Raw genomic sequence first — 576,716 nt, 5'->3', positions numbered from 1 at the left:
CCAGACTCTCCAGAGCTCCCAGGGACTAAACCATCAACCAGAGTGCACATGGGAAGCTATGTCTTCAGCTGCATATAAATCAATGGATGGCCTTATCTAGTCTTGGTCCTGTGAAAACTCGGTACCTAAGCATAGGGAAATACCAGGGCAGTGAGGTTGGAGTGGGGGTATGGGGGAGAGCACCCTCATAGAAGCAGGAGGAGGGTGGTGGGATTGGGAATTTGCAGAGTGGAAACCAAAAGGAGGATAAGATTTGAAATGTAATCAATAAAATAACCAATAATTTAAAAAAGCCTAACAGGAAAGTGTTTAGTTTAATTCCATGTTATTTTGTATTATTAATGCACCCCTTACCAAGTTTTTTTCTCTTTAATTCACACCACTCATTTTTAATTTAAAGGAAATTAATTAAGCCAACCCCTTTTTTCACAGAGAAAATAAAGTTCAAGAAGAATAAGAAAGCCTTTTGACTGGATGGAGTGGTGTAAAAACATTGGTTCCTCTTCTGTGTTTAACAACACTAGAGAAAACACTGCTTACATAATGTCCATATTAACCCATGCACAGATGGCTCTTCCTGCCCAGGACAAGGACTATAACCCTCATGTAGGCTGTCTCAGTTAATTCCATCATTACTAGAGTTTCTCTGGACCATCTTTCCCTAAAAACTTTGTTCCATGGCCCACAATAGGGACACTCTTATAGGTATTTAATAAAAAAAGAAAGACTTTCTGTCTACATTTTCTCTGGCAATCTTTCCCCAGCTCTGGAAAATGGATTTGTTAATGTTTTATATGCTGTTTATGCAAAGTGGCAGTGAAGAAAAAGAAAACCACAAATCGACTCATATTTATGGCATTTTTCCCTACAGAATTATTTAAGAGAACTTCTTGGGAAAAATGGTCAAAACACAGCTGACCAGTTTAGAATTTGAATGTATTTTGGATTAAATAAAACTACAAAATAAAAATGTATACAAGTTATTCGTATATGTTATATATACAGATGCAGTACAAATATAAATTCTGGGAAAATATATAAAAAATATGTGATATTCAGAAATATATAGTGTCATTCCACCACAGCACTGGCCTCTGTATCTGCAGATTTCTCCAACCTTGAACTGAAAACATTCTGACAAAGTAGTAAGGTGGAGGTGGCTTATGTTGTGTGTGCTATATCTTCACTGACTAAGTTAACCTTTTTCTGGTCTATATTTCATAAACATTGCCATATAACATTATTCACATAAAATTGATGGTGTATCTTATTTTATAAGTAAGCAAGAGAAGATTTAAACTATACGGGAGAATGTGTGCAGATTATAACCTAAAAGTCAGTTATTTTATCTAAAGAATTTAAATATCCGTGGATTTTGATATTTATGAGGTCCGGCCATCAATCTATTTAAAGAACAGATGACTGCATGTGAGTGCACACACACCGTCTATAGGTAACCATTGCCAACTTCTGTGTACTTACTCTTTCAGATGACATTTGCATAAACTGTCCCGGATATGATGATTTTAGGAATGACTAGGGGACAAAACAGACAAAATCTTCCCATTTTAGTAATATCTAGCAGTAAGTTATATGAAGAAAAGTGCAGGTTAAACAAAATGTAGTTCCTATATATATATATATATGTGTGTGTGTGTGTGTGTGTGTGTGTGTGTGTGTGTGTGTACATGTACATGTATGTATACATATACATATACGTATATGTATGTATATGGTCATCTCTAAGCACATAGAAAATCTTCGCCTGGACCAGCCATAAACAAATAAATAAACAAACAAGCAGCTCTTCCTTTCCTAGCAACTACCAGTTGACAATAGCTCCACCTCTAAAGGATGGGCCCTAAAGATCTCAATCCAAAATCACCTTGAACTATGGCTGATTCTATTTCCGGAAGGGAACTAGTTGCTGTGAGGTTGTGAGTGCAGGGCCATGTACTATTCAGTAGACAGTATTTCATAACTCTCTACTTCTGCCAACTCTTCCATTCTTCCCATCCCTTTTCTGCAATGTTGCTTGGTCTTTTGTGTGGGGAATTGAATCTATAAGTTCCAGTTATAGCTGAGTACTCTTCTATATCTTTTCAGCGTCCTCAGCGGTTTGATACACATCTTCCTATTAACTGCTGATTATTACAAAATCACTCATGAGGAATGATCGTTGCCTGAGTTTACATATATATATATATATATATATATATATATATATATATATATATATATGTGTGTGTGTGTGTGTGTGTGTGTGTGTGTGTGTTTGTGTGTGTGCATATACACAGACAGTTTGATAACATGACATTTAAAATATTGTGCTTTGTGTAATAAAGTTATAGTACCAGATATTTAATCATCTAGGCTCATTCTTAAATCGATATTTAAATTTAACGATTGCTATAAAGAAAGGAAGGAGCTGATTTCCAGTAGCTCTTGAATTTTTGTCCTCTATTTATAAAAGCTTCATCTTGTTTTGCATATCTGTAATTTTATTGTATATATAGAACATATTTTAAACATCTAATTTTGTTTCCAATCTTCCTTTTGATTGACTGTCAATACTAGTTTTATAGCCTATTCCTTTTTAAAACTTTTATTTTTAGTTTAGATGTACATCTTGATTTTCTACAAATACTTCTGTCTCTACATTTAAATGTCAAAAAACTAGTTTTATTGGACACATAAGTGAGATTACCAGATGAAATTTTGTTTTGTCTTAGTATAAATAAGCAAGTTTTGTACATAAAAATCACTGTTCCATTGAAGAGGTTAAGTAAACCATTATGTAGGTTAAAAAAATAAAACCATACTTTATTTACAAGAGTAATACTGTGAAATGCACTTTGGGAAAATATGAATTTGTGCCAGGAATGGTGTATCTTGCTTCCATCTGAATGAAGAAGAGTATCTAAGAAAGGACAGCACAGATGGTGGCTACTGTAGTGTCCTTTTTTTAATAAAGCTGTATATTCCACTAGGATTAACTTCCAAGTCACTGTGTGCCTGATTTGGCACGTGTTTCAGGGACAATCAGCAAAATTGAAAGGAAGACCTGAGCCTCTAATTTCCACTCCATGCACCTTTCTCAGGTGGTTTATTGATTAAAAGGTTGTATTGTCCCTGCTTGCTGATTTCTAGTGTCCCCTTTGAATACATCTAACTGTGTATCCTTTGTAACCTTGGTCAGCAGTAGACATTCAGAATCCAAATACTTCTCTTTCTCAAACCTTATTGGTCATATATCAATAACTGATACAATCATTTTCACCTCATTCCTGATCACAACATTATATAAGTGGATATGCTTTACAGATTTTTTAAATAATCCTCTATTTTGGCTCAACCTTGAAATTATCACTTAGTCCTCTCATTTGTTTATTTTTTTTATTTGTTAATAGAATATTGATAAAACAATTTACATACGCAAATTAAGATCCAAAGCACTTGAACTCTTCTTAGTTTTATGTTAGGATAAAGAAGATTCAGTGAACATACTTGTTCATGCTGCCTGGTAAATAACATGCATGTATATTTCTGCACAATATCTGACACAGAAAGCCAGTTTTTGTGCTTTATAATAATGTCACACTGGCCTGCCACATGCATGGTAAGACCCAAACAGAGAGCAGGAAAACACGATTATCTGAACATTCCAGCCATTAGCTGATACTGAATGTTACTTCCCTCAACGTTATTCACAAAGAATTGTCATAAATATCATGTCCAAATAATTTTCTATAACTAACAGCTTGTTCAAAATTTTGCTCGCTTGTTCTATTGAATGATTGTCTTCTTTGCATTTAATTGATAAGACTTCTATCACTATAATATTTTTGATGATTTATCATTCCTTAAAGTTGGTTTTGTGTTTTGCAATTGTATTTTTACTTTTAATAGCACTTGGAGACTTAACTTGTTTAACTGTTTGTTATAAATTAATATTGGCTATATTAATATGGTAATAATTTATACATCCACTGAGCTTCAAATACATATCCAAAATAATCTAATTGATCACACATCTGAAACCCTGCATTCCAGTTATAATCTTAAATCTAAGTACACATACTCTATGATTGAATCAGAAAACTTTTTGAGCAACTAACATTTATATACATAAGGAGAACACACACACACACACACACACACACACACACACACACACATATCTTTTAATATTTCAGGATTTTCCAAATAATTATGATAGCTTTAAATGTTTATTTTTCTTGTCATAGTAATAAGAAAAGCAGTTAACACAACATCATTCTGGTCATGGGCAACTCACACATACAAAACATCCTTACAAAAGGAAGAGGAAGTGATTTTAACATGTCAAAGCCTATGAGAAAAGAACATTTTTTACAGAGTAATAGTAGTAACACAATTCACTCACTGCATCATATTTATTGACAATATTCATATGTCTTAACTATGTGTGTTTATGTGTACAATAGATATGCATATAAAATGTTATTTTTCTTGTAATTTATACTAAAATATTTTTTGTCAACAGGCACATGTAATGTAGTTATAAAAGAATCCCACAAAAAGTCCCAAATATTTTAATCTGTGAAACTTCACAACCTCATCTGAAATTTATTAGCCAGTATAAATTACCAGGAATTATCTAGAAAGACTCTCAAAAGCATGTAGCAATTAAATGATTATACTGTGGTGGAAAATGTTGCTAAATATCAAGCAAACTGCGGAAAAGCACAGAGAGCACTGAAAAGGTCTATCCATAAAGGCAGGCAGAGGACACATGGCAGGTCACTCGTGTGGGAGTAGAACAGGTGGGATGAAGGTATTGGGCTATTAGGAATCCATTCTTAAAGATGAAAAAATTGCCTCTCTTCCATACACATAAAGCTTTTGCATTCTTATAGAAATGCAAAATGTAAAAGGAACCCCGTACAGTTGTTAGCTGAATATACCAGATTGTGCAGGTCACTTTAGCTATGTGAATTAGTCACCTGAAATCATTGATTGCAGGTTTCTTTCTGAAAAACAAGGCTGTCATCTAGCAGTGGTGAAACTCTTTTGAGTGCGTAGTATTATGAAATAGAGTTGGTAGGAGGGAGGTTGTTTTATTAACAGAAATCAAGGATTCGGCATATAGAGCAGGGGAAATAAATGTCATTTTTTTCTGCTGAGCAACATAGGGCAAAAGTTTCTATAATATTTATGAGGTAGAATCATAAAGCCCAATCTATAAAATGTTAAATCTCTCTGTAATCTGAAAAGCAATATGCCTAACTATTTTTATATGCACCCTTAGGGAGACAGAGGCATAGTATATCTACTGAGAAATGTGTTAACTTCATGAAAACTGCAGGGTATTTCCCAGGGGAAGAAGAAACCTAATGCAAAACAACAACAGAGCCATGAGTACTATGTGGAGATGCAGAATTTAGAAATATACAAGATAAATTTAGTAATAGTGACTACTAAACAACAATTATTTTATTTTTTTGATATATGTGTGTACAGGCTATACAAATGTTCATGCAGGTGTGTTTAAGGGTATTGGGAGTGTAAGTAGCAGTGTGTATGAACTTGATCCTGTGTGTGTATGTGTGTGTGTGTGTGTGAGTGTGTGTGTGTGTGTGTGTGTGTGTGTGTGTGTGTGTGTGTGTAGGCCATAGTTGGATTACAGCTATTTTCTTCAGCTGAACCACCTTACCTTTAATTCAAAACATTATCTGCCACCTGCTGCAAATGGACTCTGTGATCTGGCTGGTCGATTAGCTACAAGGAACTCTGTGGTTGAAATTAAGGTGAGGACATTCTCAAGATAGGGCAAGGCCTGTGATTGGGCAGTGAAATAGTAAGGTAAGGACAGAGTTTTGGAAAAAAAGAGAGAAGCCAAGAGAGGGATAAGCAAGATGAAAATAGATGAAGATTACTCAAGGACAAAAAAGACCCTCTTCCTGTGGCTCTAAATAGCCATAGATAATTATGAATATCTTATAAAAGATGTGTTATTATAGGACAATTCATCCTGTTTAGGTGGGAAGATTGTATCATATCATTTGGCTATGAGTTTATTGTATGGACATTTTGTGAAGGGAAAATTTACTGATATTAAACTGATGATTAAATGACAATCATCCAGTGTTTTGATTTTGATGAGGTAGTGGGAATGTGAACAGAGTTCCTGGTTGACCCTTTGCTGGGAGAGGCTGGTCAAGGCAAGTGGCTAACAATGTGGCAGAGAGACTGCTGGGGACAAAATTTAGCTGGGGTAGTGTGGTGTGGTGCAGAGTTCATAACAGAGAGTCACAGGAGAACAGCAACCACTGAGACAACAATACTCCACTAATGCCATATGGCTCTACACTGCCAGCTATAGTGAGAGTTTGTGGTCTTTTTAAATATATACCTCAACAGATCTCCTTCTCTGTCTTCCTAGTGCTGTGATTATATGCCTGTGTTACTGCATCTGGCTTTTCATGTTCTAACGTAGAGATTAAAACCCAGGTTTTCATGGTGTGTGATGAGCACATTACTGACAGAGACATCTCCCTAGTCTCTAAAAAGCTATTTTTTTTATTTTCCAAACTAAAACCAGTGCTATGATATATAAGAATATATGTGTTCTTTTCATCTTAAAACTGGATACTATATTCACTGATTCAATTGAAATATCCCCTATGAACCTACAGACAGTGATTCAAAAATGTGTGTGCATGACAAACACTTGAATAAGCTATCTCCTCAATTTCAGGATAGCTTTTCTTTTATTCTTCATCAGTATAGCCACAACTTATCAATATTTTCACTCTTTGGAAAGAGCCAGGTCTTGAGCATCCTCTACTATTGGTCTGTCTTCTAGATTGGGGTTAATATTCTTCAAGTTACAGGACAAATTTGTCATACTGTTCACTTTATAGTTGTATTAAAACAAGACCACTCACCCTTACTCACATATTTCCTATAATCCGCCTTACATTACAACCAGAATGCTATAATCTTTACCATCTTCCCAGAGGAAAAATGGTTAGTCCAGCTAAAAATATCCATGACTTGAGATTTTCCAGAAGTGGCTGACCTCTGCTTTGGATCTGGGACATCCACTCTGGCTTTTGCTATTTCCTATTTTGAACTCCTGTTTGGGTTTGTACTGCTGCAAGGTTTCAACTTCTTTAAGATCTAAATGAACAAAGCATTGGCATGTGTTTCTTTCTTATCTTGTCATTAAAATCTGGAAATTACTCTTTAGAAACTTCACAATTTTATATTGAGTAGTTTAGTGTCTATTCAAATGATTTCAATTTTGTGATTCTGTGTATGACGTTTCTATCAACTGTAACACAGTTAATTTTCCCATGCACTGACTTAAGTGAGAAATTCCCTATAGTCTTGGCATTTGAATAAAAGGTACCTACTTGGGAAAGCTTTTCTGAGAGGTTTGGGAAATATGGCACTTTGGATTTTAAATTTTAAAGTTCACTCTCTCTGCTTCTTGCTTGTAGTTCCCAGTGTGATTTCTCTTTTCTTCAGGCTTCTAATTTTGTTACCTGCTGCATATTCTCTGCAAGGAAAGATTCTTAACCCTGAAATCATAAACTGAAGTAAACTCTTTCGCCAATAAATTGCTTTGACTATGGTGTTTGAAACAAGTCAATAGAAAACCACCAAAGCATCACACATTTAGGAATTTCCAAGTTAATTTTTAGTGATTGATTCCCCACATCTTTAATGATTTCAAAAGCCTAATCTATGCACTTTAAATAACTATATATTAATGAAGACGTGTTTGATATTCAGGCTTGTTATCTGTCTAGGTCAGTTGTTCTCAAGAGCTGTGTTTAATATAGATTTTAAATTGGATAATAACATCCAAGTCTTCCACAGTTCCTTTGTGCTTGTTTGTTCTATATAGAGTGTAGATTGAGACAGGATGGTTTTCAAATCATGGTTCTCTTACTCCAGTCTCCCAAGTGCTAGAATTTTGGTTGCACATCAGTTTGAATTTTGCTTTTTATGTGATAGACCATGCTTGTGATAGATTTTGTTAACTTAGACACATTTAGTGTAACATTATATATGTTTAGACTTTATCTACCATATTGTTATTTATTTGTATATACATTTCATTTATCACAGTTTGTATTCTGCTATCATCATTTGTGTTAAACAAATAAATTTAGTGTATCGTGCAATTTTTTAAAAGATCTCTTTGCTTATTTCTTTGCATTACTTTCCAGTAATTATTTAGGAGTAACATTATAAAGACTTAACCCATTTCAATCTATTTTAAATTAATACTATTTTGCTTCTGATAAGTCACAGGCTTTTTATACTGAAATGGCTTCATTTTCTCTCATTTTTATTTTTTATTTTTAAATTTGCCTATGTGACACCCAGTAATAGCTATGCTCTTTACAAAATGTTACTATTGCTGTGGTGACCAAATCCCACCAGCAGCCACCTCCTGATGTCTTTTCTTCACTACTCCATTGCTGACAGAAGTGATTTGAGGAATCATGATGCCACCACATGCTGAATGAGAGGTAGGTCCTAGTTAGAAGTCTCTAAGTCACTGGGGCCATGTCTCTGAAGGACAGTATTAAGACACTAGTCTTTTTCTTTTTTGGGTTACCCATTCAGGTGGTTAGCAGCTATGAAATGTCACAGTCTCCAGCATTGTTGTGATCCTCATTACCTATCTAAGACCAAATAGCTGGTTGATCATGAACAAATGTCCCAAATCTGTGTAAAGATAAATATTTTCTCTTTGTATGTTAAAGAAATGCATTTTGGTCCTAGTCTTTTATTTTTTCTAACTTCTCTCGGATTCCCTCTCCCTACCCACCCATTTCATTTTATTTCTCTTAAAAAATTTATAAAACTACCTTTCAAAGAATATTTAAATATTTTTAAGATAGCAATAATAATTTTACTTATGTAAATGTGTATGTATTGCTTTATTATAATCTTACACAATTAACTTTATTAGTATTGATAGCTATTATAACTTTTGGTAACATATATTTTTTCACTTTCTCTTAAGATTTACTGACTTTGTCTGCATTTTTCACAATTCATAGTCTATGAATTTTTAGTTTTTATATAATCTCTTAACTTGATTTTATTTCTTAGAGGTAGTTTCATTGCCTATAAAAACTTTGAGAGTTCTAATTTTCTCTCTAGTTTCTACATCTTATAATTTATAACACAAAACCTGTATATTTTAAATAATATGTTTTAGTGAAATTAAATTCTGTTTTATTCGTCTATGGAATGTTTGTGTTAATGTTTCTTTAAATATAAATTATTTTGCATAAATTGAAACTAAAATGTGTTTTCTCTGTACAGTATTTAGTAATATTAACATAGTACTTATTCATTTGAAACATATATGGGAGTACACAGGTACATATATTCTCACTTTGGCATACCTTAGGGAGTCACCCCTTGAACCTTCTGATATCAGTTCTGAGTCAGTGTTTTGCAAAAATTATGTATTCCCTGCTTTCTGCTTTACGTGTAGGTTGAGATGGCATTATAAGTCACTGTGGAACTGAAAATGCCTCTGGGCTTTCCAACTTAGCTAGACTTCCTAACTAGCTTGACAATTTGAAAGGATGTATGTTGGGTCCATTAACTCTACTGTTCTATGGTTCTTTCACTTAGAACTGTCTTTTGGGAAGATGATAATAAACACTATTTATATCTAATACTCTAGCAGATTTCTTTTGGGAGATGATTTACAAGTTTTTAAAAGTTTTGAATATTTTCCTCAAAAGTTTGCTTTTGCTTTTTAAAATTATTTTATTGGATACTTTTTGTTTGCCTTCAATATTTTTAGTGTAGTAAATTATTTGTTTTCTGTGGACAATATACAAAAGTGTTGCATTTATCAAAACCATAACCATGTATGTTAAACTTTTTATTTCTGTTACATGAATCAAACACACAAATGTGAAGTTTTCTAACGTACGAATTTCAGTTTCCTTGTTAAATCCTGAACATTGCAATATTTTCTGGTGTATTAATGGAGTTTATGATCACATTGACAATAATTGGATCATATGTTGATGGATCTTTGCGTTTACTTTATATCCCCTTCCCTAGTTCTTTTTAAGCAATATATATATATATATATATATATATATATATATATATATGCACCATTATGAGTGATCTCAGATTCTGAAAACATTAAGGGTCCAGGATTTTCAAAGATTTGTCTACTGTTTGATTTCTACATTGCAGTTTTGTCTCCAAGGTGTGCTTACTTTTGCATGAAGGTGTGCCAGAACCATAATTGTCAACTTTAAGAAATTTGCCCCCAAAAACAAGTTGATGTGTGTGAATAGTGCTGCCACCCGATTCCATGTTGATGTCCATGGCTTATGCTACTACCATTGAGGACCTCGTTGGGGTCTGTGGTCCTGCTATAGTCAGGGTCATGTTGATGTCAGTGGCCCAAGCTACCATCTAAGGCCAGGCAGATGTCCCTAGTCTGTGTTACCACCTGAAGGATGTTGATATGCTGGGCTATTTCCTGCTAAGGCTCAGGTTGATATGAGTGGCATGACATCATTGATGTCAGTGGTCTGTGCTATAGCCAAAGGCCATGACAATCTTCATGTTTTGACTGAAAGGCGGTTGATGTTCATGGTCTCAACTTCCCTCAGAGATGATGTTGAGGTCTCTTATTCATGCTGCTAAGGTAAGTCACATGGATGTCCATGGTCTGAACTGCTGCCTGAAACTGTTTGTAGGCCTAGGTTTTTCAAAACCTACTTTAATAAAGGTTCTCAAATGCTTCATGCCACATCCCATTCAACTGTAGGGAAATAGATAATGAAAAAGACAAGTCGATGTAGACCTGTTTGGAAGTAGTCTTTTAGGGGCAATCCTAATATTTGTTGTAAGGATATCAGTAGAATAGTTCATTAGTAAATTCCTCTATTTTAATTTGCTTCTTTGCCTCTATAATAATAATTTAAATACTCAACTGATTTTCATTGCTTTGTGTCCCTATAAACCACACTTAATATTATGTTTCCTTGTGAAACATGCATGAAAATGATCTATATTTGTCTTTTACTTGCTACTGATTTTTTCAATCAATATACCAATTTTGACTTGTTTCTATCTTATCCCTCTCCAAACATCTCACTTTTGCTTCTTTCTATCTGATACACTTGAAGATTTTTGAAATGATCTGTTTTAGTTCTGGCAAATGGTTACATTACCACAAAGCAAGTGTCATCCTTTTTAATAGCACTATTAACTTTTATTCAACATGAAGTTTATGTTGGCTATAAACACATAAAATACAGCTCTTTTGCTTTAGTGGTTTGAGGACACGATTGGTAGTTTTTTGTTTTTTGATTATTTTATACTTCTTTAATTGCACTTTAAAAATAAACTATGTAATCTAGATTATCTTTGCTAATGCTTAGCAACTTGTAAATCATACTGAAAATATTCATTCTTTAAGATTGGAATCCAAGAGCTTTCCTAGGTAGAGCATTACTTATTTTTAGCTTTTTCTTGGAGGGATTCCATGAGAAATTTCCATCTGAAAATGCCATCTATATTCCTTTTTGTGAAATTATCTTCTGTTATTTTTATTATTACTTATTTTCTATTTGTTTTGTTATTTTCTTCCCTTAATATTTCTTTGTATTTCCCCTGCAACTTAATTATGAAAAAATATCTAATTTTGCTTTAAAGTTCAAGGAACTGTACAGCAAAATCTGCATGAAGAGACATATTGAAATGTTAAATTTTTATTATTTAGTTATTATAATATAATAATAATATAATAGTTATTATTATTCAGAAATGTGGTTGGTACAAGTTCTCACTTGTAGACATGGCTGGACTCAATATAAAGAATAGGCTGGTTTCAAACTTAGAGCGATCTAGCTGCCCCTGCCTCCCAGTGCTGGAATCAATGGAGCGTGTCATCATATCGGGCTCAATTTGTCGTTTTGATTGTGATGATTATAACACAAAGGATTGGATGAAAAAAAAAAAACACAGAGATTGAGTTTAAAACTCTGGAACTTCATTTTGGGTTTCCGTGGGGATGAATATTAATGTGCTGTCAGGGACACAGAATAGGTTGTAGGTTTCTCAAAAATCCAAGAACCATATAGATGACCCATTAGAAAGGGCAAAGAATATGTTGGAAAGGGAAAAAATGGAAAGATCTTCAAATAAAAGAGAGGAAATACACATTGTGCACAAGGGGAGTTTGTCTTAGACAAGTCATCAGACAGTTATCTAATAGGACATGTGATGTGCAAAGAAAGGAGTGGATAAGAGATTTGAGAAAGATGCATATTTAGGCACTTTCTAAAGGGCAATAGTTAAATCACCTAGACATTGCATAAGTAAGTTGATAAGTTCCTTCTCCATCCACAAAGAAGCATTTATAGGCATTCTCCTTCCATATCCAGAAAGGATCTTATTTAAATTAGGTAGATAATTGATCAAAGCTTGACTTGAGAGTAATGTGAATATGAGAACATTAAATGAGAGAAATGTGTGAGATAACATTTTTGTCCCAGCAAAGATAAAAAATTGGAGCTTGAAAGATGATTCAGGGGTACAGGATGTTTCACAGAGATATGAGAAACCCAATTGAAACCCACAGCCCTTACAAAAAAAATCTAGCCATTCTTATAACCCCAAAGCTCATAAATAAAGACAAGAGGATCTATGAGCTTTAAGAGTAGGTGATCATTAAAAAAAAAATGAGTTCCAGGCTTATAGAGAGACCATGTCTATAAATATAGAGATACAGTGATTGATAAATATGTATACTATTTGTTTCTAGTCGGAGCATACATGTACCTTAATAAACATGCATATACAAAAATCTACATGCATTCCGTACACAAACACAAAAGCTAATTTAAATGAATAAATAAATAATAAAATCTTCAAAGATGAGGCAGCACTGCTAAACAATAGCATGTTCAAGTTAGTCTCATGTAGCAGGTTGCTTTTCCATGCTAAGTATCAAAGCAGATCCATTCCTCAGGGGAAAACAATTTCCTTTTCTAAACAACAAATCAGTCTCATCACCTTTATATGACTTCTTTCTGGTCTCCATACAGACTGTGTTCAATGCACCTTCACTGTAAATCTTTCAATTTTTACTTTGTGTTTAGAAGTTATTTTTTTCAAAGAAAACCTGAAAAGCAGAATAAATACATCTACTTCAAAATCTGCCTTTCAATAAATGTCTCTACATTTCTAAAGCAAAGTGGCTATGGTAATTAAACAACTATGGAAACATTTGAAATGCCTTGAGAACAGGTGCTGGATAACCTTACTTTGTTATTCTATAAATATTCTCTTTTCCTAGAGAAATGATTAGTTTCAAATTCAGCCATAATCTAATTCAATTATACTAAAAATACTTACAATTTTCCATAAAGCTTTAAAAATTATGTCTTTGAAATTGGCAGTATTAGCCTTTTAAAAAATCCATTTTGCCTCCTTTTGACATTGCTTTATTCTAGACCAATTACAAATAGTGCAGCCTCAACAAGTTTTAATAGCTAAAACAGTCCAGGAAGCAATGCAGAACAGAAATTAAAATTCAGGTATTAATTTTCTTTTGTGTTTCCACAACTAGGTATTCTTACCTAGTATGTTACTGAGACCTCTATGTGAATAATTTTGAAATATTTTCCTTGACTTAATGACTCTTTGTTCTCTATTTAATGACTTTTTGTTATTCTAGCAGAGTAATACTGAAAGTCAAATGTTCTTTGTAAATTATAACATTTCCATGGAATTATCATGGCCAATTTCACTCTCCATGCAAAATTCTATCATACTCCCTTCTATATCTGGGAAATAGCTGGAGTTAGATAATGGGCAAAGAAAAACAACAGGGCAATCATGAGAGTTGTGTTTGAAATTCTGAGTTCTCTACCATGCCAATCACTGTCTTTCAAGCTTCTTGGTGCCCTCTAGCAAATGTTAAGATATTGGGTACTGTGGTTACTTTGAAATATTAGATATCAGATACTTTTCTAATTGCTTGATAAAATACCTTAACCAAAAATAAGGAAGAGAGGTTTTACTTTGATACAGTCTACTGTGATGCTGAAGACATGGAATGACAGCAGAAATATAAAATTGAATGGGGGCATTTTATTTTTAATGGATATATTTTACTTACATTTCAAATGTTAACCCCTTTCCCAGCTTCCCCTTCATACCCCCTATCCCATTTACTTCCTTGCATGAGAATACTCACCCACCCACCCATTCCCTCCCAGCTTGCTGCCCTAACATCCACCTGTAGTGAGGCATCAAGCCTTGGGATAATTAAATGGATCCTCCTCTCATTGATGCATGGGTCAATCCATGTATACTTTTTGGATGGTGGTTTAGTCCCTGAGAATTCTGGTTCATTGATATTGTTCTTTGGGAGTTGCAAACCCCTTCAACACCTTCAATTAAATTCCTTCTCTAACTCCTTCATTAAGAACCCTAGTGTCATTTCAATGATTGGCCTTGAACATCCTCCTCTGTATTTCTCATGCTCTGGCAGAGCTTCTCAGAAGACATCTATATCAGGCTCCTCTCAACATGCTCTTCTTTTCATCAGCAATATTATTTGGGTTTGGTAGCTGTATATGGCTGTATGCCTGGGTGGGGCAGTCGCTGGATGGCCTTTTCTTCTGTTTCAGCTCCACTCTTTGTCCCTGTATTTCCTCCTGAGAATAGTTTTGTTCCCCCTTTTAAGAAGGATTGAAGCATCCACACATTGGTCATCTTTATTTTTGAGCCTTGTGGGATCTGTAAATTGTTTCTTGGTTATTTCATGATTTGAGGCTAATGTCCACTTTTTAGTAAGTGTATGCTATGTGTGTATAGAGTTGGCTTAAGTCAATATGTGACTGGACAGTGGAGAGATAGGTGGTAAAAAAATGTAGCAAAAACAGAATAAGAACAAATATTAGAAAAAAAATCAAGATGGACCCTGGGAAAGCAGACTTAGATCCTGGTGACTGTAATCAGACATAGGAAGATATAAATATTTAAAGGGAATTTATAGGTTTTTATCTCATATGGAAGAGCAGTTTGTATCTTTGTCTATTGGATGTAATCTTATTGTGTGAAGGGTTCATGAATTAAGAATGTATTACATAAACCGGTTGAAAAGTTATCGGGCTTTGAAGTAATGTTTGTGATGGGCAGTGGAGGAAAGAAGACACCAGAGAGGTTATCCCACCTGGGACAGAGACAGTAGAGCAGGCAGAGCGAACCTCCTGAGAAGAGAATCTTGAGGAGTGGGTGGCTAAAGGACTGAGTGACATATTCCATGTGCACAGCTCTACCTTAAAAGCAATGTCCGCTGAGTGAGACCATGAGGGCTGATAAAGAGATAAGTCTTATTATTTTTAGTATTTACTGTAACATGTGTGTTCTTTTGTGATTGGGTTACCTTATTGAGGATGCATGACAAATATAGGTCCATCCATTTGCCGAAGAATTTTATGTAGTCATTGTTTTAATAGATGAGTAGTAATCCATTGTGTATATGTACGACATTATCTGTATTTATCCCTCTGTTGAAGAACATCTGAGTTCTTTTCAGGTTCTGGCTATTTTAAATATACACACAGTAGAGAATGTGTCCTTGTTGTATGTTAGAGCATCTTTTGGGTATATGCCCATAAGTGGTATAGCTGAGACCTCAGGTAGTACTGTGTCCAATTTTCTGAGGAACCACCAGACTAATTTGCAGAGTCGTTGTACCAGCTCGCAATCTCACCAACAATGAAGGAGTGATTCTCTTTCTCCACATTCTTGCCAGCATCTGCTGTCATCTGAGTTTTGATCTTACCCATTCTAACCGGTGAAAGGTGAAATGTCAGGGTTGTTTTGGGTTACATTTCTCTGATGACTAAGGATATTGAACATTTCATTGAATTCTTCTAAACCATTCACTCTTATTCAGGTAAGAATTCTTTGTTTAGCTATTCATCACATTTTTAATAGGGTTGTTTAATTCTCTGGAGTTTAATTTCTTGAGTTCTTTATATATGTTGAATATTATTAGCCTTCTATCAAATGTAGGATTGGCAAAGATCTTCTCACATTATGTTGGTTGCTGTTTGTCTTAATGACAGTGTCCTTTGCCTTGCAGAAGCTTGGCAATTATATGAGGTCCCCTATGTTGATTCTTGATCTTAGAGTATAAGTCATTGGTGTTCTGTTTAGGAAAATTTCCCCAATTATTTTGAGTGTATCTGGTTTTATGTGGAGGCTCTTGATCCACTTTGACTGGAGCTTTGTACAGGGTGGTAAGAATTGATGGATCTGCATTCTACGTCATGTTGACTGCCCGTTTTTCCAGTACCATTTGTTGAAAATGCTACCTTTTTTTCCCATGAGTGATTTTAGCTCCTTTGTCAAAGTTCAAGTGGCCATAGATATGAGGGTTAATTTCTGGATCCTCAATTCTATTTCATTCATTTACCTTCCAGCCTCTGTTCCAATACCGTGCAGTTTTTAATCACAACTGCTCTGTAATACAGCTTGAGGTCTGGGATGGTAATTTCTCTGGAAGTTCTTTTGTTGTTGAGGATAGTTGTTGCTATCTTTTCTTTTCTTTTTCTTTTTTGTTATTCCAGATGAATTTACAAGTTGCTCTTTCTATCTCTATGAAGAATTGAGTTGGAATGTTGATGGGGATTTCCTTGAATCTTTAGATTGTTCTTGGTAAGATGGCAATTTTTTACTATGTTTATCAATTTAATTTATGAACATGGGAAATTTTTCCACCTTCTGAGGTCTTCTTCAATTTTCTTCTTCAGAGACATAAAGTTTTTGTCATATGAACCTTTTACTTGCATAGTTAGAGTCATTTCAAGTTATTTTATATTATTTGTGACTATTCTGAAGGGTATAGTTTTCCTAAGTTCTTTCTCAGCCTGTTTATTCTTTCAGTAGAGAAAAGCTTCTGCTTTGTTTGAGTTAATTTTATATCCAGCCACTTCTCTGAAATTGTTTATCAGCTGTAGGAGTTCTCTGGTGAGATTTTTTGGGTCACTTAAGTATTCTATCATATCAACTTCAAATAGTGATATTTTGACTTCTTTTCCTATTTGTATCCCTTTGACTTCCCTTTGCTGTCTAATTGCTCTGGCTAGGATTTCCAGTACTATATCAAATAGATAGGTGGAGAGTGGGAAGCTTTGTGTAGTTCCTGATTTTAGTGAGATTACTTCAAATTTCTCACTATTTAGTTTGATATTGGCTACTGGTTTGCTCTATATTGCTTTTACTATGTTTAGGTATGGGCCTTGAATTACTGATCTTTCCAAGACTTTTAACATGAAGGGGTGTTGAATTTTGTCAAATTCTTTCACAACAACTCATAAAACAATCATGCTTTTCTCCCCTTTGAGTTTGTTTATGTAGTGGATTGATTGGATCGATTTCCATATTTTGAACCATCCCTGAATCCCTGGAATGAATCCTACTTGATAGTGATGAATGATAGTTTTGACGTGTTCTTAGATTTGGTTTGCAAGAATTTTATTGAGTATTTTTGCATCGACATTCATAAGGGAAATTGGTCTAAAGTTTTCTTTCTTTCTTTCGTCTATGTGTAGTTTAGGTATAAACATAGGTGTGGCTTCATAGAAGGAATTAGGTAGTGTCTCTTTTGTTTCAATTTTTTAGATTAGAGAATATTGATACTATCTCTTCTATGAAGGTCTGATATATTTCTCCACTAAACCCATCTAGTTATAGACTTTTTTGGTTGGGAGGCTTTTGACTGCTTCTAATTCTTTAGGTGTTGTGGGTCTGTTAGATTGTTTATCTAATCCCAATTTAATTTTGGTACCGGGTATCTGTCTAGAAAATTGTTCTTTCATCCAGATTTTTCCAGTTTTGTTGATTATAGGCTTTTGTAGTAGGATCTGATGATTTTTTTTGAATTTCATCAGTTTCTATTGTTAGTCTCCCTTCCCATTTATCTGATTTTTGTTAATTTGAATACTGTCTCTGTGCCCTCTGGTTAGTCTGGCTAAGGTTTTATCTATCATGTTGATTTTCTCAAAGAACCAACTCTTGGTTTTGCTGATTCTTTGGATAGTTTGTTTTGTTTCTACTTGATTAATTTTAGCCCTGTGTTTGATTATTCCCTGCCTGCCATCTACTCATCTTGTATGTCTTTGCTTCCTTTTGTTCTAGAGCTTTTATTTGTATTGTAAAGCTGCTGGTGTATTCTTTCACTAGTTTCTTTTTGGAGGCACTCAGAACTATGAGTTTTCCTCTCAGCACTAATATCATTGTGTTCCATAAGTTAGAGTAAGTTGTGACTTTATTTTTATTAAATTCTCAAAAGTCTTTAATTTCTTCCTACATTTTTCCTTGACCAAGTTATCAGTGAATAGAACATTGTTCAGATTCCAGTTGTATGTGGGATTTCTCTCATTTTTGTTGTTATTGAAAACCAATTTTACCCAATGGTGATTTTGTAGAATGCATGAGATTATTTGAATCTTCTTGCATCTGTTGAGGCCTGTTTTGTGAACAATCCTATGGTCAATTTTGGACAATGTACCAAAAGGTGCTAAGAAGAAGGTAAATTCTCTTGTTTTAAGATGAAATGTTTTATAAATGTTTGTTAGATCCTTTCGGTTCATAACTTCTGTTAGTTTCACTGTGTCTCTGTTTAGTTTCTGTTTCTGTGATGAGCATGTGGTGTTGAAGTCTCTCATTATTTTTGTGTGAGGTGCACTGTGTGCTCTTAGCTTTGGTAAGGTTTCTTTTATGAATATAGATGCTTTGTATTTGGAGAATAGATACTCAGAATTGAGATTTCATCTTGCTGAATTTTTTTTTGACAAGTACTAAGTGTCCTTTCCTACCTTTTTTGGTAGCTTTTGATTAAAAGTTGATTTTATTTGATATAGGTATGGACACTCCAGCTTATTTCCTTGAACCATTTGTTTCAGAAATTGTTTTCCAGCTTTTTACTCTGTAATTAGTGTCTGCCTTGTCACAATGGTGTTTCCTGTGTGCAGAAAAATTTGGGGTCCTCCTTATGTACTCAGGCTGTTAGTCTATTTCTTTTTTTATTGGGAAATAGAGTCCGTTGAATTTGATGTCTTCTTTTGGGTTAGCTGAAAGAAAGATCACTTTCTTGCTTCTTCTAGAGTGTAGTTTCCCTACTTGTATTGGAGTTTTCCATTTATTATTCTTTGTAGTGCATTGCATTCTGCTATTCATAATAGCCTCAACTCTCCAGCGAAAGTTTACTCTTCTTACAGTGAAACTCTACTTTCGCTACTGGAAGGAAGTGATCTCTCTACAACTACCCAGTGGTGAAATCATGACTCTGACCTCACAAACACAGTGTCTTAGTGTATAAACCATAAGATTAGTTATGAGACAGATTTGGCTTTAGATTCTACACTGTATTTCTTCTAGAATCTTTACCTTTGCAAAGTTTAAAAGGCTGTTAGAATTGAATCCTCAAAGTCCAAGTAAGGACCATGAATACTACATTGAAGAGAAAGGGCTGAAAAATGAAGGTTTTGAATCTATATGCCTTAATTCCTACTGTGAATTAGGCTATTTAAAGCTAGCCAACCTACTCTAGTTTGTTTTGCTTGAATGAGACTCAAACCAGGTGTTATTTAAATGTTCTTAGTATGATTTACTTAACTTACCCTCTTGAACTGAAGGAAGACTAGAAACCCCTGTAATCTTGACTTATAAATAGAAATTTATTTATGCCATTTGCCCTCTTGAGACCCCTAATGTTTTCATTGCCTTTGAAATAAAATCCAGGCATCTCTCACTCCCTGTTTTCTGTTGCTATCAATTGTTACACACACCCTCCTTTACATCCTTGAGACTGTTAGACTGAAAGTCACACTTTCGTTTCTACATCATGGTCTATGCAATCATTGGAAACTATTTGCATAGTTCACCTTATACTAACAGTTAAGTTTTGATGATACTATGTAAAATAATTATGGCAACTATAGTTAATAACATAATTAATAACATGAATTGTAAATTGAACTTCTCAGTGAAAGTGAATCTTAACTAGTGTGCATACAAAAATATGAAACAAAGGGTACATTTAACTAGTTTGATAGTGCAATCATTTTGCCATTATGTATTATCAAAACAATAGATATAGATACAGATACAGATATATGTCAAGTGTAGTTTGGTTTAGAGTGGGAAAAATGACTTTCTGTGTTTATCTTATAATTTCTAATTTGTCCTTTTATTTTATGTATTACTTCTAAGTTATGGAATGTTTTTTAATATTTTGGATTTTACTAGCAATTTCAAAATGGCCTTGTAGTAATGAAAATTTGGTGACCACAGACACCCTTTCTGCTTTCATGCTTGCTGCGTGGTAGACGTTACATAATAACACATACCATGAAGATTCTGACATCAAAAACAAAACTTAAAATTCAAATTTGTTAACTTGGTAAGTCTTTAAATGACATTCTCATTGCTTCATTTATTTTAGCAACCTTCTTTCATAATTTTTGATGAACACAAAAACATTTACTTTTAAAATAAATGCCATTTCTGAATCCTTGTGTTTGATCCTTTGTGATTTCAAACAGGTTGAAGACATCTTATTCTGTCTTCCCTTTTTCTTATTTTTCCAGTCTGTATCTAGTGATGCGCAATGTTTCTATATATAGTTTTGTACCCTTACAGATGTATGTATTATACAGAGAAATATATATATATATATATATATATATATATATATATATATATATATATATATATATATAGAGAGAGAGAGAGAGAGAGAGAGAGAGTTCCTTAAATTTAAACTTTAGCTTTTATATATCTTTAATTTTTGGTTTTCTTATGTTTAATCTTCACAATATTTTTGCAATCTGTGTTCAAATTTAGTTCTTTAGGTCTTATATGTGGAACACACCATGGAGCTAAAGTTGGGCTGAACCATAACTATCCTTCAAAACAAGTCTTGTAATATTGGGATTAAAGGCAAGAAGCATAATACCAGGTTTCACTGTTTACATGAAAGGTTTATTTTGTGTGTGCATTGATGTTCACTTTTGTTTCCTTTAAAATTTATTGCACTTTTGCTGAATCATATTTTTATTTTAGCTGGAAAAGTGATATCTGCATTAAATTGTGGAACACACAGGTAACTACAGCATTTGAGAGATGGAACCGGGTAAATGTCCTTCAGAAGATGAATGGATACAAAAATTGTGGTACATTTACACAATGGAATACTACCCAGCCACCAGAAACAATGACTTAACCAAATTCTTAAGAAAATGGCTGCATCTAGAGAATATCATCCTGAGTGAGGTAACCCAGTCACAAAAGAACAGACATAATATGCAGTCACTGATAGTGGGATGCTAACCCCAGAGGCTCGCACTGCCCCAGAAACAACTCACAGACTGTATGAAGTCCAAGAAATAAAGAAAACAAAACAAAACAAAACAAAAAAAATCTCTATACAACAAGAAAACTTTGTCTATTTCCATGTTACATTTTGTTTTACATGTACTTTATGCTCATTGTAACTATTAAGTTTTCAATGCATACTATCAAACCTTTAAAAAAATCAAGTATTGACTAAAAATATATTTATACAGTTTTATGTAAAAATTATTTTAAAATCTGAAAAAAAGTACTGACAAAAATGTTTTGTATAATTTTATGCAAACAATGCTTAAATTCTGTACATTTATCTTTGTTTTGTAAAATAAAGTTGTTAAAAAAAAGAAAGAGAAGAATTCAATGCATATTATCAAACCTTTAAAAAATCAAGTGCTGTGGAAAATATATTCAGATATATTTACTCTAAAATGCTTTTTAATAATCTGTATGTGTATCTGTTTTTTAATAAAGTTGTTAAAAAAAAAGAAAATCTCGATCATCCTTGACTACCTAAAGTTAAAGACAAACTTGGCCTGAATAAAGCCTTAAAATAAACAAACAAAAATCTAACACCCTCAGTTTTCTGGCATCTACTTGCACACCGCTTTGTTCTGTTGATTATATCATGATGCTTCTCCCTTATGGCTTTGGTGGTAGTTGGTAAAAACATGCTTGACCATCATCTGAAATAATTCTAATGGCTGTTAGTTAAGGTTTAAAACAGATAAATTTTAGTATAATGAGATTTCTTCTGCTGATGCTAACAAAAGAATCAGACATATCAGTAAATCTATTTTTATATCAAAATAGGGGATGATATGTGGCAAATAATCAAATATTTGGAATTTGAATCATTAACATACAAACCCTTGAGGTACAAACTCAACCTATAGCCATACCTTAGTATTTGATCTCAAGTAGGGTTAGCTCATCTGGAAGGGGCAACAGCAGTCCGGTGGCAGGATAGGAAGGAAAAATGTGTGTATTAGAAACTTTTCTCATCACAGTGTCAGAACTTCTACTGAAATACTTACATGAAGGAGGTTTTCTTTCTGTTCAGATTCAAAGAATTTCAGTGTTTCCCATAAGGAAGTCACAACAGTGTGAGTAATGGCAGGAGCCTGAGGCAAAACACCAGATCATGTTTTGGAGTATTAGGAGACAGAGCACGGAATCAGAAGCTATGATGCTGAAAGGCTGCTCCTAGTGACTCATAAATTGAATACATGTCGCCCATCCCAATGATTTTACAGTCTGTAAAACAGTGCCATAAATTACTGACCTGGTCTTCAAACTCGTGCAACTATATGAGATATTTTATACTAAGGCTATACAACTGTGTGTATTATAAGCTCCTGACTATCATACAAAGTAAAATGTACTCAACCCAAATTCAAATAACAGCACAATCCTAAGAGTCTTCAATGTGTTCAAAAACAAATTCTCTGAACTCTCTTTTGATACTCATGGCAAAACCTGAGCTTTAGTCTCTGCAAAACTAAGAAGCTAAACACTTCAGTTATGTAATGACACAAAGTGATCGTTTCTACTAAAAAGAAAAAAAATAAGGGGATAACAATTGGGGATGGCTAAGGGAAATAAACAGTCAATTCTGTAGATTATCATCTGGAATCGGTGTGTGTCATTATGTCATCTGAGCTCCAGCTGGTCTCAGCAGCCTCATCCCTGTGATTCTGCCACTTGTAGTGCACACGAATTCTCTCTTGTACTTAAGAGCCCATCTTGTCTGCAGTTGATATTCCACATGAGAGCATCTACATCGTAAAAACACTAGGGTCTTCTTTGTATCTTGACTTTATCCTGAAAGCTTCACACAGTGGTAACTCAGGGCCTCTCTGCAGGAAAGCAAATTCCATTCCACATTGCCCAAACTCACGCTTTCTTCTGGGAATTTGGGACAGATTTCCAATGACTCTAATCATCCTTACATTTTATGTGTGTAAAAAATAAGACCATAGGGAGAACATTAAGCTTACTAGATAAGAGATATAGCCTGGTTCCCCTAAGACCAGGGTTATAATAGGCTGTACATCTCCAGGCTGTAACTAAACCTATAAAAACATTCCCACAGGTGGCCCTATTTAACCAAACACCATGGAAGTCTTGTGTTTTTAGGCAATTTCTAAGTAAAATATTTGAAAATGATTTTGCATTTCAAATGAATTGTGTGTTTTTCTTGTGAATTTAAATTTTCCCTAGAGCTCTGATGCCATAGGTGGAGACTTACTCTCAAAGCATCTTTCATGTGGTTGCACAGCAAACTTTATCTTCTCTTGGACAGTGCTGTTCTCCGTAATAATTTTATCTAATTGGCTTCTGCAGCATTCTCTGCAGCTTTAAATAGACTTACATTCCTTTTCTCACCTTACTGTGCTTGTTATGGTTTTTCCTTACATTTCTATATTGATTTTTGTTCTGACATCTCACTGTAAAGCTGGTTAAGAAACAGTGAGTGAGTACCATGTAATAGCCCAAATGTTGTAATGTCTTACATTTTCTTCAACCAAATGAATTCATACTTTCCATTGCAATGGGAATCACTGGAGTTTTGAGACAGGAGCAGAAGGTATCTCATTATTTTCCAAAGTATAAAACAACAACCTCTAGTCCATTACTTATATACTTCTTGTCTTCACATGAAAGCTCATAAGCTCTGTCTTTATTGTTTTTATCTCTTTGGACATTCTGTTTTTCTGAGCCATGAACAGGATTATCCACCAACCTCTGCTTACAACATTGTAGATATTCTCAAAATTAGTTCCTGCAGCATTACCCATGACAGTTCTGAAGGTCTCTCAACCCCACACAGGGAGGCTTATCACAGTAACAACACCATTATTTTGTACCAGCTTCCTGTGTTTTCTACTTTTTCCCAATGGTAACAAAATATATGAGGGAAGCAGCATCAGGGAGGGTAGACTGACATTTCAACTTATCTTTTCAGGGCATTTCTGCCCATCATGGTAGGGAAGGCATAGAAGAACAGATCTCTATACTGACAAAAGCATGTGGCAGCTACTTTCTCAGATAGGGAGCAAAAAGCCAAGCCCAGGTTTTAGGTGGGTGTGCACATGCATGTGTGTGTGATGTCTGTGTGTGTGTGTGTGTGTGTGTGTGTGTGTGTGTGTGTGTGCCTGCATGTATGTATGTGAGTGTGTATATATTTCACCATCTATCCCATAGCCTTGTGTTTAAGTAACTTAAACACATTTTCATTTCCAGTGGTGTGTTGAAGCAGTGGCATGTGACTCAACTATAATTAATGGTAAGAAGGTACATTTCCTTGGGGGCTCTAAAAATGCAGTCTTGTTCTTAAAAGGCTGAAAAAGTAGCTGTTTTTCAATCCAATATTTTGGCATTTACATTTAATGTTTAGAAGCTGTAGCAATGCTGCAACCCTGAGGGAAGCCAAATCAGTAAGATATGAGATGCTACAGAGAAAACTACTACATCAAGTCACTGGTTAAACCAGGCTGAACCAATGTTCTATTGGTCTTTTATCTTGTTTTATAAGATACTGCTATAGTTTGGATGCAAACTTTTCACCACAAACACATGTATTTGGACATTTGATTCATACATGACACTCTTTAGACAATTATGGGAACTTTATATCACATAGCATGGGAGATATCAATACTATGGCTTTGAAAAAGGGAAAACAGGAAAGAGATAATAGACACTAGAATTGCCTCTGTGGCTTCCTTCCAGGTTTCCTAGATGTATATAAAGTTTTCTTATGTATCCTTCCTTGAACTTTTCTTTTTAACTGTGCTATATCATGAGCATTTGTCCATATTTGTATAATAGATGCATACACATTTATTATGTAGAAGTTCAAATTTGTATCAAAATACTATTTCATTCACTGAATGAATGCATTGTTTGTAGTCATTTAGATATTATATGGCCATGACAGCTAGGATACATAGAGGAAAATGAAGTAAAGAATAAATGTTGACTAGAGAGATCCCTTAGATAGTTGAAGACAGTGAGATTCAGATATTCAGGTAGATAGATTGAGAATAGGTAAGCAGGTAGATGAGAACCATAAAGAGACAAAACTCAGGTAAAATAATGTAGTCTTATTTTCAGAATGCTTTAGAGTTCAGAATTAAGCTTCTGATAAACACACTCTTTTGTCTGAGTCAGACCAACCCACAACCCAGGCATCTATCCATGTGCCATTATATTCTTTAAGTAGTAAAGTGTCTGTTATTTTAGTTTTTATATCCTCCTTGACAAATTATATTTAGAAGATCTTTAAAAATGTTCAGTTATTGCTTTTCAATGTTAAACGTCAGTTTATTCTACTTGTATTTAGTTTTGTTACAAGAAATATAGAAGAAAAGAAATTGCCCGCATGGTTTATAACTAGAAATTTTGTTGATATTTTATCTGGGTTCTAACAAAATTAGTGTTAAATCAATTAATGTAGAAGAAAGCATTAATTTTTCTAAGTGTATAATTGTGTAATAAAATATATCATGTAATGACATTGGCATTATATTTACGGAACATGGTAGAATAACAAGAAAGAGGTACCCAGTACTTGACTTCTCCACAAAAATAGCAGAAAAATAAATGAATGGCTTCAATTTGAGGTGTGTGAAACTGAAACTCTACAATCGAGAAATGACATTCTCACTCACAGAGACACAAACTCAACTCTGTGAGTATTCCTCAGAGCAGAATGAAGAGTACAGGAAGACTTCCAGGACATGTTCTTGGTTAACACACAGAATTACCACAGGTAATGAATGTATCCTAGTTTCAAGTTGGAGAAGGATGAGTCCCAGTTGGGGAATGTCCTGGAGTCTGTGCTGTCAATTTACTTTAAAAAGAAAACAAGTATTCCCTTTGTCTTGAGAACTTTATCCAGACCTTGTCTTTGTCCATATTGCAGAATTCCATGATTGATAACATATTAGAGAGGACATAAGCTAACATTTATATTATTGCAAAGCAATGCAGTTGTCTAATCTGAAGCTCTAACTGACCCAAGCTTCATAATTAACCTTAGTCAGGACTGTAATCAGAATATGCAGTTTAGCATGTTGACACTGTAATCATCCTAAAACATCACCCCCATTAGGTTGGTAGCAGTCCAGTTGAGTGTTCTACTTATTCTAAGATTCATAACCTGCCAAAAAGCCATCCATAGCTGTCCACACATACCTTGCTGAGTAGTCTGAGCTACAGGTATATTCCACTTCTCCATGCCAGAGGAGTGTATTTCAATATTGTACTGCCCATCTTCACTAATAACTATGTCACCTAAACCACTTCTGGGTCTGAAAGCTTGCCTACACTCTGCCCTGTGTTCCTGGCATTACCACTCCATTGACATAGTAGCTATCCTGATACTACTCTAAGATACATAATTGAAATGAAGGCAATATATCTCATGAAGCCAACATCCTCAGACACATGTTAACACTTATTATGAAATACATCTTGTAGACACAACCACTCAAAACACAAATCTCACTGCAATGTGCATTAGTATATTAATATTCAAGATATCTGAGTATATGCATATTAAATAACAAGGATTTATAGTTTTTATTTCAAAGGTTTTAGTCAAAGGTTGCTTGGCCATGTTGCATTTTGACATATAGTGTGGAGTACATGACAGAGAAAATACATTGCCTGATTGTACATATGTGGCATAAGAAATGAAAAGTAGTGAGCAGTTCCAATATCGTCTTTAAGGTCGTATCACATAACTTAGCTTCTTTCAGTATAGGAACATCTTCTGAAGATTTTACACCTACAAATCATGGTACAGGTGTATGCAGTCAAACTTTTAACATCCAGCACTATAGGAAATATTTGCTATCCAAAATATGATATAGATTCAGAAGAAAAATGAAAAGAGATAATACACAACTGTAGCAGAAGACATCAACAAAATTTTGCCCTTAAAATATGTTTTCTAAAATACAGTCATATAAAAAGAAGAAATAGAAGGAGGAAAAATGGGGAGGATTGAGAAATGGGGGAAGAAAATGAAGAAGGATGAATACAGAGGAAAGAGTGTTTAAGATCATCTTTGGAAACTTTCCAGTAAAGAATTAGTTCAGTAAAGAACTTTAATATTTAGAAGGATGAAAATCAGGAAACGCATAAAAAACATGATCTAAAACAATTCAGATATATAAATTTGCCTAATTTAAGGAAAGGGAATGGAAAGCCATGTCCAGGAGATCTTTCAGTTCCTAAATAAGCACAGCAAAAATAAGTCTTCACCCATGGTATATTATGTTAAAGCTAAAAAATACAAGAATATGGGTAAATTGGAAACACTGTGAGATAAATATACCAAGCACACTTACAGCTCCTCTCAGTTGATTGTGAATGAGCTTGTCAGTAGAAATTTGCAGGACAGAAGAAAGCAGAATAACACATGATATGAAGACAGTAATTAGCAGCAACAACAACAAAAATGAATATCCAACAAAGTTATACTGGAGAAAAGAGAAGAAAACCGAAAGTCTTCACGATGAAAACAAAAGCTGAAGAAATAATCACTGCTCTATGAGATGTGTCAGGGAATTCCATATGGAGAGGTGTAAGATATTTGCCATCGCTAAACCACATATGAGTATAAAACTAACAGGAGGACTAAGATTTAAAAAAAAGGGAGTTGAATGTGAACAGAAGCAGTAAGTGTTCTGTTTCATAGGTGGGAGGTAAGAAATATTGGCCTGAATACGATATATTGAATGTGAGAGTTGAGAAGAGAAGAGAAGAGAAGAGGAGTATGGAAATTGGAGGCTAGGAAAAAAACACGTGAACAGGGCAGAGTTAGTGAGGAAGAATAATTTATAATGTCTTTCAGCACAAACTGGTGACTAAATGTCTATAGTTTATATGAACATTACACATTTTATGAAGATTTTGTAGCAAGAAGCACGAGGAAACCAAACATAAATTATTTAGAAATGAATACTAATTACTCTTCAGTGAGTATTCTATAAATATGTCTAAACATTACAGTGATCCCAGCATACATAAGTTATAAATGTTATTCTAAATCAAAATAAATCATGAAAAATTAATAGTCTCATTTTTGATATCTTGACTTGATAAGTAGAGAAAAAATATTTTGCAACTATGTATTTTACCAACTACTTTACTGTAGAAAGATTGCTTAACTTTATTCCTCCATTGTCAATGGCACACTGCAGTAAATATACTTATCCACTTTGTTGTATTTAATTTAATAATTTTGTGTTTTATTTCACATCAGCTGCAATTAGTGAAAATTGGCCAAGGTCTCATTAGTGAACTTACAGATACAGGTTTGACAGGTTTAGTAGCGTTTTATTTTCCAAGGTATGCCATCTGAAACTTGTGTCTTGAAATGTTGTATCTTAGAATTGTCATTCTTATGCCAAACATCCTACTTTTAGAAATACAGACACATCTGGAGGTTTACGAAATATGTAGAGAATCTGGCATAATTCTATCTCTTCAATCTTTCCAGCTTAGTCTCCAAGCATATAAAAGGATCCCAGCCCTTCATGTTATTGTGACCTACATGATCACAGCTTTCCCAGGTTTGTACATTGAAATCCTAACTTCCAAGGGCATAGCACTTGGATATGGCACTTTGTAGAATTAATTCAACGAGAAGGGTAGAGCTATTACTAACAGAATTATTTCTCTTATGGAAACAGTCCAATGGTAGCTCCCTCCTGTCCAGTGATGGTATGAATAGAATTCAACAGTTTCTCACCTGGAAGAAGATTCTTTCCAAAATGCAGCTATCCCAGTAGCCTGACCTCAGATGTCAGTGCAAAATATTAACAGGTAAACGTTACTGGCTGATAATGCAGCCAACTAGTGACTACATTTCGTTTTAGTTGCCTGAACAAACTAAAATTATATCTTTCCCCATGACTCTAAGATATTGTGAAATCCAGATGAGCAAAATGCACTGTCCCTGTGCAGAGAAACCGCAAATGTTTGTTGCTAACACAGGCAATCTTTGATGGATTGTTATGTATCAGTAATAACAGGATAGATACTGATAGTGAAAGCCCGACCTCACTACTCAATTTCACGTGCTCTTTAAATTGTGTTTATTGCTATTTGATGAGCATTTATCAACTTAGACATTCATACAGTCCTTTAAAAATGTTTATAAATTCTTTGCAGTTTCTGTCAAATTTTAATGTAGCTAAATTATTTGTATCTGATATACATTATTTTGAAGGTAGACTCATGTTTATTTATTATTGCCTTTGCCAAACATCGTTTGAAATGTGTTCTATTCACATGTATTTTAGTTGGAATTTAAACAACAGGATTTAAAAGTTACAATTCAACTTTTCTCAATACATCCTGTAACAATTTTTGCATATTTAGTTCCATTATATTTCAGAGATGTGACAAACAACCCAGTAGGATTGCTTTATCTCCTATTAAACAGAGAAGTGCCTTTTATGAGAGACTTTACCTACTGATTAAAAGAACATGTTGGTCTTAAACAATAGTTTGCAATGAGATTGGGAGATGAGGCTGCCCTTTAAATTAGTCCCGAGAGAGTGCTTGGAAAAATGTAATAGATTGAAAATGTAATTCACAGCTCATGACAACAATGTAACTGTTTCAGGATAAAATTCAGAATAATACGAGGATCTGAAAACCAGCACGTGGTAATGACAGTGTAGGGTGCATGAGGTGGACAAAGGATAGCATCAGAAAATCTACAGAAAGGCAGTTGGAGTGAAAAGCACCTGAATCCACTGAAGGAATGTCTCAGACCACGCCAGTAGAGCCAGTACAAATAAACACATGGACAAGAGGGTGCTAGCAAATGTGAAATAAACCATGAAATATGGTGTGAAATATGAAGAGGGTGCTTATTAAAGATCCCATAAAGAAAACATGCCATTAATTTCTTTATAAGCAAATTAAGAGAGTTTTTTCATATATAATGGATGTTGGAGGTCCAGATAAAAGAATAAAGGACAATGTTCTCTTTTCATGCTTTATGTCCTTAGTGGAACTTCACTTTTAGATCTGTGACATTCAATAGTAACTTCTGAGTAAGCTTGAATAGGTCTAATTCTCAACCCCCTTTATTTGCCTTTGACTTAGTTAGCACATTAGCTAGGCAAGTGCCTGCCCACTGAGATAATTCCCAGCCTCCTGGGCTATTCATGTTGCAATAAATTAAAGATAAAGTAACTTTAAAATGCATTGTTTTACTCTCTATAGCTACAGTTTAAAAACTTTCTAGCCACATATACTTAATGACAGCCATTTTCATAGTAAAGGTACCCAACATGAAAGAAATGTCTACTATCCAGTGGATCCATGATCCACAGAAGGGTAAGATGTCCCACAAGGGAAAACTTTACTTTGAAACTATAATCATGTTTTGGTTTAAATTTCTCTATGTAATTCATGATATGCATGACAATATCTAAAGTTTGTGAAAGACTAATGGTTTATCATAAACTTTTATATTTAAGACAATAAAACAATTATATAATTTTTTCTATCTACTTCTTTCTCCAAACCCTCTCATACACTACTCCTTGCTCTTTTAAAATTCATAGCCTCTTTTTACATTAATTGATGGTAAATGAATACACACACATACACACACACATACACACACACACACACACACACACACACACACGTTCAGTGGATTATTACTTGGTAGGCTGATTTATATTCAATAATTAACACGATGGAATCACTATTTTACTTTTAGCTAATGTATTCCACAAAAAAATGCAATGCAAATAATCTAGGAAGTATTATTTACAAGGAATTTCATAGTACACCAGTGTTCATTAATTAGTTGCTATGTACTATAGTCAACATTGGGTATCACCTAAACTGTGAACTGTAGATATGAGGTCATCTTGTATTGCAGACAGGAGAGACTCATATACATATTTCTGTAAAGAAGTAACAGAAAGGTGGATTTTTACATGTAAAATATTTCTCGGGGACATGGGTGACTCAGAAGACAATGTAAATAGTTATTACTCTCAGATTCATCTCCAAATGCTGATTAAGGCCTAAATATTAAAGCTCTATTCATAATGATCTATCTGAAGTAACTACAGAGCACACAAAATTGAAAATTCTGTTGTAGTAGAAAGATAATAAAGAAAATGGCATAAAAGGATTTCTTCTTTGGAAATTCTTTGTGTGTATGTGTGTTGTACATGCTTGTTACATACATGTTGTCATATGAGTTGGCACAGACTTATGAGGTTCACCTGTGCCTAAAGATCAACATCTGATGTTGGGTGTCATCCCTGGTCATAATCAATATTATTTACTGTGGCAGAATCACTTACTGAACCTGCAACACAAATTTGGCTAATCAGCCCAGCTAGTTTACTTTAAGGATCCTCTGATGCTGCCTCCCCAGCCACAGGATTTGAAGTAGGCAGTTACACACATCTGGATATTTTATCTTCGTGATGGGCATCTAAACCCTGGCTCTCATGCTTGTATAACAAGTGCTTTGTAGACTGAGCCTTCCCATATCAGAATTAAATACTTTTGATATAGACAAGCAAGACTTTGCACAGGAAGTCAGAAAGAAGCCATGTGGGATAGTTCTTGAAGTCATGCTCATGTAATCAAGACTGCAAGTTGGAGATAGGGTTGGAGATTTCACAGCAAGTCTCCAGGGGATTAAGGTGGTTTCACTCTGATATATTAGAAAGTAAAAACTGATGGTCTCTTGCATCTAACCAGCAGGTTAATACATTCTCAATAATACTTATTGACTCAAGTTCATTCCTGTCTGATTGCTATTATCATGGGCTGTTATAAAACAAACAGGATTATGATGCTGGGACTAATTACTTGTCTCTAGATCACAGTACATTCTATTGATTTTCATGTGATAGAAAGTTTATTAATGGCAGCCTAGAAAGGGTCAAAATGCAACGTGGAGTAAAAACTAAAAAGGCAGTTATAATCTGCATTCTTCCTAGACTCATACATGATGACCTATCTCTAAAGTGATACTATTCTCTTGGTTCCCATATTTATAAAATGATATCAAGTATACCAAGCTACATTAATTGGGCTTTGAAGGATTAGTTGGATCATTTGTATAAATACCCAAGAACATGTTATGATATATGAGAGGGGCACTGGAAATGCAGATTTTATTGCTCATTTTCATTTTAAAATTCCTCATCTATTGTGGTTCTGCATTCAAGTATGTAACACCTTACAGAAATACAGATATCAAATACAGAAATACAGAAACTTAGTTATTGGCACAAGCTAAAGTTTTACTGAATAATGGTTTTATTAGAAAAAATACTCTTTACATAAAAAGTCGACACATTCTAATTTGTAAAAGATAAGATGTTTCAATCCTTCCCATTTAACACATTCATTGTGCCAGAGTATCTTGCTACTATAGCTACAGATAACATCACTGAATGCTGAATACTTCAACACTGCCCCTATCCCCCTGCCCCCCCCCAAAAAAAAAAAAAAAAAAAAAAAAAAAAAAAAAAATCACAGTCACTGCCTTGTGATGATTCAGCAACTCTGAACTGGGAATTGTATTAAAATCCAATATCTCAGTACACGAGAGTTTCGTTACACTGTCCACATCCTGTAGTTAATATTACCCTCAGTTTATGCGAATCTCTGAAAGAATTATAAAACAAAGTCAGGGAAAACTGGTTTGCTGAGCTGAGTGCAAGTAAAGGAAAGAGTATGAGTCTAATAAACTCACTTCCTAAAGAGGAGCACCTATGTTCAATTCAGAAAGCCACACTGAGCCTCAAAATTTAATAGCTCTCTCGCTGACCTCTTAGTTTTATTATGTGACAGCCTTATGTAGGATTTGGGTTTTCTTCTACTGGTTTTATGTTTGGTTTGATTTGGTTTAGTCTGGTTTGGTTTGGTTTGCTTTGCTTTTTTGTTTGTTTTTTTTGTTTGTTTTCTCCAGTAGGCTATTACGAAGTAACTCTGCAGCATGTCAGGAAAAAACATCTAGAATACTTAAATGGAGGCAAAAAAGCCAAAAATTTTTTCTAGTGTCACACAAAGTCTTATCTTCAGGTCCCCTAGGACAAGAGTGGCTGGAAGCTTTAAGAACAAAGTCAACCTGTTCTTATTCTGAACTCTAAATAGGATGTATGCGAGTACAAAGCATATTGTTTCCAAGAACCAAATCTTTCTCTAACTCTCTCCTTCTGCATGGTTTGTTTTGGGACTAGTATTAGGGGCCAGAATCTATCTAGAAAATGAAAAATCTTAAGGTTTAAAGCTGAAGAATGAATATTTTCCAATCTAGAACATAATGAGTTTGAATCAATTTTTGTGTGCACATATCCTTCTAACACTTTGAGCCTCATGTCTCCACTTTTACACTTCCTTCTGGGTCTGGCTTGTTAATGATGGTGAGGCTTCAGAAAACGCAGCTGTACTGTCATCCAGTTGTGCTACAATCAGGACGTCTTCTTATTACCGAATTACAATATTTTCCAAAAACTTCACTATACCAAAATCGAGCTTTGTGTATTTAAAGATCAGCATGGAGAACTCAGGGACAAGTCTGCTGGATGACTATGAGAAACTCAGACTACAGCAACGCAGTCAGGGAAGAAGACAACTGCTTCAGGAAGGAGTCTGAATTGCTTGTACAGAGCATTTTCAAATTTGTATCTTGAAATGGATATGATTTTTTACATTGTCCTCAGAGTAAATTTTTGGGGTCTTGTAGGAAAAATAGACCAATATATTTCTTCCACATGGATAGTGGCCTCAAAATGTTATGATACAGCAGCTTCTGTCTTAATCACCCATGACATCCCCAAATCTGAGATTAAAAATTTGTTGCAAAGGCTAAATATCAAATTTTTAATACAAATACAAAAATGTGATGCTATGAAAAAATGAATTGAAATATGTCAGCTTGGGACTTTGAAGTCGACCTCCAACAAAGTGCAGTATGATTTGAAAATGGTTATTTGTAAAAAAAACATATAATGATCACTTATTCAGTTCTTCCTACATCTATTATAAAGAGCCTAAATACATTTTAGGCTTGTCCTCCATTGTCCTTCAGAGTCTTTATCAGAAGATATGTATTAACATATTTGACTTTCACAACAAAGAATATGGACTGAAATGACTCAGACCCAGAGATCATAGTTCAAAACTCTGCAAAAGTAAGGTATCCTACACACAGTGGCTGAACACAAGAATATCTAGAAGATGTCCACTAAACAAGTCAGCCCAGACTCTCAAAGGCCATAAACAGCAGTTAATATAGGTAACACTTCCAAAAGAACCAAGTGCTGGCAAATGCGTTGCAGACTGCTAAGGAAGGAAGTGAATTTGGTGTAGAGCTGTGGTTGGCTGTCAACATACTCATAGCCTGCTAGTCTATGTTCCCTTCATGTTTTGGGGCTGGTGGTAGAGGGTATAATAAGGATATTAAGTTTCAAGAATCTATTATAAAAAATAGAGTACAACCAAGAAATACATAAGCTACACATTTTAGAAGGTTGGTGAAGATAAAATTACATATAAGAATATTTCAATCTCTTCTTTAGAAGGTGTAGCTCCAAACATATCAATGCTCAGTCTCCTGCATTTCAAGTATGTAGGTGCATATCCCTGTGTTCATAACTTTGTGTGTGTGTGTGTGTGTGTGTGTGTGTGTGTGTGTGTGTGTGTGTGTGTTTGAGAGAGAGAGAGAGAGAGAGAGAGCATATGCATGTTCCAGCCTATGGGCATGCATACATTTCAACATTCTTACTTCCCACATTCTTTACACTAAATGAGTAGGAATATTGCCCCACTATTTCTCTCTCTGGGGAATGTCTGGCTCTGGGTCTCTGTATAAGTTTCCACGTCATGTAGAACCAAGCCTCTCTGATGATGGCAGAATGAAGCATTGATGTATGAGAATAGCAATTGTTAGTAAACATTTTATCACTACATTTTTTATTAGATACTCAGTATTTACATTTGAGATGTTATCCCTTTACTGCACCATGCACTTATTCTCCCTCTGCCTCCAGTTGCCGTCACAAAGGTGTACTCCCTTCTGATCTACCTCTCCACCCCATTGCCTTGTCATTTCCCTGCATTGTCCCTCTCTGGAACAAAATCCTCTTCTCAAATTGATGCCAGACACTGCTATCTTCAGCTTAATGTGCAACTGGATCTCTCAAAGTGCTCACAAAGGTTGGTGTTTTATTCCATGGGAGGTTTCAAGGGTTTGGATGGTTGATAATGTTGTTATCTTCTCATGAGGTTGCAACTCCTTTTAGCTCCTTAGGTCCTTTCTTTAGCAACCTTATTGGGATACCCAAGTTCAGACTGATGGTTAGCTAAAAACATCTTCAGTTATGTTTATATGACTTTAGCATTGTCCCTGGGGGAGGAGGGATCTCTGCCTGGTTCCTGCCAGTAAGTAATTTTTGGGACCAGCTATAGTGCTTGGATTTGGTGACTGCATATGTGATAAATCCCCAGGTGAGGGGGCTTCTGAGTGATCCTTTCTTCAATCCCTGTTCCTCTATTTGACCTTACAATTCCTCCCATGAGTGTTTTGTTCAATTTTCTAAGAAGGACTGAGGCATCCCTATATTGGCCTTTCTTCTTTTTGAGCTTTATAATGTTTGTGAATTGTTTCTTGCATATCTGGTATTCCCAGCATTTTGGGACTAGTATCCATTTATCAGTATGTTCATACCATGTGTATTCATTTGTGACAGGGTTATTTCACTCAGGATGATAGTCTCTAGCTCCATCCATTTGCCTGCACATTTTATGAAGTCATTGTTTCTAATAGCTGAGAAGTACCCATTGTATAAATATACCACATTTTCTGTATCCGTTCCTCTATTGATGGACATCTGGGTTCTTTCCAGCTTCTGGATATTATAAATAAGGCTGCTATAAACATGGTGGAGCATGTGTCCTTGTTATATGCTAGAGCATCAGTGGAATATATGCTTAGGAGTGGAGTGGCTGGGTTTACAGGTAGAACTAAGTTCAATTTTCTGAGGAACCGCCAGATTGATTTCCAGAGTGGGTATACCAGCTTACAACTCTACCAACAATGGAGAATTGTTCCTCTTTCTCCACATCCCCATCAGCATCTGCTGTCATCTGAGATTTTATCTTAGCTATTCTAAATGGTGAGAGGTGGAATCTCAGGGTTGTTTTGATTTGCATTTTCCTGATGATTAGGGATGTTGAGCATTTTTTAGGAACTTCCCAGATATTGGATGGTTCTTTGTTGAAAATTTTTTGTTTAGTTCTGTACCCCATTTTTTGATAGGATTATTTAATTCTCTATAGTCTAGCTTTCTGAATTCTTTGTTTATATTGGATACTAGCACTCTATCAGATGCAGAATTGGTAAAGATCTGTTCCCAATCTATAGGCTGCCAGTTTGTCTTCTTGACAGTGTCCTTAGCCTTACAGAAGCATTGACATTTCATGATGTTCTAATTGTCTATTCTTGATCTTAGACCATAATCCATTGGTGTTCTGCCCAGAAAACTTTCCCCTGTGCCTATGTCTTCTAAGCTCTTCACCACTTTCTCTTCTAATAGTTCAGTGTACCTGGTTTTATGTGGAGATCTTTGATCCACTTGGACTTGAGGTTTGTATAAGGAGATAAGTAAGGATTGAATTGTCTGCCTCTGCATGCTAACTGCCAGTTGAACCAACACCATTTGTTGAAGAGGCTGTCCTTTTTCCATTGAATGTTTTTAGCTCCTTTGTCAAAGAGCAAGTTACCTTGGTGTGTGAGTTGATTTCCGAGTCCTCAATTCTCTTTCTTTGATCTACATGCCTATCTCTGTAGCTATACCATGCAGTTTTTATAACAATTGATTTATAATATAGCTCAAGATCAGGGAAAGTTATTCCCCTGGAAGTGTTTTTATTCTTGCGAACAGTTTTCTCAATTCTAGGTTTTTTCGTTATTCCAGATAAATTTACAAATTGCATTTTCCAACTCTATGAAGGATTGAGTTGGAATTTTGATGGATTATTTTTGGCAAGATGAACATTTTTAAAATGTTGGTCCTTCCAATCCATGAGCATGGGAGATCTTTCCATCTTCTGAGATCTTCCTCAACTTCCCTCTTAAGAGTCTCTTTTCCCCCTCTAGTTAGTCTGGTTAAGTGCTTATCGATCTTGTTAATTTTATTTTAAAAAAGCTATTGGTTTTGTTGATTCTTTGTATATTTCTTTTTGTCTCTATTTGTTTTATTTCTGCTCTGAGTTTGATTATTTTCTGCTGTCTACTCCTCTTGGATGTATCTGCTTTTTTGTTTCTAGAGCTTTTCTCTGTGCTGTCAAACTGCTAGTTTATGCTCTCTCCAACTTTTTTTTGGAGGCACTCAACAGCTATGAGTTTTCTTCTCAGTACTGCTTTTATGGCATCCCATAAGTTTAGATGTGTAGTAGTGTCATTTTGGTTAAATTCTAAAGAATCATTAATTTCTTTTTTTATTTCATTCTTGACTAAGCTATTATTGAACAGAGCATTGTCCAGCTTCTATGTGTATCTGGGCTTTTTGTTACTTTTGTTGTTATTAAAGCCAGTCTTAGTCCATGGTGATCTGATAGGATGTATAGGAGTATTTCGATCTTCTTGTATCTGTTGAGGCCTGTTTGTGACTGACTATATCGTCAATTTTGGATGAGGTACCATGAATTTGCTGAAAAGAAAGTATATTCTTTTGTTTTTGGTTGAAATGTCCTGCAGATGTCTGTCAATTCCAGTTTATTCATAACCTGTGCTAGTTTTGCTGTGTCTCTGTTCAATTTCTGTCCCCATGATCTGTCTATTGATGAGAATGGGGTGCTGAAATTTTCCACTATTATTGTGTGTGGTATAATGTATGCTTTGAACTTTATTAGCATTTCTCTTATAAATGTGGGTGACCTCGTGTTTGGAGCATAGATGTTCAAGATTGAGAGTTTATCTTCATAGATTTTTCCTGTGACAAGTTAAAAGTGTCTTTCTCCCCCTTTTTAAGATTTTGGTTGAAAATCTATTCTATTTGATATTAGAATAGCTACTCCAGCGTGTTTCCTGGCCTCGTTTGCTTGAAAAATTGTTTCCTACCTTTTACTCTGAGGTAATATGTTTTCGTCTCTGAGATGAGTTTCCTATAGGCAGCAAAACGCTGGATCCTGTTTACATATCAAGTCTGATAGCCTATGTCTTTTAGTGGGGAACTGACTCTATTGATGTTAATTGAAATTATGAAAATTTTTCTTTCCTCATAATTTTGTTGTTAGAGGTAGATTTATGTTTTTGTGATTTTCTTCTTTTTTGGGTGTGTGATTATTTGTTTTGCTTTTCCTTGGGTTAATTTCCTTTCTTGTGTTGGATTTTTCCATTTATCATTCTTTGAAGGGCTGAATTTGTGGACAGATATTTTGTAAATTTGGTTTTGTCCTGGAATATTTTGATTTCTCAATCTATGCTGATTGGAAATTTAGCTGGATATAGTAACCTGGACTGGCATTGGTGTTCTATTAGAGCATTTGTATCTTCTGTATGACATCTGTCCAGGATCTTCTAGCTTTCATAGTCTTCGTTCAGAAGTCTGGTGTAATTTTTATAGGTCTGCCTTTGTATGTTACTTGTTCTTTTTTCCTTACAGCATTTAGCATTCTTTTTTTCTTCCGAATATTTGGTGTTTTGACTATTATGAGTTGGGAGGAGGTTTTTTCTGGTCAAATTTATTTGGAGTTATGTAGGCTTCCTGTATGTTCATGGTCATCTCATTCTTAAGGGCAGGAAAGTTTTCTTTTACAATTTTGTTGAATATATTTTCTGTGCCTTTTAGTTGATACTTTTTGCCCTCTTCTACACCTATTATCCTTAGGTTTGGTTTTCTCATTGTGTCCTGGATCTCCTGGATATTTTGGGTGAAGACCTTTTTAATTTTTGCATTTCTATGATTGTTTTGTCTGTTTCCTATGTTGTCTTCTGCCCCTGAGAACCTCTCTTCCATCTCCTGTAGTCTGTTGGTGATGCCTGCATCTGTAATTCCTGATTTTCTTTTTTGATTTTTCATCTCTAGGGATGTCTCTTTTTGTGTTTTCTTTATTGTTTCTATTTTTGTTTTCAATTCCTTTATCTATTTGGTTGTGTTTTCCTGTAGTTCTTTGAGTGATTTTTTCCTTTATCGCCTGTAATTGTTTAATGGAGTTATTTATGTGCTTCTCCAAGATCTCCATCATCACCATGAATTATGATTTCAAGTCTGAGTCTTGTTTTTCTGGTGTGTTTGGCAATCTACTACTTGCTGTGGTGGGAGAGCTGGGTTCTGATGTTGACAGGTTGTCTTGGTTTCCATTGCTTAGGTTCTTCTGCTTTCGTCTTGCCATCTTGTTATTTGTGATTATAGGTGATCTTGTTGTCTCTGAGTGAAGCCTGTCTGTACTGTGGATCCTTCTGCTTAGGATGGAAAGTGTTGCTGCAGCTCTTCCAAGCTCCCAGGGACATGTGGGTGAGTGGGCCTCCTGGCCAGATGTGGCTGGGTCAGATCACTATGTGGTTTTTATATACCAGTTGTATTTGTTACACCATAGGTCTCTGGGCTCTCAAGTCTATTGTTCTCCAGCACTCAAATAGTGTCAGGTATGATTTCTTTCTCATGCCTTAAGTCAATCAGACATTGGTTGAATAAACCCACAAGTTCTATGACACTGTTGCCCTAGCATATCCTGCAGGCAACATATTGTAGGTCAAAGATATTGTGGCTGAGTTGACATTTCTATATATTTTTTGCCTTACCGAAGACTATATTTTGGTACCAAAGACACTATAACTTAGGGATAAAGGTTCCCTGTAGGTGGCAGCTTAATGTCTCTATGTTCAATGAAAAGTTTGTGTGTCAGTCTTGGCAACAGACTGTGAAGTCAGTTTGAAAAAAACAACGTATTGTCTAGACAATAGCCTGGGTTGTTTTGAGAATTTACATTGGACCTACTTGGCCACTGCACTGGGTTTTCACATCGTGCTTCATATATTGCAATTCTAGCTGTCTTCACTGCATTTTTTCTTTCAATTGTACCACTGCTTACACTCCCAACCTGATCCTTTCTCTAATTCATGTCCTGACCTTCCCCACTCCACTCATAAAATTTATTTTATTTTGTCTCCCAGCATATCCATGTTTCCCCTAGTGTCGTGCTTTATACCTTCTCTTCCTGAGTTACCAGTTGAAGGTTAATTATTGATGTGACTAACATCCATATATATGTGCATACATACCATATCTATCTTTCTATGTATGTGTTACCTTACTCACATTTTACAGTTCCATTCATTTGCCTGCAAATTTTATTATTTCACATATAAACAGTTGGTTAATATTCCATTGTTCAAATGTCCCACATTTTCTTTTTCAGTTCTTCCCTTGATGAACTCTGAATTGTTTCCACATTCTGTTGTTTATGTATAGAGCAGTGAAGAAACATGGTTGAGCAATGTTCTTCTGGTAAAATGAAGCCTGTACACACAAATTTTATATATAATATAATATAGATATATCTATATATCTTAACTCCCAGCTTTCTGAGAAACAGTCATATTGATTTCTATTAAGTCTGTACAAGTTTGCACTCTCACAAACAATGGAGGACTGTTTTCTTCATTCCATATCTTAGCCAGTATGAGCTTTCATTTGTACTATTGATCTTAGTCATTTTGAGAGATGCAACATCGAATCTTAAAGTAGTTTTGATATGCATTTCTTTGATGGCTAAAAATTCTTTTAGTGTTTTATTTTAATCTATGTGGAATTGTCTGCTTAGTTCTGAACCCCATTTTTCAATTATGATTTGTTTTTTTTTTTTTTATCTTTGGTTTCTTGAGTTTTTTTTTTTAATTTTTTAAACGACTTTATTTTGCAAAACAAAGATAAATGTACAGATTTTAAACATTTTTTTTGCTTAAAATTATGCATCTTGAGTTCTTTATATGTTTTATATATCAGTACTCTTCTGAATGAGGAGTTGGTGAAAATCTTTCCCAGTTCTGTAGCCTGCCACTTTGTCTGAATGATGATGTCCTTTGCCTTGCAGAAGTGTTTAAGTTTCATGAGGCCCAATGTATTAACTGCTGATCTTTTTATTGGACATTTTATTTATCTACATTTCAAATGTTATCTCTTTTCCCCATTTCCCCTCTGGGAACCCCCTATACTACTTCCCCTGCTTGTATTAGAGTGATCATACACACACACACACACACACACACACACACACCTCTTAACACTGGCATTTTCCTACTCTGGGCATTGAACCTTTCCAGGACAAAGGGCCTGTCCTCCCATTGATGTCCCACTAGGCCATTGTCTGTTATATATGCCGCTGGAGCCATGGGTCCCTCCATGTATACACTTTGGTTGGCGGTTTAGCCCCTGGGAGCTCTGGAAAGGGGTTGGAACTGGTTGGTTTATATTATTCTTCCTATAAGGTTGAAAATCCCTTCAGTTTCTTTCTTAGTGCCTATGCTACTGGTGTTCTATTCAGAAAGTTTTCTGTGTCAACATGTTCAAAGCAACTCCCCAGTTTCTCTTCTATAAGATGTATCTGGTTTTATGTTTCTGTCTTTGATACATTTGGAATTGAGTTTTGCACAAGGTGGTGTGGAACTATTTGTATTCTTCAACTTGACCAGAACCATTTGTTGAAGATTCTTTTCTTTTTCCATTGTGTATTTTTGTCAAATTTATCAAAAATTAGGTATTCATAAATTTATGGATTTATGTCTACATCTTCAATTCTATTCCATTATCAATGTATTTTTCTATGCCAGCATCATGTAGTATTTTGTTTCTTTTGTGTTTGTTTTTCTTTTTTTTTTTTTTTTTGTAATATAACCTGAAATCAGGAATGGTAAGATCTCCAGCAGTTCTTTTATTGATTGGACTTGCTTAGCCTATTTTGTTTTGTATTTATTTTCATATGAAGTTGAGAATTATCCTTTTAAGGCCTGTAACAAATGTGTTGATATTTTGATTGTGATTACACTGAAAGTGTAGATTGCTTTTGGTGGGACTGTCATTTTTCCTATGTTAATCTCCTGATCCATGAGCACAGTAAATCATTCCATCCTCTGACATCTTTGATTTTCTTCACAGACTTGATGATTTTGTTATGCATGTTGTTCATTTGCTTCTTTAGAGCTACACCAAGATAGTTCATATTATTTGAAGCTATTGTGAAAGGTACTGTTTCACTGATTTATTTTTCACTCTTTTTTTTTTTCTTTTTATGGCAGGCCAAACCCTAGTTCATTTCAGGGTCAGCAACAGCTTAACCATCAAAATAAATAAATAAATAAATAAACTTTACCCAGGGCACCAGAAGTCTCTACAGCCAGGCTAAGGGCTCACCAGCCAGGCGGCCAACATCAAGGATTTATGGTGGGCACTGCCCAGATAATAACTTAGGAAGCAGCACTTGGTGGTAGTGAGGGCCAGATTTCTTCTTTTTTTTTTGATTGAACAACTTTATTTTAAAAAACAAAAATAAATGTACAGATTTTAAGCATTTTTGCATAAAAGTATACGAATATATTTTTTGTCAGTACTTGGTTCTTTTTAAAGGTTTGATAGTATGTGTTAAGATCTTACTTGTTACAATGAGCATAGAGTACATGTAAAACAAGATGTAACCTGGAAATAGTCAAAGTTTTCTTGGTGTGTAAGGAGTAAACATAATGTTTTTCTTTTCTTTTTCTTTTCTTTTTTTCCTTGAACTTCATATAATCTGTGAGTTGTTTCTGAGGTGTTCAGAGTTTTCTGATGTTAGCATCCCACTATCAGTGACTGCATATTATGTCTGTTTTTTTGTGACTGGGTTATCTCACTAAGGATGATATTCTTTATATGCGTCCATTTTCTTAAGAATTTCATAAAGTCATTCGCTTGTGGGCAGGCGTGAAGTCATCGATAGCCTGACCCTGCTCAAGTCTCTGCTCCATCTCAGAGTAGCTTCACTCTGTCTAGCACTGTGTGCACCAGCTCCACCTCCGAGTCTAGCACCATGTGCACCAGCTCCACCTCCGAGACGCCCAGGCACCAGTGACCATGCCACCTGTGTCCCGCTTCTGAAGCTGCAGCCGTGTGATCGCCTCTGAGCACTTTTCGTGCTTTCCCGGGCAGGGCAGCTTGCTCTGCAAACCTGACCGAAGTCCAGTGCCCAGGCTGGATGGACACGACAGAATGTAGCCCAAGTGAGGGGTCCACATCAATTCATAGTTCTGGCACTTGAACAGAGTTTCAACCCGAGGGAGGCCAGTGCAGAATCGGGTGAGCACTTCCTTCATGTTGCCCGCTTCTGCACGGAGATGACACGCAGGTGGTCCTCCTCCTTGATCCACGCCAGGAAAGTTTTACTGTCACTGTGCCATATATGAAGTGAGCATCTGATCAGTCGCAGGCCATGCCGGTGGCCAGCAGCAGAGACGACACAGGCTTGAAAACAGTAACATGGCAAAAACACTGTGGCGGCAACAATAACAGAGGAAAAGGAAAATCGTTTTTACACGAGAAGAGAAACTTGGAGACGAATTGAAAAGTGAGAAAAAGTTAAACACAAAGAGGAGAGATTAAAAGGCAAGTGTTAATAGGAAAACCTGCAGCCACGGAATGCAGTTACACACTCCCTGCCCCACTTCTCAGTAGCATGGAGCTTGCTCACACCCGTGGCTTTCCAGGAGCCTAATAACCGAGGCTCTGTGGAGTTCCACTCATCTAAGTCCAATCTGATCATCGAACCGCGCTATTTTGCACCATAGACCTTTTTTTGAGAAAGTTCTTCCCAGAGCGCTTGGGAGAACTGCACACTGGCTGGGGAGGGAAGCACTGTTGCTATGCCTGTGGAAAGTGTCACTCAGTGAAAAAAGATCTGCAACTTATTAATACTTTGCAGGAAGAACTAGACAAATGCTGGAACTTGCCCTATGCAGCACCTACTTCGAAAAATATAGATATCATATGGCCACACAGCTCTGTCCTGGGAGAATGAGGTGCAGTTTCTATCCACTAGGGATTCTGGAATCTGCACAATTTGATACTGTATTAAATTGTGTCTGTTCCCTTGCACAAGACCTAATAGTAAAACTCATAACCTGTTGGTTTTAAGTGACCTTTCCTTCTGCTTTCATCCACGTCACAGATCACCATATTTCCCACCACATAAAGCTCTCGGCATCTCTGATTCAGTCACTACCATGATCTCTGTCTCCAAGATGACTAGTGGACCAGTATAGAATAAAGGTCAGTGTAACTTAGTGATAAAGAAAGGCAGGGACCAAATTCCCCAGCAGTATGCTCAGAAACCAGAACCTCTTAAGATGACTTACCACAACACATGTAGAACTTCTGAAATGTCTCCTCATTTTACACAACCAAAATGTCCTGTCAGTTTTGATAGAATATTTACATTAAACTGAACTCTGCTCATGTAGAGGTGAACTGCACTCTCTTCCTCCTAGTAAGTGGGAGCTTCCTTTTCTCTTAATAAACTAATAAGCACTCAATGCTAAGGTTTTTCTTCCTGTTCCATTGTCAAATATTTCTGGGATTTCTTCTCATTACTGCAAGACTTACTACCAACCTTCACTTCAACAAGTTACTCTAATCTAGGTTAAGGGAGAAACAGAAACTTTCTGGTTGCTACATGCCTGCCATCTTTCCATTCTCTCCTCCCTTCACTTTCTATGAAAGAATTAATTTTTTAATTTGATAGCTACAATAGCAGAAGAGAAGATTGCTTAGGCACTATAGAACTATCACGCATTTCCTAACTCCCTTCAGGAATCGTAAGGATATCCATTTAGAGATAACTCAGAGGACTTGAATAGCATTAGCTAGGATCTGACTGCTGTAGATTTAACAACTAATAGAGTGATATGAAGCTGTGATCATTAAAAGCTTTCTGTGACATAAATTCAAATCCAGATAGAAAGTAAAGAATCAGCCTCTGAAACATGCTAATTTGGGGTGAAAGATAAATGCATTAAAATATATTTGATTGTGAAAGTTTAAAATCCCATACGAAGCACCCTGATTTTATAATGGCTGTTGTGAATACACAAAATTTCATGGTGATACATAGATAAGCAGTTTCTCAATTTCTATTGGTAGTGGTTCTTTTTTATTTGCAAGTTTTCACAGTAAAGTTAGTTTTCTAAAATGCTAATTGTCCATTGCTGCATACTTGGTCTGTCACTTGTGTACAATTAGGCTTATTGGGCACATCTGCAATGTATTAGAGAATAAATTATCCCAGACGCTAGATCTGCCATCTGGTGGGCACTGTAAAAATCATCCAGTGTCACAACCATGTTGCTCACCCATTCTGTGCTAGAACTGGAAAAGGAAAGCAACTATTATTCAAAAAAATCATATTGTTCTGTTTCTGATTTTCATGCTGTCTTTTGGGATGTTATAATCCTTAAAATATCCTTAGATAGCAGTCAAACTATCAAATTTGAACCCTATAAAAGCTAAATGTATGTATGTATTACCTATTAAAATGTTCTGTATAATGCATACATTAACTTAAAATTGAATTCACCTGAAAAGTCCTTATATACATCACAAATATATAACCTAATTGCATTCACAACTGGAGGCCTACTTGATTCTAGAACATTAAAGAAAACATAACTGCCTTTGTGTGTCTCTGTGTATGTGAATCAAATAATGCAGTAACCAAGAATATCACTTTAAAGATTTTGTTGAATTTTCCTTTACAGTTTTTTTGTGTAAAAAACAAATTTAAAAAACCTAAATGCAATCAATTTGTTAGGAAGATGCTGTGGCATCTTCCCTTTCCTTCCTGTCCCCTACTCGGCTCTGTAACAGCCTATATAGAGAAGACATGGAACTCTGAATACTGTGTGGAAACATTCTGAAGAGTCATTGAGTATAAGACATGACCATTGATCTGCAATAAAAGTTATATGATTTTAGCTAAGAAAATATTCCCTAGACATCATTTTCTATAATAAACACGGAATACCAATGAGTCACTCTTTTTCCACTGAGGCATTCCATACTCATGCACTGGTTTTCTTTATGAGGCTGGACACCACAAATGCTCACAAATGTCCAGTGATAAGCAAGTCGGATGCAGCTTTTTTTTTTTTTTACATACTTGAAGGCTGCAGTCAAAAAGAGAAAGAGCAGGCAACAACAGTGAAGTCGGAAAGAACATTAGAGAACCCTGATTTTAGTTATATCTCAAAAGGATTTGGAAACAATTTGAGACTTTCATTAGTTAGCAAATGAACTTTTAGCACTCTCTACATCACTGTTAAATACATTTGTAATTTTCAGGTACTTTTCTCAGTTTTATTAATAAATATGGGGTATCAAAATTATTTGGAGTGCATATTCAAGCCATATGCAAAGTAGGCAGTTAGCAATATGAAATAATAAAAGAAATAGAATAATAAAGAAAGAAATGAAAGTTGTATTTGCAATTTTAAATTCAAGTATGATGTTCATATTTTACATTACTATATGATGATGGAGCCAAGGAGAACTAAATTTTTTAATTTAAGGGCACATTGAAGAAAATTGTAAATATTACAAACCTTCAAAAATATATCTCTAAATATGAAATTTATTGTTCAGAATTCTTTCAAATTCTTAATGTACTTCAAAATGTAGTTCATTAATATGTCATTAGTAATCAGAGATAAAAATAGTCTTACATATTCAGAGACTCAAAATAAACCACAATTAGTTTTTCAATAGCCTAAAAGACATGTGTCCTTGAATATGTATTTTAATCAACAAAGAAAATTTTCAATGATTAAATAACAGAAGAAAAAAAACACAGATGCAATTTTCATGTAAACTCAACCCACTTTGATATAAGGAAAACTTTAAGATTAAGAATCATATAAAACATGAGAATGGTCGAAATACTGCTCTTCAAACGTACATGGGGCAGAATAATTATGAAATAGTTGTACATGGTGTAACTGTCAGTTTGACTGGATTTAGAATCATTTAAGAAGACGACCCTGAGTGTGAGAGAATCTCCATAGAGCATTAACTGATGTTAGCCAATGTCAGAGGCCGGATGAGGGTGTCATGGCTTCTGAATGAGGTGCTGGAGAGATGGTTATGTAGCAAAAGGCATTAATTGCTCCTTCAAAGGACCCCAGTTTGATTCCCATCACCCACAGTGCAGCTCACGGACATTTGTATTCTAGTTCTACAGGATCTGATACTCTCTTCTGAACCACTGTGGACACCAGGCACGTGGTACACAGAGAAACATGCAGCACTCACATATGTAACATTAATAAAATTATTATCAATAATAATAGCAATAACAATAACAACAATAATATTAAGGAATTGCAGTGTTCTTGCATGCCTGGGATTAAAATAAATACTACTTTCTTTATGTTCCTTCTGACAGTAAATTTTGCACAGTGGTGTAAAAATAACTAATACAGAGAATTTATTCCAAGAAGTAAGGTGCTGCTGTGTCTCTGACCGTGTGGTTGATGGGATTTTGAAACTGACTTTACAAGGAATGATAAGAAACCTGAAGGAATGGACTGAAAGAATGGGGAAGTGCATAAGCAGAATGTAATGGTTTATTTTAACAGGAATTCAGAAACCCAGAATGGCAATAAAGATGTGGACTGTAAGATTGTGACCACAGGTTTTCAGAGGAAACAGAGATCTTATTAGGAACTGGGACAGAGGCCGTTAGAATTTTAGCAAAAATTCAGGTTGTTACAAGCCATGAAAATTTAAGTCAGATTCAATTCAACAGTAGTGTCAGTCAGAGAAAATTCAAGATAGTATAATATCCAGGACACTGTGTTCTTGTTCAGATTTATAGTGAGGAAGATCAGAAATACACTGAAATAATAGTAGTTTCAGGAGAAACTGAGCATGAAAATGTTAACCACTTCAGAGGAGGCAGGCATAGAGAAAGCTCCTATAATTTTTAAAGAGATTACCCGCATTGAACAAAGACAAAATTTCTTCTACCCTAAGCCAATAAACGATGTGCTGTAAGTTCAAAATCCTACCCATCATAGTGCCAACTGGTAATGTAAGTCCATTTGAGCAGAAGGAGCCTCAACTGAGAACACTGCTGAGCAGATCCTTCTAGCAAACAACCACCTACAGGAATGTTGAATTAAGTGTACATGTCACTGAGATGTAAAACTGTCAATCACCGAAGTCAAACATACTTCCTGATGTGGGAGCTTCCTTCCTGTGTGTGTGTTTTTTTTTTTCCAATGTATAAATGCAAGTTACGAAGTCATAGAGATCTGTAACAAGATTTTAGAAGGCTCCTGAGGCCAGGAAAGGTTTTCCTTCAAGGAGACACTAAGATGTCATTTTATGAAGTTGTGGAGGTCAAATTAAACTTACAGTGGGCATCCCAGGATATAGGAGGTGTCAGGAGCATGGTGCATTTTCTGTAAGAAGCTTTAGGCATATATGGGAAACAAGTCACTATTAACGTTCTATGTGCTGTAAGTAATGGTACTCGGGTAGTCAGACAAACCTAAAGCCCAAGTAATTCCATCATGAGCCCCAGAGGAAAGACAATGAATTTCAAGATTTGATATTTCTTTATACTTGGCTTCATATTTGCTCTGGTGCCTGGGTTTTTCATGGGTTTCTGGCAATCTGAACTTAGGTCCTCATACTTCCATAACTTTACTGATTGATCTATCTCCACAGATCCAATATAATAAAATATCTAAGTCAGGTAGCATAAAATTAAGTAAAATAATAGTATCTTTTGAAAAAGTAGATTTATAGCAAATATAAAAATATGTGAAGGAAAAGGATAAATGAAAAATAATCCCCATTTATACATAAACCCTGAGTATGATTTTCCCTTCAGAATACAAGGGTTAATTTTTCTTTGTTCAAAATATATGATAATCTCTAAACTCACTGATATTCTTTTTATTAACATAAAAACATAGGTATCATAATGGATAAAATATTAAGTTGGTAAGATGCATATCAACAAAGATGATTTAAAGATCATTTTTGTCTCATAAATAGAAAGCACTCTGAACTCATGGAAGCTCCACCTTAAAGTGAACTAAAGAGAATCAATGTCCTCTCTGACTGCAGCCCCAGCTCTTTGTTGTCAGCAAAGACCTGCCCACTGGAAATCGCTTCCTGACTTCCCTTCTATCTAGCCACCTGTCATATGACCAACATTATTGCTACAGCATCTTCTCTTTCTCTGCTTAATGTGATTTTTGTGTCTTTTTATTCCTCTTGCTTACACTCAAGTTTGAATGCCATCACTCTAGAAAGGCATTAATTGGACATTTTCTTAGAAGCTAAACCCCTCATTAAGTTCATTTTCTAAGCATTACTCATTTTCTTTACTTTGTTCCATGCATTGCGAATGGCTCATGTAAAAATTTCAGCTCTAATGTTCCACAGACTAAATCTAACATTGAGCACTGTGCCTGACACGAAAAATTTATCTATGCATATTTGTAGAAAACAGCCCAGTAACCTCAGACAAGTATAATACAATGAGACTAGAGTAATATGAAAGAGGCTGTCATATGCACAGATGCAGAGACAAAAATTGTTAGTTATTAAAGTCCAGGTCATGTGATCAAATATTTGAAAACCTAAAAGACAATCAAAACATTTGTACTAATATAAATTATTGTGATTTTCTCAAGATTTATTTTATGCATTCCCTAAATAAAGTGTGTGCAGGAAGTTCCCATGCCCTTGTTTTATAGATTAAATAACATTGCCCAAAGCTGGATTTTGTTATCACAAGAAAATACTGGCAACTACTTAAATGCCCAATAAAACTGTTTAGGAAATTAAATGATGGCCTGGCCATAAAAGAAAATAAACCAAAACCATGAAAAATCATGATGCAGAGCAGTGTTTGCTTGGAGACATGTCAAATGTCTTCTATGGAAAGATATTATCTTGCCAAATGGAATATAAAATGGTACCCTACTCTTTCTAAGCCATAAAAACAGTTTCATCTAAATGAAAAAAAAAATGGATAAAAACATGAAGCATATACTAAATTCTATTAACGTTACAAAGAAAAAAGAAATTTCACTAATTTCTTTACAAAGCTCCTTATTGCCTAATATTTTTGAATGTTTTGCTAAGATTAAAATTTTAGTTAAAAAATTAATGCACACAGAACATTTTCTCTGTGTTTCTAAAACTTTACTTCTCATATTTCATTCAAAAACTAAATCAATAAGCCAAAGGAAAAAAGAATATTTGTTGACCACACTCCTTGAGGAATTAATCACTCAAAACAAAACAAAAAACAAACAAACAAACAAACAAAAAAACCAGAAGATTTCTGTGTTGAGAGCTGACAAACTGTGGAGCTTTGTTGGGGAAGAAGGACAGATGTGATTGTGGGAGAGAAAGGACAGATGTGATTATCTGGGAGGAAGGATGGATGTCATTCATTTGACTGCCAAACCCTAAGGTTCTCAAAGCCCATGAAGACTTTTCTGTCTCCTCTTTATCCAAAACAAAGTGAAGATGCAACATTTTCTAAATGTTTCAAGAAAGGTAGTAGTTGCTTCATTGCTGTAAAATGTTACACGATAAATTCATAGCCTCTGACCTGAGCCTTGTAGAACCAGAGCCCTGTAAAAATCACAGATGAACTTTCATTTACATGGACTTTCCAGTTTTCTAATCTCTGTTATTTCTATAGAGGAAACAGCCATTTCAAATCTAGAAATCACCATTCCATATATTAGATTTAAAGAAGGCAAATAAAAGCAGAAAATTTTCTTTGAAATTCTCTTCTTTTCATTGACCATATCAAGATGTACATGGAAATGGACCAGAAAGACATGTTTTAACAACACTGTAAAATCTACAAAGTTTTTTTGTAAGTATTATGTTATCTAACAATAGGCCATCGATCAAACCTTGCAGTCACTTTATTATTTTATTCTTGAACAAGGCAACCATCACACCTTCTTCCAAACAGGGTTGAAACTAAAATCCAAATTTTCAGATGTGCACTGCAGTGGTCTATTCTCTAGACTGGACCACCGTGTCACTCAGCTAACTGGAGATCTATTTTCCAAATACATTAAATGCAGTGAGATTAGTTGCAACAAAGATTAGCAGAACACATAAATACTGTCTTTTCTCTGAAAGATACAGGTACAAATAATTCAATTTACATGTGTACGACCTATTTTGTTGGTGCCATTGGCTGTAAACAGTTGAAGAGTGTCACAGTCATGTTCATTGGCTCTTCAAACAAAAGAAACAAACGGGGATCCAACTTTGAAAAATTTAGATAAGTCTTCAAAATGAAGAAGAGAGGGGTTATGGAAAAAGATGGTCTTGTGTCTGGCTAGCAAATTTAGTAACTCTAATAATAAATTTCCAGCATTGGGATATTCTCACTGAGATGTCTTTGAAACAACACACAGTCATAACTCATTAGATAAAGCCACTGCAGTGAAGTCATGTCTAATTGTTTATTACTCTCTATTTGAAATCCTGAATTAATGAAACTATTTAGTTAAAGGGTTACCAGCCAAACTTGGGTGAAATGGACATAACACCCACCAGCACAAAATAAAGAGTATAAGGCAACCAATCTACTAATGGCTAAGCCTCAGTCTAATGGCCACAATTATTTCTTCATCCCATCTTGCTCTGAAGTTGAATTCCCATCCCATAATGACTATGAGAGCAAAGGCAGAAAACAAACTACATAAATATTGAGCTATTGGGGTGCAAGAAAAAAGTTTGTATCTTGTATCTTTTTATTAAATGATTATTTTACTCTACGTACATGAATGTTTTACCTGAATGTATACCTAGTACACTCTGAAGCAGAAAGAGGGTACTGGACTGCATGAAACTGGAGAAATAAGATATGATGGGTCACCTGCAAGAGCAACATATGCAATTAACCACTGAGCATTTTTTCCTCAATTTATAACACCACAATGTCTTTAAAAAAACAAAAAAGCACTGACATTCATCTCTAAAAATATTACTACTTACTGTCATCATTTTCTTTCCTGATCTTTCTTTCATTCTCTTATTCTCTCTCACTCTCTCACATAATACACATGGAAACACACAAACATACATATGCATATGCACATATGAACACAGGCATGCATATGCACATCTACACACAAAGAGACAGGCAAACACACACACACACACACACACACACACAAATGTATATGACTTATGACTTACTGGAAGGATTCACAGTCTGTGATCAAGGTAATCCAACAATTGCTGTCTATGAACAGAAAGTCCACGAATCCAGATCTTATGAAGTATATGAGGCTGGATGTCTCAGCTGACCTTCAGTATATGTTGACATCCTTAAGTAGACTCTAATGTACTTGCTAGTGAGATGAGAACAAGAAGGCAAAGAGCAGAAGCATTGTTCTTCCATGTCCTTCTATAGGTTCCAAGTTTAATATGTGGCCAGGATTAAAGGTGTGCCCACCTGATTCAAGGTCTGAATTAAGGGCCCATTTTATTCCTACCTCAAAATATCTGTATTAAGGAGTGTCTTCTTGCCTCAAAGACATGGATTGGAAATAGATCTCCCTACTTCAAATTAACAAAAAGCCCTTGCTGGTGTGCCTTTCAGTTTTGCATTTCAATTAATTCTTAGATGCAGTCAAGTTGACAACCAAGAATAGCCATCACACATGAAAACTGCTGCTGAAGTACATTTAACCTATGTGGCCATCATCACCATCAGGAAAGTCAAAATCAAAGCTAACTGTCAAAAATTACCACCTTAGTTCTCTACATTTTTTCATTAGGTTTGCCATGGATTTCTCTCCAGCTATGTTTCTTACTTATATGTTTGCTGCAAGAACTATTTGTTAATTTTTTATCTATTTATTTTGTATGCCTGTGCATTGAAGTGCATGTATGCCAGAGCACATGTTTAAGTCACAGGATAACTTGAGAGAGTCAGCCCTCTTCATCTACTATGTGGATCTCAGGTTAGGATTCAAGTCTAATACCTTTGGTGAGCCATCTCATCAGATCAGTCATCTCATGTGTGTGTGTGTGTGTGTGTGTGTGTGTGTGTGTGTGTGTGTGTGTGTGTGTGAAGCTTTACAGCCTCTTCATGAGGTATAACATGAACAAAAAGTAAGAAGTTGCCATTGTAGTATCCCACTTAGCAAAAAAAAAAAAAAAAAAAAAAAGACAAGCTGAATTTCTTATTTACATTCTAGATCTCAATCATTGCCCTACAGAATTGACACTTTCTATTTAAGACTTTCATGCAACCTGTGTATTCTTAAAATCCCAAATTCATAGGGAAATAAAATGGTAGATGGAAGGTAAGTAACCTGTATTAATTCAAAGCTCAGGAGGGTGAATCACAGATTCTGAGTTAGACTTTTGGGAACTGGAATCCTATGTTCTTCTCTCTATCCCTCAATGTTAGACATTTCAAGTAAGAAAAAGAAACATACAAACTTTTGTGAGTTTTTTTTCAAGTTTCCTGCACATGCCACTTTTCCTTCCAAACTCTGGTAATATGAGAGAATTAACGAAACATATCAGCTCTGAGCTTAAATCGCTCATCTCAGTTATTTGAGCCCGTTTTCTTCTTTGTGAAACACCAGTTTCTTCTCCATCTTATATTTATAATACACTTCAAATAAAATGTTCCACTTCTGCTTGCTTTCAGGTTGATGCATTAGAATTGTAAATCATAATGGTAAAAGGAATTTATGAAGGGGAAGGAAAGTGTGACTAACTAACTCAACAGTAATTGAACCATGAGACTTTAAAACACAATCTCTTCAAGAGGAACAAGAAGGTTGGAAATTTTTCTTAGCTCACATTATCCATTTAAATATTTCATCAGTGGATGCTGTATGTAAAATGAAATGTCTTATTGGAAAGATTTAAGCTGGATAGCAGCTGTGTGCTTTTAAGGACTAAAAGCACGAGGAGAAATATAGATCCCTCTAAAAACAATGCTGAGGGCAACAATAACTGTGATTTCAGGTTCTTTCACTTGACTGTGAAGCAAGGGTTCTTGACTTCTGTGTCATGACCCCTTAGTGATAAACCAAGATTTTCACAGAGATTACATATCAAAAATCCTGAAAAATCAAATATTCACATTATAATTTATAACAGTCCTAAATTATTGTTATGAAGTAGCAGTAAAATACTATGGTTGGTGTCATTGTAGCGTGAAGAATAGTACTAAAGAGTCAAGACATTAGTAAGTTTGGGAACTACTGCTCTAATAATTAGTTCTTATAGTTTTAACTGGAATCTCACTGGGTGCTTTGTTTGTTTGTTTTTCCTGCCAGTTTACATCTCACATAGTTAAAATTGAGTAGTAATTGCATATTATATTGCATAGAAGATAAATGATTTAGGAGGGGCAAGTTTCATCAAGAAAAGTATGAAAAAAAAAGCCGTCAAGGCAAGGTCACGTTCCTGTAAAATATGTAGTTCATGAACAATAACAAAATAGATGACCATGCAATGGTGGAATACAGATGTGAAGGTGAGTGAATAGGAAGGAATTGAGCCACAGGATCATAAGAAGGGAATTGCTGAAAGAAATCAACTGTAGGAAGATGGAGCATGGCCTCAATATCAAATCTGAGTACTATGGATGTGGGGTTAGGAACAGCAGGATGGTGAGAGAGCACTCCTAAAGAGTGGAAGACAGTTTCTTAGCTTGTGGTACCTACACCTCTGTTGAGCTCACTATCTAACTTCAGATGACCTGCAATATCCTGAAATTGTTTTCGAAAACTCATACTTAAATTTATTTCTTGCAGAGTTAACATCTCAAATATTCTCAGCTGTGTCTTTCTATTTGCCTTTAAAAATACTGGAAGGATCATAAAACTAAGAGAGTGAGCAAACCACAATTCTTATGCAAGCAGAAACATTGAGACACGTGTATGTTGATTATTACCTTCATATGAGAAGATATGCAAACTGCTTGCCTCATATTTAAGTAACGATGACAGAATCCATTTAAATATATATATTGAGAACCTCACATAATCTGATGACTATGTTATATACAAAGTCTTGAGGTGCTGAGGCAGGTGGTGAGAAATTACAGTGTTTACTGGGGACTGAGGATGATACTGATATTGCTTGATAGAATGTCTGAGTGTTATTAATAATAATGAATGCTTTCATACTCACTTGATTGAGGTGGAGATAATGAGTCAGTTGTGATACTCAGCTGAAGCTTCCTTATTGAGAGAAGGGGAATTCAAAACAAGCAGACTGAAGCCCCATTCACCCACTGTTGCACTATCAAATGTACATTTCTTTGAAGTCGTTCTCACTGATAAACTTGCCAAAGTTTAGCTCAGGGTCCTAATTGGTGAGCCTGTAAAGCTTTTGTAAAGCAATTAAAAAAACTGAGATTTATATAATCAGAAAAAAAATAGGACAGTGAATTTTTCTGTGTTCCTAAGTTACGTATATGATTGATTAACATTCAATGGCACAATGGACTATAGATCCCAGAATTACCTGTTGCTGTAATAGAAAGTTTTCAATTTTTAAAAAATTTTTAGGAAAAGTCATTTACAATTCATCTTTCCTATAGATTTATATTTTGGATTCTAATAATTAAGCCAAGAGTGTATGTTTTCTCCTGCGAAAATAAATAAGGAAGTCCCAAAAAGATAGTATGATGTTTAAAGGACAAATACTCATTTTTACACCTTAGTTTCTAATGGTAAATAGTTTTCATATGTGTCATGATTTTATGTATCTTATATAGCATGCTGAGATTAATCTATCTCAGTCACTGGATTCATGTTCACATCATTACAGGAGACATTAAGAAAGCTTCACACAAAGAGTTTTGCTAATTTGAATTTAAAAACAAGAATTTTTGTTTTAAAGTCAGCCATTTTGGGCAAAAACAATATCTTACTTATAACATTAAGACATGTAATGGTCGACTCCCACCCCTACCACCTCTGACAGGAGGGTTGTGTTTTCTCACCTGTTCTGGTAAGGTTTTAAGCCTTTGGAAGTTAAGGCAACAGTCTTTCTCTTTGTGTATGTGTGTGTGTGTGTGTGTGTGTGTGTGTGTTCATGACCTCTCTAGAAACATCAGAACTAAGATGATCTCTCTCCTGTTACTTGTGCTCCAAACATTATAGTTCTAAGCTTTGTGACTGAAGCCAGTCTTCTAAACATGAGGCAGAGTTAACTAGTTCCTGAGAAGCTTAGCTGCCAATACTATACCACACTGAAGCCCAGTAGCTCTGACAATGATGGCTGTACTCAAGCTTTTATCCATATATCAGGGCAGCTGACTGTTCATGAGTTAACCTTAGGCTCCTTCTGTAGCAGTGAATTAGTTAAACTGCTTGGGATTTAGAAGGGTAAAAAATACAAAACCTGCCCAACAGTTCTCTGGATTTGCAAATGAATGATACTTCTAAGTTTACTGTTCATTAAAAGCTGGTTCAGTAAAATTAGTTAAAATGAGAAAGTAACTTGTTAACAGTAAAATATTCCAAAAAACGATCTGCAAACAGCAATAAATAAGAGAAAGTTTGATCAAATTTCTTAGAGTCTAGGAACAAAGCAAGAACACAGCAAATGTAGAACATAAAACTGGAAGTCAGAGCCAACATAGTAATGGGGAGGCCATAAATTAAGTGAAGCAAAAATAGATGAAAAACTGTAAAAATCTCATCTTGTGAACAAAATGAGATTTGGATATTGATCAGTTAACCTAATTAAAGCAAACGTTCTTGTACTAACTGAGATCAGCAAGGTTGCCAGCTATATATGACAGAAACTCAAGGACAACAGTCTGGTGTGAAACCCTAAGAAGATAGTACAGTGTGAAGCCTTAAGAGCTTGCGTCTGCACTCTGCATGACAACAGGCAGATTCTATGTCTGTTCAACTCTGCAGACTCTTCGGACCTGAAACCTTTCATTTACTACTGCTTATTTTGTTGATTGTTTTCATTAGGTTGTTTATACACTGGTAAATGCATTTCAACATCAAATGCATCACCTTTAGGTGAGGCCACTGACATGTATGTTTCCTGACCACTGAATTTCTCTCGACTTGAAAATAATTTCTGATACTGGTAAACTCTCAGCTTTATAAGACATAAGAATCCATTTTGTCCTTTGAGCAATTACTAAAACATTTGATGTGTAAAAATAGAAACATTTCCAATTTAAAGAAATAAAACAGCACTCTCTGATCAAACCACAGGACATTTAATATCTTACAAACAGTTTTTGCTTTTTCCCATTTGATGTTAAGTTTATTCTATATTTTGTGCAAGTACTGTTGGTTGGTAAAATGACCCCCAAAACTAAAAGTCTGGGCCTGCAGCTTCATGTGTTCAGTCTGTTCTGCAGCTAAACCAATGCACAGAAGCTGTACCTTCTGGTGAAGATCCACTGTCCTGATGTCCCACCCATCCCAGCATGAGGTTTATTCAGTGAAGGCAAGAACAAGGCTTGTCAGAGTACAGAAGAGGTTTAAGAGCAGAAAGGCAGAGGAAATTTAGAAAAGAACCGTTTCCATGCAGAAGTATCCCATGGTGTGAAAAGAGAAAGCACGGGACCAAACGCTAAATTATCCAGGGATTTCTGTCACTAAGGTGACCAACTTATGACCATTTCACAAGATCTTGAACTGCTTGGTGCCTGAGAACTCTTTGAAATCACTGTAGGATTGAGCATGGTCATCTCAGGAGATTTGACACTGACTTTCTCACAGTCCAGCAAGGTGTTCAGGTAAGCATGGCAGCCACCTGTTTTGTTAATAGAAATGGTTGGCACTTCTCCCATCACCTGAAATTTGACATGCCTACTAGTAATCACCTCCACAATCTCCAAAACATCATCAGACAGCAGGCCAAACTTCTCACAGTTAGCTACTATAATGGAGTTAATTCTGCCCTTGATTTGCAATGTCCTGTTGAAACACTTTGTACAGAAGCCACCTGCTTCAGCTCAGTGTCATCAATCACCAGGTTGGAAATGTTCTCCTGGTTTTCCTTTCTCCATTTCTTGCTTCCAATTCCAGAAAAGTTGGCTCCTTCTTTGTGGCTGGCTTGAGGAAGAAGATAATTTGAGGCTTACGTGCTGATAATAGTTTGGAGCAACTCTGAACTGGACTGACTTTTAAAGCAGGGTTTTTGTGACTTTTCATGTCTTCAGATTCATGTATCAGGGCATGTGTGATGTTCTTCCTTAATTCATCTGTGAAAACAATGCTAAGTGCAAAACACAGTCCTCAGAGCCAGAAGTCTTAGGGCCTGTGAGAGGAATGAACCCAGCCGGGAAGGAGGTGTGCCTGATCCCACAGAAGGTCCATATGGCCATCCACTCGGTTATTGTCTTGTTTCTTTTCTTTTCTTGGATATTTCCTTTATTTACATTTCAAACCCTTTTCTGGTTTCCCCTCTGGAAAGAAACCACCTATTCCATTCCCTCTCCCCCTGCTTCTAAGAGGGTACTCTCCAACCCACCCAAACACTCCCCCCACCCCCCTCCACCCACCACTTTCACACCTCCCTCCCTTGCTGCCATTCCCTGGACTGGGGCATGAAGCCTTGACAGAACAAAGGTCCTTTCCTCCCATTGATGCCCTACAAGGCCATCATCTACTACATTCATGGCTGGAGCCATGGGTAGGTAGCTTCATGTGTACGCTTTATTTGGTAGTTTAATCCCTGGGAGCTCTGGGTGGGTGGGGTCTTGTTAGTTGATATTGTTGTTCTTACTATGGGGCTGTAAACCCCTTCAGTCCTTTCTCTAACTTCTCCATTGGGGACCCCTTTTTCCAATGGTTGCCTGTGAGCATCTACCTCTGTATTTGTCAGACTCTAACAGAACCTGTCAGGAGAAAACTATATCAGGCTCCTGTCAGCATGCACTTCTTGGGACCACAATAGTGTCTGTGTTTGGTGACTGTATATGGGATGGATCCCCAGGTGGGACAGTGTCTGTGTGGCCTTTTCTTCAGTCTCTGCTCCATATTTTGTCTCTGTATTAATTTCCTGTATTTTGTTCCCCCTTCTAAGAAGTGTGAATTATCCACACTTTTTTCGTCCTTTTTCTTGAGATTTATGTAGTCTGTGAATTGTATCTTGGGTATTCCAAGCTTTTGGACTAATGTTCATTTATCAGTGAGTGCATACCATTTGTGCTTTTTTGTGGTTGGGTTTCCTCATTCAGGATGATATTTTTTAGTTCCATCCATTTGCCTAAGAATTTCATGAAGTCATTGTTTTTAATAGCTGAGTAGTACTCCATTGTGTAAATGTACCACATTTTCTGTATTCATTCTTCTGTTAAATGACATCTTTTCCACAGGTTCCATCTTGCAACAGGCCAGACCAGTGGTATGGAACTCTTTAATGTAAGCCTATTGTTTTGTGCATGTATTCAAGTAAGCTCTGACCCAGTCATAGTGCTTCTTAAACAAATCTCAGTACTGCTTGAGGACTTGGTTTTTGTAAAACATGCTCATATTATTTTTCTCTTTCACAAAGGGGCCAGGTTTCTCAGCCGGAGCCACTCTTCCCAGGGCCTGGATGCCTTCACTAAACTCTGATGGATGATTGAACAGCTTGCTGCCTAAGTTCTTCTCGAGGAAGGCATAACTTCATATATCTGCTCCTAGGTAGATACCAACATATCAGAAAGTTTTTTACTGGCTGCCTGCTGGCACCCTGAAGCTGTAACCAGGAGAGCTCACTCTAACTTCAGGCCCGTGAGGACCATCTTTGCATGTTTCTGCATGTCTTCCCAAATATCCATACTCATCTTCTAGTCCTCTGCCATGGGATTGGCAAGCATCAGGTCAAATGCTTGAAACATAGGGAACTGCACCTTTTGAAGGACTGTTTCCATATCCACAGTGTATGTCAGAGGTATGTGACACTGCCTCTAGGCAGCCCACTGCCCTCTACAATCTTTCTACAGGATTATGCATGTCACCCATAATGTTCCACCTGCTTAAGAGTTCCACCTTCACTTGAGAACACTTTCTGCTTTGTTTTTGATTCTGTTTTTTTAACATTCATAATATTAACATTGAACATGAAAGTCATAGAGTGAAGCACACTAAGGTCCTAAAAAAGCCATTTCAGTTTAATAATAATTTTTTGTATACTCGTGTATAATAAAGTGTGAACCTGACAAGTCCCCATTTCCCAAATCTAGGTCTAAACTCCTTCTACACATCAACCTACCTATACCATGACCTCTTCTTTTTATAATCCACTAAGTCTACTGAATGCTGCCCATATAAGCATGGAGCTATCTACTAGAGTATGGGAGCCTCCTAATAGTCACACATCTAAAGATAATAAATGAGGAGAGGGGAGCATTTGAGGAGTGTGTGAAAAAAGAGATTGACTGGGGGAACAGAGACAGCTATTTCTTGTTAAGAGCAAAATGTACCTTTAGATTTATAAAAGTATCTTTTTACTAGATGGCTCAGTAGGTACTGTCATCTTTCATCAAACCTGAAACACTAAATTTAATGCTGAAGATACATCTGGTAGAAAAAGGAAACTAACTCCCATAAGTTGTCTTTTGATAGCTACACACATAATATGGTATGAATGCATCTTTTATGACCACAATAAATATGTTAAAACTGAATATCTTATTTTTTCTACAATAATGATGATCATCAAATGATGAAATTGACTGTGAAAAAAATGGAAGATGAATGTTAAGAGAAGTGAAAATGAAATGAGAGATTGGAGGAAGGAAAAGCATAGAAGATGGCCACAAAGTTACATGACTATAAATGAGCACTGGTAAAGCAGAGCCTGGACTATAACAGAAATTGATAGTACAAAAATAGTAGATAAAAAGAGGAATGAAGGTAAGAGCAGGTGGTGAGAAAAAGAAGAAAAATGGAAAAAAAGAAGTTAACTAAAAACATATTGACAACAATATGTGGAATATTGGAAACCATTGCTTACTGCTAGTGTCCACAAAAAGAATAAACATCAACAAACTCAAAGAAAAAAAACACATGGTCATCTCACTAGATGATGAGAAAGCATTTGAAAAAAATTAACACTCCTTCATGTTAAAAGTCTTAGAAAGAACAGGAATCAAAGGCCCATACATAAACATAATAAAAACAATATACAGCAAACCAACAGCCAACAAGAAACTTAATAGTGAGAAAATTGAAGCAATCCCACTAAAATCAGTTGACTCGATAATGGAGTCAACTCTCCCCCTACCTATTAAACATAGTACTGAAAGTCCTGGCTGGAACAATTATACAGCAAAAGAAAATCAAAGGGATACAAATTGGAAAAGAAGAAGTAAAAACATCAGTTTGCAGATTACATGATAGTGTATATAAGTGAGGTCAAAAATTTCACCAGAGAGCTTCTACAGCTGATAAACAAGTTCAGCAGAGTGGCTGGACATTAAATTAACTCAAACAAATCATTAGCCTTCCTCTACTCAAAGGAAAAACATGCAGAGAAAGAAATTAGGGAAAAGATACCCTTCACAATAGTCCCAAACAATATGAAATACCTTGGTGTGACTCTAAGTGAAGGACCTGTATGACAAGAACTTCAAATCTCTAAAGAAGGAAACCGAGGAAGATCTCAGAAAATGGAAAGATCTCCCATGCTCATAGATTGGAAGAATCAACATTGTAAAATTGGCCATCTTACCAAAAGCAATCTACAGATTCAATGTAATCCCCATCAAAATTCCAACCCAATTCTTCATAGAGATGGAAAGAGCAATGTGCAATTTCATCTGGAATAAGGAAAGACCTAGAATATCGAAATCCATCCTCAACAACAAGAAAATATCTGTGGGAATCACTATCCCTGACCTCAAGTTATATTACACGGCAATTGTGCTAAAAATTGTATGGTACTGGTACCGAAATAGGCACGTGGATCAATGGAATAGAATAGAAGATCCAGAAATGAGGCATCACATATGTGGTCACTTGATTTTTGACAAAGGAGCTGTAAATATTCAATAGAAAAAGGACAGCCTCTTCAAAAATTGGTGTTGGTCCAACTGGCACTCAACATGCAGAAATATGAAAATAAATCCTTTCTTATCTCTTTGTACAAAGCTCAACTGCAACAGATAAAAGACCTCCACAATAAACCAGGTACACTGGAATTATTAGAAGAGCAATTATGGAAAGCCATAGAACACATAGGCACAGGAGAAAACTTCCTAAACAGAACACCAATGGCATATGCTCTAAGGTCAAATATTGAAAAATGGGACTTAATGATATTGCAAAGTTTCTGTAAGGTTAACACTGTCAGGAAAACAAAATGGCAAACAAAAGATTGAAAAGAGATCTTTACCAACCTCATATCAGATAGCAGCCTAGTATCCAAGGTATAAAAAGAACTCAAGAAGCTGGACACCAGAGAATCAAACCACCCTATTAAAAAATGGGGTACAGAGCTGAACAAAAAGTTCTCAATTGAGAAATATCAAATGGCTGAAAAGCATATAAGGAAGTGCTGGACATCATTAGCCATCAGGGAAATGCAAATCAAAACAACCCTGAGATTTCATCTCACACCAGTCAGAATGGCTAAGATCAAAAATTTAGATGACAGCAGATGCTGTCGAGGATGCGGAGAAAGAGAAACACTTCTCCACTTTTGGTGGGGTTGTAAACTGGTACATCCTCTCTGGAAATCAGTCTGGTGATTCCTCAGAAAATTGGACATAGTACTACCTGAAGACCCAGTTATTCCACTTCTGGGCATATACCCCAGAGAAGCTCCAACATACAACAAAGTCACATGCACCACAATGTTCATAGCAGCCCTATTTATAATAAGCAGTAGCTGGAAAGAACCCAGATGGCCTTCAGTAGATGAATGGATACAAAAATCGTGGTATATTTACCCAATAGAGTACAACTCAACTGTCAGAAACAATGACTTTATGAAATTGTTAAGAAAATGGATGCATCTAAAGAATATCATCCTGAGTGAGATAACCCAGTCACAAAAGAAGAGACATAATATACAGTCACTGATAATTGGATACTAATCTCACAAAGCTCAGAACATCCCAGAAACAACTCACAGAAGTTGAAGATCAAGAAAAAAAAAAAAGAAAATGAAAAAACATTTTGCTTAATCTTTACATACCAAGAAAATTTTGACTAATTCCAGATTACATCTTGTTCTACATGTACTTTATGCTCACTGTTACTAGTAAGATATTAATGCACACTATCAAACCTTTAAAAAAGCCAAGTACTGAAAAGAATTTATTTATATACTTTTATGCAAAAATGCTTAAACTATGTACATTTATCTTTTTTTTTAAACAAAGTTGTTCAATTAAAAAAAAAGAATAAACATCACTATGGAAATGCAAAATATAATTACTAAATAATTCAACAGGTTCTCTGAGTATACAAACTGATGAATGAAAATCAGGGACAAGAACAGAGTTTGACCAGGGACACAGAAGGACTAACTACAACACTCAAATGATAGAAGCAGTTGGAATGTCTATGAGTGATGAATACATAAATGTAATATACACACTGTGGCATATTAATCAGCCATCGGCACAGTGAGAATTCTGGCAGGTTTTGGTATTACAACACATGCAAACATTTTTCTAAGTGAAATAAACCAGCAGTCATAATACAAATACATGAATAAGTGAATTCATAGGAATTACTTAGGCAAATCAAACTGATGGAAACAAAAGGTGGGATGTTGGTTGTCAGAGACAGGCCAGAGCAGGTTGGAGGGAACTACTCCTTGGGTATATAATTCCAAGCTTCCTAGGGTGAGGGGAGTTTTGAAGATGGATGATGGGAAGAGCTACATCACAATATTCAAATACTGAACAAGACTGAGGGGGAACAAGTAAAAGGTGACACAAGATGCAACTCACATTACTGTTATAGGTTCTACAAAAATGTAAATAAACTGGTTGCAGTGATTACTCATTCAGTAGCATTATTCACCTGAAAAATAAAATCAAAAATAATTTTCAATAGCTCTAGAAATCGCAGAGGCTCAAAAGTTATTTTGGAAAGAATTTTAAAGTCTCCTGTGAAGGAAAGTTTTAAATTCCATGAAAAGACAGAATTAATACTTTATTAAATCTATCAGTTTAGAAGGAAACCATGATTCTATTTATAAGAAAAGCTCTAGTTAGAACCTTGGCTAGGTGTGTAGCTACCCTTCCTTGGGCAGCAGTGAACCTTGAATTCACTGTGGATCTATTCATGAAGCTTTTAGCAGCATGAATACATTATTTTTTGTAGATATTTCATTCCGGTGTTTAATAACAATTGTAGAGAGTGGTTAAATCAATTTCTGCACAGAGATATCGTATATTACTGACACATCATACACTGTGAACATTGTCTGTGGCTGAAGAATACTGGGTACAATGTCCTGGGAACCATTACCCACAATAAACTTTTATAGGTGAATTTCCATGTGGCCCAAGGTCACGTTCCATACAGATTCTATACAAACTAAAAAAGCTCATGAAGTATATTTGTTTATTATATAGGTTGATGGAGAACGAAGAATTTTCTCCTAGGGCAGATAATCGAGTCATTTCAAATCAGGTTGCAATCTTAGAAACTATGAATGACCAGTAGCAGAGACAAAACTCTGTTAATTCTAAGTCCCCTTTCTCTTATCTTTCAGGAGTAAGAAATATTGAAATTATATTTATTTCTCTCCCCCTTTAAAAGGACTGACCACACACCACCTTTTTGTTCCAGGTACAAGAACAGACAGTATAACTTGGCTTGGTGCTATTCATCAGTTATGTCTTTAAAAGAACATCCTCACTTTAATAGTGATTATTTGCTAACCTGTCACTATACCCCAGCAAAAATTTCAAGTAAAATTGAATAGTCAGTAAATTATTTACTACCAAAGGCCTTTATTTCTTAGAGTCTACCAATTTAAAACATAAAATGATAAGAATGTGTGACTTATAACTTAATTTCCCCAGACACTGTTCCAAGGAATTATAATTCCCACATGTTCTAGAGATTCATAACACAAACTTACCCACAAAAAGACTTTGAAAACAAAGCCATTTTGAGGTTTTATTTTTATTTATTTATTTGTCTTTTTTACTAGATGCTCTCTGTATATACATTTGAAATATTATCCTCTTCCCCCACCCTGCTCCTAATGCCCCCCTCCACTTGTCTTCATGAAGGTGCATTCACTTTTAATCACCCTCTATACCTCAGTGCCTTAGTATTCCCCTACATCTGGAAAAGGTGCCCTCCCTGGACCAAAAACCTCTTCTCACATTAATGACAGACATTAATATCATCAGCCACATAACAAGTGGAGTCATAGGTCTCTCAAGGTGTACTCAGTGGTAGGTGTTTTAGTCCATAAGAGTTGTTGAGGGTTTGTTTGGTTGATAATGTTGTTCTTCCCATGAGGTTGCAACTGCTTTCAGCTCCTTCAGTCCTTTCTTTAGGACATTAGGGGTCTCCATGTTCAGTCCGCTGGTTAATTGCAGGCATGTTCAACTGTATCTATATGACTCTGACATAGTCCTTGAGGAGGGACTATGGGTTTTAATATATTCTATACCTTTTCTTCTAATAGTTGCAGTGGACTTAGTTTTATGCAGAGGTCTTTGAGCTTTGACTTGAGCTTTGTACAAGGAGATAAAAAAGGATTGATTTGCAGTCTTCTGCATGTTGACTGCCAGTTGAACCAGCACCATGTGTTGAAGAGATTGTCCTTTCTCCATTGAATGTTTTTAGCTCATTTGTCAGAGATCAAGTGAGCTTATGTGTGAGAGTTCATTTCTGATTCTTTAATTCTGTTTCATTAATCTACCTTCCTATCTCCATACCAATACCATGTGGTTTTTAATCACAATTGCTTTGTAATATAGCTTGAGGTCAGGAATGGTTATTTCTCAGGAAGTTCTTTTATTATTGATAATGGATTTTTGCTATCCTAGGTTTTATGTTTTTCCAAATATATTTGAAAATTGCTCTTTCCAACTGTATGAAGAATTCTCTTGGAATTTTGATGAAGATTGAATTGAATCTGTAGATTGCTTTTGGCAAGATAGACATCTTTACAGTGTTGATACAATCCATGAGCATGGGAGATCGTTCAGTCTTCTAAGATTTTCTTTAATTTTCTTCCTCACAGATTTGAAGTTCTCTTCATACAAATTTTTCCCTTTCTTAGTCAGATACAAACCAAGGTATTTCACACTGTTTGTGACTATTCAGAAGGGTGTTTTTTCATTATTTCTTTCTCAGCATGCTTATCCTTCCAGTAGAATAAGGCTACTGATTTATTACAGTTAATTTTATAACCAGCAACTTTGCTAAAGTGGTTTATCAGCTGTTAGAGTTCTCTGGTAGACCTTTTTGGGACACATAAGTATACTATAATATCATCAGCATATAGTAATATTTTGACATCTTTCTTTCAGGTTTGTTTTCCTTTGACTTCCTTTTATTGTCCAATTTCTCTGAGAATGACTTCCAGTACTATATGAATCGGTAGGGGGATAGTCTGCAGCCTTGTCTAGTCCACGATTTTAGTGGGATTGCTTTAAATTTCTCATCATTTAGTTTGATGTTGGATACCAGTTTGTCATATAGTGCTTTTATTGTGTTTAGGTATGGGCCTTGGATTTTTATTTTTCCAAGACTTTTCACATGAAGGAGCAGTGAAGTGCTTTCTCAGCATCTAGTGAGATCACCATGTAGATGGATTTTTTTTTAGTTTATTGATATGATGGATTGTATTGATGGATTTTCATATATTGAACCATCCCTGCATCCCTGAAGCCTACTTGATCTTGTTGAATAATTATCTTCATGTGTTCTTTGACTCAGTTTGCAAGAGTTTTATTGAGTATTTTTGCATCGAAGTTCATGAGGGAAATTGATCTGAAGTTCTCTTTCTATGAGAATCTTATTGTAGTTTAAGTATGAGCATAATTGTAGCTTCAAAAAACAAGTTGGGTAGTGTTCCTTCTGTTTCTATTTTGTGGATTAGATTGGAGACTATTGGTATTAGGTCTTCTATGAAAGTCTGTTAGAATTGTGCACTGAATCCCTCTGGTCCTGGGATTGTTTTTGTTTGGAAGACTTTTGGTAACAGAGTCTATTTCTTTAGGTGTTATGGTGCTGTTTAGATGGTTTATCTGATTCTCATTTAACTGTGGTACCATGTATCTGTCTAGAAATTTGTTCTTTTCTTTTAGATTTTCCAGTTGCAGAGTACAGGTGTTTGTAGTAGGGTCTGATGATTTCTTGAATTTCCTCAATTTTTGTTGTTATGTCTCCCCTTTCATTTCTGATCTTGATGTGGATACCCTCTCAGTGCCCTCTAAGTAGTCTGGCTTATCAATCTAAGTGCCCTCTAAGTAGTCTGCTTTATCAATCTTGTTGATTTTCTCAAATGCCCAGCTTCTGGTTTTGTTGATTCTTTGTATAGTTCTTTTTGTTTCCACTTGGTTTATTTCTGTTCTGAGTTTGATTATTTTCTGCCATTTACTCCTCTTTTGTGTATCTCCTTCTTTTGTTCTAGAGCTTTCAGCTGTGCTGTTAAGCTGCTAGTGTATACTCTCTTCAGTTTCTTTTTGGAGTCACTCAGAGCTATCAGTTTTCCTCTTAGTACTGTTTTCATTGGATCTTACAAGTTTGGGTATATTGCGCCTTCATTTTCTTTAAATTCTAGAAAATCTTTAATTTTTTTTTCAACTTCTTCTTTGACCATGTTTCAGTTTCCATTTTGTTGTTTTTGTTTTGCCTTAGTCCATGGTGATCTGATACGATGCATAAAAATATTTCAATCTTCTTATATTGTTTGAATCTTGTTTTTTCACTGTCTATATGTTCAGTTTTAGAGAAGGTACCGTGTGGTGCTGAGAAGAAGGTATATTCTTTTGCTTTAGGATGAAATGTTCTGTAGATGTCTGTTAATTCCAGTTGGTTCATAACCTCTGCTACTTTTCCTGTGTCTGGTTAGTTTCTGCTTCCATGATCTGTCCATTGAGGAGAGTGGAGTATTGAAGTCTCCCACTATTATTGTGTATGGTGCAATATATATGCTTTGAGCTTTAGTAGATTGTCTTTTATGAATGTGGTTGCCCTTATATTTGGAGCATAGATATTCAGTATTTCAAGTTTATCTTGATAGATTTTTTCCTGTGATAAATAAAAAGTGTCCTTCCTTATCTTTTTTGATAACTTTTGGTTAAAAACCTACTTTATTTGATATTAGAATAGCTACTCCAAATTTTGTGTTTTACTTCGTTTAGTCTTCTTGCCTGATTATTTACTTCTCCTAGTGTGCTGAATTTTTCCATCTATTATTTTTTGTAAAGCTGGATTTGTGGACAGATATTGTTTAAATTTGCTTTTTCCTGGAATATCTTGTTCTTGGCATCTATGATAATTGAGAGTTTTGATGAATATAATAACCTGGGCTGCATTTGTGTTCTCTTAGGGTCTGTATGATGCCGGTCCAGAATCTTCTAGTTTTCATAGTCTCCTTTCAGAAGTCTGGTGTAATTCTGATTGGTCTGCCTTTATATGTTGTTTGTCCTTTTTCCCTTACTGCTTTTTGTATTCTTTCTTTATTTGAACATTTGGTGTTTTGACTATTATGTGTCAAGAGCAATTTCTTTTCTGGTCCAATCTATTTGGAGTTCTGTAGGCTTCCTATATGTTCATAGTCATCTCATTCCTAAGGGTAGGGAAGTTTTCTTCTATGATTTTATTGAAGATATTTGCTAGGCCTTTTAGTTGGGAGTCTTTGTCCTCTTATCCTCTTACACGTTATCCTTAGATTTGGTCTTCTCGTTGTGTCTTAGATATCCTGGATGTTTGGTTTAGGAGCTTTTTGATTTTTGCATTTTCTTTGACTTTTGTGTCAAAGTTTTCTATGTTATCCTCTTCTGCTAAGATCATCACTTCCATCTCTTATATTCTGTTGGTAATGCTTGCATCTATGACTCCTGATTTCTTTCTTAGTTTTTTTTCTCTCCAGGTTGTCTCTTCTTGTGAATTCTTTATTGTTTCTATTCTCCTTTTTAATTCCTTTGTCTGTGTAGCTGTATTTTTCTGTAGTTCTTTGAGTGATTTTTGTGTTTCCTCTTTAAAGGCTTCTATGTGGTTAATTGTGTTCTCCTGTAATTGTTTAAGGAAGTTATTAATGAGATTCTCAAAGACCTCTATTAGCATGATCACAAAGTACAATTTTAAGTTTAAAGCTTGTTTTTCTGGTGTGTTGGAAAATCCACTATTTGCTGTGGTGAGAGAACTGGGTTTTGACATTGCCAGATTGTCTTTGTGTTTATTGCTTAGGTTATTGTGCTTTCTTCTTGCCATCTTGTCATCTGTAATTGTAGGCGATCTTGTTGTCTCTGATTGAAGGTTGTCTCTCCTGTAGTTCTGAGGGCCTGTGGGCTCAGGAGGAACCTGTGTTCGGCTCTTTATGGGCAGGCAGTGAGTTCTGATGGCAGTGACTTGGTTCTGTCTCTGTGGGTGTTGGTGCAAAAGCTCTTGTGAGGCTGTTCTGGGTGCTCAGAAGTCGGTGGGCATGTTCTGAGTCCTGATAGCTATCACCTGGTTCTTTCTGGGATTTTTCTGGGACAAAAATGAGCTGTTTTCAGAGAGCATCATGTTATCTGTACCCCCAGAGCTCCCATGTTTCCCTCCCCACATACTTGGTAAAAGTATACGGCAGGCTCACCATGGGCTCAGGTGAGATACTTCTTGTTAGACTGTTCTGGGTGCTCAGCCATCTACAGGTAGGTCTTGAGCTCTGATGGTGGTTAACTGGCCCTCTCTATGGGCTAAAAAGTGTTCTGATTTATATGAATGTGCACATGTGAGAGAGCATATTGTGTGTGTGCAGTTGTCCAAAATGGCCCTAAAAGGGTGTGAAATCAGAAGCTAAAGTTACATGCAGTTGTGTGCTACCCATATCTCTTGCAGTGAAACAAGTGAAGGTTCAGCCCTCTGCAAAATTAATAAGTGTTTCATAACCATTGATACATCCCATTTCCCTTGACTCCAAATATTACAATTTTTAAAAACAGTTTCTTTCATTTTAGTTTGTAGAGAACATTACACAATACATACTTTATACTCCCCTCCCTCCCTGACTCATCCAAAATCTGTCTTAATGTTGTGTCTTCTTATTTGTAATCTTAAATCACCACATGCAGTTATTGCTACCCCAGATATACTTGCATACATGGAGGGAGGTCAATCTGCCAGGGGCCCAATCTTTAAAACTGATATTCCTTCTACAAGAAGCTAGAAATTGCCAATTTCTTTAACTACAGAGACAAATCTGTGCCTACCCTCTTCTGCATCCTTGGATTGTGTCTAGCTTGGACTTGTATGTATCTCCAGCATGTATGTTAGTATTTTTCTTTTTTATTGTGTTATTGAATAAGTTTTCATTTAATAATTGTTACTTCAATCACAGAATTGGTGCTCTGAAAAAAACATGTGTGTGATTTCCAACTAGATATGATATTTCATCCAAAAAATAAGTATATGATACTCCAAATTTTTTCTGATGTGTTTACTTTAACAATCTTCAGTGGACACTTCTCTCTAGTTCCTATTATATTTTCAATGGTCCCCTAACCATAGTAAAACTTTTGTAAATAAGTAGAACAACAAAATTATACAAAATAAATGTTATATGTATAGGAATGCATGCATATTTGGTTTACTTTTGGTAGTTGTAGAACAAGTAGATGAAATTACTGTCCAGCTGCTATTTTTACCATTTTCCAACTACCTTCTTTAAGTTTATATGGTTCTATGCAAGTTTCAATTTGTGAATAAAAGAGGGAAAGAATTTTCAGGAGTCTGAATGTAAGGAAATCACTATGTTTCTACACATGGTGAAACTCCCAGCAGCTCTAACAGAAGCAAATGCCTCTATAGCTAATGCTTTGCCAGCGTCATCTCCTGAAGAACTTCTGTGGTTTGGAGATAGCAAACACCTTCTGATTCCAATGAGAAATTAAATTGTTCCAAATGACCTACAACTGAAAAGCGATAAACACATAGAAACAGGAGCCATTGGATAATGTTACTGATTCATTCTGTGTATTTGTTGAACTCGAAAAGACCACATCACAGACCTGAGATGTAGCTATTTTAAAGAATTTTCCATTACATGTGTTTCCTCCAGAAGTTCTCCTATTCTCTACCAAACCAACAGGCTGTCATGGTTTGTCAAAACACATCAATTCCATCTATACTAGACTCTGTATTGTGAAATTCAAGGAAAAGACCTCTTCTTGTTGCATATTAAACATACTTTACTTCTAATGCTCCACTAAACCCTCTCCCCCTCTACTGACTTTCTCATCATCCATTTTTCTGATGTTAGTTGTATGGTGGACTCTTTCCCTGGAACAATGCATTTTACACTACAATTGTGTTGTAACTGAAATTCTAAATTTATATCTTGTACTCAAATTCTAACCTCTCATAGTGAACAGTTTCTTCAGTATTTCCATTAGTAATTTTAAAACTTACTGACAACTTTATAAATGTGTAGAATGCATTTTGATCATATCACTCTACCTTCTCTTACATCTTCTCCTATTACCCTCTCTTATGCCATCCTTCTCACTCACACTGAACTCCTTCTTTCCAAAAAGGTTCCTGCCTATATTCATGTCTTCGTTTTATGACCCACTGACATTTACTGGTCACATGGATAACTAATCAATGTCTGCATAGCTGAAGTAAATGATCCTCACTCTTTCAGCAACAATTAACTGTCAACAGTTCCATAGAAAAAGGGAGCCTCACAATTCCCTGCCCCATTCACAGTCATCTCATTTTATTTTTCTATGGCCAGGGACACCTCTGTTAATTCTCCACATTGCTTAGCTGTTTGTGGGTCCTTTCTTGTGTTGATGACTTGTGCAGTCATCTGTAGTTATTGAGATGTCGTTATTGCAATGTCTATTAATTTTCCAGAACATATTTCCTAGTCCCCTTCTCTATTCTCTGATTCTTATATTCTACCCATGCTTCTATTACAATGTTTGTGGAATCTCAGAGCAGATATTAAAAATGTCTTATATATGTATAAGCATTTAACTATTACTTATTCTTAGCACTTTGTTCAACTATAAGTCTCTTCATTCATTGTTACTCCTTAAAAAGAAACACTTTGCTGACTAAGGCTGGAAGTACTAATTGTCCACTGCTTTGAACACACGTTTAGAAGGTAGTTCAATATTATTTTAATTTAGCTTTAAAAATTAAGCCTCCTTCCCTAGCCTATGATTATCCCACCCATAGATTCACTGTACTAGGTAGAGATTTTCTTGTGTAGATGAGACTTTAAATCCAATTATAAAGTGGTTGGTTTCCTCCATAAATTCCATGGCACTATTGCATAAGTGGGCACATTCTGCCTGGCAAGTTGGTATTGGATATTTCTAGGTACACAATGAGGTAAAACTTTCTTCTCTGGTATCAGGCATAGAAACTTGCAGTTCTATAAAAACCGGAAGTGGGGAAGCTTCCATCTCACTATTTGCTTACTTTATGTCACACAAATCGTCTGTGTCTTCAAAAATAGGATCTCATTGTCTAGATATGGTGAGCAACCAAGAAAAACAGTAAGAGTATGTTTTTTTTTTTTTTTGTTTTGAGTCTGGGTATTTCCTGACTAACTCATAAGTTATTGTCCCAAACTAGGCACGTGGAATTCTTATTTAATAACCTATAAATTCCCTGGTAAAGCATATATCTCTAACTTAGTAATTTTTAGTTGACTATGGGTCTTCATGTAGAATTTTCTTTTGTCCACTTTAGTTTGTCTATTGTAGCTGTCCCTGATCAGCTCATGTATTGGTCATATTATTGTTACGACTACGGCTGTAGCTTCTGACTTCATTATGAAACACAATCTCACATTAAAGTCCTCAATCCGCTGGCTCTTCCAATCTTTATTCCCCTTTTTATACAATGATCCTGAGAGCTACTACTAGACCTTTAGCTTTCCCATGCCATGCTGGGTAGTGTTAAAGTTCATAAGTGACTTAGTTGTGGAAGACTGTTGTTTCTCTCCTTTGGAACCTTCTAATCACCTTAATGTACAATGAAAGCCTACCATCAGAGAAGAGGCTTTTAGGATAGTTTCTGCAACTGGGTCTCTGAGCCTTAATTCTGAAGTGTATGGTCTTTAACAATTGGGATGTGCCTTTTCTTATGGCATGGGGGGAGGTAAGAACAATAGCAATATTCTGTAATGTTTTGAGAGTCTCTTGGATAATCTCTTTTATTGGACATTTTTGTATTTACATATTAAATGTTATCCCCTTTTATGTTTTCATCCTCTTTCAACCCCCATCCTTTTATTTCTGTGAGAAGGCTCCCCTTACAACCACCCACTCCCACCTCAACATGCTGACATTGTCCTACACTAGGGAAATGATCCTCCTCATGAACAAGGGCTGCTTCTTCTATTTATGCCAGACAATGCCACTCTCTGCTACATGTGGAGCTGGGGTCATTTCTTTTATGTCAGCTTTAGTGATTCCAGTGATGTTTTTTACTTGACTAAGGACAGGGGATTACCTGGAAGATTACTAGTGCTTAACAGCATTGTTTGAATGGTAACCCAAAAGTCTATTCTGTTTACTAAACTACCACTAAATATTTCAGAAGAAAGCATTACTTTCTTTTTCTGTTGTCAATTTAGGTGAATTGAATCAGACAATATATATATATATATATATATATATATATATATATATATATATATATATATATATATATTCCTTTCTTCAATATAATTTTTTTAAGATTCATCCATGTTGTTCCATGTTACTGAGTAGTACCCATTTAAATAGCTATATGGCTGACATTCACTTGTTAATGAGATCCAGTCCAGCACAGCAGTCAGTAGCCTTGAATGTGTATCATTATCTGACCACTTATTTGTCCTTTTAAAAACTTACTATTGGTTTAAGAACAAATTAAGAAACAACAACAACAAATGTTTTTCTCAACTTGTCAGGTTTCTCATCATTCGTCTTCTGAACACTTTACTCTTCAGCAAACTGAACAACTCCTAAACCCTCGAAAGTGTTTTTCTTCTTTTCTCTATCAATACCTTGTAGGTTCACTTTTATTCTCAAGAAATGGAATCATTTCTCATTATTCTTTCCTTTATGTCCTCAATTTTTAACTATAGTATGGTTTTATATGTGCGATGAATTTTTGTCCATCTTACTATTGGACATTTAACACTCAGAATACTATCTCACACACTGGCATGCTTATCTTAAAAATCAGACAATAGAAATCATTTTAAGCGAAGCTGTATATAAGCTCCCAGAGAAAATTAATTTCATATTTATCTCTCCTCTGATAATAATGTGGTCATTCTCTGTGAAAGCCGTGATGTGCTACTATACCTACTTTCTACTGCTGTCAGGAGAGCTTTGTTAGAGTTAATACAATGATATACTGGATCAATAAGACAAGTGTTTAATGTCCCTGGCATGTTGCTGACAAGTATTTGCTTCATTTTTTTCTTCCATAATTGCTTTTTCTTTTTTGTATTTATAATAAACCTACCAATCTGAAAGTGAAAAAATAATGCATATTAAATAAAGAACTGTTAAATATTATATATATGTATGTATACACTTGTGTATACTGTAAATAGATAAAGGTCTCTATGCATCCATATAATACTTTTGATAAATAAAAGCATATTATTGTTTAAATTTCTTATGCATGGTATCTGGCATATGGGAACACAGATACTTTCATATAAATAGAAACATGCTATATATCTAAACTATTAATATAGTGTTCAAGCAGGATTGACTTATTCCAACATATGTATAATTATATATAGATATACATATAAGGCAGCATATACAGCAGATTTTGAAAGCTGTGAGATGTGTGTCGCACCATAAAAATAGAATCATATAAAAATACCAGGATCATCTTTCTTCTAAAGAACTCAAAGTAATAGTGTCAAAAACACGGTGACAAGCCCAGAGATTTCCTGGTGGTCTAAGAACATATGGGAAGTTGAATAGAGATTGTTTGTTGGTTTGTTCATTGTTTTTGTTTTGTTTTGTTTTGTTCTGTACAGTTCAAGGACTGGATATCTCAGTCTTCTCCAAATGTCAAATATTTATTCTTTAGAGCACCACTTCATAAACATCAGAGCATGCTGTTGCAATATTGGGGTAACACCTCAGAATATTTAACAGACTTGACAGATGATTGATTGTAAGGCAGGCTATATTCTGAAACTCTTTTATCTAAGGACATACATTGGGCATGTAGTGTGTTGCTGAAGACTGAGAGCCATGATGAGAGAACAGCTGTGAGTGGGAAGTTAAGATTCTGTGTGGGGAAGCGCAGAAGGCTGCAGACTAGTGGGTGTTGTGTTGTGTGGAATCCTGGATTCAACAAGGAGTGTGTGATTGGAGAATTACTCTTCCAAAGAAGATCTTATGTTCCCTTTCAATGTGAAGGAACCAAGACTTTGCGCTGTGTGAGTCTCGGTTTCTCACTTCGCCCTCAGTCTCCTCCTGTTCCTTGACCTTCCTACAAACACATTTTACATTGGAGTCCTAATCTGAATCACAGAAGAACTCAGCACTGTATCCTGCTCTTTCCTCTCCTTAGTATTTCACAGAAGATCCAGACTTAGGTTTTGGGCAAGCACATGCAGTGGCAGCATCCACCTGGTCTCTAAGGAAGAGATACTTCCGAGCTATTTTGCAAGCTGTGTATATATTATAAATGAAAGTATTTTAAAGATCAATTATTCTACAATGTCCCATCATTTTAGGCTAAGGAACATTTAAGAAGATGTAGAATCACCAAGTAACGCAGCAGTTGATCCACACTAGTATCCAAGTATCTCCCTCTACTTGATCTTCCAGAACTCCATTGTTACACTCTGTAAAGGCAATTTCTATAAACTTCTGTAACTATATCTAAAGTATTTGTGAATGAATAAAACATTAAATGATGAGTGAATGATAAATAAACATATAAATTAAAATTGAAACCTTGTTTGAGTATCAGTTAGAAATTCGACATAGCATAGTCAGTAAACTGCATTGGATAATGCTTTTGTTGCCTGAAACTTCACTGATATTTTTAATTTCCTAACATAAAAGCAGAACATGTATAAAATACATGTTCATTAATTTCTTTTCATATATGATCCTATCTGGCCATTCTGAAATGTTAATAGATATTAATAGATTTTCCAGGTGTTCAAAAACTAATATTGTTAAAAATATTTGATATTTTATACCACTTACTATGAACAGAATTAGAAAATGCAGAGCCCTTTTGCTTATGGACAAGGGAGATTTTGTATATAAAAATATTTCTTAGGGTATTTCCTGAGAAAACCATTGAGCCCAAGTCTTTGAATATTACCTAAGTGTAAAAATGTTTCCAATTTTATATGCAAGTAAATTAACTACAGAGCTTCAGTACTGAAGTATCACAAACTAAACTATAACAAAAAATGTGCAAAGACAGTGATGAAACGCTGTTGAATAAAAGAGTACATGGTGATGCATTCTTTCTTCCAAACACATTTGTACACATTTTCAAATACATAAGTGTTTTTACCCATGCTGGCTTCATATTTTCTCTCAGGAGAAATCACAGTAGATGCTGCCTTTATCTACTTAGTCAAATTTTAATGCAGTATTAAATTCAATATTATTTTTATAAACATAGATTTCATATGGAATATATACTAAGAAATTCATCTATCACTAAATGATGATTCCAAATTATACAATAATACTTTTACTAAAATAACATACCAATGTGGATTTAAAAGCTGTATTATGTAAAAAAATTTCTTTAGAGATGATATAGTCCTCTATCGCATGAGTATCCCATAATTATGTGAATTAATTTTTAGTGCTTGAGTTATACATTGTTCCATAGGTATCACCTCTATGCTTAAGTATTTTTATAAATGAAAAATGCATCTGAATTTGTGGCTGTTTTTCTGGTAGAAAATATTTGTAAAATTGGAAACGCTGAATATTTTAACTTTCTATATCTTCCCATCAGGGTAAACCTAAACATGCATTCAATAGGCTATCTGAAATATGCTGTTTCCGGTATTAAATGCATATCTAGATAAATATCTATTGCTTAATATTGCTTGCCAACCTGATGAAATTAGCTCCATCGAATGAACATACAAACAAATCTCTGGACATGCCTCTGAGGAATTATCTAGATCAGATTTATTAAGGTAGGAAGACCTAACCTAAATGTGGGTGGCATTACTCCAGGGGCTAGTTTTCTAGCCTGAATAAAAACAAAAGAAATAAAGAATGGCATCTGAGCATCAACAGCCATGGCTTTCAATTTTCTGGCTATGGATAATACATGCCCAGCCACCTTTTACTCTGCTGTCATTCTCTGATAAGGTGGAATGTATCATCTGGTACTGTATACCTGTCTGGATAAACTCCTCCCACCTTACAATGCTTGCTCACACATTTTGTCAGAGCAGTGAGACTATTAGTAACATGTATATATGTTTATTTTTTAAAAACAAAAAAAATGTGTCTTGGAAATAAGAAATAGTTCACCAGATAGTTAAACTTACCCACTTATGAAAACAATTGCAGCTACTCTTCTGTTTATGCAAACATATCGAAATAAACCTTGTGGCTCGCCATCTAAATGCAGTATCTGTTCCTGATGGTTAGTGTCATCAACCTGACAAACAGTAGAACCTACTGAGAGGTGACTGTTTATTATGTCAGTTATGTTAATTGAGATGGGAAGACCCACCCATAGATTGTAGCACCTTGCGCTATTATATCCAGAACCACATAAAAAGAGGAAAGAAATCTGAGCACATTCATTCATTTCTTTCTATCCCCTGATTGTGGATCTGATTCGAGGAGCGTCTTCAAGCCCACGCTACTTCCACTTTCCACATTTAAGTATGTCTTGAAATTGCATAAGGAAATAAAACTCCTTTGAAGGTTGTATGAGGGAAGCACAGCTTCTCATTTACTCTGCCTTACTGAAGACTCTAAGGAAAGTCATCTTCTTCAACACAACACGTTCTGGGGTGAGGGGGTGGATGCTTGGTACCATTAATTGTGCATGAAGTACAGTGGAGAAAGAAAACCAGAAACACAATCTCTGTGACAATAAGTATCATGTACCAAATAAAGCCAGGGCAAGTCAAAACAAAACAAGCAAACGCCAAAAAAGGAATTAGACTGGCATAAAGTAGAAGCTTCCTTAAATTTAGACATACATGAAAGCATTTAAATGAAGTCACCAAGTAATGTAAGAGACATTTCCAAACTGGTCATTTTTTGTTACCAAACTAAGCTTCCACTTTGCACTTTTTTCCATTGGTTATGGGTTATACCTAATTAAGTCTTTGGATAAAAGGGTTTCATAAAAGCCCTGAAACATTACAAGCTGTTCCCAAGAACATAGTTTTCTCTCCACGAACTAAAAGCAAGACTGTAGATTGTCTTGTAACTTGTATTTTGATGCTAATTTTACTTCTCTGAGAAGGGCTGCAGAGTCACATACCTTCCCTTTTAATTAGTAAAGTAAAGGCATGAGCCAGTGATCGGGCAGGTTGAGAGAGAATCAGAGGTCAGAGGGCAGAGGAGGACGGAGGACGAGGAGAAGCTCCAAGATGGAGGTAGAGAAGGGTGAATTGGATCCAGGTGGGCTTTATTGGCAATAAATAGCTATAAACATTTAAGGATTTTATAGTTCTAATATCTCATATGAAAGGGCAGTTTGTATCTTTGTTTGTTTGATGTAATCTTATTGTGTAGAGGGTTTGTGGATTTAGAGTTTGATATATAAACCTGTATGAAAAGCTATCAGGCCTTAGAGTTGTATTTGTTTTGGGATTTGTGGTAAAGAAATAGCCCTGGATGGAGGCAGTAGGGTAGGCAGAGTAAACCATCAAGAAACGGAGACTTGTGGACAGAGTGAGACAGTGGGGGAGGCTTGGGCCGAGAGAACGACAGAATCCGTGCACTGACTCTGTACTAGACGTGGTGCCTGAGGAGAGAGACCGCTGGGGCTGAAAAGAGATAAGCATTTTTTATTTTTTTTAATAATTACTGCAACACAAGACCCCACTACTGAAGACAATACCTACGCAATTCATTAGATATGGAAAATTCAAATTGGTGCCTATATACAACCTTCACCCTTTATATTCTATCATCTTTAGAAGAGAAATGATATCAAACCAGGAAAGTAAACACCAATCTAGTCATGAGCACTTTAATCCACAAGGTATCCTGACTGCCAGATATTCTAGTATAATTATGGAACAAAGTTTATGGGAGTGAAAAATGTTTACTCGCAAGGTCCATGCTGCAAGATACCACCTATTTCTGATCCTACATTTGGTGACCAAGAACCTAAAAATAGCCCAAAGACCCAGGGTAAAACCAAATACATATGTTGTACTGAAATATTATGGCAATAAAATGACTCCTAATATCAGTTTTATACTCATAAATCAGTGCCTTCTTAGCTTTCATCAGAGAAAAAAAGGAAACAAATACAGAGACCTAGAGCCAGACATTACCGGAGTGCGAAACCTTGGAACACTGAGCCTTAAACAGGATGTCTCAATCAAATCTCTCCCCTCAGGGCTTGGAGACCCTTACAGAAAAGGAGGCTAAATAAAAATAAATAAATAAATAAATAAATAAATAAATAAATAAATAAATAAATGCAAGAGCCAACAGAAATCAAAGACAAAGAAAACAAGGCTATTTGAATCCACAGAATCGACATGCATATGAAATCGTTGACACTGGGGCAGCATGCATAGGACCTGCAAGAGTCTGCACCAAATGTGTACCTACACCTAAAAGAAGTGGATGCATGCCACCATTCTTTATCCAATAGCTATCTCTCAATTATTACAATCTGTGAATAGAAATTTACTTTTCTTCAAGGGAGTATCAGTTGGAAAACAAGCTATATGCCCAATGAAAGATGGCTAATAGAAAAAAAAAATCAGCAGCTTCTTTGTAGACTCCTTGTCTCATATGCTATTTCATGACTTTTTTAATGTTATCTTTTTATTTTGTCCTTTTAAATATTTATTTGTTTGATGTTTTGAAAATCATTTTATTTATGTGAGTACAGTTACTCTCTTCAGACACATCAGAAGATGGCATTGGATCCCATTACAGATGGATATGAGCCACTATATGATTGCTGAAAATTGAACTCAAGAATACTGAAAGAGCAGTCAGTGTACTCTTAACCACTGATCCAACTCTCAAGCTCCCAAGCACATTGCCCTCCACTCAAGGCTTGGAGAACCCTACAGAAAAAGTGGCAGAAAAGGTATGAGTTTTATTATTTTCTTCCTTTGTGTCTCTATGTTTTTGCTCTCCTTCCCTCCCTTTCTCCTCTTCCCTCCCTCCTTTCTCTGCCCTCCCGTAAGTCCTTTAAGTATGTGCTATGACTTCTAGTATAGAGTTTTTATAGGATCATGACTGTGTGAACGAAGGGACCTCTGCATCTATGCTTCTCTTCTTGGCCTCTTTTCCTTCTGTTTGTTTTATCATGACCTGATATGTCAGTTTTGTTTTATCTTATAGTTTTTATTATTATCCCTCAGATGCTTGTTTATTTTCTAACATGAAATAAAACATAGCTGGATGCAGATGCTTGAGGAGGTAAGGAGAAACTGGGAGTAGTAGAGAGAAGGGAAACTGTAATCAGGATATATTACATTTAAAGGATCTATTTTCAATAAAAAGGAGAGGGTACCAAAACAATTTTAAAACTTCCTGCTTCTTTTAGTTGATTTCTTAGGACATTTTATCACAGCAAAAGAGGCCCAGTCACTTGTCTAACTAAAAAATTTCTTCTTTCTATCTTAATAAACATGAAAAACATACAATTTGTTTTCATTCCTGTGGCAGAAATGGTGCCCTTGCTTAGGCTGCAAGAAATTCATAGTTCAGTCATGTCTCCACTGTTCACCATGCTGCATTCTCTATGTTAATGACAGCAGATATCCAAGGTCTGCAGACTAGAAAGCTATAGTTTTGAAGATTTTTTGATAAAATGCATATTGCTGATCATAAAAATTAGTTTTCTAAAAGTCAAAAGGACTTCTCATCACAATGAAATTCCAGTTGGGCATATGCTCTAAGTATGTTGAGATAGTCCTTCAGACTGAAGAATAATTCTGCTCCTCTGATTAAAAGAAAACAACAAATATTCAAAGGTATTTTTTAACTCCAGAAGTACTATACAGAAATATGAATTCTATCTAAGTAGACTAGGCATGATAACTTAAGCACTTGCTATTTTTATCCTGTGTATCAATTACTATCCCACATGGTTAAGGACTTAAAACAACAGTCATTTGCTTGTGTCAGAGACCTGAAAACACTTTCCTAGGTATGTATCAGGGTTTTTAAAGAAGATCAAAGAATGTTCTGAGACCGTGGAGAGTAATGTTTGCAGGAATTGCTATTTATACTACTTGTAAGTCTTCAAACATTGTCTTGCAAGTTCACTATGTTTGGCTGTCTACAGTAAAATTTAAACCAAAGAAACTTACTGCTACCCTGAGAATAAATAAAGGAAGGGAACGGGGAAGCAGGGAGGGAAGGAGCGGGGAGGGAGGCAGGAAGGAAGCTGGGAGAGAGGGAGAAAGAGAGGTATACTTTTTAGTCAATCTTGTGATTAATTGAAATCCTGTCACTTTCCCTGTCTTTTTCTCCAGTATACACTGTAACTGTGTACTTAAGGTCTTATGAAGAACAAGGGAGAAGAAAATTATAAGGAGGTCCATTACTGCTAGAATTCAGAGATTATTAGAAGGCACTTTACAATTTTCTTTCATGTTGAGGCTCAGAACAAATGTTTTGTGTTTAGTCTTCTCTACAGAACAACATAATGTGTCTCCTAATTCATAGAACTTAGTCAACCTAAAGGTGCTTTGAAGTATCAGTTACATCAGTAAAGTATATAAAACCTGTATAAATCTCAACAAGCACTAGCATCTCACTCATCAACTAAGGTGTTGGAATTAAGTTATGCCCGTTTTCACAATCAACAGTTTTTTTTTTTTTTTTTTTTTTTTTTTTACAGAACCCTCAGTATAGATTAATTTCTCATTGTAGTTGTTATGTGGAAGAAATGAACACAAGGTCTTTTGACAGGGATAATGTACATGTCACATAATTTAAGCATCATAGTTTTGCAGTGATACAAGTAGAGATAAGACCAAGAAAAATAGATCAGTGGTAAAGTCCTTGCTGCTGAAGTGAGAAGGCCCATATTCAAATCCTTACCACTGCTGTGAAAGACAGATAGGCATGGATGGTTGCCACCTGTAAATTCCAGCACCCAAACAGCATCCCTGAAGCAAGCTGCATGGTTAGACAGCCAAGGATGAGAAAGTTCCAGATTCAGCAAGAGAACCTGGCTCAATCAATGAAATGGGCAGCAAAAGAAGAAAAAAAAAAACTTGTTATAAAAAACCTCTTTCAAATTTTAGCTCCTTCCACTCACTGCAATTGCTAAACTCAGTCACCCACTATCATCTGCATCCTTGTATCTGATGAAAAGAAGTTTCTATGATAAAATGGTCTTGTCAAGACAAACATCTTCAAACTGACTGACACATAATGGCTAACGCTTCATTAATTTTCCTTTCTCCAAATCTCCTACATCTCAAGTATCCCCTTTCATTTTGGAAGATACCCTTTTCCTGATTTGCAATAAACAGTCCTTGCTGCTGGGATTATACTTGTCTTGTTCTATGCCTTTTGCCTCCTTGTGCCTCAAAAATCTAACACAAGTGATATTAATGTGAGCACCCACACTCACACATGTGAGCACACATGTAGAACTGCATGAATATTATAGTCATGTGTATATACACAAAAAAATATTAAAGAAACACCCAGCCTTCTTTGTCAAAGAATACATGGTCAGTTATGAGTCAATGTCATGAGAAGGCATTAAAAGGCTAATATGCTTATATATGTTGGTGAACCTTCTGCCATGCTCCCTCCCCTCTCTCCAGCTATGATGATAGTCTCTGCAAAATAGTCCTTTGGTTATTTTTTTGTACAATAAAAATGTAACTGAATATGCCTTGCAGATGGCTTAACACCAGGAGTCAGCAAACATTTTCTACAAAGGACTAAAGTAAATATTTTGAGCTGTGGGGACCACATGCAATCTGTCACATATTCTTAGTTACATTTTGTTTTATTTATAACCCTTTATCTAGAAAAAACAGTCCTAAACCCATAGGCAATATAAAACTGGGCTATGGGCCAGTTTGGGCCTGTGATTGTAGTTTTTTAATTCATGTTAGCAGAATAGGCTGTAAGCACTGTAAGCACCTGTTACCATTAGGGCTTCATTCTAGCATAGCTCTTCAGAATAGTGAATATTATAAACTACCCAGTGGTGCATTCAATGGTGCATTCTACTTTCCCCTTGATGAGAAGATAACTTAAGGTTACCCACTTCTCAAGACTACAACAAAATTAGAGAATTCTACCTGAAAGTTTAATAGAGGCATGCAGATTTTATTTTGTCTGGTTTGGTTTGGTATGGTTTGGTTAGCTTTGGTATGTGTGTGTGTATGTGCATGTGTGTGTGTGTGTGTGTGTTTGTGTGTGTGAGTTATTTGGTTTGAGTTGTGTGACATTTGTTATTTCCTGTGTTGTCATGAGAGTAGTTAACCTCCTTGAGATGGACTTTCTTTTTTTTTTTTAATTGAACAACTTTATTTAAAAAAACAGAAAAATTTACAGATTTTCAAAGCATTTTTGCATAAAAAATATGAATACACTTTTGTCAGTATTTGATTTTTTTAAACGTTTGATAGTATGCATTGAAATGTTACTAGTTACAATAAGCATAAAGTACATGAAAAAAAAAAAAAGATGTAACCTGGAAATAGTCAAAGTTTTCTTGTTGTGTAAAGATTAAGCATAATGATTTTCATTTTATTTTTGGCATTTGTTTTCTTGAACTTTATATAGTTTGTGAGTTGTTTCTGGGGTGTTTAGAGCTTTCTGGGGTTAGTATTCAATTATCAGTGACTGCATATTATATCTGTTCTTTTATGACTGGGTTAATTCACTCAGGATGATATTCTCTAGATGCATCTATTTTCTTAAGAATTTCATAAGTCATTGTTTATGATAGCTGAGCAGTACACCATTTTTTAAATACACTACAATTTTTGTATCCATTCATCTACAGAAGGACATCTGGCTTATTTCCAGCTTCTGGTTATTATAAATAGGGTGGCTATGAACATTGTGGTGCATGTGTCTCTTTTGTATGTTGGAGCAACTCTGGGGTATATGCCCAGAAGTGGAATAACTGGATTTTCAGGCAGTACTATGTCCAATTTTCTGAGGAATCGCCAGACTGATTTCCAGAGTGGTTGTACGAGTTTACAACCCCACCAACAGTGGAAAAGTGTGCCTCTTTCTCTGCAAGCTCACCAACATGTGCTGCCATCTGAGTTTTTAATGTTAGCCATTCTGGCAGGTGTGAGGTGGAATCTCAGGGTTGTTTTGATTTGCATTTCCCTGATGACTAATGATGTCAAGCACATCCTTGGATTCTTCTCAGCCATTTGATATTCTTCAATTGAGAACTTTATGTTTAGCTCAGTACCCCATTTTTAATAGGATTGTTTGATTCTCTGGTGTCTAACTTCTTGAGTTCTTTGAATACTTTTGTATGAGGCCTCCATGAGATATGGGGTTGGTAAAGATCTCTTGCCAATCTGTTGGCAACCCTTTTGTTTTCTTGACAGTGTCCTTAGCCTTACAGAAACTTTGAAATCTTATTAAGTCCCATTTGTTGATCTTTGACGTTAGAGCACGAGCCATTGGTGTTCTGTTCAGGAAATTTTCTTCTGGGCTTATGTGTTCTAAGGTTTTCCCTAATATCTTCTATTAGTTTCTGGGTACCTGGTTTAATGTGGAGAACTTTGATCCACTTGCACTAGTGCTTTGTTCAAAGAGATAAGAAATTTTCTATTTTGATTTTTCTGCATGTTGAGTGCCAGTTGGACCAACACCATTTGTTGAAGAGGCTGTCCTTTTTCCATTGAATGTTTACAGCTCCTTTGTAAAAAATCAAGTGACTGTATAGGTGAGGGCTCATTTTTGGATCTTTTATTCTATTCCATTGAACTACATGCCTTTCTTTTTACCAGTACCATGCAGTTTTTAACACAATTTTCTTGTAATATAGCTTGAGGTCAGAGATGGTGATTCCTGCAGCAGTTTTCTAGTTGTTGAGGATGGATTTAGCTATTCAAGTTTTTTTTTTATTTCAGGTAAAATTGCACATTGATCTTTCCAACTCTATAAAGAATTGGGTTGGAATTTTGATGGGGATTGCGTGAAATCTGTAGATTGCTTTTGGTAAGATTGCCATTTTTACAACGTTGATCCCTCCAATATATGAGCATGGGATTTCTTTCCATTTTCTGAGATCTCCCTCAATTTTCTTCTTCAGAGTTTTGACATCCTTGTCATTTAGGTCTTTCACGTGCTTAGTTAGAGTTACACCAAGGTATTTCATATTGTTTTTGACTATTGTGAAGAGTATCTGTTCTCTAATTTCTTTCTCCGCATGTTTGTCCTTTGAGTAGAGGAAGGCTACTGATGTGTTTGATTTAATTTAATTACCAGCCACTTTGCTGAACTTGTTTATGAGCTGTAGAAATTCTATGGTGGAATTTTTGGTATCACTTACATACATTATCATGTCACCTGCACACAGTGATCTTTTTTACTTCTTCCTTTCCAATTTGTAACCCTTTGATTTCCTTTGCTGTCTAATTGCTCCAGCCAACACTTCTAGTACTATGTTTAATAGGTAGGGAAAAGTGGGCAGCCTTGACTAGTTCCATATTTTAGTGGGATTGCTTTAAGTTTCCCTCCATTAAGTTTGATGTTGTCTATTGGTTTCCTGTATATTGCTTTTATTATGTTTAGGTATGGGTCTTGGATTCCTGTTCATTCCAAGACTTTTAACATGAAGGGGTGTTGAATTTTATCAAATGCTTTCTCAGCCTCTCTTGAGATCACCATGTGTTTTTTTTTTTCTTTGAGTTTATTTATATGGTGGATTACATTGAGGATTTCTGTATATTAAACCATCCTGCATCCCAGAGATGAAGCCTACTTGATCACGGTGAATGATCATTTTGATGTATTCTTAGATTCGGTTTGCAAGGATTTTTTGAGTATTTTTTCATCAATGTTCATAAGTGAGATTGGTCTGAAGTTCTCTTTCCTTGTAGGTTCTTTGTGTGGTTTAGTAACGAGGGTTTTTGTGGCCTCGAAAAATGAGTTAGGTAGTGTTCCATCTGACTCTATTTTGTGGAGTAGTTTGGAGAGTATTGGTATTAGGTCTTCAATGAATGACTGATAGAATTCTGCACTGAACCCATCTGAATGTGGGCTTCTTTTTGTTGGAAGGCTTTTGATGACTTCTTCTATTTCTTTAGGTGTTTTGGAATTATTTCAATGGTTTACCTGGTCCTGGTTTAATTTTAGTATCTGGTATCTGTCTAGAAATTTATCCATTTCCTCCAGATTTTCAGCTTTTATGAGTATAGGCTTTTGTAGTAGGATCTAATGATTTCTTAAATTTTCTGTTTCAGTTGTTATGTCTCCACTTTCCCTTCTGATTTTGTTATTTTGGATACTCATTCTTTTCCCTCTAGTTAGTCTTGGTAAAGGTTTATCAATCTTGTTAATTTTCTCAAAGAGCCAGCTCTTGGATTTCTTGATTCTTTGAATGGTTTTTTGTTTCTATTTGGTCAATTTCTGCTCTGAGTTTAATTATTTCTAGATTATTTCTAGCTTTCAAATCCTCTTGTGTGTATCTGCTTCCTTGTTTTCTAGAGCTTTCAACTCTGCTGTCAAGTTGCTAGTGTATGTTTTCTCCAGTTTCTTTTAGAAAGCACTCTGAGCTATGAGTTTTCTTCTCAGTGCTGCTTTCATTGAATCCCATAGGTTTGGGTATGTTGTGTTTTCATTTTCATTAAATTCTAGAAAATTCTTAATTTCTCTCTTTATTTCTTCTTTGGCCATGCTTTCATTCTTAGAGCATTGTTTAGTTTCCATATGTATATAGGAATTTTGTTGTCTTTGTTGTCATTAAAGACCAGCCTTAGATCATGGTGATCTGATAGGATGCATGGGAGTATTTCAATCTTCTTATATCTATTGAGGCTTGTTTTGTGACTGTTTATATGATCAATTTTGAGAAGGTGCCATGAGGTGCTGAGAAGAAGGTGTATTCTTTTGTTGTAAGATGAAATATTCTGAAGATATTTATTAATTCCAATTGGTTCATAACCTCTGCTAATTTCTCTGTGTCCTTGTTCAGTTTCTGTTTCCATGATCTCTCCATTGAGGAGAGTGGGTTGTTGATGTCTCCCACTCTTATTTTGTGCAGTGCAATGAATCTTTTGAGCTTTAGTAGGGTTTCTTTTATTAATATGGGTGCTCTTGCATTTGGAGCATATATTTTCAAGATTGAGATTTCCTCCTGAAAAATTTTCCCTGTACTGAGTAAAAAGTGTCCTTCCGTATGTTTTTTTTTATAACTTTTGTTTGAAAATCTACTTTATTCGATATTAGAATGGCTATTCCATCTTGTTTTGGGGAACCATTTTCTTGGGAGTTTTTTTTTCCCTATCCTTTTACTCTGAGATAGTGTCTGTCTTTGTCTTTGAGATGAGTTTCCTGTATACAGCAAAATGCTGGATTCTGTTTGTGTATCCAGTCTGATAGCATATATTTTTTCTTTGGGAAATTGAGTCCATTTATGTTTACAGATATTAAGGAATAGTGGTTGCTATTTCCTGCTATTTTTGCTTTTAGAGGTAGAATTGTGCCCGTGTTTCTTTCTTCTTTTGGTTTTATTGCTTAGGAGTTTTCTTGTTTTTACTAGAATGTAGTTTCCTTCCTTGTATTGGATTTTCCACCTATAATTTATTGTAGTGCTAGATTTGTGGTCAGATATTGAGTGAATTTAGTTTTGTCTTGGACTATCTTGTTCTCTCCATCTATGGTGACTGAGAGTTTTGCTGGGTATAGCAGCTTGGGCTGACAATTGTGTTCTCTTAGAGTCTGTATGATATCTGTCCTCGATCTTCTAGCTTTCATACTCTCTGTTGAGAAGTTGGGTTTGATTCTGATTTGTCTGCCTTTATATGTTACATGACCTTTTTCCCTTACTGCTTTTAGTATTCTTTCTTTGCTTTTTGTTACTTAGCATTTTTACTATTATGTGGCTGGAAGTATTTCTTTTCTGGCTAACTCTATTTGGAGTTCTGTAGGCTTCTTTTATGCTCATGGTCATTTCATCCTTAAGGGTAGGGAAGTTTTTTTCTTCTCTGATTTTGTTGAAGATATTTACTGTGCCTCTTAATAGATACTCCTTGCCTTTTTTATTCCTATTATCCTTAGGTTTGGTCTTCTCATTGTGTCCTGGATCTCCTAGACATTTTGGGTTAGGAGCTTTTTGCCTTTTGCATCTTCTCTGACTGTTTTGTCTGTTTTCAATATTTTCTTTGGCCCTTGAGATTCTCTCTTTCATCTATTTTAGTTATTGCAAATGCTTGTATCTGTGACTCCTGATTTATTTATTTTTTTAGGTTTTTCTATCTCCAGAATTGTCTCGTTTAGTGTTTTCTTTATTGTTTCCATTTCCATTTTAAATTCCTTCTTCAATTCCTTCAGCTCTTTGGTATTGTTTTCCTCTAGTTCTTTGATTTCTTTAAGTGTTTTTAGTGTTTTCTCTTATAAGCTTCTATTTCTTTATGCTGTTCCTCCAGTTCTTGATTAAGGCTGTGTGTGTGTGTGTGTGTGTGTGTGTGTGTGTTTGTGTGTGTGTGTGTGTGTGTGTGCATGTGCGTGTGTGTGTGTGTGTGTGTGTGTGTTTCAAGTGTGTCAGAATATTCAAGGCTCTCTATTGTAAGATAGGTGAACTTTGGTTGAGACATATTGCCCTGACTGTTGTTTATTATGTTCATACACTGGCATCTAGGCATCTGTATTTGGGATGAGTTTATGTCTAGGATCAAATTGCTGAGTTTGTCTTAGTCAACAGCTCATTTCTTTCTTGGTTTGTGTTATTTATTTGGAGATATGGTCTTGTGGCCTGGATTTCTGGCAAGTGTTGTAACCTCTGTGCTGCAGGAAGTCCGCCACCATCTTGGGGGCTGATTTTCTGGTGGCTATCTTGTCCTCTGGTCCAGGATTGTATTTCTGCCTTTGTTGGATGGTGGGACAAAACAATGAAGAGTGAAGTGAGATTTTTGGTAAATTTGGGAGGCCCTGAGAAATAGGACCTCAGATGAGTAACCTATCTGAAATCTAGAAGACACCCCATTTTCAGGTTCAATAAGGGAGTCTCTGCCTAAGATTGCCTATCTATTTTTCCTGGCTGAATATATCCCAACCCATTTTTCAGACTGTTGGAGCCTGTAATTGATCAGAGGATATTCCTCTCTGCAGGAGTAAGGGCATGGTGCACAGACAGGTGGTGGTAAAGGAAGGGTGTCAAAGGCTTGAGTGTTTAGATATTAACCAAGAATATGGGAGATTTCTGAGCTCAAGTAAGCATCTACCTGTTCTTCTCACTAGCATATCTTGTACCCTGAATATCTGACCTTTTTTCTTTCAATAAATTCCATTCTATAGACAATAGAAAGAATTTGAAAGCTGGAGAATGGGGGAAGAGTTTGATGAAACACTGTCATTTAGGTATGGCATGTGCATGAACACATCACAGTTATGGATGCCCATACAAGACTAGGACCTCCAGTTTTTCAACACAGATAGAAGAGTTGGCCATGATGTCTCACCCATTCTAAAGCAGCTAATGACTTAGTATTTGCTGGAAAGAATTATGTCTTTTACTGTGATAATGTAGCCACTCCGCTGCTCTATACTAGTAAGGGATTCAGAGGAAAAAGATGGGATAAAAGAGGGTAAAGGGCATAAATATAATCACAGTACACTGTCCATATATATCCCACTGTCAAAAAAAGATAAATACAGTTCTTTTCCTAATAATTAAACAGAGTTTGTTGTGTTTTAAATAATACTGTTAACCCCAAAGCAATGTAAAACACCTAAAAAACTGTTATAAGAAGAAGTGTGAACACAGTTTAGATTTTCCTAACAGTATATGCCAGGATCAACTTAGCTATGGTAGGAAATAGTGAGAATGATGCTTAACTCAGGGTATAAGTTTATGATGAACAACTAAAATAAGGAAAAAGAAAAGTCTGGAATGTCTAGTCCAGGTTGAATTTTGTCTCCGCAAAAGACCAATTGAAACCTGGCAATCCCATTATGACCCAATAAGAAATCTTTGAAGGTGTAGTCAATAATGAGGCTGTACTGTACTAGGGGCACTATAGAAGCTGTCAGCCTCATGCCCTTCAGAACAGAATAGGAAAACAATAGCTCATAAAGATGACCTTAGAAATTGGTTGGATGGAGCTGCAAGCCAAAGACCCAGCACAAGTGAGAAAGAAGTAAAAGGGTCCATTCCTTTCAGAAGAGCAAAGGCCAATGTGACACACTGAATTTTATCTAAATATATTCAGAATTATGACAGGGATATTTCCCTGATTTTAGCCAGCACAGGCTATATGCTATAATGGTAATGTTCTATAACTTGTTGCAAACTTAGGGTTATATATTTGTCAAAGCTCAGCAAATATATACTTGAGATAGTTCTTCACATATAAACTTTCTTCCTCAAAAATCTGAAAACATATATCAAATTTTATTAATAATGTATCTATTGAATGTTTAAGATTGATGCATAGTGATTGCTAAAATTTTCTTTGAATTTCATTTTTAAAATCAAGTGCTATGATGGATGATTTGAAGAAGATAGCTATGACCTTTAGCCAATATAGCAAGATATTAATTTTAGAACCCAGAAAATATGGGCTCTTGCTATAAAGTAATCCCCAATTTTTCTACTTGAAAATATTCACAGTAAACTCCATGACAGCAGGGGTAAACCATATTACATATTATGACCTGACTGTTATTCCCTCCTTTTTTTTAGAACTGTAGAGAATTCATAATGGTGGAGAGCAGCAAGCTCTTCGTGTTTTAATTTTCACAGAATGTTCTTAGTGTCATGAGCAGACAGGTTTTGTATATGAATAGATACAGGCAAGTATTAACACCCATGGCAAGAGGATAGCATGTGTCCATGGCTTCTGTGATGCACCCAGAACACATAGCAATGTGTAGGTCTGATGTCAGCAGAATGTCTGGATAACTCTAGGCCAGGAAAGCCTTGTAGCCAATACTGTACTGTGTTGGCAGATTGTAAAGGCTGACTTTTATGAACCAAAAAATTTCTATTATACCTAGGCACAGAACGAGAAACTAAATAGATTTATGGACCTTGTAAGTATTGATTTAGACAAATGTTAAGAGCTGATTTTTTTTAACTATAATAAAATTCTCTTAAACTAATCTCAATTCTTCTGTTTTCTAATAATTATAAAATTATGACAATTTAATACTTGCATATAATCTATTGTGGCCATACTTATTTCTATTACACTTTTATTCCCTTTAAAATCCTGCTGATTGCTAATTTTCTAACTAGTATCCCTCCTACTTGAACCCCCCCTTCCTTCCTCCCTCACCCTCCTTTTCCCTCTCTCTCCCTCACCTTCCCTCTCTCTCCTTCTACCCCTCCCTCTGCATTTCCCTCTCTCTGTCTTGTGTATGTGTATATATGTGTGTGCGCACACATACGTGTGTGTAGGAGTCACAGCAACTCTGTGATTATGTTTACAAAGGCCATGTTATACCCAGAAGACAGGATACCACAACACTCATTCATATCCCCTGGCTCTAACAGTATATATCCCCTGGCTCTAACAGTCTTTCCACTCCCTCGTTTTGTTTTCTGACCTTCAGAGGATTGGTGTAGGTGTCTTTTATAGGGGAAAAATTCTCCAATAGATAATGGAAAGGTTGTATGGAGACCAATCCACAGCTTCACTGCTGTATTAACAGAGACTCCCTGCCCATAAGGGTCATTCATACACTGAAATCAAAAATTTCAAATGCATTAACAAAGACCCATGGACAGTAAGTCAACATACATGCAACTAATCACACTAACACATTGTCTTGCTTTGTTGGAAAAATAATGTTTTCAAATCTTGGTAAATGTTAGTTTACTCTCACCTGAACCAGCTAAATAATATGTACTTTGCATCTATATGTCAAGAAAAATAAAATCATATTTACAGCTTATCTGAAATCTTCTCAACTTCATTTCATAAACAGACCTTGTAGCAATATCTCAAGAAAGCCCTTCCAGATCGAAATTAAAGTTGCAGGTGAAATTACTAAGAGTTTGCTTCTAAAATGTAAGGAGGTGCGTAGCATGTTATATTATTTTGAGTGTTTCCAGTTATTTTTATTTACAAAGCATGTTACGTTTACTTGATGCATGATAGAAACTCATACCTTATTTATTTTAAGCAAAGATGGAAGATGACAGAGAAAGTCAAGCAGAGGAATAGTGTCCACTCTTGTTGAAGGGAACAGGACACAAGTAATGATACAGGAAGCATGTGACATTTTATATCTGCTTCCACAGAATGTGTCAGAATGAATTAAAAATGGCATGCTTACGATTCAGTCTCTGAGTGAAAAGGCTTAATGGCTTTATACAATTTCAGTTTTGATAAGAAGAAACAGTATACTAGACACAATAAAACCACAAAATGAAGCTGTAACTTTCATGAATAAATATTTACTATCTTATCAACATACATTTTAAGATCTATAAAAATGAAAAATAAGTTGACAGAAATATATTCGGAGTTGGAAAAATAGTTACCTTAGCTATCTCTATGTTAACTTAGAAAAAATAATGAATGTTTATAAAAATAAAATACATAAGAACTACTACTTCTAAAGAGACTATTTTAATCCCTACAGGCCCTGCATGCATGCAGTGTGCATGTACTTACATTGGATCACTACAAAACATAAATCCTTAAAATGTATTCAAATGTGTCTCCTAGTAGTCACTAGCTGAATAGTCCTCAGAAATTAAATAGCTTATAATTTATAAATAAACATTTATAGTTTACTGACTTCTGTTTCTAATTTAAATGGTTTATTATATAAATATTTTGGCTTGTGTGTGTGTGTGTGTGTGTGTGCAGTATGTGTTCAGACCAAAGTAAGGGGTCAATACCTAAAACTAGAGTTACAGGTGTCATTGAGATGCCATGTGTATACATGGAACAGAGTCTGTGTCCTCTACAAGTATAGCCTACTTTTAGCTGCCTGACATTCCTTCAAGCCTTTTGTCTAATTTCTAATCCAGTATTATAATTCTTGTACAGATTAAACAATAGTTGAGCCAGAGCCATATCAAACACCATTTATTATTTCCTAAAAATATTCAGACAAAAATCATCTTCTGGACTCCGTTTACTTAATATTTAAATCATCATTATTTTTAATCTCCTTTTATCTTATTTTACAAACCTAGATTAGAATGTTATATTCACTAAATATAAGATTACCCAAAATATAAATGTTTAGGCTCTTTTACATGTTTAATTCATCCAAATTTTCTCAAATATTATATATTATTTTATTGTACTAATCTAGCAAAAGCACATCTAGTATTTACTTCAACTACAAATATTTACATTCTAAAATTATGCATTTGTTGTGAAGTTGGTATTTATCTAAAATGTTATTTTCCATATATATATATATATATATAAAGATTATTTTGAAGCATATTATCTCATATTTATCTAAAATTACACAAATTACCTACAAGTATATTTATATAACCACTTTGGATATATGTATATGTCAGATCGACACACACACACACACACACACACACACACACATACTTTAAAGGAAGTCAATCTTCTTGGGCAGTCAACACTCCCTACAGGAACCACTGACTAACAAAATTTCCACTTTCAGGCACAAGAAACTGCCTTTTGAATATTTGATAAGGTTAGTATAAATCACTCATACACTCACAAATTAGACTATGGCTTACTTCCCTTGCTTGCCTCTCTCAGAAGTTGAAGGTAGGGTTTGCACTTGCACCCAGGAGCAGATGCTGGGCTCTGATTCTCCAACCACTATTCCCATACCAAGAGGGAGGTTGACCCCAGGAGCTCTGAAACACACAGGATCTCGGGTGAGGCACCAACACACATCTCCAAACACCTGACATAAATAAAACACACACTGTGGGACCCAGAGGATGCAGGAATACCTGTCCACCCAAAGGGACATATTCCTTCTGGTTTACAGCTGTGCCCAGAAATGCACCCTGGGCTCTGGTTCTCCACACACTCTTCCCACACCTAGAGACAGTTTGACTCACAAAAATTTTGATACAACTAGGATCACAGGTTCACAGGACAGAGAGATTCAAGTGAGAGAGAGCAAAACCAGTTAGGACAAGAGATAACCAAATTATGAGAGGCAAGTGCAAATATAAGCAACAGAAATCAATGTTACTTGGCAACATCAGAACCAAGTGCTCCCACTACAACAGCTCTGAATACCCTAAAACACATGAAAAGGAAGATTCAGATATAAAATCTCATCTCATGAAGATGACAGAGAACTTTAAGAAGGATGTAAATAACTTCTTAAAGAAATGCAGGAGAACACATAAATATTTAAGGAAAACACATAAATCTCTTATAGAAAAAAAAGGAATATAAGCAAACAAGTGAAGGAATTGAAATAAAAACATAAAGATATAAAAATAGAAATAAAAATATTAAAGAAAACACAAAGGGAGACAATCCTGGAGATGGAAACCCCAGAAAAGACAGCAGGAGTCACATCAGCAACAGAATACAAGAGATAGAAAGGAGAATGTCAAGTGTAGAAGATACCATAGAAGACACTGACACAACAGTCAAAAAAATGCAAAAGCATACAGCTATTAACTCAAAAGAGTTGAGAAATACAGGACACAATGAAAATACCAAACCCAAGAATAATAGGTAAAGAAGAGAGCAAAAATATTACCAACTCATAGACCCAGTAGACATCTTTAACAAAATTATAAAAGTAAACTTTCCTAACCTATAAAAAGTGATACCCATAAACATACAAGAAAATATACAAGAAGCAAAACAGAACACCGAACTGATTGGACCAGGAAAATAAATTTTTCCAGTTACATAATAATCAAAACACCAAATTCACAAGACAAAGAAATAATATTAAAAGCAGTAAGATAAAAAGCCAAGTAACATTAAGAAGAGACCCTATCAGAATTACACCAGACTTTTCAACAGAGACTCTTAAAGTGAGAAGATCTTGGGCAGATGTCATACAGAACCTAAGAGAACTAAATTTCCAGCCTAGGCTACAATACCCAGCAAAACTCTCAATTACTATAGATGGAGAAACCAAGAAATTCCACAACAAAAACAAATATCTTTCCATTAATTCAGTCCTACAGAGGATAATAGAAAGAAAATTTCAATACAAGGAGGGAAACTACATCCAAGAAAAGGCAAGAAATTATTATTTTTCAAAACAAACCTAAATGAATAATACATAAAAATGTATTTCCATCCCTAACAACAACAATAACAGAAAGCAATAATCAGTGGTCCTTAATATCAATGGATTCAATTCCCCAATATCAATGGATTCAATTTCCCAATAAAAAGATCCAGGGTAACCAACTGGATGCATAATCAGGACCCAGCATTTTGCTGCATACAGGAAACATACCTCAGTGACAAATACAGATTCTATCTCAAAATAAAGGCTGGTTAAAATTTTCCAAACAAATGGTCCCAAGAAACAAGCTGAAGTAGCCATTCTGTTATCCAATACATTAGACTTTCAGTCAAATATTATCAATAAAAAAGAAGGATAGGGAAGGACACTATATACTCTTCAAATGAAACATCCACTAAAATGAACTCTCAGTCCTGAACATCTATGTCCCCAAAGCAAAGGTAGCCACATTTATAATAGAAATGTTACTGAAGCACAAGGCACTCATTGAACCTCACACAATAATAGTGAGAGACTTCAACACTCTCTTACCAATGGACAGAACATGGAAACAGAAGCTAAACAGAGACACAGTGAAACTAACAGAAGTTATAAACCAAATAGATTTAACAAATATCTACAGAATATTGAATTCTATAACAAAGGAAAGTATGTTCTTCTCAGAAGCTTATGGTTCCTTCTCCAAAATTGACCATATAATTAGAGACTGAGGACAGAGACTGAAGGAGAGGGCATCCAGGGTCCAGCCAACCTAGGGATACATGCCATCTGCAGATACCTAACCCCCACACTATTGGTGATACCAAGAAGTGCTTGCTGACAGGAGCGTGGTATAGCTGTTCTCTGGGAGGTTCTACCAGCATTTGAAGAATACAGATGCAGATACTGACAGACAGCCATTGAACTGATCCCGAGACCCCAATAGTAGTGCTAGGAGAAGAACTGAATGAACCGAAGAGGATTGTAGTCCCATAGCAAGTACAGTATCAACCAACCGGACCACCCAGAGCTTCCAGGGACTAAATCACCAATCAAAGAGTACATGTGGAGGAAGCCATGGCTCCAGATACATATGTAGCAGAGGATGGCCTTATCTGACATCAATGGGAGGAAAGGCACCTTGTGCTGTGGAGTCTTGATGCCCCAGAGTAGGGGGATGCTAGAGTGGTGAGGCAGTAGTGAGAGAGTGGGTAGAGGAGCACCTACATAGAGAAAGGGGGGAGGGAGATAAGGAGGTTATGAGAAAGGGTTTGTGGAGGTATAACCAGGAAGTTGTATATCCTTTGAAATGTAAGGAAATAAAATTATTAATAAAATGTTATTCTTTACAAAACAAAAACAACAACAAAAATACGTTGAACATTCCCTCCTATTGTTGAGGACCATGCTAACTTAAGACATAGTACTTGTCTCCTTTGATCTGGGTCTGACCTGATAGCCTACCTACTGCAGTCTAGATGTCCCAGCTCTAGAATGCTATAAAAGTTACCAAAGAAGGGAAGTGATTAATAGTTCTGGCAGAGTTTGTTCATAGCAGTCCATTGCAACTCCACTAAAGCTCTCTAATTCCAGCACCACAGTTACTTGCCAAGCTCCATCAGAAAAAGAAGTGGTTAAGTAAGGAGGTGGGCATACCATGGCATAAAGCAAACTGCCCAGAAATCCACCAGTGGTGAAGAACTCAGGAACCAACTGGCTACAAAAGCTGTTCACAGGAGAGCACCCTCTTCACAAGTGGTAAGGAAACCTCATCATTACAGGCTTGGTAGTGTGTTTCCCTCAAAGAAGATATGAAAACTCCACTGCATGTCTGATCCACAAGACCCCATTTCAGCATGAGAGAAGTTGCTCAGGACTTCAAACCCAATCTGTATTTCCAGAATACATGTGCTTTGCATGAAGCACACGAAACCTGTCTGTTTGGCCTTTGTGAAGATGTAACCTGTGTGTTATTCATACCAAATGTGTCACAATTATGCCAAAATAGATCCAGCTAGCACACTGTACTCTCAGAGAGCGTGCTTCAGAGTCCAGTATAAGGGAAGACATTCTCACAAGAAAAAACTTTTTTTTCTTTTCTACCAATTATCACTACTTCTGAATGTTGGATATTTTTTCCACAGGGTCAAAAGGTACATAAATATATGACTGTGAGTGGAAAAACAGGGGATAGAATCAGGTATTGCAGCTTTTCCACTTCCATTTGCATGTGACGCTTAATATAAATGTAAGACGTAAAGCATTAAAGCAAGTGAAATCTTTCAGTGAACACATTTTGAAAGTTACACCTCATATAGATTTATAATAAACTTGTCAAATTTTTCTGGATAATGCCAGCATTTGGATATTTCAAAAATAAGTAAATTTCTTATTGGGAGCAACTAAATAGTGACTGTGGCATTTTTATCATGCAGCAGAATCCATGTGTCCACCTACTTTTCTGAGATGTCCTACATGCAAGTACATATTTTTAATGCTGTCTGTATTCTGTGCTATTCCTCTAAGCTTGCTATTAAAATATATTTTAAAACTATAAGAATAGTTCTGCCAGGATCTAACACTACAAACCACATCAATGACTAACATGCAAGTTATCCATAGAGGTGCAAAAGTGGATGAAGCTGTTTGTGGTAACCAATAGCTGTCGAACTGGCACAGGAAGAAAGCCATGCCTGCCATTAGAAGCTTCTCCAACTTTGTAAGACTAGCAAGATCATGAACTTTAGATAATTATCCACTATTGGTACTTTGCTAAGTAAGCATGAGTCCTTACTCTTTTCTAAAAATTATCTTTGTGCCCATAGACAAAGGAAGCTACCACTCCTCATCAAACAGTCTTCCCTTTACAACAAATGGAGACAATTACAGAAAATCACAACTGGACACAATGCAAAGATCCATGGTAGAGGCCAAGCCCAGTGGATAAGTCTGCATTTGCTTCTGCATCAGAGAATATTGCAGAACAGGTAGCAGAGGTAGCAGGGTTGTAAGCGTCAGACAACCATTGAGTCTGCTGTGAAGCTGTATCTCATGGGTGGGTGTATAAATAAAACCCAAACAGTAGCAATGTAAATGACATGGTGACACCGAAAAAGGAGTCTTATGGAGTTCTAGCCATAAACACATAACTACAAGCAATGACTGACTTCTCTGAGATGTGAATTAGCCTCTTCCAGGGCATTAGTGAGAAGAAATTAGCCTGTCCCTTATCAGTTGTTCAGTGTAAAGTGGTCAGCCCTGAATCCATATATATATATATAAACAACACAAAATGGACTTGTCATATTACATTTAGATACTTGTGCAAAAATATACACATGTATGTAAGAGTAACAAGAAAAATAAGCCATCACTTGGTAAGTATAGGTGGGACATGGGAAGGATTTTAGGGAAGGAACCAGGGACAGACTAAATAAATAAAAGGCAACAGCATAAGTGTTATAACTCTGATTTAATTAAAAAATATAGAAAAAATTAAACGAGTTTTTCAAAGTATGCATACTGTGATGATTTTCATTTTCTTGTCCCAGGCAGTAGCACTATTAGGAGGTATGGCCTTGTTGAAGCACATGATTCACTATGGGTGTGAACTTTAAGACACTCATCCTAGCTGCCTGAAAACCAGTATCCTGCTACCAGTCTTCAGATGGATACTGAACTCTCAGCTTCTCATGTACCATGCCTGCCTGGATGGTGCCATGCTCCCAGCTTAATGATAATGAACTGAACCTCTGAACCTCTAAGTCAGTCCCAAGTAAATGTTAAACTAATAAGAGGTGTTTTGGTCATGGTGTTTATTCACAGTAGTAAAAACCAAACTAATACAAATACAATAACTTTACCACAAGTTTATATATATTTACTGAATTTTTATTTGTACATTTTCTTTCTATAATTTTCCTATTATTGTTTAAATTCTACTTTTGACATTAATGGACTATTGTATTCTTGCCAAACATGAATGTGTTCTATCATCTCATCAAACTGCAGAGCTTCATTTTTGTATGTGGTATATACATTTTATGTATTCTTGAATACATATAGCATTTAATGTCAATAGATTGTTACATCCATAAACCTTTATCAGAAGAGCTATTTTTTGCAATCCATGGAAATTCATAAATATAATGGCAACTTCTCATATGACAGGGTGTAAGAGAATGGGGAGTACTTAGCCCTGAATGGAACTTCAATATGACAACCTTTTTCATCAAAACTTGGGGAATTTCAGTAGATGAATAAATATTATCCCAAAAGTCGTAGATGTGGAGGACTGATACAAAGGTGATTTTTCAGACCTGACAAGGCAGTTTCACACACAAAATTAGAACAACTTAACTATTTGCAAAAGACCTGCACAAGAACAAGCTAGTCAAATACCCACATGAATGAAAAAGAGCCTCACAAAGTCCCATAGTTAACTGAGGGAGCTATTGACATGTGATGTCTGCCAGGAGAGCATTAGTTTTTAGTTTTCTACAGGTTGCACATGTTTCAATGAATGGCCTACATGCATACACACCTTAAATAGACTTGGTAGTTTTATTTTTTTTAATGTACATATTTACTTAAGGAAAAAAAGAGTATATAGGAATACATAGAGGAGAGGAAGAAAATAGGGGATTTTATCACAATGCATGACAATTCATGGAAAAAGGTGTATAAAATTCTCAAACAGTAAATAAAAAAGAAATACCATTCTTGTAATTTACTAGCACTGATGTAAAATGTTATTAGCTACAAGAACATTATTTGTATAGATGAAGATTCCATTGTACATATCATATACCCTATAAAACTTGTGTTTTTCTATTATCTGACAGCAGCTAATGAGGCACACACTTAATTGGTTAGTAGAAAATTTCAAGACAGGCACTTAGAAATAGTGAAACCCCAGCCACTCACAGTGATAGACTTCATGGCATCACAATTTTTTTTCTTTTTTTTTTTTTCTTTTTTTTTTCTTTTTCTTTTTTTTTTTTTTACCAGACTAGACTTTAACATTCTTTTTTTTTTTCTTCAAAACAAGATTTATTTTTTTTAACATGAAAATACATACATTGGTCTCTTATCTGTTACAAATAAGACTCAAATTATTAATCATAACAAGAAGTGTTTCTTGAGATATTTCCATCTACACAAAAGACTAACAGCTTATTATTTTTTTTAAAGATTTTAAACATTTTTTTGCTTAAAATTATACATTTTTGTCAGTACTGTTTTTTCAGACATTAAAATAAATTTTACATAAAACCATGTGAATATGTTTTTTAGTCAGTACTTGATTTTTTTCAAGGGCTTGACAGTATGCATTGAAAACGTACTAGTTGCAATAAGCGTAAAGTACATGCAAAACAAAACGCAACATGGAAATAGTCAAAGTCTTCACAACAGATACATTGGGGGTAGGAACACAGAAGGCCATGCCAGTGAGCTTCCGATTCAGCTCTGGGATGATTTTGCCCAGTCTTCGCAGAAACAGTGGAAGAAGAAATGATGTTCTGAGCTGTCCCATGGCCATAATGGCACAGCTTCTTAGAGGGGCCATCCTCTGTTTTCAGAGTGGCAGAGATGGCACAGACCATGGTAATGAGCTCTTCCACAATGCCAAAGTTGACATGGATAACCTTAGCCCGAGAAGCTTGTGGGATGTGTAGCCGAGGTAGAGCAGAGCTTTCTGGCTAAAGATAGAAGTGACTTCTGCCACCCCCACCACTAGGTCTGGCTGGCACATGAGCTCTGTCGAACAGAAAGGGGAAAAACGGCCACTTCACTGCTGGAACCAGAAGCCCAAATTAGTTCACACCGACCTTCACCATTTTGTCTAAGGGATGAGACTGGCACTGCATGAGAAGATGAGGCTGTCACTGGAACACGGAGAGGTAGAGAGCCCACTATTTTCATATGGCAGCCAAACTTGTTTTTATGTTCATCTCAAAATAAAGTAAACCTTAAAAGAAAGGCTAACTTCTAGTTTTCCTAAATTAATAACACTGTAATTTCAGTGACTCAAGACTTTGTGTCAATGTGGTTTAGTATCAAATGAAATGACAGATAGACACTTTAGTGGCTAATTATTTTGTGGTTTTATCTATAATCTGATCTTTAAACATGTTATAGAACAAATCTCAGGCTAAGTCAATTTTATTACCCAAACCATGTTTTAGTTGTTACAACTGAGATTGCAAACTGTTATAATTTAATAAAGTTTTTTTTGATTGAAGAACTTTATTCTAAAAAAAAAAACAAAGATAAATGTACAAATTTTAAGCATTTTCAAATAAAAGTATATGAATAAATTTTTGTCATTGCTTGGCTTTTTTAAAATAAGGTTTGATAGTGTGCATTAAGATCTTATTAGTTACAATGAGCATAAAGTACATGTAAAACAGGATGTAACCTGGAATTAGTTAAAGTTTTCTTGGTGTGTAAGGAGTAAACATAATGGTATTTTCTTTTCTTCTTTTCCTTGAACTTCACACAGTCTGTGAGTTGTTTCTGGGGTGTTCAGAGCATTCTGGGGTTAGTATCCAATTATCAGTGATTGCATATTGTGTCTTCTTTTGTGACTGGGTTTTCTCACTCAGGATCATATTCTCTAGATGCATCCATTTTCTTAAGAATTCCATAAGGTCATTTTTTCTGATAGCTGAATAGTATTCCATTGTGTAAATGTACCATAATTTTTGTATCCATTCATCTACTGAAGGACATCTGTGTTCTTTCAAGCTTCTGGCTATTATAAATAGAGCTGCTATGAACATTGTGGTGAATGTGCCTTTGTTGTATGCTGGACCATCTCTGGGGTAAATGCCCAGAAGTGGAATAACTGGGTCTTCAGGTAGTACTATGACCAATTTTCTGAGGAATCGCCAGACTGATTTCCAGAGTGGTTGTATCAGTTTACAACCCCACCAACAGTAGAGAAGTGTTCCTCTTTCTCTGCTACCTCACCAGCATCTGCTGTCATCTGAGTTTTGGATCTTGGCCAATCTGACTGGTGTGAGGTGGAATCTCAGGGTTGTTTTGATTTGCATTTCCCTGATGGCTAAGGATGTCGAGCACTTCCTCAGATATTTCTCAGCCATTCGATATTCCTCAACTGAGAACGTTTTGTTTAGCTCTGTACCCCATTTTTTAATAGGGTTGTTTGATTCTCTGGTGTCTAGCTTTTTGAATTCTTTGTATACATTAGATATTAGGCCTCTATCTGATGTGGAGTTGGTAAATATCTTTTCCCATTCTGTTGGCTGCCGTTTTGTTTTCTTTACAATGTCCTTTGCCTTAGAGAAACTTTGCAATCTCATTAAGTCCCATTTGTTAATCTTTGACCTTAGAGCTTGAGCCATTGTTGTTTTGTTCAGGAAATTTTCTCCTGTGCCTATGTGTTCTAAGGTTTTCCCTACTTTCTCATCTAATAGTTTCAGTGTACCTGGTTTAATGTGGAGATCCTTGATCCACTTGCACTTGAGCTTTGTACAAGGAGATAAGAAAGGGTCTATTTTCATTCTTCTGCATGCTGTGTGCCAGTTGGACCAACACCATTTGTTGAATAGACTGTCCTTTTTCCATTGAATGTTTACAGCTCCTTTGTCAAAAATCAAGTGACCATATATGTGAGGGCTCATTTCTGGATCTTCTATTCTATTACATTGATTCATGTGCCTATTCCTGTACCAGCACCATGAAGTTTTTACTCTGAGATAGTGTCTGTCTTTGTCTCTGAAATGAGTTTCCTGTGTGCAGCAAAATGTTGTGTTTTGTTTATGTATCCAGTATGATAGCCTATATCTTTTTATTGGGGAATTGAGTCCATTTATGTTAACAGATATCAAGAAATAGTGATTGCTCTTTCCTGCTATTTATTTGGAGGTTGAATTTTTCCTGTATGTCTTTCTTTTTTTGGTTTTCTTGCTTAGGAGTTTTCTTGTTTTTATTAGGATGTAGCTTTCCTCCTTCCATTTAGTTTTCCACTTATAATTCATTGTAGTGCTGGGTTTGTTTTCAGATATTGTGTAACTTTAGTTTTGTTTTTTCTTATCTTAGTCTCTCCATTTATGCTGATTGAGAATTTTGCTAGGTATAGCAACTTTGGCTCGCACCTGTGCTCTCTTAGTGTCAGCCTGATATTTTTCTAAGCTCCACTAGCTTTCATAATCTCTGTTGAGAATTCCAGTGTGATTCTGATTGGTCTGCCTTTATATGTACTGCTTTTAATATTTTTCTTTGTTTTGGGCACTTGGTGTTTTGTCTATTGTGTGTTGGGAGGAATTTCTTTTCTGGTACAATCTATTTGGAGTTTGGTAGGCTTGTTTTAGGCTCATGGCCATCTCATTATTAAGGGTAGGGAATTTTACTTCTACAATTTTGTTGACGATATTTACTGTACCTCTTAGTTGATATTCTTCTCCCTCTTCTATTCCTATTATCCTTAGGTTTGGTCTTCTCATTGTGTCCTGCATCTCCTGGACATTTTGGGTTAGGAGCTTTTTGGTTTTTGAATCTTCTCTGACTGTTTTGTCCATATTTTCCATGTTTACTTTGGACCCCGAGATTCTCTCTTCCATCTCTTGTAGTCTGTTGGAAGTGCTTGCATCTGTGATTCCTGATTTCTTTTTTAGGTTTTCTACTCCTAGGGTTGTCTCTTTTAGTGTTTTCTTTATTGTGTCCATTTCCATTTTAAATTACTTCTTCTATTCCTTTATCTCTTTGGTACTGTTTTCCTCCAGTTCTTTCAGTTCTTTGAGTGTTTTTCTTGTTTTTTCTTTAAAAGCTTCTAATTCTTGATGCTTTTCCTCCCGTTCTTGTTTGAGGATCTCTATCATCATCTTGAGGTATGATTTTAGGTCTGAGTCTTCTTTTTCTGGAGTGTTTGTTATTCTGCTGTTTGCTGTGATGGGGGAGCTGGGTTCTGGTGTTGCCAGGTTGTCTTTGTTTCCCTGGGATATTTTCTTTTGCTTTCCTATTGTCATCTTGTTGTCAGTTATTGGTCCTTGCCTCTCCCTTGTACCTGGCCTGTGTCCCTGGATCTATGCTGTTCCTGGTGGCAGATGGTCTGAGTGCCTGTTCTGCAATCAAAATCCTTTGGCTGGGAATAGCCTGATGCAGGGTTAGTGGTTCCCTGAACCAAGCGGGGGGGGGTGCACTTTCCATGTGCTTGGCAGAGATCTTTCTGCAGAGATCTCTGTGCACCCTGGTGTCCTGTGTCCCTGGATCTCAGCTGTTCCTGGTGGTGGATCAATTTAATATAGTTTAATTTTAATTATAAAGTATAATATATATGTAAATATATATTAATATTATTTAAATAACTTGAGAAAGAAGACACCTTTCCCACCTCAGTTGTAACCTCTTCAAAATGTACTTTCGCAAAATTAAAACCATTTCAAGAAAATGTGCATGGTTCCTTTCATAACGATCATAGAGGATAAAGAGAAGAGTGAAAATTATTATCTTCATCTAAGTGTTAGGGCACAATGTTGTGTATCTGTAAACTACTGAAAGCAATGACCCTGGAGGTTGTCATTTCTATTTATGTATATGTACTGGCTGGTTTTGTGTCAAGTTGGCACAAGCTGAAGTTATCACTGAGAACTGAGTTTCAGTTGAGGAAATGCCTCTATGAGATCCAGCGGTAAGGAATTTTCTCAACTAGTGATCAAGGTGTAAGTGGGGGCAGCCCATTGTGGGTGGAGCCATCCCTGGGCTGGTACCCTTGGTTCTAAAAGAAAGCAAGTTGAGCAAGCCAGGGGAAGCAAACCACTAAGTAACATCCCTCCATGACCTCTGCATCAGGTTCTGCTTGCTGATCTGCTTGAGTTCCAGTCCTGACTTCCTTTGGTGATTTACAGCAATATGGAAATGTAAACTGAATAAACCCTTTCCTCCCCAACTTGCTTCTTGGTCATGATGTTTATTGCAGGAATAGTGACCCTGACTAAGACAGTATAGCATAAGCCCTTTGGGTAAAAGTGACTAAGTCAGTATACTAAAAGCACATCACAGAGCTTCTGCTTTCTGCACCTTCCAATGCTTCACTAATCAACCCAACAGTAACATTCTGAGAATTTGGACCATGAATTTGTGAGTGTTTTTATTTTGTGTGTGTGTGTGTGTGTGTGTGTGTGTGTGTGTGTGTGTGTGTGTGTGTATGTATGTATGTATGTATGCATGTATGTATGTATGAGAGAGAGAGAGAGAGAGAAAGAGAGAGAGAGACATATACCTCTTGAAGAGATTCTGTCTCCATATAATCTCCCTACTTTTCCCTCTGTACTTCCCCAACTCAACCACTCCATTTTAAGAGTGCACTATCCAAGTAAACTGACTTTGCAAAGTCCATTACCCCCACCCCCAAAATGTGTTTGTGCCTTTTTGCAGATAAAGCCTCCTTTCAACTCCCCATTCAAGCTAGATGAATGCAAGGCACATTTTGGGAGAATTTTAGTGTAAATGTAGTCATGCTATAGTCATTTCTGAAGCTGTCTTTTGGTATATCATTTTCAAAGGTTATACATTTACTCCTACATGAGTACATCATTTCTATCTCAGAATAATCACACCTTATGGATCCACACATTCATCAGACATTTGGATTAGGTCAAATTTGAGGCTCATATACACCAAACTGCCATGAGCGTATGTGTACAATTGATCGGATAAACATATGCTTCAATACCTGTCTGAGTTCAACCTACAAAAAATGCTAAACTGTCTAGAAAGTTTGTGCTTAATTATTTAATAAAGGTTGATTTCAAAATTGGCTGCAATGTTTTGCATTCTCATTAGCATGACTCAAAGTGTCCGTGTTTTCTATATCCATGGCAACACATGATAAATCATGTCTTCTTAATTATAACCTTATTAGAACATTTGTGTTGGTGGTGTCTCACTTAATTTTGATTTTGATTTTCCTAATTCCTCAAATAATGGGCTTGTTTATATATATGTTATATATATATATATATATATATATATATATATATATATATATATATATATATAATGAGCTTGTTTATACATATATAAAATAATGAGCGTGTTTATATATATATATAGGCATTTGCATATCTTTCTTAGTAAAATGTTAAATAGAGTTATCTTAATTATGAGAATTTTTATATGTTTCAGGTACTTACCAGATGCTGATGTGTGTACAGATGTTTCATTTTATGTACAATCTTTTTATCTTTGAGATTAAGCACGTATGTTTTCAATTTTAAGGAAGTGTAACTTATAAAATATTTTATATGGTATGCACTTTAAATCAAAGCCATTAAAAAATGCCTCTTACTTTTCTCTAAATCTTCAGGTTACCACTTATATTTCTAGTCCACAACTAAATTTGAGCTTTTTGTTGTTTGTGATAGGAGGACATTGCATAGAGGTATCTTTTTGACAACTAAATTCATTAGTTCCCACATTACTTATTGAAATAACTATCTTCCTTCTCCGAACCATTCTGGGACCCACTGCTACAAATTATAACAAATAGTTGTCAAATGTCATTTCCTGTCTCTGGCTTCCATTGGAGAACAATACTTTCATTCTTATCATATTGATACCATACTGCTTCTACATATTTAGCTTCAATAAGTCTTTTCATATCAGAAAAGTCTTCTGGATTTGTCCTCTTTTTTTTTTTTTTAACCTTAGCTTGTTTGCACATTTTAGGTACTTTGAATTTACAAATAGGTTTATAATTAGCTTGACAACTGTCACAAAAACATATTTTAACCAGTAGAACTAATTGAATTCAGATTGATGATGCCTATAAATAGGTCAGACAAATGATAGAATAATACCCAACATATTGAGTGGAAGTAATCATTGAACTGTGAGAAACGAGTTGACCTCCATATTGTATCAAATTGCTGTCTGGGAAAAAATGTTTATGAACACAGAACAGAAGGAGGAACCAAGGAAGGGCCTAGTGACTTTCTGAGATAGAATAATGCAGTTGAAAGTCTAAGAATGCCAAGACAATGAATCTCTAAAATACAAGCTATTGGATAAGACAGTCACATAAGAAAGTGCTGGAGTATTCCTATAGTAATGCTGGAGCCTTGAGTTTTGCTCACTAGAATTAGAAATGTGGCAATTAAATGTATTTCGGCTCACATCTAAATTCTTAAGATATGCTTGTTACTTTCACCGATGCATCCAAGTGTCCAAAGGAAATAACATTTAAATTAACAAAAATTTTATTAAGAATAAATAGTGCATAAGAATAAAAACCCAAGTTTTATTTTAGAATCGTTTGCAGTTTAGAAGATGTAAGGGAGAAATATGCAAATTTAGAAAACATTTCTCAACAAGTCTAGACAACTAAAAATACAAATAAAGCCATTGCAAGAAAAATATTTATCATACAACCCACCATGAAAATTACCTACTCATTAACCTTTGATGAATCCAGCTCTCCAAGGAATTTTTATGGATGCATAACTCATGCAATGAAATTAACAGTCAGTGATATATTTAATAACTCAGTGCAAAATGATTTCAATAGCTAGTTCCTATTCTTCTCATTTTTGGCTTCTGTGAAATTAATACAATTATGTATATTTGAAAATAAATCTGCAGAAATGCAAAACCAATTTTAGAACATTACATTTTGTCCTCAAATTGCCTCACGAAGATACATTGTCATTACTAGGATGTCAAAGATGTTTTTATATATTAATGTAGTCCTCCAACTGCATCTCTGATCTTGAATATTTAATGCTCTAGCATTGCTTTAAAGACTTTTTATCTCAATATAGGCAGTATAAAAATAGAAATACTGGCATATATTACAGAAACCTCATACTATACAGCAATTTTGATGCTAGGGGAATATTTTAAAGATAAATTCTAATACACCGGTGAATTTCCCAGCATGCAGCTTGAATAAGCACAAACACCATTAGAAAGAAAATTAACTGAATTTCACCTACACTTTATGTAACATATAAACATATATGCTCTGTGTTTGTCAGATGACAATATAAAATAAGAGAAAATTGGAATGAAATATAACTGAGTTGATTTACAATCAAAGTAAAAATTGTATTTAAAAGTGGACAAGGTAGGGCACATCTTTAGTCTCTGTACTTGTGAATGGCATGGATAAACCTTGGTGGATCCAAAGCCAGTATGTTCTTTGTAACAAGTAGAAATTGATTGTGCATTTCTGCAGATTTATTTGCAAATATCCATAATTGTATTCTTTTCACAGAAGCCAAGAATAAAATCAGGACTACATAGTGAGACTCTGTTTAAAACAAATAATGTGTTTAAATATTAAATATTTTAAATACTCTTTGACAAAGAAAATTATTAAAAGTATAAAAACTAATAAGACAAAACAGAAAAATGGAGCAAATGAAATATCAGGAAAAAAAATCTGTAAAGCCTGTGAGTTCAATGAGCTGGAGTATTTTCAAGTAGTTCATGAATCAATTACAAACTAAATCCCATTGATTCAGAAAAAAAAATAGCTAAGGCAACTTTATAAACAAGAACAGAAAATTTGCCTGAAATTAAAAGCTTTTAATGTTTGAGTTCTTTTATATTGTTGAAGGGTATAAAACCCAGCAGTTAAAAACTGAAATCTCAAGGTGAAGTGCTGAGAAACTGTAGAGAAAGGTACCTCAGGAATTAGATCTTAGCCTGTTATTAAGTAAAATAATTATGCATGTATTATTAGCCTGTAGCTTCTCATTCTTGCACTAAGGCTCACTTAGATCCCTTCTGCAATTGGCTCCCCAGTGACTTTTCAGCACAGAACAGAAACACACCTCAGTTTGAAAATATTTTAACTTCCTCCTCATACTTAAACAAGAAGCTGAATTCTTTAGAAAAGTGATTCTCAATTGAGAACTAATTTTTCTTACTACAGCGAGAAATGAACTCCCTCTTCCTTTATTTCTTCTTTTCCTTCTTTTTGTTCTTTATCATGGTTTACAACATTTACTTATGAAAAATTTACTAAGCTTCATTAATTTTCTGGTGACTTAATGGAATAACAAACACTAAATGATGTATTTAAAATATTTTATTTCTCATCTTTTTGGAACCAGGAAGTCTAATGCCAAAGTGCCAAAATGATAGGGGACTTTTGCTGAACATACTATGGCTGAGGTTATCCCACAATGAAGGAAAGTACTGTACAAACCAAGGTTTTTCTTCTAATAAAACCATTAAGGCTATCATTGTAGTCCCATATGTGTGAACTCATTTTATCCTAACTGGCTCTCCCAAAGTCCCAACTCCAAACACCATCAACATATGAATTTTGAGATGAGGTTTCTGTGACTGTTCAGGATGCATTCAAGATTATCTACCACCAGAGGGCAAGCTCACAAGCATTGTGCAATTAATACCTATATCCCTATCAACTCCATTCTGTATCTTACATGTCTATCCATCATTTGACCAAGCCAGCTGAGTCAGCCAACAGGGTTCTCCAACAATAGAAAAAGTTAGACACTACTGCACCATCACTCTCAGCCAATTCTGAGTCTGAGAGGTGGCTTTAATTCTTCCAGTTTCTTTTTATACCATTTTAACTACATGCAAGTAATGATGAGATCTGTTCTAGGATACGGGAACAAGCAAGACAATGAACACAAACAAACAGGGAACAAGCAGGGCTATAAACAAAATCCCATAATCACTCTTCCTAAGGGCTTGTAAAGATGACAGGATTATCTGAGCCTACTTCCCTGTTCTAGGCCAACTCATATTCTGACCTAAAGCCTACTTCTTTGTTCTAGCCTAAAATCGGATTCCTCCCTGTCCTAGCTCAATGTCAAATTCCTGGCTGTAGTAGCTCTACTTACTTGTCCTGGCCTGATGTCAAACTCTTTTAAAAGTATCATAAAAAGCAATAATCTGCTATTCTAAAAGCCTTTCTGAATTCTCTTGAATTCTCAGAACATTAGTAACATTACTTGCTAAATGATTAACAAACTTAGCTGTCTTAATTTCTTGTCAAAGTAATTGGAAAAGCAGTTGTACTAGCTATTAATGGTATCAAACCTGCTAAACCAGTAATAACCAAGCCCACTACCCTCTTGCTTCTGCTTTAAGTCTGATTCATTTCTTATAGTACTTGCAAGATTTTTCCCAGAATACTAGGGTCCTGTAATACTCACAGGCAATAAAAAAAAAAAGCTAGTTGATAAACCACGATAACAAACATGCCATATTACAACCTTAACACATTTGGAAAGTGTATAATCAATAAAACTTACATTAAATATCACAGAAAAAGCAAGAGATTTTAACATGACCAATTAGTAAAAGATTGGGGTCCTTAACTCGTGCAAAACACTTGTTCAAAGTCCAGATCCTGTCCCACTTTTATCTATTGCTAACATTTCTTTCCAAAGAACTGCAGCTAACTTCCAAATATGTCTCTGAAAATGTCCAGAACCCGCCTTCCAGTGAAGACTGTCATTCTCTTTTTTTCAATATTAAATTGATTTCTAAATAAGTCTATGATTGACTCAGAATAACTTGTTACATTAAAGGAAAAAGAAAAGTCATTATAACTTCTCTTTTTGATTTAGGTATTTAAAGTTAGTTTTCAGTCTCTATTATCTCTGTCCTACAAGTCTCAAAGTTTGAAGCAAGGCAGCTTTGTCCAATCTTGTATATAGGTAAGCAAAGCTGGGTCTGGTACATATGTCTAATTCAGCTTTACTGTGATCATTGTCAGGGCACTCAGCAAGCTCATAGATCAGCATCATTCTTTGTTCCAGTGCCAGAATGTCTTACTAATCACTCTGGAAGTTAGCTAGCACCTTCAGTATCCTTCAGAAAAAACACAAACCCACCCTCTTCCCCATATTAAATACTTGATCGGGATCATGCCATATGCCAGTAAGTAAATCATTCATTTTTACCTAAGCTTACATATACCTAGTTGTAGAATGTCATAGACACTCAGCAGAGAGTTCCTTAACATCCAAATTTTAACATTTGAAAATAAAAAAAGCATGATCTAAATAATTGTGATGTATGAGGATAAACTCCCCCTTTTTTTTAATTTTATGAAGATACTGTTTTAAAGTTCCATAATACCTGTTTCACAATACCTTGTCCTTGAAAATTATAAGGAATCCCAATAATATGGGTAATATTAAATTATTGACAAAATATCACAAATGCTTGACTGTAACAGCCAGTTCTATTACGTGTTTTAATCTGATTTGGAACACTAATCATAGGAAAACAACATAGGCATTGAGAAATTACACTTTAATTTTTTTCCCCTGTTAAAGTAGTTGCAACTTGAAAGCCTAAAAATGTATAAATATTCATATAAATATTTTAATTTCTAAAATCAGAAATATGAGTAATATCTATTTACCATAATTTATTAAATATAAGTCCTCAAGAATTAACACCATTATGTAATACAGGTAGAAATTAAGGACATTCAGGAAAAGTCTTTATAATGTGATGTTCATTGTCTAAAAATTCAAATTTTTGTTTTAAGCTATTGTTATTTTGATAGTATAAAAATGAGATTGTAGTCTGCCTGATATAAAAATCTATTGTGGCATTGCCTCTACTAAGGAATCAAGGCAATCTAGTATCTCTTAAATATCCTATAATATACAGGACAGTACATTCTTTTAAGTTAAGTTATATTTGTATAAAAATTGCAAAAATTGAGAATTAGCAGTATCTCAAAAGGGAACAATTTTAAGCAATTGCAAATCATAAGCTATATATTGGCTACCAGTATTTAATTTTAAAAATTAATTTTTAAACATGTAAAAACAGTGGCTACAGCACTTAATACAATAATCTGTGCTGCAGCAGGGGGATACTCAAGAGAATGAATATGTGATCCAATTAGATGAGCCATTTACAAATATAGCAAATGCATTAACTATGGGCTGCATGTGTAAATTTACAGGAAATACAAAAGCCTGCATAGGCAAAAAAAAAATCACAACTTGTCTTTAGGATAATGATTATCAATTTTGCCTGAAAAGTTTGTACATGCAATAGGCCAAATATCAGTATTCTGCAATTACCAGTTTAATTGCTGTCTGCAACAAGGAATAATACTTCCTCTGGTTCTTTCCAAAATACTTTTGTGATTCTGTCCTACAATTCTGTATTAACACAGCAAGAACTTCATAATAGTGTGTTAAAACTTTATTTGGAGATAAGGAAAGATGAATTCACATCAATGGTCCCTTTTTCCAAAGGAGTGCTGTGGCTGAGTGAGTTGTAATGAGGATGAAAACAGCCAACAATTGTTCATAGTCTATATAATGTACCTGTTGTTGGCTAATAGCTTTATCTACCTTCTACAAAGCTATTTGTCCCTCATGAGTTAACTGTCGAGGGAAATTAGGATTTGCATCCCCCTTGAGAATATCAAACAAAGGTTTAAGTTCTCCTGTAGAAAGCTTAAGGTAAGGTCTTAGCCAATTAATATCTCCTAACAACTTTTGAAAATCACTTAAAGTAAGTAATTTATATTTTTTTATTTGAATTGTCTGTGCCAGAATCTGTTTAGGATATAACTAATGACCCAAATATTGAAAAGGATATTGTCTTTGAATCATTTCAGGAGCAAAAATGAATCCCCAAGATCTTAAAGCTTGTTGTATGTAGTGGTCGCCTATCTCACTGGCAAGGAAGACGCGCCACAAAAGGATCCTTCTACAGGCGTTTATTGCGGGATTGATTGCAGTGGAGAAACACCCGGAGCCCAGAAACCAGCCCTCCTTATATATGCTTAGGAAGACTGTGTTGCCACCTGATTGGTGCATTCTGTGCACCTTAAATAGCGTACTCGGAGTCAGCATGAGTCAGCAAAACAAGCATGTGTGCATGCACACTTAGGTTGTTTATCTCAAAACTGGCCACCCTCCCTTCGGGCTGAGCTCCATCTTGTAATGGCGAATGCGGTGGCTTCCCACAGTTGTATAAGAGCAAGAGCTTGCAGTAAAACTCTTTCAGAAGTATCAGCTAATAAAATATCCATATAATGGATAATATACACTGAAGGATTCAAAGCCCTAACTTCTTGTATTGAAGCAGCAACAAATTTTTGGCACAAGGTAGGACTATTAGCCATTCCTTGATGCATTACCTTCCAGTGATATTGCTTTGTGGGGTTTTTAAAATCACAAACAGGCACATTAAGTGAACACCTTTTACAATCACCAGGATATAAAGAAACAGTACAAAATTTTTTAAATCTATGACAACTTTGTATGTATTTTTTGAAATGATACCTGGGGTAGGTAAGCCAGATTGTAATGCCACCATAAGCTTCATAGTTTCATTAAACTTTTGTAAATCATGCAACAATTTCCACCTGCCATTTTTTTTTCAATTAGAATTATGTGTTAAAATCCCAGGCCTGTGATTGTATTGACTACAAATTGCAGTCAATTTGATTATAATTTTTAAGTTTCCCTTACAACATCAAAGCACAACCTTAACAACCTTAACTTTGGAAAGCAAAACTTCAACCCTCAACAAACAATCCGGTCTCTCCAAAATCAACACAACATTCATCAAACCCATGCTACAAAGTTTGGCTGGCAATTACTGCACATGAGCGCACAACAGTGTAGCCTCCAATATCTCACCAAAGAGAAACTACACTAAATCCTATCATTTATAAGTGTGGTTTCTAGGATACAAATTAAATATTACTTGATTTAGAGGTATCTTAGAGACCTTTTCCGTGTATTGGCTTATGCTGCCAGTGTTATTCTGAATAACTCTAACCCCAAGTTACTAGTTTTAAGCCAATTTTCTGTTACCAATTTTACAAATGTTTAATCATACCCAATAACTTAAGCCAATGATTTATAGAAAAGACATGCAGAACATATTTATACTTCTAAAACCAGTTAGAAACAAAACTAAATTGGCTAGACAATTTACTTATTTAAACCAGACAAATTTTTTACTTTGTCTAGCTGTAATTTCAAGAGGAGTACCTTTGTCACTGGCTGAACCCAATAATCACTGTCAGATAGTTTTCCAGAAAAAACAACCATCATTTTTGTTACCAACGAAGCCCAGAAGTTGCCTCCACCATCAAGAGTGGTTTATACAGTCAATCAGCCCCTAGCAGGGCTTCTCCAGCAGCGCTAGACCCCTAAATACAGGTGTAGGGCTCCAAACACTAAGTGAGACTGTTTTTGTTTTTATGTTATTTATTTGTTTTTGAAAAGGGCTAAAACTAAATCACGTTGGTGGGGGGCAACCAGCAGATAATGATTTAACTATTTTTTTTTCTTTTGAACGTGGAACAGAAAGCAACACACAACCGACAAAATTGAAACACAGACACAAACTGACACACATGGACAGATTGTCACACTAATAGACAAACAATACACAAGATAGAGAAGGAAATTAGATGTGCTAAAGGAACCCAGATATCCTTCCTAATGGACCCAGAACCAGGACTAAACATTTCTCCAGTGGGAACCAGAAAGCCAGGACATCTCCTGACCTTCTCCTATCCATAGGAGAGCTCTGGAACACTTTTCCATCATTAACCTTCTCTTTCGCTAAACTGTCCCCAGGTAAGCAGGGAGAACTGCTTTTCTCAAATCCATTTTCTCTCAAGTCTAGGGACTAAACTATCTCCAATCTGTGTACAAAGACTTAAAAGCACCTATGAGAATTATTTTTTGCCCCTCTACATTTTTAGCATACCTATAAACACATACACAAAAGACATTTTATCATTACCTCTACCATTACCTTGTTCCTTTTTACAAGGTTTATTCACTGCTGGCCCAAACTTTTCCTCTACACATGCTTCTTTTCCCTCAGTGTTCTTTACTGTATCCACCTTACTGGAGCTCTATGTTGGGCACCACCTGACCAAGCCAGCTCAGTCATTCAACGGGGTTCTCCAGCACTGGGACAAAGATTAAAAAAGAAAAAGAGGATTCGACAATACTGCAGCATGAGCCCCAGTCAGTCCTGAGGCTTAAAGGCAGGTTTAATTCTTCCAGTTTTCTTTTGTAACATTTTCATTACATGCATGTTAAGGGAATAAGCAAGACAATAAACGCAAATAGACAGGGAACAAGCGAGGCCATAAACAAAATCTCATAATCACTCTTTCTTTTTCCTTACAACTCTATTTTTAATAAAAGAGATACACGTACAGATTTTTTAAAGTATTTTGGCATAAAACTATATGAATATACTTTTGTCAGTTCTTGATTTTTTTGAATGTTTGATAGTGTGCATTGAAATCTTACTAGTTACCATAAGCATAAAGTACATGTAAAACAAAAAGTAACATGGAAATAGTCAAACTTTTTTTGGTGTGTATAGATTAAACATAATGGCTTTTGACTACCAAAAATAATCATTCTTTTTAAGGGCTTGTAAAGATGACAGGATTATCTGAGCCTACTTCTCTGTCCTAGGCAAAGTAACATTCTTGCCAAGGGACTCCAAAAGCTCTCCACAATCATTCTAGTAATCTAGTAATGCATCCTAATTTTGGTTCATTTCACATTCTGTAATACAAATTAGGACAACTCCTTCTAGTAAGCGTGGATATTGGAATCTAGAATTAAATAATTGCTTTCTCCATTCATCTGTGGGCTGTTGTTAGATTACAGGATTTATTCTTGATTTGGTCATGTTGAAGTGAGTTTTGTCTGTTATAGCTTTTATAACACTTTCTTACACTTTGACATTTGACTACTTTTTTATAAAAATGCTAAGGAATAAATTTATCATGGATTTTTCTTTATTTCACCAAAATAAGTATTTCCATGTTCAAATTGTCTCTGTCAAGGATATTGGACACAGTAGCAAAAAGCAACCAATACAGTACTGTAAATTTTCCCCAAATGACTAACAAAACGGCCATATTTTTGTTCTTGTTTTTCTTACGTAAGTTTGTGTTTCTTCTGAGTTTCAGACTTATCTGTAGAGTAACAGGAAAATGAGGGATGTCAAATAATTAAAATTTTATGAAGTATCTAGATAAAGAGAAGGTATTTTAGTTATGGTATGTTCTGCTATTCAATCTTCTCATTGTGTGTTTTAATCTAACAATTTCTTTCATTTCACTAAACTATGACAATCATACTCAGGGCAATAATCAGTTAGATGATATTTACTGTATATGTTCATTGGGATTTTCTTTTTAAAATTTCTTTCATGATTTTTCACATCATGTACCAAGTTCTCTACTGTGTGGTTCTGTCTTTTAGAACATTGTTTTATTTTTCTGCTTTGGGGTAATTGTCATCTTAATATAATTTCCTATATAATGATTTCTAAAATTTCAAGCAATGGAGCATACAATTAATGCAATTAACACAGGCTTAGGGTTTGTTTTTTCATTGCATAAAATGCTTTGTCTCTCAGTGTGATATTCATAGAAGTTTCTTTATTTTTAGTTTTTGAAGCCTTTTTTGTGTTTTTTAATAAAGTGAATACATGTGGAATGGAGGAATATATGCATGTGAATTCAGGGGCTACAAGAGAAAGTCTCAGGCCCTGAAGATGGAGATACAGGCAGGTGTGAGTCACATGATATGAGTGCTGGGAATTGAGCTAAGATCCTCTGAAGAGCAGTAGCACTCTTAACTGGTGAGAACTCAACTTCAGAGGTTTCCTTTTTCAATGTTCTCAAAAAGCATACACTTCAAATAATTTGCTTTTATACACTTTTATAGTAATATAGTATATGTCTTCATCCCAAACATGCATGGGTCCAAGATGTAGCTTAATACTTCAATGAGAAAAAGGAAAACCTAGTTTTTTAGAACTTAGCATCAAATTGTCACAAATTATTCACAGCTACTGGCTCAAACCTCAAGTATTCTCTCTATTTTTTTGATTTTGACAAATTGGACTTCTTCTTCTTCTTCTTAAATATATCAAAACTTGTAGTTTTGTCAATTAATAATCACAATAATTTAGATTTGCTTTTTCAGCATGGTATCAGAAAAAGAAGTCACTGCCAGAAAAATCAAAATTATCTAAGAATATGATATTTATTAAATAAACAAAAATTTACTAAAACAGTAGCACATATAAATTATTTAAATCAAGTAGAAAATATATAATCCTTTAAAAACAGAACATAGTTGGCTTTTATGAGAATTGTGCCCAAAAATGTTGCTATCACAAAAATATAAATTAAAATAAATATATAGTTAAGTATACTTTCAGTATGAGATATGAACTAAACTTTTGTTTCTCAACTAGTAATGACAAAGCAAATAATCATTATCAATATTGGTGATGTGTTCTGAGATTCACACAACACAGACAAAATATTTTGAAACCTTTCACCTTTTTCTTCTTTAACAGTTTATCCTATAAACCTAAAATTTTCTCCTAAAGATTTTAGCCATATTTTAATATATACTTCTTCATTGTATTGGCAATATTTTCAGAACTGGCTACTCAAAACCAAGATTTTGTTTTTCTTTTGATGGCTAATCCTCAGGATGCATTTATAATCACCAAAGAAACTAACCTGTGAGTGTGCCTCTGAGGGTGTTTACACAGACCTTTACCTGAGGAGAATAGCCCACCTTTAATGTGAGCAGCATCATTTGAAAGGCTGGGGTCTCCCCTAAAAATGAAAAAAGAAGATGAAGAAGAGGAGGAGAAGGAGAAAGAGGAGGAATGTGATCTTACTGTTAAACTCAATGATGTAAGAAGAAACAATGCTGACCTAAATCATCATGACCAAATTAATTAAAACAAGCAACTAATTGCAGCAAGATTGTTTTTATTCATGTACATAGACTACCTTCACCCAAGGTAGGATTCTAGAAGTCAGTACTCTACTCGATGTAAGGAGACAAGGTTTTTATAGCTCAGGGGTAGGGAACTTCAAAATGAGGAGTTTATTGTGCAAAATGGGCAGGGTTACGGGAGCAGGACATAAGTATAAAAAATTACTCACAATGACCGTTCAAAACATAGACATGATTGCAAGGTTATCCTAACAAGATAGTCATAGAAACAATTAGTCATAACAACCACTTGAATCAAAAGTGGGATTGCAAGATGCAGATAATAGCTTTTTGAAACAAAGTCATGGTTACTGTTTCCTGGAACAGGTAGTACAAAAACATTTGTATAGACATTGAAGGCAGAGGATTAGTCATAAACAGGAATGAGCCTAGTTTGTCTTTACTGTAAGATGGCTTTTAAGCCTAAGATAGAAGCAGGGTGGTTCATTGCTAACCATTGTAGTTCATTTCTCTCTGATTCTTAGCTGTACATGTTCTGCAGCTGCCACACATGTCTTTCCATTATCTATTTCCCATCATGATCAATTGTACCTCCAACCATGAGGCAAAGTAGACTTTTTCTTTCTTATTTTGCTACTCTAATGGATTTTGTCAAAACAAGGGAAAGGTAACTAATACATTAGGGTTCTCTACTCCTTCAATGAGGAGTCCTCCTTCCAAAATGGAAGGGTCTGACATTTAATAAGATTTTTATTCCTATAATAGTTAGCATCCTAAATTCAGTCACCATTGTGCATATAAATAGATTTAATTATTTCCAATAGTTGTTTTTACATTGTTTTCTTAATGAGAGGATATCATACATGTGGAATATAGAACAAGATTGAAAAACAATAGGGAAAACAAAAGAAAGGAAAATTTTTATTTAGTTAATGAAGGTGATTTTTTTTATTATTTTCTTTTCTCTTTTAATTTTCTTAGTGTTGTTTAAGGAATATAAAAGCTGAAGGAGAAGCATTACTAGCTGCAATCAAGCCTTGATCTCTTCCTGAAAAACATTATTTGAGTATAAAAGTAATGATTTTCTTTTAAACATGGGCTTTTTAAAGATTTTCTCTAGACTTTAGTGTGATTTTATTACATCTAAGGGCCATGCTTCTTCTATGCCCCAAGAGAAACAAATTTCCCATTTTATGAAGCCAGTGGGGAGCCAGACTCAATTTATAAAGATTAACTTCACAGAAAACTTTTTCTCAGACTAAGTCATGCTACTTGAGGAAGTTATTCTCTGGTAATCAAAAGCTTGCTTACAGAAACAAATTAACCCTCTAGCCTTAAGACACTAAGAAAAGCTGAGAAAATGCTGGTATGTGCACTTTTTAAAGAAACAAAATCTGGGACCAGATGGAGCATATTTCTGACAGGTGAATAGTATGTTCTGCAGAGCCAATGTGAAATGTGATTCTCTTAAGATATAGCAGGGGCATGCCATTGGCATTCACAGTTTGCCATATTCCCAATGCTTTGTACAGTTTTAATGTGAAGCATTAAAATATTAACAAAGCATCACACCTATACATCCCAACAATACACATCTCATGCATTCATAGTATATGCTCTGAAACCTTTCATTAGCCTGAGTGCGATGGGACATGTGTGTGCTTTCAGTAGTTCATAGACAGAGCCAGGAGGATCAAGAGCTCAACATCATCCTGGACCACAAGGTAAATTTGAAGCCACAATACTCTACTTGAGACCCTTTTTATTTAATGTAGTGTGATCATTATTATAATGTTTAAATAATACTTCAAGCTAAATAGACTGTAGGTTAACAGATCAATTCATTAAATAAAAACATCCCCATTCTATGTGTTGAAAAGAGGTAATACTACTTAAGGAAAGATACATTATTTCTCCATTGTCTAATTAACTTTGTTTAGCCTTTCCTGCTTACTAATTGATTGCTATGATGTTTTCTTTAACAGAACTACAGGAAAATGTTAAATACTTATCAGCTAATGTCAGGAGAAATCTGAATTAATAAGCCAATCACAATAGCAAATCAGCTCACCCTATTCAGGGGCTACCTAACCTTTCTGAAATCTTCAGAGAATTTTTTTAATATTTCACCTTGAATATAGAAAACAAAAGAACAAGGTAAAAGGTCATCTTTTGTAATTCTAGGAAGTAATTTTCATGCCATGAATTTATTTTAACACAAATGATAAGACTACTAATTTTATGTGTAATGAATTCTAGAATACTCTCTCCCTTTTCTTCTTCCTCTCCCTCTGTTTCACTCTCTTTCTTGTTCACTGGCTTGTTGCATCTGTATGTGTTGTAATATATGATCATGTGCTCATGTGTGTATGGAGATGCATGCATATACATACAGAAGGCAGAAATTGAGACTGAGTGACTTCCTTCACTAATATCTGCCTTTTTTTCCCCTTTTTGAGAGAAAGTCTCTCACTGAACCTGGAGCTCCTCAAATGAGCTCTAGAGCTATCTATCTATGTGCCTTCACCCCATCAGTTTAGGGATTATAAGAGTGGGCCACTGTATTCAAGTTTTTTATATGAGTTCTGGAAAATAAACATGTGTCCTCCTGCTAGCAAAGTAAGTACATCACCCACAGATTTATCTTCCCAATTCGTTTTGCTCATAATCTGTGTACAATCTTTCATGAAAAACATTGGCTGATCTGTAGGAGCAAATTGTAGCCTTGCTTAAAGTAAGTAAGGTCCCAGTTTAAAAAAAAAAAAAAAAATGGCTACTTAAGGAAGAACAGCCAGAGATGTCTGAAAGAGTCAAGAGCAGAGAGAAATAAAGCAAACTGGACATGGCCAGCATTAGTTACCTGTGAGGGAAGCTAGAAACAGTAGAACTCTAGCAAGAGGATAGTAAGAATCTCGAGGGCAGGGGGAAAACCTTGTAGTCATAAAAAGAGTAGATGGGAAATATAATTTGAAACAGCCTGGGGTCTAGTATAATAGAGGAGTGGTGGGGAAGATGATCTGGGCCAGGATGCCTGTCTAGGCTTCCTGGAGGTTATCATTAACTTTGGTACCCTAGGTACTTGTGAATAGGGAGTCAGATTCCTCTTCAGCAAGAGGAAGGGAACATAGAGAAGTGGTTCTTCCTGGCAGACAGAAACCCTTTTTATAAATTTTTGAGAAATGTTGAAAGAATCAGCCAGCAATCCTATAGTCCAGCATGAGTTCAGCCAAGATTCTCACTTTGGATTAAGTTAGTGTGCCTGTCCCTTTGGGGTGCTTGGAGTTTGTTTTCAGACCTAACAGTTGAGATGTTCATTAAATGTACCATTACACCATTCTGTTGTCATAAATATGGTGCATGAAAATTTCACGTTACAAAACATCTTGTTGGCCATTGTCCGACAAGTCTCCTGTCCTTTTAAATCTTTCAAGTCTGACTATCCTGTGCACAGATTTACTTCTATCATTCCTGAAGTGAAAGAGCCAAGGGGAAATAATGCAGCCTGAGGAGGTGCAGAAAGCCCGTTTATGACTTTGTTTATTCCACAGAAATTTTACTGCTGCTCAAACTGACTGCTTCTTTAGTGCCTTAAATCAAGCCACATAATCTGTGGACTCAAGATCAGAACAATAAACTTTGCTGAATTTACAGGCACAGAACAACAGCATTCAATAGGGCCTTTTATTATAACCCTATCCTGACAATGTTTTTCCAACTTTCATTGCTTTGGGAACTCATAGGAGAGATGCCAAAACAGTATGTTGGTTTTGAGTGTGGTCCCTACCCCCACAGTTAATCACACCAAAGACTGCAGAAACAACTCAACTCAGGGAGATGAGGTCTCTGTAAGAGGGCCTCAAAAGCAGCCACAGGAAATTGTTCCCCTTCATGCTAGCTGACACATGCTAAAAGAAAGGGAGATGTGGAGCCATTTAACCTCAAAATTCCTCTTTCTTACAGACTTTGCACAAGGTGAATGCTGAGACATCACCACCGCACTGATGGATCACATTAGGCAAAGAGGCTGAGTAAATTTTCAAGTTTCATATATTTTATGAAGAAAAACTGGACATCTCCTTTCCTATACCTAAGGATCAACCATGCTCTTGCTCTATTGATAGAATGTGAGTATGTATTATAGAATACAATAGAAACAAAACTGAGAATTGTGTCTAAGAAAATTCAGTGCAAATAATTTTCTTGTCACTCGTATTAGGTCCCTGGCTTTGGTGTGGTGTGGTATAAGTGAGCTATGCTAAGTCTTCTGAAACTTGTATGAATCTGGGAAATTTCTACAGGCTTATTTGGACTATGATGTTAGTAGCATACCCCAAACAATAATGATGGTGATAATGGTTAGAAAGGCTCACATATTCTCCAGAAGTATCATAATGTGGGCAGGACTCTTAAATTCAACATCCTAATGGTTTCTTGTTTAACTTAAATAAACCACTGGGAAGGGATCTATTTCACCTGGCTCATTTAGAGGTTTGCACATTATGTTATGAATTACAATATGGCAGTAGGGCAGGGTACTTGGAGGACCCATGCTAAGGTGCCCTCTAAGAAATCACACCACAGGGCAGACCTGGTATAAAGCAGATTTACTTAGGGGAATGGGAAGGAGTAAGGGGTATGGGAAGACAGGAGCAGAACCATGGGGTTAGAGAGTTGGGGACAGAAAGGGCAAAGAGAGAAAATGAATAGCAAGGAACATGTGGTAACAGAGAGAGAGAGAAGCAGAGACAGAGACAGAGACAGAGAGTCAAGGGAGCAGGATAGAACTAGGGTGGTGAGCAGCTTATTTATATACAGTGCACAACTGGCAGGTAAGCCATTGCTAGGTCCCTGGGAGGATCCTAGCAGAATAACCTGTAAGCCTACATATTGTGTGATTACTGTGTTCTCTTCTTTATCTCTTCTTTATAATCATGTGTTCCAAAAGATGCTAAAAGTTAGGGTTAGGGGAGTCAGGCAAAAAGTTGCTGTGGTTTTTCTATCTCCTAGGAACAAAGTTAAGGTACCAAGAAGAGACTACATTAGTAAATCTGCCTTAGGATTTGGCATCTGGTGTCTTGTGAGGAAAGGCTTGCACTCCAGGACTTGATTTGATTTCATTAATCAACTCTTTGTAGTTTATGCTATCAAGGTCCTATTCACATTTTCAGCAGAGCTGCTCATATGTTCTGATTTGTTTGCCTGCTTACTTGTTCACTAAACATCACTAATTCCAGGGTCGGCAAATCATCCATCACATCTAGGGACTATTAATCTTTGTATCAAGCCTTGTGGCTCACACTTTCCTGAAGTAATCTCTCAGATTTGGAACAGTCTGTATAGTTCACATTCTTACACACACACATTAAAAATAAGATAGATATGTATTTTCCATTCTATGCAATTTACCTTTTTTGTTAATTATGATGATTGGTCTACTAGTATCCTTCTGAGTAGAAATAGTAAGAGTAGATGCAGTTTACCTTTTCTGATTTGGAGGGGAAACATTTAGTCATGGTAATTAACAATAATCAAACTAGAGGTTCTTATTTTAGCCATTTGTCAATAAGTTTAGGAAGTTGACCTTTACTCTAGATTTTTTTTGTCTCTGTCATGAATGCCTACAGAATTCTGTCTAATATTGTTTCTGATTCTATTGATAAGATCAAAATGTCTTTTCTCTGGTTGGATAGTATAAATTTACTGACTGACTTTAGATTATCAAATGACCTGGTATTTATGAAGCAAAGCACACCTAGTTAGGGGTATAATGCTTTTATATATTGCCATAGTGTAGTTACTAGAATTTTGTTAATAATCATTTTTATTATATGTATATGTGTGTGCCCATGTTCACATTGTATGTGCCCACGTTCACATTGTGTGCATGGCACAGGGGCAGAGGACAACTTTGGGTGCTCTGATACCACTTAACTTGGATTTAGAGACAATATCTTTTTCTCTGATCCAAAGCTTGCCACATATCCAAGGGACATTTGGTGAGTGAGCCCCAGGGATCCACCTGTCTTCCCAGGCGTAAAATTACAAGAATGAACAACTATGGTCAAACTTTTTAGATAATGTCTTAGTTAGGTATTCTATTACTGTGAAGAGACACCACACCTGAGACAACTCTTATAAGGAACAACATTTAATTGATGCTATCTTTCAGGGTCAGAGATTCAGTCCATTTTCATTAATTCAGAAAGCATGACAGCAACCAGGCTAGCATGTAACTGGAAGAGCTGAGAATTCTATATTTTGCTTCAAAGGGAACCAGGAGAAGCCTAACTCTTCCATGCAGCTAGAAGAGGGTCGTAAAGCTTTCCCCACAGTGACATACCTCTTCCAACAAGGCCATACCAACTCCAGCTGATCTCCTAATAGTGCCATTTCCTGGGCCAAATATATTCAATTCACCACAGATGGGTTATAAGAATCAAACTCGGTTCCTCATGCTTGCAAGGTAAGTATTTTATTGACTGAGGTATCTCCACAGGAACATTTTGATAATAATTCTTACACTATTTTCCATGCAGGATATTAATTGTCCTATAGGATATTGATTCTTCTGCTATATTTATTGTCTTTTTAATTTGCTATTGTGATCTATTGATCTAACATAATGAGATACAGATTATTGACTTTTTCTTTCTGGAAAAGATTAGATATAGTAGATATAATTTCTTCTGAACACTTGATAAAATTTTCGAGTAAAAGCAATGTAGGCTGAAGATTTGGGTCAGCAGTTAAATGATGAAATTAATTTTTATACTACTTTTTGATCTAACTAGATGGTTGATTTTATATTGGAAGAGGTTTTGTAGTTTCTGCTTTCCAAGGAACTGGACAATTTGTTCAGATTTTTAAATGAATATATTTAGCAATGCTCATAGATACATTGTATCCTTACAGCTGTAGGCTCTATCTTACTATTCCATATTTAGTATTACCATTTTCTATCTTTTTCTCAGCAGTGTTAGAACTTTATCAATTTTATTGATCTTAAAAATAAACAGGCATTTGTTTCATTGATTGTTTTTTTTCCAATTTTAGTTTGCTTAATTGTACTTAATATTCATTGTTTCCTTCTATTTGTTCTCTTATGGTTTAATTAGGTGAGACAGAGATCATTAAATTTGTAAGTGGGACTTTCATTCATAAATTTAAAATATAAGTGTTTATTGCTCTTCATTTCATTCCCAGTCTTATTTAAGTTTAGTTTCAGACTTAGGTATATGGTGCTTGATATTTTTACAGTGGGTCTGAATTTGAATCCCTGAACCCATAACCTCCTGTGACTCCAGTTCCAGGAGATCTGACTTCTTAGGGCCCATGCATGTGTATTGTGTGCATATATACACATGTAGGCACACAATTGCACACAGAATTAAATTAACAAAAAGAGTTGCTACATATTCATGCATGATTAGCCCCTTTTCATTGTCTAATGCCTTTTCTCTGTCAGTAGTATAGACTACATGTCCTATTGGTATAGTACTTTGATCACATTGCATGTCACTGCTAGGCAAGTTTCTCAAATGAGAACTTGTTCCTGAACATGTAGAAAGAAATTGGCAATGTAGAATTCCATGTGTTTTCTTGAAGATGGTAATAGATACCCATTATTTGAAATTCTGAGGTTCATCACTTGTCATCTATTCATCTGTTTATGTTCACACTATGGTGTCCACATGAAATACCCACAGGAATATTCATCTTATATTTTAGCTTGTAATAAACCAGTCCTTTCATATTCCAGGAGTATTTCTCTTATCTTAACCCAAGTTAGAGCACTGGACACCTTTGAAGTATCTTGCATCCATTTGATGATTCTGCATCCTGCATTGTTCAGAATTTCTTGTTGGGATGGTAGGTCCACCATCTTCAGTTAACATTTAGTTTTCTGTTTGTTCTGGGTTTTGTCTGCTTGTTTGTTTTCCAATTTTACTTTTAAGCTGTCTGATTAGTCAGCATTTTATTTTAAGAATTACATTTTAACATTACTGTTTCCAATCCTTGTCTGTCACTTTTATCAATTGCTTCTGGGTATTGCATTAAACATTTATTGAAATCTACCAAAGTTAATATCTCACCAACTCATACAAACTTTACAATTCTTACCTGTCTCTTATATAACATAATTGTCCCAATATTCCCCATCAGTGCTTTGAGAAAGTGTAACAACTTTAGCTTAAATGCTAAGAGTCATTTAGAACTCTCAAGAAACAGGGCAACTTCTTAGGAAAAAAATAAGTGTATAGCACCCTCTCAGAGTGTGGTACACCTAGACTGTATATCATTAATAATCCAAGAGCTAGAAATATAGCCTTGTGGCAACTTTTGACATCCAAAGATCATTATGGTTGATCTATACACACCAAGAAAACTGACTGTTTCCATGTTACATTCTGTTCTACATGTACTTTATGCTTATGGTGACTAGTGGAATTTCAATGCATGTTATCAAATCTCTAAAAGAATTGTCAAAATGCTTTTTAAAAATCTGTACATGTATCTCTCTTCTTTAAATAAAGTTGTAAGAAGAAAAAAAGAAACAGGGCAACACTCTATACTGAACACATGTGTTTTCTTGTTGCCCTTAATATTATTTGTCCTTGGCACAAAAGATTCTTCTTGTCATCTGTTAGCCGTTTCTTGGTAGCAAAACTTCTGCTTCTTCTCCATTGAGTAAGTCTCATATTCTCTTTCATTCTTAAAAGACGTTTTCACCAAGGAAATTGCTTTAAATTGATGCTATTTTGCTTCAAGCATTGCTTTGGCTTCCATAGTTTCTCAAGAGAAAAAAAGCTGTATCAATTATATAAGGTAAGTTGAACATAACATATCTAAGTGCATGGAAATCTAAAATGTTCTGATACGAAACTCGAAAAGCCAATTGCATTACAAAACAATTTTGAGAATGGGGAGAGAGATAGCTCAAGAGCTAAATTGCCTGCTGTCTAAGCAATGGAGTCTATGCTTGGATCCCTAGCAACCCTGTAAAAACCCAGTAAAAAAAAGGCATGTACCTGTAATCCTAGCACTGGACACTGGAGACATGAAAACTGCTGAAATTTGACAAGCCAGTAACCCTAACCAAATTGGTATGCATGAGATGCACTTTAAAACTCAAGGTGGAAAAAAAAAAGAACACCTAATTTCAACTTCTGACCAGGGCCTAAGTACAAGGTGAGTACTCTCTCTCTCTCTCTCTCTCTCTCTCTCTCTCTCTCTCTCTCTCTCTCTCTCTCTCTCTCTCTCTCTCTCTCTCTTTCTCTCTCTCCCCTTAGGTAATATGGTGCTCTACATCTGTAACTATATTACTCAGAAGACTGAGGGAGAAGGATTACCTGCCAGTTTATTTCACATAAAAAGGTCTTTAGTTTTAAAAGTAAATACAGTCCACCAATAATACTTTTTCAGAGTGTGGGCTGTGCCAGTATTATAGTGTATCCTACCTCAGTACAAAGTCAAATGTGTACCTAATCGTTTTAAGAGACATCCACTGTCACCATGGCTTCAATTTTCCTTCTGTCATACAAACACCTAAATAGATTCAAGATAAGAACTGCACTTTCCTCACAGATGAACCTTGGCTGTGAAAGGTGACCTATAAGCCACTAAGATTGAATCTGTTTTTGTCTATCAATCCACATAATCTTGATGTTTTAATTTCAATAGAAGTTTCCCATTTCCCTCTATATAGTTGGTACCAAGCTTGCAAAGTGTGAGAATGCTTGTCTCACACTTTGCCAAGCTCTAAATTTTAAACTTGGGTTTGATCGGTTCACTGCCAATATATAAAGGTTTAAATTTTTATTCATAAAATATAAATAAGTTTGCACAACTTTGTATTTCTCATAGTATTTTCCCATTGCATTTGCATATTTGAGTTTTTACAATTTGTCCATTTTCACCAGAGTAATTTGTTGATCTATAGAAATCATCCAGCATGTTTCTACAAATAGATTTCACTCTATAATTTGAATACTTTTGTGGGTTTTTTTTTTTTTTTTTTTTTTGCCTAATGCAGGCAAATTTCATCACATCAAATCAGGATAAGCAAATTATTTTCCTTATCGCTTCTGAATTTTGCCAGGTCCTATGAGAGTAACACTAACTAGGTCTGATGCAGCCTGTTATATTGGAGGGACCTTCAAGGCCACTGCTGATGCACATTTTTGAAACCATAATGCATCTTATTTCCTTCCAATTTCTGGATCTCCTTGAATTATTAATTCACCTAAAGTTTACTTTGTCTGACACAATCCAGAGCAGGGCATAACCCTTTTTCTTATTTCCCCAGGGCTACTTCAAGGCTATGGTATATTTAGCATGACATATTTGAAGGTACCATGGTAACAAAGATGGAGTCTTTACTGTCTAGTGTTTTGTCTCTTTTATTTCTAAAGGGTTCTCAGGTCACATCTGAAATGGAAATTTTTCAAGATGTAAGTTTATTTTCTAATGATTTTACCAAATCTTGTATCCTCACAATCTGTTGAGGCTCATTTCTATAGTTTCGCCTCAGTCCTTACAACTAATCTGTTCTGTCTTTCTCATTGCTTCCTTTTGTCCCCTGAAATGTGTCCTCAGCTCAGGCAATGTCTTGTCCAGTTTTTATTACAGTCACAATTACAATACCATCTCTACAATTTCTTCTACTATGTAATCTCTACATACTTCGACTATGTAATCTTAACTATAGTTCATCTCCTGCTGAGCCTAGATTCTGTCTTTGTAACAAAGTCCCATTGGTTTGACCATCACAAAGGCTAATTTTCTTCCCATTTGATGTGTGACAATATGCTTACAACCTGTTAAGATGACTACTACTAATTAGTTGCTTGGGAATCCATATCTTTGAAGGTATATCTGGAAGTTTAGAATTAGACTTAACTTAGATTTGAAATTGTCTGAACATGGAAAAATTTCCAATCTTGACTATTCAAAGCTATAAAATAAGGTCACATTTCTACAACATCAGGGATATCTTCCAATTGAACAAAATTATTTCAATGACTTGAAAGATAGTTAAGTGGATAAACTGATTACTGGACAACTATGAAGAAGATATAAGTTCAGATCACCAACATCTTTATCAACCAGACGAATAACACAAGAATGAGAAGAGTCAGCATTGTAGGCCTAGTCTCCACATCAAAAACTACAGAACAGAAGCAAATGAAGAAGATATCTAATGTCCAGTTCTAGGATCTATGCATGACCAAATAGGCGACTACACAACCTCACACTCAATATCTCCTTTCCTCCCCGTCTATCTCTACCTCTATCTTATCTCTATCTCTGTCTATATCTCTCTACCTCTATCTCTTACAAGTACAAGAACTGAGTATCATATCAAACCACAAGAATCTCAGGTAGAGGTTGTTAGAAGAGGTCGATACAGATATTTGGATTTTTTTTGACAACTTTATTTTAACGAAGAAAGATAAATGTACAGATATTAAGCATTTTTTGCATAAAAGTATATAATACATTTTTGTTAGTACTTATTTTTTTTATAGATTTGATAGTGTGATCAAGATCCCACCAGTTAAAATGAGCAAAAAGTACATGTAAAACAAGATGAAACCTGGAAATAGTCAAAGTTTTCTTGGTGTGTAAAGATTTTTTTTTTTTTAACAATGAGCAAACAGTACATGTAACACAGGGTACAACCCAGAATTTATCAATTTATTCTTGGTGGGTAAGGATTGAGCATGAATATTATTTTTTGTTGTTTGTTTTCTTATTTTTTTGGAGTTCATACAGTCTGTGAGTTGTTTCTGGGGCAGTGCGACCCTCTGGGATTAGCTTCTTACTATCAGTGACTGCATATTATGTCTGTTCTTTTGTGACTGGATTATCTCACTCAGGATGATATTCTCTAGATGCAGCCATTTTCTTAAGAATTTGGTTAAGTCATTGTTTCTGGTGGCTGAGTAGTATTCCATTGTGTAAATGTACCACAATTTTTGTATCCATTCGTCTTCTGAAGGACATCTGGGTAATTTCCAGCTTCTGGCTATTATAAATAGAGCTGCTATGAACATTGTGCTGAATATATCTTTGTTGTGTATTAAAGTGTCTCTGGCTATATGCCCAGAAGTGGAATAGCTGGGTCATCAGGTAGTACTATGTCCAATATTCTGAGGTATCCCCAGACAGATTTCCAGAGTGGTTGTATTAGTTTGCAACCCCACCAACAGTGGAGAAGTGTTCCTCTTTCTCCACAACCTGGCCAGCATCTGTTGTCATCTGAGATTTGGATCTTGGTCAATCTGACTGGTGTGAGGTGGAATCCCAAAGTTGTTTTGATTTGCATTTCTCTGATGGATAATGATGTCCAGCACTTCCTCAGATGTTTCTCAGCCATTCGATATTCCTCAACTGAGAATGTTTTGTTTAGCTCTGTACCCCATTTTTAATGGGGTTATTTGATTCTCTGGTGTCTAGCTTTTTGAGTTCTTTGTATACCTTGGATATTAGGCCTCTATCTGATGTAGAGTTGGTAAAGATCTTTTCCCATTCTGTTGGCTGCCGTTTTGTTTTCTTGACAATGTCCTTACCCTTACAGAAACTTTGCAATCTCTTTAAGTCCCATTTGTTAATCTTTGACCTTAGAGCTTGAGCCATTGGTGTTTGGTTCAGAAAATTTTCTCCTGTGCCTATGTGTTCTAAGTTTTCCCTACTTTCTCATCTAATAGTTTCAGTGTATCTGGTTTAATGTGGAGATCTTTGATCCACTTACACTTGAGCTTTGTACAAGGAGATAAGAAAGGTTCTATTTTCATTCTTTTGCAAGCTGAGTGCCAGTTGGACCAGCAACATTTGTTAAATTGGCTGTCCTTTTTCCATTGAATGTTTACATCTCCTTTGTCAAAAATCAGGTGACCATATGCCTGAGGGCTCATTTCTGGATCTTCTATTTTATTCCATTAATCTACATGCCTATTTCAGTACCAGTACCATGCAGTTTTCAGCACAATTTCCTTGTAATAAAGCTTGAGGTCAGGGATAGGGATTCCCGCAGATGTTTTCTTGTTGTTGAGGATGGATTTTGCTATTCTAGGTCTTTTGTTATTCCATATGAAATTGCACGTTGATCTTTCCAATCACTGAAGTTCTGGGTTGGAATTTTGATGGGAATTGCATTGAATCTGTAGATTTCTTTTGGTAGGACGGCCATTTTTAACATGTTTATCCTTCCAATCCATGAGCATGGGAGATATTCCATTTTCTGAGATCATCCCCAATTTCCTACTTTAGAGGTTTGAAGTTCTTGTCATACAGGTCCTTCACTTGCTTAGTTAGAGTTACACCAAGGTATTTCATAGTTTTGTGACGATTGTGAAGGGTACCTTTTCCTTAATTTCTTTCTCCACATGTTTGTCCTTTGAGTATAGAAAGGCTACTGATTTGGTTGAGTTAATTTTGTATCCAGCTACTTTGCTGAACTTGTTTATTAGCTGTAGGAGTTCTCTGGTGGAATTTTTGGGGTCACTTAAGTACACTATCAGGTCATCGGCAAAGAGTAATGTTTTTATCTCTTCCTTTTAGATTTGTATCCCCTTGATCTCCTTTTGCTGTCTAATTGCTCCAGCCAGGACTTCCAGTACTATGTTGAATAGGTCGGGGAAGAGTGGACAGCCTTGTCGAGTCCCTGATTTTAGTGGGATTTTTTGAAGTTTCCCTTCATTAAGTTTGATTTTGGTTGTTGGTTTGCTGTATATTGCGTTTATTATGCTTAGTTATGGAGCTTTAATTCCTCATCTTTCCAGGACTTTTAACATGAAGGGGTGTTAGATTTTGTCGAATGCTTTTTCAGAGTCTAGTGAGATGACCATGTGATTTTTTTCTTTGAGTTTGTTTATATGGTGGATTAGGTTGATGGATTTCCTTATATTAAACCATCCCTGCATCCCAGTGATGAAGCCTACTTGGTCACGATGAATGATCGTTTTGATGTGTTCTTGGATTCGGTTTGCAAGGATTTTGTTGAGTATTTTTGCATCAATGTCCATAAGTGAGATTGGTCTGAAGTTCTCTTTCCTTGTAGTGTCTTTGTGTGGTTTAGGTACGAGGGTTATTGTAGCCTCAAAAAATGAGTTAGGTAGTATTCCATCTGATTCTATCTTTTGGAATAGTTTGGAGAGTATTGGTGTTATATCCGCAATAAATGTCTGATAAAATTCTGCATTGAACCCGTCTAGACCTGGGCTTTTTTTGGTTGGGAACCTTTTGATGACTTCTTCTATTTCTTTAAGTGTTATGGGATTATTTAGATGATTTACTTGGTCCTGGTTTAACTTTAGGATCTTGTATCTGTCTAAAAATTCGTCTATTTCCTCCAGATATTCCAATTTCATGGAGTATAAGTTTTTTCTAGTAGGATCTGATGATTTCTTGAATTTCCTCAGTTTCAGTTGTTATGTCTCCACTTTTCTTTCTGATTCTGTTAATTTGGATACTCTCTCTTTGCCCTCTAGTTGTTCTGGCTAGGGGTTTATCAATCTTGTTAATTTTTTCAAAGAACCAACCCTTGGTTTTGTTGATTTTTTCAATGGTTCTTTTTGTTTTTATTTGGTCAATTTCTGCCCTAATTTTGATTATTTCTTGCCATCTACTCTTCTTGGGTATATCTGCTTCCTTTTGTTCTAGGGCTTTTAGCTGTGCTGTCAGTTTTTTGATGTAAGCTCTCCCCAGTTTCCTTTTGGAAGCACTTAGGGTTAGAGTTTTCCTCTCAGTACTGTTTTCATTGCATCCCATAGGTTTGGGTATGTTGTGTATCCATTTTTGTTGAATTCTAGAAAATCCTTAAATTCTTTCTTTATTTCTTCTTTGACCCTGCTATCATTTAATAGAGCATTGTTTAGTTTCCATGTGTATGTGGGCTTTTTGTTGTCTTTGTTGATGTTAAAGACCAGCTTTAGACCATCGTGATCTGAGAGGATACATGGGAGTATTTCAAACTTCCTATATTGATTGAGGCTCGTTTTGTGTCCAATTATGTGGTCAATTTTCGAGAAGGTGCCATGGGGTGCTGTGAAGAAGGTGTATTCTTTTACTTTAGGATGATATGTTCTGTATATATCTATTAATTCTAGTTGGTTCAAAGTCTCTGCTAGTTTTGCAGTGTCCTTGTTAAGTTTCTGTTTCCATGATCTGTCCATTGGTGAGAGTGGGGTGTTAAAGTCTCCCACTATTATTGTGTGGGGTGAAATGTATTTTTTGAGCTTTAGTAGGGTTTCTTTTATGAATGTGGGTTTTTTTTTAATTTGGAGTGTAATTGTTAATGATTGAGAGTTCCTCCTGATGCAGAACAGGGTGGGGCCCACCTGCCTCCTGGATAAGCAGCTCCTAAAGCTTTAAAGACTGGTGAGTAGGAGATCTGGGCAGCCAGGGAGCAGAGAGATCTCTGTGTAGTGTGTACAGTAAGCACACACCCAGCCCTGCCTGATCCAGGGACCAGGAACAAAACTTTGGAACTTCTGTTTCCACCAAGCGGTGACTTCAGGGCACAGAACAGGGCTCAGCCAATCTGACACCTGGACCAGTGGAAATCCAGGGACACAGACCAGATACAAGGGAAAGGCAAGAACATATCACTGACAACAAGATGGCAAGAGGAAAGCGTAAGAGTATATCCCAGGGTAACCAAGACAACCTTGCAATACCAGAACCCAGCTCTCCCATAACAGCAAATATTGGAATGCCAAACACTCCAGAAAAAGAAGATGCAGACCTGAAATCATACCTCAAGATGCTGATAGAGATACTTAAACAAGAACGGGAGGAAAAGAAAAAGATTCAGAAGCTTTTAAAGAGGAAACAAGAAAAACACTCAAAGAACTCAAAGAACTAGAGGAAAACAGAAACAAAGAGATGAAGGAATGGAAGAGGGAATTTAAAACGGAAATTCACAAAATAAAGGAAACACTAAAGAGATAACCCTAGAGTTAGAACACCTAAAAAAGAAATTAGGAGTCACTGAAGCAAGCATTTCCAATAAACTACAAGAGATGGAAGAAAGAATCTCGGGGGCAGAAGACAGCATTGTAAACATAGACAAAACAGTCAGACAAGATGCAAAAAACAAATAGCTCCTAAACCAAAATGCCAGGAAGTCCAGGACACAATGAGAAGACCGAACCTAAGGATAATAGGAATAGAAGAGGGAGAAGAGTATCAACTAAGAGGCACTGTAAATATCTTCAACAAAACCGTAGATGAAAACTTCCCTACCCTCAAGAATGAGATGACCACAAGCATAAAAGAAGCCTTCAGAACTCCAAATAGCTTGGACCAGAAAAGAAATACCTCCCGACACATAATAGTAAAAACATCAAGTGCCCAAAGCAAAGAAAGAATACTAAAAGCATTAAGGGATAAAGGTCAGGTAACATATAAAGGCAGACCAATCTGAATCACACCCAATTTCTCAACAGAGACTATTAAAGCTAGAAGAGCCTGGACAGACATCATGCACACCCTAAGAGAACACAAGTGCCAGCCCAAGCTGCTATACCCAGCAAAACTATCAATCACCATAGATGGAGAGATGAAGATATTTCAAGACAAATCTAAATTTACACAATATCTGACCACAAACCCAGCACTACAACGAATTATATGTGGAAAACCCAATACAAAGAGGGGAACTACATCCTAGTAAAAACAAGAAAACTCCTAAGCAAGAAAACCAAAAGAAGAAAAAGATACAGAAACAACTCAACCTACAAAAGCAATAATAGCAGGAAACAGAAACCACTATTCCTTCATATCTATTAACATAAATGGACTCAACTCCCCAATAAAGAGACATAGGCTATCAGACTGGATACATAAACAAAATTCAGCATTTTGCTGCATACAGGAAACTCATCTCTGAGTCAAAGACAGACACTATCTCAGAGTAAAATGGTGGGAAAAAAACTTCCAAGCAAACAGTCCCAAGAAGCAAGCTGGAGTGGCTATTCTAATATGGAATAAAGTAAATTTCCAACTAAAAGTTATCAAAAAAGATATGGAAGGACACTTTTTACTCATTACTGGCATTTGGATTTATAATTGGTTCTATGAACAAAATATTTAAAAAATTTAGTGTCTAGTGTATGCACTGCTGCTAAGAAGTAGACGTACCCTTTTATCCTTGAACCAAAGCTGGGGATAAGCAGAGATGACCTAAACCATGATCAGTGGAATATCACTAGCACTCCAGATATGCAGAGAGATGAAAATGCCAGTTTGAGATTTACAAAGCATGTCTCTGGTCTGTGCAGCATGCTTCCATAGCAATCCCTACGCAAATGTCCTTATCACAGAATGATGTATAGATACTAGACCTCATGATGTGTGTCAGGCCCAGTACCCACATGGCAGATCACAAAACTCTGTTTGTTATGCACTAGTGTCCTATAAACCTGAGATCTCATATCAGGCAATCCACATCTTCCACCCTGCCTTTGGACTGTCCTACCTGGATATGCACACCAGTTTTTTTTTTTTTTTTTAACAGTGCTTCTGTATCTGATGTCACTAATGTGACCTTTACAAGCATTTTTTTTTTGCTCTTAAATAGTTTGTCATTCATGTCTAGGTAGATATATGCTCCTTGTGCTCTGTCTCTGCAATTATCCATTACATGCTCTCCAGCCTGTTAAGTTAGTTGTCATTTTGTTTCTTCCTAACCGAAAAAAAAGGGAAATGTATAGTACTTATTTTATAGAACTTTTGGAAAGGTTTTGTGAGAATGGAGTGGGTAGAAAGATGAGAATCACAAAGGACATCATATAAAGTGTTACCCTTTTACTTAGATTAGGAGAAGTCATCATGACAGCTTGCAAGTCCCTCTCTGAGACATTCTTCATCATAAAAGCTTTACAGTGACACCTCTCAGATACCTTCACCAGCTTCCCACAGCACAGAGCACAATATGCTCTGTGACTGTGACTCCTCTCTCTGTCTCTTCCTGTCTGTCTCTCTCCTCTTTTTTATATCTCCACTCTTTTTCCTCCCTTCCTTCTGCAATAGAGGCATTCTCCCTCTCTCTTGGTCCACCTCTTTGCATCTATGTGCTTACCAAAGCTTACCACACTACATGGCATTCCCCAAGAGACTTTGAAAGAGCAGGTATCTGTTTTATGATACATTCTTCCTGCCTTTATCAACTATATGGCAAAACGCAAACCTTCTGAAGTTTGTTGTCAAAAAAGTACATTATCCACTCTACTTTCCCTGACCTATTCACATATTCTTCTTATGACAAGAATTTGGTAACAACTGTGCTGAGGTGTAACCTGAGAGAGGGACCAGAGGAAAGGGTAAATAGGAACAGGAAAAAATAAGTCAGAGTCAGTAATGGATGCGAGCTGACAGCTCTGTAATGTCCTTGAGATAGCTCTCTCTTGCAGACCAAAGCCTAGTCTTTTCTTTACTACAATTGCATAAGCTACTTCCTTGGAATTTTCCTCAGTTCATCAAAAGGTGCCCTTTTGATCATTCTATAGATCAGCATTTTATGACCTTAGCCTCCTGACTCTTAGAAATAGAACTAAAATACAGAGCACGTTTGAGATGAATGAACCACACAGTAATTGTAGATAGATAGATAGATAGATAGATAGATAGATAGATAGATAGATAGATAGATAGATAGATAGATAGATAACTAGATAGATAGATAGATAGAAAGATCACAACCCTGTAAAGAGTTCACCATTTGACTGAGCTTTGGTTTGAGGTCATTCATTGATTCGCTGTGTGCCCTTAAGCCCTCTTAGTCCTTGTAACAGATACTGTGGCATAATATCTGATTCCCAGTAAAAGAGTAGCATCTGGAACCTCATTTGTGGTAAGTAAAAGGTTAATAAATAAAGCATTTCTATGAGGTGTCATGCAAATTTGTAATCCTAGAACTCTAGTGGTAGTGGCAGGGGAGTGGAAAGTTCAAAACTGCCTCAGGCTAGAAAGGAAAAGGGAAAGGGATGGAGAAAGGTAAGAGGAGAAGATTTTCTATGGGAAAAAGGGGGTAGGGGAGTACTAGAGTTAAGGAGAGACACTTCCAAGAAGTCCTTGCAAGGTACCTTACCCTATCCCAACAACTTGGCCCTGTAGTTTATTTTCATTGTTTGTTGTATTCTCTGAAATAGTTTGTTTACTCATTTATTTATTTAGATATTGATGAGTATTTCACAACAAAGTTATAGTCCCAGTCCAAGGAGACAGAAGGTCAGAAGCTAAGTTACATTTGTATTTTCAAGAGAGAAAGAACATAACAACCTTGAATCTAGACATCCCTTGGACTGCATGATTCCTTTATCTCTAGGCCAATAATCAGGTGCAGAGAGACTAGAGATCACTCATAGAATATATGAGTCTTTCTCTGTATAGAAGCACATTTTGGTCATGAGAGTGGAGAATCCTCTGACTTTGCTTTGCCTTCATGCCACTTTAATTGCTGCAGAACCACAGTCCACAGCAGAGGTTACCTGCACTTTTTGGTTCCCAGAGTCTTCATGTAAACAACACGCAGTGAGCTGAGATGCACACAGCCTTGGGGTAGATGAAACTTGTCACATTGCCTAAGAGATTGCAAAGTATCAAACCCTCCAACAATGGTGTAGACCCAAAGGGTATTGTAAAGTAAAGAGGCATGCTTCCTTTTATTCTAAAAATTGAATAGAAGCCATGATAGCTGATTGATCAGTTCACTTATTGAAAGCTACCATTCATTATGATATTGTGTATCACAAAAGGAGCTGTGTGAAGGCTTGGTTACATGGAAGCTTGCAAGGCAGATGTGAATTTGTCCCTCTCAGAACCAAAGAAAGGATAATAAATGAGAAAGAAGGATGGGTTGATTAAATGGAGCAAGCCAATGAATTAATAATTAATAGTATATTGAAGAATTAATTAAATGAAGTCAAGTGGAACGCCGCAATAATAATCACTATCTGGCAAAAAGTTCATAGGATACTGTGAAAGAAGCTACAAAGTTGGCATGTCTGACATTGCAACCTTAATTGAAAAATGGAAATATAAATTTGCTTTGCAATTAGAGACAAAAGGTCATAAACCACAAAAAGATATCATGAAATGCCAACATAAATATCTTCTTTTTGTTAATATATTTTTGCTTTAAATTCTACAATAATAGGCAATTCTGAGTATCTATTTTAGCTTTAAATTTTTAATTAGTTTACAAAGTAGCATGCTTCTCTATGGCATTTCCATATGGATTTTGTTTTAATGGACTCTCTTTCCTCTTCCTTCTTCCCAATCTCCCTGCCCCTCCCTCACTTTTATTATCCCCTCCCACCAGCCCCTGGATAACCCCTTTCACTCTCATATAACATGTGTTCTAGTCACCTCTCCATTTCTCCCCCCACAAAGCATTTTCTTGATATATACCCCTTTTTAGTTTCCTGCACTCCCTCAGTTTCCTGTAAATATGCATACACATAAATCAAAAACTGAAGCTGCACGTGAGAGAGAACACATGGCATTTGGCTTTCTGGACCAGGAGTTTCTCAGTAACCGCAATGTTCTTCAGTTCCGTCAATACTCTAGCAATGGTTATAAATTCATCTTTTGTGGTTGAGTCTACTATGTATATGTACCACCTCTCATCTTCTGTTCATGTGTTTATGAGTATCTAAGTTGATTCTATTTTCTGACTATGGGGAAGAGCAGCCTGTGCATTAATAAGCAAATCTCTGTAGTAAATAAAGAGTCTTTTGCGGCTATGTCCAGGAGTGGTATGGCTGGGTCATTTGCTAGTTTTACTTTGTATTTTGTGGACGTCTTCACACTGATTACCATAGACTATACCACTTTCTGCTCCTACCCACAGTGAGTAAAGGTTTGTCCTTTCCCTACTATTGATTAGAAAAATGAAGTAATATCTAGAAAAAATAAAAATGTAAGTTTGTAAAATATTGTAACTTTTTAAAGCTTTACAATTTAGCCTTAAGAAACAAAAACTAAATCTGATTTTTATACATAAGTATGTATTTTTATGTAAATACATAACTGATACATGATATATGTGTGTACATGTATAAAACATATTCTTTATGAAAGATCCACAATGAATTTTATAATAAGTTGCTATAGGAAAATTATTGTTAAACAAATAAGAAATTAATAACAAAAACTAAAATGCCATCTCTTTTAAAATACAGAAACCAAACAGCACACAAGTGCTAATACATTCTCCATGTATTCTCCAAGGCACATGCTCAAAATTTAGGCCAGCCTGCAAGACAAAATTTTGACAAAAGTGTGAATAGTAATTTTGTCAGAATAATTCATAATTCAAACTGCTGTTATTACCAAACATAAAAAGACAGTTTAGGAGTAGTCAGGTTACCTGTTACCTAGAAACTAGTAAAACATAACCGTAAGCAAAGCACATAAATAGCCAATATAATATAAATTTAAATTAATAAATTAGTCCCTCCCAAAGAATAACAGTAGGTCTATGACTTAAAATTTTCAACCTTCTATGCCATATATTTTCTCATATTTTTGTTTGTTTTTTGTTTTGTTTTTGTTTTTGTTTTTTTATTATGGAGGGATGTTGGGAATTTTTTGGCTGGTTGGTTTTGTATTCTTCTGATTCTTAAGTAAGTTTTTCCTGTATTCTTCCAAAGACACTGGGCTCTAGCCCATTACGTTCTTGAGATGATGTCCTGATTGGTTTTATTACTAACTGATATAATTTCACACTTTCTTAGGGTCACCTGAGAAGAGGGAACCTCAAGTGGCTAATTATCTAGATTAGATTGTCCTATTGTTATGTCTGTGGGGAAATGTCTTGATTGCTATAGGATGGCTCAGCCCTCTGTGGGCAGCACTTTCCCTGGGCAGGTGAGCCTGAACTATATAAGAAAGCTAACTATAATTGGGAAGTAATGTAAATAAACTAATTAATTAAGAGCATTCAAGTGTGTAGGCTGAATAAAAAAAAATCTTCCTAAGGTTGAGTGGGCCTCATCCAATCTATTGGAAGTACAAATGCCCGAGCACACGGGGTCGGCGGCGATGTCGGCTACCCACCCAACCTGTCTTGGAAGTACAAATGCAATCATATGAACGCATAGGCCAAACGAACACTTCCTTCTACAAGTAGTGGAGTGTCAGAGAGTAGCAACAGACATCTAAGGACTACTCTGTAGACCTTAACTGAGGTGCCATCTTTAACTACCCCTTCTCATTTTCAAACTTTCTGCAATGTACCTGAGAGTCTACCATACCTTCTCTACAATTACTCAGCCTCAACAGCTGGTTCAAGTTTAGTCATTGTGTTAGAGAAGTGCAATAACAACAACCACAGTTCTCTGTGGGATTCACACACTGTGGGCCTGTGGTTTTATGTAAATTTGTAAACTAACTCTTGGTTCATTTTGAGCTCAAATATAAAGAAAGAATATATATATGTAAATATATATGTATATATACTAATTGTTATGTATTACTAAAAGTAATTAACATATGGTAAACTCATTTTGTAACTCATTTATGTTATGGATGTTACTGACATGCTATCCCATTATAAATACATGCATAACCACTACTCAACTTCAAGAAAGAGAAAATGCCAGGACCCTGAGGTTCCTTTGGTATTTTGTCACTAACACAACATCTCTCTCTTAAGTGTAACTAAGGTTCTTAATTTCTATCCCAGAGATTTTTACTTCCTCATTTTAAAAAACATAGCTAAACAAACTATTCTGCCTCTGGCTTCTTTTGCACACACAGTACATGCCATCATTTGCAACAAGTGTGTTAATCTATACTACTGGATGAAAGCCTGTCGCATATGTAAATAGCATACATTGTGCTAAAATAGTTAAAATTGCCTGGTTTAGGACTTTCAGAATAATGTGTCTACAAGACTCTTCCACATGTATCTCACTTCAGCTAAACCCTTTTAATAACTTCTTGCTACAACCTCTTAGTATATAGTGACCTCCAACCAAAAACTTTTATTGCTTCTTCACAACTGTAATTTAGCCACTCTTAAAAATTATGATGTAAGTATCTGATACGCAAAGTCATCTTAAGCAACCTCTGTAAAAGGTTCATTTGACCCCAATAGGTCATGACCCACAGTTAAGAACCATATTCCTAAAAGTGCTTATGTTGTATGAATTGTTCCTCTGCATTTCAATATGCAACCCAAACTGAAACATCTACCTTAGGAAGAAAGAGGGAACCTCAAGAACCTCAGTCCATAAACTGGAGATAAATAGAAGTTCAGGTAGCAAGTATCAGGAATAATAGGTACTTGGAATATTCTTAAGGCTCCTACCAACATTATAAAATGTAGTAAACAAGTTAAGGGGGTGAAGAACCTGACCCTTCAAATTGAAGAAAAAAAGGAAGGGGTGGATTGAAGGATGGAAGAAAGAAAGGAAGGAAGGGAAGAAGGAAGGAAGGAAGGAAGGAAGGAAGAAAAGCAGGAAGGTAAATGTTGGAAGTATAGAAATTTCCTGGGAGCAGTCACACATGTTAAAATGGACTTTCTGATAATGCAACTGGTTTTTAGTTATCCCTGTTTCTTGTAAGTAACTTCACCCATACCCTAGTTAGTAACCCCAATAAAAATATTTTTTGGTTAACCAAATTTGACATTCCCATAAAAATTTGTTTGGACTCGCCTTTTGGACTATGTAGACATCTATCTTAATACTTTCACACAACCACCTTTTCCCTTTCTTTCAAGTGTTTTTGTCTTTTTCAGAAAATAATGCATGTGTAATATTGACAACAATGTTAATTAAGTTAACTAAAAGTACGTCAGCATTTTTATTAGCCAGTCAAAAAGACATGGCTCATGCCTCTGAAAAGTCTCCTGGTGCAGAAGCTCAGGAGTACAGCATTTTTAAAGATAACATCCACAATTATTTTAGTGTTTGACTGGGGTTGCAGTAACAGCTGTTGTTTTTTATCCAGAGTTTAGCAGCATTTTCTAGGCACAACATGACAATTATTTTTGATTTACACTTCCTCTTAGTGACTTTAGTTTTATATTTTAGCCTGTGCAGTTACAAATGTTCTGGTTAATAGATGGAGACCACAGTCAGAGTTATGAACAGTCCCAAAACATTGCAAAGGCAGATGTGGCTGTTCAGAATATGGAAGACAAAGCCATGTCTATGCTGACACAAAATAAAGTCAGGACAGAATGGTATCACTTTAGCATTGTCAGTCTCTCTATGAGTGTTTTGCCTACAGGTTTGCATCTGTGTCAGAAGATCATAGAAGTAGGTTTCCACTCTTAGTATTACTGTCATAAACTCTTCGGAGCAAGCAATTTAAGGATGGATGGATTTTGTTTGTTTTGTTTAGTTTAGTTTTGTTTTACCTGAGGGGTCTTTGTTTTCTTTTTGCACAGTTTGAGATACAGACCATAATGATGGAAAAGTGAAAGCAGGAGAAGCTTAAAGAAGATGGTCACGTTGCAGGAGAGGTCAAGAAGAATGCAGTGGAAGCTTATGTTAGGCCGCCTTCTTATTTTTTTTTTACAACCAAGGATTCCGGTGCATGGAATGGTACTATTCGTTGTGGGTGGGTCTTTCCATTTCAATTTATTTAGTCAAGATTGTCCCCATAGGCATGACAGAAAACCTGATTCCCAGATGATTTGAGATTTTATTAAGGGACAATTGAGATTAACTATCACAATCACTCATATGCTCTTGTTTCCTGTTTTATTCATTTGCCTTTTGACCTGCCATCATAAATTGACACAGGTTGAGCATGGATGGAGCTGACCAATCTAGCACCACTTTTCTCCTAGAAACATAAGCCAAAACAAAACTTTACCTTATAAATTATCCAATCATAGTCATTCCACTACATTAAGAGAAAATGAACTAAAACACTGGGTTATTCTAGCAACTCATTTAAACATAATGACATAGTAATCTCTATTACCCTGGGACAATTATCAGCACAATTTAGGGATGGCTAATAAGCCAAAGTTTCATCAAAATGTATGGCTCTATCAAGCCCAACCTTGTCCAGAAGACTGCCTACTGAAGCAATGCTTTGTAAAATGGCATTTTTAAATGGGAAAATAACACATTTAATCTGATTTACAATGAAATTGCAAACATCAGGAATTAAGTTTTATGATACTTTGTAACTTGACTGTTTCAGAGGATGTTAGTGGACTGCAAATTCATCCTTAGTTTTCAGTCACCAGATGGAAGCAAAGACATTCACAGCCACAGAGAGGCTTTTATCACATGGCAGAAAGGTTTCCTTAGATGCCAAAAATTGAAACTAAGTCTTAAACTAATCCAAGTTTTTTAAAATTATTATTATTTCTAATTAAAGAATATGAGGAAACTAACTTTCCTAAACCCATATTGCATAAAGCTATTATCTTAGAATTGAGATATTTTAAATGCATAAAACAAACTTTCTGTTAGTATATAATGCATTTCTAATCTCCACCTTCTCCTTTCTTTTCCCTCTTACACACACACACACACACACACACACACACACACACACACACACACACCTGGAGTAAATGTGAAAAGGGTAAATAGGTAAACTGTTAGTACTGACCTATTTACAGTGACAGCCTCTCTGTTTAATTAGTTAAAATATATAGAAAAATAGAAAGAAATACTATGCACATTCCGAGTTAAAAGGTGGATTTCTCACAAGCATGCTGCCACCCTATGTACAAGAATCTCATAGGAATTTTCAACATAATCTATAAGGTAGTATTTGGACAGATAGAAAATGTTCTATTATTATTCACAAAATGCTAAGATTCAAGGAAGCACCAGAAGCTTCAAGCTGAATGACTTGAGATAAACAATGGAAGCTCAGACTCTATTTCTGAGGATAATTTTTTCCCTTTTTAAGACTGCAGTGAATAACATAAAACATTATGCAAACATGATTATCATTGTTTCCATTTGCAATGCAGTCTGACCTTTTACAGTTATTTCAACACCTCTGCACACCCAAATCTCTCTCTTCAGCTTTTCCTGTCACCACAAGAACACCTAAGTCACTAACTCCTCCATGTGATCTCTTCACATTCAAATATGCACATTTTCGCTATACGTATGTCACATGCTGTGGCTGCCTTACTGAGGAGGTGCCAGAGTGCCACTGCCACTCAGGGGAGGCAGAACACATTCTGTAATAGGGGTCTCATTCTGTGTTTTCCCAGGTAAGACAGTGGCATCTGGGACAGATGTAATTTTTAGTCTCCTGTGTACACAGACATCACTGGGGTAGCTCAGGAAACTGAGAATGCGTCCAAGAATCTGTGCTTCCCTGATATGACAAGCAGGAAGGGGGTGACTGAGCCCAGGGCTGGGGATGGAAACCAGTTTGATTTTGGGGTGGAAATCACTTTGGTTTTGAGTGAATGTGCAGACTATCGAAGAGCTAAAAGAGAAAAGGCTTTCTCCAAGAGATTTAGACATGACTCTTTTTGATGAAGGTCTCCCTTCCACAGGGCAATCCTTGATGAAAGGGATGGCCTTCCGTGTCCAAACTGCTTTATTTGATGGCAGATGTAAATGTATACATCTTACTCAGGGTGAACCAGGGATTAAATACATTTTGCAGAAAGGAGTTCCCAGAAAGTGAAGCTCATTGGCTAAACACTCAAGACCTATTTAGCTACCTCATTAGCATGGAAAACTCCTGGATTTTATGCTGCATGACTGATTGTCACTGTCCTCTCAGTGTAGTATTATGGTCATATGTTGCAGATTAGGTAGTTTGGCATGGAACTGACCTCAGGAAAGCAGTTCTTAACTCTGTGATTTCCCAGGACTTAGGCTGCCTCATCTTTATCAGTTCTTCTGGGACCTGTCTGGTAACATGGTCCACTTGCCCTGCAAACTAATGTTAATAGAAGCAACCATAAAAGTAAGACTGTAACCAGAACAGCAGTAGTAGTAACAATAGCAGATTCTATTTATTACCTGGATCAAAGGCATGACTCAATGCACAAATTTAAGCCTTTATGCCTCACAACCATATGATAAAGATTCTATGTTTCTGAGTGGAGAACCAGTTTAGAAACATCCACAGCCATGTGTATGGTCCCTGAATCTTAACATCTCATAAGTGTCAGCTCCTGTTTATAATAATATACAACTGGTTCACTTGTAATTCTAGTGTTTCCAAACTGACTGTATTCAGCAAGAAGACAATTCAGTTTTTCAGGTGTTCATGCGTCTTCATTAAATTAAAGCTTGTCAAGGAACTACATGTTCTTTGTGACATTATCTGGCTAGCATGCATTTCAGCCCTTACGTGTTCTCTGTTGTCTCCTCATCCATATGTCTAGGTCTTTTTGTATGATGTAAACAGATGACTAAAATGAAGAAGACAAATAGAATACAAGAGTGAGGGGAAAAATGATCCTTTTATAATGACTTAAAAATCACCTTCCTAGCAATATCATCATCACCACCACTATCATCATCATCACTATCATCATCGTGTTATCTAGAAAAAGGCATGACTTTGATCTTGATTGTAATAAAGTCACCCACATATGCTGGGTTATATTTGTTCTTTTTCCATTGCTGCATTAAAAAGCCATTACCACGAACTTTGTAGAGGAAAGAGTTTATTTGGGGTAAGTGTCTACAGTGGTAAGTAAAGGTATGGCAGCAGGAGCAGGAAGAAACCTAAAGGCTCAAATCTTGAACCACAAGCAGAAAACAGAACTGGTAATGGCATGTCTTTTAAACTCTCAGAGTCTGCCCCCTAGAGACACATTCCCTCTAACAAGGCCATACCTTCTAATATTACCCAAATAGCACCACCAACTAGGGACCAAACATCCAAATGCTCAAGACTAGAAAATATTTTATTCAGCCCATTGTATTCTACTCCCTGATATATATCTGCCTGTGGTCATATCATAATGGAATACACATTTAGTACAACATCAAAAATCTCAACACTCTTTAAAAGTTCAAAATCCAAAGCCTCTTCTGAGACTCAAGACAGTCTCTTAATTATGACTTTCTCTAAGTAAAAAAGCATACTTCCAACATACAACACAGAACTTACATTATCATTGTAATGTAAGTGGAGAAATGGGCATAAGGAAGAAATACTCAAGGAAGCAAACTCAAAAACCACAGAGCAAATAATAGATCACATAGCTCTATATCCAATGTCAAAGGGCTCAGAAAGCCCTGCCTTTTCAACTTTGCTGCCTTCAATATACTTTTTTTAAACCAGTTTCACTCCTCATACACAGCTCTTCTTGAAATATATCTCATGGTTCTGGCATCATGAAAATCTCAGGATCTCCAGAGCAATCTGAACTTCATTTGTATTATTTCAAACGATAGACTCTCCAAGCCTTTATCTCTCTCAGGGACTTCAAACAGGGATTTTGTTGACATATATTACCTGGCCTCAGCAGCTCAATGTAAACATATAGGAAGATTCCATAACCTCTTTATGAATGGCTCCTCCATGAATCTATGCCACCACCTTTGGAGTGATATTGTCAAGTTCAACTGCCAAGTTTGGATCGACCCTGGCTGCTTTGAACCTTTCAGGAGCTTTTGGTGGTGGTTTATACCTAGCAACAGAAAATCCCTTAGTCCTTTAACTTTATAAGTTAAAAGTTTAGCAAGGAGGAATTTTGCCCCAAGGACATAGCTTTTTTTTCTTTAATGCTGATCAGACATCTTGTCTTTTTCAGCACAAGCTTTGGCATCAACATTAAGTTTCCTGGTACTCTTTTCTCTTTAAACTGTACATTTTGTATTTCTTTCTGTTTGACTTTCGCCTTTTCAGTTTTGACTTCTATAAAAGTGATTATAAATAGCCATATAAGAGAATCAATATTGGATAGCTTGAAATTTCCCTCATCATCAGGCAAGTTCTTAAAACAAAGGCAGAAAAAACACTATTTTAAAACCAAACTACCAAAACAATAGTTCTTATCTCAGTTTCTAATACTGTTCCCCTTTGCAACTTCTAACACTAGGACTCCACAAACAACATCGAATTCAAAACTACTATCATTCAAGCTCTTACTAGGGTAATCCATTAATATCTGCTTACAGCATTCAACTGCTTCTCTAGTACCAAGTTCCAAAGTCTTCCACAGCCCTTTAACATGCTGACTGCATGGCCAAGTCTAGCAGAGCAATAACTCCACTCACTCAGAGAAACTTCCATGTTAGTTGTTTTTCTATTGCCATGAAAAAGAAATTCTGTCAAAGAAAAAGCATGTTGGGGTTTATTGGTTTCAGAGGCATAAGAGTGTATTATGACATGCTAAAGGCATGGCAATAAAAGCAGGGTCACATGATGAACCAAATACATGAAGCAAAAAACAAACTGTACATGGCATGAATCTTTTAAATTCTCAAAGTCTGCTCTTAAGGACACATTTCTCATATTTTCTGATCCCTCTCAAACAGTACTATCAAACAGAAACCAAGTATTCAAATGTTTGATGTAGGTCACAATGTAGGTTACAATGTGAAGTATTGAGACCATGCAAAGACAAAAATAACTCAAATACAGCACTAGTCAGGGCAATCTGAGTGATTACCTCCCACCTATGCAATACTCTTTTCATAGTTATAGATTTTTATATTTTATTTGCCTATGAGATAGAAATAATTTGGGAGATAAAAACAAAGATATAGTTAAAATGTTTTTCTTTTTATGTAGAAATATGAAGTGACAACCCTTGATATAATGTAAATATCTAAATGAAGGATTTATTTATGATACATATAATATATAAATCTAAATGAAGGGCATATTTTTAATACACTATTATGCAAATCTTTTTAAAGGGGAATGAATGGGAAATTATGATGTATCTGCTCAAGGCTTGAATGAATATCTAAACTTGGAGATTTTTCATCTGTTTAAAGTTACATATCTAAGATTAGAGATTTTTTATCTGTTTACGTAAAAGCATCCTTTTGGATTTCTTTAAAACCTTAACGGACTCCTTCTTAAATTCTAAGATACTCAAGGAACTTTTGCTTCATTGCATTGAGAATTAGCCGTGAAAAAAAATGAGGAAACAACTACAAACTTACAATGTATGATATTTTGTTGTCATATATCCCAAACTGATCTACATTAGAAAACCTCCAAATGAACATAATGAAATGATAATATGAGTTTATAAATCTGCTTTACAAGAAATCCTTTATAGTCTCTGGAGCTAATGTTGGAACTCAAATATGTGCTACTCAATTAGATAATTACTGCTGCAACTGACACTAAATTACTTTTGTAATTAAAATGAACATTGAAAAGCACACAGATTTCTAACCTCATTTACTGATATATTACAGTGTCATGTGAAATGCACATCTAATCTCGGTTCCTGGTTCCCAGCACAGAACTTCAAACCTGTTGACACTTCCTGGTTAGTAGGAAGTAATGAGTCAGTGCTTGACAGACTTCTGGAGGAAAGAAATGTCACAAAAAGATCAGCTCACAATTAGAAGAGCACAACCTTTCAAGCTCACCTTCATGGAAAGGAAGATAATTAGAGTTTAGTTAACGCTGAACTGTGTCAAGGGGTATGGTCACTATCAACTTCCCCCAAAATTGGTTGGAGAGCTTCTTGATTAGCAAAATCATATTCAGGTACTGGAAGGATATCAACTCTACAGAGACAGATCTTTTACACCTGAGGCCTGTACAGACCCCAGTATGTGTACTTTATGTCTGTTTCCTTTTCTCTACCCTTTGTGATAATGTACCAAACAGAGCAAATGTGACTCTGCCTTCTGTGAACGATTCTAGCAGGTGATCTTATCTGAGGAAATCTCATAGAATCCTCTCATTTATAACCAAGGTGAGAGTAGCCTGGGGACTGATGCTTACGATGAGCATCTAAAGTTGGAATAGCATTAGGTATTTAAAATATTAGGTTTCAGGTGAATTCAGTTTACATCCGAACCGATACTGAGGTACAACTTATCATGAATTGTCCACTTAAGAGGCCTGCATGTAGTCGTAAGCTTGTTGAGTGTGAGTGCAGACAATCAACTGTCTGAATGAGTGTGAATACAAAATGAGTTGGGTTCTATTTGTTGTATCACAGAGAGCCTACTGTGTGCACAGTATTGTACATGTGTGTGATATTTGAAAAATTATGTATATTTTTCTCAATTGAACATTTCTTTACTAAGAGTAACTCAATACTATAAAGCCTCAATTTGAGTTGAAGGGAGAGTTTTTACAAGATATTTTCTATAAAATATAATTCTCTTTACAAAAATATTCTCTCTAATCCTTGGACATCAGCTATTCTGCCTATAAAATATAAATATCATAGCAGGCATGAAAAATTATGAAGCAAATTAATTAAATACACATTTAAATGCTACATCCCTCCAAATATCACTCAAAGCTCCCCAAGAGCATGGAGCAAACTCTTCTGGTCATAACAGAAACATTTTTGCTGTGATTTTAAAACAACTGGGCAAAAAATTCTTGAACATATATTTTCTTCTATTCTGTTCACTCATAATTCATTCCAATACAAAGAAGCCTTTGCCTAGTCTCTTTCAAGCCTATTCATTTGGCTTAGACTATCAGAGTCTTACCTTTCCCCTCAACAACTATTGCACCTCATTAGGTCCTAAAAAAGATCATACTTAATTTCGAAGCTCCAGACAGACTTTGGCCTCTTTCATTGCATTGTCACCCATTAGCAGCAAATTCTTCTTCCCATTCTTACTGTTCGGTTCTTGTTGCCTTTGGTGTGATCTTTCTCTGCTGTTTCTCTGGTTTTTAACAGCACAAGTGGCATTTAGTGACCTGCCCTAGTTTTGACATTCAGTTAAAGGCATTAAAGGCCATTAAAGTCAGACTAATTAAAGAAGGGGGTTATGTGTTAGCCCAGAATTAATGAATGTGAGTGCAAGAATCAAAGCAGAGCATTGATTGTCTGCAGCTCTGAAACACACATTTAGCCTCATGGTTTGAAAATCTGGGTTATGATTATTGACCTAGTCATACATTAGTGATATTTGTATCCATGGTAGTAACCAGATCCATTTTAATCAGTGCTGTATTTTTAGTTGGAAAAGAATTTCATTTGAGTAACATGAGAGGACTTCATCAACGGGAAGCATCACAAAGCTAAGATCAAGAGATAATGTAAGGAGCCTGTATGAGCAAGCACATGCATGAAAGAAGGAGGAGGAGATAGTGAGTCAGGTGGTATATGGCAAAGAAATGCCTCCTTGAGAGTCTAGCAACTGGAGAAGAGGAAGTAGGACTTGTGCTCACATTTATAAAAACTAATGCTTGAAGTTCAGCTGACACACTTACTATTTTGTCCAGGTTCACATGCCTCTAAGATTGGCTATTGTTATTTTTCTAATGCTACGTGTGTGTGTGTGTGTGTGTGTGTGTGTGTGTGTGTGTGTGTGTGTGTGTGTGTGCATGGGAGGGACTTAAGGAGTGGCTGATTTGGCTAGAGTCTATGTCACTCTCTCCTGTGGAGGTGGGTTTTGGGACTTGTCTAGAGCCTTGTATATCTGCCCAATTGTGGTACATCCAGGAAAAGTGGATTTGCAATTGGGAGTTCAGAAAGCACCTGCCGGTTGACAGTCACCTGTCTCGACCACTCACATTTCCACTCTGTCCTTTCAATCCGACACATATGTTGAAAGGATCCTCACACTTGTCCTCTGCCTGTCAGTTTTAGTGAAGCATTCTGGTTATCTAGGTTCTCACTACATCATTAATTGTCTAGCTTTTCACTCAAGTCTCTATCTAGCCTTTTTTATTATATAATTTTCATACTGCTGTGGCAAAAATACTTGGGAATAATTTGAGGGTATGGACCGTCATGGTAGGGAAGGAGTGACCTACGGAGTGGCTATAGCAGTGACACCAGGACCACTAGGCAGTTGGACAAATGGTACCTGCAGTCAAGAAGCAGAGAAAAATAAGGCTGCTGCTCTAGTGGCTTCTTCCTTCTTTTTCACCAGTCTATGGGAAAATGCTGCCCATGTGAAAGATGACCTTTCCTCCCTCTCTGGGAGCACCCACACTGGCAGACTACCTATGGAGACTCTAAATGACATCAAACCTAATAAATTGGCAGTGCAAGTTAACCACCAGTCAACTCGATTAAGTTTAACAATCGAGCCAATGAGTCACTGAATCAGAAATCACATCTGTCAGAGGTAGAATTGCATCTAGTTCATCTAAGATCATTGATAGTGTTCATTGAATCTTTTCCTTTGCATTCCATATACAAAAGCCCCTTTTAAGTCTTCACACACATCCTTCTTCTCTTTTTACTTGAGGCTTGTGAGAAATGAATTCTGTTCATCTTTAATGCTGTTCTCTGTGTCCTGAATATATTGCAATTTACTGCTCTTCTGATATTATGGGTCATATATTGAGAAAATTCTGGATTCTGCTAAATGACTCAAAATATGTACTTTTGCTTTCTTTGTTTATTTAGCAAGCAATCAATTTGTAGAAACTCAAATTACAAACATCTCCAGCATCAGCTAAAATCTAATTTCACTTCTCTTTCCTTTAATTGGAAGACTTGCAATCTGCCCTAGCAACCCGGGTTCAGTGGCTCGGGCAGAGAATAATATAAAGATTAGAAACATGTTGTACTGGCTGGTTCTGTGTCAAATTGACACAAGCTGGAGTTATCACAGAGAAAGTTGCCTCAGATGAGGAAATGCCTCCAGGAGATCCAGCAGCAAAGCATTTTCTCAACTAGTGATCAATGGGGGAGGGTCCAGCTTATTGTGGGTGGTGCCATCCCAGGCTGGTAGACCTGGGTACTATATGGAAGCAGGCTGAGCAAGCCAGAGGAAGCAAGCCAGTAACATCCCCCCATGGCCTCTGCATCAGCTTCTGCTTCCTGACCTGCTTGTGTTCCAGTCTTGACTTCTTTGGTGATGAACAGCAATGTGGAAGTGTAAACTGAATAAACCCTTTCCTCCTCAACTTGCTTCTTGGTCATATTTTGTGCAGGAGTAGACATCCTGACTAAGACATATTATACATACCCATAATAGTTCATACTCTCCTGTTCCTATCTCCTGTCTCCCTCCCAGTGTCCTTCTTTCTTCCTCATTTTTCTGCCTCTGTCCTCTTATTTCTGTCCACTGAAAACACACTTGAGTTTTAGGTACTCTAGTTCCACTAAGATGGAGCTGTTTTTGGAGTAAAACAGAAACATATTAGAAGACCACTTTATTGCAGGAATAATATATGAAGGTCAATTTTCAATACGAAGGTATCTTAGATATAAAATTTTAAAACTTCAGACAAATAGGAATTACTAGGTCTCTGCTTATTTAGGCTTCCTAACTAACCCCAATTTGTACCAGAAATCAGGAAGTCTATTAAAATACTAAACTAATATCTGTAATCCATATGTAGAGTACCTGGTGCAGACTCCTGTAGGCTATGTGCTTTCTACTTCAGTCTCCTTGAGCTCATATATTCCTTGTTTAATTGATGCAGATAGCCTTGTTCTCCTGGTATCCTCCATCCTCTCTGGCTCTCACAATCTTTCTAATTGCTTTTTTTTTTCATATTCCCTGAGCTCTGAGAGGAGGAATTTGATGAAGACTTCCTAGATACACATTGTCTTTATGTAATGTCTAGCCGTGGACCTGCTTGAGTGTAGGAAAAACTGCAGACCTGATCTTGTGGCCACCCTACTTGACACACTGCAAGTTTAAGTAAGAAATATGGCACACCGTACTCCTGAAGTCAGAACGCTAAATTTTCAAATAATTTAAGCACCCAGTTGCTGTCCTATGGAGAAATCTACACTCTCTATATCTCCCTTAATGAGCTTATTGAGCATAGAAACCTTGGAGGTATGAGTGCTTACTATCTTGTCTAAGGTACTGTGGTAAACAACCACAGTCAATAAAATTCCATGATAAAGGTGTTGCTCACATGGATAAAACAGGCCCTGTTCTCCTAATCCATAAGCAAATGGTTTATTTTCTCATTCTTTACAGACCCAAGGGCTTTGCTGTATTTTCTGGAAACACCCCTATAATAATTTCACCAGAGGAAGCTTCTCTGATGATGACTCCATAAGTCACCAATCCATGAGTATGACAGAATATCATTAGGAGTCCTTTTATTGATACTTATCTTTTTAGAGCAATGGTGTTTGGTCTTACCCTAAGTCTCTGGGCTATCTAGTTTCTGGTTCTTGGTTAGTCAGTCAGTGTCTGATTGTGTTCCCTCTTGTGTAATTGGCTTTAAGTCAAATTAAACATTTGTTGACTATTTCCACAAGTCCTGTGCCATCATTGCTCTAGAACATTTTATAGGCAGGACATATTGTGGGTCGAAGAATTTGTGGCTTGGTTGGTTTTCTTCTCCCACCACCAGAAGCCTCATCTGGCTACAACCCTTCAGGCTTCTTATGCCTCACTGTTAGAAGCCTTAGATAGGACCAGCCTTGTGAGACTACTGGGAGTTACTAAAGCACTAAGTTTCTAGCTTGTCCCCAAGATGAACACCAATTCGATGTTCTCTCTATACTCCCTTCTCTTCCCCATATTAACCCCACTTCTGCAGTTTCCATCTGGCTCTAGTCAACCCACGAAGTCTATTCTATTTTCATTTCCTAGGGAGATACATTAGTTCCCCCTAGACCTCTCCTCTTTAGCTAACTTCTCTGAATTCACAGAGTTTTAACTGATTATCATTTACTTAATGGCTAATATTGAATTATAAACAAATACATACAATATTTATATTTCTATATCTGGGTTACCTCATTCAAGTTGATATTTTTTAGTTCTACAGATCTGCCTGCAAATTTAATGATGCCAGTTTTTTAATAGCTGAGTAATACTCCTTTGTGTAAATATACCACATTTTCTTTACCCATTAGTTTGTTGAGATATATGTAAGGCTTTTTTTTTTAATTCTCTGGCTATTATGAATAAAGTTCAAATGAGCATGGTTAAGAAAGTGTCCTTGTAGTGGGATGGAGTGTCCTTTGGATATGTGCCCCAGAGTGATATGGTTATATGTCGAGGTAGATTGAGTCCAAATTTTGTGAGTAAGCACCATATTTATTTTCTAAGTGGCTGTACAAGTTTGCACTCTCACTACCAGTGGAGGAGTGATCCCTTTGCTCTACATCTTAGCTAGTGTGAGTTGTCATTTTTTGTTATTGATCATACTATTCTGACAGGTGTAAGGTGTAATCTCAAAGGAAGTTTTGATTTGCATTTTATTAATGGCTAAGAATTTTTTAACATTTCCTTAAGTGTTTCTCAGGTACTTGACATTTCTCTATTGAAAACTCTCTTTACCCCACTTTTAATTATATTATTTTTTATACCTAGTTTCTTGAGTTCTATGATATTAGTGTTCTATTAGAAACAGAGTTGATATAGAGGCTGAGCAACTGGTGAGTGGGGGACCTAGGCTGCATGGGAGCAGAGAGATCTCTGCGGAGTGCACACGGAAAGTGCACCCCCTGCCTTGCCTTGCCCTTCTGTGCCTGATCCAGCAACCAGAAACAGAATGTTGGAACTTCTGCTCACACCCGACGACTCTGAGGCATAAAACAGAGCTCGGCCCATCTGACATCTGGAACAGTGGAGAACCAGGGACACAGACCAGACACAAGGGAAAGGCAAGAACATATCAATGACAACAAAATGGCAAGAGGAAAGAGAAAGAGTATATCCCAAGGAAACCAAGACAATCTAGCAACACCAGAACCCAGCACTCCCACTAACAGCAAACATCGGAATTCCAAAAACTCCAGAAAAAGAAGAAACAGACATGAAATCATACCTCAAGATGCTGATAGAGATACTTAAACAAGAAAGGGAGGAAAAGCAAAAAGATTCAGAAGCTTTTAAAGAAGAAAAAAGAAAAACACTCAAAGAACTCAAAGAACTAGAGGAAAACAGAACCAAAAAAAATGAAGGAATGGAATAGGGAAATTAAAACAGAAATTGACACAATAAAGAAAACGCTAAAAGAGATAACCCTAGAGGCAGAATACCAAAAAAAAAAAAAAAAAAAAAAAAAAAAAAAAAAAAAAAAAAAATCAGGAGTCACAGAAGCAAGCATTTCCAATAGATTACAAGAGATCGAAGAGAGAATCTCAGGGGCAGAAGACAACATTGCAAACATAGACAAAACAGCCAGAGAAGATGCAAAAAACTAAAAGCTCCTAACCCAAAATGCCAGGAAATCCAGGACACAATGAGAAGACCGAACCGAAGGATAATAGGAATAGAAGAGGGAGAAGAGTATCAACTAAGAGGCACAGTAAGTATCTTCAACAAAATCGTAGAAGAAAACTCCCCTACTCTCAAGAATGAGATGACCACGAGCATAAAAGAAGCCTTCAGAACTCCAAATAGGTTGGACCAGAAAAGAAATACCTCCCGACACATAATAGTAAAAACATCAAGTCCCCAAAGCAAAGAAAGAATACTAAAAGCAGTAAGGGAAAAAGGTCAGGTAACATATAAAGGCAGACCAATCAGAATCACACCCGATTTCTCAACAGAGACTATGAAAGCTAGAAGAGCCTGGACAGACATCATGCACACCCTAAGAGAGCAGAAGTGCCAGCCCAAGCTGCTATACCCAGCAAAACTATCAATCACCATCAATGGAGAGACAAAGATACTTCAAGACAAATCAAAATTCACACAATATTTGACCACAAACCCAGCAGTACAACGAATTATAGGTGGAAAACCCAATACAATAAGAGCAAATACAGCCTAGTAAAAACAAGAAAACTCCTAAACAAGAAAACTAAAAGAAGAAAAGAACACAGACACAACTCAACCCAAAAAAGCAATAATAGCACGAAACAGAAACAACTATTCCTTGATATCTATTAACATAAATGGTCTCAACTCCCCAATAAAGAGACATAGACTATCAGACTGGATACATAAACAAAATCCAGCCTATTGCTACATACAGGAAACTCATCTCAGAGACAGAGACAGACACTATCTCAGAGTAAAAGAATGGGAAAAAACTTCCAAGCAAACAGCTCCAAGAAGCAAGCTGGAGTGGCTATTCTAATATCAAATAAAGTAAATTTCCAACCAAAAGTTATCAAAAAAGATAAGGAAGGACACTTTTTACTCATTACTGGGGAAATCTGTCAGGAGGAACTCTCAATCCTTAACATATATGCTCCAAATAAAAAATCACCCACATTCATAAAAGAAACCCTACTAAAGCTCAAAAAATACATTTCACCCCACACAATAATAGTTGGAGACTTTAATACCCCACACTCACCAATGTACAGATGACGGAAACAGAAACTGAACAAGGACACTGCAAAACTAGCAAAGACTTTGAACCAACTAGAATTAATATATATATATACAGAACATACTATCCTAAAGTAAAAGAATACACTTCTTCTCACCACCCCATGGCACCTTCTCAAAAATTGACCACATAATTGGACACAGAACGAGCCTTCATCGATATAAGAAGATTGAAATACTCCCATGCATCCTCTCAGATCACCATGGTCTACAACTGGTCTTTAACAACAAGAAAGACAACAAAAAGCCCACATACACATGGAAACTAAACAACGCTCTATTAAACGAGAGTAGGGTCAAAGAAGAAATAAAGAAAGAAATTAAGGATTTTCTAGAATTCAATGAAAACGAAAACACAACATACCCAAACCTATGGGATGCAATGAAAGCAGTATTGAGAGGAAAACTCATAGCCCTGAGTGTTTCCAATACGAAACTGGAGAGAGCTTACATCAGCAACCTGACAGCACAGATAAAAGACCTAGTCAAAAGCAAGCAGACATACCCAAAAAGAGTAGATGGCAAGAAATAATCAAAATTATGGCAGAAATAAACCAAATAGAAACAAAAAGAACCATTGAAAAAATCAACAAAACAGAGTTGGTTCTTTGAGAAAATCAACAAGATTGATAAACCCCTAGCCAGACTAACTAGACGGCAAAGAGAGAGTATCCAAATTAACAAAATCAGAAAGGAAAGTGGCGACATAGCAAGTGAAATTGAGGAAATTCAAGAAATCATCAGATCCTACTAAAAAAACTTATACTTCACAAAATTGGAAAAACTTGAAGCAATGGAAGAATTCCTAGACAGATACAAGGTCCCAAAGTTAAACCAGGACCAAGTAAACCATCTAAATAACCCTATAACACCTAAAGAAGTAGAAGAAGTCATCAGAAGCCCCCCAACCAAAAGAAGCCCAGGTTCAGACGGGTTCAGTGCAGAATTTTATCAGACTTTTTTTGGGGATATAACACCAATACTCGCCAAACTATTCCAAAAGATAGAATCAGATGGAATATTACCCAACTCATTTTTTGAGGCTACAATAACCCTCATACCTACAATAACCACACAAATATCCTACAATGAAAGAGAACTTCAGACCAATCTCACTTATGAACATTGATGCAAAAATACTCAACAAAAACCTTGCAAACAGAATCCAAGAACACATCAAAACGATCATTCATCATGACCAAGTAGGCTTCATCCCTGGGATGCAGGGATGGTTTAACATAAGGAAATCCATCAACATAATCCACTATATAAACACACTCAAAAACCAAAATCACATGGTCATCTAACTAGACTCTGATAAAGCATTCGACAAAATCCAACACCCCTTCATGTTAAAAGTCCTGGAAAGAACAGGAATCCAAGGCCCATACTTAAACATATTAAAAGCAATATACAGCAAACCAACAGCCAACATCAAACTTAATGGCGAGAAACTTGAAGCAATCCCACTAAAATCAGGGACTCGACAAGGCTGCCCACTCTCCCCCTACCTATTCAACATAGTACTGGAAGTCCTCGCTGGAGAAATTAGACAGCAAAAGGAGATCAATGGGATACAAATCTGAAAGGAAGAGATAAAAACATCACTCTTTGCCGATGACTTGATAGTGTACTTAAGTGACCCCAAAAATTCCACCAGAGAACCCCTACAGCTGATAAACAAGTTCAGCAAAGTGGCTGGATAGAAAATTAACTCGAACAAATCAGTAGCCTTCCTAAACTCAAAGGACAAACATGTGGAGAAAGAAATTAGGGAAAAGGTACCCTTCACAATCGTCAAAAAACTATGAAATACCGTGGTGTGACACTAACTAAGCAAGTGAAGGACCTGTATGACAAGAACTTCAAACCTCTAAAGAAAGAAATTGAGGAGGATCTCAGAAAATGGAAAGATCTCCCATGCTCATGGATTGGAAAAATCAACATCTTAAAAATGGCCATCCTACCAAAAGCAATCTAGAGATTCAATGAAATGCCCATCAAAACTCCAACCCTGTTCTTTATGGAATTGGAAAGATCAATGTGCAATTTCATATGAAATAACAAAAGACCTAAAATAGCAAAATCCATCCTCAACAACAAAAAAACATATGCGGAAATCACTATCCCTGACCTCAAACTATATTACAAGGCAATTGTGCTGAAAACTGCATGGTACTGGTACAGAAATTGGCATGTGGATCAATGGAATAGAATAGAATATCCAGAAATGAGCCCTCATGTATATGGTCACCTGATTTTTGACAAAGGAGCAGTAAACATTCAATGGAAAAAGGACAGCCTACTCAACAAATGGTGCTGGTCCAACTGGCACTCAGCATGCAAATGAATGAAAATAGACCCGTTCTTATCTCCTTGTACAAAGCTCAAGTGTAAGTGGATCAAAGATCTCCACATTAAACCAGATACACTGAAACTATTAGATGAGAAAGTAGGGAAAACCTTAGAACACATAGGTACAGGAGAAATTTTCCTGAACAAAACACCAATGGCTCAAGCTCTAAGATCAAAGATTAACAAACAAATGGGACTTTATGAGATTGCAAAGTTTCTGTAAGGCTAAGGACATCGTCAAGAAAACAAAATGGCAACCAACAGAATGGGAAAAGATCTTTACCAACACAACATCAGATAGAGGCCTAATATCCAAGGTGTACAAGGAACTCAAAAAGCTAGACTCCAGAGAATCAAATAACCCTATTAAAAAATGGGGTACAGAGCTAAACAAAACGTTTTCAGTTGAGGAACACCGAATGGCCGAGAAACATCTGAGGAAGTGCTCTACATCCTTAGTCATCAGGGAAATGCAAATCAAATCAAAACAACCCTGAGATTCCACCTCACACCAGTCAGATTGGCCAAGATCCAAAACTCAGATGACAGCAGATGCTGGCGAGGCTGCGGAGAAAGAAGAACACTTCTTCACTGTTGGTGGGGTTGCAAGCTAATACAACCATTCTGGAAATCTGTCTGGTGATACCTCAGAAAATTGGATATAGTACTACCTGAAGACCCAGCTATTCCACTTCTGGGCATATAACCCAGAGACACTTTAATACACACCAAAGATATATGCACCACAATGTTCATATTGGCTCTATTTATAATAGCCAGAAGCTGGAAGGAACCCAGATGTCCTTCAGAAGATGAATGGATACAAAAATTGTGGTAAATATACACAATGAAATACTACTCACCCACCAGAAACAATGACTTAAGCAAATTCTTATGAAAATGGCTGCATCTAGAGAATATCATCCTGAGTGAGATAACCCAGTCTCAAAAGAACAGACATAATATGCAGTCACTGATAGTGGGATGCTAACCCCAGAGGCTTGCACTCTCCCAGAAACAACTCACAGACTGTATGAAGTCTAAGAAATAAAGAAAACAAAACAAAATAAAATTTTACAAAACAAGAAAACTTTAACTATTTCCATGTTACATTTTGTTTTACATGTACTTTAGCTCATTGTATCTATTAAGTTTTCAAGGCATAAAATCAAACCTTGAAAAAAATCAAGTACTGATAAAAAATATAATCATATAGTTTTATGTAAAAATTATGTTAAAATCTGAAAAATAGTACTGACAAAAATATATAATTTTAAGCAAAAAATGTTTAAAATCTGTACATTTATCTTTGTTTTGTAAAATAAAGTTGTTTAAAAAAAAGAAATAGAGTTGATGAAATTCTTGTTTTCATCTGTAAGTTATCATTTTTCTATTGGCAATGTTCTTTGTCTTACAGAAGCATTTCAGCTTTGTGATGTCCCATTTATTAATTGTTGATCTGAGTGCCTATGCTGTGTTCTGTTCACAAATTCATTTCCTGTGCCAATGCATTGAAAGATATTCCCCACATTTTCTTTTATAAGGGTCAGTATACCTGGTTTTTTGTTGAGGTCTTTGATCCATGTGGGCTTGAGTTTTGTGCCACCATGTACAATCTTCAAGATATATATCTTTCTATATATATATCCCAGACTTTTCTATATAGCCTACACTTCTCTACCTCTCTTCACCTGTATACTCACTCATAGCAGCAGCTACTACCTCAGGCTTCTGACAGTCTGTTCTGCATTTTATATATATTTATAAACATAAATACCTCTAAACTCTGCCTTTTTATTTTTTTATTTCAAATCTTATGAGGACACACCATATATCTACACAATATATATTTCCATAATAAGATTATTATCTCATTATGTATTGCCTGTAGATTTATCCATATTGTTAAGTCACTTTACCTCGCTGTAAAACTATAATCAAATAAAGCAGTGCTAATGTATACATATATGTTTTACTGCTAGTGAAAATGTGTGTATTTCTTTGTCTGTATTACTTGAAATAAGTTAAGAGAGATAAAGAACATATATAAAAGAAATAATAGATGGATATATACATACATATATAGATTGTTAGGTAGCTAGAAATAGAGAAGTAAATAAAAGATATAGATATGACTAATAAGTAACTGATAAAGTAGAAAAACAGGCAAATATATGGAAGGTAGATAGCTTCATGCAAGTGGTGCATGTTATAATAATCCCTTCTCTTCTAGTCATATTGTTGCAGTAAATATTAAAGTGTGATGGCTTAGCCTTTTATTGGCCCACACAGTCTCAGGTCTCAGTCCAAGGACGCTGCTCAAGTGTGAAGCTGATGGCAGAAACTCTCGTCAAATCATCCAAAAGCTGCACTCGCCACATGATTCTATTCCCAGGCGATTCACTCTGCCTGCCCCTGTTGTTTTTGTTCTGGTGAATATGACCACCTCGGAAGGAGGGTTTTTTCCTCCACCACCCAGCACAAACGTGAGTCCAGAGACTGATAGCTTTTCATGTAGGTTTATATGTTAAATTCTCAACTGATAAACTCTGTACAATAATATTACATCCAGTGGACAAAGATAAAAACCTGCCCTTCTATATGAGATAAAAAGACCTCTAAAATCCCTGAAAATATTCACATCTACCTATCTCCAATGAAGTCCACACTCTCCAGCTCCATCTTGATTCTCTTCCCTCTTCTTTCTGCCTCCTCACTCTACTTCTTCTCCAAGACCTTTCCTCACCTTTCTCTCTTCTGTCTAATCATGTATCACTTTCTACATATCACTCTTTTTGTTTGCTTTAAAAAAAAAAAGAAACAAAAGAATTTTACCTTTAAGTGTAAAAGGTGTACAACTATTACCACTTGAAAATATTCTAAATGAGGGTTTTTTTTCCTCAAAGTTAATTATCTTGTGTAGGTTATAAAACTAAATTAGTCTTCAACTCTCTCTGAAATCTAAGAATGGCCAAATATCTAAAATCATAGGAAGCCTAACATGGTTTCCAGAGCAAAGGGAGGTTGTAGAGACAAATCTCCACTAGCAGTCTCCTGTTAGTAACATGTGAAAATAAGTCTTTGGCCTTCTGTCCCAGGATCACTGACAGAGTTTGAAATACAGATATCTTGGAAGGTTGATAATTTTGGCTTGGCAAATATTACCAATCGATTATTCTGTATAAAGTGTTTTTTTTCTGGACAGAATTAGCCTGTAGACAAAGTTGGCAGTTTCTGCCCAGGGGCTAACTAGCCACAAAGTATACCTCACGTGGAGGTTGAAATTCTCAATTTCTTCATTAAATCAACAAAAGGGGAACTTTAAGGAGCAGATGTGTCTCAACAAAAGATGAATAACATTAAATGTCATAATTTATGGATTTCTAATGTTTTTGAAAACCATCCAACTACCAAAAGCATCTATGAACTGTTAAGCCTTGAATACTCTTGGCCATTTTTAATTGAAATATCTCAAAAACACCCTTTTAAATGACTAGGACCATGAATTTGTTATTCAGCCCTTAACTATTATTGTTTAATCAACTAAAATAGTGTATAAGCCTTAAATCTATATCAAATAAATTTTCTACCACTGTAAAGATTATAATTTCAACTTTGGCTCAATTAGAAAAGTTTCTACCAGTGAAGATATGAACTCAGCTTAGTTACCAAAAGAAGATTATGATTATCTACGAATCAATCTGACTAATTCCTCACTGTAATATTATGACCATTTCTAAATTCTTCATAAGAACAGTCTGACAATAACCACATTTACTCCCCAAAGTCCAGGGAATCGGGCGAAAACTCTTCATTGCTTTTGAAGCTGAATATATGAGTGTTGAGAATTTACAAGTGGGAGGGGAAATGAGGAAGCTTGACAGGCCTCAAGAAGGAAAGCCACACTGACAATTGATATAGTCTCTGAAGTCTGGAATTAGGCCAGTTCAGCATTCTGATGACAAGCTTCACCATAGTTGTACCTTCTGTAATATATAAAAAACTCAACAGAAAACATTTTAGTATTGAGATATATTTTGTTTGATCCCTTAAATTTACTTTTTCAGGTAGTCTATCTCTATCAAAACCAATCCATACAACTCTGGAAAGCACACAGAGATGAATCACACTTTTTAAGCACACAAAGACCAAACATTTTTCCAAAAATAGTGTATCCTTTAGTTGGCCACTGGAATATCTTGTGTGTTGTATTCTTTCCCAGAGAAATAATATAAACACAAAACTCAACATCATACTCATTTTGACATAATATAAACAATTAAGACAACCATAACCCTCATTATCTAACATCTGACAAGCCACATGTCCTTAAGGCATAATTACTAACTTACTATCACATTTCAATAAGTAAGCAATTTGTAGAACCCCGACCTTGGTCCAAGGTATTTTGATCTGCTTCTCTCAGTTATTTATTAATAACTTCCTAACAGTTTTCTGTATTCACTCTGCCTAGTGTACAGACTTCTGTCTTAGTTTCGAACCTCAGGTGAAAATTCTCAAGTGATTCAGGTAAACTCTGTAATCTCTTCTTTTAACTAAAACAAACGAACAAACTTGAATTGATCATTAATTCTGTATACCATCTTTAAAATAAACAAATCAGCTATTAATACATTCTCTAAACAATACTGTAGAAACAGGACCTTAGTCCAAAATATTTCAATGTCTGTTAGCCTGCCTTCTCACAGCAGGATATCTACAGCCTGCCAGAAGAGGCTGTCTCTGTGTGTCTATTGTTTAAGGTTCCCACACTTGAGACATCAAGTGACTGTACCTGGCACTGTCCCTGTATTACTTAGATAATAAAACTCTCCCTCTAACTCTTAGGCTGAAGCCTTAACTTTTTAGTGGATTCTTGACTGACACATTGGTTCACCACTTGTTGTGGTAAATATTAAAAGAAGATTATAATTTTTGATATTCATGAATAAACAAAAGCTTGAACTCACAATTTTGTTATTAAGAAATTAAGCTACATCTGCACCTGGCATACAGTAGGGCAACTTGTAAAGTTCTGTAATAATTGTGCCATGTCCAAAACACGTCTTACTAATGCTGAATTACCTATTAACTAATTCTTTGCATAGAGCAGATTTTCATTTTAACTGCCAAACTGAATGAAATTATGGTAGAAACAGCAACAGATATTCTTTTCCTGTGCGGTAGACCAGTCATGTCAATGAAGGTCTGCCATGGTGTAAGAAATTGCATGACTCACTATGAGCCAAATATGAGTTTCATTAACTGGCTCTTCACAAAAAAGAACCTTCACACCTTCAAAGCAAGAAACTAGTTTTTAAAATCTGCAACAAGGTTTGAACACATACATACAGATTTTACTTCTCAGCTCAGGGCATTATAAATGCAAATGTCAGGTATTCCATCACCTAGATGTAAATATAAAATATTTCTATTCACTTGGGGTAAACAAGAAGGAAATTTGAACTCTAAATTGACTCTGCTTAATATATTGCCCTTTCAAATCTGTGAGTGAAGGAGTGAACGCCCACAAGTCAGCATCAAATGAACAGAGGGCAACAGCTGCTTAAAGATTAGAAACGATTTTCTTGTGATTCTCAGCGTGATAGTGAACTGCAATGTGCTGGAGTCAGGGAATGAAATTAAATGAAGCTGTATGTCAATGAAGGTTTTGTTTTCAGCAGCTATGAACTTTAAGATGATTAACAAGACATGGAGTGTGGATTCCAAGGGCTCTCTTGAACTCTCTAGGGCAGACAGAGTTATGAACAAGCAGAAGGTGGTATAGTTAACACGGCAAGTGGGGAGCATGGAGAAGTGGGAAAAGGTTAAGTGCTAATGTGGATTAGAGACATAGAATCAGTTACAAAACCCATGGGCACAATGTGAGTGCTTCTCTGATTCCCAGGCCTGCACCCCCTCTGCTTTGCCCTCTGCCTGCTGTAGGAGGCACCATTTAGAGAAAGCATTGGAGGAAACAGGATTGTTAAAGATGGAAACCTATTTTCTTTAATGGAAAGAAATGAAGCCTTTGCACGTGAAAGGCTTTAGTGAAGGTTGTCTAGCAACCTGGTGATCTTTCTGCTTTTATACGGAGGCAGCCATACTAAATACCCCCAAACTCTGAGCATTGTTTAGGCCTTTATCCTGAGCTTAGTGTCTCAGTGAATAGAACCTATCCTTATAAAAGTGTTCCCATATACTTTGTATCTTCATCAATAGACTCCTTATGTTTAGGCTCTTACTCTGGGCACTGTTTTTCAGTCAATAAGACTCATTCATATTGAAAATGTCACCAATGTTTTGCTACCTTGCTGAGAAGTTTCTCTGTAACTATGCCTAAAGTTTTGATGTGATACTTGTCACTTGGAAACCTCTTCCCCAATGTACTGTGCTTAAATATGTACAAAGTTAAGCTGTGAGGTCAGACTCTGAAAGTTCTGACCCAGTACCTTCTAAAGTGGTACTGACCTTAATGTCATTCTTTACTGAACATTAATCATTTCCTTGCCAGCCACGGTGTTCACATGGGACAGTCTAATGTATAGCAAGAACATAAAGCATAATTCAAGATCCACATCTTTCTTCTGAAGCCCCAGTTACCTAAGAACAACAGCCTAAAACAGGAAAATATTTAACTCATTTTGGCCACCATGAATGTTATCATTATGCTGGGCTAATGATCCAGGTCCAGTCAACAAGCCCACGGGGTTGATTTAAGCATTTTCCTCAGACCTGGAATGAAGACAGAAGAAATTTTTTAGATCTTGTCTTGCTGTTGTTGGTTTCAAAAGATGTCAATGAGTTGATGGGAAATATTTTGTAAATTAGTTATGACCCAGAACACCTCTCTCTACACAGAACTCTACCTTTCTAAAGGCACTATGTGTTACCCACAATCCTCTGAGTCAATCTATTCCAGAATCCATTATTTATAAATATGTAATATCTAATCTGCCTTCTTTAAGTCAGCTCAATGCAAGTACCCAAGCTCACACACTGCCTCATATGCTTTCAGACGAGAATTCATTCATATCCACTAGGCATTCTCTCCAAAGATATCTTCTTATGTCTTATTTATGAAGATTTTTGTGTGTATAATGATTTTTTGGCATGTGTGTATGTACATGCACCATGTATAGAGGCCAGAAGAGGGATGGAAATCACTGGAACTGGAGTTATACATGGTTGTGAGCTACTCTGTGTATGTTAGAGCCAACCATGTGCTCTGTACAAGAGCAAGAAGCACTTTTAACTAATAAATTATCTCTTCAATCATCTCTCCAGAGAATTCTAGGGCACAGTTAATATGTACAATCAGAACCGTGAAGAAGAAGCACAGCTGCAGCACAGAATTTTCTCTAAGTACTCCTGCCAGGCTTAGATTTGAGTACACTTGCTTATGTACTGGGCTTCTAAGAGGCTTGCAGAAACTATATCTTCCATAAGCTTGAGTAAAGTCTTAAGACACTGCAATTAAGACATTTGCTGAATGGCAAGTCCAGGTTTGAACATGGATATCTACTGACATGCAGCCAGAGTGTTCTTGTAAGTAGACTCAGTCATTCAGTACCTTTGGAGGAAGGTGTGTGTATCTTCAAGAACAAGTATTAATTTCTAAATATTAGACACTTGGTATTTATAGCTGTGTAAACTGGGCTATGTATGCTGTGGTTTCCCTAAAGCTCATCTCATGTTCTCATTCAGAATTCCTAAGTATCTTCATAAGGGATTAACCCTAAACTTATGCAAATTAGAGTACAAAGGATTAGACTTAGAAAATTGTACACACACCAACATACATACACATTAGTTTATATATAAAAACAACAATATAAGTAGATGTAACACAGAAATAAATACAGAGAAAGAATTTCTATATTTGAGAGAAGTTGCTTGGGATAAAAGAAAAAATTGAAGAAATAGGTTAAAACAATTCATATACAATGTATTCATGGATTAAATCCTTAAGTAATTTATGCAAATCAAGAAGTACATATAAGTAATAATTTCAAGTACTGGGTTAAAGAGATCACTTAACAGTTAAGAGTACTCATTACTCTGACAGAGGACCTGGGTTTAATTCTCAAAACATGGCTACTCACAACCATATCTAACTCCAGTTCCAGGGATCAGATGCTTTTTTCTGACTTCTTTGGGGACCAGGCATTCCTGTGATACCCAGACTCACATACAGATAAAGTATTTATACATGTAAAACAAAATAAATAAATCACCCAATTAATAAAATACTTTAATTATTAACACACTCATTCATTAGTATATATAGCAGTCACTGAGTTTTGAATGTTGTCAAACCAACTACTTGACATGGGTCATAATATAAATGTGACCATGTACACACATATTCTTAATGCTATTTTCATATGTCTACAAATCTTAATGTAAAAGTAACTTATATCTGTTAGATATAATTATGTCAGAGGTTTATTGCTGAATAAGATCATCCTTTCCAGCTCCTTTTATCCCTGACTGGCTGGTTCAGCTTAGCTATTCTGTCCAAACTCTTCTCCACGCTGACTGACTCAAACTGGCTTCACACTGAATTGCTCTGTTTGGTCTCTTGGCCTCAAACTAAGTGTGGAAATTTGTTCTAATCTTCTGGATCATTTTTATCCTCTGGCCCATTCTATCTTCACTGTGTCTATGTAAAACTGTCCTAGTAAAACTGTGTTGTCCCCTCACCCCATCTCTGTCTGTCTCTCATTGTCTCAATCTTTTTTGCTTCTCTTAAATATCCTTTCTTTCCTGTGCTGTTCTTGTGAGCATTGGAGAGTCCTATTTCTGACTCATTCTGTCAAATCGTTCTCTGATTCATCACTGTGTCGGTCCCTCAATTAGACACCATTGTTGAGATTAATGGTGTGCATTCTAGCCAGATGGAATAAAGGTGTGTCATGTATGCATTCCAGACAGATCATATCTTTTGATATGATTTCATGCCAGAGCAGCCATGTTACTGGATTAAAATTGCTCTATATCATATATTACATGTATATGTAATATGTGTTCTAACTTTAGCAATTTAATATATCCAAAAATTAGTAATACATTTCATATTCTCTATGGACAGGAAAACAAAATACTTTAAAACATTCTGTCATTTTGTTTGTTATTGTGGTGGTGGAGCTTTAATAGGAAAGTCAAAGGACAACATTCCAGTAGTCAATTCTCTTCAGCTACCATGGTGGATTCTAAAGGTAAACCTTGGTTCATCAGGCATGTGCAGAAGAAACTTTGCCTAATGAGAAATATAGCCAGCATTAAAAAATGTTTGTTAATAATTATTTAATCAGATTTTAACAGTCTGTAGTCTAAGTATCAATTCTGGCTCATTTCATGATATTGTAATATCTCATGAGAACGCAAGCCCAGGTAATTGTGCCTTGTCTGCTATTTTTATGGCACAACAACAGAACTGGCCTGTTATACAGAAAGAAGGTAGTCTGTAAATCCTCTGAATTTACCATTTGACTCTTTAAACATAGTATCCTCATACTTTATCCAAATCACCATCAACAACCTACAAAATGCTCTGAGTGTACCTCGAGCATATAGCCCTTACCTATCATAACCAAAGACACACACAAAATAAGATAATAGGCCCAGTTTAATGACACACGCTTTAAATCCTAGCATTTGCCACCCTAAGGCAGAAAATTTGGGAGTTCAATCTAGCCTGGACTGTATAATGAATACCTATAACAAATTAATACTAATATTTTGAAAAGCTGAATAAATAAATCTATATTTAAGCCTTTAGGGACATAGCTGACTCAAGACAGCACTTTCTGTTTCTGCCCAAATCTCATCATTTTGGTTTACTCAAACAAAATTACCACCCACACTAGCTCTCAGGCAGGAGGTTGAGACATCATCTTTCTGTAAGTCTAACTTTATATTAAAACAAAATTGACCAATTTCTAAAAGAAAGAAATTCATGTTTTTTTAAAGAATCTTTAAGTTCAACACAAAGGAAATGGAAAAAGTAAAATACAAAAAAAAAACCTACAGATTTAACAACCTTAAATTTTCTTCAAATAACATCTTGTTAAAGTTCATAATATGTAAAAGTCCAAGTCTACAATTCCAGATTGACTAGCTTGGGGAATGGGGTTTGGATGTCAACCAAAATATTCAGAAACATATAAATAAAAGTATAAAAAATTATGAATATTGAAATATTCATATAAAATAGTCAAATAACTTAATTCAAAAAAGATTACATTCAGATGTGGAACAGTTTCAAGAACTTTTTTTTGTTTTTGTTTGGTTTTTGGTGTCTTTTACATAAAAGACAAGTTTATGTATAGCTATAGTTAAAAAGCACAGAAGCAAATTCCTTAGCAAAAAGAAAAACATACAGCTATGTTAAGAATCACCATACCTAGCTGGAATAAACTCAGTGGTAGAGTATCTGCATAGTCTGTACTTGGCCCTGGATTTGAGCTCCAACAGGAAACACATAAAGAAATAAAAAGGAAAAAATATACTGTTCAGTGAAAGACTATGTTTTATGATAGGAGAGGAGCAGAGAAACAAGGCTCACTCCTTTGGAATACCCTGGTGCCTAGACTTGACTAGACTTGGTGCCTGTGGTCATCCTTCACTGTGTCAGGCACCTGCAGCCCAAGGGAAATCCATCCTGAGTCCCTTAAATAAAGAAAGCCATTGGTTTTCCATAACAGCAAACAGGGCCAGAACCAAGCATAACAGTGCATTAGAGCAGAGACAGACGAAAATGAAACCAGGATGAAAAATTAAACCCTTAGGAGAGGCATCAATAAACAGATAAACTGTACCAAGCAGATCAGACACAGCAGACTACAGTTAGCCTCAGCTCATTTCCCCCACAAATAATAAGTTCATATCCAAATTAGATAGATAAGAGTATAAAAGTAGATCTGATTGGCATTAGAGGAGACAAAAATAAAACTGGAAAAGATATAAGAGATTAATGTAAATATATGAACTATAAATGTGTTCTAGTTCATGCCTAGTTTGTTCTGACATAAGAGCAAAGCAAGGTAGACTCAACAAAATAAGTGAAAATGTATTTATCAAATTACTAGATATAAGACATTAAACAAGCAGAAAGAAGCAAATTGAATGTAATGACGAAGATGAAGTTCCAACTGTAAACATCTGAACTTAAATTCCCTCTGAATCCTTCCCTCCTTTTGGCAAGACCAGGCTGCTAGAGCATCTGCTCGGCTGTGGTGCAGTAGGTCTGCAACCTGAACCTGGTATTCAGGTTGGTGGTAATGCAAGAGAAGCTAGAGGGTCCATGCAGGTCCATCTCCCTGCATTGAGCCTGCCTAAGGAGGAGCCTGTTCTTATCCCTGGCCCAAGGTGGTGACTTCCGCCAGAAGATGCTCTTCAGGACACTTCAAAAGACTTGCAAAAATAGTGGGGTCCAGGTTTCTGGAGGAGGTGAGACAGTTGGACCCAGACAGTACCAAGCAATGGGACATTGGGGGTGACGCTTACCCCTGTGTGGCATATCAAGTCTAAAGGAGCATGGGGATTTGGGGCCGCTGTGGCACAAAGGAGCATGGTCAGAATTTCTCTTTCTTCATGCCTGGCTAACAAACGAAAAATCATTTGAGTCAGGTTTGTTTTCACAGGTCTATTCACTTGGTGAGCGGGCATTTCAGCCCTGTGCAGCGTGTTCCCCAGACCACCCCATCTTGCCCTCCTGCACAGCCTTAGCATGATCTCTTAACGTTCTGGTCTCATATACCTTGTTTCTCCAGAGCTCTAGAAAACCTGGTGAAAAACAATAGGTATAGATTAAATGTGTTGGATAAATGACTGATGGAAGGAAGAAGGAAAGAAGGAAGGAAGCAAGGAAGGGATGGGATTGAAATAAAGAGTATAATTGGCATAGCCAACCGTGTCACTTCACAAGCCTAGAGTAAATTAAATAATCTTCCTTTGGTAGGATGAAAATTTACATGTAATTTTGTCTAGTAGGAGCCCATGAACACTAATGGACCATAAACACTGTATGGCCAAGAGTCATGAGTCAGGTGAGCCTGCCTAAGCTTGAAGACAGTGGGAAGCAAAGGTCAGTTTATTCTGCCTTAAGGTCAATATTGGAACAGAGATATGACCTCTACCATCACAGATAATCTTGGCAAGGATTTTGTATACAAGACGTATAACATTTCTCATTTTTGTCCTACATCCTCAGACTGATCAAAACCTCCTAAACATTCAGTGAGAGTAATTTCTTTTTGATTATTTGCAAAAGAACAGCACTTAGACATACTGTTCTGCCATAGAATGTGACTGAGGCAGGTTTACCTGATGAAAGAGATGAGAGATTTTGCTATGGAGTGCCCATGAAGAGCAAGTCTAGACATTAAAAACACTTCTAATGTCAAGAGAGGAAAAGGTTGTTCTCTTTCCAATGTGTCAAATACTGACAAGCAACCACTGAAAAAACTGAATTAGTGATATATTCTTAGACTAGTCAGCCAGCAACAGTCTCACTCCTTGATTTACTTGTAGGAGTTAGCCAATCAGAGATAAAGCAAGCCTTCTTTAAAAAGCCATTCATCAAGTGTCTCATTCTGGGCAGCTTAAATTTGGCTCAGCAGTGCTAATCTTCAATTACACCAATAAAGGTAGAATCAATTCCTGGACATCACACTTCACATATTCTCCTGCAAGATCAGCTCCAGCTTTGTTGACACGCTCAATGCTATGAACTTATCAACAATATGCAAGGTCATTTTCTTTCTGTAAATTCTAATTTGTTGTTTACTTAAAAGTTCTCAACCATGAGGTTAGAGAAATAGGCCAGTAGTTAAATTACTTCACATGCATGCATGAGAACCTGTGGTGGCATGTGACTGTCCCAGGTCTCTGCTGGAAGAAACATGAGGATCGGTTGAGGCTCACTGGTGAGCCACTCTAGCGTTCTTGTCAAGTTTCAGGCCAGTGAGAGATCCTGCCTCAAAATATGATACAGATAGCATCTTGAGAAATGATGATTGAGGTTATCTCTTAGCCTCCACATGTGAACACACACATTTACACATTACACACACACACACACACACACACACACACACACACACACACATATTTCTCATTCATTCCAACATTGTGACATATGTACAATGCTCTCTCTTCATTTAGACTTGAAATTGACAGACATAGTGGAAAGCAATTAAGGTTAACGGTTTTCAAATCTCAGTCAACTGCCAGACCCTACACTGTATGAATGTATATGTAAACTCTCAAATGCCAAGACCTGTGTGAAAGTTTTGTGATGCTATTTCAGACAATGGATATTTATTAAGTGAGGAAAATGTCGTCGCCACTGATTCCAATAACAATTGTTTTCTGGTAGACAAAATGAAAAGTGAAGATCTGTTCAAACAGAAAGTAATTATTAGTCAGTGTTGGAGCATGGTTATCAGATAGATGCAAGCCAAACAAAGCTGTGAGAAAGCTATACCAGAGGTATAACAACAGCAGTGAAAAGTAATGTTTTTATAACAACAAGCTTAGTAGAAATCTATCGCAGAAGTTGCAGTCTTTCCATTCTATTGACTCAGAAAATGGTGTGAGCAGACTTCTACTGTATTTTTCAAAAGCAAACTTTCTTATCTTTTTAATAAATTAATTCTTTTTTGTCTTTTCTTACTTTATTTTTCTTATTTTTATTAGATACTCTGAATTTACATTTAAGATGTTATCCCTTCCCCCCATCCCACTCCCATCTCCCCTCCTTTATTTGCCTTCAGGAAGGTGCACTCCCTCCTAATCTCCCTCTCTACCCCATTGCCTTGGCATTCCCCTACATTGGAAAAACATGTCCTGTCTGGACCAAAGTCTCTACTCACATTGATGCCAGACACTGGTATCTTCAGCTACACATGCAACTGGATCAATAGGTCTCTCAATGTGTGCTGAAAGGTTGGTGTTTTAGTCAATGGGAGTTACAGAGGGTTTGGTGGGTTGGTTGATAATGTTGTTCTTCCCATGAGTTTGCAACCCTTTCAGCTCCTTCAGTCTTTTCTTTAGCACCTTCATTTGAGTCCCCATGTTCAGTCTGATGGCTAGCTGCAGGCATGCTCAGCTTTATCTATATGACTCTGACAGGGTCCCTGAGTCCAAACCATCTCTATCTGGTTTCTCCAAGTAAGTACTTCTTGGCATCTGCTATAGTAGCAAATAAACTTTCAAATGCCAAGATCAAGTCTACTGTAATAACAAAGAAATGTTAAGAGCTCTACTTGCTGCTACAGAGATTATCAGGATCTAAATGTCTTGCCTTTTCATGATTTTCTGATTGCCAGTAATTAGGGATAAAATTCTGCTGCATGCACAGTGCAATTTCATAAGAAGACTGGTGTATAAAGCTGTCAAGGAAAACCCAAACAAGAAATAAAAAGAGATTTTTGTAGCAATTTCTGTAAGTAAAGAGTTAATAAAATCCTGTATTACTTCAGTGGAGATAATACAAGTATAAATAATGCTTACTCAGAGTTAAAGCAACGCATAAGTGAATCTATCAAACCTATTGGCTATTCTCTCTCTCTCTCTCTCTCTCTCTCTCTCTCTCTCTCTCTCTCTCTCTCTCTCTCTCTCGCTCTCTCTCTGTCTGTCTCTCTCTCTGTCTCTCTCTGTCTCTCTCTGTCTCTGTCTCTCTCTGTCTCTGTCTCTCTCTCTCTCTGTCTGTCTCTCTCTCTCTGTCTCTCTCTGTCTCTCTCTCTGTCTCTGTCTCTCTCTGTCTCTGTCTCTCTCTCTGTCTCTGTCTCTCTCTGTCTCTGTCTCTCTCTGTCTCTGTCTCTCTCTGTCTCTGTCTCTCTCTCTGTCTCTGTCTCTCTCTCTGTCTCTCTCTGTCTCTCTCTCTCTGTCTCTCTCTCTGTCTCTCTCTCTGTCTCTCTCTCTCTCCATCTATCTATCTATCTATCTCTCTTCCCCCCCCCTTTCCCCTTCTCAGTATGTGTGTGCAAAAAATAGGGGTAGAGATCCACATTGGAAGTTTTCCTCAGTTGTCCTCTACCTTATCTTTGAGGCAATGGCACTCAGAGATCCTGAAGCTCACTGACACTAGATAAGTTAGCTAACAAGCTTGAGTGATATTCCTGTCTCTGACGCCCGGGAACAGGGTTTATACATGTGCAAGATGACGAGAAAGCTAAACTCAGGTACTAGGGATTGCACAAACACTTTACCAACTGAGACATCCCCCAACCTCCACAGTCTTCTAAAAATGATTTATTAGAATATATTACTATATGTAACAATGCTTTTATTATTATGACAGTTTTATACATTTCTAATGTTTTAGAATTATATTCATGCCTCATTACTTTCTTTCATCACCCTCCCATTCCTGCTATGAGAGGACAAACCTACTCCAACTTGGGACTAGCCCCCATCTTAAAGAAAAGAAAAAAAGCCTGAGAACTTGACCTGCAGCAGAACCAAAGCTGCACCCACTAGAAAGCATCATACTGCTTGTCCTTGGCCAGAGTTACTCACTAGCCATTTCCTAGCAACAGTTAATCAGCAACTAGTCTAATTGTTTCAGATGTACATTCAGACTGTTTTAAAGTGCAGATGCTCTTGCTTCATGTCACCCACCTTTTTGGCTTATAGTCATTTTATTAGAAGATTACCATACGAGACTGCCCTGCTCTCACCGCCTCACTTGCTTTTATTTTCCTATAAAAAGTTGTCATGCTGACGGTTCAAGGTGCTCCACCCTCCCTTTGCACCCTGCTGTTTAAGATTTGGGTTTGAGGAGAGCCCAAGCCCAAGTTTGTAATAAAGAGACCCTAATGCTATTGTGGCTCCTTGGTGGTCTTTTGGGGTTTACTAAGGCTTCCTGGCATAACAGCTAATCACTTTCCTCTTTCCAAGGAGCATTTCTTTTACATATATATAACATTTTTCTGTGTGCATGTGACCAAGTGAGTTTCATTAGAGCTGTTTACAGGAGCATGTATGAAACATTATTTCCAGTAATATGGGCACCACTAGCTACTTTTACACTGAAGAAAGTGTATTTCCCCCTCCCATAACCATTTATCTGGGATTAAATCCTCAGGGAATTGGGGTTCATTTAATGACAAGTGTTGACAGACCCAGTTTTCTGAAAATATTATATTCCAGACTCCTTTTAATATTACTGAGACCACATCTTTACCCTCACTATTCATAATGAAATGGAGAAGAGGCATGAAGTCCTTGTGCTCAGAGATAAGCATGCAGCAAACCAGGAATGCTAATTACACGGGCTTGGCTCTTCAAAGAGGTGTATAATCAGTTTTCCACTCAGAAGACAGGGAATGGCCATGGTTAATCTCCTAATGACCTCTGCACTTCTCTGGGGTCAGGCCCCATCTGTGCCTCTTCTAGACTTTTACAAAAAGGCCCTAAGCTTTACTGGGCACACAGAATTGTGTTACAGCACTTAACTTTTTCCCAAGTTCTACTGTACTCACATTTGCCTAAAATAAACTGTCCAGTGTTAAACACCAGACACTGATCCATATTGAAGAAGATTTCTTCCTTGTCTCATGCAGATCAACACTCTGCTAGCCACGGTTTGTGCAGAGACCATGTCCTCACCACTCTCCTTCCCCTTATCCCCTCCCCATCCCTAGAGAAAATGGCAATTGTAAAATTATTCCCTTATTTCAGCATTCTTCCAAGGGAAGGATGAAAGGACATTTGTGGGTTTGGTCCCACCTAGTATTCTTGTAGCACTCTCAAATTTAAAAACATGTTGTCGTATTTTTTTTTTCAAGAAATGTATTTGAGAGAAGCACTGGTTTGCTTTTAACTACTGAAGGAAAACTTTGATTCTAGCAACCCAAAACATTCTTTTAGATTTTAAAATAATTCACCAATGCCAGGACGCCTACTAATTTCTTTTTGATAGATTAAATTCCTCTTCAGCAAAACAATTATATAAATGTAAAGGCAAGTAAACATTGTTTTTGAAGTGTTTTGTTTCTATAACAAATGTGTAAGATAAATTAAAATGCTTAAAAATGGATCCCTTCAAATGTCAAGGTTGTTAGTACTGGGCATAGCATTAGCTATGAATAGAACACAATTGTGTTTGAAAAGAATAATTATTTACCATAATCATCTTTTGAAATGGATTTCAACTCCTGAATTCAAGTATTTACGTAGATGATAGTAAATATTCCAGTATAGAAATAAATGAACCCACAGTGTAGATTGTTTTATGAGGAAGGTCACAAAACTTAACAATAATATACTATTATAAGGAAAAAATTGATTTATTAGTGAAAAAATGTCATGAATAAGAAAAAAATGTAAGTTATGTTATAAAAGATAGTTTTAGACATTTTACCATAACTAAGTATTAAGTTTAATTAAGTTTTTTTGAAGTATTAATCAATGTATTAGTAGATGTTTCATCACTAGCTCAGTTTTTCTCATTGATGAATGTTGAATAAAAAAATGAGACAGGTAGAAGCTATGTGGCAATGCAAATCAATAAATTTATTAGCAAAAATCTGTAAAACATGGAACAAAATAACTAGTACATTAAGAAATTAGCTAAACAATTAAATATAGTTTATATGCTTATAATTTATTTAAGAAAGACTCAATAAACTTGCCCATGTGATAATTCTTTTTTTTCCTCTCAACTGATATATTCATAAGCATCTATACATGATCCACATTGAACTAGAGGTTTTGAATCACTATTGGTTAAATTTTTAAAAACATAAATATGTCAGCCTCATGGGAAAACAACATTGTCGACAAACAAAATATTTCATGGCTCATATGAACTAGAACACCAACCATCGATACGTCCATGGCTCCAGTACCATATGTAGTAGACATTAGCAGTGTCTGGCATCAATGTGAGAAGAGGTCATTGGTCCAGGAGGACACTTATTCCCAATGTGGGAGAAAATAAGACACTGAGGTGGAGAGGGTGATTGTGAGGTAGTGCACCTTCATGAAGACAAGTTGGGGGGGGGAGGTGATAGGAACGGGGTGTGTGAAAAAGATAGCATTTCAAATGTAAATACAGAGATTTTTTAATAAAAATTTTAAAAAGTGAAAATGGCTCAAACATGCTTTATTAGCTAAGGGTTGATGGTTTTACTTAACATATCATGGTCTCAATAGAGCTGACCTTATAAAAAGCCAAGAGGTTAGGTACTGATTCAGATATCATATCCTAAGTGCAGGAAAAACATCTTCCTGGGAAAATTCTACTGAATATCCTATATTACAGTAGAGGCTTAGACAACCATATTCATGGTTGTTCTCTATCCCACAGCTAGAGAAAAACTCTATACCAACATGAAAGCAAATACATGAAGCAAAATCTGATAGAAATAAAAGGAGAAGCAGTTCAAAAACAATGGTTGCAGATGTCAATATTGAAATTCTAATCATTCTTCGAATATATAGGCAAATTATCAACATGGAAACAAAAGTTAAACAAACAAACAAAAAAGCAACCAAATATCTGCCTACCTATATACCTACCTACCTATTCAACACCCAGGCAACAATAGCAATACATACCCAGAAAGTCTTTCAGGCCAGACTATGGGCTTTATTATAAGACCAACTGCATTTTTTAAAAGAAAAGTCATCTCCAAAAATGGAGTGAAATTAAAAATTTGCAACAGAAAAAAATTTAAATCTTCAATATATTTCAATTTAAAAACACTCCCCTGCAAACTAAAGACTAAGAATAGATTATAAAGAAAATTAGATATAATTTTAAACTAAATAAAACTGAAGGCATAACAAAAACATATTAATTATTGTACAGGTTACTTTTTTTCAACTGCAAACACTAGAAGCACCAGAGAAAAGAATACCAGAGCCGAGGACATGCCTGACTTCAATTGGTCCATGGAAATGTCTATAGAGTTTTTTTTGTTGTTGTTGTTGTTTTTTTTATTGATGATTAACATGTGAGAGCCCAGTGCTGTCCCTGGACATGTAGCCTTGATTTATCAGTAGAACAGAATTGAAGACCCAAAAATAAACCCACACACCTATAGTCAATTGATCTTTGACAAAGGAGCTAAAAACTTTCAGAGGGAAAAGGACAGCCTCTTCAACAAAAGGTGTTGGTTCAAATGGCAGTCAGCATGCAAAAGAATGCAAATTGAACCATTCTTATCTTCTTGTACAAAGTCCAAGTGCAAGTGGATCAAAGACCTCCACATAAAAACAGATATACTGAAACTAATGGCAGAGAAAGTAGGGAAGAGCTTCAAATACATAGGTATAGGAGAAAATGTCCTGAACAGGTCTATGCTCTAAGACCAAGAATCAACAAATGGGACCTCATGAAATTGCAAAGTTTCTGTAAGGCAAAGACAGTGTGAAGGAGACAAAATGGCAATCAACATATTGGGAAAGGATATTTACCAATCTCACATCTAAAAGAGGGCTAATATACTGGCTTGTTTAGTGTCAACTTGACACAAGCTGGAGTTATCACAGAGAAAAGAGCCTCTTTTAGAAAATGCCTCCATGAAGTCCAGCTGTAAGGTATTTTTTCAACTAGTGATCAAGGGGATGGGGGAGAGCCCATTGGGGTGGTGCCATCTCTTAGCTGGTAGACCTGGGTTCTATAAGAAAGCAAGCTGAGCAAGACAGGGGAAGTAAACCAGTAAGCAACATACCTCCATGGCCTCTGCTTCAGCTCCTGCTTCCTGACCTGCTTGAGTTCCAGTCCTCACTTTCTTTGGTGATAAACAGCAATGTGAAAGTGTAAGCTCAATAAACCCTCTTCTCCCAACTTATTTCTTGGTCAAGATGTTTATGCAGGAATAGAAACCCCGAGTAAGACTGCTACTATCCAATATATACAAAAAACTCAAGAAGTTAGATTTGAAAAAATCAAATAATTCTATTGAAAATGGGATACGGAGCTAAACAAAGAATTCTCAACTGAGGAACACCGAATGACTAAGAAGCACCTAAAGAAATGTTCAATATTCCTAGTCATCAGGGAAATGCAAATCAGAACCACCATGAAATTCAACTTCATACCAGTAAGAATGGATAAGTTCAAAAACTCATATGACAGCAGATGCTGGCAAGAATGTAGAGAAAAGAGGAACACTCCTCCATTGTTAGTGGGATTGCAAACTGGTACAACTACTCTGGAAATCAGTCAATTAGAAAATTGAACATTATACTATCTGTGGACCCTGCTATACCACTCTTGGGAATATACCCAAAAGACATTAAAACAGCTAACAACGTCACATGTTCCACCATGTTCATAGCAGACTTATTTATAATAATCAGAATCTGGAAAGGACCCAGATGTCCTTCAACAGAGAGATGGATACAGAAATTGTGGTACGTTTATATACTGGATTACTACTCAGCTATTAAAAAACATCAGAATAAAATTAAGTAACACAGGGTAGGGAACGATAAATAAACTTTCTGAGGTTATTTTCTGAAAAATATTACAAAATGAAAATCTTTATGTAGAATGACAAAAAATAGATGTTAAAATTTATTTAAACTGCATATGAAAAAGAGACACTATCATCTGAGGTGGAACTTTTCCCTAATGAATAAAAATTACAGGGATTAATTACTGCATGAGTAGGCAGGCCTTCCAGGACTGGAAGAGGAACAGGAACAGCAGAGAAAGCAAAGCCCTTTATGAACTGTGTGAGTAAGGGAGGCAGATAGGATTAGAAAGCCAGAGCTTGTAGGGTTTGTGGAGGATGATGGATCTGCCACTCAAGGATGTTTAACTTAGAGTAGTATACGAAATTAGAATGCTAGTAATTGTGTTACCTGTTGATTCTGTACAAAGATTGTGTGTAGAAGCTAAACTGGGTTGCAGAAAAAGGTACAGTGGAAGTGTGTGGTGTACAAGAGTGCACTCCAGCCAGTCATGGGTATTTGGAAGCATGAGGCATGTGTGAAAATAGCAGCCATGGGAAATTAGTGAGCTAGGAGGAAAGAGTGTTTTCAGAGCTCTGAGACTGAGAGTCTGCTGAGCTGAGAAGAGTTTGGCCTATCTGCCAGGCTAAGACAAGGTCATCCTGTCTGCTGGTGCTGAAAGCGTGGGTAGCTCCCTTTTTACATTTCCTGCAACAACCATCTACTACAGAAAAAAAAAGGTTATAAAAAAATACTATGGCCTGTGAATGCAGAACAGGTGCTCAGGCCATCTTCCACCAGGAACAACAGAGATCCAAGGACACAGATTATTAAAGATTAAATAAGAAAAATACTGAAAGAACTGAAAAAAAACTAGAGGAAAACAGAGCCAAAGAGATAAAGGAATGGAAGAAGGAATTTAAACTGGAAATGGAAACAATAAAGAAAACACTAAAAGAGACAATCCTAGAGGTAGTGAGCCGAAATAAGAAATTAGGAGTCACAGATGCAAGAATCTCCAATAGACTAAAAGAGATGGAAGAGAGCATCTCAGGGGCCGAAGACAACATAAAAACATAGACAAAACAGTCAGAGAAGATGAAAAACCAAAGAGCTCCTAACCCAAAATGTCCAGGAGATCCAGGACACAAGGAGAAGACCAAAACTAAAGATAATAGGAATAGAAGAGGGCCAAGAATATCAACTAAGAGGCACAGTAAATATCTTCAAAAAATTGTAGAAGAAAACTTCCCTAATCTTAAGAATGAGATGACTATGAGCATAAAAGAAGCCTACAGAACTCCAAATAGAGTGGACCAGAAAAGAAATTCCTCCCAACACATAAAAGGCAAAATGCCAAGTACCCAAGACAAAGAAAGAATACTAAAAGCAGTAAGGTAAAAAGGTCATGTAACATATAAAAGCAGACCAATCAGAATCATACCCGATATCTCAACAGAGACTATGAAAGCTAGAAGATCCTGGACAGACATCATGCAAACCCTATGAGAACCAAGCTCCTATACCCAGCAAAACTCTCAAGCAACATAGGCGGAAGACTAAGATATGAAAAGAAAAAACTAAATTTACACAATATCTGACCACAAACCCAGCACTACAATGAATTATAAGAGGAAAACTAAATGGAAGGAGGAAAACTACATCCTAGCAAAAACAAGAAAACTCCTAAGCAAGAAAACCAAAAGAAGAAAGACACACAGGCACAATTTTACCTCCAAAAGCAAAAACAGCAGGAAACAGCAACCACTATTCCTTGATATCGGTTAACATAAAAGGACACAATTCCCCAATAAAAAATTATAGTCTATCACACTGGGTACATAAACAAAACCGAGAATTTTGCTGCATACAGGAAACTCAACTCTGAGATGAAGACAGACACTATCTTAGAGTAAAAGGTTGGAAAGAACCTTCCAAGAAAATGGCCCCAAGAAACAAGATGGAATAGCCATTCTAATATCAAATAAAAAAGATTTTCAACCAAAAGTTATTAAAAAAGGTACGGAAAGACACTTTTTTACTCATTACAGCGGAAATTTGTCAGGAGGAACTCACAGTCCCGAACATATATACTCCAAATATAAGAGCACCCATATTCATAAAAGAAACCCTACTAAAGCTCAAAAACTACATTGTACCTCACACAATAATAGTGGGAGACCTCAACACTCCACTCTCAACAATAGACATATCATGGAAACAGAAACTGAAGAAGGACACAGTGAAAGTAGCAGAGGTTATGAACCAATTGGAATTAATAGATATTTAGAGAACATATCATCCTAAAAAAAAAAAAAAAAAAAAAAAAAAAAAGGATACACCTTCTTCTCAGCACCTCACATCACCTTCTCCAAAACTGACCATATAATCAGTCACAAAACAAGCCTCAAGAGGCTGAGCAACTGGTGGGTGGGAGACCTGGGCTGCCGGGAGCAGAGAAATCTCTGCGGAGTGCACATAGAAAGTGCACTACCTGCCTTGCCCTGCCCTGTCTTGCCTGATCCAGCGAACGGGAACAGAAATTTAGAACTTCTGTTTCCACCCGATGGCGACTTCAGGATGCAGAGCAGAGCCCGGCCCATCTGCCACCCAGAACAGCAGCTCCTAGAGGCTGAGCAACTGGTGGGTAGGAGACCTGCACATGGAAAGTGCACCCCCTGCCTTGCCCTGCCCTGCCCTGCCTGAGCCAGCGACCAGGAACAGAACGTTGGAACTTCTGTTCCGACCCAACGACTCTGAGGCATAGAACAGGGCTCAGCCCATCTGACACCTGGACCAGTGGAGACCCAGGGACACAGACCAGAAACAAGGGAAAGGCAAGAACATATCATTGACAACAAAATGGCAAGAGGAAAGCTAAAGAGTATATCCTAAGGAAACCAAGACAATCTAGCAACACCAGAACCCAGCTCTCCCATAACAGCAAACATTGGAATTCCAAACACTCCAGAAAAAGAAGACACAGACCTGAAATCATACCTCAAGATGCTGATAGAGATACTTACACAAGAAAGGGAGGAAAAGCAAAAAGATTCAGAAGATTTTAAAGAAGAAACAAGAAAAACACTCAAAGAACTCAAAGAACTCAAAGAACTAGAGAAAAACAGAACCAAAGAAATAAAGGAATGGAAGAAGGAAATTAAAATGGAAATAGACACAATAAAGAAAACACGAAAAGAGATAACCCTAGAGGCAGAATACCAAAAAAAGAAATCAGGAGTCACAGAAGCAAGCATTTCCAATAGATTACAAGAGATCGAAGAGAGAATCTCGGGGGCAGAAGACAACATTGCAAACATAGACAAAACAGCCAGAGAAGATGCAAAAAACAAAAAGCTCCTAACCCAAAATGTCCAGGAAATACAAGACACAATGAGAAGACCGAACCTAAGGATAATAGGAATAGAAGAGGGAGAAGAGTATCAACTAAGAGGCACAGTAAATATCTTCAACAAAATCATAGAAGAAAACTTCCCTACACTCAAGAATGAGATGACAACGAGCATAAAAGAAGGCTTCAGAACTCCAAATAGGTTGGACCAGAAAAGAAATACCCCCTGACACATAATAGTAAAAACATCAATTGTCCAAAGCAAAGAAAGAATACTAAAAGCAGTAAGGGGAAAAGGTCAGGTAACATATAAAGACAGGCCAATCAGACTCACACCCGATTTCTCAACAGAGACTATGAAAGCTAGAAGAGCCTGGACAGACATCATGCACACACTAAGAGAGCACAAGTGCCAGCCCAAGGTGCTATACCCAGCAAAAATATCAATCACCATCGATGGAGAGATGAAGATATTTCAAGACAAATCAAAATTTACACAATATCTGACCACAAACCCAGCACTACAATGAATTATAGGTGGAAAACCGAATACAATGAGGGAAAATACAGCCTAATAAAAACAAAAAAAAACTCCTAAACAAGAAAACTAAAAGAAGAAAAAAAAAAAAAACAAAGACACAACTTAACCCAAAAAAGCAATAACGGCAGGAAAAAGAAACAACTATTCCTTGATATCTATTAACGTAAATGGACTCAACTCCCCAATAAAGAGACATAGACTATCAGACTGGATACATAAACAAAATCCAGCCTTTTGCTGCATACAGGAACCTCATCTCAGAGACAGAGACAGACACTATCTCAGAGTAAAAGGGTGGGAAAAAAACTTCCAAGCAAACAGCTCCAAGAAGCAAGCTGGAGTGGCTATTCTAATATCGAATAAAGTAAATTTCCAACCAAAAGTTATCAAAAAGGATAAGGAAGGACACTTTTTACTCATTACTGGGGAAATCTGTCAGGAGGAACTCTCAATCCTTAACATATATGTTCCAAATAAAAAGGCACCCACATTCATAAAAGAAACCCTACTAAAATATACCCTCAAAAAATACATTTCACCCCACACAATAATAGTGGGAGACTTTAATACCCCACTCTCACCAATGGACAGATCATGGAAACAGAAACTGAACAAGGACACTGCAAATCTAGCAGAGACTTTGAACCAACTAGAATTAATAGATATATACAGAACATATCATCCTAAAGTAAAAGAATACACCTTCTTCTCAGCACCCCATGGCACCTTCTCGAAAATTGACCACATAATTGGACACAGAACAAGCCTCAATCGATATAAGAAGATTGAAATACTCCCATGCATCCTCTCAGATCACCATGGTCTCTGGCTGGTCTTTAACAAAAACAAAGACAACAAAAAGCCCACATACACATGGAAACTAAACAACGCTCTGTTAAACAATAGCAGGGTCAAAGAATAAATAAAGAAAGACATTAAGGATTTTCTAGAATTCAAAGAAAATGAAAACATGATATACCCAAACCTACAGAATGCAATGAAAGCAGTCCTGAGAGGAAAACGCATAGCTCCGAGTGATTCCACAAAGAAACTGGAGAGAGCATACACTAGCAACTTGTCAGCACTGTTGAAAGTTCTAGAAGAAAAGAAAGCAGATACACCCAAGAGGTGTAGGCAGCAAGAAATAATCAAACTTACGGCAGAAAAAGACCAAAGAGAAACCAAAAGTACCATTCAGAGAATCAACAAAACCAAGAGCTGGTTCATTCAAAAAATTAGCAAAATTGATAAACACTTATCCAGACTAACTAGAGGGCAAAGAGAGACTATCCAAATTAACAAAATCAGAAAGGAAAGTGAAGACACAATGACTGAAACTGAGGAAATTCAAGAAATCATCATATCCTACTACAAAAGCCTATATTCAACAAAGCTGGAAAATCGGGAGGAAATGGATGGATTCCTAGACAGATACCAGAAACCAAAGTTAAACCAGGAACATGTAAACCATCTAAATAATCCCATAACACCTAAAGAAATAGAACCAGTGATCAAAAGCCACCAATCAAAAAAAAAAAAAAAAAAAAAAAAAAAAAAGCCCAGATCCAGGTGGGTTCAGGGCAGCATTCTATCAAATATTTATTTACTACCTCATACCAATACTCTCCAAATTATTCCAGAAAATAAAGTCAGATGCAACACTACCTAACTGATTTTTCAAGACCACAATTACCCTCGTTCCTATACCACAAAAACACACTACAAGGAAAGACCTTCAGACCAATCTCATTTATGATCATTGATGAAAATTACTCAACAAAATCCTGGCAAACTGAATCCAAGACAACATCAAAATGATCATTCACCATGATCAAGTAGGCTTCATCCCTGAGATGCAGGGATGGTTTAATATACGGAAATCTATCAATGTAATCCACCATATAAACAAACTCAAAGAAAAAAAAAACACATGCTCATCTCACAAGATGCTGAGAAAAGCATTTGGAAAAATTAAATACACCTTCATGTTAAATGACTTGGAAAGAAGATGAATCCAAGATCCACACCTAAAAATAATAAAAGCAATATATAGCAAACCAACAGCCAACATCAAACTTAAAGGCAGGAAACTTGAAGCAATCCAACTAAATTCAGGGACTTGACAAGGCTTCCCACTCTCCCCCTACCTATTCAACAGGGTCCTGGAAGTCCTGGCTGGAGCAATTAGACAGCAAAAGGAGATCAAGGGGATACAAATCGGGAAGAAAGAAGTAAAAAAATCACTCTTTGCAGATGACATGATAGTGTACTTAAGTGACCCCACAAATTCCACCAGAGAACTCCTATAGCTGATAAACAAGTTCAGGAAAGTGGCTAGAAACAAAATTAACTCAAACAAATCAGTAGCCTTCCTATATTCAAAGGACAAATACGTGGAGAAAGAAATTAGGGAAAAGATACCCTCCTCAATAGTCACAAAAACTATGAAATGCCATGCTGTGACTCTAACTAAGCAAGTGAAGGACCTGTATGACAAGAATTTCAAAACTCTAAGGAAGAAAATCAAGGAATATCTCAGAAAATGGAAAGGTCTCCCATGCACATGGATTGGAAGTATCAACATTTTAAACATAGACATCTTACTAAAAGCATTCTACCGATTCAATGCAATCCCCATCAAAATTCCAACCCAGTTTTTCCTTGAGTTGGAAAGAGCAGTGTGCAATTTCATCTGTAATAACAAAAGACCTAGAATAGCAAAATCCATCCTAAACAACAAGAAAACATGTGTGGGAATCCCTGACCTCAAGCTATATTACAAGGCAATTGTGCTGAAAACTGGATGGTACTGGTACACATAGGCACATGGATCAATGGAATAGAATAGAAGATCCAGAAATGAGCCCTCACGTATATGGTCACCTGATTTTTGATAAAGGGTCTGTAAACATTCAATGGAAAAAGGACAGCCTATTCAACAAGTGGTGTTTGTCCAACTGGCACTCAGTATGCTGAAGAATAAAAATAGACCTTTTCTTATCTCCTTGTACAATGCTCAAATGTAAGTGGATCAAAGATCTCCACAAAAACCAGGTACACTGAAACTATTAGATGAGAAAGTAGGGAAAACCTTAGAACTCATAGGCACAGGAGAAATTTTCCAGAACAGAACACCAATGGCTTGAGCTCTAAGGTCAAAGTTTGACAAATGGGACTTAATGAGATTGCAAAGTTTCTGTAAGGCTAAAGACACTGTCAAGAAAACAAACAGCAGCCAACAGAGTGGGAAAAGATCTTTACCAACTCCACATCAGATAGAGGCCTAATATCCAAGGTATACAAAGAACTCAAAAAGCTAGACACCAGAGAATCAAACAACCCTATTAAAAATGGGGTACAGACTTAAACAAAATGTTCTCAATCGAGGAATACCGAATGGCTGAGAAACATCTAAGGAAGTTCTCAACATCCTTACTCATCAGGAAAATGCAAATCAAAACAACCCTGAGATTCCACCTCACACCATTCAGATTGGCCAAGATCCAAAACTCAGATGACAACACATGCTGGGAGGATGTGGAGAAAGAGGAACACTTCACTGTTGGTGGGGTTGTATACTGTTACCACCACTCTGGAGATCAGTCTGATGGTTCCTCAGAAAAATGGGCATAGTACTACCTGAAGACCCAGTTATTCCACTTCTGGGCATTTACCCCAGAGATGCTCCAACATACACCAAAATTCATGCACCACAATGTTCATTGCAGCTCTACTTATAATACCCAGAAGCTGGAAAGAACCCAGATGTCCTTCAGTTTATGAATGGATACAAAAATTGTGGTACATTTACACAAAGGAGTACAGCTCAGGTATCAGAAACAATGACTTAATGAAATTCTTAAGAAAATGGATGCATCTAGAGAATATCATCCTGAGTGAGATAACCCAGTCACAAAAGAACAGACATAATATGCAGTCACTGATGATAGAATAATAACCACAGAAATCTCTGAACACCTCAAAAACAACCCACAGACTGTGTGACATTCAAAAAAAAGAATACATTTTAATTAAAATAGAACTGTATCACATCCTCCTTTCCTCCCTACAGCCCCTCCCATTTTCTCTTTTATCCCCTCAAATTAATAGCCTCTTTCCCTATATTATTGTTACATATATACATATGTGTATGTATATGTACCCAGAAATACTTAATTACAACCTTAAAGATGTATTCATATAATTTTATGTAAAAATGCTGAAAATTTGTACATTTATCTTTGTTTTATAAAATAAAGTTTTTCAATAAAAATACAATGACTACATGAAAATTTTAAGCAGATAAATGAAAGTACAAAATATTACCCCAAGTGGGGTAACTCAACCACAAAAGAACACACATGGTATGCACTCACTGATAAGTGGAGCCTAGCACATAAACTCAGAATATCCAAGAAAAAATTTACAGATCATATGAATTTCAAGAAGAAGGAAGACCAAAATATAGATGCGTCAGTTCTTTTTAGAAGGTAGAAAAAAGTACTCACCGGACCTAATGCAAGGACTAATTTTGTAAAGAACTAGAGTACACATAAAATAAAACATGGCTCTAACTGCATATGTAGCAGAGGATTGCTTTGTCAGACATCAAGGTTAGGAAGGGCTATTGGTTCTGGTAATGCTCAATGTGCCAGTGTAGGGGAATGCCAGGGTGGGGAGATGGGAGTGGGTGAGTGGGTTGCAGAGCACCCTCATAAAAGCAGGGCAATGGGATAAGGGGTTTCCATAGGGGAGATCAGATAACATTTGAAATGTAAATAAATAAAATATCTGGCAAAAGAGAGTGGGGATTTGCTTCAACTTATAGGATCCACACCCTACAATATTGCCTCACATCCAAAAAAAAAAAAAAAAAGAATAAAGAAAATGCACCTCCATTTGGAATAAGCAACCTCAGCATTAAATATATATTTTATAATTTGTAGGTCTAAGTTAGCCTGCATTGAACTGTATATAGTTTATGACTTTTCATTTTGTCTTGAGTCTTATTTCCATAGTTATATTTATTCTGAATGGGTGACTGAAAATATGAAGTAGAAAATTGACAGAAATAATTCACAAGTTTTAAATTTCATTCTAAATAATGTGATAACACTTGTCTAGAATAAAAATAATCTTCTTGTTTAACAGATGTGTGTGTGTGTGTGTGTGAGTGTGTAAGACATAGTTTGGCAAGAGAGAGAAGGGAATAAAAAAGAGAGGGAGAAGAGAAGTTAAGAGGAAAAAAAAATTTAAAGGAGGAAGGGAAGAAAGAAGAGGAAGAGACCATAATTATTTTATTATTTATATTTTTATACTTGTTCTACTTTGTGATGCTACTGTTATTCATCTCTGTCATATTGAAAAACTACCACTGATTGTGTTAGGGTTTTTTGACATTATGACATAAACTAGACTCATTTGGGAAGAGAAGCTTACAACAGAGAAAATGTCCCCATCAGATTGACTTGTAAGCAAGTATGTGTGGCATTTAAAAAATGATAAATGGAGGAGGGAAAACTGTGGGACAGTGCTACTCACAGGCTGTTGGTCCTGCATTGTATAAAAAATTAGACAGAGAAAGCCATGAGGAGCAAGCCTGTAAACAGCATTGATACAGGATCTCTGATTCTGTCTCCAGGTTCCTAACTTGAGTTCTAGCCTCAACTTTCTTTCATGATGGACAGTAAAGTGTAAGCCAAAAGAAACCATTTCCTCTACTAGATTTTTGTTTATGGTGTTAATCACAGCAATGGAAAACAAGCAAACTAGGGCATGGATATGTATGACCAGGACATATATAGCATAAATGTGATATATACTATCAACAGCTTCAGGTGATCAGTGTAAGTTTTGGAACATCTTTTTTTTTTTTAAGAAATGGGAGAAGTATTGTACATGTTTATTCCTCAGTGTATTATTCTATCTTACTGAAATAATAGACAAAATTACTGAGTATGCTGTGATATTGAAAAGTATGATAAAAGATGCACAGCACAGAATTTCTAAAGAAAAGACATAAAATGCCAACACTGTTGAATCTAGGTGGAGAATAGGTGAATGTTTATTTTGTTATTTTTATTTTTATCCATGTTGAAATGTTTGATAATGAAAAATAAAAACCAGGATTTGTTAAGAAGAAACTGAGCAAATAGATCATGGTCTTCCTAGACAATAATAATTTTGTGCTTGTCAGATATGTCAAAATAAGTATCAGGTACATCTTTAGTAAGATTGTAAATGAGAGAAAAGTATTCATTCCATGAACAACATATGCAGAGATAGTTGTTTTTAAATATGAATGTGCTTCTTTATTTTCTCAGATGTGAGCAAGAACATGCCATTCTCGCTACTGCACAGCCTACAGACCCGATCCATGCTCTTGGTGCCATGGCGGACTTTATCCTTCCAGACATTTAGTCAACAGCAACCACAAGAGAAACAATACCCCCACACCAAACAAAACAACAAAAGCAACAATACAGAACAAAACAAAGAAAAACCATAGTTCTCTCTAAGTGGTCTTTTTCCAAATATTTAGAGACAAGGACAAAAACAGAAAAATAAAAATTGGCACAAAGAGAAATGGGATGATTGCCATCAATCTGGCCATGTAGATTGTAGAGTTTTATAACAATCTTATGGAAGGAATGTAGAAGGATTTAGATCTGCGAGCTAGTGGAGCCTTAAGATGTTCTATACATACACTGCAGTGGTTTGAAAGACTAAAACATCAACTGTAATCTAGAGACTAGGATCTCTATCAGTTCTGTGATCAAGGGTATGCATGTTAAATTTTGTTCATAAATTTGGCTGTAGTGTGCCCATGTTCTGAAATTTTCTATGAGACTGACATAAACAAACAAAAAAACAAGTGACAAAAAGCAAAGACTCAAAAAAACAAAACAAAACAACACAAAGACTGGACTATTTTTTTAAAGTAGAGGAAATTTCAAGACAGTGGAAATTTAAGCTGTGGACTGGTTACTGTTCCGTGCTCTTATTGATTATCCAGATTTCGTGACAGGGAACACAACAGAATGTAGAGAAGAAAGACATTTTTAAAAATGCAGTTTGGTTAGAAAAGTAACCAAACCAGTTAAAGTTGAGAGGGGAGAAGGTGTAGATAAGAGGCTGTAATTGTTACAGGGATTAGTATTTTTAAAAGGAAATTTGAGTTATTGGGACAGTTAAAAAAAGATCATTAAGGATAAGACACCACCCATGGGATGCTTCTGAGTATAGAAACACAAAACAATTTGAAAATAAAGTATTTAGAAAGACAGACTCCTATGATATTCGGTGGGACAAGCTTCAGTGAAGTGCTTTGCCAGGTTTCACTGTTATAACACTCAGGGGCAGATGCAGTTTTGATCCCAGAGAACCCAGATGTGTCATAAGCTGTCAGTGGAAAGGGGTGCTGTCCATGTTGTACTGGGTTTGCAGACAAAGAGATTAAAAATAATTATGTTCTGCTTGCTAGCATCACAGATCAAGCAATGGTTAGATTACCTACCTGTGTGGAGACTCTGATTGGGTTGTATATGATTGAGATGGTAAAGTTCTAAGGTTCAGTGGAAACATCCAAATATTAGCAACACCAGAAACATGGGTTGTTCTCCAAGGAATGTTGCAGACAAGAAGAAACTATCCAGGAGAAAAGTCACAAGTGCCAAAGACAACACAATGAAAGGGGTGTTCCTCCCCAAACCTATTGAAAGACAACTGCATCTTGAAAACCTCAGATTATGGCTGGACCTGAAACTATGGGCTTTGATGCTTATCCTAATAGATGGTCTGACTTGGGTCAGAAGCTTTCTTGCTATTTTTCCCATTCCTCATTTATAAATCGGAGTGTTCAGTCTTTACCACTGTATATAGGAGTATATCCCTCTCCCTCTATCTTTTTAAACAATGAGCTAAAACAAAAGCATTCTCTATTAAAATTATAAAATAAAATAAGACAGTCTACCCATAATAGCAGATTGAGAAGATAACTCTTGTGGGGAACAATTAAAGAGATGGTTAGAAAATAATAGTAAAACCAGGATACAAGGGTTCAAAGTTTTAGAAAGAAAAAAATATTGAAGTAGCTGTTCTTTTTTGATGGTACTTGCTTTTCCTCAGTACTGAGCAAAGAATTGATGTAGGCATACATAGTTAGGTAGCCTTAGCAGACAGATGAGAAAGAAATCAAAAGGAACCATGAGGCCACCCACAGGCAGACATAAATTAAAGTTTGTGAATGCAGAAAAAGCCAGATCATGAGAACCCAGCAAAAAGAGAGACACCGATAAACAAGAAGATTGTATGACTATATTTTTCCCTTGAGAAATCTCTCTCTGTGTGTTTCTCAGTCTCTCTGTCTTTGTCTCCCTCTCCCTCTTTCTCCTTGCTCTGACTCCGAAGGCAGGTCTTCATTGTGTAGTCCTGGCTGTACTAAACTTGCTCTGTAGAATAGGCTGATTTTTGACTTATAGGGATCTGCCAACTTTTGCTTCCCAATGGTTTATAAGAGCCCAGATAATTTCTCATTTTCTTGACTCTACAAGAACTGAGATGGTATACAGAAAGATCACAGATGCCGACCCGTTTCCTACCCTCTCATGGGTGAGATGTAAAATAAAATTCTTCCTTTTGAAAGACTAACCAGAAAGCTATTGTAGAGATGTGGGTAGAGATGAGTCTGAGAAAGCAAAATGTTATAAGACCTATATCTCAACTTAAGAATTCTCAATCCCTGAATGAATGAAGTTAAGCTCATCCAAGAAAAAAGCTGAAGAAATCTTTGCATAACATGAGAAATTACCAGACATTTCAACAACTAAGAGTATGAAAGATTTGTTTAGGCCCAGATACAGAGCTGGGTCATCCCTATCAGGACTTACTGCTTGCACACAGAGAGCATTTCACCCAGGAGCAATCTCCCTCCTGGGCCCATGGGATCCAGTCAGAGACAAAAAGATCACCTAATATCAGATATAACAAGATGGCAAGAGGAAAGCAGAAGAACCTAAGCAATAGAAACCAAGACACCTGGAAATATCAGAACCCAGTTCTCATACTACAGCAAGTAGTGGATATCCCACCATACAAAAAAAAATATGGTTTTAAAATCATACTTCATGATGATGATAGAGGTCCTTGAGAAGCCCATGAATAACTTCCTTAAAATATTTTAAGGAAACACACATAAACAAGTATAAGCTTTTAAAGAAGAAACACAAATTGCTTAATAAGCTACAGTAAAACACAACCAAACAGGTAAAGTAATTGAAAATGAAAATAGAAACAATAAAAAAATTACAAAAAGAGACAACCCTGGAGATAGAAAACCTAGGAAAGAGATCAGGAGTCTTAGATTCAAACGTCACCAACAGAATACAAGAGATGGAAGAGATGATCTCAGGGGCAGAGGATAACATAGAAAACAGTGACACAACAGTAAAAGAAAATATAAAAATCAAAACTCTCCTAACCCACAACATTCAGGATATCCAGGATACAATGAGAAGACCAAACCTAAGAATAATAGGTATAGAAGAGAGTAAAGACTTCCAACTAAAAGAATACTAAATATCTTCAACAAAATCATAAAAGGAAAGTTCCCTACCCTTAAGAATGAGATGACCATGAATATACACAAAGCTTACAGAACTCCAAATAGATTGGACCAGAAAAGAAACTCCTCCGACACATAATAGTCAAAACACCAAATGTTCAAAACAATAAAGAATACTAAAATAAGTAATGGAAAAAGGACAAGTAACATATAATGGCAGACTGATCACAATCATACAAAACTTCTCAATAAAGACAATTAAAACTAGAAGATCCTAAACAGACATCATACAGCCCATAAGAGAACACAAATGCCAGCCCAGGTTATTATATCCAGCAAAACTCTCAATTATCATAGATGGCAAAACCAAGATAGTCCACGACAAAACCAAATTTAAAACAATATCTGTCCAAAAACCCAGTGCTAAAACGGATAATTGATAGAAAAGCCCAACACAAGGAAGGAAACTATACCCTAGGAAAACCAAGAAAATAATCTTCTTGCAACAAAACTAAAAGAAGAAAATCACATAAACATTATTCTACTTCTGACAACAAAAATAACAGGAAAGAACAACCACTATTTCTTAATATTTCTTAACAATAATGGACTCAATTCTTTAATGAAAAGATATAGACTATCAGACTGGATATATAAACAGGACCCAGCACTTTGCTGCATAAAGGAAATTCATCTCAGTGACAAAGACAGAAACTAACTCAGAGGTAAAGGCTAAAAATAATTTTTAAAAAAGGAAAGAAAAGAAAACTTTCCAAGCAAATGGTCCAAAGAAACAAGCTGGTGTAGCCATTCTAATATTGAGTAAAATAGATTTTAAACCAAGAGTTATCAAAAGGACAAGGTAAAATCTATCAAGTCAAACTCTCAATTCTGAATATTTATGCTCCAAATACAAGGGCTCCCACATCCTAAAAAAAAAAAAAAAAAAAAAAAAAAAAAAAAAAAAAAAAAAAAAAAAAAACCTCACTGAAGCTCAAAGCACCACACAAAATAGTGGTGGAAAACTTCAACACCCCACTCTCATATGTGGACCTATCATGGAAGCAAAAACTGAACTGAGACACAGTGAAAGTAGAGAGGTTATGAACCCAATGGATTTAACAGACATCTATAGAACATTCCATCTTAAAACCGAAAAACAAAAAAAAAAAAAAAAAAAAAAAAAAATGTGCTTCTCAGCACCTCACCTTACCTTCTACAAAATTGACCATATAGTCAGCCAATAAATGGGCCTCAGATACAAGAAGATCTAAATCTCACATCCACATTGAAGATGAACAATGTTCTACACACTGATATCATGGTCAAGTCAAAAATATAGAAAGAAGTTAAAGACTTTTTGGAATTTAATGAAGATGAAGACATGACATACCCAAATTTATGGGATGCAATGAAAGCAATATTAAGAGAAAATTTTATAGTTCTAAGTGCTTCCAAAATAAAACTGGAGAGAACATACACTAGCAGCTTGACAGCACACTTGAAAACTTTGGAACAAAAATTATCAGAAGAAGATGAACCCAAGAGGAGTAAATGGCAGAATATAATCAAACTCAGAGTTGAAATCAAACAAGTAGAAACAAAAAGAATTATACACAGAGTCAACAAAACAAGGAGCTGGTTCTTTGAGAAAATCAACAAGATTGATAAACACTTAGCCAAACTACCTAGAGGGCACAGAGAGAGTATCCACATTAACAAACTTAGAAATGAAATAGGACACATAAAAACAGAAACTGAGGAAATTCAAGAAATCAGCAAATCCTTACTACAAAAGCCTATACTCAACAAAATTGGAAAACCTAGAAGAAATGGACAAGTTTCTAGACATAGAAGCAGTCACCAAGAGCTTCCCAAGCAAAAAGCCCAGGACCAGATAGGTTCAGTGCAGAATTCTATCAGACTTTCATAGAAGACCTAATACCAATATTCTCCACACTATTGGTGTCATTCCACAAAATAAAAATGTAAGGAATGCTACCTAATTCATTCTTCAAAGCCACAATTTTGCTTATACCTAAATAACACAAAGACCCTATAATGAAAGACAACTTCCAACCAATTTTACTCATGAACATCGATGCAAAAATAAGAAAGTGCTTGTAAACCAAATCCAAGAACACATCAAAACAATTATCTACCATAGTCAAGTAGACTTCAGGATACATGGATGATTCAATATGTAAAAATCCATCAATGTAATTGACTATTTAAACAAACTCAAATAGAAAATTACATGATTATCTTATTAGATGTTTAGAAAGCATTTGACAAAATCAAACACACCTTCATGTCAAAAGTCTTGGAAAGATCAATAGTTCAATGCCCATATATAAATATAGTAAATGCAATATATAGCAAACCAGTAGTCAACATCAAACTAAATGGTGAGAAACTTAAAGCAATCCCACTAAAATCAGGGACTAGAAATGGCTGCCTACTCTTTTTCTACCTATTGAGTATAGTCCTGGAACTTTTGGTCTGAGCAAGTAGAGAGCAAAAGGAAGTCAACAGTATAGAAATCAGAAAGGAAGAAGTCAAAATATCACTATTTGCATATGACATCATAGTATAATTAAGTGATCACAAAATTTTCACTAGTGAACTACTTCAGGTGATAAACAATGTAAGCAAAGTGGCTGGATATAAAATTAACTCAAACTAATCAGTTGCCTTTCTTTACTCAAAGGATAAACATGCTGAGAAAGAAATTAGGGAAATGGCACCCTTCACAATAGTCACAAGCATTATGAAATATTTTAGTGTGACCCTAACTAAGCAAGTGAAAGAGCTGTATGACAAGATCTTCAAATCACTGAAGAACAAAATTGAAGAAGGTCTCTGCAGATGAAAAGATCTCTCAAGCTTATGGTTTGGAAGAATCAACATGGTAAAAAAGTTCATCTTGCCAAAATCAATCTACAGATTCAATGCAATCCCCATCAAAATACCAGCTCAATTCTTCATAGAGTAATAAAGACCAATTTTCAAATTTATGTGGAATAACAAAACAATCCATGATAGTGTAAACTATTCTCAACAACAGAGAACTTCCAGGGAAATCACCATCCCTAATGTCAAACCCTACTATACAGCAATAGAATAGAAATATTCAGCATCCTCCATCATCAGGGAAATGCAAATTAAAATGACCCTGAAATTCTACTTCACACCAATCAGAATGGGTAAGTTAAAAATGCAGGTGACAGCAGATGTTGTGGACATGGAGAAAGAGGAACCCTCTTCCATTGCTGGTGGGACTGAAACCTGGTAAAACCACTTTGGAAATAAGTCTGGTAGTACCTCACAAAATTATAAAAAAGTTCTATCTTTTTTATACAGAAGACCCAGTTATACAACTAATGGGCATATACCCCTCCACAAATTCTCTAATATATTACATGGACATATGCTCCATTATGTTTGCATCTATCTTATTCATAATAATCAGAAGCTGGAAACAATGCAGATGTCACTTAGGAGAATAGTAGCTATATAAAATGTGGTATTTTATCACAATGGAGTAATACTCACCTATTAACAACCATGACTTCATGAAATTTGCAGGCAAATGGAGTAAACTAGAAAATATTATGTTAGTGACATTACCCAGTTACAAAAATTATATATGATATGTACTCACTGAAAAGTGTTCCTGACACCAGGGAAATGTGAGACTCCCATGGAGATGACTTGAGCCTTAATTTGCAGAGAAGATGGTGATAGGACCTGTAGAGACCATCTCTGGTAGATATGCAAGACCCCTGATAGAATGGTGAGGCTCTTCTCAGAGTTTTTAATCCAGAATTGTCCCTTTACAGAGGAAGAACAGGGATAAAAAATGGAGCAGAGACTGAAGGAAGGGCCATCCAGAGACTGCCCCACCTGGCAATCCATCATGCCTGCAGATACCAACTCGGACACTGTTGCAGTGGTCAAGAGACACTTGCTGACAAGAATTTGCTGTGGCGGTTCCTTGGGAGGTCCAGCCAGCAACTAACCACTGTGGAGTGAATGATTGGAGCCAATCGTCAGACTGACCAAAGGAACTCTGTGGGGCAGCTCACAGAGGGACTGGAGGAGCACAGGGGGATTGCAACCCCATTGGTAGAACAACATAGACAGGCCAGACCTCCCACATATCCTAGATACTAGACTTCCAACCAAGAGGTGTACCTGGAAATATGAACACATGACTCCAGATACATATATAGCAGAAGGTTACCTTGGGTGACAGCAATGGGAGGGGAGGTTTTTGGTCCTGGGGAGGTTCGATGCCCCAGCATAGGGTGATGCTGGAGTGGTGGGGAAAGAAGCATTTGGTGGGAGAATAAGCACTCTTACACAGGAAAAGAAGAGGGAGAGGGCAGATGTGGATTGGAGTGTTGTTGAAGAGTAACTGGGAAGTAGAACATCATTTGAAATGTAAACAAATAAAATAATTCATAAAAAGAGAAAAAAAGAGTCGTGATGCGTGCCAAAAGATGCTAGCTAACACATGTGCAGCCGAAGTTCCAATGGTGATAGAAAGAAAAAACAAGGCAAACAATCCATAGGAAATTATGACTGTGTATTTTCTTGAAATCTGAAAAATGTTTCTATATATTTAATAATTCTTAAAATTTAAACATAAAGATAAAGAGAAAAATCATAGACAAAATGAATCTGTAAAAAAAAAAAAATGAAAGAAAGAAAAGAAAAAAAGCCTAGGAGAAAGGTGAACTTGAAACAGAAAATATGTAAGACTGACAACTATCATCACAAAATAAATGAAGGGAAAACAGAATTCAATGGAGATTTTTCTTTTATACAAAAATAGAATATAAAACCGACCTAGCAATCTGATTCTGCATACCCTAGGCACATTTTTTCTACTACTCATATTAAAGCTAGAGCATTTCAAACACTGGGATAATATTTTAGCAACAATCTACTATCTTGGCCTCTAGAATATTTTTAAAGGTAAATTAGAGTTGTTTCTACATGAACAAAACTCAAATTTATTTGAGAACATTTGCTAAATAACAGGAATGCTAAGTGAAGCAGGAAAAATAATCTCAGAAACAGACATGGAAATGAAATCAAAGCAATGAGAAGAGCCAATAAATGCATATAAATGGTTACAATGTGTCCTGAGGCTTAAAATGTATTAAACTAATGCACATAAAGACAGACTACAGCCAGGAGGAAGTGGATGTGACTCCAGGATGTTAATAACAAAAGCTGGTAGTACAGAAACTAGTTCATGACAATCATAAAAGTAAATCTATAAAGACTAATTGATCAGGTTATATCACATAATATTGAAGTAAAAATATACAACCTTTTGATTTTAAGAAACATGTATATATATATATATATGCTAACCTGAGAACAGATAATATAGATATACTAAAAACTGAAAAATATACCTAAGACAAAGTTTAATCTTACAAAAACCAGTACGTAGGACTTAGAGATGACTTAGTAGACAAAACAATCACTCCAGAAATGTGAGGAATTGAATGTGTATCTCTACTATTAATGAGATTGCCAGGTAGGCTTGGTGGCCTGCTTGTAGTTATGTCAAATAGACAGAAGATCCCTGTGGCAAGCTGGCTATTCAAAGGAGTTCAGCTTGAAAACCTCAGGTTCAGCTTGAGTCAGTAAAGTATAGAGCTATTGAAAAAGACAACTATTGTCATCCTCAAGCCTCTATGTATGTACACCTGAGCCCTTACCCAGTTATACACAACACATATTGGGAGCTGGTGTCTGCCTGTAAAAATGCTTGGCAAGTCTACTCAACACAGAGAACTCAGCTAAGAAAATAATGCAGGAGAAGAACAAACACAAGAGGTGAAAATTAGAGTAACAATAAAACTACCTTTACTTGAGTAGATGTGTGTAGAGGGATCTGTATTTAAACAAATATTTTGTAGTAAATTCTTATATTCATATGTAACTGAGATATTTTAATACCTATGTCACTCACATGAAGAAATTAATTCCAGATAGTTTGCATAGCGAAATTTAAAGAGAAAGACAATGAAACTTTTAGTAGTAAACATACAAGACTCTTATATTAAATCTGTAGGTTTTCCAAAGAATTCTAAAGCAAAACGGAGAAATAAACAACTGGACTACACTAAAATGATGAAATGTTATACAAACTCACCATTGGATGAAATAGCTTATGAAGAAATTATAGCTATCAGAAAAAATCAGCATGCAAGATAATACATATGAAAAAAAATATTTCCCCATTAGTCAACTAAAATGAATAGTTAAGAAGAAGAAAATTTTAATCTCATTAGTCACTGGAAAATATTTATTAAAATTTATAAAAATAATTCTATATATTCTACAGTTTTGAAGTTATTGCCTGTGTGAATGTGCATGAATGTGTGTGCCTATGCATGTGGTGTGTACATGTGTGTGTGTGTGTGTGTGTGTGTGTGTGTGTCTGTGTGTGTGTGTCTGTGTGTCTGTGTGTCTGTATATACCAAGCAGGTACAGATGCCCAAGAAGTCTAGAAGAAGGTATTAGATTCCTGGGAGCTGGGAATACATATATTTGTGAGCCCTTTGATGTGGATGCTGGTAGCAAAACTTGGGTCCCCTGGAAGATCAGGAAGCTCTCTTACCTTCTAGACCGTTTTCTCATCATAATAGCTAAAAATGAGATGTACAAAAATATTGTTGCCAATGATGGAGAAAACCTAGAATTTTTATGTCTACTACTAATGGCATGATTATTTTGAAAATTTATGATATCAACTAGAAGTCAACAGTTCTAATAGCAAACACAGTGTGAACTGTGATAGGTAAAAATTCAGGATTATTGTGCACATATTTATTACATATAAGATACAATGTACAATGAAACATATAATAATTTTCATAAAAATTACAGCTTTGGGAAAACAACACAACAAAATACAGAGATTGTGAAGAAAATTAAATGAGAAGACAACAATCAAAAAATTGATGATTGAGACACAGAGAAGATAGGAACTTAATGATAATTGGTCCTATAATTTTACATCTATAATTAGTTTTAGACTGCATAATTTTATAATGAACATGGGCTTTATTTTGTAAACATTTCACAGTTTTCTTTCAAAAAAGAACACAAAGGGCTGCAGCTTGTCTGTTGCTGTAAGAAGGATGATGGGTACCCATTACACTCCCAAGGCTTGTATAATGCGTTATCACAAACTTAGCATCTTAAAATAGCATCTTCTCTTATAGTCTTAGATTCCAGAATTGCCAAACTGAGATGTCTTCAGGTGGTTCTCCCTTAATCCCAAGGAGAGGATTATTTTATTTCCTGCATCTTTCAGCTCTGGTGGCTTCCAGTATTCTTAAAATGATGTCTGTTCCTCTCCAACTATTGCCTTCATAATTACATATCATCAGTTTTCAATCAATCCATCCATCCATACAGACACACACACACACACACACACACACACACACACACACACACACACACACATACACACACACACACATGAGTGTGGAGACAAAAAAAAAAACCTTATAATAGATGAAGGGAAGAGAAGGAAGGGAGGAAGATAGAGTGGTATATGCCCTTAGGTCAGAGCAGAATACTGAGTGTACCATTCTATCACATTCTACCTTATTTCCCTTAGACAGTGTCTCTAACTGAGGATAGCTAGCCTGGCAGTAAGGAAATGAAGATCTTCTATCTCTACTTTCTACTGCACTACCATTGCAGGCAGGCAAGAACATGCTCATCCATCTCTTTTTTATCATTCATATTATTATTCATTATATTCACTTTATATTTCTGTATCTACCTCAGCTATCCTTAACCCCTAGAGCTACTCCCCCATCCCACTTCCCTAATCCTCTGAGAAGGAGGAGGCTCCCCTGGGTACCACCCAACCCTGGACCATTCTCTTCCACTAAAGCAAAGCAAGGCAGCCCATTTAGGGGAATGGGACCTCAGACAGACAACTGATTCAGGGACAGCTTCTACTCCAGTTGTTGGGGGACGCACATAAAGACTAAGCTGCACATCTGATATATATATATATATATATATATATATATATATATATATATATATATATATATATATGTTCAGAGGTGTAAGTCCAGCTGATACTCACTCTTTGGTTGAAGGTTCAGTCTCTAGGAGCCCCTCAGAGTCCAGGTTAGTTTACATTGTTGGTTTTCTTCTGGGGTTCCTATGCTGTTTGAGTCCTTCAAATCTTCCCCCAACTTTTCCACAAATTTGAGCCTCACCTAATGTTTGACTGTGAGTCTCTACCTCTGTTTCCACTGGCTACTAGATGGAGCTTCTCAGAAGACATTTATACTAGGCTCCTGTCAGCAAGCCCAGAAGAGTATCAATACTAGTGTTAGAAATTGATTTTCAGAGTGGTTGTATAAGAATGTTCTCCCCATCTTCAAAGAGTTTGGCAATATTCCTTCTGTTCCTATTTTATGGAATAGTGTGAGGAGTATTGATATTATCTCTTCTTTAAATGTCTGATAGAAATCAACACTAAAACCACCTGACTCTAGCTCCTTTTTTTCAGGGAGAGGTGTAGGGAGACTCCCATTTCCTTAGTTGTTATAAGGCTGTTTAAATAGTTTACCTGCTCTTTATTTAATTTTGGAAAGTGGTAGTCATCTATTTCATTTAGATTTTCTAATTTTTTTGAAGTCCAGGCCTTTAAAATAAGAGCTAATCATTCTTTGAATTTTCTTGCTGTTCATCATTATATTTCCCTTTTCATTTCTGAATTTGTAATTTTGGGTACTGTCTCTCAGCCTTTTAGTTAGTTTATAGAGGTTGGTCTATCTTGTTGATTTTTTTATAGACCAACTCTTGGTTTCATTGATTCTTTACATTCTTTCTTTATTTCTAATTGATTAATTTCAACCCTGATTTTGATTATTTCCTGCTTTCTACTCTTATTGGGTGTATTTTTTTTTCTAGAGCTTTCATGTATAGTTTAAATGGTTATTATAAAAACTCTCCAATTTTCTTTATGAAAGCTTTAAGTGCTATGACCTTTGCTCTTAGCACTGCTTTCATTGTATCACAGAAGTTTGCATATGTTGTGCCTTCATATCAATTGAATTTTAGAAAGTCTTTAATGTTTTTTTATTTCTTTTCTGACTCAGGGATCATTGAATAGAGAGTTGTTCAGTTTCCAGAGTATGTAGGCTTTCTATTGTTTCTGTTGTTGTTATTATTAAAGTCCAGCTTTAATCCAAGGTGGCCCGATAGGATGCAAGGTGTTCTTTGAATTTTCCTGTATATGTTGAGGCTTGCTTTGCAACTGAGTATATTGTCAGTTTGGGAGAAGGTTCCATGAAGTGCTGGGAAGAAGCCATATCCTTTTGTGTTTTGGGTGAGAAATTCTGTAAGTATCTGTGTGGTTTGTTTGATTCATAACCTCTTTTAGATTTATTATTTCTGTTTTGTTTCTGTCTCAATGACCTGTCAACTCGTGAGAATGAGGTGTTGAAGTCTTCCACTGTTAATGTATGGGGCTCATTGTCTGATTAATGTTTCTTTTGCAAATGTGGATGCCCTTGAATTTATAGCATAAATGTTCAGAATTGAGACATCATCTTGTTTGAATTTTTCTTTGATGAATATAAAGTTTCCTGTGTCTCTCTTGATTAATTTTGGTTGAAAGTCTATTAGATATTAGAATGGTTACTCCAGCTTTTTTTCTTGGGTTCAATTTTTTACAGCCCTTTACTCTGAGGCAATGCCTATCATTGTCGCGGAAGTGTTTCTTACATGGAGCAGAATGATGGATCCTGTTTAAGCAATGACTTTTTTAACCCATGTCTTTTTATTGGAGAATTGTATCCATAGATATTGAGAAATATTAGTTACCAATGATTCTTAGTTCCTATTATTTTAAAAATATGAAACATCACATTAATCTGCACATCATCCTTGCACAGTGGCCATGCTAATGTTTGCCATATCATCTTACTTTTATTACATGTGCTATCAAAGTGAGTACTATGTCCATTTTTGTATAGTTACTATGACTTGAATTTAGATCCTCACACTTGTTTAGTAAACGCTGTTATCCTTCCAGACATCTGCCTTCTCTTCAGCTCCCTCATGACTCCTCTTATCTGTCTTTTTTACCCCTTTATCTTCTACAAGGACAGATGGGTTGAGGTAACATTAACAAGTATAACTACAAAGACCTTCTTTCTAAATAATGTGGTGGTAACAGGTCTGGGCTTTGAATGATGATGACATCTCTTTGCAGGGATTGGGGCAGCATTTTATTCATTACAGGAGGGTTAGGAAAGTGTTGAGGCTAGAAAAATTCTTCTCAGTTATGTGTTTAATGTAGACAGTTGCTTCATCAAAACATATTGTACCAAAACGCCTGGTAGGGTACAATGTCTGCTGAGTCGCCTATTTGTCTGTATTGCTCCTGGGAGCTGCCTTGTTCCTTCCTAGTTTGACATGCCTTTATCTGAAAAAAGAATGATTTACAAATTATTGCATGTTTCAAGGCATCAAAATGGTTAGTATGATTACAAAAGGAAGCACTCTAGCAGGCTCTGAAAAATTCTGCTTATAGTTTCTATGTATAGGAGTTGCTCTGTCTTGATTGTGAGAAATACTGTGCCTGACTTTTTTAATCTTATATTTTTTAGAAACTTTATTTAGACCTGTTCTTAATGACTTCATAGAATTCAAAGTTTTCCCAGGGTTTGTGGGAAATAAAACACAATCATAAGTTTGCCTCTCATGGTTCAAATGTGGGAACAAAGATGATTACTGCTTGTAATCTATCCTTTAAAATTCTAACTTTCCAGGTTCTCTTAATTGTTTTTTTCCTTCATTGTTGTGTGCTCTGTGTGTGTGTTCTCTGTGGTGTGTGTGTGTGTGTGTGTGTGTGTGTGTGTGTGCGTGTGTGTGTGCTCTTCCTAATACTTTAGGTGTATAATGCTTAGGTATGCTTTGATGTCTGATTCATTGAGTATGTTTTCACTATAGAGAAGTTCATAACTGACAAAAGAAAAGTCAAACTTGTTTGGTGGTACATAGCCATATGCTCATGTGTGTTTTTTCTAATCTACCATAAGACCTCTTTACTTAGGTGGAGTTACAAGTTGTTCATTTCGTTTGGTTTTTATATTTTTTGAGACAAAGTTTTGCTATGTGTGCAAGGCTAGCTGTTAATCCCTGGTACTTCTGATGTAGCCTCAGAATTCTAGGATTACAGTAGTGCCTTGTCACACTTGACTGACTGCCATTTTAAGTACCTACTTAACGTTTTTACAAATTAAAGTTAAATATAAAACTCAATCCTTATATTTTGTGTATATTTTTTCTAAAGTACCAGTTATTTAAAGTACATTGGTAATTTCAAAGCAAACCCTCCTACACAATCAACTTTATTAAAATGTTTATGGCAATATTTACTAACAGTACAAGTTGAAATAAACCCAAGTACACACCAACAGCAAATACAGGAAATAAAGTTTGAATGACTTGAAAGGGAACAGTAAACAGAGAAGAGAATGAATGGTCTGGAGTGTGTACAAAAGTGTGGGTGAGTCTTACAGCATAAAACTTAATGAAGGCAAAGAAAAAATAATGCATCTTTTATTTGTAAAGGAAACAGAACAAATAATTTCATGCTGTTAGGAGGTGAGGTGGTGACCACCCCTGGGTGTGTTGAGAAAAATCTCTTGGTAAGTTCCCTATGACAAGTGACTCAGTGCATGCTTAAATTATATAAGCTTTTTATATGTGTATTTAAAATCTTTGCTAGAGAGATGGCTTGGTGGTTAACACCACTGTTTGATTTTCCAGAGGTCCGGAGTTCAAATCCCAGCAACCACATCGTGTAGCTCATAACCATCTGTAATGAGATCTGATGCAGATATGATGTCTGAAGACAGCTACAGTATACTTATATATAATACAGAAATAAATATTAAACTCTACTAAAAAGAAGTAATTTGATGCCTGGTGGCTGTGAAATCAAGGTTACCATGCTCAAGCAGTTCTGACACCACCCAACTATGGAAACCTTCAGGACAGACCATCCTGAACCACATCCCAGCTCAACCTCAGTGCTTCTAGAACAGCTCCAAATGTTTTCCTTCATTCTGTTTTGTAGCTTGTTTTCTCACTATAATTATTCCTTAAAGACATCTTACCTGTGTCCAGATACATCTTTATGTTTTAAGAAATAAAGAGGAAACTATCATAGTCTCTAGAAGTTTTTCATTCCTGAACTGGTTGAAGATATAAATCAAATTCTGGTCTTGTGACTATATTTTGTTATACCCGTATTTTTATTTCTCATTTCTAATCACTATATCTTGTAAAATTTTTGATATTTGGGTACACTGATTTACATTGCTTATTCTTCTTCAATTCTATTCCCTCAAAAGTTATCTTCCTTTGCTGATTACATGCCTTTAGACCCAGTTTATTACTTTTAAATTTATATTCTTTATGCAGTGCTCCAGTTTGGGTCTATCTATTCCCAAATTCTTTTGTCAAAAAGGATTCTATATATTTATAGCCACCTTTATCCTTAAATTTATGCTTTTCCACTTTCTGTGTGTACTTTTGCTCTTTGTATGCCGACAACGCTTACTTGTATTTTTATTTTGATTTATGGTTCAGTGAATGAAACTTTTTAAAGGGAAGACTACTAGAGGAATATTTATGTACCCTACCATTTCCATCTAAAAATGCATTTCTCTTGTCTTGAGAGTAAACCAAACGAAGCAAGATTATACATTTCTTGGGTCATAGTTTTCCTTCAAACTGTTATAATTTTGTGGTTCTGTCTTTGTCTCCACCTTTCTCTGTGGCCCAGGCAGCCCTATCAATTTGCTACTGTAAAAGGAAGGTATACCTTTGGATGTCCTTGGAACAGAAGCTGAAAAGGCTCTGTCTGAGTACCAAAACTGAAAGACAGAGAACACAGCTGGTGCAATGCTCAGTGTACATGACACATACATTTCCTGTACCCACAGTTGAAATTATGTTGTCTCTCGTTCAAATCTTGTAGAGCTTATTTCCTCTCTGCCCTTATCAGTACATAGATTTGAGTAAAGGAACAAAAATCTGATTTATTTTTCATACTTTCCTGTAAATATATTACATAAAACTAAGTTTTCTTTAATAAAAACAGTTTCCAAATAAAAAAAGATCCCTGCTCTCAGCAGCAAAAGTTGCCATCATTGCTTCATTGAATAGAAAGATGGGGTCCACAGGACATAATGTTTAGCAATTCAGTTTGTGGACATGAGAGAGGCAGAGTATAGGAAATGGAGGTTAGGAAGACAAACAGAAAAGAAGCAAGGAGTGTGAGTTTCAGGGGCCTTATATGTGTCACCCCAATACCATTCAATTATTTCCTTAGTCCTTCCACAGGGGAAGAGAGTTCAGAGCAAGGCAGGAGACTGTCATACATCTAGCCTGATTGGAGGACACCTCTAGATTACATGTCTTCATCACTGTTGACTTATGTTTTTTCTTACAAATGTTCTCAGACACATCTCTTCACGCTGGACAATCTAGGGAAGCTGTTAAGTGAATCCCAGGCTTTAATTCTGTCTTGCTTCATTGGTCAGTGTTGATATTTAGCCTCTGCATGTCCCAAAGGTATTACTAAGGTAAATCCCAGATAATGACATAGAATTTAACACCTAAAATGGAAGATGGTGACAATGCTACAGAAATTTCTGAACTCGCAGACACTGACAGCTTTAACTGAACATGACCATATACAAAGTCATTAAATTTCTCCCTCTGTTCTCTAGAGTTGCACATCAGGGACCGAAAGACAAAGTGGAAGATAATATCTCACACAAATCCAGCTAACACTGGATTTAGTTTTCTACTATCTTAATTACTGCGCCATTATATTTTCATCAACTGAGGACAAAGAATGCAAATATGTGAGCCCATGTGTGTGTGTGTGTGTGTGTGTGTTTGTGTGTGTGTGTGTGTGTGTGTGTGTGTTTGTGTGTATGTGTATGCCCAAGTCATTCTTATCATCTTAAATCCCCTTTTTGTTTTCTTACCCACCCCCTCTTATAGATAGCATCATTGTATAGCTTAGGCTGACTTTGAATTTCTATTCTGCTTCAGTTTCCCAAATGGCATGTTCAACCCGGAATATATGTATATGTCAACAACAACAGTAATAATAATAATAATAATAATAATAATAATAATAATAATAAAATCACCAATACTAGATGAATTTTATTAGCCTTTGGTTTAAAGGTAATTTTATCTCATGATACTATTTTGAAAGTATTTGTGATAAAATTGTAAAGAAATTTTTTTAATTATTCACCAATCTGGGCCAGAGCTTTGAACACTGAGTTTTGATTTTATTAGTTACTATTATATTTTGTAATAGGTTTATCTGGACCCTTTTAAAATTTTATTGAGTCAGTTTTTACAGGTTTTACCTTTCTAGGAATGTGTACATTTTACATAAATTTGGGCATTTAGTTAGCCATAGTATTTTCTTTTCTTTTTTTTAATTGAACAACTTTATATTTAAAAACAAAGATAAATGTACAGATATTAAGGATTTTTGACTAAAAGTATACAAATACATTTTTGTCAGTACTTGGTTTTTTATAGGTTTGATAGTGTGCATTAAATCTTACTAGTTAAAATGAGCGTAAAGTACAAGTAAAATAAGATGTAACTTGGAATTAGTCAAAGTTTTCTTGGTGTGTAAAGATTAAGCATAATGGTTTTTTCTTTTCTTTTTTCTTCTTGAACTTGTTATAGTCTGTGAGTTGTTTCTGGGGTTTTTAGAGCTTTCAGAGGTTAGTATCAAAATATCAGAGATTGCATCTTTTCTCTGTTCTTTTCTGACTGGGTTATCTCACTCAGAATGATATTTTCTAGGTGTATCTGCTATCTTAAGAATTTCATAGAGTCATTGTTTCTGATAGCAGAGTAGTACTCCATTGTGAAAATATACCACAGTTATGAATCCATTCCCTACTGAAAAAACATCTGGGTTCTTGCCAACTTCTGGCTACTATAAATAGAGCTGCTATGAACATTGTGGTGCTATGAGCATGTGTCTTTGTTGTATGTTGGAGCTTGTCTGTGGTATTTGCCCAGAAGTGGAATAACTGGATCTTTAGGTAGTACTATGTCCAATTTTCTGAGGAATCGCCAGACTGATTTCCAGAGTGATTGTATCAGTTTACAAGCCCACCAACAGTGGAGAAGTGTTCCTCTTTCTTCACATCCTTTCCAGCAACTATTGTCATCTGAATTTTTGAAAATAGCCAGTCAGGTTCGTGTGAGGTGGAATCTCAGGGTTGTTTTGATTTGCATTCCCTTATGGCTAATTATGTCCAGCACTTCCTTAGATGTTTCTCAGCCATTTGACATTCCTCAATTGAGAACTTTTTTGTTTAGCTCTGTACCCCATTTTTTAATAGGGTTGATTGGTTCTCTGGTGTCTGGCTTCTTGAGTTCTTTGTATACCTTGGATATTAGGCCTCTATCTGATGTGGTGTTGGTAATGATCTTTTCCCACTCTGTTGGCTGCCATTTTGTTCTCTTGAAAGTGTCCTTAGCCTTACGGAAACTTTGCAATCTCATTAAGTCCCATTTGTCAATCTTTGACCTTAGAGCAGGAGCCATTGGTGTTCTGTTCAGGAAATTTTCTTCTGTGCTTATGTGTTCTAAGGTTTTCCCTACTTTCTCCTATAATAGTTTCAGTGTAACTGGTTTAATGTGGAGAACTTTGATCCGCTTGCACTTGAGCTTTGTACAAGGAGATATAAAAGTGTCTATTTTTATTCTTCTGCAGTGTGAGAGCCAGTTGGACAAACATCATTTGTTGAATAGGCTATCCATTTTCCATTGAATATTTATATCTCCTTTGCATAAATCAAGTGACCATATATGTGAGGGCTCACTTCTGGAGCCTTTATTTTATTTCATTGATCAATGTGCCTTTCTCTGTACCAGCACCATGCAGTTTTTAGCACAACTGCCTTGTAATATAGCTTGAGGTCAGGGATTGTGATTCCCACACATGTTTTCTTGTTGTTGAGAATGGGTTTTGCTATTCTAGGTCTTCTGTTCTTCCAGATGAATTTGTACATTGCTCTTTCCAGCTCTATGAAGAATTGTGTTTGAATTTTGATGGGGATTACATCGAATATGGAGATTGCTTTTGGTAAGATGGCTATTTTTACAATGTTGATACTTCCAATCCATATGCATGGGAGATCTTTCCATTTTCTGAGATATTCCTCGATTTCCTTCCTTAGAGTTTTGAAATTCTTGTCATACAGGTCCTTCCCTTGCTTAGTTAGAGTCCCAGTATGGTATTTCATAGTTTTTGTGACTATTTTGAAGGGTATCTTTTCCCTAATTTCTTTCTCCACTTGTTTGTTCTTTGAGTAGAAGAAAGCTACTGATTTGTTTGAGTTTATTTTACATCCCTCCACCATGATGAACTTGTTTATCAGCTTTAGGAGTTCTCTGTTGAAATTTTTGTAGTTACTAAAGTACACTATCAGGTCATCTGCAAATAGTGATGTTTTTACTTCTTCCTTTCCAATTTGTATCCCTTTGATTTCCTTTTGCTGTCTAATTTTTTCAGCCAAGACTTCCAGGAATATGTTGAATAGGTAGCCTTGTCAAGTCCTTGATTTTAGTGGGATTGCTTCACGTTTCCCACCATTAAGTTTAATGTGGCTGTTGGTTTGCTGTATATTGTTTTCATTGTGTTTAGGTATGGGCCTTGGATTCCTTTTCTTTCCAAGACTTTTAACATGAAGGGGTGTTGAATTTTGTCAAATGCTTTCTTAGCATCTAGTGGTTTTTTTTCTTTAAGTTTGTTCATATGGTGGATTACATTGATGGATTTCCTTATATTAAACCATCCCTGCATCCCAGGGATGAAGCCTAGGTAATCATGGTGAATGATTGTTTTGATGTGTGTAGTCATTGTTTTTAATAACTGAGTTGTACTTTATTGTGTAAGTGTACCATATTTTCTGTATCTATTCCTCTGTTGAAGGACATCGGAGAGTAGGGACTGACAAAAAAGGTCATCCAGAGACTGACTTACCTGGGGATTCAACTCAAACGCACTGAACAAACCCAGTCACTATTGCGATGCCAAGAATTCTGTGACTGCTAACACAAGTCTGATTTGGCTCCTAAGAGGCTTTACCAGAGGATGGGGACCCCAATGGAGGAGTTAGAGAAAGAACTGAAGGAGCTGAAAGGGTTTTCATCCCCATAGGAAGAACAACAATACCAACCAACCAAACATCCCAGAGCTCCCAGGGACTAAAACACCAGCCAATGATTTCACATGGAGGGACCTGTGGCTCTAGCCACTAATATAGCAGAGAATAGCATTACCTGGCATCAATAGGATGAGAAGCCCTTGGTTTTGTGAAGGCTTATTTTTCCAGTGTAGGAGAATGCCACAGAAATTAGATGGGAGAGGGTGGGTGGGAGTGGGATCATCTTCATAGAAGCAGGACGAGGGGTATCTAAGATCTCCTGTGAAGAATCTTTGGATGTTTCCTTTGGGTGTCTCATCAGGCAACATTGGCATCCAATAATACACTTAACACTTTAAAATATCCATCTTTATTCATTAAGAAACTGTTTTTTGAGACCAAGAACATTTTACAGAGCCTTAAGTGACCGCTGAAAAAAGCAAATATTATTGATATTAATCCTGAAAATTCAACTCTGATCACCTAACTGTATACATATCATTAAAAAAATCTAATTACCTGCTTAAATATGAAAGAGAATTCAGTTCAAAAAAGTACTATAGAAGTAAAGCAAGAGAAAGAGTCCTTTGTAAAGAGCAGGCCAGTCTTGTGTGGCAAACATTTGCAGGTGGTCATTGTAGCACAGTCTAATTTTTCTTATTTACTGTCATGGAGAATCAAAGAGAATATTTCCTTCCATGTAGACAATATAAATATTATGATGGCCAAGAACATACTTTTTTTTAAATGAAGACAATTTCCAGAGCTGTTTCTACTTAATATACAAAATTAATTGATCCTGCTTTGTCAAACATTTTAGGCCGTTCTGAGCAAGAAAACAAAATTCATCTTTCCAGGAAGTAGTACAAGCTAAAAGCTGTGATAGTAGCTGACAGACATTTGCAGGGTAGGTGTGCCTGCTGAATGCCACCAATTGAGTGATGATTAATTAGTTGCAGCAAGATCTGCACTTTGTTTATCAATTTCATGAAGTATTTACAGCTGTCATTGACTATGATATTCTTCTACAACTTTATTATTAGTAACTAACATTTGTAAAACTTTGACAAAATTACCAGAACTTGCATGTCTTTTTTGTTTTGTTTAAAATAGATTCTTTTCTAATACAATATATTCTGATTTTAGGCCCCCCCTACTCCTCCCAGATGCTCTTAATCTCACCAACCCTAAAGATCAAATTCCTTATAGTTTTTGTTAGAAAACAACAGGTTTCTAAGAGATAGCAACCAAATATAACAAAAGAAATTTTAGTAAATGAAGCAGAAGTTACCATGTTGAAGTTGGACATGATAGCACAACAGAAACAAAAGGGTTGCAAGATCAAATATGATACAAGAGTTAGAGGTCCACTTAGTTGCACAGTCTGGAGTCCTGCAAAACTATTAAGCTCATACTTATAGTATATATGCAGAGGACCCGTTACTGAGACATGTAAGTCCTATATTTGCTTCTTCAGACTCTGTAAATGCATACTCCTGTTCAGTTGATACATATACGTAGATTTATGTTAAGGTAATACATGATTGATTAAGGAGAGAGATGGGCAGGAAAAGGTCAAGTAGTGGAGCAGGTAGAGGCAGGAGACAGAGACAAGATGGAGGCAAACAAATCTCTAGCTTGATACGTTTGTTATTATTTTTAAGAGTTTCTATGAGTCTTTTATCTCCTATAGAAGAGCAGTTTGTATATGTCTATTGGATGTAAACTTATTGTGTAAAGGGTTTGTGGATTGAGAATTTAGTATATAAACCTACTTGAAAAGCTACTAGGATTTGGAGTCAATGTCTGTGCCTGGAGGCCATACCCACCCGGAACAGAAGCAACAGGGATTATGGAGTGAACCATGCCTGAGTACTTAAGAGGAGGCCTGGAGCGCCAAGTAGTATGGGGATCGCATGACTGTGCTCAAAGTGCTTTAGAGTGGCATCTGTGGAATGAGACTGCAAGGGCCAATAAAGAGATAAACCATCCATTTAATATTTACTGCAACACAGATAGGCCTGTTCTCCTGATGTTTTCTATTTCCTCTCCTTCTTATTATATTTCTGCTTTCTTTTCTGCAGGATTCTCAGAACTCTGAGGGGAGATATTAGAGGAAAACCTATCATTTATATACTCTCTCCATGTAATGCATGGACATGGGTCTCAACATCTGTTCCCATCTGCTTCCAAAAGAAGCCTCTCTGATGTTGACTAGAGAACACTAATCTAGATCCAGGAATGCAGGTCTGGTGAGACTGTGCCAGGGCACAGAGAGGTCTGGGCCAAGGGCACGAAAAGCGCCCCCCATTGGTTCAGCGGAGCAGGAACTCAGCCGTAGGAACTTGACTTCCACCAGGAAGACCCTTGCTTGCAGACCAAACTCTCAGGGCATTTGCCACCAGAACAGCAGAGATCCAGGGACAAAGGCCTGCTGAGACTGCACTACGAATAGCTGGAACACAGAGAGGGCTAGGCCTGACACGTGGAAAGCATGGCCCCCTGGTTGGTTAAGGGGAGCAGGAATTCTGCCATAGGGACTCGGATTCCACCCAGAAGGCCCTTGTCTGCAGACCAAATGCTCAAGCCAGTTGCTACCTAAAACAACAGAGATTTAGGAACATAGGCCAGGTACATGGGAGACACAGGAACCAATCACTGACAACAAGATGGCAAGAGGAAAGCAAAAGAACTTACCCAATGGAAACCAAGACAACCAGGCAACATCAGAACCCAGCTCTCCCATCACAGCAAAGAGCAGAATGCCAAATACTCCAGAAAAAAAAGAAGACTAAGACCTGAAATCATACCTCAAGTTGACGATGGAGATCTTTAAACAAGAATGGGAGGAAAAACATAAAGAAATAGAAGCTGTTAAAAAGAAAACACAAAAAACACTCAAAGACATCAAACAACTAGAGGAAAACAGAACCAAAGAGATGAAGAAATTGACGAAGGAATTTAAAATGGAAATGAAAACAATAAAGAAAACACTAAAAGAGACAACCCTGAAGGTAGATAACTTAAAATCAGGAGTCACAGATGAAAGCATCTACAAAAGACTACAAGAGATTGAAGATAGTATCTCAGGGGCTGTAGAAAACATTGCAAACATAGAAAAAACAGTCAGAGAAGATGCAAAAGCCAAAAGTCTCCTAAACCAAAATGTCCAGGAGATCTAGGACACAATAAGAAGACCAAACCTAAGGATAATAGGAAGAGAAGAGAGTGAAAAATATTAACTAAGAGGCACAGCAAATATCTTCAAAGATTACTATGAGCAAAAAATAAGCCGACAGAACACCAAATAGAGAAGAGCAGAAAAAAAATTCATCGAGACACATAATAGTCAAAACACTAAATTCCCAAAGCAAAGGAAGAATACGAAAAGCAGTAAGGGATAAAAGGTCATGCAACATATATAGGCAGACCAATCAGAATCACACCTGAATTTTCAACAGAGACTAAAAAAGCTAGAAGAGCCTGGACAGACATCATGCAACCCTAAGAAAACACAAGTGTCAGCCCATGCTGCTATATCGAGCAAAACTCTCAATCATCCTTGAATGGAAAGAGCAAGATATTCTAGGATAAAACTATATTGGAAAAAATATCTAAACACAAACCCAGCAGTAAAATGAATTATAGGTGGAAAACCCAATACAAGGAGGAAAACTGCATCCAGGTAAAAACAAGAAAATACCTAAGCAAGAAAACCAAAATAAGAAAGACACACAGGCACCATCTGCCTCTAAAAGCAAAAATAGCAGGAAACAGCAATAGCTATACCTTAATATCTGTTAACATAAATGGACTCAATTATCCAATAAAAGTGCATAAACTATTAGACTACATACATGAACAGAATCCAGCATTTTGCTGCATACAGGAAACTCATCTCAGAGACAAAGACAGACACTATCTCAGAGTAAAAGGTTTGGAAAAATCCTTCCAAGAAAACGGCCCCAAGAAGCAAGCTGGAGTGGCCATTCTAATATTGAATGATGTAGATTTTCAACCAAAAGTTATCAAAAATGATAAGGAAGGACTCTTTTTTCCTCATTACATAGAATATGTCAGGAGGAACTCTCAATCCTTAAGATATATGCTCCACATACAATAGCACACATATTGATAAAAGAAACCCTACTAAAGCTCAAGAAATACATTGCACCCCACACAATAATAGTGGGAGACCTCAACATCTCACTCTCATCAATGGACAGATCATAAAAACATAAACTGTACAAGGACACAGTGAAACTAGCAGAGGTTATGAAACAATTGGAATTAAAAGACATCCAGAGAACATTTGGTCCTAAAAAAAAAAAAGGATACACGTTCTTCCCAGCATCTCATGGCACCTTCTTTAAAATTGACCATATAATCAGTAAGAAAAAAAGCCTCAAGGGATATAAGAAGATTGAAATACTACCATGCATCCTATAAAATCACCATGGTCTAAGACTGGTCTTTAATAACAACAAAGACAAAAATGGCCAACATATACATGGGAACTAAACCATGCTCTATTAAATGATAAAATGATCAAAAAAGAAATAAAAAAAAACAAATTATCGATTTTCTAGAATTTGATGAACATGAAAACACAACATATCCAAACCTATGGGATGCAATGAAAGCACTACTGAGAGGAAAACTCATAGCTCTGAGTGCTTCCAAAAACAAACTGGAGAGAGCATACACTAGCAACCTGACAGCACAGTTTAAAGCTCTTGAACAAAAGGAAGCAGATACACCCAAGAGGAGTAGAAGGCAAGAAATAATCAAACTCACAGCAGAAATTGACCAAATAGAAACAAAAAGAACCATTCAAAGAATCAATAAAACGAAGAACTGGTTCTTTGAGAAAATTAACAAGATTGATAAATCCTTAGCCAGAATAACTAGAGGGCTAAGAGAGAGTATCCAAATTAACAAAATCAGAAAGGAAAGTGGAGACATAACAACTGAAACTGAGGAAAGTCAAGAAATCATCAGATCCTACTACAAAAGCCTATACTCAACAAAGCTGGGAAATCTGGAGGAAATGATGGATGAATTCCCAAACAGATACCAGATACTAAAGTTAAACCAGGACAAGGTAAACCATCTAAATTAACCCATAACACCTAAAGAAATAGAAGCAGTCATCAAAAGCCCCCCAATCAAAACAGGCCCAGGTACTGATGGGTTCAATGCAGAATTCTATCAGATTTTTATTGACTACCTAATACCAATACTCTACAATTTATACCACAAAATAAAGTCAGATGGAACACTACCTAACCCATTTTTCTAGACCACAATAACCCTTGTTCGTAAACCACATAAAGACCCTAAAAGGGAAGAGAACTTCAGAACAATCTCAGGTATGAACATTGATGCAAAAATACTCAACAAAATTCTTGCAAACCAAATCAAAGAACACATCAAAATGATTATTCAACATGATCAAATAGGCTTCATATTTGGAATGCAGGCATGGTTTAATATAAGGAAATCCATCAACATAATCCACCATATAAAAAACTCAAAGAAAAAAAAAACCACATGGTCATCTCACTAGAAACTGAGAAAATATTTGAAAAAATTCAACACCCTGTAATGTTAAAAGCCTTGGAAGGAGCAGGATTCCCAGGCCCATACCTAAACATAATACAAGCAATATACAGCAAATGAATAGCCAACATCAAACTTAATTGTGATAAATATAAATCAATCCCACTAAAATCAGGGATTAGATAAGGCTGCCCATTCTCCCCGTACTTATTCAACATAGTACTGGAAGTCCTATGAGTAATTACACAACAAAAGGTAATAAAAGAGATACAAATTGGAAAGAAAGAAGTAAAAACATCACTGTTTGCAGATAACATGATAGTGTACATAAGTGACATCAAAAATTCCACAAGTGATCTTGTAAAGCTGATAAACAAGTTCAGCAATGTGGATGGATATAAAATTAACTCAAACAAAGGAATAGCCTTCCTTTTATCAAAGGACAAACCTGCGGAGAAAGAAATTAGGGGAAAGATACCTTTCACAATAGTCACAAACAATATGAAATATCATGGTGTGACTATAACTAAGCAAGTGAAGGACCAGTACGACAAAAACTTCAAATCTCTGAAGTAGGAAATTGAAGAAGATCTCAAAAATGGAAAAATCCCCCATGCTCATGGATTGGAAGAATCAACATTGTAAAAACGACCATCTTATCAAAAGCAATCTACAGATTCAATGCAATCCCTATCAAAATTCCAACCAAATTCTTCATAGAGCTGGAAAAGACAATGTACAATTTCATTTGGAAGAACAAAAGATCTAAAAGAGCGAAATCCATCCTCTACAACAAGAAAACATCTACAGAAATCACTATCCCACACCTCAAGCTATATTACAAGGCAATTGTACAAAAACTGCATGGTACTGGTACGGAGATAGGCAGGTAGATCAATGGAATAGAATAGAAGACCCAGAAATGAGCCCTCACATATATGGTCACCTGATTTTTGACAAAAAAGCTGTAAAATTCAATGGAAAATGGACATCCTCTTCAACAAATGTTGTTGGTACAACTGGCAAATAGCATGCAGAAGAATGAAAATAGACCCTTTCTTATCTCATTGTACAAAGATCAAGTGCAAGTATATCAAAGGATTTCACATTAAACCAGGTACACTGAAATTATTAGAAGAGAAATTAGGGAAAACCTTAGAATCTATAGGCACCGGAGAAAATTTCCAGAACAGAACACCAATGGTTCGAGTTCTAAGGCCAAATATTGGCAAATGGGACTTAATGAGATTTCAAAGTTTCTGTAAGGTTAAGGACACTGTCAAAAAAAAACAAAATGGCAACCAACAGATTGAGAAAAGATCTTTACCAATACCACATCTGATAGAGACCTAATATTCAAAGCATACAAAGAACTCAAGAATTGAGACACAAGAGAATCAAACAATCCTGTTAAAAAATGGGGTACAGAGCTAAACAAAACGTTCTCAATTGAGGAATATCAAATGGCTGAGAAGCACCTAAGAAAGTGCTTGACATCCTTAGTCATCAAGGAAATGCAAATCAAAAGAACTCTAAGATTCCACCTCACACAAGTGAGATTGGCCAAGATCAAAAATTCAGATGACAACAGGTGCTCAGATGCTCGCAAGGATGACCAGGAATAGAAACACTTCTCCACTGTTGGTGAGGTTATAAACTGGTACAACCAGTCTGAAAATCAGTCTGCGGTTCCTCAATAAATTGCACATAATGCTACCTGAAGACCCAGTTATTCTACTTCTGGGCAAATACCCCAGTGACACTCGAACATACAACAAAGTCACATGTACCACAATGTTTATAGCAGCCCTATTTATAATAGCCAGAAGCTGGAAAGAACCCAAATATACTTCAGTAGATGAATGGATATGAAAATTATGGTATATTTGCACAATAGAGTACTACTCAGCTATCAGAAACAATTATTATGAAATTCTTAAGAAATGATGCATCTAGGGAATATCATCCTGAGTGAGGTAACCCAGTCACAATAGATATAATATGCAGTCACTGATAATTGTATACTAACCCCAGAAAGCTGTGAACACCCCAGAAACAACTCACAGACTATATGAAGTTCAAAAAAACAAAGGCCAAAAACAAAATGAAAAATTATTATGCTTAATCTTTACACACCAAGAAAACTTTGACTATTTCCAGGTTACATCTTGTTTTACATGTACTTTATGCTTATTGTAACTAGTAAGATTTCAATGCATACTATCAAACCTTTAAAAAATCAAGTCCTGACAAAAATATAGTCATATACTTTTATGCAAATATGCTTTTAAAATCTGTACATTTATCTATTTTTTTAAAATAAAGTAGTTGTTCAATAAAAAAGAGAAAACACTAATCTATGGGTATAGCAGAACATCATTAGAAATCATGTTATTGACTTTTTAGACCCATAGTGTTTGGTATACTCTAGGTCTCTGGGCTATATAGTCTCTAGTTCTTGCTTACTCAAGAAATGCCAGGTATAGACTGATTCTTGTCAAATGGACCTTAAGTCAAATCAGATATTGGTTGGCTACTACCACAAGTTCTGTGCCATCATTGCTTTATAATATTTTGCAGACAGAACAGATTGTAAATCACAGATTTTATGGCTGGTTTCTGTATTTCTCTTTCCATGGCATGCAGAATGCCTTCTTCTACCAAAGAGACTGGATCTTGGGTGTGAAAATTCTATGTAGGTTCCAGCTTGACTTATCCATATTGAATAAATTGTTTTAATGTTCTCATCAGCAATGAGGACCCACTGTCAATTTGCAGAAATCAACCCTTTGCCTAGCATCAACCTGGTTTCTTTGGGGATTTCTATGGAACCTCGTTGGCTAACAACTAAACTGAATGCAAGCCCAGTCTGCAACTGGAAGTCTTATCTGGCTACAAATGATGGCCACCTGAGTCTCTTATTACAAGGAATCCTCATTTGGATCATCTTCGAGGATTTTAGGAAGCATTCAGTGCACTAAATTTCTACACTACACCCATATGTTCATAGATTCTAGACATCTCTCCTCAAACTCTCCTTCCACATCATCTCTCCCCACCTTCAAGAGATTCTCCCACTCTCATACCCACCTGCCCTATAAAATCTATTCTATTTTCCCCTCCCTAGGAGATCCATGGGTCTCCCATAGACCCCTCATCTTCTTGTAACTGTTCTGGGTCTACAAATATTAGGTTGGTTATCATATAATGAGTCATAACCACTAAAGTGTAAATTTTTGGAAAAAGTTCTATGAGTAGCTGTAAAATCAGTATATTCTTTTATGTTTTTTGTAAAATATTCTCTAAATATCTTTTATGTCCATTTGGGTTGTAATGTCTGTTAGCTTCAGAATTTCTGTTTACTTTTTGTCTGGATGACCAGTCCATTGGTAAGAGTGGGTTATTGGACTCCCATCAGTTTATAAGTTCAATATGTGATTGAAGATATAGGAATGTTTTTTTTTTTTTTTTTTTTTTTTTTTTTTTTTTTTTTAAACAAATGTGGGTGCCCTTGCTTTGAGGGCACAATTAGAAATTTAAATGTCATCTCAGTGGATTTTTGTTTTGAAGTCTATGTAGCATCTTTCCTTATCTCTGTGAATTAGCTTTGGTTTGACGTTTATTTTGTTAAATATTAAAATGGTTATACCAGCTTGCTGCTTAGGTTCATTTGCTTGGAATATTTTCCTACCCTGTTCCCTGAGGTAATGTCTATCCTAATACCTTAATGTTGAACTATATTGATTGCATGCAACAGAAATATGGATCTGGATTTCATATCCATTCTGTTAGACTGTGTCATTTTTTATTGCGGAATTGAGGCCATTGATACTGGGAACAAATCATCAATAACTGTTGATTCCTGTTGTTTGGTTGATATGGGTGTTAGAGTAGTAGTGTTGATGGTAGTAGGTAGGTAGATGTGTGTGTGTGTGTGTGTGTGTGTGTGTGTGTGTGTGTGTGTGTGCATGCACACGCACATCACCCCCTTTTTCCTGCTGATGTGAGATTCTTTCTTTTTATTAAAACTTAGTGTATTTTACCTTCTTAGGTTTGAGATTTTTTTCTAGGACATTCTGTAGGAATAGATGTGTTACTAGATATTGTTTAAATTTGGTTTTACTATGGAATATTTTCTTCATCTATACTGATTGAAGGTTTTGTTGGATACAGTAGCCTAGACTGGTGTGGTCTCTTAAAGTCTGCAACACATTTCTCTAGCACTTCTGGCTTCTATTCTCTGCATTGAGAACAGAGTGGTGATTTTAATAGCTCTGCATTTATATGTTACTTGATCTATTTCCCTTACCATGTTTAATATTATTTTCTTTGTTCTGTATGCTTAGTGTTTTGATTATTATATAATAAAAAGACCTTGTATTTTGGTTCAAGCTATTTGATGTTCTGCATGATTCTTTTTGTTGTTGTTGTTTTTAATTTACTTTTTTAATATATGTGAGTACACTGCCACTATCTTCAGACACACCAGAAGAGGGCATCAGATCCCATTACAGATGGTTGTACACCAACCTATCATTGCTAGGAATTTAATTCAGGACCTCTGTAAATGCCTTCAGTGCTCTTAACCTTTGAACCATCTCTCCAGCCCTCTGCATGGTTCCTGTATCATTATAAACTTCTCCCTCTTAAGGATAGAAAAATTTTATTCTATAGTTTTGTTGAAGACATTTTATGGACCTTTGATCTGGAGTTTTTCTCCTTCTATACTTGTATTTTTAGCTTTTGTCTTTTCATAGTACCCTAGATATTCTTAGCTTTGGTCTTTTTATAATGTCCTAGATTTCCTTGAGGCTTTGTGTCAGTAATTTTGTGGATTTAACATTTTCTTTGACTACCATATATTCAAGGCCTGAGATGCTCTCTTCAGTGTCTTATATTCTGTTGGTGAAGCTTTTTACCACATATTTTGAATTACCAAAACTTTTCTTTTCATAATTTTCTTAGTTTGTTCTTTTTTATTGATCCTATTTCCACTTTCAGGTCTTTATTCTATTCATTTCTTTTGAATATGTTCTTTTTTTATTTCTTTATGAGATTTATTCCTTTCCCCTTTCAGGTCCTTTGTCATTCTTATATAGTTGGTTTTAATGTCTTTGTGTGTGTGTGTGTGTGTGTGTGTGTGTGTGTGTGTGTGTGTGTGTGTGTGTGTGTGCGCGCGTGTGTGTGTGCTGCAGCTGCTGGAATATTCACAGCTTGCTGTGGTAGGATATCTCTGTGCTTGTGGAGACATAGTGTCCTGGATATTATTGATCATGCTTTTAGACTAATGGTGATGGTTATATGTCTGGGTGCTGATTTCTAGATTTCTCTTTGTTGGATGAATATATTGTTCCCTGGTTTCTGTTCTTTGATTCTGTTCCGGTTTTGTTCCTTGGTTTCTGTTCTGTTCTGGATTTTTAGAGTGTGGGGCTTTGTGTTTACTGTTTTTCTAGCCTGCTCACCTATTATGTTCGCTGAGTATGCATGCTGGAAGGATACTGAGTTTGCTGATGAGTTCACAGGAAGAATGGTATAGAAAATGTTTTTTGTGATATGTTGGAGATGGTATCAGAGAGGCAAGGGAGACCACAGCAGGCTGCCTGTTGCAGAGCTGGAAATGAGGCAGGGGAGATAGTATTATTATCAGTAAAGAGGTGTATGTCTTCTCTGGGAAGATTGATCCTTGGATTAGAAAGGGATTTATGTGAAAGTTGGAGTATGAGACAAAGCAACAAATGGAAGGACCATTAGAAAAAGAAGATCTTTGGGATCCACAAGCGATGGGAGCAGGTAGGCAGGGAAAGAAGAACCAGGAATTATGCTGCAAAATTGGAAATAAGAGTGGGAAATTAGGTATGAGGAAACATAGAAAGTAAGTCTGTGGGCAACCTAGCTTGTTTTCTGACAGACCTGTCCTGTTGCTTTAACAGGATCTACTTGCTGAAACTGTGGACATGTATATAGTAACAAGTAAGGGAAGAAAGGTTGGGAGTAGGTAGTCTGTGGGATCCTCAGGAGATAGGAGGAGAGATAAAAGGAAGCTTAGTTTGTATTCTGTTACAAGGACCAAGACTGAGGGGTTGGGTCTGGATGAACAACAGATGAAGGAAAAGGTCTGCAATATGTGTGTTTCCAATTTGACTGTAATTTTATTTTACAAATCAAAAACACAAAAGCAAGCAGATAAAACTTAGACACATTTCAATATGGTTAGATTCTTCGAAGCTAAAATTAAGGCCAAAATACTTCACTTGCATTTAAATATTACCTAATTCATATATTGCTATGAGTTTATAATAAGATACAGAAAAATCAAAAAGATTTTGGCAGGTTATTTTATTTTTTACACAGTCATTATTTTTCTAGGTACACATGGATGATAATACATGCAGATGCTTATCTTGTGGAAAATACATGCCTTCTATATTTTTAAAATGTTTAGAAGCAAAGCAAATAAGCAAATTAAAGCTTCCAAATATGTTCTTTCCCAGGAGTGATCAGTGTTTATATTGAGCATGGCCACTCTCAGAAATGATGTGAGGATGGCCTTCAGGATATATTGCTCAATACATGGAACTTGGAATTTGGGGGAACTATGAGGCAGGATTGTTGCTAACTTCTTTCATTTTCTCTTCTGATACAGGCTGTAAAAGAATTCTCTGCCTGTGCTTATTCCAAGTCTGAAGACTACATTGTAGGACAAGTATCTTCTTCCCTATGCACAGAAAATCAGAAAATGGCCCAACATGGCAGCTTTTCTATGACAATTAATGCATTCTCACATGCAATATACACTTTCCTTTTCATGAAAATCTCTCTCACTCAGTAATGTGTTATCGAATCCTCTCATTCTTTACGAGTACACAGTGCACTGTTGTATCTATCTTGATTTCTATCTCATAGATAAAACCTGATTTTGGAGATGTTGTTGTATATTATAATATAATTGTATTTAAAAATATAACTAACAATGACATTAATCATAATATTATTACATATATTATTTATTATTATTATTATTATTATTAATATGTTTTTGGGATTAATCTATGTACATTGCATATAAATGATTCAGTCTTTATATTTCATTACATTTACATACAAAAAATAAATATACACAAATGAAGTCATGCAAACTATAGAATATAAATAATATATCTGATATATATTTTATACACATTATATATTACATAATATATAAATATTTTAGAATACTATAGAAATTATATAATACAGTAACAAACACAAAGAATAATTTGTAATATGTCTATTCAAATTATACTTCTTACAGTTTGGTCAATGTGCTAAACTGTTGATTGCATTGTTTAAATTACATACCTTTATTAACAATACAGAAAATTTTTAGAACCTTATAAACTTTCTCCACTCATCAGCGCTAGTCTTTTTAAAACTTTGGAATTTTTAACAAAAGTGAAATATCACATTATTTTTGCTTATTTTAATAACTGCAGGCAACTTTTCACACAATTACTAATAATTTGTAATTTCTTTTTTGTCACATTATAGATATTCTTTTTTAGTGTAGTGTATAAACTTACAACATTTCTTTATAACAAAATAATACTAGTTTAATATCTTTATAGATTTCAAATATTTTCTCAGCTTTGTTTTCTTAAAATTCTTTATAAATTGTAGTTGAATTTTATGTACATTTTATTTTCACATAATGTATAATATCACAAAAGACAACTTTTCATTATAAAGATGGCAAAGAAAATTTTAAAAAAAGATAAATAAGTTCATGCTCTACCTATTAGTTCAAACCTAAGCAGAGTGTTGAAAGTCCAGAAGTCAATGCTTAAAATTGTCCACTGCTACCCCCAAAGAAAAAGCCATACATCACACCCTCCAAAGATAGATGACACTTTGACTCTGGCAACTGCTTGCAAGTTCTCATTATTGACACAATGTTTAACCACAATGTGGTCCTTTTTTTTTTAACTTTATTTTATTTTTTTTACTTTATTTAAAAACAAAGATAAATGTACAAATTTTCAGTATTTTGGCAAAAAAAGTATATAAATACATTTTAAGGTTGTAATTAAGTATTTGTGGGTACATATACATACACACACACACACACAATATATTTATATATATATGTAACAACAATATAGGAAAAGAGGTTATTAATTTGAGTGAATAGGAGAGAGACTAGGAGGGGCTGTAGGGAGGAAAGAGGGACGTGACACAGTTCTATTTTAATTAAAATATATTCTTTATTGGGTGTTGTTGAACTTCACACAGTGTGTGAGTTTTTTTGGGGTGTTCAGAGCTTTCTGCAGTTAGTATCCCATTATCAGTGACTGCATATTATATATATTCTATGGTGACTGGTTTATCTCACTCAGGATGATATTCTCTACATGCATCCATTTTCTTAAGAATTTGGTCAAGTCATTGTTTCTGATAGCTGAATAGTACCCCATTGTGTAAATGTACCACAATTTTTGTATCCATTCATCTACTGAAGGACATCTGGGTTCTTTCCAGCTTCTGGCTATTATAAATAGAGCTGTTATGAACATTGTGGTGCATATATCTTTGTTGTATGTTGGAGCGTCTCTGGGGTAAATGCCCAGAAGTGGAATAACTGTGTCTTCAGGTAGTACTATGTGCAATTTTCTGAGGAACAGCCAGACTGATTTCCAGAGTGGCTGTATCAGTTTACAACACCACCAGCAGTAGAGAAGTGTTCCTCATTCTCCACTTCTTTGCCAGCATCTGTTGTCATCTGAGTTAGAGATTTTGGCCAATCTGACTGGTGTGAAGTGGAATCTCAGGGTTGTTTTGATATGCATTTCCCTGATGACAAAGGATGTTGAGCAGTTCCTTAGATGCTTCGCAGTCATTTGATATTCCTCAGTTGAGAACGTTTTGTTTAGCTCTGTACCCCATTTTTTAATAGGGTTGTTTGATTCTCTGGTGTCTACCTTTTTGAGTTTCTTGTACACCTTGGATATTAGGCCTCTATCTGATGTGGTGTTGGTAAAGATCTTTTCCCATTCTGTTGGTTGCCGTTTTGTTTTCTTGACAATGTCCTTAGTGTCACAGAAACTTTGCAATCTCATTAAGTCCCATTTGTTAATCTTTGACCTTAGATCTTGATTCATTGGTGTTTTTTTTTTTAGAAAATTTTCTCCTGTGCCTATGTGTTCGAAGGTTTTCCCTACTTTCTCATCTAATAGTTTCAGTGTACCTGGTTTAATGTGGAGATCTTTGATCCACTTGCACTTGAGCTTTGTGCAAGGAGATAAGAAAGGGTCTATTTTCATTCTTCTGCCTCTGAGTGCAAGTAGGACCAAAACCATTTGATGAATAAGCTGTCCTTTATCCAATGAATGTTCATAGCTCCTTTCTCAAAAATCAGGTGACCATATACATGAGGGCTCTTTTCTGAATCTTCTATTCTATTCCATTGATCCATGTGCCTATTTCTGTACCAGTACCATGCAGTTTTCATTACAATTGCCTTGTAATATAGCTTGAGGTCAGGGATAGTGATTCCCGCAGATGTTTTCCTGTTGTTGAGGATGGATTTTGCTATTCTAGGTCTTTTGTTATTCCATATGATATTGCACATCACTCTTTCTAACTAAATGAAAAACTGGATTAGAGTTTTTACGGGGATTGCATTGAATCTGTAGATTGCGTTTGGTAAGATGGCCATTTTTAAAATGTTGTTCCTTCTGATCAAAGAGCATGGGACATCTTTCCATTTTCTGAGATCTTCCTTGACTTCCTTCTTTAGATGTTTGACGTTTGTGTCATACAGGCCCTTTCCTTGCTTGATTAGAAACACACCAAGTTATTTCATAGATTTTGTGACTACTGTGAAGGGTATCTTTTCCCTAATTTCTTTCTCCATGTGTTTGTCCTTTGAATATAGGAAGGCTACTGATTTGTTTGAGTCAATTTTATATCCAGCCACTTTGCTTAACTTTTTTATCAGCTGTACGAGTTCTCTGGTGGAAGTAGTGGGGTAGCTTAAGTACATTATCAGGTTATCTGCAAATAGTGAAATTTTTACTTCTTCCCTTCCAATTTGTATCCTTTGGTTTCCTTTTGCTGTCTAATTGCTCCAGCTAGTACTTCAAATACTATGTTGAATAGGTAGGGGGAGAGTGGAGAACCTTGTCGAGTCCCTGATTATAGTGGGATTGCTTCAAGTTTCCCAAGTTTAATGTTGGCTGTTGTTTTGCATTATATTGCTTTTATTAAGTTTAGGTATGGGCCTTGGATTCCTGTTTTTTCCAAGACTTTTAACATTAAGTGGTGTTGGATTTTGTCAAATGCTTTTTCAGGATCTAGTGAGATAACCATGTGGTTTTTTTCTTTGAGTTTGTTTATATGGTGGATTACATTGATGGATATCCTAATATTAAATCATCCCTGCATCCCAGAGATGAAGCCTACTTGATCATGATAAATGTTCATTTGGATGTGTTCTTGGATTTAGTTTGCAATGGATTTTGGGTTTTGTTGAATATTTTTGCATCAATGTTCATAAGTGAGATTGGTCTGAAGTTCCCTTTCCTTGTAGGGACTTTGTGTGGCTTAGGAAGAAGGGTTATTGTAGCCTCAAAAAATGAGTTTTCAACTGTGCTGTTAGATTGCTAGTGTACGCTCTCTCCAGTTTGTTTTTGGAAGCACTCAGAGCTATGAGTTTTCTTCTCAGTACTGCTTTCACTGCATCCCATAGGTTTGGGTATGTCATGTTTTCATTTTCATTGAATTCTAGAATATCCTTAATTTCTTTTTTTATTTCTTCTTTGACCCTTCTATCTTTTAAAAGAGCATTGTTTACTTTCCATGTGTATGTGTACTTTTTGTTGTCTTTGTTGTTATTAAAGACCAGCGTTAGACCATGGTGATTTGAAAGGATGCATGGGAGAATTTTGATCTTCTTGTATCAGTTGAGGCTTGTTCTGTGTCCAATTATGTGGTCAGTTTTCAAGAAGGTGCCATGATGTGCTGAGAAGAAGGTGTATTCTTTTGTTTTAGGATGATATTTCTAGAGATATCTATTAATTCCAGTTGGTTCATAGTTTCTGCTAGTTTTACAGTGTCCTTGTTAAGTTTCTATTTCCATAATCTGTCCATTGGTGGGAGTGGGGTTTTAAAGTCTCCAACTATTATTGTGTGAGTTAAAATGTAATTTTGAGCTTTAGTAGGTTTTCTTTTATGAATGTGGGTGCTTTTGTATTTGGAGCATATATGTTAAGGATTGACAGTTCCTCCTGACAGATTTCCCCTGTAATGAGTAAAAAGTGTCCTTCCTTATCTTTTTTTTTTTTTGATAACTTTTGGTTGAAAATCTCCTTTTTTCGATATTAGAATGGCCACTACAGCTTACTTCTTGCGGATATTTGCTTGGAAGGTTTTTTTGCTACCTTTTATTCTGAGATGGTGTCTGTCTTTGTCTCTGAGATGATTTTCCTGTATGCAGCAAAATGCTAGGTTTTGTTTATGTATCCAGTCTGATAGCCTATATCTTTTTCTTGGGGAGTTGAGTCCATTCCTGTTAATAGATATCAAGGAATAGTGGTTGCTGTTTCCTGCTATTGTTGCTTAGGTAGGTTGAATTGTGACTGTGTGTTTTTCTTCTTTTGATTTTCTCCCTTAGAAGTTTTCTTGTTTTTACTATGAGGTGGTTCTCCTCATTGTATTTGGTTTTCCACCTATAATTTGTTGTAGTGCTAGGTTTTTGGTCATATATTGTGTGTATTTAGTTTTGTCTTAAAATATCTTCGTCTCGCCATATATGGTATTTGATAGTTTTCCTGTGTATAGCAGCTTGGGCTGGCACTTGAGCTCTCTTAGGGTCTTCATGTTATCTGTCCAGTCTCTTCTAGATTTCATAGTCTCTTTTGAGAAATAAGGTGTGATTCTGATTGGTCTGCCTTTATATGTTACATGACCTTTTTCCCTTAATGCTTTTAGTATTCGTTCTTTGCTTTGGTCACTTGGTATTTTGACTATAATGTGTCGGGAGGAATTTCTTTTCTTGGTCCAACCTATTTGGAGGTCTGTAGGCTTCTTTTATGCTTGTTGTCATCTCATTTTTAAGGGTAGGGAAGTTTTCTTCTACAATTTTGTTGAAGATATTTACTGTACCTCTTATTTGATATTCTTCACCCTCTTCTATTCCTATTATTCTAAAATTTGGTCTTCTCATTGTATCCTGAATATTCTGCACATTTTGAGTTAGGAACTTTTTGGTTTTGCATCTTTTCTGACTGTTTTTTCTATGTTTTCAATGTTGTCTTTGGCCTCCTCCATCTCTTGTAGTCTGTTGGAAATGCTTGCATCTGTGACGTCTGATTTCTTTTTTAGGATTTCTACCTCTAGTGTTGTCTCTTTTGTGTTTTCTTTATTGGGTCCATTTCTGTTTTAAACTCCTTCTCCCATTCCTTCATCTCTTTGGTTCTGTTTTTTTCTAATTCTTTGAGTTCTTTGAGGGTTTTCTCATGTTTCTTCTTTAAAAGCTTCTAATTCTTTATGCTTTTTCTCCCGTTCTTGTTTAAGGATCTCTATCATCATCTTGAGGTAGGATTTCATGTCTGTGTCTTCTTTTTCTGGAGTGTTTGGCATTCTGCTGTTTGTTGTAATGGGAGAGCTGGGTTCTAGTGTTGCCCGGTTGTCTTGGTTTCCCTGAGGTACGTTCTTTCGCTTTCCTCTTGCCATCTTATTGTCAGTGATTGGTTCTCGCCTTCCCCTTGTATTTGGTCTGTGTCCCTGGATCTCCGCTGTTCCTGGTGGCAGATGGTCCAATCGCCTGTGTGCACCCCAAAAGCCACTGGCTAGAAACAGTGGGCCCAATGCAGCCGGGTTCCTGGGTCCCTGGTTCAAGCTGGGCGGGCACTCATTTTCTGCGTGCTCCGCTGAGATCTCTCTGCCCCCTGGCTAGTGGGAATCCATTCTCACTTGGTTCTTGCCAGTCCTGTCTGTATGTAAACTTTATTTTACAAAACAAAGATAAATGTACAAATTTTTAGGCATTTTTGCATTAAAGTATACGAATACATTTTTAAGGTTGTAATTAAGTATTTGTGGGTACATATACATACAAATTGTATATATGTAACAATAATATATGAAAAGAGGTTATTAATTTAAGGGGACAGGAGAGAAACTGAGAGGGGCAGTAGGAAGTAAAGGGGGATGTGATACAGTTCTATTTTAATTAAAATATATTTTTTTCTTGAACTTAATATAGTCTGTGAGCTGTTTCTGGGGTGTTCAGAGCTTTCTTGGGTTAGTATCCCATTATCAGTGACTGAATATTATGTCTGTTCTTTTGTGACTGGGTTATCTCACTCAGGATCATATTCTCTAGATGCATCCATTTTCTTAAGAATTTCATTAAGCCATTGTTTCTGATAGCTGAATAGTACTCTATTGTGTAAATGTACCACAATTTTTGTATCCATTCATCTACTGAAGGACATCTGGGTCCTTTCCAGCTTCTGGCTATTATAAATAGAGTAGCAATGAACATTGTGGTGCATGTATCTTTGTTTTATGTTAGAGCATCTCTGGGGTATATGCCCAGAAGTGGAATAACTGGGTCTTCAGGTAGTACTATGTCCAATTTTCTGAGGAACTGCCAGACTGATTTCCAGAGTGGTTGTACCAGTTTACAATCCCACCAACAGTGGAGACGTGTTCCTCGTTCTCCACATCCTCACCTTAAGTCACACCCCAACCCCTGAATTCTCAGAAGGAAGATAGAAAACAACACCCTTGTGTTAACTGTGGATGTTAAGAACAACACGCTCCAGATCACACTGGTAAAGAAGCGGTGGTACTGGTATGGCCAAGGCCAACACCATAATGAGCCCTCCTCAGATTAAAACCAGTATTTGATGGCTTCTGATTAAGATGCTTTTCATGTTGCTATATTTCAGTAATCTAGGTTCAGCTGGGTAATTCTACCTGCACATTTTTCTCTATGAATAAAACACCAGCAATCCTGACCGCAGTGGTTCATTCCTTTAATCCCAGCAATCAGGAAGTAGAGGCAGAACTCTGAGTTCAGGGCAAGCCTGCTCTATAGAACTAGTTCCAAGACGGCCAGGGCTCCACAGAGAGGCCAAAAAAGAAAAACAAACAAAAAAACCCCACAAAATATACCATATGAATTTTAATTAGTTTTCAATTAATGTCCATCTTTTTCATCATCAAACTTTACATTTATTTCTCTTTGTATTGCTCTGACCTTCCCTCACCTCTTCTTTTCTTTATATATTCTTTTCTTCCTATTTTGACCTCAATTCAGAAAACTGAGTAATCACATTCCTAAAAAAGCACATTGTGATCAAGGCTGTGTATTGGCTCTTAGGTTTGAATTTACGGCCTTGCTCCCATGCCAATTTCAGTTCTCACTACTCTCCTACCTCTCTACCCTCCTACTCAAAGATGTTTGGAGTGTGTCCTAAACTAAGCCTAATTTCAAGAGATACCTGACCATTTCTGTTTCTCTGTGATGGCTGATATTGATTGTTGATTGGACACAAGGTAGAGTCAACCACCTGGAAAGGAATCTCAATGAAGAATTGTCTAGATTAGGCCCGCCTGTGGGCTATCCTGTGAGGAATTTTCTTAATTCACTTAGTAGAGGTGGGGAGAAGCACCTGAACCTGAATGTAGTCTGTACCATTTCATGGGCTGGATTCTGCATTATATAAAGCAAAGAAAACAAGTGATCATGCATGATATTTCCCTTGACTATGTTTGTGCTATAGCCAGTAACTTCAGGTTTTTGCTTATTTGAATCCACTACAATGATGGGCTACAACCTGCATCTGTGAGCCAAATAAACAGTCCCTCCCTTAAAAAGTTTTCTCCGGGTATTTTGCCATACCAGTAAAGAAGCCAGTGTACTATTCATCCATCTAATTGCCACCTCTGTTTACATGTGCACACATGCAAATACCATGCAACTTATTCACATAGAACAGTTCAGTTTACATAATGCCATTGTACTATAGATCTGTCTACTTCTTAGTAATGTCACACCTCACTGTGTTTCATTATTTTCCCATCTGGGTTTTTAACCTGCATAGCCCTTAATTATGCATTCCATTAATTGTGGGCACAGTTGTGGCCATGCTCAAGCAGTAGAAAGCTGAGTATCCATACCTGTGTCTGCCCTGAGTGAGTGGCAACTAGACTCCCACTGAATATTCATTCTTCATTTTTAGTGTTTGCAGTTTGCTCTCCAGAATAAAGTGTGAGTTTCTACATTCAATAGGAGCAACATTTTTTCCCATCTGTATCTTGGCCAACACCAGGAATTATCTGATATAAAAGCCTTTGCCAATACTAAGTACAAAATTAGGTCTATTTCTTTTGAATTGCACTTTCTGATTATAAGAAAGATTGAGCATCTCTTCAGTTTTTTTGTTAGCTGTTCAATTTTCTTATCTTTTCAGACTGTAATAATTATGGCAGTTGGCAGATGATGAAGAGCAAGGTGACTTAAATTGAACAGCATCTACAATTCCATCTCAGTGTAAGCTCCTGGGTCCAAGTTAAGGTGTCTCAACTATACATATGTTATTGAGTAGTTATGTATATGCCATCCTAGTTAGAGTGTGGTTTAACCAGATTTGTGGCCCAGTTAGCTAGTTTGTTCTTCCTCATGTGTGCTGAGTAGTTGATCAAATGCTGCTTCGGATTGAGCAGTATGAATGCCAAAAAGCCCTTCATGTATTATGTTTGTCTCTATCTAAATACTTTACTTTAATACAATCATTTGCAACTATGCCTAGGGAATTAAAAACTCAGCAAGACAAGAAAATGGGATTTGCTAGGAAATGGATTTGAAAAGCTACAAAATAATTGTTCTTAAAATTAGTACATGTAAGGGGAAAAAGGATCAAGCATTCAGAAATCATTAGGAAAATTCATAAAACAGGTGGTAGCTCGTTTGATCTGCAATGATAGTTCTAATTTTCAGGACCAAGTAATTCCAAACCTGAAAAGTTGCTTTTTCTGCTGCTAGCCACTAAAGACATGTATAGTTTTCATTATGTGATATTGTATTTTATTTTATTTTATTTTGCTTTCTTATCTTTTGAAGCAAGTTATTGCTTATCCACAGCTATTCTGAAACTTGCTATGTATCTTATTTAGAACTTAAATTTTGCTGTTGTTTTTATTGATGATACTGTTGTTTATTTTGAGACATGGTCTCATGTAGCCCAAGCTGGCAACAAATTTTTTGGAATAGAGAAAGACCTTGAAAACCTCCCTTACCCTGACTGATATGTAACAATATCCCTGGGTTTATGCAGTGCTGGGCCTTCATCTCAAGGCTCTGTGCATGCTGAGGAAGCCCTCTAGCAAGTGGGCTATTCTGCTAGGCACAGCCATATCTATTTTGAGGGAAGACTGTTACATCAAATGGGAGAAAGTTGTGCTGGGGAGGTTGCCCAGTGATTAAGAATGTGTGATATTCTTCCAAAGTACTAGAGTTCAAGTTCAGTTCCCAGAATCTACATCAAATACCTCAAAACCACCTGTATGTCTAGCTCAAGGGTAATCAAAACCCTCTTTAAGCTTTAGAAGACATATGAACATCCATTGTATAAACTCACAGATACAGAGGTATATATATATATAAATGGTAAGAGTAAACAATTTTATTTTAAAAAAAGAAATGGAAAGGCTTGATAATAATTAAAACTACACTTAACTTGGAATCCATGGTTTAGGTTTTATTTGTAATTTTAATATACTATTTTATTATTTAAAACTTATTGGTGAAGGAACATTAAGAAAATGTAATTAATTAAAGAATGTAGTGTGTCTGTCTTAAGACAAATTCATTTTACAACATCTCAAACTCATTGAGTAAGTCTTCACGATATTTGAGCGAACAAAGTACAGTGAGAGGATGAGAGCAACTGGCTGCAGCCAGGGCCTCTGCCTTCTGAAAAGACTTATGCTTGGAAGTGATTGAGCCTTATATGTTAAATGGATCTTCAAGAGCAGTCAGTCTAAAATAAAATATAAGCTATGTGTTCTATTGAGAAATATCAGTGACAAAAAAAAATGTTATCAACATCCATAATTGTAGAAGTCACATTAAAGTATTGACCCAGCTTAGCACAGTCAAGCTTCCCAGTGAAGGAAGTGAAGATTTCTCTGACACCTGGTGTGACTCTGACACTTCTCTTGAGAATGAACCTTTAGCCTGCATGAGAATATATTCCCAACTTCCTGTACATTCACACCTCAATGATGGAGGATTAACCTGGTCAAATTGTGTCACTGGAAGAGCATGTTTACCAAGTCTCTTTAAAAAGCAACCTCTGGATGCCAATGAAAACTGTTGGTAGGCTCATATATCACAATATCTCTTTCTTGCAGAGTTTTATATTATATCCATGCCCAAAAATAGTAACTCATATATGCTGATAAATTCTAAATGCTAAACCCATCTAATAATTTCTATCTTTACAATTTAACCTGTTAATCAATTAACAATCAACCATTTCTATCCAGATGTCTTTATAACACCTGAAAATAATTATATGTGACAGTGAATATGTTATTTTCTCACAGGCCCACTATGTGAACACTCTCAAGTCAAACCATTCTTAGTTCCCTTAATTTTCACAAACTCCCACTGAACTCTCTCTGTATGTCTCCCTGTCTGTGTCCCTGTCTCTCTGTCCCTTTGTTTCTCTCTCTCTCTCTCTCTCTCTCTCTCTGTATGTGTGTGTGCGCTTGTGTGTGTGTTTGTGTGTGTATGTGTTTGTATGTATGTATGTGTGTATGTGCGTATGTGTGTGCATCCATATACGCATATGAATGTGAAAGTGGGTCTGAAGATAACCTTAGATGTTATTTCTCTTTTTATCTAAGGTAGATTTCTCTTTGGTCTGGAATTCACTGAGTAGACTATATTGATTGGGTGGTGACCCCAGAGATCTGCCTCTTTACCTCTCCAGCACAGGAAATATAAACATTACCCACTAGACCCAGCCTTTTAAGTGGGTGTTCTAAAGATCAAACATGGGTCTTTTGCTGACAAGGCAGTCATTACTGAGCTATCTCCAGAGAGCAAATGAACCATAATGACTATACTATCTGTTTATCAGTCAAATCTACCCATCTTTCAGAAGCTGATATCAGAGAACTAACATGCTTCATTCTCACTGAATTTTTCCATTTGAGTAATGACTAACCATTATCCCTGATTCTAACCAAGAGTGTGAAGTGGAGTATGTATGGCCTAAACATTTTTAAACCACTTAAATTTTGTCTGAGAAAATTTAAACATATAAAATTAAGGAAAATAATAAACATTCTACAAAGAGGTAAAATGCTTTCGAAGGCAGAATAGTGATAACATAGGAAAAGCCATTTATTTAATCTTGCCACCTCAATAATAATGTGCCCAGATCCTTTGTGTTAGAAAGTATGTTGTACCTATCAGTAAAAGTGTTTCATCATAACAACTTCACACATTCTTTACATACAAGGTGCCAGAGACTGAAAACATCAAGAGCCTTATAAGTAATGGTGTCTCCAATATTATCCATACTTGTTTTTCTCTAAACCTCTGGGAAATAAACAGGGATATTAAAACTCTCATCATTTTATAGATAGGACATGAAGGCTTAGAAGAGATGAAACTCAAATACAGGATTTCCTGATTTTCATTGAAAGTTATCCTCATCATATTACTAAGTGTATAAAGTAGATTGATAGCAAGCTGGAAACCCAGCCAGACCAATGCTAACACAACACACAGAGAGAAAGCCACTTCTTGTATCATTGTAAATAAGAAGCTATGAATCTTAGCCACTTAGTTTAGGTTTTCCAAACTTCACTTGTGTGGTGGTTTGAATAAAAATGGCTGCGTACGCTTATGCAGAACCTTTAAAAGGAAGGAGCTTCCTAAAGTACATCACTATCGGCAAGCTTAAAGTTGTATAGCCTCTTATTGCTCTCTGACTCACACGTGTAGAAAATTGTGATGTTTGTGCTTACTTCTCCTGAAGATGTGCTATATCATGTCCATCATGTTGGAATCTATCCCTCTAGAACCATAAACCAAAACAAATATTTTTTCAATTTGCAATTAACCACAGTGGTTTATCACGGGCACAGGAAAAATGAATAATACAGACCTCCTGCTTTTTGTTCAATTAGTTTTGGTCATATCCAGTGTTTTTTACATTTCTACTAGGTACTCAAATGAAGTTAGTGATACTGGTTCAGGGATCAGAGATCATTATCCATGCTACAATCTTTACAGCCTCCATATATCACTTTGATAGCAAAAGTGTATTGAAGACCCACCACCAGCATGTCTAGGGTACATACTTCATTCACCATAGTTGAAAAGTATCTTAACAAACAAATTGATTAACTTTCACAACAACACAATAACATAAAGATGTATAAATAAAGTCTATGCAAAATCCCTGTCTTCAACAAGGCAAAGCAATATGAGCCCAGTATCATCCTGTCTGACACTGTTTTCATGTGTTATTTCTAGTTTAACTTTCAGTAATTAATATTCAGGTATTAACTTCAGGAATTAATATTCCACACTGAACAAAATGCTACACCTCCCTGAACAGTATAAACATCAACTTGTTTATGGGTGAATGAAGATTATATATGAAAGTGGTACCCATACATATGGTATGTATTCAGCATAACCAAAGCAGAACTAAAGTTCTTCACAGTGAGATTATATTGTACTGTGATTTTCTGTGCCTGAAGATACAAGAGTTTAAGATGGTTCAGCTTACTGATGCTTCAAAAGAAATATGTATTTATTTAAAATTTTGGGATAAATGATTTTGTATCTGTTCCGGACCATGGATAGGCTGTATTTGTATTTTCTTACAATGTTAGGCAGTAGGAAAGTGGGACAGTTCCTAGAAATCAAGATAATCAATCAATAAAGGAAGAAACCAATATTTGGTAGTATGTTGTGTGGATGAGCTATGATGATAAGCCAGGTTTATTAAGTGTGTTTTAATCTGTTTTGGGAAGTATAGACAAGTACAGAGGGTATAACATAGAAGTCAAGAACAACATCTACCTCCTATATATGTAAAAGATAATGCAGAGAAGTGTTAATTCTTACACTTTTATGTTAGTTCTGAATACATCAATATTGGTCTCCTGCAACCATTTACAAGTGCTAGTAATAATCACCTTATGGAAAAGCTTATTTGGACTCCGTTTTGGATGTTTTGATCTGTGATTCTTTCACTTGTTTCTTTGGAAACCATTGTGAAGAAACACATCATTGTGGAACCATGAAGCAGAGCAAGAACAATTAGTTTTTAGTAAGGAAACAGGAGAAGTAAGGAAGAAAGAATGAAACTTATCATCTCTCAATTCAGGCCCTATCATACTCCAATAGTTCCAGGCTGGAGACTCCACCTTTCAAATACAGGGTTTGAGAACATTGTAGATCCAAAATGCACTGCCTTCCTTCTCTGAAACAAAAGCATGTGGAAAAAGACTCATTTAACTTAATGAAAATGAGGTCTGTTGTAATGGTTTCATTTTGGTGCTTACTACAATGAAGACTCATCTCTATGTATTTAGTCTTATTATCTTCCTCATACAGAGACTGGTATGAATTTCTACTTTTTTCCAGGGTGTAAATTACCAGAGCTTCTCTTCTATTTTAGACAAAAAAAATAACAGCCTAATATAATATTTACACCAAAAAGATTTATTTATGGTTTGTCATAGCAAGGACCAACAGATGGGTCTCTAACAGTTTCTGTGATATGTCTCTTCTTGTATCAGACTGCATCTCATATTTAGACACTGCCTGTTATCATTACAAGTGCTGTAATAATCAACTTTCAGAAAAGTTCATTTTACTTGTTCTAATTAAAGTACTTATGGATGCAAATGGATGTGGATTCTAACACAAAATCTGCTCAACAAAGGTGAAAATGAACCTTTACAAAAACCAGAGGAAAAACCAATTTTTAAAAGGCCTTTTCCGCTGAAGAGATCAGTCAGTGGTAAAGACATGTGCTGCTCTTTCAGAGATCCTGGGTTCAGTTCCCAGCAAGCATGTAATGCCTCACAACCATCTGCAATGGAATCCAGTGCCCTCTCCTGATGTTTCTGAAGACTGCTACAGGGTACTCACATACATAAAATAAATAAATAAAAGGTCTTCAGTTTCCATTGATCTTCGGTTGCTTTCTTCTGCCTATTTATTCAACCATTCACTTGTTCAATAATGATGATGATGATGATGATGATGATGATGATGATGAGGATGATAATAATAATAATAATAATAATAATAATAATAATAAAACAATAATGGTCATGAAGAGATGGCTCAGTCTTTTAAAATGCTTATTGATCTTAGAGAGGAACAGAGTTCCAGTCCCAGCACCTTATTGATCTTAGAGAGGAACAGAGCTCCATTCCCAGCACCTATATTGGTTAGCTAACTAGTACATGTTATTCTAGTTCAAAAAAATCTTACACTCCCTTCCAGACATTTAGAGTCATCCATAAATAAATACATACACTCACATGCTTTCATATTAAAACAATTTGTTTCAGGGCTTTAACAGTCCACCATGTCAGGTAAATAAAACAAAGACAGTCACATAGTTTAAAGATGTTGGCCTCATGCTGGGGCAGTCTCTTTCAGCTAGATGACCTGAACTTATCCTAATTTTAAATTATCTTGTCGCCTCGTGTTTCTCACATAGAGCTCGGTTCTCTCCATTCTGCTTGCCTCCTGCATCTCTCAAATCTGCCTGTGTCTGCCTTTCTCTCTCTATCTCCCCCTCCACATCCCCTCCCTCTCTCTTCCCTGCCCAGAAGTCTCACACTCATAATTACTATCCCTGGTCAGGCAGTCAGCTATAAATAAACAAACAAATAAATAAATAAATAAATAAATAAATAAACTCCAGTCTGAACTAATCAGCAGCAAGCCAATTCCCCCTCCATCTCTTAGGTTGGCTTTAAGCAACAAGAAAGGACAAAGGTTTACAAAAACAAAACTGGTGATGGGGCTTAAAAATAACAATACCAAGCAGTTCCCAAAGGTTAAGGCCTGGTGAGAAGGAGATCTGAGCAGATAGGGAGCAGAGAGATCTCTGCCGAGTGTGCATGGAAAGTGCGCCCCTGCCCTGCCTGATCCAGGGACCAAGAACCCATCATTGGGACCTCTGTTCCCAACAGGCAGTTTTGGGGCTCAGAACAGGGCATGGCCCATCTGCCACCTGGAGCAGTGGAGATACAGGGACACAGACCAGGTACAAGGGAAAGGCAAGAACATATCACTGACAACAAGATGGAAAGAAGAAAGCGAAAGAGCATATTCCAAGGAAACCAAGACAACGTGCCAACAACAGTACCAGGCCCTCCCATCACAGCAAACATTGGAATGCCAAACACTAAAGAAAAAGAAGACACACACCTAAAATCATAACTCAAGACAATGATAGAGATCCTGAAACAAAAACGGGAGGAAAAGAAAAAGAATCAGAAGCTTTTAAAGAGGAAACAAGAAAAACACTCAAAGAACTCAAAGAACTAGAGGAAAACAGAACCAAAGAGATGAAGGAATGGAAGAAGGAATTTAAAACAGAAACTGACACAATAAAGAAAACACTGCAAGAGAAAACCCTAGACTTAGAACACCTAAAAAAGAAATCAGGAGTCACAGAAGCAAGCATTTACAATAGACTACAACAGATGGAAGAGAGAATCTTGGGGGCCGAAGACAACATTGTAAACATAGACAAAACAGCCAAAGAAGATGCAAAAACCAAAATGCTCCTAACCCAAAAAGTCAAGAAATCCAGGATACAATGAGAAGACCAAACCTAAGGATAATAGGAATAGAAGAGGGAGAAGAATATCAACTAAGAGGCACAGTAAATATCTTCAAAAAAAGTTTTTGAAGAAAACTTCCCTACCTTTAATAATGAGATGACCAAGAACATTAAAAAGCCTTCAGAACTCCACATTCCTCCCGACACATAATAGTCAAAACACCAAGTCCCTAAAGCAAAGAAAGAATACTAAAAGCAGTAAGGGAAAAATGTCAGGTAACATATAAAGGAAGACCAACCAGAATCATGGCCGATCTCTCAACAGAGACTATGAAAGCTAGGAGAGCCTGGACAGACATCATGCACACCCTAAGAGAGCACAAGTGCCAGCCCAAGCTGCTATACCCAGCAAAACTGTCAATCACAATAGATGGAAAGATGAAGATATTTCAAGACAAATCTAAATTTACACAATGACTGAACACAAACCCAGCACTACAAGGAATTATAGGTGGAAAACCCAATACAAAGAGTTAACTGCATTCTATTAAAACAAGAAAACTCCTAAGAAAGAAAAGCATAAAAGAAAGGGACACAGACACAACTCAACCTACAAAAGCAATAATAGCAGGAAACAAAAACCACTATTCCTTCATATCTATTAACATAAATGGACTCAACTCCCCAATAAAGATACATAGGGTATCAGACTGGATACATAAATAAAATCCAGCATTTTACTGCATACAGGAAACTCATCTCAGAGACAAAGACAGACACTTTCTCAGAGTAAAAGGTTGGGAATAAAAACTTCCAGGCCAACAGCCCCAAGGAGCAAGATGGAGTGGCTATTTTAATATCAAATATAGTAAATTTCCAACCAAAAGTTATCAAAAAAGATAAGGAAGGACACTTTTTACTCATTACAGGTGTAATCTGTCAGGAGGAACTCTCAATCCTTAACATATATGCTCCAAATACAAAAGCACCTACATTCATAAAAGAAAACCTAATAAAGCTCAAACAATACATTTCACCCCACACAATAATACTGAGCACCTTAATACCCCACTCTCACCAATGGACAGATCATGGAAACAGAAACTGAACAATGACACTGTAAAACTAGCAGAGACTTTGAACCAACTGGAATTAATAGATATCTACAGAACATATCATCCTAAAGTAAAAGAATACACCTTCTTCTCAGCACCCCATGGCACCTTCTCAAAAATTCACCACATAATTGGACACAAACGAGCCTCAATCCATATAAGAAAATTGAAATACTCCCATGCATCCTCTAAGATCACCATGGTCTAAGGCTGGTCTTTAACAACAACAAAGACAACAAAAAGCCCACATACACATGGAAACTAAACAACACTCCGTTAAACAATAGCAGGGTCAAAGAAAAAATAAAGAAAGAAATTAAAGATTTTCTAGAATTCAATGAAAACAAAAACACAACATACTCAAACGTATGAGATGCAATGAAAGCAGTACTGAGAGAAAACTTATAGCCCTGAGTGCTTACAAAAAGAAACTGCAGGGAGCATACATGAGCAACTTGATAGCACAGCTAAAAGCTCTAGAACAATAGGAAGTAGATACACCCAAGAGAATTAGATGGCTAGAAATAATCAAAATTAGGGGAGAAATAGAACAAATAGAATCAAAAAGAATCATCGAAAGAATCAACAAAACCAAGAACTGGTTCTTTGAGAAAATCAACAAGATTGATAAACCCCTTGCCAGACTAACTAGAGGGCAAAGAGAGAGTATACAAATCAACAAAATCAGAAAGGAAAGTGGTGACATAGCAACTGAAACTGAGGAAATTCAAGAAATCATCAGATCCCACTACAAAAGCTATACTCCACAAAGTTAGAAAATCTGGAGGAAATACATGAATTCCTAGAAAGATAAAAGATTCTAAAGTTAAACAAGGACCAGGTAAACCACTTAAATAATCCCATAACACCTAAAGAAATAGAAGAGGTCATCAAAGACCTCACAACGAAAAGAAGTCCAGGTCCAGACAGGTTCAGTGCAGAATTTTATCAGACATTTATTGCGGACATAACATCAATACTCGCCAAAATATTCCAAAAGATAGAATCAGATGGAATACTACCTAACTTATTTTTTGAGATTACAATAACCCTAGTACCTAAATCACACAAGACCCTACAAGGAAAGAGAACTTCAGACCAATCTCAATTATGAACATTGATGCAAAAATACTCAACAAAATACTTGCAAACCGAATCCAATAATACATCAAAACGATCATTCATCATGACCAAGTAGGCTTCATCCCTGGGATGCAGGGATGGTTTAATATAAGGAAATCCATCAATGTAATCCACCATATTTTCAAACTTAAAGAACAAAACCACATGGTCATCTCACTAGATGCTGAGAAAGCATTTGACAAAATTCAACACCCCTTCATATTAAAAGTCCTAGAAAGAACTGGAATCCAAGGTCCATACTTAAACATAATAAAAGCAATATACAGCAAACCAACAGCCAACATCAAACTTAATGGTGGGAAACTTGAAGCAATCCCACTAAAATCAGAGAGTAGACAAGGCTGCCCACTCTCCCCCTACCAATTCAACATAGTACTGGAAGTCCTGGCTGGAGCAATTAGAAAGCAAAAGGAGATCAAGGGGATACAAATCGAAAAGGAAAATATAAAAACATCACTCTTTGCCGATGACATGATAGTGTACTTAAATGACCCCAAAAATTCCACCAGAGAACTCTTACAACTAATAAAGAAGTTCAGCAAAGTGGCTGAAAACAAAATTAACTCAAACAAATCAGTAGCCTTCCTATATTCAAAGGACAAATATGTGTACAAAGAAATTAGGGAAAAGATACCCTCCTCAACAGTCACAAAAACTATGAAATACATTGGTGTGACTCTAACTAAGCAAGTGAAGGACCTGTATGACAAGAACTTCAAACCTCTAAAGAAGGAAATTTAGGAAGATCTCAGAAAATGGAAAGATCTCCCATGCTCATGGATTGGAAGGATCAACATTTTAAAAATGACCGTCCTACCAAAAGCAATCTACAGATTTAATGCAATCCGAATCAAAATTCCAACCCAGTTCTTCACTTAGTTGGAAAGAGCAATGCACAATTTCATCTGGAATAACAAAAGACCTAGAATAGCAAAATCCATCGTCAACAACAAGAAAACATCTGCGGGAATCTCTATCCCTGACCTTAAGCTATATTACAAGGCAATTATGCAAGGCAAAACTGCATGGTACTGGTACAGAGATAGGCACGTGGATCAATGGATTAGAATAGAAGACCCAGAAATGAGCCCTCATGTATATGGTCACCTGATTTTTGACAAAGGAGTTGTAAACATTCAATGGAAAAAGGACAGCCTATTCAACAAATGGTGCTGGTTCAACTGGCACTCAGCATGCAGAAGAATGAAAATAGACCCTTTCTTATCTCCTTGTACAAAGCTCAAGTGTAAGAAGATCAAAGATCTCCACATTAAACCAGATACACTGAAACTATTAGATGAGTAAGTAGGGAAAAACTTAGAACACATAGGCAAAGGAGAAAATTTCCTGAGCAAAACACCAATGGCCCAAGCTCTAAGGTAAAAGATTAACAAATGGGACTTAATGAGATTGCAAAATTTCTGTAAGGCTAAGGACATTGTCAAGAAAACAAAATGGCAGCCATCAGAATGAAAAAAGATCTTTACCAACTCCACATCAGATAGAGGCCTAATATCCAAGGTATACAAAGAACTCAAATATCTAGACACCAGAGAATCAAACAACCCTATTAAAAATGGTGTACAGAGGTAAACAAAATGTTCTCAATTGAGGAATATCGAATGGCTGAGAAACATCTAAGTAAGTGCTCAACATCCTTAGCCATCAGGGAAATGCAAATCAAAACAACCCTGAGATTCCACCTCACACCACTCAGATTGGCCAAGATCCAAAACTCAGTTGACAGCAGATGCTGGCGAGGTTGCTGAGAAAGAGGAACACTTCTCCACTGTTGGTGGGGTTGTAAACTGATACAACCACTCTGGAAATTAGTCTGGTGATTCCTCAGAAAATTGGACACAGTACTACCTGAACATCCAGCTATTCCACTTCTGGGCATACACCCCAGAGATACTCCAATATACAACAAAGATACATGCACCACCATTTTCATTGCAGCTCTATTTATAACAGCCAGAAGCTGGAAAGAACCCAGATGTCCTTCAGTAGATGAATGGATACAAAAATTGTGGTACATTTACACAATGGAGTACTACTCAGCTATCAGAAACAATGACTTTTCCAAATTCTTAAGAAAATGGTTGCATCTAGAGAATATCATCCTGAGTGAGATAACCCAGTCACAATATAACAGACATAATATGCAGTCACTGGTAGTGTGATGGTCACCCCAGAGGCTAGGAGTGCCCCAGAAACAACTCACAGATTGTGTGAATTTCAAGAAAACTAGTAAACAAACAAAATTTAAAAAAATGTCATGCTCAATCCTTACACACTAAGAAAACGTTGACTAATTCCCGGTAACATCCTGTTTTACATGTTTTTTTTTTTTTTTTTTTGTGCTCATTGTCACTTAAGACCTTAATGCAGAGTATCAAACCTTAAAAAACAGGAAAAAAAAAATAATGCCAAGCAGTGACACAATTGTATTTGTATACATTTATGCAAAAATGTTTAAATTTTTTTCTTTTATCTGAGTTTTTTAAAATAAAGTTTTAAAATAAGAATTTTTAAAAAACAATTATTTATTATTTAAAAAAATAACAATACCTAATTTCTGTTTTTGTTAACATCTCTGTCTTTATAGAATTAACAATTGAAAAAAAAGAAACAACTGCATCTTCAAACAATGTAAGGGAAGGTCCCCCAACAATAATCCTTTTGTGTGTGTGTGCCTGAGTGCTTGTGTTTGTGTGTGTTTGTGTGTGTTTGACATTTGTATGGAAGGATTACTAATGGCTACTGAAATGATTTGATAGGAAGAGTAACTTTTATTATTCTATAGGGAAGATAGTATTTCAAAATGAATGGTACATGATATGTTTTTTAAACATCAATAAATTTTTTAAGTCAAAAACAAAGCCCTAAACACTGAGCACGTAGCAAGTCTGATCCCGGATATGGAATGTCGTCCTTCTGAGAGTCATGTGTCGTGGGAAGTGTATCTTGGGTCTTTTTAAAGAGTAAGAACTTTTAAAACCTTCTGTTTAAAATATTACTTGAGCATCTCATTATGTATGACTCAGCTTCTGCAGACTTAAAATAAGACAGACGGAGTCTTGTGGACCTCAGGCAATAATTCCAAAAGCAAAGAGATCCCCATGAACTAGATCACTGACAAATAAGTACAATAACACTGCTAGATACTAAAAATCAACGGAGATTATAAAAGGAGACAGAAGACAGGAACACACTGCGAAGATTGTAAGGACAGTCCATAAATGTAGGAAAGAACAGGACCCCCAATGCTAAGTAAATTCAAGTTCATTTAGCTTGAAATAAATGTATCTAATAGCATTATTTATAGAAGAAAAAATGAGGTCCATCTTTTGAAGTCATCAAAATAAATCACTTGAATAATTATATTATTTCAAAAGTGTAATGTCAAAGATCCATTTAAAATTAGAATGTAGAAATTATTTTGTTGTACTGAATATCTTTTTCATTTGCTGTTTAGTGAAAAGTATGGATTAGATGATTTTTTATTTCATAGATAACTGTTTTACATTTTAACACTATATGAATATTGTTGCATATGTAGTTATATGCATAAATATGTATGCACATATAAGTTTTACAGCCTCAAATTAAAGCCAAAACATAAAAATACAAAATTATTTTACATTTTAGCGCTATAAATATACTAAACATATGTATGTATGCATGTATGACCTTAAATTAAAATCTTAACATCAGAATAGGAACAATATTATTTCAATGTGGTATAATTAGCAATGATTTTCTTTCCATTCACCTTGTCAATTATATGTTATCATGATACATATGTACTGATTTTATAACAAAAATATTGTTATCTGTGTACTTAAATGAATCTTTTCTTACTCCAAACGAATGTAAAAGAATCTTTTAATAGTTCTAAATTCTATGAATATGTTATTGGTGCCCATCAGAGACTCTACTTGAAAAGTGTTTAAAAAGCATGATATCCTATCCTCAGTCAATATTAAAATGGAATATCATCTGTGTCTTGCTCTAAAAATAACTTTAGCAAAGAATTGAATGAACACATCACAGCATTACAGAAAATATGAGTTTAGAAATAACTCTGTTTAAAATTCCAGTTTCCTCTTGATTAAGAAGAGGGAATCTTTGTAAAAGTCCAATAATGAATTTCCATGATGTTGAAAATTTCATGTAAACAATTTATCTTTCTACTCCACCAGAGACTCTTCTCATAACATTATTGAGTCCACAGCCTCATCCTTGGTACCTTTATTGAGCAAGTACAACAAAGAAAAAAATCAATGGCATCATGTCTTCAAAATGGAATATTGTGATGCCCTCTGAAACTATAAACTCTGATAAAACCTCTCTAATTGGGTTGATACAGCCTAGATTCATAGGAAACAATAAGGAAACAATTCACGTGCTGACTGAGTGTCCAGAGAGATGTCATTTTTACGTCAGTGTCAACAGTTTTGCCCCTTTACTAGTCCTGTTTCTTTTGGAAAAGGGGAATATTTTGCACCAGTATTAGAGACTATGATGCCCCTATCAAAAACTGCATAGCTAGCTTCTGAGTAAGCCCATGCATAAAACACCACCACCTGTGCACTAATTCTGGATGCACTTTCTGAAGATAATCACCACTTTGTTCTTCAAGAAATTTAAGTCAAGCTGTATCCAGTCTTAATTCTTTTCAGTTACAGATTCTGAAATATGGATAATCCTCACAAAATAATACTCTTCAGCAAAATAGACCCTTGAAGGACATTAGAAAACTTAAGAACCGACTTTGGAATGTTTCAAACTAAGGTCTCTGTTACTTTCTAGTCAACTCATATATAACAAATTCCCCTCAAGTTCAATAATCTACACGAAGTGCTATATTTTTTTTTTCAAAACATGCACAATTTCTTTCATTTCCCCTTACTAATATTTTCTATATAAGAACAGCGAAACTCATATATGAAAAATCCTGCTAATTAAGGTTGAAATCCACCATGACCAGAAAACCTCTCAGCTTGGCTCAATACTGTTTTCATGTATGGCTTCTCCTTCTCTGACTTTGAGGAATTCTAAGTCTCCACCACACTTGCCTCTAACTGAGGGGTATCATGTAGCCTTAGACAGACTACAGGACCAATTTCTTTTCTCCTGACAACTAATTCAGCAAGCACCTAAGATTCCTTAAGTACTTCCCCATGCTAAGGGAGCATTTTGGTACCCTAAGTCCTCAGTCAATGACTTTTACCCATCCTAGAAGTTTCTACATTCAGTCCCCTAAAACTTTATAAGCCTTAAATCACCTATAGTAAAGTTGAACTGACTCCCTACAGTTGATCCTGGTATGAGATATCCACTGTAAGTTCTCACATAGCTTCTGAACCCCCGTTTGATGTCTCTGTTCCCTTTGCCTACATGGATTGAATCAACCCAAGACCCACAAGGGCTGGGAGAACCACACCCCCATCACCTAGGAAGCATACCAAGAACCTAGAGATCATTGTGAACCCTATTTGCTCTTTCATCAAATCACTTATAATAGTTCTAAATCATCTATACATTTCATTTCTGTCCTCCTATGAAGAAAGGAATATAGGTTAATGAATCTCACTGGGTTTTCAAATATTTATATCTTCCTGCTATGTCCAGATTTTTAAAATGTTTTTCTTAAGTTCATGTACATATCCTTGGTTTCTTGTCGACAGAAAAACTGGAGACTTCCGGGAGTGGGGACTCATCTCACCGTGAAATCAAATCTAAGTGTCTGTAGAGATGAATGAAGCAGCTGAACTTTTTAAGAGTGAAATGCCTGTGTTGGATAATAGTCTACAAAATTCCAAAGACTTGCAAAGGTGGGAGGGCATCTCTTCCTAAAGTGATTTAAAATGTAAAGGTATAGAAAGAGTTCAGTGCTGACGAGCTTACTTAACAGGTATAAGTGTTGTGATAGGCTCACATCCAGACAGACCACACCAGGCCAATGCAGTTCCATGTGGGAGAGGTTTCTGGGAGCCATGGAGACAAAGGGGGTAAAGAAAGAGAAGAAGAAAGAAGCAAAGGTCAGGGGGTTCTGTTCTTTTTTTTTTTAACTGTGACGTAAAAGCTCGCAGGTAAAGGCGGGAGTTAAACTACATGGATGCTGGGAATATATGGCTATTGCCATGTCCCCAAATGCACAGGTCCCTGTTCCCTATGGATGATGTCACCGCTGGGCTCAGACGTGAAAGCTGGTTCCTGATACCAACTTACCTCCTTTTTTCTTATCATAAAGGGTAAATGGGGTAAGCCAATGGTGAAAGGGTAATAGGGGTGTCATGACTCTTAGACTGCTTCCTGCTGTCCAGGTGTCATCAATTTTGGGGTGATTTTCACCATCAGGATCCACTGGTTTGCATCAGTCTTCTCTGTGGACAATGGCAGGAAATCCTGTAATAGGAACTGATTAATAGGATGGTTAGGTTTTTTTTTTAATTTGTCTTGGAAGAAATGTAGAAACAATATTAATGTGGCAGATAATAAACAATAACACCAGGAAGATGACTAGGACATGCATTATGAAAGGGAGTAGCCACTTTCATCTAGGGTTTCCAAAAACCCAGGAATTGTAAGTCTCACGTTCATTAAAATTCTGCATGACTGATTGTAACTCCTTGATTTTATTTCTCACTATCTCAGATTGGTTGACATAGAAACAGCATTCTTCAAGGAAAAAGCAAAGCCCACCTTCTTTAGCCATCAGGACACCCAGCCTTTGTTGGTTCTAAAGGACCACAGCTGCAAAAAAAAAAAAAAAAAAAATTGATTTGTTTCTGGATTTTAAGCATGGTTTCAGATCTGTGTTTTGAAAATCTGTGTCAAGCTTGGAAGTGAATGTATTATATTGAGTCATGGAAGTTGTTATCCCTACAATTCCAATGCCAGCATCTATGGATATACTTCAGTGACTAAGAGTGGCTCAACCTGAACTATCTTCTTATGTTGGGCAGCTATCTTAACTACAACTGGAATTGGCAGAAGCTCATTTCCCTCAATTAATTCCAGTTCAGAATAAAAGGAGTACCAATGTGAAAACTCATGACTAGCTGGTAGGTAGGTAATAATATACCTGAGTGTCACAAAGAATTGACATGTCTTGGATTGAAGGGCATTGTGGCAGAGACGAGGTTTCAAGGGTCTATTGCCATCCAGAGATCTTAGTGTTCCTATAGAATGTGTCATGGATGTCTTAAAACAGTTTGCCACACAAAAAAAGGGGGAATTAAGAAAAGGTATCGAGCCATGTGTATCAGAGTCAGGACATCTGAGAAAAAGTGAGGTAAAGTTACTTGGCCGTATCACCGGAGAGGTTGTAAGTGACAATTGTAAGCTAGTTCCAGGGGCTTCACAGGGTTAGCAATCTTTAAAATGACCAGGTTAGGTCACATTAAGGCCTAAGGAGTTACAATCAGTCATGCAGTTGGTACAACTAGGTCAAGGTCTGAAGCAAAGGGCAAAATGACAGTTAGTGCCATTTACGAGGGGTATGTCAAAAAGCTAAGAATCTCAGAGGAGTGTTTGATTCCTTCCCCTACTTTTCCAATATCTAGAAGCAATTAAGATATATTTCTCCAGATTCAGATAGTACTTGCTGGCTTACTTTGAATCATTTCCTGGCATCCAGCCATGGAGCAGTTTCCTGACCCTATTTGGAAAGACTGTTATCTGTGGGGATTTCTTGAACCTCGAATCTCCAGATGTATGGGCTACCCAGTTGAGCTCAGCTTCTGGAATGGAGTCTCATTTTCTGAGATTGGGACAATGTGGGTGGTCTTGACATCTTCTGAAGCTTAACAGAGCATGATCCTGTTAGGGTCAGTGTGTATGAAGAATGTTTAGGTGGAGGAATAAAAGGTTTGAGGTGAGACAGGTAGACCCGATGATAGAGTCCCTCAACTTTAGCAGTTGTGTCATGAAAAATACCTTAACAGAACTCTGACATTTAAGAGAGAGGGATAAGGGTTAATGGTCTGGAGGGGACAGAAGAACTTGGTCGCCAGAGTTGACTGGCAGTGGACAAGAGACAGGCTGAAGTACATGGTGGTCAACACAGGAGAGAGCAGAAATGGCAAAGTGATGAGCTGAGTAGATGGTGTGGAAGAGGAGAGCATCAAGTAAAGACTAGGGGTTAGGACCATATATTCATACATGAGTTTAAAGGATTAAATGAGGAAAGGTTGCTTGGGGAGAGTTCATAGTCTGAAAAGTGCCAGAGGTAGGAGTTTCACCCAATCAAGGTAAAGTTCCTGTGACAGTTGACAAGGGTGATTTTTAACGATTAGTTCGTTCTTTCTACCTTGCCTGAATTTTGACGGTGTTAGGGGATATGAAAATGCCAGGGGATGTCTAGGGCCTTAGATATAATTTGAGAAATTTGGGAAGTAAATTTGAGACCATTGTCTTACTGGAGGGAGGCTGGGACACCAAAATAGGGGACGATCTCTTGGAGGAGATCAGAGACTTTAGTTAGGTGTGAGAAATTCTTCCACCCACCCCCAAGAAGGTATCCACCAAGACCAGGATGTACTTGGCATGTTTGACAGTGGGCATGTGGATAAATTCTAGTTGACAGTCAGCTCAAGGGAGGGAACTTCTGGCCTGATAGGTAGGAAAAGTGGTGCTGATTTTACATCTGATTTTACAAGAAGCAGTGATAGATTTTCAGAAACTTGGGTCCTCAGAAGTAGTGTGTAGATGGGTCTTAACAAAATAAAACAATGCTTGGCTGTTAAAATGAAAGAATTGGTGAAGATAAGACAGAGTTTGAAAAGTGTCAGGGGGTAAGGGTGGGAATGTGGTTTGTAGTGTAAGAAAGTCCTGGGGAGAGCAAGATGAGTCTAGGCCCCTAAAGGCTGCAGCTCTAGTGGCCTTGTCAGCTCTGTTGATTCCCTTGGAGATAATAGAGTTATTGGTTTGATGGGTTCTTCAGGGGACAATCCCAATTGCTGTGGGGAGATGGGAGGCCTTTAGAATGTAATCATTTGATTTACATTAGTCACTTCTTCTCCTTTATTAGAAAGTAATCCAAACTCTTTCCAGATAGCAGTGTGAGACAGGAGGATATGGAAAGTATATTTGAAATCTGTGTAGATATTGAGGGATTGTCCCTGAGCTAATTGAAAGGGAAGGGTAATGGCAATTAGTTCAGCCTATTGATTTGTGGTGTGAGCAGGAATGGCCTATGCCTTAACCACCTGTGTGTCTAACACTATGACATAGCCAGCTCTTCTGCCCCTTCATATAGAAAGGAAATACCATTTGTATATCAGGTAAAGATGGCCTGGAGCAATATGCGCTCCTGTATATGTGAAAGATGAGGTAATAGTTCCTCTAAAGTTTCAGTGCAGGAGTGAGACAGGAAGTGGTTAGTATTTGGTTGAGGAAGAAGACTGGAAATATTAAGAGGTGGGCATGATAGGAACATGGATGGGGAGACTTTTATTTGTGCTACCTGAAGAGAAAGAACCCTAGAGGGAGGTAGAGTCTGTGAGTCTTTTTAAGTTAGGAGCTGTGACAGGTTATGAGAAGAGAAGACAGTGATAGGCCACATAAAGGCTAGTTTTATTTAATACTCATATAAGGAGTTCAGTGGCTGCTAAGGTACAAACACAAGGTGCTCATCATTGAATGGTTAAATCTAGTTTTTTTTTCTTTTTCTATTTCTTTTTGACAAGTATGTTACAGGTGCAAAAGAGGGTCCCAGTTGGTGACCTAGGACTCCAAAGACAAATTCCTCTTTTTCAGCTACATAAAGGGAAAAGTATGAGTCAGGTCAGGGAGATGTAAGGCAGGGGCTTTAAGGAGAGACGATTAGAGTCTTTGTAAAAGCTTGGGGAAAGGTGTGAGAAGAGGCTTGTCAGTGTGGCCTAATGCTACTCATATAAGGGGCAAGAAAGGAGGGGAAAGGAAAGAACCCAAAAACATAAAATACTATTTCTAGGAATGATAAAATCTCTTCCTTTGTAGAAGAAATAGTTCAAAACTGAGTTAGTTTCTTCTATCTAATGTAATAGCCTTGTGAGTTAAGGTCATTATTAGTCCCAAATAGGTTATCTGAGGAGTGGACAGTTGGACTTTAGAAGGTGAGACCTTGTAGCCTTGATTGGAAAGAAAATTTAGAAGAGTAGAGGTGTTGGTTTGGTTAATTTTTAGGTCCCCAAAATTTTGTCAGGACTGAATAAGTGGCCCAGTGTCTAAGAGGAAGAAGATAGGCTGCCCATATACCATGATGGATACTCAGGGATTGCTGCTAGTGATAGCAGTCAGGTAAAGGGAGCTTGAACCCTTTCAGCTGTCCATAGCCAAGCTAGAATTTAGCTAGAGGGTTATGTAGGAGTTATGTACCTCTGTCCTATGTAACATGAGGGCAAATGACAGCCTAGTGTCCTTCCTGATGGCACCTAGGCTATGGCCCCTTTGGCTTGTGGAAGTTAGGGCAAGCCCTAGTCCAATAAAATTGTTGACCACATTTATATGAGGAGCCTGGTAGCCTCTGAGCCTTAGAAGACCAGATGACTGGGGCAGTAGCTGGGGCTGGTCAGACAGTCTTTGTCAGTGTATGGTATTTTTTTTTTCTGCAGACGTTTTCATCTCTCTCATGGTACACTTTGAAGGCCAGTGTCAACACTTTTTCCTGTGAAGCTACAGACATCTTCTTCAGCTTTCTGAGTTTGGCTTTCATGTTGTGGTAGCACTGAGAAAAGAAGTAATTCATCAGAAGTTGATTACCTTCTGGGTTTTCAGGGTCCAGATTAGTGTATTGCAGTAAAGCCTTTATGAGATATTTTAAAAATTGAGATGGGTTTTCCTGTTTGTCCTGAATGACCTCTTGGAGTTTTGCAAAATTAACTGGTTTTAAGGGTGCCCTATAGAGACTGGCCAGAACGTAGGTTATAAATCCATCTTTGGCTAAAATACCACCTGCAGAATTATAATTCCATTAAGAATCTTGGTCAGGTACTGCCTCAGATCCATTTGGATATTTTTGGTTTGAGGAATTTTGTCTGTATGTGTTCTTACTTGTTCCCAAATTCACCGGTGTTTGTCAGAAAGTAAGTTACTAGTAAAGATCATATGTACACAATGGAAAGTCAAGCTATATGATTGAGTAATGTACTGAAACAATAATAAAAGCAAACAAGTTGGAGATATAGAATCCCCGCTTGCTTTCTATTTAAGAAAGTTCATATGAACAAATGAGACTTAATGAGATTGCAGTTTCTGTAAGGCTAAGGGCACTGTCACAAAAACAAAATGGCAGCCAACAGATTGGGAAAAGATCTTTACCAACCCTATATCTAATAGAGGCCTAATATCCAAAGTATACAAAGAACTCAAGAAATTAGACACCAGAATCAAACAACCCTATTAAAAATGGGGTACAGAGCTAAACAAAAAGTTCTCAGTTGAGGAATATTGAATGGTTGAGAAGCATCTAAGGAAGTACTCCACATCCTTAGCCATCAGGGAAATGCAAATCAAAATAACCTGAGATTCTACCTCACACCAACCAGAATGGCTGAGATCAAAAATTCAGATGGCAACAGATGCTGGTGAGGATGCAGAGAAAGATGAAAACTCCTCCACTGTTGGTGGTGTTACAAACTGGTACAACCACTCTGAAAATCAGTCTGGCTGTTTCTCAGAAAATTGGACATAGTAGTACCTGAAGACCCAGTTATTCCACTTCTGGGCATATACCTCAGAGAAGCTCCAACGTACAACAAAGACACATGCACCACAATGTCCATAGCAGCTCTATTTATAATAGCCAGAAGCTGGAAAGAACCTAAATGTCCTTCAGTAGATGAATGAATACAAAAATTGTGGTATATTTACGCAATGGAGTATTACTCAGCTATCAGAAACAATGACTTTATGAAATTCTTAAGATAATTGATGCATCTAGAGAATATCATCCCGAGTGAGATAACCCAGTCACAAAAGAACAGGCATAATATGCTGTAACTGATAATTGGATACTAATCCCAGAAAGCTCTGAACACCCCAGAAACAACTCACAGACTATATGAAGTTCAAGAGAAAACAAAGGCCAAAAAAAGCAAGGAAAATGAAAAACCATTATGCTTAATTTTTGCACACCAAGAAAACTTTGACTATTTCCAGGTTACATCTTGTTTTACATATACTTTGTGCTCAGTGTAACTAGTAAGATTTTAATGCATACTATCAAACCTTTAAAAAATCAAGTGCTGAAAAAAATGTACTTGCATATTTTTATGCATAAATGCTTAAAATTTGTACATTTATCTTTGTTTTTTAAAATAAAGTTGTTCAATTTTAAAAAAGAAAGTCCATTTAACGAGAAAGGAACATGTACTCCTACAAGAACATTTACCCCAGCAACACTCATTCTTCTGAAGACTTTCCTGGCTGAGGGCTCTGTGCTCATTTGATGTAGCAGTTCTCAATTTTAATTTCATTCTAAACAAATATGCCAGGAATCTAACTGTAACTCAAGGAATTTGATAAAACATGGTTGAAAACCTTCTTATAGAGTAGGCAAAATTTTTGTCTCTAAGACCTTGGGTACCTTGGTATTCATCTTGGAAAGGGGCCTTTGACAGGCTATTCATTTCTACTTTCTAAAGTTGATGATCAGTTCATCTTAAAAATTATCTGGAATATTTAACCAAATGAATTCCTAAAAGCAGTTGAGAAACTTGTTGAGAGAGAAGCCACAGAGATGCAAAGCAAAGGGATTTCCAGTGTTGTGAAAATGAAGAGCCGTCATTACCCATGTTAAGGAAAATGGGGTTTCAATCCTGTAATAATAATAATCCTGGAACAATAATCAGTTTACTGTTTCTAGTATTTAAGCTACATCTGATCTACTGGTATCAGCCAATTCTCCTTTGACCTCTATCTCCAGAAGAGAGAAATCTGGCAGGTATACTGAAATGCATATCTTCCTCAGCTGTTCTGAGCTTTGTTCTTCTAGCTGGCTTATTGCCTCATATATATCTTACTGGCAGAAAATCAACTCCATGGCATCTGGCTGTGTCTTGGCTTTAGTTTAGCTCAGTGAAGCTGTTCTGTAACCACTGCTACACTTCTCTGTTTCCCCTTCTGGATGCCTTCAGCAGCCTCCACAGAAGGATTCACAGCTATTTGAATCCTATCTGTATCCTATGGAACTAATATTATTAGAGAATAATCTCTGGTGTTATACTATGACCTGAGATGAGACTGAAGTGTTTATCTGTATATCTCAATGGCTTCCTGTCTTTTTTATTTCTTTTTGTCTTTCAGCTTCACACTATAGAGAATGTATTCCTCTCTCTATGGTAGGCATAGCTCTTTCCAAACTGTTGGAGGATTCCTTAAGTGTGCATCCTTCAGGAATGACTGTTGCAATATTAGGTGGGAAGATTAAGGCAGTTTGCATCCTCCTTTCCAGTTCTTGCTTCTTAAGCTAACTTTCCTGTGGCAAAAATCCTAGTTTAATTTTTTTAATCAAATACCAATTATTGCTTATTTCTCTTTCGTTTCATTTCTTCAGAGATATAGATTCAACTCCCTGTAGGAAGTTGGATAAAGTAAGGGAGGCATATTGATAACCTCTAAAATACCAATACATTGAAATTACTTATAAACAGTAAAATGATCATACCTTATTAAATGTGAAAACCAACTAACAGTAACTAAATTATAATCGAATAAAAAAATATGAACACTGAGTTAATTTTAGTTCTACAATAGTGGTTTCCAGTGATTTTGGATTTTTTTTCTGTTCTTTCATTTTAGTATTTGCAACTAAATAATGTTTATAATTTTGTTTACATATATATTTTCAGAAGTATAATTTCATTCATTATTTCAAATACTCAGTATTTTATCATGTCTGGGCACCATATAGTCAGTAGTTTGAAGGAGAATGTTCTCTTCCATGCTCAGATATTTGAGCACTTGTCCCCAGCTGGTAGCATTGTTGATAAAGTTTAAGATGTTCAGTCTTGTTTGAGAAAGTGTCCCTGCAGATAAGCTATGAGAGCTTAAAGCCACACTCCATTTTCAGATTTCTCTCTTCACTTTATGCTTGTGGTGAAAGGCAGGAGATCTTAGCTTTCCTCTTCTTGTCTTCATATCTGCCACCATGCTTTTCGCTGCCATTGTAATCTTTAAGTCTCCAGAACGAGATGCCAAAACAAACTCTGTTCAGTCATTTGCTTCATACTTTATGTCCTGATGCTTTAGCACAGCAACACAAAAGCAGCTAATGAAGTACTATTTACGCAATTAAAGAGAATATAAAATTGTTAATTGTAATAGATACTGTAACAATTAAGGAGGGATAGAAGTTAAAGTGTTGAGGAAAAAATTTTATTAATAATAAGCAAACAAGATATTGTAATAAAAGAGCAGTAATATTAATATAGAAATGGGCTCAATTCCAGATAAAATTACGACTGAGACTTTATAGTCAGGAAGTAAGTGGGGGCTGCACTGATGGATAAGCTATTACAAAGAGCAAATGCAGAGTCTGGGAATTCTGGCTAAAGTGACCTAACCCAGCAAGATTCTGGGCAGGACAAGAAGATAATATATCTCCTAGGTGATGAAGGGCTCGGATTTACTACCAGAATCAGGCAAACTCCTGCTAAAACTGGGGTCTGCAGGAAGTTTATAGATGGGACCATGTTTAAAAGGATGATTTAGGGAATCTGAGAATAGTTTTTGAGAATAGAAAGGTGATTGGTAGGAGACTAAAAGGATAAGTCAACTTTTAAGCTAGCAGTTGTAGGAAACTGCTCCATTCATACAGCCGGTGGGGCAAAAGGAATAATTCTGAAATAGAAAGGTAGAAGTGAAGCCAGGAGAGCTGAAAAGCTGACCTCTAGGGGAACTCTGCTGGCCTGTGCTGTTTCTACAGTGCTGGGCAGCCATTAGAATTACTTTGCAAGTGGTGGAAAACTTCAGCTTTGAGCCCTGCCTCAGTGCTGCAGCCAGAGTAGAGAAAGGCTGCCCATTCCAATGTCTTGTCTGCCAGTGCCAGGAAGGATGTGCATGGGATGGAGGTGTTTTCTTTCTCTACCAGCCCCAAACCAGTCCTCTCTGCTGTGCTCTACTGACAAAACCTTTCAGAGAAGGAAGAAGGTGGGTTTCAGACTTTCAGCCTAGCCTAGCAGAGCAAAGCTTCTGTAGTAGGTTTAAAGTGGGAAAATGTTACTTAATAACTGCTCGAATACTTAACAATAGACTTTCTTAGCCATAAACTAAACGAACGCATCATCTTATAATTCTAATAACTTTGAAAACAGTTTTGGCCGAGGACAGAAATTCAGGGCCTTGTTGTTAGTATCAGGAACCAGCTTGCGCTCTGAACTCAAGGTGACGTCATCCATAAGCAAAAAGGACCCATGCATCTGGTGCCAGGGCAATAGCCATACATTCCCAGCATTCATTTGGTTTAGTTCCCACCTTTACCTGCAAGCAGTTACATCACAGTTTAAATAAGAAGCAGACCATTTTTAACCTTCACCCTTTTCTTCTCTCTCCCCCTTTTGTTTCCATCGCCCCCAATAAACCTCTCCCATGTGGTACTGCATTGCCCTGGTGTGATCTGTCCAGATGAAAGCTGTGATTCTATCACAACCTTGGTGCGGAAACCCAGGACCCCTCGCAACTGTGCCTGATCGCAGCTGCTGTGGTAATCACAGTGACTGGTGCGGGAAAGGACAGAGATCGACCAACAGCTGTCATTGTTCTCATGTCTTCTTGGATGCGTTTCTCCAGGCAATTGCCACTACCGGCCAGCAGATGCAGGAGCTACCCTGGCCACCACACATTGTTGTGAGAAGCCCAGCTCACCAACTTTCACATCACTGCTGTTCAACTACCTGCTTGCCCCTGTGGAACTCAGACTTCTACCACCTGAGCTCAGGGCATTCAGTTTAAAGCAGCTATCAAATGAGTATACTGGGAAACTAGAAAAGTTGTGGACAGTGTCAGGGATTGTGTTGCTGAACAATATTGACGATTAATACCCTAGATGTACGCTACAAGTTCTCATTTTCCTTGAGGAAATCATCCTGATGATTCTACTGCACACTTCTTTCTCGGGGATCTCATGTTGATAAAATAGAATTAATTGAGAACCTTACACAATTAGCTGGAAGGATGCTAGGGGCTTTTCACCAGCTTACACCCACCACCTCAGATCTAGGCTAGGCCAAGTTCCATTCGCCACACACAGTTCTTGGGAGGAGCAGGGATATTCTTGAAAAACCACAGAATGAGAGTCACTCACTTGACCCTTTGGTCCTGTAAGACCCAAATTGAGTCTTATCTATTTGAGGCACCCATGGATGAGACAAGAGACCAGGGATTGATGCAAAAGCAAGAGGTTTATTAGTTCAGTGAACTGGGGTGGCCTACATCAAAAGGAGTATCATGCTAGTGTTTTTTTTGCATGTGCTCATATATATATAAATATATATATATATATATGTGTGTGTGTGTGTGTGTGTGTGTGTGTGTGTGTGTGTGTGTGTATACGTACATGTATACACATATTCATGCTCATGGCTGTTGATCTAGAAGGTAATTCATTCCAAAGAGATACAACACCAACTCTTAAGAATAGTAAATCTTTCTGTGAAGAGTCTATCTGAGTTCCATCTCTAAAACTCCCAGAATCTCTCAGTACCACTACACTGCAAACCATAATTCTGAGAGTTGAGCCTTCAGAATTCAAACCACAACCAAGACATAGCAAAACAAATCCACAGTACTCACACAAAGTTTGCAGAGAAATTCTTGCTGCACTCAGTTTATTTTAACTTCAGTGAAGTACCCAGAATCCCTTATAAAGTCCTTGTGCCAAAATCTCCGAGTCTTTCTAAATAAGAAGCAAAACTGCAAATAGATATGTGATTATGACAGATGCTGCAGAAGTGATTTGTAAAAAAAAACTTAAACTTTGAAATCTCAAGAAGTTTTTAATTAAAAAATTCTGAAATACATTGTCTCAAGATTAAGAGAAATATGCATATATTTATACAGCTTATTCATATATGTGGCATGTTTAATGCACATTCTTAGACATGGTAGTTAATTCCTACATATGACATGTCAAACCAGTAGATAATTAACGTTTAGTACATGCAAAAAATTTAGTAATAGTAACATGCACACTTTGTCTTGTACCAAGTACAAATATTTAGTTCATGTTATAAAAGAAAATTTGAATATAATGCCATAAAGAAGCAAAATTAGAGAAATGTGACATTACAATCATCCTACACCATGGTATCTGAGACAGAATCAGTTGGTTTATCATGTAGTTCTATTATTCAGCTGGTGAAGACAAATATAAACTTTATTTACATTCTCACTTCAGGTCAATGGCAGCAGGGTCTAAAGATAATAGTCCAGGATTTTGGTCCTCCAGTATCATCATTCTGAATGACTGAATCCTTAGAGAAATTGAATAACCAATGTGTGGCTGATTTATCTCAGAGTAGCATAAAATGCTAATAGCATTTAATATTAAACTGGTCTCCAGAGTTAAGAAAGTGAATGTAGGTAAGGTTCAAAGCATCTCTGTGCACTAACTACTCTGTGAATACATGTTTGCTTCCACTTCTCATGTTCTGTGAATACAACCCCTAGTGTTAATAACCCAGGTGCCTCCCATGTCTTATGAAATCCTTTTCCCACTAGTTTACTTCACTCCTTCTCTTCAATTTTGAGGAATTTCGTACTTGTATTTTCTAATGTTTTTAAATTTTTACTGTAATGTATGTATTTTGTTCCATTTCCATCTTCATGCAAACTTTCTAGATGTCAAAATATTTCTCTTTTCATTTTCTACTATCTTTAATCTCACTTTCATATTTTGTAATTGTTTCTATCAGTATCCTTAACATTTGTGAACTGGACTTTGTCATTTTCTTCTTTTATGTTTAGAATCTGTTTCAAATATGCTCCATCTTGCTTCTTTGAATTAAGTTAAACTTCATAAACATTGAACCATTTTTCTTTCTTGCTTTTCAGAGGAGAAACTGAAATAAGATTGACTGACTCAGATAGTTTATAACACAGCTTTTTCAGAATGTTCAAATTTCTTTTACAGATTGAAACTCCCTACAATTTCCATTTATTAGGGGACAAAAGCAACCTGTTGAAAATTTTAATTTTTCATGCTAGAATTTTAATTAGTTGTATCAAGTTATTGATTTTCTTACCTTACTTCAAAGTGATCAAATTGGGTGTGGCAAGATTCCCTACAGTAATTAGTAATTTCAAACACAAATGATACATAATTTTACCTTTTGCCGTGCAATGGTGGTGCATGCCTTTAATCCCAGCACTTTCAGGGAAGAGGCAGTTAGAACTCTCTGATTTTTCAGCCAGACTAATTCACAGAATGAGTTCCAAAATTTCCATGGGTTATAGTTGACTAAACCTCTCTAATCTTCCCGGCTGTAATGGCATGAATTGCTCACTACCTGCCTAATGCTTTGGGTTTCTGAATGAAAAACACACAGCCCTATATTTAATATGCCTTAATTAACACAATGGCTGAGCCACTCCCAAACTTTCCTGTAGCCTATGCTTCCCCTCCACTCCTAAATTATTAATTACTAATATCTAAATTCTATCTTTGCTGTCTTAGACCCAATCAGGGGTGTGCCCTGGGGGCTGCATTTCCCCAGTTCCTATGTATGCTTTCTCTTTTGCAGCTCCTAAAACTGATCCTCCTGATTCCCCAGCATGGCAATACTTAATCTTTCTTCTTCCCTCTGGTTCCATTACCTGAGAAATTTAAAGTCCCACCTCTGTAGCCACAGACAACTTTATTTACCCATCAAAACCAACAGGCCTATTTATAATAGCCAGAAGCTGGAAAGAACCCAGATGTCCTTCAGTAGATGAATGGATACAATTGTGTTATATTTACACAATGGAGTACTAGTCAGCTATCAGAAACAATGCCTTTTTGAAATTCCTAAGAAAATGGATATATCTAGAGAATATAATCTTGATTGAGGTAACCCAATCATAAAAGAACAGACATACAATGCAGTCATTGATAATTGGATTCTAACCCCAGAAAGCTCTGAACATCCCAGAAACAACTCACAAGCCATATGAAGTTCAAGTAAAACAAAAGCCAAAAAATGAAACCCTCAGTACTTCTTAGGAAAAAAATTCTTTCAGAGTGTGGTGCACCTGGAACTTAAATCATTAATAATCCAAGAGCTAAGAATATAACCTTTTGTCAATTTTTGGTATTCAACAATCATTATGTTTAATCTATACTCACCAAGAAAACTATTTCTATGTTATGTTCTTTCCTACATATACTTTATGCTTATAGTAACTAGTGGGATTTCAATGCACATGCTATCAAACCTCTAAAGAATTAAATACTGGCAAAAATATATTCGTATAGTGTTATGCCAAAATGCCTTTAAAAATCTGTATATGTATCCCTCTTTTTTTAAAATAAAGTTGTAAGAGAGACAAAAAAAGAAGTAAGCATTCCCAAGAGGAGAATATGGCAGGAAATAATCAAACTGGGGGCTGAAATTAATATAATACAGACAAAGAGAACAATAAAAAGAATAAATGAGATAATACAAAAAGATAAAACAACACAAAAAAATAAATGATTTTCTTTGAGAAAATCAACAAGATATACACTTATCCAAACTGAATAAAAGAAAGAAAGAGAATATCCAAATTAGCAAAATCAGAAGCAAAGGGACAATGAAGAATATAACAAAAGACAATGAAGAAATCCAGGAAATTAAAAAGATATAATTTAAAAACCTGTACTTCATCAAATAGAGAAATCTAAAAGAAATGGATGATGCAGAAATTGTTTAGTATATGAGCATCAGTCAACGTAATCCACCACATAAACAAACTGGAAGAAAAAAACATATAATCATCAAATTAGATGCAAAAAATTCATGACAAATATAATTCCTTTCATGATAGATGTCTTGGAGCAAATAAAGAACATTTATAGTTGATAATTTCACATAGACCTTCAGCAAAGTGGCTGGATACAAGATTTTTTTTAAAATATCAGTATTCTTCCTATATATAAATGACAAACTGACTGAGAAAGAAATCATGGAATCAATATACTTCACAATGCCTGAAAATAATATAAAATATCAACACTTCTAGCTAATCAAGTGAGAGATTTGTCTGACAAAAACCATCAAATCTTTGAAGAAAAAACTGAAGAAGATATAAGAAGATGGAAAAATGCCTCATGCTCATGAATCAGTAGGACAAACATAGTACACAAAGGCCATTGTATCACTAAACAAGCTACTGATTCAATTCAATTCCCATCAAAACTCCAACACATGTTTTACAGATCTTGGAAGGACAATACTCTATAAGGGAATAAAACAAAAAAAAAATGAACAAACAAAACAGGATAACTAAAACAATCCCTAACAATAAAAGAACAATCAAATCACCACACTGGATTTTAATTTATACTACAGAACTACATTAATAAATCCCACATGCTATTGACATAAGAAACATATATTTTGAAGAATATCATTAAATCAAAGACCCTGACATAAATTTGCATATGTGTGAACACTCAATTTTTGATAGCTAAGCCAGAAAGAAACAATGGAAAAGAAAAAAGAAAAAAAAAAAAAGCATCTTCAACAAATGGAACTATTGTAACTGAATTTCTGTCTGCATGTAGAAGAATGCAAGTAAGTATCACTTTGCACAAAAATTAAGTCCAAATAGATCAAAACAAAAACACTGAGCTATAGTGAAGTGAAAGTGAAGAATAGCATTCAATGCACTATTATGGGAGTCAACATCTTGAACAGAACAGGAAAAGCACCAGCACTAAGATCAACAATTAATACATGGGATCTTATGAAACTAAAAACCTTCTGTAAAGCAAAAGACACCATCCATAAGACAAAATGTCAGCACACAGAATGCGAAAAGATTTTTAACAATTCCACAATTGATAGAAGGTTAATATTTATATATATATAAAGAACTAAAGAAAGTAGATATCAAAAAAATTATCCAATTTAAAAATTGGGTATAGATCTAAACAGAGAATTTTCAATAGCTGAATCCAAAATGGCTGAAAAACACTTAAACATTCAACATCCTTACCATCAGAAAAATGTGAATCAAAACTACTTTGAGATCTTTTTATTGAAGAACTTTATTTTAAAAAACAAAGATAAATTTACAAATTTTAAGCATTTTTGCATAACAGTATATGAATACATTTTTGACATTGCTTGGCTTTTTTTAAGGTTTTATAGTGTGCATTAAGATCTTACTACTTACAATGAGCATAAAGTACATGTAAAACTTTGAGATTTTATCTTACATTTCTGAGAATAGCTAAGATTCATACCATTTTTAGTACCTCCTATTGGTAAGGATGTGGAGCTAAAACACTCTTCCACTGCTGATATAAGTTCAAATTTATACAGCTACTATGGAACCCAGTAGGGTTGTTTCTCAGAAAATTGGAAATTGATCTACCTCAAGACCCAGCTGTACCCCTCTTGGGCATATATTCAAAGAATACTCCATCCTACATACCACAAGGATACTTGCTCAATTATATTCATATATTCATAGTGGTTTTATTCATAGTAGTCAGAAACTGACAACAACCTATATGCCCCTCAACTGAAGAACAAATAAAAAAAAGATGTCACACATTTATACAATGGAATATTGTTCAACTCTTAAAAAATGACATCACTAAATTTTCTGGCAGATTGGTGAAACTAGGAAAAAAATATTCTGAGATAGACAGACATGGTATGTATCAACTTATAAATTAATATCATATATTATATAAATGATGATTATGCTTCAGTTCACAGACCCAGAAAGACTAGGTAACAAGGGAACACAGAAATCTCCTTGAGAAAGAAAAATAGAATAGATGCTTATGCTAAACTGGGGGCAAGTCAAAATGAAACAGGAGGGATCAGGCTTTGTTAAAGGGGAATGGAAAGATGACTGGGATTAGAGGCTATCTGAGATGGTGGTGTTGAGTGAGGTGGAAACCTAGCACTCCTAGGATTCTATGAGGTTGATCTTAGTGAGGACTTTTAATAATGGAGGATTCAGAGCTGGAACTAACCATCCTCTGTAACCAAGTAACTTGTACTAGTAAATCTGGACAACCAAACCAGCCACAAAAATTTTACTTACAATTCTGTCTGTAAGATGTGCTGGGGAAATGGAAGGTTAGAAATTGTGGGAGAGGACAACTGATTACTTGTCTAATTTGAAACCCACAGTACAAAATGGAAGCCATGTCCAATGGTGCCTGGTTTACCAGAAACTGAAAGTTGGATAGCCAGAAACCTGTGATAGAAAAAAAAATCAATAAAAGAATTCCTAATAGCATTCTTATATACTCATAGATGGTGCCTAGCCTAATGGTCATTAGTGAGGCTTCCACCGATCACCAGATGCAGAGACTCAAAACCAAACATCAAGCAAAGAGACAGAGAGAGAGACAGACAGACAGACAAACAGATGACAGAGTCCCTCCCTTTGAAGCTTAGAGAATCCCATACAAAAGGGGGAGAAGGAATTGTAGGAGCTAAGGGGTCAAGGACATTCACAGAATCTGGCCAACAGAATCAACTGAGCAGTGATCATAGAGATTCACACTGGAGCAACAATCATAAAGCCTGCATGTATCTATGTTAGGTCCTCTGCAGATATGTCATAGTTGTTAACTTAGTGTTTTGTGGAACTAACAGTGAGAATGGGGGTGGATCTCAGCCTGCTCTTTTCTTCCTACTTGGTTGCCTAGTCAGCCTTGCTATGAGGGTTTGTTGCTAATGTAATTTTATTTTGTTATGCAGTTTTTCATGAATATCCCTAAAAAGGCTTTCTCTTTTCTGAAGGAAAACAGAGGAGAAATGGATTATGGAATGAGGTGAGGTAGCAGGTTACTAAGAGGAATGGAGTAGGAGGGACCATAAGTTGGGATGAATTATAAACAATGTGTTGGGGCCATACCCAATCCCTCTCAAGGGTTAACTGAACTGCTCACTTGTATATCTAATGAACACATATCTATATCTATGTATATGTGTATATCTATGTGTGGGTGTATATGTGTGTGTGTGTGTGTGTGTGTGTGTGTGTGTGTGTTTGTGTGTGTGTGTGTGTGTGTGTGTGTGTAAAACAACATGCCCTCCTTTCAATTTTAGATAAGCTTAGTCATAAATTGAAGACTCATACCTTTGTTCTGTTTTTACTGCCAGAGGCTACAGGTTCTACAGGACCCAGGGAGATTCTATTCCACCCCATAGAGCTAGGGGATTTGCATACTGCTTTGTACAATATAAATTGAGCTGGATTCAAAGAGCAAGATTGGCATTCTCATAATACAAATGACCCAAGTCATGTCTTTCTTTCAAATCCTCAGGCCTTTTGATTGATTCAGAGTAGTTGGTGGTGGTGCAGGTGCCACCAACAATGAATAAAAAAGAAACAATTTGAATCTCTTTGTATTATTTGTGACTATTGTGAGGGTGTTGTTTCCCTAATTGCTTTTTCAGCCCTTTCATCCTTTGAGTAGAGAAAAGTTAGTAATTTGAATGAATTTTATATCCAGAAACTTTGCTGAAGTTGTTTATCAGCTGTAAGAGCTCTCTGGTAGAAATTTTGGTGTCACTTATTGTATACTATAATATCATCTGTAATTAATAGTATCTTACTTCCTACCCCTAATTTGTATCCTTTTTTTACTTTTTGTTGTCTAGTTGCACCATCTTTATTGAGTATGTAGGGAGAGAATGAGCAACCTTGTCTTGTCCCTGATTTTAATGGGATTGCTTTGAGTTTATCTACATTTAATTTGATGTTTTCTGTTGGTTTGTTTTATATTACTTTTATTACATTTAGGTTTAAACCTTGAATTGCTGATCTCTCCAATACTTTTAGCATGATTGGTCATTGTATTTTGTCAAAGACAGACTTTTTCAGCATCCAGTGAGATAATTATATGGGTGTTTTTTAATTAGTTTATAAAGTGGATTACAGTGAAGAAATTTCACACATTAAACCATCTCTGCATTCCTGGGATGAAGCCTACTTGATGATGGTGGATGATGGTACTGATGTATTCTTAGATTTAGTTTGCAAGAATTATATTGAGTATTTTTGCATTGATATTCATAAGAAAAATTGGTCTGTAGTTCTTTTTCTCTGTTCAGTCTTTTTGCAGTCTAGACAACAGTGTAACTGTGGCTTCATAGAAAGAATTGGGTACTGTTTCTTCTATTTCTATGTTATGGAATAGTTTGAAAAGTATTGGTATAAGATCTTCTTTGAAAGTCTGATATAATTCTGCATTAAAAAACATATGACTGCCTTTATTTCCTGGGGATTATGTTAGTGTTCAGATGATTTACCTAATCCTGGTTCAACATTGGAACCTGATATATATCTAGAAAATCATTTATTTCATCCAAATTTTCCAGTTTTGTTGAGTCTGGACTTCTATAGTAAGGTCTGATTGTTTTTTATTTCCTCAGTTTCTGTTGCTTTCCTCACTTTTCTTTCCTGATTTTGCTATTTTGGAAACTATTTCTGTGCCATCTGTTTATTCTGGCTAAGGGTTCATCTATCTTGCTGATTTTCTCAAAGAACTAGTTCCTGGTTTTGTTAATTCTTTGTATAGTTTGTTTTGTATCTACTTGGTTGATTTCAGGCCTGAGTTTTATTATTTCTATAAATCCATTCCTCTTAGGTGTATTTAATTCTTTTTTTTTTCTATTTTTTTCAGGTGAGATGTTAAGCTAATAGTGTATGATCTCACCAATCTCTTTATGGAAAAACTCAGGGATATGAGTTTTCCTTTTAGCATTGCTTCCATTATGATCCATAAGTTTGAATATTTTGTGCCATAATTTTTATTGAATGCTAAGTGTCTTTTATTTCTTTTGTTCTACCTTGACTAAGTTATCACTGAATACAAAGTTGTACAGCTTCCACATGTATGTGGGCTTTCTGTTGCTTTTCTTGCTATTGGAAACACAACTAAACAAGTGAAAGATCTATATAACAAAAACGTCAAATCCCTGAAGAAAGAAATTGAAGAAGACTTCAAAAGATGGAAAGATCTCCCATTCCTATATATTAGCAAGTTTAGTATAATGAAAATGGCCATCTTACTGAAAGTAATCTACCCATTCAGTGCAATCACAATCAAAATTTTAATTAGATTCTTCATAGAGTTAGAAAGAAGAATTCTCAAATTCATATGGAATAACAAAAATCTCAGGATAGTTAAAACTATTCTCAACAAAGAAAGAACTTCTGGGGGTATCACAATCCCTGAGATCAAGTGATACTATGGTGTAATAGTAATAAAAACTGCATGGCATTGGTATAAAGACAGGCAAGTAGATTTATGGAACAAAGTTGAAAACCCAGAAATGAAGTGGTACACCTATGGTCACATAATCTTTAACAAAGAACCCGAAACCATCCAGTGGGAAAAAAGACAGCATTTTCAATGAATGATAGTGGTTCAGCTGGCTGTCTGCATGTAGAAGAATGCAAATCAATCTATTCTTATATGCTAATAAAAAGCTCAAGTCCAAGTGGATCAAGAACCTCCACATAAAACCAGATATGCAGAATCTAATAGAAAAAAAATGTGGGGGAAGATCCTCAAATGCTTGGGCACCTAAGAAATCTTCCTGATCAGAACACCAATGTCTTATTCTCTAATATAAAGAATCAACTAATTGTACCTCATAAAATTTAAAGCTCTTGTAAGGCAAAGGACACGGTCATTAGGACATAATGGCAACCAACAAATTAGGAAAAGATCTTTACTAACCCTACATCTGAGAAAGGGCTAATATTGAAAATATACAAAGAACTCAAGAAATTAGGCAGCAAAATGGGGCACAGGCCTAAGCAGAGAATTCTCAACTGAGGAATCTCACATGGCTGAGAAACAATTAAGGAAATGTTCAAAATTCTTAGTCATTAGAGAAATACAAATAAAAAAGTCACTGAGATTCTACTTGACACCAGTCAGAATGACTAAGATCAAAACTTAGGTGACAGCAGATGCTGGCAAGGATGTGGAGAAAGAAAACTCTCCTCCATTGTTGGTGGGATTGCAAGGTGGGACAACCACTCTGAAAAAAATATAGTTTAAGAAATGTAATAGAAAAAATAAAAGGCAAGAAAGTTATATAACCCGCTAATACCCCTTTCTACATGGAGAAGACTCAAGAAATATTTGGTGAACAAGTGAAGAAATATCAGCATATTTTTTAAATTAATGCAGATTGCTAGAAAAATTAAAAATAGGAGAGTTTAATACATTTGTCTCTAAGAAATGAGTATAGAATAAAGACAATGCACTTCCTATTTTATTTTTAATTAAATGTAATTATATCATATAACATCTATCTTCATGGACACTGTACTTTGAATCACTCCTCTACTCACAATTACTCATCATTACTTATTTTTTTCCATGTCTAAATCCTCAGCTACAACACTTAGTACAAGGTTCCCAGCCAAGGTTTCTCACAAGTCAACCAATGGAACAGTAATCCAGTGTCAGCTGATTTCATAGCTCTATGAGAAAGGACATCATAGTTCTTCTAAGCCAGTCTCACTCCTAGGCATATACACAAAAGACACTCCAACACATAACAAGAACAAGCATTCCATTATGTTCACAGCAGCCTTAAGCAGCAGTCCAGAAGTCGGAAAGAACCCAGATGTCCTTCAACAGAAAAATAGATACAGATAAATATGGTACATTTACACAATGAAGTACAACTCAGCTATTAAAAACAATGACTATGTGAAATTCATAGGCAAATGGATGGAACTAGAAAATATTATTCTGAGCGAGGCAACCCAGTTACAAAAGAACACCCACGCTATGCACTCAATGATAAGCAGATACTAGCCCAAAAATGCAGAATACCCAAGAAACTATTCACAGACCACATGAAGCACTAATAGAAGAAAGACCAAAATGCAGGGAGAACAAAATACTCATGGGAGAAAATACAAAGACAAAAAGTGGAGCAGGGACTAAAGAAAAGGTCATTTAGATACTGCCTCACTTGGTGATCTGTTCCATATGTAGACAACAAATCCAGTCACAATATGCCAAGATATGATTGCTGACAAGAGCCTGATATGAATGTCTCCTCAGAGGCGTTGCCAGAGGCATACAGATACAGATGAGAGGATGTTTGTAGCTAACCATTAGACTGAGAACTGGGACCCCAATGGAGAAGCTAGGAAAAGAACTAAAGGAGCTGAAAGGGGTTGTAACCCCATGGGAAAAACAAGAATATCAGACAACCAAATATCTAATATCTAAATCAGTATAGACATATTTTCTAAAGTCAAAGCAAAGGATAAAAAATCTTGATAACTTTGTTTCTTTAGTAAGGAGCTTGGTTGTAGCAAGATAGTTTGAAATATGCAGATGAATGGCATCATAAGGTCATCTGATTTCATAATGATCTTTTGAAGAACCGCTATGGGAATGAACTAGTAAGAGATTTTGCAATATTCATTGTGTGAGGGAAGGTGATCTCAGGGCAAAGGAAAGCTGTGTCCTTCGGTAGAGTGTCAGAGACTTAAACTGAATTTTGATTTTTCTTCAACAACTTCTGTCTGCCTTGTGAAAGCTGACATCAAAACATTACTAAAAATCAGCATCCATTCATTTGTAAGCAAGTGCATTCACTCAGTAAATATTAACTGAAAAATAATACTAATCTCACTGTAGAGAATTGTTGATAAATTGCTACATCCTTTGAGAAATGCCTGTGCTGGCAATAATGAAAAATGTATGGTTACCCATGAAACTAAAGGGTCTAGATAATAAATTATTTATATAAAAACAACTACAAAACGTAGGAAAGACAGACAAGCAGATGACCACTCATAAAGCTTTCCGGTATCAATATTTAAACTATGTTTTGTCAAACAAAGAGAAAAGCAGGAAAAAGGATGATTTCTTTTCCTGAAATATCTTTTTTTTAACGACTTTATTTTGCAAAACAAAGATAAATGTAAAGATTTTAAACATTTTTTGCTTAAAATTATACATTTTTGTCAGTACTGTTTTTTCAGACATTAAAATAAATTTTACATAAAACCATGTGAATATGTTTTTTAGTCAGTACTTGATTTTTTTCAAGGGCTTGACAGTATGCATTGAAAACGTACTAGTTGCAATAAGCGTAAAGTACATGCAAAACAAAACGCAACATGGAAATAGTCAAAGTCTTCTTGTTTTGTGAATATAGGTATATTTTTTGTTTTCTTTATTTGTTGGACTTCATACAGTCTGTGAGTTGTTTCTGGGGGAGTGCAAGCCTCTGGGGTTAGCATCCCACTATCAGTGACTGCATATTATGTCTGTTCTTTTGTGACTGGTTTATCTCACTCAGGATGATCTTCTCTAGATGCAGCCATTTCTTAAGAATTTGGTTAAGTCATTGTTTCTGGTGGCTGAGTAGTATTCCATTGTGTATATGTACCACAATTTTTGTATCCATTCGTCTTCTGAAGGACATCTGGGTTCCTTCCAGCTTCTGGCTATTATGAATAGAGCCGCTATGAACATTGTGGTGCATATATCTTTGTTGTGTATTAAAGTGTCTCTGGGGCATATGCCCAGAAGTGGAATAGCTGGGTCTTCAGGTAGTACTATATCCAATTTTCTGAGGTATCGCCAGACAGATTTCCAGTGGTTGTATTAGCTTGCAACCCCACCAACAGTGGAGAAGTGTTCCTATTTCTCCGCAGCCTCGCCAGCATCAGTTGTCATCTGAGTTTTGGATCTTGGCCAATCTGACTGGTGTGAGGTGGAATCTTAGGGTTGTTTTGATTTGCATTTCCCTGATGGCTAAGGATGTCGAGCACTTCCTCAGGTGTTTCTGGGCCATTCGGTGTTCCTCAACTGAAAATGATTTGTTTAGATCTGTACCCCATTTTTTAATAGGGTTATTTGATTCTCTGGTGTCTAGCTTTTTGAGTTCCTTGTACACCTTGGATATTAGGCCTCTATCTGATGTGATGTTGGTAAAAATCTTTTCCCATTCTGTTGGTTGCCGTTTTGTTTTCTTGACGATGTTTTTAGCCTTACAGAAACTTTGCAATCTCATTAAGTCCCATTTGTTAATCTTTGACCTTAGAGCTTGAGCCATTGGTGTTTTGTTCAGGAAATTTTCTCCTGTGCCTATGTGTTCTAAGGTTTTCCCTTCTTTCTCTTCTAATAGTTCCAGTGTATCTGGTTTAATGTGGAGATCTTTAATCCACTTACACTTGAGCTTTGTACAAGGAGATAAGAACGGGTCTATTTTCATTCTTTTGCATGTTGAGTGCCAGTTGGACCAGAACCATTTGTTAAATAGGCTGTCCTTTTTCCATTGAATGTTTACTGCTCCTTTGTCAAAAATCAGGTGACCATATACATGAGGGCTCATTTCTGGATCTTCTATTCTATTCCATTGATCCACTTGCCTATTTCTGTACCAGTTCCATGCAGTTTTCAGCACAATTGCCTTGTAATATAGCTTGAGGTCAGGGATAGTGATTCCCGCAGATGTTTTTTTGTTGTTGAGGATGGATTTCGCTATTCTAGGTCTTTTGTTATTCCATATGAAATTGCACATTGATCTTTTCAATTCCATGAAGAACTGGGTTGGAATTTTGATGGGGATTGCATTGAATCTCTAGATTGCTTTTGGTAGGATGGCCATTTTTAAGATGTTGATCTTTCCAATCCATGAGCATGGGAGATCTTTTCATTTTCTGAGATCCTCCTCAATTTCTTTCTTTAGAGGTTTGAAGTTCTTGTCATACAGGTCCTTCACTTCCTTAGTTAGAGTCACACCAAGGTATTTCATAGTTTTTGTAACTATTGTGAAGGGTACCTTTTCCCTAATTTCTTTCTCCACATGTTTGTCCTTTGAGTATAGGAAGGCTACTGATTTGTTTGAGTTAATTTTGTATCCGGCCACTTTGCTGAACTTGTTTATCAGCTGTAGGAGTTCTCTGGTGGAATTTTTGGGGTCACTCAAGTACACTATCATGTCATCGGCAAAGAGTGATGTTTTTATCTCTTCCTTTCTGATTTGTATCCCCTTGATCTCCTTTTGCTGTCTAATTGCTCCAGTCAGGACTTCCAGTACTATGTTGAATAGGTAGGGAGAGAGTGGGCAGCCTTGTCGAGTCCCTGATTTTAGTGGGATTGCTTCAAGTTTCTCGCCATTAAGTTTGATGTTGGCTGTTGGTTTGCTGTTTATTGCTTTTATTATGTTTAAATATGGGCCTTGGATTCCTGTTCTTTCCAGGACTTTTAACATGAAGGGGTGTTAGATTTTGTCGAATGCTTTCTCAGCGTCTAGTGAGATGAACATGTGATTTTGGTCTTTAAGTTTGTTTATATGGTGGATTACATTGATAGATTTCCTTATGTTAAACCATCCCTGCATCCCAGGGATGAAGCCTACTTGGTCATGATGAATGATGGTTTTGATGTGTTCTTGGATTCGGTTTGCAAGGATTTTGTTGAGTATTTTTGCATCAATGTTCATAAGTGAGATTGGTCTGAAGTTCTCTTTCCTTGTAGGGTCTTTGTGCGGCTTAGGTACGAGGGTTATTGTAGCCTCAAAAAATGAGTTGGGTAATATTCCATCTGATTCTATCTTTTGGAATAGTTTGGCGAATATTTGTGTTATATACCCAATAAATGTCTGATAAAATTCTGCACTGAACCCGTCTGGACCTGGGCTTTTTTTGGTTGGGAGGCTTTTGATGACTTCTTCTATTTCTTTAGGTGTTATAGGGTTATTTAGATGGTTTACTTGGTCCTGGTTAAACTTTGGGACCTTGTATCTGTCTAGGAATTCGTCCATTTCCTCCAGATTTTCCAATTTTGTGGAGTATAAGTTTTTGTAGTAGGATCTGATGATTTCTTGAATTTCCTTAGTTTCAGTTGTTATGTCACCACTTTCCTTTCTGATTTTGTTAATTTGGATACTCTCTCTTTGCCCTTTAGTTAGTCTGGCTAGGGGTTTATCAATCTTGTTGATTTTATCAAAGAACCAACTCTTTGTTTTGTTGATTTTTTTCAATGGTTTTTTTGTTTCTATTTGGTCTATTTCTGCCCTAATTTTGATTATTTCTTGCCGTCTACTCTTTTTGGGTATATCTGCTTCCTTTTGTTCTAGGGCTTTTAGCTGTGCTGTCAGGTTGCTGATGTGAGCTCTCTCCAGTTTCTTCTTGGAAGCACTTAGGGCAATGAGTTTTCCTCTCAATACTGCTTTCATTGCATCCCATAGGTTTGGGTATGTTGTGTTATCATTTTCGTTGAATTCTAGAAAGTCCTTAATTTCTTTCTTTATTTCTTCTTTGACCCTGCTATCCTTTAACAGAGCGTTGTTTAGTTTCCATGTGTATGTGGGCATTTTGTTGTCTTTGTTGTTGTTAAAGACCAGCCATAGACCATGGTGATCTGAGAGGATGCATGGGACTATTTCAATTTTTTTATATCGATGAAAGCTCGTTCTGTGTCCAATTATGTGGTCAATTTTCGAGAAGGTGCCATGGGGTGGTGAGAAGAAGGTGTATTCTTTTACTTTAGGATAGTATGTTCTGTATATATCTATTAATTCTAGTTGGTTCAAAGTCTCTGCTAGTTTTGCAGTGTCCTTGTTCAGTTTCTGTTTCCCTGATCTGTCCATTGGTGAGAGTGGGGTGTTAAAGTCTCCCACTATTATTGTGTGGGGTGAAATGTATTTTTTGCGCTTTAGTAGAGTTTCTTTTATGAATGTGGGTGATTTTTTATTTGGAGCATATATATTAAGGATTGAGAGTTCCTCCTGACAGATTTCCCTGGTAATGAGTAAAAAGTGTCCTTCTTTATCTTTTTTGATAACTTTTGGTTGGAAGTTTACTTTATTCGATATTAGAATAGCCACTCCAGCTTGCTTCTTGGAGCTGTTTGCTTGGAAGTTTTTTTCCCACCCTTTTACTCTGAGATAGTGTCTGTCTCTGTCTCTGAGATGAGTTTCCTGTATGCAGCAAAAGGCTGGATTTTGTTTATGTATCCAGTCTGATAGTCTATGTCTCTTTATTGGGGAGTTGAAACCATTTATGTTAATAGATATCAAAGAATAATTGTTTCTGTTTCCTGCCATTTTTGCTTTTTTGGGTTGAGTTTTTCTGTTTTTTTCTTCTTTTAGTTTTCTTGTTTAGGAGTTTTCTTGTTTTTACTAGGCTGTATTTTCCCTCCTTGTATTGGGTTTTCCACCTATAATTCGTTGTAGTGCTGGGTTTGAGGTCAGATATTGTATGAATTTTGATTTGTCTTGAAATATCTTTGTCTCTCCATCGATGGTGATTGATAGTTTTGCTGGGTATAGCAGCTTGGGCTGGCACTTGTGCATGATGTCTGTCCAGGCTCTTCTAGCTTTCATAGTCTCTGTTGAGAAATCGGGTGTGAGTCTGATTGGTCTGCCTTTATATGTTACCTGACCTTTTTCCCTTACTGCTTTTAGTATTCTTTCGTTACTTTGGGCACTTGATGTTTTTACTATTATGTGTCAGGAGGTATTTCTTTTCTGGTCCAACCTATTTGGAGTTCTGAAGGCTTCTTTTATGCTCGTGGTCACCTCATTCTCGAGGGTAGGGAAGTTTTCTTCTATTATTTTGTTGAAGATATTTACTGTGCCTCTTAGTTGATACTCTTCTCCCTCTTCTATTCCTATTATCCTTAGGTTCGGTCTTCTCATTGTGTCTTGTATTTCCTGGACATTTTGGCTTAGGAGCTTTTTGTTTTTTGCATCTTCTCTGGCTGTTTTGTCTATGTTTGCAATGTTGTCTTCTGCCCCCGAGATTCTCTCCTCGATCTCTTGTAATCTATTGGAAATGCTTGCTTCTGTGACTCCTGATTTCTTTTTTTTTTTTTTTTTTTTTTTGGTGTTCTGACTCTAGGGTTATCTCTTTTAGCGCTTTCTTTATTGTGTCAATTTCTGTTTTAATTTCCCTCTTCCATTCCTTTATTTTTTTGGTTCTGTTTTCATCTCGTTCTTTGAGTTCTTTGAGTGTTTTTCTTGTTTCTTCTTTAAAAGCTTCTGAATCTTTTTGCTTTTCCTCCCTTTCTCGTTTAAGTAACTCTATCAACATCTTGAGGCATGATTACAGGTCTGTGTCTTCTTTCTCTGGAGTGTTTGGAATTCTGATGTTTGCTACTATCGGAGAGCTGGGTTCTGGTGTTGCTAGATTGTCTTGGTTTCCTTGGGATATACTCTTTCTCTTTCCTCTTGCCATTTTGTTGTCAGTGATATGTTCTTGTCTTTCCCTTGTATCTTGTCTGTGTCCCTGGTACACTTTCCATGTGCACTCCGCAGAGATCTCTCTACTCCCCGGCAGCCCAGGTTCTGGGTGGCAGCTGGGCCAGGCTCCGCTCTGCGTACTGAAGTCGCCTCCGGGTGGGAACAGACGTTCCTAAGATCTGTTCCTGGTCACAGATGCTCAGCCTCTCCGAGCCACCTTTCCGGCTGGCAGGTGGGCCAGGCTCTGCTCTGTGTCCTGAAGTCGTCTCAGGGTGGGAACAGAAGTTCCTAAGATCTGTTCCCGGTCACTGGATCAGGGAGAACAGGGCAGGTCAGGGCAGGGGGTGCCCTTTCCGTGTGCACTCCGCAGAGATCCCTCTGCTTCCCCACAGCCTAGGTTGTCCACTCACCAGTTACTCAGCCTGTTCGAGCTGCCTTTCCGGCTGGCTGTTGGGCCAGGCTCTGCTCTGTGTCCTGAAGTCGTCTCAGGGTGGGAACAGAAGTTCCTAAGATCTGTTCCCGGTCACTGGATCAGGGAGAACAGGGCAGGTCAGGGCAGGGGGTGCCCTTTCCGTGTGCACTCCGCAGAGATCCCTCTTCTCCCCCGCAGCCTAGGTCTTTCACTCACCAGTTGCTCAGCCTGTACGAGCCACCTTTCCGGCTGGCAGTTGGGCCAGGCTCTGCTCTGCCCTGAAATATCTTTTAAAAAAGCAAATTCTGCAGATCTTTTCCTGAGGAAATCTCCAATTCTAAAGATAGTAAAATTCTCACCTGAATTCAGGTCATGTATTCCTATGTCATTTTAATAGAAATCACCTGTAGAAAATGACTTTCAGTTTTTCTTCTTCTCTAAAATTTTCAGTTATACATATTTTGAAGTTTCAATGGATTAGTATTCAAAACATAGCTCCTAGGTATAGCTACTAAATACATTCTGTCATTGAAAAATTCTTAAGTCATAGTAGAATATGTAGACCATGTACTTCTACACAAAACACCTAATATGGTCTGAAGTATGTGCTGATGTTAAGTTGTTCGGAAGTACTCAGAATATGCTTGTGCAATCTGTTTTGACACAGCCATTTTCCTTCTAAGCTTTCTAAACACAAATCAATAAAATCTCAAATGATGTGTAGCAAAAGTATTCACCAAGGAAAGAAGCCATGGGAAAGCATTTATGGCCAAAATGATACAAACACTTGTGTTTTTGTGGCACATATATAAGCCTGATTTTCTTCACGAGTAAAAGTGGGAACCATTTTGAATGACAGAGACACTTCTCAGTCACCTCTGAAGTGAGATCTAAAGACAGTAGTTGTACTCACTTGTATTCCTCTGAGGATTCTTCAATGTGCTCAGGCAAGAGCTGTTCTCTACGTTCACTTTATAGTATTTCTTCATAAAAATTCAAGGATTATGATTTAAAATGATGGAAAGTCATGTAATGTTACATTAAATATTATTTTAAATCCAGGTGTTCAAAATGAGTACTAGAACACCCAGGGCTACACAGAGAAACCCTGAATCAAGCAAGCAAGTTGATAGATAGATAGAGAGATAGATAGATAGATAGATAGATAGATAGATAGATAGATAGATAGTCATGTGGTGTTTTTCTGAAACCTGTCTGGTGAAGGGTCATTTGATGGTATCCTGGAGCAGATATTTGAGGGGACATTTGATATTTGCAAAGAGTATAAGTATAACCCAACAAACAGTGGACAATGCTCTGCCATTGTATTGCCTTGCTGGTCTTTTCCAAAGATGCTGTCACATTATTTTGCCCTCCTTGTCTTTGTTGAGATTTATTGATACTGGTCTTCACTGACAAAGATCTTGCATCGGTTCACCTTGCTTCTTTGTTGATCTTTGCTTGTTGCGGTTTATTAAAGAGAAGCCTATTTATGGTGATATTCTGATTGCTTCATGCTACTTCAAAGGAATTATTATGTAAATGTGAAGGATTGTGGTTTTGTTGGGATAGAGCCACTGCTGCTGCTCCATGTTTGGTGTTTAGCTAGTAGACTGGACTGTGGGCAAGAAAGATTGAAATCATTCAATGAATTACTTCAGAACAGGTTCATATCCCCCTTGTCCTATTTGTCATTTTTCTCAGTCAACTTAATGGAGGTTGAAGCATTTAAGAACACTTATTAAAACAAGTTTTGAAAAATATAATCCTACCATTTTTCAGAGAAAAAATTTATTTATAGCCTTGGAGATTGAACCTTGATCCCCACCCACATGGATAGGTAGAAATCATTTCTACTGATCTATATCCTACACATAAATAGAAGATAGATAGATAGATAGATAGATAGATAGATAGATAGATAGATAAACAGATATATATATGAACACAACTAGAAGTTCTTTGGTATGCTCTCTCTACAAAGTCATGACAAATGAATATCAGCAAATAAAGTGGGTTGTATTGTGTGTTGTGAATTATTGAATATATGAATATATAATGAATTCTTCTTACTTTTATATTTTATATAAATAAAACTATACTAAATTATCCAGACTATCTTTGAACTTCAAAGAAATATCATTTTTAATTATATTTTTGTATGTATACATTGTAGGCTGGGAGTACATGTCAAAGAATTCTTGTGAAGGTCACTGAACACCTTGTGGAAGTCAAGTAGTTCCTTCTACCATGTCAACTGGAAATCAAATTCAATCCATCAAGTTTGGCAGCAGATATCATTACCCACTGAGATAGCCTGAAAGCTCATGATCTTTACATCCAATATAACATTAGCTTCTCAATTAACTTGGTTTACTGGCTTGTATCTTATGATCAGGTTAAAACTAATTCCCTTAATGTATAATATTTGCATCAATTATGACATGGTGAGATAGTTTGTATGAGAAAAACACCATAGTCATATATGTTTGAGTATTTGTTTCCTAGGTGATAAACTGTTTGGGAAGGAAAGTTTGTACTTGTTGGAATACAGATGTCCTTGTTGTAGGAGGTGTGCCACTACTAGAGGTGGGCTTTGAGATTTCAATGACCCACACCAGCCCAGTTTTGCTCTCTTTATGCTTGCTGACTAAAAATCAGAATCTAAACTTCTCATCTACTGTTCTTGCACCATGCCTGTCTGATTCTTGCCATGATGTTTATAAAGTAACCCTCTGAAAACTTAAGCATGCTCCCAATTAAATACTTTATTTTAAAAGAGTTGCATTGAATATAGTATCTCTTCAAAATGATATAATAGTACTTAGAACATCTGTACTAAGACAAGCAATACTTATGTCAGTCACCGAAATATTTAAAACCTGAAATAAACCACTTAAACAATCTATTTCTATTATCCTTATCTAACCCAAGACAAACCCTTGTTTCTACTAATTTACCTATTTTTGCTATTTCTTTTTTTAATTGAAAAACTTTATTTTAAAAAAACAAAGAAATGTACAGATTTTAAGCATTTTTGCATAAAGTATATGAATACATTTTTGTCAGTGCTTGGCCTTTTATTTTTTTAAAGGTTTGATAGTGTAGATTAAGATCTTACTAGTTACAATGAGCATGAAGTACATGTAAAACAAGATGTAACCTGGAATTAGTCAAAGTTTTCTTGGTGTGTAAATATTAAGCATAATGATTTTTCATTTTTTTTCTTTTTTTATTTTTTTTCTTGAACTTCATAAAGTGTGTGAGTTGTTTATGGGGATTTCAGGGCTTTCTGGAGTTAGTATCCAATTTTCAGTGACTGCATATAATGTCTGTTCTTTTGTGACTGGGTTATCTCACTCAGGAACATATTCTCTAGATGCATCCATTTTATAAAGAATTTCATAAAGTTATTATTTCTGATAGCTAAGTAATACTCCATTGTGTAAATATACCACAATTTTTGTATCCATTCATCTACTGAAGGACATCTGGGTTCTTTCCAGCTTCTGGCTATTATAAATAGGGCTGCTATGAACATTGTGGTGAATGTGTCTTGGTTGTATGTTGGAGCTTCTCTGGGGTATATGCCCAGACATGGAATAACTGGGTCTTCAGGTAGTACTATGTCCAATTTTCTGAGAAACCACCAAAGTTATATCCAGAGTGGTTGTACCAGTTTACAACGCCACCAGCAGTGGAGATGTGTTCCTCTTTCTCCTCATCCTCACCAGCATCTGCTGTCATCTGAATTTTAATCTTAGACATTCTGACTTGTGTAAAGTAGAATATCAGGGTTGTTTTGATTTGCATTTCTCTGATGGCTAAATATGTCGAGCACTTCCTCAGATGTTTCTCAGACGTTCGATATTCCTCAATTGAGAACTTTTTATTTAGCTCTGTACCCCATTTTTAATAGGGTTGTTTGTTTCTCTGGTGTCTAACTTCTTGAGTTGTTTGTATACCTTGGATATTAGGCCTCTGTCAGATTTGGGGTTGGTAAAGATCTTTTCCCATTCTGTTGGCTGCTGTTTGTTTTCTTGACAGTGTCCTTAGCCTTACAGAAACTTTGCAATCTCATTAAGTCCTATTTGTCAATCTTTGACCTTAGAGCATGAACCATTGGTGTTCTCTTCAGGAAATTTTGTCCTATGCCTATGTGTTCTAAGGTTTTCCCTAGTTTCTCTTCTAAGAGCTTCAGTGTACGTGGTTTAATGTGGAGATACTTGATCCACTTGCACTTGAGCTTTATACAAGGAGATAAGTAAAGGTCAATTTTCATTCTTCTGCATGCTGAGTGCCAGTTGGAACAACACCATTTGTTGAAAAGGCTGTCCTTTTTCCATTGAATGTTTACAGCTCCTTTGTCAAAAATCAGGTGACCATATATGTGAGGGCTCATTTTTGGATCTTCTATTCTATTCCATTGATTCACGTGCCTATCTCTGTACCAGTACCGTGCAGTTTTTAACACAATTGCTTTGTAATATAGCTTGAGTTCAGGGATAGTGAATCCCACAGATATTTTCTTGTTGTTGAGGAAGGATTTTGCTATTCTAGGTCTTTGGTATTCCAGACGAAATTGCACATTGCTCATTTTCAACTCATTAGGTTGGAATTTTGAAGGGGATTTCATTGAATCTGTAGATTGATTTTAGTAAGATGTCCATTTTCACAATGTTGTTCCTTCTATCCCTTGAGCGTGGGAGAACTTTCCATTTTCTGAGATCTTCCTCGATTTATTTCTTTAGAAATTTGAAGTTCTTGTCATACAGCTCCTTCACTTGCTTAGTTAGAGTCACACAAAGGTATTTCATATTGTTTGTGACTATTGAGAAGGGTATCTTTTCCCCAATTTCTTTCTCCGCATTTTGTCCTTTGAGTAGAGGAAGGCTACTGTTTTTTTTTTTTTTTTTTTTTTTTTTTTTTTTTTTTTTTTTTAGATAATTTTATATATAGCCACTTTGCTGAACTTGTTTATCAGCTGTAGAAATTCTAGAAAATCCTTAATTTCTTTCTTTATTTCTTCTTTGACCATGCTATCATTTAATAGAGCATTATTTAGTTTCCATGTGTATATGAGCTTTTTGTTGTCCTTGTTGTTATTAAAGACACGCCTTAGACCATGGTGATCTGATAGGATGCTTGGAAGTATTTCAATCTTCTTATATCTATTCAGGCTTGTTCTGTGACAATTGCATGGTCAATTTTGGAGAAGGTGGTGTGAGGTGCTGATAAGAAGGTATATTCTTTTGTTTTAGAATGATATGTTCTGTAGATGTCTATTAATTCCAATTGTTTCATAACCTCTGCTAGTTTCACTTCTTCCCTCTTCAGTTTCTGTCTCCATGATCTGACCATTGATGACAGTGGGGTGTTGAGGTCTGCTAGTATTATTTTGTGGGGTGTAATGTATTTTTTGATCTTTAGTAGGATTTCTTTTATGAATATGAATGCTCTTGTATTTGGAGCATATATGTTAAGGATTGAGAGTTTCTCCTGACAAATATTCCCTGTAATGAGTAAAAGGTGTCCTTCCTTTTCTTTTCATAATTTTTGGTTGAAAATCTACTTTATTCAATATTAGAATAGCCACTCTAGCTTGTTTCATGGGGCCGTTTGCTTGGAAGGTTTTTTCCCCAACCTTTTACTCCGAGATAGTGTCTGTCTTTGTCTCTGAGATGAGTTTCCTGTATGCAGCAAAATTCTGGATTCTGTTAATATATTCAGTCTGATAACCTATGTCTTTTTATTGGGGAATTGAGTCCATTTTCTGATAACCTATGTCTTTTTATTGGGGAATTGAATCCATTTTTGTTTATAGATATTAAGTAATATTGGTTGCTGTTTCCTGCTATTTTTGCTTGTAGAGGGAGAATTGTGCCTGTGTGTCTTTCTTCTTTTGGTTTTCTTGCTTAGGTATTTTCTTGTTTTTACTAGGATGTAGTTTCCCTCTTTGTATTGTGTTTTCCACCTATAATTCATTGTACTGCAGGGTTTGTGTTCAGATATTTTGTAAATTTAGTTTTGTCCTTTAATATTTTGGTCTCTCCATGTATGGTGATTGAGAGTTTTGTTGGGTATAGCAGCTTGGGTGACACTTGTGTTCTATTAGGGTCTGCATGATGTCTGTCCAGGATCTTCTAGCTTTCATAGTCTCTGTTAAAAAGTTAGGTGTGATTCTGATTGTTCTGCCTTTATATGTTGCATAACCTTCTTTCCTTACTGCTTTTAGTATTCTTTCTTTGCTTTGGGCACTTGGCATTTTCACTATTATGTGTTGGGAAGAATTTTTTTTCTGGTCCACTCTATCTGGAGTTCTGTAGGTTCCTTTTATGCTCATGGTCATCTCATTCTTAAGTGTAGCAAAGTTTTCTTCTACTATTTTGTTGAAGATATTTACTGTGCCTGTTAGTTGATATTCTTCGCCCTATTCCTACCCTATTATCTTTAGGTTGGTCTTCTCATTGTGTCCTGGATCTCCTGGACATTTTGTGTTAGTAGCTTTTTGACTTTTGAACCTTCTCTGACTCTTTTGAATATGTTTTCAATGTTTTCTTCGGCCCCTGAGATTCTCTCTTCCATATCTTGTAGTCTGATGGAGATGCTTGCATCTGTGACTCCTGGTTTTTTTATAGGTTTCTACCTAAGGGTTGTCTCTTTTAGTTTTTTCTTTATTGTTTCCATTTCCATTTTAATTTCCTTCTTCAAATCATTCATCTTTTTGGTTCTGTTTTCCTCTAATTCTTTGTCTAGTTCTTTGATTTCTTTGAGTGTTTTTCCTGTTTCCTCTTTAAAAGCTTCTATTTCTTTATGCTTTTACTCCTATTCTGTTTAAAGATCTCCATCATCATCTTGAGGTATGATATCAGGTCTGAGTCTTCTCTTATTGGAGTGTTTAGCATTCTGCTCTTTACTGTGATGGGAGATCTGGGTTCTGATATTGCCAGGTTGTCTTGGTTTCCATTCGCTAAGTTCTTTGCTTTCCTTTTGCCATCTAGTTGTCTGTCATTGTAAGTGGTTTTGTCAGTGATTGGTTCCCATCCCTTCGTGTACCTGGCCTGTGTCCCTGGATCACTGCTGTTTCAGGTAGCAAATGGCTTGAGCATTTGTTCTGCAGGCAAGGGCCTTCCGGGTGGAAACCGAGTCCCTATGGCAGAGTTTCTGCTCCTCTGAACCAATGGGGGACCATGATTTCCACAGGCCAGGTCTAGCCCTCTCTGTGCCCTGCTACTCACAGCACATTCTCCCCAGGCCTGTGTCCCTGGATCTCTGCTGTTTCCGGTGGCAAATGGCCTGAACATTTGGTTCTTGTCTACATGTTCTATCCCGGAAGAAAATGGCTTAAGGCGGGATAGAAATCCTGAGTTGGAATGTCATTTTTTTTACAACAGCTATTTATTGGATCTCTAAATTCCAATACTGGTTTTGAATTTTAAAAAAAATCCACAAATACTGCAATACTCAGTACATTCAGGGATGTGCTTCCATCTTAATACCAACTCCTTCAACTCATGAACATGAGGTATTTTCCCATATGTTTATCTTTAATTTCTTTCACTGTTATTTTATAAAACTTATATGCATATTTTGTATTTCTATTAACTTTTGTCCATATACTTTAGTTCAAAAATGTTTTTCTTGGCTCTTTTTCTCTTCTTATAACAAGATATCTGATAGAAGCAATGTAATAAAAGAGAATATTAAGGTTGCTTGTAGTTTAAGGAATACAATCCATCTTAAAAGGGAAGGCGCGTCAGATTTTATGGTGGTGAGACCTTGGGCAGCCTATTATACCTCCATTTTCACAGCCTGGCATATCTTTCCCATTTTATCCCTATAAGTCTGTCTTAAGACAGACCTGGAAACTCAGATCTGTAATCCTGGCTACTGTGAAATGGGAAAATCACAACTTCAAGGCCATCCTAGGAAACTTCACAAGACTCTAGACTAATATAAAACATCTTGCAGATCAATGACAAATAATTTTATAGAATAAAAGGCATCCTACATTCAACTTTCATTTAAAAAAAAACTGTTTTGTTATCAGAAGTACAATCATTTCTTAATATCTTTGTCACTTTTACACATATTCCTGCCTCATTTCTTCAAATTAGCTGTTCCTCGAGGTACCATTTTTTGTTTAGCCAGACACTCATTCTAGAACTCTCCTTAACTTCAGCATATGTTTAACCAAGACATCAGCCAGAAATAAAAATATATATTCTTCTCTACTCTGAGCTTATATTCTGCCTGGACTTCTATATAGTTTTCTAAATTCCCCCATATACCTGGACAATCTGTCAGTTTTCTGAATGAATTTTTCCCTCAATCTTTCATCCTGTGCATTGTTTTAATCAAGTGAAATATCCTGTGCTTCTGTGAGAGAACAGACAACACAGCTACACACTCTTGACATTTCACAGACTCTTTAAACCTCCCTATAATTTTAACTTAGCTGTGTGAACTTGCTTCACCTTTTACATTTGCTTTGCTAGTTAGAGAACATTTTTTCAGTGTGGTTCTTTAAATGAGATGTTGGGTTTGAAAAAACAGTGTGTTGTGCATTAGTCTTAAAAAGTTTTCAGGAGAGCTGGAGAAACGGCTCAGTGGTTAAGAGCATTGACTGTTCTTCCAGAGGTCTTAAGTTCTATTCAAAGCAACCACATGGCGGCTCACAACTATCTGTAATGAGATGCAATGCCCTCTTCTGGTGTGTTTGAAAACAGTGACAGTGTACTCACATACATAAAATAAGTAAATCTCAAAAAAAAAAATATTCTCTGAAATGTAAGACTCATACCCATAGACTAATAATTAACCGCTAATTCGGCTCACAAACCCACTAAACAATAGGATGAACATGCTTGATACTGGAAACCTTGTTAACTACTTTTCCAGTGAGGTAATGGCTATAAGAAAAAAATCTATGATCACTAACTTACTAAACTAGCATAATCCTTAACAATAGTCTATAACCATTTTTTCTTATACCTACAGATAAGTGTAGTCTTTGCCCCTCATTAAGGAAACTTATCTTTAAAACAGACTGATACCACTTCAGAAAGCCACAACTAATCAAAATTCAGAGTTGAGAAGGAATACCAAGTTGAGACGGAATACAGAGCCTCAAGGAATACATCTACAAAATACTCCTGCACATAAGAATCATGGGACATTCTGAAAGAGGGGACATAAATATGTTTTCTGTGTGCTTTTATTGGATATTGTCTGTATTTACATTTCAAATTTTATCCTCTTTCTCCCTACTATCATGTCCCATCCCTGACCCCTTGTCTCCAATAAGGTGCTTCCTCTCCCACCTCAGCTTTTTGGCATTCCCCTACACTCAGAAAACATGCCTTCACTGGACCAAAGGCTTCTTCTTCCACTGATGCCAGACAACTCTATCCTCTGATACATATGCAACTAGAGCCATGGGTCTCTCCATGTGGGCTCTTTGGTTAGTGTTTTAGTCCCAGGGAGTTCTGGAGGATTTGGTTAGATGAAAATTTTATTCCCATGGGGTTGCAGAACATTTCTGCTCCTTCAGTCCTTTCTCAGGCTTCTTCATCAGTGACCCCATGTTTAGTTCTATAGTTATCTGCAAGCATCCTCAACTGTATCTGTATAACTCCAGCAAAGACTCCAAAGAGGAATACATATCTAACTCCTGCCAGTAAGCACATTTTGGCATTATCAGTCGTGCTTGGGTTTGTTGGCTGCATATGGGGTGGTTCTCCAACTAAAGCAGTCTCTGAATGATCTTTTCTTCAATCCCTGCTCCTTTATTTGTCTCTGTATTTCCTCTCATGAGTGCTTTGTTCTATCTTCTGAGAAGGACTGAGGCATCCACATTCTGGCCTTCTTTCTTTTTGAGCTTCATATGGTTTTTAAATTGTTTCTTGGCTATTCAGAGCTAGTATCTGCTTATCAGTGAGTTCATATCATGTGTGTTCTTTTGTAACTGTGTTACCTCACTCAGGAAGATTGCTTCTAGTTTCATCCATTTGCCTAGGAATTTCATAAAATCATTGTTTCTGAGTAGTACACCATTGTGTATATGTACCACAATTTCTGAATCCATTCTATTGAAAGACATCTGGGTTCTTTCCAGCTTCGGGCTATTATAAATAAGGTCAGTATAAACATGGTTGAGTATGTGTACTTGTTATATGTTGGAGAATCTTTTGATTATATGGCCAGGAATGGAATAGCTGGGTCTTCAGTTAGCACTGTGTCCAGTTTTCTGAGGAAGCACCAGACTGGTTTCCACAGTGGTTGTACCAGTGTACAATTCCACAAAAAATGGAGAAGTGGTCCTCTTTCTCCACATCCACTCCAGCGTCTGCTGTCCCCTGTGTTTTTTTGTTTGTTTGTTTGTTTGTTTGTTTGTTTGTTTTTTTATCTTAGCCATTCTGACTGGTGGTAAGGGGAATCTCAGTGTTGTTTTGATTTGCATTTCCCTAATGACTAGGAATATTGAATATTACTTGAGGTGTTTCTCAGCCATTCAGTATTCCTCAGTTGAGAATTCTTTTAGATTTGTACCCCATTTTTAATGGGATTATTTGATTCTTTGGACTCTAACTTTTTAAGTTCTTTGTATATATTAGATACTAGCCCTGTTTTAGATGCAGGATTGGTAAAGATCCTTTCCCAATCCATTGGTTGCCATTTTGTCCCCTTCACAGTGTCCCTTGCCTTATAGAAGCTTTGCAATTTCATGAGGTCCCATTTGTTGATTCTTGATCTTAGAGTATAAGACTTTGGTGTTCTTTTCAGAAAATTCCTCCCTGTATCTCTGTATTCTAAGCTCTTCCCCCCTTCTCTTCTATTATTTTCAGTGTAATTGGTTTTATGTAGAGGTCTTTGATCCACTTGGATTTGAGCTTTGTACAAGGAGATAAGAATGGTCGATTCTGCATGCTGACTACCAGTTGAACCAACACCATTTGTTGAAGATGCTGTCCTTTTTTCATTGAATCATTTTAGCTTTTTGTCAAAAATCAAGTCACCATAGGTGTGTGGGTTCATTTCAGAATCTTTAGTTCATTTCCAATGATCTACTTGCCTGTCTCAGTACCAATACCATGCAGTTTTAATTACAATTGATCTGTAATACAGCTTGAGGTCAGGGATGATGATTCCCCCAGAAGTTCTCTTTTGTTGGGAATATTTGTTGTGCTATCTTGGGTTTTTGTTATTCCAAATGAATTTGGAAATTGCTCTTTTAACTATATGACGAATTGAGTTGGAATTTTGATGGGAATTTCATTGACTCTGTAGATTGCTTTTGGTGAGATGGCAATTTTTACAATGTTAATCCTTCCAATCTATGATATGGGAGAATGTTTTAAGGACCAGAGATCTGGTGAGTGTGCTCTGAGACTGTCTTTAGTCATATCAGAAGCTATACTCAAAATGTCTCTCCAGCATGGCTGTTCAAATATGAGCTGAACAGAGATGGCACCAGAGACTATGACAAAGTAGACAAAGAAAATACATAATACCTAAACCCTACACAAAGAACTACAGGCAACTGAGAAAAGCTGGCAGCAAGAAAGGTAGCCTTCTGAAGGGAAGACACATCAATTGGTCAGCAAATGTTGGAACTTGAAAACATACAGACAAGTGTAAAAGTAACTTTTATTTTTTGATGCACTTATTATCTGGGAGGCTTACTACTAAATTACACTCACATTTTCTAGTTTTTTTTTTTTTCTGAACTCTGTCTAGATGGTGCAGTCCATCTGTTCTGACTCAAACTTCTCTCCAACTTGATTGATTCAGTCTGGTTTCTCTCAGCTTCTCGCTGAACTGCTCTGCTTGACCTCAAACTAACTTGCAATTTTTTCTAATCTTCTGGTTCCGTCTTCTGGGGCTTCAACTGTCCTGTACTACATGAGCCAAATGTAGTCAAACTCTATTCCACTACATTGCCTTCTGCATTCATTGACTGACTTTAACCCAACTGAATGGAGCTGCATTCAACTGAATTCCATTAGATGCCATTGTTTAGGGTTAACGATATATGCTAAACATGGGCCAGTATTCCAGATAGAGTGATTAGAAGTACTTCATTCCAACCAAATCAAACAGACATCGACTGTCTTTGAATCAGATCCCTTATCAGAACAGCCATTTTACTGAATTAAAATTCCTCTATAAATAAGTAACATTATATAGACTGAATATATTATATTTATAAATATACATGTGTATATATATGCATATGATATATATGTTAAAATAAGTATTTAATAAAATTGGTAGCATAATTTCCCCTACCCACTCCAGTGTTCTGCATTTCCAAATGAAACACACATACACAGAGAGCTTTTATATTTTGGTTTGCCTTAAACTGCATAATAGCTGGGCCATTTCCTAACTGTCATGAGGTTAATCCACTTCCTGTCAATAACCTTGAATTGTATTTTACTAATTTCTATATTCCACCTTAGCTTGTCTGGACCCAGTTTGTCAGCCCTTCCTGCTCCTACAGGGGAGGCTATAACTCCCTGACCTCCACGCTTCTCAGGCATGGAATCTCTTCTCTTCCACACTCTCCTAACATGGTGCATCCTTTCTCCTTCTGAGTTTTAAGCTGGGGATCATAAATTCCCCCTCTCTCTGCCCTATTCAGCTATTGGTTGCCAGAATCATACTTACCAATCAGAACCAGTTGGGTCCCTCAGTGACTTACATGTAGACACTTGTGTAAGCAGCTTGGGGAACTAAAATTAACCTTAAAATACAAGCAGAATTAGGCCAAGTCCACCTTATTTTTTATATGTATGTATAAATACATACATGCACACAATAACAAGAGGCCATAATTTTGAAAGAAAGTACAAAAAGTTTATGGGAAAGTTTGAATGGAGAACAAGTAAAGGGAAATGTAATCTCATATAAACGTAAAGAGAAATTATAATCTCAAAAGCAAAATAGAATAAAAACCTTAAAAAAAGACATTTCTCAGATCAATGTTATTTCTTGCACTGAAAATCTAAATTATGTTCAACAATAGCAACTGGTTTACATGAGGTCTTTAAGTAGTCTTCAGGCAGGATAAAGCACCTATCATATTTCTTCCAGTAATGGAGCCAAGAGCCCATACCTGGAATACAGATTTGTATTTCATTTTTTAATTAAATATTTTATTTATTTATGTTTCAAATGTTATCCCCTTTCCCATTTTATACTCTGAAAACTTCCTATTCCATCTCCCCACCCCTGTTTCTATGAGAGTGCTCCCCCACCCACCCACTCACACCTCACTGTCCTGGCTTTCTCCTACATTGTGGAAATAAACCTTTACAGGACCAGGGGCTTTTTTCCTATTGATTTCAGGCAATGCCATCCTCTACTACATATGTGGCTGGAGCCATGGGTCCTTCCATGTATACTCTTTGGTTCGTAGTTTCGTCTCTGAGAGTTCTGGGGGTTCTGGATGGTTGATATTGTTGTTCTTCCTATGGGATTGCAAACCCCTTCAGCCCTTTCAGTCCTTTTTCTAACCATTGGGGTTCCCCTACTCACTCTAATGGTTGGCTGCGAGCAACCATATCGGCAGTTGTCAGATTCTGGCAGAGCCTCTCAGGAAAAAGCTATATAAGGCTCCTTTCTGGAAGAACTTCTTGAAATCAGAAATATTGTCTGGGTTTGGTGTCTGCAGATGGGATGGATCCCCAAGTGGGGCAGTCTCAGGATGGCCTTTCCTTTAGTCTCTGTTCTACACTTTGTCCCTGTATTTCCTCCTGTGAGTACTTTATTACACGCCCTCTTTTTACCTTGTCAGCAGGTTTATATGTTAAATTCTCAGTCCATAACCCCTCTATACAATAAACACACTAATAGAGGACAAAGATATAAACTGCCCATCTAGAACAGATAAATTAGACCTATATTAACCCTTAGAAATAATCATAACAACTTCATCAAGCTAGAAATGCACTGAGAGAAATGTACACATTGGCTTTCATGTTTACTCTCAACTCTCTGCCTTCTTCTGCCTCCTCTTCTGCTGCTCCAGCCTCTTTCACTGCCTACCAATCCACTGCCCAACCATGCATCACCTTAACATAAACCTACATATAACCCTTTCTGTTTGCTTAAAAAAACAAAAACTTTACCTTCAAATGTAAGCTATGTACAACTATTACCTCTTGAAAATATTCTAAATGACTATTCTTTATCAAAATTAATAGCTTGGGTAGGCTATAAAACTAAATTAGTCTTCAACTTTATCAGAAATCTGAGAGTGACCAAATATCTAAAAACATAGGAAGCCTAACACGGTTTCCAGAGCTGAGACAAGCAGTAAAGACAAATCTCCACTAGCAGTCCCCTGATAGCAACATGGCTTCAGCCTTCTGGACCAGGCTCACTGACAGACTTTGAAATGCAGAGATCTTGAACAGCTGATAATTTTGGCTTGGCAAAGATTATCAGTTGACCATTTTGCATAATATATCCCTTTCTGAACAGTATTAGTCTGTATATGAAATAGGCAGATTCTGCCCAGGGTCTGCCTAGACACAAAGTATACTTCACCTGGAGATAACGATGCTCAATTCCTTCATTAAATCCACCAAAATGGAACTCTAAGGAGCAGATATGTCTCAACACAAAATAAATAACATCAAATATTATAATTTATGGATTTCTGACATTTTTGAAAACAATCTAACCACAAAAAAAATGTATTTCTGAACTGTTAAGCTTTGACTACTCTTGGCCATTTTTCATTGAACTATCTCAAAAACACCCTTTTAAATGACTCAGAACCATGAATTTGTTATCCAGCCCTTAACTAGTGTTGTTTAATCAATGAAAAACAGTGTATAATAGCAGTTATAGGACTGGGTCTAAGCTTTGCATTTCCAAATGTATTATATAGGTACAATACCTATATCAAAGTAAAAATATTAATCTCAATTTTAAATCAATAAAAAATTATACCAATGAAAAACTTAAATCTGTATAAAATAACTTCTACACCACTATAAAGATTATAACTTCAACTTTGTATCAGTTAGAAAGACTTTTACCAATGTAAGATATGACTATAGCTTAGTTACCAAATGAAGATTATGGCTGTACAACTCAAATCAATCAATTTCTGTTAGTTTAGGACAATTTCTAAATTCTTTATTAAAACAACCTTCAAATAACCACCTTCACTCCCCTCCTAAAGTCCATGGAATTGGGGCAACAACTCTTCATAGCTTATTCAAGCTGAATATATGGGTACGGAGAATTTAGAAGAGGGGGGAGGAATGAGGCAGCTGGACAGCCCTTAAGAAGGAAAGCCACACTGACAATTGCTGTAGTCTCTGATGTCTAGAATCAGACCATTTCAGCATTCTAATGACAAGCTTCACCATAGCTGCACATTCTCATCAACCTAGAGATGTGCCAAGAGAAACATACACATTAGCTTCCATGTTGCCTCCTGACTCTCAGCCTTCTTATTACTTCTTCTAAGAAGGACTGAGGCATTCACACATTGGCCTTCCTTCTTGAGCTTCATGTGGTCTGTGAATTCTAGTGAAGTGGCTATGTTAGAGAAGTGAGAGGAGTTAACACGGGTCACTGTGGTTGTCACAGTCGGTACCTTTACTTACTTGCCATAAACCTTTGACTTGTTTCAGAGTCATGCCAAGGTTGATTCAGACAGTTTGTTGCCCATAATTTAGTTCTTCCATAAAGAAACAGAACCCTGGAGCTACACAGTCTGACATTTTCACAGACTTCTACAACCTCTCTTAACTTAACTTTGGTGGACTTGTTTCATATTTTGCTTTTGCCTTACAAATTAAGGAGAGTTTTCCAGCACATCACTTTAAGTGAGGTTACCTTGTGTGAATACAGCTCTGATAATTCTTAAGGCTGTGTTAGGACTCCATCAACTCACTTTTGGAAGCTTAACTTCAGTTTTTGTAAATTAGGGAACGACACTGAGAATCTCTCAAGTTTTAAGACAGAGTATTCTGGATTCCAAAATAAAATAAAACCTCTGAAACTTTTACAAAATTATAGCATGACAAAAATAGCAATTGCTTAAAATAGAAAAATGAATGAACTTACCATTTTTTTTAAACCTTGTAAGTAAAAACCATGGTTTTACTTACCATGTTCTCTATAGCCTGATTCTATACAAAGATTTCCAAAATATTTGACTTTTCTTGCTTTATTCTGTAAACCTCTCCTGTCAGTCTTAATAATATAATGATTTTGTCACTCACTCAGAGTGTAAGTTAAAAGCATGTCCCCAAATCATGAAATGGAATTAGATTATCCTGTTAGTTATTTTAGCTAAGAAAAAAAAAGAATAAACAGTTCACATATAAGATGAAAACATTACCAGAAGACAAAACACATGTAGCATTGCTCACAACAGTGACAATGAAGGAAAGGTCTTTACTCTCTGGGAACTACACCAGCCAGCTTTTCAGGCATTTCTTTTGCTCAAACAAATTTTCAGAGTCTAGGATTTAGTTGTCCAAATTTCACATGAGAATTGCTTTCATAGAGTTCTCTTTGCTTTTTCTTTATTCCCCACCTACTTATCTCTACCCTTTAGTCTTTCATTAGAAATCAAGCAAAATAATTACAAACAAAACAAGCATAAAACATAGAAAACACAAACACACACACACACACACACACACACACACACACACATACCCACACACTGTGAGTGCAAAACAGGAACAATACACTATACAGGTAAACAGTTCTGTTTTCAGCAAGGACAGTTAAGAATAAGTTTCTCTTTGTCCTCTGTTAAGTCTTTCCAAGTTAAGTTTTACATTTGTAATTAAGAAGTATCTGTTGGTTTCTTCTTTTGGGTTTGTTGCACAGATTATTTTCTTGCTTTTCCTAGGGTATAGTTCCCTCCTTTTGTTTGGGTTTTACATCTATTTATTTTTGTAGGGCTGAGTTTATGGACAGATGCTGTGTAAATATGGTCTTGTCCTAGATGATCTTGGTTTCTCCATCTATGGTAATTGAGAGTTTTGCTGGATATAGTAACCTGGGCTGGCATTTGTGTTTTTGTAGGGTCTGTATGTCATGTGTCTGGAATCCTCTAGCTTTCATAGTCTATGTTGAGAAGTCTGGTGTAATTCTGATAGGCCTACCTTTGTATGGTACTAGACCTTTTCCCATACTGCTTTCTTTGTTTTGTGCATTTGCGTCTTGACTATTATGTGATGGAAGGAATATCTTTTCTGGACCAATGTATTTGGAGTTCTGTAGGCTTTTTTATGTTTATGGGCATCTCTTTCTTTAGGTTGGAAATGGGTTTTTTTCCTATGATTTTGTTGAAGATATATAGCGGGTCTTTTAGTTAGAGATCTTTCCTCTCTTCTATACATATTATTCTTAAGTTTGGTCTTCTCATTTTGTCCTGGATTTCCTGGATGTTTAGGGATAGGACCTATTTTATTTTTGCATTTTCTCTGACTGATGTATCAATGTTTGCTATGATATCTTCTGCCCCTGAGATTCTCTCTTTCATCTCTTGTATTCTGTTGGTGATGCTTGCATCTATGGCTCCTGATCTCTTTCCTAGATTTTCTATCTGCAGGGTTCTCTCCTTTTGTGTTTTCTTTATTGTTTCTATTTCTAATTTTAATTCCTTAACCTGTTTGGTTATGTTTTTCGGTAGCTCTTACACTGACTTTTCTGTTTCCTTTGATATGAAGCCCAGCTCTATTTCCCAAGCCCCAGATAACTTCTTACTAATGTCCCACCTGTATAGTTTTCTTGTACTTATTCTCACACTTACTGACATTCATTGGAAACAATCATCTTTTTAAGATCTGTAACTAGAGGCTGTGATTCAATCGTAGAATTTAAACATTTATTTATCCAGAGCAGATGTTGTGATTCAATAGATAAAGCATATATCTAGAATGGTTCTGAGTCTGTCTAAAGCTCCTGCATTGAAAATCTTTCTTTGTTTCTCTCTTTCTTTCCTACTTGTTAATTTGCCAACTGTTTGTGGGTAATTAACACACTAGGTTAATTGCTTTTTACAGTCCCTTCCAAAAAAGTCTCTTAGGTTTAGACCTCTACATCTTCTTTTCACTTTATGTGGTCTCCTTTTGCAAAACCATCTCTCCTTTGGCATCAAACATTACATATGTGCAAATAAAGCCTATAGCTATCATTAACTTAGAAAAAACAAGAGTATTTGGCATCTGGTCAAGAAAATGTATGTGAAACTGTCTTAATAATTGTTCAATTGTGGTAAAGAGAGACCAAGACCAAGGCAACTCTTATTTAAAAAAAAAAAAGCATTGAACTTGCTTATAATTTCAGAGGGTTAGTTCATAAGCTTCATGATGGGAAGCAAAGCACACAGCTGAAAGTCTTACATTTTGATCCATGCCTTGGACTGAAGTGGGATTTTGAAAGCAAACAAATAAACAAACAAACAAAAACCTCCAGTGACATACCTCCTTCAACATGAACAAACTACCTAATCTTTCCAAAACAGTACCACTAACTGGGGACCAAACATCCAAACATTTGAGCATATGGGATTTATTTACATCCAAACCAACACAGACTCCAGGAAGCAGTAGCATGAACCAGCTGTGTCTGAATACAAATTTTAAAAAGTGTGTATTGAGTGAATAGACTCAACCTATCCTAAGAACAAGGGTAAAGTGCCAAAAGGCTCTGGAAAGGAACTGGGTCGTATTTCTAAGATTCTCCAGAAGAGCAGCAAGGAACCTCTGGGCAGGAGCTCCACAGGGAAGCTGAAGCTTAGAGTATTAATTGAGTGAGTTCAATAGAGCACATAAAACTAGGCAGATTTTAAATGTCTAAATAACTGTTAACTAAGACTGTATTTAAAACAATAATGTGTAAAAATCTTGTCAGGTGCTGCAGCTTTTAAGCTAATTAGTCAAATTGTGCATTGAAGAAGTAACATGAAGATCATCTTTGGATCATTTATGAAACAGCAAACTGGATTTTTGGATGAATCTCAAGATACTCAAAACTAAACACAATATATACCAAGGGTAGGTTCATTTCCTTTTCTTCTATTCTATCTAAATGAAAGACAGAACATTGTGTTGTAGAAACTAAAGTGCCTCTGCTCCCCTATGACACAGAAGCACACTAAATGTAGTCTATTTTACTAACTCAATTGTTTTGAATATATTTGTTTTTTGTATTATTGCATATGTGTGTACATGTTTGTGTTAATGTGTGTGTACATCCATGTGTGCACATGTATGTGGAAGCAAGAAGTGAACAGGTGATACTGTTGTCTATCACTCTCCAGTTTATATTTTAAGACAGGAACTCTCACCCAACCTGGATCTACGTGGTCAGGAAGACAAAGAATTCTCTTGCCCCCACAACCTACCTATGGCTAGAGTTACAAGTATATTCTAATATATTCAGCTTTTTCTGGAGTATTAGGAATCCAAACTCAAATCCTCAAGCTGGAGTTCTTTATTGCCTGTGCCATCTTGCCACATTTTTTTTTCATTATTTATACACCATTTCCACAATCTCAGTCTTAGATCATCACTTTGGTTATTTTCAGAATCTCCTTCTTCCCCAAAACCTGCTATGGAGGGAAATGTCCACATGTTCCATAATATCTTAGCATATTTTTTTTTCTAAAACTAAAATATAATGATGGTGCTTCCTTGATTAAAGATATGTTTTAAATCTGCTTACCGTAGAACATAAATTACCAAACTGATCTCAAGCCAAACTCAGACCTCTGCCTTGTTTTATAAAGTTTTTTTTTTAGAATGTAGACATTTTAACTCATAAGCATATTGTCTATGCCATTTTTATGCTACCCCAGCTGAGTCTAATAGCTGCAAAAAAAAGACCATATGTTTTCACAAAGTCAAAAATATTTACCATCTGTCCACTTACATTGAAAATTTCCCAACCCCTGGTATAATCTAGAGCTCACAAGTTTGGTTGACATATGGGGCAATTTGGGATGGTCCCCTCACATTTTACATTTACCCTACAGCATATTTACTTGAAAGGAAAATTATGGAAATATATGGGTGGGCTCCATAATATAATAGCTTCCTTTTCTTTACTTGTAAACTTTTTAGTTACCAGCTGAGATTTCAGATTAAAGGTTCCTGCATTTGTAAAGCATCTCTAAATGCCTCTTCAAAAGTTGCTACATATTTGGTAACAGTGTGGATGTGTTTGTATGCATTTTTATAAAAATCAGTCTCTCAATTTTCCCTTGCTTTTGAGATATATGACACTAGTCTGATTTTTCACACTTCTGGTGCAACTCTGTCCTGCCCATTTTAACACCTTCTTGTCCTCAGTGAAGTTGAATTCTTAGCCTTGTTCTTATGTAGTTCTCTAATCCCATGAAAAGTACAGGGCTCCATGGCTCCCTTTAGTTCTTCTACCCCCTCCCCACCACAGACATTTTTGTCCTCTTATTATCAACCCCTACAGCAGTAGAGTTTATTTGATGAATCAGTATTCACACACCATCATTTCAAGTCCACAGTTTACGTTTGGACTCATTCTTTGTATTGTAACTGTATGGGTCTTAGCTGCACTAGACCAACCATATATTCCACCTGATTGGCTTACCTCCACTTGCCCCAAGCAGTCCCTGGTCTTCTCACTATCTCCATAGCTTTATCTTTTCCAGAATACTGTAAAAGTTGTCTTGTTTGCAGTCTTCTCAGACTGGCTCTTTGCACTTATGTACATGTACATGTAAAGTTCTTTCTCATCACTCTGTGCCTCTGTGTCTCATTTGCTGATTTCACCAAATAACATCCTATGCTGTTGAGATTTTGTTCAATTTCTTTTTATGCATTGAACTACTGAGGGATATTCTGGCTGGCTCAAGGGTTGGACAATTGTGAGTAGCGATAACATATGATTCTGTAAACATATTATTGTGTTTATTTAAGTTTATATTTAATTTGAATGAATAGCAAGGAATGTAATTGTATTGAATCATATGATAAATATATCTTACCTCTGTACAAAGTAGACAATCTCTCTTCCAAAGAAAAAGGATTATTTTGCCTTGCCACTGATAATGAATGTATGTTCTTGAACAAGGCATGTTGTCAGCAGTGTTTAAAGCTGTATTAGTTTAGCCAATCCAGTATATGTATTACTCAACATTTTAGTTCATTGCTTCAATGACACAGAATTGGTTATCTTTTACATATCTTTGGTGTGTGTATAATTTTATTAATGTGTCTGTTCAGATTTTCTATCCATTTTAATTGGGATATTTTCTTATCACTTATTTTTTTCAATAGTTTTTGCAGTTGCTGAAAGTATTATCATTACATTACTAATTATGATACTAAATATTTATGTGCTCTTAGCAAATACCAACAAAAAGTATTGTTTCAAGCAATATTCCACATAATCATCCACACAAAATATATTACCTACTTTTACCCATGGATAATTGGCTTAGAAGGTTCATTAACTTATTTAAGACTACTCAGCAGTCAAGCCAAAGAGCCAAAATTATAACCAGTCACAGAGTCTCCAGAATCAAAACCATAACCAGTATACAGCAACCCTTCCTTCACGCATCTGATGTCTGACAGGCTTGTGTCATAATTATAATCTATATATAAATAATTATATTCATCTTAATCTACCTGATCTCATTAGAATATAGAAAATAAGTCTGCCTCTAAAAATAATAAACATATGACAACAACAAAAACAAAATATTGGACATATGTCTTTCTTTTTCTTATTAAATAGTTTGGCTTTTTTAAAAGAGAAATTAAAATTTCTCCCATAGCTAAACAGACAAAAGTATAAGATATAAAAGTTTTTTTCTCTTTTGAGTTACAAATGGGCCAATTAGCAGTTTCTTTTTCCAACATAATATTTTTAGTGATTATTTAGGAAGTTCACATAATGCATCCAATCACACTTCCCAATTCTCCCAGGACCACACCCAAAGCTTGTGTCTTTCTCCCAGAGAAAAGAGGAAGAAATGGAAAAATAAAACAAAAAACACCAAGTCCATTTTTTGTTATCCATATATTCTCTGGGGCATGGTCAAACTCTCAGTGGCCAGCTCCTTAAAGAAAACTGAGACCTTCACCTCCCCTACCTCCATCAGAAGCCAGGAATTGTGAGGTACTACACACAAGTTTTATGAGTTTTTTTTTTTTTTTCCAATGGCTTCCTATCTAGACTGTTTCTTTGGGGAATGGGGTGTATGAGAGGAGGGTGTCTCAGAAACCTCCTGAGTCTCTTGTCAACCTTAAGTCTGCAATTACCCATACCACTGCAAAAGAACCTTCTTTGCTCCTTACAGTCAGAGGCAGCACAAATCATAGACTCCCACGTGGTTTTTGCCTCAAAATGGTCTCTAATAATAATACAGACCATGGACATCAACACAGTCCTCAGTGACAGCATGGACTATGGATACTATCATGGACCTGGAAGTAACACAGACCACAGATATAAACATGGATTCAGTGTGGAGAGCTTTTTGGTGCCATTGGACAGTTGGCAGAAGGAATTTTGACATCACCAGGACAAAAAAAGAAAAGTCTAGGCAGAAATCTGACTCTGGCCCTGAGCTCAGGAAACTGGCCCAGAGTAAGAACATTTACACTTAAAGCACAGGGCTGAACTTTTACATTTGAAGCTCAGAGCAGGCCCAGCAGACATAGGTGTGGCAGTCCCTCTTGTCTTGGTCTCCTTACCTAGCCCTCAGAAAGATGTTTATAGGATTTTTGGTTATTGGCTTGCTTGTTCCTTGATTCAGAACTGATCTTATCTTTCTGCATGTAATTAAAGTGGTTTAAAAGAGGACTGAAATACACAAATTTTGCTGCAGCCTCAGAACTGGCTGGAGTCATGTTATAGTTTTGTCTAATTGTCTTTTTTTTCCTTCAGTCCTCACTCCTGCCCTGGGGAACCTGTTGTTTGGCCAAGTTTGCTTTGGTCAGTTCAGGTAGTAGCAAAGTCCAAGGCAATCCCCATGGCATTTAATAGCAACAAAGACCACATCAACATGGTCTCTGGACATAGCAGGATCACAGACACCAACACAGCCTTCAGAAGAGCCATAGAACTAAACTCATGAACCCCCTCCAGAGCCAGCACAGAGAAAAGACGTCCACCTGATCTCTGGTGGTAGAACAGACCATGGCCATCAACATGGCCTAGGATGGAAGCAAGGACCACAGACACCAGAAGGGTCCCCAGCTGTAGCACAGACTAATAATCCTGGCCTCTAGAGGCAGCATAGACTATATGGTCTTTCAATGAGGCCCAATCCAGAAAATGACCTGTTCTCTATTTCAGATATCCTGCCATTGCTCAGAGACAGAGCAATTGTGTGACTGGGTGGTGTGTTTGGAGACAAAGGCTGTGAGCTTGTGAGAACTCCAGGTTACTGGACACTACCTTGCCAGCCTTTCGCAGCTACAACATGCCCCCTCCAGCCTGTCCATAGCAGCTTTCTCCCACACCTGTTAGCACAGTCACATCCCTAGTTCCACTTCTCTCTACCATGTACCTGCTGTTTTGCTTTCCATTCCTCCATCTTTCCCACCTCTCTTTTGAATATTAGTTCACTGAAGTATCACACAGTCTATTTCCCTTGCCCAACAGCTTTACAGGTATATATATACTCATTGCAAGGAGTCATTGATCTGGTACAATGTTTCTGGATTCTGAAGTAGCAAATATACTAGACCATTGGTGAAAGTCATTTAAAATATCCTGTTCTTGCACCTTAGCATTAGCTTTCAGCTAGGCAGAATGTCCAGGGGCATGATTGGAGCAAGCTCCTCTCTGCCAGGTAACCTGCCCTCCATGCTGGTTCTGAGGCTCATGGAGGCCCTGTACCCTCCCTTTTTCAGCAGCATAAGCAGCAACTGTGCCTACATGCTGTGGGCCAACCCTATTATCCATCAATGCCTTGCCCTTTGTTCACTGAGGTTCTACTAGCATTTAGCTCCCATACCTTTCATCATGATCTATACTCTTGCTATTTTCACAGAGATCTGTTCCACTCTCTTTCAACTTCTCTTCCAATTTTGTGATTCTACTTTTTCAAAGCATCTTCCCATAAGATGTACCTTTTTTAAAATGTTGTTCTAAGAGTACTCAAGACTACAGAATCCTCTACACCTTGGTGCCTTCCTGGATTTCTCAGGGTGAGGAAACTCCACCAACTACAATCACAGCCATGCTTTAGGTTTCCATATCTGATGGTAATGGCATACCTTTAGATTTTGTTTTGCAACACCTGCTCTTCTACATGCTCCCACAGCTCATAGATGGAGTAGATTTTGGGATGGACCAACTAATGCACTAGATCTTGGCCTGGATGGCAAATGAGTTGGCTGGCTGCTGGTAGTAGTTCATTTCTGGGTGCCATGTGAATTCAAAGCCAATTAGCAGTTTCTAATTTGGTCTGTTAGTCACTTTCATACAGATCATTCTCTAATTCAAATAAAGGTGCCCTCATGTTCTTAGCATAGTAAGGGTGTCTTCACTAGAGACATGTACATAATTCTGTACATTATGATGAGTCACACAAATTATACACACTTTCAGGATGTTATGTTAATAACAAAACAATGCATTGCATTAAACACAGCACAGTTCTTGGGTTTACACTAATGTCTGGTCAGAATTCCAATTTTTATGGTAAAAAAATTTAGACCTTCAGGGTGACCCTACAATTGTAGTTTCTATGATTGTCCTACCTTTTAACTCTTGGGCTGCTAGTAGAGGCTTTACATGGTTAGTGACATTTCACTCCAAGCATATGCCTATACTCCCAGCACTCTGGAGGCTGAGGAAGGTGGATTATGAGTTGGAGGCTAGCCTGGGCTATAAAGTAAAGTCTTCAATCAATAATAGTGCAGCAAATAAACAAAACTTCATTCCAATGTTTTTGAATGAACAATATAATAAGTGCATTTGTGCTATGTGTTATTCTTCAATGATTTAGCTCAGATCAGCTTCAGAGAGTATATACTGAACATCTGAGTAGCTTAAAATTTAGTTTTATATAAGGAATACCTGGCTAGCATTTTAGGAGCAATTTAGTGACCAAAATAATGAAGCCCTCATGCTAGTTACAAAAGAATATATGTTACTCTCAAGTGAATTGTGTCTCTCTCAATCCATGCATTGAATTCCCATCCCCAATATCATTGGGTGGTACAGGTTTGATGGGTTCTTGATTTTAGAAGAGTGGGAATTTTGTGAGACATTACAACCCTTATAAAAAGAGACACCAAAACCTCAGTCTATTTGTCTGTCTTCTATTTACCATTTACCTTTACCTATTTATCCATCTATCTATCTATCTATCTATCTATCTATCTATCTATCTATCTATCTATCACCTCTTTCCTTTTCCCCTTTCCTTTTAATTTATGTTCTCATCCCTTTCATCATTCCTTCATTTAATCTTACAGACCTTTATCTTTCTCTTTTCCTTTTTCTTCAACCCATGTTAGTCAATATAATTCCATGGTGTTTTATAATAAAAAAAATTCACTTTGATTGTTTTTAAAAAGAGCAAGAGAAGAAATGGCAAACATTCTATAAATTCATGCCTCCCACCCATCTCAAAAATATTAACTGAGAATTGCTCCTGTCTAAAAGAAATATAGGAATAAAGAGTGGAACAGAGACTAAGGAAAGGTCATCCAGATACTACACCACCTAGGGAACCATCCCATCTTCAGACACCAAACCCAGACACTATTGCTAATTTCAAGAAGTTCTTGCTGACAGAAGCCTGGTATAGCTGTCCACTGAGAAGCTCTGCCAGAGCCTGACCAATTCAGATTTGGATCTCAGTCAATCATTTAACTGAACATGAGAACCCCAGTTGATGAGTTAGAGGAAAATACTGAAGGAGCTGAAGGGGTTTGCAACCCTATAGGAAGAACAACAACATCAACCAACAAGACACCCCCACCCCTAGAGCTCTCAGGGACTAAACCATTAACCAAAGACTAGGAGGGACCCATGGCTCCAACTGAAAGCATAGTAGAGGACTGCATTGTCTGGCATCAATGGGAGGGGAGCCCCTTGGTCTTGTGGCGGTTTCATGACCCAGCATAGAGGAATGCTAAGGTGATGAGGTGGGAATGGGTAGGTAGAAAGAGGAACACCCTCATAGAAGCAGGAGGAGGAGAGAGGATGTTTGTGGAGGGAAAACCAAGAAGAGAAATAACATTTGAAATGTGAATAAATTAAATAACCAATAATATTTTATTTCTGATTGCTTTTAAAAAAGAGAAAGAGAAGAAATGGCAACATTCTAGAATTTCATGTTTTAAACCTTGAAGTTCTTGTCCCTCATCTCCCTACAGATGAGCTGAATGCCCTTATATCCTGCATGCCTTATTCCTCTTCTGGAGACCTCAGTTCTATCATAGCCCTCATGATAATAAATAAGAATACTACCCATTCAGTATAGATTTGCAATATGACACTTATATGCTGATGATTTTCTATTTTTTGTGTAGCCTATGCACGTCTTCACATGTGTATAAGGCCTGGTGTGTGGGGTAGAGTTGGCAGGACTAGATTTAGCAAAAAATGTGGAGGCCAGAGTTTGACATCAGCTTTGTTTGCCTTTTGCTCCCTCAATTTTTTTTCTGAAGTAACCATTTTGGCTCGAGTGGCTAATGAGAGTCCCAGGCTCTAGCACTGATGTTATCACCACAAAAGCTTTAACATAGGCCCTAGGGATTTAAATTCTCATCTCTATGGTTCCAAAGCAAGCACTTTACCCACTAAGCCATTTTAATTTTAATTTTAATTTTTTATCTTATTCAGATTCTTTGAATATCTTCATGAGATCAGAAAATTGAGGTTCCCAGATGTCAGATTACATATCTTCAATCACAAAATACATGAACAGTAGAGATCATGCATCTGAGCCCATGTCTTTCTGATTCACAAATCTAGATTCCTAACTTCATTGTCCATTTTCTGCAGACATTATAATAGTATATGAAATAAACATGAATGGCAAGCAGTGTTTTCTATCCAGAAACAGGTCACTTCTCCTACTGCCAGGCTAATAATAGAGACAGTCACCACTGTACCATGACACCCTTTCTCCCACATGCAGGCAAGAATGAAGGAATCTCGTTTAAGCTGAGTTGCATTTCAGTAAATTAATGAAATATTCTTTTGTCTATAGGAAGGATTAAGAAATCTTTATGGCCCATCCCCTAGATCATACATCTCCATAGAAGAGTGCCCATGCCTAATCTATCATTCTATATATAGCACATCCTGTGTGGCAGGCCTGCAAAATGCTTGATGCTTAGCAGATGCTCAGGCACTTTTATCAAAATGCTGAATTGAACTATTCACAACTATAATTAAAGGATGCTGTGTTTCATCATTTTTTTCAGTCAATAATAATAAAAATAATAAATAAAGTACAAAGCCAAATTAAAGTGGCATCTAATTTAAGGAAAACATAATGGTACACCCTAAGCAAAATTCCTCAAAACACCTTTTCTAGCCTCATTGCTTCCAGCCTCTGTCAGGAAATCAAGAAATATTGTGGAAATGGACATCATATGGAATTATCCAAAATTGTGAGGTTCTATGACAAATTCAAGTCCACATTTTAATTTCCTATTAACAGTTATACTTTAAAAAATAGAACTGCATTTTCCTGCATTGGGTAGCATTAACGGGAAGAAAATGGAAGCGTCAGTATGAGAATGCTTCATTTTATCTTAAGTACTGAAAAGTTTTAATAAGAGCAAGACAAGGGTAACAGAGCCTGGGATAGTAAGCAAAGGGATTTCCAGGCAAAAATAAGAACCCGTGTTCACATACCTATAATTCTATAAAGCAACAATGATCAGGATGATGCATCTGTATATCCGGTACTTCTACAGTGTGATAAGAAGCAGGCACAGGAGGATACAGAGGCTCATAAGGCCAGACTGAATAGATTAGCCAGTAACAAACAAGAGACCCCATCTAAAACCTTAGGAAGTCAACAACAAGCCCAAAGTTGTCCTAAGACAACACTTGTGCCAGGGCACTCGAGTGCCTATACTCATACATTTAAACATGTATAAGATTGTCCCCATTTGCACACACAAACATGAATGCACACATACATTTTATACACATGCATACAAAAAAACTTACAATTTCATCTAACAATCCAAAATGACATGCACACAATTGTGTCCATGCTATAAGTATTCCCTTAAAAAATCATTCTAATTGAAAACCTGAATTTACGAAATTGAAATAAATTAAAGTCAGTAAATGAGAGACTATAATCTGTTTCCTGATGAAGCATTCTCTTTTTTTGTCTTTTTTTCCTTTTTTTTTTAAGGTATGATACTCTGCATTGAGGTCTTACTAGTTACAATAAGCAAAAAGTACATGTGAAAAAGGATGTAACCAGGAATTAGTCAACATTTTCTTGGTGTGTAAGGACAGAGCATGACTGGGTTTTTTTTTTTTTTTTTTTTTTTTTTTTTTTTTTTTTTTTTTTTTTTTTTGGTTTGTTTTATTTTCTTTTTTTCTTGAACTTCACACAGTCAGTGAGTTGTTTCTGGAGGAGTTCAAGCCTCTCAATTGGGAGTTAGCATCCCAATATCAGTTACTGCATATTATGTCTGTTCTTTTGTGACTGGGTTATCTCACTCAGGATGATATTCTCTAGATGCAACCATTTTCTTAAGAATTTGGTTAAGTCATTGTTTCTGATGGCTGAGTAGTACTCCATTGTGTAAATGTACCACAATAATTGTATCCGTTTATCTACTGAAGGACATCTGGGTTCTTTCCAGCTTCTGGCTATTATAAATAGAGCTTCTATGAACATTGTGGTGCATGTATCTTTGTTGTATATTGGAGTGTTACTGGGGTATATGCCCAAAAGTGGAATAGCTGGATCTTCAGGTAGTACTATGTCCAATTTTCTGAGGAATCACCAGACTAATTTCAAGAGTGGTTGTATCAGTTTACAACCTCACAAACAGTGGAGAAGGGTTCCTCTTTCTCCGCAACCTCACCAGCATCTGCTGTCATCTGAGTTTTGGATCTTGGCCAATCTGACTGGTATGAGGTGGAATCTCAGGGTTGTTTTAATTTGCTTTTCCCTGAAGACTAACGATGTCAATGTAAAGCACTTCCTTAGATGTTTCTCTGCCATTCGATATTCCTCAATTGAGAAGGTTTTGTTTAGCTCTGTACCCCATTTTTTTTTTAATAGGGTTGTGTGATTCTCTGGTGTCTAGCTTTTGGAGTTCCTTTTATACCTTGGATATTAGGCCTCTATCTGATGTGGAGTTGGTAAAGATCTTTTTCCATTCTATTGGCTGCCATTTTGTATTCTTGACAATGTCTTTAGCCTTACAGAAACTTTGCAATCTCATTAAGTCCCATTTGTTAATCTCTGACCTTAGAGCTTGAGCCATTGGTGTTTTGTTCAGAAAATTTTCTCCTGTGCCTAAGTGTTCTAAGGTTTTCCCTACTTTCTCATCTAATAGTTTCGGTGTATCTGGTTTAATGTGCAGATCTTTGATCCACTTACACTTGAGCTTTGTACAAGGAGATAAGAAAGGGTCTATTTTCATTCTTTTGCATGCTGAGTTTCAGTTGGACCAGCACCATTTGTTGAATAGGCTGTCCTTTTTCCATTGAATGTTTACAGTTCCTTTGTCAAAAATCAGGTGACCATATATGTGAGGGCTCATTTCTGGATCTTCTATTCTATTCCATTGATCCACATGCCTATTTCTGTACCAGTACCATGCAGTTTCAGCAAGACTGCCTTGTAATATAGCTTGAGGTCAGGGATAGTGATTCCCGCAGATGTTTATTTGTTGTTGAGGATGGATTTTGCTATTCTCGGTCTTTTGTTATTTCATATAAAATTGCACATTGATCTTTCCAACTCAATGAAGAACTGGGTTGGAATTTTGATGGGGATTGCATTGAATATGTAGATTGCTTTTGGTAGGATGGCCATTTTTAAAATGTGGATCCTTCCAATCCATGAGCATGGGAGATCTTTCCATTTTCTGATGTCTTCCTTGATTTCCTTCTTTAGAAGTTTGAAGTTCTTGTCATACAGGACATCACTTGCTTAGTTAGAGTCACACCAAAGTTTTTCATAGTTTTTGTGACTATTATGAAGGGTATGTTTCCCCTAATTTCTTACTTCACATGTTTGTCCTTTGAATATATGAAGGCTACTGTTTTGTTTGAGTTAATTTTGTTTCCAACCACTTTGCTGAACTTGTTTATCAGCTGTAGGAGATATCTTGTGGAATTTGTGGGGTCACTATCAGGTCAGATGCAAAGAGTGATGTTTTTACTTCTTCCTTTCTGATTTTTATTCCCTTTATCTCCTTTTGTTGTCTAATTGCTCCAACCAAGATTTCAAATACTATTTTGAATAGGTAGGGGGAGAGTAGGCAGCCTTGTCGAGTCCCTGATTTTGGTGGGATTGCTTCAAGTTTCCCACCATTAAGTGTGATGTTGGCTGTTTGTTTGTTTTATATTGCTTTTATTATGTTTAGGTATGGACCTTGGATTCCTGTACTTTCCAGGACTTTTAACATAAAGGGGTGTTGAATTTTGTCAAATGATTTCTCAGCATCTAGTGAGATGACCATTTGATTTCGTTCTTTGAGTTTTTTTATATGATGGATTACATTGAGGGATTTCCTTATATTAAACCATTCCTTAATCTCAGGGATGAAGCCTACTTGGTCATGGTGAATGATCGTTTTAATATGTTCTTGGATTTGGTTTGCAAGTATTTTGTTGAGTATTTCTGCATCAATGTTCATAAGTGAGATTGTTTTGAAGTACTTTTTCCTTTTAGGGTCTTTGTGTGGTTTATGAACGAGGGTTATTGCAGCCTCAAAATATGAGTTAGGTAGTATTCCATCTGATTCTATCTTGTGGAATAGTTTTGACAGTTTTGGTGTTATGTCCGCAATAAATGTCTGATAAAGTTCTGTACTGAACCAGTCTGGACCTGGGCTTTTTTTGATTGGGAGACTTTTGATGATTTCTTTTATTTCTTTAAGTATTATGGGATTATTTAGATGGTTTACCTTGTCCTGGTTTAACTTCAGTATCTTGTATCTGTCTAGAAATTTGTCCATTTCCTCCAGATTTTCCTACTTTGTGGAGTATAGGCTTTTGTAGTACAACATGACGATTTCTTGAATTTCCTCAGTTTCAGTTGTTATGTCTCCACTTTCCTATCTGATTTTGTTAATTTGTATACTCTCTCATTGCCCTCTAGTTAGTCTGGCTAGGGGTATATCAACCTTGTTCATTTTCTCAAAGAACCAGCTCTTGGTTTTGTTGATTCTTTTGATGGTTCATTTTGTTTCTATTGTGTCTATTTCTACCCTAAGTTTGGTGATTTCTTGCCATATACTCCTCTTGGGTGTATCTGCTTCCTTTTGTTCTAGAGATTTTAGATATGCTGTCAAGTTGCTGATGTATGCTTTCTCCAGTTTCTTTTTGGAAGCATTCAGGTCGATGAATTTTCCTCTCAGTACTGCTTTCATTGCATCCCATAGGTTTGGGTATGTTTTGTTTTAGTTTTCATTGAATTCTAGAAAATCCTTAATTTATTTCTTTATTTCTTCTTTGACCCTGCTATTGTTTAACAGAGTGTTGATTAGTTTCCATGTGCATGTGTGCTTTTTGTTGTCTTTGTTGTTGTTAAAGACCAGCCTTACACCATCGTGATCTGAGAGGATGCATGGGAGTATTTCAATCTTCTTATATCGTTGAGGCTCATTTGTGTCCAATTATGTGGTCAATTTTTGAGAAGGTGCCTTGGGGTGCTGAGAAGAAAGTGTATTCTTTTACTTTAGGATGATATGTTCTGTAGATATCTATTAATTCCAGTTGGTTCAAAGTCTCTGCTAGTTTTACAGTTTCCTTGTTCAGTTTCTGTTTCCATGTTCTGTCCATTGGAGAGAGTGGGGTATTGAAGTCTTCCACTATTATTGTGTGGGGTGAAATGTATTTTTTGAGCTTTAGTAGCGTTTCTTTTGTGAATGTGGGTGCTTTTGTATTTGGAGCATATATGTTAGAGAGTTCTTCTTGAAAGATTTTCTCTGTAATGAGTAAAAAGTGTCCTTCTTTATCTTTCTTGATAACTTTTGGTTACAAATTTACTTTATTCGATATGACAACAGCCACTTCAGCTTGCTTCTTAGGGCTGTTTGCTTGGAAGTTTTTTTCCCACCCTTTTACTCTGAGATAGTGTCTGTCTTTGTCTATGAAATGAGTTTCCTGTATGCAGCAAAATGCTGGATTTTGTTTATGTATCCACTCTGATAGCCTATGTTTCTTTTGAGGAGTTGAGACCATTTATGTTAATAGATATCAAGGAATAGTGGTTTCTGTTTCCTGCTATTATTGCTTTTGTAGGTTGAGTTGTGTCTGTGTCTCTTTCTTCTTTTGGTTTAATTTCTTAGGAGTTTTCTTGTTTTTACTAGGATGTAGTTCCCCTCATTGTATTGGGTTTTCCACCTATAATTCGTTGTAGTGCTGGGTTTGTGGTCAGATATTGTGTAAATTTAGATTTGTCTTGAAATATCTTCATCTCTCCATCTATGGTGATTGATAGTTTTGCTGGGTATACCAGCTTGGGCTGGCACTTGTGCTCTCTTAGGGTCTGCATGATGTCTGTCCAGGCTTTTCAAGCTTTCATAGTCTCTGTTGAGAAATCGTGTGTGATTCTGATTAGTCTGCCTTTATATGTTACCTGACATTTTTCCCTTACTGCTTTTAGTATTCTTTCTTTGCTTTGGGCACTTGATGTTTTGACTATTATGTGTCGAGAGGAATTTCTTTTCTAGTCCAACCTATTTGGAGTTCTGAAGGCTTCTTTTTTGCTCATGGTCATCTCATTCTTAAGGGTAGGGAAGTTTTCTTCTACAATTTTGTTGACAATATTTACTGTGCCTCTTAGTTGATATTCTTCTCCCTCTTCTATTCCTATTATCCTTAGGTTTGGTCTTCTCATTGTGTCCTGGATCTCCTGGACATTTTGGGTTAGGAGCTTTTTGGCTTTTGTATCTTCTCTGACTGTTTTGTCTATGTTTTCAATGTTGTCTTCGGCCCCCGAGATTCTCTCTTCCATCTCTTGTAGTCTATTGGAAATGCTTGCTTCTGTGACTCCTGATTTCTTTCTTAGGTTTTCTACCTCTACGGTTATCTCTTTTAGTGTTTTCTTTATTGTGTCCATTTCTGTTTTAAATTCCTTCTTCCATTCCGTCATCTCTTTGGTTCTGTTTTCCTCTAGTTCTTTGAATTCTTTGAGTGTTTTTCTTGTTTCCTCCTTAAAAGCTTCTGATTCTTTTTGCCTTTCCTCCCATTCTTGTTTACGGATCTCTATCAGCCTCTTGAAGTATCATTTTAGGTCTATGTCTTCTTTTCCTGGAGTGTTTGGCATTCCAACGTTTGCTGTGATGTGAGAGCTGGGTACTAGTGTTGTGAGGTTGATTTGGTTTCCTTCGGATATGCTCTTTTGTTTTCCTTTTGTCATCTTGTTTTCAGTGATATGTTCTTGCCTTTCCCTTGTACCTGGTCTGTTTCCCTGGGTCTCCACTGGTCCAGATGGCGGATGGTCCAAGCCCTGTTCTGCGCCCCAAAGCTGCCGGTTTGGAACAGAGGTCCCAATGCTGGGTTCTTGGTCTCTGGATCAGGCAGGGCAGGGGTCCACTTTCTGTGCACACTCGGCAGAGATCTCTCTGCTCCCTGGCTGCTCAGATCTTCTTCTCACCAGGCCATAACCTTTGGGAACTGCTGGTCCAGGTGGCAGATAGGCCGAGCCCTGTTCTGCACCCCAAAGCCACCGGGTGGGAACAAAGGTCCCAATGCTGGGTTCCTTGTACCTGGATCAGTCAGGGCAGGGGTGTGCTTTCCGTGTGCACTTGGCAGAGATCTCTCTGCCTCCTGGCTGCTCGGATCTCCTACTTACCAGGCCTTAACCTTTGCGAACTGCTGGTCCAGGTGCTGATGAATCATTCGTATTTAACATATCTTATAACCAACCATTAATGAGTGACTGAAAACAAACCTAGAGAATGTAGGCACAATATCTATCAGAGAAGGTTCTAGGAATTTATTAATATGTGCCTAATTATTCTTCTTCTTTTATACCAGAGCATTAGGATATGAAGATACCATACTTCAGACTTAAGTACATTGCTAACAGTAAATATCTAATAATCTCAATATTGGTTTTTTAAAATACTAATTTATTTACCTCCTCTGTGTTTTATTTACAATAACTGTCTTGTTGTCTTGCTCAAGATACTACCTTATGATTCTCACTAAACATAAAGAACATCAAATCCAGTAGCTCAAAAGAGGCTAACACATAGGCTGCTCGGCCTCAAGTAAATACTTCCCAGCCTTAATCTTTGTAGGGGATAAAAAGACAGAATTTTCTCTGAAACATCTGCTTGCCTTGTACAAAAATACTGGGCCATCTATTGTGTATGATATGGTCTTCCCAGTGTGGGCTGATGTGGTCATTGACCAGGAGTGTTAGCAAGATTGGAGCTTACCAGGCATGCACAGAAACTTTATCATCAGCACAGCTGTCCATAGGCCAGCAAATTCCTTGCCACGTTCATGTCTGCTTTTCCTTATAACATGTTATGATCAGAGAAGAGCGTTTCCCCTAACCAAAATCCTGTGATTACAATGAATGGTATAGACAAAACAGAACCAATCAAGGCATTAAAGAACTACTGGAACCTAAAATATATATGAATTAATTGAAGGTTCTCTGAATGATGGTGAGATTGAACAAAATACATAAACTTACTGAGTATTTGCATCTTGCATTTTATTAATTACTTGACTGTTACTATTACGATTGTGTTCCACTATTTTCTGAATAATACTTAAAAACACGTCTAATAAAATGTCTCACAACAATGTCACATGAGTTTATAATTTGTTGCAAACACTGATGAAGCTGTCTAGATTATTCTGTGATCAAATGTGTCAATAATTTATATATGACATATTGTTATTCTTTATATTTTAGATGTTCTGATTCCTTTAATACAAAGAAACCACATATTACCACATTAAGCCTATGATACACAGGAGGTTTATCTGTCAATGAAAAGTTTTGTATGATATAAGATAGAACTCTGTATCAAGAATCTTCATAATTTATAAGTATGAGCTTTCTAAATTTATTTATAATGAAAATTAGTATTCTAGTTTGTTTCATATAGTTCAACAAAGTTTCATTTTGCATTCATTGCTAGAAAGGAGATTGGGGAATATTTGTGTAGTGATTTCCTGTATCTTTAACAATAAATAGGTTCTTACCATTGAGTCAAGAGGGTGATGGTAGTATCTGGGAGGTGGTAGCACACCTTTAATTACAGCACTCAGTAGCAAGAGTCAGGTGGATCGCTGTGAGTTTGAGTCTAGCCTGGTATACATAACTAGTTCCAGAACAAGCAGGGCTACACAGAAAGACCCTGTATCAACACACACACACACACATACACACACACACACACACACACACACACACACACACACATACACACACAGAGCGAGGGTATTGTGGGGTGGTTAGATAGAAGTAGCTTCAGATTAATTGTAACCCATCACATATCAAATATTGACAATGACTCCCTGTTGTGTTATAATTAGGAACTCAGGTCTTTCAGAACTTATAGGATCATTAAGATAGAGCCTCCTTAATTGTATTAGTATCTCAAAAAGGAGGTCTCACATAGCTCCTTTGCTTTTTCTGTCATGGTGACACAGCAAAAAGACAGTCACCCACAATATCAAATATGCTTCCAGATTCTTCAAACCTCCAACACAGTCACTATGTATTTCTCACTCTCTGCAACTACAACATATGTTTCTGTTGTCTAGAAGTTCTTCAGGTATTGCTATTTGTTCTAGTGGCCAGATTAAAAATCAGTCATTTAACAAACTCAAATAAATATGGATAATTTTAAGCTGTATGATAATGGTACACTACAAAACAAGATTGTAGGAGGATCTGAGCCTCTTATTAAGATCATCAAACACCAAATATAAACATAGCATAAAACTGTGGCACAGTAATGAATAAGACAGAAGCAGTGTTCGTGTTAAACCATTTTATTGACTCAGTGTAGGGACATGGATGTGGCAAAGGGTCTACATACAACTTGCAAAGCAGACTGTTGGTTCCAAGACACTCTTATCCCAAGAAATGCAGAGAACTTGAAACTAGAGGAATAATGATAAGGGTTTCAATGATGCGTAATCCCATCATACTTCAGAATAAGAGGTAATCTGTGATGTCAGAATTCCACAAGGAGCTGAACTTCTCGGCCAGTTATCTCATAACAGTCACACAGAGTGAACCAAACAACATCTTCAAATTTCAAGGAACTCACTCCTGCTATACCAAGGCCATCTCATCCCCCCCACCCCCATTCTCCTAAGCATAAAAGTAATCACTTACCCAAATCATCCAAGCATAAAGCGGTGTTCTCACACAGGCAATTTAAACTATTGGAGAGAAATTGCAAATTTGAAATAAATATAGCTTTCCCGTCTCTTTACTCCTCTCCCCGCCCTACTCATTGACATGGAAGAGTGAAAGGGAGCTCAGCCAGAAAATCAGAGCTGGTACAAAAAAATAAATACTGAAATGCTTTGTATAAATAGGCTGAATTTGTTATTCAGACATGCAAACACACACATACAGACACACCCATAAGTACAGCCATGCACACGCACACTCACACTTGAGCACACACACACACAAGCACTTTGATTTTCATTTTATTTTTTCAATTGCTTAAAAACAATAACAGATTGCATTTGGAAGAGAAAAACATTCATTTTTAAAAACTTAACTAATGATTTAAAAAAATTCCCAAGCAGCCATGCATTTTAATACACTTCAAATGCAGTTGTAACTGTTTACTTAAAACACCACTCTCATATTTCTAGTTCCAACATTCCTGGTGAATTCAGACTGAACAGGTATGGACACCCTTGCATCTTTGGGGATCATTACTAATAATTCACAACTAATAAGATTTCTCCAAAACTTCCCATCTGAAAATTTTACCTCAGAAATGAATTGAACAAGATAAGAGATATATAAACACGTTCCATACATCTGGGTGTGAACTAAATCTATTTTTAAGAGAACACATAAGCAAGCCTGTGGCTGTTGAAACATCTAAAACCTAATACATTGTACCAAGGGACTTGAAAACACAAAGCAACAACCCCAGGCTCTTATTGAGTCATTCCTTAATGTATTTATTCCTGTTTGAATTGGGCTCAAAGTTGTCCTCAGATATAAATAAGAAAAAACAGGAATGGGGAAGAGGAAGCACACACATTTATGAAGTATAGCCTTTAATCATTTTAAGTGTTCTATAGGGTCAATCACTTCAACAACCCTTAATTTAAGGAAAGACTGTGATTTCTAAAACTCTAACAGATTAACAAATTTGCACTCAAAAAGTGCATTCATTTGCCCAAGTTTGCAGTGGGAAATAATGGGGTTAATAGACCATAGTGGTTACTCTAAGGCCAGACTCATATCTGCCTTTGTTTGGAGTATATCTGAGTTCCTACAGCAATGACAGAAAAGCCATGTTCATAGGTGACCTTTCCAACCACCTTGTCATATTATTCTACACAAGTGATCCATCAGATGCTTTGAGATACATGGGGTTGAAATAAAGATCAAATGAACTTCACCTTCTTCTTCAATGAAACAAAAATCAAGTCAAATGTATCTATAGCACAGAAATTAAGGCTATTATTGCATAATAGCAGGTTCTCACAGAATCCAAGCTGTCCACACACAGCCAGGCACCTGGAAATTGTAGCCACTAATTTTACATACTTAAATCATTTCATTTTTTACAGTTCTACACAGGTATAATTAAAAACCAGTCTTTCTTGAATAGAGCATTTAATACCATGAATACATCTTTCCTAGGACATGTAACTGCAGAAATAATGAAATATACAAGATTACTAGGAAGAATATGTTATTTCTACTTCTCAGACAAACCTTGTTCCTGGTGAAAAGTTAATGTGGGATAGTGTGCTGGAAAGCTTTATTTCAGTTTGACACAAGTTCAGCTCATCTAAGAGGGAACCTCAATTAAGAAAATGCCTCCAATAAGATCAGGCCATAGACTATCCTGTAAGGCATTTTTTAAAAATAATGATTGAGTGAGAGGGGATCAACCTGTTGTGGGTGGTCCCATTCTTGGGCTGGTAGTCATGGGTTCTCTAAGAAACCAGGATAAGCAAGCCATGGGAAGCAGCTACCCGCCATGACCTCTACATCAACTACTGCCTCCAGGTTCTTGTCCTGTTTGAATTCCTGCTCTGAATTTCTTTGATGGTGGACATCAATATAGAAGTCAAAGAAATCAATTCTTCCCAAGTTGCTTCAGTCATTGTGCTTCATCATAGTAATAGTTACCCAAACTAAGACAGATAGAAAATACCAGTCTGGCAGTAACACTTGGCACTACACTTGGACTGGATGGTTCAAATACAGTTACAAGTGAGAGAATTTTAGAGACAGTACTACACATTAGTATTCAAATATATGCATAAAAGAAAAGACAACAACAGAAAATCTTCCTGTGTTTTCTGCCAAGAAGGGACAGGGCTGTGGACCTCTGCCTCCAATGTACCTTTTACAGGATACATGGTGAGAAGTCCCCAGAACAAGTTGAGGAGTAAAAACTGCAGGGAACACTATTTCTGCTGCTTCCCAGGTTCTAAATAGAACCAGGTTTTTCAACTTCAGCAATACCAGTTGTGCTGCTGTGGAATATTCACAGATACTCTGGCCAGCAGGAGTATCATGTGACCATTTGTGACTATCGAAATTTGTTCAGATATTCCCAGCATTCTTGTGTCAGTTGTATTATAATTAAATGACAACCATTATTCTGACTAACAAGCATAATTAGGACCAACTTCACATTGCTGACACTAAAGTTCCTCCATTTATTACTATGTGCACAAATGTTACCACATTATGACAAGTAGAAACCAGCCTCCTCTGTTCAGCACCAAATTTCCCAGAGGTGAACTCTGAGAAACTCAATGTGAATCTTGTCTTGCAGTGAATTTCCAAGAACTTACTACAAGGTATCAAAAGTCAAAGTTGGAGTACTTTGTTAGGAGTATGCTAGAGCCAGCTAGCACACATTCTCAGAGCTACTTGGAAGACCTCTGCCCAGCTGCAGATTCAGAAGTGTCACACTGATAAGTAGAAATAACTACACTATTCCCATAGAAATGAGTAAATGTCACAAATTAAGGCATTTCATTTTGTTCACGTGTTTTGGTTTGTGTTCTTCCCAAAGAGTTGATTTTCGCCACTGACACCACACCACTGGATAAGAATGGAACTTATATTTATAGAGCATGCTAGGAAACATGAACACCCACACAAATGTTGTAAAATCTCAACACAAAAAGGCATTTTAGATAATGCTTTTCAAGAAAATGACTGTCAAAGAATGATGACTATAAAAATGATACTAAATCATTGTTAATCAATTGTTTCAGAGTCAAGTCTCAGAAGTCCTGTGTATTCCATTTTAGGGTACAGCAAAGATAAAACAAAATTGAAATTAGCAGACATCATCATAGGTAGAGTAATTATACCCAGACCAATATACTGTTCTGAAATGCATGTTGCTCTGGTAGTTTATGAAGCGATAAAGCATATTCAGAATTGGATGTAAATAATGCACCCCTCAGACAACCATGAAAATGAAGGGGAAATGTTTCTTGCAATCAATTGAACATGATGCTTTGTAATATGAGCAAAGCCCCAGTCTTCTGTGAGGGATGAAAAACTAGAGTATAAAGGGAAAGAAGAAGAAATGAAGGGAAGGGAAGAGGAGGAAAGGGAAGGGAAGTAAAGGGAAGGAAGGGAAAGGAAAGGGAAGAAAAGAAAGAGAAGGTAAGGGATGGAAACATGGGTAAGGGAAGAGAAAAGAGGAATTAAAAACAGTATTGTATTTTCAGTTCTTCCGTTCAAAGCATTTTTTAAATTTATTGGATTTTCTCTGATTTGCATTTTCCTGATGAATAGGGATATTGAGCAATTTTTAGGTGATTCTCAGTCATTCTAGATTCCTCAGTTGAGGAGTCTCTGTGTAGCTCTCTACCCCACCTTTTAATATAATTATTTAATTCTCTAGAGTCTAGCTTCTTGTTTTCTTTGTATATACTGGATACTAATCCTCTATCAGATGTAGGATTGGTAAAGATCTTTTCTCAATCGGTTGGTTGCCACTTTTTTTTTTTTTTTGACAGTGTCCTTGGCCTTACAGAAGCTTTGCAATTTCATGAGGTCTCATTTGTCAATTCCTGATCTTAGAGTACAAGCCATTGGTGTTCTGTTCAGCAAATTTTCCTCTGTGTCCATGTGTTCTAAGATTGTCCCCCACTTTCTGTTCTACTAGTTTCAGTGTACCTTTTTTTAATGTGAAGGTCTTTGATCCACTTGGACTTCACCATTTGTTGAAGAGGCTGCCCTTTTATTATTGAATGTTTTTAGCTTCTTTGTCAAAGATCAAGTGACCATAGGTGTGTGGTTTCATTTTTGGGTCTGCATTTTCATTCCATTTGTTTACCCACCTGTCTCTGTACCAATACTAGGCAGTTTTTAATAACAACTGGTCGGTAATACAGCTTGAGGTCAAGAATGATGATTCCACAAATTTTTCTTTTATTGAGAACAGACTGCTATCCTGGGATTTTTATTATTCCAAATAAATTTGCAAATTGTTCTTTCTAATTCTGTAAAGAATTGAGTAGAAATTGTGATGGGGATTGCATTGAATATGTAGATTGCTTTAGGGAAGATGGCCAGTTTTACAATGTTGATTCTTTTTATCCACAGGCATGAAAGGTATTTCCATCTTCTGAGGTCCTCTTTAATTTCTTTCATCAAAAACTTGAAGTTCTTGTCATACAGATCCTTAAGTTGCTTGGTTAGAGTCACACCAAGGTGTTTTATAATCTTTGTGGCTATTGTGAAGGGTGTAAATTCTCTAAATTTTTTATCAGCCTGTTTTTTCTTTGAGTAGAGGAAGGCTACTGATTTGTTTGAGTTAATTTTGTATCCATCTACTTTGTTGAAGGTATTTATCAGCTGTAAAATGTTCTCTGGTGGACATTTTGAGGTCACTTAAGTATACTATCTTATTATCATCTGCAAATAGTGATATTTTAACTTTTTCCTTTTTAATTTCTGTCCCTTTGAACTTTTTCAGTTGTCTTATTGCTCTGGCTAGTATTTCAAGTCCTATATTAAAGAGGTAGGAAGATAGTGGACAGCCTTGTCTAGTCCCTGATTTTAGTGGGATTCAAAGCATTTTTCATAAAATAAAATATTATTTTACCTTGATTTTTGAAAGAACTGCCATCACTTAAAAAATTGACCCTGAGTAAAGTCTCCAGAATATCTCTCAGTAAAATTATTTTAACCTTTCAAATGCAGAGGATATTCCAGGATTATACTCAGGATTATCTTCCAAAATGCCAAGCTTTTCACTGAGTTGATTAAAAGTTACAAATATTGTATCAGGATGCTAACCTAGAAGGTCTTAGACACTCTGTGAGGCCAAATAAATAAAACCATAACCACTTGTTGAAACATGCACCCTCACATGTAAGGAATAAATGGAATATTTCTCTTTGTAATGTTCTGTACTGTGGACCTTTCAAACATGTAGCTAAAAATAAATAAATAAATAATATAAAATAACCAGTCAAAGTCTATATAAACAAACTTCACAGAACTTCCAAAATTTGTATTTTCAAATTTCAAATTGTTTTAAAATGCATTGAATCTCAAAATAAAGTTTGCCTATTTAACGGAATTAAATTATCCAATCAGTAGCTACGTAATGTGATGGATCTGTTAATTAGCTTGATTGTGGTAATCACTTGACTACATATACACAATCATCAAATTGCATCCCTTGAGCATACACAATTTTCCTTTGTCAATTATATTACAATTTAAAGAAAAGGGTAAAAAAAATCCAATCAACAGAAAGGCAGTCTGTTCTGAAATGTATATAACACTCTCATATGCAACATAAGCATATACATGTGGCATATAAATACACATGATTGATCTTTTGTTTCTGAAGGTGGTATACCAAGATATCTCAGTGTGGGGACTTTGAATCATCAACTTGAAAGTATAGGTTCTTGCTACTATTGAAGCATATGAAATTCCAAGCAACTGTTATTCTGTCAAGAAAATAAAATCACAGATCAGTTAGTTCATCCCAAACAGATCAGGTAGTCTGGGCTGGAAACTAACAAGACCTACTGTAGTTCACACTGGGAAATGCTTTGTCACACACCATTAGTTAAGCTATTCTCTTTTGAGATATGACATAAACATTAGTGTAGCTATTATCACAGCCCTAAGACACATATGTACATGATTTATCTACTTTTCATCTTTCAACACTATTACACTCTCTTGACTAATGTAATATTTGGATGTGTTTTGAATTTTAATCATATGCATTTGGAGAGCAAGCAGATTTAAAGTCTATGATGCAGAAACTGGGTCTCTGGGGTTTGAAGTAGCAAACAAAAGCCTGGCTTCTGAAGGCTGTGTAAGTTTGCAGAGTTACAGCACAGGGACCATCTCCCAAGACTTTAGGGACTTGGGGAACTTGATTTTGAATTGGTAGCTGCTCCATCTTAATGTGGAAATACCAATTGTAAACAGAAGACCCATAACTCAACGTACACCAGTGGCATTCTAATAATCAGATTGGAACTTTTCCATTGGGGAATAAGGGTTTGCTCTTTTTTGCAAGTAGTCATTGGCCCATAGAAAATGATAAGTCACCAAGATAAAATATTGAAGAGCCCCATGTTTTACCCAAACACAACACACTGGAGAATTATTTTGTTCTGTCTCTCTTTAATATAAAATATCCACAGCCTCCTGTCACCTTGGTTTTTTCACTCATAAACTGAGTTTGACCTCCTGTCAAACATTTAAGGGAAACAAAGCCAGAAATGGTTGAATTGTTCTGGGTGTAGTCCAATAAAGAAAAATGCCTATGTAAAGGACTATGGTCATATGTTCTATATGGAGTATGTTTGTCTATGCCATAAAAACCCCAAGCAAGGTTGATGTAAGTGACTTCCACTTTGGTAGAAAACCAATATATCCTTAAGCAGTAAAACTTTCCAAGCTCTTCCTGTGGGCATCACATTCTTCTGAGCTCTATTTCTTTATGAAACTTCCAAGTTTCTCTAACCATTTGTTAAAAGCTTTAGGCATAGGAGAACCAACTTACACCACTCCTTCACATATTAACAACTCCAAGAAATCAGCAAATAATCCCACAAAAAAACTATTTACCACAAAGGGAAAGAATATAGTTTTTTTTAATCATCTTAAATTCTTTGATTCCAAACCAGCACTCTAGAAATGACCCATGTCCTTTTCCTTTACTACTCTTTAACGAAACAGAAACTGCCACAATTTAATGGTGGAATGGGAACATTTAGTCTCCTGAGTCTTCACTATGCACTGGACAGCACCAGCCCACTGCTGGACCAGATCATACCGGCGGAGCCACTGTGGTAAGCTAGCAACAAAAATATCCAATTCTTCTCTGGCATTCACCAGGCTTGGTTCAAGTCCTATATTCCACCTTCAAAGCAGGCTGACAGAAGTGACTCAAACAAAAACCTCTACTTATAAGGGTGTTCCCCAACTACCTACCCACTCCCACCTCCCCACCCTGGCATTCCCTTATACTGGGGAATCAAGCCTTCACAGGACCAAAGTCTTCATCTCCTACTGATAGCTAGACAATGCCATCCTCTGCTACACATGCAACTGGAGCCATATGTTTCTCCATGCGTACCCTTTGGTTGGTAATTTTGTTCCTGGAATCTTGGTGGGGGGGTTGGTTTTTTTGATGTTGTTATGTCTATGGAGTAGCAAACTCCTTAAACTCCTTTAGTCCTCCCCTAAGTCCTCCATTAGGGTCGCCAGGGTCAGTCCAATGGTAGGCTGGGTTCTTCCACATCTGTTCTGGTCAGGCTCTGGCACAGCCTCTCATGGGACAGCTATACCAGACTCCTGTCAGCAAGCAATTCTTGGCATCAGCAATAGTGCCTGGGTTTGATGTCTGCAGATGGGATGGATCCCCAGGTGGGACAGTATCTGGGTGGCCTTTTCTTCCATTTCTGTTCCACACTTTGTCCCTGCATTTCCTTTTGACAAGAGCAATTGTGGTTTAATATTTTTGAGATGGGAGTCTATTTGTAAAATTTGATCTAATATACAAAATGTGTTTGTGTGTGAGTGAGTGAGTGAGTGAGTGTGTGTGTGTGTGTGTGTGTGTACATTCCTCAGTCTTATAGATTGAAGAATAAATAGACCAATGACACTAGCTGTCAAAATTCTCTAAAGCTTTCAACTTCCTTAGGCTAGGACATTCCCTTAGCTTTGTTTTTTCTAAATCTAAGATTGTTTCCTTTGAGAAACATCTATTATCTTCTAATCAAATGAAATACTAATTATCCTATAAAAGTTAAGTTAAACCTTTATGTGCCATCTCTATAAAGAAAAGCATGTACTGTTATTATAAGAGAGTTTCAAATGTACTCATTAAAAATCCACAATTTCTTAGGCAATACTTCCACAATTAGTTTCAAAGGGGGAAAACAAACATAGAGAAATAAAAATGCAAAACATGTAAATTTATTAACTGGAACAAATATCCCATCAAAGACATTCCTCAACTTAAAGAGAAAGGTTATGTCATAAACTTCTAATGATTTCAAGAGACAAATTCTTGGCTTCATATTTCTCACCTCAGTCTTGTACCAATTTCTTCTGACAATGCATTCTCATAGACTTCAAAAAAGCTCCATGACACTTATCTTTAACTGCAATGACAATTGGGTACCCCAAGTATCTAAACCGAAACTTCACCTACAACATTTACAACTCTCATTCTCTTAATGTTTCTTAAGTTGTTTTATATTTAAATACTTTGAATTTTATTTAAATAATGCTTATCTGATTTCAGTGATGACCTATTTTTAAGCCCCAGATTCTACATAGAGATCCAGTTTCCACAAACATCCCTTTGATCTTTATACATAGACTGGTATTCACATGTGTGTATATGAATGTATGTGTAAGCATGTAAACATACATACACATAAAGAAAAAGAAAGATAGAAAAAAAACAGAATGAGACAAATAGAGAATAGTTTGATTTCTATAGGTGATTGATTAGGATTATGTCATACCTTTATATTAATCATATTTTGTTATATGTTTTCCTAGCTGTTGCAAAATCTGATTATCACTATTCAAATTGACCCAGCAGCAGCTACACATTCCTCCCTCTTTGCCCCAATGTTCTGGGTTCCTGAATGAAAGACACGCTCACAGCCTTATATTTTAATATGCAATAAACAGCTCAATGGCTGAGCTATCCCCAAACCTCCATGTGGCTAACACCTCCTCTCCGATATTCCTGAGTTATTACTTACTAAAATCTATATTCCATCTTTGTTACCTTGGGCCCAGTCGGGAAACCTTGGTTGTGGCTCATACCTGTAGTCCCAACTACTTGGAAGGCTGAGGCAGGAGGATTGCTGAGTCCAGGAGTTCTGGGCTGTAATGCTTTTATGCCGATCGGGTGTCCACACAAAGTTCGGTGTCAATATGGTGACCTCCCAGGAGTGGGGAACCACCAGGTTGCCTAAGGAAGGGTGAACCGGCTCAGGTTGGAAACACTGGTTGTCTGTCTGTCCTTTACTTCTCAGGCATGGCAGCTACTTCTTTCCTGGGATTAAGGTTAACTATCTCCCTTACTCTACTTCCCCTATTCCTTGCCTAGGAATCCTAAAAGCCCTGCCTCTGTCTCCCTCCTGAGCTATTGGCCACTGACAACTTTATTTACCATTGGAAACCAGCTGGAGGCAGGGTAGTTCAGCACCATACTAGAGGACATGAAATTTGGGAAATCCAATTAACATAATAAAAGTAGCATTAGGCCAAATCCACAACACCTACCAAAACCTCCAGCTTCACATAAACCAGGTTTTTATTTGTAAAACAATTCTCTAGACATAGTTGGGGAAATATGCAATATAAAATTTCTAATAATTAGGAATATTAGGATGCATGCAGAGGATTTTGGTAAATTAGAATGCCTACTGTTTTAATCTGCTACCTTTCATCTAACTTTTTTTTAAATTCTAAATATTTATTTGTTGTTAATGTGGATGTGAGGGGTTGGACATATAAAAGTGCACATCTGGAAGTCCAAGTACAGCTTTCAGGAATTGTTTTCAAACCTGTGAGGGATTAAACTAAAGTCATCTAGTTTGCTCTTATGCAATGAATCATCTCACTATGCCCTCTACCTTCACCTCTATTTACAATGTTGGGTTTTTTAATTCAAAATAGTTATATATATACTAAATGCTGATTATATTTTCCCCTCCTTCTAGTCTTCTCAGTTCCACCCTATCTTCCCTCCTGTCTGGACCCATCCTCTTCAATGTTTCTCAATAGGAGATAACCAGGCTATTAAGGAATAAAAATAAAAGAAATGTAATATGATAACAAGAAACAAATCAGAATACAACAAAACAAACAGAAGAAGAAAAGCTGTCCCTCCAAAGACAAAGAAAGGAACTCCAATGATGCATCTGGGTTTGTTTTCTGTTAGTATCTACTGCTGGGTATGTGGATTTCCCTTAAGAGTGTTTTATTTCCCCAGTGAGACTCTTTTGGAGAAAACAAAATTTTCAATTGCAAATCAGTTGGATAGTGATGGGGTCATGTGTCCATTTCTAGCTCTAGGACTCCATGTGGTACAGACCCCTGCAGGTTCTGTGTCTGCTGCTTCAGTCTTTGTGACTTCATATATGTGTAATTCCTGGTAAGTTTAGAAGACCTTCTTTCCTAATAGTTCTCTAACTCCTCTGGCTGTTACATTCTTTCTGTGTTCCTTTTCTTTGGGTTCCCTAAGATTAGGGATGTAAGCCCTGAGAGAAGCTATTGGGTAGAGATATCCCTTTTCGTGCTGAGTGTTCTAGGTCTCTCACTCTCTCCATATTATCTGCAGTGGGTCTATGTATTCATTCTCATCTACTTCAGGAGAAAGCTCTTCTGATGATGGCTGAGTAAGGCACCAAACCATGAGTATAGCAGAATGTCATTACCAGTCAGGCATTTAGTTGCTATTTTTTGTTTGTTGGATTTGTTATTTTAATTTTTTGGTTTTTGTTTTTGTATTCTTTGGTATTCCCCTGGCATCCTGGTATGTCTAACCCAATTAGTGTCAGGTATGAGTCCCATCTTGTGGAGTAGGCCTTAAGTCAAATCAAATATTGGTTGGTTACTCCCACAATGTGTCACCATTGCCCTGGCATATCTTGTAGATAGCACACAATTGTAGATAAATGTTTTGTGGCTAGGCTGGTGTTTATATTTCTCTTTTGGTAACTTGTTGTACAAAAAAATGCTAGCACATAGGCATGAAGCTCTATGTACGCGCCAATCTTACCGCTCCATGTTCAATAAATTGTGTCTGTATTATCTTCATCAATAAGACCAAGTTGTCAGTTTTGGAGAGCAACTTCTAGTATTGGGAATAACACAGGTTGTTTGAGGGTTCCATGGTTTCATTTTAGCTACAAACTCAATTATATGTAAATAATTTTTGGTCTACATCTTCATCTACAGTCAATCTACTCATTAGATCCTCTCACTCCAGACTGGTACCCAAATCCCATTTATGTATAACTATGTATTTGATTTCCCCAAAATATTTAGGCATTAGAATCTATCTACCCATCCCATTTCTTATTCTACACCTGGTTCTACAAATTTTAGTGTGATTTCCATTGACTTAAGAGCTAATATTCAATTTTAAATTACAAGTCATATTTGAGACATGGGTTTTCCTACTCAAGATAACTAAGCAACTGAAGGAACTGTATGACAAGAACTTCAAACTTCTAAAAAAAGAAATTAAGGAAGATCTCAGAAAATTGAAAGATTTCCCATGCTCATGGATTGGAGGATAAACATTTTAAAAATGGGCATCTTACCAAAAACAATCTACAGATTCAATGCAATCCCAATCAAAATTCCAACCCAGTTCTTCACTGAGTTGGAAAGAGCAATGAGCAATTTCATCTGGAATAACAAAAGACCTAAATAAGTGAAATCCGTCCTCAACAACAAGAAAACATCTGCGGTAAATACTACCCCTGATCTCAAGCTATATTACAAGGCAATTGTGATGAAAACTGCATGGTACTGGTACAGAAAAAGGCACGGGGATCAATGGAATAGAATAGAAGATCCCAAAATGAGCCCTCACGTATATGGTCACCTGATTTTTGACAAAAAAGCTGTGAACATTCAATGGAAAAAGGCCAGCCTATTCAACAAATAGTGTTGGTCCAACTGGCACTTAGCATGCAGAAGAATGAAAATAGACCCTTTCTTATCTCCTTGTACAAAGCTCAAGTGTAAGTGGATCAAAGATCTCCACATTAAAACAGATACACTGAAACTATTAGATGAGAAAGTAGAAAAACCTTAGTAAACATAGGCACAGGAGAAAATTTTCTGAACAAAACACCAATGGCTCAAGCTCTAAGGTCAAAGATTAACAAATGGGACTTAATGGGATTGCAAAGTTTCTGTAAGGCTAAGGACACTGTCAAGAAAACAAAACAGCAGCCAAAAGAATGGGGAAAGATCTTTACCAACTCCACATCAGATAGAGGCCTAATATCCAAGGTGTACAAGTAACTCAAAAGCTAGACACCAGAGAATCAAACAACCCTATTAAAAAATGGGGTACAGAGCTAAACAAAACATTCTCAATTGAAAAATATCGAATGGCCGAGAAGCATCTAAGGAAGTGCTCGACATCCTTAGCCATCATGGAAATGCAAATCAAAACAATCCTGAGATTCCACCTCACACCAGTCAGATTGGCCAAGGTCCAAAACTCAGATGACAATAGATACTGGTGAGGATGTAGAGAAAGAGGAACACTTCTCCACTGCTGGTGGGGTTGTAAACTGATACAACCACTCTGGAAATCAGTCTGGCAGTTTCTCAGAAAAATGGACAAAGTACTACCTGAAGTCCCAGTTATTCCACTTCTGGGCATTTACCCCAGAGATGTTCCAACATACAACAAAGATACATGCACCACAATGTTCATTGCAGCTCTCTTTATAATAGCCAGAAGCTGGAAAGAACCCAGATGTCCTTCAGAAGATAAATAGATACAAAAATTGTGGTACATTTACACAATGGAGTACTACTCAGCTATCAGAAACAATGACTTAACCAAATTCTTTTTTAAAAAAAAATGGTTGCATCTAGAGAATATTAACCTCAGTGAGATAACCCAGTCACAAAAGAACAGACATAATATGCAGTCACTGATAGTGGGATGCTAACCACAGAGGCTCGGACTTCCCCAGAAACAACTCACAAACTGTGTGAAATTCAAGAAAAAAAAAAGAAAGAAAAAATATTATGCTCCCTCTTTACACACTAAGAAAATGTTGACTACTTCTGGGTTACATCTTGTTTTACATGTACTTTTTGCTCATTGTAACTAGCAGACCTTAATACAGAGTATCAAACCTTAAAAAAAAAGCTTAAAAATTTGTACATTTATCTTTGTTTTTTTAAAATAAAGTTCTTCAATAATATATATATGTATATATATATATATATATATATGAAGAGGTTGTCCCTTTCCATTCAATGTTTTTAGCTCCTTTGTCAAAAATCAAATTACCATAAAAGTGAGGTTTTATTTCTGGATCTTCTATTCTATTCCATTGATCTACCTGCCTGCCTCTGTGCCAATACCAAGCAGTTTTTATCATAATGTATCTGTAATACAGCTTGAGGTCAAGGATGTTGATTCCCCCAAAAGTTTTTCTTGTAGTTTAGAAAAATTTTTGCTATCCTGGGTTTTTTGTTCTCTCCAGTTTCTTTTTGGAGGCACAAAGAGCTAGAGATTTTTCTCTTAGCACTGCTTTCATTGTATCATGTAAGTTTGGGTATGTTGTGCTTTAATTTTCATGAAATTCTAGAAAGTCTTTGATATCTTTTTTCATTTCATTCTTGACCAAGTTATCATTGAGTAGATGATGGCTTAGCTTCCATGTGTATGTGGGCTTTTTGTTTGTTTGTTTGTTTTTATTGTTATTGATGATCAGCCTGATATGATGCATGGCAATATTTTGATGTCCTTGTATCTGTTTTGGCCTGTTTTTGTTTTTTTTTTTTTTTTTTTGACTGAGTATATGTTCAATTTTGAAGAAGGTATGGTGAGGTGGTGAGACAAAGGTATATTATTTTGTTTTAGAAAGAAATAATATATAGATGTTTATTATATTCATTTTTTTCATAACTTGTTAGTTTCAGTGTGTCTTTGTTCAGTTTCTGCTTCCATGATCTGTGCTTTGATGAGAAGAGGGTGTTGAGGTCTCCTACTATTGTGTGTCATGCAATATATGCTTTGAGCTTTAGTAGAGTTTCTTTTATGAATGTTGGTGCCCTTGTATTTGGAATATAATCAGTTTATATTATATTTGAAATTGACAGTTTATTTTGATAAATTTTCTATCTATGAGAAAAAAATGTCCTTCCTTATCTTTTGTGATGACTTTTGGTTGAAAATTTATATTATTTAATATCAGATGGCTACTCCAGCTTGTAACTTGGAACTATTTCTTGGAAAATTTTCCCCAAACTTTTACTCTGAAGTATTTCCTATCTTTGTTGTTGAGATGAGTTTCCTGTATGCAATAAAATGCTTGATCCTCTCTACATGTCCAGTCTAATAGTCTATGTTCTTTTTTATTGGGGAAATGAGTCCATTGATATTAAGAGATATTGAGCAATAGTGATTGTCATTTTCTGCTATTTTGTGGGGGTGGGTCTTAGAGGTAGAATTCTGTTTGTGAGCTTTTCTTCTTTGGGGTTTGTTGCAAGAAGATTAATTTCTTGCTTTTCCTAGAGTGAAGTTTTCCTCTTTGTGGTGTTTTCCATCTATTATTTGTTGTAGGGTTGGATTTGTGAACAGATACTGTGTAAATTGCTTTTTTCCTGGAATATCTTGGTTTCTCCATCTATGGTAATTTAGAGTTTCGCTGGTAGCTGAGCTGACATTTTTTTTTTCTCTTTGGGTCTGTAGCTAAGTTTTGTTTTATTGACCTCAGCCAATCTTATAAGTATAAGATAAAATGTCAAAGTAATTTTGATTAGCATTTCCATTATCACTAAGGATGTTGAACTGTTATCTAAGTATTTTTCAGACATTTGAGTTTCCTCTATTAAAACTATCTATTTAGATCTATACTTCAATTTAATAAGATTATTTGTTTTGATATCCAATTTAAAATTTCACATATTTTGAAAATTAGTCTCCTATCAGATGTGCAGTTGGTGAAAATCTTTTCCTATTTTGTAGGCTTTTGCATTGTTCAAATTATGGTGTCTTTTTTGTGTAGAAGTTTCTCAGATTCATGAGGTCCAAGGCATTTACTGTTCATCTTAGTGTCTGTGCTGTTGGCATTCTGCTCAGAATACCTTTTCTTGTGCCAATGTATTCAAGGGCACTCCCTACTTTCTCTTCCATCAAATTCACTGTTTCACATTTAAATTGAGGCCTTTGATTTTTTTAAGGGGAGATGGGGTGAGTTTAGTGTAGGGTGATTATTCTAAATGCAGTCATTTAGTTTTATCAGCAACATTTATCAAAGATGCTGTCTTTTTCCCAGTGTGTATGTCTGTCTTCATTGTCAAAAATTATCTATCTATGAATATAAAGATTTATATATTTTTCCTCAATTTTATTCCATTGTTTGGTTTGTCTGTTTTCACACCAACATGCTGTTTGAATTACTAATAGCTTTGTAGTACAGCTTAAGGTCAGGATGGTGATATCTCTAGCAGTTCTATTATTATTCAGGATTGTTTCAGATATACTGGTGTGTGTGTGTGTGTGTGTGTGTGTGTGTGTGTGTGTGTGTCCACATGAAGCTAAAAATTGGCCTTTCAGAATTTGTTGGAATTTTGATGAGGATTGCATTGGTTAAAATGACAATTTTCACAAGTAAAATCCTACTGATTCATTAGCCTTAGAGGTCATTCTGTCTTCTGAAATTTTCTTCAATTTCTTTCTTCAATGTGTAAAAGTTTCTTATCATTCAAGGCTGTCACTTGCTTGGCTAGAGTTTGTCACTTGCTTGGTTAGAGATTTTATATTTATTGAGGCTATTGTGAATGGTGTTGTTTCCCTAATTTCTTTCTCAGTCCATTGGTCTTTTGTATATAGGAGAGCTACTGATTTTGTATTAATTTTGTAATGAATATGTTTATTAGCTGTAGAGTTTTCCAATGTATTTTTTCAGTTCACCTTTGTATGTTATCATATCACTTACGAATAAAATACTTTGATTTCTTTCCTTCTAATTTGTATCCCCTTGATTACCTTCAGTGATCTTAATAGACTAAGACTTCAAGTACTGTATTAAATAGGTATGGAGAAAGTGGAAAACCCTTTGTTCTTAATTTCAGTGGAATTGCTTTGGAGTTCTTTCCACTTAAATTGATGCTGACTAGGACCTTGTTGTAATTTGCCTTTATTATGGTGAGGTATATTCCTTGCATCTCTAATCTCTCCTGGAGTTCCATCATGAATGAGTTTTCGATTTTGTCGAAGGTCTTTGCTGCATCTAATAAGATGATCATGAGAGTTTTGTCTTCCCATCAGTTTATATGGTGGATTATATTTTTGATGTATATATGTATGTTAAGCCACTCCTCCATCTCTAATATGAAATCTACTTAATTGTGGTAGATGATTTTTTATGTGTAGTTTTATTTTTTGGATTCAGTTTGCAAATATGTTATTGAGAATTTTTACATCTATGTTCATAAAGGAAATGTTTTTGAAATTATTTCCTTGTTGTACCTGTAATTGGTATAGGAATAAGAGTATTGTAGCTTCATTAAATAAATTGGGAAATATTCTTTCTGGCTCTATTTTGTAGTATACTTTGAAGAGTATTGCCATTAACTTTTCTTTCAAAGTCAAGTAAATGTCTATGCAAAACCCATCTGGCCCTGTGCCTATTAACTAATTAATTAATTAATTTGAATAGTAGATTTTTTTAATGGCTGCTTCTACTTCACGGGTCTGTTTTAATTGCTTGTGTAATCCTGATTTAATTTTGGTAAGTAATGTGTAGCAGAAAAATTATCCAGGGAGGGAGTGTCATCTTTATGATATGCCAGAAACCTATAATAGGTGACAGGAGGCCCCAGTGTTTCTATTGGAGAGACTCCTAGCAATGGGGGATATGAATCCTATAGTGGCTACTTCCTTTAGTCTGCAGGACTCCAAGTAGAAGGATAAGGATAGAAACCCACAAAACCTTTGACCTTCATGATGTGCAGAGACAGACACAAAGCAGAGAATAAGGGAATGGTCAACAAATGACATGCCCAACTTGAGATTCATCTCATGAACAAGAACTTATCCCTAACACTATTGATGATACTGTTATGCTTGCAAACAGTAGCGTAGCATAATTGTCCTCTAAGAGACTCTACCCACCTCTGAGAGTCAATGGAAACAAATGTAGGGATCTACAACCAGACATAATATGGAGCTAGGGAACTCTTGTGGGAGAGTTGTGGGGAGGATTGAGGGTCCAAAAGACAAAAGAAACTGTACAGAAAGACCAACAGAGTCAACTGGACCTGGACCCTTGGGGGTTCCCAGAAACTGAACCACTAAACAGCAAGAAAACATAGGCTGGGACTAGGCTCCTGTACATATGTAGCAAATGTGCAGCTTGGTCTACCTGAAGGCTCCCCATCAACTTGATCCAGGGTTGTCCCTGAATCTGTTGCCTTCCTGTGGATCCTGTTATTATAACTCAGCTGCCTTGTCTGGCCTCAGTGGGTAAGGATTCATGTAGTCCTATTGTGAATTGATGTTCTGGGAGGGGGTGATACCTAGGGGATTCCCCCTATTCAGAGGAGAAAGGGAGGAAGGAATGGGGGAAGAATATGTGTTAGAGGGGCTAATATTTGGATGTATGTAAAGTAAATCAATTTTAAAAATAGAAAATTATCCATTGTATACAAATCTCAAAACCTCCTTAGCAATCTACCAGTGTCAGAGGCCACTGATTCTAGCTTTCCCGAGAACTTACAAGATAACAGCTATGTGCTGCTTCTTCCAAAGCCTAGTTAACAAGCTTATATATATATATATATATATGTATATATATATATATATATATATATATATATACACATATATATATGCATATATATATACATATATATATTCTTTTATGTTGACAAATATTAAACCATCTAATACAATATCTAAAATAATCTAAGGAACAGATTCAATGAAAATTCTGAATAGCAGCCATTAAGCCTCAGAGTCCCAAGTACTGCCAGCACACACTCCTTCCTTCTATAATACCTGTCTTTTATCTAATTATCTTGCTTACACTTCAGCCTCTTTACTCCATAAACTTATGTAATTAAGTTCTTACACAATCTAAGAAATGTAATTACAAAGTGTCCTCCACTTCCTATCTCCCATAGTACAACAGACCACAAAAAACTTTGATGCCCCTGACCTACCAGACTGATCTGTTTAGCTGATGTTCTTCAATGGGGCCCCCAAGATTTATGGTAGGTTTAGGTACAGAATAGAAGAAACTTAGAGTCTTACTCAGCTCTGCACCCCTACTCAGTATAAAGCAGTTCAATGAAACCTGACCTTCTGTCTTAAGCTTTTCTAACCAATTTGGGAGAAGAATCTCAGAAGGAAATAGAGAAATCAAACATAGAAAGTGGTTTAGGTATCTGGGACTCCACCAGATTTGGGATATGCACACACTCCCATAGAGATAATGGTAGGTGGCCCAACACCCTTGTCAGTACATGCTCTGCTCATGAGCTACCACCAAACAAGCACCTTGTAACTTGTTAGCAACCTACAATCTTCACCTGCTTTGATCTGCACAATACTCTGTATATATAATATAATGAATCTCTCCTCCATTAATGACCATAAAACTTAGATCAATCCTATAAATTTACATTACAGTTATTTCCAGGTTAAAAAAATCAAGACTGATTAGCCTAAAGTAATTTGGACTGCATGAGCAATAAGTCAAAATATGTTCTCCAAATAATATTTCCATTACTCTCATGTCTAAACAGAGTTGGCTGCACATATGATTACATTCAGATTCATTATGGGAAGGGACTTAGATAGTAGGTATAGCTTTATATAACTTGACTGGTCAATGAAATGAGAAGACTACCATCACCAGTCCCTTAACAACCCTTTTTCTTCTCTGAATTTTCTTATTGAAAGCACCTGAGAGTAATCAGGGCCATGGAGTACATTCATTCATGTGGCCTGCCATCCCATTTGTTCCCTTATATTTCTCTAATCTGCTCTCTCACTTTGTTTTTGATAATGTTATCTTGCTTCATCTGAACTGCAGTGTAAGCCTTTAATCTAATTCTCTAAATAAGAGACAAAATACCTAAAATCCCAGGCCCAAACTCAGGCCACCAGTGACACATTATCTGCTTTAACTCTTTATTTGATAAGCTTTTGAGGATGGTAGTCAAGCCTAGCTTCATAGGTCTTCCAAGGTCCAGGCTTTAATTCAAATGACTCTAATCACATTTCATTCTTTGGATTATGCCACATATGGCACCATGAGACCTGGATGGAATCTGGAAATGATAGTACCTGGTAGTGAATGTGGTCTTTCCTTTCTTTGGGATGAGAAGCATGTGGTTTTTCCAATTTACATATTAGGTAGAAAAGTTGAACCCCTTTTACTTTTGCACATAAATTCAAATGTGATTCTATTACAGTGATAAAAAATTTTTCTCCTCTTTTTCTGTGAGTGAAGCTAAAACAAAACAAAAACCTATGAGTTTGTGCTCCATAATCAATTCTAGAATTTTCTAGAACTTTCTTTAATACAATATAAAAGTCTCAAGAAAATGGCTGAAAATTTTTAGAGAATTTTCTAATATGTCTCTAATTCCATTGGATTGCTGAGCTTGTCATTTGTTTCCTTGTTGGGAAATCTGATACCTTAATAAAAGCAGATCATGGAGCCATTCTACCTGCTTATGTATCAGGGCAGGCAGTTGGACACCTCTCATCCTTGTCTGTGTCTTTATCGAACAAAGAATAAGTTGCCATAAACTTGTGCTACTGTGCTATGGAACAGCAGCATCTTCCCTTCATCTGACTGAGGTTTGAATGGGTCTTACTACTAAAGCAGGGTTCTGTCTCCAAGGCTAGTTTAAAAACAAAAACAAACAAACAAACAAAAAAACCTCTAAAATGTTTTCTTACAGCTCAGATCCAGGGACAAGCCTGGTGAGACTGCACTTTGAGTAGCCAGGGCACAAAGAGGTGTGGGCTGAGAGCCCAGAAAGCACCCCCCCTCCCCCAGATTGGTTCAGCGGAGCAGGAACTCTGCCTTAGGGACTCAGTTTCTACCCGGCAGGTTCATGCATGGAGAACAGGCACGCAGGCTATCTGCCATTAGGAACAGCAGAGATCCAGGGACACAGGCCTGGTGAGACTGTGGTATGAGTAGCCTGGGTGCAGAGAGGACTAGGCCTAGCACACAGAAAGCCCACCACTCCCCATTGGTTCAGGGGAGCAGGAACACTGCCATAATATCCATTTATCAGAGACTGCATATTATGTCTGTTCTTTTGTGACTGGGTTATCTCACTCAGGATGATAATCTCTAGATACATCCATTTTCTTAAGAATTTCATAAAGTCATTGTTTCTGATAGCTGAGTAGTACTCCATTGTGTAAATATACCATAATTTTTGTATCCATTCATCTACTGAAGGACATCTGGGTTCTTTCCACCTTCTGGCTATTATAAATAGGGCTGCTATGAACATTGTGGTAGATGTGTCTTTGTTGTATGTTGGAGCTTCTCTGGGGTATATGCCCAGAAGTGGAATAACTGGGTCTTCAGATAGTACTATGTCCAATTTTCTGAGGAATCACCAGACTGATTTCCAGAGTGATTGTACCAGTTTACAACCCCACCAACAGTGGAGAAGTGTTCCTCTTTCTCTGCATCCTTGCCAACATCTGCTGTCATCTGAATTTTTGATCTTAGCCAATCTGACTGGTGTGAGGTGGAATCTCAGGGTTGTTTTGATTTGCATTTCCCTGATGGCTAATGATGTTGAGCACTTCCTTAGATGTTTCTCAGACATTCGATATTCCTCAATTGAGAACTTTTTGTTTAGCTCTTACCCCATTTTTTAATAGGGTTGTTTGATTCTCTGGTGTCTAGCTTCTTCAGTTCTTTGTATACCTTGGATATTAGGCCTCTATCTGATGTGGGCTTGGTAAAGTGTTGTGTCTGCCAGAACCAGAGTGCTTCAACAGCGCTATTGAGAACCATGAAGAATTTTCTGAGAAATCCTTGCATTCCTTCCAAAGTCAATGCTCCCTGTTAATAGAAGGACTTCTAATTAGATCCCACCTCTTAAAAGTTCCACATCCCCTCTCAGTGGCACCACCCTGATGATCAAACTTCCAGCACATCATTAATAAGGGAACAAATAAGATCCAAGTCATACAGAAAAAAGAATCTTATGTGAATTTTTCCAGCTGTCTCCTGGTTTTAAAAAAATTTGACAGTTGCAAAGGAATTGTCAAGGGACTGAAGTCTTGTTGTGATATACTCTTGTTAGTGAATGGGAATTTCTGGTATTATTGCAGCACCCACATTTGTAATGGCCTAGTACTAATTTTATAATGTATTTTTAATTCATCAGACCTCAAAACATATCAGGTAGGTCAATGTTAAATTTTTCTTTTAACCTAAAAGATAGTTTAGAATAAAATTTTGAAGAATTGGTATTCTTCTGAGAAAAAATTGGGGAAAAGGAAGAGAGGAAAAGGCAGAGAAAATTTATGAAGATATATTAGTATAATTAGGTAATAAACATCAGTTTGCCATTCAATTGTAGACTCTGTGTCTTAGAAACTGTTTTATTGTTGTGAAGAAACACCATGACCAGGAAACTCTTGAACTCTTGAAAGAAAGAAACAAAAAACAAACAGTACTAAATTGTGGGCTTGCTTGCAGTTTCGGAAGTTAGTTCATTAAAAGAAATAATAAATATTTGAAGAGCTTGACATGTTACTCAGAATTGAATATTAGATGATACTTACATATAAAAAACACTTAGTGCCTCTGAACTGTATACAATTTTCGCATGTCAATTAAGAGTAAATAATAAATAGCATATCAGAAATATATAAGCAGAATTTTTTGTTTCCTTCAATTCACTAGCATCTGTATCACCACACTAATTTCCTCATAAAATAATGCCAACATCCTTTATTTTAAGGATATAATGTATATTTTAACTAATATTTGACTTTGTCCTTTCACCTCCACCTAAAAAGCAAAAGCCTCATTGTTCCTTTAATATCCTTTTTAAAGTGAGTTATGTTTACTGACTTTTCATAGCATTCTTATTTAAGAAGTTAAAAGAGTCCTTGTTTCAATTCCAAGCCCCACTTTTTACAGTTTTCAGGGGCAACTAATTCTTCTGTGTTTGTTATTAAGGCATGCCACTGTAGGTAAGGCCCTTTGTTCTCCATGAAAATCCCTCTTAGGTTTTCTCCCAAGTTTCATGTACACTAACTACTAAAAAAAGTGTTTGCGAGAACAAAATCTAGAGTGAAGGTTAATTATAAGGCAAATCTCTCCCTCAATGCAGTCTGAACACCCTAAAGATCCTTCATGGTTGGGTGTACAAGCCAAGGCTCTGGGGCTTTTTACAGAAGCTTATTCATCTGCATAGATCAAAACCGACACAATTAGATTTGTTTCAAGGTTACTAAGTTCAGTGATATGTTTCCATGCTAACATTCACATTTTTTTCTATACTATGTATTTCATTTCATATTTATCCTCAAATTTTTCAGTCATATTTTTGTGTGCCTTCTGGAGCCAAGACTATTCAAAGCAGAATCATTTGAAAATCAACAATTTGAAAGCAATTTCCAAAACAAGTATTGTAGAAAACTCTGTACTATTAATTTTTTCATTAAATAATTAAGATCTACTATATGTTAAGATTTTGAAGTGTTTAAAATAATAAAAATTATTATTATTTGCTTTCACTCGACAAGTCCAATTTCTGATGAGCACAAACACTTAGATGCACTGCTTTCCACTGGAAAGTGGTTGATCCACCCAACACTTGTGGACCCAACTCTCTCAAAGCAAACCAACTCTCATTCTCCCAGCAGCTACCAATTGCTGATAGGTCCTCTATGAGGAGTAGGGATTTATGCTCACCTCCCCTGTAGGGATGGATTTGTTACCCTGTTCAAATAAAGGACAAGTATATATATGTACATATATTTGCATAAGAACTAAGAAGAAAATCATTCATCCTGTATCCTAGCTAGTGCTAAAGGCTTTACTGTTGATACTTTCTTTTTTTAAATTTAGACTCAGGGACAATTCTCATTGTACTTTCTATCACAATCACTGTGTGAATACATACAGGAACATATTCACATGTCTTAAACCTAAGAGGTTTGAGGTGAAATCCAGCACAATTTCATATAGAAATATGTTCACAGAAACTAGTTCATTTCCACACAATTAGTAGAGATAAGAGATGTACTGTATTCAGAAGCTGACTTTCTCACTTAGGGGTTCTTTGATTATAGGCAGTGTTATCTTCAGTGGGGATATCCCAGGGTATCAACCTGGGAAGACATATAAGATGTCACTGAAAAACACCTCACCAACTAGTTTTCTCTATACACAACAATTCAATGTGTGTATACTACCAAGATAGATTAGGTAGCTTCTTGTATATATACATATTCATAGAAAAAACTATTTTTAAATGGTACAATCTAGTTATATTTTATAGATAGATAATTTCTCAAATGACTAGAAAAGGCCAGTTACTGATTGTAATGTTAACAATGGGATGCTTCATGACCATGATTTATTTCAGGTTTGTTAGCAGGTTTCATTTAAGACCTAGACACTGGAATTCACAGCCGACAATGAGGGGACAAAGAATTAACCTGTACTTTTCTGTTTTTTTTTTTTTTTCCATGAATTATAAATAGATTTCTTCTTGGTCCACAGTCCTGGTCAAAAAACCAGCTGCACCTGCTGTGAACTTTCTTTTTTTTTAAATTTATTTAGGGTATATTTCTAAGGTTGTAATTAAGTATTTGTGGGTACATATACATACAAACATATATATATGTAAAAATAATATAGAAGGCTATTAATTTGAGAGGATAGGAGAGAGACTGGGAAGGGCTATAGGGAGGAAAGGGGGAAGTGATACAGTTCTATTTTAATTAAAATGTATTCTTTTTTTGTTGTTGAACTTCACACAGTCTGTGAGTTGTTTCTGGGGTGTTCAGAGTTTTCTGGGCATAGTATCCCATTATCAGTGACACATATTATGTCTGTTCTTTTGTGACTGGGTTATCTCACTAAGGATGATATTCTCAAGATGCATTCATTTTCTTAAGAATTTCTTTAAGTCATTGTTTCTGATAGCTGAGTAGTACTCCATTGTGTAAATATATAACAATTTTTGTATCCATTCATCTACTGAAAAACATCTGGGTTTTTTCTACCTTCTGGCTATTATAAATAGAGCTGCTATGAACATTGTGGTGCATGTGTCTTTGCTGTATGTTGGAGCATCTCTGGGGTAAATGCCCAGAAGTGGAATAACTGGGTCTTCAGATAGTACTATGTCCATTTTTCTGAGGAAACACCAGACTGATTTCCAAAGTGGTTGTATCAGTTTACAACTACACCAGCAGTGGAGAAGTGTTCCTCTTTCTCCACATCCTTGTCACCATCTGTTGTCATCTGAGTTTTGGATCTTGGCCAATCTGACTGGTGTGAGGTGGAATCTCAAGGTTGTTTTGATTTGCATTTCGCTGATGGCTAAGGATGTTGAGCACTTCCATAGATGTTTCTCATCCATTCGATATTCCTCAATTGAGAACTTTTTGTTTAGTTCTGTACCCCATTTTTTAATAAGGTTGTTTAATTCGCTGGTGTCTAGCTTTTTGAGTTCTTTGTATACCTTGGATATTAGGCCTCTATCTGATGTGGTGTGAATAAAGATCTTTTCCCACTCTGTTGGCTGTGGTTTTGTTTTCTTGACAGTGTCTTTAGCCTTACAGAAACTTTGCAATCTCATTAAGTCCCATTTGTTAATCTTTGACCTTAGAGCAGGAGCCACTGGTGTTCTGTTCAGGAAATTTTCTCCTGTACCAATGAGTTCTAAGGTTTTCCCTTCTTTCTCATCTAATAGTGTCAGTGTATCTGGTTTAATGTGGAGATCTGTGATTCACTTACAATTGAGCTTTGTACAAGGAGATAAGAAAGGATCTATTTTCATTCTTCTGCATGCTGAGTGCCAGTTGGACCATCATCCTTTGGTGAATAGGCTATCCTTTTTCCATTGCATGTTTACAGATCCTTTGTCAAAAATCAGTTGACCATATACGTGAGGGGTCATTTCTGGATCTCCTATTCTATTCCATTGATCCACATGCCTATTTATGTACCAGTACCATGCAGTTTTCAGCACAATTGCCTTGTAATATAGCTTGAGGTCAGGGATAGTGATTCCTGCAGATGTTTTCTTGTTGTTGAGGATGGATTTTGCTATTCTAGGTCTTTTGTTATTCCAAATGAAATTGCACATTGCTTTTTCCAACTCTATTAAGAATTGGGTTGGAATTTTGATGGGGATTGCATTGAATCTGTAGATTGCTTTTGGTAAGATGGACATTTTTAAAATATTGATTCTTCCAATTCATGAGCATGGGATATCTTTCCATTTCCTGAAATCTTCTTCAGTTTCCTTCTTTAGAGGGTATAAGTTCTTGTCATATAGGTTTTCAGTTGCTTAGTTCGAGTCACACTAAGGTATTTCATATTGTTTGTGACTATTGTGAAGGTTATCTTTTCCCTAATTTCTTTCTCCATATGTTTGTCCTTTGAATAGAGGAAGGCTATTGATTTGTTTGAGTTAATTTTATATCCAGCCACATTGCTGAACTTGTTTATCAGCTGTAGGAGTTCTCAGGTGGAAGTTGTGGGATCGCTTAAGTACACTATCATGTCATCTGCAAATAGTGATGTTTTTACTTCTTCCTTTTCTATTTGTATCCATTTGATTTCCTGTTGTTGTCTAATTGTTCTGGCCAGGACTTCCAGTACTATATTGAATAGGTAGGGGAAGAGTGGGCAGCCTTGTCGAGTCCCTGATTTTGGTGGGATTGCTTCAAGTTTCCTACCATTAAGTTTAATGTTGGCTGTTGGTTTGCAGTATATTGCTTTTATTATGTTTAGGTATGGGCTTTGGATTACTGTTTTTTCCAGGACTTTTAACATGAAGGGGTGTTAAATTTTTTCAAATGCTTTCTCAGCATCTAGTGAGATAACCATTTTTTCTTTGAGTTTGTTTATATGGTGGATTACATTGATGGATTTCCTTATATTAAACCATCCCTGCATCCCAGGGATGAAGCCTACTTGATCATGGTGAATGATCATATTGATGTGTTCTTAGATTCTGTTTGTAAGGATTTTGTTCAGTATTTTTGCATCAGTGTTCATAAGTGAGATTGGACTGAAGTTCTCTATCCTTGTAGTGTCTTTGTGTGGTTTAGGAACAAGGGTTTTGTAGCCTCAAAAATCAGTTTGGCACTGTTCCCTCGGATTCTATTTTTTGAAATAGTTTGGAGAGTATTGGTATTATATCCCCAATAAATGTCTGATAAAACTCTACACTGAACCAATCTGGACCTAGGCTTTTGTTAGTTGGGAGGCTTTTGATGACTGCTTCTATTACTTTAGGTGTTATGGGATTATTTAGCTGGTTTACCTGGTCCTTGTTTAACTTTGGTATCTTGTATCTGTCTGGGAATTCATCCATTTCCTCCAGATTTTACAACTTTGTGGAGTATAGGTTTTTGTAGTAGGATCTAATGATTTCTTGAATTTCCTTAGTTTCAGTCCTTATTTCTCCACTTTTATTTCTGACTTTGTTAATTTTGAGACTCTCTCTTTGCCCTCTAGTTCGTCTGGCTAAGGGTTTATCAATCTTGCTAATTTTCTCAAAGAACCAACTCTTGGTTTTGTTGATTCTTTGAATGGTTCTTTTTGTTTCTATTTTGTCTATTTCTGCCCTAAGTTTGGTTATTTTTTTCTGTCTACTCCTCTTTGGTGTATCTGCTTCCTTTTGTTCTAGAGCTTTCAAATGTGCTATCAGGATGCTAGTGTATGCTCTCTCTAGTTTCTTTGTGGAAGCACTCATAGCTATGAGTTTTCCTCTCAGTGCTGCTTTTATTGCATCCCATAGGTTTGGGTATGTCATGTTTTCATTTTCATTGAATTCTAAAAAATAACTAATTTCTTTCTTTATTTCTTCTTTGACCTTGCTATCATATAATGGAGCATTGTTTATTTTCTATGTATATATGGGCTTTTTGTTGTCTTTTTTGTTATTAAAGACCATCCTTCGACCATGGTGATCTGAGAGGATGCATGAGAGTATTTTGATCATCTTATGTTGATTTAGGCTCGTTCTGTTACCAATTATGTGATCAATTTTCAAGTAGGTGCTGTGAGGTGCTGAGAAGAAGGTGTATTCTTTAGTCTTAGGATGATATGTTCTATAGATATCTATTAATTCCAGTTGGTTCTAAGTCTCTGTTAGTTTTAGAGTGTCCTTGTTATGTTTCTGTTTCCATAATCTGTCCATTGGTGAGAGTGAGGTATTAAAGTCTCCCCCTATTATTGTGTGGGATAAAATATATTTTTTGAGCTTTAGTAGGGTTTCTTTTATGAATAACGGTGCTTTTGTATTTGGAGCATATATGTTAAGGATTGAGAATTCCTCCTGACAGATTTCCCCTGTAATGAGTAAAAAGTTTCCTTCCTTATCTTTTTGATAACTTTTGGTTGAAAATGTACTTTATTAGATATTAGAATGGCCAATCCCGCTTGCTTCTTGGGGCCGTTTGCTTGGAAGTTTTTTTTTTTTTCCCAACCTTTTAATCTGAGATAGTGTCTGTCTTTGTCTCTGAGATGAGTTTCTTTATGCAGCAAAATGCTGGGTTTTGTTTATGTATCCAGTCTGATAGCCTATACCTTTTTTATTGGTGAGTTGAGTCCATTTATGTTAACAGATATCAAGGAATAGTGGTTGCTGTTTCCTGCTATTATTGCATCAGTAGGTTGAATTGTGCCTGTATGTTTTTCTCCTTCTGGTTTTCTTCCTTAGGAGTTTTCTTGTTTTTATTATGAGGTGGTTCCCCTCATTGTTTGAGTTTTCCACTTATAATTCATTGTAGTACTGGGTTTGTGTTCTTATATTGTGTGAGTTTAGTTTTATCTTGGAATATCTTCGTCTTGCCACCTATGGTGATTGATAGTTTTGCTGGGTATGGCAGCTTGGGCTGGCACTTGTGCTCTCTCAGGGTCTGCATGTTGTCTGTCAAGGCTCTTCAAGCTTTCATAGTCTCTGTTGAGAAATTGGGTGTGATTCTGATTGGTCTGCCTTTATATGTTACATGACCTTTTTCCCTTACTGCTTTTAGTATTCTTTCTTTCCTTTGAGCACTTGGTGTTTTGACTATTTTGTGTTGGGATGAATTTCTTTTCTGGTCCAATCTAATTGGAGTTCTGAAGGCTTCTTTTATGCTCGTGGTCATCTAATTTTTAAGCGTAGGAAAGTTTTCTTCCAGAATTTTGTTGAAGATATTTACTGTACCTCTTAGTTGATATTCTTCACCCTTTTCTATTCCTATTATCCTTAGGATTGGTCTTCTCATTCTGTCCTGGATCTCCTGGACATTTTGGGTTAGGAGCTTTTTGGTTTTTGCATCTTCTCTGACTGTTTTGTCTATGTTTTCAATGATGTCTTCTGCTCCCGAGATTCTCTCTTCTATCTCTTGTAGTCTGTTGGAAATGCTTGCATCTGTGACTCCTGATTTCTTTTTTAGGTTTTCTACCTCTAGAGTTGTCTCTGTTAGTGTTTTCTTTACTATGTCTATTTCCGTTTTAAATTCCTTTTTCCATTCCTTCATCTCTTTGGTTCTGGTTTCTTCTAGTTCTTTGCATGTTTTTCTTGTTTCATCTTTAAAAGCTTCTAATTCTTTATGCTTTTCCTCCCGTTCTTGTTTAAGGATCTCTATCATCATCTTGAGGTAGGATTTCGTGTCTGAGTCTTCTTTTTTTGGAGTGTTTGGGATTCCGTTGTTTGTTGTGATGGGAGACCTGGGTTCTAGTGTTGCCAGGTTGTCTTGGTTTCCCTGGGGTACGTTCTTTTGCTTCCCTCTTGCCATCTTTTTGTCAGTGATTGGTTCTAGCCTTTCCCTTTTACCTGGCCTATGTCCCTGGATCTCAGCTGTTCCTGGTGCCTGTTTTGCACCCTGGAAGCTGTAGTTAGGAACAGAGGGCCCAATGCCGCAGGGTTCCTGTGTCCCTGGATCATGCGGGGGAGGGGGGGGTGGTGGCAGGTGCACACTTTCTGTGTGCTCTGCTGAGATCTCACTGCCCCCTGGCTAGTCGGAATCTGTTCTTACCTGGTTCTTGCCAGTCCTGTGTTGTCTGGGTCTCTGCCTTTCCTGGTGGTGGATATTCCTAGTGCCTGTTGTGCACCCCGGAAGCCCTAACCTGTATCTTTCATTCAATGTTCGGCTTCTTTTTTCTTTTACATACATCATAGTATAGTATTATTTGAGTTCCCATTTCAATTGGCCTGCATAAATAAATGATTTAGGCACTATTTAAGTAACTTGAAGGTAATAAAAATTACTACTGTACTCGAAGACAAATGAGTCTCTCAGAAAAACTGCCATTCTATAGTAGCATAGCAGGTGTCCATGATTATCTTGGCACTTTCCCAACATTAAAATAAGCTACTCCAGAAGCTAAAATATAATATCACTGACTATACCTCAATAGTAACTGTAATAATTATATGATTTCTTGGACATTTTTACACTGCTTTAATTATCTATTACAACATAACAAATTATCCAAATATTTTGCAGCCTTAAACACCCATTTCCTTACAGTTTCTGAAGAACAAAAATTCAGGAGCAGTTTATCTGTTCATGAGATATCCTGAGGTCATAGTCAGAATGGTATCCTGTCACCCCAGTCACCTGTAGATTTGATTGAAGCTAGAGGCTCCATTTCAAGATGATGTATCAACGTAACTATTGGCCAGGGGTGTCAGTTCTCACCATGGTCCTCTCCCCAAGGACTATTGAATATACTGTAGCTTTGCTGCCAAGTTATACAAAAGTGGAGACAGAAGATAAAATGTCATTTATGATGTAGATTCAAGTGTTAAAGTCAACAACTCTACTGACTTTGAAAGAAGATAGGAATAAGAGGATGAAGATTTGAGTCACCATGGAACATCCTATCAAATCTACTTAATATGTCCCAAAACTTTTTTTTTTCAACTCATCATCACCCCACAAAATAAAATGGTTTTGTTGCTACCTATTTATGGGTATATGGTAGCCATAAATAGACAATATCCATTTATAGATGTAGAAGTTAATACTTAGATTTTAAAGGGGAACTGAAATAGAAGATTCTCTGATGATAGCTGAACAAGACACTAATCTAGGGAACTTTGCTCATGAAAAGAGGGAAAGATTCTAAGTGGCAGAGGGTATGGAAGACTCCAAGAAAAAAGTATCTTTTAGACATAAGAGTGCTGGTACACAAACTCAGCAGAGACTCTGGCAGCATGCAGACAGGGCCTGCATAAGGTTAAGTCAGAAGGGCTACAAATACTGAAAAGAGGAAGCAGACATGTTTTCTCATCCCTAACTAGGAAACTGTCTTCAATTGGCACCCATTTTCAAAGGAGAAGTTAGGTTTTTTTGTGGTTGTTGTTGTTGTTGTTTGGTTTTTTTTTTTTTTTGTTTTTTTTTTTCAGTAGAATGTAACTGGGTACTTAGACCACAGTTAAGACCAGGTTCAACTTCCGGTCTGTACTTATGCCCTGAGCAGACCTGGAGTACTGGTTCCATACCCATTCCCACAACACCCAAAGGGAGCCTGGCAACCAAGTGTTCTAATATGCCCAGGATCACAGGATTACAGAGGAAGCTAGATTCACAGGAGATAGGACACACCCAAGAGCACTGAAACTCAGACACACTCAAAATCACAGTTGAATCCACAACATCTTTTCCAATACCCAGTGTAAATGGGGCCCCTACAGAAAAACACACTCCCCAAGATTCTGCCATTGTTTCAAGCACTCATCTTTGCACTCTGCTTAGGGGTTTCAGCCATGAAAAAAATAAATCTAAAAAGACAAGTATCACCCTTCAGAAGCTAGCTTCTGTTGAATGATGTTGCAGAAGCAGAATGGAGTCTATGCATACATGAATGTTGACTAGAGAAGAGATGCAATGCAAGGGAAGATGAAGGGAGCATAACCATGGCTATAAAGAAGGACAGAGCATCCATCAATGAAATGACCCCTCTGGTTCACCAACTATCCTGAAACAGTGGCCTGATTAATTACCTGAAATCCAGCTCACCTGGCTCCAACTACTATCTGCTTTCCAGGAAGAGCTACATTCCAAAAAATATCCCTTTTGACAATGGGCTCATGTGTTCTAGAATCCATAAGAGAATTCTCCATTGTAAGTTATTACATCAAAAACAATCATAAATCTCTGTCTTAGCTTGGTCCACATTTGATTGCACATATGTAAGGATAAGCTCTTGCTCGTGGGAGGGTTATGAAGTGGTTAAGTGTATAAAATGGTGCCTCACCCCAAGCCTACCCCCTCAATTTGATTCCTATAATCCATACAGTGGAAGGAGAGAACCCACTTCCACAAGTTGTCTTCTGAACTCTATAGATGTATTATGTCACATGCAGACATACAAAAACATACACACAATAACTAAGTAAACAATCAAAAAATAATTTTAAATAAATGTTTAAATAACTAAAGAGCTTGTTTGTTGTTTGCCAAGGGTCCTTCTGTTAATCTTCCATGCAGATTTTAAAGTGAAAACAGCTAGCTCTAGACATAGACACTCATATCCAGGCACTCCAAACTGATGTTGCTGACTCCATAATAGACAATAGTACTCTCACTCCCAAACCAGAGAATGATGCCGACATCAGAGATTATGGAGAAAGAATGCTCCATCGAAAGACCAAATAGGTAATCTCCCAGGAGCAATTCTCTCTTATCTGAGTCTATTAAGGAAAATTTACTTTTGAAAAGCAGTTACAATCTACAACACCAAAATCCGGCTTTTCTTTGCCACCTAATCTCTGTCACTTTATAAATAATAGCCAGGCAAGTACAATACAAATGCAAATTAAATGGCAGGAAGGACTAGTGTCTAGAGGGAAATGATCCCCAGAGAATTAGTTTATCTCCTAGGTAACAGAGATGACAGACTAGCAGGCAAGTTGGTTTGTTCTCTCTTGTGCTATGGGGAAGATACACTGATCTACCAGGACACAGCTGTGGACTGCATCCTGCAGCCCATCTATCTGTATAACCATGGTTGCTCCCCAGCTCTCACACATTGGCATTTGCTAACTCCAGGAACTATGACTACTTCTGTTACTGCTCCCTATGCTGTTGTCAAAGTATGTGTCCTCAACTTCCAACTGAACTGCTACCAAGTCTTACCATGTGACAACTGTTTTCTCTAAAAACAAAGTTAACATTCAAGATCCAAAAAAAAAAAAAAAAAACAGGTCTACAGTGGTGATTCAGATTTTCACAGAAGATTTCTCACTGAACATCTTCAATCATGTCAAGGAAGCAGCTACAGACTCATTCCATATATACATATATTGATGGAGACGGAACATCAGCCCTCTGGGCATGTCTAAGCCATAGTAGCAGCAGAGCTACTATGATGTCTATAATGATGAACAGGCAAGGCTCAACAGGGAAATTTTGTACATAATACTCCCATTCTGTCTACAAAAAAGTTGCCCAAGAAAAAGCAATAGTTCATTTACAGTGTATCTTAGAAAGAACTGGATTAACATTAATCTATGTTAGCAACATGTGACAAGCACCAATCATGGTGAATGTGTTCAGTAACACTGACTGCCCATGGGACATCTGTGATTTGACAATCTGCATTCACCTGAACCTTGGGCTGTGCTCTGAAACTTCAACCTACCTAGAACAGTGATAGTGAAGTATGAACTTCCTTCTTCTCCACTCTCTTATCCATATGAAAGCAGCTTCAGTGGGATCTTTCATATTAAAATTCTTTCCACAAGTTTCCACAAGTCCTGAAGTATATTTTCTTGTATACCTTCATAGTTTAGCTGGATGTATGACACTAATTCAATTACTATTTTTCTTTCTTTATCCTCTTGTACCTAGTGTTATGAGAAAGAATTCTAATGTTCTTCAGTGGGAATTAACAAAAGATTGAGAAATTTAATTATGCTAAGAATTTAAACAAAATGTTAATGGGAAGATTTGCATTCCTTTATATTTGTGATGGTTTTTTCTAAAATGTCTGTGTTAATAAAAAGACAGCTGTTTCTGCACTGGGTCTGCATCAATCTCACACCTCCTGCAGCCTGTGGAAAATTCCACTGGGCACTCATGAGATAATGACAACAAAAAGGCAAAGACTGTACTATCACCACAGAAACTATTTTACACTCTCCCCAATCCCTGAAATAGTCTTGAGGAGCCCAGAGCTCCCAAGATCATTCTTTGAGCACTATCGAAAAAAGCTTCTGAATCCAAGAAGCAATGTTATTTTAAGATGAATGTTGAACAGGAGAGGTAATAATAGCTCTTATGTAACCAGAGTTTTACAGCAAAAATCCCAGCTCTACCAGTTCCAACAAGTAAGATTTAGCCACCTATCCCAAATTGCCAATTAAGAGATGGTTAATGGAAGCTGTGGAGATAGCTCTGTAGGGAAGAAGCCTTTGGTGCACAGGCACAAGGAAATGAGTTCAAATCCCCAACAGCAACATAAATAGCAAGTCATGCCCCTGTGGCTATACACCCAGTGTGGTGAGGAGTAGAGATAGGAGATGGTTGAGACATGCTGGCTCTAGCCTAGCGGCAGGTTCAGTAATATACTATGTCTGGCCTCTGTGTATGCACATATGTACATACATCCTGCTATACACATAAATATACACAACACTGGCATAGCTTTAAAAGGAAGAAAAATGTTTCTAGAGCAAGAGACTAGTATAACTCAGCAGTCATCATCAAGATGTGGTCCCACCGATTATTCTCTCATCTCTGGCTCTGCAAAATGATCCAGTAAGAAGTTGTCAAAGAAGTCACTGTCCAAAAGGACAAATCTATTTTCTTCAATACAGTCTACACCTGGATGTTACATCACAGATCCCTGTCTTCAACAGGACTGGGTAGAAATCCTGTACTACAAGGCATGATCCTGGAATCAAATAAAAAATGACTCCATATTTTAGACAAAAAGGTCTTTTAGCCTTTAACCTTCAAGAGGGGTGACATAACTTAGGGAGATACTAGTAACTAGTCTGATGGCAATTACTAATTCAGTGACTATTTTGCCTTTGCTGAGTTAACCAAGAGTCCAATCCAAAGTAATGAAGACACACATAAAAAAAATGAAACCAGAGATGCTAGAGTTTTGTTTTGTTTTGTTTTTCAGCTTTTAGCTACTGTGTGGGCCCAAGGTGTCAAGGCCTTTTATTCAAAAGCATTATCCGAGTGCCTACTACAGTTTTATGTGTAAAGTGATGCTTAAGCTTGCTCATGCTAAAAGAAAACCCACAAGTCATAGTTAGGCACTACTTATTAAACTAGTTTTAAAGCTTACTCAAAGTTCTGACCACTGAATTTGCTGACAATGCTGTGGGGAAACGCTCCAGCACTTCAGCATTCAGAATGTGAGTTCTGAACAGCATTTTCAGGGCTGGAAGGATGGTAAGAGTGTGCAATGCTTTTGCATAGGACCTGAGTTACTAGTACACATTTGTTGTAGCTCAAAGTTACTATAACACTAACTACAGCTACAGAGTAATCTCAGAGTAATCTGATGACCTTATTGGACCTCCTTAGGTACCTATGTTCATGTGCACATATCCACATGTAGCTCCCACAAACAAATGTTAAAAAGTACTACCATATGCCTAAAGAGTTCAAAAGTATGAAGAGGTTACCTTATATGGTACAGTTTCAGCATCAATAACAGTAATAACTTTAGTGGATTAAAACTTCTAAATTTATTTAAATATTATGTATTATAATAGCAATAATAATAACAACAAATGATCAGCTATGAAAGATTTAAAACATAGTCAATAAATGGAAATGAAAACAGTTATCCCTGTCTTCTTATAACAACTATACTAACTTGTAACCAAACAGAAAAGGAAGACAATTTTCTATTTATGAAAAAAACCTCAGATAGCAAGTTCAGGAATAAGTAAATTCTACCACTGTATAAGTCCAAGGAATTAGCCATTACAATTGTCACTGACTGTTAATGTGACCAATGGAGGAATGAACATATCTCTTGTGAAATCTGATATATAAACACACTTATGAAGTATCTCTGAAGGGAAAATTACTTAATCAAATTGAGCATTTAAATTTGAGTACCTACTTGTGCCACCTAAGAGAAATATTTATTTCATAGAGTCAGAATGTTTCAAAACATATGTGGCATTTCTCAAAGAGCTGTGCCTCCACAATTCATAGAAACTAGACTCTTTTACCATGAATACTTTTAATTCTGATTTCAGAAAATTGTCCATTAACACATCTACAGTGAGATCTGACTAAATTGGTTGACTTATCTTTAACTGGAATAATCTCTATGAGCAAGAGGACTACAAGAACACTGCTTTCTTTTTTAATGCACTTATTTTATACAATACTATTATAGCTCACAAAATTTGTTACATATTAATATATGATTAATACATTATATTTTTTCTAAGAATGAATGAGGCGTCAACATTTTGGCCTTCCTTCCTTTTGAGCTTCATAATGTCTCTGAGTTGTTTCTTGGGTATTCAGAGCTTTCTGAAGCAAGTATCCAATTATCAGTGACTTCATGTCATATGTGTACTTTTCTGACTGGGTTACCTCACTCAGGATGATAGTCTCTAGTTCCATCCATTTGCCTAGGAATTTTGTAGTCATTGTTTCTAATAGCTGAGTAGTGCTCCATTGTGTAAATATACCACACTTTCTGTATCCATTCCTCTGTTTAAGGACATCTGGGTACTTTCCAGCTTCTGGCTATTATAAATAAGGCTGCTATGATCATGGTAGAGCATGTTTCCTTATAATATGTTGGAGCATCTTTGGGGTATATGCCCAGAAGTGGGATAACTGGATCTTCTGGTAGGACTATGCCCAATTTTTTGAGGAACCACCAGACTGATTTCCAGAGTGGCTGTACCAGCTTACAACCCCACAAACAGTGCAGGAGTGTTCCTCTTTCTCTGCTGGAGTCTGAGTTTTTTATCTTAGTTATTCTTATGGGTGTGAGGTAGAATCTCAGGGTTGTTTTGATTTGCATTTTGCTGATGACTAGGAATGTTGAGTATTTCTTTAGGTACTTCTCAGCCATTTGGTATTCCTCAGTTGAGAATTCTTTGTTGAGTTCTGTACCCCATTTTTAATAGGATTGTTTGATTCTCTGGAGTATAACTTCTTGAGTTCTTTGTATATATTGGATATTAGACCTCTATCAGATATGGGATTGGTAAAAATTCTTTCCCAGTCTGTTGGCTAAAGGTTTTTTTTGTTTGTTTGTTTGTTTTTGTTTTGTTTGTTTGTTTGTTTTTGACAGTGTCCTTAGCCTTACAGACACTTTGCAATTTCATGAGGTAACATTTATCGATTCTTGATCTTAGAGCATAGGTCATTGGTATTCTGATCAGGAATTTTCCCCTGTGCCTATGTTCTAAGCCTTTCCCCACTTTCTCTTCTAAGAGTTTCAGTGTGGAGATCTTTGATGCACTTACACTTGAGCTTTGTACAAAAAGATAAGAAAGGATCGATTTGCATTCTCTGCATGCTGACTACCAGTTGAGCCAACACCATTTGTTGAAGAGACTGTCCTTTTTCCATTGAATGTTTTTACCTCCTTTGTCAAAGATCAAGTGACCATAGGGGTGAGGGTTCATTTCTGGGTCTTCTATACTGTTCTATTCTTCTACCTGCTTATCTATGTGTGGATACTATGTGCTTTTTAGCACAATTGCTTTGTAATATAGCTTAAGGTCAGGAATGGTGATTCCAGAAGAGGTTGTTCTGTTGTTGAGAGTAGATTTCACTATCCTGGGATTCTTGTTATTCCAGATGAATTTGCAAATTTTTCTTTCCAACTCTATGAAGAATTGAGTTGAAATTTTGATGGGGATTGCATTGAATCTGTAGATTGCTTTTGGTAAGATAGAAATTTTTATAATGTTGATCCTTGCAATCCTAGAGTATGGGAGAGTTTTCCAACTTCAATTTTCTTCTTCAGAGTTTTGAAGTTCTTGTCATACATATCTTTCACTTGCTTAGTTAGGGTCACACCAAGTTATGTCATATTGTTTGGGACTACTGTGAACGGTATCTTAATCCTAATTTCTTTCTCAGAATGTTTATCCTTTGAGTAGAGGAAAGGTACTGATTTGTTTGAGTTAATTTTACATCCAGCCACTTTGCTGAAGTTGTTTATCAGCTGTATAAGCTCTCTGGTGGAATTTTTGTGGTCACTTAAGTATACTATCATGACATCGGCAATAATGATACAACTAAAAAAAAAAAAGATTAGACTATGGCATGAGGTAAGGGAAGAAGGAGAAAACAAAACAAATTAATCACAAAATGTGTGGTACTTCGAGAAAAAGAACTAGGGCATGGGGAGATAACCCTGCTAGTTTTAACACAATATGCTTACTTTTTTTCAGGCTTTATGATCATTTTTTAACACATGAAATTTCAAGAGTGACAAGTACCTTAACCTGAAGGAAAGATCTAACACTAGCAGTGCTTGCTTGTTTTCTGGCTTGAGACTGTAGTAAAGTGGGGTGAAGCTCTAGAATGGCATTCTAAAATAGACACCACCGAAGAACTTTAAATCTCAATCAAGTTCGCTGGCCTGGGAATGCCTTGAGGATCCAGAAATATTAAGTGATTTGGGGTCTCTGACTTTTGGATCCCTTTCCAAAACATCAAATTCTTTATGGAATCAGGTCTGGGGCATCTTTAAGATTATTAATTAAGTACAATTGGTGTCACATTCTGAAATTATGTTTCATTGGTGGGATATAAAATTGCTGCTTTTGCCACATTTATGTCTTATTAACCATATAAAAGGATCAAGGGGACTTGCTGTGATAGGCAGTGTACTGCTAGCCTCTTTGTTGCCTGTATTATTTACAAAACCATCCTTGAAAGGGGAGTATGATAGCTTGGCTGATGTTAAATAGAAACTGGGGCTGTTTTTCTCTTTTTCTCAGTCTATTCTCCATTGAAACCTGGATGGTGCTTGGGTAAATGATGTTCAAGAGTTTCCATTTCTAATGCCCTTAATGACAGCATTAATACCAAAAAGGGATAAACTGTACATGTTACAAAAAGGAGGCCAGAAGAAATGAATAGCTCGTGCTGAGTGAAAAATCAAATGCTTGCTTGGGAAGCCAGGTGTGGGGAAAACAATCAGCACCCATCTGGACACTCAAATCTTAAAATAATGTGGAATAAAAATTCATAGAAATTAAAATGAAGAGGAGAGCCACAGACACTAGACTGGGGAGAGAAAGAGTATGACTCTACTAGCCTATGAATAATGAAAATATGACTGCACTGAAAAACAGGAGGCTGACAGCGGATAGCCACCAGGGCTTCATTTGCACATGTGCTGATTGTCCTGCTCTTTATTGTTCATACAACATTTCTATCTCAGCACATCAGAAGATCTACAAATTTGTACACTGGCCATCTTTTGATTGCCCCTTTATGTATCTAAAGGGACAGACCCATCTATACAAGAAGAATGTGCACAGTGTTCATCGAAAATAATATTGGAGACTTTTCTAAAGAAGAGGAAAGGCATGCACAGAGCAAGGACACAGAAAATAGGCCACATCTATCTATCTTTTGTTTTTCAGATTGAAAGCTAGCCATCACACACACACACACACACACACACACACACACACACACGGTGGGGGCAAGTCTCTTTGTTCAAAATATTATTACACCTTTTTAATTTGTCCCTTCATCCAAAACTGCAGGGATTCCAAAAGGGCAGAGGAAGAAATTCATACCTACATTTTGATAAATTCAGACAATGTATATGGCCTATTATGGTAATTAAATCCAAAGAATCCCAATAACAATAAGCACAAATACTAAAACTGTGCTGGTTAGTTTTTGTCAAATTGAAAAAAACTAGATTCACCTAGGAAGATGAACCCTAAACAAATAAGTTGACTTCATTAGATGGAAATTAGTGGCAATATCTATAACACATTTTCTTCATTAAAGATTGACATTAAAAAAGCACATCTAAAGTATATGCAGTCCTTCCATGGACATGTGGTTGTGTGTTGAGTAAGAAAGAAAGTTGACCAAGCCACAGGAAATGAGCATGTAAGCAGCATTCCTCCATGGTCTCAGCCTGTTTCTACCTCCAAGTTCCTGCCTTAGTTCTTTCCTTGGCTTCTGTCAATCGTGGTCCCTAACCTATATGATGTAGTAAACTCATTCCTTACCCAATTGCATTCAGTAAATATTTTATGACAGCAACAAAAAAGCAAAATACAATAGTGTCCTTTAGAAAGCCAGTATCAGCAGGGTTCAATAGCATATATTTATAATCCCAGACAGCACTTGGGAGGTGGATTAAGAAGGATCTTGAACTCTGTTATTCTCAGCTATATAGAAAAGCAAGTCTTGGTGAGAATATATCTCAAAGGACAAATTAAGAGGTTCCCCAATACAGTGGGATAGATTTTTTTTTTTTTGCATTGTTAAAAAGCATAGCTGTTGTCTTTTCTGCAAAAGTTCCATTTTTTATCATCTCTAAAAGGTGAGGATAAAGTCAGCAGACAAATGGAATGGCTAAGGATGGAAGCATACAGTCCAGAAAAATGAACACAAGAAGTCAGTGAAGGATTCTCTATAACTATGGACAGATGGTCAGTTTTCCTCACTGCCAGACAAGGTATACACCACCAAAGGCTCTCTAGTGAATTCCCTGCCTCAGAGTTTACAGAAAGGAAAAGATACCAGATGCTTTAACAATATGCATTCCCCATGGGTGGCAGGGACAAAATACTCAAAAAGTCAGAAACACACCACCAGAGGTGATTAAGAAATTTATCATGAACAGATGGATGTTCTAGTAATGGCAAAGGACAGGAAAGCAGACTGTCGCAGTCTAGGAAAAACATTCGCCCATGCTCTGATGCTCTGATTCTATATGTCTCACACTGTCAAATCAGAGTTGTTCAGTCCTTCACAGACTACTGCATCCCTATTAGACAGTCAAGAGCAGAAGATGATGCAACAGGTTTTTGGTCCTTGAACCTAAATTACTTGATTTTTCACCTCCAACTTAATTGAAAGTAATTGATCTACCTTGCTATCTGTTGCTGTGATAAACACTATGATGAAAAATAAGTTGGGGAGTAAAAGATTTATTTGTCATATGTGTCAATATCAGAGTCCATCACTGAAAGAAACAAGACAGCAAGTCAAGGAGGAATGTGGAGGTAAGAACTGAAGCAGAGACTATGGAAAATCACTACTTATTTGGGTTCCTTTCATAGCTTGCTAGTATATATACACACACAGCTCAGGACCATTTGACTAAAGTTAATCACGTACATTGGGCTGGGCCTATTCAGATCAATCCCTAATCAAGAAAATTTTCACATAAATTTGCCAATCTGGAAGAGTTCATTACTCATTTGAGACTTTCAGTTCCTAGATGACGTTAGTTTGGGAAAAGTGACAAAACCTACCTATCATAGTAACCTCATCTTTATTCTATAGATTAAGAATAGTAATATCTTTTACAAAAACTCTGACAATATAAAGTCTGAGCATTGAAAATGTAACCTCGATATAGCAACTCAACCTTGTTGTTTATTATTATTATTCCCTTTATTTCTTGATATAGTACCTCATGGATTGATATTCCTATAAAATTCTGCAGAGAGTGCTCAATGTAACTGCTTTGGCTCAGTGTATTTCTAATTTTAAAACTGCAGTTTTAAAGGAAAAGCTCATAATATTTTAAATGACTGTTTATGTTTTGGAATATTACTGTTAACATATGAGGTTACCTTAAGAGATCTTAAGTAGAAGACAATCAAAGAGAGGAATAACTAGAGAAGAAAAGTACTGTGGAAAGCCCTCATATGGCCTAAATTCCCAAACTTACCTAGTGGTCTTATAACTCAGTACAGAGCAAATAGTGTATAGAGTCACTCTAAAAAACAACTCCCTAAACATGTACTTGTGCTACTCATCTAAAGTGTCTAGCACAAGGGATTGAGGCTACATACAGTTTGAGCCTTACTAAATCTAAAATGATAGACAGACAGACAGACAGAAAGAAAGACAGACAGACAGACAAAAGAATAAACTGATGGACAGATGAATGGATGGGTGAGTGGGAGAATGAGTGAATGAATAGATAAGTAAACAGACAAATAGATGATAGACAGAAAGACAGATAGACAGATAGATAGATGATAAACTGCTCAAATGATGCAACAGAAGAAAAAACAAAAGATTAATGCTGGAAAATACATAATAATTTTGAAATGCTACTGGCACACAAATGAACAAAAACAAGACTCCACCTATTAGAGCCTTCTTAGAGCAACTGAACTGAATGTAGAAACACCTTCCACTACATAATTTCATTTTGTCTTTAGAAATTCTATTTGAGGGCTGGAGAGACAGGTCCATAGTTAAAACAGCTTGTTGCTCTAGCAGAGAACCCAGATTCAATTTCCAATACCCATGTGGCACTTCACAGCAGTGTTTAACTCCAGTTTCAGCCCAGCTTCTTTGAGAGTAATTGTTTCAACATGTCAGACTAAACATAGAAGCTTCAAGTTTCTGACTATCTTCCCCTCTATCCACTATCCCACATTTTTCCCCAGAGACAAAATGGAATCTTATTCTCTTGGGAATTCTCAGAATAAACTTTATATTTCAGAGATGCAGCTTTTTCTGCAGAAAAATTTAATGATCTCTTTCCCGAGTGAAATTGCTTCTAGCTTTTGGTTTCTCTAAATTCTCCTTCTCTAAACCTAGGATACTAGTTGACCTACTTTGCAAGCTGAAGAAAAGGCCATATGAGAGAAGAAGTCAGCTCTAAGATGTCATCGGGAGCTCTGAGTTTTAATGAGGCAACAATAAATCCAACGTTTCAGATATGATGACAACATCATATATACTGCCTAGGGGCACGTGAAACATGTAGCCTGATTGACAGTTTTGTCAAAAACAAACTAAGGATAGAAGCGTATACCTCAGTGTCAATAACAGCTTTGAAATAGGCCAGACTCCACTGTATAGCTCCAGCTGATAAAAAGAAAAACTTGACCCATATAAATTCTTCATAAATAACCCCAGTAACTGAGGAACTAGACAACTAAACAAAAGATAGCATTTTCTGTGATTATCTCTTCCTGATATTTGTTCTTCACAATTGCCTGGGTTCAGGTCAAGGTGCTGCTGTTTCTTAACATCATTCTTTCCAAGTTTCTTTACCTATAAAATATGACAATATAGTTTATCCATAGGATATATTTAGGAATAAATAAAACTATGCAATTATAGTACATTTACATGCTTGTGTGTGTTTTAACTTTTAGCTTCTCTCGTGGGTGCCCTTTCTTTGGATTTGCCAAACCCAACCCTTGAACTGTGCCTTTCTTTTCAGCTCAATTAAACCATGCTTCAGGAACCCAATCAATCAAGTCCCAAGTTCCACTGCTCTCAAACATAGGCATCAGAACCACTTGCTGCTGCCTGTCTTAACCTTTGACACCATCTCTATTTTTAAGACTCCTCTAATAAAATTTTCTGAACTGGGTGACTTTAAACAAAGCAAAACAAAACAAAAACAACAACAGCAAAAAAAAAATGCCCTTTCCCAGTTCTGGAAGCTCCAAATCTGAAATCAAGGTGTCTAAGATTGGCAATGGAATACTTTGGTTTTTTTCTTCCAGGCTTCTTATCATGGGCCCTGATCTGAATTTGTGGTTTAATTGCTACATCACCCCAGTTCTCTGCTACTCCTGTCACACAGCTTTTATCTATGTCCATCTGTCTTTACAGGATTGTTTTATTTTGTTTTGTTGTATGAATGCTAATCATAATGGATTATGGTCCCATCCTAATGACTTTAATAATGTCTGTAAAGACCCTGAGATTGCACCTCATACCAACTATAATAGATAAGATCAAAAACTCAGGTAACAGCTGATGCTGATGAGGATGTGGAAAAAGAGGAACACTCCTCCATTGTTGGTGGAATTGCAAGCTGGTACAACCACTCTGGAAATCAGTCTAGAAGCTCCTCAGAAAATTGGACATAGTACTACCTGAAGACCCAGATATGGCATATACACAACAGACGCTCCAACACATAACAAGGACACATGTTTCACTATGTTTATAGAAGCCTTATTTATAATATCCAGAAGCTAGAAAGAACCCAGATGTCATTTAACAGAGGAATGAATAAAATAAATGTAGTATATTTACATCATGAAGTACTACTCAGCTGTTAAAAACAATGACTTCACGAAATTCTTGGACAAATGAATGGAACTAGAGACTATCATCCTGAGTGAGGTAACCCAATTACAAAAGAACGCACACAGTATATACTAATAAATAAGTGGATATTAGCCCAGTAGCTCAAAATACCTGTTATATATCACAGACCACATGAAGCTCAAGACCAAAGTGTGGATATTTCAGTTGTTCTTAGAAGATGGAACATAATACTTACAAGAAGAAATATGGAGACAAAGTGTGGATCAGAGACTGAAGGAAAGACCTTATAAAGACTTCCCCTCCTGGGGATCCATCCCATATACAGTCACCAAACACAGACACTATTGTGGATCCCAAGAAGTGCATACTGACAGGAACTAGATATAGCTGTTTTCTGAGAGGCTCTGCCAGAGTCTGACAAGTACAGAGGTGGATGCTGGCAGACAACCACTGGACTGAGAAAAGGATTCACAAATGGAGGGGTTAGAGAAATGACTGAAGGACCCAAAGGGGTTTGCATTACATAGGAAGAACAATATCAACCAACCAGACCTCTCCCCCAGAGTTCCCAAGGACTAAACCACAAACCAAAAAGTACACATTTAGGGATCTATGGCTCCAGTTGCATATGTAGCAGAGGCTGACCTTATTTACCATCAATGGGAGAAGAAGCTCTTGGTCCTAGTAAGGTTCAATTCCCCAGTGTATGGGAATGCCAGGGCAGGGAAGTGGGGGGAAGTGTGTGGGTGGGTGGGGGAGCATCATCATAGAAACAAAAGGAGGGAGGATGGAATAGGGAGTTTCTGGAGGAGAAACCAGGAAAAGGCTAACATTTAAAATGTAAATTTTTAAAAATCCAATAAAAGAATAAAAAGACAAAGAAAAAAGAAAGCCTATTTTTAGATGAGGTTTTATCTACATATCCAAAACTCATATGACTTCAGTGTATCTCCTAGGGATACAAATCAATATGTAATACCAGGTCTCTACTTTGTTTCTATGCTAATTCTATTAGCTTTTTCCTTATCACATACCAGGCAATGTAATTGTAAACCATAAAGATTATAGTCCTTACTCCTATGTAACTATCAATCCATACAATGAGGGAGATATTAAAGAGCTAAAAAAAAAAAAAGGTTGATTAGAAGCCAACTGCAATGGTAGTAAGTTGCCAAGGGTGGTGTGAGTACATGTAACAAAAAGATCTTGCCTAATATACAAAGGAGGAAAGCTTCTCTTGGAACCAGAAGGCAGCTAGGTGTCACAGTTGGATGGGTCTAAGAACCAATCAGTGCACTGTAACACATTTGGTATATGTGTCCTCTGTAAACAGCATGGACACCTTTTTTAAGAATAGGAAGGAGATAGATACTTGAAAGAAATTCAAGACTGAAGATGTAGTTCAGTGGTCCAATGACTGCTTACTAGGTTGGATTCATAGTGCCATTAAAGAAAATAGAACCAAATCAACTATGAAAAACAAAATGTGAATGAAACAGAAAGAACAGGGAATTGAAGTATGGGATAGAACCAAAATAGCTATAATGAATTTGATCTGAAGAGCAATGAAATTCATGGTAGAGAAAGATGTTCTTTGTAACTATTTCAATGATGACACCATTAGTAACACCTACGCATAAGTTTCTTCTGGGTCTCTTAGTAAAGCCTCTCAAACTCTGACTTGGTTTGTTGTGCTGCATTTTTACAACCAGTGTTGTAGTTGGTATCTTCTTATTTTATGTGTCCTGCATTTATTTTCTCTCTGTATATTTTGATTCAAGTTAGTCAACTTACACTCACCAGGACATTGCCTGAACACCAGGAGAGAACAGTGAAGGAAAATTTGATTTAAGTGTCTTTTCCGTTCCATGTAACTGTTCTCACTGAAAACAACTCAAAAAATGCTAAATGAAACCAAAATAATACAAAACCATGTTATATGTAAATATAACATTAATTAGTATTAAATTAAATAATGATATATAAATAAATAGCTACTCCTCTTTATCTATGTCCTATATTCTTTTATTCAGTAGATGCTATCAGTTCTGAAAATGTACAGTCCTATTCTTCCAGATAACATCCCATAAAAATTACTATTTGCATGTCATTCACATTTTATTAGGAATTGAAGTAATGTAGAAATGATATGAAGTAAAAGAGGGTTAGTGATGAGTTATATTCTCACAGTACCACACAATTTTCTATAAAGGACTTGAGCATCTGGAGATGAAGTGTAACTGTACACTGACTATAACACATATCCCTTTAGCAGTGTGGATAAAAAATGCAAAGAATTATCAAAGTTGTTGTAAGCTCCATGGTTAAAGAAGAAAAGCTCTCATCACAAGAATGAAAGTATCAGAAGACTTCCACTCTTATACATTAAATGAACTGGCATTTTAAAGGTTTTTACAAATTGGTGATACTAGATGTAACATTCATGTTGTGGTGCTTATTTTTGTTAAATGTTCATCTTTATTGAGTTGAAGACAGAAAAAAGTAAAATCTATTTCATTTAGAATTGTCAGGCTAATGAAAGAGAAACTGTAGAGATTTGTATAAACATTCATTCTATTCTGAGATTTGTTAAATGTTTGAGTGCAATGGGATCCTATTAAATTCTCGGCTCTAAAAAGGAAGAAAAATATTACTTTATTCTACTCTGCAGTCTAATGCACAGTACTTTTTGTTTAATCAGGAATCATAAATGCTATGGATTTAGTTTGAGTTTGGGATCACCCAATGCCTCCAGGATTAATGCCTCATGGCATTAAGCAAGAATATTAAATTAAGGAAAATGCCAGTCTTATAGCTTTACTAAATGTAATTTATAGCTGAGCCATCATATTAAATCCTTTAATTGAAATTTGTAAAACAAACTGCAGTATTAGTAATTCCTTTATCAGCTTCAAATTCTCTGCCTACTTAACATCAGCCTCCAACCCAAGGGAAATATAATTCCCAAACATAATCCTTGGACTTGAGAAAACGTCATTGAATATACACATTACCTAACCTTCATGTTCACTGTTCCTACAAGGTACCACACTTTCATTTATCATACAAATGCCTTTATTTCTGTTCTGTGATGCAAATCCCCATTGACTGGGGTAATCTAGTTTAATGTTATCTAGACTTCCAGCTTTGCTATAATTACACAGCAGAAAGAACAATAGTTCAAATGGAATCAGAAGGAGAAACGCAACCAAAATGGTTACTGAAGTTCTGGAAAGTGAAACTCCAAGCATCAAACAACAGCAAATCCATGAAATAATACAGATATGCAAAGTGACATAGACAATAGAAAAAACTAAACCAGGCAGAAGATCATTACCTTCAAAAATGCTTTTATACTTTCTATAATTGGTGCTTTCCAAATAAATGTACACTGGGCTTTCTTCTATATATTTGGCCGTGATAAACTTAACAATCCCTCATGGTTGAAAAAGAAAATGAAAATAAATCCTACCTAGACCCTAAACATCCTTAGACCACAGACCATTGTGCTACACGGAGTCCACATAATGTGAAAGTGAGGGAAGAACCCACTCAGGAGACAAGAAAGGAAGCTCACATGAACCCAGCACTTCTCATAGGCTTGAAGGCATAACAGAAACAGTTACAGAAGTTGTGTGTGGGTAGTAAAAGGACTCAGATTTGATCCTGACCCATAAACAGTCTCCAAGACTTGTGCCAAACACCCGTGAAATCCACAAGGAAAGCTGAGCCAAGCTCCATCCATATCTTGTTATAAGATTTCAGTGAGTACTCTTATCACGCTGTAGCTAGTCACAAAAGAAGCTCCAACTGAAGATGAGAGACATTCAAGCAGACCATTAAAAGTGGGTTAAGGCTTTCTAACCCTGCCAAATGGCCTATAATAGCTATGTGACATAGGACTATGTATGTCTTCTTATGCAAATGACTGACACCCACCAAATCATGTTTGGCACTTCTTCCCTCCCTACATTGTCAAAGACAGAATTTTCTTCCCAGTGCCACACAAGTTTTCTAGAACTGCTATTGTGAGCTACTAATTTTTGTGGAATTAAGCTACCAGTAGCTTTTCGTCACCCAATATAGGGGCAGATTCTGCATCTCTTAGCCATGGTTTCCACCAGCTAGTGTTCTTTGCTATCCCACTGCTCTCAGCATCATTATCATTCCAAATGAATATTAGTTTTAATTGTCAACCCCTTGTAGAATCACTTGAGAAGAGGATTGCAATAAAGTATTGTATAGAACAACTTAGTGTGTGGCAGTGGCTTTGAAACATTGCCTTTATTGCTTTAATTGAGTTAGGAAGATTCAACCACCATTCCCTGGGTTTTCAGTACCGGGCTGTGTAAATGTAGAGACAAGGCTACGCACTAGTAAGCATCCCTGCCTTAATTGCTCCTTGCTCTTGACTGTAGTAATAAACTATAACCTGGAACTTGCATTAAAAAAAAATCTTTGCCTTCCTTCATTGTTTGCTGTCAGCATATCTTATTACAGCAACAGGTATGGAACTTGATCACTCAGTCTCTCTACTCTACCTTTGTTCCTTCTGTAAGTAGTATTACTCATATCAGCCTGGATCAAATTACTAGGATAATAACTCTACTTCAAGCAAAAATTTTGGACCCATAGTTGGATACATATTAAATATCAAATTGAAATTTCCATAGTGAGTGCTAAAAAACCAAGAGGTTCTTTCCAATATTGTTCTGAAATGAGACAAAAAACTGTTCTTAAGGACTGGTCATGGCTTTCTTATCCCAGATATAAAACTCTATGTATCTCTCTTAATGCATTGACACCTATGAGAAGGTTCTGAGTTGAGGAGGCAAGGCCTTTCCAGGACAGCTATTTCTGTTCATGGCTTATTCCCACTTAACAGTGCAGCTGGCTGTGCTATGTTGAATGCTGAGAGAAAGGATCAGAGTTTGCAAAATCCCCTTGTTGTTTTCACTATCTGTGATGGTTTGTATATGATTGGCCAAGAGAGTGGCACTGTTGAGAGGTGTGGAGTAGCTGTGGCCTCATGAGTGGGGGTTTTAATAGCTTTTGTTTATCTGACTGGGAGTGAGTATTCTGCTTACAGCATTCAGATGAAGACATAGAACTCTCAAATACCCCTGCACCATGCCTGCCTGGATGCTGTTTTGTTCCTGCCTTAATGATAGTGGACTAAATGTCTGGCCTTCTAGGCCAGCCCCAATTAAATGTTGTCCTTTATAAGACTTGCCTTGGTCATGGTGTCTGTTCAAAGAAGTAAAACACCATCTGACTATCTACTAGGGTATCCACACAACAGCCTGCCTTCCCAATTCTCCCTGTTAGGCTCAACTTTCTTTCTCAAGTGTCCTTTCAGATCCTACTACCCTTGCTGTGAGAGATAATCTTCATACATTGCTATTGTAGCCTAAGCATTACATTCACATTGTAGCTCATAGCTTGACTTTATCTCATGCTTTCTCTCCTTCTTGGCATATCTGAGCTTTCTTCTACTAATTCTCAAGGGATTCATCTACTTTCTTCTAGAAATAACACAGAATTAGTGCTCTGACTCTTTTTAATCATCTAATTCTTCCTTATTTCTGGCAGATCAGGGCTTCTCTCTAGCAACATATTTAGTCTCTTTTGGGTATTTAGTCAATGTCAGATGAACGGGAAACCCAAACATAAGTCTTTGCATTGATCTTCTACGTTGCTTTCTCATGTGCTCCAGGCGAGACTATATTTCTCCAGAGTGAAATGTCATGATTTAGTTATCCATAGTTTCTCAAAAAGTAGAGGACAACTATAATATTCTTGCCGAGTCACCACGGTTTGCCAAAAAATATTTTAATAATCCCAACATGTAATCTTCCAAAGATGATGGTCTTCTTTTCAAGTTAATATCACATTGAGTAAAACCTAACTTTTTTTTTTTTGGTATCTTCAAAATGAGTTTCCAAAATGCTAAGGTATTGGTTAAGAAATAAAAAGTACTGAACTCCCAGAGTAGCTAATTCTGGGCTATTGCATAATCAGAAAAGTTCTGCACTATTTTGGGGAGTCATTACTAGCAACCTCTCCTGGCATAACATCAACAAACATTTCAAAATATTTGGTTTGGCTCCTGAACCTGTGTGTAGGAAAAACTGTTCACATCATAATGTATAGGGCAAGAGCTCAGTATCTACTATAAAGGCTGACCCCCAAAATCTCCCCTCACAGTTACACTTTGTAAAGGTTCTGATAGTTCTCTTTAGCATCACCATCACATAGAAAACAAGTTAACACATGAGCATTTAGGGGATAGTCCAAACCAAAATACATCACAAGCAATCCAGCATTCTCAGCATCACATAGGTCTGGCAAAACAAAACAAAAACAAAAAAAAAAAAAAAAAAAAAAAAAGCAAAAACAAAAGACATGAAAATAAAAAGAAAAAATGGATATAAGTGAACATCATATGTACTATATCAGGAAAAAAAACAAAATATGTTAGACCAAGTTAAGAATAATTTCAAATAAGGGTTAATTATGAATTTTGTTGTGGTTTTGTTTGGTTGTTTGTTTGTTTGTTTGTCCTACTCCAATTACTACATTTTTTTACACTGGGTAAACAGAAGTTATCAATTCTGCTGAGTCTGCTATAATCGAAAGAAGACTTTCTTACTTTCTCCCACTGTCCTACAGACTTTTCAAGTAGGTACACTAAACTTGTCCATCAGTTTATCAGTTATCAGTTACATCACAAGTGGCAGATTCAGGTTGAAATCCATTCTAACACCCTTTCTGCATACTATACTCTCCCCTAAAGATGTCGCCCAATCTCAGTCCATCATTCAATACATGGATCAGTGATGACCAAGTTGTCAGGCTGAGTAGACACCATACTGCAGAGTGCACATTTCTGCATCTGAAGCAGGAAGCCTGGGTATTTCTTGTCCTAGTCACTAACCAGGTGTGTGACCTTGATCTCACTGTGCAGCTTGTCTGCCCTTCCCTCAATTCCAAGCCTTTTTCTTTCAGTAGTTGAATTATCTCTAATGTGTTTGGGAATCTAGCACACTCTGATTCCTGTGCAGAAGTGGATAGAGCTCTTTGAATACGTTAATATATTGAAAATCAAGACACAATTCTTTCTTTCTTTTGCCATGATATCCCTCCCTCAAAGAATTCAATTTCCAGGCACTAACGTTCCTTTCACTACAGACACCACTCCTCTAACAATGCTACTTTATCTGCCTTTAGAGTTTAAAATTCATCCATCATGAGTGCATTACAAAATCAGTCCTAGGCAAAGGTCAGAAAGTGGCTGCTGCATGTAATGAATTTCTGAAGAGGACTTGGTCCCAGGCCCCTAATCCAGGCACTGCTTCTCAACAATGAAGAAGAAAGAATAATTGGAGCCATATCCTTAAAACACATGCCTTACATGCACCTTTCATCTTTGCAGCAGCCCTGTCAAAATTGAAAAGGGTCTTTTGTGCTTTAAGGAAACTGATTTAGTTTCTTCTTTTAGATTTTATCTTTAAGAAAGGAAACTGTATTAGTAGTCATTCGGTACCAACTGGAACCTTCCCTATGCACTTTGTTGCTGAAGTATAGGGGTACATCGCCAAGGGCAGAAGGAAGCTGTGAGGTGCTGGTTTTCTTTATTTGGTATTTAGTGTCCACTGTCAATTAAGCCATTTTTTTTCTTTTTCATTCTGAGGTTCTGTGGTATTAGTGTCTTCCATCTCCAAGTTCCTGATCATGCCTGGCAAGCACGTCCTGAAGAAAAGCTTCATTGTAGGTTTACCAGTGATCTCTAATGACATCTTTAGAGGAACCTGATATTGCAAATGGTACTGTAGGAAGAATGCAGCAGGTACATAATCAAATTAGCGTTAAATCCTCTAAAGTCAATACAGTATACATTTGTGAATAGGGACTCACTGAAAAGTACCTAGAAAGACGGTGGACATAGTAACTGTGGTTTCCTGAGGAATGGCATGAGCTCATTGGGATGAAGTACTTGATAAGTGGAAGCTGCACTAGAAAATAATTTTAACCTACCCTGACATATCTTCACATTACACAGAGAAAATAAAATCAAAAGTATGTCAGTAAAACTCTAAGACAAAATTAATTTAACTAGGCATAAAGCATGCATGGCTTATACTTTTCTCACAGTGCTTAGAAATATCCTCTGTCTGCCTCAGCACAGATGCTCATTGAGAGGTTTGCTCAGTTGTCTGCCTTGGGAGTATATGCTCATCAATTTCCCACTCTCTGATCAATAGTGATGTACTCTGTTTTGGGAAAAGAAAATATGACAAGATAAACTCAGGCAAAAGAGAGAAAAGGCCTTGAGGTTCTGTTCAGAGACAGAAGGACTATTGCCCAAGCATCCAAGTTGTTCCTGGGATAAGGGGACAGGACTAAGCACTCCTGTTCTATACTCCTCACTCACTTTTCTCTAAATCTCTACCACATGCACTGACCCTCAGACCCACCAGCACTATGGCAGCCCCATTACCATCTAATCCCATACAGAACCTTCATTTTAAGATCATTCAGATCCTTGCAGTCAGATTGTGAGTGTTATAAAAACATGAGTTATAAGATAAAAACTTTGTGATTCATTTTGCCAAGTGGGAAAACACTGAATAGGTCACCCGTTGGTTCAAGAGGATGACCTATTATCATTGATGCTATTCAACAACATCTGTGGTCACAACTAGCACACTGAAACTGGAAAAAAAAAAGCAAAGAAACATGTCTTTGTCACAGATGATAGAATATTGAGTATGAAAAATCCACCACAGTAGTCTATAAAAAATGCTAGAACTAGAGTTTAATCTATATGAAGTTAAATAGAAATGCATTACATTTTATATAGCTATTAAAATAGTTATATATTTTATAAAGTAAAATCTGTATTAGCACTTGACAGTATGAAGCACCTAGGGAAATTTGTCAAAGGGGACAAAACTAAACAAAGAATTCTAAACTGAGGACTATCAAATGGCCAAAAAATACCAAAAAGAAAGTGGCAAGCAAAAATATATAGAATACAAAGTGATGTGTGGATCATTTCAGGTATTAAGTAGTTAAGATAAATGGGTTTTATAAAAGATAATGATTGTGCTATTATTCATCACTAATGATAATATAATATTATAGTGACTAATCTGGTTGTCTACTTAAAGGAAACTTCATTCAAATTTCCCTGTATTATATTGGCCTTCAGGAATAACTTTGTAACATTTTTGTGATTTCTGTTTGATATAGGAGGACCCAGCCCACTGTGGGTGTTATCATCTCTAGGCAGGTGATCATAGGGTATCTAATAAAGGGGCCTGAATGTGAACCCAGAATCAAGCAAGTAGCACTCTTTCATTGGTTTTTGCATCAAGCTCCTATCTTAAGTGTCTGTCTTAGCTTCCCCTTAATGATGGTCTGTAATGCAAGCTAAACAAACAAACAAACAAGACCCTGTTTCTCCCCCAAGTACATTCAGCCATGATGTTTATCACAGCAACAAAGGCAAAAATTCTTCAAATCACAGAAATGTCAGTAACCTACTATCTACTAAACTTAATACCCTTCTTTACATGCACACACACAAAAAATTAAATGTAAACAAAAATACAATGAATTTCAAATAGATTGTGGATAATCAGTAAAAAAGAAAACACTGAAATACAGAAGAAAAGGATAAAAAATAATTAACAAAGATAAATTAACAAAGTACCACTATGGTAGTGTGGGTCTGTCAGTGTATGGTACCAACACGAATCACCTGTGAAATATTAAAACTCTACTGTAGCACAAATAGCACAGGAATAAAATCTAACCATCAGTTCTTCTTCATCAACTGAAAAGCTTCTCTGTTAATTCAATGACATGAGACAAGTTTTACAAAGTGTCACAGGCTGTTAAGCCATTGATGCGCAGGATAGAACCACAGGCAAGCTGAAGCCCCTTGCCTTTTGTCAAGGATGCTTTAGAGTTTCTGACTAAAGCTGCCTCTATACATCCCCAAATCACTGGATACTTATGGATTTCACCACAGTTAAATGTTTTCAACTTAAATCGGGATCTGTGTGGAGTATTTTAAATATACTTGCAATTCTTTAACAATATAACCAGTGTAATGGAATGTCTTGCCTATTATAAAACTATTTCATCATGCAACATGAAGAAAGTGATATTTTGAAAATGTCAACATACTTTGTCACAAAATCAGAAGAAAAATCAAAACATGAACAATGTGCAAAAAATTCTGTTCACAAAATTTTAATGGGCCATTCAGTTTAGAAAAACACTTCTTTTTGAGCATTTCAATAAAAGTGGTGATGAATTACAGCATCTTAAATCAGACCCATGTAACATGTAGTTCTTGTCATTTTTAAATTTATTACTTAATGGGAGAGGAAGTCTTAATGAAAAATTAATAGATATCCAAATAACTAATAGGCATTTGATAAGCAACAGCATTGGTAAAAATTATTCCAGCATCAAGAAAATCAAACAATAGCAGAACAACAACAAAGCCTTTAAACTATGCTAAGAACAGCACATGACTAAAAGAAAGACAAAGACTTAAGATCAAAGTTAGATGAGAATTGGTAAGCTTAAGAATGTAACTAATAAACTAGTGAATTATCTGCACATACTAATAAAATTTAAATAACCTGCCAATTTGACACAAAATACCAACTGAGGTAATATAAAAGCAATTACACCCCAGTGCCACCTGATCCTCAACAATAAACTGGTTAATGGAGGCCATTAATTTAAGGAGTATTTAAGATGACTTGCTGCCAAGAAAAACTTTAAACATTGAGCAATTTTATAGTTTATAGGTGACAGAAATTTAGAAGACAATTTTCCAAACTTGATAACAATACTCAAAACATGCATGGCATTACCGATATAAATCTTTAAAGACTGTTTTGTCTAAGACACCAATAATAAAAGATTTCTATGACCCAGTCTGCATACCAAATCATCTTTATGTTCTCCATACAGAAAAAGATACATTGCAGAAATCACTGTCCAATAAAGAGGCTATCAAAACAGCTTAAAAAGAAGGTCAAGGAAGTAAGTGTTCTGTTGCTTTAAGCTGGAACAGTTTTTCTGAACAGTGATGTTTCTGATATTTTTCAGATTTTTAAATTTATAATTTGGGCCAGTGTTATGTAACAGTTTTTCTCTGAAGTTGAAACATTTCATCCTGTAGGGAAGGTCTTTAAGCAGGAAGGTAAAATATGCAAAATAGCTTCAGAAAGTCCCCAAAATTTATCAGATTCAATAGGCCCCTCCTTGCCAGAATAAGCAATAAAAATTGTAAAGATTCTCAAACAAGCCAAGGTTCAAAAAGACTGAGAGGAGACTTGTTTCCTGAAACAAGTTTAGTTCAACTGAGGTACTTAGAATGGAAATTCTACAACCTGTTGAGCTTCCTGCCAGATGTACAGTGTGGTCCACGTTGCCAGCTTTTGTGAACTATCACCAGTGCTGAAGTGGGGTCTGGTCATGAAGCTTTCTTTAAGGCAGTTCTGCTCCTGTAAGTAAACCATCACTCCCTGTAAAAAAAGGGATTCCTGTATTAGGATTCCTGTACGTAGTCCTTGTAAAACCTACTGGAGTCACTAAGTTGTATTTGGTTGTTTCTGTACTTTTTCTATCACGGACTCCCTATCTAAAGTGAATAGAGGCAGGTGTACCATCTCCCCACAAAACCATTTGTCACACAACAGCCATTGGGTTGGTTTGGTAAACAAAGGTGTTTGCTGCTAAGTCTGATGTTCTAATTTTAATCCCTGACATCACAGAGTAGTAGAAGACAATTTATTCCCACAAATTGCTTTATAACCTGAATATGTGCACCATGACACATACATCCCACATGATACATACAAATAAATGTAATAGTTTTGAATTTAGTTCACTTTTAATTATGTATTTATGGGTGTGTGCCTGTGAGTGGTTATGTATACATGTCCCAGAGATATTGGAGCTGTGGTTATAGAAAGTTGAGAGTTTCCCTTAATCAATGCTGTGAATGAAGCTCAGAACAAACCCTTCCATGCTAGATTATCTCTGCAGTACAATAATTGTTGTTGTTTTAACTTAAAATATGTTTAGAATCAGTTTACTTTTCAAAATAAATATTTTCTGTTGTACATAATTACGTTTTCTGATTCTATATATTGACACCAAAAAACTTACCATACCAAATAATCACATTTGTAACCCACATCCCTCCTGTAACTAGGTAAAATGAGGGTGGGATCAGTGGGTGGAGTTTAACCCATTTCTGTTAATAACTCTCTATCCTCCCTTTGAGCAGGGAAGGTTTTTGTTTGTTAGTTTGTTTGTTTCTGTTTTAGTTTTGACTCATCCTTACTTGAGGCTTGAGAATTAGTAATGCCTATTTTTTTGGAGCCCATCCTCTTCTTGAATTCATTCTCCATCACCAAGTGAGTGCCTCATACTTCACATGCAGCAACATGACCTGGCTGCAGCCACAAGCTTTGACCCTCAAGGGTACCACCCTCACACTGACCTGGCAACTGTTTAGCATTGTGACACTAATATAATTTCAGGACATGAAACTGTTTATACCCAGAATTTCTGGTCATCAGGGAAGCAATAGTCAATCTGAACTTTAAGATATTCACTGTCCTGCACATAAATCTTTGCTTGCCTGTTTTAAAATTTCAGGATCCTTCTATTCTAGCAGGCATGTGCTTATGCTTTTTAAAGACAAAAAAATGATGCAAAACAAAGCAAAGCAACACTATCCTTAGTAAGATTAAATGAAAAATATTTTTAAATGCAACATGAGTTGAATCACAGTAAGCAAATGAGATGGCTGACCTGTGACATCCTCCCGCTGGGAATTTCCCCGGTTTTAGTTCTCGGGCAAGTTACCATTTTGAACTGTTTTCATTGTTGCTTCCAATCTCATCACTTCATAGCAAAACCACTTTCTCACACCATTAAGAATGCTTAATGGATATTTCAGTTGGTTGTGCAATAAAAGTATATGTGTGCTCTAAATTACATAGTGATAATTTGTGCAATTCCCTGTATTAACAACAAGCATCTGAGACCAGTGAAATATGCACATGCTCACCTAGGCACTTCACTGCATAGAGTTCATCACTCCAATACATCCATCGCCAACCCTGAAGCCAGGATACAGTGCTTGATTGCAGATGACTCCTCCCCTATGCAAATGCTTCTCTTCCCTTAGGTAGCACTTGGCCATTGGAGTAATCCTTCTAAGTGACATCAGTTCTAGGTTTACTTGGGGTACAGTGCACCCAGTTCTATTGCTAATCTTTTCTTCACCCAGGTATAAGTGGCTGTGTAGAAAATAAGTAGAAGAGGCTCAGATCCATAGAAATACAGACACATGGAACTGTGGGTGACCGAAAACTGTGTTCCAACACTACAGTCACCTCTATATAGCGCCTAAATAAATGGTCTTTCATCCAGTTTAAGGTGAGACTTGTGTTTTTGTGGCAACAACTTCTATCAGTTCAGCAAACAGTTTTCGTGTCTCAATCAAAATACCAATAAGATGATTATTAATACTTCCTCATCATTTCAAACCAAGGTGGGGGTAGAAGTAACAATTATACATGAATTGTAAAATCTACTCACATTTTGACCCTTTTTATGCTAAAACATGGTCATGTAAATGCTTCAGTCCCTCTTAGAAGAGGGAACAAAATGATCATAGGAGGTAGAAGATGTGAGAGACTTGGGAGGAAGATGGGTTATGGGAAAAAGGAGACAGCATCAGGTACAAGAGGAGAGAGGGATGGTATAGAGAGGGTCAGGAATTTGAACACAGATCTCTAGCAATGGGGGGTGAGAAACTGGGGGCAGCCACCAACAAGACCCAGATACCAGGAAAGATTACAGTACTCAACAAAGATGATATTAGCTGAAATGCCCTGTAGAGACCATATCCTGATAGAGCATGGGGCCATCCACCTTTCTCCAAATTTTAACCAAGAATTGCTCCTGTCTAAAAAAAACACAGGGACAAAGAATGGAACAGAAACTGAAAGAAAGGCAATCCAGAGACTACCCCACCCGGGGATTTGTCCCATATGCAGCCACCAAATCCAGTCATTATTGCTGATACTAAGAAGCATTTGCTGAGAGGAGCCTGATATGGATTACTCCATATCTGGCCCTGCCATAACCTTACTGATACAGATAAGGATGCCCAGAGCTAACAATCAGACTGAGTAGGGAACCACAATGGAGGAGTTAGAGAAAGGACTGAAAGAGCTGAAGGGGTTTTTAACCCCACAAGAAGAATAAAAATATTAACCAACCAGACTCCCCAGAGCTCCCAAAGACTAAACCACCAACCAAAGAGTACACATGGAGGGATCCATGGCTCTAAACACATATGCAGCAGAGAATGGCACTGTCTGGTATCAATAGGAGGAGAAGTCCTTGGTCCTGTGAAAGCTCGATTCCCCAGTGTGGGGGTATGCCAGGGCAGTGAAGTGGGAGTGGATAGGTGGGAGGGGAAACGTTCTTATAGAAGCAGGGTCAAGGAGGATGGGAAAGGGAGAAATGAGGAAAGCGGCTCACATTTGAAATGTAAATGCATAAAATATCCAATAAAGAAAAATAAAGCACTGAGCTAAAAAGAGGTTCTTAGAAGGTAACTGTGTATATGCATGGAATCACCATAGCAACACTAACCAGCCTGAATTTGACATAATTTTGTAATAAAAATAAAGACATAAATAGTCTCTGCCTTGTCCTATGTTTTTATGCTATTGTTTACAGTATGAACAAATAAGAATAAGCTTCGGTAAGAACAGGAGGTGTTTAAACAATACCTTCAAGGGAACACTTTGTATAAATAATCAAAGACATAGAATAGACACTGGAAGGGGCAAGGTGAATTTTCATTTACATTAAGTTGTAAAAACACTATAGCATGTTACATAAAGATAAGCAAAACCTGGTAAGGATAGCTGTTGATTAGTATATAACAGGGAGCATGGCTAAAATTCCATGTTGAATAAGCCATGTTTTCAGACCATGGTTATTCACATTTGGCTTCATTATTAACTGTATCTCATTCTTCATGAAACTAGAGTTGTGTTTTTATCAGCACAAGTACCTGATACAGATACTTAAATTGTTTAAAGAAGCAATTTCTATTTTATAAATTTTTCCCAAGACTTTTAAATTAGGAAAAGAAGTTACCTAACTTCTACATATTGACAGTATCAATAATAATTGAATCTCTTGAAAACTTTAAAACCATCTTCTCTGTCATGATTTTTATTTTCAATTGGGAAAGTAAAGCAGAGACTTCACTACTTATGTAGGAGTACAGATGATAAGAAGAAATAATAATATAAGAAGAAATGAACCACAGATGATGAATGCCTCCTTACAAATCAAAATGTAAGGCATAGAAAGTTCATAAAGAAAGGAGAATTTAGTAATTTGAGTGAGAATGGAACTCATAGATGTATGAACCTTAGTACTGGGGCTGCAGAAGGTTGAAATATTTCACAAGGGTTAGGAGGTGAGGTCTTACTTGAGGAGCTGTGTTACTGTGAGTGGACTTTAAATTTACTAAAGTTCATTCCATTTCAGTTTATTCTCTTTGCCTCGTATTTGCAGATATGGATACAAGTTCTCAGCTATTCTAGCACCTTATCTGTCTGCTTACTAACATAACAGTCATGAACTCTAACTCTCTGCAACAATAAGCCCAAAATTAAGCATTTTCTTTTATAAGTTATATTGGTTGAGGGTGCATTGTCACAGCAATAAAAAGTAACAGGAGAGCAAACTCTTCTTTCTAAATGTAGTTCAAAAATCATAATGTGTGATAGAACTTCTATAACACCAAACATATAAAACCACTCACAGCACTAATTAATGTTCAGAGGCTGTTCTCCCTCTGGGGTGGACAGCGAAGTGTTGTCACCTGAATTACATGTAGCTTTTCTTTCATATTCTATCAGTCTCAACCTTTTCATATATGCTTTTTACAAGAAACAGGGTAAAGATAACAGAAATTATATTTGAGGTCAGTCACTATGAGCTGCCTCTCATCGTCCTAATGGAGATAGCAGGCAGTGAATTGGATCTAGAGGTCTAGAGTGCGGGGATAACAAGGACATGTGATAAAATGTTTGGTGTCACCAGTCTTTAATATTTGAGACAGCTATGAGACAGAAAGAATCAGCCAGGGACTTAATGTAATAAACTGTTATAAGTCTAGGCTTTTAAGGTAGCCTGACAGAATGGCATTTAGAATTTAGAGAAATAAGGAAATGGATAAACAATGGAGTCTGCCAAAGAATAGCTGGTAAGACAAGAAAGACAGACACATGACATTCTCGTGGCTAAGAGACTATTCTAAGGGATCTGACCTTGAAAATTAGTTAAGTAAAAAGGGAATGAGGTCACTTGACTACATGAAATAGGAGTTATTATTAATCCTTACTTCTACACAGAGCATAGCAGTTTGAAGTGGTAAGTTACTAGTGTAAGGTCAAAATTGAGAGTTCTTCAGAAATCTGAAATACCATCTTGAAAACAGAAAAAGAAAGAAATTGAAAAAGATATAAAAGCTTTTGTTTGTTTTTTAGACTAACAAAAAGCAAGGTATGTTAACTTGATTAATGTGCATGGTCAAGAAGAAAGGGAAATTTTTTGTTGGTGTTAGAGAAGGGAAGATTAAATTAATGAACGAATTCTAGGGAGAAATAAAGATTCCATATACAAGAAGAGTATATGGTTTTGTGACTTTGATTCTACAATGGAGCCTAAACAGAGAAATGATGTTCCAATGGTATGTTTACACCCACTCCTTTTGGGCTATTAATACAGGGCCATAAAACCATCAATCTCAAATAATTAAATGGTAGGGGAAGAAAGAGCTCAAGCCTTGGTACTTAACAAGGAACTTGTCTGGCAGGAAAGGATTTTATGGAGTTTAAAGAGCTTATGCCACAGTTCAATTAGCATGTGCATAAACCCTATCTTTTGCTTCATGTTTTCTATGAACCTGTATTACTTCTGCAGGAAAGGCACAATAAAGCCAGGACTCTTTTTCTCCCCAATGCAGCCAAGTTGTAAATAAATCTACTTTCCTTTACCATTGTTTAGCTCCCAAGTTTGTTTCAAAATACAGGGAAACTGAGTGGTGTGTTTATGGACCTAAATTCAGTGACTACATTGATTGGGAATGTGGATAATTTCAAAACCACAGTATTAAGAAAGGTAAACTATAGACTGTTTAAAACACTAATGGAGGGGAAGTCATGGGTGGTGACTGGAGGTGGTGGGGGCTCTTGGATTTACTTACTTATCTTATAAGTTAGATGACGAACAGGAGAAAATGTTAATTTTAGATTTAATGTAAGAAGGAAAAGAAAAGAATACCTACCCAAGACCAAGGAGCTAAAAATGAACCTCAAGGACATGAAATAATTTCCAGCTTAAAAGAAGTATTTGAGATTATTGATCATTAGAATACAAAGGGAAAATCAATACAGTTGTGTTTTACAATGGGTACTCTCAGCTTTGGCTCTAAGCCCAATGCCAGTGTGGTTTCCCCAGAAGAAACAAGAGGAAGGCTATTAGCATTGTGGGTGTCTGTAAGCCAAGAATAAATGGCCACAAAATTAACAGTTAGGTCACAAGCAAAGTGTGAAAGATGCTCAAGACTGTAACTGCAACTGGAGATAATCACAGTGAGGGAATTAAGTCAGTGTCTGAGAGAAAGATTCCATACATTTCCCCTCTCATGTACAGTGCCTAGACTAAATGACTAATCCAGGAAAACAAAGATTATTAGTGGGAGGGGAAGAAAAATGGAAAGGTATAGATCAGAAAATGGGCTTAAAGTGCTTTATACCTGATTTCCTATGTCCTTATGACAGCCACTACCAACAAACATGCCATTTAAAATATGGGTCATGAAAGAGCTTATCAAGAAATATAGTTGAGAGGGCTGTACAAAGACTTGAATTTGTCATCTGGAAAGAGGTCCAACCTAAAGATAGAAGAGACTTGTATAAAAGTGAGATCAGGGTCGTTACACAAGAGTTTGAGGTTGCAAAAATTCCATGGGATTAGAGAGATGCCTTGTGCACGTCAAACGCTCAATTATTGTTTTGTCAAGTGACAACAGAAAGTTATCACCTGGATGGTCATGGCCAGGCAGCCCCAAATGGCTTCTCCACAGATGAGTCCTGAGTCATCATGGAGTATCTTTGTACTTTAATGAGAAGATGTGACAAGACCGGAACTTTCATGGAGGAAACAAACAAACAAACAAACAAACAAAAAAAAAAAAAAGCATGGTAGAAAAGGCAACAAGGTCCAGGAAAGATCCATCACCTCCTCTGATACAGAGATGTGATACTTGGGGGCAGAGGCCACAAGAAGATGTAGGGTCCTGAAAGAAACGGTGGGGGTTGGTTCAGACAAGAACAATGGTTCCTGGCCACTAAAGCATAACACATGGTGGATATAGAGGAGAAACTTAGCAACCTGTTGTGATAATGAAAGTGAAGGATGATGGTGGCTTGTCTCAGGAAGGTAGTTTAAGGTGTGAAGAAGTTGGATTCTGAATATTTCTAGTACATTCTATTTCATTGTACTATCAGTTTTATGCTGGTCCCTATAGAGTTCTCTGTTGTGGACTCATTGTGAGATCAAATAACGCTGTCAGTGAGACGATAAAACACATCTTATACGTGTGAACTGTGTATTGGTTGAACACAAACTCACTATGAAAGGAACTATTTTTCAGCAGACTGAATAACCAGCAAGTTTCAGGGCTTGCTTGAAAGAAAATCACTCACAACCTGCTTGAGGAAAAGCAAGGCCTTGAGTTAACTAGACTTCACCTGATACACAAGCCATCTACTTATTAATTAGTTCCTCTCAGGGAGTCGCTCCTTGAGGCTTGGAATGCTTACTTGATAGCCGTGGATCAATTTAGTTATCATTTGTGTCTCCGTGTACTATGTGTGATTTGCAGTTAATGGTTCGCATCTGAGAACTCTGGGAAATGACTTAGAATTGCCCATGTTACCAATTTAACACTGTTACTAATGAATATGGCCGCAGAAATAAAATCCCAAAGCAGTAGTCTGTGTCCAATTAAAGGTTTCAAATTTTGATTTGTAAGTCCCTTTCTCCTGTGACATGTCTAGCTTACAGATATTCCTCAGTGGCTCATAATCCTGAAACACATATAAAGCACTATAGAGTAAATTTTAAAAATAGTTATCTGCACACTACCTTCAGGTCCCTTAGATAATATTCCCTGGGGGTGAGTTCCAAATTCCATACTATTGAAAACTTCCAGGTGATTCAAATACATGGGTAATACTAAAAGATGAGGTGCACTTAGAATTTTCCTCATGAATAAGTAATACATGTTGATATGTGCAGATCCATTTATCTATAAATAGGCCTTAACTGAATAAGCCCTGCAATGATGTATAGCAGGATCAAAAATGAATGTGAAATTGTTTTAGAAAATAATTGACAACTTCTTCCTAAGTCTGAGTGTGGTCTTAATTAAAATTTGTTGAAGCCATGTATTGGGGTGTTCTTACCGTTAATGGGCATAGATCAATTCCTTTATTATTTTCCTCTCTTCATATGGCTTATTCCTTCTCATGACTTATTTATAGGCTATGAAGATGATAGCTCTGCTTTATGCACAGTGAGTATCACCCTATCACACATACATATGTACGTTCTCATGTATATGCCTTATATTCACTGTGTGGTTTCAATGTGGAATGTTTAAATGTTTGGTTCAGGAATGTTGGTACTAGTTGGGAAGATTTCGGACTTTAGGAAGTGTAACTTCACAGTCACATCATCACAGAATGACAAGTCTTGAACCTTTAGAGCCTGAACCCACTTCCTGTCACAAGCACTCCTTCCACAGTACAGAAACAATGTGACCACCCATCTTCTTGCTCCCGCTACTGTTCCTTCCCTATCAGAATCAACTGTACCCGCCCCAAGAACTGTAAGCCAAAATAAGGCACTTTTTCTCTAAGTCTCATTTTTCAGCGTTCTTTCTATTTTCACTGTTTTCTATATTGTTTACCTGCATGTATGTCTCAGTACAAAAAGGCCACAAAAGGGTATCAGATCTCCTGAGAATTGAATTACAAACAGGTGATAGCACCTTTGGGTGCTACGAAGCAAACCCTAGTCCTCTGGAACTACGGTCAGTGCTCTTAAGCATGGTGTAATCCCTGCAGCTCAGAGCTTAGTTTATCGTGAGCAATAAGAAAGGAAACTACAGCCAAAATGGTGCTAGGAGCAAGGCTATTGCTGTGCAAGCCTGCCAATGTGTTTCATATGTCTTTACAACTTGGTTTTTGGAGAAATGTCATAATTTGGAACTTGAGGCTAGAAAAGTCTCTGATGTTGTAAGCAGAAATTAACAGGTCATTCTGTTGAAAGACAACAGGGCTGAGAAACTGTGGGTAGCGGAGGTCAGGGGGTTTCACAGGGAAATGTGGGTCTATTAGGAACTGTCACCATGGACACCACAGGATGCTAGATGCAAGAACTGTAGTATGTCCACAGCAGAAAGCTGTAACCATGTGTACCACAGTCAGCAGAGCTGAAATGGTCGGGCTATGTAAAGCCTTCCTTTGGAGCCCAGCCAATTTCACCACAAAATCCCATATCCAAGATGTGGAGTTGTAGGATTTGGAGATTCTCCTAAAGCTCTATGCTCAATATTCCTTTCTGGAAAAGAAATGTTTACTCTGTGCCATTTATAGTTGGAAATATGTATATTTTGAATTTTTACTTTACAATAGGTCATAGTTAAGATATTTCATGAGTCTCAGAAAGGCTTTGGATTCTTAACTCTTAAAATACATTTTTCATAATTGCATTGATTGATTTATTGAGGGAGTGATTGATTGACTGACTGATTGATTGACTATGGAGGCAATATATGCATGCTAAGGCCCAAATAGCCCATATAAGTAGCTCAGGAAAAAAAAAACTTGAAGAATTCAGTTCTTTCCTTTCATGAAACTCAGGTCATAAGGCAAATGCCTTGCCACACTGACTCATTTATCCACATTGACTCACTCTCCTACCTTATCTTAGACTTCTGAACATTGTTGGAGCTTTTAAAGAATGAGGGGACTTCTGAAGTTAACTTAATTTATTTTGCATCAAAAGATTACTGTAGTTATATGGTGCCAGTGAGTATGCCTGTCATATGAGACTTTAATTTGAAATGTTCCTCAAAAGCTCCCCATGTTTAAACACATGGTATCCATCTAGTGGCACTGTTTAGAAACGTTGTAGATGTTTAGGAGGTGGAGCTTCACTGGAGGGAAGAGATCCATTCTTTCTCTTGACAATTCTCTGTCTCCACTCCATTTTAACCCACAGCATTTAAACATTAATCTCTTAAAGTGCTTCCCAGGAGCAATTCCATGTTCCCCCAAATTCAAAACCATCCTTCTGGTCTCTCTTCTAGTAACTTATGCTGTCATTGAAAAGGACGTGATAAGGTACCTTAATTTAAAAGTTGAAGCCTTTCATTTGATGATATTATGAATAGTATGCCTAAGTTTAGATTATGAACAAACAGTAAACCTTTATTTATTAGTTAGGACCTTAAATGATTCCAGGGCAATAGTGCAAGCCTCACAAATATTTTTGGTCATTTTCAGTAGATTCAAATTCCCCATAGAATGAAGGTATAAAATTCTTAATAATAATTTTACACACATTCTTGACTGACAACTCCAGATACTTCTTAGTGAAATATCAATGTGTTACCACGGTATTAACTCTTTGTGCAGCTGTAAGGATTGCTTCTTCCATTGTCTAGACTCCCACAGATCTGAGGCTATAGAGACAACTCAGTAATGTATAAATCTTGCTGCTCTTCCTGAGTTCTGTTCCTGGGTGTCCTGTCAGGTAGCTATCTCATGATCTTCTATAATTCAAGATCCAAGGAATCTAACACCTTCTGGCCTCTGCAAGGATCTGCATACATATTACCTTCACTCACACAGACAAACAAACACATCTTTATATAAAGTAATGAAAAAATATATTTTTAAAAACTATGAACCTCTTAAATTCCATCTGAACAATAATTCTATTAAATCTCATCCACAAAACAAGGATCATAGAGTCTTTTAAAATAGTGAAAAACCATAGATTATGACTCCTTCAAAGACTTAGATGGTACTGAATGATGCTAGAGATAGAGGTTTAAGTAGTGATATAGCACAGGCAAACATGCTTTCAAAAATAAATTTCTGTATCTTCCAGAGGGTAGAGAATGGAAAAATAAGAAATGAATCCGTGTAAGATTAATTCAGAAGTGAAAAAAATCTTTTGACTACATCAGTAGTGGTGGAGGTACGAATGAAGAAAAATAAATTAATTCAAAATACGTTTAGTGGTGTCTAGTTAAATACAGCAAGCTCCTTGCTGTCCTTCCTCCTAGTGAGTCTCCATCAGCCACATAGGGAAGAAAGAAATTTGTAGCAGTGAGTTTTGGCTGCACCTCTTCGGACGTGGGTACCCATGCAGGAGCTATCTTTGTGATATGAAAGTTACACACACACACACACACACACACACACACACACACACACACACACACACACACATTAGCTTATTTTTAACACCTCACTTTTTCTGTCCAAAAAAGAAAACCAGAAAGAAAGCAAAAACAAAACAACCAAAGTCTTCTTTCAGGCATCAATTAAGTACAACCCTAATTATGTAAATAATAGAGTATGATATACAATTAACATCCAGTCCATCATAATTGTCAATTAGATAAAGTACTCCACCATCATTCCTAACTTAAAGAGTTTATGATTCTATACCTGATGTTTTGATTTTAGCCTGTGCAATCATCTGAAAACCATATTTTTAATTATATATCATATCTTTTAATGTTATACTTATGAGACTATAAATAGTCTTTAACCCCATCAGAAATCCAAGAATGAATTAAAAATTACAAGAGTATATAGGAAGCACCAAACATAGTTTCTAAAACTTAAATAATTGAAGACATAGCTGACTACCTGGACAATCTCCTAGTTTCTTATAATGTTGGAGCATCTGTCTCCAGACATTTGGTCCACAGCCATCTGACAGAGCCAGCAAGGAATATAAAGGACTAGCTTACCCTGTACTGGCAGAGATTACTAGTCGACTATTCCACATCTGTTTAATTTCTGACCTGTGGCTAACGTCCCACAGTAAGCAACCTTTCCTGGAGGTAAAGATGTTCAATTGTTCTTTGAAGGAAAATGGGGAAGCTATCAGAAGCAGACTGGTCTCATTGTCAAATGATCCTTAATAATGAAATAACATTATATGTCACATGCTATGGAATTCAGATGTTCTGAACTGTTAAACTTTAACAACTCTTAGCCATTTACATTTGAGAAATTGAAAGCACTATACTATAATTAAATTAGAATCTAACCTAACCATGAGTTTACCTTCTGGCCTTTAACTTGCATTACTTAATCATTCGACACAGTTTGAAATAGTATCTATAAAAAGAATAAGTCAAAGTCCAATGTAAACCTTAATTCTATATTAATATATAAATCCTGTACCAGTGTAAGAAATTATAATTTCAATTTTGCATCTATTAATGTAAGATTATGACTAAACAATGTTTTATTCAAAAATAAATTTAGTAATTTATCCCTTCCATTTTTTCCCTGTTCAAAATTATTAGTTCCTAAATAATCCCTTAAAATGACACTTTATCTTTAATTTGTAAAATAACCATAACCAGACATCTTAACCCAAAGAATCAGGCTGAAAACTCTTCATGGCTTCTTCCTGCTGAATAGGGGCAATGAGAAATTCTTTAAAGGGGGGAAGGGGTAGGAAATTAGAAAAATGTTTAGACTTAAGAAAGTTAGCTTTACTATCTGTTAACCTGTCTCTGTATGCTTAGAAGACTCAGGGTTTGAGTGAAATTCTCACTAGATCTGTCTGAAAGGTTGGATGAAGGAAGATAATCTGGAATTAGTAACAAATCCTGAAGCTATTCTGGAAGCAAGTCCTTAGACCGCATCAGGAAAAAGGGTGCTAGAACAGCAGGTCTGTTCAGCATCTCTGAGGATCAATCTTGTCAAAACTGTACATTCTTTAATGTAGGAATCTCACAACCAAAATTTTAGTATCATTAAGATACTCGCATGGATTGTGCAGGATGTACAGATCAGTTAAGAATGAAATGTTGCTCCTTGTTTGAATAGGTGAAAAATAACTGTCTTCTTGTGAGTGAATTTCATCAGTAACCAATTATAACAAATCTCTGTTCATACCATGTGAAGCCTCCTGAAAAATCTTAAGAATTCCATAACCAACAATATTTATTTGCATTTTAACTGAAGTTTCATATAGAGACACTTTTATGTATAAACCAATTATTAGGTTGTTCCCATGCCAAGGAATCAGCAGATCAATTTACCTGACTTGTTTGAATTTCTAAAACTTTGCAAGATCTTCAGGAGGTCTTCCACTGTCATATCTGATCCATATCACTCTAGAAAGGGTTCACAGCATTTTCTCCTTTCCTGTCAAGACAAATACAGAGCCTCTCTCCACAAAACTCGTGTCCTTGGTCAAGTAACTGGAAATCATTAAAGATAAACATTTACCTCTCTCCCAGAGGAATACGATCACCTAACTCATAACCACACACATTTTGATAATTAGAACAATTTAAAGCAATCTAAACAAATATTAAAGATTAAGAAATTGCCTCTTCACCACCTGTTTTTTTGACCTATAACTTAAAATCAAAAGCCTCAATATTTAATATATCTATGTATACATAATCCTTTCTACTATAGAGATTAATATCTCTGTGAGTACATGTGGATTGTCTTGCAGTCGTTTGTATTTTGATATTAATTCCACTTCCCCTAGAAGGGCTGCCTAGTCACATACTCAGGTGACTTCATCAGAACCTTCTTTCCATTTTAATTTTTAAAATAAAGGCAAGGGCTGGTGATTGGGCAGGGGAAGGGAAGGTGGAAAGAGAGGGTCAGAGGAGAAGGAGGAGGAGGAGAGGGAGAGAAAGGATCAAGATGAAGCTTGGGAAGGATGAGCTGGATCCAGGTGGACTTAATTGGCTTTAGGTAGCTATAAACATTTGAAGGATTTTATAGGTCTTTTATCTTATGTGAAAGGGCAGTCTGTATCTTTGTCTATTGGATGTAATATTGTTGTGTAGATAGGTTGTGGGTTGAGAATTGAATATATAAACCTGTATAAAAAGCTAATGGGCCTTAGAGTCATGTTTATGTTGGGCGGTGCTTGAGGAAACATGTGGGGGCCGTAATTCCACCCGGGACAGAGGCAGGTGGAATGAACTGTCAGAGAAGGGAACTGTGCAGAGAGTGTGGGTTGCAGACAGAGTGACAGAGTCAATGTGCCAGGCTCCATACTAGAAGCTTCACCCACAGAATGAGACATCCGGTCCGCTAAAGAGATAAGCCCACTTTTTATTTAATATTTACTGCTACAAGTGGCACACCAACCGGTTAGGCAAAAATTCACTAAAAGGTTTGCCACTATCAGCCTACGAGTTAGTTAAAAAGTTTTTTATTTTCTATGTAAGTGAGGGCCAGCACCATGTTGAGTCACGTGATACCTCAAGCACCCAGAAATCTTAAACAAAGGAAACACAGAGACAGCCTCTGCTGAAAGGCTGTGGGTGTCCTGGCTGCTACCAGGATGTGGTTTCCTGTGGTGAAAAAGCAAGCAAACATGTACACACACACACACACACACACACACACACACACACAGAGAGAGAGAGAGAAAGAGAGAGAGAGAGAGAGAGAGGGAGGGAGAGAGAGAGACAGAGAGAGAGAAAAGGAGAGAGAGAGAAAAGGAGAGAGAGAGAGAAAAGGGGAGAGAGAGAGAGAGAGACAGAGACAGAGACAGAGATTAGTAGCTGTTTGATTCTTTTACAAAATTGTTTTCAAAATTAAAAAGCTTATTTGTTTGTTTTAGGGTGGTATAATGTACAAGTCAAATTTAGTTTTTTAGTTAGAAAAAGAGATTACAGAGTATACCTGAATCACGGGGGGGATTTTTCCCTTGCAGTTCAGAACTAAGATAGAAGTCTGTACACCAGACAGAATGAATACAAAACTATGCTAGGGAAGTTATTAGTACATGAAGATCTGATGCTTCAGGCTGAGAGAAGGATAGATCACATACATTTGGACTTAAGTCCTGACTTTACAGAACTGTTAAGTAAATGTGCAAACTGTTCAAAATTAGAAAAAGGTCATTATTTTTAAAAGTCTTACAACAGACAGAGTGAATGCAGACTTATATTAGGAAAGGTATAAATAAATAAATAATTAAATAAATAAATAAATAAATATTCTGGTGCTCCAGATTGAGAGGACAGATCACAATACTTTGGAATAAGGTCATGGTTTTACAAATTGCTTACTAATTGATTTACAAGTGATAGTAAATTAGTTTGTTTTGTGAATTACCTTTCTAGAGCCATTTGGCTCATCAGATATTGACTAATGGGGGTTTATTATTATCTTAATTGTTTATATTGTTTCAAAATGGATATGATGTTGAGTTCTGTGTTTATATTATTTCTCTGGAAAATAACACAAGATACAAGATATTCCAGTTGTCAGCTAAGGAACATGCTATTTTGGGAGAAAGGCTTTGTCTTTGTGTTATTAAAAAGTGTGATTCAGGCTCTGTGTGCCTTCCAGAATTATAGGGATTAAATTTGATAGAGCTAGAACACATGAAAAATTTAATTAAAAAATTAAACAAAATATTCCTTGATATTAAATGTTTTCTGTTGACTGTGTTTCTGTTGTTGTTCTTATTCTAAATGAATTTGCAAATTGCTCTTTCTAATTTTATTAAGAATTGAGTTGGAATTTTTTTTAATTGAACAACTTTATTTTTAAAAAAGATAAATGTACAGAAGCATTTTGCATAAAAGTATACAAATACATTTTTGTCGGTACTTAAGATTTTTAAAGGTTTGCACTAAAATCTTACTAGTTACAATGAGCATAAAGTACATGTAAAACAAGATGTAACCTGGAAATAGTAAAAGTTTTCTTAGTGTGTAAAGATTAAACATTTTCTTTTTTTTTTCTTTTTTTTTTTTTTTTTTTTTTTTTTTGCTTTTGTTTTTTCTTGAACTTCATATAGTCTGTGTGTTGTTTCTGGGGTGTTCAGAGTTTTCTGGGGTTAGTATCCAATTATCAGTAACTGCATATTATGTCTGTTCTTTTGTGACTGGGTTATCTCACTCAAGATGATATTCTCTAGATGCATCCTCATTTTTAAGAATTTTAAAAAGTCATTGTTTCGGATAGCTAAGTAGTACTCCATTGTGTAAATATACCACAATTTTTGTATTCATTCATCTACTGAAGGACATCTGGGTTCTTTCCAGCTTCTGGCTATTATAAATACAACTGCTATGAACATTATGGGACATGTATCTTTGTTGTATGTTGAAGCTTCTCTAGGGTATATGCCCAGAAGTAGAATAACTAGGTCTTCAGGTAGTACTATGTCCAATTTTCTGATGAATTGCCAGACTGATTTCCAGAGTGGTTGTATCAGTTTACAACCCCATCAACAGTAGAGAAGTGTTCCTCTTTCTCCTCATCCTCACCAGCATCTGCTGTCATCTGAATTCTTGAACTTAGACATTCTGGTTGGTTAGCCATTGAGGTGGAATCTCAGGGTTGTTTTGATTCGCATTTCCCTGATGGCTAATAATGTTGCACATTTCCTTAGATGCTTCTCAGCCATTTGATATTCCTCAACTGAGAACTTTTTGTTTAGCTCTGTACCCCATTTTTAATAGGGTTCTTTGATTCTCTGGTGTCTAGCTTCTTGAGTTCTTTGTATATCTTGGATATTAGGCCTCTATCAGATGTGGGGTTGGTAAAGATCTTTTCCCAATCTGTTGGCTGCCCTTTTGTTTTCTTGACAGTGTCCTTAGCTATACAGAAACATTGCAATCTCATTAAGTCCCATTTGTCGATATTTGACCTTATAGCATGAGCCACTGGTGTTCTGTTCAGGAAATTTTCTCCTGTGCCTATGTGTTCTAAGCTTTGATGGGGATTGCATTAAATCTGTAGATTGCTTTTGGCAAGATCACTATATTTATTATACTAATCCTGCCAATTGATAACCATAGGAGATCTTTCTACCTTATGTGATCTTTGATGTTTTTCTCCAGAGACTTGAAGTCTTGTCATACTGATCTTTCACTTGCATGGTTAGGGTCACATTAAGATATCTTATAATATTTGTGACTATTGTAAAGGGTGTCATTTCTTTAATTTCTTTCTCAGCCTGTTTATCCTTTGAGAAGAGGAAGGCTACTGATTTGTATGACTTCATTTTATATCTAGCCACTTTGCTGAAGTTGTTTATCAGGTTTAGATCTCTGGTGGAATTTTTGAGGTCACTTAAGTATACTATTTTGTCATCTGCAAATAATGATATTTTGACTACTTTTCCAATTTATATCTCTTTGACATGCTATTTTTGTCTGATTGCTCTGGCTAGGACTTCCTGTACTATATTGAATAGGTAGGAAGAAAATGAGCAGCCTTGTCTACTCTCTGATTTTCGTGGATATTGCTTAAATCATCTTACCATTTAGTTTGATGTTAGCTACTAGTTTGCTGTATATTGCGTTTACCATGTTTAGGTGTGGCCCTTGAGTTCCTGATCTTTCCACGACTCTTAACATGAAGGGATGTTGAATTTTGTCAAATGCTTTCTCAGCATTTAATGAGAGGTTCATGTGGGTTTTTTCTTTGTATTGTGATATAGTGGATCATGTTTATAAATTTTCAAATATTGAAACATCCCTGCATCCCTCCATTGAAGCTTACATGATCTTGGTGAATGATCGTTTTGATGTGTTCTTGGATTCATGTTGCAAGAATTTTATTGAGTATTTTTGCATTGATGTTCATGAGGAAAATTAATCTGAAATTCTCTTTCTTTGTAGGGTCTTTGTGTGGTTCAGGAATAAGTATAATTATGGTTTCAAAGAATGAAATGGGTAGTGTTCCTTCTGTTTCTGTTTTGTGGAATAGTTTTGAGAGTGTTGATATCAGGTTTTCTATGAAGGTCTGATAGTATTCTGCAGTAAACCCATCAGGTCCTGGGCTTTTTTATGTTGGGAGACTTTTGATGACTGCTTCTATATCTTTAGGAAGTATAAATCTGTTTAAATGGTTTATCTGATCCTGATTTAACTTTAGTATCTGGTATCTGTCTAGAAAATAATCCATTTCCTTCATATTTTTCAGTTTTGTTGAATAACAATGACTTGTTAGTAAGATCTGGTACATTTTAAATTTTGTTAGCTTCTTTTGTTATGTCTCTTTTTTTATTTCTGATTTATTTAATTTGGATACTCTCTCTTTTTCCACTGGTAAGTCTGCTTAAGGGTTTATCTATTTTGTTGAATTTCTCAAAGAACCAACTCCTAGTTTTGTTGATTCTTTGTATAGTTCTTTTAGTTTCTACATGGTTGATTCATCTCTGAGTTTGATTATTTCCTGCTGTCTACTCGGGTATATTTGCCTCTTTTTGTTATAGAGATTTTAGAAGTGCTGTCGAGCTGTTAGTGTATGTTCTCTCTAGCTTATATTTGGAGACACTCAGAGCTATGAGTTTTTCTCTTACCACTGCTTTCATTGTATCCCATAAGTTTGGATATGTTGTACCTTCATTTTCACTAAATTCTAAAAACTCTTTATTTTCTTTTTTTTTATTTTTTTCTTGTCCAAGTAATCATTGAGTATCACTTTGGTCAGCTTCCATGTGTGTATGTGGGCTTTTTATTGCTTTCATTGTTATTGAAAACCAGCCTTAGTCCATGGTGATCTGATAGGACAGACATATGGAATTGTTTCAATCTTCTTGTATCTGTTCAGGCCTGTTTTTGACTGATTATATGGTTAATTTTGAAGAAGGCATGTGAGATGCTAAGAAGAAGTTATATTCTTTTGTTTTAGGATAAAATATTCTATTTATGTCTGTTAAATCCATTGGGTTCATAACTTCAGTTGGTTTCACTGTATCTCTGTTGAGTTTCTGCTTCCATGATCTGTCCATTGATGAGAGTAGGGTATTGAAGTCTACTATTATTGTGTGTGGTGCAATATATGTGGAGCTCTAGTAAAGTTTCCTTTATGAATTTAGGTGCCCTTGAATTTGGAGCATAGATGTTCAGAACTGAGAGTTCATCTTGATATTTTTTTCCTTTGATGAGTAAAAAGTGTTTTTCCTTATTTTTTTGATAACTTTTAGTTGAAAATGGATTTTATTTGATATTAGAATGACTACTCCAATTTGTTTCTTTTGACCATGTGCTTCACAAAATTTTCCTGAGGTAGTGACTGTCTCTGTCACTGAAATAAGTTTTCTGTATGCAGCAAAATGCTGGGTCCTCTTTATGTATTTGGTTTATTTTTCTGTTGCACGCCCCACGTCCCGCCGGCAGGAATAGGCATGCAACAACAGGATTCTTCTGCGAACAACCTTTATTGTACAATACTCTGAGCAGGGGATCTCCACGTGGGAGAGAAATGCACTGCTTTTATATGCCCAGGAGACTTGTGTCGCTACCTGATTGGTGTGCCCTCCAGTAACTCATTAGCATTCCTGGAGAGCGGGCTATGACATATGTGGCGCATGCTCTCTAAGTCTCTTGGCTGGGCAACAGCTCTGTTTGCTGAGTCCTCGGCGGGAAGCCGGCACCATGTTTGGGTGCGGCACAAATGGCTCTCTACATTTTTCTTTGTCTTTTTATTGGGGAATTGAGTCCATTGATGTTAAGATATATTAAGGAATAGTGATTGTTGTTTCCTGTTATTTTTCCTGTTAGAGGTAGAATTATGTTTGTGTGGCTATCTCTTTTTGTGCTTGTTGCAAAAAGATTACTATCTTATTTTCCTAGGGAGTAGTTTCCCTCCTTGTATTGGACTTTTTGATCTATTATCGTTTGTAGGGCTGGATTTGTGAAAAACTGTTGTATAAATTTGGTTTTGGCATGAATTATCTTGGTTCTCCTTTTATGGTAACTAAGACTTTTGCTGGATATAGTAGCCTGGGCGGGCATTTGTGTTCTCTTAATGTCTATAAGACAGCTGTCCAGAATCTTTTGCTTTTATAGTCTCTGTTGAAAAGTCTGGTGTAATTCTGAGAGGTCTGTTTATATATGTTACTTGGCCTTTTTCTCTTTTTTCTTCTAATATTCTTTCTTTCTTTCTTTGTGCATTTTGTCTTTTGACTATTATGTGACAGGAGAAATTTCTTATTTTTTATTTCTGTAAGCTTCTCGTATATTATTGAACATCTCTTCCTTCAATATATTATAATATATTAGGGATGTTTTCTTCTATAATTTTGTTGATGATATTTACCAGGCCTTTAAGTTGGGAATCTTTGCTCTGTGCTATACTTACTATCCTTAGATTTGGTCTTCTCATTGTGTCCTGGATTTCTTGTATGCTTTGGATTAAGAGAATTTTGCTTTGTTCATTTTTTTAATGTTGTGTCAATGTTTTCTCTGGTATCTTCTGCACCTGAAATTCTCTCTTCTCTCTTCTATCTCTTGTATTCTGTTGGTGATGCTTCTATCTGTGACTCCTGATCTCTTTTCTGGGTATTCTATTTCTTTTTGTTATTTTTTTATTGTTTCTACTTCCATTTTTAGATCTTGTATGGTTTGGTTCAATTCTTTCACCTGTTGTTTGTGTTTTCCTGTAGCTTTTTAAGGGATTTTTGTGTTTCCTCTTTAAGGGTGTCTACTTGTTTACCTGTGATCTTTTGTATTTCTTTAAGGGAGCTATTCATGATCATCTTAAAGCCCTCCATCATCACCATAAGACATCCACTACTTGGTGTGGTGGGAGAACTGGATTCTGATGTTGCCAGGTTGTCAGGTTACATTCTTGAGTTTGCCTCTTGCCATCTTGTTATCTGTGATGTTATTTGGCCTTATTGTATCTGACTGAAGCTTGTCCTTCTTGTGTGCTTGTTCACCTTTGGGCTTAGGCTTGGGTGGTCAGCTCTCTGCGGGCAGGTTGTGGGTCCTGATGGCAGTGGGATGGACCTAGCTTTGGGTGCAGATAGAGACCAGAAACTAGGCCGGTTGTATCACTAGAAAGAAGCTACCCTTTTCTCCAACAAAAAAGCTAAGTAAAACTAATATAAGCGATGGGAAATGCATAAAGTCAAGTTGTACATTGAGCCATGAAAGACAAAGAAACCAGTAACATTTGTAAGGTTAAAAATTACCATAGTATAAAATAATGTGTATTTTGTCCTGAGAATCCTGTGTCTCAGAAACTTCAGCAAGGACAGCCCAGAAGCAGGTGGTGCTGAGGTTTGTGGGTAGGAATCCTGTCTGTCTGCTTCCACAGATTATTGCAGCTGACATCTGAGATAATGTGGCAAGCCAAGGTAAGTTAATGATGAGAGGTTAAAATATGAGACACTAATTTAGTTAATCGTGGTACCTTCATTTCCAAGCCATTTGTGATCCATTCATTTCCAAGACGAGGCTATTTCAACAGCACCATAGCTCATCATTAGCATCTGTGAAATGTCAGTCTCACTAATGGGGTCAGCTGAGATACTTAGAGAAAAAGCAGCACCTTTTGCTGGTTCCATGTACTGTTGGGTAGAAACATTTTCCCTTCTCAAATCAATTTTTTTCAGCCATAGTCAGATGACTGGCATCAAAAGAATTTCAAGGCCATAAATTTGTTATCTGTAAAACACAATAATTTTTTCTGCTTTTATGATAGTTGAAGCTGTGTCCTTGAAAAAAATACAAATAAGGTCAGCTGTAGATTACAGGGGGAAAGAAACATGCATATTAGTCAGCAGTCAGTATTTTCCAAGTCAACCAAAGAGATGTTTATGCACTTGTCCACTGTTGGGCACACAGAAAGACAAAGATCTTTGATGCAGAGCAGCCCATGATCTGCTGTCTGAGAGCAAGCTATGGTTCAATCTAAGGTTAAAGGCCTAAGCCACAACAACTGATGGTGTAAATCCCATTTGCAAAGCAACTAAAATGGTCCAGCTTAAACAATGAAGCAGGAAAAGAGGACAGTGTGCACACTTCTCCTCCTTCCTCTACCTTTTGTTCTATTCAAGTGTCTGTGGGTTGATGCTACCTATTCACACTAAAGAAGTGTCTACTTACCTGATTTCAAGTGTCCCATTAGTAATTTCTGGAAACAACCTCACATCACAAATAAAGACAATGCTTAATAAGGGTACATAAATTTAACCATCTTGATATGGATAGGAAATGAAAGGCACACAGAGATGTAAAAAGAAAATATGACATTAATGAGGAATATTCTTTTTATTTTTAAGAATTATTTGTTTATTTTATGTACATGAGTACATGAATACAGTACACTGTATCTGTATTCAGAAACACAAGAAGAGGGCATCAGATTCCATTAAAGATGCTTGTAAGCCACCATGTGGTTTCTGGGAATTGAACTCAGGACCTCTGGAAGAGCAATCAATGCTCTGAACAGCTGAGCCATTTCTCCATCCAGGAACATTCTTGAACAAGATGGAGAGTGAAGTTACTGTGCATGTCTGAATTTTGTTAAGATGTAAACTTTTAACAGATATTCCATGAGAAGTGTTCTCTTCCATGATAAAGGGAATTACTTTCTATTTACATCTCAGTAGGATAATTCTTAAAATTATTTTGCTTTCCAAGATAGGAGGCCTGTATATGGGGCTCTGCAGCAAAGTAGTCAACAAAATATATTTATGTTTCTTCCCATAAATCAGTGCTATTGCCAGCTACAGTTAGAACATCCTTTGATGGTTGCCAGAGAACAAATAAAATTAGTCTAAATGCATAAAATAAGTGACTGTTGAATGTATAGTCCTATATGGTAGAGGTTGGGACCCACAAAGCACTACTGCTCCATAAAGTTTTGCAGGCAGTGGTTTCTGAAAGAAAGAGAGACATGTCTTCACTGGTGTATCCACTGTAAGCTTCCCAGGCTCCTAAAAATAATCACTTCTTTACATTCCTGTCAGTAAATCTAAAGGAACTCATTGGGTCCCACCCCCTAAAGACAAGACAGTAGAAGGGGGAGTAGTTAAGAAAATGTAGGCATTGGTGTAATTGGGAAGATAACAAGAGAGTGTAATATGATTAATATAATCAAAATTCATTATATATGTGTGTGTGAAATGTTCTAATGAAATAGATTATTGAGTATAATTAATATATGCTAATAAGATGATACAGCTTTGGCAGTATTCAAAACAGACCAGACTCCTACTAAACCTGTAAATCTCTATTTCTATTTCCCTTCATTATCCTCCCCTTCTAAGTCTCATAGTGTACAATCTCTAAGTATCTCAAAGAAAGAGTGTGTCTGGAGTGTGAGATAAACAAAGATGAGAAAAGTTCTCTCTCTTTCTTTGTCTTTCTTCCTCCTCCTCTCTTCTCCACCTTCTGATTATTGACACTGGTTAATTTAGGGCACAAGATGTCATTTATTAGAGTAATTGATATTTTGTTCTTTTTCTTTCTTTCCTTTGGGTTTCTTGAGATGGCCTCTCATCTTGACACCCTATCTTGCTTCAAACTCTCAGACATGAGAAGTCCTCCTGCAGAATTCCCACAAGGGCTACAGGCTCTTGCCATCACAATCATGCCCCATTACTCAATTCTTGTGTAAATCCATGCCTTTTTTAAATGGATAAGGCTGTAAAATTTTTATTTAACCTTTGGAAATTCTAAGAAAATGTAGAATAACAGATGTCCCAGAATGAAGTTAGTGAAGAGTTTCATCCGTATGCCCATCTGTAATAAAACTAGGCAGGCAAACTGAAAAATAGTCCACTAAGGCTCATGCCAGTAGATGCCATCTAGAAACTGCTTCTGCACAATAGGTTGGTTAAGGAGAGTCAGTGTAAAAAAGAACAGATTGTGAAAGAAAGAGAAAGAACATTAAGATTCCACAAAGATGCTGACACAAAAGGAGGAAAGCACCAAAAATAGGACAGAGGGTACTCTTGGGAACAAACACAAAACAAGCATAGGTGCATCTGTGCCCCTCCCTAGGTGATGGGAAGCAAAAGCTTTATCCAGCACATAAGCCAAGCTACTCTGCTGAGACAAGACCATGGGTCAGATAGACCAAGGGTTCTCACACCTCAAATGTACCTGCAGAGTCCAATGAGACAGGGAAGCCTCTCAGAAATGGATTTAAATGACCAAAGCTTCTCAGTAAAGATTATCTAGAAAGCCCCTCAACCCTTCTCTGCATGTGACAAATGAACTGACCTTTTTAGCTACTGGTTTTCTATTAGCACTGAATGCATTCTGCATTTCTTTTTGAAGTTCATTGATTTAAATGAATATTTTCCATGAGTATGCCTGTTGCTATGTACTTTAGGGTTTTAAAGTCAAGTTGTAGGATCAGATAAAGCCTAAGGCTGGGGAAGTCATGGTCCCAACTAAGCACATAATTTTGTAGCTTCCCTATGTGGGCATATAGTTAAGCTTCCTACTTTTGTTTATATTCGTAGACTTATGGTACCCTCAGCCTTGGTCAGAGGCTTCATTTTGTCAGAGAACAACAATTGATGCAAAGCCTGGTCAAAGTACTGAGGACAAGTGACCGATGTCCTAAGCAGGACATCTACATCTCCACCTTCAGCCATCCAAGCCCAGGAAACAGTGAGGAATAGGGAGTCACAGAATGGAGAGGAGCACAGTGAAATGTGGATGTTCAGATATAATATGGTTCCACAGCCAAACCACCTTGAACACAACCAATCTCATCAGATATGACATTGGATCCTTTAGCATTCTGCCAGGAATGGAAAAGGTGCTCAACAGGCTAAAGCCCTTGGCAGGGGCTGCTGAACCATGAAAATGGGTGCCCTTTTCTTTAATAGTATATTCACTAGGCAAGTAGTTGGGAAGAAAACATTCTGAGGGAAAGGAGGATAAACTTCATTTTGTTTTGTTTGTCAGATGACTTTTTAAAGTTAATTTGCCCTTAGAGTGGTTTGGCCCCCACCCTTGAGTTTTGATAAAAACATGAAATGTCCCTGGCAATTGCAAAATAGACACAGCAGCTGCAGCTGGCTGATGAAAACAGAGTGGGCTAAGAGAACATAAGATGTTCCCGGTCAAGATGCTTCTTTTGATTTAGACCCTCCTTGTGATTTGACCATATGTTGTGAACCAATCAGCTTAAAAGCCAACATTCCTTCACCCTCTTTTGTAAGGCTTGGAAACTCCTGCTTGCGGGTTTTGATTTTTTTGGTTTGTTTGTTTCTTTCTTGGGTTTTTTTTTTTTTTTTTTCTATATAAATCCTCTTCCCCCAGACCTTAGGGCCTGCTCTTCTATCCTGTGGCATGAGAAAAGTTTGTGACTTGAGCTCAAACATGAATAAAGACTCATGTGTGCTTGTAACAGAGTTGTGATTCCAGGAGGTCTCTTTGGGGTTTCTATGATCTGGGCATAACAATATGGGTGAATATAAACACAGTAAATTATATATGTTAATAAAACTATATAAAATAAGACATTGAAGAAAAATGTTGACTCTCCTATAACATATTCACTAGTCTCTCCTCTGGGTCTGGGATGAACATATTGCACCCAGTTCAGTTCTGCTTCTTAACTTTGGACACAGAAACAGTTGGGGGTCTTTCTTTCTGTTCATTTCCATGAAAAGTTCATAGAATTCTAATTTCAAGAAGTTAATATAATTTTTAATTTGATATCACCACATATACCAAATACATGAACAGTCTCTTTAATGAGAGGGCTGAAGTTGAATGCTAACTGCTGTCTGATAATTACACATTTGTCAAATTAAGAAGTTTCCCAGATGATAGAAAATAGGGGTAGCAAGATCCCTTAAGATAAGCATCTAGAATATATTGTGTTTATGGATAGAATTGAGATATCTTGATAGTTAAATTTTTTATACTGACCAAAATTTTACTGGTCTGTATATTTTTATTTATGAACATAGTTTTATAAATAAAAAGTAACAATATCAAGAAAACTGTCCACATTTTGCCCAAACAGCCTACAACAAACATTCTCTTTTATTTATCCATTATTACAGTACATAAGAAATGTCAGCATTGAAATTATATTTCTAAGATTACACAAAGTACTTGTACTGCTTTTTTTATGCAGTATTTTTGACACATCTCAAAAAAGATGCTTCTGTTCATTTTCCCAGTGTAGGGGACACCAAGGTGCTGAGGTGGGAGAGGGTGGTTGGAGAGGGAGCACTTTCATGGAGGCAATGAGAGGGGAAAGGAGGATGGGATTGTGGGAAAGGAATTACATCTGAAATGTAAAAGCAGAAATTTTCCAATAAAAAATTGGGGGGGGGGTCTGCTTCAGGGCAGCATTTTTTTAAATGCTATTAAAATTTTATTGTAAATAGTTTTCTAGATTGAAGATGTTTCCTTCCTTGCCTTTGACCCCTGGAATTAAAATTTAGATGAAATCTTTCTTTATTGAATCAGTATATATGTAAAATGACACTCATAATAACAACTAGATACAATATTTCCTAAATAATAAATAATAAGTAATCATTTCAGGGAAGGAGAACTCAAAACAACTGAATTACATACTTTCTAGAGGGTTCTAGACCATGTTGCAGGCCAGTTCTTGTGTGCCCTGCCTCAGCTGGGCACAATCTCGCCATGACACTGGCAGCTCATATTTATCAGTGAGAGATGAAGGGAGTCTACAATAGGAAGGGGAGTACAGAAAATATCTCACCCTTACCCTTTATCTTCCCAGGCAAGGGAACTTTTCATATGTTTCTCAGAAGACATACCACAGAACAAGGAGGAGCTGGTAACAGGTGGATCCAAAGAATAAAGCAAAAGACATCAGAAGCACCCTATGCAAATGTAGTGACTCCTTTAAACACTGGATTATTATACTCTGTTTCAGACACCAGGAACACTCTTGCTGTGTATCCCATTCTTGAACATAGTGTTGGGAATAGGCAAAGAACTTCACAAATGTTTATTGTGCAAAATTAACCATATTTTTCATAGAAATATTAGTGATTCTGGACTCCTATTTCTAAGTTTTTTCACATTGTTTCCTTTTATAAACCTTTCTCTGGGGGAAAGAATGTAATTATTACTAAGCGTAGCCTGCTTCTCCCAACTCCACAGCTCTTCTGTACGTTTTGCTTGAAGCAATAGCACTTTATTGTAGTGCCCTGCTGATTCTCGTGTTCTTGTTGTAGCTCAACTTGAAGACCATAATTTCTCTGAGAGTTGCCTCTGTCTTGCGGAATTGTGCAACTTAAATATAAACTGAGCCAATTCCTTACAAAAATAAGTTCATTGTAAATATTCTCAGTTAAACTGAAGCCTTTTTGTTAATTTACAGACTTTGTGATCACCTATTTGCTCCTTGTTTTTCCTATAAATAATAATAAAATCTTCCTTGAATGTCATTTCTTTTAATACCGTGGTTTCCTTACTTATTACAAGAGGCTATTCTAGACTTGCAGATGAAGTCCAGGTCTGCATTGTTGACTTACATTATTAACAGGTCATAAATGTGTAGTATGCTGAGCTGTAAGACATAATAGTAAGGGTTTGCCTGACGGTGCTGGAAGATAATAAGGATACTAACGGGTCCTCAGAAACATCTGTTACAGCTCTAGTTTTCATCATTCATTTGCTAGTTTGTGGCATTTTTCAGGGCTTTGAGCACGTAAAGATGACATTTTAATATAACTGAATGTAAAAAAGAAAAAAGAGACAGGATATTATAGTAGCATGTACACTAACCCACTTCTGTAACATTTTAATAAAGGCCATATTAGGGGGACAAGTGTTATATGCAATAAAGCTAAAAGGACACATCTTGCTGCAAAGTTATATGCCTCTTAACATCAGAATCAGCATTTAACACAATCCTCAGCCATGATTATAAGAAATAGCTAGCTACACCTGTTACAGGTTTTGAAATTTGCTGTTCTGTTTCTATGGTATCAACATAAAAGGGAGCAGTGAGCTATCTATCTCTCCCCAAGGATTATTATAAGGGATGTAGGAATGCCTAACATATTGGCTTTATTGCTGTCAGAAATAAACACATACTTTCAAACATAAAAGCTAGAGAATTCGGTAACTATATTTTGCAAATAACTGTAGAATCATAATGACATCTCAGAAAGAAAAAGACCTCATGTATGAGCGCCTTTAGATGCTCAAGCTCTTTAATATTTGAATTGCTTATAAATGTTTATCTGCATTATGTTTTTCTTCCAAACGTACCAAGCTTAGTTGAATGCAAGGCATAAGTCAATATTTGCATATGGATGTGAATAAACACAGCTTTGCCGCTGGTTCATTTAGATGCAATGGACAGAATAAAATATATATTTTCTAAAGGAACATTCTCTTGGCTATTCACTGAGGGCTCAAAAGCAAATGGATGTTCAATGTTTCATATCTATTTAAACCAGTGGGGACTTAATAGCTGGATTCTCAAGGAAGAAACAATATTTGAAAATGAAGAACCCAGTGAATTATGCAAAACTGAAGCAGCCTGCCATTCTCTGAGCATGGATTCACCACACCCTCTGCTTTTGAAGGCCACCATCACTGTTAGAGAAGCAAGACTTCTGATTTTCAGCAACCACAAAACTTTCTGGGGTCCCAAGGTGACCCACAGAAGTCACAACAGATGCTAGTTAGAACTAAGTCAACTCACTGAATTAACTGAGATACAGTAAAATGACAAACTTCCAACTCATTAGCAGAGATATGTACCTTCCCCAGTCCACGCTGATTATAAGACAACAGCTGGTGTTCCTGTGCTGTAAAAATTCAGACTCTCCTGTCTTTTTCCTTAAAGCAATCTCTCTCTCTCTCTCTCTCTCTCTCTCTCTCTCTCTCTCTCTCTCTCTCTCTCTCTCTCTCTCTCCCTCCCTCCCTCCCTCCCTCCCTCCCTCCCTCCCTCCCTCCCTCTCTCTCTCTCTTTCTCCCCACCCCCCACTTCTGTATGTGTGTTCGAATGTCTTGCTCACTCTAACTTTCCCTTGCTCTTACTCTCTCTTGTTCTCCCTCTCTGTTGTTCTTTTTTGCTCTTGCTCTTTCTCTGCTCTTGCTCTCTCTCTTTCTCCCTTGCTCTCTTACTGTCTTGCTCTGGTGGGGGAGGGGGACATATGCATGCCAAAATGTGTTTGTCTAGATCAGAGTTCAGCCCATGTATCAGTCAGTCTTCTTCCACCTTGTTTGGGACAGGTGAGGGAAGGTCTCATTGCTTTTCACTGATGCTAGCTCCTGAGCTTCTAGGGATTCTCATATCTCTGCTTCCCACCTCAGTGCATAAGCCTTGGGCTCACAATCATGTGCTCATGCTGAGATTTTACATGGATACTAAGGCTGCGAAGTCAGGTCCCAATATGTGCTTGGAAAACACTTCACCCACTGAGCTATATGCTCAATCCCTTTATCTTCTTTTTAAAAGATTAAAAATTGTCTGACTTGCTAGCCATGCTGGCACACCTAATCCTAAAAGGAAAGTCTGAGGCAGAAATAGATCACTCTAGGCAGCCTTGACTACACAGAGAAATTCATAGAAAAAGAAAGAAAGTCAGAAAGAAAAAGAAAGAAAGAAAGAAAGAGAGAGAGAGAGAGAGAGAGAGAGAGAGAAAGAAAGAAAGAAAGAAAGAAAGAGAGAGAGAGAGAGAGAAAGAGAAAGAGGGAAGGAGGGAGGGAGGGAGAAATAAAAGGAAGACTGATTGTTTGATATTCCAAAACAAAACAAAGCAAAGGATTTAAAACTAAGATGGTGATAATAATACAAGGGACTAGCAGACATGTTTAGAAACAGTTCACTAGATAACATGAATGAGTCAGTGATTCTGGTTTGGAATTTTGAGATAGCACTTACAACAAAAAAGAGATAAATGTTTTAAAATTTTCCTGCATAGCCCAACAGTTTCCACTTTTTTTTGTTAATATTAAGCTTCCAGATCCATAGCTGCCAGAGAAAAGAGTGGAGAACAGAAATAAGTTCTTCACTTCAAACCTCCCCAGCCTACCAGGAAGCTGAAAGGAAACATAACAAGGCGTGAATTTGTGTTCACAGAAGACAACAATGACTGCAATTCCATGCTACTCATCCCAGGAGGCTTCCTGAAGAATACAACAGAATTAGGACAGAGATAGAAAGTTCCTGCGTTTATGGAAGGACAAAAGATTATGTTACACTAGGTCTGAGTATATGTAAGATTGGTGGTACTTAATAGGGAGCAAATATCTCATCTCTGAAACTCAGATGGGTAAGAACTCTTTGCTTCGTGCATAAATTGGCTCCAAAGTCTGACTTTTTTTTTTTTTTTTTTTTTTTTTTTTTTTTTTTTTTTTGCTAAGCTCATGAGAAATTCAGCCCTAATCATTCCTAACCCACAGTCCTCCCTCATCAGGTTTGTGGCAAGGATCCCAGACCTTTACACTTTCAGGGCATTGAAGAAAGCCCCTAAGTCCCAGGTCTCTTTCCCACTGATATTTGCAGGCACACTTAGTATTACAGAAAGTGTCATCTGAGGGTGCCACCGCCCTTTCTTTCTGTGTTTCTGGTGCAGTCTCTTTTGTTGTGCTGCAACTGATGCCTGGGCTCACACATGCTTCCAAGAGCTCTGCCACCAGGCTAATCCCCAGTATTTGGTTCAGCCTGTGAAGAAACTGGAATTCACCTGCATAGTTTTATAATGATGGGTGGGGTTTTTTTCCAGGTTTCCCAATACTACAGGAATTGACAGGAAAAGACCGGTTCCTACTATCAATAAGAGCCAAAGACTGTCTTCTGCCTAAAGCATTTAGCACAGAGCACTCCTTTTTTCCACATTTCTATCACACTTTAATTATTTTTTTCAACCATTTCCCCAGAAATGCATTTAGCATTTTCTAAGTCTTTGAACAAGATCCCAACCCTGAAGCAGGATGAATAAAAGGCACAGTGTGTAAAAGAGAATGTCTCTCTACAGTAGCCACTACATTTCCTGTATGTGAACGTGAATGTCTCTACAGTAGCTGCCACATTTCCTGTCTGTACCGCCTGTGCACCTGTCACCTGCTAATCACCTCTCCTGGCCTGTGGGGACATTCTCCTCTTAGCTTTACAAATGAATGACATTGCATAACCTTTTCAAGTTCTCACAGCTAGCAAAGGACAGAATTAAGCTGGTCCCACCTTCAGACCTGGAACTCAACCTCCTGCATCTATTCCCCCTGTGGATATAAGAGTCAAAAATAAGACATGCCGAGAGAGATACAGAGGGAGTCTGGGAGGTTGAATAAAGAAACAGTAACAAATGGTGAATAGTTAAAGGTAAGCAGTGAATGATGAAATAAGGGACGAGGTTGAGGGAAAATAGTGAACATTCTAAAGGACCATGGTTTTGAAGTCACATTATCTGAAAGAGGTGACAAAAAACTCCATTATGGAATTAACAGTAACTAATACAGTTTATTGTCACAAAGTTAATATTCAAGCTAACGCACCCATGTATCACCAATTAGTACACAAACCTTGGAACCAAAAGCAAAATATCACTTACATTAGCACTCCTAAAGTATAACATATCTGGCAACAACTCTATAAGGAAAACTATGCCATAACATGAGAAGGCCAAAAAAATAAAATTAAAATAAAAATCAAGACATAGTCTTCCTTTAGAAATAGGAAGATATAATGAAAGACATCTGTTCTCTTTTCTATCATTGACCCATAGATTCTGAAACCATTTCAATCAAATCTCACGACACTGTTTAGTGAAAACTAACAAATTCTGAAATTTACTTTGTAGAGAGGCTAAGAAATAATATTGGCCAATGTAACAGCACTGGCTGTCCTGGAACTCATCTTGTAGACCAGGCTGCCTCATTCAAACTTGCAGACATCCTCCTCCCTCTGCCTCCTCAATGCTGGGGTTACAGAATTATGACGCCATCACCCAGCTGCAGATTCTCTTATTCTTTTATGAAATTTGAGCAAATAAATGGATATTCAAGCACAAGAGGCATTTAAAACCCAAATAGACAAGACCAGAGGAAAGTTACTACATGAAATATTATAGTAAAAAAAAATCTCAAAACTACAAAACAAAGAAGCAATTTAAAACTTTAAAGAAAAACGTGCCCACTTACTCACACAAAATTACGAATGAAAATAAAAACCATAAAGCCAGGAAACCCTGGTATGAAATCCAGTAACTGCCAGCATAGGCAGCTATATCTATCAAAGTTAGCTTGTAAAACAGATAAACAAATTTCAAGCCAAGTACAAACTGAAACAAGTCAGGAGTACCAATCTATGATGGCAGAGATAAACACGGAAAGGGAAGAATGATGCTTTTCAACCCCACAAGCAAAAGAATAAATTTCATTCTAGACATAGATAAATAAGGAAGTGATCTCTCGAATTTGTTTCCATGTTATTATGCAAAGGAAAAAACAAAAGACAAAAGCAACAACTCTAAGAAAAACAATTAAGGAAGGAAGGATTTGTTCTGGCTCACAATACACTTATATGGTCCATCATGACAGGAATTAAGACTGCTAGTGTAGCCATGAATGTGCAGTGCTGCTGAACAGAGTCTAGGACCCCAGTCAGAAAAAGTCTCCAACCATAATGGGTGGATATTACTCTCCCAATTAATGTAATCAAGGTGTGCTCCAAGGGCACAGCCAGAGGCCCATAACCCAGATGACTTGAGAATCTGTCAAGTTAAATAACAATAGAATTGATCATTTCTAAGTCAATAAGCCAACAACCTTCAAATTCAAATGAGGAGAAAGAAAAGAATAAGCAATAATCCAAACAATCAGGAGAGCAGCCAACCCAGTCCAGGATCACCAAAGCCTTCTAATTAATAATACTTAAATGTAAGTGGTCTTAGGTTTTCCTGTTAAACAATGGAGAGGGCTGATCAGGCTTACCAAAAAGAGATCTAAGTATTACCTATCATCATCAGTCAAAGAAACGCAGATTTAGAATGAAAGGGTCAGGTCAATACAGCAGGAAAGTACAAGTCCCAAAGAAGCAAGGGCAGCTACACTACCATCTGCTGAAGCAGACTACAAGCCAGAATTAGTCAAAAAGGGTAAGGAAAACCACTCTTGTCGAGCGCCCTACGAGGACGATGCGTGACAACAGGATTCTTCTGTGAACAACCTTTATTGTACAGTACTCTTGATCAGGGGACCACGTGGAAGAAAAATGCACTGCTTATAAATGCCCAGGAGACTCGTGTCACTACCAGATTGGTGCGCCTTCCAGTAATTCATTAGCATGCCCTGAGAGTGAGCTGTGACATGTGTGGTACATGCTCACTGAGTCTCTCGGGCTGGACAACAGCTCTGTTTGCTGAGTCATCGGCGGGAAGCTGGCGCCATCTTTGGGTGCAGCACAAATGGCTCCCAACACACTCTATGTTACTAAAGGGAACACTCATCAGGAAGATAGAGCAATTATAAATACACCTCTATACACAATTTTATAAAACAAACACTACTGGACACGAGAAGACAACTAAGTTCAGATATAATTGAAGATATGAATTGACTTACAAGTCATACAAAACTCAGCAAAGAAACTTCAAGATTAAATTGTACCATAGATCAGAGATGTGAGCAACAGCCACAGAATATTCCTTCCAACAAGTGAAAAATGCATTGCTCTCAGCAGCCCTTGGAACCTTATTTAAATCGATTATATCTCAGGCCAAGGAAAAATTATTAAAAACAAATCAATTGAAACAATTTCTTGTATTTTCTCAGATCGCAATCAGATAAAATCAGAAGCCAATAGCAAGAAAAATTAAAACACTATAGAAATGCTTAGAATGTGAACCATGCTTTTAAATATGGTCATTGATATGGTTTGAATAAAGCCCAACGCTTAAAAATTTTGTGTCCAGCTGGTGAGTCTATTTGAGCAGTTTACAGAAGAACCTTTAAAAGGCAGACGCTCGATGAGGAAGTGTGTCCCTGGAGACTGGCTTGGTGTGTTTGCAGCCAAGAGGGACTTAACTGCTTTCTGCTGGCTTTCTCTGCTTGCTGACTGTTAGGCTGGCTTCATACTAACAACCTGCCATACCTTCCCCACCATGATGTACTGTATGCCATCGTAATTGTGAGCCAAAATGACCCCTTCCCTCCTAAGTTGCTTACTATCAGGCTATTTTATCACAGTAAAAAAATAATTTAATTAATAAGGCACTGAAGAAATCAACAAGGAAACCTAAAATTTTTCTTTTTATATTTTTATACTTCCTCTAAGAGTATTTTGACTTTATCCTGTTTGTAACTTATTTTCACCCTTTTTCATCTTATATTATTTAATTTTGCTTTTGAATTTTTTTCTTTTTCTAAACCTTTGCATTTTTCTCTCCTCCATAAAATTATCCCAAGCTGCCTTTCTTATTTTTTCTTAATTTAATCTTCGTTCTCCTCTTTTTATTTCCTTTATCGCATTCAAAATTTTCATGTTTACTCTAAACGGTCTTTAACTTCGAAGTACAAATCTATTACTTTTGTCTCTTGTCATTTTATGATTACTGGTGATAACAAATGCTAGGATTGAAATTATTTTCAGTAAATTTCTACATGTTGTAAATTCTAATGCTGCTGCTGTTCTAATAGAAGCCTGCTTTCTCCTCTCTGACTGTCACTGGGAATTAAATCATAGAAAATAAGTTTCCAAATGAAAAAGAAGAGATTAAGTTTTATTTGGCTGATGTAATAATCATCTTGGAGGCTTTCACCCTTTCTAGCTCTTTTTGAACTCTGGCTGGCTGGTTCAACTCAACCATTCTGCCTCAAACTCCTTTTTCTCCAAGCTGAATAATTCAATATGGCTTCTCTTAGCTACTGACTGAATTGCTTTTCTTGTCTTCAGACTAATTTGGCAGTTTGTTCGATTCTTCTGGCTCTTACTTATTTTCTGGCTTTAAGTGACCTGCACTAAGCTGCATGAACTCAGGAACAAACTTAACTCCACTGTACTGCACTCCCTACACTGACCCCAAGCTGAGTCCTTGCACTGCCCCGAGCCTCCCTTTCATGTCTGTTTCACGAGAGTTGGGCATGAGTATCCTATCTCTGACTCATTCTGTCAAGTCTTTATCTGATTTGTAACTGTGTCTGGCCATGAATTATATGACACTTTCTAGCATGGCTATTTCCCTCTACAAACTAAATTTACCTTAAAGGTATATGCTAAGAGTATGTCTGCATTCCAGCTGTATCACACAGACCTAGGACTCTGAATGTGATTCCTCACCAGAGCAGCCACGTTGCTGGATTACAATTCTACAGATACCAAATGAAGGCATGCATAGATTCTAATACAACAATACTAGGAGCATGAAATTCTGGACAAAAAGATTTCTACAAAATATCATCACTCTATAACTACTATATATAAAATACTGGAGTTGATAAATTATTGGATATAGATTTCATTAGCTTACTAGTAAAACATCATGAGTGATTTAGAAGGGACTACCACAAAAAGATAATTATCTATGTAGGACCTAGATTCTCTCATATCCGAGGTCTCTGGGACCTTCTAGATGTTCCTGCATTCCCACTCCTCATCCCCCATTCTCAGCAGCTGCATATTCATTCTCCTGGCCCTCTGGACTTTCTTTCTGTCTTGCCCATACCTGATTTTGTGTCCCTCCAATCTCTTCCCCCCAGGTCCCTGCCACACTCTTCCTCCTGTGATTATTTTGTTCCTGGTTCTAAGTGTAATTGAAGCATCATTACTTGGATCTTTCTTCTTGCTTAACTTCTTAGGGTATGTGCGGCATATCACAGACATTGTGTACATTATGGCTATGATTGACTTATCGGTGAGTACAATCCATGCATCTCCTTTTGGGTCTAAGTTACCTTAGTCAGGATGATATTTTGTAGTTCCATCCATTTGCCTGCAGAATTCATGATGTTCTTGTTTTTAATAGCTGGATAATATTCCATTGTCTAAATGAACCATATTTCCTGTATCCTTTCTTCAGTTGAGGACCATCTGAGTTGCCTCTAGATTTTTGGTTATTACAAATAAAGCTACTATGAACTTAGTGGAGCAATTATACCTGTGGCATGGTGGAGCATCTTTTAGGTATGTTCCCAGGAGCAGTATAGCTGGGTCTTGAGGTAGAACTTCTTCCAATTTTTTGAGGAACTGGATCTAATTTAAGAGAAAGTGGGAAATACCCTGTAATGCATTTGTTTAGGAAACAAGTCTCTGAACAAAACACCATTGGCTCAGGTTCAACTGATAAATGGCACCTCTTGAAACTGAAAAACTTCTGTAAGGCAACAGACACTGGCAAGAGGATGAAATGGCAGCCTACAGATTGGCAAAAGAACTTCATTAATCCTACATCTGACAGAGGGGCAATATCCAAAATATATAAAGAGATCAAAAAGATAGATTCCAATAAATCAAATAACCCAACTGCAAAATGAGGTTCAGAGCTAAACAGAGAATTCTCAACAGACAAATCTAGAATGACAAAGAAGTACATAAAGAAATGTTCAACAACTTTAGTCATCAGAAATATTGAGATTTTAAACAAACACAAATAGAAAATTTGAGAGTAAAAAAATCAACAAAACAAAATTTAAAAATACACCACCCAAAAAATTACCAAAAAATTTGACCACCAAGCAGAAGACAAAAATACCAAGATATAGGGCAAGATATAATGCAGCAAATATTTTGAGTAAAAAGTAATAATCAAAATGTCCAGGACCTTTGGGTTAGTATCAAGAAATCAAACCTAGAAATTCCTAGAATATAAGAAAGAATAAACAGAAACCTAAAAGCTATTCAATGAAGCTGTATCAGAAAACCCCAAATCTAAAAAAGAATTGGGCATTAATTTAGAACCTCAGATAAGCATGAGGACTGGGGAAAGAAAAGAATAGGATCAAAACATAGTATATGTTTTTTTAAAAAGGTTAATTTTTTAAAAGATAAAAGCAAAATAAAACTAAAGAGCAGAAAATTCTCCAAGTAGGAGTGAATGACCTTGTATATTACAGCATAACTATGTAATCAGACATGTGTGTAGGTACCACATGCATGCCCACAAGCTAGACACAAGTACAAGAAATAGAAAAGATTATTTTTAAACAGGTATGATTTAATGAAGAACCTCTCCATAATTAAGATTTCCAAATTCCAAGGCAAAAACTCAATATTAAAACTATAAGGCAAAAAACTCAAATTTAAAGACATATAGTAGAATAATAACTGATTTCTCATCAGAAACTCTTGACTAGAAAAGCATCAAGAAAGAAATATTAAACCTTTAAAGTAAATACCTATAAACCCAAATTGCTATTTCCAGCAAAGCAGTTTTTTTAAGTGAGTCTCTCTGTTTCTCCCTGTTCCGGAGACAGCCGCATCTTATCATGCAGTGCCAGCCTCATCCGTTAGAGAAGATGGTAAAGGTTGGTGTGAACGAATGTGGTTGTATTGGGCACCTTATTACCAGGGCTGCCTTCCTATCTGGATCTGGCAATGTAGAGACTGTTGCCATCAATGAACCCTTCATTGACCTCAACCACATGTTCTACATGTTCCAGTATGACTCTACCCATAGCAAATTCAATGGCACATCAAGGCTGGGAATGGTAAGCTTGTCATCAATGGGAAGTTTATCACCATCTTCCAGAAGGGAGATAATGCTAACATCAAATGAGGTGATATTGGTGCTGAGTTTGTTGTGGAGCCTACTGGCATCTTCACCACCATGGAGAAGACAGGGGCCCACTCGAAGGGTGGGGCCAAAAGGGTCATCATCTCCACCCCTTTAGATGATGCCTTCATGTTAGTGATGTGTGTGTGAATCATGAGAAATACGACAGTCACTCAAGAATGTCAGCAATGCATCCTGCACCACCAATAGCTTAGACCCCCTGGCTTAGGTCATCCATGATAACTTTAGCATTGTGGAAGGACTCATAACCACAGTTCATAACATCACTGCCACTGAAAAGACTGTGGATGGCACGTCTGGAAAGCTGTGGTGTGATGGCCATGGGGCAGTCCAGAATATCATCCCTGCATCCACTGCTGCTGCCAAGGCTGTGGGCAAGGCTATCCCAGAGCTGAATAGGAAGTTCACTGGCATGGCCTTCCATTTTCCTATCCCCAACATATCTGACATACCACCTAGAGAAGCCTGCCAGGTATGATGACATCAAGAAGGTGGTGAAGCAGGCAGCTGAGGGCCCACTAAAAGGCATTCTGGGCTTCACTAAGGACCAGATTGTTTCCTGCAACTTCAACAGCAACTCCCACTCTTCCACCTTTAATGCTAGAGCTGGTATTACTCTCAATGACAACTTTGTGGAGCTCATTTCCTGGTATGACACTTAATATGAATACAGCAACAGGATTGTGGACTTCATGGCCTACATGGCCTCTAAGGAGTAAGAAACTCTGGACCACCCACCTCTCAGCAAGGACACTGAGAGCAAGAGAGAGGCCCTCAGTTGCTGAGGAGTCCCATCCCAACTCGGCCCCTAAAACTGAGCATCTCCCTCACAATTTCTATTTTAAACCTTCATAATAATAGGAGTGGCCTAAGAAGCCCTCCATACTCTCTTGAATACCATCAATAAAGTTTTGTTGCACCCACTCAAAAAAAAAGTGATAGATAAATAAGAAGTTTGCACAAAAGGTAGAAAATAAGGTTTGTGAAGAGCATGCCAACATGGCGGAAGATTGTTAAAAGAATACTACATGCAAAGAAGAAATAAAAAACTGTCTCATCAGTAAGAGTGCAAAAACATTCCATGGAGGGACTATAAGAATAAAAAAAATTAGAAAAGAATTATTATGTCCAGAACAATAAAACTAGAAAATCTCCTATAAAAAGATGGAAGAAAAAACAAACAATAATCTGATCAACCAGAAAAACAGTCAGTCAAGCTATAGGAGTTAATATATAACTTTCGCTATTCAATATACCTTATATGTAAAGGGCTCACACTCACAAATAAAGATAAGCACTAATGACTAGATTTTAAGACATGAACCAACTATCCATTGTTTCTAAGAACCATTTTTAACCAGTAAAGACACAAGGAGACAGAGATCAAAGGATGGAAGGCCATCTATCAAGTGACCAGGAACTGAAAATAAACTGTCATAGCAATGCTAACATGATATAGATTTGAAATCAAAATTAGAAGACATAAAGGCAGCCAGCATACATTAATAAGGAGAAAAAATAAATGAAGAAGATGCAGCAATGGCTGAGAGATGGCTCAGTAGACAGACCAGAGTGACCAGATTCTGAGAATACACATAAATGCTCTGTAGGTGTGGTAGTGAACCTGTTACTCTAGCACTATAAGTCAGACCCGAGATCCTTGGAGCAAACATCTAGCAATGTTGGCAAGTTCTGAGCTCAACTGACCCTGCTCATGGAACAATGTAAAGAAAGACTAAAAATTACTCCCCACATCAAATTCAGGCCTCCACCTATAGTTATGAAACATGCATACATATGTACCACATGCAAAGACATAAGAAATAATGTTAGTAATTACCTATATATTTAATGGTGAAGCCTCCAAAATCATTTGAAAGAACCCTTATGGACATAAAACAACAACCAGTCTCTGATACAATAATTGTTGGTAATGTTCATACCACACATTCATCTTTAGATACCACAACCCAATAAAAACAAAAAAAAACTTCAAATGTTAATTATATTATATGTCAAATGGGTTTAAGAAATATCTATGGAATTGTCTATCCAATAAATATAGAATACACATTCTTTTCAGGACTCACAGAACCCTCTCCAAACCAAACCCCATTATATGTGATGAAGCATGTCTTATGAAATATAAAAGAATTCAATAACATCTTGTGTTGAATTAAATAATAGTGGGAGACAACTGGAAATTATTATTTAAAAAAAAGCTGTAGATGCTACACAAGCAAGTGGGAACTGAACAATACATTCTTGACTGACAAGTGGGTCATTGAAAAACTCAAGAAGGTAATTTAAAACCCCTGGAATAAAATACAAATACAACTTACCAGAATCATTGGAATAATGATGAGACACTTATGAAAGGAAAGTTTATTGCTGTATTGACATTCAATATCAGAGAGAGCTTAAATAAATAAGCCAATTATGACCTCGAGGTCTTAAGAAGCAACAACCAAAGTAGTAGGTGACAAAACATAATAAAACATGGGGCCTAGAGTAATGAAATGCAGACTAAAAGAACAATTCATAGAAGTAAGGCAACAAAGAGGTAGTTCTTTGAAAAAATAAATGAGGTTGCTTGTCTAATTTCCTTTGTGTCTTACATTTCTCTTCTTTTTTTTAATTACAGGCGCGCACACACACACACACACACACACACACACACACATATAATTTATTTTTTATAGTCCAGTCATTACTCCACTCCGGGTCCAGTCTCCTACAGTTCCTCATCCTCCTATCTCCTGTCTCCAAGAGGATATCCTCACTCTCCCCCTGCCTGCCAGGCCTCCCCACTTCCTGGGACCTTCAGTCTCTCAAGGGTTAAGTGCATCTTCTCCTACTGAGGCCAGATCAGGCAGTCCTCTACTATTTATGTGTCCAGTGGTCTCAGACCAGTTAGTGTATGCTACCTGATTGATAGCTCAGTGTCTGAGAGATCTCAGAGGTCCAGGTTAATTAAGACTGCTCGTTTTCCTATGGTGTTATGGCCTCCTTAGCTTCTTCTACCCTTTGCCTAATTCAACCACAGGAGTTCCCCACTTCAATTCCAAGGTTAGGTGTAAGTATCTGCCCCCTTCTCAGTCAAATGCTTATTGGGCCTTTCAGAGGACACCCACGCTAGGCTCCTGTCTGTAAGGATACCATAGCATCAGTAATAGTGTCAGGCCCTTTGTGATGGATCCAGATTTGGGCCAGTCACTAAACCTCCTTTCTCACAGTCTCTTTTCCATTTTTGTCCCATCAGGGTCTTTAGACAAGAACAATTGTGGGTCAGAGTTTTTGAGTGTGGGATGGCATCCGCATCCCTCTGCTTGATGCCCCTTGTCTACTGGTGGTAGACTCTACAAGTTTTCTCTCCCCACTGTTGGGCATTTCATCAAAGGTCCCTTCCCTTAAGTCCTGAGAGTCTAAGTAACAGTCTATCACTGATTTGGACCAAAAACTCAAACAAGATATGAAGCCAGATTCAAATAGTAATGTTGCTTACCTGTTTGCTTTCAGGGCCTCAGACAACTATCTCTGTTATACCTGCTTAAGAATGATACCACACACAGTGGATTGGACCCTTCCACATCAATTAGCAACCAGGAAAAAAAAATGCTCCACAGACATGTCCACAGCCATTGTGATGGAGGCAAGTTTTTTCTTTTTTTTCTTTTCATTAATTAATTCATTATTTAGTTTACCACCCCCATAGGATCCTCCCCTCCCTCCTCTCCTCAATGTCCCAAACTCTCATTTCTCCTTCCCCAAGATCCTCCTTTTCTTTTCAGAGAAGGGAAGCACCTCATGGCTATCAAGCCTTCCTAGCATATCAAATGTCAGTAGGACTAGGCACATCTATTGAAGCTAAATAAGGTAGCCCAGCTAGGGGAACGAAATCCAAAGGCAGGCAGCAAAATCAGAAGCAATCCTTGCTACTTCTATTAGCAGACCCATATGAAGAACAAGCTGTGCATATATTACGTGTGTGAGGGGTCCTCTGACAAATCCATGCAAAACCACTGGTTGGTGGTTCAATCTATGTGAGTCCCTATGGGCACAGGTTAGTTGATTCTTTTGGTTTCTTGTGATGTCATTGACTTCTCTGGATCCTTCAGTCCTTCCTTTCCTCTTTCACAAAATTCCCTGATCCCCACCTAATCCCCATTTTCCTGTGGATCTCTGCATCTGTTTCCATCTGCTGCTGGAAGAAGCCTCTCAGACTAAAATTATGCTAGGCTTCTGTCTGCAAGTAAATCCAAATATCATTAAAAGTGGCAAGAGTGGGCTCTCTCTCATGACATGGATCTCAAGTTGGGCCAGTCATTGGCTGTCCATTTCCCCAATTTCTGCTCAATCTTTATCCCTGCACATCTTGTAGGCAGAATAAACTGTAGATGGAAGGTTTTGTAGCTAGGTTGGTGTCCCCATTCCTCTATTAGAAGTCTTGCCTGGTTATGGGAAGTAACCATTTCAGGTTCCATACCTTTTATTGCTAGTCATCTTAGCATAAATCTCCATCATAGATTCCTGGGAGTTTTTATTGTCCTAGGTTTCTAGCTTTTCCCAGAGATTCCCTCCCACTGATTCTAGTTCTCTCTCCCTGTTCTCTCTTCCTTTGTCTTCCCTACATTAGAACAGTCTTTTTGTCTCCCCTTTCCCACTCCCATCCTCTTCCCTACATCCATTCACCCTGACATTTATTTTATTTCCTCTTAGTGAAACACAAGCATCTTCCCTTGGGATTGCCTTGTCACTTAGTTTCTTTGAGTCTGTGGATTATAGCATGATTCTGCAGCGGTAAATATTAAAATAAAATGTAAAATGGCACCATGTGATGCTATTACCAGCTACTCTCTGGCCCCTGATGTGATTTCACCACTATGGTTAGCCCCAGCAGCAACCACCCTATTAATTCCCATGGTGGGTCTATGCGATGCCAATCCCATGCAACAACTGCCCATCTCATGGCTAGCTGTCACAAATCCTTTAACCCCACAAAATCAAAACTCTAGAGGCATGTAATTTATCAGATTTATATCAGTAAATTCTTACCCCATAAAACAGCCACACAATAAACTGAGAGCCAATTGATATTGATATAAACTGCCCAGTTAGATAAGACAAATTGTCCTATAATTATCCATCCCTTGTAAGATATTCATAGCTACCTATGGCTATTTTAAGCCACACAGATCTGGGATGTCCTTCTCTTCTTCCATCTTCCTTCTTCTTCTCCTCCCTGTCTCTCTGTCATGTATCTAAAATTCTTAGTCCACTTTTCTTTTTCACTACCCAATCACAGACCTTGACTCATCTTGTGCCTACCCTCACCTGCATATAGACATCAACCCACATGGTTATCCTGTATTTTATGGCTAATATCTACTTATCAGTGAGTATGTATACTATGTTTGTCTTTCTGGGTCTGGGTTACCTTACTCTGGATATTCTCTAGTTCCATCTATTTGCCTACAAATCATGATATCATTGTTTTTAATAGGATAGTATTCCATTGTGTAAATGTAACACATTTTCTTTATTCATTTGTCAGTTGAGGTACTTCTAGGTTATTTCCACTTTCTGGCTATTATGAATAAAGCTGCTATGATTATAGTTATACAAGTGTCATTGTGGTATGGACATCTTTTGGGTATATACTCAGGAGTGGTATAGCTGAATCTTGGGGTAGAACTACTCCCAATTTTCTGAGAATCCAACATATTGATTCCCAAAGTGGTTATCCACACTAGCCCTCCCACCAGTAGTGATCAAGGAATGTTCCACTTATTCTACATCCTCACCAGTATGAGCTGCCCCTTAAATTTTCAATCTTGACTATTCTAATGGGTATAAGATGGAATATTAGACTTATTTTGGTTTGAGTTTCCCTGGTGACTAGGAATATTGAACATTTTTAAGTGCTGTTCAGCTATTAGAGATTCCTCTGTTGAAAATTTTATATATGCTGTACCCTATTAAAAACTGGGTTATTTGATTTATTGATATCTAATTTAAGTTTTTTGTATGTTTTGTATATCAGCTCTCTGTGAGATATGGGGTTGGTAAAGATATTTTGCCATTCTGTAGGCTGCCATTTTATCCTATTGATGGTATCCTTTGCCTTACAGAGGCTTTTCCATTTCATGAGGTCACACTTACCAATTATTGATCTTAGTGCCTGAGTTGTTGGTGTTCTGTTCAGGAAATTGTCTCCTATGCCAATGCATCCAAGATTATTCCCCATTTTAATTTAGTGTATCCATATTTATGTTAAAGCCTTTGATCCACTTAGATTTGAGTTATGTGCAAGATAATAGATATGGATTTATTTGCATTCTTCTACATGCTGTCATCCAGTCAGACCAGTTCAACATTTTCCATTATATTATTTTAACTTTGTAATAAAATCAAGTGGATATGTATAGGTTTACTTCTAAGTCAACCTGTGTAGTTTTATGCCAAATCTATATGATTTTTATTACTATTGCTCTGTAACATTGTTTAATACCAGGAATTGTTATACTTCCAAAAGTTTTTTTATTGTACAGAATTGTTTTAGAAATCATGGGACTTTGATAGTATGCATAAGTAACCCCAAAAATTTTACCAGCAAACTGCTATAGCTGATAAAAGAAAACCTTCAGCAAAGTGGATAGATACAAAATTAACTCAAAAATGTTAGTAGCATTCTTTTATATACATAGTAAATGAACTAAGAAAAAATTTATGGAAGCAAAATCCTTTAGAATAGCCACAAATAATATAAAATATATTGGTGTAACTCTAACAAAGAAACAGAAATAGGTCTTTAACAAGAACTTCAAGTCTGTAAAGAAAGAATTCAAAGAAGTTATCAGAAGATGAAAAGATCTCCTTTACTTGCGGATCAGTAGAATTAACATAATGACAATGGCCATCTTTTTTTAATTGATATTTGTTTTATTATTCAGCAGTTTACACATCTTTTGTCAACCCATAAAAGTTCAGTTTCAAAGATTATCCACAAAAGTTTCTCTAAAAAATATTGCTACTAATATTCACTGTTCTCATCATGAATTGTTCTTTCATTCTGATTTATATTTGATTAATTCTTTACCCTTAATTTGCTTCTGCTTTGTGTGTACTAATTAAATATAATGTGTCATGTTCCTATAAAAAAAAATTTCACTGTGGTTTGACCTGTTTCCTTCCTTGGTATGCCATTGGATATACTCATGAGTCTAACCTTCCTTTCAGTTCATAGTTAGGAAATTCAACTCAGAGATTCTAAAATGTTTAGACTTATATCTTTCATATTTTTAGTTTTTCTGTTTTTAATTTAGAGAAAACTTGAAAAACAACCTGATTCACATTTTCTTTTTTTGTAATCAGTTTCCAGAGGAGACAGAACTGGACCTTTTGTCAGTAACAATTGAAGGTCCATCACATTATTCATCAAATAGTGAAGGATCGTGTTCAGTGTTCAGCTCTCCCAAAACCACAGGCGGCTTTTCACCAAGTGTTCCTTTCCAATCAGAAGAGGGTCGAAGGGATGACAGTCTGTCTTCTACTAGTGAAGACTCTGCTTCTAAATCCTGATCCAGTGCAACCATGGCAATAAGATTAAGAGTTTCCACTGTTGCCATCTTCAGCCTTGCTACTGAGCTCAGAGGGTTCCTGCACTCTTTCTCCAGAGTGAGACTGCTTGTTTCCGTACCTTTCATACTAGCATATTTTGCTTCCACTTACTAAAATATAACTTCAAATAAACTTCAAAGGAGATTTATAATTCAAGTCTGCTTTCTTAAAGGTTTAAAAATATGAAGTAACTTTTGTTTCATGTTTTATGTGTTCATTTGATTAGACAATGGCCATCTTATCAAAAGCATTTTTCAGCCAAAGATGCTCTAGTTTCATCAGGACTAGTGGCCTGCCCACAGATTGCTGAAGACCAGGTGGAGCCATAGAAGCACTCTCACTCCTGAGTCCACACTCCCTCTCTACTATCTATCCTGGGAGAGACCACTGGGAACTCTCAGAGCTCAGGTAGTGGTACTACCTTAGAAAAGACTGTTTGGGACCAAACACAAAGACAGCTCACTGCCATCAGAATGCACAGCCTACCCAGAGAGCTGAGCACCCAGGAACAATCTCACTCCAAAGACCATAGGCCCACAGACCTACAGGAGAGACAAGCTCCAGTCAGAGACAACAAGATCACCTAGCATCACTGGTAACAAGATGGCAAGAGACAAGAACAAGAACCAAAGAAACTGAAACCAAGACAACCTGGCAACATCAGAACACAGTTTTTCCACCACAGCAAATTGTGGATGTTCTGACTCCTGAGAAAAACAAGATTTAGACTTAAAAACATACTTCATGATGATGATAGAGGTACTCAAGAAGCACATAAATAACACACTTAAAGAAGTAGAGAAAAACCAAGAGAACACAAAAAAACAATGTAAAGCCCTTAAAGAATAAACACAAAAAATCACTAAAAGAGCTACAGAAAAGCAAAACCAAAAAGGTGAAGGAATTGAAAACAGAGATAGAAACAATGAAGAAATCACAAGAGGAGACGACACTGAAGTTGGAAAACCTAGGAAAGACATCAAGAGTCACAGACATCACCAACAGAATACAAGAGATGAAAGAGAGAATCTCAGGGGCTGAAGGTAACACAGAAAACATTGACACAACTCTGGAAATCAGTCTGGTGGTTCCTTGAAAAATGGACAGAGTACTACCTGAGAACCCAGCTATACCACTCCTGGGCATATGCCCAAAAGAAGTCCCCAAATCTAACAAGGACACATGACTCATCATATTCATAGCAGCTTTATTTATTATGACAAAAGATGGAAAGAACCCAGATGTCCTTCAACAGAGGAATGGAAACAGAAATTGTATACATTTACACAATGGAGTACTCCTCAACTATTAAAAACAATGACTCCATGACATTCCTAGGCACATAGATGGAACTTGAAGATATCATCCTGATTGAGGCAACCCAGTCACAAAAGAACATTCATGATGTGTACTCTCTAATGCTAGCCCAAAAAGCTCAGAATACCTCCCCAAAAATTCATAGAATTTATGAATCTCTAAGAGAAAGAAGACCAGAAGGTGGATACCTCATTCCTTCCTACAAGTTAGAACAAAACACGAATGGGAGGAGATAAAGGGGCAAATAGAGGAGCAGGGATTGGAGAAAAGATCATCCTCCTGACAGATTTCCCCTGTAATGAGTAAAAAGTGTCCTTCCTTATCTTTTTTGATAACTATTAATTGGAAACTTACTTTATTCAATATTAGAATAGCCACTCCAACTTGCTTTTTGGGGCCGTTTGCTTGGAAGTTTTTTTTCCCAAACTTTTAATCTGGAATAGTGTCTGTCTTTGTCTCTTAGACGAGTTTCCTGTATGCATCAAAATGCTGGGTTTTGTTTATGTATCCAGTCTTTTTATTTATTTATAATAAAAAGCCTATGTCTTTTTATTGGTGAGTTGAGTCCATTTATGTTAATAGATATCAAGGAATAATGGTTGCTGTTTCCTGCTATTATTGTTTTTGTAGGTTGAATTGTGCCTGTGTCTCTTTCTCCTCTTGGTTTTCTTACTTAGGAGTTTTCTTGTTTTTACTAAGATGTAGTTTACCTCATTGTATTGGGTTTTCCACCTATAATTTATTATAGTGCTGGGTTTGTCGTAAGATATTGTGTAAATTTAGTTTTGCCTTGGAATATCTTCCTCTCTCCATCTATGGTGATTGATAGTTTTGCTGGGTATAGCAGCTTCAGCTGGCTCTTCTGCTCTCTTATTGTCTGCATGATGTCTGTCCAGGCTCTTCTAGCTTTCATAGTCTCTGTTGAGAAATTGGGTGTGATTCTGATTGGTCTGCCTTTATATGTTACCTGACCTTTTTCCCTTACTGCTTTTAGTATTCTTTCTTTGCATTGGGCACTTGGTGTCTTGATTATTATGTGTTGGGAGGAATTTCTTTTCTGGTCAACCTATTTGGAGTTCTGTAGGCTTCTTTTATGCTCATGGTCATCTCATTCTTAAGGGTAGGGAAGTTTTCTTCTATGATTTTGTTGAAGATCTTTACTAAGCCTCTTAGTTGATAGTCTTCGCCCTCTTCTATTCTTATTATCCTTAGGTTTGGTCTTCTCATTGTGTCCTGGATCTCCTGGACATTTTGGGTTAGAAGCTTTTTGGTTTTTGCATCTTCTCTGACTGTTTTGTCTATGTTTTCAATGTTGTCTTCGGCCCCCGAGATTCTCTCTTCCATCTCTTGTAGTCTGTTGGAAATGCTTGCATCTGTGACACCTGATTTGTTTTTTAGGATTTCTACCTCTAGGGTTGTCTCTTTTAGTGTTTTCTTTATTGTGTCCATTTTTGTTATAAATTCCTCCTTCCATTCCTTCATCTCTTTAGTTCTGTTTTCTTCTAGTTCTTTGAGTTCTCTGCATGTTTTTCTTGTTTCTTCTTTAAAAGCTTCTAATTCTTTGTGCTTTTCCTCCCATTTTTGTTTAAATATCTCTATCACCATCTTGAGGTAGGATTTCAGGTCTGAGTCTTCTTTTTCTGGAGTGTTTGGCATTCTGTTGTTTGTTGTGATGGGAGAGCTGGGTTCTAGAGTTACCAGGTTGTCTTGGTTTCCCTGTGGTACATTCTTTCTCTTTCCTCTTGCCATCTTGTTGTCAGTGATTGGTACTAGCCTCCACTGGTCCTGGTGGTGGATGATCCGAGGGCCCAATGCTGAATTCCTGGTCCCTGAATCAGGCAGGGCAGGGGCGCACTTTCCGTGTGGGCTCGGCAGAGATCTCTCTGCCCTCTGATAAATCGGAACCCCTTCTCACCAGGCCTGTGTCTCTGGATCTCCTCTGGTCCTGGTGGCGGATGGTCCAAGCCCTGTTCTGCACCCCTCAAATTATATTTGTATACTACATTATCATATACTTAAAATAACCTAAAGACTCCAACAGACATCTAAATCTAACATACACATTAAGGAAAATATCAGAATACAAAATCAAAAAAAAAAATCAGTAGCACTTGTTTATATCAATAAGAATTATTGGAAAATCCATTGAGAATAGGGATTCATTTAACAGTAGCTTCAACATTCTAGGAGGAACTTAACAAAAGAAGTGAAATACAATTTTTAAAAATTACGAAATACTGAAGAAAAATGGAAGAACATAATAGAAGATAGAAAGGGATCCCGTGTTCAAGGATTGGCAAAATTAATATTGTTAAAATCTATAGACACACTTCCAGTTTCCATCTGCACCTCAAAGCTGAATGTGTGCCACTGCTTTCTGACATCAATCCTACCCAAAGAGAGCTGGTCTCCCAGGAATGCTGACACAACTAAGGTAACAGGTGAGACCACCACTTCTGCTCCAACACCTGGCTCAATTGGAACCTGCCCAGAGCCCACAGGACACAGGAACTGCAGAACAACCTGGACAAAATCCTTCCAGCTTTCACCTGCACCCCACAACTGACCCTGTGCCACAGCTCTCCACACCCCAATCCCACCTGGAGAGAGCTGCTTTCCTAGGAGTACTGTCACTCCTAAGATCACAGCCTCACAGGCTTACATGAGGGACAAGTGCCAGTCAGAGACAGCAAGACCAGCTAACACCAGAGATAACCAGATAGTGAAAGAAAAGCACAAGAACATAAGCAACAGAAACTAAGGCTACTTGGCATCATCAGAACCAAGTTCTTCTACCACAGCAAGCCATGGATACCCCAATACACCTAAAATGCAAGATTCCAATTTAAAAATTATATTTCATGATGATAATAGAAAACTTTAAGGAGGAGATGAATAATTCCCAATCCAAATTAGTAGTATCCAAATTAGCAAAATCAGAAATAAAAAGAAAGACAGAAGATATTTTTAAAAACCGGGTCTTACTTCAAAAGCCTATCTCCCCTAAAACTGGAAAGCCTAAATGAAATGAATGGTTTTCTAGACAGATACCATATACAAAATTTAAATCAAGATCAGGTAAACTATCTAAACAGCCTCATAACCCTTAAGGAAGTAAAAATAGTCACTAAAAGTCTTTCAACCAAAAAAAAAAAAAAAAAAAAAAGCCACAGGCCATACTATATTAGTTCAAAATACTACCAAACATTCAAAGAAAAGCTAATACCAATAGACCTCAAAATTAGTCCACAAAATAGAAACAGAAGGAACACTTCCTGATTCATTCTATGAGGTCACAATCACCCTGATACTGAAACCAAAACAATGACCCAACCAAAAAAAAAAAAAGTTCAGACCAGTTTTGCTTACATATATTGATGCGAAAATACTCATTAAAAATATTGAAAACCTAATCCAAGAACACATCAAAAACAGGTGGAATTCATCCCAAAGATACAGGGATGGCTCAATATATGAAAATCCATCCAGAATAAAAAATAAACTCAAAGAATAAGAAAACAAATAATCATCTCATTAAATGCTGAAAAATCTAGCATCTCTTCATGTTAAAAGTCTTTGAGAGATAAGAAATTCAAGGCCTATACATAAGCATAATATAAACAATGTACAGCAAACCAACAACCAATATTAAATTAAATTGAGAGAAACTTGAAGCAATCCCAGTAAAATCAGAAACAACACAAAGCTATCCCTATCTATTCAATAAAGTACTCAAAGCTCTAGCTAGAGCAATAAGACAACAAAGAGAGACCTAGGGGATATAAACTGGAAAGGAAAAAAGCCAAGGTATCACAATTCATAGTTTATATAATGGCATACTTAAGAAACCTCAAAATTTTTACCAGAGAACTCTTACATCTTACAAACAACTTCAAAAAAGTGACTGAATATAAAATAAACTCAAATGAATCAGTAGCCCTCAACTATACAAATGAGAGATGGGCTGAGAAAGAAATTGTGCATGAAACACCATGGATAATAGTCACAAATAATAGAAAATATCTGGGTATAGCTCTAACCAAGCAATTGAAATATTTGTATGACTATAACTTCAAGTCCCTAAAGAAAGAAACCAAAGAATACCTAAGAAGACAGAAAGATTTCTCATGCTCATAAACTGGTAGGATTAACATGATGAAAATGGCATCTTATCAAAAGAAATATATATATTCACCAGTAAAATATCTATCAAAATTCTAACTCAATTTTTTACAGAATTTTAAAGAGCAATTCTCAACTTCATATGCAAAAGCAGAAACCCCAAAATAAAAAAAAAAAAAAAAATTGAAGGTATCACTATCACTAACTTTAAGATTTAGTACAGATAAATAGCAAAAAGAACTATGTGGTATTGGTACAGAGATAGACAGGATGATAAATGTAATAGAATTAAAGACTCAGAAATAAACACACAAAACTTTGGACACTTGATTCTTTGTGACAAAGAAGTCAAAACCATGCAATGCAAAAAAAGATAAAGTATCTTCAACAAATGGTGCTGGTCTAACTGACAGTGCATGTAGAAGAATGAAAACTGATCCATATTTATAATCTTCTACAAAGCTTAGGTTCAAGTGGATAAAGTACCTCAACATAAACCCAGTGACACTGAAGGTAATAGAAGCGAAAGAGGGAAAATGTCTTAAATACATTGGTACAGTAGAAAATTTCCTGAACAGAACACCAATTGCTCAGGCTCTAAGATAAACAATTAACAAACCAGACCTCTTGAAACGGAAAATTTTATGTAAAGCAAAAGATACTGTCAATAGGCCAAAACAGCAATCTACGGATTGGGAAAAGATCTTCACTAACCCTACACCCAACAGAGAGCTAATATACAAAATAATATGAAAAACTCGAGAAGTTAGACTCAAAGAGAAAAACAATACAATTAAAAAATGAGGTAGAGAGCTATATAGAAAATTCTCAGCAGAGGAATCTCAAATGGCTAAGAAGCACTTAAAGAAATGCTCAACATTCTTCATTATCAAGAAAATGCACATTGAAATAACCCTAAGATTCCACCTCAGAACAATCAGAGTGGCTAAGATCAAAAATTAAGGACAATACATGCTGGCAAGGATGTAGAGACAAAGGAACAATCCTTCATTGCTGGTAGAACTACTCAGGAAATCAATCTGGCTGTTCCTCAGCAAATTAGAAATATTTCTACCAATAATACAACTCTTGAGCATATACCAAAACTATGTTCTATCATACCACAAAAATATAAGCTCTACTATGTTCATAGCAGCATTATTAGTAATACCCACAAAATTGGAAGCCACCCAGATGACACTCAACCAAAGAATGTATTCAAAAAATCTTATTTATTTGCACAATAGAATACTTGGAATACTATTCTGCTATCAAAAACATGGACACTATGAATTCTGCCAGCAAATAGATGGAACTACAAAATATCATCCTGAGTGAGGTAAACCAGACCCCAAAAAACATGCATGGTATGTATTCACTGATAAGTGAATACTAGCTAAAAAGTACAGAATACCCTTTATACACCTCCCTCACACCCTAAGAAGTTAAACAAAAAGAAGGCCTACATAAGGATGTTTCAATCCCATTTAGAAGAGGGAACAAAATAATCATGGGAGACAGAGAAGAAGGGACCTGGATGGGAGGAGGAAAGGGAAAGGAGGGGAGAAGAGGAAAAGTGTCAGGTAGGGACGGGCAAGAGAAAGCCCAGAGGGATTAATAAAAATATGTAGCTGCCAAGGGTAGGAATGGGGCAATCTCTGGGGAGTACCAGAAATCTGGGATGGTTAGGATCCCAGGACTCAAAGTGAGTGAACTTAGCTGAAATTCGAACAGTAGAGAGTTAGAATCTAAAGTGACCTCCATGGAGCGATAGGGAGACCAACCCACTTACAAAACTAAACCAAAATTGCTCCTTCTTTAAAAAAAAAGAAAATACAGATACAAAAATGGAGTGGAGCCTTAAGAAATGGCCAGTTAGCTACTGGTCCAACTTGGATTCCATCCCATGGGTGGACACCAATCCGTTCCACTATTATTGATGGTATATTATGCTTGCAGACAGGAGCCTATCATAACCGTCCTCTGAGGGACTGTAACCAGGGCTGACTGAAAAAGATGTAGATCTAAATCTCCCAGAGGCTCCCAGAAACTGAAAGACCAACTGAAGAGCATACATGGAAAGGGCTGAGGCCCAGGCCATATGTAGCAGAGGGGTGCTTTGTCTAGCCTCTAAGAGAGAGAATATGCTTAATCCTGTAGAGACTTGATGCCCCAGGGTGGGTTGCATCCTCTCAGAGGTGAAGGAGAGGGGGAGGAGAGGAACAGCCTTGCAAGAAGGAAACAGTAGGGGTGCCAATATTTGGGTTGTAAATAAATAGAATAGTTAATTAATAAAAAGAAAGAAATGCTAATTAATTAATTGAATGAATGGTTCTCTGAAGAAATTTAAGTAACCCATAAATATGTGAAAAATGTTTGGTGTCTTTTGCCATTAAGGCAATTAAAATTAAAACTTGGCTAAAATTTTATGAAAAATAATTGACTCAGGAATCTGTCAAAGTGGGTGACTTCCAAATCATCACTTTATAGGTAGGGGGCTAATGGAATAAAAGGGGACAGCAAAAAGAGCCACTAAGATAAGCATGTATTCTCTGTCTCCATCTTTCTGTCTCTGTCCCTCTGTGTGTGTGTGTGTGTGTCTTTCTCTCTGTCTCTGTCTTTCTTTCTGTCTCTGTCTCTGCTTGCCTCTATCTCTTTCTGTTTCTGTCTCTGTCTTTCTCTGCCTTTCTCTGTACCTCTGTGTGTCGCCCCACCCCCAGTTTGCCATGAGGTGAATGCCTTTACTACCATGCTGCTATGGCCAAGAACTATTTAATCATTACAACCATAACCAAAAACAAACACTTCCTCCCTAAGTGGTTTTGTCACATTGATGGTGTCTGACTGACACCAAAACTTAATACTTGGCACAGTTACTGTGATCCTTCTGTTTATAAGCCTGTAACCAGTTTTCGAGAGGATGTTTAAAAATAGTTTGAAGTTGTTGAATAAAAAAAAAAATTAGTTTAATTGATTCTTGGGAACTCTTAGAATATCAGAATACCACTAGGAACCTAGACAGTAAAGATTATACTCAAGAATCCAGATAATAACATGATTCTGTGGAAGAACTGGGCTAAAGGCCATGGATGCTATATTCTAGTTAAACTGCAATCTATATTTTGTTCCTCTTGAAGACTTTGTGGGAAGCTCACTTTAAAGTTGATGGACTAATTAAACTGGTAGAGAAAATCTTAAGTTTATTCAACATTTAGGCTGTCTGGTGGATACTGCTGGCTGTTTTTCATAGAGTTTAAGATAAAATTATGAGCAAAAAGCCAAGTGGAAAGATTTGGAAACTTGAAATTTGCCCAGAAGTAGATATCATGCAAAGCCAGAGTCCAGAAAAGTTTGGCTGCTTAAGAGACCAGAATCATTTAAAAGACATGAGTGTTTTGTACCAGGATGATTGAAAAAAATACCTGAAGTGTGTTTGAGGAGTTGGCTAGATTCTCCCATCAGAAACTCAAGAGCATACAGTTTAAACTCATCTGAAAGATACCATTTTAAGAAGACAACTCCAGGGATCCTTGCCCACACATGGCAGCCTAAGTGTTTTCCTGCATTCAGCTATCCAGAGAACATTACAGCCAATGATCCAAGCTACTGCTCATACTAGTAAAGCTTCAAGTCCTTTGCAATATGCTGGTTTTGTGAGCAAACAGAGTCTAACAGTCACTGTCATGTGTAAGCTTTCACCAATATCTCAAAGGAAATCCTGGGCGGGGGGGACAGAAAATGTAAAGCAGTATACGAATTCCTCCTGCCTTCCATCCCAGTCTCACACCCTCTCTCCTTGTCATCCATAAAATGAGTACCATCTACCACGTGTTGCTACCCCCATGATGTTGCCTCTCTAACAGCTCATAATCATAAAGTCAAACTACAGACTAAAACCTCTGAGACCATGATTAAAAGTAAACACTCCTTAAAGGTATATTTTTCAGAGATCCTACTGAGTATCTTTATAGACATGAAGGTGACCTGTGTCTTCTTCCAAAGCTTACCCTGAGGCATGGTGTGCAATAAGAAGGGGGACTAGAAATAAATAAGAAAACACAACTCCCAGGCAATTGCTCCTTGAGTGCAGTTATATGGAAGAGGACAGAAAGTTACACTGATGATATTACTCACCAGGTCTAATATCTGGTTAGATGCCACTGTTCAAAACTGAGGTGATTGTCCTATGATTTAGTTAGGGCCCATCCAACAAAACAGCAACCTAGGACTTTAGTGAATGGCCAGCACCACATTGCTTAGGGATTTTACAAATGATTCCAATGACTGCCTAACAGGAAGCAATCTTCCACTTGGCTCTGCAGCTAGCTTCCTGGAAACAGCAGGCAACACTCTGAAGGAACCAGTTTCTTGGCTTTAGGACGAGAAAATTGGTCAAATCAATCATAAATAGCTAACCCAAGAAGGAGCACTCAGGGAGAAAGCTGTGCTGTCTCAAAGAGAAGCACGGGCTTTAAATCAAGGGCATGGGCAGCGGGTACAATTTCTTCTACTTAATGAACTTGAACCCAGAATAAGTCACTTTCTCTTCCAGATTTTTTCTTACTCAGTATGTGAATACTTATGTTTGCCTTGGGATTACCATGAGAACGGTGGGGTACTCTTATGTAAAAGAGCTTTGTAAAATGCTATGGAAAAGTGAAGGGTTTAAAGTTACTTCTATTCAGAAGCATGAGATTCTCCTAATGCCATGGAGATTCTAGATGGAAAACAATTCAGCAAAGAAGCAAATAATTTCATACTTACCAATGCAGTCTCAAGTTGTTGAATTTATGGAATACACTTTGCAGCTTTGTCTGACCCAACACACAACTTTAGAAACGAAATAATAAAAGACACCATTTCTGACTACTATTCATGAAAGGCTAGGGTCAGAGATTGTCCAAGAATAGGTCATTTCAAAAATTTGGAGCTATTTGTAATAAGTCCAAGAATAGTTATTTAATAAGGATCCTTAATTCTTGGGTTGAAAAAATTTCTAAAACTGTTAGTGATTTGGGACTCAAATTCTAAATCAGTACTCAAAAGCTAGCACTGAAAATGACAGTCACGACTCCTGGACACTCCTCCAGTGCTAACTTCTTTAACAAAGAGAATTAGAAGCAAGCATAAACTTTCCTTTACAAAGCTTATTCTTGAGAGCCATATTGCTTTCTGGTCATTGAAAAAATAATAAAAACGGTGGCATGTAGCCATGGGGACCAGGTACAAAGACTGGGGCCTCTCTCCACCCTAGATGTGGAATACAGTCTAACCCTCATCCCTGAACTAGTTTCTCTTGTACTCAACACATGGTCTTTCTTCTCTGTTTCTCTGCATTGCATAGATCCTGCTGGATCTACTGATGTTGATAAATCACTCAAACTGTTTGACTCAATATTCCTGTACAATAAGCTACCCTAAAACTTTATGTTACAAACCAGCCCCAACTTCTAAGTGATGATCTCAGCAAGGGTCACTCACTCACCAGGGTACTGTTAGCCTAAGATAGCCTTCACTTCAAATCTTGGCTCTCCTATGTCTCACATCCTTGTAGCAGGCTAGGCTGAGCGTGATGTTATGGCAGGCCTATGACAGGATTCTAATATGAAAAAAGAAGCATGTGCAGGAAACCTGAATTTTTAACAAGCTTCTCCGGTTCTCAGTTTGAGCTGCTACCCGTTACTAAATGCTAGTTTGCTCATATCACCAACCTGTGCCGTTGAGCAGCACATGCTTGGAATGATAAGATAATATATACATTGTTTCGTAACATATTTCCATTCTTAGTCATACAGAATCATTTTATTTTCTGTTGTAAAGCTATACTCTATAGCAAGGGTCAAACACTCCTTACTGAGTGTTTGCATGTAGCTTCTGAGCTAAAAAAGTTTTAAAATTTTAAGTCATTGGGGAGAAATCTATTATTATTATTATTTATCATTATTGTTATTACTATTTACATCCAAAATGCTGCTACCCCTCCCAGTCCTTCCCCCCCAAAAAAATTTCTCCCCTCATACCACCTTTCTTTCTCTTCTGAGAGGGTGGGACCCTTGGGTATCTCCCCTCTCTGGCACATCAAGTCTCTGCCAATTAGGCTCATTCTCTTCCACTGAGGCCAAACAAGGCAGCCATGGAAACTAAGCTACACATCTGCTACATATGTTCCAGAAACCTGAGACCAGCCTGTGTATGTTCTGTGATTGGTGCCTCAGTCTCTGAGAACTACTAGGGGTCCAAGTTAGTTGATTTCTGTCTTTCTGTGGTATTCCCTTTCCCTGCAGGGCCTTCAATTCTTCCCCCCAAGTCTTCTAAAAGTGTCCCTGACCTCTGCTCAATGTTTGGCTGTGAGTACCTGCATCTGTTTCAGTCCACTTCTGAGGAGCATCTTGCAGGACGTTTATGCTAGGCTCCTATCTAAACATAACAGAATATCATTAATGATGTCAGAGATTGGTGTTTGCCCATGAAATGGGTTTCAATTTGGAATGGTGATCGATTGGCCTTTCTCATCTCTGTTCCATTCCTGCATTTCTTATAGATAGGACAAATTTGGGGTCAAAATTTTGTGGGTGGGTTGGTGTCTTTATCTCTCCACTGGGAGTCCTACTTGTAATTCATGATGTCTTTGTTTGTAATGGCTGATTAGCATTCAATTGTGTAAATAAACCCTTTCTGTATTCATTCTTCAACTGAGGGACATCTGAGTTGTTTCCAGTTTCTGGCTCTTATGAATAAAACTGTTATGATCATAGTAGAGCATGTGTTTTGTGACATGGTGGAGCATCTTTTGGGTATGTGCCCAGGAGTGGTATAGCTGGGTCTTCAGGTACAAATAGTTCCAACTTTCTGAGAACATGCCAGGTTGGTTTTCAGAGTGGTTGTACCAGTTTATAATCCCACAAGCAATGGCCCACATGGGCTGTCCCTTTACTTTTTTTTTTTCATCTTAAGCACTCTGACTGGTATAAGATAGAATCTCAGGGTAGTTTTGATTTGCATGCCCCAGATGACATAACATGTTGAACATTTATTTGTTTCTTGGCCTTTGAGGTTCCTCTGTTGTTAGTTCTGTGCCCCATTTTTTAATTGAATTATTTGGTTTGTCAGGGTTTAATTTCTTAAGTTCATTCTATGTTTTGGATATTAGTCCTCTGTTGGATGTAGGGTTAGTAAAGATTTTAGGGGACAAAAGATTTAAAAAACTACTATTTTGTGGTACAAAAATTTATGAAATTCATATTGAGGGCCTGATTAAAATAAAAACCTTTATTTACTCAGTGTGTACAGATCTCCTCGTCATAGCAGTAAAATTCAAACATTGCATTTGAGAACAAAGCCCTCAAAGCCTGCTTGTTACTATGTTTAAAATGGAAAAAAAAAAGCATCCCTTCTCCAAAGGGCTCTCCATAGACTAACAGCAGAACATTTTGGGTTTTGGTTATTTGTTTGTTTTAATTGCTTTGGGGAGGGGGTTCTATATTGTCAAGGTTCAAGCTACTCTACATAAACTTCAGTACTGCTCAGCATTTGATATAATTGATAACTGCTCTAAAAAGGAAAAGTGTGTTTACCCTTTGAGTTATTCCTTAGCTAAATTTTCAGAGATTGAATTATTAAAGAAAAGGAAAGAACACTTTAAAGCTTTTAATCCATATTTTCAGAATGGTTATGAAATCACTTAAAATATAATTTTAAGCCCATTAAAAAAATAGCTGTTACTATTGCATTACTCTTGGTGTGGAAGGTTTTCTTTTTTCAAACAGTGATTGGTCTCCAATTGAGATAATGGTTTCCGATTTTCATTTCCCTAGGGATATGATCATTTATGAAGAAAATACACCTGCCCAACCTTTAATTTGTTATTATTCACCTTTAAAGGCAAAAATAAAACAATTTATTACAGAGCTTTGTTTAAAACAAATCATTGTGACTGACTTCTCAGGAGTCATAACTCCCCACCTAGATCTGGCTTACACACCTAGGAAGGATAAAACTCCCACCCCCCACATGCACACACATTTTGTCTGTCTTAGATTCATCTGAGATACACTTCTATGTCACATCAGGAAACATTCATCTTCTTCCTTCCTTTTATGCATAGAAGAGTCCTTAGAATTCTGGGTATTTATAGTAGGTATATGCTTCACCAATATTTTATCAGATATCTGATTCTGAGAGGCCACAAATGATTTAAATGCTTGTTCCCCATATCACTTTAATATGTTATCAAATCCCCAGATTCACTGACTTAATAAGAGAAGTAAGGCTCTCTCGTCAAGCCCAGAGTAGCATAGCTGCAACAATACATTGCTTTCTCTAAAGAGCAGTATAATAATGCTACTGTCACTCCATTTAGTGGCTCTAAAAATTAATAAAAAAGTTCTATTAGAATATTTGGCTCTTGGTAGCTCCCTACTTCAGGATATATGCAGACTTTTTTATATTAAAAAGATTTCCTGGAAGGAAGCATGTTGAAAGACTAATGATATGTTTGCAATGTATAATGTAATTTATGCAAAAACCCTATCTTCTGACAGAAGAAAGCAAAGACTATATCTATGGCTTGGCCAACAGCAGAATACTTTATTCTTCTGTTTTACCTAGCCCCACTTCTGTCCATTCTCCCACTGCACTGGGTTCCAGTATGCTTTAAATATTTTGCAGTGTCCTTTAAGTATTTTAAATTTTAAATTTTCTTCAGATATCCTCTGTATGGTTATCACCTAAATTAGTGCCCTCTTAGTAGGCCAGTATGTAAGTGGTAGGTACAGATGTTAGTTAAACTATACATTATAATCCAAAAGGAAGAGAACACAATATGAGATAGAGAGAAATCCATGCCAAGTACAAGGATAATCCATACTCCCAGAGAAGTTTGTTAGGCAGGAGTCCATCTAGACAGAGTAGGGTAAATGAGAGAGAGGCATTCAGAATCAAGAATGTTGTCTAAAGTGAAGATGACTGCCACTTATGGAATGCTGGAAGGCTTGGACTATATAAACAATTAAGATTAATGAAGGGCTGGTGGTTCCTCAGAAAATTGGACATAGTAGTACCTGAAGACCCAGTTATTCCACTTCTGAGGATATACCCCAGAGAAGCTCCAACATACAACAAAGACACGTGCACCACAATGTTCATCACAGACCTACTTATAATAGCCAGGAGCTGGAAAGAACCCAGATGTCCTTCAGTAGATGAATGGATACAAAATTGTGGTATATTTACACAATGGAGTACTACTCAGCTATCAGAAACAATGACTTTATGAAATTCTTAAGAAAATGGGTGCATCTAGAGAATATCATCCTGAGTGAGGTAACCCAGTCACAAAAGAATACACATAATATGCAGTCACTGATAATTGGATACTAACTCCAGAAAGCTCTGAACACCCCAGAAACAACTCACAGTCTAAGCAGTTCAAGAAAAACAAAGGCCACAAAAACAGATGAAAAATCATTATGCTTAATCTTTACACACCAAGAAAACTTTGACTATTTCCAGGTTACATCTTGTTTTACATGTACTTTACACTCATTGTAACTAGTAAGATTTTAATGCATACTATCAAACCTTTAAAAAAAATCAAGTACTGACAAAAATGTATTAATATACTTTTATGCAAAATGCTTTTAAAATCTGTACATTTATCATTGTTTTTTAAAATAAAGTTGTTCAATTAAAAAAAAAGATTAATGAAGGGCCCAAAGTTTCGGCTCTTTACCTAACTCCAAGAATGATTCTGTAAATTTCAGTGAGGAATAAAGTCTGTCACTCTCCTTCTTTACATAGATTCTGTAGCAAAATATCATGGGCCAGGTCTAATGTAATCAACAGAAATTTGTCTCTCAGAGTTTGGGGAGATGGAAGTCCAGTATGACATGACATCACCTGCAGATCTGCCTCACAGATGGCTTTCTTCCATTATTTCCCCAACATTGTAAGCATGACAAGGCAGCTCTGTGAAATCTCTTTAATAATAAGACTTATCAACTCCAAAATTTCTGACTGCATAGAATCAGCACCAACCAGGTTATGGGTCAAGGTGTGAATTTGAGGAAAACACAGATATACCGACAGCAGTGATCATTCAAAGTCAATCCTCAAATTTTTTTGCAAGATTTTTTTAAAGAAAATATGTTTTCTACCTTCTCAGGGCCATGTGAAAATTCTGTGTTTTCTTATCCCAATGTATTTTAAAAGGCTTAAAAGTACCACCTTTAGATGCATTCAGCAAGTTAAGTATGTACATTATAGTCAATTATTAGAAGTGATTAACATGTAATTGTACTACATAACAATCTAAAGCACAAGGGAGAGCCCCTAAGTTTCTTTGAGAGCTAAATACAATAATATATATCCCACAGGCTTGCTGAAGGCCTGATGAAATACTGTCCTCTCAGACTCAGTCAACACCATGATAGATGGTGGAGGTAATCTCTGATACATCCTTCTTACTAACTGCTCAGGGAGAAAGAATCATTCTTTATTGAAGGTGTGGCCTGGTCTCTGTGCTCCATTGAATGCCCACATCTGTGCACATATGGGCAACACTAAATAGACTGAGTGTAGTATCAAAGAAACAAGTTGAAAGGGTATATGAAGGGAAGACAACAGGTAGCATCAGAGGGGGAAAGTGGAGTGGATGTGATCCCATTTCCTAATATACCTGCAGAAAATACTGCTCAGCTATTAAGAACAAGAACATCCTGAGATTTCCTGTCAAATGGATAAAACTAGGAAATGTCATCCTGAGTGAGGTAACTCAGATCCAAAAGGACATGCATGATATGTAATCACTAATAAGTAGATATTAACTGACAAAAAAGTACAGAGTACCCAAGTTACAGTCCACAGTACTCAGAAAGGTCAACAAGCTGAAGAGCCCAAATGGAGATGACTCTGTCCCACTTGGGAGGGAGAAGAAAACAACCGCAACAGGGGAGGGAAGGACCTTGGAGGGAAAGGGGATGGAGGGAGGTATTGGGTGGGGGAAAAGGACTGAATCCCTGAGGGCCAACAGAAAAACTAGAAACAGGAGGCCTTAGGAGGTAGGAGGTTGGGAAGACCCTTCAGAATGTACCAGAGACCTGGGAGGTAAGAGACTCTCAGGACTCAAAAGGAGGGACCCTAGATGAAATGTCCTACAATGGGGAGAGGGAACATGTAGAGCCTACCTCCAGCAGAAAGAATCATCAAGTGAGGAATTGGGTTGCGATACCACAGTCAAACTATGTCCCATAATTGTTACTATCTGAAAGAACTGCAGGGATGAAAATGGAGAAGCACCCGAGGAAAAAAAAAGTGACAGGCCCAAATGGGTTCCAGCTCAAGGGGAGGCTCCAAGGCCTGACACCATTACTGAGGCTATGGAGCACTCACAGAGAAAGGAACCTACCATGACTGCCCTCTGAAAGAACCAACAAGCAACTGAAAGAGACAGATGCAGATATTTGCACCCAACTAATGAGAAGAAGCTGCTGACCCCTGTGCTTGAATTAGGAAAAAGCTGGAAGAAGCTGGCGAGGAGGGAAACACTGTAGGAGGACAAGCAGTCTCAATTAACCTGGAACCCCAAGATCTCTCAGACACTGGATCACCAACCAGGCAGCACACACCAGCTGATATGAGGTTCTCAACACATGTACAGCAGAGGACTGCTGGGTCTAGGATCAGTCAGAGAAGATGCACCTAATCCTCCAGAGACTGGATGCCCCAAGGAGTTTAGAGGTCTGGTGGGTTGGGTGAGGTGGGGACATCCTCATGGAGACAGGGGAGGACAGGGAGGAAGTATTGGATGTTAAATAGTCAGAGAGTGGACCGGACAATGAATAAAATCTGGAGTAAAAAAGGAAATAAAAGAAATATATAGTAATAAAAGACAATTCTCAAGAATAAAAATATTTTTTTAATTCAAACCAGGTAAAATTGTGATGACTGTCAAAGCAACAACCAATGAATCATATTCTCTCTCTCTCTCTCTCTCTCTCTCTCTCTCTCTCTCTCTCTCTCTCTCTCTCTCTCTCTCTCTCTCCCTGTCCTCTCCTCTCTCTGGGACAAATAGATTTTACTGTGTGACCCTTAGACTAAGGTGATGTCAGTGCCATAAACTCCTCTGTAAACAAAACAAAGTCCACCTTAATGACAAAGGTAAGACCGTCAGAAACTACCAACTAATCATCTTGTCACTAGGACTTTGTCTACTTCAACCATCTAAATTTTTCTTTGCTTGCTTCTTGGAGTATCTTCTAAAGGTTTTCAAAGAAGGGCAATAAGAAAAATCTTTAAGAACTTGCAACATGACTCATGAATTAACATGTACAATGAGAAAGGACATCTCATACTCATGAAAAAAATTTACCAAGATAAACTCTCAATTATGAACATTTATGCTCTAATTGCAAGGGCAACCACATTCATAAGAGAAACCTTAATAAAGCTCAAAGCACACATTGAACCACACACAATAATAGGGGGAGATTTCAACACCCCACTCTCATCAACAGACAAATCATGGAAACAGAAACTATACAGAGACACAGTGAAGCTAACAGAAGTTATAAACTAAATAAATTTAACTTATATCCATAGAACATTTCATCCCAAAACAAAAAAAAATTACCTCTTTTCAGCACCTCATTGTACCTTCTCCAAAAGGGACCATATAACTGGCCACAAAACAAACCTCAACAAATACAAGAAGGTTGGAAAAAACCCCATGTATCTTTCAGATCACCATGGACTACAACTGGGCTTCAATAACAATATAAATATCAAATACACGTGGAAGCTGAAGAATCCTCCACCCAGTGACAACTTGATCAAAGAAAAATTAAAGAAAGAAATTAAAGACTTTTTAAGAATTGAATGAAAATAAAGGTACAATATACTTAAACTTATGGGATATAATGAAAGCGGTGCTAAAAGAAAAACTCATAGCTCCAAGTAGCACCAAGAAGAAACTGAAGAGAGCATACACTAATTGCTTGAAAGCACACCTGAAAGCTCTAGAACAAAAAGAAGCAAATACTCCCAAAAGGAGTAGAGGACATGAAATATTAAAACTCAGCTGAAATCAACCAAGTAGAAACAAAAAGAACTATACAAACAATTAACAAAACCAATAGCTGATTCTTTGAAAAAATAAAAAAGGTAGGTAAACCCTTAGCCAGACTAACCAGAGGGCACAAAGACAAAATGCAAATTAGCAAAGTTATTAATGAAAAAAAGAGCCATAACAACAGAAACTGGGGAAATCCAGAGAATCATCAGATCCTACTACAAAAGCCTATACTCAACAAAACTAGAAAATCTGAATGAAATGAATAATTTTCTAGATAGACACCAGGTGCCAAAGTTTAATCAGGGTCAGATAAACCATCTAAACAGTCCCATTATATCTGAAGAAATAGAAGCAGTCATCAAGTCTTCCAACCCAAAACAAACAAACAAACAAAAAAACAACAACAAAAAACCCCACCCAGGACCCGATGGGTTTAGTACAGAATTCTATCAGACCTTCATAGAAGACCCAATACCTATACTCTCCAAACTATTAGACAACATAAAAACAAAAGAATAACTACCCAACTCCTTCTATGAAACCACAATTACACTTATACCTAAACCACACAAAGACCCTACAAAGAAATAGAACTTCAGACCAATTTTCCTCATGAACATTGATGCAAAAATCCTCAATAAAATTCTTGCAAACAGAATCCAAGAACACATCAAAACAATCGTCCACTGTGATCAAGAATGTTTCATCCCAGAAATGAAGGGTTGGTTCAATATATGAAAATCCATCAACATAATCCACCATATAGACAAATTCACAAAAAAACCCACATGATCATCTCATTAGATACTGAAAAAACATTTGACAAATTCAACACCCATTCATGTCAAAAGTTTTAGAAATATCAGGAATTCAAGGCTGATACCAAAAGATTGTAAAAGCAATATACAGCAAACGAGTAGCCAACATCAAACTAAATATATAGACAAGGCTCCGAATTTTCTCTGTATCTGTTCAATACATTCAAAGTCCTAGCTTGAGCAATTAGACAACAAAAGGCAATCAACACAATACAAATTGGAAAGGAAAAAGTCAAAATTATCACTATTTACATATGATATGATAGTATAATTAAGTGATCCAAAAAATTCTATCAGAGATCTCCTAAACCTGAAAATGACTTCAGCAAAGTGGCTGGATATAAAATTAACTGAAAGAAATCAATACCCTTCATCTACTCGAAGAATAAAAAGGTTGAGATAGAAATTACAAAAATAAAATATTTCATAATAGTCACAAATAATATAAAATACTTTGGTGTGACACTAACCAAGGAAGTGAAAGGTCTATAGGACAAGAACTTCAAGTCTCTGAAGAAAGAAATAGAAGAAGATCTCAGAAGATGAAAAGATCTCCTATGCTCCTGAATTGGTAGAATTGTTATAGCAAAAATGGCCGTTTTGCCAAAAGCAATCTACAGATTTAATGCAATCCCCATCAAAATTACAACTCAATTCTTCATAGAGATAGAAAGAGCAGTTTTTAAATAAATTTGAAATAACAAAAAAAAAAACAGAATAGCAAAAACTATCCTCAACAATAAAAGAACTTCTGGGGGAATCACTATCTCTGATGTCAAGCTGTATTACAGAGCTATAATCATAAAAACTTCAAGGTATTGGTACAGAGACAAACAGGAAGATTAATGGAATAGAATTGAAGACCCAGAAATGAACCCACACACCTATGGTCACTTGATCTTTGATAAAGAAACTAAAACCATCCAGTAGGTGAAAAACAGCATTTTTAATAAATGGTGATGATCTAACTGGAAGTCAGCATGTAAAATAATGTGCATCGATCTGTTCTCATCTCCTTGTACAAGCTCAAGTTCAAGTGGATCATAAAACCAGATATGCTGAAACTAATAGAAGAGAAAATGGGGAAGAGCTTAGAACACATAGGCACAGGGGAAATTTTTCTGAACAGAACACCAATACCTTATACTCTAAGATCAAGGATCGACAAATGGGACTTCATAAAATTATAAAGCTTCTATAAGGCAAGGGATACTCTCTATAGGATAAAACAGCAACCAACAGATTGAAAAAGGATCTTTATCAATCCTACATCTGATAGAGGGCTAATATCTAATATATATGAAGAACTCAAGAAGCTAGACTCCAGAGAACTAAATAACTATTTTTAAAAAAATGGGAAGAGAGCTAAACAGAGAATTCTCAATTGAGAAATACTGAATGGCCTAAAAGCACCTAAAGAATTGTTCAACACCCTCAGTCATCAAGGAAATGTAAATCAAAACAACTCTGAGATTCTACCTCACACTTATCAAAATTGCTAAAACCAAAAACTCAGGTGACAGCAGATGCTGTCAAGGATATGGAGAAAGAGAAACACTCCTTCATTGTTGGTGAGATTGCAAGCTGCTGCAACTACTCTGGAAATGAGTCTAGTGGTTCCTCAGAAAACTGGACATAATACCACATGAGGACCCAGCTATACCACTGCTGGGCATATACCCAAAACATGCACCATCATATAATAAAGACACATGCTCCATTATGTTGTTAGCACCCATGTATATAATAGCCAAAAACTGTAAACAACACAGATATCCCTCAACAGAGGAATGGAGACAGAAAATGTAGTACATTTACCCCATGGAATACTACTCAGCTATTAAAAAAAACTGACTTCATTAAATTCTCATATAAATGGATGGATCTAGAAAATATCATCTTGAGTGAGGTACCTCAATCACAAAAAAAAAAAACACACATTGCATGTACTCACTGACAAGTGGATATTAGGCAAACAACTTGGTGTATCTATGATACAGGTCTCAGACCACATGAAGCTCAAGAGGAAGACCAAAGAGTGGAGGCTTCAGTCCTCCTTAAAAGGGGTGGCAAAATAATCAAGGGAAGTAGAGGGTGAGAGGGACTTGGGAAGAAGAGGGGTAAAAAGGGGTATAATCAGGTATGGGAGGAGATGGAGGAGATGTACAGTGAGTCAGGAAAATGAGCGGAGGTGTGCAGCCATGAGGGGATGATAGCAACCAGAAAGTACCAGATTCCAGAAAAGCAAGAGACTTTTAAGACACCACAAGCATTACATTAGCTGAAATACCCTACAGAGAAGAGAGAGAACATGTCAAGATCATATCCAGAGGTTGGGCATTGCCCCCCAGTTGAGGAAAGTGTTTACCCACTCGTTTCCAAAATTTAAACCCAAAATTGCTCTTATCCACAGAAAATACAAGGACAAAGAGTGGAACAGTGACTAAAAGAAAAACCATTCAGTGACTTCCCCACCTGAGGATCCATCCCACATACAGACACCAAACCCAGGCACTATTGCTGATGCCAAGGAGTGCTTGCTGACAGAAGCCTGATACAGCTGTCTTCTGATTGACTCTGCCAGATCTTCATCAATACAAATGCAAGAATCCAACCATTGAACTGATCATAGAGACTCTAACTGAGGAGTTAGGGGAAGGAATAAAGGAGCTGGAGGGGCTTTATCTGTCATTAATGAGAGGGGAAGCCCTTGGACCTGTGCAGGCTTGATGCCCCAGTGTAGAGGAATGCTAGGGCAGTAAAGTGTATGGAGTTGGAGAAACAACTTCATAGAAGTGTGTGTGGAGGGTGGGGTAAGGACCAGAGGGGAAACCATAAAAGGGGGATAACATTTGAAATGTAAATAAATAAATTATCCAGTTTTTGTTTTTGTTTTTATTTTTTTTTAAGAATACTGCATTTGTTTTTTTGCATCAGGCCTATTTCCTACAGAATAGCATCCTCCTGATACTTCCTATTGTCTCTCTAGGCTGAATTTTCTCTTCCAGGCTGAATAATACTGTTTTGTAAATAATCATTTCTTCTTCAGCCATATCCATAAATGCTCTTTTAGATTGATTCTTTATGTTGACTGTTGTGAATAACACTCTGCAGATAACATGGGGACTCAGACCATCACTATGATGAACTTCACACACGCAAAAATTTAGCTAATGATATTTCAAGTTATTCAACTTTATTAGGTGGGGCAGGGGTGGGAGTGGGGGGAAGGGTTGTAGTATATGCACAGACACACATGCTCAGCAGCCAGAGACTCTGTCATCCTCTACCTCAGGATTTTGAGACAGGGTCTTTTGCTGAACTTGTTAGCTAAGCTGATAGCCAGCAGCCCAGCAATCCTTCTCTCTCTGCTACCCATAGGGCTGGGGTGACAGGTATATGCTCTCATGTTTGTGTGTGTGTGTGTAAGTGTGTGTGTGTGTGTGTGTGAGAGAGAGAGAGAGAGAGAGAGAGAGAGAGAGAGAGAGAGAGAGAGAGAGAGAGAGAGAGAGAGAGAGAGTGTGTGTGTGTAAAATATGGGGCAAAGAAAAAATAGTAAGAAACAGGTTTGGGATGGCACAAGAATTTATACTCTTATCACTCATGCTCAACATCTAGCTGGAAGAAAAAGAAATCAAAGCTATTCTGATTGGGACAATAGAAAAGACAAGAAAATAACAGTCAAGACATATTGTAGAAAAAATGGATGGAAATGAAGATCATTGTGTTAAGTAAAATAAGCTAGACTCAGAATAACAAATAACTGATTTATCTCACAGGAAAATCTAAATTTAAATGTGTCTGTATGTGTGTGTGTGTGTGTGTGTGTGTGTGTGTGTGTGTGTGTGTGTGTGTAAAACTATAATGGTTTTGTTAGACTATATTGCACAATCCCAGACAAATCACATCATGTCACAGGTCTCATGTGAGAGGTTTGGTTGTCCAAATTGGCCTGGATGGTGAGAAGAGGAGAAGAAAAAGATGGAGCTGCAGCCAGGGGGAGGTGTTACAGGGGGACAAGTATTTTTTCTGGGCAGTGACATATGTGAGGCATGGCAAAGGGATATGTGGCAGGTGTCACGGCAACAGACACAGGAGCAACACTGTTGCCTAGAGATGATGTGTCAAATTACTGGCTACAAGAACTGGCTGTAAAGACTCTTCTAGCTGTCCATGGATGCACCTGATGCTAACAGGTTCCATGGGAAGAAAAAAAGACCATAATGAAGAGGAATGTGGAATTTAAAAAAGTGATAGAATGCTTGTCACATGAAAACAGCAAGGAGAACTATCTGAGAGTAGGAAATAGATCATTTAGAGAGCTGGGGACAAGATAAAACACAGTAGGGTGATATATGTGTGTTAAATGCCATAATGAAACCTACTGTTTTTTGCATGATGAAAAATTTAAAGTATTTTTCAATTCTTTTAAAAAGAAAAAATTATCATAAAATTGACACTAGAAAACTACAATATGAGAACAAAGAATCAAAGAGAAAAGGCATAATTCAGGGCTGGAGAGACAGCTCTGCTGTTAAGATTTTACAGTGCTGTTGCAGATAACCTGAGTATAGTTCCAAACACCCACATCAAGAGACTGACAACCTGTTGTAACTTCAGCTCCAAGATCCATTGCCCTCTTCTGGCCTCAGTGGGCATTTGCACTTATGTGCCCATACCTTCATATATATACACACATACATGCACATAATTAAAAATAAAAATAAATCAAATTACTACTTCTCAAAAGATATAATAAATTATTATATATTTATTATAATATATATTCATATTATATTATATATGTTATAATAAATATATTGTAAGTAATAATAAATTATTATTTCTTAATTTATACAGTAAGAAGTTTAAAGAGGGAAAAGAGCAAACATGATTATATCTCACTTTATAATGTATCTCTAATATAAAGAAATAAAAAATTGACTGGTAAAGAAGAGAAAGTCATTTGGAGCAATGGCTAAAGTTCAATTATCAAAAGGTTAATACAGTTATAAAAAATTCCTTGATTTTAACCTCTAATGAATGTTTTTTTAGAACAAGAAAGATATGGTAGCCTCTTTAAGATAGCACAAGGTCTAAGAGTTTTTCAAAAGTAAACTCAAACATATAAACATCTGAAACTTTCAATGTCACACAGCTCTTCCAAAGAACACAGGAAAACACCAGGGGGGAATAAAACATTCTCTACTTCATCCTGAGAGAACAGAGTGACTCAACGTGCCTTGAATGAAAATTGGAACAGGACAAGGATGGCAATGAGAAAAAGAGATATCACAACCTGGAAAGTGTCACTGTTCAAAGTAAACAGCCAGCAAAGGAAAGTAGTAAGTACATGAAGACTGTTCATTCCAGATAACAAAAGGAGTGGTTATAAGCATGTTTAAAGAATTTTAAAAGGTCCCTGAACACAAGCAACTGAATGAAAGTCATGCAAGAAATAAATGAAGATTTCCATAAAGAGAAATCTAAAAGGAATATCAAACTGAGGGGTTAGAGCGATGACTCAGCTGGTAAAAATACTTGCTGCTCTTCTAGAGGAATCAAGTTTGGTTCCAGCATCCTCATCAGAAAATTTACAATCACATACAACACACTTTTCTGACCACCACAGCTACCTGACTATGAATAGACACTCTACTTGATTGTAGTTATCCATTATCTCTGGCTCTTACAATATTGTGCACCCTCTTCGAATAAAATCTCTAAGTCTGGAAAAGAAAACTTAGGTTTTCTTTTAAGTTGGCAGCAACTCATTGATGACCACTGAACTGGGTAGGAATTATACAAAATGAGGGTACAAATGTTGACTGGGCACAATATGAGAGGTTGATCTGGGAGGAACTGGAATGGTTACAATCAAAATACAACATATGAAACCCAGTTTATGAATTATATGACAGTAAGGTATTTTTATACTGCAGCTATATCAGGGAAAACATATCCAACATCAGGAAAAATGGTCGTAAAGCCCTTCCAAATATTCCTATAAGAAATAATAAACACACTGATCAGGAGTCTCAATGTAGAGTCAAAACTGAAGTACTTCGCATAGTCTACTGGTCTTTTAAAGCTGAGATTTAAATTTTGGGTAGATTCCAATGTCTCATCTATGCTAAGATCTCCTCAATAATCACAAACTTCTAGCTCAGTTTGCAAAACACAAGAAATTGGTCCTCATTGACATGACCACCCAAACATCAGCCCTTTATCTATGTGCCTATGTGCTTCCACTCTGATAAGTTCTATGATTTGTCAAAATAAAATGAGGTAATGAAAAAGGCTCAGAAATATGAAAGTCTATAAAAGATCTTCATCATCATTCTCAAAAAGCATTAACAAGCAGTGCCACCCCTAAAGGAAGGCAAATTCCTACCTAATAGAAAAGAAAAACCTCGCCTAGTATTTTCAGCCTAATTCTAGTGGTGTTTTTTGCCATAATGAATCTTTGAAGCAGATAAACCAGTACAGTATTTGAATATTTTTGTCAACCCTTCAAAGTAAAAGAAATGAAGGCACAGCCCTTATCAGACTGCAGAATGTTTCCCAAGTAACATATCTCATGGACACAGGACCGGAAGCAATTTGAAATATCCAACTCCATATTTCTAAAAAGCCAAAATACTAATGCAAGGGGGGAAAAGGCTTTTAAAGTTAAAAAATAATCTTGGTCACACTGTGAGCTTATTCAGCATTCTTCAGGAAAAAGAAAGCCTTTTCTGCTGACAATGGGTTTTAGGTGGCAAGGTCTTAAGCAGAGAAACTAAATCCAAAACCAAGGAGACTACCAAGAGTCCCCGGAGTTAGCAGTTATAATCATTTTTAAAAGGAGAGGTAAAAGGAAGACTGTTGGTCTCACCTTGAGGGTCAGTTCCAACATCTTGGAAGATCAGGCCATCTATACTGCTCCATAAGCTCCGAACACAGGTGGAGCCACACTTTCCAATTAAGAATGGAATATTAGAAATTAGTATTAATATTTTCAAAGAGATTTCATGTATCATAAATTTTTCCCACACACCATTTACAGAGTGCTAACTATTCCTCAGCATTCCAACCCTTTGACTCTTTGTGTTGACCTTTATCCTACAAGCCAATTGAGTTCTGAGTCCCACCCACTAGACAAGCAGCACTAACTTGACTTCTTCTAAACTAAACCTGTCACTCCAGCCTTCCTTTAGCCCCCAAATCTTCATTTGTGGTTCTCACTTTTTCTAATCAACATCTGACCACTGGTCTGCCTTATTAACTTTCTCAGGACTTTTAAGTAGCTACACTCTTCTGTTTCTTTGAGAGATATTCATATGCCTCCTATGAATTAAGTGTGGTTTTCTCAAGCCCTGAGAGACACTGCTGAAAATGAAATCAGGAAAGATGAGGACTCCTACTTGTAGCTTGCATTGAAATGTGGACTCTTCCCATTAATTGTTGCTGACTAACAGATGAACACAGCAGTTTAATCAACTCCAGTAAGTCCTCACTCAGGCCTCTCTCTCCTCTATTTTTCTCTTCAAGATGCCCACTCATTGCAACATATTAGAACCACCTCCTTCCCTTTTCCTCATTTTTAAGAGAAAAAGCAAAAGTCTTACCACGTTTAACTAAGGTCTGGTTTAATTTATTATGTCCAGCAGACACACACAACACATGCACACACACACACACACACACACACACACACACACAAAGTGGTCAAATTGAATCAGTTTTCTTCTTATTGTTTCTTAGACTTTACCCAAATCATCACCTCTTCCCTTTTACACTTTGCCCACACTCCTGGCTGATTTCAAAACTTTTCACTGATTCCATAAATTTATTTCACATTACTCTCTGTTTTAAATCTGCTCCCTGGGAAATCTACTTTGAGTCTCCTTGAAAGATAAAGATTTCCTCACATTTTTGCTTAGTCAAAAATATCTGAAGTGTTCACAAGCTAATAACTGTTCAACACTCTTCACTGGCTGGTCTAAATCCAATAGCATTTATACATAACATATATATGATATATAATACATAATATTAGCTAACTAATCTCACAGATTCATGCAGATTCTCAATTCATTTCACTTTGCATAGACCAGAATGGTCACATTTTCTTCCAGGATATCAGACAAAGTTAATGATGCTGAGAGGCAGATTAAGTACCTGCTCTGAACCAAGCATCTTGCTAAATGATTACCTGGACGCTCTCTTAATCACTGAAGCATGACCATAAAGTTATGAGGAGAGCCAAGATTCAGGAAGAGGGGGAATAAACAAGAAGCTTATCAGACAGATGCTTTCTGGGCACTGCTTCAGACATATCACTGTCAATATGGCAGCACTATACAGAACCATGTTTTTGTTAGTAGCTTTACTCTAAGATGATGTGGTTGGTAGTATTATTTGACATAAACAATAAGTACCTCCCTTCCAGACAAACTAAGACCTCATTGTACTTAAAAAAGAAAAATCACACCTTAAAGAGAAAATTAAAAAAAGAAGAAAAATAAAAGAGAAAATAGTGTTTCATAACCTAAAGAAAACTAACTTAATCTAAAAAGTGAGAAGAAGAAAGTGCGCACCTGCCTGGCTTGATCTAGGGACCCAGGAACACAGCATCAGGCCCTCTGTTCACAGCCAGAGGTTTTTGGGTACACAAGAGGCACTTGGAACATGCGACACCAGGAACAGGGGAGATTCAGGGACACAGGGCAGGTACAAGAAAAAGACAAGAACCAATCACTGACAACAAAATGGCAAGAGGAGAGCAAAAGAACATACCCCAGGGACACCAACACAACCTGGCAACACTAGAACCCAGATCTCCCATCACAACAAACAGCAGAATGCCAAACACTACAGAACGACCTGACTCAGAACGGAAATCCTATCTCAAGATGATGATACAGATCCTTAAACAAGAACAGGAGGAAAAGCATAAAGAATTAGAAGCTTTTAAAGAAGAAATAAGAAAAACAGGCAACGAATTCAAAGAACTAGAAGAAAACAGAACCAAAGAGATGAAGAAATGGAAGAAGGAACTTAAACCGGAAATGGACACAATAAAGAAAACACTAAAAGAGACAACACTGGAGGTAGAAATCCTCAAAAAGAAATCAGAAGTCACAGATGCAAGCATTTCCAACAGATTACAAGAGATGAAAGAGAGAATCTCGGGGGCCAAAGACAACATTGAAAACATAAACAAAAGAGTTGGAGAAGAGGCAAAAGCCAAAAAGCTTCTAACCCAAAATGTCCAGGAGATCCAGGACACAATGAGAAAACCAAAACTAACAATAATAGAAATAGAAGAAGGTGAAGAATAACAACTAAGATGTACAGTAAATATCTTCAAAAAAAAATCCTGAAAGAAAACTTCCCTACCTTTAAGAATGAGACGACCACGAGCATAAAAGAAGCCTATAGAGCTCCAAATAGGTTGGATCAGAAAACAAATTCCTCCCGACACATAATAGTCAAAACATCAAGGGCCCAAAGCAAAGAAAGAATACTAAAAGCAGTAAGGGAAAAAGGTCATGTAACATATAAAGGCAGACCAATCAGAATCACACCAGATTTTTCAACAGACACTATGAAAGCTAGAAGAGCCTGAACAGACATCATACAAGAGAGCACAAGTGCCAGTGCAAGCTGCTATACCCAGCAAAACTATCAATCACCATAGATGGCAGAGGAAGATATTCCAAGCCAAATCTAAATACATACAATATATGACCACAAACCCAGCACTACAACGAATTGGAGGTGGAAAACGAATTAGAACAAGGGGAACTAGATCCTAATAAAAAGAAGAAAACTCCTAAGCAAGAAAACCAAAAGAAGAAAGATATACAGGCACAATTCAACCTCCAAAAGCAAAAATAGCAGGAAACAGCAACCACTATTCCTTGATATCTATTGACATAAATGGACTCAACACCCCAATAAAAAGATATAGGCTATCAGAATGGATACATAAACAAAACCCAGCATTTTGCTGCATACAGGAAACTCATCTCAGAGACAAAGACAGACACAATCTCAGAGTAAAAGGTTAGGAAAAAAACGTCCCAGAAAATGACCCCAAAAAGCAAGCTGGAGTGGCCATTCTAATATCAAAGAAAGTATATTTTCAACCAAAAGTTATCAAAAAAGATAAAGAAGGACACTTTTTACTCATTACCGGGGAAATCTGTCAGGAGGAACTCTCAATCCTTAACAAATATGCTCCAAATACAAAAGCACCCATATTCACAAAAGAAACCCTACTAGAGCTCAAAAAATATTTTTTACCCCACACAATAATAGTGGCAGACTTTGATACCCTACTCACACCAATGGACAGATCATAGAAACAGAAACTGAACAACAACACTATAAAACTAGAAGAGACTATGAACAAACTGGAAGTAAGAGATATCTACAGAACATATCATCCTAAAACAAAAGAATACACCTTCTTTTCAGCACCTCAAGGCACGTTCTCAAAAACTGAACACATAATTGGATACATAATGAGCCTCAATAGATATAAAAAGATTAAAATACTCCCATGCATCCTTTCAGATCACCATGGTCTAAGACTGGTCTTTAATAACAACAAAGACAACAAAAAGCCCATATATGGATGGAAAATAAACAATGCTCTATTAAATGATAGCAGGGTCAAAGAAGAAATAAAGAAAGAAATTAAGGATTTTCTAGAAGTCAATTAAAATGAAAACACGGCATACCCAAACCTATGGGATGCAGTTATAGCAGTACAGACAAGAAAACTCATAGCTCTGAGTGCTTCCAAAAATAAACTGGGGAGTACATAAATTAGCATCCTGACAACACAGTTGAAAGATCTAGAAAAAAGGAAGCAGAGACACCCAAGAGCAGTAGACAGCAAGAAACAACCAAACTTAGAACAGAAATAGACCAAATAGAAACAAAAATAACCATTCAAAGAATCAACAAAACCAAGAGCTGGTTCTTTGAGAAAATTAACAAAATTGATAAATCCTTAGCCATACTAACTACAGGGCAAAGAGAGAGTATCCAAATTAACAAAATCAGAAATAAAAGTGGAGAAATAACAACTGAAACTGAGGAAATTCAAGAAAACATCAGATCGTACTGCAAAAATATATACTCAAAAAAGCTGGAAAATCTGAAGGAAATGGATGAATTTCTAGACAGATTCAAGATACCAAAGTTAAACCAGGACCAGGGAAACCATCTAAATAATTTCATAACACCTAAAGACATAGAAGAAGTCATCAAAAGCCTCCCAACCAAAAAAAAGCCCAGGTCCAGATTGGTTCAGTGCAGAGTTTTATCAGACATTTATTGATGACATAATGCCAATACTCTCTAAACTATTCCACAAAATAAAATCAAATGAAACACTACCTAATTCATTTTTTGAGGCTACAATAACCCTTGTTCCTAAACCACACAGAGACCCTACAAGGAAAGAGAACTTCAGACCAATCTCACTTATGAACATTGATGCAAAAATACTCAACAAAATCCTTGCAAACCAAATCCAAGAACACATCAAAAAGATCATTCACCATGATCAAGTAGGCTTCATCCCTGGAATGAAGGGATGATTTAATATAAGGAAATCTATTCATGTAATCCACCATATAAACAAACTCAAAGAAAAAAACCACATGGTCATCTCACTAGATGCTGAGACAGCATTTGACAAAATTCAACACCCCTTCATGGTAAAAGTCCTGGAAAGAACAGGAATCCAAGGCCCATACCTAAACATAATAAAAGCAATATATAGCAAACCAACATCCAACATCAAACTTAACAGTGGGAAATTTGAAACAATTTCACTAAAATCAGGGACTTGACAAGGCTGCCCTCTCTTCCCCTACCTATTCAACATGATATTGGAAGTCCTGGCCTGAGAAATTAGACAGCAAAATGAAATAAAAGGGATACAAATTGGAAAGGAAGAAGTAAAAACATCACGATTTGCAGATGACATGATAGTGTACTTAAGCAACCTCACAAATTCCACCAGAGAACTCCTACAGCTGATAAACAAGTTCTGCAAAGTGGCTGAATATAAACTTAACTTAAACAAAACAGTGGCCTTCCAATATTCAAAGGACAAACATGTGGAGAAAGAAATTAGGGAAAAGATAGCGTTCACTATAGTCACAAAAACTAGGAAATACCTTGGTGTGACTCTAACTAAGCAAGTGAAAGACCTGTTTGACAAGAACTTCAAACCGCTAAAGAAGGAAATCGAGGAAGATCTAAGAAAATGGAAAGATCTCCCATTCTCATGGATTGGAAGAATCAACATTTTAAAAATGGCCATCTTACCAAAAGCAATCTACAGATTCAACACAATCCCCATTAAAATTCCAACACAGTTCTTCATTGAGGAATGTGCAATTTCATCTGGAATAACAAAAGACCTAGAATAGCAAAATCCATCCTCAACAACAGGAAAACATCTGCGGGAATCACTATCCCTGACCTCAAGCTATATTACAGTGCAATTGTTCTGAAAACTGCAGGGTACTGGTACAGAAATAGGCACATGGATCAATAGACTAGAATAGAAGATCCAGAAATGAGCCCTCACATATATGGTCACCTGATTTTTGACAAAGGAGCTGTAAACTTTCAATGGAAAAAGGACAGCCTATTCAACAAATGGTGTTGGTCTAACTGGCACTCAGCATGCAGAAGAATGAAAATAGACCCTTTCTTATCTCCTTGTACAAAGCTCAAGTGTAAGTGGATTAAAGATCTCCACATTAAACCAGATACACTAAAACTATTAGATGATAAAGTAGGGAAAACCTTAGAACTCATAGGCACAGGAGAAAATTTCCTGAATAGAACACCAATGGCTCGAGCTCCAAGGTTAAAGATTGACAAATGGGACTTAATAAGATTTCAAAGGTTCTGCAAGGCTAAAGACACTGTCAAGTAAACAAAATGGCAGCCAACAGAGTGGGGAAAGATCTTTACCAACCCCACATCAGATAGAGTCCTAATATCCAAGGTATACAAAGAACTCTAAAAGCTAGACACCAGAGAACCAAACATCCCTACTAAAAAATGGGGTACAGAGTTAAACCAAAAGTTCTCACTGGAGGAATATTGATTGGCTGAGAAACATCTAAGGAAGTGCTCAACATCCTTAGCCATCAGGAAAATGAAAATCAAAACAACCTTGAGATTCCACCTCACACCAGTCAGATTGGCCAAGATCCAAAACTCAAATGACAACAGATGCTGGTGAGGATGTGGAGAAAGAGGAACACTTCTCCACTGTTGGTGGGGTTGTAAACTGATACAACCACTCTGGAAATCAGTCTGGCGGTTCCTCACAAAAATGGACGTAGTACTACCTGGAGACCTAGTTATTCCACTTCTGGCCATTTACCCCGGAGACATTCCAACATACAACAAAGATACATACAGTACAAGTTCATTGCAGCTCTATTTATAATAGCCAGAAACTGGAAAGTACCGAGATGTCTTTCAGTAGATGAATGGATACAAAAATTGTGGTACATTTACACATTTACACATGACGCAGCTATCAGAAACAATGACTTTATGAAATTCTTAAGAAGATGGATGCATCTAGAGAATATCATCCTGAGTGAGATAAACCAGTCACAAAAGAACAGACATAATTTTCAGTCATTGATTATTGGATATTAACCCCAGAAAGCTCTGTACACTCCAGAAACAAGTCACAGACTGTGTGAATTTCAAGGAAAAAAAAAAGGAAAAAAAAAGAAAGAAACAAAAAACAAAGAAAGAATATATTTTAATTAAAATAGAGCTGTATCACATCCCCCTTTCCTCCTTCATCCCTCCAGTCCCTGCCAGTTTCTCTCCTATCCCCTCTAATTAATAGCCTCCTTTCCTATTTTATTGTTACATATATACATATGTGTATGTATATGTATGCACAAATACTTAATTACAACCTTAAAAATGTATTTGTATTCTTTTATAAAAAAATGCTTAAAATTTGTACATATATTTTTTTAAAAAATTTTTCAATAAAAAAATAAAAAGTGAGAAGAAATAACTGACCTGAAGACATACAAGGAAGTTGGAAATACAACTAATGACCTTTGTAATTGTAAAACCTTAAATGCATCACACCTTAAGGAACTGCTCATGGGCACTCCTCTCTCCAGTTTTCTCTTCCCTATAGCTACCCAGTTATAGCTTCCTGACTATTCCCCCTAAGATACCACCTCTTTCAACAATTATCCTCAAGCTCTCCCAGAGTTCCCTTTTGAATTTTTTCATCAACAAATCAAGGACCTGAATGGAAATCAGAGTCCCTCCAGCATGTGATAGGTACTATTATAGTCCCATTTAACAGTTTAACATACAAAGGCTTAACATATATGTGCATCTTCCCCTAAGAAATGTGACCTATAGTAAATTAAATTTGGACATATATCTTGAACTCCATGTCCCAAACTTGAGGTTTTATCTATGCATGACCTATTGACAAGCACTCAAATATTGTTTTTTTAAATTAATTTATGTTATTGTGTATGTGTTGATCTGAATATATATGTGTGTGTGTGTGTGTGTGTGTGTGTGTGTGTGTGTGTGTATGTATGTATGATTATATGTATGAATGTATGTATGCCATGTATGTGTCTGGCACTAAGTAGAAATCAGAGGAAGAGTGAATTACCAAAAAACTAGAGTTACACATACTTGTGAGTCACTGTGTAAATGGTGGGAATCAAGCCCAGATCCTTCTCAAAAGCAACACGTTCTCTTACTCATAATCCTACTATATAACCCAGATTAGCTTCAGACACCATGCTTTCTCAAGACACTTCCCTAAGGTCATCTTATCAATGAAGAGACACAACTTGGAGCCTGAAAGTCATCACAAGCAGCTTTTATAGTGTGTTTCAACTAGCTGTAGTCTAATGGAAAATTTGTTTTATAAAATTTCCACAGTAAATATGACAAATTATAAGATTATTTCTAGTAAAAGAATTTTTTTAAAAAAGAATCAGTACTCAAAGGCAAACAAAATCACAGTGTAGCCGATTCCTTAAGAAAAGAAATTGAGTACAATTAGAGATATGTTAGTTACAACCAATGTGTGTGCATTACTGCAAGCTAAGCATTACCTTGCTATTCTGGTTGTTGGTTTTCTTTATAGGCATCATGGCTAGATGGGACTAGTCATTATCTCCCTCCTCTGCGAGCCCCAATGAACTCTTCTACAAAAATGCTTGCTCACCTCAGGCCTAGGGAACATGGTAGAAGAGGGGACAGAAAGATTTTAAGAGCCAAATACATGAATTTTGCTATAACAGTATGTCTTCTAGTAATGTCAGAAGTGATAACCATAAAGCCTCATTAAATGGCTGCCTAAACATGAACTGAACAAGGATAACATCAACAGGCTGGCCAAACTGAACAGGAGAAAGTCTACATGACCTCAATCTTACAAAATGAACTGTAGGCAATTGGTAAAAGCTGGAGGCAGAAAAGCTCTGGAAACAAACAAAATTTATATATATATATATATATATATATATATGGAAAGGTGGAGTTTTAAAACAATGTCATTCTGTGTGTAGCTTTCGCTATCTTGGAACTGACTCTATAAACAAAGATGGCCATAAATATATGTAAATCCATGGGCCTCTTCCTCCTGAGTGCTGGGTTAAAGTTATGCACCACCACTACCCAGAGAGACAAAGTAATAATATGTGGACTGAATAGGTTATATTTGGGAAGATGCATACATATACATATATACATAGATATAGATGATAGAGATAGAGATAGATTAGATGATATAGATAGATTAGATATAGATATAGATACATATACATATAATAAAAACTACTAATAGGAAGCCTGAATATAAAGGAAAGAGGAATGGATATATGGGAGGCTTGGAGGAAAGAAAGAGAAGGTTGAAATTTCTCTCTGGAGTCTAATTTCTTGAGTTTTTTGTATTTATTGGATATTAGCACTCTATCAGATGTAGGATTGGTAAAGATCTTTTCCCAATCTGTTGGCAACCATTTTGTCTTCTTCACAGTGTCCTTACAGAAACTTTGCAATTTCATGAGGTACCATTTGTCAATTCTTGATCTTAGAGCATAAGCTATTGGAGTAGATGGTAGGAATTAATAAAACTCACAGCTCAAATCAACCAAGTAGAAATGAAAAGAAATATACAAAGAATCAACAAAACAAAGAGCTGGTTCGTTAAGAAAATCAAGAAGATGGATAAACCCTTAGCCAGACTAACAAGAGGACACAGAGAGAATATTTAAATTAATAAAATACGAAATGACAAGGGAGATATAACAACAGAAACTGAAAAAAATCAAGAAGTCATAAGATCCTACTACAAAAGCTTATACTCAACACAACTGGAAAATCTAGAGAAAATGGACAATGTCCTAGGAAGATACCAGGTACCAGTGTTAAGCCAGGATCATATAAAACCATCTAAACAGCCCCATAACCCATAAAGAAATAGAAGCAATCACAAAAGCCTCCCACCCCCCCCCAAAAAAAAGCCCAGGAGCAGATGGGTTTAGTGCTGAATTCTTTCAGACCTTCATAGAAGACCTAATACCAATATTCTCCAAACTATTCCACATAATAGAAACAGAGGGTACACTACTAACTCATACTTCAAAACCCCAATTATGCTCATTCCTAAACCACAAAAATATCCTAATAAAAAAGAGAACTTCACACCAATTTCCCTCATGACTATTGATGCAAAAAGAATCAAACAAATTCTCTGTAAACAAATCCAAGAACACATCAAAACAATCATTCACCATGATCAAGTACACTTCATTCCAGGGATGCAAGGATAGATCAATATACAAAAATCTATCAATGAAATCCCCTATATAAATGAACTCAAAAATATGATCATCTTTTTAGATGCTTAGAAGGCATTTGACAAAATTCAAAACCCCTTCATATCTTGGAAAGATCAGGAATTCACGGTCCATATTTAAACATATTACAAGCAATGTATGGTAAACCAATAGCCAACATCAAACTAAATGGTGAGAAACTTGAAGCAATCCCACTAAAATCAGGGCCTAAACAAGGATGCCCACTATCTCCCTATTCAATATAGTACTGGAAGTACTAGCCAGAGCAGTCAGACAGCAAAAAAGATGACAAAGGGATATAAATTAGAAAGGAAGAAGTCAGCATATCACTATTTGCAGATGATATAATAGTATATATAATTGACCACAAAAAAATTCCACCAGAGAACTTCTACAACTGCTAAATAGCTTCAGGAAAGTAGCTGGATATAAAATTAACATGAACAAATCAATAGCCTTCCTTTACTCAAGGATAAACTGACTGAGAATGAAATTCCAGAATTGACACCCTTCAGAATGATCACAAAGAATATAAAATACCTTAGTGTGACTCTATCCAAACAAGTGAAGGATATTATGACAAGAACTTCAAGTCTCTGAAGAAGAAATTTGAAGAACTCAGAAGGTGGAAAGATTTTTCATGCTCATGGATTGGAAGGATTGACATAGTAAAAATAACCATCTTGCCTAAAGCAATCTACAGGTTCCATGCAATCCCCATCAAAACACCAACTTAATTCTATATAGAGTAAGAAAGAACAATTTTCAAATTCTTTTGAAAAAAATAAAAAACCAAGGATAGCAAAAACTATTCTTGACAATTAAAAAAAAAAAAAAACTTCCAGGGGAATATACATCCCTGACCTCAAGATGTATTACAGATCAATTGTGATAAAAACTGCATGGTATTGGTAAAGAGACAGGTAGGTAGATCAATGAAATGAAATTGAAGACCCACAAATGAACCCCCACGCCTATAGTCACTTTATCTTTGACAAAAGAGGTAAAAATATTCAATGGAAACAGGAAAGCCTCTTCAACAAATGGTGCTGGTTCAACTGGCAGTTAGCATGCAGAAGAATGCAAATCAATCCCTTTTTATCTCTTTGTACAAAGCTCAAGTCCAAGTGGATCAGAGACCTCCACATAAAACCAGGTACACTAAAACTAACAGAACAGAAAGTGGGGAAGATCTTAGAACACATACGCACAGGAGAAATTTTCCTGAACAAAACATGAATGGCTTATGCTCTAGGAGCAAAAATCAACAGATTGGACTTCATGAAATTGCAAAGCTTCTGTAAGGCAAAGGATAATGTCAAAAGGACAAAACGTCAACCAGCAGATTGGGAAAAGGTTTTTACCAGTACTACATCTGATAAAGGGCTAATATCCAATATATACAAAGAAATGAAGAAGTCACACTCTAGAGAATCAAATAATCCTATTAAAAATGGGGTACAGAGACTAACAAAGAATTCTCAACTGAAGAATATCAAAAGGATGAGAAGCACCTAAAAAATGCTCAGCATCCCTAACCACCAGAGAAATGTAAATCAAAACAACCCTGAGATTCAACTCACACCAGTCAAAATGGCTAAGATCAAAAACTCAGGTGACAGCAGATGCTGTCAAGAATGTAGAGAAAGAGGAACATTCCTGGCTGTTGCTGGAATTGTAAGCTGATCCCACCACGCTAGAAATCAGTTTCATAGTTCCTCAGAAAAATTGGACATAGTACTACTACCTGAGGACCCAGCTATACCACTCCTGGGCTTATACACAAAAGAAGTTCCAACATCTAACAAGGACACATGTTCTACCATGTTCATAGCAGCCTTATTTATAATAGCCAGAAGCTGGAAAAAAATCCAGATGTCCTTCAACAGAGGAATGGATACAGAAATTGTGGTACATTTACACAATGAAGTACTACTTAGCTATTAAAAAACAATGACTTCATGAAATTTCTAGGCAAATGGTTGGAACTTGACTCTATTATTCTGAGTGAGGCAACCCTGTCGCAAGTGAACACTTATGTTATGTACTGACTGATAAGCGGATACTAGCCCAAAAAGCTCAGAATAGCCAAGAAACAACTCACAGAAATTATGAAGCTCAAAGAGAAGGAAGGTAAAAAAGTGGATGACTCAGTTCTTCTTAGAAAGGAAAACAAAAGACTCATGGGAGGAAACAAAGGGACAAATAGAGAACCAGGGATTAGAGAAAAGATCATTCAAAGACTGCCTCACCTGGAGATCCATCCCATATGTAGCCACTAAATTCACACACTATTGCTGATGCCACATAGTGCTTACTGGCAGAAATCTGATATGGATGTCTCCTCAGAGGCTTTGCCAGAATCATACTGATACAGAGGAGGAAGCTTACAGATAATCATCGGACTGAATACAGGAATCCATATAATGAAGATAGAGAAAGGGCTGAAGGAGCTAAAAGGGTCTGCAACCCCATGGGAAGAACAAAATTATTTACTAACCAAACCCACCACAGTTTCCAGGGACTAAAACAACACCCAATAATTTCTTATGGAGAGACCTGTGGCTCCAGGTGTATATGCAGCAGAGGACAGCATAGTCTGGCATCATTGAGAGGAGAGAACTTTAATCCAGTGAAGGGTCATTTTCCCAGTGTTGGAGAATGCCAAGGCACTGAGGTGAAAGAGGGAGATTGGGAGAGGAAGCACCTTCATGGAAGCAATGAGAGTGGGAGGGGAAATGATATTGGTGAAAAGGGATAACACCTGAAATGTAAATACAGAGAATATCCAATAAAAAGAAGAAAAAAAAACTTCAAGTGGCTACCAAGATGCAAGTAGCACCACTTAAAAACATTTGGTTTAATCAAGTTACTATTTTCCTTTGTAAAGAGTAGCATATTGAGCAACAAAGACAGGAGCTGAAATAAATATGTTAAAGAAATACATATATCTACGAGTCAAAAACTTAAATAAAAGGAATTAATTATGCATTTATAAAAGATCTAAATTCACAGGTACATGTCATATAATGTTTTCATAAAATGTAAATTTTGAAGAATGAAATCATTTAAGCTCTTATAAGATGTATTTTTTTATTTCAACATGTAAAATCTGTTTTGAGACTAAGAAATACTACGCACTTGAATTTGCTTTAATAAAGTCCCTTACATTGCAAATAAATCCACTTCTTTACTACCTTTGAATAAAGAAATCAACTAGAAAAATGGTGCCTGTGTTTGTACATCATTTATATTATGAAGCTTAAGGTAATTTGCAAAATGGAAAGGTGAATACCTATAATTTGATCTTCTAACACCAACCATAAGTTGGTTGGCTAACAACATAACTTGGTCTATCGTTCTATGCTTCCTTCAGTGATGGCCTGGCAGAGCATGATGGGTTATTATGAGGATAAAGAGTTGACTTGGGAGGTAAATTGCACAGCACCAGTGAGGAGGATGTAACCAGCCCTCCTTCACTCATTCACCACATTTCTCCTTCTGCCAACACACCACAAACCTCAAACTGGCTAATATTAATCTTTATTTGTCCTTTAAAAATCTTTTGTCCTTTAAAAATCTTTAGTTTTCCTGGGTAAGAACAGTATAAAACTTTTCTTCCTACAAATTGACCAACACATGGTAAAGCCCAGACCTATAACTATCAAGACCACACAGCTAAGAATCCTCAGCTCAGTCCCTGAAAGGTAGAAAAGGAGTCTGGCAAGTTAGCATTTCTGGATGTTTGGTCCAAGTGGAACACTCATCAACCCTCCTTTTGTATTCTTGTACCTCTCAAACCCTTAATCAATAGGAAAAGAAGAAGGTTTATGTGGACGTTTTCTGGAGAAGAGTGAGAAATACTAGTTTCCTTGTAGGAATTTATAACTTTTGGAAAATACCACTTGATTTGCTTTGCCAAATATAATGAGTGACCTGCCAATCTAGTCAAGAAAACTTAAGGAGAAAGACATAGCAAACTAAGTAGCAACAAAGCAGAAGCAAAAGCAAGAGCCTCACCACTCCCTAATCAATGTGGAGGGAATTCTAATGAGAAAACACATATAGAGACACATACATACTCATATCTAAATGCTTAAACATTAATCTCTCTCCTATAAACTACAGGAAAACAATATTGAGTTCAGTGCTGACCCTATTCTCTCGCGCTGCACTCAGACAGCTAATTGCACCTGAAAGACTCTGGCAATGAGACAGAGAATGCCATAAATCTGTAATTGTAATTACCCAATTTCATCCCCCCACACTTCCAGACACACACAAGATGAGTGAATGTTGCAGCATGACCTCAGACAAATTTCTGACCAACTTGGACATTGAAGATTTTTTTCTACTTTCCTTCAACCTTGTGAGGTAAACCCATCAGAGACCACAATACAAAAACTTTTAAAACTAAAAAGAAAATCTTTACTGTTGGCCAGCAACTGCATGGGGAACGTGTCTAAATCACAAAGCTCTGAGACTTACAGCCCTTTGTCTTCCCTGCACAGAACCACATCCTAGTTTTACACTTCAGTTAGCAGGGAACAGACCTACAGAAGCCAGAAGGCAAGGTTATTGCACTGTTAGTACCCAGGGACGTTTTACTCAGGAACTTTCCATTACTACTGACTTTCTCTTTGTTTCTGTTTTGGAAGGTGGGCTAGTTCTTTACTCCTGTTTTGTCAAGAGTTGCAGCATACATTCAGGCTTTCAAAATCTGAATGGGGCTTCAGTGTGGTATTATTTGTACTAAAATCTGTAGCCTGTGTCAACCAAAATTATTATAAGGGTTGATTATATGATGACATAAAAATATTCAGTCAAACATATCTGAATGTTGGTATTAAGGTATTCCGAAGATAAGTTTACGTAGAACAGGTCAGAGTTCACAATACAGGTCCCATCCAGTAATATGCAGGTCTTATAATAAAACTGATTTATTCCCACAAAGGAAAGATTCCTACAAAAACACTACCTTGAGACTGGAAATTAAGTAGCAGCTTCTTCCTATGTCTCCATCTTACTAGCTACAACCTTTCCATCCAACTTAAATTATATGAGCTAACCCCATACTTACACCTGAGTAACCATAACATCCCCAGCAACCTCTTGTGAATGTTGGCCCTTTTTTCCTGTAATATACTGAGCTTCTCTAACACAGCAAGGTCATAGTATTTAATTATACAGGAAGAACTTTCTGAAGACCACCTGGCTACATGAACCAGGGTCTCAGAGAGATCTGATAACATGATTGTATCTATGATTGCATTTTCCTTCTTTTCAAAGTCCTCTTTGCAGGGTTACTTGAAGTTGCTCTTCTCAGTACAACATAAAAGAAATGCTTAATAAAGCTGGAATTCCTTTCAGCCTGAGTCAAGTTCCTCTTTAATAGACATAGCTCCATCCCCAATGACCTTTATTTACAAGCACACTTCATCACCACCCACATAGTGTTAACTCTAGCCTAGATATCACAGAGGCTATGATTCACATAGCCAGGTAGTCTTCAGAAATCTTTACTTATATACCTAGATACCTCAACCTTTGTCAGAACAGAAGCTCATTGTTCTATAGGGAAATGGGGGCAACCATTCACAAGAAGCTGCTAAAATTTTCTTTTTATTATCAAGCATGAGCTTGTTTCTCAATTCAACAATGTAATCTGAAAGTCAGCAAAGTCCTTCTCCACCTAGGATCCTACTCCCAAAAACTTAGGCATTCCTGTGACTTCAGTTCACAGAGAACCTCACCAGAACCAAGGCCAAATTGAGAGTGAGTAACAAAATCAAGAGTTGCGCCAGTTCATCTTGGTGCTTGATAAATGTAGGGTTTAAAATAGATCCCAATGAGTGTACCACATCCTGCATGTCCCTTTGGCTTTTTTTACTCTGCTTATAAAGATAAGGGAAGAATTTTGTATCTATTCATCCCCAAACCATCTTGATTTTTGTCCTCAGCATCTTTCAAGTTGGCTAGGTTCCCCTAGGCTTAACCATGGCTACCTTACAATGCAGAATACCATACCCATTCTGAAAACTCAGCAACATTTTTTATATTTTCCTATGTCCTGATAGACATCCACTGGAACTCATGTCACCGAGAACAAGAAGTTCAAACATGCTTTATGAAGATTCTCATAACATTGTATGAGCCAGCAATTGTTTCAAACTTTTCAATCTCAATTACTTCTAAGAGTTCACTAATTCAGAGATATGTCTTTAATCTGAAGCACTAATGTTTGGAGACACATTGTTACCAAAAAAATATAGGAAATGGAAACCAAAACCATGTGAACTTCAAAATACTTAAGCAGCAGTCTAATAGCCTAGTGACCCTTCCTTTGTATTGTGCCTTATGATACGATCCATCAATTTAAAGATGGTATATCTGCTGCCTCAATCTCCATATTGCCTTCTGCTCTATCTACATGTTTTAAGAAACAAAGGATATATATGATAGTGAGTTTGTGAGGATATAAAGTCATATGTTCTGGGAAGATGGAGAAGCCTGATTAGAAGAGGCAAAAGCAATGATGAATACCACTGAGCCTCAAGTTAAAAACCAAGAATGATCAAAGGCATAGTTATAAAAAATAAGCATTTATCTTCATGCTCTGAGACTACCTTGCATTCTTAGCTTAAGTAACTAATAAAGGTGACAAAGACTACTCAAGACCGATATTAAAAAGGAAGGGAGAGGAAAAAAGGATGTGTGGATAGATGGTTGGATATGGATGGATGGATGGATGGATGGATGGATGGATGGATGGATGGATGTGTGTGTGGGTAGGTGGGTGGGTGGTGGATGGATGGATGGATGGATGGATTGGAAGGAAGAAAGAAGGAAATAATTTTTGCCCAACTAGATATTTTAAGTCCTTTTATTAAGGAACAGCTTTGTAATTAGTTTTGAAATAAGAAGTATAAATCATCCTAATTTGTTGATCTATAGCATACTATTTGAGTACACTGTGTACTCAAAGTCTGGATGATGTACCACAGTTTGTCATTGGCTTTTCAATTTAATATTATGTTAGCTGATTTTATCCTGGAAGTGACAAAAAACATCTCTATCAAAAGCAATGTCAACAAGAAAGGGCTTATCTTGCTTAAAAAATACAATCCATCATGGTAGGGAAAATATGGCATCAATCAGGTTACATTGCATCAATGGTCAGGGAGAAGATAGAGATCAAGGCTGATATTCAACTCACTTTTTTATTCACTCTGGGATACCTGTATCACATTTTTTTCCTACAAATTTCAGGAAGCACTGTTAAAATACATGATGATTGTAAGAACTGGAAGTAGTGAATGCCTAGAGCAAAACAATGTTGACTGGACATGACAATGCATTTGTACATGTGAATAATTTTAAATGTTTATGCTACCAAGTGAGATGTGTATATTCATTGTAATAACTAACAAAATTCAAATGACATTCTGCACAAGAATATGGCAATAAAAAGTTTAATTTCTTAAAGAAGTAAAAAATACCTAAGACAAGAAAATGCTGAGGAAAAAAAGAGCAGTATTCTAAGTATTACTATAAATGACTTTAAATTATACCACAGAGCCACAGTAACAGACAAATGCTATAAAAACAGACATGCAAAAGAGTGGAGTTGAGTGGAATAGAGTATGATGGAGTGAAGTGGGACAGAACAGAACAGAACAGAACAGAACAGAACAGAACAGAACAGAACAGAACAGAACAGAGGACCAGAACTAAACCCACACAGCAGCTACAGCCATATGATTTTAATCAATTGTACAAGAAGATATATTGGGAAAAAAACAGCTTATTCTTCAGGAGGTTCTGTGACACTGGATATTCATAAGTATTTTTTAAATATAATCAGGTTCCTATGTCTCACTACGTATAAAAAATAAATTAAAAAATTAATTTGTCCCCAAAGTCAGAATTGAAGAATATATACAGGAAACTTCTATGGTATAGGCACAGGTAATAGCTTTCTGAATAGGACACCCTAAGCTCAGGAAACAGTAAAATAAATTGACAAATGAGATTTATAAAACTAGACATTCTGTCCAGCAAATAAATCATTAGGAGAAAAATTTTTACCAGTTACCTGGAAAAAAACATTAATTTTTACTATATACAAGTACCTCAAAATATTAAATATAAAAACAACAAATAAGCCAAATAACTAATGGGTAACATTGGTCAGTTAGATGACACAAATAGCTGATGATTACATGTCAAATGCTCAACACCTTTAGCAAATCAAAACTACATTGAGTTTCCATCATATTTGTCAGAATAGCTATTATCAAAAAAAACAAATAACAAATGTTGATGAGGATATAGGATTGAAGTAACTTTTATACACTCCTCTTAGGGATAAAGAATCACAGTGCTATAGAAATAAGTATGAACACTCTTCAAAAATACAACCATAAGTAAAAATAAATCAATTACATATTTCCTGGGTATGTGACTAAAAGAATCTAAATGTACCATAGAGATAACTTCACATTCATGTTTATTGCTGCACCAACAACAATTGCTAACACATGGGATAAGCCTACATATCCATCAATGGAAAAATTGGTAAAGAAAAGTTTCTTGCCCACACAATAAAATTTTTATTTCATCACAAAGGAAAATGAAACCACATAATGGGCAGTCAAAAGAAATTAAGGTAGACATCAACACATTAAGAACATAGGTTAGACTCTGAAAATCAATCTGGGAGTTACTCAGAAAATTGGACATAGTACTAACTGAATACCTAACTATTCTGTTCCTGGGTATATACCCCAATTATGCTCCAACATCTAACAAGGACACATGTTCCACCATGTTCATAGCAGCCTTATTTATAATAGCCAAATGCTGAAAATAACCCAGATGTCCTTCAACAGAGGAATGGGTACAGGAATTGTAGTACATTATACAATGGAGTACTACTCAGCTATGTAAAAACAGACTCTATGAAATTCCTAGGCAATTGGATGGAACTAAAGACTATTATCCTGAGTGAGTTAACCCAGTTACAAAGGAACACACATGGTATGTACTCACTGATAAGCAAATACTAGCTCCAGAAAGATCTGAATACCCAAGAAACAATTCACAGAAATTATGAAGCTCAAAAAGAAAGAAGGGCAATGGGAGTGGGGTGGTGAAATGTAAATACAGAGAGTACATAATAAAAACTAAATAAATTAAAAGTAAAAAAAACAGAAAATAGGTTAGCATCTGTTGCAGTAAATATTAAAAAGTGGATAACCTTTTATCTGGCACTAGTGCTGGCTCCAGTAGGACCATATGGTACAACAGAATATCCTTATCTTAGCAGCTGCTCTGAGTACTGTCCACTCCACTTGCCTCAGCTGCTTCTATCCCAGGTGGTCCACAACTACCCCAGAATGTTGTTTTCTGCTTCACACACTGTCCTCTACAGCCTGGTAAAGTCACAACTCAGCAATCAATAACTTATTCAACAGGTTTATATGTTAAATTCTCAATCAACAACCCTCTACACAATAAGCTTACAATCAGTTTACAAAAATATAAACTGCCCACCTAGATAAGATAAATTAACCCATAGAAATCCTTAGAAATAATTATAACAACCTCATCTACTTAGAGATGCGCTGAGAGAAACATTCATGTCTGCCTCCATATTGCCTCCTCTAGAATCTCCCATCTACTTCTCCTCTCTCCTTACTAGAACTCTAACTCTGCCCACTCTCCAATGTCCAATCATGTATCACCTTGACATCAGTTTACAAGGCTCAAAATGACAAATATTGCATACTTTCTCTCATATGTAGAATATAGGATGGAAAAGTCTAAGAAATAAGAAGAAAACTATCAGAGAAGAGAAAGGAAACTGGGGTCAAATATGGTAAAAAAGGAAACAGGCATTAGTATTATTGAGCCATGCTATATGTATGTATAAAAATGTCACCATAAAGCTTTTTTATACAATAAATATAGATAAACATTTCTCTACTTAATTTAATAGTTCATATCCATACTGAACTTAAAATACTATTGAGTTAAACTGACTACCTTTTTTAGCTTTTATAACCTATGTCAATTATGGTATATTATGCAAATTTAAATAACTGAAATAACAGAGACGTACTATCTAGCTAAACATTATTAATACCCACCAAATGGATTAAATTCTTAAGAACATAGAGAATGAATAAAATATATAATACCATTCCTAGCCAAATACAAAGTACAATAAAGGGACTAATTATTCATTCACTTATCAATTAAATGTTTATTAAGGTCACATTAATGACAGTAACTAATATAGCCCCTTCTCTCACAAGCATAAGAATGGTAAACATAAAAGAGCCAAAGGATTTTTCAGTCAGAATCTCTGTTGCAGAACTCTTTCATGTACTCAGAAATACTCAAGAGATTAAATGGAGCCCAGTAAAAGTGACTTTAAGCTTATCCCAGATTGTAGATTTCCCCGTCTTCTCAGATTGGTGAATCCCATTTATATTTAACTCTGCTAGAGTGGTTCAGAAACAACCAAGTATCAATAATGTAAACTGACATGCAATTCTCTGGAAATAAAATGTTTATTATCCCTCAACACTTTCTCTACTCTTATGATGCATGAAGTGACTAAAATCTATGAGGCACAGACACAGTCTAGGTTAATGGAGAATTTCATAGAGACCAGTGTACCAGGCCTCCAAGCAATGAAAAATTAAGACAGCCTTAGTGGAGCCCACAGTTACAAAGGACTATCAGTAGAAAGAAGCACTGAATTTTTAGAAAAGAGATTTTCTAATATAGGTTTCTCCCTTGACTCATTGTTTGAGAGAGGGGGTGAAGAGAAAGGGGGAGTGATCAAAGAAATGGTGCTTTAGAATACAGTCGTACAAACACAGGGAGAAGAAAAGTAGTCAGAGAAAGGGTATAGCAGGTAACTTTGCATGAGGTTAGAGAGAAGCAGGAAAGAATTCAGGCTACACACTTCGTACCAACACCTGGACTTACTGCCCTACTCTAAAAGGAACAGAAAATCCCATAAGAATGAGTCTTCAGGTTTTCTGTAGCACTGTGGACTTCAATAGTCCACATGAAAAGATTAATCATCGACTTTGTAAACAATTTCCATTAATGAAATTATGTCAGACAGAACCTGTGGCCAGGAAAAAGTGAGTGAGAATATTTTGTTGATAGTAATTAGGAGGAGGTGAGTAGAGGTAATTTTTCATTTCATAAATTGATCAGCTGATCCTAAAATTTATATGGATTCAAATAAACCAAAACAATCTTGAAAAGGTACAGTCTTCTTTTCTGCTTCAAAACGTTCTTCAATTCTACCCTTATCAAGATTGTCTGTTGCTAACATGAAGGTGAACTATGTAGATCAATTGTATAAAATAGAAGAAAGAAAAAAGAGGGGAAAAAAGGAAAAGGAGGGGAAGAAGGGGGGATGCACAGAGGAGAAAGAAGAAAGTGAGGATTGCAATATGCTCACACATTTGGTGGTGAATTTCTATTGGGGGACATCACAACTCAACAGTGAAATAGTAAACGACTTTTTAAAAATATTTATTTATTTATTTATTTATTTATTTATTTATATGAGTACACTGTAGCTGTCTTTAGACTCACCAGATGAGGGCATAGGTTTCTATTACAGATTGTTGTAAGCCACCATCTGGTTGCTGGGAACTGAACTCAGGACCTTTAGAAGAGCAGTCAGTGCTGTTAACTGTGGAGCCATCTCTCCAGATCATAATCACAGGTTGTAATCCAATTATAATATCTGAAATTATAAAACTTTTAGAAGAAAACAGGGAATCTTTGCAAAATTGGGCAGCAGTTTCTCAGATACTATACAAAATACATACTCACATACGTACACACATTCATTCATACATACATACATACATACATACATACATACAAATAAAAAAAGAAAAATTAGGCCAGGACTATATCAAAATTAAAACATGACTGAAGGATATCTCCAAACTTCCTGATAACTGCTTTGGAGCACCACGGAGGAATAAAGAAGGCCATGTTAAAACTATAGAATAAAAGCCCTAAACTTATATAGCATGGAGGACTTCCAAGATGATGTTCCTGCTGGCATTCAGCTGGAAGTGGAACCTCCAATTTACATATTCAAAAAAGCATAGAGTTAAGATTAATAGAAAACACACCAATATTTTCTAACGTCAAAGTGAGGAGGCATTTTGTTTCCTATATATAAAGGAACATGTATTTTTAATATTTAGTCATCAAACATAATATTTATTGGCACCATGATGTGTATGTATTTTGGCTCCATAAAATGTTTAATCTCCCATAAACAATAAAACGATTATATGCAATATTTAAAAGTTTTGAAAAGAGGATATAAATATAGCCACACACAGCACTATTAATAAATCTCTGGCCTGAAGTATGATTCCATCTCTCTCTGTCTCTCTCACTCTCTTTCCTCAACCCAAAACCTAGCAATTGACAACCCAAAGCAAGTCACCTAACTTTAATGAGAGATTCATTCATATTGATTGATCCCTGCCCCTTTCTGACACTAACATTTTAGTGCTTTAGGGTTCTGCTGATGGCAGCCTCAACAAGTCAGTGAGAACAGTGAAATGAAAGAATATAACAAAAATATCTACCAGTGTCTCTTGATTTTGAAAGTGAAGTACATGTGGGAAACGACCCTAATTAACCTAATCTGCCTGTCATTATCTTATGGAATGTTGTGACAGGCTTTTGTTTCCTTCTAACAAATTCAATAAATATGTTTTGTGCATCTGTTTTAAAGTCAGTACCATAATTTAGAAAAACAAATATCATTATTCTTTGCAGGGTCATTATTGCTAACAATTAAATATATAGTCCTCATGTAAAAGATCTTCCCCTGACTAATCTGCACTGCACAGAGCACATTTTAAGCTGTGTTGTCTGATTTCTTCTTCACCAGCACTTGCTTTGTTTCCTAAGTTGCCTTCTTTAAATGACTGGGCATCCGTTAGTCCCAATCATATAGTGATCAATATAACTGTATTTCTGAGACTGTTTTTGTCTGTAAACACATTGTTGGAACTAACAGTGAGACTAGACAGAGAAAAACTGCTGGGATGAAACATTTTACCAAAGAATTATTCACTAATTTATCTAATTTTCCCTATGTGTGAGCTTGGATAGACTCTTTACTGAATGACAACACTTTAATCTATTTTTGTTCCTTCCTTCTGCTGTGTTATTGAGACAGAGGAAGTAAATATGAGCCATCCAAATAGGAAACTTTATTTCATTTGTTCTCACCATGTCTTCAATAGTTCTTTTTTTAAAAGATGAGGCTTCCTTTTTTAAATAAATTATTTAACTCGTTTCAAACTTCAAACAAAAACTAATTTAGGATTCAATTATAGTAAGTATCCATCCAAATACCTGCCACTGTGAGCCTTCCAACAAACACAGCTGCATGGTGGAACAATGAAGGTCACACCAGCTGGAAGAGCAGCAGGGAAGAGAGGTTGAGGATGCTGAAGCCAGATGGGCTTTCTAGAAAAGAATCTGATCCAAGGGTTGCAAGTTCATGGCCTGATCTCATGTTCCACACAAAGTGGGAGTGTTTGGCTATGATGCTTTAGTACCAGCTGGTCCAGCTTGACAGAGCTGGTAAACTTCGTTACTCCAATAAGAGTAGGTACATTCGTAAAGCTAAAGGCAATAAATAATGGAGGTGTGAAGTTAAGGGAATGCTTGCACACTTACAGTAGGAATGTAAATCAATACAACCAGGTAAAAGATAATATAGTGTTTCTCTCAAAAGATATAGAATAGAACTGCTGTCTGATCCATGAATTGTGCTACAGTTATGTATTGAAATGAGGTCAACTCACAAAAAAAAAAAAAAAAAAAAAAAAAAAAAAAAAAAACTTTCTACACCCATGTTCATGGCAGTGCTATTGATAGTAGTCAGGAAATAAAAGAAATCTAAGTGTCCAACAACTAAAGAGCATAGAGTTACCTATGATACATAAAGACCATGAGATACTATTCAGCCATAAAAAAGAATTAAATGCAATTGTGTGGAACAGTAAAGGAAGAACTAGAGATGATTATGTTAAATGAAATAAGCCATACCAAAATAAAAAAATGAACAAATAAATACATAACTAATTAATTACATGGTGATCTCACACCATGTTGAAATTTTAAGGTTGATCTCAGAGAAGTTGAGAGTGGAAAGGATATTTATCAGAAGCAGAGAAGGATGATGAGATAAGAAAGGATGAGTACTTAGGGTGCTTGTTGCTGCAAAGAAACACCATGACCAAGGCAAGTTGGAAAAGGAAATGGCTTATTCAATATGCTTCCACATCACAGTTCATCCTCAAAGAATGGCAGGACTGAAATTCAAGCAAAGCAGGAACCTGGAGGCAGAAGTTGATGCAGAGACCATGTAGAGAAGTGCCAATTACTGGCCTGCTCAACCTGAATTCCTATAGAACCTAGGATCACCAACCTGGAAAAGTCAACACTCCTAATGATTAGGGTTCCTTCCACATCAATAATTAATTAAGAAAATGCCCTACGGGCTTACCAACAGATCCTCTTAAGGATTGTTAAGACAACCTCTTGGCACAAGTTCTCTTCTCTCACATGTCTTTAGTCTCTGTAAAATTAACATAAAACTATCTAGCTCAGCATGGAAAGGTTTACCAGTGGGTAGGATGATACAGCCAGGTCATACCAGGCTGGTGTGCAGAGTAAAATGATTTTAGACCACCATAAAGTCCTGTGCCATTGAAAAATTTAAAATAAAATATGCTGAAAATCTATACCAAAATGACATTAAACTAAGAAAGGCTCAAAATCATGAGATAGAATGGGTGTCCCTAGTTCAAGGCCAGGCTAGCCTACTAAATGAGTTCTTTGTTGTAATGTATGATGTTGTCACTGAAAACCAAAAAAAAAAAAAAAAAAAAAAAAAAACAAGCAAACAAAATAAGGAGTGATAAAAGAAAAGAATAAATGTAAATGCTTGAGAAATAAATGTGTCTATCCTAATTTAAATATCACACATATCCATGTGTAAAGAGGTACTGCCATTCCCATTCATGACAGTGTGCACCAGAGATAGAAAGAAAACGGAGAAGAACAGGAATGTGAGAAAAGGGCTTTGCCCTTGGCATTGCACCATTCGAGAGAGATTAGAGGTGTTTAAAAATATCGTCCATGCAGTGTTTTTGTGCTCTTTGGATGGCATAATGCAAGAAAATCACATATATGCACAGAAATAATACATATATGCAAATATATATGTATATATACAAATATACACATCACATTTACATATATACAAATTTATGTGCCTACATATACACATATTCATGAAAACAAGATCAGGTCTGTGTCCATTTGCCACTGAGTTACAGAGTAAGCTCCAAGAACAGATCCTATGACTACTGCCTGAGGCTGCAAATGAAAGCTGTAGCAAGAAAAATTCTGAGGAAGAGAAAAAGCTGCTTACGTATGACTAGGTCCTCAATAAATGACCACACAAGAGCTTCTTGAATCCAGGTTTTATTTGGCCAGATGGAAATAACTTAAACACAACTCTGATTTGTGAGGAGACATTACAGTAGAAAAGGAAGGAAACAAAATTCACACTTAATAAGATTTATTTTTCCCAGAAAAAAAAATTTTCCAAGTACATAAGATTCTCAAACCATTATGATGGTCAGTCCTCACTGACATGTTAATTGGGCCTGGGATTAACTAAAAGACACACCTTTATGAATCTATGAGGATATTTTTGACTTTTATTGGATATTTCTTTACTTACATTTAAAATGTTATCCTCTTTCCTGGCTTCCCCTCCAGAATGCTCCTATTCCATTGCTTCTCCTCCTGCCTCTATGAAAATGCTCCCTCACCAACCCACTCCCTCCCACGTCACAGCCTGAGCATTCCACTACACTGGGACATCAAGCCTTCACGGGACCAAGGACCCCTTCTCCTGTTAATACTCTATAAGGCCATCCTCTGCTACATATACACCTGGAGTCATGGGGCCTTCCATGTGTACTCTTTGTTTGGTGGTTTAGTTTCTGGGAGCTCTGGGGGTCTGGTTGGCTGATATTGTTCTTCTTCCGATAAGGTTGCAAACTCCTTCAGCTCCTTCAGTCCTTTCTCTAACTCCTCAATTGGAGACTCCATGCTCAGTTCAATGGTTGGCTGAGCACATCTGCCTCTGAATTTGTCAGGTTCTGGCAGAGCCTCTCAGGAGACAGCTATATCAGGCTCCTGTCAGCATGTGCTTCTTGTCATCTGCAATACTGTCTGAGTCTGGTCACTGTATATGCAGTGGATTCCCAGGTACAGCAGTCTCTGGATGGCCTTTTCTTCAGTCTCTGCTCTACACTTTGTCTCCGTATTTCCTCCTGTAATGATTTTGTTTTCCTCTTTTAAAAAGGACTGAAGCATCTGCTCTTTGGTCTTTTACCTTCTTGAGCTTCATGTAGTCTGTAGATTGTATCTTGGGTATTGCAAGCTGCATGGGTTAATATCCACTCATCAGTAAGTGCATACCATGTGTGTTCCTTTGTGATTGGGTTACCTCACAAAGTAGAATACTAACCTAAGATAAGTAACCTGTAACAGAGCCCATACAAAAGGCAATTCATTCTGGGCTTAAAGCTCACCCAGAAAATTCAGTGTCTCCATGGTCCACAGTGTAATTGAACTGACTCCTACATATACCAGGTTTCCAAACTTGTGTCCTTGCATTGGCTGTGAAGAAGAGCTCTTAATCCCTCATGGCATGTCCTTGAAAAATACCAGTATGGTTTTCTCTTTATTTCTCACAGGCAATGAAACTTGAACATCTTAACCCTTCTCCTTACAACACAAATGTTGTAAAATATGGACAGCAATTACTGTGGAGTTCCTGGCCTCTGGGAAAAATTAGATTGGCTCAATTCAATTACAATTAATAGACTTGTTGATTACTGCTAGAAGGACAACAATCTCTGAGCCAAACGTGATATTGCTATGAGAAAAAGGTTAAGAAAATATTTTTAAAGAGAAAACTCACAAGAAAACCTTGAATATCCACACAGTCAAACCAAGAGACATTTGCTCTGTCAAGATTAGCCAAGGCAATTTGAGTGAATGTATAAGCACACTACAGAAGTCATAAAAAACTTAGTCATAACATAACAAGTAGATGGTCATGGCTGTGTATTTCTGGGTGGAGAATCATTTATTCAGGATTATTGGGAACTTATCTCACAGAAACTAGAGACAAACAGCTAGTGGGTACCAAGATGAATGCCCAACATAAAATAGTTTTTCAGTAATTGCAAAATGAGCATAGTTTGATCTTTGCTAAAGATTTTTGTTGTGATAATCACTATTCTCCTAAAGCCAATCTTAACATTTTGATCGCAAGCAGATGATGTGCTAGGATGTAACCTAGTTGAGTCAATAGGAGTCAGGGAATAAGTAGGGAATATGTACCTACAAACACCTTACACCTTGAATTTGATGTCCCTCAAAGAACTATGTGTTGTTGAAGGCTTAATCTTCATTTTGGAGCATTATTGTAAGTACTAAAACTTTAGGAAATGGAGGGTAGTAGAAAAGTTATATCTTATTAGTGCATCATTGAAATCTCAATGTCAGGTTCTTTTCTTCCTCCTTCTTTGTATACAGGCTGCCATAATGTAAGTCTCCTTTCATATGAGCTCTTGGTATGATGTCCTATCATATCACAGGTATTAAAGCTTCAGGGCTAATCAGCCATGGACTAAAGCCACAGAAACCATAAGCTCAAAGAAACATATTGACCTTAGTATCTCAGCTATTTTGCTCTATAAGTGGAAATCAGACAAGCACAGCTGGGATTATCTTGGAAGGTAATTTCATGCAGTTTCTGTCTTTAAATGATTTTATATACACTGTACCTTAAAGACCTCCCCTCTTCAAGGCAAAAGAGCTGGTTAATCATGCTTCAGGCATACATATATTAACATCAACTTAAGATAGTAGATATTTTTAGTCCACGTAGAAACTAAAATCACCCAGGAGTCCAGGGAGAGAATTACAGAAAAGGGAAAGTTATTCAAAGCAAATAAAGAATATGCCAGAAACTTGAGTATAAATGAGAACCATAGGGAGGGACAGAACAAATTGCTGAGTCCTAGATGAGCCTCAGAACTTAAGCTTGACTCAATGTTTCCACAAAATGTAACCCCACAAGTCAAATCAGTCGCTTATGATGTTTTGAAAATATGAAAGATTTATTTCTGAAGTCAACAACAACCCTAAATGTCACAGCGATATATATTTCTTACTAATTTTGCAGAAGAACTCAAGTGCTATCCTTGTAATTAGGAAGTCTGACAGAACAATTCCAGCACATGTGTTTCTTTCTCTTAGTAAATTATTAATGATTGTTCAAATGAAACAGGGATTTTTTTTTAGAAAAAAAAATGTAGCAGCATTGATGCTTATAGAGAATCTTTCAAAGAAGCCTTGGACATAATAATTTACATCTGAGTTTATGTGTAGGTGCTTTTGTTGAATCAATCACGGTAATCCAAACGCATTTCTGGAAAAGGCAAAAGGACCATTGCAAAAATACTTCTGCTGTCTTGGTGACCACCTACAACTCCAAATTATTTGCATTCCCAATATAACTTCTTTTCCATGCAGTCCACTGGCAGGCAGAAAGACAAAGATTTGGGTGAAAATTCTCAAGTCAGGCTCTTAAGAAGACAAAACAACAGGGATGAAGGTGATGTCATTTGATCTAGTTAATACGAAATGATAATACAGACACTTTGCATTTTTAAAAAACAAGTAAAATAAAACCAATTTTTAAAGTCTATAAAATAAGTATTGGATCATTAATATGTTTTTAATTGACTGAGACAGGTTCGCCAAACTCCATTAAGTCTCTCCTAAAGCCCAGGAATTCTGCTCCACCAGACCCTGAATATTCCAATATAGTTTAATCATAAGAAAAGAACCTTAAATATGTGAGTGTGATCTGACTGTGACATCTGTAAAGATCATAAGGATTAATTCAGCTGATCTGGCTGACTAGGAAGTGTCCCTTTCCTCCCTCACTGCTTTGTATGAGTCCCTCCTGAAGCTGTGCACTAGGTCAAAAAGGACCTTCCCAAAACAAAGGAGGACAGGGCTTCAGCCAAGGATATACAAGTAGCTGCACTCTCCTGCTAGAACCTTGAAACAAGAAAAGGACTTTAAACAGTCTTTATAATATCATAATAGTCCCTAAATGGAAAATTAATAAATTCCTTAACAAAATCTATGAAAACATAAACATAGAAGAGAAATGAATAAAACCATTCAAGACCTGAAAGTAGAAATAGAACAAATAAATAAAATCAAAATTTGGAAATTAAAAATATAGAAATGCTAAGAGGAACCACAGATGTAAGACTCACCAACAGAATACAATTGGTGCATGGGAAAAATCTTAGGCATTAAAGACAAGATAGAAAAAATGGATATATCAGCCAAAAAAAAAAATGTTAATTCCAAAATACTCCAGAAACAAAACATCAAGGAAATCTGGGACAGTATGAAAGAACCAAATATAGAAATCATAGGAATAGAGGATAGAGAAGAAACCTATGTCAAATGCACAGAAAATACTTTCAACAAACTTTTAAGTGAAAATTCCTCTAACCTAAAAAAAAATAGATGTATTTATCAAGGTACCAGAAGCAGATAGAACACAAAATGACTGAACCAGAACAGAAAATTCTACTCAACACTTAATAATCAAAAACAGTAAAGGTACAGAACTAAGAAGCAATATTAAGCTGCAAGGGAAAAGTTCAAGTAACATAGACTTAGATTATAATTACACCTGACTTCTCAATGGAAGCTCTAAAAGATAGAAGGGTCTACACAGATGTTCTACAGACTCTAAGAGGCCACAGAATCCAGCCCAGACTACTATAACCAGCCAAACTTTTAATCAACATAAATGGACAAAAATATATTCTATGATAAAAAATATATAAGATATATTTATCTATATATTTAGGCCTAGTAGGTGTTAAAAGAAAAGTTTCAACCTAAAGAGGATACTCACATCCACAAAAAGATAAGGAGTAAATAATTCTGAAATGACACATCAAAAAAAGAGACGGGCTAAGGGGGAATCACATAGCCACAATGAAATAACAACAAACAAGTACTGCTCTTTGATACTCTCAAAATCAATTCCCCCAATAAAAATATAAAAACTAACAGAATGAACTCAAAAACAAAATTCTTCATTCTGCTGCATTGAAGAAACACACCACAACATCAAGAATAGATTTCCTCAGGGGAAAAAAAATGAAAAATATATTTTAAAAAATGGATACAATAAGCAAAATGGTGAAGCCATTTTTGTGCTTTTTATTGGATATTCTCTGTGTGGAGAGCAGGTGTGGTGGCGGTTCCAAGATGGTGCTTGGGACTCCAGCCTAGTCTTGTGACTAGCACCTGACTTCCTCCTGCCTCCCGCCCTGAGATTAGCCACTCCCACCATGTGAGCTGCGCAGGCACACCCATGATGCAAGATCAGGCCAAATGACGCGGACCTATGAACTGCAGCCAAGCAACATGGACTGAGGAGGTGGAGTTGAGAGAGGATAAAAGAGACTGCACTTGGGGGAAAGCAAAAGAGAAAGAGAAACAGAAAAAGAGACAGAAAGGGGACAGAAAGATTTTCACTGGCATGCTGTAAAGTTCCTGAATAAAGCTCTTTGAGAAGAATGCTGTGTTGTGCTGTGTTGTCGCACCTTTTCTGCTGGTCAGAGATGGTAGTACCACTCTGTACTTACATTTCAAATATTATCCTCTTTCTCCCCCCTCACATCCCCCCTCCCCAGTCCCCCTAGTTACAGGAAGATGCTCCTACCCCAAACACCCTTTCCCACCTCAGTGCATTTGCATTTCCCTATAATGGGAAACTTAGCCAACACTAGACCAAAGGCTTTTCCTCGATTTGGTGGCAGACAATGCCATCCTCAGCTATATACGTAACTAGAGTAATGGCTCTTTCCATATGTAGTCAACGGTTGTTGTTTTAGTCTCTGGAAGTTCAGTGGGTTTGGTTCATTGATATTGTTTTTCTCATGGGATTTCAAACCCTTTCCACTTCTTTAGTCCTTTCTCTAGCCCCTCCATTGGGGTCCCCATGCTCAGTTCGATGGTTAACTGCAAGCAACCCCATCTGTATCAGTAAGACTCTGGCAGAGCCTCTGAGGAGGCCTCCATATCAGCTGCTGCCTGTAAGCAATATTTGGCGTCAACAAGAGTGTCTGAGTTTGCTAGATGCATATGAAATGGATCTCCAGGGGAGGCAGTCTCTGGATGATCTTTTCTCCAGTCCATGCTCTATCCTTTGTCCCTGTGTTTTCTCCCGTGAACATTTTGTTCTACCTTCTAAGAAGAACTGAAGTATCCACATTTTGCTCTTCCTTTTTTTTTTTTTTTTTTTTTTTTTTTATTGAGCTTAATAATTTCTGTGCATAGTTTCCTGGGTATTTTGAGCTTTTAGGCAATTATCTGCTTATCAGTGAGGGCATATCATGTATGTTCTTTAGTGCCTGGGTTTCTATTCCTGCTCAAAACATCATGGCCAAGAAGCAAGTTGGGGAGGAAAGGGTTTATTCAACTTAGGCTTCCTTATTGCTGTTTATCACCAGAGGAAGTCAGGACTGGAACTCAAGCAGGTCAGGAAGCAGGAGCTGATGCAGACACCATGGAGGGATGCTGCTCACTGCCTTGTTTCCCTGGCTTTCTAAGCTTGCTATCTTATAGAACCTAGGTCTACCAACCCAGGGATGGCACCAGCCACAGTGGGCTAGTTGCGAAAATGTGTGGTCTTGTTGTCAGTGATTAGTTCCTGTCTCTCCCGTGTACCTGGCCTGTGTCCCTGGATCTCTGCTATTCCCGGTGGCAAATTGCCTGAGAGTTTGTTCTGCATGCAAGGGCCTTCCCTGATTTGAACTTTTCTGATGCTGCACCTTACCTTGGTTGGTGCATATTGATGAGGAATAGAGGAACAGATGTTCTACTGCTCCTTCCACTGTGCCCAGACAGATCCTATCACAACCATGAAATAGGCCCTGTAATAAAGAGTTTCTTCTACTGTCTCCTATCCTATTTCATGTAAAGTCCCACACAACTACATACAATAGAAAGAATGCACTGAGTATTGCATCTTTGAGACTGACATAGAAAAAGATGGAGGAATTATGGTAAGTCTACGTGCTAGCACTGAACAATTTTTTTTATAAACTGAAGTTGCTTAAATGATAATTTCAATTTACCTTCATCTTTACCAGAAATCACATCTGTTGCCTTAATGTATTAGGCAAATTACTTTCAGAGTCAGGAATGGTATACCTTGCTCCCTTCCCTCTCTTTCTCCATGTTACACTCTTTTCTCCTTTCTTTCTTTCCTCTGGTAATACTGTTTGAACCCAGTGCCTTAGGTGTTCTGTGTATTTACAACCACCAGCAATCATCAGTATTCCTACCACTTTGCTTTAACTCTGGGAAGGGATTTTTCCTAGCTGGGACACTTTCTGTTTATATGATGGTGGTCAAGAGATTCCATATCTGAGGGTTATTATCTCTAAAACAAAAAGATAACTGTAACTATGTAACAGAGCTGGAGGAAGATTAGGTTTGTTCTCTGTCCATAATACATAAGTGCATAGGTCTTAGTACCTAATAAGTCCTCAATAAATGCATTATTGGAAATTATTATGATCTTTCCAACATTTGCCTTGAAAAGGGAATAGGCAAGGCCATCATCCCACGTTACCAACAAATATTATTCTGAACAAGTGTAACAGAAAACAACATAAAACAAACAATATAACTTTCAAAGAATCCTAAACCAAAAATTACTTACAATCAGGACATAGAACATTGTCTAATGCATGTCAAAAAATTTTTTTCACAAAGTAAGTGGAGGTGAAAAAAAAAGAGATAATGGAACAAGACGTAAGTAAATGGATAAGATTTTGTGGGAGCTAATTTAATTTGACAACAGTTTTAGAAAAAGAAAACAAATATACATGATAGTATCAATAGTTAACATGACCACATGAAGAGGAAATATTCCAAACAACTCCAGGATGAGGAGCCTTGGCATCTGGAAAGGAGTATTCCCTGAGGGAAAAAAACTAATGAAGCAAAACGAGCCAGCACAAACCTGAAAATTATTTTAATCTGTATTCATAAATCACATTAAAACTATTATTCTTTGACTGTGAGGTGTATGCTGTGGATGAATCAAATGGGTGATTATGTTACTGACACTATGCACTAATTTGAGGCATGACTGAGGGTAAATAGTGGGTATAAGACAGAAGGAGTTAAATTAAAGTTCTGTAAGTCAGATTTGAATTGTCAGGAAGAGCTGCATTCCTGACCTCCCATCCTTGTCAATCAACAAGGCCAAGGACAGTGGTCCACTGTGCATATCTCTTGTTCACACTGTGATCTTTTCCCTCTGCAAATAGCTGGGGCTTTGTAAAGAACTAGCTGATTCCAGCGCTGGTGAAGAAAAAGTTCAAGATGAGCCTAAAATAGTTTGTTAGGTAGCAAATAAAATGTTAAGTATCACTACAGATATGTCAAATGGGCTTTGGAAACATCCTGAATAAGCTCCAACTAGCCAAAGATGGAACATGTCAGACATCTATAAGAAAGTCATTGAAGTGGATCAGAAAACATCAAATAGGTTTGGTGTCTGCTGATGCCTCGTTCTCTCTTTCATGGGTGATGACTGTTACCTATATTCTCACATGGCAGAGGATTACGAGAAAGCTCACTTGAGCCTCTTTCCTAAGATCACTAATCTCATTTATAATGGCAGGGCCCTAATGACTTCTTTATCAAAGGCTTTACCTCTTAATGTTATAGTGATGAATACTGGGATTCAAAATATGAGCATGGCATAGGCATTAACATTGCAAAACAGTACAAAATACTGAATGCTTTCAAAGCAACTCTCTCTAGCTCTCACTTGGTTCTAACACAGCTAATTTGACTACTTATTAAAGACAGCAAAGCCCAGGGAGGATGCTCTATTAGCCCCATAAAAGCTCTACACAGAGTATGCTAGACATCATGATGTGCATGTTTCTCAGCAAAATCACTAACTGACTGTACAACTTAAAATCACTGATGAGCTTTAACTTTTCTTTGTCATGCCTTTGTCCTGGATTAGACTCTTCCCAACACAGGTATTATATTGACTCTGGTTGATCTGGATAACACCTGCTCAGCTAGCACATTGGGTATCTGCCAGAAAAACCTTAAGTACTTGGAAAATGTAAATACTTATCATCTTGGATGTAGGGCTCAATGTCACATATCTTTGTGGCCAGTGAGTATGCTGAGTGGGCCCCCAGGAGTCCATGCTCCTCAGCCTTTTGGGACATATATCAACCCATCCATCTGACTCATAGACTCTTTAGTTGCTCAGCAAAAACTTCTCATAGCTTTAACTTAGTTTTAATCAAGTCAAATAAAAAAATTTTTAATTAACTGTCTTGGCTTTTCTTTCTCATACCCAGCTGCTTTTTGCAATCTGGCAGTTCCCATCTGTCAGCTTTAAGCAGACAGCTTCTGTATTCTTTGCTCTTTTGCCATCTCTTATTGAGCTGCCCTCAACGCCCATAGCATTGTCTGAGAGGGTGCAGAAACAAAACACAGAAGACACATTGGTTCAGACATGTAAACAATACATCCTCAGAGAGTTTCCATAAAATCTGATATGACTGGTATTCCAGAGAAAGGATGGGGATCACAATGTAGGAGCCCGAGAAAGACTTTATTGAGAAGGTGGCTTTGTGACTTAAAGAAGGAATTTTATAAAAGACGTAAAAGGCAAAAGGCCTTCCCAATGTTCACTAAAATAAGAAAAATCTATGCCATTGAGATTAATGACAATGAATAAAAACAAATACAGGCTACCAACATTTCCTAGAAGGTTGTGAAGGCTCTCTACCAAGCTGAGTAATGTACAGGTTAATAGACTGTCACTAGGTTCCCAAGTCTGACTAGCACAGGAATAAGATAGTCTCTATGGAGGGAAGCTTCAGAGGCAAGTGAGCAACAGATCTGATGATTGATGGAGGCCTTGTAGAGGAGGAACTCTTCAGAGTGACCAAGAGATAAGAGAAGTGGACAGGTAAGCTGAAGATAAGACAGCTCTAAGGCCTCTGCAGTGACAAAGTTGGTTGGAAGTAAGCTAGGAGCTATGTTAGGTTAACCCTAAGGAGTTAAGTCACAGCCTCCCCAGAAAACTGTGCAAACCACATTGAGTCCTTCCGGAGTAGTCAGTCTTCCTAGAGAACATCTCATTTACACCAAGGTGGGAGTAAAGCTTCACTGCTACCCACCTTTCTGCAGATGTCTAAGGACAACCTCAAGCTGATTTAGAAGTTAAGGAGAAGAGAAGGAGGAAGTGGATGGGAAGGAGAGAGAAGGGAGGGGTAGGAGGAGAAAAGAAAGCACAGCCTTTACATTAATCTTTTAAGGTTCATGCCTAATTATTCTTTTCAGTGGTCTGACTGTACCTAGCTCCTCTCAGCCTTGTATATCATTTCATACTCATCCATCCTTATGCGTGGAAAGGGTTCCTTGGAATACACACCCAAAGCAATGTCATATATACAAGAACAGTTTCTGTACAGTCCCTGTAGCTCCTAAAACACAGCACACAGCACAGCAGGAACTTGATGAGTGCCTGCTGCTTAAAATATAGATCCATTGATTACAATAAAATTAGAATAAAGTAGACATTTTCAGAAATGTGGCATGTGTGAAGATACATCTCTTAGGAGTTTGTTGTAGTTACTGCATTTGCAGAGATCTGGAGGGGAAAGAATGTTTCACACTGTTTATAGAATAATGTAATTTCATCCGTGATAGATGGAGTGAGCCATTGAAAAATATGTATTCTGCCTCCAAACCCTCTTGGAAAAGAAGTAGCCCATCACTGATGTAGATATTCTCCTTCCTGTGCTGGCACTACCCTGAAGCAGACAGCCTGAGATTGGGACTGAAGATCTCTAGCTATTTAATTAAATTGACAGAGTCAGTTACTTTTTCTTAATCAATGCTGTGATTATGTCACAATTACAAAAGCCTGCAATTCCTCTCCCAACTTGGCAGATTAAGGGAAAACACAGTGTGGCCAATGCATATAAAGGGGTTTCTGTGAAAAATGCCCGAGGTGGAACATGAGATGAAAATTTCAATCTCCTTCTGCCATGAACTTCATCTATGACCTGGAGTAAATCTCCACCTAAGTGCACATATTGATTAAGTACTTGCAGGGAGTGAAGCACTCTGCTTGCTATGAGCAGAAGATGATAACAAGAAAAGTGTCTGACATATCTTATGCTTATCAGGTGAAAAAATGATTTCTCCTGCTTGTTCATTCTGTCCTCATCACTTTTCCAGGAAACAGACATACCTACTGCACTGCAGAAAACAGAGGTCTTAATAGGCTAGTGACAAGCTTACTGTTACCTAAAACTGAGGTCAAGTCTTTAAGAGGATGTTGTAATTCCAAATTTATTACACTTTGCAGAATACAATGATTGGCCAATGTATGGCAACTAAATGTTCCCTCAACATTCCAGTTAGACTTATGTAGATGAAAACATGAAGCAAACTTGATTTTGCTTTTTCACGTTTAGAATTATCCTATAAGATATTCCTTCACAAGACTAGGTTTTAGCACAGAGCTGTAGCTTGTAAGTTCATGACAGGGAAAACCCTAACTTACAGTGCACCATCTTGCTAACCTAAGCTGTTTGGTAAGCAAGGTGTATGAAATGCACATTTAAGGTATAGTATTTTCAGCTGTGATATTTTCACCCAACAGTAGGTGTATCAGGATGTGTGTGCAAAGGAGTATCTGTATGTTGCAGCAATCTGCACAAAGAGAGTACATGCACTGGTCTTGCCTCCCTATTTCTAAGCCTCCTTATTTCTCACAGTGACTCATTAATGGTTGGATGACACAATGTATTATAATCACCTGGTAGAAGTATTTTAGGGTCTCCTTAAATATCCCCCTTTTCTGCATTAAATTGTGCATGAATATCATACTCTAAGTTCAAGTTCAAATATAATAAATACATATGTACTAATAATGGCATAGGTCGAAAAAAATAATTGTGTGGGTCTTCTTCTTCAGCAGGGCACAGTTCATTCAAGGACCCTAACAGCTGATGACTCATGTCTCATCAAGTCCAGGTCTGCAAGAAGGGAAGATGAAAGAGGTTGGTGTTCTACTTGTGGGTATTTATTCTGGTTTTTTTTTTTTTTTGTTTGTTTGTTTGTTTTGTGACCATGAACAAACACCTTCAAAGAAGCAACCTGTAGTAAGTGTGATAGTTAAATTCCATTGTCAACCTGAGAGGACTTAAAGTCATCATAGAAACATACTTCTTAACCTATCAATGAGCATGCATACAGAAAGGTTTAACAGAAGAAGGAAAATGTACACCCAATATGTGTGGCACTGTTCTACAGACTTGAGTCAGGACTGAATAAAAATAAGGAAGCCAATGAAACACTAGCATTCATCACTCTGCTTTCTGACTGCTGATGCAATGTGAACAGCTGACTCATGATCCTGTCATCATGACTTCTCTGCCACAATGGACAGAACCCTCACACTGTGAGCCAAAATACACTCTTCATTGGGTATTTTATCACAGAAAAATAAAAGAAAGAAAAGCCAACACAGTTTTTTTAAAAAGCTTTATTTTGGCTCATATTTCAAAGAACAGAGTTTATCATGGAGAATAAGGGACGACAGCAGGAGAGGCTTGGTGCTGTGATAGTTGTTCACATCTGGGTAAAACAAGAAGCAGAGAGAATAGAGTGTCAGTACTCATGTGGCTTTCTTCTTCCTCCTTTTCTGGGACCCAGCTCATAGGATTCATGGTAGGGAGCATGGCAGAGAAAAGATATCTATGTTATGATATCTGGAGAGTAATGAAAGGTAGGAAAAATACAACCCTCAAAGATAAGCTGAAAGTGTCATATTCATCCAACTCGAACTCACTCCTAAAAGCTTTCATCACCTCCTAACAATGTCATCCAACTATGGATCCATCAGTGGGTTAATCCATTGGTTAGGTCAAAGCCCTTATAACCAAAACATCTCTAATGATTGGGCCACCTGGCTGAGGTCATTGCTCTCAAAACTTATGGTGAAACATTTCACATCCAAATTGTAACAGAAAGGGTCTACTTAGGTAACAAAAAATCTTAAACAGAGAAAACCATAAATCCCATGGGACTGACACAGTGGGGATTGTGCCTCACAGAGCATGTGGCTTGAGCATGCAGATAATCTGGGGCAGATAAATCATAGCACTTCAATAATGTGTGTGAACCTTACCCATTGGGATCCTGAAAAGTTTTCAGAAGATCTTCAGAAATTGGATCTCATTTTCAGAATGGCAACTACAGTATAGAATAGAAAAGAAAAAGATGCAAGGTCAGACAGTTACAGAAGCATCTGTTCAGGAGGCGATGTACTAGTTGCAGAAAGAGGTGGTTTAGACCAGTGTTGTATCCATGGAAACAGAGACACAGATGTAGTCTGTAGAATACAGAGTACCATAATAACACCATGATACTATCAAGAAAAGCTTAAAAGTGGTATAGCCAATCTCTAGTGAAAAGAAACAGAAGCTTTCTTTCAGCATCTTCAATGGAAGCTGTCAAGGGTCAGAAGAGGAAGCCAGTTCCCTCCTGAAACAGTTCTAGGAACCACCACTAGCTTTTCATTTTGTCAAAACCTCACACCACCAATGACTTAGACTCTAACCATCTACCTTGTATCTAAAAATTGGCCACTTACTGCCCAAGAAAGAATCATACTACAACATTGTCACACACACAAACAGAAAGCACAATGGCTTACTGACATGTTGAGAGTTCAAACACTTGAACTGTCATGGCACCCTGGTTAATTCTCATTAAGTTCTACTTCAAGTCCCATCTTTATCAGTTTTCTAATTTTTTTTCAATTTTATTGGATATTCTCTGTATGTACATTTCAAATGTTGTACATTTCAAATGTTATACATTTTGCCCCCAGTCCCCTCCCACCTCCCTATCAATTTGAGTCCATGAAGGTGCTCCCTCTCCCAATCACCCTCTCCACCTCATTCCCTTCATTGTTTGATGATGTTCTTCCCATGAGGTTGCAAACCTTTCAGCTCTTTCAGTCCTTTCTCTAGCTCTTCCATTGGGGTCTCTATGTTCAGTCTGATGTTTAGCTTCAAGAATCCTCATCTGTATCTATATGACTCTGGAAAAACCTCTTAGAAGACATCCACATCTGGTTCCTGCCAGTAAACACTTCTTGGAATCAGCGTTAGTGCTTGGGTTTGGTGGCTGCATATGGAGTGATTTTCCAAGTGGGGCAGTCTTTGTAGATCTTTTCTTCACTCCCTGCTCCTCTATTTGAGCTTGTATTTCCTCCCTTGTTTTGTTCTCCCTTCTAAGAAGGACTGAGGAGTCTACTTTCTGGTCTTCCTTCTTTTTGAGTTTCATAAGTTCTGTGGATGGTTTCTTGGGCATTCCAAGCTTGTCTGTTTTTTGTTTGATTGTTTGGGGGGTCCCTTTTTGGCTAGTATCTGCTTATAAGTGAGTGCTCTTTTGTGACTGGGTTACCTCACTCAGTATGATAGCTTCAAGTTCTATCCATTTGCCTAGGAATTTCATGAACTCATTGTTTTTAATAGCTAAGTAGTACTCCATTGTGTATATGTACCACCATTTCTGTACCCATTCTTCTGTTGAAGGACATCTGGTTTCTTTCCTGCTTCTAGCCATTATCAATAAGACTGCTATGAACATTATTGAGCATGTGTCCTTGTTAGATGTCAGAGCTACTTTTGGGTATATGCCCAGGAGGGATTTAGCTGGGTTCTCAGGTAGTACTATATCGAAATTTCTGAGGAACCACCAGATTTATTTCCAGACTGATTCCAGTTTGCAATCTCACCAAAAGTGGTGGAGTGTTCCTCTTTCTTCACATTCTCACCAGCATCTGCTTTCACCTGAGTCTTTGATCATAACCATTATGACTGGTGTGAAGTAGACTCTTAGAATTGTTTTGATTTGCATTTCCCTGATGACTAGGGATGTTGAACATATTATTAGATGCTTCTCAGCAAGTCAGTATTCCTCAGTTGAGAATTCTTTCATCTCTGAACCCTATTTTTAATAGGATGATTTGATTCTCTAGAGTCTAACTTCTGGAGTTCTTTGTATATATTAGATACTAACCCTCTATCAAATATAGGATTAGAAAAGATCTTTTCTGATTCTTTCAGATGCTGTTTTGTCCTTTGACAGTGTCCTTTGCATTACAGAAGCTTTGCAATTTCATGAGGTCCAATTTATTGATTCTTGATTATAAAGCGTAAGCCATTGGTGTTCTGTTTAGGAAGTTTTACCCCTTGCCTACATGCTGTAAGCTCTTCCCCACTTTCTGTTCTATTAGTTTCAGTATACCTGGTTTTATGTGGAGGTCTTTGATCTACTGGACTTAAGCTTTGTAAAAGGAGGTAAGAAGCGATCAATCTGCATTCCTCTGCATGCTGTCTGTCTCTTGAACCAGCACCATTTGTTAAAAAGGCTGTCCTTTTTTCATTGAAAGATTTTGCTACTTCCTCAAAGATCAAGTGACCATAAGTGTATAAGTTCGTTTCTGCGTACTCAATTCTATTCCATTGGTCTACCTGCCTGTTTCTATACCAATACTGGGCAGTTTTTTATCACAATACTTCTGTAATGCAAATAGAGGTCAGGGATGGTTATTCCCCCAGAAGTTTTCTTATCAGTTAGAATGATTTTTGCTATCCCAGGTTTTTTGGGGTTTGTTTGTTTGTTTGTGTGTTTGTTTGTTTTTAAATTGAACAAATTTATATTAAAAACAAAGATAAATGTACAGATTTTAAGCATTTTTGCATAAAATTACATGAATACATTTTTATCAGTATTTGATTTTTTTAAAGGTTTGATAGTATGCATTAAGATCTCATGAGTTACAATAACCATAAAGTACATGTAAAATAAGATGTAACCTGAAAATAGTCAAAGTTTTATTGGTGTGTAAGGATTAAGCATAATGGTTTTTCTTTTCTTTTCTTGAACTTCATATAGTCTATGAGTTGTTTCTGGGGTGTTCAGAGCTTTCTGAGGTTAGTATCCAATTACCAGTGACTGCATACTGTGTCTGTTCTTTGGTGACTGGGTTACCTCACTTAGGATAATACTCACTAGATGCATCCATTTTTTAAAGAATTTCATAAAGTCATTGTATCTGATAGCTGAGTACTAGTCCATTGTGTAAATATACCACAATTTTTGTATCCATTCATCTAATGAAAAACATCTGAATTCTTTCCAGCTTCTGGCTATTATAAATAGAGCTGCTATGGAGATTGCGGTGCATGTGTCTTTGCTCTATGTTGGACCTTCACTGGGGTATATGCCCAAAAATGGAATAACTGGGTCTTCAGATAGTACTATGTCCAATTTTCTGAGGAAACGCCAGACTGATTTCCAGAGTGGTTATAAAAGTTTACAACCCCACCAGCTGTGGAAAAGTGTTCCTCTCTCTCTACATCCTCACCAGCATCTGCTGTCATCTGAATTTTTTATCTTGGTCATTCTGGTTGGTGGAAGGTGGGATCACAGGATTGTTATAATTTGCATTTCCCTGATGGCTAATGATTTCGAGCACTTCCTTAGATGCTTCTCAGCCATTCGATATTCCTTAATTGAGAACTTTTTGTTTAGCTCTGTACTCCATTTTTTAATAGGGTTGTTTGATTCTCTGTTATCTAGCTTCTTGAGTTCTTTGTATACCTTAAATATTAGGCCTCTATCTGATGTGAGGTTGGTAAAGATCTTTTTCCAAACTGTTGGCTGCCGTTTTGTTTTCTTGAGAGTGTCCTTAACCTTACAGAAACTTTGCAATCTCACTAAATCCCATTTGTCAACATTTGAATTAGAGCTTGAGCCATTGGTGTTCTGTTCAGGAAATTTTCTCCTCTGCCTATGTGCTCTAAGGTTTTCCCTATTTTCTCTTCTAATAATTTCAGTGTACCTGGTTTAATTTGGAGATCTTCGATTTACTTGCACTTGAGCTTTGTACAAGGAGATAAGAAAGGTTCTATTTTCATTCTTCTACATGCTGAGTACCAGTTGGACCAACACCATTTGTTGAAGAGGCTATCCTTTTTCCATTGAATGTTTACAGCTCCTTTGTCAAAAATCAAGTGACTATATATGTGAGAACTCATTTCTGGATCTTCTATTCTATTCCATTGATCCACCTGCCTATCCCTGTACCAGTACCATGCAGTTTTTAGCACAATTGCCTTGTAATATAGCTTGAGGTCAAGGATACTGATTCCCACAGATGTTTTCTTGTTCTTGAGGATGGATTTTGCTATTCCATATCTTTTGTTATTCCAGATGAAATTGCACATTTCTTTTTCCAACTCTATGAAGAATTGGGTTTGAATTTTGATGAGGACTGCATTGAATCTGTAGATTGCTTTTAGTAAGATGGCCATTTTTGCAATGTTGATCCTTCCAATCCATGAGCATGGGGAAGCTTTCCATTTTCTGAGATCTTCCTCAATTTCCTTCTTTATAGATTTGAAGTTCTTGTCATACAGGTCCTTCACTTGCTTAGTTAGAGTCACACCAAAGTATTCCATATAGTTTGTGACTATTGTGAAAGGTATCTTTTCCCTAATTTCTTTCTCTGCATATTTGTCCTTTGAGTTGAGGAAGGCTACTGATTTCTTTGAGTTAATTTTATATCCAGCTTTGTTGAACTTGTATATCAGCTATAGAAGTTCTCTGGTGGAATTTTTGGGGTCACTTTCATACACTATAATGCCATCTGCAAACAGTGAAGCTTTTTGCTTCTTTCTTTCCAAAATGTATCCCTTTGATTTCCTTTTCCAGTCTAATTGCTCTGGCCAGGACTTCCAATACTATATTGAATAGGTAGGGGGAAAGTGGGAAGCCCTGTCGAGTCCCTGATTTTAGTGGGATTGCTTCAAGTTTCCCACCGTTAAGTTTGGTGTTGGCTGTTGGTTTTCTGTATATTGCTTTTATTATGTTTAGGTATGGGCTTTGAATTCCTGTTCTTTCCAAGACTTTTAACATGAAGGGGTGTTGAATTTTGTCTAATTCTTTCTCAGCATCTAGTGAGATGACCATGTGGGTTTTTCTCTCTGAGTTTGTTTAGATGGTAGATTACATTGATGGATTTCCATATATTAAACTATCCCTCCATCCCAGGGATGAAGCCTACTTGATCATGGTGAATGATCATTTTGATGTTTTCTTGGATTCGGTTTGCAAGAATTTTATTGAATAGTTTTGCATCAGTGTTCATAAATAAAATTAGGCTAAAGTTCTCTTTCCTTGTAAGGTCTTTGTGTGGTTTAGGAATGAGCATAATTGTGGCTTCCAAGAATGAGTTGGGTAGTATTTGATCTGTTTCTATTTTGTAGAATAGTTTGGAGAGTATTGGTATCAGGTCTTCTATGATGGTCTAATAGAATTCTGTACTATACCCATGAGGTCCTGGGCTTTTTTTGGTTGGGAGGTTTTAAATGACTGCTTCTATTTCTTTAGGAGTTATTGGGCTCTTTAGATGGTTAATCTCATCCTGATTTAACTTTGGTACCTGGTGTCTTTCTAGGAAATTGTCCATTACCACTAGATTTTCTACCTCTATTGAATATAGGCTTTTGTAATAGGACCTGGTGATTTCTTGAATTTCCTCGGTTTCTGTTGTTATGTCACCCATTTTATTTCTGATTTTGTCAACTTGGATACTCTCTCAGCATCCTCTAGTTAGTTTGCTAAGTGTTTATTAATCTTTTTGATTTTCTCAAAGACCCAGCTCCTGGTTTTGTTGATTCTTTTTATTTCAATTTGGTTGATTACAGCTCTGAGCTTGATTATTTCCTGCTATCTTGTCCTCTTGGGTGTATCTGCTTCTTTTTGTTCTAGAACTTTCAGCTGTACTGTAAAGTTGTTAGTGTATGCTCTCTTCAGTTTCTTTTTGGAGGCACTCAGCACAATGAGTTTTGCTCTTTGTACTGCTTTCACTGTATCCATAAGTTTCCAAATGTTGTGCCTTCATTATTGTTAAATTCAAAAAACTCTTTGAGTTCTTCATTTCTTCCTTGACCAAACTGTCATTGAGTAGAGCATTGTTTAACTTCCTTGTGTATGTGAGCTTGTTGTTGTTGTTTTTATTGTTACTGTTGTTACTGTTATTGAATACAGCCTTAGTCCACAGTGAATTGTTAGAATACATGAGGATATTTTGATCTTCTTGTATCTCTTGAGGCCTGTGTTGTGACCAACTATACGGTCAATTTTGGAGAAGGTACCATGAGGTACTGAGAAGAAGATACAGTATTTTGTTTTAGGATGAAATTTCAATAGATCTCTGTTAAATCGAATTGGTTCATAAGGTCTGCTAGTTTCACTTTATCTCTGTTCAGTTTCTGCATCCATGATCTGTCCATTGATGGGGGTGGGGTGTTGAAGTCTCCCAAAATTAATGAGTGGGGTGTAATATATGATCTGAGCTTTAGTGGAGTCCCTTTTATGAATGTAGGTGCTCTTATATTTGGAGCATAGATGTTCAGAATTGAGAGTTCATCTAGATAGTTTATTTTTGAGGAGTAAAAATTGTCCTTCCTTGTCCTCTTGATGACTTTTGGTTGAAAATTATTTTATTCAATATTCGGATAGCTACTACTCCAGCTAGTTTCTTGGAACCATTTGCTTGGAAAAATTTTTTCCCAAACATTTACTCTGTTTTTGTTGCTGAGATGAGTTTCCTGTATGCAGCAAAATGCTGGATCCTGTTTAAGTATCCAGTTTGATAGTCTAAATCTTTTTATTAGAGAACTGAGTCCATTGATGGGAAGGGATAGTAAGGAATAGTGATTGTTTTTCCTGCTATTATTGTTGGTAGAGGTAGAGTTATGTATGTCTGCTTTTCTTCTTTGGTGTTTGTTCCAAGAAGATTAGGTTCTTAATTTTCCTAGGGTAAAGTTTCCCTCTTTGTAGTAGAGTTTTCCATTTATTATTATTTGTTGGCCTGGATTTTTAGACAGATATTGTGTAAATTTGTTTTTGTCTTGGAATATCTTGGTTTCTCAATCTATGGTAACTGAGAGTTTTGTGGGATATAGTAACCTGGGCTAGAACTTGTGTTCCCTTAGGGTCTGTATGATGTCAGTCCAGGATTTTCTAGCTTTCATAGTCTCTTTTGAAAAGGCTGGAATGAGAGAACTTTTACATCTGATAAACAAGTTCAGCAAAATGGCTGGATATAAAATTAACTCAAACAAATTAGTAGCCTTCCTCTACTCAAAAGAGAAACATGCTGAAAAAGAAATTAGGAAAAATATACCCTTCAAAATAGTCACAAACAATATGAAATAACTTGCTGTGACCTTAACTAAGCAAGTGAAGAAACTGTATGACAAGAACATCAAATCTCTGAAGAAGTAAATTAAAGAAGATCTCAGAAGATGGAAAGATCTCCAGTGCTCACAGATTGGAAGAATCAACATTGTAAAATGGCCATCTTACCAAAGGCAATCTACAGAGTCAATGGAATCACCATCAAAAATCCAACTCAATTCTTCATATAGCTGGAAAAAACAATTTGCAAATTCATCTAGAATAACAAAAAAACCTAGAATATTGAAACCTATTCTTAATAACAAGAACACTTCTCTGGAATCACCATTCCTGACCTCGAACTATATTACAAAGCAATTGTTTTTAAAACTGCATGATACTGGTATAGAGATAGGCAAGTAGATCAATGGAGCAGAATAGAAGATCCAGAAATGAACTCTCACACATATAATCACTTTATTTTTAACAAAGGAGCTAAAAACATTTTATGGAAAAGGGTCAGCCTCTTCAACAAATGATGTTGGCTTAACTGGCAGTCAGCATGCAGAAGAATAAAAATAGATCCTTTCCTATCTCCTTGCAGAAAGGTCAAGTGCAAGAAGATCAAAGATCTCCATGTAAAACTAGGTACACTGAAAAGAAAGTGGGAAAAACCTTAGAACACATAGGCACAGGGGAAATTTTCCCAAACAGAACACCAATGGCTTGTGCTCTAAAATCAAGAATAGATAAATGGGACTTAATGAGATTGAAAGTTTCTGTAAGGCTAAGAACACTGTCAAGAAAACAAAATGGCAGCCAACAGATTAGGAAAATATCTTTACCAATCCTACATCTAATTGAGTTCTAATATCTAATATATAAAAGGAACTCAAGAAATTACGCTCCAGAGAATCAAACAATCCTATTTAAAAATGGGGTAAAGAGCTAAACAAAGAATTCTCAATTGAGGAATATCGAATGGCTGAGAACCACCTAAGGAAATGCTCAACATTCTTAGTCATCAGGGACATGCAAATCAAAACAACCCTACGACTCCACTTCACAACCAGAATGGCTAAGATCAAAAACTCAGATGACAATAGATGCTGGTGAAGATGCTGAGAAAGAGGAACACTCCTCCACTGTTGGTGGGGTTTAAGCTGGTACAACTACTCTGGAAATCAGTCTGGCAGTTCCTCAGAAAACTGGACATAGTACTACCTGAGGACCCAGTTATTCCACTTCTGGGCATATACTGCAAAGATGTCCCAACATATAAAAAGGACGCATGCTCCCTCATGTTCATAGCAGCCCTATTTATAATAGCTAGAAGCTTGAAAGAATCCAGATTTCCTTCAGAAGATGAATGGATACAGAAATTATTTTTATACATATTTATATAATGAGTACTACTCAGCTATTAGAAAAAATAACTTCGTGAAATTTCTAGGCAAATAGATGGATCTTGAGAATATCATCCTGAGTGAGATAACCCAGTCACAAAAGAACAGACATAATATGCAGTCACTGATAATTGGATACTAGCCCCAGAAAGCTCTGAATACCCAAGAAACAACTCAAAGACCTTATAAAGACCTTCCCACAATAAAAAGAAAGACCAAAAAGTTGAAGCCTCAGTCCTTCTAAGAAAAAAAAAATAATAAATGTATAGTACCCTCTCAGAGTTGGGTACACCTAGACTTTAAAGCATCGATAATTCAGGAGCTAATAATATAGCCTTGTGGCAATTCTTGGTATTTAAAAATCATTATGTTTCATCTTTACACACCAAGAAAACTTTGACTATTCCCATATTATGTTTTGTTTTACATGTACTTTATTCTCATTGTAACTAGTAAGATTTTACTGCACACTATTTAACCCTTAAAAAATCAAGTACTGACAAAAATATATTCATATAGTTTTATGCAAAAATGCTTTTAAAAATTTTTACATGTATCTCTCTTTTTTTAATAAAGTCGAAAAAAAATAAAAAATGTCTGGTGTGATTCTGATTGGTCTGTCTTTATATGTTACCTGTCCTTTTTCTCTTACTGCTTTTAGTATTCTTTCTTTGTTTTTAGCATTTGTTGTTTTGACTATTATGTGTCAGAAAGAATTTCTTTTCTGGTCCAGTCTATTTGGGATTCTGTAGGCTTTTTGTATGTTAGTGGTCATCTCTTTTTTTAGGTTAGGTAATTTTTCTCCTATAATCTAGCTAAAGATATTTACTGGAAGTCTTCACTTTCTTCTACAGCTACTATTCTTAGGTTTGGTCTTTTCATTGTGTTCTGGATTGCATGGATGTTTTGGGTTAGAATCTTTTTGATTTTTGCATTTTCTATGATTGTTGTGTCAATGATTTTTATGGTATCTTCTACTCTTGAGATTCTCTCCTCCATTTCTTGTATTCTGTTGGTGATCTATGACTCCCAAAGTCTTTCCTAGCTTTTCAAACTTCAGGGTTGATTCCTTCTGTGTTTTCTTCATTGTTTCTATTTCTGGTTTCAGTTCCTTCACCTGGTTGCTTGTGCTTTCCTTTGGCTTTTTAAGTGATTTTTATGTTTTCTCTTTAAGAGCTTAAACTTGTTTGCTTATATTTTCCTAATGTTACTTTATTTAAGTGTGTTATTAGTGCACTTCTCAAAGATCTCCACCATCATCATGAAGTATGATTTTAAGTCTAAATTTTGTTTTTCTAGTGAGTTCAGACATCCACTATTTGCAGTGGTGGGAAAACTGAGTTCTAATGTTGCCAGGTTGTTTTGGTTTCCTTTTCTTAGAGTCTTGTTCTTGCTTCTTGCCATCTTGCTTTAGATGATGCTAGGGAATCTTCTTGTCTCTTACTGGAGCTTGTCTCTCTGTGGGTCTGTGGCCCCAAGGTCTCCAGAGGGAGATTGTTCCTGGGTGTTAGTCTCTCTGGGTAGGCTGTGAATTTCAATGTCAGAGCCCAGTCCTGATGAAACTGGGCCAGGTCTGGCCTTGGGCTGGATGTGTGCGCTCCCAGGCAGTAGCTCCACCTGTGCCAGGGTTCTGGGAGGGCACTCCCAGGGTAAACAGTGGGCAGAAGGAGTTGACTCACCCTTCCACTTAGGATGGAGAGTACTCCTGCAGTTCCTCCGGGCTCCCTGAAACCTTCTCTCTTAGGATGGAGAGTGTTCTAGCTCTTCTGAGCTCCCCAAGACCTATGGGCATCGGGCCACCGGTGTTGATGAAACTGGGCAGGGTCTCTCTTTCAGTTCTTCTGGTACTCAGCATAGAAAAGAAGTGGAGTAAAGACTACATCATCTAAAGGATCTGGGCAGAACAAAATGTTCACACAAGGCCAAGCCAAGGAGTGAGATAGCAGCTATGAAGAATTCCAAATATGTGAACAAGAAGGACTTTCCTCAGGAGCAGAAGGTAGGCACTGGGGTACAAGTGAAGCAAAGGAAAGAGACATGCATAGAGTGAGAACTATTCCAAAAATCACAAAAGCCTAGAGACAGCAGAGATTGAGCACGGAATAGGTACTGCAGACCTTATAAGCTTCATTTCAACACACTAGTACTTGAACAAGGAAGTCCTACTGAACCTAAAGGGACTTGCCTTGGTGGATGGGCATGAGATAATAATTTGCAATTCCTTCACAGATTCCCTTGTCAGTCCCACATATATGGATAAAAAAAATGTTAACTTCGTTCATTTTTGGTGGTGGAAGAACATGAAATATAAAAACATTTCTCCTCAGAATTAAAACACTGTAGACACCCAAAGTACAAAGCAAGAAGTTTCAACCAGGGGATCTATGACTAGTCAGGAAGGCCTGGAAACATCCTCAAGGAATAAAACTCCGATTCGGGTTCAGCAAGCAAAACTCTAGTCACTGTCGAGAAGAGAAGGCACCATCCCTAGAACCTAGGGATAAATTGCCAGAAATATCCAGGCAGTGAACACAGAAAGTATACACTAAAGACCAGAACAGGGAGCGCAGTAGTCCTTCAGTAAAGGTGCACAGGAGACAGGCTGAAAAGAAGTTTCCAGGAAAGCCAAAAGAAATATTCGCTTGATCTATGATCAGAGCTCCTAGCCAAGTCTCATCTAGCTACTGTGAGCTTTCAGCTCACTTGGCCATACGATGAGTTTCACTTGAGGACAATCCCAGCTTCCAATAAAATGGCAAAGATGGTTTTCATTCCGTGATCACCTGGGAAAAGAGATGAGCAGCATGAAATGGCATAAGGAAGCCTGGAGTCAAGAGTAATTCAGAGCCTCAGTATCACACATTGCTGTAGCAGAGCATTGGCATTCAGTGACTAGCACAGAGCGTATCAGCCACAAGGGCCTGCGAATCACATCAGGAGAGTTCTCTGCACACAACTCCAGAATAAAGTGAAGCAATGGCAAAGGAGTTACTCATCAGTGAAATGAATTAATAGAGAAAAGTGGCATCTTTCTCAGCTGTCTCTGCCCATTTGTCACCCAGCATGACCACTGTCAGCTACAGCTGTGAGGCATCTATAGCAACACATACCCAAAGTGGAGGGATTTTAATGTAACATTAATAGTATGACATTTTCCCAAAGGGGCTGCAAGAATGATTAATATGCGTATCTTAAAGCTGGTGGGCTGAAGGCACAAAAAGAATAATGCCACTGCATGAGGAGCTGTAGAAAGTCAGAGTACAGAGACTTTTCTAACATGTAAAGTAAGGCCAGTGAGATGACTCTGAGTGAAGGCACCTGACACCAAGCCTGATGACCTGCCAGGACTCACATAACAAAAGGAGACAACCAACTGCCACAAATCAACCTCAACCCTCTACTCAAGGATCTGCACTCAGCTACACCCACAACACAGAAGATGCATATATAATCGATCAATTAATTAGTTAGTAATTTTTTTTTTCTGGCTGGAGAGATAGCTCAACAGTTAAGTACACTGGTTGTTCTCCTCAAAGACAAGGGTTCGATTCTCAACACACACATGGCAGCTCACAACTATCTATAACTCCAGTTTTAAAGGATCCAACAGCTTCACACAGATATGCATACAGGCAAAACAGAAAAGCCCATGAAATAGAAATAAATAAATGAATAAATGATTTTTTTTAATTTTTAAATTTTAGAGAGAATTTGTAATCGTTTAAAGGTAAAGTTGATAAGCGATCACATATTTATGCACTGGAATATTATTTTATGTTGAAAATGTACTGCCACTCCAGGGCTAGGGAGATGGAACTTCCTACTCCATCTTAGTTTTGAGTCCCACCCAGCACATAGCAGCTTACAACCTTCAATAGCTCCACTTCCAGAGCTTCTAACACTCTCATATCCATAGACATGAACATGGTGGGTATACAGTGTACATCCAAGAAAATATACATGTAAAATAAAAATAAAGAAAAGCTTTTTAAATGTATTGTCACATTCATTGATATATATTGAAATTCAAAAAGCTGGGCTGAGGAAATGGCTTTTTTGGTAAACCATGGGCAATTATGATGAACATACCCAAAAATGAACATACAAAATAATATTGGCAGGACCTTTAACATTTTTTCAAGGTAGCTCCCAAGGTCAAAGACTTGCATGAAACATTTATTGTCTGAGTGGTTGATTAATTGATTTAGAGGACAGACCTGAACTCGCTGTGTAGCCTAGACTATCCTAAAACTGATGATCTTCCCACATCAGCCTTCCACATGCTGAAATGACAGATTTGATTTATAGCATCCTGTTCACCATTTTTTTTTTCCTTTCCAGGACAGTCTCTCTTCCAGACTACTCCTTGACAAAAGATCTCCTCACGCTTTGAGGCTTCCAGAGAAAATTCCAACAAAGAGCAAAACTTGATAAGTATTTGTTAACTAAAAGTCTGCTCTAGTAATGAATCTACCCAAGGCCTCTTATTGGCAGCCCTCAGTGGTTTCAGGAAAGCCCACCTTCTTTAAAGGCATGAGAGAGAGAAAAGAAACTTTTTAGAATGTTTTTAGAATGGCTTATAGGCTGGGATGCAGCTACTCCAACAGTGCCTGTATATCAATGGGAGGTCCAAGAATCTAGTCATTGTGCAGTTCACAAGCTGGATATCTTAGCTGGTGTTCAGTATATGCCAGAATCCTGAAGAAGTAGGCTCTAATGACAGTGAATAATGGACTTGCCAGTGAAAATGGGAGCAAGTAGGTAAGGAGAGCAAGCTTGCATATTCAATATCCTTTATACAGGTTGCCAGCAGAAGGTATGGCCCAGATGAAAGGTGTATCTTCCCAACTAAAATATCTGATCTGAAGTGTGCCTTCCTACTTCGAATAATTTACTTAAGAAAAAAAAAAACTTTAGAGATGTGTCCAACACTTGAGTAATCTTGATGTAATTAAATTGACAACCAGGAATAGCCATCACACCAGCAGAACTGAACTTTGAATTGGCCACCATGTAAGAAGCAGAGTACAGCAAGCATGCTCATTCTATCCAGAGATGAATACTTTGCCAGCCACATGACTCGGCTATGTAGTTTCACGACAGAATGCCTCAGTGCCTCTATCTCTCAAACTTGCAAACAAAAAAATTCCCTTTCATCCAGAGAAGAGATTCACTGAAGAAGGTAAGGCACTGCCTTCCTGGCACTGATAAGAAGATCAAAATGTTCAGTTTATCCCCAGCTCCACTCCTCTGTGAAGGACATTTGACCTCTCTCAGCCACTATCTCTTTCATAGAGGAATGGTCCTTTCCATGTGTTTCTGTCAGCCTTTAGATATAGAAGACCTGCTGTTTCATCTGATGCCTTGTGTATTTTCAGAGTTGTTTTTACAGGAATGATCACCATTTAGCACCATTAAAATACAAACATATTTCTAAAAACTTCTGATAAAGTGCTTATGATTAGATGCACTTGTGAACACAGTGTGCTTATGGAAGAGGCAAGGTGATTTCCCTACTATCTGGCAATGGTTAGGAATGATGTAGTGCTTCCTTACAACATGGAAAAGCGTAGTTTACAACTCAAGATGAAGTATTCTAATGGACTGCAACAGTGTTTGTCCCTTAAAGTCTACTACACAGCAAATTATTATGGCTGTACCACAATTCTAATACATTCCATCTAGCACTGGAGATTGTATTTGTTAAGTAGTTTGAGGTAAATTGTTGCTTATCCATTTGGTAGTTCCTATTCAGGACCTAAGCAAACGTTAAGGCTGAAATGTAAGCCTTTAGATTAAATAGACTTAATTTTCAATGCTCAAAGCTGATCTTTAGTCAGCCAGAACAGAACCTGCATGCTTTCATTTCTTCTGTTACAAACTCCTTGGATGATAATTCCTTAATTGCTCCTTGGATAGAAATGTGTATCACAAGGGCAGCCTAAACATGACCAAAATCACAGTGTTTCTTATCCCAGAAGGTTAATGGTGAGGACATTTTCTCCTTTTCTACTTTTTTCTGATACATAGTTTATTTGGGGCCAATCAGTTTTTCTCTTCAATTGTGTTCAAGTTAGGTGCAATTTCTACTCAAAATATCTGAGTTCCTTTTTTAATTGGATATGTTATGTATTTATATATTAAATGTTATTCCCTCTCCTGATTCCCCTTCTTCACTAACACCTCCCCCTGATTGTATGAGGATATGCCCCTTCCCACCCACCTACTCCCACCTCACCTCCCTGGTATTCCCATACACTGGGGAAACAAGCCATCACAGGACCTATTGATATTAGACAATGCCATTCTCTGCTAAATATGTGGCTAAAGTCATGGGTCCCTCCATGTATATTCTTAGTTGGTGACTTAGTCACTGAAAGCTCTGAGTGGTCTGCTTGGTAGATATTGTTGTTCTTCCTATGTAGTTGCAAACCCCTTCACCAACTTCTGTCCTTTCTCTAACTCCTCCATTGGGGTCCCCATACTCAGACTGATGATCAGCTACAAAGATCCACATCTGTATCAGTAAGGCTCTTACAGAACTTCTCAGGAGACATTCATATCAGGCTCCCATTAGAAAATGCTTCTTAGCATCAGAAATAGTGACTTTTTGTGTTCTTTTGTGACTGGGTTAACTCACCCAGGATGATATTTTCTAGTTCCATCCATTTGCCTAAGAATTTCATGAAGTCTTTGTTTTAAATACCTGAGTACTTCTCCTTTATGTAAATGTACCACATATTCTGTATTCACTCCTCTTTTGAATGGCATCTGGGTTCTTTACAGCTGTTGGCTATTATATATAAGGATGCTATAAGCATAGAGGAGCATGTGCCCTTAATATATATTGGAGCATCTTTTGGGTATATGCCCAGGAGTGGTATAGCTGAGTCTTCAGGTAGCACTATGTCAAATTTTCTGAAGAACCTCCAGACCAATTTCCAGAGTGGTTGTACCAGCTTGCAATCCCACCAACAATGAAGGGGTATTCCTCTTTCTCCCCATCCTCACCAGCATCTGCTGTCACCTGAGTCTTTGATCTTAGCCATTCTGACTGGTCTGAAGTAGAATCTCAGGGCAGTTTTAATTTGCATTTCCCAGATGAATAAAGATGTTCAACACTTTTTTATGTGCTTCACGGCCATTCAACATTCCTATTTTGCGGTAATTTCTTCAACCCAAATAATCCCATGCAAAGAAAACACAACCCAACTAATATAAATAAAAGCTGCACACCTAGATTGGGTAGATTTACCATTACACTACCATATTTTCCAGCTATGAGATGCCCTATAACTTGCAGTTTCTCCAAGACCATGTACTTGAGCTCCATCTTCTTTCCTCCTCTACTCCCCTTTAATTTTCATAGGCTTTTCTCAGCCTACATCTCCAATGTCCAATCATGTATCACCCTAACATCAACCCACACATCACTTTTTTTGTTTACTTAAAAAAACAAAAAATTTTTCCTCAATGTAAGTTGTGTACAACTATTGCCATTTAAAAATATTCTAAATCACTATGTTTTCTCAAAGTAGCTTGGGCAGGTTATGAAACCAAATTAGTCTTCAACTTCATCAGAAATCTGAGAATGGCCAAATACCTAAAAACATAGGAAGCCTAACATGGTTTCCAGAGCTGAGATGTTATAGAGACAACTCTCCACTAGCAGTCCCCTGTTAGCAACATTTGATAATAAGTCTTTGGCCTTCTGGCCCAGGATCACTGACAGACTTTGAAATGCAGAAATATAGAAGAATGTGTTTCTTTCTGTACAATATTAATCTGTAGATGAAATAGGCAGTTTCTGCCCAGTGGCTGCCTAGCCACAAAGTGTACTTCACCTGGAGGTAGAGATGCTCAATTTCTTCATTAAATTCACCAAAGGGGAACTGTAAGGAGCAGATATGTCTCAACAACAGATAAATAACATTAAATGTCATAATTTATGGATTTTTGACTTTTTAAAAAACCATCTAACCATAAAAAGCATTTCTGAATTGTTAAGCCTTGACTACTCTTGGACATTTTTAATTGAAATATCTCAAAACTAGCCTTTTTCATGACTCAGAACCATAAGTTTGCTATCTGGCCCTTAACTAGTATTGCTTAATCAACTAAAAACAGTGTATGATACCAGTTAAAGGACTGGGTCTAAGCCTTGCATTTCCAAATGTATTATATAGGCATAATGCCTAGATGAAACAAATAATACTAATCTCGATTTTAAATCAATAAGAAATTATACCACTGAAAACATTAAATTTGATTCAAATAAGTTCTATATCACTGTAAAGATTATAATTTCAACTTTGGATCAATTAGAAAGGTTTCTACCAGTGAAGATATGACTTTAGCTTAGTTACCAAAAGAAGATTATGACTGTATAATCTAATCTAGCTACTTCCTTCCTGTTAAATTATGACTGTTCCTAAAAAGCAGCCTTAGAATAACTAACTACCTTCACCATCCCCCAAAACCCAGGGAATCAGGTCAATGACTCTTCATGGCTTCTTCAAGCTGAATATCTGGGCACTGAGAATTTAGAAGTGGGCAGGAAAATGAGGAAACCAGTCAGGCCTCAAGAAGAAAAGCCACACTGACAATTGTTGCAGTCTCTGATGTCTGGAATCGGGCCAGTTTAACATTCTGATGACAAACTTCAATAGAACTGCACATTGTGTAATGTATAAAAAACTCAATACAAAACATTTTAGTATCAATATATATTTTCTTTGATCTTCTAGAATTTAGTTTTCCAGGTGGTCTACCTCTATCAAATCTAATCCATATAATTCTGGAAGGCACACAGAGCCAAATCATACCTTTTAAAAACACAAAGACAAACCCTTTCTCCCAAAATAGTGTGTTCCTTAGTCAGTAACTAGAATATCTTGTATCTTGTATTCTTTCTGAGAGAAATAATATAACCACATAACTCAACATCATACCCACTTTGAATTTTAACATATAAAACAAATGAACAAACTAAACAATTGTATGATCTTATTTTTAGGCCTCTAATAATCTGTTAAATCAAGAAATCAACTCGAATCCCACGAATCTCATGTTGAGAGAATATGAGCCTCTTGTAGTAATTTTAAAATAACCATAAACCCTCACTAGCTGGCATCTGACAAGCCATTGGCCTTAGTACAGTAATTCACAAAACAAATATCACTTACAAACTATCACTTTCCTAACATATTTCTGTAGTAACTCTGCCTGGTATACAGGCTTCTTAGTTTCGAACTGAGAGGGGGTGGTGGGGTCACAAGATTCAGATAAATTCTGTAAAATTCAGATAAAACTAGAAAAACAAACTTGACTTGATCATTAATTCTCTATACCATCTTTAAAACAAACAAGCTTTTAATACATTCCCTAAACAATTCTGTAAAACCAGGACCTTAGTCAAAAGTATTTCAATCTGTGTTAACCCACCTTCTCACAGCAGGACACACACAGCCTGCCAGCAGAGGCTGTCTCTGTGTGTCTTTTGTTTAAGGTTCCCAAACTTGAGACATCATGTGACTCAACTTTTTCTCTAACTCTTAGGCTGAAGCCTAAACCTTTTAGCGGATTCTTGCATAACACTTTGTTTCACCACCAATGTGGCAAATATTAGAAGGATGGCTTAACCTTTTCCTGGCCCCATGGTCTCACTCAGAGGATGCTGCTCTAGCGTGGAGCTGAAAGCACGGACTCTGTCACACAGTCCGAAAGCTGCCCTCTCCATGTGGTTTTCTTCCCAAGGTGTTCACTCTGCCTGCCATGGTGTTTCTGTTCTGGGTGGATACGACCACCCTGGCATATTACATTCCTCCACCACCTGGGACAAATATGACTCCAAAGCCCAATAGCTTATCAAACAGGTTCATATGTCAAATTCTCAATCCACAGACCCTATACACAATAAGTTTACAACCAAAGAACAAAGATACAAGCTGCCCTTCTGTATGAGATTTAAAGTCCCATAGAGACCCTTAAAAATAATAACAACTTCATCAAGCTAGAGATGCTCAGAAAGAAACATATACATCTCCTGTATCTCCTTTCTTCCCAGAATCTTCTCTCCTCTTCGGATTTCTTAGCCTTTATCCCACATACCTCTTCACTGTCCAGTGATGTATCACCATAACATCAACCATATTCCTCATCTGAGAATTCTTTGTTGACCTCTGTACACCAATTTTAGTAGGATTATTTGGTTCTCTGGAGTCTAACTACTCTACATTTTTGTATATATTAGATATTAGACCTCTATAAATGTAGGCGTAGTAAAGATCTTTTCCCAAAATAATTTAATAATTCTAGAAAATCTCCTTTTACCGTTTACATTCATTGCTCCTGTTAGTATGTGGGACAATCTGTCATTTGTTTGGTTCAGAGACTGTTTTGGAGCAGGTGTCAGTGGGAACAGGGCTTAACATACTCAATGGAAGAAATACAGAAACAAACTGGAGCAGAGACGGTAGAAAAGACCATCCAGTACTGCCCTCCCTGGGCATCCGTCCTACATGCAAACAACAAGCCCAGACACTATTGCAGATGCCAAGAAGTGCTTGCTGACAGGAGCCCTATATGTATGTCTCCTGAGAGGCTATCTCAGGGCCTGACAAATACAGAGGCAGATGCTCACAGCCAACCATTGGACTGAGAACAAGTTCCCTAATGGAGGAGTTAGGAAAAACACTGAAAGAGCTTTAGGGGTTTGCAAACTCAGAAAGAACAATATCAACCAACCAGACCTTCAGAGTTCCCAGGGACTACACCACCAACCAAAGAGTACACTTGGAACAACCCGTGGAGTTCCAGCTGTATGTGTGGCAGAGGATGCCCTTATCTGGCATCAGTGGGAAGGGAGACTCCATGCCCCATCATAGGGGAATGCCAAGGTGAAGAGGCAGGAGTAGGTGGGTGTGTGCGGGAGCACCTCATAGAAGCAGTGAGAGGGGTGGGATAGTGGGTTTCCGAAGGGAAACTGGAAAAAAGGATAACATTTTAAATGTAAACTAAAAATAGCCAATTAAAATGAAAATAAATATAGAAAGAAAGATAAGAAAACATAAAATAAAAAACAAATAAACAAAAATCATTCATGATAAAAAAAAAGTTAACTATCCTTCAATGAATGGTGATTAAACCTCATCCATGTGATTAGTTTCATGGTCTGCACTTGACGCTCAAATTAAAGATGCATGTTACCTACCCTCCACCAAATCACAGTATGTTAAGGGAAGGTTTATAAAATGATGAATTAATTTTAAAAAGATAAACTATTACACAGTATAATAGAAACAAAAGCAGTGTATCTGTTGTTTGGCTCTCTCAATTTGACAAATGTATAAATAAAAATTTAAAAATTAAAAACTTCTCATATTACCCTACTGAATTTGTCGGTGATTAAGGTTTCTGTATTGAAAAGAGGATCAGTGTCCAACATCGATAGGTCACCAGCTTGTGAATGTAAAGCAGAAGGTAAATTTCCAGAGTTTCAGAAGAGCTCTGTGTGTGTTCATCTGTCTGCATGTTTGTACATGTGTGTACATGCATGTATCTGTGGGTATCAGAACTTAAAGTTTATCAAATACAAAAAGAGAACTCAAAAAATTTGCATTGGTTATGAATTTAAGAAAATATTAATTAAGAATGAATTACAGAGCTACATATTAAGATATTAAATTCCAATTATAGAAAAACAAGACTATAAAATTGGAATATCAAGTATGTAAATTTAGAATAGAAGAAATCACAAAGAATAGATCATCAGATTTAATTATATACAATTAAAGTTTTTGCATAGCTAAATAAAGCAAAATAAAAAGGCAGATGAGACAAGAAATGCTTCTGTAAATATATTTGTAGAAGAAAACAAAGAGGTAATGATTTTATTCTCTAATGAACAACGGAGTATCAATTTGAAAAGGAAAAACAAATAGTAGATGAATAAGTAACATTCTCAAAAGAATAAAAGGTATTATTACCATTATTCTACCATTCTACTTATTATTAAATAACATCTGACAATGATTACCACCTGGAATTATAGAAAATGTTGAATATACTGCCTTTCTTGTAGATAGTAGTTGATAATAGACTCAATTTCCAAGAAAATATACAAATTTAAATATCTGATATGAACACTTGTGGTTAAAAAATTAGCAGTGAAAGATTGCTTGTCTAGAATGTATGAACCTCTGGAGATGTGGTACAGTATTGAGTGGTGGGAAAGCCCAGGAAAAAAGTGACATTTTAGTTTTCACACATACATTCACAGAGTCAGAGTCTGGATGGCCATATATCTCACCCACCTGAGGAGCTGCTTTGCCAACTATCAGTTGTGGCATGTGCTATCTCTGCCATTTCCTCTAATCCATCAACAGCCCTCTCTAATGAGTTACATCTACAATGTGTTCCACAGACCTTTTCAGACCAAACACAGACTAAGAACACTGGAGCTCAAGTTTGTTGCAAGTACATGAGTTTGATTTTGTAAGAAGAAATCATACACACTCATTGTAAGGAGCCCAGTACTCACTCCTAAGTTAGTTTCCTCTACGTTCAGCTTAAATCCAGATGTTATTCAAGGGAGAAATGCAAGACCCAGTGGCCTTGATATATGGGAACAGTGCTTATCCACACACAGAGAGAGATAGCAAAGAGGGACAGTGGATTGACTACCTGGACAGAGGGAGACTATCTTCAGTTTGGTTTATTGCCTTTATTATGATGTCTATAAAATATTATATCGAAAGTTAAATGAGAGCTGGAGAGATAGCTCAGTGGTTAGAACACTGACTGTTCTTCCAGAGGTCCTGAGTTCAATTTCCAACAACCACATGGTGGCTCACAACCATCTATAAAGGGATGTGATGCCCTCTTCTGGTGTGTCTAAAGAAAGTTAGTGTATTCATATACATAAAATAAATAAGTAGACCTTGAATTTTAAAAAAATGAAAAACTGAACATATATCCCAGAAAAGCTTCAACAAACAACAAAGACACATGCACCACAACTTTCATAGCAGTCCTATTTATAATAGCCAGAAGCTGGAAAGAACCCAGATGTCTTTCAGTAGATGAATGGATACAAAAATTGTGGTACATTTACACATTTACACACGACTCAGCTATCAGAAACAATGACTTTATGAAATTCTTAAGAAAATGGATGCATCTAGAGAATATCATCCTCAGTGAGATAACCCAGTCACAAAAGAACAAACATAATATGCCGTCACTGATAGTGGGATACTAAACCCAGAAACCTTTGAACACCTCAGAAGCAACTCACAGACTATATGAATTCAAGAAAAAACAAAGGCCAAGAAAAAGAAAAGAAAAGAAAATGAAAAACCATTATGCTAATCTTTACACACCAAGAAAACTTTGACTATTTCCAGTTTACATCTTGTTTTACATGTACTTTATGCTCATTGTAACTAGTAAGATTTTAATGCACACTATCAAACCTTTAAAAAAAAATCAGGTACTGACAAAATATATATTCGCATATTTTATGCATAAATGCTTAAAATCTGTACATTTATCTTTGTTTTTTAAAATAAAGTTGTAAAAAAATGAAAAAGACCAAATCCTTCTAGGGAAAAAAAGAAGATAGGCCTAAAGGAGGCATATTTCCCTCTGACTTCCCAAATTTGATAGGCTCCTAAGTAAATATAGAGACACAGTTCAAAAATTCTGTTCCTAGTTCTTCATTATGAAGGACAAGAGAAAATTGGAGTCTAACTCTAAAAATTGTGTGGTACATATTTCTACTGTTTCTCTATCCCTTCTCCTATGTGCAGGGGAGAAAAAAGGAGATCATAGAAATGACCATCCAAAGACCAGCTCTCAGGAAAGCATTGTTGCCTTGTAGAAATAGCAGATAAAGAAATCTGTATTTTCTGAGGCCATTGAGGCTGTTTCCCCTCACAACCTGGATATCCATGGATGGCAGACACCTGCCCAGTTACAGCAATGTTCCAGAAGGCATGGCAGCCACGTATTTTCTCTGCTATTGGTTTCTCCAATGTAACCTATACTTTGGCCAGACACAGCTATGAGACAGAATCAGACATCTTTTTCCGCTATTATAATGCCTTTTGACCTATTTTTTTAATCATAAAATGTCTATTAGTAATATTGGACAGGATGCTTTCGGGAAGCGCTGCTCAGCACCATGTGGTTAGCATCCAGGGTCTCTTTATGCATCATGTGGGCGTACCTCTCTGGTTGCTTCATGGCTACTAACAGCCCCTCTCTCCTGTGCAGTTCAGTCTCAAAGCTTGCTAGCAGATCAGAATGAGCCAAGTCTTTTTTTTTTTTAAGAAATATTTTATTTTATTTTTACAAATTCTACTTCCACATATATATATGAATATATATATATATATATATATATATATATATATATATATATATATATATATATATATATATAATTCAGTACACAAGTACACATCTAAATGTGTGTTTCTAATAGTAAGATCACAATAATTTTTATAAGATTGTAATTAAGTACTTGTGGGTACATATACATACACATATGTATATATGTAACAATAATATAGGAAAAGAGGTTATTAGAGGAGATAGGAGAGAAACTGGGAGGGGCTGCAGGAAGGAAAGGGGGATGTGGTACAGTTCTATTTTAATTGAAATATATTCTTTTTTTTTTTCTTTTTTCTTGAACTTCACACAATCTTTAGGTTCTTTCTGGGGAGTTCAGAGATTTCTGGGGATAGTATCCCATTATCAGTGACTGCATATTATGTCTGTTCTTTTGTGACTGGCTTATCTCACTCAGGATGATATTCTCTAGATACATCTACTTTCTTAAGAATTTCGTTAGGCCATTGTTTCTGATAGCTGAGTAGTACTCCATTGTGTAAATGTACCACAATTTTTGTATCCATTCATCTACTGAAGGACATCTTGGTCCTTTCCAGCTTCTGGCAATTATAAAAAGAGCTGCAATGAACATTGTGGTGCATGTATCTTTGTTGTATGTTGGAGCATCTCTGGGGTAAATGCCCAGAAGTGGAATAACTGGGACTTCAGGTAGTACTTTGTCCATTTTTCTGAGAAACCGCCAGACTGATTTCCAGAGTGGTTGTATCAGTTTACAACCCCACCAGCAGTGGAGAAGTGTTCCTCTTTCTCTACATCCTCGCCAGCATCTGCTGTCATCTGAGTTTTGGATCTTGGCCAATCTGACTGGTGTGAGGTGGAATCTCAGAGTTGTTTTGATTTGCATTTCACTGATGGCTAAGGATGTTGAGCACTTCCTTAGATGTTTCTCAGCCATTCGATATTCCTCAATTGAGAAATTTTAGTTTACGTCTGTACCCCATTTTTTAATAGGGTTGTTTGATTCTCTGGTATCTCGCTTTTTTAGTTCCTTGTATACCTTGGATATTAGGCTTTTATCTGATATGGGGTTGGTAAATACCTTTTCCCACTTAGTTGGCTGCCGTTTTGTTTTCATGACAGTGTTCTTAGCCTTACAGAAACTTTGCAATCTCATTAAGTCCCATTTGTCAGTCTTTGAACTTAGAGCTTGAGCTATTGGTGTTCTGTTTAGGAAATTTCCTCCTGTGCCTATGAGTTCTAAGGTTTCCCCTACTTTCTCATCTAATAGTGTCAGTGTACTTGATTTAATGTGAATATTTTTGATCCACTTGCACTTGAGCATTGTACAAGGAGATAAAAAAGGGTCTATTTTCATTCTTCTGCATGTTGAGTTCCAGTTAGACCAACACCATTTGTTGAAGAGGCTATCCTTTTTCCATTGAAAGTTTACAGTTCCTATGTCAAAAATCAGGTAACCATATACATGAGGGCTCATTTCTGGATCTTCTATTCTATTATATTCATCCATGTGCCTATTTCTATACCAGGACCATGGAGTTTTCAGCACAATTGCCTTGTAATATAGCTTGAGGTCAGGGATACTGATTCCCGCAGATGTTTTCTTGTTGTTGAGGATGAATTTCTATATTCTATTTCTTTTGTTAATCCAAATGAAATTGCACATTGCTCTTTCCAACTCAGTGAAGAACAGGATTGGAATTTTGATGGGGATTGCATTGAATCTGTAGATTCCTTTTGGTAAGATGGCCATATTTAAAATCTTGATCTTTCCAATCCATGAGCATGGGAGATCTTTCTATTTTCTGAAGTCTTCCTCGATTTCGTTCTTTAGAGTTTTGAAGTTCTTGTCATACAGATCCTTCACTTCCTTAGTTAGAGTCACACCAAGGTATTTCATAGTTTTTGTAATGATTGTGAAGGGTATCTTTTCCCTAATTTCTTCCTCCACATGTTTGTCCTTTGAATATAGGAAAGCTACTGATTTGTTTGAGTTAATGTTGTATCCGGCCACTTTGCTGAACTTGTATATTAGCTGTAGGAGTTCTCTGGTGGAATTTTTGGGCTCATTTAAGTACACTATCAGGTCATCTGCAAATAGTGATGTTTTTACTTCTTCCTTTCAATTTGTATCCCTTTGATTTCCTTTTTCTGTCTAATTGCTCAGGACAGAACTTCCAGTACTATGTTGAATAGATAGGGGGAGTTTGGGCAGCCTTGTCGAGTCCCTGATTTTAGTGGGATTGCTTCAAGTTTCCCACAGTTAAGTTTGATGTTGGATGTTGGTTTGCTGTATATTGCTTTTATTATGTTTAGGTATGGGCCTTGGTTTCCTGTTCTTTCCAAGATTTTTAACATGAAGGGGTGTTGAATTTTGTCAAATGCTTTCTCAGCATCTAGTGAGATGAACATGTGGGTTTTTTTTCTTTGAGTTTGTTTATATGGTGGATTACTTTGATGGATTTCCTTATATTAAACCACCCCTGCATCTCAGGGATGAAGACTACTTGGTCATGATGAATGATCATTTTGATGTGTTCTTAGATTCTGTTTGTAAGGATTTTGTTGAGTATTTCTGCAGCAATGTTCATAAGTGAGATTGGTCTGAAGTTCTCTTTCCTTGTAGGGTCTCTGTGTGGTTTAGGAATGAGGGTTATTATAGACTCAAAAAATGAGTTAGGTAGTTTTCCATCTGATTCTATTTTGTGGAATAGTTTGGAGAGTATTGGTATTATGTCATCAATAAATGTCTGATAAAATTCTGCACTAAACCCATCTGGACCTTGGCTTTTTTTTAGTCGGGAGGCTTTTGACGACTGCCTCTATTTCTTTAGGTGTTATGGGATTATTTAGATGTTTTACCCGGTCCTGATTTAACTTTATTACCTTGTATCTGTCTAGGAATTCATCCATTTCCTCCAGATTTTCCAGCTTTGTTGAGTATAGGCTTTTGTAGTATGATCTGATGATTTCTTGAATATCCTCAATATCAGTTGTTATTTCTCCACTTTCCTTTCTGATTTTTGTTAATTTGGATACTCTCTCTTTGCCCTCTTGTTGATTTTCTCAAAGAACCAGCTATTGGTTTTGTTGATTCTTTCAATGATTCTTTTTGTTTCTATTTGGTCGATTTCTGCTCTAAGTTTGATTATTTCTTGCCATCTACTCCTCTTCGGTGTATCTGCTTCCTTTGGTTCTAGAGCTTTCAGCTGTGCTGTCAAGTTGCTGATGGATGGCTCTCTCCAGTTTCTTTTTGGAAGCACTCAGAGCTATGAGTTTTCCTCTCAGGACTGCTTTCATTGCATCCCACAGGTTTAGGTATGTTGTGTTTTCATTTTCATTGAATTCTAGAAAATCCTTGACTTCTTTATTTCTTCATCGACCCTGCTATCATTTAATAGAGCATTGTTTAGTTTCCATTTGTATGTGGGCTTTATGTTGTCTTTCTTGTTGTTAAAGACCAGCGGTAGACCCTGGTGATCTGAGAGGATGCATGGGAGTATTTCAATCTTCTTATAGCTATTGAGGCTCGTTTCATGACCAATTATGTGGTCAATTTTTGAGAAGGTGCCATGAGGTCCTGAGAAGAAGGTGTATTCTTTTTTTTAGGATGATATGTTCTGTAGATATCTATCAATTTCAGTTTGTTTATAACCTCTGCTAGTTTTACAGTATCCTTGTTCAGTTTTTGTTTCCCTGATCTATCCATTGGTGAGAGTGGGGTATTGAGGTCTCACACTATTATTGTGTTATGAGCAATGTATTTTTTGAGCTTTAGCAGGGTTTTTTTTATGAATATTGGTGCTTTTGTATTTGGAGCATATATGTTAAGGATTGAGTTTCTCCTGACAAATTTCCCCTGTAATGAGTAAAAAGTGTCCTTCTTTATCTTTTTTGATAACTTTTAGTTGAAAATCTACTTAATTCGATATTAGAATGGCCACTCCAGCTTGCTTTTTGGGACCATTTGCTTGGAAGGTTTTTTCCCCACCCTTTTACTCTGAGATAGTGTCTGTCTTTGTCTCTGCTATGAGTTTCTTCTATACAACAAATTGCTGGGTTTTGCTTATGTATCCAGTCTGATAGCCTATGTCTTTTTATTGGGGAATTGAGTCCATTTATGTTAACAGATATCAAGGAATAGTGGTTTCTGTTTTCTGCTATTTTTGCTTTTGGAGGTGGAATTGTGCCTGTATGTCTTTCTTCTTTTGGTTTTCTTGCTTAGGAGTTTTCTTGTTTTTATTAGGATGTAGTTCCCCTCTTTGTAACCAGTTTCCCACCTAAAATTCGTTGTAGTGTTGGGTTTCTTGTCAGATATTGTGTAAATTTAGTTTTGTCTTGGAATATCTTAGTCTCTCCATCTATGGTGATTTAGAGTTTTGCTGGGTATAGCAGCTTTGGCTGGCATCTATACTCTCTTATGGTCTGCATGATGTCTGTCCAGGCTCTTCTAGCTTTCATAGTCTCTGTTGAGAAATCGGTGTGATGCTGATTGGTCTGCGTTTATATGTTACATGGCCTTTTTCCCTTACTGCTTTTAATATTTTTTTCTTTACTTTGGGTACTTGGTGTTTTGACTATTATGTGTCGGGAGGAATCTCTTTTCTGATCCAATCTATTTGGAGTTCAGTAGGCTTGTTTTATGCTCATGGTCATCTCATTCTTAAGCGTAGGGAAGTTTTCTTCTATGATTTTGTTGCAGATATTTACTGTGCCTCTTATTTGATACTCTTCTCCCTCTTCTATTCCTATTATCCTTAGGTTTGGTCTTCTCATTGTGTCCTGGATTTCCTGGAGATTTTGGGTTAGGAGCTTTTTCGTTTTTGCATCTTCTCTGACTTTTTTGTCTATATTTTCCATGTTTTCTTCGGCCCCCGAGATTCTCTCTTCCATCTCTTGTAGTCTATTGGAAATGTTTGCATCTGTGACTCCTGATTTCTTTTTTGGGTGTTCTACCTCTAGGGTTATCTCTTTTAGTGTTTTCTTTATTGTGTCAATTTTGTTTTAAATTCCTTCTTCCATTTCTTCATCTCTTTGGTTCTGTTTTCCTCTACTTCTTTGAGTTCTTTGAGTGTTTTTCTTGTTTCCTCTTTAAAAGTTTCTAATTCTTTGTGCTTTTCCTCCCATTCTTGTTTAAGGATCTCTATCATCATCTTGAGGTATGATTTTAGGTCTGTGTCTTCTTTTTCTGGTGTGTTTGGCATTCTGCTGTTTGCTGTGATGAGAGAGCTGGGTACTGGTGTTGCCAGGTTGTCTTGGTTTCCCTGGGGTACATTCTTTCCCTTTTCTCTTGCCATCTTGTTTTCAGTCTTGTGTCCCTGGATCACTGCTGGATCACCGCTGGCTCACCGCTGGCTCACTGCTGGTTCACTGCTGATCCAGACCTGTATCCATGGCTCACCGCTGGCTCACTGCTCTTCCTGGTGGCGGGTGGTCTGAGTGCGGTTCCTCACTCCGTCGCCTTTTTACTTTTAATAATATAATCATAACACTAATATAATTGTATTAGTAATATAATGGTATTACATTTATATATAATTTATATATACATATATAATGGCAAGAATAAACAAAATGCTTTTTGAACTATCTCCCCTTTTCTGTCTTTTCTTCTTCCTTTCTCTCTTCCTTTCCTTCCTTCTTTCCTCCCTCTCTCCCTTCTATTCCTATAGACATCTTTCCATGCTCCACAAGTTTCTTCCAGGTCTCACCATATAACTAGACTTATTAAACACACATTCCTTTACAAGGATTCCATTGATACATTAACAATGTGTTAACATAACAACTGTGTGAATATCACCTACAGCTTGTGTCGTCTTTAACACAATTACCTTCTATAGCCATCATGGCAGATGCTTCAAAATTAAGAAACTGGATCCCAAAACAAGGTGGATGAACTTTCCAGAATTCACAGTTGAAGGGAGCAGTAGTAGAGTTTGAATCTTCTCTAGACCTGAACCCTAATCATAACCACACCAGAGAAAATTATTATTGCTTTCCCCTGGGTGAAATTGCCTAATGCCCTTTAAATTTGCTCAGTGGAATGAGGTGTTGATTTTTTTCCCATCTACTCCTGGGATAAATTCCCAGGACTTTCCTGATGATTTCTGGTTATTATAAAAGCCTAATGTCACTTGAAATCACAAAGCTAAGTCTTGATTGGGAAGTCACAAGATTCAAGCTATATGTAGTCATCAGCATTTCCATCTTAATTTGAAAATAAGGCTCCCAGACTCTCTCTGCTAAGGCTCTCTGCTTAGTGCAGAGCATTTTTCTTGTGCTCTATTTTCCTGCTTTCTGGCTGTAATTTTTGTATCATTTCTTGCCTTTCTTAATATGAAAGTCTCTGGACATATACAAACAAAAAGACACTGTTTACTTTGACACTGATTGTCTGGCAAATGTGTGCTTGCTGTTGTTTCAGCTACACAACTATGCTTGCATATGACAGGGGTGGAATTTCTCACTGCAGCCAGAGTGGGAAGCACCACGCTTAGAGAGCATGAAGCAGAATTCATGGTCTAGTGGGGAGGCTGGTGAGAAAATAATGACATGCAATTATAGTCTCAGGTTCCACGTTAAAATGCTGATTCTAATGTAATTTTCCATCAAATTTGGGATGAAGGAAGATGAATGACCTTATGAGAATGCCACTTCTTTGAGCATAAATCATCTGATTTTGAAAATTCACTGTATGATCAGGTAGGTTTATGTGAGCAGACATGTAGTCTCAACAGTCAAAAGGCTGAGGCAGAAGGATTGGATTTCTCAGCTAACCCGAAGACCTGGGATCAATATTTAGTACTGTACAAAGAAAACAAACTGATAAATACAATTAACAATAAAATGCATGTCTAAACACCTGTCTCCTTCTGTTCCCCAAGTCTCATAACCAGCTCTGTGGCTGAAAACATGCAGCAGCCTCCCTTTCTTCTCTGACACAATGAAGAACAGAAGCACAAGACTCTGTCCTCCAGCCTCAAACACCAGCAGGTATTCACTAGGAACACACCTGGTAAGAAGGCCAGGGAAACAGTTAAACAAATAAACCTAATGAAGACCTTCACCACTCACTCCTAAATCCAATTCCTCAGTTTCATTCCTAGCTCTGCAACAGAGCACTAACTGCAACCCTCTCTCATCTCTTGTGGATCCACAGACCATCCTCTCCTATCCTCCTTCCCCCAACCTCTAACTTTAATCCCAGGCCCCAACTACAATAGGCCCAGCTAACCCAAAGGCTATGCCTGCCAGAAAACCAAGTAAGCTACCTGCAGAACTTTTATTCTCCCTCTGTTCCCTGGAAATCTAATCTTCCAATCTCATCTGCTTTTCAGGAGAACCTGTGGCAACCTTCTCTACCTCCTTGTTCACATCTCCTTTGGATCCCACAGATTTTCTCTTTCTAGACTTGTGTCCCACATACTCATCCCTTTTTCTCAGTGCCAAAGCCCAGGATGCACATCCTACTAACCCAAGGGCCACTCCTGCCTGGGAAACAAGTAGTTTGACAGCAAATCAATACCTCTAATTCTGCTCCTCCAGATCTAACCTCCCGAGTCTTATCCCCAACAGAGAACCTGGTATAATCTCCCTTCCTTCTCTAATCAATCCCCAATGAATCACAGAAACCTTCCTTAAAAATTTTTCTTCCCCAAAGCATTCAATTATCCCAGCCTTCAACATCAGCAGGCCTTTCCAGTGAACATACAATTCCCCAATAAAGGCACTTAAACTGGCTGACTGGATATGTAAAGAGGACTCAGCATTGGCTGCATACAGAAAACATATCTCCATAATGAAGACAGGTACTCAGGGCAAAAGGCTGGAAAACAACTTTCCATGAAAAAGGTCCCAAGAAACAAGCTGGAATAGCCATTCTAATATTGAATAAAATTGACATTCAATTAACAGTTACCAAAAAAGATAAGGACACTTTATACTCATCAAAGAAAAAATCCACCAAGATAAAATCTCAATTCCGAATATCTATCGTCCAAGTGCAAAACCAGCTGGATTCATCAGAGAAACCTTACTAAAGCTGAAAGCACACATTGCACCTCATACAATAATAGTGGAATATTTCAACACTGCATTCTCATCAATGGATATATCATGGAAAAAGAAAATAAACAGAGACACGGTGAAACTAACAGAAATTATGAACCAAATGGATTTAACAAATATCTATAAAACATTTCACTACAAATCAAAAGAATATACCTTCTTCTCAACACCTCATGGTACCTTCTCCAATGTTGATCATATAAGTGGTCACAATATAGGCCTCAACAGATACAAGAATATCAAAATAATCCCATGCCTCTTTTCATAACACCATGGAGTAAGGCTCCAATAAAAACAACAAAAGCCCACATTTACATGAAAACTGAACAACTTTCTACTCAATGGTAATTTGGTAAAGGAAGAAATAAAGAAATTAAAAATTTTTTGAAATTTAATAAAGTCACATCATACTCAAACATATGAGACACAAAGAAAGCAGTGCTAAAAAGAAATCTCATAGCTCTAAGTGTCACCAAAAAGAAACTGGAAAAAGCATGCACTAACATCTTGACAGCACACATGAAAGCCCTAGGGGAAAAAAAAGTAAATATACTGAAGAGGAATAGACAGCAGGAAATAATCAAACGCAGGGCTGGAATCAACCAAGTAGAAACAAAAAGAACTATACAAAAAAAAAATCAACAAAACCAGGAGCTAGTTCTTTGAAAAAATCAACAAGATTGATAAACCCTTATGAACTAACAAATTTGAAAAGAGAGTATCCAGATTAACAAAATTAGAAATGAAAGGGGAGTATCCAAAAAACAAAAGTAACCAAATTAACAAAGTCAAAAATGAAAGGGGAGACATAATAACAGAAAGAGAAGAAATTCAAGAAGTCATGATATCCTAATTCAAAAGCCTATACTCAAAAAAACTGCAAAATCTAAAGGAAATAGACAATTTTCTAGACAGATACTAGGTACCAAAGTAAAATCAGAATCAGAAAGAACCATCTAAACAACCCCAAAATCATTAAGAAGTAGAAGCAGTCATCAAAAGTCTCCCAACCAAAAAAAGCCCAGGACCAGATGGTTATAGTGCTGAATTCTATCACACCTTCACAGAAGACCTAATACCAAAACTCTCCAAACTATTCCACAAAGTAGAAACAATGGAAACACTACCCAACTCATTCTTTAAAACCACAATTATGCTCATTCCTAAACCATAAGACCCTACAAAGAAAGAGAATTTCAGACCAATTCCTTCATGAACATTGATGCAAAAATAATCAAAAAATTCTTGATAACCAAATCCAAGAACACATCAAAATGATCATTCACCATGATCAAGTAGGCTTCACTTCAGGGATGCAAGGATGGATAAATATACAGAAATTCATCAATGTAATGAACTATAAAATAAAGCTCAAAAAACAAAAAAAAAATAAAAAACCCAAATGGCCAACTCTTTAAATGCTGAGAATACATTTGACAAAATTCAAAAACACTTCATATTAAAAGTCTTAGATAGATCAGTAATTCAAGGCCCATACTTTAACACAGTAATAAGCAATATACAGCAAACCAGTAGCCAACATCTAACTAAATGGTGAGAAACTTGAAGCAATTCCACTAAAATCAGGTCCCAGAGAAGGATGCCCACTATCTCCATACTTATTCAATATAGTACTGAAAGTACTAGCCAGAGTAATCCTACAGCAAAAAGAGGTCAAATAGATACACACTGGAAAGAAAGAAGTCAAAATATCATTATTTGCAGATGATGTGATAGTATTCTTAAGTGACACCAATATTCCACCAGAGAATTTTTACATCTGATAAAAAAAAAATGTCAGCAATGTGGCTGAATATAAAATTAACTGGATGAATCAGTAGCCTTCCTCTACTCAAAGGATTAAAAGGTTGTGAAAAAAATTAGAGAATTGAAACTCTTGACAATATTCACATATAATATAAAATGCCGTGGTGTGACCCTAACCAAGCAAATGAAGCATCTGTATGACAAGAATTTCAATTCTCTAAAGAAGGAAATTAAAGAATTTGAAAGATAGAAAGGTCTCCCATGCTCATGGATTGGAAACATAGTAAAAATAGCCATCTTACATAAAGCAATCTACAAATTCAATGCAATCCCCATAAAAACACAAACTCAATTCTTTTTTTTTTTTTATTTTGTAACACTTTATTTAAGAAGGAACTTATGTCAGCACTGCTATGTAAACAATGACAAAGATGAAGGCAAACACATATGGGATCATGTAGACAGTGATATACATTGTCCAATACATAATCAATGTATAACAGTTAAGGAAAGTTTTATCCTTATTAAGCAAACATTTTTGCATACACTGCCTTCTCTTTGTTTGACTTTAAGCAATTCTGCCTGGATGGCTTTATCTCCTGGGGCAATCTTCTGCTCCTTCTTAAGATCAGCCAATGCTTGATCACAGTCTTTTAATCCTTGCCATCCTTGCACTATTCAGGACAGTGCTTTCGAATTTGAAGGGTCCATCCCAAGAGCCTCAAAGCAACTGTCAATTGCTCCCTGCAAATTTGACATCTTCAGTTTACAAGCACCAATATTTAGCACACAACTTAAGGCTACAGGTTGCAGTCTGGATATACCTGCTTTCTCAATTACTGCCTTTGAACTATGCCTGTACCTTAAAACCTTTGCATATTTTTAATAACCATCTCTCAGTTCTGTGACTTGTTTTTTTAACAACTTTATTTTATAAAACAAAGATAAATGTACAGATTTTAAGCATTTTTGGCATAAAATTATACAATACATTTTTGTCCGTACTTTTTTTCAGATTTTAAAATATTTTTTACATAAAACTATATGAATATATTTTTTAGTCACTACTTGATTTTTTGAAAGGTTTGATAGTATGCTTTGGAAACTTAATAGTTACAATGAGCATAAAGTACATGCAAAACAAAATGTAACATGGAAATAGTCAAAGTTTTCTTGTTGTGTAAAGATTTTTTTGTTTTGTTTTGTTTTGTTTTCTTTATTTCTTGGACTTCATGCAGTCTGTGAGTTGTTTCTGGGGCAGTCCGAGCCTCTGGGGTTAGCATCCCACTATCAGTGACTGCATATTATATCTGTTCTTTTGTGACTGGGTTATTTCACTCAGGATGATATTCTCTAGATGCAGCCATTTTCTTAAGAATTTGGTTAAGTCATTGTTTCTGGCGGCTGAGTAGTATTCCATTGTGTAAATGTACCACAATTTTTGTATCCATTCATCTTCTGAAGGACATCTGGGTTCTTTCCAGCTTCTGGCTATTATGAATAGAGCTGCTATGAACATTATGATGCATGTATCTATGTTGTGTACTAAGGTGTCTCTGGGGTATTTGCCCAGAAGTGGAATAGCTGGGTCTTCAGGAAGTATTATGTCCAATTTTCTGAGGTATCGCCAGACTGATTTCCAGAGTGGTTGTAGTAGTTTGCAACCCCACCAACAGTGGAGAAGTGTTCCTCTTTCTCTGAAACCTCGCAAGCATCTGTTGTCATCTGAGTTTTTGATCTTGGCCAATCTGACTGGCGTGAAGTGGAATCTCAGGTTTGTTTTGATTTGCATTTCACTGATGGCTAAGGATGTTGAGCACTTCCTCAGATATTTCTCAGCCATTCGATATTCCTCAACTGAGAACGATTTGTTTAGCTCTGTACCCCATTTTTTAATAGGATTATCTGATTCTCTGGTGTCTAGCTTTTTGAGTTCTTTGTATACCTTAGATATTAGGCCTCTATCTGATGTGGAGTTGGTAAAAATCTTTTCCCATTCTGTTGGCTGCCGATTTGTTTTCTTGACAATGTCCTTAACATTACAGAAACTTTGCAATCTCATTAACTCCCATTTGTTAATCTTTGACCTTAGAGCTTGAGCCATTGGTGTTTTGTTCAGAAAATTTTCTCCTGTGCCTATATGTTCTAAAGTTTACCTTACTTTCTAATCTAATAGTTTCAGTGTATCTGGTTTAATGTGGAGATCTTTGATCCACTTACACTTGAGCTTTGTACAAGGAGATAAGAAAGGGTCTATTTTCATTCTTTTGCATGCTGAGTGCCAGTTGGACCAGCACCATTTGTTGAATAGGCTGTCCTTTTTCCATTGAATGTTTACGGCTGCTTGGTCAAAAATCTGGTGACCATATACATGAGGGCTCATTTCTGGATCTTCTATTCTATTCCATTGATCCACATGCCAATTTCTGTACCAGTACCATGTAGTTTTTAGCACAATTGCCTTGTAATATAGCTTGGTGTCACGGATAGTGATTCCCACAGATGTTTTCTTGTTGTTGAGGATGGATTTCGCTATTCTAGGTCTTTTGTTGTTCCATATGAAATTGCACATTGATCTTTCCAATTCCATGAAGAACTGGGTTTGAATTTTGATGGTGATTGCATTGAGTCTGTAGATTGCTTTTGGTAAGATAGCCAGTTTTAAATTGTTTATCCTTCCAATACATGAGCATGGGAGATTTTTTCATTTTCTGAGATCCTCCTCAATTTCCTTCTTTAGCGGTTTGAAGTTCTTGTCGTACAGGTTTTTCACTTGCTTAGTTAGAGTCACACCAAGGTATTTCATAGTTTTTGTGATGCTTGTGAAAGGTGCCTTTTCCCTAATTTCTTTCTCCATATGTTTGTCCTTTGAGTATAGGAAGACTACTGATTTGTTTGAGTTAATTTTGTATCCAGCCACTTTGCTGAACTTGTTTATCAGCTGTAGGATTTCTCTGGTGGAATTTTTGGGGTCACTTAAGTACACTATCAAGTCATCGGCAAAGAGTGATGTTTTTATCTCTTCCTTTCAGATTTGTATCCCATTGATCTCCTTTTGCTGTCTAATTGCTCCAGCCAGGACTTCCAGTACTATGTTGAATAAGTACGGGGAGAGTGGGCAGTCTTGTCGAGTCCCTGATTTTAGTGGGATTGCTTCAAATTTCCCACCATTAAGTTTGATGTTGGCTGTTGGTTTGCTGCAAATTGCTTTTATTATGTTTAAGTATGGACCATGGATTCCTGTTCTTTCCAGGACTTTTAACATGAAAGGGTGTTGAATTTTGTCAAATGCTTTCTCAGCATCTAGTGAGATGACCATGTGATTTTTTTGTTCTATCAGTTTGTTTATATGGTGGATTACTTTGATGGATTTCCTTATATTAAACCATCCCTGCATCCCAGGGATGAAGCCTACTTGGTCATGATGAATGATCGTTTTGATGTTTTCTTGGATTTGGTTTTCAAGGATTTTGTTGAGTATTTTTGCATCAATGTCCATAAGTGAGATTGGTCTGAAGTTCTCTTTCCTTGTAGGGTCTTTGTGTGGTTTCGGTACGAGGCTTATTGTAGCCTCAAAAAATGAGTTAGGTAGTATTCCATCTGATTCTATCTTTTGGAATAGTTTGGAGAGTATTGGTGTTATATCCGCAATAAATGTCTGATAAAATTCTGCACTGAACCCGTCTGGACCTGGGTTTTTTTTGGTTGGGAGACTTTTGATGATTTCTTCTATTTCTTTAGGTGTTATAGGGTTATTTAGATGGTTTACTTGGTCCTGGTTTAACTTTAGAATCTTGTATCTGTGTAGGAATTGGTCCATTTCCTCCAGATTTTCCAATTTTGTGGAGTATAAGTTTTTGTAGTAGGATCTGATGATTTCTTGAATTTCCTCAGTTTCAGTTGTTAAGTCGCCACTTTCCTTTCTGATTTTTTTAATTTGGATACTCTCTCTTTGCCGTCTAGTTAGTCTGGCTAGGGGTTTATCAATCTTGTTGATTTTCTCAAAGAACCAACTCTTGGTTTTGTTGATTTTTTTCAATGGTTCTTTTTGTTTCTATTTGGTCTATTTCTGCCCTAATTTTGATTATTTCTTGCCATCTACTCTTCTTGGGTATATCTGCTTCCTTTTGTTCTAGGGCTTTTAGCTGTGCTGTCAGGTTGCTGATGTAAGCTCTCTCCAGTTTCTTTTTGGAAGCACTTAGGGCTATGAGTTTTCCTCTCAGTACTGCTTTCATTGCATCCCATAGGTTTGGGTATGTTGTGTTTTCGTTTTCGTTGAATTCTAGAAAATCCTTAATTTCTTTCTTTATTTCTTCTTTAACCCTGCTATCGTTTAACATAGCTTTGTTTAATTTCCATGTGTATGTGTTCTTTTTGTTGTCTTTGTTGTTGTTAAAGACCAGCCAGAGACCATGGTGATCTGAGAGGATGCATGGGAGTATTTCAATCTTCTTATATTGATTGAGGCTCGCTCTGTGTCCAATTATGTGGTCAATTTTCGAGAAGGTGCCATGGGGTGGTGAGAAGAAGGTGTATTCTTTTACTTTAGGATGATATATGTTCTGTATATATCTATTAATTCTAGTTGGTTCAAAGTCTCTGCTAGTTTTGCACTGTCCTTGTTCAGTTTCTGTTTCCCTGATCTGTCCATTGGTGAGAGTGGGGTATTAAAGTCTCCCACTATTATTGTGTGGGGTGAAATGTATTTTTTGAGCTTTAGTAGGGTTTCTTTTATGAATGTGGGTGCTTTTTTATTTGGAGCATATATGTTAAGGATTGAGAGTTCCTCCTGACAAATTTCCCCAGTAATGAGTAAAAAGTGTCCTTTCTTATCTTTTTTGATAACTTTTGGTTGGAAATTTATTTTATTCGACATTAGAATAGCGACTCCAGCTTGCTTCTTCGGGCTGTTTGCTTGGAAGTTTTTTCCCACCCTTTTACTCTGAGATAGTGTCTGTCTTTGTCTCTGAGAAGAGTTTCCTGTATGCAGCAAAAGGCTGGATTTTGTTTATGTATCCAGTCTGATAGCCTATGTCTCTTTATTGGAGAGTTGAGTCCATTTATGTTAATAGATATCAAGAAATAGTGGTTTCTGTTTCCTGCCATTATTGATTTTGTGAGTTCAGTTGTATCTTTGTCTTTTTCTTCTTTTAGTTTTCTTGTTTAGGAGTTTTCTTGTTTTTACTAGGCTGTATTTTCCCTCATTGTATTGGGTTTTCCACCTATAATTCGTTGTAGTGCTGGGTTTGTGGTCAGATAGTGTATAAATTTTGATTTGTCTTGAAATATCCTCATCTCTCCATCTATGGTGATTGATAGTTTGGCTGGGTATAGCAGCTTGGGCTGGCACTTGTGCTCTCTTAGGGTCTGCATGATGTCTGTCCAGGCTCTTCTAGCTTTCATAGTCTCTGTTGTGAAATCGGGTATGATTCTGATTGGCCTGCCTTTATATGTTACCTGATCTTTTTCCCTTACTGCTTTTAGTATTCTTTCTTTGCTTTGGGCACTTGGTGTTTTGACTATTATGTGTCGGAAGGAATCTCTTTTCTGATCCAATCTATTTGGAGTTCTGAAGGCTTCTTTTATGCTCGTGGTCATCTCATTCTTGAGGGTAGGGAAGTTTTCTTCTTCATTTTTGTTGAAGATATTTACTGTGCCTCTTAGTTGATACTCTTCCCCTTCTTCTATTCCTATTATCCTTAGGTTTGGTCTTCTCATTATGTCCTGTATTTCCTGGACATTTTGGGTTAGGAGCTTTTTGTTTTTTGCATCTTCTCTGGCTGTTTTGTCTATGTTTACAATGTTGTCTTCTGCCGCCGAGATTCTCTCTTCCATCTCTTGTAATCTATTGGAAATGCTTGCTTCTGTGACTCCTGATTTCTTTTTTAGGTGTTTTACCTGTAGGGTTATCTCTTTTAGTGTTTTCTTTATTGTGTCAATTTCCGTTTTAAATTCCCTCTTCCATTCCTTCATCTCTTTGGTTCTGTTTTCCTCTAGTTCTTTGAGTTCTTTGAGTGTTTTTCTTGTTTCCTCTTTAAAAGCTTCTGAATCTTTTTGCTTTTCTTCCCATTCTTGTTTAAATATCTCTATCAGTATCTTGAGGTATGATTTCAGGTCTGCGTCTTCTTTTTCTGGAGTGTTTGGCATTCCGATGTTTGCTCTTATGGGAGAACTGGGTTCTGGTGTTGCCAGGTTGTCTTGGTTTCCTTGGGACATACTCTTTCGCTTTCCTCTTGCCATTTTGTTGTCAGTGATATTTTCTCGCCTTTCCCTTGTATCTGGTCTGTGTCCCTGGATCTCCACTGGTCCAGGTGACAGATGGGCCAAGTGCTGTTCTATGCCTCAGAGTCGCCAGGTTGGAACAGAAATTCCATAGTTCTGTTCCTGGTCCCTTGATCAGGCAGGTCGGAGGGTGTGCTTTGCGCACTCCGCAGAGATCTCTCTGCTCCCTGGCTGCCTAGGTCTCCTACTCACCAGTTTTTCAACCTTTAGGAGCTGGCAGTCCATGTGGCAGATCTCAATTCTTTATAAGGTTAAAATCTAGGATAGTAAAAACTAGTCTCAACAATAAAAAAAAAACTTCCGGGAGAATCACCATCCCAGATTCCAAGCTGTATTACAAAAATTTGTGATTTAAAAAAAAAAAGAACCTTCATGGTATTAGTACAGAGCCAAGCAGGTAGATCAATGGGATAGAATTAAAGACACAAAAATGAACCCACACAACTACAACCACTTGATCTTTGACAAAGAAGCTCTAAACATTCAGTGGAAAGAGAACAGCCTGTTCAACTGGTGCTAGTTCAACTGGCAATCAGCATGCAGAAGAATGTAAATTGATCCTTTCTTATCTCCTTGTACAAAGCTCAAGTCCATGTGGATTAAAGACCTCCACATAAAACCAGATACACTGAAACTAATAGAACAGAAAGTGGCGAAGAGCTTAGAACACATAGGCACAGGGAAAATTTTCCTGAAAAAGCACCAATGGCTTATGCTCTAACATCAAGAACCGATAAATGGGGCCTCATAAAATTACAAAGCTTCTGTAATGCAATAGACACTGTCAAAAGAACAAACCAGCAACCCACAGATTGGGAAAAGATCTTTATCAATCCTACATTTTATAGAGGGCTAGTATCCAATATATACAAAGAACTCAAAAAGTTAGACTCAAAAGAATCAAATAATCAAAATAATAAAAATGGGGTACAGAGTTAAGCAAAGACTTCTCAACTGAGGAATATCACATGGCTGAAAAGCACCTAAGGAAATGTTCAACATACCTAGCCATCAGGGAAATGCAAATGAGAACAACCCTGAGATTCCACCTCACACCAATCAGAATGGCTAAGACAAAAAACTCACATGACAGTAGATGCTGGCAAAGATGTGAAGAAAGAGAACACTTCCACTGTTGGTGGGGTTGTAAGCTGGTACAAGCACTCTGAAAAAAAGTCTGGAGGTTCCTTAGAAAATTGGACATAGTATTATCTGAGAACCCAGCTATACCACTCCTGAGAATATGCCCAAAAGAAGCTCCAAGATCTAACAAGAACACATGTTCTATCATGTTCATAGCAGCCTTACTTATAATAGCCAGATGCTGAGGAAAAAAACCCAAATGTCCTTCAAAACAGGAATAGATAGAGAAATTGTGGTACATATACACAATAAAATACTACTCAGCTATTAAAAACAATGACTTCATGAAACTTCTAGGCAAATGGATAGAACTTGAGCTATCATACTGAGTGAGGTAACCCAGTTACAAAAGAACACTCATGATATGTACACACTGATAAGTGTATCCTAGCCCAAAATGCTCAGAATACTCAAGAAACAATTCACAGGACTTATGAAGCTCTAAGAAAAGGAAGATAAAAAGGTGGATGCCTCAATCCTTCTTAAATGTGAGAATAAAACATTCATGGGAGGAAATAATGGGACAAATAGAGTAGCATGGAATAAAGAAAAGATCATCCAAACACTGCCCTACCTGCGTTCCATCCCATATGTAGACACTAAACCCACACACTACTGCTGGTGCCAGGTAGTGCTTACTAGCAGGAATGTCTTATGGATGTCTCCTCAGAGGCTCTGCCATAACCATACAGATACAGAGGATGATGCTTGCAGCTAACCATTTGACTGAATATGGAGAGCACAATGAAGGATCTTGAGAAAGGACTGAAGAAGCTGAAAGGCTCTATAACCCATGGAAAGAACAAAATCATTAACTAACCAAACCTACCAACTCCCAGGGACTAAAATACCACCCAATTACTCCTTATAGAAAGACCCATGGCTCCAGGGATAGCATTATTTGGAGCCAGTAAGAGAAAAGAAATTTAATTCAGCAAAAGCTTGTTTTCCCAGTGTAGGAGCATGTCAAGGTGCTAAGGTGGGTAAAGAAGGTTAGGAGAGAGAACACATTCATGGAGGTAATGGGAAGAGGAGGAGAATGTTATTGGTGGAAAGGAGGTAACACCTGAAATGTAAATACAGAGAATACCCAATTAAAAAGAGGGAAAAAATCCAACTCAATTCTTCATAGAATTAGAAAGAGCTATTTCCAAATTCATTTAGAATAACAAAAACCCAAGAATAGCTAAAATTATTTTCAACAATAGAAAACCTTTTGGGGGAATACCACTTCTGACTTCAAGCTGTGTTACAGAGCAATAGTCATAAGAACTGTATTATATTGGTACAAAGACAGAAAGGTAGATCAATGGAATAGAATTGAAGATACAGAAATGAACCCACATACCTATGGTCACTTGATCAGTAACAAAGGATGTAAAACCATCCTGTAGAAAAAAGATAGCAATTCATCAAATGGTGCTGGTCCAACTGGAATTCAGTTTGTAGAAGAATGCAAACTGATCCATTCATATTGCCTTGTACAAAATTCAAGTCCAACTGGATCAAGGACCTCCACATAAAACCAGATACACTCAAACAAATAGAAGAGAAGTAGGGAAGAGCCTCAAACACATAGGTTATGGCGGTATTATTCTGAACAGAACATCAACGGCTTATGCTCAAAGATCAAGAATAGACATAAGATGCTGGCAAGAATGTGCAGGAAGAGGGACAATCCTCCATTGTTGGTGGGATTGCAAGCTGGTACAACCTCTCTGGAAATCAGTCTAATGGTTCCTTAGAAAATTGGACATAGTACTGCCTAAGGTTATAACACTCCTGGGCATATACCCAAAATATACTCCAACATCTAACAAGAACAGATGCTCCACCATGTCTACAGCAGCTTTATTTATAATAGCCAGAAGCTGGAAAGAACCCAAATGTCCTTAGTACACAATAAAGTACTACTCAGCTATTAAAAACAATGACTTCATGAAATTTCTAGGCAAATGGCAAATGGATGGAACTAGAAAATATTATTCTGAGTGAAGTAACACAAAAACGTACATGGTATGCACTCACTGATAAGTAGATATTAGCCCAAAATTTCAGATGGTCCTAGATACAATTCACAAACCATATGAAGCTCAAGAAGAAGGAAGATCAAAGTGTGGGTGCTTCAGTCCTTCAGAACAAAAATATTGACAGGAGGAAATATAGAAACAAAGTTTGAAACAGAGACCAAAGCAAAGGCTATTCAGAGACTGCCCCTCCTGGTGACCCAGCCCATATGCAGCGACCAAACTCAGACAATATTGTTGATGCCAAGAAGTACAAGCTGACAGGAGCATGATATAGCTGCCTCCTGAGAAGCTCTACCAATGACAAATCATGACAAATACAGAAGTGGATGTTCACAACCAACCATTGAACTGAGAATCTGGTTCCCAATGGAGGAGTTAGAGAAAGGATTGAATGAATTGAAAATGTTTGCAACTCCATAGGAACAACCAACCAGAGCTCCCAGGGACTGAACCACTATCCAAAGAGTACAGAGGGACAGACCCATGGCTCCAGCTGTGTAAGTAGTAGAGGATGGCCTTGTTGGCCATCAGTGAGAAGAGAAGCCCTTTGTCCTGCCAAGGCTCAATGCTTCAGCGTAAGGCAATGTTGCAATAAATATTTTAAAAGGAACGATTTATCTGTTTATCGGCCCCTCAGTCTCACTCTGCGGGTGCCACTTCTAGTATAAAGCCAGTGCAAGGACTCTGTTGCTCTGTCCCAAGCTGCCCCAAAGTCTCACTCTGTCCTCACAACTTCCTTCCCTGGCAGCTTACTCCACCTGTCCTACTGCCTCTGTCCTGGGGTGTTTCTTTACCCTAAATATCAACACAATCACAAATCTATGGCCTGATAGTTTTTCATACCGGTTTATATATCAAACTCTCAATCCACAAATGCTCTATACAGTGAAATTACATCAAATAGACAAAGATACAAACTGCCCATCTATATGAGATATAATGCCTATAAAATCCTTAAGATGTTCATAGCTACCTAGTGCCAAATAAGTCCACCTGGATTAAATTCACCCTTCTCCATCTCAATCTTGGTCCTTCTCCTTGGTCCTCCTCTCTCCCCTTTCCTCACCTCTGAACCCCCCCAATCCCTTCTCCTGCCCAATCATCAGCTCTTGCCTTATTTTACTAATTAAAACGGGAACGTTCAGATGAAGTCACCTTCATGAGTACATGACTAAGCAGCCCTTCCTGAGGAAGTGAATTTAATACAAACAGCTGCAGGACCATCTACAGGGGAACATCAGAGCAGGAAGATGAGAGAAGGAGGGTGGGTAGAGGGCACCCCCATAGAAGCACAGGTTGGTGGATGGCATAGGGAGTTTATGGAGGGGAAACCTGGAAAGGGGATAACAATTGAAATGTAAATAAAGTATATCCAGAAAAAAAAATTGTAAAAATGAAAAAACCGCCTTTATGAAGATGATAATGGTTCTTAAAGAAGAAATTAATAAATCCCTTAAAGAAACCTAGGAATACACAGTAAAAAATTAATTAATTTGTTTAAAAACTGAAGATGGAAGTACAATTAATGAAGAAAATTCAAACTGAAAAACTGCTGGAAACACATACTTAGGAATTCAAACATCAACTACAGGAAGCTTCACCAGCAGATTACAAGAGATGAAAGAAGAAAGGTGTTAAAGATATGATAGAAAAAAATTAATACATCAGTCAAATAAAATGCTAGATCTAAAACTTTTCTCAAACACAACATTCAGGATATGTGGGACACTGTGAAAAGACCAGTCTAAGAATAATATGAATAGAGGACAGGGAAGAGCCACAGCTCAAAGCACTGGAAAATATTTTTAACAAAATGATTAAAGAAGGTTTACATAAACTAAAAAAAAGAGATGCCTATAAAAGAATAATTAGCATACAAAACTCTGAATAGATTGGACCAGAAGAGAACATCCCCTCAGCACATAATATTCAAAGCGTTAAATGTAGAGAGAAAAACTAAAAGCTGAAAGAGAAAAGGTCCTAATAACATATAAAGACAGACCTGTCAAAATTGTACCTGACTTCTGAACAGTGACTTTAAAAGCCAGAAAGTCCTGAAAAGGTGTGTTACAGACTCTAAAAGATCACAGATGCCAACCAAGACTACTATAACTAGCAAAACTCTCAATTACCTTATGGAAAAAGTAAAACATTCCATAGTAAAAGCAAATTTAAGCATAATTTATTGACAAATTCAACCCTATAGAGGGTGCTAGAGAGAAAACTTGAACCTAAGGAGGTTAACTACAACAAAGAAAAAACAGTAAACAAACAATTCCATACTACCAAAATCAAAAGAAGGGGATGACACTCAAACACACACCAACACTACCATTATCAACAACAACAGCCCACACCAAAAAGGTGTGGGGGGGGGGGGATCAACCATTGTTGGTCATTGATATCTCTATTTTAATGGTCTCAATTTCCCCAATAAAAAGACAGACTAATCAATAAATATGAAAACATGACACATCCGTTTGCTGTATTTCAAGAAACTTACCTCAAAATCAAGACAGATATTCCCTAAAGGCTAAAAGTTGGAAAAATAAATTACAAGTAAATACACCTAAGAAACAAGCTGGATGAGCCATTGTAATATCTAACAAAATAGACCTCAGACCAAAACTAACTGGAAGAAACAGGAAATAATATTATAGACTCATCAAAGAAAAAAACCTACCATGATGACATTTCAATTCTTAATATTTCTGCTTCCACACTACTACATAATGAATCACTTATTGATCAAAAACACTGATGGTGAGAGACTTTAGTACCTCACTCTCACCAATAAAAAGGTCATCTAGATAGAAAATAAATATTGAAATGCTAGAACTAAGATTTAATAAACAAAATGTAGCTAACAAATATTTACAGAACATTTCACAAACACAAAACATATATATATATATTCTTCTCTGAACCTCACGGCTTTTTCTCTGAAATATTCACATTTCAGACACAAAGTAAGCCTCAATAATAACATACTATACCCTATCAAACCACCATGGCGGGGGCTGGATTTGAACAAGAGAAATAACAGAAAGCCTGCAAACTCATGAAAACTGAGCAAATGCCTATTGAATGATTCCTAAGTCAAGGCAGAAGTAAAAAAAAAATAATAATAATAATAAGATTTTCTACAATAGAATGAAAATGTATACACAGCACACCCAAACTCCTGGGAAACAGTAAAGAATTTTCTAAGAGGCAAATTCATAACACTAAACATCTACATCAAGAGAGAGAGACAGACAGACAGACAGACAGACAGAAAGAGAGAGTTTGACCATGACTGATGGCCTGCCCACAGGTTGCTGGGCACCCATAAGAGACGCAGGAGGATTTTCACTTCTGAGCCCAGGGGTGAGTCCACACTACCTCTCCACTGACTATCCCAGGAGAGGCCACTCAAAACTCTCAGAGCACAGGTAGCAGTGCTGCCTAGAAACAGATACTTTCAGTTCAAGGCCAGAGTCAGTCCACTCGCATCAAGACTAGTGGTGTGCCAGCAGGTTACTGGGAACCTGGAAGAACCATCACATCTGACCCCAAGGGCAAGTCCACACTCCTTCTCCACTAACTATCCCAGGAGAGATCACCGAGAAATCTCAGGGCACAAGTAGCAGTGCTGCCTGGGAACAGACACTTTTGGCCCAAGGCCAGAGCCAGCCCTATTGCATCAGGACTGGGCACTGCCATCAGAACTCATAGTCTACCCAGAGAGATAAACATGCAGGAGCAATCTCCCTACAGAAACCACGGGCCCACAGACCTTCAGGAGGGAAAAGCTCCAGACAAAAACAACAAAACCACCTAGCATCACCAATAACAAGGTAGCAAGGGGCATGCACAAGAATTTAAGAAATAGAAGTGAAGACAACCTGGGAACCTCAGAACCCAGTTCTCCCACAACAGCAAATAGTGGCTATCCTAACTCATGAGAAAAGCAAAATCTAGACTTACAATCATACTTCAAGATGATGATGGAGGTCCTTGAAAAGCACATCAGTAACAACTAAAAGGACAGGAAAGCCAGGAGAACACACACAAACAAGTTGAAGTACTTAAAGAGGAAAAACAAAAATCACCTAAAGAACTACAGGAAAGTACAACAAAACAAGTGAAGGTACTGAAAACAGAATAGAAACAATAAGGAAATCACAAAAGGAGATAATCTTGAAGTTGAAAAACCTGGGAAAGACATTGGGAGCCAAAGATTAAAGGATCACAAACATAATACAAGAGAGAGAAGAGAGGATCTCAGGAATAGAAGATACCATAGAAAATATTGACACAACAGTCAGAGAAAATGCAAAAACCAAAAAGCTTCTAACCCAAATTATCCGGGAAATACAGGACACAATGAGGAGACCAAACCTAAGGATAATAGGTGAAGAAGAGAGCAAAGACTCCCTACTAAAAGGTCCAGTAAGTATCTTCAACAAAATTATAGTAGAAACCTTCCCTAACCTACAGAAAGATGATCATGAACATGCAAGAAGCCTATAGAACCCCAAATAGATTGGACCAGAAAAGAAATTCTTCCTAACACAAAATATTCAAAACAACAAATGTTCCAATCAAAGAAAGAATATTAAAATCAGTAAAGAGAAAATGACAGGTAACATACAAAGGCAGACTGATCAGAATTACACCAGACATTTCAAAAAAAGATTATGAAACTTAAAATATCCTGGACTGATGTCATACAGACCTAAAGAGAACAAGAATGTGAGCCCAGGTTACTATATTCAGCAAAACTTCCAATTACCATATATGGAGGAATTAAGGTATTCTAGGAAAAAATCAAATTTACTTAATATCTGTCCACAAATCCAGCCCTACAAAGGATAATAAATAGAAAACTCCACCACAAAAAGGGAAACTACACCATAGGAAAATGAAGTACTTAATCATCTTGCAACAAACCCCAAAGATGAAAAGTACACAAAAATAATTCTAACTCTAAAAACAAAAATAACAGGAAAAAACAATCACTATTTCTTAATATCTTTTAACATCAGTAGAATCAATTCCCTAATTAAAAAAATATAGACTATTAGATACATAAACAGGATCCAGCCATTGGCTGCATACAGGAAACTTATCACAGTAACAAAAACAGACACTATCTCAGATAAAAGGCTGGGAAAAAACTTTCCAAGCAATGGTCCCAAGAAACAAGCTGGAGTAGTCATCCTAATACTGAATAAAATAGATTTTAAACCAAAAATCATCAAAAAATATAAGGAAGGACACATTTTACTCATCAAAAGTGAAATCTATCAAGATGAACTCTCAATCCTGAACATCTATGCTACAAATAAAAGGGCACCAACATTCATAAAAGAAACTCTACTACAGCTCAAAGCATATATTGCACCACAAACAATAATAATGGGAGATGACAACACCCTACTCTCATCAATGGACAGATAATGGAAACAGAAATTGAACAAAGACACAGTGATACTAAGTGCGGTTATGAACCAAATGGATTTAACAGACAACCATACAGTATTTCTTTCTAAAATAAAAGAATATACTTACTTCTCAGCACCTTCTCCAAAATTGACCATATAGTCAGTCACACAACAGGCCTTGACAGATACAAGAATTTTGAAATATTCTCACACATCATATCCGATCACCATGGACTAAGGCTGATCTTCAATAACAACAAAAAGCCCACATACACATTGAAGATAAACAATCCTCTACTCAATGATAGCTTGGTAAAGAAAGAAATAAAGAAAGAAATCAAGACTTTGTCGAATTTAACAAAAATGAAGGCACAACATACTCAAACCTATGGGATACAATGAAAGCAGTGAGAAGAGGAAAACTCATAGCTCTGAGTGCCTCCGAAAGGAAACTAGAGAAAGGACACACTAACAGCTTGGCAGATCACCTGAAATCTCTAGAGCAAAAAGAAGCTGATACACCTAAGAGGAGTAGACAGCAGGAAATAATCAAACTCAGAGCTGAAATCAACCAAATAGAAACAAAACGAACTATAGAAAGAATCAACAAAACCAGGAGCTGGTTCTCTCAGAAAATCAATAGGTAGATAAACCCTTAGCCAGACTAACTAGAGGGCACAGAAAGAAAAATCCAAATTAACAAAATCAAAACTGAAAGGGGAGTTATAACAACAGAAACTGAGGAAATTCATGAAATCATCAGATCCTACCACAAAAGGCTATAGTCAACAAAACTGGAAAATCTAGAGAAAATGGACAATTTTCTACACAGATACCATCTACCAAAGTTAAATCAGAATCATGTAAATCATTTAAACAGCCTGATAGCCCCTAAAGAAATAGTAGCAGTTATCAAAAGCCTTCCAACCAAAAACAGCCCAGGAACAGATGGGGTTAGCCCAGAATTATATCAAACCTTTATAGAGGACCTAAAACCAAGACTCTCCAAATTATTCCACAAAATAGAAACAAATGAAACACTACCCAATTCATTCTTCAAAGTCACAATTATGCTCATCCCTAAACCACACAAATAGCCTACATAAAAAGAGAACTACAGACCAATTTTCCTCATGAACATCGATGCAAAAGTATTCAAAAGAATTCTTGCAATCATCAAAATGATGATTCACCATGAATAAGTAGGCTTCATTGCAGGAATGCAAGGATGGTTCGATATACAGAAATCCATCAATGTAATCCACTATATAAGCAAATTCAAAAAGAAAAACACATGACCAACTATTTAGATGCTGAGAAAACATTTTACAAAATTCAACACCCCTTCATGTTAAAAGTCTTGGAAAGATTAGGAATTCAAGGCCCATACTTAAATATAGCAAAAGTAATATACAGCAAACCAGTAACCAACATCAAATTAAATGGTGAGGCTCTTGAAGTAATCCCACTAAAATCAGGGACTAATCAAGGCTACCTACTCTCTCACTACCTATTAAATATAGTATTAGAAGTATATAGTGCCTGCACCATGAACCGCTACTTGGAATCGGGCAAAGGCCTAAGGTTTTGAAAGAATGACACAACTCGATTATTCTTGTTACCAGAAGTGTTTCACTCCATCTTCAAGAAAATCCTGTCACTACTACTGACTTCACTCCCCCAGTATATACACTTAGAGGTAATTACAAAGGAGATACGAAAATTCCCTAGCTGCTGGGTGAAGGCATCACCCCCTGGGGTGAAGGCTATATCTTAAGGTAGGAAAAGAAACAGGTTTAGAGTAGGCTTGTGACTGGGCCAATTATCATTACAAAGGAGGTCTTGTTGCCCTCCCAAAGTCAAGGCATACAAGCTGGCAGTCTGGCTAACCCTAAGCAGATGGGGGTAAATTATAATTTTTCCAACAGAACTACTAGCCAGAGCAATTAGACATCAAAAAGTGGTCAATGGGATACAAATTGGAAAGGAATAAGTCAAAATATTACTATTGCAGATGATGTGATAGCATATTTAAGTAACCCCAAAAATTCCACTAGAGAGCTTTTACATCTGATAAACAATTTCAGCAAATTGACTGAATATAAAATTAACTAGAACAAATCTGTAGCCTTCCCCTATTCAAAGAATAAAAAGGTTGAGAAAAAAAATTAGAGAATTGACACTCTTGACAACATTCACAAAGAATATAAAATACCTTAGTGTGACCCTACCCAAGCAAGGATCTGTATGACAAGAATGTCAAGTCTCTGAAGAAGAAAATTGAAGAAGACCTCAGAAGGTAGAAAGCTGTTCTATGTTCATAGATTGAAATGATCAATATAGTAATAATGACCACCTTGCCTAAAGCAATCTATAGATTACATGCAATCACCATCAAAATTCCAACTAAATTCTTTATAGGGTTAAAAGGATCAATTTGAAAATTTATTTAACATAATAAAAAATGCAGGATAGCAAAAACTAGTCTCAAGAATAAAAAATAAATAAATACTACCAAAGAAATCACCATCTCTGACCTCAAACTGTATTATGGGTCATTTGTGATTTTAAAACTGCATGGTATTGGTACATAGCCAGGCAGGTAGATCAATGGAATAGAACTGAAGACTCAGAAGTACACCCACAAACCTATGGTCACTTAATCTTTGACAAAGAAGCTAAAAACATTCAATGGAAAAAGGACAGACTCTTCAACTGGTGCTGGTTCAACTGGCAGTCAGCATGCAGAAGAATGCAAATTGATCCTTTACTATCTCCTTGACATAGGCATAGGGAAAATTTTCCTAAACAGAACACCAATAGCTTGTGTTCTATGATCAAGAATCAACAAATGGGACTTCATGAGGTTGCAAAGCTTCTGTAACACAAAGGACACTGTCAATCCACAGATTGGGCAAAGATATTTACCAATCCTACATCTAGTATCCAATATATACAAGGAACTCAAGAAGTTAGACTCCAGAAAATCAAATAATCCTATTAAAAATGGAGTGCAGAGCTAAACAAAGAATTCTCAACTGAGGATTATCAAATGGCTGAGAAGCACCTAAAGAAATGTTCAACATACCTAGTCATAAATTCAAATCAAAACAACCCTGAGATTCCACCCCACACCAGTCAGAATGGCTAAAATCAAAAACTCAGAAAACAGCAGATGCTGGCAGGGATATGGAGAAAGAGGAACACTCCTCCACTATTGGTGGGGTTGTAAGCTGGTACAACCACTCTGGAAATCAGTCTGGCTGTTCCTCAGATAATTAGACATAGCACTACCTAAGTACATAGCATAACCCAAAAAACCTCCAACATCTAACAAGGACACATGTCCCACCAATTTTATAACAAACTTATTTATGATAGCCAGAAGCTGGAAAGAACCCAGATGTCCTTCAAAAGAAAAATTGATACAGAAATTGTGGTACATATACACAATGGAGTACTACTCAGCTATTAAAAACAATGACTTCATGAAACTTCTAGGCAAATAAATGGAAATTGGAGCTTTTATCCTGAGTGAGGTAACCTAGTTACAAAAGAACACTCATGCTAGGTACTCACTTATAATTGAATAGTAGCCCAAATAGCTAGGAATACCCAAGAAACAATTCACAGAACTTATGAAGTTCAAAAAGAAAGAAGACCAGAAGGTAGATACCAAGTAGTGCTTACTGGAAGGAACCTGATATGGGTGCCTCCTTTGAGGTTCTGCCAGAGCCATACTGATACAGAGGAGGATGCTTGAAGCTAACCATCAGACTGAACATGAGAACCCCAATGAAGGAACTAGAGAAAGGACTGAAGGAGCTGAAAGTGTTTGCAACCCCTTGGGGAGAACAAAATGAACAACTAGCCAAACCCACCATAGCTCCTAGGGACTAAAACACCAACCAATGAGTTTGAAAGGAGAGACCCATAATGCCAGGTCCATATGCAACAGAGGACAGCATTATCTGGCATCAATGGGAGAAGAGGCCTTTGGTCCAGTGAAGACTCATTTGGGGGAGGTTGGTTGGGAGAGGGAGCACCTCCATCCATGGTTGTGTTTTAAGGGAAGCTTTTAAGTAACTCAAACTAGATGAACTATTGCTTCTGTCTGCATACACCCCCAAATGCTGGCATTACAGGCAAGCACTATCACATGGTCTGGCTCAAAGCCCCCATCTATTGCTACAAAAAATTATCTGAAAGCCAACTCCCACTCCTAAGTTCTGTACCACTCCCAGTACATCTTAATGAAAGTTACAGAAGTCAGATTTTTAAGAGCTTCAGTACTAATTTTTCTCATTTCAAGGTCCACAGGGATACCCCTCTTGAAGGCTAAGACTTTGGAAACAGAACCATGAAGATGTGCTGTCTGCATTCCTCTCCAGCATCTTTAGAGATGAGAACCTAAGCCTAAGATGGAAGAAGGTGAGAATAAAATTAGGTTTCTACATTTTATCTACTTTGGTGTTGCAGTAATGATAAAACACAAAAACCAAGAGCAGCTTATGGAAGAGTTCATTTTGGCTTACAATTCCAGAGAGCTAAGATTTTTATCATTGAGGGGAAGCATGGTAGGGCAAGAATCCAAAGGCATGGCAACAGGTTTTGGAAGCTAAGAGTTCCATCATCAAATACAGGCACAAAGCAGAAAGAAAACAGCAAGTGTGACAAGACTCTAACTTTTGAAAACCTCCTTCTGGGGACATATTTGCTCCATCAAGACTCTATCTCCCCAAGGTTTCATGACCTCCCAAAACCACAGCAACAACTGTGGACCAATTATTCAAATATCTGAACTATTGGTGTTTAAAAAAAAAAAACACCAAATTTTGTATCAGGGCTTTAGAATATTTTAGACATGATCCTGGGATTTGACTGCTCATGCCAGCATGTGGCAAACATGGAATTTTCATATCTACCCAAGGAAAAATATATTCTTCAGGCCAAGAGCTAGGCCGTTAACAGAAATAATGCAGTCCTAATATGATCTTGATGCCCCAAACATTTTTGAGTTTATATCGTAAACCATTGAAACTTCCAAATTCATTATAACTTAGTTAATCCCAGAGTCTCTTCTGGAAAGGGGAGAGACAGAGACAGAGAGACAGAAAGTGATAGAGACAGAGGGACAGAAAGAGAGACAGAGAAGAGAAACACAGACAATCAGACAGAAACAAACACAGAGACAGGCTCGTTTAGATATAAAAAATGTAATTAACTTGCCAAAGTCTCTCTTTCTCTCTCTCTCTCTTTCTCTCTCTCTCTCTCTCTCTCTCTCTCTCTCTCTCTCTCTCTCTCTCTCTCTCTCTCTCTCTCACACACACACACACACACACACACACACAAGCCACTGCCCTAAGCCCTTCCCTCCTATCTTGGTATCCAAGTCTTCTTCATAGCCCAGCATTAAGCCACTCCTTTCTTCCCTGAGACACCCACCCGAGGTCCTCAAGCCCCCAGCAGCTAGCTCTGTTTCTTTGCATTGCCCTATACTTGGCATTATGATCCTCCACATTAGCTATGGAGTGACAAAGATCAGAGGTTTTGGCGCCCTCTTGATGCCCAGTCAGCTTTCCATTCTAGCCCTAGGGAGGTGGTGGGCTGGCTCTTTCTGGCATGCTCCTGCCCTACTTCCCTCAGAGCTGGCTTCTCTTCCATTCAGTGTTGCTCCAAGTTTAGAACTGGATGGCTTGTCTAACGGGTGCATTCATAAAGTCATGGATAACTCTCTGGTCCTTGGTCTGGCTTATAGCCAATAGCATGGGCTGTCCATGCCCCATAACCTGCAAGAAGTTCTTTCTGCATTTGAATCTCATTCAGCATTACTGGGAACATATTGCACACCAAGCACTAGAGTTATATGGTGTAGTTGTACTTTGGGCTAAACTGAGGGCATTAAAGGTAATAGCCGTGCATCAGATGCTATCCCTATGCTCTGTTATATATTAACCTTACCCTCATGATGAATTCCATAAAATAAGAACTGTTAATGTGTCTGTTTTGTAGACTACGCTAAGGCACAGGCAAGAAACTCATTGACGTTCACAGAAGTGTCTGAATTCTCCTGCCAGACTCAGACTGGCACACAAAGGGGTTAAATATTAGTACAAAAGGAACTTAAATCGTCCCAGCCACTTACTCAAATTAATTCAGGTCCAAGTAAAAAAATTTAAAGAACGTGTCTATAACTGTATCTTCTCTCCCGGGAACAGGAGGCCTTAAAGAAAAAGATGTGTCTTCATTAATTATTGTGGCACCTTTCACTCTTTTCCGGCTGTTTCTAGAGCCTTCATATCCACTGACCACTGGCCAGAAAATTCAGGATCTGCAGTTTACTTCACACGGTTAGACCAGACATCCTAATGGTGGGGATGGCAAATAAATATTTTCCTTCTCGCTCTCCAGGAAACATAAAGTCACATTAGGCTGGGGGTCTCTGTGTGGGGTGTTGGTGCATAGGACCCACCGTGTGAGGAAGAGGTGCTGCTACAGACTACGCTAGAGTGGGTTTTCCCTATACCCAGCTGGATGGCGCCACCTGCTGGACAAACTGCCGGCTCCTCTCTGGCTGCACCAGAGACCGAGCAGGGTCCACGATCCTGTCTCTGCCCAAATTTTAGAAAAGGCTGGGTCGCCCGGTCTTCGATCTTTCACACGATCTATCAATAGCAAACAGTTCCCAGTCATTAATCTGTGTTATTTGGCTTTCTGATCCTCGCGATCCTGTGACCCTCCTCCCAGGCCACCCTCCAGTCACTCTGGTCTTAAGGACACCGAATATGTGCTTTCTCATCTACAAGGGCTCTGGTTGGGAGGTTTCCAACATTAAAAGGCATCTGTTTAGGCAGTCTGCGGTGACTACACACCTACCTAACCCAGCCAGGTGCTGGGCGGGTGTCATGCAGACCCTTTACATGTGGAAACCATGTGTCTCCAAATTGTCTCCATTCTCAAATATTGTCAAAACAAAAGAACTGTGGACAGAATGGCAGAACCTTTAGTGAGCATTCTAAGCAGTTTCCTTACCTTCTGCCCTATGGGACTAAAGACACAGAGAGCAGAGCAACATCAGTGCCCTGAAGAATAATAAATGAGCACCCAACATTGACTCTCAGAGGCAGCACAGAACCACACTAAACCCATTCCTTTTCAGCTAAATGCTGGACTTCTTGCCCCTTTATTCTGTAAGCAGAATGCCCTCTTTTCCTTTTCATCTTCTGTTTTGTGTTATTGTGGAAAATAGATGTGTCTCTCTCATACATGCTGAGCAGCTTCTTCCTCTGCGCTCCTCTCAGTCTCCACTTCCCTCTCCCCCAGATTCACTCCCCCTCCATTTCCTCTCCAGAAAAGAGGTGTACAAGCCAAACAAGAAAAAAGATGCTATAAGACAAGGCAAAAGCTCATTTCAAGGCTGGGGAAAGCAACCCAATAGGAGGAAGAGTCCCAAGAGCAGACTAAAGACTTGGAGACACACCCATTCCCACTGTTCGGAGTCCTACAAAATCACCAGGCTAACAGTTATGACGCATATGCTGAGGACCTTGTGCAGAGCCATGAAGGCCCCGTGCTTCTGATTCAACCTATGTGAGCCCTGCTTAGTTGATTTAGTTTGTCTTTTAAAGGGGGTAATTAAGTTAATATGACATTACCAGGAAGGGCATACTCAAATCTGATGGCTATCAGAAGGAATAATTCAATAGATTTTAAAGAGAGCTACCAAAGAGACCAGCACTATGGCTCAGTGGGTCACAGAGCTTGCTGCCATCCTAATGATCTGAGTTCAGTCACTGGGACCCACAAATAGGAGGGAACTGACTCCTGCCAAGTGTCTTCTGACCTCCACGAGCATTCTAGATAGATAGATAGATGGTAGATGATGGATAGATAGATAGATAGATAGATAGATAGATAGATAGATAGATAGATAGATAAATAGATGATAGATAGATAGATAGATGATAGATAGATAGATAGATAGATAGATAGATAGATAGACAGAGATAAATAGAGATAGATCACACACACACACACACACACACACACACACACTACCACCACCACCTCCATCCTCCAAAGCAAATAAACAAATATATTTTTAAATTATTTTAACAGATGTGAGAGGTGAAACCACAGGAAAACAGAGAAAATATCCCTTAATCTCATATATATCAGCCTCCAAAACTGCAACAATAAACCTTTGGTGGGTTTTTATTAATGACATTGTTTTTGGAATTTTGTTAATCAGCCCAAGGAAATTAATGTGCCCTCTTAGCTTAATAGTCCCTGCAGTTTGATAGCATAAGGATTCATCCTTCAAGGGCAGAGAAAACGTTCCTAAGTAGAAACTCACAGCCTCACAGAGCAGGCCAGCAGAAACTGACACATACATTCACTTGCCTTGTGTGGAACACAGCGTTATCAGACTCAATGGAAGGAAACCTAATCCTGCACAGCCCAACAGGGCCTGCCTGGGACCCTGAATGACCTCTGCTTCTCTGCCACCCTCCTGAGAATGCCACCAATTCCCTCTGTGGAGGAAATGATTCATAAACCACAGGGTCCCACTGCAGGGGTCATTGAGGAACAAGGTCCTCTCTCCCTGTGGCTCGACAGAGAGGCTGCACTTTATGGTTGTGTGAGATGTTTACAACAGAGATGTTTGTTTCTCAAACTGCTGTTGGGCTGCTGGAGTGAATTTCCTCTAAAGCTGAGAAGTGCCCATCCATCTGTTTGATGGCAATTTCCCCAGAGGCAGGGAGAGCAGAGGCTTGGGAAATTGATGCAGTTCAGGTCTTGGAAAGGAAGCCACAGTGGGAATGGTTGCTCAGACTGTCCCTGAATGTGCAGAGCAGCCATATTTCTGAACCAAAATACAGGTTATATATTCACTAATCTGCCATCTAAAAAATTTGAAATACAGAACACTCCAAAATCTGAAATGTTGTACATCAATGGTGTATAAACTGACAAAAACATTCACAGTAAGGGGAAGGTTTTTACTGTAGATATAAGGGAGAGCACACCCAATGTCATCTGGAAGGGTCTAGAGCAGAAAGAGAAAGCAGGAGACCCAACACGGCCAGTAGAAAAGCAGGAACATATACCCCAGAGCAGCTCTATTTATAATAGCCAGAAGCTGGAAAGAACCCAGATGTCCTTCAGTAGATGAATGGATACAAAAACTGTGGCACATTTACACAATGGAATACTACTCAGCTATCAGAAACAATGACTTTAAGAAATTCTTAAGAAAATGGATGCATCTAGAGAATATCATCCTAAGTGAGATAACCCCGTCACTAAAGAACAGACATAATTTGCAGTCACTGATAATGGGACACTAACCCCAGAATGCTCTGAACACACCAGAAACAACTCACAGACTATATGAAGTTCAAGAAAATAAAAAAAAAAAAGAAAGAAAAAAAAAACCATTATGCTTAATCCTTACACACCAAGAAAAATTTGACTAATTCCAGGTTACATCCTGTTTTACATGTACTTTATGCTCATTATAACGAGTAAGAGCTTAATACACACTATCAAACCTTTAAAAAAAAAAACCAAGCACTGACAAAAATGTATTGGTATACTTTTATGCAAAAATGCTTAAAATTTATACTTTTATCTTTGTTTTTTAAATAAAGTTGTAAAAAAAAAAAAAAGAAAAGCAGGAACAGAGAAGAGAAAGATGGAGAGAGGCAAAAAGAAGACCAAGAGAGCGCAATTCCAGGGTTACAAAGAGGGATGATAGCTTAGCAGAGGGAGCTGGAGATGTTTAGGACAGAGGTATAGGAGGAAATGAGAAATGCTAGGTATTTGTGATGATAAGGGATCCTGGAGGCCAGCATGTACTTTGGTATGCTAATAGACACCACAAATAGTCATTTGTTTCTTCTTCCAATAAGGGAAACGATTTCTTTGGTAGAGGGGAACTAGCCTCATAAATTCCTGTAGAACACTGGTGTTTGCCTACTACTGGAAGGAAATGGGAAAATACTTTTCTTTGGACTTGACAAATGGAATCCCACAAGTGGAAAAGTTCACGTTTGATCTCACCTGGCAGGCAAATCATAGTTCCAATTTTCTCACACTAAAAGCAAAGCTATAAAACAACTTTCAGGTTGTATGGAGAGAGAATATATAAAACAAAGATGAATTTCATGTTTACACTTGGGTCTCAGTTCTGCAATCCAAAGTTTAAAATAAATCTGAAATATAAAACATTTATAGTCAAGATGGTCACAGGTATCTGGGAAAAGGTAGAGGGAATCTGAATAGAGCAGGGAGAAAGACAGAGAGAGGAAAGAAACATAGTGATTCAAGTGAGATAAAGAGGGGAGAAAGACAGAGAGGAAAAAGGAGAGAGGGAAGCAGAGTAGGAAAAGAGACAGAAAAGAGGGAAGTAGAGATGGGGGAAAGAGAGATTGGTCTCAATATGTTAATTGTATTTGTGTAAAATGTTTACAAAGGTTTATAAAATGAGTCACAGATCTAATAACATTTTAATTATAAAACTAGTGTCATTTCCAAATGCATTAAAAAATATACCCCATGTAAATAAAATAATGCAGGTAAGTTGGACATGGTCATGTTCTAAGAAGCTCTGGGAAGAGAAAGTCAAGGCACCTGCTCAGGAAATTTAGAATCAGTAGGGCAAGAAAAGCTCAATCCTAGAGAAGAGACTGACTGTAGCCCAGGAACAGGACTGGAGGCATGATCACACAGGCAGGTGTGTGTGCATGTGTGTGTGTGTGTGTGTGAGAGAGAGAGAGAGAGAGAGAGAGAGAGAGAGAGAGAGAGAGAGAGAGAGAGAGAGAGAGAGAGAGAGAGATCACCAGTCTTGCAAATTCTCCAAGGGAACACAACTGCAATCCAACAGGAGAGTCTTACCCAAAAGCACTGGATCACCAGGTGCAGGCAACATCCCTCTTACTCCCTAGGAGGCAGCTTAGCCTCAAAGCATTAGTAGATTTGTGTTCTGTGTGCTTCTGTCCCCTCCTCCCAGGTATGCTGGAGCAGCCAGCTCAAATCAAGACACAGACATCCCCAGGCAGGTGCCAGCCCACATAAAGACAACCAGTGCTAAAATTATCTGAGGTTGACTAGGGAGAGAAAAGAGAGAAAATGTCCTCTCCAAAGGCAGTAGTGGAGAGAACAGAGCAAACCCAGAGCTATGGGTAAAGCCAGTGAAAGAGCCAAGGGAAAAGAACATGCTTTTTTCTAAGGGTGGCTTCTTCTACTGCTCTTTGAGGGACTTGGGCATGTTTGGCATGAGTAGAAATTCAAAGAAAGGACCTTGTTCTTAACCATATAACATAGAATGTCTCTATACTTCATGGCACTAGGAGATCCCCAGTGTTAACAGTGCCTTGCAACACATAGGGGAGCATTCAGTCCATTTTGTCACCATACACTGCCCTGCTGGCTAGCATATGGTGCCTTCATGGCATTTCATGTGTTATATAGCACAAGACTATACACACAAACACCAAATCACTTAGAAAGTGTTGGTTCTTGGAAGAGAGAACCAGGAGGGCAAACAGGCAGCTGCACAACAGAAAATGTCTGTGAGCCATTGTGAAATGCCCTTAGCCTTGTGACTCTCAGCAAGGAACAAGACCCAGGTCCATCATGGTGATACACAAGCCTCCCATAAATGACACCCTATTTGAGCTCCACCCGCCTCCTGCCAGGATGCTGAGAAGTAAGTGTCCTGGGAACGGAGCTGGTGCAAATAAGGGTAGATGAGACTTCGGCTCTCCATTTGGGAAGACCCGCCTGCCAAGGTTCTGATGGGTCTGAGACATGGACGGCAGGCACAGCACAAGCTATGCAAATGAACAGGCAGTGTGTGTACGTTTTAATGCCAGGAAAATGAAAAGATGTTCAAGGAAGCAAATGTAATCGCAGAGCCTACTTGACCTGCAGTGAACAAAATTTTTAATTAAATTGAACGCACCTGGGTGGTTAAAGAGACTAACATAAAGATGAGGGGCAGAGGAAACTGAGTTTACCCCACCTCACAAGAAGCCCACAGACAGTTGCATCCAACTGAGAAGCTGAGAGGCTGCTTTTCAGTTGGGGGGGGGGGGGGATGCTAAATGCAGAGATACAGCTAAAGAACCAAGGGGGTGGGGTGTCTACGAGTATCACTGGTGAGGTGAAAGAAGAGGAGCACAGAACCCTGCAGTAAGCTTCTCAATAATATCTAATAGACCTGTTCCAAGACTGCTTGTTTTGAGACTCGGTGTCCCTTTTCGAGTCATTACGTGATGCATGCTAACTCTCCTACCTAGAAGGCCAGCCTTACCTCTGTTTCTAGGTTGAGGGCCTGGACACAACCGAGCACCTAGGCAATGGAATCACTGTTGCTGGAGCCGGTGAACATGCTGAGCAGGTATCTCTTCAATGCAGAGACTGATAACCCTCCCAACAGGAGACAATTGTCTTTGCTGGCCATTGGTGCTTCCAGGGCCCCTCTACTCCATTTTCCAGGTTTTACATCCCACCGCCAAAATCACTCTGAGAGAGCCATCTGGTGTGCAGGACCACAACTGCACTCTACCACTAGCTACACCTCCAGCCCTTTATTTTATTTTGTTTTTATTTTATTTTATTTTATTCATGACATAGTCTCAATATCTAGTCTTAACTCACAATCCTTCTGCCTCTGTCTCTTGATTACTGGGGTTAAAAGTATGCATACAGCTTTTTAAATACCTCTCAGTAGCATAGTCCTTTGTGGATATCTCATATTTATATTGCTGTGTTTTTATGTTTGATTTTGATTTGACAGTGCAGAATCAATGCAATATAATAACGTATTTCTCTGGTTTACTAAATGATATGCCCATGCTTAACAGCCTGCTGTTCGAGTTCCTCCTTGTTACAATGGTAAGGTTTTCTCTTCTGTTGCTTCCAAAATGTGAGCAACACCGTTTGACTATTCTTTCTGTAAAATGACAGCATGCATTACAAATCTCACAAGCCCCTGGCTCACACAGAGGATGGGGTACAGTGGCTGGGATGGATGGTAAGACACAAGAACAGTGCCCTGTCCAAAGATCTCTGCATTCCTGAAGGCCATGCTGCTGCAGCTCTTTCTAGTGCCTCATGGGTTCAGTAGCATCTTTGGAACAGTGAAAATCTGTTCTCTAACACCCACTTAAAAGTTAAGCAGGGTAGTAGCCACACACTTGAGATCCCAGTGCTAAGGACGGGGTAAGCAAATTCCTGGGGCTCACTAGCCAGACAGGCTAGCCTAATTGGCCAGTCCCAGGTCCAACTGGCTCGCAGAAGGTTCTCTCCTGAATGAACTGTGGCTGTGGGCTCCTCCTTCCGTCTGTCCATTGGCTTTCCAGACAGCAGGGTTTCCTCCAGCCTGTCTGCTGAGACCATCATGCTTTTCCTGGGAAAAATCAGGAAGGGTCTGCATAAGCAGGAGGCCCAACTCTACAGCCTTTGCCAACTCAGCTCTCTCTTCCCCGCTGCTCTAACCTGGGCCTTCTTATATCACCAAAAGCATTCTTTCTTAACATCACACTTGTATGGGGCCCACAAGGACAATGGTCGGTTTCAAGCAGAACCTACACAAAAGAAGAAAATCATGGCAAATTTAAGAGATGAGAAGAAAGGTTTTGGAAAGGCAGCATCCTCTTTAAAAAGAGATTTATTTTCCCCTCCCTGAGTGCTCTGTCCTGGTTTGAGGCCTCATCATTCATTCCTCTGCCCCTCCGGAAAGAGAGTCAGCCTGAAATCCTATGTCCAATCAGCAGCCAAGTGATACCAATTCTGTCTCCTTATCTCAGACATGCCCCTTTCTCTCTATACTCAAATGTTGGGAGCTATTTCCAGCTCTTGTCTTCTCTTAAGTCGTGATTGCAGTAGCTTCTGAACTAGTCTACCTGGCTATGATTTCCCCTAACAGTCCACTTCTCCTTCCCTGCTGATACCTCATTGCCCTTTAGGAAACTCAAACTCTAACCTCTGAAAACACAGTACTTCCCAGTTCCTGCTGCTACTTTCAGTCTGTCCTCCATAGAACTACACAAAGACTGGGCATTTTCTGCGGCGCTGACTTGCACAGAGCTCTCTCTAGCTTGGTGCATGGGTAGGAGATGCTCCTCCCATCCAAACATCCCTGCCACACCCATCTGGGATACTTCCAATCATGTATGCAGAAATGCTCTGCTCCACTCAAACTCTGTAAGAGAAACCTGGGACTTGAACACTTGCCAGCACTCCCCCATTTTTCCTGTGGCCCTTGCTCTGGATGACATACACATTTACTTAAGAGTTGGCTTCTCACAAAACTGTTCAAGACAGAGGCTTTGCCTCACTTCTAAAAGTGCAGCACACTCTATAAGATGAGCAAAAATCAGCTAAATATACTGGTTGTGGGAAACTTGAGATTGATGGATTTTCTTCTACTTTAAAAAAAAATTATTTACTGTATAACATTAAATAGACTGATTTGTGTATTTAGGAATTACATATATATATATATATATATATATATATATATATATATATATATATATATATATATATATATATATATATGACAATAAAAGGGAGTAAAGCCCATAAATTTGAAATTAAGCAAGGAGGGGAGTTATATGAAAGGATTTGATTGGAGGAAAGGGAGAAATATAAGTTCAGTTACAACTACCAGTGACACAAAATGGTAGAGGTCGACACTTTTCCTACTTAAAAATCTGAAGATCAAATGGCATGGTGATTTGAATATGCTTTGCACAAGGGATAGCACTATTAGTAAGTGTGGCCTTGTTGGAGTGGGCATGGTCTTGTTGGAAGAAGTGTGTCATGGTGAGGTGGGCTTTGAGACCCTCCTCCAAGATGTCTGAAACAGTCTATTCCTGGCTTCCTTTTGATGAAGGTGTACAACTCTCAGCTCCTCCTAAGCCATGCCTGCCTAGGCACTGCCATGGTCTTGCCTTGATGATACTGGAATAAACCCATGAACCTATAAGCCAGCCTCAATTAAATGTTATTCGTTGTAAGAGTTACCTTAGTCATAGTGTCTGTTTACAGCAGTTAAACCCTAACTAAGACAGCTGGTTAGCAGTCTAAGCTAGTATCTGCAGAATGATGGCTCATCACTCTTCCTAGGAGAATAATATCCTACACAACACTATTATAGCAATGAGGAACTGAAGAGCACTGAAAGAAGCAAGCCTAAAGACATTAATCAAAGCCATTTTGCCACTTAATTCTATCACTTTGGAGTGTAGTCATACTGTATACTTTACTATTGCTTTAAAATAAAACACCATGACCAAAGCAATTTATAGAAGAAAGTTTCTTTGGGCTTATGGCTCTAGATTGTTACAGTCCAAGCTGGTAACTGGAACATGATGGCTAATAGTATACAACTTAAACTACAAGCAGGAAAAGAGAGGGTATACTCAAAAATGGTGGGAGAATGGTGGAAAATTTTAAATTCTTAAAGCCTATTCTAATAATATTCCAGCAAAGCTACACCTTCGAACAGTGCCACCAACCAGGAATGAACCATTCAAATACATGAGACTGTGGGGGACATTCTCTTCAAACCACCATATATGACTTACCTAGCCACAAAGTAAAACAGGAAATGTAGCCTTCATTTCATTCGAAGTAGCAATGTGTCTTAATAACTTTCTCTGACACAATGTTTAATATTAAGTGCATTGCAGTTATAACAATTCAAAGTGGTGATATAAATATAAAAGAAAGTATGGGGTTGAAGAGATAGTTCACGTGTTAAGAGCACTTTCTGAACCCCAGTTCAGTTCTCAGCACCTACATTATATGGCTCACAACCACCTGTAACTGCAGCTCCAGGGTATCTGACACCCTCTTCCATCCTAAACAGGCACTAGTAATTCATAAACACACACACACACACACACACACACACACACAATATATATATATATATATATATATATTAATTTTAAAAAGGAAAATGCATGCATATACTGATGATGTACTCATTCAAAAAGACTCCAACTATACTAAGCCTAGAAGGAATGAGTACGAATGACCATTAAATTCTACTGGAGAGAGAACAATGAATTCCATACTTAGCTATGAGGGTGGAAAAGAAGTGCAGTGTATAGCACATATCCTGTGTAATACAGAAGCACTGGATGCATTCTCAACACAGTCAAATGCAAGTATATAAATTACTACTACTCTTACTTCACACCCTAGAGATAAAAGCCAGTGCTGTCAGACAAGAGAAGGAAACCACAAGATCACAATAAAGCATAGGGCTTTTAAATCCTGAATCAAATCAAGCTTCCCAGTTTAAAAAAAAAAAAGATGGTAAAAATATAAAACAGTACAACAAATGGAAAATATAAGTGACAGAAATAAGTTCTAACTTAATGACAATAACAAAAAGAACCCAAATGAGTTAAACTTACACTTCAAAATAAAGGTCCCACATTATATTAAACAAATTCATATCCACTAGAAATTATGAGACATGTACACTTGAAACTGAAGTACAAAGAAAAAAATCAATTAAAAAGACATGCCAGGCAAATAAGAAGCAAAAGAAAACTAGAAGAACAAGATTTGACAAAATGAAATCCAAAACACAAAGAGAAAAGTTACATATTGATCAAGACAAATAATAGAGTATAAAAACATAATAGTGAATATTTAGAATCTTAAATTTTAATTTTATTGCATAAAGCTATGATTGACTTCAGGAAAATATGGAAATCAACTACTGTACTTGAGGCCTTAATTCTCAGGTACTAAGACATAAACCATTGGATTTCAATATCCAAGTAGCTCAGTTATTGCAAACATATCTGTGTCCAACCATTAAAGAATGTGTATTTTAATTAAATATAAAAGAATCAACAAAAGATAAGTTACACTGGAATTTTCAATATATCCTAAGAACTCATGACCACTGAGTATAAATTCTCTGTTCCTAAAATATGACATTAGCATTTAACAGTAAAAAGTTACTTTTGAAATCACATGAATTGTTAAACAAGATTACATATTACTAACAACATTTGGTCTAACAAAACCAATAATAAAATTTGTATTCAAATTGAAATAACTCCATTTCAAAATTTTTGTGAGAATAGTTAAAACAGACATTCAAGTGATCTATAAATGTACTAAAAATATATTAGATATAAACATTCAGTTCAAGAAGTTGTAAAAACACTTGCATTGCAAAACCTAAAGAAATAAAACTGAATTGACCTGGAAACTTTTTCTCTACTGCTCAGCTTTCAGAATTGCACCCTACTGCAAAGTGTCATGCAATCCAGTGGAAAGTTTAAAGTCACCAATAGCCTTCACCAGGGGTTGACCCTGTGTATTACTATATTAACCTGCTATACAAAAGGTGTTCATTGGTACAATAGTGGCATGAGAGTTATGGAGATCACCAATGACTTTATTTTGTGATTGGCTCTAAGAACCTCTTCACAATAGAAATTTTATGTCTGTACTATAAATGTGGTCAAAATTTCATGGTTCAGGAGATCATGGGTACCTGAGAGTAATCTACTTCTGCTGTCTTGCTAAATGGACATGTTGTGAAACTGTTTTTCTTAATATTTGTGATTATGCCCATAAATTAATGCTGCTCTCAACTTTTTTCACAGTGGGCTTCATTTTATGGTGGGCAGAAGTTAATGCAGAGATTCATAACTGTCAAAGTGCTAAGAATAAGTGACTGTTAAGTATTCAGCCCTACATAAGACATCTCTATTAAACTGTATGCCCCCAAGGCCCAGGGAACATCTCAGAAGTGTTGACAGAGAGAGTAAGGCTAAGGAAGAGTGCTGCAAAATGCTGTTTTGTGAACATGATATGGCTGGTACATCTATAAACTCTAGAAGTAGTTGTCTGTGCAAGATGCAACCTGTCAATAATTTTGGTATAGATTAAAAAGGAATTCATGAGGCCCCACTCCTAGCTGAGGAGATGCTGGCAACAAATGACTGCTGATCAAAACAGATCAGTTTTCTTTGAGGGTCTGGGCACTTGTAGGTTGTCCATATTCCAGTAAATGACACAGTACCCATGTATATACAGACAGTATGAATTGAATTCAGTAAGTTTTGGTATATTTTTAAAGAAGAGAATTTGAAGTTGAAAAAGACATGTCTTTGGGGAAACCAAGGGGGTAGAGAAAGGCGCCATCTTGGAGTGGTTATGATCAAGATACATTGTCTACATATGCAAAATTATAAGACAATGAGTTGAAAAATATAAACATAAGAAAGTTGTGAGAATTATAAGACAAAACAAATAACATTGTCAATGGCAAAAATAAATAAAGACAATATTTTAAAATTTGATACTTTATAGAAATAAAACCCAGTTGTTTGAAAATTTTAACAACTTCTAGAAAGGCAGATGAAAAAGAAATATATAAAATAAGCTAATATATAGACATAATACAGAAGAAAAGATAATAAATATAGCCACTGTATGTTAATAGATTTAGAATCTACATAAAAGGACAACTCTTGGTAGGAGTAGAACATAGATTTGAAACTGTGAGCATCTAGTACCCCCACCAAGTCTCCTGCTCCTCTAAGAGAGGATCACCTCAGAGGCAAGCCCACCTGTCATCCTTCCACCCCAGTCTAGCTCCACTCAGGTTCCAGAGCCACACAGCATTCCTCAATAGATCTAAGGTCCTGTTACAGATGAGGAAGAGGAGCCTAGGTTGCAAAATGACTAATGTGAACAGCACCCTAGACACAAAACTAACAACATGGAGATGCTGGGTAATCAATTGTGTTAAACATTTATCCACCCACATAACACATTAAGATTAGAAAAATAGGGAAAGCTACTACAAATACTTTCTACCTACAAAAATACTTCTAACAGTAAAAATATGAATAGTTGTCAGGGGTTCATTGGGTGCATGAATAAATGGACTGATTTGATCTTGTAGGTGAGAGTTTTATTGTTGCTGTTATTGTCATTGTTTTCTCATATTGTCCAATTGTACAAGTCTCTATACAGCAATTGAGTACACTACAATTTCTTTCTAATATTTACTGCAACAGGTGACCTATAAAGTTTGGGGTGGAGTTCCCAATACCTCATCCTTAGACTTCACAATTTCTTGGAATGTTCATAGAATTCAGAAAACAAAAATGTATAAAACAGTTGTATTATACCAATACAACTTATCAGCATGAGGAAATGTCTCTATGGGTAAAATACTAGCCATGCATGGATAGTCATATCTCTAGAACCCCAAACAGCCAAATACCTTGGCACATATATGTGAACACAGCATTCCTATAGCCAGAGAAGAAGTAGAAACAAGAAAATCCCTGGTAGCTGAAGCTAATTGACCAGATAACCTTGAATGTTCAGGGATGAGCAACAAGAGACTTTGACTCAAATGAAGTGGAAGGTAAGGGCGGACATTTGAGCTTGTTCTGATCTCTATATGTCTGTTCTGTTATGTGTGTTTCTCCAGTCCCTCTCCCTCTTCCTTCCTTTCTCCCCTCCCTGCTTTCTCTCTCTCTCTCTCTCTCTCTCTCTCTCTCTCTCTCTCTCTCTCTCTCTCTCTCACACACACACACACACACACACACACACACCCACACACACACACACACACAGACAGACAGACAGAGAGAACTTTTTTAATTGATAAGGATAAAGCACAGGAGCAATTGAAGATACACATGGACAAGGTAACAGAGAAGGGGTGTGAAGCTGTTCTTCCACCTTCTCCATGTGTTCACTAACCTGGAAGCTCTTCAAACAACACAGTTTAGGAGTTTGATGGAACTCTCAGCATGTCAGGAACAACTGAACAAATCACTGGTCATTGGTAACAACCTTCAAACCCTTTATACTTCCTGGAAGTTAAGAAGTGGACCTGAACTTTCCAACCCTGTAGTCATATATGGCTTGCTTCTCTGACAACTACTTTTTCCTGGAGCCACCAAAGACCCATTAAGGGTCATTTCATTAGCATTATGGATGTTTGACTAGGACTTACTATATTAAATATTTATGTCACTCAAATGACACAAGTTGTGGAATGCTACAGGTTCTGAACACCTATACTAGAAGCCCAGAGCAGAAACCAAAGATGTATTTCTTATTGTACTAATATCACAGGGTGAAGGCCAATGAAATAGCTTAGTGGGAATAAGTGCTTGAAAGCCTTGTAATCTGAGTACAAGCAACCATTAAGGCTAAGGTCCCAGCATTAAAGCAACAGGAGGTCCTCCATGAGTCGGAGCATCTGGTGGGGTCAGTTTGAGTTTACATAGCTTGGAGAGGAGGCTATGCTGCTTCACTATAGCCACAGGTCATTCTCAGAGGGGTCCTCACCCAAGATCTCTTTTCCAGGTCATGCTTCCAGGGCTCTGTATAAACTGATAAATGTTTACAAGAAAGCACCTCTTTTTATAAGAAAGCACCAAAATAAACCAGAATAGATGGCTTTTTTTAAAACCTTCTCCGTTCTAAGGAAAGTCCCTGAATTTCTCCATCAAATCTGCACAGTGAGACTCTTAAACTCCAATATCCTTCCTCCTGTAAACCGTTTATTTTCAGTTCTCTGGAATTCTGTTAGAAGTGAATGAAACCTCACGAGCCTCCTGCTTACTTTCCACCCAGGCCACATATGAAGCAAAAGCTTATGCTTGGAAACCTGGGGTAGGCTGTGGAGTAAATGCCAAGCAGCCACACAGAGAAGCTACTTCAAAAGTAACAGATGTCATTTCTATCCACAGCCCCCTCATTCATCTGGCAAAGAGCAGAGAGAGGATTAGGAGGGAAGAAGATTCCATACAGTCAGGCAAAATTAATTAGCTGCAATTTCATTGCTGAGCTGCCAGGTATTCTCAGCACAGTCTCTCCAAACAGCTACCTTTGTATCTCAGTAACATCGTATATACCTTCAGCACCCCATTTCCTCCTTGCACGGGCAAGAAGAAGATGCCGTGCTTGGCTTAGAACCTTAAGATAATCACTTTTGCACATTGAAATATTCTATCATTTCTGGTCCCATTTTTTCTCCTCTGGCTCACCTTACTCTGGGATACGGGGTGTTCCCTCTCTGGGCATCAACTTGCTTAGTCAGGCCCTTAGAAAAGCAGCTAAATACACAAAGGGACTTCTGTTTTTCTATTAATTGATTTTGTCACTTTTTTGTTAGGCCTTTGGCTCAGCCTTTCTGGTTCTTTGTTTCCTCATCTACAAAACAGGAGCTGAAGCATCTACCTCAGAAGCCCCCAAACAACATCATATAGGATTATTAAAGACACAGTCTGTAATCCTAACAGCAAGTTGGTCACAGAGAATTTTTTCTTAGCCAAAACCAATTAATTAGCATGAAGCTAAACTCTCAGGTTATCATGGGCTCCTTACCTGGTATGTGCCAAGCTCTGGGTGTATCGGGTTTTGCATTAACACTAGCCACTATAGACATGAGTAAGATGTCCATCTCTACTGCCTGCTGCTGCCACTGGAAAATAACTTTGTCCTTCCTCCTGTGTGTTGTTGGGTCCTCACCAAAACATCAACAGAGATATTTATGTGCAATGGATTGTGGAGAGACCTACACAATCCCTTGAATAAGCTGTAAGGTTAACAAGGCAGTTTTCACATGAAACTAAACAGTTATAGAAAAGTTGGGACTGGCAAGATGCCTCAGTAGTTAAGAGGACTGGCTCTTCTTCTAGAGAACCCGGGTTCAATTTCCACAATCTACATGGCAGTTCACAATTGTCTTTAACTCCAGTTTCAGGGGATCCAACATCTTCACACAGGCATTCATGCAAGCAAAATATCAATGCACACAAAACAAAAATACATGATTGAAAAAGAGAAAACCTGTATCATTAGAATATGATCCCAGGCATGCATGGTGTTAACTAGTCAACTCTGCCACCATGTTGAATGAAGCCTGTCTCTTCAACCTCACATCCCTGAAGTCTTCTTGCCTTTAAAGAGGAATAAGGATACCTAGGTGTCTCACTGTGCTGTTGGGCTGTACCGACCCCCACACCCCACTCTAGTGCATAATCAGAACTCAAGGTACTCCATGGGGCCACAGCACATCACACATCACAATGCAGCTTATTGACTTTCCTTTGCATTTAAGGAAACTGAGGATACTGGAAGATCTTACTGGGTAAGAGAGGGGTTGGAGACTTCATTATTTTAAGAACAAATGAAAAGGAACCTTGACCCCAGAAGCAGCCTGTCATACACAAGGAATAACAAACTGAACTGGGAAGAAAACACAGCCATGGCCAACCAGTCCTGTCACAAATCTACATCACTAGGATTCACAGACAGGCCTGAGTATTGGGAAGGCATCCCTGTAACAAATGAGATCATCTTTACAGAAACCCCCGCATGACTCTCACTCTGCTTCCTTTGCTACACAGAACAAATGTATATCTACCTTAAAATGGTGCCTTTGAGCCAGGTGGTTGTGGCACATACTTTTAATCCTGGTACTTCAGAGACAGAGGCAGGAGAATGTCTGAGTTTGAGGCCACCCTGGTCTACAGAGTGAGTTCCAGCTGTGTAGCCAGAACTACACAGTAAAGTCTTGTCTTGAAAAACAAAAACTAAACCAAAGAAACAAACAAAATAGTAGCTCTGATCTCCACTAAGAACTCGTTGCTTCTCTCTTAGAGTCCAACTCCCAGAGTCACAGTGTAGCATAGAGCCTATCCTCAACCCTGGAGCTGGGTAAATGTGGAGTGAATCTAGGCCACCCTTAAGTCTCAATGCTCAAGTTTTAGGAGATGGTTTCATAAATAAAGCACTTACCACACAAGCATATACTAGAGTTCAGACCCCCAGTACTCACATAAATTTTGCATGGGCATGGCAACCTGTTTATAATCCTAGAACTCAGGAGTAAGAGGTTCCCAGGAGCAAATTGGCTAGCTGGACTAAGCAATACAGGAAGCTACAGATTGAACTAGAGACTTTGTAAAATAAAGTGGAAAGTAATCAAGAAGACACAAAATCAAGCTCTGCTGTCTGTATACACAGAGAACACTTGTACATACACATGCATCCTTGCACAAATGTAGATCCATTCACCTGTGAACACACACACATACATACTACACAAATACACACACATGCACAAGCACATGCACACACACACACACACATACACACACACACACATGCACAAGCACATGCACACACACACACATACACACACACACACACACACACACATGCACAAGCACATGTACACACACACATACATACATACATACACACACACACACACACACATATTGACTCAATGTCCCTTCAGTAATATGGATAATTTAATTTTAAAAAAGATGCCCCATGCAGTCTTTTGCATAATGTGAACACCAACCATGGTTCATATTAAATGCTCACTGATGTTGGCAATTTGACAACATGCAGATAATAAAGGAGAGCATATCTCCTAATGCTCTGTGAGCAATACAGTCATAAGTCTAACACATACTGTGCACTCCACTGAATGCTGGAAACTCTTCTTCCATTCAAGCTCTTATGTTAATATTCTGACAGTTTTAGCCATTACCACACATACATCATGATAACACGTGTACTAGACTCTTAAACTGTCTAGTTCTCTCCTGCCACACTGGCTCGTGATACTCAGTGCCTTTTGCTGACAGGGGCCCCTGCATAACTGTTTAGACTATCTTTCTTTTACATTCTAGAACTTTCTTTATCTTCCCTCTAGCTTTTGCTACAGCCCTCCATCAAGGTCTTCCAGCCGTGTTAGTTCGACTTTGAATATTTCCAATGAATCCCAGATTTATGTAGCAAACATTTATGTGGCATCTCCATGTGGCTATTGCTTAGTGATGAATTAATTTTATCCTACAAGATGTCTGTCTTTACCCTTGGCTTTCAGGATAATCACTAATATTTAACAAGGCATGTGTGTTAGGAGCATGCTGCAAACAAGAAAAGTTTAACCCTGCAGAAGGTTATGGGATCTACTAAAATAAAATATAACTCAGACACCAGCTTAATGAAGATAAAAAAAATGTATTGTAATGAAACTGCTACTGATTGATCAGGAACACAAAACAGACTCTGTCGCTGAACTACAACAAGCCCAAATATTGCAGAATATTTAAGCTTTGGCAAACCACAAACATCTGGGTCAAGTTATTGTTACAATTTTCCACCAATCAAGATAGTTGTTCCCTGGGCCTGGGAACATGAACTTGGATGGAGATGTCATCCTTGAGATGGCTGAACTCAGACAACTGTCTCCTTACAACAGAAGCTGTTCAGCTATTTGGAAGCCCTGAACCTCCTCTAGGGCCTGAGGTCTTGAACTTAGTTTCCCATTATAATTACATGTAGTTGGAAAACAAAATAAAAAGTATTTATAATAAGTTTCTTTTACTTGTACCCAACAAGACAAGACATTCTTTGGGGAGTCACCAAGCCTTTCATGGTTATCACTTACTCCTTTGAGCAGGAGGGGGGACATGCTCATCTCTGTGATCTCACTGATAAGCTTATGCCTACTTTCCCAAACAGGGAGGGGACTATTCCTTTCAGAGAGTGGTGCTATGGTTTGGATATCAAACATGCCCCCAATCTCATTCCCAGCATGGCACTATTGAGAGGTGCCATGAACTTATAAGGAACAGAACCTCCTAGGAGGTTTTAGTTCACAGAAAATGTGCCCTAGAAGAGGATTATAGTGACCTGGTCTCTTCTCCCTTTTGTAGTCTGGTGATAATATGTTCAATTTTACCATGTCATACACTCTGCCACAAAGTGCTGCTCCAACTTCCCACACACAACAACATCAGGGCCTACAAACAATGAATCTAGTCATTCATCAGCAAGAACCTTCATAACTGTGTGGAAAAGTGAGACTTTTCTCTTTATCAGTTGATTTTTCAAAAATATTTTGTTATAGTCAAAGAATCGCAGATAGGCTTATGATCCATAATAAAGTCTAAGAGCATAGGTCCCTACACAGATAAGTGGAGGGGCTAGAGTTAAAGCAGTTCAGGTTTGTCAAATAGACTGCTACCATGAGAGTTCTTTCTGAGCTCTTCACTCCTCTGTCCCACACTAGGATGAGAAACCTCTTCCATGGGACAAGAAAAAGAATCTGCCATCTCCAAAACACGGTCCTTGAGGCATATGTGGACCCACAGCCCTATCTGGCTACAGAGGGCAGTGCTTTATGGACATGCAACATCTTCTGCTCATTCCCAAGGGAAACAGTTAACAAAGCCAGCAGGCCATGCCTGCTGATTAGAAGCAACAGGAATGGAACCAAGTCAGGACAGCTGACGACATAAATTTCAAGGCCTCCCACCCCCACCCTATTCCACTCCAAACTACTTAGAAGTCTCTTTCTCCTAGAGGACCCTTCTGTCAGTGTGCAGATGGAAACCCTGTACAATGGAGAGATAAAAGGGAGCTCAAGTTGTTCCCTCTAGGAATAAAGACGGTTGAAAAGGAATGAAAAAAAAAACTCGTACTTTTCATTGCATCATTTATTTCTTCTCTTATAAATCATTGTGTCTAAAAGGTCACTCTTTGAGGTTGATGGCTTTCTGAAGAATGTGCTTCCTTTCTGGTACTTAGTCATGGAGTCTGAGTGTCAGAAGATGGAGAGGCTGATCTGGCAGATACTCATAAAATCTTAACTTGTGACCACATGAATAGGTAAAATAAAGCTTACCTGTGCCCCTCCTAGTCTAGCCATTTCATGAACTGACATACTATCTACTGCACTAATGAGGTGCCTGATTCCAGTCCTTGTAAAGCTGAACTTTTGAGTTTCTCTGCTTTTATGAATTCCTTGCCATTGCTGGCTTTTGGAAGGCATGAATGAAAGCTGGTTTTCCACAATTTTTCAGGAGACAGTGGTTTTAACTTATCTTCTATCCAACTATTTGCCCACCTATCTATCTACCCACCTATAAAACTACCCACTCACACACTTACTTATCTACATATACTCATCCATCCATTTGCCTACCCATCTATCCACCTATCCACACATGCATGTACCCAATCACCCATTCATCATTTTCACCTCTCTACTATCTACCCACAAATACATCTATGTACCCATAAACCTACCTACCCAGCCATCCATTCATTCACAGTTTTTCCAACAACAATCTATTGTGTCAGAGGAAGTATTAGCAGGAAACTCACAGACATTACACCTGCCTTTATGAGGTGAGTATTCAAGTCAGTGTACACAAATCAACCAATGCAGCAGAATTATTTTTTATAAATATGCCACAACTTCATTTAGGAACAACCTTGATTTGTGCCCCCAAAAGGCAATCTAGGGCTTGTGATCCTAAAGACTTGGGCTGCCTTTGCTGTGATATGAGTACATTTTTGTTTTCAAAAGCCTAGATGAGGGGTCTCATGTTGTCCCAAAGGCATATTTAGCTACTACTCTCATTATGGACAGGGTTTTGAAGACCTGGATATAGCCAGGTGGGGAGATTGGCACTATGCCTTGATGCTAACTAACTGCTCAATCTCTACAGGGAACTGGGCTGTGAAACTTTTCTATTTGTAATGAAGAGGAATTGAGTTGGCAGTAGCTCTCAACCTTGGCTGCAAATCGAATCACCTGGAACTTTTAAGCCTGAATCCAGACCAATTAAACAAGAATTCTGAGCTCAGAGCCAATCATTGTGCTTCTTAAAGCTCCACTGGGGAATCTGACAGGAGCATGAGGCCAAAAGTGAGGGAGTTGAAACTTCAGCTCCAACTAGTGGAGAAAGCTTTACCATAGCTTTCTATAAAGCTATAGTATACAGCTATAGTTTTGGTCAGCTATAGAATACAGCATGGGTTGAATTTTGGTTCCTATTAGGCCCTACAACATCTCTTGAGCCCAGCTCTCCCAAGAAGAGCAAGGTCATAGTGAGAAGGAATACCTAACAAAGGCCCAGGATGAAGGCAGAGGAAGAGGTGCTGTAAACTGCAGCTCAGTAATGTCCTAAGTAAGCAGGGGCATTTCTGGCAGAGCCAAGGAGAAAAGGAGAGAATATCATGGAGCACACAAGTCTCAGAATTTTTAATCTATGGAAAGGCCAGAAATAGAACTGGCTTCCTCATGAGCTAAGCCTCTGAGCAGAAGGGCTATTAGGAAGAAAAACAAAACAAACAACAACAACATTATTTTATATACCATAGCATTATGTAAGTGGTTTTTCCTAGATTCTGGTCACATAGAGCTGAGAGTAGTAAAGTCACATGAGGCTAGGAGGAACACTCTTAATGTGAGAATAGGAGAGGGGCACCTACTTTGACTAGTGCACATTTTTCTCATAGATGCTCTAATCTCCCCATGTCTGCTCTCTTCACTTTCATCCATACCCACCATGACTTGTCCTCTAAGTAGGAGCAGATGTTGTAAAAAGAGCTTTATCTGTACTCTAGGAGAGCATCCGTGCCAAGAAGAGGGTGCTTTGTCCTGAAATGGAGGGGAATGGTAGCCACTCCTCCTAGGCTCCTTCAACTATGGATTCCAGGCCTAGTTGCACAACCTGAGAATCCTTCCCTTATCTCTTGCCTGTTTCCTTCAAAACCATCTTGATCACTAGCTCTTCCACACTCTCTTCTCTTCTCAAGCAATGTGACTTGATTACCTAGCCCCTGTTCTGCAGAGAGCTTCTGGCTATGCCTCTGAAATTTCCCTGGGAAATGACAACCTATCCTGCTTTTTCTCCCAAATAATGCATCCTTAAAATTATCCCTTTTTTCACTATTGAGGCTACTGACTGCATTTTACAGAGGTAAAACATGTAAGTATGTTCTCTTAGTTAGTACAGCTAACAGAAAACAGCTGGTGACATTACAAATGGTTCCATAAAATCCAAGTTAAAGAAAAAGAGCCACATCCCAGTGATTCCCCCACTTTGGCTGTGGTTGTTTTCATCTGGATGGATCCAGAGGGTAGGGGAAGAAACCTCATCACCCATTTCCCAGAGGTTATAGTTTAATTAGTTTTCAGGAGACAACTGAGTTGAAATTTAGTCCTCCCTACCCCGACCCCAGGAAATTCTACTCTGAGGTAAAAAATGGCAATCTACATTCCTCCTTCTCTCTTTCCTTTTCCTTACTTCCCCTTCTTCTCCCCTCCCCTTCATTCCCTTGCTGTCTTCTTTATTTTTTGGCATCTTTCTGTCAGTCAATCCTTTCCATTATCCAAGCACCTCAGAGGACATGGGTCATGATAAAATAAAATCTCACTGCTCTTTATCCTCCAGGATCCCTTCCTGTGCTCTCTTCGCTCAAAGATCCTGCAGGATTCCTGCCTCTGAATCATTTTGTATAGCCTTTTCCTACCCCATCTATTAAACACCCCTGACCACCCAACTGTAGGAGTGGCCTGTGTGGCAATTGAAACCCATGGCTTTCTTTACTGACAGATCAAGAACCAATTGGAAACAGGACCTTAGCATCAGTACTGCCTCTACACTAAATAGTTCTGTCTTTGCAAGTAATTTTCAAAATAAGGTTTTGAGGAACCTGTGTATTCTTCAGTTGGTAAGCTTCTCCTAGGCATAAAGGATAAAGCAGATTTAACTTAGCTTGTTCAGTTGACAATATGAACATGAAGCCAATCACTGACCTGTAAACAATAATAGCCTGCAAACTCAGAAATATAATGGTTGTTCATTGAAGCAACAGCAATGAAATCAGAGTCCAGCACAGATCAAGGAAAGCTGAAACATCATGAACAAGGAGGAGTCAATGAGTGTTCCTGAGAAATAAGTAATGTAAAATCAGGTACAAAGTGCAGATATTTTCTGGAAATCTAGGGTTGTTGCAAATCTATTTCAAGCTTTCCCACCCCAGTCCCCCAATTTTGGTCCAACTAAATTCTAGTCAAGTGTTCTCTAACTGATCTTAGTCTTAGTCATTGGCAGGTAACTATGGGAAAGGGTAGACAGGAAGACAAGAAGAGAGATATGGCATGTGGTATATGTCCTTCATGTATATCCTCTATAGCCCCTACATACAGAGCGAGGGTGGGTTTTAGAGTAATAACCATTAACTAAACCTTAACTGAAACTATCACCAGATCACATCCAACCATATTGACAACACTGATAAAAATTCCTTAGTACCAATTAATTCCCAAACCATGTTTAAAACATGTTTGTTCCACAAGTGTTCTTTTCTGCAGTAGAATTCAAATCAGTGTTCATAAATGACCAGAACTACAATCAGTTATAAGAGAACTTGACAAAAGCTTAGTTGTATCAAAAACAGGGGTAAAGCTTAAAATAGATATGCAACAATCTTAGCTTTCCAGAAAATATCTTCATACTGTACCTGACTTACGTTATTTTTTAATCTTGTAAAAAGATACCCGATTTACATATTGTACCTTCCTTTTACATTTCTTTTAATCTAAAAGTTTCTGCCACAAGACACATGCACACAACAACCACATACACTAGCATGCACATGCAAACACACATACACATGGACTCACAATACCAATCCAGACATGCACATACATGCATGTATTCAAGCATACACATGTACACAATACCAACACATACACACAAGTTCATTTGTGCACTCTTATTTCTGTGTCATTTATTTTCTGAAGAACTTGGGTAATTGGCCCTATAAAGTTATTGAAGTAAATTAAAATAGAGAGCAATCTAGAGAGTCTCTAGCCAGACAAAGTTAATCATCCCTTCTTTAAAGATAAAGGCAGTTTATCTTTAAAACTGCCTCCATCCATTGATGCCTGACAATGCCATTATCTGCTACATATGCAGCTGGAGCCATGGGTCCATCCATGTGTACACTTAGAATGGTAGTTTAGTCCCTAAGAGCTCTGGGGGAGGGGTGTCTGTTTGGCTGACATTGTTGTTCTTATATGGTTCCTTCAGTTCCTTCAGTCCTTTCTCTAACTCTTCCCTTGAGGACCCATTCTTAGAAGCTCTTGGTCCTGTCAAAGCTTGATAACACAGTATAGGAGAATGTCAGGGTAGGGAGGCAGGAGAGGGTGGGTCAGCGGTGGAGCATTGAGCTGTGTTCCAGCGGGGGCTCCACATGGTCAGGGAGAGGAAAACTGGTTCTACTGCCTTGCTGCTAGTACTGCCCTGCCTCTGTCTCTCTATAGGATACCAGGAAGGCTGAGCCAGCAGGAGATACTGGTACAGGGGAACTTTGGGAAAGGAGATCTCTTCTCAAGCAATGGTGTTACAGCTCTTATGACAGAAGCTCTCAGATGATGGAGTAATTACTGCACATCTATAATTTCAGACAGGCTTCATATACACAGTTTTGAGATGAATCAGAGTCTGACAACAGGCTTGGCCTGAGAGCTTGAGAATACCTTATCTACATATTTGGGGGTGTGGTCCTGCTTTTGTCTTGAACCTAAGTGAAATGTGGTCATATCCTCTTCTGCAGAAGAGGGACTTGGGGCATGACCTACACCACTTTCTGGGGGGCTGTGGGAGGTTGTAGCTGCATGAGGGGGGCCTGATCTCCTGGAAGACTAGGAAACCCCTGCTATCATCTCTTAGGGTCCCATGTCTTCTACTTACCTCAAATGAGATTCAAGGTGCCCTTCACTGCCAAAGTACCCCACAGTGGGGGAGCACAGTCATAGTAGCAGAGGGCAAGGGGTAGCATAGGGGGTTTCTGGATGGAAAACAAGGAAAGGGGATAACATTTGAAATGTAAATCAAAATATATCCAGGAAAAAAAACTGCCGCCAAAGGCTAAAGGTTAAATACTGCCTCCCAACCCCACCCCACCCCCAATGTGGAAGCATTGGAAAATGGTTGAACATTTATGAGATAAGGACTAGTGGGAAACCTTAGAGTTATTTGGGGTGTGTCCTGGAAAGGCATGGTAGGCCTGATTTCTTCTCATTTTTCTTTCACATCCTACCCTAGGATACAATGAATTATTTTGTCATGCTTTTTAGATAGGACATGCTTCCCCATCTCAAGCACCACGATCAGAGAGAACTAAAAGCTCTAAAACCCAGTCACTATAAGCCTTTTCCTTATGTGGTTAATTATCTCAGTTTGGCACCATGCTAGAGAGATGACTAACACACTCCCCGAAGCAACTTTAACTGCTTGATTTGTGAGTGTGAGCAAAGCCTTGGAATATTTCTTCTAAATCCCTATTAGAGAGTGTGGGGCGCCGCCCACACATTCCCACGCTTCCGTCATTACAAGATGGCGCTGATATCTGGCTGTGGGGCGCCGCCCACACATTCCCACGCATTCTCCATTACAAGATGGCGCTGATATCTGGCTGGAGTTAGCAGTAAACAAGCCATGTACGCACAGGCTGGGTAACTTCCGCTTTATGAGTTCCGCCTCTTCCCGTGGCGTCATAGGGCCTGGTGAGTTTCAACCAATCAGGGGGCTCCGCGTCCAAGGCAAGGACTGATCCCTTTATAGGGGACGGGCTGGATAGCTCCTCTCTCTCTTCCTCTCTCTTCCTCTCTCTTCTTCTCTCTCTTCCTCTCTCTTCCTCTCTTCTTCCTCTCTTTCTCCCGTTGGTTTTCGGCCGTCTCGTGGAGCTTGTTCGTCCTGTTCGTCTCCTTGGATTTCTTGGTTTTCTCCGTCTTTTTCGTCACGTGAAGCGAGTACCGGTTTTTCCAGATTAATAAAGTTTACCGCAGAAGGATTCTATTTTGTGTGCCGCGTCGTTCTTGCAGGCGAGACGGTTGCGCGGGACAAGAGAGAAACAGAACTTGAGCTCACCCAATCAGAATGCATCAACAGAGGTATAATTAACTAGGAGTGGTCCAGTGGGCTAGACAAATACACTGGCTGTAGAATGTAACCAATCAGCTACTTCCCTCACTTCACATCCATGTATGAAGCTCCTGAATGACTTCTGACTGGAGATGCCTCATTCCCGACTTGTTTCCTCAAATTGACTCCTCAAAACTGCATTGTCTCAATTGACCTCACTCTTCATCTGAGTTAATACATACTCAAAAGCAATTTTCTTCTGGAGTCCATGGGCCCTCAGATCCACAGGAGAGACAGTCGCTAGTCTCTGAAAAGACCACAATAATCACAAATAACAAGACGGCAAGAAGAAAACAAGAGAACTTAAGCAATGGAAACCAAGACAACCTGGCAACATGAGAACCCAGCTCTCTCACCACAGCAAGTAGTGGATTGCCAAACACGCCAGAAAAACAAGACTCAGACTTGAAATTATACTTCATGATGATGATGAAGATCTTGTAGAAGCATGTGAATAACCCCCTTAAACAATCACAGAAGAACACACATAAACAAATAGAAGCTCTTAAAGAGGAAACACAAAAATCACTCAAAGAACTACAGGAAAACAGAGCCAAATAGGTGAAGGAATTGAAAATAGAAATAGAAACAATTAAAAAAACACACAAAAAGAGACAACCATGGAGAAAGAAAACCTAAAAAAGAAATCAGAAGTCACAGATACAAGCATCACCAATAGACTACAAAAGATGGAAGAGACAATCTCAAGGGCTGAAGACAACATAGAAAACCTAGACAAAACAGTCAGAAAAGATGCAAAACTAAAAAAGCTCCTAACCCAAAATGTCCAGGAGATCCAGGACACAATGAGAAGATCAAACCTAAGGATAATAGCAATAGAAGAGGGCAAGGAATATCAACTAAAAGGCACAGTTAATATCTTCAACAAAATGAAAACTTCCCTACCCTTAAGAATGAGATGACCATAAGCAAAAACAAAGCCTACAGAACCCCAAATAAATTAGACCAGAAAGGAAATTCTTGGCGACACATAATAGTCAAAACACCAAGTGTTCAAAACAAAGAATACTAAAGAGCAGTAAGGGAAAAAATGACATGTGACATATAAAGGCAGACCAATCATAATTACACCCAACTTCTCAACAGAGACTATGAAAGCTAGAAGGTCCTCTGAACCTGTAAGCTAGCCCAAATTAAATGTTGTCATTTAGAATACTTGCCTTGGTCATGGTGTCTGTTTGCAGCAATAACACCCTCACTAAGATGCCCGCCATCCCTATCAGGAAACCTTATTATGGACATCTCAAGCCTTGCTCAGCCTCTGCTAGTGGCTTATGCTGCTCCCTGCAGTTCACAGTCCTTTTTGCAGAGATGGTTAGCCCTGACTTTACACAGAGCTAGAGAACAAATGAGCAGCAATGAGAGTAAGTGCCTACATAATAATACACAACAGGCTCTTGCTCCCATGACCATCTGTTGTGACTGAGGAGGGCCACCACTTTGGTCTCCCTAGGTACATGCTCTGAGAAGCTGCCTCCATAATTCAATGAAGAGGTAGAGGAATTAGAAGGTTTAAAACACATATTTACTTGGGGAAAATTCTTCTAATTATAAAATATATACAACTAATGGCAACAACAATTCTCTCTGACATTTAGTCAAAATGGGAGTTCTTTCAAGAATACACTCAATAGTATTGCATCATGTTACAGTAAATATTAAAAAATAAAAATGGCTTTATCTCTTTATTGGCCCCACAGAGTGGGCCCGCTTCTAGTATGGAGCCACACACAGACTCTGTCGCTTGGTGTCTCTGTCTCGAGGTGTTTTTTTTAATCCCAAATCCCAACACAAATACAACTCTAAAACCGGATAGCATTTCATACAGGCTTATATATTCAATTCTCAATTCACAAACACTATACTCAACAAGATTACATCAAATGGAAAAAGATACAAACTGCCCTTCTATATGAGATATTAGACCTATAAAATTTTTAAATTTTCATAGCTACTTGACACCAATAAAGCCCACCTGGATCTAATTCATCTTTCCCGAGGTCCATCTTGGAGGTCTCTCTCAGTCCTCCTCCATCCCTTGACCCTGACCCTCTCACTCTCCACCTCCTTCACCCAGTCCAATCACTAGCACTAGCCTTTATTTTACTAATTATAATGGGAAGGTTTTGATAAAGTCCTGAGTACTGACTAGGCAGCACTTCTTGAGGAAGTAGAATTAACATTAAAATAGAAACAGCTTCAGGACAATCTACACCACAATGTTAAAGACCCACCATGGCTCCATTGGCAGGAACAGAGTGAAATACAGTGGGGCAGGTTTCCTATTTGAAAAGCACTCTTTCAAAATGCTAACAACACTGATACTATATTTAAAATTCTACAGTTTCCAAATCCCAGCTATCAAAATAAGACATGCTTCTGCATGTCAGAATCAACATTTCCAGAAGAGCAAGCTGAACTTTTGGTCCTTTATATGAAACTATTACTCGAGGCAGAGCCAGCACACATCAGGACTTGCGGCCTGCCCACAGAGAGCTGAGCACCCAGAGGAGACACGTGAGCGTTCTCCCTCCTGAGCCCACTGGTGAGCTCACACTCTCTCTCCACTGACTATCTGGGGAAAGACCTGCAGGAACTTTCAGGGCACCGGTATCCTGGTACCACTTGGGTCTGTGCCCTACAGGCCTCCATCTGCACCCAGAGCTAGAGCCAGCCCATCACCATCTGAACTCACAATCTAACTATGGAGGGCTGAACACCCAGAACCAATCTTCTTCTGCCAGTGTCTGCAGCCTACAGACACACAGGAGAGACAAGCTCCATTCTCAGACAACAAGATCAATTAACATTAAAGATAAGAAGATAAGGCAAGTGCAAGAATCTAAGCAACAGAAACTAAGACAACCTAGCAACATCAGAACTCAGCTCTCTCACCACAGCAAGTAGTGTATATCCCAACCAGAAAATGAGATTTGGACATAAAATCTTGCCTCATGTTGATGATAAAGGGTCTCGAGAAGTGCATGAATATCTCCCTTAAAGAAAAACAGGAGAAAAAAAAAAAGGAAATATAGTCAAAACACCAAATGTTCAAAACAAATAGAGTATACTAAAGACAGTGAGGGAAAAGGGACAAGTAACATATAAAGGCAGACCAATCAGAATTACACCAGACTTCTCAACAGAAACTATGAAAGCTAGAAGATTCTGGACTGACATCATACAGACCTTAAGAGAACACAAATGCCAGTCAAGGTTACTTTATCCAGCAAAACTATCAGTTACTATAGTTGGAGAAACCAAGATATTCCAGGACAAAAACAAATTTACACAATATCTGTCCAAAAATCCAGCCATACAAAGGATAATAGATGAAAAAATCCAACTCAAGGAGAGAAGTTATAGCATAGGAAAAGCAAGAAAATAATCCTCTTGTCAAAAGAAGAAGGAGGAAGAGGAGGAGGAGAGGAGGAGGAGGAGGAGGAAGGAGGAGGAGGAGGAGGAGGAAGGAGGAGGAGGAGGAGGAGAAGGAGGAGGAGGAGGAGGAGGAGGAGGAGGAGGAGGAGGAGGAGGAGGAGGAGAAGGAGAAGGAGAAGGAGAAGGAGAAGAAGAAGAAGAAGAAGAAGAAGAAGAAGAAGAAGAAGAAGAAGAAGAAGAAGAAGAAGAAGAAGAAGAAGAAGAAGAAAAAAGAAGAAGAAGAAGAAGGGCATACAAACACAAACATCTACTTCTAACAATAAAATTAACAAAAAACAAACAACCAGCATTATTTTTTAATATCTCTAACAATAATGAACTCAATTCCCCAATAAAAAGAAATAGACTATCAGACTGGACACATAAACAGGACCCAGCATTTTGCTGCATACAGGAAACTCATCTCATCAACAAAAGCAAACACTACCTCAGATTAAACTTGCCAAGGAAATGGTCCCAAGAACCAAGATGGAGTAGCCATCCTAATATCAAATAAAATGGATTTTCAACCAAAAGTTATCAAAAAAGATGAGAAAGAGCACTTTTTACTCATCACAGGAAAAATCTATTGAAATGAACTCTCAATCCTGGACATCTATGCTCCAAATACAAGAGCACCCACATTCATAAAAGAAACTCTACTAAAGCTCAAAGCATATATTACACCACACACACAATAATAGTGGGGACTTCAACACCCCACTTTCATCAATAGAAAGGTCATAAAAGCAGAAACTGAACAGGGACACAGTGAAAGTAACAATAGTTATGACCAAATGGATTTAACAGAGATCTATACAATATTTCATCCTAAAACAAAAGAATATACCTTCTTCTCAATATCTAACAGCACCTTCTCCAAAATTGACTAGTCAGTCACACAACAGGCCTTGGCAGATACAAAAATATTGAAATAATCCAATGTATCCTATCATATGAACTAAGGCTAGTCTTCAATAACAACAAAAAGCCCACATAAACTTGGAAGTAGAACAATGCTCTACTCAACAATAGCTTGGTCAAGTAAGAAATAAAGAAATCAAAAACTTGAGAGATCCAGGGACACAGGCCTGGTGAAATGGCGTTCACGAAGAAAGTGCACCCCCTCCCGATTGGCTCAGGGGAGCAGGAACCCTGCTTTAGGATGTTTCTTTCCAGACAGTGGCTCATGCATGCAGAACAGGCATTCAGGCCATCTACCACCAGGAATAGCAGAGATCCAGGGACACACACCAGGTGAGACAGTGCTCTGAGTAGCCGGGGAGCAGAGAGGTCTGTGCCAAGCTCTTGGAATGTGCCACCCCCACTGATTGGTTCAGGGTAACAGGACCCCCTGCCTTAGGGTATCTGTTTCCACCTGGCGGCCCATGTGTGCAGAACAGGTGCTCAGGCCATCTACCGCCAGGAACAGCAGAGATCCAGGAACACAAGCCAGGTAAAAGTGAGAGACAAGAATGAATCACTGACAACAAGACCACGTATAATCACAGACAACAAGATAGCAAGAGGAAAGCGAAATAAAGTATCTCAGGGAAACCAAGACAACCTGGCAACACCAGAACCCAGCTCTCCCATCACAGCAAACAGCAGAATGCCAAACACTCCAGAAAAAGAAGACTCAGACCCGAAATCATACCTCAAGATAATGATAGAGATCCTTAAGCAAGAACGGGAGGAAAAGCATAAAGAAATAGAAGCTTTTAAAGAAGAAACAAGAAAAACACTCAAGGAACTCAAAGAACTAGAGGAAAACAGAACCAAAGAGATGAAGGAATGGAAGAAAGAACTTAAAACAGAAATGGAAACAATAAAGAAAACACTAAAAGAGATAACACTAGAGGTAGAACACCTAAAAAAGAAATCAGGAGTCACAGATGCAAGCATAACCAACAGACTACAAGAGATGGAAGAGAGAATCTAGGGGGCCAAAGACAACACTGAAAACATAGACAAAACAGTCAGAGAAGATGCAGAAGCCAAAAAGCCCCTAACCCAAAGTGTCCAGGAGGTCCAGGACACAATGAGAAGACCAAACCTAAGGATAATAGGAATAGAAGAGAGCGAAGAATATCAACTAAGAGACAGAGTAGATATCTTCAACAAAATCCTGGAAGAAAACTTCCCTACCCTTAAGAATGAGGTGACCATGAGTATAAAAGAAGCCTACAGAACTCCAAATAGAGTGGAACAAAAAAGAAATACCTTCTGACACATAATAGTCAAAACTCCAAGGGCCCAAAGCAAAGAAAGAATACTAAAAGCAGTAAGGGAAAAAGGTCATGAAACATATAAAGGCAGACCAATCAGAATCACACCCGATTTCTCAACAGAGACTATGAAAGCTTGAAGAGCCTGGACAGACATCATGCAGACCCTAAGAGAACACAAGTGTCAGCCCAAGCTGCTATACCCAGCAAAACTCTCAATCACCATATATGGAGAGACTAAGATATTCCAAGACAAAACTAAATTCAGACAATATATGACCACAAACCCTGCATTACAATGAATTATAAGTGGAAAACACAATACAAGGTGGAAAACTACATCCCAGTAAAAACAAGAAAATACCTAAGCAATAAAACCAAAAGAAATAAGACACACAGATACAATTCTACCTGTAAAAGCAAAAATAGCAGGAAACAGCAACCACTATTTCTTAATATCTGTTAACATAAATGGACTCAATTCTCCAATAAAAAGATATAAGCTATCAGACTGGATACATAAACAAAATCCAACATTTTGCTGCATACAGGAAACTCACCTCAGAGACAAAGACAGACACTATCTCAGAGTAAAAGGTTAAGGAAAAACTTCCAAGTAAACAGCCCCAAGAAACAAGCTGGAGTGGCCATTTAATATCAAATAAAGTAGATTTTCAACCAAAAGTTATCAAAAAATATAAAGAAGGACACTTTTTAGTCATTACAGGAAAAATTTGTCAGGAGGAACTCGCATTCCTTAACATATATGCTCCAAATACAAGAGCACCCATATTCATAAAGGAAACCCTATTAAAGGTCAAAAAATACATTGCACCCCCACACAATAAGAGTGGAGACCTCAACACCCCACTCTCACCAATGGACAGATCATGGAAACAGAAACTGAACAAGGATGCAGTATAACTAGCAGAAGTTATGAACCAAATGGAATTAATAGATATCCACAGAACACATCCTAAAACAAAAGAATATACCTTCTTCTCAGCACATCACAGCACCTTCTCCAAAACTGACCATATAATCAGTCACAAAACAAGCCTCAATAGATATAAGAAGATTGAAATATCCCCTGCTTCCTATCAGATCATCATGGTCTAATGCTGGTCTTTAATAACAACAAATACAACAAAAAGCCCATATACACATTGAAATTAGACAATGGTCTATTAAACAAGAACAGGGTCAAAAAAGAAATAAAGAAAGTATTTAAGGATTTTCTAGAATTTAATGAAAATGAAAACACAACATACCCAAACCTATGGGATGCAATGAAAGCAGTACTGAGAGGAAAACTCAGCTCTGAGTGCTTCCAAAAAGAAACTGGAGAGGATGTACACTAGCAACTTGAGAGCATAGTTGAAAGCTCTAGAACAATAGGAAGCAGATACACCCAAGAGGAATAGACTGCAAGAAATAATCAACTTGGTGCAGAAATAGACCAAATAGAAACAAAGAACCATTCAAAGAATCAACAAAACCAAGAGCTGGTTCTTTGAGAAAATTAACAAGATTGATAAATCCTTAGCCAGACTAACTAGAGGGCACAGAGAGATTATCCAAATTAACAAAATCAGAAATGAAAGGGGAAACATAACTACAGAAACTGAGAAAATTCAAGAAGTCATCAGATCCTACTATAAAACCCTTTACTCAAGAAAACTTTAAAATCTAGACAGATACCAGGTACCAAATTTCAATCAGGATCACATAAACCATCTAAACAGCCTGATAACCCCTAAAGAAATAGAAGTAGTCATCAAAAACAACCCAGGGCCAGATGGGGTTAGCACAGAATCCTATCAAACCTTCATAGAAGACCTAATATCAATACTCTCCAAAGTATTCCACAAAACAGAACAGAGGGAACCCTACCCAACTCATTCTTTGAAGCCACAATTATGCTCAATCCCAAACAACACAAGAACCTTACAAAGAAAGACAACTTCAAACCAATGTCCCTCATGGACACTGATGCGAAAACACTCAAAACAATTCTTTGGTAAAAGTATTATATTATGCTATCAGAATTTTGGGTTTTACCGGATTCTTTTAATTGTTTTATTTCATGACTCCCTTTTCTGTTTTATATACTTGCCCTTTTGTATCTTTGTATGAGTGTCTGTGTGTGCGCACATGTGTTTGTAGGCATGCATGGTGAGAGTTGGTCTCAGATGCCTTTCTCAATTGCTCTCCATGATATTTTTGAGGCAGTGTCTGTCACTGACCTGAAACAATCCACTTCTTCTAGACTGCCCTGCCCTGGAGTTCCCCTGCTCCTCCTGTGCCCAAGTCCCTGTTGCTAGAATTGCAAGAATATGCTGATTCACACCATGTTGGGGGGGGTTATCTGTTTAAACATGGGTACTGGACATCAAACTTAGATCCTCATACTGTATAACAAGCAGTTCTAAGCCATCTCTGTGGCTGCCATATTCACTTTTATACATGTTATAAAGCTAGAAAGAAAGTGCAAGTTATTAACTAGATGAGTTTGGGCACGATGACCTGTGAGCAGTGTAACAAAGAGAACCCCTTAATTATGACTTATTAAATATTGCAACTTAAACAAACTTTGAAGTGAGCTTACATTCTTGATTTCTCAAAGGCAGGATTTGAACCCGAGACCCAAATTCTGATGGAATACGGGGCAAAGTAAACATTAGTATCCAGGACCCCTGCTGCCCGTCCTGGGCCTGAGTACACTGCAGTTCAGCAGTGGTGTGTCATGTTTGGTTTACTTATGCCACTTTCTTAGAAACACAGACAATTGAAAAAAAAAAATCCTCTTTCCTCTGTGCCATGGTGCTAAAAGGAAAATGTGCCTCCATGGTGACATTTTATTGTTTGTTAATGTTGTTGCTGTCTGCTGTCTGGGTGTTTTGGATTTTTGCTGTTGTTCATAGTTTTGGTTTTACTTACTCACTTTACATCCCACTCACTGCCCCCTCCCTGTCACCTCCTCCCACAATCCTTCCCTATGCCTCCTCCCCTTCTCCTCTGAGCGGGTGGGGGCTCCCCTGCCCGGCACTTCAAGTCTCCTCAAGGCTAGGTTTTCCTCCCCCACTGAGGCAGCCCCGCTAGTAGAACATATTCCACAATAGGCAACAGCTTTTGGAATAGGCCTCGTTCCAGTTGTTCAGGACCCACATGTGTCAAACTGAACATCTCCATATGAGCAGGGAGGCTTAGGTCCAGCCCGTATGTCTTCTTTGATTGGTGTTTCAGACTCTGAGAGCCCCCAAGGATCCAGGTTAGTTAACTCCGGTAGTCTTCCTGTGGGGTTCTTATCCCCTTGAGGGCCCACAATCCTTCCTTCTATTCTTCCATAAGAGTCCCCAGGCTCCATCTACTGTTTGACTGTGAATGTCTGCATCTGGCTGAATCAGCTACTGGATGGAGCCCCTCAGAGGACAAAATGCTTACCTCCAAGCATAACAGAGTACGCTTAATAGCGTTAGAGATTAGTGCATGCCCATGGGATTGGTCTTAAATCAGATCAGTGAAATTTTTAATCTATGCTTTCTACCCTCCCTGTGACCCAGGTCTGAGCTCCCCACCTTCACTGCTATAAAGAGGTCTCTATACAGATGCTGGGAGAGTCCAACAGTGCCACCTTTTGGCCATATAGAGTATCACAGGTCTGGCAGCACTTGAGGTCTGTAATGGGTATCTAAGAAACCTGGGAGAATTCTCCACCCGGAGAACTTAGAACAGCTCTCCAGGACTGTTCTAGTTATGCTCAGTGGCAATCAGGATTGCCTCAAGAAATCAAAAGAACGAAATTGAGATAGTGTAACTCAGACCAGTGCCTTGAAATTCCATGTGCCCAAGCATCACCTGGAGAACTTGTTAAGATGCAGATGCCCATCAACTAGGTCTAGGGTAAAAACTGAGATCCTGAATTTCTCACAAGCTCCGACATGATGCTACCCATAAGGGATCGTATTCTGAGTAGCGAATATGTGGAAGTATACAGACTTGAGTACCAACTTCAAATGCTTAAGTGTCAAAACTAATATTTACCAGCTATGAAACTCCATCAAAAGACCTCCAACCTTGAACTCTACATATTTCAAGCAAGCATACCAATGTGTACTTCACTGCACTCTTGTGTCGCATGTAAAGATGACATGTAAACCTCTGAGTGGTGCTTCTTGCACATAGTAAGCAAACAGGTAGCCCTTATCACCACATCGATTTCAATCCAGAAGACTCATATCTTCAACAATTTGCTGCCTATGCATAGTATAGCTAAAGGGTTCTCATCTACAAGAGGATGTAAATCACAGCATCTCAAAGTTATGAATGGCATAGTTTCGTTTATGAGCCCCCTTGCTGCCAAGGTCAGACACACCTACATCTGTAAACCCGAGGCTCAAAGTCGGTTCACTTAATCGTGGTCTCAGTCGACCCTGATGAATGGCTTGTTCTCTTATAGCCAAACGGGAAAGACACAAAATAACCAAGATTGATGCCTCATGGCCACACTGGAGGTGAGCTGTATTTCACACGTGCTCTGAGCAGACACCAGAACGTGACCCGCAGGTAAAGTGTCCTGAATCACAGAGGGAAAAACATGGTGCTGCACAGCTAAAGAGGGGCTGTGTTCACATTCTGGAATCATCTCTCTGTAACCAAATGGCCCCAGAAAAATCATACAAACTCTTGTACCCTCACTTTCCACACCAGCATAATGATTACAGTATTATGTATGCATAGAAATGTAGAGTTTCATCGGCTAGAGAAATGGATCAGAGGCTAAAAGCACTGTCTTCTCTTCTAGAGAACCTGAGTTCAATTCCCAGCAACCACATAGTGGCTCACAACTATCTCCAATGTAGTCTGGTCCCCTCTTCTGCTGTGCATGAGAACAGAGCACTGATAAATATAAATATAAAAGAACTATCTATTTCTTAAATTTTAAAAGGACATGTAGAGATTGTCATTCTTTTTCTTGGTGTCTCTTAAAAAAGAAAGGTTATAATTTAAGTCACAGGGAAGCTCTTCTTTGCTGTCAGCTCTGGACCTATGAGTCTAAGACATTAGAAGCAAAAGCTGATCTATAAATGCTTATTTAAAATTCAATCAGATTGAGAGAGTGAGCCAGGTCTCTGTCATCAGGACTCAGGATCTGCCCGCAGAAGGCTGAGCCCCCAGAACAGCCTAGCATGCACTATTCCACCTGAGCTAAAGGTAAGCCTGACACACAAGCCCACCAGCTATCTGGAAAGGGAACACCGGGAGTTCTCAGAGCACAGGGAGTGTGGTGCTCTCTGAAAAAAAAGGTTCTTTCTGACACAGAGAGAAGGCCTGGTCTCCACCATCAAGATTCAGGATCTGCCCACAGGAGGCAAGGCTCCCACAACAGCCACAAAAGTGCTTTTCTACCTGAACCAAAGATGAGCCTAACACACAAGCTCATTCCCATCCAAGGAGGGAAGGCAGGGTGTTCTCAGACTGCTAGGAGCATGGTACTCTCTGGAAAGGGGTCCTTTCTAGCCCAGAGAGAGAGCCGGGTCTCTGCCATTAGGACTCAGGACATGCAGGCAGAAGGCTGAACTCCCAAAAAAAGCCTCACAAGAGGTCTGACACCTGAGCTCATGGAGAAAAAACTGAGTCACAGCCATCAGAATTCACTGCTTATCCACAAAAGCCAAAAACCCAGGGGCAATCTCCCTCCTGTGTCGCATGTAAAGATGACATGTAAACACCTGAGTGGTGCTTCTTGCATATAGTAAGCAGACAGGTAGCCCTTATCACCACATCGATTTCAATCCAGGAGACTCATGTCCTCAACAATTTGCTGCCTATGCATAGTATAGCCCACGGGCCCTAAGACCCACACGAGAAAAAAGCACCAGTCAGAGAGAAAAGATCACCTATAATCACAGACACCAAGATGGCAAGAAGAAAGTGCAAGAACCCAAGCAATGGAAACCAAGACAACCTGAAAACATCAAAACCCAGTTCTTCCACCACAGCAAGTAGTGAATTTCCCAACACAACAGAAAACAAAATTTAAACTTAAACTTATACTTCATAGTGATGAAGATCTTCAAGAAGCACATGAATAACTCCCTTAAACAATTACAGGAGGACTAGGGGGAAAAAATCACTCAAAGAACTACAGGAAAACACAGCCAAACAGATTAAGGAATTAAACATGAAAATAGAAACAATAAATAAATAACAAAAAGAGACAAACCTGGAGATAGAAAACCTAAGAAAGAAATCAGGAGTCATAAATGCAAGCATCACCAACAGACTACAAAAGATGAAAAAGAGGACCTCAGGTGCAGAAGACAACATAGAAAACATCAACAAAACAGTCAGAGAAGATGCAAAAATCAAAAAGCTCCTAACCCAAAATGTCCAGTGTATCCAAGACACAATGAGAAAACCAAACCTAAAAGTAATAGGTGTAGAAGAAGGTAAAGAATATCAACTAAAAGACACAGTAAATATCTTCAACAAAATCATATAAGAAAACATTTCTTCCCATAAACATACAAGAAGCCTACAGAATTCCAAATAGATTAGACCAGAAAAGAAATTCTTAGTGACACATAATAGTCAAAACACCAAATGTTCAAAACAAAGGAAGAATACTAAAAGCAGTAAGGGAAAAAGGACAAGTAACATATAAAGGCAGACCAACCAGAATTACACCAAACTTCTCAACAGAGACTATGGACAGACATCTAACAGACCTTAAGAGAACACAAATGCCAGCCCAGGTTACTATATCCAGCAAAACTCTAAATTACCATAGATGGAGAGACCAAGATATTCCAGGACAAAACTAAATTTACACAATATCTGACCACAAATCCAGCCCTACAAAGAATAATAGATAGAAAATCCAACACAAGGAGGAAAATTACACCCTAGGAAAAGCAAGAAAATAATCATGCAAAAAAAAGAAGAAGGAAAGCGCACATACATAATTCTACTTATAACAACAAAAATAACAGGAAACCACAGTTACTATTTCTAAATATCTCTTAACATCAATGGACTCAATTCCCCAGTAAAGAGAAATAGACTATTAGACTGGATAGGTGAACAGGATCCAGCATTTTGCTGCATACAGGAAATTCATCTCAGAGACAAAGACAGACACTACCTCAGGGTAAAAGGCAGAAAAAAAAAAAATCCTTTCAAGCAAATGGTCCTAGAAAAAAAGCTGGAGTAGCCCTTCTAATATCAAATAAAATATATTTTCAAACAAAAGTTATCAAAATAAAGAAAGACAGTTTTTACTTATCACAGATAAAATCTATCAAGATGAAGTCTCAATTCTGAACATCTAGGCTCCAAATACAAGAGCACCCACATTCATAAAAGAAACCCAGCTTAAAGATCAAAGCATATATTAGACCACACACAATAATAGTGGGAGACTTACACCCCACTCTCATCAATGGACAGCTCATGGAAGCAGAAACTGAACAGAGACACAGCAAAACTAGCAGACATTATGAACCAATAGGAATTGACAGACATCTACAGAACATTTCATCCTAAAACAAAATAATATACCTTCATCTCAGAATCTCATAATACCTTCTCCAAAATCGACCATATAGTCATTCACCAAACAAGCCTCAACAGATATAAGAATATGTAAATAATCCCATGCATCCTATCAGATACTATGGACTAAAGCTGGTCTTTAATAACAAAAGAAGACAACAAAAATCCCACACATATGGAATCTGAACAATGGGCTACTAGATGATAACATGGGCAAGGAAGAAATAAACAAAGAAATTAAGGATTTTTTAGAATTTAATGAAAATGAAAGCACAGCATACCCAAAGTTATGAGATGCTATGAAAGTAGTATTAAGAGGAAAACTTATACCTCTGAGAGCCTACAAAAAGAAAGTGGAGAGAGCATACACTAGCAATTTGACAGCACATCTGAAAGCTCTAGAACAAAAAGAAGCAGATACACACAAAAGGAGTAGACAGCAGAAAATAATCAAACTCAGAGCAGAAATCAACCAAGTAGAAACAAAAAGAACTATATGAAGAATCAACAAAACCAGGAGCTGGTTCTTTGAGAAAATCAACAAGATCGATAAACTTTAGCCAGACTAACTAGAGGGCATAGGGAGAGTATCCAAATAAACAAAATCAGAAATAAAAGAGGAGATGTAACAACAGGAACTGAGGAAAATCAAGAAATCATCAGATACTACTACAAAAGTCTATACTCAACAAAACTAAAATATCAAGAGTAAATGGACAAATTTCTAAATAGATATCAGATACCAAAGTTAAATCATAATCAGATAAACCATCTAAACAGTCCCATAAAACCTAAAAAAAAAAAAAAAAAAAAAAAAAAAATAGAAGCAGTCATCAAATGCCTCCCAAACCAAAAAAAAAAAAAAAAAACCAGGACTAGATAGGCTCAGTGCAGAATTCTATCAGACTTTCATAGAAGACTTAATACCAAAACTCTCCAAACTATTCCACAAATTAGAAACAGAATGAACACAACCCAACTCGTTCTTTGAAGCCACAATTATGTTCACACCTAAACCACACAAAGACTCTACAAAGAAAGAGAACTTAAGACCAATTTCCCTCATGAACACTGATGCAAAAATATTCAATAAAATTCTTGCAAACCAAACATCAAAATGATCATTCACCATGATTAAGTAGGCTTCATCCCAGGAATGCAGGGATATTTCGTTATATGAAAATCTATCAATGTAATTCACCATAAAAACAAAATCAAAAACAAAACATGATTATCTCACTAGATGCTAAGAAAGCATTTGAAAAAAATTGATACCCATGCATGTTAAAAGTCTTGGACACTAGTGAGATTTCAATGCATACTATCAAACCTTTAAAAAAAAATCAAGTACTGACAGAAATATATCCATAGAGTTTTATGTCAAAATGCTTTTAAAAATCTGTTCATGTATCTCTTTTTTTTTAAATAAATTTGTAAGAAAAAAAAGTCTTGAACAGAGCAGAAATCCAAGGCCCATAAACACAGTAAAAGCAATATAAAGCAAACCAGTAGCCAATGTCAAACTAAATGGTGAGAAACTTGAAGCAATCCCACTAAAATTAGGGACTAGACAAAGCTGCCCACTCTCCCCCTACCTATTCAATATAATTCTGGAAGTTCTGGCCAGAGCAATTAGACAACAAATGAAAGTCAAGGGATACAAATCAGAAAGAAATAAGTAAAAAAAATCACTATTTGAAGATAATATGATAGTATACTTAAGTGACCCCAAAAATTTCACCAGAGAACTCCTACAACTGATAAATAATTTCAGCAAAGTGCCACTGGGCATAAAATTAACTCAAACAAATCAGTAGCCTTCCCCTACTCAAAGGATAAACAGGCTCAGAAAAAAAATTAGGGAAAAGACACTCTTCAAAATAGTCACAAGCAATATTATATACCTTGCTGTGGCCCTAACTAATAAAGTGAAAGATCTGTATGACAATAACTTCCAATCTCTGAAGAAAAATATTGAAAAGGATCTCAGAAGATGAAAAGATCTCCCAAGTTCTAGGATTGGAAGGATCAACATAGTAAAAATGGCCATTTTGCTAAAAGCATTCTATCAATTCAATGTAATCCCCATCAAAATTCAAACTCAGTTCTTCATAGAGTTAGAAAGAGCAATTTGCATATTAATTTGGAATGTTAAAAAACATAGAATATTGAAAACTATTCTCAATAACAAAAGAACTTCCAGGGTAATCACCATCCCTGACCTCTAGCTATATTACAGATCAATCATGATTAAATGAAAGAAAGGAAGGAAGGAAGGAAGGAAGGAAGGAAGGAAGGAAGGAAGGAAGAAAGAAAGAAAGAAAGAAAGAAAGAAAGAAAGAAAGAAAGAAAGAAAGAAAGAAAGAAAGAAAGAAAGAAAAACATGATGTTGGTACAGAAATAAGCAAGTAGATCAATGAAACAAAATTGAAGACCCAGAAATTAACCCATATACCTATGGTCACTTGATCTTTGACAAAAGAGCTAAAAATATTCAGTGGAAAAAAGACAGCCTCTTCAACAAATGGTCTTGGTTCTACTGGCAGTCAGCATGCAGAAGCATGCAAATTGATCCTTTCTTATATCTTTGTACTAAGCTCAAATCCAAGGGGATCAAAGACCTCCACATAAAACTAGATACACTGAAACTAACATAAGAAAAAGAAGGAAAGGGCTTAGAACACATAGGCACAGGATGAATTTTTCTGAACAGAACACCAATGGCTTATGCTCTAAGCACAAGAATCAATTGAGACCCCATAAAATTACAACATTTCTGTAAGGCTAAGTACACTGTCAAGAAGACAAAACTGCCACCAACAGATTGGGAAAGAATATGTACCAATCCTACATCTGATAGAGGACTAATAAAGAACTCAAGAAGTTAGACTCTAAAGAATCAAATAATGCTATTAAAAATGGGGCACCAAGCTAAACAAAAAAATCCCCACTGAAGAATACTGAATGGCCAAGAAGCACCAAAAAAAAATGTTTAACATTCCTAGTCATCAAAGAAATGCACATCAAAACTACCCTGACAGTCCACCTCACACCAGTCAGAATGGCTAAGATCAAAAACTCAGATGACAGCAGAGTTATCAAGGATGTAGAGAAAGAGGAAGACTCCTCCACTGTTTCTGGGATTGCAAGCTGGTACAACCACTCTGGAGATCAGTTTCAAGGTTCCTCAGAAAACTGGACATAGTACTACCTGAAGACCCAGCTATTCCACTCCTGGGCATAGTCCCAAAAGTAGCTGCAACATATGACAAGGACATATGTTCCACCATGTTCATAGTAGCCTTATTTATAATAGCCAGAAGCTGGAAAAAACCCAGATGTCCTTCAACAGAGGAATAGATACAGAAAATGTGGCACATTTACACAATGAAGTACTACTCAGATATTAAAAACAATGACTTTACAAAATTTCTAGGCAAGTGGATGTAACTAGAGAATATCATTCTGAGTGAGGTAACCCAGTCACAAAAGAAAACACATGGTATGTACTCACTGATAAGCAGATAGTTCAGAAAGCTCCAAGAAACAATTCACAGAACTTATGAAGCTCAAAGGGAAGAAAAGTCAGAAGGTTGATGCCTCAGTCCTTAGAATGGAAAACAAAATGCTCATGGGAGGAAATAAAGTGACAAATAGAGGATTGGGTAGTGGAGAAAAGATCATCCAGAGACTGCCTCAACTGGGGATCCTACCCATATGCAGTCACCAAACCCAGGCAGTATTGCTGATGCCAAGTAGTGCTTACTGGCAGAAATCTGATATGGATGCCTCCTCAGAGGTTCTGCAAGAGCCATACTGATACAGAGGTGGATGCTTGCAGCTAACCATCAGACAGAACATGAGGACCCCATTGAAGGAGCTAGAGAAAGGACTGAAGGAGCTGAAAGGGTTTGCAACCCCATGGGAAGAACAAAATTATTAAGTAACCAAACCCACCACAGCTCCCAGAGACTAAACCACCACTCAATGAGTTCTTGTTTAGAGACTATGGCCCTAGGTGCATATGCAGCAGAGGATAGCATTTTCTGGTGTCAATGGGGGAGGAGGCCTTTGGTCCAGTGAAGGCTTGTTTTCCCAGTGTAGGAGAATGCCAAGGCACTGAGGTGGAAGAGGTTAGTGAGAGAAGGAGCACCTTAATGGAGGCAATGAAAGGGGAGGGCAGATGGGACTTATGGGAGTGGGGGATGGGATAACATCTGAAATATAATTACAGAAAAATATCCAATTAAAAAAAGAAGAAACAATGACTTTATGAAATGTCTAGGCAAATGCATGGAATTAGAGACTATCAACCTGAGTGAGGTAACCCAGTCACAAAACAACACACATGGTATGTACTCACTGATAAGCAGACATGGCCCCAAAAAGCTCTGAATACCCAAAAAACAATTCACAGATTTTATGAAGGTCAAAAAGAAGAAAAGCCAAAATATAGATTCCTCACTCCTTCTTAGAAGGTAGAACAAAACTCTCATGGGAGGAAATAAAAGATCAAAGAGAGGAGCAGGGATTGGAGAAAAGAGCATCCAGAGACTTCCTCACCTGGGGATCCACCTTATATGCAGTCACCAAACCTAAGCACTATTGCTGATGCCAAGAAGTGTTTACTGGCAGGAACCAGATATGGATGCCTCTTCAGAAGCTCTGCCTGAGTCATACATATACACCTGAGGATGCTTGCAGCTAACCATCAGACTGAACATGGGGACCCCATTGAAGGTGTTAGAGAAAGGCCTGAAGGATCTGAAAGGGTTTTCAACTTCATGGGAAGAACAACATTATCAACCAAGTAAACCTTCCACAGCTCCCATGGACTAAAACAAAAACCATTGAGCATGCATGGAGTAACCCATGGCTCCAGTTGCATATGAAGCAGAAGATAGCATTGTCTGGCATCAATGGGAGAAGAAGCCTTTGGTCCAGTGAAGGTGTGTTTTCCCAGTGTAGGCAAATGCCAAGGCACTGAGGTGGAGAGGGTGATTGGGAGAGGGAGTACCTTCATGGAAACAAGTGGCAGGGGAGGGGGATGAGAACAGTGGGGAAAAGGGATAACATTTGAAGAGTAAATACAGAGAATATCTAATTTAAAAAAAAATTTAAAAACACTAAAAAAGACTTCATAAAATCTGACCTTCAAAGAAGGCCCCTGCAGACTTACCAGTGCTGCCAGATACTGACTTGTTCCCAGCACCCAGCACTGGGTAGGAGGCTTACAAAATTGCAGGAAATATTCAGCAAAGGAGGGACTAGACACTGAGCAGACAGTACACAAGAATCTATAAAATGTAAAATGAAGCAGCAGTCCCAAACAGGAAGAACTCAGGCAAAGGGCAGGGGCTTCCTTCCCTGACTTACACTGCCTTTTGGTCTTACAAGTCCTGGCTACTTGTATCAAAGAAAAACAATTCATGCCATTTCCAAAGCTGGAGGCCCCTGTCATTACAAAAGATCTATTGGGGTCACTGCTTATGAGATGTTGTCTCCATAGAGGGGACAGAATCTCTAGAAATTTTTAATGGAAGGAGGAACGCAGCTTCCCATTCCCCAGAGAAATAGAAAAGAAGCCTCAGCTTCCAGAAGTCACATAAAATACCCAAAGGACACAGGCAATGGGCCATGGCAGCTCACTCCTCTTCAACAACTAGCAAGTGGAAGGCAGGGCTGAACAGGCTTGTAAGCCCTTGACAGATGAGCCTTCCCAGGAGAGCTCCGAAGGATTCATGGCAGCGAACAGGCAGTGTTTAATCCTATGCCTTTGAGAAAGAGAAAAGATGGGGACAATATCCTCTCTTGTGTTAGAGTCAAGAACAGATCATGTGCATGCACTCACACACAGAGAAAGGGGGAAGAGAGGGAGGGAGAAATGGAGGGAGGGAAGGAGGGGGAGAAACAGAGAGACAGATAGACAGTATCAGAGGTGGGGGCACATATTGACACAAAGAGATTCTTTGTTGCCCCTGAGATCCTTGCCTTTCAGAATTCTAGACACAGGTTGTTACCCTTTGGGGCTGCTTTCACAAAGGAACCTGAAAATCAATGTCAGTTATCTGCATTTTGGAAAACAAAATCTACCATGTTTTTAACAAAAAAATTTCAAGCACATCAGCAAATGGAAATAATAGAATAATCCCTTTCCAGGTGCTCATCAGCCAGCCCCATGGCTACCAATGCAGTTTGGATATAGGTCCAAAGGCTTAGGTTCAAGCTTAAGGGAACAAAGTGTAAGTAAGAGATTAGACAAGCTCACCTTGCTCCCTGAAACCCTTGGAGAGGACTCCTCCCAATCATGAGGAGAAAAGAATTGGAGGAAACAAGATAATCATTCCCGACAAGCAACCCCTAACAGAGCACCATCCTTGGAGCCCTGCAGGTAGGAACCAGATATAAGCCCAACATGCTAGTCAGGGCTGGGGCCTGAAAGCCAACAACCAGACTTCCTAAAAACCTATCACATCACCAGACTCAGAGCAATGGGATAGGAAAAAGATTCTGAGAGGATAGACTCAGCAGTGCTGTGAAGCCCTCCATACCTGGAGAAGGCAGAAAGCAGTGAGTTTCCTGCAGGGCTGTGAAAGCAGAATTTGAAATGTTTAGAAGCTTAGGAAAGACTCATACTTATTATCATGTGGCTCCGCAACTGTGACCCAGGATCCACCAGGGACAGAGAAAACCACCCAAGATGGGTAGGTACTAAAACAAAGAAAGCACCTCTTGAGACAACAGCATACAGCCAATCCCACAGTATACTCCCAAATTCAGCCCAGAAAGAAGAGAGTATTCTAGATTGGTTTTGACTTGAAGTACCTGAGCTTCATTCTCAATAGGATGAAAACTGTTGAAAATTAAATCAATTTTTAAAATCTAAACTGCTTCCCACGTGATGAAGAGTAAACTTCCTCCTCACAGAAACATGCCAGTCTTGTCCTGTGTACCCATGCCAGGGGCACAGAATTGAAAATAATTTCTTGCCCTTTTTTTAACACATTACCTGATGTCTTTATTTTGCTTTTTTTTTTTAAGATTTATTTATGTATTTATTTCATGTGAGTACACTGTAGCTGTTTTCAGACACACCAGAAGAGGGCATCAGATCCAATTACAGATGGTTGTGAGCCACCATGTTGTTGCTGGGATTTGAACTCAGGACCTCTGGAAGAACAGCCAGTGCTCTTAACCACTGAGCCATCACTCCATCCCCAAATAATTTCGTTTAAGTCTCTGCATTCGTCACTTTTTCAGTGTTGTGAATGTATATGTGACAAAAGCAACCTAAAGAACAAAGGTTTATTCGGGCTCACAGTTGAAAGGAACACTCCACCACCGAGGGGAAACACAGTGGTGGAGAGATGAGGTTGCCACATTGTATGTTAGTGGGGAAGCTGAGGGAAATGAACATATGCTGATGTCCTGCACACTTTCTCCTTTGGTTCTTTTTATTCCTTGGAGGTGATACATATGGGGGAAACAGCTGAAAGATGACAATGCATGTTCTCCTCAGTTAAACTTTTTGGAAACTCTCTCACTGAAATATACAGTAGTTCTCAACCTGTAAGTCCCAACCACTTTTGGGAAATCAGATATCTAATTATGATTTG

At 37.0% G+C, this 576,716-nt stretch overlaps 1 pseudogene across 1 annotated transcript; it reads right to left on the bottom strand.

Annotated features, from left to right (window-relative positions):
• Positions 1-58,122: 58,122 nt before the first annotated feature.
• LOC308428293 (adenylyl cyclase-associated protein 1-like) lies at positions 58,123-60,478 on the bottom strand (annotated as a pseudogene). Its single transcript has 2 exons — positions 59,860-60,478; positions 58,123-58,731 (listed from the first exon to the last, which is right to left on the bottom strand). The product of its transcript is annotated as an adenylyl cyclase-associated protein 1-like (transcript).
• Positions 60,479-576,716: the final 516,238 nt, after the last annotated feature.

The sequence above is a fragment of the Micromys minutus genome (assembly GCF_963924665.1).
Source record: "Micromys minutus genome assembly, chromosome: 12".
NCBI lineage: Eukaryota > Metazoa > Chordata > Mammalia > Rodentia > Muridae > Micromys > Micromys minutus.
Note: the sequence above shows the minus strand (reverse complement) of the source record. Positions and strands in the feature narration are given on the sequence as shown.